This window comes from Ornithorhynchus anatinus, chromosome 7 (assembly GCF_004115215.2).
Source record: "Ornithorhynchus anatinus isolate Pmale09 chromosome 7, mOrnAna1.pri.v4, whole genome shotgun sequence".
Lineage (NCBI taxonomy): Eukaryota > Metazoa > Chordata > Mammalia > Monotremata > Ornithorhynchidae > Ornithorhynchus > Ornithorhynchus anatinus.
In genome coordinates this window covers 62,188,104-62,707,772 of record NC_041734.1, presented here as the reverse complement: position 1 = coordinate 62,707,772, position 519,669 = coordinate 62,188,104, and the positions used below count along the sequence as shown (strand labels likewise).

The 519,669-nt window shown below is 46.1% G+C and overlaps 7 protein-coding genes and 1 non-coding gene across 16 annotated transcripts; 3 read left to right on the top strand and 5 right to left on the bottom strand.

Annotated features, from left to right (window-relative positions):
• Nucleotides 1-14,284: 14,284 nt before the first annotated feature.
• On the bottom strand, nucleotides 14,285-44,128 carry IKBKE (inhibitor of nuclear factor kappa B kinase subunit epsilon). The gene is made up of 21 exons (XM_029068339.1): nucleotides 43,974-44,128; nucleotides 42,108-42,229; nucleotides 40,852-40,992; nucleotides 39,135-39,264; nucleotides 38,055-38,236; nucleotides 37,565-37,725; nucleotides 37,151-37,261; nucleotides 35,585-35,764; nucleotides 34,466-34,662; nucleotides 32,586-32,650; nucleotides 31,022-31,113; nucleotides 30,626-30,715; nucleotides 25,893-25,968; nucleotides 25,540-25,652; nucleotides 24,258-24,334; nucleotides 22,527-22,566; nucleotides 21,702-21,803; nucleotides 18,605-18,701; nucleotides 16,585-16,697; nucleotides 15,625-15,696; nucleotides 14,285-14,942 (listed from the first exon to the last, which is right to left on the bottom strand). The coding sequence occupies exons 2-21, from the start codon at nucleotides 42,192-42,194 to the stop codon at nucleotides 14,909-14,911; spliced, it is 2,160 nt and encodes a 719-aa protein (XP_028924172.1). The 5' UTR covers nucleotides 42,195-42,229; nucleotides 43,974-44,128; the 3' UTR covers nucleotides 14,285-14,908.
• On the bottom strand, nucleotides 18,091-18,228 carry LOC114813619. Its single transcript, XR_003761335.1, has one exon. It is a non-coding gene; the product is annotated as a small nucleolar RNA SNORA7 (small nucleolar RNA).
• Nucleotides 44,129-58,750: 14,622 nt separating the features above from the next.
• On the bottom strand, nucleotides 58,751-337,078 carry SRGAP2 (SLIT-ROBO Rho GTPase activating protein 2). 4 transcript variants are annotated; one of them, XM_007670239.2, is made up of 22 exons: nucleotides 336,801-337,078; nucleotides 231,982-232,174; nucleotides 201,511-201,673; nucleotides 150,465-150,527; nucleotides 138,867-139,082; nucleotides 137,762-137,890; nucleotides 130,821-131,045; nucleotides 126,209-126,310; nucleotides 124,223-124,420; nucleotides 108,759-108,843; nucleotides 105,397-105,424; nucleotides 103,767-103,794; nucleotides 96,565-96,625; nucleotides 92,454-92,531; nucleotides 90,962-91,096; nucleotides 89,125-89,230; nucleotides 82,327-82,551; nucleotides 76,761-76,840; nucleotides 71,385-71,565; nucleotides 68,793-68,939; nucleotides 65,796-66,132; nucleotides 58,751-59,885 (listed from the first exon to the last, which is right to left on the bottom strand). In XM_007670239.2, exons 1-22 carry the CDS (start codon nucleotides 336,865-336,867, stop codon nucleotides 59,502-59,504), a joined length of 3,231 nt encoding a protein of 1,076 aa, XP_007668429.1. In that variant the 5' UTR covers nucleotides 336,868-337,078; the 3' UTR covers nucleotides 58,751-59,501. The 4 variants fall into 4 exon arrangements, with proteins under 4 accessions (XP_007668429.1, XP_028924329.1, XP_007668438.1 ...); XM_029068496.1 differs by lacking the exon at nucleotides 58,751-59,885 and having other exon boundaries at nucleotides 65,966-66,132; nucleotides 68,867-68,939; XM_007670248.2 differs by lacking the exons at nucleotides 58,751-59,885; nucleotides 65,796-66,132 and adding an exon at nucleotides 67,602-68,696.
• A 34-nt stretch (nucleotides 337,079-337,112) lies between these two features.
• On the top strand, nucleotides 337,113-352,495 carry FAM72A (family with sequence similarity 72 member A). 2 transcript variants are annotated; one of them, XM_029068497.2, is made up of 5 exons: nucleotides 341,390-341,523; nucleotides 342,057-342,301; nucleotides 343,695-343,772; nucleotides 349,060-349,184; nucleotides 352,289-352,495. In XM_029068497.2, the coding sequence occupies exons 2-5, from the start codon at nucleotides 342,150-342,152 to the stop codon at nucleotides 352,381-352,383; spliced, it is 450 nt and encodes a 149-aa protein (XP_028924330.1). In that variant the 5' UTR covers nucleotides 341,390-341,523; nucleotides 342,057-342,149; the 3' UTR covers nucleotides 352,384-352,495. The 2 variants fall into 2 exon arrangements, with proteins under 2 accessions (XP_028924332.1, XP_028924330.1); XM_029068499.2 differs by lacking the exons at nucleotides 341,390-341,523; nucleotides 342,057-342,301 and adding an exon at nucleotides 337,113-337,266.
• Nucleotides 352,496-398,927: 46,432 nt separating this feature from the next.
• AVPR1B (arginine vasopressin receptor 1B) lies at nucleotides 398,928-403,513 on the top strand. Its single transcript, XM_007660086.2, has 2 exons — nucleotides 398,928-399,825; nucleotides 403,007-403,513. The coding sequence occupies exons 1-2, from the start codon at nucleotides 398,940-398,942 to the stop codon at nucleotides 403,318-403,320; spliced, it is 1,200 nt and encodes a 399-aa protein (XP_007658276.2). The 5' UTR covers nucleotides 398,928-398,939; the 3' UTR covers nucleotides 403,321-403,513.
• A 4,604-nt stretch (nucleotides 403,514-408,117) lies between these two features.
• On the bottom strand, nucleotides 408,118-418,852 carry RHEX (regulator of hemoglobinization and erythroid cell expansion). The gene is made up of 6 exons (XM_039912654.1): nucleotides 418,765-418,852; nucleotides 413,689-413,793; nucleotides 413,110-413,204; nucleotides 412,206-412,352; nucleotides 409,642-409,694; nucleotides 408,118-408,986 (listed from the first exon to the last, which is right to left on the bottom strand). Exons 2-6 carry the CDS (start codon nucleotides 413,703-413,705, stop codon nucleotides 408,762-408,764), a joined length of 537 nt encoding a protein of 178 aa, XP_039768588.1. The 5' UTR covers nucleotides 413,706-413,793; nucleotides 418,765-418,852; the 3' UTR covers nucleotides 408,118-408,761.
• A 25,169-nt stretch (nucleotides 418,853-444,021) lies between these two features.
• On the bottom strand, nucleotides 444,022-499,624 carry LOC103170858. 3 transcript variants are annotated; one of them, XM_029069516.2, is made up of 6 exons: nucleotides 499,391-499,624; nucleotides 450,869-451,180; nucleotides 448,542-448,599; nucleotides 447,351-447,457; nucleotides 447,133-447,185; nucleotides 444,022-444,634 (listed from the first exon to the last, which is right to left on the bottom strand). In XM_029069516.2, exons 2-6 carry the CDS (start codon nucleotides 451,098-451,100, stop codon nucleotides 444,458-444,460), a joined length of 627 nt encoding a protein of 208 aa, XP_028925349.1. In that variant the 5' UTR covers nucleotides 451,101-451,180; nucleotides 499,391-499,624; the 3' UTR covers nucleotides 444,022-444,457. The 3 variants fall into 3 exon arrangements, with proteins under 3 accessions (XP_028925349.1, XP_028925350.1, XP_007668658.2); XM_029069517.2 differs by having other exon boundaries at nucleotides 450,869-451,177; XM_007670468.4 differs by lacking the exon at nucleotides 499,391-499,624 and adding an exon at nucleotides 459,051-459,142 and having other exon boundaries at nucleotides 450,869-451,177.
• On the top strand, nucleotides 475,743-493,566 carry RAB7B (RAB7B, member RAS oncogene family). 3 transcript variants are annotated; one of them, XM_039912660.1, is made up of 6 exons: nucleotides 475,752-475,945; nucleotides 482,740-482,801; nucleotides 483,546-483,672; nucleotides 484,390-484,605; nucleotides 487,855-487,980; nucleotides 493,359-493,566. In XM_039912660.1, the coding sequence occupies exons 2-6, from the start codon at nucleotides 482,749-482,751 to the stop codon at nucleotides 493,437-493,439; spliced, it is 603 nt and encodes a 200-aa protein (XP_039768594.1). In that variant the 5' UTR covers nucleotides 475,752-475,945; nucleotides 482,740-482,748; the 3' UTR covers nucleotides 493,440-493,566. The 3 variants fall into 3 exon arrangements, with proteins under 3 accessions (XP_016083185.1, XP_039768594.1, XP_007668408.1); XM_007670218.4 differs by lacking the exon at nucleotides 475,752-475,945 and adding an exon at nucleotides 475,965-476,365; XM_016227699.3 differs by lacking the exon at nucleotides 487,855-487,980 and having other exon boundaries at nucleotides 475,743-475,945.
• Nucleotides 499,625-519,669: the final 20,045 nt, after the last annotated feature.

Genomic DNA, 519,669 nt, shown 5'->3' with positions numbered 1-519,669 from the left:
GCAGATCCAGGGTCATCAGTTTGTCCCACGTGGGGCTCCCAGTTAATCCCCATTTTACAGATGAGGTAACTGAGGCCCAGAGAAGTGAAGTGACTCGCCCACAGTCACACAGCTGGGAAGCGGCAGAGCCGGGATTAGAACCCATGACCTCTGACTCCCAAGCCCGGGCTCTTTCCACTGAGCCACGCTGCTTCTCTGCTTCTGTTGCCACTAAACCTCGCTGCTCTGTAGGATGAAGAGGATGGTGATGGAGGAGACGCCCTGTGTGGGAATGTCTGGATTATGAATCCTCTCATCCCCAGCCTCTCATCCTTCATGGGGGTGGGACGGGAGGGACACTGGGGTGGGAAGGTGGCCAGGGCTGGAATGGACCAAAGACCCACCCCACAAGTAGATCAGGAAAAAGTTCCCGGAGCCCCTCTTGTCCCCCGGTCCCGGCCTAATAATGACAATAATAATAATGTTGGTATTTGTTAAGCGCTTACTATGTGCAGAGCGCTGTTCTAAGCGCTGGGGGAGATACGGGGTGATCGGGTTGTCCCACATGAGACTCACAGTTAATCCCCATTTTACAGATGAGGTGAGTGAGGCACAGAGAAGTGAAGTGACTTGCCCACAGTCACACAGCTGACAAGTGGCAGAGCTGGGATTCGAACTCATGACACCCACTGGGTGGCCTGGATCAGTGATGACTGCAAGCCTGGGTTGGGGAACCTGGGGGTCTACCGCCAAGAGCCTGAGCTTGGGAGTCAGGGGACATGGGTTCTGATTCGTTCATTCAATGGCATTTAATAATAATAATAATAATGCTGGTATTTGTTAAGCGCTTACTAGGTGCAAAGCACTGTTCTAAGCGCTGGGGGATACAAGGTAATCAGGCTGTCCCACGTGGGGCTCACAGTCCTCGTCCCCATTTTACAGAGGAGGGAACTGAGGCACCGAGAAGTGAGGTGACTTGCCCAAAGTCACACAGCTGACAAGTGGTAGAGCCGGGATTCGAACCCATGACCTCTGACTCCCAAGCCCTGGCTCTTTCCATTGAGCCACGTCTTTATTGAGCGCTTGCTATGTGCAGAGCACCATACTCAGCACTTGGAATGGACAATTCGGCAACAGATAGAGACCGTCCCTGCCCATGGACGGGCTTATCCTGGCTCCACCACGTGTCTGCCGTGTGACCTTGGGCAAACCACTTCTTTGTGCCTCAGTGACCTCATCTGTAAAATGGGCATTAAGACCGTGAGGCCCACGTGGCACAACCCGATCACCTTGCATCTACCAGTGCTTAGAACGGTGCTTGGCACGTCGTAAGCGCTTAACAAATACTATAATTATTATTAACTATTATTCTATTATTCTATTATCCTATTATTATTAACTATTATCCCCAGTGCTGGGTACAGTGCCTGTCACCTAGTAAGTGCTTAACAAATCCCATTCTTATTATCAGTCCCGTCTTCCCCTCTCCCATTGCACAGAACAGGTGCCAGCTTTGAGAGGTTCCGCCGGGAATCACCGTGCCAGTTTTCCTCCAGAGTTTCTGCATTCATTTTCCCCCACCTTCGCCTCCCTCGTGTGATAAGAAGGGATGAGGCAGCGTGGCTCGGTGGAAAGAGCACGGACCGGGGACTCAGAGGTCGTGGGTTCAAACCCCAGCTCCGCCGCGGGTCAGCTGTGTGACTTTGGACAAGTCACTTAACCTCTCTGTGCCTCAGTTCCCTCAACTGGAAAATGGGGATTAAGACCGGTGAGCCCCACGTGGGACAACGTGATGACCTTGTAGCCTTCCCAGCGCTTAGAGCAGTGCTTTGCACATAGTGAGCGCTTAACAAATGCCATCATTATTATGAGGATGATTGCCTCTCTCCTACGGGTGGGGAAACTGAGGGATTTTCTCAAGCTCTTTCTGTAAATGAGAGGCTGGGCTCCTCAGTCCCAACCCCGCACCTTGGCCATTAGCCTGGAATGCTATCAAGTCTTAGGTTCACAGTGCCCCTCAGGGTTGGGTGTTTTGAGTTCCCTTGGGGAAAGGGGAAGCAAGGAGAATTTCTCCTTTGAACTGCAATTACCCACGTTTTCTGGGGAAAGCCATCTTTGGAAGGCAGAGGATAATAATGTTGGTATGTGTCCAGCGCTTACTATGTGCAGAGCACTGTTCTAAGCGCTGGGGTAGATACGGGGTAATCAGGTTGTCCCACCTGAGGCTCACAGTCTTAATCCCCATTATACAGATGAGGTGACTGAAGCACAGAGAAGTGAAGTGACTTGCCCACCGTCACACAGCTGACAAGTGGTGGAGTCGGGATTCGAACCCATGACCTCTGACTCCCAAGCCCGGGCTCTTTCCACTGAGCCACGCTGCTGCATGCGTGTGTGTTGTGTGTGTATAGGAGCGAAAGGGGCTTCCCAGAGCCCTTACAACCTCCCCCCATCCCACAAGAAGAGGGATAGCACTCAAAGTTTCTTTCTCCCAATTCGCCCCCTCCTTTCCTCTTCCCCATTCTCCTGGATGGATTTTTTTTTTAGTGGTATTTGTTAAGTGCTTATAAGGTGCCAGACACTGTACTTAAGCCTTGGAGTAAATACAAAATAGGTTGGACGCAGTCCCTGTCCCACACGGGACAGGATTATTCCCGTCTTAAACCCCATTTAACCGACGAGGTAACTGAGGCACGGTGAACTGAAGTGATTTGCCCAAGGTCACGCAGCAGATGAGTGACAGAAATGAAATTAGAACTCAAAGTCCTCGGACTCCCAGGTCCTTGCTCTTTCCCCTAGGCCACGCTGCTTCTCCGAATGCCTGGGAGAGAGACCAGCGTTCATTCTCGAAACCCCACTTCCATTTCCCTTCCTAGAAATTGTCTCGAGCAGCAGCAAGGGCGGTAAAAGTGAACCTTTCACTTCTGCTGGGATTTCCCCTTCCTCTCGTTTCCAGGGCATTATCGATCAGGGCTCATCGGAGGGAGGATCAGTTTGAGGGTCTTGAGGGTGAGAAAAGAGGGGGCTTGCATTTTACTAGCTTGTTATTCCTCTTCTTGTTGGATAGAGGGGCGTTGTAAGGGTCCTGGGGAGCCCCCTCCCCTCCTTCGCGCGCACACAGACACATACTGTGAGCCCGTGTTGGGTAGGGATTGTCTCTATTTGTTGCTGAATAGCAACTTTCCAATTGCTTAGCACACAGTAAGCGCTCAATAAATATGATTGAATGAATGAACGTACACACACACAGATTGGACTGCGTCCTCCACCCTCCGATGGTTGCTTTCCCCGGAAAACATGGGTAATTGCAGTTCAGAGGAGAGGAGAAATTCTCCATGCTGCCCTTGTCACCAAGGGAGCTCAACACACCCAACCCTTAGGAGGCTCCCACATCGGCAGCAAGAAGACTGAGCAGGGTCCTTCAAGGCCATCGTGCCTGGCTCGTGGGAGAAGAAGCATCAGCACAAGCTTCCCTGCAAATATCAACCCCTGGAAGAGGTGACCTCCTCCACCCCTGCAAAGTCCTCGGGTGCCCCAGGGACTCCTGGCTTGATTTCAGGAGACCTAACACCAATAATAATGTTGGCGTTTGTTAAGCACTTACTATGTGCCGAGCACTGTTCTAAGCGCTGGGGTGGATGCAGGGGAATCAGGTTGTCTCCCACGTGAGGCTCATAGTCTCAAGCCCCATTTTACAGATGAGGTAACTGAGGCACAGAGAAGTGAAGTGACTTGCCCACAGTCACACAGCTGACAAGTGGCAGGGCTGGGGCCTAGAGCTTCCTAGAGCCCAGCAGTCCCCCCAATTTTCCAGGCGTGTCTAAGATTGGTGATGGGATGGCCAAGGGGTTCACAAGAGGAGAGATTGGTCCACAAGCAAGAACCAAGAATAGTCACCTTTGAGATATAAGGAGAGACAATATCTACCTTTTATATTAGTGCTTGTCTTTCCCACTGGATTGTAAACTCGTTGAGGGCAGATTTATGCCTACTTTTCTTCTCTCCTAAGAGCCTAGAACGGTACCTTGCACTCAATAGCTGCTCAATAAATATCATCGATTTAATACCTCTCTGAGCCTCAGTTTCCCCAGCTACAAAATGGGAATGATCCTGTTCCTCTGCACGGCAGGGATACGTGGGGATAAACAAGATCGGGGAGGAAAGGGCTTGGAAATTTCTGAAAGGAAGGGGCAACGGCAATCTCTAGACTTCTCTTCTTCCCGTATCTTACAACCAAACACCTCCTAAAAGCTCGTCTCCTCCAAGAAGCTTTCCCCGATCGCTTTACCAACAACCTGAGCCTTATCATCCTTTCAGCCAATTTTGAACTTATTTACAAACTTATTTACTCTCTCCTTAGTATCCTCTCTACATAGGTCCATGCTGTTTGTTTTTGACCTCTCTAGCTGTAAATATTTTTGTCTCCCTTGTTAGAGTATAAACTCCTTTGGGGCAGGGAATATGTCACGTTGTTGTTCTGAACTTCCCAAATGCCAATGCAGTGCACCGTCCTACACAGGTGCTCAATAAAATGCTATTTCTGCTGCTGCTATTCTAAGTGGGGGCGATACGAAGTCTCTAGAGGTTCATCTTTCTCATTTTTACCGCAAGGCATGTGCTTATGGGAGTAAGTGTAATTAATAAATGTGAGTCTTCCCCAGTCCCTCCCATCTAACCACTTCAAAGTACTCAACAATCATTATAGCTCTCCACCAGTAGCACTTATGCATATATTTTTGAGCTCTGTTGCTTCCCCTAAGTATATTTAATTTTAGTGTTTTGTCTTTTCCACTAGACTGTAAGCCCCTCGAGGTAGGGATCTTGTCAACTAATAGTATTGACTACTAACTGGAAAGAGCACGGTCTAGTGGAAAGAGCAAGGGGCTGAGAGTCAGAGGTTATGGGTTCCAATCCTGTCTCGGCCACAGATCTGCTGTGTGACCTTGGGCAAATCACTTCACTTCTCTGGGCCTCAGTTCACTCATCTGTAAAATGAGGATTAAGACTGTGAGCCCCATGTGGGACAGGGACTGTTTCCAATCTGATTGCCTTGTATCAACCCCAGTACTTAGAACGGTTCTTGGCACGCAGCAAGCACTTAACAAACACCACAGTTATTATTGTTATTATTGTTGTACTCTCCCAAGCACTTAATAATAATAATAATGTTGGTATTTGTTAAGCGCTTACTATGTGCAGAGCACTGTTCTAAGCACTGCGGTAAATACAGGGTAATCAGGTTGTCCCACGTGAGGCTCACAGTCTTCATCCCCATTTTCCAGATGAGGTAACACTGAGGCATAGAGAAGTTAAGTGACTTGCCCACAGTCACACAGCTGACAGGTGGCAGAGATGGGATTTGAACCCATGACCTCTGGCTCCCAAGCCCAGGCTCTATCCACTGAGCCACACTGCTTCTACAGAGGGAGCTCTCAAGAAATACTATTGATTGATTGACTGGCCAACTTAGTCGGGAAGGATACGGTGACCTTTCTTTCCCCACCAAAGGAAGACAGCTTCTGTGAGGTGGAGCTGGGGCAGCTGTTTATAACTTAGCTGAGTGGCAGGATAATTAGGAGAGGGAGTGGGAAGTCCTGTGTCTGACAACAGCAGGCAGAATGTTCTAATGTCGGGGGGTAGGGAGGAGTTGGGTCACTGGGGGTAGTTATCAACAGCTTTAATGGTCAAAGGCGACAATGGGGAGGTAACTGAAGCAGACTTTGACAATAAACTAACCAAGGCACAAAACTAAATCCTCCTCCACCCAAGGCTGTATATAGGGAGCTCAAAGGTTATGAACTAAAGATGCCAGTTGAGAAAGAAGGGCAGTCTAACGGAGCTAGCTAGGTCCCCTCTGGCAAAGTGAAGAATAGAGGAAATAACCAAATAATACTAATAATAACAATTATAATAATAATTGTGTTTTCTATTTAGTGCTTACTGTGTGCCAAGTACTGTACTAAGCACTGGGGTAGATAGCTACTAGATAATCAGGGTCCACATATTAATAATAATAATGTTGGCATTTGTTAAGCGCTTACTATGTGCAGAGCACTGTTCTAAGCGCTGGGGTGGATACCGGGTAATCAGGTTGTCCCACGTGAGGCTCACAGTTAATCCCTATTTTACAGATGAGGGAACTGAGGCACAGAGAAGTGAAGTGACTTGCCCACAGTCACGCAGCTGACAAGTGGCCGAGCAGGGATTCGAACCCATGACCTCTGACTCCCAAGCCTGTGCTCTTTCCACTAAGCCACGCTGCTTCTGTCCCTGCCAGCATTTAGTACAGTGCCTGGGATATAGTAAGTGCTTAACAAATACCATGATTATTATTATTAGGTCCTAATCTTGTATCTACCTCAATGCTTAGTACAGTGTCTGGCACATAGTAAGTGCTTAACAAACATCACAATTATTGCTATTATCATCATCATTATTAGAATCCAGTTCCTCTGATTCCCAGGTCCATGTTCTTTCCATGCTGCTCTTTCAGCATGGAAAATTCTGCTGAAGATTCTCCCATATGGCTGAATTGTCTGGTTATTTGCTTCAATATTCTGTTGGCTGGCAGAAACCCAGGCGCCTAGGGTTACAGCAGTTAGTGTAGTACTTTCGCATAATAAGTGCTTAATAACTACTATTACTGCCATTCCAGGGTCATCTTCCAAGTCAGTCATTCCCAGTGGTAAAAGTTGCTACCGATCGATCACCCGAGAGCCCCAAATCGATCACTCAATCAATGGTATTTATTGAGTGCTTACTGTGTTCCGAGCATGAAGTGCTTGGAAGAGTACAATACAATGGTTGGTAGACATGATCCCTGCTGTCAAAGAGCTTTCAATCTAGAGGGGGAGATAGGCATTAAAATAAATTACAGGGAGGGGAAGCGCCAGAGTGTAAGGATACGTACGTACGTGCTGTGAATTGGCGCAGGGAGAGAATCAAAGGGCTTAAGGGGTGATGATCCAAGTGCATGGAGGATGCAGAAGGGAGGGGGAAGAAAAGGGTTAGTCAAGGCTGCCCTCTTGGAGGTGTGATTTGAATAAGGCTTCAGAGATGGGAAGAGTGGTGGTCTGTCAAATATGAAGGGGGAGGGTGTCTGGGGCCAGGAAGAGAATTTGGGCAAAAGGTTGGTGGAGAGACAGATGAGAAGGTGGGTTTTAGAGAAGCAAAGTGTGCAGGCTGGGCCCAAGTAGGAGGTCTATAAGGAAAGGTAGGATCAGGAGAGCTGATCGAATGCCTTAAAGCCCGCGGTAAGGAGTTTCTCTTTGATGAGGAGATGGATGGGCAACCGGTGGAGGTTTTGGAGAACTGGGGAAGCATAGGCTAAACGTTTTTTTCCTAGAGAATGATCCAGGCAGTGACATGAAGTATCGATTAGGGAGAGACAGGCAGGGAGGTCAGCCAGGAGGCTGATGCAATACTCAAGGTGGGACACGATGAGTGCTTGGGTCAGGATGGCAGCGGTTTCGATGGAGCTCAAGGGAAGGAGTCTAGAGATGTTGGGTTGTGAAGGTAGACTGACGGCAATTGATGATGGATTAATATGCAATTTGGAAGAGAAAGCTGAGTCAGGACAATGCCGACAAAATGGGCCTGTGAGACAGGGAAGAGGGTGGTGGTGTCTTCGGTGATGGGAAAGTCACGGGGTGAGGAGAGAGTTTGGGTGGGGAGTTGTAGAGTTGGCTCCCACCCCCTGTGAAGAGGATTCTCCCTGTCCCCACCTCCCAAGTAGAAGAACTGGGCTCATAGGAGGGGTTGGGGGCTGACGCACCCCCAAGACACTTCTCGTTTGCCCGTCACTTGCCTGCTGCATGTGTTCTTGGGCAAGTCGCTTCTCCACTTCTCAGTTTCCAACTCTGTAAAATGGAGATTCAATCTCTGTTCTCCCTCTCCCTTGGACTGTGAGTCCCATGCGGGACAGGGACTGTGTCACATCTCTACCCTGGCGCTTAGCACAGTGCTCGGCATGCAGGAAGCACTTAACAAATTCCACAGTCATTATTATCTTTAATTAGGGTCAAGATGCCAGTGGTTACTGTTGTCTGTGATATCCGGAGAGACTCACCCCAGGCTTTATGTTGAACCAGAACGAGAGCCTAGACAGCCACCTCCAACTCCCCCTACTCCTCCTCCACCTGAGCAGTGGAAGGGGATCCCAGGGTTTTTGCTCCAAGCCCTGAATACACTTTAGGGTGGGGACACTGGCAGGGGAAGAGCTGAGGCAGACACTAGTCATGGAAGATGCTTTGGTGGCCAGCCAACTCCAGTCCAGACTGCCTCTCTCCCTGGTGACGGGCTGGGCCCTGTGAATCATCTGCCCAGGGCTCAGAAGAGGATGTGGGGCAACCCATGTCTTAGGAGGGCTTCGGAGACCATCACGAGAGCAGGCGATTTCCTCTTCAAACACTTTAGAGGGTGATTCCCCTCTCCCTTTCGCTGAAGTGACTCAGAGGAGGTGGCTCGTGGGGCCCGGGGGTGGAAGGGGTCAGAGTGCTATCATTTCCTAAAGGGAAGATTCTAGTTTTAGTTTTGCTTTCAAGAAGTTTTCTGGCTATTCCCCCAAGGCTCTGGGGAAATTCCCTGGGACTTTGAGATTCATCCCTGCTGCCTGATAAAAGCTTCCAGTACAGTGGGGCCACGACAGACCTTCCTCATTCCTCTAGACGTGTAAGCTTCTTGGGAGCAGAGAACTTTTTTTTTAAATGGTATTTGCTAAATGCTTATCGTATGCAGGGCACTGTACTGAGCACTGGAGTAGATACGAGCTAATCAAAGTGGACACAGACCCTGTCTCACATGGGGCTCACAGTCTCAATCTCCATTTTACAGATGAAGTAACTGAAGCACAGAGAAACCAAGTGCCTTGCCCAAGGTTACACAGCAGACAATTGGAGGAGTCGACATTAGAACTCTGGTCCTCTGACTCCCAGGCCTGTGCTCTCTAACCACTAGGTCACGTCGTTTCTCCTAAATCATGTCTACCAACTCTATTATATTGTATTCTCCAAGTGCTTAGTACAATGCTCTGCACATAGCAAGCACTAAATTGATTGATTAATAATTACAGTAATAATAACTGTGGTATTTGCTAAGCGCTTACCAGTGCTTGCCAGGCACTGTACTAAGCGCTGGAGTAGATACAAGAAATCAGGTTGGACGCTGCTCCTGTCCGACATGGGCCTCACAGTCTCAATCCTCATCTTCAGATGAAGTAACTGAGGCACAGAGAAGCGACGTGCCTTGCTCAAAGTCACACAGCAGACCAGTGACGGAGCCGGAATTAGAACCCACGACCTTCTGAGCACTGATCGATTGACTGCAGGCTAGGGCTCGAGTGACGCCCGCAGTGAGGGGTGCGGGGAGGCTGGGAAGTCATAAAGCAAGCCACACATGGGTTCCAGATGTTTTTCAGGGGTGACGGCTCCCCTCGCTCCACCACTCCACTCCCCCCTCTCTGAGTCAAGCTTGAGTTTGAAGAACCAGAACGGGTTGAGCAGGAAAGGGGAGGGAAGGGAAGAGATGAAAAGAGAGTCTATTTTTAGGAGCTCACCAATAACTCCCCTCTCCTGGCCTGGGTTTTGGAATCAGTGAGTTCAAGTCAGTCTCCTTCCAGCCCATGATAAGGGTTGTTTTCTTTCCCCCAAGCTGGAAAAAATATCATAGTTTCCATTTTGTCTCCTCAGCGGCTTTTCCCCGCCACCAGACAGGGAGGACTCCAGGCGGTGGCCAGCCTCATTCCGACCCAGCTCAGCAGCAGGAAATCGGGGAAGACCCTGTGAGGGCTGCAGGGGGGCAGCTAAAGGGGAGGGGGACTGATCCCCTGACACCGATGAGGTTCCGGGAAGGGACGATTTGCAGGGAAGACAGCGAGAGAGGGTTCTCAGAGGCCAGGAGCGTCCCCACCCAGTGGCTTAGCTCTGGTTTCTAAATCTGACCCCAGGTGGGAGGGGCCCTAAGGGGAGCCAGCAAAGGTTTGGCAGGGAGGGTGCCTGGGGTAAGGGGGTGGTGAGCCCTGGCGAGGGACCCCATTCAAGCAGCAGGGAGTGTGCAAATTGAGCACACAATTTTTAGACAGTCCAGAGGCTAGCCTTAGTGCCCCTGCACAATCTTGGGGTGGACACTTGATATCGTTGAGCTTAAACTTCTCTAAACTGGGAGAAAAATCCCCAGGGATTCTAAGATCCTTGTGGGCAGGGATCATGTCTTCCAGCTCTACTGCCCTGCACACAGTAAGTGCTCCGATAAACGCTATGGTTGACTGACTGATTTGGTAAGGGCAGGGGGTGCCTGGGAGGAATGATGCATCACAACACAGACACATTACCTCTCCCTAGGCCCAAAACTGTGTCCACCTCGGGAGGGTGGAAAACCTGGCGAGGCGGGGCCGAGAAACCTGGGAACAGCCGGCAAACACTGCAGGGCCTTGCTCCAGAAACTCCCAACAGAGGGTGGGTCCCCTCCCTGGGGGGTTTCCGGTCCGTGCTTTTGTTCAAAACCAATTCCTAGTCCTAGTAAAAGATGATATTGATGATGGAATTTAAGTGCTTACTATGTGAAAAGCTCTGTTCTAAGTGCTGGGGTAGATACAAGAGAAGCAGCGTGGCTTAGTGGAAAGAGCCCTGGCTTTGGAGTCAGAGGTCATGGGTTCGAATCCCAGCTCTGCCACTTGTCAGCTGTGTGACTGTGGGCAAGTCACTTAACTTCTCGGTGCCTCAGTTACCTCATCTGTAAAATGGGGATTAACTGTGAGCCTCATGTGGGACAACCTGATTACCCTGTATCTACCCCAGTGCTTAGAACAGTGCCCTGCACATAGTAAGCGCTTAACAAATACCAACGTTATTATTACAAGCTAATCAAGATGGACAAAGTCCCTGTCCCACATGGGGCTCACAGTCTTAATCCCCATTTTACAGAGGGAACAGAGGCACAGGAAAGTTAAGCGACTTCCCCAAGGTCACCCAGCAGACAAGAGGTGGAGCAGAGATTAGAACCCAGGTCCTTCTGACTCACTAGACCGTGTTGCTTCTGCAGGCTGGGCAGTAGTGCACCAGGGATTCCCTCCAGCCTGGCCACAGTCTGACCCCCAGCCTGCCGCTCCAGGCTTGGCGCTGGTCCCCCGCCGGACGCCAGAGCCAAGCAGACACCGTCTCCCTGCAAGTCCAAGCCGCTTCCTGATGGTTTAAAAATCAGCCCTCGTCCTGCGCGCGGGGCAGGGGCCGGGGGCGGCTGCTCTCCAGAAAGGACGTTTTTGCGTGGGCCTTTTCTCTTTTCCTCTGCTGGGCCCCGGGGAGGCATTCCTGGCCTGCCCTCTTTGACCTGCCCTCTTGGAGCCTCTCCCGGTTGCCCTGGGCCTCAGGGGGCCTCCAGCTCCCTCAACTCCCCCAATCCTCCCTTGCCCCTAACCCTGCCCCCAGCTCCCACCCCTCCATGCTCCCACAAGGGAACCAGAAGGGGCAGCCACTGGTCCCTATCCAGCAGGCCCCTGCCCACCTTCCTGAGGGAGGCAGGGGCTGCCACTAGGTCAGGTGACCGATTGCCCCGGGGTTTTGCTGTTTAACCCAGGGAACCAGGTCTTCTCTAACCACAAGTGCTTAAGAAAAAGTCAATCCAGCAACCCTGGGCAGCTCCTTTCAAACTCCAAACTGAAACAGACAACAGATTTTTAAAAAGGATCTTTAATCTTTTGAATGGAAATAAGGTCCCCTCTTAAAACAGTTGAGACCCCTCTCACCTCCCACCCCCTAGGGACCCCTTGAAGTGAGGAACCCTGGTCTCTGCACCTCCCTCCGTTCAGAGACGACCCTGAGGAGGGGAGAAGGAGATGAGGCAGGGCATTAGGACATTTTCTCAACCTGTTCCTAAAACCAGTAAATGAGCTGCAGCTAGACACAATGAGAGAAAGTCGGAGGCTTCTCTCCATACAAGTAAGCTCCTTATGGGCTGGAGCTACTCACTCTGTAGTACTGTACTCTCCCAAGCACTTAGTACAGTGCTCTGCACACAGTAATCACTCAAATGCCTCTGATTAATTGATCATGGACACTGCCTGCCCTGGACAGGCCCACAGAGCCCTACCTCCCTCTCCTCAGCTTCCCGGTTACTGGCCTCCGATTTACAGCGAGTTGTCTACACCTGTTATCTCAAGCTCCTCTTCTCCAATTCTCTCCTTGATCCCCTCCGATCTGGCTTCCGTCCTCTTCACTCCACAGAAGCCACCCTCTCAAAGGTCACTAATGATCCTCCTTTTTGTCAAATCCAACAGCCTTTACTCCAACGGCCTCTACATCATTTAGACAGCATCACCACCCTTACAAGTCGGTAACCTTGGTGTTACCCTTGACTTCTCTCTCTCATTCAAACATACTCAATCCATCACTAAATCCTGTCGGTTCCACCTTCACAACGTCATTAAAATCTGCCCTTTCCTCTCCATTCAAACTGCTACCATGGGAATCCAAACATTTATCCTATCCTGCCTTGATTTCTGTATCAGTCTCCTTGCTGATCCCTGGCTCCTGTCTCTCTTCACTCCATTCCGTACTTCACTCTGCTGCCCAGATGATTTTTCTACAAAAACATTCAATCCATTTTCACCACTCCTCAAGTACCTGTACCTCCAGTGGTTGTTCATCCACCTTCACATCCAACAGAAATTCCTTACCATTGGCTTTAAAGCACTCAATCACCTGGCCCCCTCCTTCTGCATCTAGCTACTCTCCTACTTCAACCCAGCTTGCACACTTCGTTCCTCTAATGCCAACCTTCTCATTATACCTCAATCTCGTCTATCTCACCTCCGATCTCTCCTACGTCCTGCTTCTGGCCTGGAATGCCTTCCCTCTTCATATCCGACAGACAGTTACTCTCCCCATCTTTAAAATCTTACTGAACATCTCCTCCAAGAGGCCTTTCCTAACTCCTCACTTCCTTTTCTCGACTACCTTCTGCATTGCCCTGACTTGCTCCCTTTATTCACACACCCCCCCCAACCCCAGCCCCACAGTAATTATATACATATTTGTTACTTATTTATAGTAATGTTTGTTTCCCCCTCTAGACTGTAACTCGTTGTGGGCAGGAATGTGTCTGTTAGATCGCTGTGCTGTACTCTCCCAAATGCTTAGTACAATGCTCTGTACACAATAAGAACTCAATAAATATGATTGATTGATTGATTGGGCCTCTCCTGACATCGAGGACACTGCCCACCCAGGCCTCACCTACTGTGATCACGCCCACCCAGCTCCCCCCCCTCATCCTCCTCTGCCTTCCAGGCACCGGCCTCAGTCTTCAGCCTCTGAGACCCCCTCTGGGTAGATTCCCCACAACTGCAGCTCAAAACAAAGGGGATAGGAAGGAGAGACAGCTTAATCCATTTTTTTGTAGCCTGCAGCCTAATTTCTTTCAGACCCACAGCCAGATTTCTTTTCCAGGCTGAGACTGTGAGGCTGTGTGTGACTCATCTGTCTGGCCACAAACCCGAGGACTCGGGGCAATCTGATGGAGAGGGCTCATCCTGTCTTAGGGTCCTGGGCAGGAAGGCTGCTCTGCGCTGAGTCTGACTCGAGGAGAACAGGGAGCAGGTTAAAAGCGGCAGCCATTCAGAAATTCTTTATTGAGAAACTCTGGCATGAGACTTGATGGAAATAGGAGCTTTCCTTCAACTGAGAAGCAGCGTGGCCTAGAGGAAAGAGCACAGGCCTGAGAATCACAGGGCCCGGTATGGAAGCCCAGCTCTTGCCACTTGTCTGCTGTGTGACCTTGGGGGAGTCACTTAACTTTTCTGGGCCTCAGCTACCTCATTTGTAAAATGGAGATTAAGACTGTGAGCCCTGTGTGGGACAGGGAATGTGTCCAACTGTATTAGCTTGTATCTATCCCAGCACTTAGTAGAGTGCCTGGTACACAGAAGCACTTAACAAATACCATAAAAAAAATCAAACTCTGTCCCCTCCCCATCCAGACCCCAACTGTTCAGGCCAGGCTGTCCTGGTAGGGATTTCTGAACCCCTCTGGCACTTTGCAGCACTAGTGCATTTCTGAACCCCTCTGGCACTAGAGAAGCAGCGTGGCTAGAGAAGCAGCATGGCTCAGTGGAAAGAGCCTGGGCTTGAGAGTCATAGGTCATGGGTTCGAATCAGAGGTCATGGGTTGGAATGCGGGCTCCACCGCTTGTCAGCTGTATGACTGTGGGCAAGTCATTTAACTTCTCTGTGCCTCAGTCACCTCATCTGTAAAATGAGGATTAAGACTGTTAGTCTCACGTGGGACAACCTGATTACCCTATATTTACCCCAGCGCTTAGAACAGTGCTCTGCACATAGTAAGCGCTTAACAAATACCAACATTATTATTATTATTTGCAGGGGGTCGCTTCCCCGGTCAAACTTCAAGGACGGGGATGGGGGGGAGGAGCCAGGTGAAGGGCAAGCGAAGCCACTGAGCCCCTTGACTTCTGGTTGCTCCAAGGTTGTGGCATTACAGCCTGGGGTTTAGCAACATTCTTGTGGGGAGAAATGGTAAGAGGAAGGAAAGCGATACATCAGGCAGCTCTGCTGTCTCAGCAGTCCAAGAAAATCCCCGGAGGCCTGAGTGGCCCTTCCCTCTAGCCAGAAGGCATTGCTGACAGATCAGCAGCAGGGCAGGAAGGAATCAACTGGAGGCTTCTGGCCCACATCTCCCAGGTTATGGGTACAGGCAGGGAGGAGAGCATCTCTTGCCTACAGGCACTCTTTCAGGGAACCCGAAAGAACGGGGGAACGGTGAAAACAACCCCAGGCTCCCTTGTCCCCAGCGTCCAGTGTGGGGGCTTCGGGCCAGGAGGCAATAAAAGATAAGGTTGGTGGACTTTCTCCTTCAGGAAGGTGCCATCCCATTATCTTCACGGTCCTGAGGCTCGTGGACTTCCAATCTACGGCGTCTCTCAAAGAACAGGGGCGGGTGTGACCTCCTTTAATCTACGGAACAGAAGTCAGCAAGGTTGCGTTGCTTAGGTCGGAGACATGCTCTTGACCAACCCCAAGAGCTTCTGCCTGGCAGGGGTAGACTGCAGAGATTCAGCGCTCAAACACAGCCACCTCTCAATGACCCACACAATCCAGACCCTTCGCTTCCCCCTCCTCGGTTCTCTGGTGATTTCTCTAAAGATGAAAAATCAGGGAGAAAGCAATGCAAGGTTGAAGGTGAAAACGGGGGCGGGAAGGAGATCTCTATCTCATGCACACACACACATGCATACTCATGGTCTCAGAGGAGGGTTCTGAGAAAATGGTCAGGGCCTGATGTCAAACAGCTGATTCTGGGTGAGGCAGATTCTGAGTGAAGGACGTAGCATGGCCTAGCGGATAGAGACCGGGCCTGGGAGTCAGCAGGAGCTGGGGTCTAATCCCAGCTCCTCCACCTGTCTGCTGTTTGAGCTTGAGCAAGTCTCTTAACTTCTCTGTGCTTCAGTTACCTCGTCTGTAAAACGAGGATTAAAATTCTGAGCCTCAGGTGGGATATGGACTGTGTCCAACCTGATTAGTTTGTGTCTACCCCAGAGCTTAGTACAGTACCTGGTACAGTGTAAGCACTTAACAAATACCATTAAAAAAAAGGAAAGGGTGGGACTCTCCCCAAGGTAGGGGTTATCTCCTGTACCTCTCAATGATGCTGTTGTTGTGCTGGAGATCAAATGTCACTGACTTCATCTCCTCCTGGAGCTCCCGCATGCTGCACAAGACACAAACAACCTTCACTCCACCGCTCAAACCACCCCAGGGCTGGGATCACCCGCCCCACCCACCCAGCAGAACTAGTCTTTGCATAGAGATTTTTCCAGGTGGAAATAAATCTTGAGCATTCCAGAAATTTCAGGTGGATTTGCATTGGGATCTGAGAAAGAAAAAGTCCAAATCTTTTGTGGGAAGGAAAACCCAGTTTGTATCTGGGTTCAGATAGAGAACCCAGATCAGAAGCTGAGACTGATCCCCCATTACTAAAGTCCTCTGCACTTAGTAAGAGCTCAATAAATATGATTGAATGAATGAATGAATCTCTCTGCCATCCTGTCCCTGCCCTACTAAAGAACTGGAGTCTGTCAGATTGGGATCCAAATCTATTTCACACGCAAAATGGTCTCTGGTAGAGTGAGAACTGAGCTCCCTGAAGGCAGGGCGCAGCTAGCTGCTTTTGGGAACCTTTGACTCCAGATGGTTGAGAACTCTGGGGAAAGTTCAATTTACACTGGTGTGGGGAGGGGTGAAGGGGACACAGAGAAGTGATGGAGGAGGAGGGTTTGCCTCCAGATAATTGACCCCAGAGAAGCAGCATGGCTTAGTGGGTAAAGCACGAGCTGGGGAGTCAGAAGGTCATAAATTCTAATCCCAGCTCTGCCAGTTGTCTGCTGTGTGATCTTGGGCAAGTCACTTCACTTCTCTGGGCCTCAGTTACCTCATCTGTAAAATAGGGATTGAGACTGTGAGCCCCAAGCTGTGTACAGCTTGATTTGCTTGTATCTATTCCAGTGCTTAGTAGAGTGCCTGGCACCTAGTAAGGACTTAAAAAATACCATTATCATTATTATTATTAATATTTCCTTTGCACCCCCATCCCACTTACTGCAGAAGCAGCTCCTTCGGAACAGAGTTCAAGTCCACATCCAGGGAGGGAGAAGAGGTTGGAGGTGCAGTCAGTCTGTTCTGAAGGAGGCGCTGAGTGAGCCTGTCCAGGGCCTGCGTAGAGAGCATAGGTCGGCAGATAGGATGAGGAGGAAGCCAGGGCCGTGGCAGAAGCATAAAGGTTCTTCCATCTGAATGAGATCTGAGAGAGGGAGATACTCTGGACTGGCTGACCCAGGGTGGCCATGGATTCTCCTTGGAGTCACAGGAACCACAACTGAGTCTTAACTGTTGGAGCTGACTTAGGTATGGGACTGCCCAGAAGCAGGGGGATGGATGAGATGACCTCTCAAGTTCCCTTCGGGCTCTGGGATTCTCTGTGATGAAGCTAGTCCAGCTTGCCTGGGCTGGAAGTTCTGATGGTGCCCCGGGAGTCTTTAAGTCTAGACCAGATACCACCTGTGTCTGCTGTGTTCAGGGTGAAGGGAGATTCTGGGGAAGAGTTATCGCACACTGCTCCAGGTATAGGGAGCGGGAATAAGGGGGCAGATCCCAAAATACCTAAAAATCTCCAAGCAAACCCTCTTCAGAAGAAAGGGAAGAGATTCACAAAGGCGCTTCAGAATGTTTGCTTTTCCTCTGCACCTGTGCCTATATGAGTAATATAAGCCCAGATCACATATATGTATATTCATAACATCCTGGGCTGGGAGACAGGAGAACTAGGTGTGAGTTCTGGGTCTTCCCCTGACACGTGGTCTAGTGGAAAGAGCACAGGCCTGGGAGTCAAAGGACCTGGGTTCTAATTGTGCTGTGCCACTTGCCTGCTGGGTGACCTTGGGCAACTCACTTCACTTCTCTGTGCCTCAGTTTCTTCATTTGTAAAGTGGAGATTCAGTACCTGGTCTCCCCTCACCCTTTAGCTGTGAGTCCCATGGGGGATAGAGACTATGTTTAACATGAATATATTGCTTACAGCCCGAAGCTTAGGACAGTTTTTGGCCCATAGTTAGTGCTCAACGAAACGTTATCATTATCATTATCATTATCATTACTTAACCTCTGTGGACGTCAGGGTTAATTGTTATAAAATGGAAAGGCTCACTCCTGCGTGTCCCTGGCTCGTAGAGAGAGGGCGAGGGTAGAATGAGATGTTTGGAAAGAAGCTATATTCACTAGAAACAAAGAATGAGTCATTTCTCTAATTCCTTACCAGGGAGAGGAGAAGGGGCTTCTTAAGCGGTGGGAGTTGGTGGGGTTGGGAGGAGCAATTTGGGAGGGACTTGTCTTATACTGTCGAGTCGTTTCTGACCCATAGTGACACTAAGGACACTCCTCTCCCAGAATGCCCCGCTCTCCATCTGTAATCATCTTGATAGTGTATCCATAGAGTTTTCTTGGTAACAATCTGGAAGTGGCTTACCATTGCTGCCTTGCGCACAGTAAACGTGAGTCTCCACCTTTGACTCCCTCCCATGCCGCTGCTGCCCAGCAAGGGTGAGTTTTGACTTGTAGAAGATTGCCTTCCACTCACTAGCCACTTCCCAAGCTAGGAATGGAATGGATAGGTCTCTGCTTGACTCTCCCTCCTGCAGCTGAGACCGGTGGAGTACTGGAAACTCTCCAGGTGCGACCCCGAGAGCGGGAGAGGGACTTCCCAGACTTTAATGGAGAGGGGGTATGGAGGGAGATTGTATCATCTTCAATGCACAGCCAAGGACAACAATGCTTGGTCCTGACACGGGGCACACCTCCAAGACAGCTAGGCACCAAGAGGGCACCGGGCCTGGCATCACGCTGCCGCTGCATGGTACACTCCGACTCTCTTCCCTGCTGCCAAACTCCTCAAGCAGCTTCAAACGTTGGGAGGAAGTGGAGGCTGCAGGGGTGGCCAACTCTGCTCGGAGCGGACGTGTGTCTGCTTGCAAAGGACATTTGAAGAGGGGGCTGGGTCGGGGTGGACGCGCTGCTTTCCCTTCTGTGGAACCTGGGCACCTTGAGCAACCCCAGAACGACATTACCTCCCTGAGGCACTCCTGGGTTCCCTGGGCTTCCGAGCTGCAGGCGGCCACCGTGCTGTTCACCAGCTGCAGATGCTTGCGGATCTCGTGCACCTCTCTGGGGAGGAGAGCCAGGGGTTACCGAGCCCTTCGGGCACCAGCGGCGCAGTCTGATCCGGGCACCCCTCCCCAACCCTTGCCTTGCTGCTCCGAGGGTCTGCCCATGGAAGGGAGAGGCCTGGGGAGAGAGCCTGGCATTCTCGTTCCAGGTCTTCCTTCTCTGCTCTGGGCACCACCTCAGGGCACCACAGCCCCAGAGCATCACAACCTCAGGGCATCACAGTCCCAGGGGACTCCAGCCCCAGGGCACCAGCACCAGCATCATAGCTCCGAGTACCACAGCTTCAGGGCATCGCAGGCCAGAGCATCATAACCTCAAGGCATCATTGCCCAGAGCCCTACAACCCCAGAGCACTTTAATCCCAGGGCACCACAGCCCAGAGTACTACAGCCTCAGAGCGCCACACTCCAGAGGACTAAAACCCTACAACTACAACACAATCCTACACTACAACACCACAAAACTACTACAGACAGATAATTGCTTTCCCCCAGCCTTACTGAAGACACATCTCTTTTTATTTTGTTAATGAAATGTACATCGCCTCCATTCTATTTAGTTGCCATTGTTTTTACGAGATGTTCTTCCCCTCGACTCTATTTATCGCCATCGTTCTCGTCTGTCCGTCTCCCCCGATTAGACCGTGAGCCCGTCAAACGGCAGGGACTGTCTCTATCTGTTGCCGACTTGTTCATTCCAAGCGCTTAGTACAGTGCTCTGCACATAGTAAGCGCTCAATAAATACTACTGAATGAATGAATCTCTTCCAGGAAGTCTTCCCTGACTGAGCCCTCCTCTTCTCCCACTCCCTTCTGCGCTGCTCATACTTGCTCCTTCATTCATCCTCCCTTCCCCACAGGACATACGTATATAACTGTATAGATCTGCACTTATGTTTATGCCACAGCACTTACGTATAAATCTGTAATTTTATTTATTTACATTGATGTCTGTTTATATTGATGTCTGTCTCCCCCCACCCCCCCCTTCCTCTGCCCCAACTGTGAGCTCGTTGTAGGCAGGGTTTGTCACTCTTTATTGCTGTATTGTACTTGCCCAAGCACTTAGTATAGTGCTCTGCACACAGTAAATGCTTAATCAATATGACTGAATGAATGAATCTATTTACCTATTTATATTAATTTCTGTCTCCTCCTCTACACTGTGAGCTCTCTGTGGGTAGGGAACGTGTCTGATGTTATGTTGTACTCTCCCAAGTGCATAGAACACTGCTTTACACACAGTAAGCACCCAATAAATGCGGTTGAATGAGTGAATGATTCCCAGAGGACAACAGTTCCCACGAGTACCACAGCCCAGAATACCACAGCCTCACGGCACCACAGCCCAGAGTATCTAAGCCTAAGGGCACCACAGCCCCAGTCCAATAACACATCATTTGAGGACAAATCACCCCCTGCTACTGCCTATTTGAGTTCAGCTTGAGTTCAAGATTAACCCTAAGATCCAGGGTTCCTTGGAGACTTTCTCCTGAAGCCTGAAAAGCTGCAAACACATGTGTCTACCTGGCCACCTCCTGCTGCTTCCTCACACCAGAAAAAGCAACCTGGAAGGTCCTGGACTGGCTTTTGCCCTGGAAGGTTAAAGAACCCCTGCTCTAGGCTCTCAGCCTGCACAAAGGCAGAGGGATAGACAAGATGACTTTGACAGGGCTTTACTAACCTTTGTCCTGGAGAAGCAGTGTGCTTTGTGAAAAGAGCACAGGCCTGGGAGTCAGAAGGACTTTGGTTCTAATCCCGGCTCTTTCACTTGCCTGCTGTGTGAGCTGGGGCTTCACTTCTTTGGGGCTCAGTTACCTCATCTGTAAAATGGGGATTAGGACTGTGAAACCCAGTTGGGACAGGGATTTTGTAACCTGATATCTACTCCAGTGATTAGAACAGTGCTTGACACATAGTAAACGCTTAACAAATATCAGAATCATTATTATTATTATTATAACCTGGGAGCAGATTCTCTCAATTTTTTGGATCAGGGCTAAGAGGGGCCCTGCCCTGAGCCCACCTTCCTTGCACGTTGGGGATTCCTCCAACAGCACCCTCCCTGGACCCCAAAACGGCCCCTGCTGAGCTAGAAAGGGATCCAACAGTGAGTGATGGGAGTTCACCCTTTGAGGAGAGAGAGTGTGTGTGTCTGTCTTTTGGGAGAGGGGAGGGGAGGAAGTTCTGGGCCCTGGTATTCCAGTGAAGCTACAGACTGGCCCAGCCTTGACTTTTGGGTCCAGCAAATCTTCCCCCAGCTAGTCGGCCCCCCTCCAGATCAGGCCAGTATGTCTGTCTTTCGGAGTGGGGAAGCAGGAAGTTGAAGCTCAGGGTTATGGGTTGACCTGAGATAAAACCGGGGCCTAGGACAGGATGCTCCCTGGGTCGGTTCCCAGAGGGCTCTGACTGAGGCTCGGCTAAGCCAGGAGCCGTGAGCCAGGCTGCTTCGAAAGGAGACCGCCCTGGGCTGGGGTGGGAAGAGGCCGGAAGCTGCCGGAGAGATACCGCCAGTGCCTGGGATTGATCAACATTTCTAGGTTGCAGGGCTTCTCCTAGAATTACCAATTCGGGCAACCAAGACTTGGTAATAATAGTAATGATTATGATAATAATAATAATGGTATTTGTTAGTGTTTACTGTGTGCCAGACACAATTCTAAGCACTGAGGTAGATATAAGTCGATCAGGTTGGACACATGGGGCTCACAGTCTTAATCCTATTTTACAGATGAGGGAATTGAGGCACAGAGAAGTTAAGTCACTTGACCAAGGTCCCAAACAGAAAAGAGGCAGAGCTGGGATTAGAACCCAGGTGCTTCTGACTCCTAGGCCCACGCTCTATCAATTAGACCACATGCCACCCTGGATCCTGCTCCTAATCCCCGGACACCATAGGCAATGGCTGATTCCGTCGGCTCTGCTGGGCCCTTGGCGGGGACAGGCCCGGGGAGAAGGCGGAGGGCCCAGTTGGAGAACTTCAGTCTGGGTTGGATACCTCATCCTCTGTCCGTGCATGGTGAGAGCCTCCTGATACTTGTGAACACAGTCATCTTGGAAGATACGTAGCAGTCTCTTGGCTAAATGGACAAAATTCACCCTGAAAAGGCACAAATTGACCATTAAAAATCAGAGGGAAAGACAACAGCCATCCTATTATCTCTCCTCAGCATCGCTTCAGAAAACCTTTCCTCAGTGCCTGAAGCTTCTATTTATGGGCTTGGTGCCCGACGGGAGGCAGCGGAGGAGAAGTGTCGACGTAAATGAAGGAGATGCGGCAGGCTTTGGCCAAAGGAAAGTTTGTGTGGTCATAATTCGACCATGATGCCTTGGGATCCAACTCTGCTAGTCATGGAAGACTTCCAGGAGGAGGTGACTGGTGGATTTTAAAGGAGATAAGAGAAGTGGCCAGGGAGAGAGACGAGGGGATGCCCCTTCAGACCTGTGGGAGGGGACTTGAGGTCATGGGAGGAGGAGCAGGGAGAAAAGGGGAGAGGAGTCAAGCTTCCTGGCCTGGAGGGCCCAGGATAAAGAAAAGAAGGGATGCTTCAGTGGAGGAAGGATGCTTGTCTAGCCCCAACATTTTATCTGTACTGTCACAGGCAATCACAAAACTGCCAAAATTACACTTCCAATTTGCCTCATTTAACCCAACCTGGCCAATGGAGATACAAGCTTTCCTGTCCCCACAGGCCATTTTCCTCATGCTAATCACCCAGTAAGGACACAGATGGGAAATTAAAGGACACAGGCCTTTTGGACAACATGCAGGGCATGAATTGCTATGGGCCTGAGCAAATGCAAGGAAGGAGAAGTTACTCACTTATCAAGTTTGTGAATCTGCTCTTCATTGTAGCCCAAACCTGAAAAGCCCAGAAATCTCGGTGAGAATCCAAGCACTTGCAGGATCAGTCAGAGCCATGGCACTGACCCTGCTAAGGTCATGAAGGCACGACTCCTTAGGGTGCCCAGGCTGGAAGTGCTGCTGGTCAGCACTGGGGGAGGGCAAGTGGCTCCTGGAGAGGCTAGCCCAGGAATTAGCCATTCTCTTCCTCCTGGTGCTCCTCACCAACCCTCCAGCCTCAGAGAAGGTTGCTGCTGGGGGGCTGAGGATGACACAGCCGGGCATGACACCTTTGGGAGGTGGAGCAGGGGAAAAGGGGCTCCTGCCCACTGATTTCCTAAGAAGGATGGCATGTACTAGGTGCCTACTAAGTGCCAAGCACTGTGCTGAGCCAGGGTAACAAGATAATCGGATGGGACAATGGTATCTATCCCACATGGGGGGGTCACAGTAGGAATGAATGAATGAATAAAAGTAAAAGGGAGATTGATCTCCATTTACAGATGAGGAAGTTGGGGTCCAGAGAGGTTAAGTAACTTGCCCAACATCACACATTAGGCAAGTGGTGGAGTCGGACTAGAACCCGCATCCCAGGCTCCCAGTCCCTGGTTCTTTCCAATCAATCCATCAGTGGTATTTACTGAGTGCTTACTGTCTGCAGAGCATCACACTAAGTGCTTGGGAGAGCATTAAAATACAGTAGAAGACGTGGAAGAAACAGACACTGAAATAGCCAGGCTACACCCTGAGGCCAAGGAGGAGTTCAAATGGCAGGTAGGGCGATGCTATGTCTCATGAAGGATTACAGCTGCTTATAGAGATGAGCGAGGGTGGACAATGTCAGCCCCAGCTCTCACTGGGTTAGAGAGAAGCTGCGTGTCTTAGTGGATAGAACATGGGGCTGGGAGCCAGAAGGACCTGGGTCCACCACTTGTCTGCTCTGTGATCTTGGGCAAGTCACTTCACTTTTTCTGGGCCTCAGTTAGCTCCTCTGTAAAATGAGGATTAAGATTGTGAGCCACATGCGGTACATGGACTGTGTCCAAATTGATTAACTTGTATCTACCATAGTGCTTGGCACATAGTAAACGCTTAATGAGTATCGTAGTTATTATTATTAAGAGTCTTGGGGAAACAGGGAATCTTCACCATCAGCATCATCATCCCTGGTATTTACTGAGCACTGACTGTGTGCAGAGTATTGGGCTAAGCTCTTTGGGAAGGCTTGGGATCCTGAAACTGCTACAGAAATTGTAAATTCCTTGGAAGTAGGGATTGTTTCTATCAATTCTGTTGTATTGTACTCTTCTAAGCACTTACTTCAGAGCTCAGCACACAGTAAATGAATACCACTGATTGACCCCTCGATCTCAGCTCCCGCATGCAGGGGACCGGGACCCCTCCCCATCGGTCCTGGCCCTGGGACCCAATGGTCCAGGACACCATATCCTGGCCCCTATCACAGGGGTCCACACCCATCCCAACCCCAGAGGGCTAGGACCCACCCCCTTTACTCTAGCCCCAGCACAGAGGGCTCCAGGACCCCCAGACCGAGCCTTAGCACCCAAGGTCCAGGATCCCCAATCGCAGCCCCAACACCCAGGATTCCAGGAACCCTCACCCCCGTCTAACAAGCAGGACCTCAGGACCCCCGCCTCTAGCCCCGGCCCTCAGATTTCCAGGATGACAAATCTCAGCTTGGCCACTCACCTGGCCGCATCCTGGCTTTCTTGAACTGCTTGTAGATAAGCTGCATCTTGTCCAGGCAGCACTCAATCTGCTGGATGCTGCTGGCCGGAAGAAGGAACCAGGTCACGGGAGGATCCACCAACCCTCAGGGTGGCCGGGAGCCAGCGGAGAGCCGGGGGGATGTTGGGGGGGGGGGAGCCGGGGATGGGGGCACCGGCAGGTTCAGACTTTCCTAATGACAACTTCTTGTCGCAGGAGAAAGAGGAGAAATGTGCCACGGGGGCCCCAGGATGAGGGTGGAGGAGAGGCAGGACGGGCAGTGGAGAAGTGGATACCGGCCTGTGACCCCACACATCCGACCCAAAACTCATAGCTGAGGACGCTTATGACAGCGCTGGGATCCCATGCAGTTTTTGGTCTTTAACCCAGGCACACCTAGAAGTACTAGCCTTAAACTGCAGTCGGAGGAATGCAGGTGAAGAAAAGGACAATTTCCTCCCAAGGTGATTTTGTTGTTGGGTCGGGAGGCAAGGCATGTTCAAAATGACCTCTCAAAGCCCCTTCTAGTTGGAGACATCTATGATCCTTTTTTCTAGATCACTACCTCCCCCCAGCTCTACTCCATTCACCTCCAGCCTGAAGACCCTGGCTCGGTTATTCAAGACACTGTGGTTCCAAGTTCAGCTTTACTTAATGAGCATCTAGATTTTGTAGAGTGCTGAGGGGTTGGTAGAAAGGCAAGGATTATTACCCCATTTTGCAGATGAAGAAACTGAGTTCTAGAGAGGTTATGTAACTTGTCCCCGGCTGTCCTGTGGGCCACTGGCAGAGCTTGGACTCGAGCCTGGGTGACACCACTGACCTAGAACTCGTAGCTGCTTCCCCACCTCAGCCAGGGGGCCCTTTCCCACTCTCCAGCTCCTCTAGGCCCTTTCCAACCAGACATCTCCATCTGGGTAGGGGCGAGTCGACCCCAAGAGACAAAGAATGGGTCGAGGGGCGGGTAAAGCCCGGAGCGCTCTCCCCTTTCTGTGAGGTCTGTCACCAAACGAGGGGCCCGACTGTTAACACCGCCCCTGCCCTTTCCTGAGCTTGTGATCTGCCCTGGCCTCTCCTCCACTCTGGGGAGGCTGGCAGCAGGCAAGGAGGTTCCTCCCCGGGAAGTCTTCCCCCACCCCCTCCATCTCCTTGGCTAGAGAAGTGCAGGTTGGTCAGGATAAAGAACCCAGCTCAAAGATGGCTCAAAAATGAACGGACAACAACACGCTGCTTAAACCCCCGCAAAGTAGGAAATCCCACAGACCTTCTGTCTTCATGTACCTGTTCCCGGCTCTTCGCCAGCTCAGCGGCCATGCTGCCCAGGCGGCTCCAGGTGTCCTGGATACTCTGGGGCCATCCGGAAAGAATCTCACTGATCTGGGTGGGAAGAGAGGGAGCGGGGAGGGCAGAGGTAGGGTGGGGGTTGAGGGGTGGGGACAGGGTCCAGTCACCCGGGATGCTGCAGTCAATTCCTGCCTGGAGACAGGAGGCCAGACCGGATGACCGCTCCTGTCGGCAAGAGGACCCCTCCCCGCTCCCGCCAACCCCCAATACCCTCCTCCTCCTCCTCCTCCTCCTCACCTCCACCCCCACCCCAAGCAGGCGGGACAAACTCACAGTCTGAAGTCTGGCTCTCAGTTCACCCACGACTCGCCGCTCTGGTTCCTCACATGACCCAGAAGTGAGCTGAGGCCTGAGGGAAAGATAGCAGGCTGGGACAGGAGGCCCAGGGAATCTTTCCCAGCTTTATCGCAGGGAAAGGAGTTGCCCAAAGCATGAGGAGCATACAATCCTACTGGCTTTATGGAGGAAGACAGTGGGGGCACACAAAGAAGCAATGCGGTCTAGTGGATGGAGCATGGACCTGGGAATAAGAAGGACCTGGGTTCCAATCCCAGATCTGCCACTTGTCTGCTATGTGACCTTGGCCACGTCACTTAACTGTGCCTCAGTTTCCTCACCTGTAAAATGGGGATTAAGACTATGATCCTCCTGTGGGACATGGACTGTGTCCGAACTGATTAGCTTGCATCTAACCCAGCGCTTAGTACAGTGCCTGGCATCGAATCATTCCAAGCGCTTAGTACAGTGCTCTGCACATAGTAAGCGCTCAAAATATACTATTGAATGAATGAATGAATATAATAAGTGCTTAACAAATACTATATAAAAAAGAGAATTAGGGTTTGAGGATTCAGCGGGGGATCCTGCAGTTCCTGCTAATCTGCCAGTCTATGATGAAGCCTTTCAAAATGGGGTTTGATCAGTGGCCAGTGGCAGAGCAGATGGTTGTGCTGAGGAGATAAGTCAAGGAGTACAGTGGGCAGAGTGTGGGTATAGCTCACTCTCTCCCCTCAGAGACATGAGGGATGCTGGAGGGAGCATGACCCTCTCTTCTGGGGTCTTCTTTTCCAACTGCCTCACTCAGACAACCACCTCCCTGGTCCTGAGCTCCCCCGTAGGATGCGAAGGAACTCAGTTTTTCTAGGCTTCTCTGAGGGAGGAAGGCCGCACAGAAAAGAAGAGCAACGGGACAGATGGAGGAACCCGAGAAAGGCAGCAGGAGGCTGCCCTGAGGGGAACTGCCAGCTTGGGGGAAGGCCAGAAAGACCTGGAATTTGACGGCCAGTGGAGGGGAAGGTAGAGCTTCACAGGGAAGGGACACATCTGGGGAAGTGCAGGGCTGGAGGAAATGAGGTTACTGGGGAGAATGGAGATTGGAAAGGGAAGAGGGAAGCTTTTGTCTATTTTCCAGGGGTCTTTGCTTTTAGGATATTAAAGCCATGTCATGAGAAGCAGTGTGACTTAATAGAAAGAACCAAGGACTGAGGTAGAAGAGCTGGTTCTAATCCCTGCTCTGCCACTTGCCTACTGCGTGACCTTGAGCAAGTCACTTTTAACGTTTGTGGGCCTCAGTTTCCTCTTCTGTAAAATGGGGATTAAATCCCTGTTCTCCCTCCCCCTTAGACTGTGAGCCCCAAGTGGGACAGGGACAGTGCCTGATTGTATTGTGCCTACCCCAGTGCTTAGCACATAGTAAGCACTTAACAAATATCCTTATTTTTATTATAGTGATTAAACTTTCAAGAATAGCCTGTGAGTTCCCCAGGTCAGTTAAGTGACCAGAGGAACCAGGCATTTGGGGCCATTTGGATTTCCAGACAAGACTGCCTATACTCGGGATGGAGCTGAATTTGAGTCCGGCCCAGTATTGGTCAAATGTCCCCCAATCAATCAATTGTATTTACTGAGTGCTTACTGTGGGCAGACAGCACTGTATTAAAACACGTGGGACAGTACAGTGTAACAGAGTTGGTCGACACGTTCCCTGTCCACATTGTGCTTACAGAGTAGAGGGGGTGACAGGCACTGATATAAATAAATAAATGGATAAGTATATAGGTACTGTGGGGCAGAGGAAGGGGTGAATAAAGGGAGCAAATCCAAATGCAAGGGCAATGCAGAAGGGAGTGGGAGAAGAAGAAACTGGGGCTTAGTTGGAAAAACCTTCAGTAAGACTTTGAAGTGGAGAGAATGATTCTGATGGATATGAAGAGGAAGGATATTCCAAGTCAGATGGGCCTTCCCATTCCCCTCATCTTCTTTTTTCTCCTCATCCTCCTCTTCCCCTCTCCAGGCAAACCCACAGCACAGGAATGCATGGCTCTGGTCCTTGATCCCAGGCGGAGGCTAGACCTCACCCCAGGCCTGGACAGAGCTGCTCCTTCCGAGATCTTCCCTGAACTCTTCATTCCTCCAGCTCTTCCCTAGCCTGCTGTCTGATCAACTTGGCCTCTGCCATGTGGGCTCCCGGTTGAACTTTTCCCTCACTGAGGAACTCCAACCCTTTGCCTTGGGTCTCCCTCTTCCCACCATCAGCAGTGAGCAGACTGGCAAAGCCCCACACAGCCTGCTGAGAGCGCAGGGAAACTCCTTGGGGTGTAGGAAAGCACCAACACTACACAGAAGGGTGGAGCAGGTAGGAAAATCCCAGTGAGATTGGGAAAGACTGAGTCCTCCCACTTGCTGTTTCCAATCAATTAATCGATGCTATTTATTCAGTGCTTACTATGTGCAAAGCACTGTACTAAGCACTTGGGAAAATAATAATAATAATGATAATTATGGTATTTGGTGAGTGCTTACTATGTGCCAGGCACTGTACTAAGCGCTGAGGTGGATACAAGCAAATTGGCTTGGACAAAGTCCCTTTCCCACATGGGGCTCACAGTCTCAATCCCCATTTTACAGATGAGGTAACTGAGGCCGAGAGAAGTGAAGTGACTTGCCCAAGGTCACCCAGCAGACAAGTGACAGAGCCAGGATTAGAAGCCATGACTTCTGACTCCCAGGCCCGGCCACTATCCATGACTCCATGCTGCCTCTCATACAACAGAATTAGCAGACACGATCGCTGTCCGCCGAGGTCAACCTTCCTGACCTTCAACCCACGGCAGAAAACTAGGGCCTTCCTGGCAAGGTAACTGCTGCCTTCCCTTCCCTCACTGAGAGACCCTGCTCCCAGCACGCTCCGTGGGTACCGAGCCGGAGATAAAACCCGATGCCGTGAGCACTGAGCATCCCTCCAACTAGGCAACCAGCCACACTGTTTCTTGGAAATTGACACCACCTCTCCTCCGCGCCGTTGAGGAGACTCCTTCGCGTCAAAAGAGCACCCACAGCACGAAGCCTCCTCAAAACCTCGGGAAGACTGGTGGCCACTGTAGTGGTTACTGTGGCTACAGGTGGGCCTTGGACTCAGAGCCATGAGGAGCCTTAAGAGTACCCTACTGACTCAGTTTTTATTTTGTATGCTTGTCTGTTGCGTTTAACATTTCATCATTCCTGATGTGTCTACCTCCAGTCCTGGCTCTCCACTTATTCTCTTGGGTCGAGGGACAGGGCCCTGTGTATTCTCTCCCAGCTCTTTAGTAGTGTTCTGCACACAGTAAGTGCTTCAAAAATATTACTACTACTATCGGCAGGCCAGACTTTTGCAGGGATTTAGGGAGATGCCGCTTTCAAGAAGTTGGAGGATCTGGGAGTCCCCAGCTCTGTGGGGATTCCAATTCTGAGTTTGGGGGAGTCCACCAGCCTCCAGGTCAGCCACGTCTCCTCTGAAAAGCAGAGATCCAGGCAGAGGCTGGTGAAGGGGAGTCAGAGAGATAGGGAGAGAGCAGCTGGAAGCAGGAAGTTAAGGAGACAGCCCCTCTCCCTGGTTGCCTCCCTCTCGGTGTGTGTACCCAGGTGGTGTACGTGCATGTGGGTGTGCGTGTGTCCATGTTTCCAGGTCAGTGTGTGGTGGGGGGGAAGGAGGGGGAAAAAGGGGTTATGCTCTCACAGGCTTCATTGCCAGAGACAGGTCTGGACACCTTCATTAAAGCCAAACTTAACTGGAAAAGAAGAGAGGATAGATAAAGGAGTCTTCCTGGGGTGAGGAGATTCCAGTCAAACTTAGGAATCAACTAATTGGCATCAAGGCAACGAACCCCCTGCCACCTTGGGCGTGGCTAAGCCTCATTCCAGCCGCAGACATACAGGCAGCCTGTCTGTACCCTTCAGGGTAAGGTGCAGGCTCTCTTGCCAATGCCAGGAACTACCCGGGGCCTAGAACCTCCCAAGCACTTGGGGATGGGTTGAGAATGAGGCAGGAGAGGAAGACGATGGGCACCCTCAACAGTTACTGCAGAAACACAGTGACTTCCCTGAACCAGGGCAGAGGGAACCTGGGAAATCCAGGGAGAACACGGACCATGGAGAGCTGGGCTAAGGGACAATCAATCAATCAATCAATTGATGAGAATTATTGACCAGTTACTGTGGGCAGAAAACTGTACTAAGCGCTTGGGAGAATACAACGGAGTAGGTAGACATGATCCCTGCTTTCAAGGAGCAAAACCCAGAAAAAAGAACAATGGCACAATGGCCCCTTATAGTTGGATTAAGAAGGGGAGAAGGCAAGAATGATTTGGACCCCCCATATCCCCCTCCCTCAGAGAGAGGTCCCAGCCCTCGACACACCTCCTTGGTGGGCCGGCCAAGAAAAGTGGCCCCAAGACACCCTCGGGTAAGTTCCAGGCACCGCTTAGTGGAAAAAGCACGGGGCTGGGAGTCAAAGGAGCTGGGTTCTAATGCCAGCCTCACCACTTCCCTTGGGCAAATCACTTAACTTCTCTGAACCTCAGTTCCCTCATCCGCAAAATGGGGATTCAACACCTTTCCCTCTCCTACTTAGACTGTGAGCTCCATATGGTACCTGACTAATCTTGTATCTGATCCAGCGCTTAGTTGGGGGCTTGGTGTATAGTCGGCGCTTAACAGATACCACAATTATGAGTTTTGTTACTTACCTGTCTTGACCCTGGCCACTGTGGTTCAGGAAGAGTAGTGCCATCCGTGTTTTCTCCAGGGAGTGTCCACAGGAGGACTTGAGCATTTCCCTGTGGTACAAGCCAGCCCCAGCAACAAGGAAGGGGGAGGAGGAAGGATTAGCCCCTCCTTCAGGGCTCCCCCCTCGCCATCCTCTTACCCACCCTCCCATCCAGGCTGTATGGGGGGGCGGGAAATACTCAGGGGTGGGCAGGGACAGGGCAGAGAATCTGTGGCCAGACTGATACCTGTGAAAGCCTCAGGCCCCACCACCACCTCGGCCCCCCGCCCTGGGAAAGAGTAGCCGAAACGACAGCCCCTTTCCCCATTCTCTTTGCCCCTCCCCACTCTGAGCTCGCCCCGGCCCAGGCACCTACACCAGCCAGGTGAGTCCCCTGAGCATCAGCTCCCGGCCCCTGTGCAGCTCCTGGGAAAGCCTCAGTGTCCGGTGCCCGGAGCCCAGCACACCCTACAACAAAGAAGGAACTGTCTCAGCGAGACCACAGTCTGCCTCCCCCAGCTCCTCCCTCTCTGTCTAGACCCTTCTAATCAGTGATACTTATTTGTTTGAAATGATATTTGTTGAGTACTTTGTATGTGCCAGGCACTGTATTAAGCACTGGGGTAGATACGAGGTTATCAGGTTGGACTCAATCCATGTCCCACATGGGGCTCACAGTCTTCTTCCCCATTTTACAGATGAGGTAACTGAGGCACAGAGAAGTTAAGTGGCTGTCTCAAGGTAACGCAACAGACAAGTGGCAGAGCTAGGGTTAGAACCCAGGCCCTTCTGACTTCCAGGCCTGTGTTCTACCCATTGGCTATGCTTATTCATTCAATTATTCATTCAATCGTATTTATTGAGCACTTACTGTGTGCAAAGCACTGTACTAAGCACTTAACCAAATGCTAACTCTATGCTACTCCCAAGCCAAAACCATCCTAAAATCCCATCTCCTCCAAGATGCCTTCCCTGACAAACCCCTCATTTCTCTATCCTTCCTCCCTTCTGTGTCAACTGGACTGTGTAGCCCTTAAGCACTTTGATACTCATTCCAGCCCCACAATACTTATATAAAAATATTCTTATAGTCTATTAATTCCCCTATTCCTAATCTAAGTGCCTCCCCACCATAGACCGTAAACTCCTTTGGGGCAGGGATTATTTCTATCAACTCTGTTACACTGTACTTTCCCAAGTGCTTAGAATAGCGCTCTGCATGCAGTAAGTACTCAATAAATACCATTTACTGATTGATTGATAGATAGATAGAAATGGTATAATTGAGCTGCATGGCCTAGTGGATAGACCATGGGCCTGGAAGTCAGAAGGACCTGAGTTCTAATCCCAGCTTCGCCACTCGTTTGCTATGTGACCTTGGGCAAATCACTTTACTTCTCTGTGCCTCAGTTACCTTATCTTTAAAATAGGAATTAAGGCTGTGAGCCCCACGTGGGACATAAACTGTGCCCAACCTGATTAATGGTCCCTGTGGGACTGGGGGAGGGGTGAATGTTAGTCAGTCAGTTAAACCTATTTACTGAGTGCTTACTGTGTGCAGTGCACTGTATTAAGCACTTGGGAGAGTAAAATACAACAATAAACAGACACATTCCCACAACGAGCTTACAGTCTAGAGGGAAAAGTCAAAGTCAGAGTCAGATGTCAACGTCAAATGTCAAGGTGCTTATGGGAAACAGACCGAAGTGCATAGGGGAAGCGGAAGGGATGGCAAATAGAAGAAATTCGTTCATTCATTCAATCGTATTTACTGAGTGCTTACTACGTGCAGAGCACTGTACTAAGCGCTTGGAATGTGCAATTTGGCAACAGATAGAGACAATCCCTGCCCAACAATGGACTCACAGTCTAAAAATGAGGATTTAGTTTGGGAAAGCCTCTTGGAGGAGATGCACTTTTAGAAGGGGATCGCCACGTACCTTGGCAGTGTTGTAATCCGCCAGCAGGTCCACTTTAGGGACAAACTTGGGGATGTCGAGGGCTGCTGCAGGTGTAGAGGCAGGAATGTGAGTCTGGGCCCAAGGACGGAGCCCTTCCAAGCCCCCCCCTCCTCCCCATCCCCCTCGGCTCTAACCCTTCCTAGAATTAGAGAAGCAGCGTGGCTCAGTGGAAAGAGCCCGGGCTGGGGAGTCAGAGGTCATTGGTTCTAATCCCGACTCCATCACTTATCAGCTGTGTGACTTTGGGCAAGTCCCTTCACTTCTCTGTGCCTCAGTTCCCTCGTTTGTAAAATGGGGATGAAGACTGTGAGCCCCACGTGGGACAACCTGATCGCCTTGTATCCCCCCAGCGCTTAGAACAGTGTTTTGCACATAATAAGTGCGAAGTGCCAATTCATGGGTTCGAATCCTGGCTCTGCCACTTGTCAGCTGTGTGACTGTGGGCAAGTCACTTAACTTCTCTGTGCCTCAGTTCCCTCATCTGTAAAATGGGGATTAACTGTCTCATGTGGGACAACCTGATTACCCTGTATCTACCCCAGCGCTTAGAACAGTGCTCTGCACATAGTAAGCGCTTAACAAATACCAACATTATTATTATTATTCAGTGCTTAACAAATACCATTATTATTATTATTATTAGGCCGGGTGTTCGGCCTTCTCTGCCCCCACAGTGACCTCTTGAGGCCATCCCGGAGGAGTGCACCCTTTCACCCCACTCTTCCTTTAAAAGTTGGCCCGCACGATTAGACCCGCAGGCCCCCAAATGGCACCATATTCCAAGGTCAAATCCTTCTCATATTTCCAGACCCCCCACTCTCCAAGGACTAACAACAAGGAAGTCCGGAAGCCTGGCCCCGGAGCTCCTACCCACCCTCCCCACTAGCCAGAGGCCAGGGACCTATTGCATCGGGCTCTCGGGTCTGAATTCTTCTCATTTATTCATTCAGTCATATTTACTGAGCGCTTTATTGTATGCAGAGCCCTGTGCTAGCGCTTGGGAGGGTACCATAGAAAAATAAACAGACACATTCCCTGCCCATAAAGAGCTTAGAGTCTAGAGGATTCTGAACCCAGCCCAACCGCTATGGCCTTTATTGGGCAGATTCTGCCTGGAATTTGCACAGAGGAGGAAGTCCTCATTCCTGGAAATGAAGGGATGGGACAGCAGACCAGGAGGCTCAAGCGTTTGGGTGCTCATTGCACATCCTTAGGCAATCTTTAAAGAGCTAATAAACAGATTAGACTCCATCAGGCCGATTGGGAGAGTGTAGGTCCTCACCTACCTGGGCACCTAAGGCTGCGACAGATGCCTCTAGATGTCCGGTGGTTTATGATGCTAGCGGCTCCTTGGAGCCGAATGATAATAATAATAATTATGGCATTTGTTAAGTGCTTACTATGTGCCAAGCACTTTCTAAGTACTGGGGCATATGCAAGGTAACCAAGTTATCCCACATGGGGCTCACAGACTTAATCCCCATTTTACAGCTGAGATAACTGAAGTACAGAGAAGCGAAGTGACTTGTCTAAGGTCACACAGCAGATAAGTGGTGGGATTAGAACTCCCATCCCTCTGACTCCCAAGCCCATGCTCTTTCCACTATTCCACGAAGCTCTAGTGACTCTGATCTTTCTCCCCCCCCTTTCCCAGCAGGGAAGACCAAGACCCAGAGCTAAATTGTTTGCTCAAGTCACTAGGTCTTCCCCAGAAAAACATCTGGTATTAGTTCGGAGTCTCCCAACCCCTCTACTCTGGTCCAGCCCCCAAGGATGAACATCAACTCCAGAGGTGGGGAATGAAACACCCATACACCAAATGAAAGAAGAGTGGTGGCACCCAGAGGAGCCAAACTCACGATCCCGGAAGGTCAGGCCCAAGGGACTCTTGGGCTCCACGCTGAGCAGGGTTAGGGGGCTGCTCGCTGATGTTTTCACGAGGTGCTGAGCAGGCAGGCTGGGCTCCAGGAGGCAGGGGTGGCCCTCAAATAGATACTCCTGGTGGTCGGGGGCAATGTTGGTTTGTTTGAACACCGATTCCAGGAATACGGCCGTCCTGGGCAAGAGGAAAGAGATGAGAGTGGGTGTTGGGGCCGCACCTTTCGTTCATTTATTCATAATGCATTTACTGAGCACTTACTGTGTGAACTAAGAGCTTGAGGGAGAACAATATAACAATGAACAGATTTATTCCCAGCCCACAACAAGTTTACAGTCTAGATGGGTCGTAGAGAGCTCGGTTCCGGCCCTGCTAATTAATCCCCAGCCTGGGTTCCATGACCAGGGAATTTCAGTCTTGATTAAAGGTGGAAGAACAGATCTAGAGAAGTTCAAGAATTTGTGAGAAGTCACATAGATGGTCAGGAGCAGAGCCAGAGATGGAACCAGCCAGTTCCACCTTCCTTTCAAGCCAAGTGACTGCTCAAAATAATAATAATAATAATAGCAATAATAATACTATTGAAGTGTTTACTGTGGCTCAGCACTATATTAAGTGTTGGGTGAGATATGAGATAAACAGATTGGATACAGTTGCTGTCCACATGAGGCTCACAGTCTAAATAGGAGGGAGAAAAGGTATCGATCCCCATTTTACAGATGAGGAGAAAGATACAGAGAAGTAAAGTGACTTGCCCAAAGTCACAAAGCTGGCCAAACGCAGAACTGGGATTAGAACCCAGGTCCTCTGATTCCCAGGCCCCGGGCTCTTCTCGCTAGAGTTGCCCTCTTCTCCACCTTTTGCCGTGAGTCAAGGGTGGAAAAGCTGTAACAGCCTCACAGGTGGGGTTTCCCATCCCGGGTTTTCCCATTCCAAGCAGGTCCTCTGAGGCAGGTGGGCCTACCCGGCCCTACCTCACCATGATACCTCCCTTCCCGCCCAGCTCCATCCTACCCAGCAACAATGCCCCATCCTGTACCGCCCCACCCACCCCATCCCACCCCCCAGTGCCCCATCCCAGTCCCAGCCCGTCCCATACGTGTTGTGGGCGTGGACGTAGACGTGGTGCAGGACGGCCTGCGGCAGGGAGAAGACATGGACGACGACCCTGTGGAGCGTGTCGCTGGTCTCGGCGAAGAACTGGTTGAAGCCCCAGCACTTCTCCTGATCCACCTCCAGGACGTTGGCCAGGATAGGCACCAGCTGGGCCCGCAGCCCTCTGGTCAACGACAGGGGACCCCAGAACCCGCATCAGCCCCAGGCTCTGCCGCTCCTCTGCTGCCTTACACCCTCTCCCTCCCGCTTCAACATGTCCTGGCGATGTCATCTATTCAGCCCAGCCAGGGTAGGGGCGCGGAAGGCCTGAGAAGGCTAAGCAAAGAGCGGAGCTGCAACTGGAGTCCCTCCTCCCTGACTAGTGTCTTGCCTCCTCCTCCATCTGACCCCTACCCACGGGCCCAGTGTAAGGGGGGGCACAGGGAAGCAACCTTCGGCTTCCTTCTCCTCCCTGAATCCTGCTCAACCAGACAGCCCAGAAGTAGGGGGAGCACTGGAAGTTCGGGGACATGGGGAGCAGGCCGACACCTCCTCCTCTTCCTCTTCCTCCTCCTCCCAAATCCTGCTCACCTAGGCAGTCCAGAGGTAGGGAGACCCCTGGGAGTCTGCAGAGCACTGGAAGTAACCCACTGCCTCCTCCTCCCAGTACTTGCTCAGCCCGACAGCCCAGAGGCAGGGGGAGCACTAATAATAATAATTGTAGCATTTGTTAAGCACTTACTATGTGCCAGGTACTGTACTAGGCACTGAGGTGGATACAAACAAATTGGGTTGGACACAGTCCCTGTGCCACATAGGGCTCCCAATTTCAATCCCCATTTCACAGATGAGGTGAGTCAAAGCTGTGTGACTGTGGGCAAGTCACTTCACTTCTCTGTGCCTCAGTTACCTCATCTGTAAAATGGGGATTAACTGTGAGCCTCACGTGGGACAACCTGATTACCCTGGATCTACCCCAGCACTTAGAACAGTGCTCTGCACATAGTAAGCGCTTAACAAATACCAACATTATTACGAGGTAACTGAAGCACAGAGAAGTGAAATGACTTGCCTAAGGTCATATAGCTGTCAAGTGGCAGAGCCAGAATTAGAACCCATGAACTTTTCACTCCCAGGCCCATGCTCTATCCACTAATTATAATGATGGTATTTGTTAAGCGCTTACTATGTGCCAAGCACTGTTCTAAGGGCTGGGGGAGATACACCTTGTATCCCCCCAGTGCTTAGAACAGTGCTTGGCACGTAGTAAGCGCTTAACAATGCCATCATTATCGTTATTATTATTACTGTTGTTATTACAAGGTAATCAGGTCATCCCATGTGGGGCTCACAGTCTTAATCCCCATTTTAAAGGGGAAGGAACTGAGGCACAGAAAAGTTAAGTGATTGCCCAAAGTCACACAACTGATAAGCGGATGAGCCGGGATTACAACTCATGACTTCTGACTCCCAAGCCTGGGCTCTTTCCATTAAGCCACGCTGCTTCTCACTAGGAGCCTGGGGATAATGGGGAGCAGCAAACCACTTCCTCTTCCCAAATCCCACTCACCCAGACAGCTGGCAGGTGGTGGGGAGGTCGTAGCTCCACTCCAGCGGTCCGCTCTCCCGCTTCTGGACGCCCGCGATGGCCCCGGCCGGCTTCTCCGAGGTCATGCGGAACCTGGGGACAGTGGCAACGCTGCAGCCCTGGGCTCAAAGCTTCCCCACCTCCCTCCTCACACCGCCATCCCACCTCCCTTCCACTGCCCACCACCCACCTCGGGCTGAGAGGGAAGGAAGGACCAGGCCCACCACAACCAAAGGTAGCCCTAGCCTGGCAAACGAGTCCGTCAGCCCAAACTGAGACTCACCTAGGGTGAGAGGGCTGACGGGACCCACCTGGGCTGGAGCTGGTTAAGGCCCTTCCCACCCTACATACTGCCCCAGCCCCACCCCTACCCCCCTTCTTGCCCCGCCTCCATACATGATCTCCTTGTTCCGCCGGGGCCCACCGAAGGGCACAAAGGGGAGGCTGCCTGTGGCCGCATGGTAGAAGGTGACTCCGATGCTCCAAAGGTCCACCGTCACCCCAAAAGCCTTTTGCTGGGGCTTCTTCAGCACGGCTCTCTCATATACATCTGGGTGCTGTGGAGGAGCGGAGGGTTGCATTAGAGTGAAGGGCTGGAGAACTGTGAGAAGAGGCCACTGCCCATAACCCCAACTTGGCTCTGACCCCAAGAATTGCCCCACCTCGACCTTCAGACTCTCCCCCTGCCCGGAGCCAATGAGAAGACAGGGCAAGTGGCCGTCTACCTCCCCTGAGGATGTCCAATGAATGCCATCACTACTGCTTCTCCCCAGAGGCAGGGGGATAGATGAAATGACCTCTGCAGAGCTAGTCCACCACCGTGGAGGCTGGGGATTGAAGGGTGGCATGGGACCAACTGAGCCGAGGAGCAGACGGGCCAACTCACGAGATACTCTTCCGTGCCGTAGACCGACACGAACTTCTCGTCGTCAGCCAGTTCCCGGGCCGCGCCGAAGTCCGTCAGCTTGTATATGCTCTGCCCGGCTTCGCCCACCAGACGCATGATGTTTCCTGGCTTGATGTCCCTGTGCACGATGCCATTCTCTCGGAGGTGGTTGATGCCAGCAACTAGGGACGGGGAGAGACGGAGGTGTGGGAAAGGGGCAGAGTTGGGTGGAAAGCCCTCAAGGGCTCAGGACTGGGGTCCTCGAAGTGCTCTCTCACTGGGTAAATTTAAGGGTCTGAAACACAAGAAAAGCAGCATGGCTAAGTGGATAGAGCACAGGCCTGGGAGTCAGAAGGACCTGGGTTCTTATCCTAACTCTGCCACTTTTCTGCCGTGTGGCCTTGGACATGTCACTTCACTTATCTGTGCTACAGTTACCTCATCTATCAAATGGGGGTTAAGACTGTGAGCCCTAAGTGGATATGGGGATTGGGTCCAACCTGAATAACTTGTATCTACCCCAGCTCTCAGTACAATGGCTGGCACATAGTAAGCGCTTAACAGCTACCACAAAAAAAAATACAAAAAACTCATTTTAGTGAGGAAACTGGCCCTCGTCGGAGAGGAGGGGAAAGGGTTTCGGGTGACCGGCCTTGGGATTCTGTTCCCAGCTGGATGTCACAGGCAGAGAATGGTCACCTATTCTCCTCCAGGGTCGGGAAGAAAAATCAAGCTGGGCTCAATTGTAGCGGGAAGGATTTAAGTTGGGCCTCAGGAAGAACTTTCTGCACATCACTGGAAGTGGGTCGGCCCCTGGGCGGCCTGAGGAGCAGCTGGGATCCTCCTCTAGGGCTGAAGCCCAACTGCCTGGCTGGAAGGGATATGGGTGCGGTGGGGTGGGTGGGAGAGGGCGAAGAGCTTTAGGGTCCTGCTCTGTCACCAGATGTCACCTCAGCTGCCTGGGTAGTTTGATCCCTTGGTCCACCCCATCCCAGCACCCCCTTTGGCTCCCGGGGGTCGATGGGATTGAGATCAAAGGGGACCGGGTGGCTCCTCACTGAGCACAGACCAGGGACTGACCCACACATTGCAGCACCACGAGGAATTCTTCCTCGGGCAGGCCGAAGGCATTCTCGGGCTCCTCCAGCACGGTCAGCAGGCTCCCTCTGGCACAGTACTCCATCACCAGCACCTTCTGCTTGCTGTTGCCCTGAGAGAGAGAGAGAGAGAGAGAAAGAGACAGAGAGAGAGAATATGGGGGGGGGCACCTTCCTCTTCACTTGCTCTAGCAGCCGCCTCAAATGGGAAGTGGTTCTCACCTTGCCTCTCTTTCCACTCTTCCTGTGCCTCTCTCTGTCCTTGGATCCACCTTGTCCCAATGACTCCATATTCTCCCCTGTCCCCATCCCCACCACCCTCTGTGAGAAAAAGACTCCCTTTTTTTCCTTTTTAATGTTATTTGTTATTAATAATCATAATAATGATGATGATGATGGCATTTTTAAGCACTTACTGTGTGTCAAGCACTGTTCTAAGCACTGGGGTAAATACGAGCTAATCAGGTTGGACACAGTCCCTGCATAGGGCTCACAGTCTAAATCTCCATTTTACGGACAAGGTAACGGAGGCAGAGAGAAGTGAAATGACTTGCCCAAGGACACGTAGCAGATAAGTGGCATAGCCAAGATTAGAAACGAGACCCTTCTGACTCCAGGCCCGTGCTCTATCCACTTACTATGTGCCAGGCACTGTTCTAAACCCTGGGATAGATACAAGATAATTAGGTTGGACACAGTCCCTGTCCCACATGGGGCTGGCTCACAATCTTAATCTCCTTTTTACAGATGAGGTAATTGAAGCACAGAGAAGTTAAGAGATTTGCCTAAATCCACCCAGCAGATCTGGGATTAGAACCCAGGACTTCCGACTCTAGACCTTTCGTCTTCTCACTAGGCCATGCTGCTGGTCACATGGTCACATTGAAGCTTCAATCATGTAGCTACTATTTCCCCTTCCCAACCACTGTTCTCCTCGGGAAGGATCCCAAAAGTCAAATAAAAGAAATTTCAAGACTTCATCACTCATAAGTCAAAACCTTAGGGGCTATTGGCAAGGCTGAACTGGGCTGTCTTTGACTCTATCTGTATTTCCCTGTGATTTGGATACTACAATCACCCAGATGACTCCTGGTCTAAATTATCCAGATGTTTATAAAAGTGACAAGGCTTTTTGCGGGATCCAGAGTATTTGGATATACTGGTTCAAATGGGGCCTTTTGGCCACCAGTTCACTGGGCAATTTGCACTGGAAGACTGATGTCGGAATAGAACTTCCTGTTCTAAACCTCTGGCTTCCTCTCCGTCCTAACTACAGCCTGGCAGGAGGCTAGGGAACTGGGCAAGCTGGAAGCAGAAACAAGGCAAAGCCCCTTTCCCAGGCTGGAGGGTCACCAGCAGGCTGACCAATACTCGCTGTTTAGCCAGGAAAGTCCCGGGCTTGGGGACTTGGAACTGAGATTGCCCCATCTAAACTGGTCGGCTGATCTGGCACTACCCCCGGGGCTCTTGCTCATTTTAAAGCTACAGATGCTCACGAAGGAGTTGGAGCAGGCTCTGCAAAGGGACTATAGGCTTCTGGATTTGGAGTTCAGTGGTTCTGGGGTGCTGGGGGACTTCGCACGGCCTCTCCTTCTCGGCTCTTGGCTGAGGGAAGGGGAAGTTGTTCCCATATCACCCCGGGGAGCGAAGGCCTCACGACCCTTCAGCTGACCCCTGGAAGCGGGAGAAGGCACACTTACAGTTTCCTCCACGGCAAACAGTTTGATGATGTTCTGATGCTTCAGTTTCCGCAGGACCTCAAACTCCCGCACTTGCACCTCCGGGGGACGGTGGTAGCTGGCATTGTTGAAGACCTTCACTGCCACCAGCTCCCCGGATTTCTGCCAGTGAGGGGATAGGTCTGAGTCCCACTGCAGACCCCGCCCACGCCAGGGAGAGACCATTTTCATGTCGCCTTCAGCCCAGCCTCCCCCAGGATGAGGGCAGGGCAGTTGGGGTGGGCGGGGGTGGCTTCTGACAGGGGATTCAGAGGGGCGGTAGCTCTGGAGTTGAGAGGAAGGGCCTTCGGGGATATCAGCTCCCAGTTGGTCTCATTGAAGTCCCAGGCTGGCGCGGTTTTGACCTTGGGTGTGGGTCAGGATCAGTCCACCCTGAGGCTCTTCAAGGGCTCCTGCTCTCTTTGATAGTGACTACTTCCAGGACATTCCTGCTCTAAGATCTCACGGAAGGCAAGTCATTCTTCCCCAGAATCCCAGGGGCGGGAAAGGAAGTGGGGGAGTGGGTGTCTCTGTTTCTTTGGGTCTTGGATGCCACGGGCCTTCTGGGACTTGAAGGCCCCAAATCAAAACCAACTCAATTTCCTCAGGGCACCGGGCCAATGCTAAGCTAGGAGTGGCCAGACCACTCCATGGTCTGCTGCTGATCACAACATTCCTCTAAGGGAGTCCTCTTCTGGGCAGGCAAATCCTCACTTAGCCCAAGTGGGCCCATGCAGAATGAGCTCCTTCTTGGGAGATGGAAAGCTAAACAAATGTGTGACCGCCCTACAATCCCTTGCTTCAAGTTCCCTGGCATGCAGACCAAGGCTGAGGGTGAGATTCTGCAAATCAAATAATAATAATAACAACAATAATACTACCTGTGGTATTTGTTAAGTTCTTATTACAGACCAAGCATTGTTTTGAGCCCTGTGGAAGATACAATATGTGCAGACCGGACACAGTCCCTGTCCCACGGGGGTGCTCACAGTCTAAGGGAAAGGGAGAACAGGGATTGAATCCCCATTTTAGAGAGGAGGAAACTGAGGTGCAGAGAAGTTAAGTTACTTGCCCAAGGTCACCCATCAAGCAGGTGGTGGAGTAGGAATTAGAACCCTGTACTACTTACAGTAGGCTACTCAGAAAGCTGGACAAGATGACCTCCAGGGGACTCCTCGGCCCTCAAACCCCAAGAGCCCACAGTACTCTGGGCCTAAGCAAGTCCCAGTTCATGGTACCTTGTTGCGAGCCTTGTAGACACTGGCGGTGGCCCCCTGGCCCAGGATGTCGTCTGTATGCCAGAGGTAGTTGGCCGTGCTCTGCATATTCTATCCCCCAGGAGTTCCGGGTGGGATCCAGCCTAGCCAAGAGACAGGAATCACTGAGCCAAAAAAGGACACAGGACCAACATGACTAATGGATGTTCACTCTGGTACAGACAAAGGAGTGAGCAGGGGAAGGGGGTGGGGCCTACCGGGAGGGTCCGGGACAGCTGCTTGGGAAAATTCAGCAACTTCCCCCAGACACCCAGTGAATTGGCATCGAGGCTGTAATTGACCACGTTGCCCCCAAGAGTTACACCCTCTGACTCATTCTGGGGGCTTCTAACCCATCCTCCCTGGGGTCGCCTTTTCAGGTTGAATCAGCCCACAGAGAGAAACCCCTTGCTGCTTCTCCCCCTCTACTCATTCATTCATTCAATCGTATTTATTGAGCGCTTACTGTGTGCAGAGCATTGTACTAAGCACTTGTTCTCTGAGCACCAGGGCCTAGTGCTGGGGGAACGGCCCAGTCGGCCCTCTGAGCCCTCACCCTGCCCCCAACGGCCTGAACATAAATCCCCGGGATTGCGACACTGAGGCTCTTGGCCCCGCTGGCCCGCACACAGAGGAAACACACTGCTTCCTGCTGCAACCCAGCAGAGCTCCGAGGCCTGGCCAGTACTGGCCACCACCCCAGAGGACCTGCCCCTTCCAGCGTCGGCATGATCCTGGCAGGGGCAGAAGGGGAAGGTTGTTCTCCATCATCACCTGCCTCCCCTAGTCGCTACCATGGGGCAATTTCCAACAAGCAGGTATTGGACAAACCCTTCCCAGGACAGAGTCTGGGCCAAAGCCTCTGGATGAAAAGGACTGTGGGGCAAGGGGGGCGTGACCACATCGAAGGACTGGGCAACTTGGGCTCTGCTCCTTCAGCCCTGATGCTGCTGCATCTGGGATAACATTGTTCTCATGGAGGCTTTTAGAGAAAGGTAGCATCCCCCGACCCTTCCACAGGCAGCCAACTAGGGAACGGGAGCACACCCAATCTTCTCTGGTTTCTGATGCCACTGCTGCCATGGCCTAAAAGTCATCCTTACCTCCCCACCGGGGTGGGACTCCCAGAGGTCCTTTCAGCCTTTCCTGTCTGTCTCGCCCCACGCAGGGCCTGGGGGGCCGGTCGTGAGGGCCACTAGCCGGTGACTTACAATGGCCAGCTAAGGTGGGGCAGGGGTGTGTGTTCGGGATATGCCACCTGCCATTCCCACAGCCAGAGACAGGTGGCCCAAAGGGGAGGCCTCAGTTATAGGCCCCAAACCCAGGAATGCTCCAAAGCCCCAAGGGAAACCAAGGTGGAGCAGAAAGGAAGCCCGAGGGCTTTCAAGGGAATGCAGAGACAGAAACTGGGAAGCGGGAGAGCTGGGAGGGAGGTGGGGGTGCCCAGCCCGGGGAGGGCGGGCGGGGGGGGGATGGATCGAGGTGATGGTGGTCCAGATAGGCTTCAGCAAGGATGCTAACTTTGGCAGCAGACCCTTTGCCCCCAGGCCATCCAGGTAGAGCAAAGTTGGGGGAGGGAAGGCTCCTACCTCCCAGCCCCAACACTGGCTAGAGCCCAGGAGGGCACAAGAGTGGGCATCACTCCGCTCTGGGCACATGGGGACATGGACATGCAACGGGTGTCACATGACACACCTGGGTGAAGCTGACCAGAGTTCCTGCCGCTGTCCAGGGCTTTACTCTCACCCCTAGATCTGACTCCCGTGATCAGTCACACAGTCCCTCTTGACTCGGCCCTCTACCCCCCCATCCCAAGAGGAGCCCGCCACGCCACGGAAACCCACTCACCTGGAGCCTGGGTCCACTAAGGGGAAGAGAAGGAGGAGCCGGAGGAGGGATGGGGGAGGAGGAACAACAGGGGAAGGGGAGAGAAAGTAAGGGCAGGAAGGCAGGGGTGGCTCAGGTCCAGTCCAAGGACCAAATTCTTAGAGAAATTCTTCCCTGGCTGTAGCAAAGCAGAGAGTCTGCTCTCATCTCTCTTCCACTTCCTGCTTGCTGTCTCTTTCTCTTGTGCTTTCTCTTCTTAAAGCAACAGGGGCCGTTTATACCCTCTGCCTTCCCGCCCCCAGAGAGAGGCTGGAGGTTCCCTTTCTCTTGGGGACCGGGTCAAGTTTGGCACCCATGCAGGGCTGGTTTGTAGCTTACTTCCCTTACTTGTAATTTTTTTTTAATTGTCTGTCTCCTTGAGGGCAGGGATCAATCTTTATTTCTTTTTTAAAAAAAATTTGTTAAACCCTTATTCTGTGGCAGGCACTAGGGTAGATACAAGATAATTGAATTGGACACAGTCCCTGTTCGACCTAGGGCTCACAGTCTTAATCCCCATTTTACAGAAAAGGTAACTGAGGCCCAGAGAAGTGAAGTGGTTTGCCCAAGGTCACACAGCAGACAAGTGGCAGAGCCAGAATTAGAACCCAGGTCCTTTGACTCTCAGGCCTGAGCTCTTTCCACTAGGCCATGCTGCTTCTCATGTCTCATGTCTACTTTGTTACACTTTCCCAAGGGCTTAGTCCTATGTTCTGTACACAGTAAGTGCCCTGTAAATGCCATTGATTGAGTGATTGATTGGATGATTCAGGAAATCACCTCCTCCAAGAGGCGTTCCCAGACTGAGCTCCTCGTCCCCCTCTACTCCCTCTGCCATCCCCCTTTTACCTCTCCGCAGCTAAAGCCTCATTTTCCCCTTTTCCCTCTGCTCCTCCACCTCTCCCTTCCCATCCCCACAGCACTGTACTTGTCCGCTCAACTGTATATATTTTCGTTACCCTATTTATTTTGTTAATGAATTGTACATCGCCTTGATTCTATTTAGTTGCCATTGTTTTTACGAGATGTTCTTCCCCTTGACGCTGTTTAGTGCCATTGTTCTTGTCTGTCCGTCTCCCCCGATTAGACTGTAAGCCCGTCAAACGGCAGGGACCGTCTCTATCTGTTGCTGACTTGTTCATCCCAAGCGCTTAGTACAGTGCTCTGCACATAGTAAGCGCTCAATAAATACTATTGAATGAATGAATGGTTCAGTTGCCATCCTGCATGCTTGCCAGCCTAAGGCTGAAGGAAAGACCATTCAACGGGTGGGTTCAGAGCCAGGATTCCATGTCAGATCTCAGTTCCTGCCCAGGGCCAGGCAGGCCTGGGACACATAGATTGGTAGAGGGAGGTCCTGACGCCCTGGCAGGTTAGGTGAGTTAGCGAAATGTAAAATTGCCAGAAGAGTTCAGATTCCCACACCCATTGTCTGCTAGTCAGAGCTAGAGCAAACCAAGCCAATCAGCTGCTGGAGCCCCCAGTACCTAGGGCTCAGAGCACCCAGGGTTCAGAATGCTTAGTGCCCAGAACCCTGTAAGTGGGTTCTAAGGAGGGACAGGGAAGGGAAGGAGAAACCCTGCCTTCCAAGAGCTGATGGTCTAATAGGGGTGTCACGTACACTGCTAAAACAAGGGTCAGAAGTCTGAAAAGCCAGCCTTACTTACAAACACAAACCACAGAAATCAACAGTTTTTTTTGACACATGGGCAAATGCTGAGGGGCGGACTAGCAGGATGGGGGTGACTGGCAGGATCAAAGTGATTGGAAAGATCGCAGTGACTGGTGGGACGGGATGACTCTTGGGATCGGGATGACTGGCCTCCAAGAGGCCTTCCCAGACTAAGTCCCACTTTTCCTCACCTCCCACTCCCTTCTGTGTCACCTTGACTTGCTCCCTTTGCTCTTCCCCCCCACTCCCCACCCCCAGCAGCTATGTAAATATCTGTAATTTGATTTATTTATATCGATGTCTGTTCATTTGTACTGAGGTCAGTCTCCCCTCCTCTAGACTGTGAGCTCCTTGTGGGCAGGGACTGTCTCTACTTACTGCTCTATTGTACTTTCCCAAGTGCTTAATACAGTACTCTGCACACAGTAAGGGCTCAATAAATGCAACTGAATGAATGACTGGCAGAATTGAAGTGACTGAAAGGATCTTGGAGACTCACGGGTTTGGGGTGATCGGTGGGATCGAGATGACTGACGGTATCAGGGTGACTGGAGCCATGGTGGTGGAGCTTAGTTGGGAAGAGGCTCTCCCCAGCAGCATCCAACAAGCTTTCAACAAAGGCAACACGGAGTAATCAATCTCCCCATTTTACAGAGGGGAGCCTGAGGCCCAGAAAGGCAAAATGGCTTGCCCAAAGTCCCTGCGCAAAACATCTCCCAAGCGTCTTAGTGCCAGTGCTCATTGCTTGCCAGAACCCTTGTGGACTATGCAGGCGTGGGGGATAAAGACCCCTTCGGCAACAGAATAGGGTCAGGTTGACTGGTAGGATCGGTCAGTCAATCAATAAGTCAGTCAGTTATATTTATTGAGAGCTTTCTGTGTGCAGAGTACTGTACTAAGCACTTGGGAGAGTACAATATAACAAGCAACAGACACATTTCCTGCCTACAACAAGCTTACAGCCTAGAGTGGGGACAGACATTAATATAAATAAATTACAGATATGTACATAAGTGCTGTGGGGCTGGGAGGAGGGATGAATAAAAGGAGCAAGTCAGGGCGATGCAAAAGGGAGTGGAAGAAAAGGAAAAGAGGGCTTAGTCAGGGAAAGGGCTTAGTCAGGGAAGGCCTCTTGGAGGAGGGGTGCCTTCAATAAGCCTTGGAAGTAGGGGAGAGTAACTGTCTGTTGGATATGAAGGAGGAGGATATTCCAGGCCAGAAGCAAGACACGGGCAAGAGGCCAGCGGTGAGATAGAGGAGGTTGAGGTACAGTGAGATTAGCATTAGAGGAGTGTAGTGTGTGGGCTGGGTTGAAGTAGGAGAGTAGCCAGGTAAGGTAGGAAGGGGCAAGGTGATTGAGAGCTTTAAAGACGATGGTAAGGAGATTCTGTTTGATGCGGAGGTAGATGGGTGACCACTGGAGTTTTTTGAGGAGTGGAGAAACATGGCCTGAACTTTTGTGTAGAAAAATGATCCAGGCAGCAGAGTGAAGCATGGGCTAAAGTGGGGGGTGACGAGGCAGGGAGGTCAGCAAGGAGGCCGATACAGTAATCAAGGCAGGATAGGATATGCGGTTGGATTAACGTGGAAGCAGTTTGGAGAGGAAAGAGTGGATTTTAGCGATGTTAAAACTGACTGATGAGCTTTCAGTCTACAGGGCCAAACCAGGGACCGGCTCAAATTCTTCCACCCACCCACCCATCTTCCCTCAAGTCCCCTGTTATCCACTTAGTGGTGGATCTGGGCCATATCTGTAATATAGCAAATGCCAGAGAACTGCTGTCCTAGAACTGAAGCCCGAGCACACATAAAGTCTCTGTGGGTGCCTCTTGCTCCCAGGCAGACCTGGACGTGGATAATAATAATAATAATTGTGGTATAATAATGTTGGTATTTGTTAAGCGCTTACTATGTGCAGAGCACTGTTCTAAGCGCCGGGGTAGATACAGGGTAATCAAATTGTCCCAGGTGAGGCTCACCGTTAATCCCCATTTTACAGATGAAGTAACTGAGGCACAGAGAAGTTAAGTGACTTGTCCACAGTCACACAGCTGACAAATGGCAAAGCCGGGTACTTGTTGAGCCCCCTGTGGAAGAGGGCAAGAGTTCAACCCGATTTGCTTGTTTCTACACCAGTGCTTAGTACAATGCTTGGCACATAGTATGCGCTAAACAAATACCATAATTATTATTATTAGGTATCAAGCACCGTTCTAAACACTTGCTTATTATTATTGTTAGATGTCAAGCACTGTTCTAAGCACTGGGGTAGATACAGGCAAATCTGGTTGGGTATAGTCCCTTGTCCCACGTGGGGCTTACAGCCTCAATCCTCATTTTACAGATGAGGTAACTGAGGCCTAGAAGAGCTAAGTGACTTCCCAAGGTCACACGCAGACATGTGGCAGAGCCGGAATTAGAACCCCGGTCCTTCTGACTCCCAGGACCATGCTCTATCCTCTAAGCCCCGCTGCTTATCTGAGACACAGAGGTCACAAAGATCAGCTTTGGCTAGGCAGGCTGGGGCCAGAGTTAGGAACAAACCGAGTGAAGGGGATGGCTGAGAGACCCAGTTGGTCCGGGGTCTCTACCACTATGCCAGCGAAGAAGTGGTTAAGAGCAGGAAGCTCCGCCTTTTCACAGTTGACTGGAAGGGACTTTCCCATGGCTTCACCTGATGATTTCCTCTCATAGCCCCACCCCCTGGCACAGCTCACCACAGTGGGAGCCCACAGTGTCTCTTTTTCTCTCTCTCTGTCTCTCTCTCTGTCTCTCTCTCTGTCTCTCTCTCTGTCTCTCTCTCACACACACACACATTCACACACACATATGCACACTGCCTCTTGCTTCTCCCTGTTCCTTCTCTTGTCATCAGTGCTATTTATTGAGCTTTTACAATGTACACAAAACGGTAATAAGTGCTTGCGAGAGTGTATTACAACAGAATTGGCAGCTACGCTCCCCGCCCACAACAAGTCTTGCGTTTGATTTCCATGGACCTGAGAATCTGGGAGGATTCGGACCGTCTGTCTATGCACCAGGCAAATTGGTCACGTGGTTAGGCATAAAGGAAAATGACTCCCAGATGATTCTTAGTGGCCCAACTGATTCTTAGTGGCCCAACTGTCATTGCCTTGTTTCGGGGGGTGACGGCCCTCGTACTCTAGGTTGTAAGCTCGTTGCCTGTTTGTTGTTCTACTGTACTCTTTCAAGTGCTTAGTACAGTGCTCTGTATTCAGTAAGTGCTCAATAAATATGATTGAATGAATGACTGAATATGCCAGCGAAGTTCACATCGGGTCACACCTCTGGACTCAAGGAGACAAAGAGCCTGAGACAGCTTGTTTCCTGATTGGTTCCGAAATAGGCAAGACAGAAAGCCCATATTGCATGATAGGAGTGCTAGCAGTCCTGGCCTTCTCCCAGGTGATCCCTCAACTATCTTGGAAAGCACCTTTCTTCCTAGGCCTGGGAATATTTACTTTTTTATCTTTTAAAAATTCTTAGTCCTCACCTCCTCCACTCTCTTTATCTTCCAATCCTTACTTTCCTTGGACTCCTTCTTTGCTTCAAATGTGTGCAAGAGTCTTCTACACAGGAAAAAAAATGACTTGGCCCCACCAAGCCATCCAGTTCTGATCCCACCTGCCTTCTCCTTTTCTCGTCTAAACTCTGTGGAATAATAATAATAATAGCCATAATAATAATGATGATGATGTTTGTTAAGCTTTTACAATGTTGCAACATGTACTAAGAGCTGGAATAGATACAAGATAGTTATGTCAGACATGGTCCCTGTGCAACTTGAGGCTCACAGTCTAGACAAGAGGAAGAAGACGTATGAATCGCTATTTTCCAGTTGAGGAAACTGAGGCACAGAGAATTTAAGTGCCTTGACCAAGGCCACAGAGCAGGCAAGTGGCAAAGTCAGGATTAGAATTCAGGTCCTCTGCCTCCCAGGCCCATTTTGTTTTCACTAGGCCATGCTGCTTCTTAGTATGGGCTTTGTCATTTCAGGTTTTAAACTTTTATTACCTCACTTCTTCACTACGTATAGTGCCACCTGTCCATCATGCCCCTTGTGATCCAGGCGACGAGGGGTGCATTCACCACTGGGGGAAGACGATGTCAGAGCTCCAGGGCTCGTTGGAGGTGGTGTCGATAGCCTATCACCCGGCAAGCCTGATCAGTCAGTCAGTCAATTGTATTTATTGAGCACTCACTGTGTGCAGAGCACCGTACTAAACGTTTGGGAGAGTATTATACAGCAATAAACAGACACGTTCCCTGCCCTCCCACCGTTTCCTGGTTTCTAGCCTGTCCAGTTGTGCCGAAGACAACAGGCTGTTCTTTAGGTGCCGTGGTCCTCTGTTTTCTGTTTTGGCCTTTCCCCCTGATTTTTGGATATGGAAAAGCACCCCGACCCTGGTTAAATTGTTCTGGGTATTATACCCAGGGACGGTTCGTTATGGGCAGGAAACGTGTCTGCTGATTCTGCAGTACTGTATTCTCCCGAGCTCTTAGTTCAGTGATCCGCACACAGTAAGTGCTCTATAAATACCACTGATTGATTGATGGCTACGAGAGGCGGTAAGTCACAGTGGTGCCTGCTGCTGCTGAGCTTTCAGACAGATTTTATTCCCTGGGCATTGCTGCATCCTTCCTTCCTAGCAGCCATCATGCATTAGATGCCTCTGAGTGCAGGGAAACAGTCCAGAGAGTGTGGACAGCTCGAAACAAACCATCACACTACTAAAAAACAACTCAAGTGCATATCCTGCTGATTGCCGCTTCCTCTATCTGTAATTTATTATAATACTGTCTCCCCAATTCAGTTGTACTCGCCCAAAAGCTCAGTATACCATTTCTCTCTTCATCTCTGTATTTTCATGGAAAAAGTATGCAAATGTACAAGAAATTCTTAGTATGACACTCACACCCATGGATAACAATCTCATTGTCACCAACATCATCTTAAAATTGAAAACAACCTCCTGGCTTAAAAACTTGCCATCTTGATTGTGATTTTTGACACTTTTCTGTCAATTTCCTCCCACCTTCAAGCCATCTCTATATTCATGCTGATTTTTCTTCTGTTTTCCTCTGATTCTTCTGCTGTGGGAAGCAGCATGGCCTAATGGAAAGAGCACAGGTCTGGGAGTCAGAGGACCTGGCTTCTAATGCCAGCTTCAACATTTGTCTGCAGCGTGACCTCGGGCAAGTCACTTAATTTCTCTGTGCTTTTCCCTCATCTGCAAAATGGGGATTCAATAGCTATTCTCCTGTCTACTTCAAGCCTCTCATGTGAGACATGATGATCTTGTATCTACCCCATTGTTGAGTACAGCTGCTTGGCACACAGTGAGAGCTTAACAAATACCACAACTATTATCATATTTCTCAGAACCACCCCTTCCACATCTCTAGTTTAAGCTCATCACCCCCACCTGGATTACTGAAACAATCTCCTTATTGCTATCTCTGCCTCATGTCTCTCCCCTCTTCAATATAGAGGTACACATATCATCCATAAAAAATGCCATTTGATAATAGTAATAATTACCATTATTATTATGGTATTTGTTAAGTGCTTACTATGTGCCAGGCACTGTTCTAAGCACTGGGGTACATCCAAAATAATCGGGTTAGACATAGTCCCTGTTTTACGCAGGGCTCACAGAAGTTTTGTGACTTGCCCAAGGAAATAATAAAAATAATGGCATTTGTTAAGCGCTTACTACGTGCCAGGCACTGTACTAAATTCCGGGGTAGGATGCAGGCGGATCGGGTTGGATACAGGCCCCGTCACACATGGGACTCTCAGTCTAATTCCCCATTTCAAAGATGAGAAAACTGAGGCGCGGAGAAATGAAGCGACTTGCCCAAGGTCACACAGCAGAAAAGTGGCAGAGTCGCATTGGAACCCACGTCCTTCCGACTCCCAAGCCCGGGCTAGGTCATACAGCAGACAAGTGACGGAGCTGGGATTAAGACCCATGACCTTCCGACTCGCAGGGCCGTGCTCTTTCCATTAAACCATGCCGCTTCCCATATAGAACATGGCCCTCCCGCCCTCAAAAGCTTCCAGTGGCTAACCATTTCTTTTGGCATAAAACCAAACTTCCTAACCATCAAGTCAAGGCTGTCAATTGTTCCGCCCTTCCCCATGGAACCTATATAGCCCAGGTTTCCCACATTTTGACCGACTCGGGCCCCAAAGTTGCTCCAAGGATTGGAGCCATTCGAGCCAAGACCAATTGGTCCCATAAGGTGGCAGCAAAGCCTTACAAATAAGGCCCAGAGAGCCGGAGGTTGAGGTCGGAATTGGGGGGCTGCTGCTGAAGAGAAGTGCTCCCCTCCCTTCCCCTGCCCTCCCCACCTGGAGGGAGACCCGTCCAACGAATTCCCTGGAAGAGGGTGGGGAGGTAAACCAGCAGACCGATTAAGGTGGGTCCGAAGAGAGCATGAAAGCAGGAAAGCGAAATCCACCTAAAGGCAACAATGAGCGTGCCTGGGCAAAGATGCCCAGATAAAGGATTTGGGATTATTTCAAAAGAGGAAGAAAAGGCAGAGCGCCATTTCGAACATTCTTCAAGTTCAGGAAGGGAGATTGTATGGTGGGGGCTTGCGGGGAGATGCCACCCTTTTAAATCCCTTTTTGGGAGGCAGCATGGCCTAGGGGAAGAAACATAAGCCTGGGAATACGGATACCCGGGTTCTAATCCCGGCTCTGTGACTTGCCTGCTGTGTGACTTCTCTGTCCCTCAGTTTCCTCATCTGTGAAATAGGGATTAAATGCCCATTGTCTTTTAGACTATGAGCCCCATGTGTCCTACCTGATTAACTTTTGTCTTTCCTAGTACTTAGTACAGTGCTTGTCATAAAGTAGGTACTTAAATACATTATTTATTATTATTATCATTATTATTGTTATTCCTCTGCATTTGCCCTCAATCAGAACTGGCAAACAAGGCAAGGACTTGCAGTTTGAGCCCCGGCCTCATCATTCCTGCTTAGGCTGGGCCAAGAACCTGGGAAAACCAAGGATTCAGGCCAGAATCCAGCCCCAGAGCTCTCTGGGAACCAGAGCCTGGGGAGAATATCTTTACTTTCCTTTTCTCCCTTCCTCTTCTCTTTCCAACAAGAGTTCCTAGGCTCGCCTGGATCTCTCTCGTCCCAAGGCCATCCGTTTCCCCAGGGTGGGCCCTGGGGAAGATGACCTCAGAGATGACCTTAAGGGTCCCAGGAACAAGCCTGGTGCTGTCCTTGCTACCCACAGCTCTATCCACGAGAAGCAGCGTGGCTCAATGGAAAGAGCCCGGGCTTGGGAGTCAGAGGTCACGGGTTCGAATTCCAGATCTGCCACTTGTCAGCTGTGTGACTGTGGGCAAGTCACTTCTCTGTGTCTCAGTTATCTCATCTGTAAAATGGGGATTAACTGTGAGCCTCACGTGGGACAACCTGATTACCCCGTATCTACCCCAGCGCTTAGAACAGTGCTCTGCACGTAGTAAGCGCTTAACAAATACCAACATTATTATTATCCTAGGGTCCTCTTCTACTCACCTGGCCCGGGCTCTTGGTCATAGGCTCATACAAAGACAAGACTGGGAATGCAACATGGAGAGTTGTGGTTGAATTATTCTATTTCCTAACTAACTGGGGGTGGGAGATGTGTGTGCATGTGTGTGAGAGACAAAACCCCTGGCACTAGGGGTGGGAGATGGTGGCGGGGGGAGAGGTGTGTGTGTTTGTGTGAGAGAGAAAACCCCTGGCACTAGGGGTGGGAGATGGTGGCCGGGGGAGAGGTGTGTGTGTTTGTGTGAGAGAGAAAACCCCTGGCACTAGGGGTGGGAGATGGTGGCCGGGGGAGAGGTGTGTGTGTTTGTGTGAGAGAGAAAACACCTGGCACTAGGGGTGGGAAAGTGGGTGTATGTGCAGGTGTGTAAAAACCCCTAGCACTCAATGGCTGCTGACTCACCTAAGGAGGGTTCAAAAGGAATGAGGCTGAGGAGTGCCCAAAGCAGTGGGCCTGCATTTCTAGATGTACCTTGTGCAGAAGAAGTTCCTTCACAGTGGGTGTCTGCTCAGTGGCCAGCCCTGCTTCCACCCACCCTGTGCTCTTCCCCCAACCAGTCCTTCCACAGTCAGACCACCGGTACAGCTTCTGCCCAGGGCACGGATGCTGAGATGCCTGGCTTCTTCTCCTAGTTACATTCCTCCTGCGCGGTGTGAGCAAGTTACCCTCTCTGACCCAAACGATTTCAGGCCAGATGACATAGTCACTGTGTACTTGTCTGCTGTGTGACCTTGGGCAAGGTACTTCACTTCTCTCTGCCTCAGTTACCTCATCTGTAAAATGGGGATTGAGACTGTGAGCCCAGTGTGGGACAGAGAGGGCATCCAACCCAACTTGCTCGTATCCACCCCAGCGCTTAGTACAGTGACTGGCCCATAGTAAGCGCTTAACAAATACCACAATTATTATTATCATTTTTATTAAAGGGTTTGGGGATATTTCCTTTCCAATGGTATTCGTTAAGCACTTACAACATGCCGGACACTGTATTAAGGGCTGGGTAGATACAAGTTAATCAAGTTGGACACGGTCTTAATCCCCATGTCACAGATGAGGAAACTGAGGCATAGAGAAGTTAAGTGACTTGCACAAGGTCACAGAGCAGACAAATGGCAGAGTTGGAATCAGAACCCAGGGCCTTCGGACTTCCGGACCCATGCTCTATCCACTAGACCACACTGCTTTTCTTCAGTTATTCTGAAGAAAGGGGGTATAGATATACCTGAGGTTTTAAGAGGGCATCTCAGACAGGGTTTGGGGCAGAATAGAATTTTAAGCCCCAGGACTTGGGGTGGAAAGTGGGCTGTGACAGTCTGCCCAGGAACTGAACTGTGGCTTTCCCCTCCCCTCAGGAGACGCGCTCCGCCCTCATTACGGGCAGGGAATGTGTCTGTTTACTGTACTCTTTTAAGCGCTTAGTTCAGTGCCCTGCACACAGTCAGCGCTCAATGAATACGATTGACTGAGAGCCCTCCTCGAGCTCCCTCAGCAGTTTCGGTAGGGCCTTAGATGACACAAAGTTAATTGCTGCTGGCCGCCCCGGAGCCCCTCCCTCTAATACGACAACCACCCCTCGTTGGAACTGCTCCTTCTGGTCCTCACCTGCTGCCAGTGCCCATCGAGCGCACCTTCCCGCCCAAAGGGCTCTCTTGGTGGTCGGAAACCACGACGACCACCCCAGGCAGCCCAATTATCTTTCTGACCGTTTTTCCACCAGGAGTCCGAAACAAGGAAGAGAACCCCAGGGGGTGAACGTTCTCCCACAAAATGTTCTATCTGGTTAGATGAAGCTGAGATGGGAGTCCCCTAGAAAAAGAAAGAATTGAGGTAAAGGAAGTCAAGATGGATAGAATTCAGTTGTTCATCTCCCACCTCAGTGCTTTCCCTAGTCGGGATTGGTGACTGGTTTGGTTTATTGTGCTTTCAAGCGACTGGTCCTGCCTGCCCTGACCCCATCAGCACTCAGAAGAGCACACAGAAGACCTTGTAACCTGGGGGATTGTTTTGGGGGAAGACTTGCTCTGAAGCCTCAACCCTATTGTATCGTACTTTCCCAATCCTTTAGAGAAGCAGCGGCATGGCCTAGTGGAAAGAACACGGGGCTGGGAGTCTGAAGGACCTGGGCTCTAATCCTGGCTCTTCCACATGTCTACCGTGTGACCTCGGACAAGATACTTAACCTCTCTGGGCCTCAGTTACCTCATGTGTAAAGTGATGATTAGACTGTAAGCCCATCAATGGGCAGGGATTGTCTCTATCTGTTGCCGAACTGTACATTCCAAGTGCTTAGTACAGTGCTCTGACATAGTAAGTGCTCAATAAATACTATTGAATGAATGAATGAATGATTAAGACTTTGAGCCCCATGTGGGCATGGACTGTGTCCAACCTGATTATCTTGTATCTACCCCAGTGCTTAGTACAGTGCCTGGTACATAGTAAGTGCTTAACAGATACGATAAAAGAACCCTTTAGTACAGTGCTCTGCACACTCTAAGCGTTCAGTACACACCACTGATTGACTGACTCTGCTTGCAGAATAAGTAGATCCAACAAATTTTCATAGTTTCCTACAGGCAAAGGACTTCATCAAACAAGTCCTCTCAGGATCATCTTGCTTCCTCCCCTGCCTCCAAGGCAGGCAGGTCTAAATCAAACTCCACCAGGCCTAGTAGATAGAGCATGGGCCTGGGAGTCAGAAGGACTTGGGTTCTAGTCTCAGCTTTGCCACTTGTCTGCTGTGTGACCGTGGGCAAGTCACTTCACTTCTCTGTGCCTCAGTTACCTCATCTGTAAAATGGGAATTAAAACGGTGAACCCCACATGGGCAGGGACTGTGTCCAACCTGATAAGCTTGTATCTACTCCAGTGCTTAGAACAGTGAATGGCACAAGGTAGACACTTAACAAATACCATAAAACAAAACAAACAAAATCTTCTGGGATGGGGTGGAGCTGGGAGTGGAGAGCACAGATCGCACACTTGTAACCTAAAAACGTATTTTATTTTGAAGTTGTGCTTTGGATTTTCCCCCAATCCAACATTGAGTGACAGTCTGATGTTCATACAAAGCATTTCCAAGCATACATACAGTATTCCAGTTATCAACACTATTTTTTTTTTAAAGAATATACCATTAATTTTACACAAACGTTACATACAAGTCATACGTCACAAAGTTGCATTTCCCTGGAAGATCTAATAATTCTTCTTAATATGCAATACATAAACCCCGGCCCTTCCACAGTGTCTGTTCATCCTTTTGCCACTGGTGCCTCTTCAGGACAAGCCTGGGTCATCCAGAGAGTTGTGTTGGGGTTGGGATTTCCAGTTTCTTTGCCATCTTGGCAGGGCACAGACAACCCCCACCCAACTCCTTTCCCACCCCCCTCCCCCCACCAAAAAAAACCAAAAAACAAAACCCACCCCAAGAATTCAATGACGATGACCTGACTTGCAAAGCGAAGGGTTGTTCCATTCTCAAGTTCCATGCTGGTTGAGAGGCCTAGTTTGGTTTTTCGATGTAAATCACAGTGTGTGACATCCTGCTTCCAGTTGATTGCAATGAACTCTGAGAGGAGAGAAACGACCTCACAGGAGGAAGAGACCCCAGCCCACTGTGAGGGTGATTAGGAATTAAGACTTCATATCCAGAGTACCCCTCAGCTTAATATGCCAATCGGCATCCTCCCACAAGCCAGGAGGGTGGTCCGGAGAATTGAAACAAACAAAAAGACATTTAACAAGTAAATGCAGGAAAATTTTCCCTCAGAATATGGCTGCCCCGCTTTCTGGGAAGAGGTCTGGGCATGACTCTGGTCGGCGGTGTGAAAAGCACCCCGAAGCTGCCAGCTACAGGAATGTCAAATGAAAGTTAAACGCCGTCCTTTCCCTCAGAAGAACTGCAGATTCCTGGGTGGTCAAGACTTTCCCAGCTCCCACTCTGCTGTGTTCCAGCTTACCCAAGCCCATGCTTCACCCCTGGGAGAAGAGCAGATCTGTTGGCAATGCCCAGGTGAAGCCAAGATTCTCACTGATCATGGCTGTTAGTCAGAGAAAGTAACACCCAGAACACAAGTCAAGAAGCCAAACAGTCCCGAGTTACCTTTCCCAGGCTGCACTCATAGGGCTGAAATCCTCTCTCTCTCACACACCACCCCATCCCTTGTGGTTCTAAGACTTCACTAAAATACAGTGCTTCTCAGGAGTGTCTTTCTTCACATTGGCCAGGAACCCTCTCCTCCACTTGATCCAACTGACCACCTTAAAGAGATGCTCTCAGATTGGTTTGGGAGCCAACGGTCTATACAAAGATACGGTAAACACGAGTTTTCCTTCCAGTCATCCTCTCTCCCTTACCCCAACACAGCTGCCATCCAGAGCAGGCATGGCTCCGAGTCAGGAAAGACCAGTGAACTGACGGGTAAGGCACGCGTGTTTCCTCCTCGCAGCCAGCCTGGCATCTGAAAGTCTGGGGAGGACCCTATTTCAAGCTCAGCTCTCCTCATGGAGGCAAGAGAAGGGTCAAGTGGAGCGGCCTGGTGTGGTTGGATTGGCCAGACTCCACAAGGGAGAATCTTTCGCCCATTTCTGGGTGGCCTCGAGGGATGGATGAGTTGAAAGACGACAGAGGAGTTGGAAGAAAGCAGCTGGCTGACAGACTGAAAGCCTCTCAACCTATCACTCTTATGTACAGACTCAGTGTGGGTATTAAAATGCAGATGGTTCCTTCAAATTCCAGAGTTTTTCTGTCTGTCACGTCTTAACATTCACTCGGGGGGGTGTCAAACCTGATGCAATGCTCCACATGGATAAGGCCATCATCTCTGAGGGGAGATGCTCGCTCTATCTTGACAATGCTGAATCTAATCCAGCCACCCCCAGGGGGAGGCTTTGCCAATACCAGGGCAAGGGCCGGGACCTTCTCAAAACTCCTTTTCAACCGGGACTAGAACTTGTTTAATGCTTCACGCTGCACCCTGGGGAAAATCGTCTGGCTACTAGAAGGCTCAGAAGTATTGCTCCAAGGGGCCCAGAGAAGAGAAGGGAGAGGAGGATGGAGAACGAGAGGAACAGGAGGAGGAGGAAGAGGAGAGGCCCCGACTCTCTCACTTCTACTGCCTTCTGTTCTCTGAAAACTAAAACTTTGAACACCATTATGGAAAACCACCTGAAGAAACACTTCAGAGAGTCTAGCGGTCTTAACTGGGAAAACCTCTAGGGAAGAAAACGGAAATTCATGGCTACATAGGCCCCAGTTTGAACTCACCATTTGGGAAAACTTAACAAGTGGAAACTTCTAAAGAGGGTTGGACTGTAGTTCTAGAGGGGAGAGAAGGGGGAATGTAAACATCAACCAACTGGACAGGCAAGTTGGACCGAGGAAAGCCATCCACCAAGCCCAAACCCATTTGAAAGCTCAGTCTTGACCTCCGAAAAGACTGTAAGCTTGTCTTCTAGACTGTAGGCTCATTAAGGGCAGGGAATGTGTCCATTATATTGTTGTGTCATACTCTCCCAAGTGCTTAGTACAGTGCTCTGCACACAGTAAGCGCTCAATAAATACGATTGATTGATTGAGAGGCTTCTATGATGAACTTTCATCCCTCCCCACAAAATAAAATGTGTATTTTCAGGGAAAGAGCGCGTGTTAAGTGCCACAATAACTTAATGATAGATACGGGTCTGGTGCCCTAAGAAGGAGAGTCTAAACATGCCAGTGACTAGATAAGCCTACGATTGTTGTCGTGCGGGTAGCGTGGGTGGATGGGACTGATAAATCACAGGCTATATAAGTGACCCTAACCAGTACCCAGAACGCGGGGCTGCCGAAAACCTGCTCTCAGCAGCCAAATATCTGAACAAGGCATGACCCGCTGTCCAAGAGGAAGTGACAGCCATTCTCAGGTCCTTGTTGTTGGCCTGGCCAGATTTCACAGTGACCTGATAATGGAAAACCCAACTGGATTTTTGCCTAAAACCGGTAAATGCTGGAACTGGCTGGCTACGACCGCTGACCGGAAGGAGGTCGTGGAGAGGGCGGGAGAGGGGCTGAGGGAGGGAGGAAGGGCTCCTTTCCCCATGTTTCGGGTGCTGGGAAGGTTCGCCCTGCAGGACACCTTAGAAACTACAGTAATCTTCAGCTGTGGAAGTCCCAGAACTAGTTAAATAGGAAGCTTTCGGTAACAGCGTCTGATCCCTCCAGTCCCTTAGACTGGATCCCGATAAAATTATATCCACAGAGAGGCGGGTGGGTCCGTTAGACAGTACAGGACTTGTCGGCGGGCTGGGGAGATGCCGAGGAGTTGACCCCGGGGCCGGCGGCCCCGGTTTTGGGGAAGACCGCTGGTTTGGGCCGTGTGGCCGGAGGTTTCACCGGGGCGGCCATCTTGACCGACTTGACAGGCCGGAAGGCGCAGGGGATGTCCCCGGCAGTGCTGGCGCTCCGCTGGAAGGCGGGCTCGGGGTCCTTGAGGATCTGCGTGTGCAGGGGGCTGGAGGGTTCGGACGTGGGCGCCACCGCCGGAGAGATCTTCAGGGGCTCCAAGGTGTCCAAGACAACGTCGGGAGTGTGCTTGACGCTGCTCTGGCGTTCCAGCTCCCTCAACTCATTCAGGGCTGAGTTCATCGTCGCCTCGATATCCTGCACGGAGAGGGGTAGAAGAGCAGATGAATGAGAGCCTTGCCAGAGGATCCAGAGTCTGCAACGGTTTCTGGGATCTGTTCAAAGTCTTATTGAGGGAACATCACCTCCAAAAGGGCTTCTCTGATTAAGCTCCTTTTTCCTCCTCTGCCACTCCTTTCTGCGTCACCCTGATTTGATCCCTTTGTTCACCCCCCTTCCCAGCCCTACAGCACATATGTAAATATCTGTAATTCATTTATATTAATGCCTGTCTCCCCTACTCTAGCCTTTAAGCTCATTATGGGCAGGTAATTTGTTTATTGTTGTAATGTACTCTCCCAAGGGCTTAGTACAGTGCTCTGCACACAGTAAGTGCTCAATAAATACCACTGAATGACTGAATGAATGGGGATAGTGACTCTCATTCTAGAGCAGCTCGAGGTGGGGTGGGCTGAAACACCGTTCCCCGCAATGGGATCGGCAGATAGGTAAGACGTGCCCAAAGGAGAGGTTGATTCCCTCCGGCAAGTCCACGTCTCCTTTCTCTCTGGGATGAGGGTCGACTGGGAGTGGATATAATTTTATCGAGGTCTCTCTAAGGGATTGGAGTTACCAGATGCTTCCTATTTAACTAGTTTGGAGGCTTCTAAAGCTGAAGATTACTGTAGTTTCTAAGATGTCCTGCAGGGCAAACCTTCCCACCACCCAAAACATGGAGAAAGGAGCCCTTCCGGCCTCACCCAATCCTCCCCACCTTGTGACCTCCTTCCTGTCATGGTTGTAGCCAGCCAGTTCCAACGTATGTCAGCACCTTCCTCTCTGCTGCCATCAGAAAACCACGCATGGGGCTCAAAGAAGAGCCACAGGCTGCTGCCTTCCAGGGAGAGATCTCCCAGCGGACAGCAAGCAGGTCCTTTTTTTGCCCCGCACTGGGTGAGGAAGCCAGTTCAGAGACCAGGACTGCTGCCCTGGCCTCCTAGGTCCAGGGCTGGGAGTCAGTCAGTTGTATTTATTGAGCATTTCATTGTGTGCAGAGCACTGTACTAAGGGCTTGGGAGAATACAACAGTGGAACGACACATTCCCTGCCCGTAACAAATTTACAATCTAGTGGGGAGGCAGACATTAATATAAATAAAAAATAAATTACAAATATGTACAGAAGTGCTATGGGGCTGGGAGGGTTGGAGCCCTTTTGCCTGGGCATGCTTTATTCTGGCAGCGTTTCAACACCGTTCCCTTCCGCAGTGCTCGAGAACTTGAAAAATGCTCAGAGACTGCATCTCTGGCCCTGTGTTCTGTCCCAGCTGGGTACACAGCACTGAGCCTCCGCCCGTCAGCCCCGCTCACACCTGACCCAGACAGAGCCAGGAGAAACAGTCTCCTGGAAGTGACTGATGACTCCTCACCCAAGACCAACAGACCCGGGACAGTGGGCTAGCTAAGCCGAAGGGACGTCGGGGCCCCTCGTTTTTGTATTTGGCTGCAGATGACACAGCCGTTAGTAGCTCTCGTCTCGGCGAAAGTCCCAGGCTTGTGTCTCACCCTGGAGGCCAGGGGATTTCAGTTCTGCTGACAGAAGAGGCCTTTCAGGGAAAACACTTGGCTTCGGACGCGCTCTTGGGCTGGGGGAAATATCGGCCCTGCTGGCCCGTTTTTTAAGAGACTCAGCCAGGACTCCACTAGTTCCTGAAAAAGGAAATACTGTGTGACAGGCACCCGAGTGAAAATAGGTATCGACTCTGAGGAGCTGATCTTTGGCACGTGAAGAGGAGATGCCTTATTAACATGTCTTGTCCAAGAGGCCTTCCCTAACTAAGCCCTCTTTTCCCTTACTCTCTTTCCCTTTTGGACCATCCTTGCACTTGTACCCTTTATTCACCCCACTCTCAGCCCCACAGGGTTTACACACATTTGGAAAGAGCATGGGCCTGGGAGTCAGAGGACCTGGGTTCTAAACCCGAAACCTCAGTTTCTCAACTGTAAAATGGGGATTAAATACTGTTTCTCCTTCTTAGATTGGGAGCCCCATGCGGGACAGGGACTATATCCAACCTAATTAAGTTGCATCTACCCCAGTGCTTAGAACAGTGTGAGACAAACAGTAAATGCTTAACAAATAACTTTAAAAAATCCACAATTTATTTTAATGTCTGTCTCCCCCTGTAGACTGCCCACTTTTTTTTCCTATTTTAATGGTACTTGCTGAGTGCTCACTATGTGCCAGGCACTGTCCTAAGTGCTAGGGTACATACAAGCTAATCAGTTTGGATGCAGTCCATGTCTCACATGGGGCTCACGGTCCTAATCCCCATTTTACAGATGAGGTAAGTGAAGTACTGAGAAGTTAAGCTACTTGCTCAAGACCACACAGTAGACAAATGGCAGAGACAGGATTAGAACCTAGGTCCTCTAACTCCCAGGCCCATGCTCTTTCCACTAGATCATGCTGCTTCTCCTCGAGGGCAGGGAATGTGCCTATCGATTGTTACCGTGAATTCTCCCAAGTGCTTAGTCCAGGGATTGTCTCTATTCGTTGCTGAATGGTACTTCCCAGGCGCTTAGTACAATGCTGTGCCCACAGTAAGCACTCAATAAATATGACTGAATGATTGAATGAAGTGTAGAGATGGCGGGGGGGGGAGGGGGGGCGGCTCCCACCATCCACTCACCCATCCAAATGCCCACCAGTGTCAGTCAATTGTATTTACTGAGCACTTACTGTGTACACAGCACTGTACTAAGCGCTTGGGAGAGTATGGTATAACAATGCAACAGACGCAATCCCGCCCACAACGAGCTTACAGTCACTCAACTCCTGGATTCTGCAGGCCCCTTAGTGTTCTCCCCAGGACAGCACGCTCACCCTGAGGTCAGGGAGTGGACACAGGTAAGGAGACCTCACAAAGGAGGGAAATAACAGGCAGCAGGCAGAGCAAGGCCTGACATATGGCACACCCAAATCTCCCAAGCTGCAAGCACAGAACAGACTAAAGAACACAACTTGTCAGTAGTTATTTGTTTGGGGCGGGTGGGGGGTGCTTCACACCTCTTTGCTGAGAGCCACCAACTGTTTAACTCGGGGCAAGAAACCATTTATCCCAAGCGAATCCTGGTTTCTATAATCTGTGATATCTGTAATTTATTTATCATCTCTGTAATGTATTCATTTCTAATGTACTTATCTCTGTAATGTATTAACTCTGTAATTTATTTAGTATCTCTGTAATGTATTTATCACCGTAATGAATTATCTCTGTTTATTATCTCTATAATTTATTTATATTAATGTCTTCCCCTCTAGACTGTAAGCTCATTATGGGCAGGGAGTGTGTCTGCAATACTGTTATAATGTACTCTCCCAAGCGCTTGGTACAGTGCTCTGCACACAGTAAGTGCTCAATAAATACCACTGACTGACTGGTTTCACTTGCAGACCAGTATGGAGGTGCCCCGTTATTGTTCCGATAGAGAAGCGATTCATACACAACCAAAGCAGTGAGCACAAGTTTAGACCAATGTAAACCAGTTTGGATCAACCTAGGCACCTGGATAAATCTTAAGACTATTAATCGATCAATGGTATTTACTGAGCAGCACTTACTGTGTTCACAGCAGTGTATTAAGCACTTGGGAGAGTAATAATATAGCAGAGTGTAATATAATAGGGGGAGCAGATATTAATATAAATTATGGATATTTACATAGGTGCTGTGGGGTTGAGAGTGGGGTGAATATCAAGTGGATCCAAGTGCATAGATGATGCAGAAGGGAGAGGGAAAAGAGGACTTAATCAGAGAAGGCCTCTTGGAGGAGACGTGACCTTAATAAGACTTTGAAGGCGGGGAGAGTTGTGATCTGATCTATATGAAGTGGGAGAGAGTACCGGATAAGAGGGAGGATGTGAGAAAGGGGTCAGTGACGAGGTAGATGAGATCGGGAAGCAGTGTGGCCTTGTGGAAAAGGCCCAGGCCTGGGAGTCGGAGGACCTGGGTTCTAATTCTGACTCTGCTACAGGTCTACTGGGTGACCTTAGACTGTGACCCCTATGTAGAACTGAGACTGCATCCGGCCTGATTGTCTCGTTAAGGGAGAGTTGTGTCCATGGCATCGCTATGGGTCGGAGACGACTCGATGGCATAAGACAAGACCTCAGTGTTTAGAACAGAGTGTGACACATAGTAAGCACATAACAAACGCAACAACAACGACAGTAATAATAACAATAATAATAATAATAATGATAATCGGGGCTCAGTGACTAAGCTGGTACCTGAAGAGTGAAGTATGTGGGCTGGGTTGTAGTAGGTAATCAGTGAGGTAAGGTAGGAAGGGGCATGCTAAGTGAGTGCCTCTAGACGACAAGCTCATTGTGGGCAGGGAATGTGTCTGTTACATTGTTCTAATGTACTCTCCCAAGCACTTAGTACAGTGCTCTGCACACAATAAGCACTCAATAAATACGACTGACCGACAAAGACCATGGTAAGAATAGCGACTCATCTGTGGTGTGAGGAAGTGTGATTGTTTCCCCTCAAAGGCTGGGAAGCCAGGGGATCGCTTCATGATGATGATGATGACATTTGTTAAGCGCTTACTATGTGCCAAGCACTGTTCTAAGCGCTGGGGAGGATACAAGGTGATCAGGTTGTCCCATGTGAGGCTCACAGTCTTAATCCCCATTTTACAGATGGGGTAACTGAGGCCCAGAGAAGTGAAGTGACTTGCCCAAAGTCATACAGCTGACAAGTGGCTGATCTGGAATTTGAACCCATGACCTCTGACTCCCAAGCCTGGGCTCTTTCCACTGAGCCACGCTGCTTCTAGGTTACGCTACGGCATAAGCCTATGGATTCAAACTAGCTGCCTAGTAACTGCCTGGTGTTTGCTAGGGTCAGGTAAAGCACAGATTCACCGATACATTTTGAAAGAGCAAATCAAGGCACACGAATCACAGCTTCAACTTTCCCTAAGCCCTCCTTTCCTCTTCTCCCACTCCCTTCTGTGTCACTCTTACATTACACTTGGATTTGCTCCCGTTTTTCTCCCCTCCCTCAGCCCCACAGCACTTATGCCCATATCCATAATTTATTTATCTGGTCTGTCTCTCCCTCTAGACTGTAAACTCATTGTGAGCAGGGAATGTGACTCCTGATTGTTATTTTATACCTCCCAAGTGCTTAGTACAGTGCTCTGCCCACACAGTAAGCGCTCAATAAATACAACTGATTGATTCAAAGCTGCTACTTGTTCACTGCCTGATGACCCTGTTTCCAGATGCAGAACATTAATATGATGAGATGAGCCATCTGAAGCTGCCCTATTCTCTCCGCATAGCTGACTCAACAGTAGTGTTAAAGGCAATCTCATCACCACTACATCAATCCGTCCGTGCTACTTATAGAAGCAGCAGGGCCTAGTGGATAGAAGACAGGCCTGGGAGTTAGAAGATCATGGTTTCTAATCCCGGCTCTGCCACTTGTCTGCTGTGTGACCTTGGGCAAGTCACTTCATTTTTCTGGGCCTCATCTACCTCATCTGTAAAATGGGGATTGAGACTGTGAGCCCCAAAGCGGACAAGGACTGCGTCCAACGCAATTTGTTTTGCTTGCTTGGATACAAGCGGCACAGCAGACGCTTAACAAAGGCCATAATTAGGATGATTGCTTTTATGTCTGCTGTGTGACGTTGGGCAAGTCACTTCACTTCACTGGGCCTCAGTTACCTCATCTGTAAAATGGGAATTTAGGGTGTGAGCCCTATGTGGGACAGGGACTGTGTCCAACCTGGCTACCTTATATCTACCCCAGTGTTTAGAACAGTGCTTGGCACATAGTAATCGCTTAACAAGTACCATTATCATTACTGAGCACTTTCTTGTGTGTGGAGCACTGGACTGGGCTGTGAGTGTCAAGAAACACTGGGTTACCTGCGCGATAACCTCCGGATCCATAGGCCGATGGTTGTTGAAGCTCTTGGATCTTCCGGCCGTCACCGTCTTCCGGATCTGTGGACTGTCCAGCCTGTTCTTCAGAGAGGAGTGCCGGCTGATGGAATTGAGGCTCCCGAGCCCGCTGACGGAGCACTTCTCGGGGCCGTCCTTGGGGAGGTTCTGACTCATGAGGGGTTGGGAGCCCGGGCGGGAGGCGGCCCCCGGGCCCAGGGCGGTAGACTCCAGCAGGGAGCCGCTCAGGCTATGAGGACCGTGGCCGTCGCTCTGCCGGAAAGCCTTCCTGATGCTCCCGGGTTCCGGTCGCTTCCTTTGCCTTCAATCACAAACAGAGAGGGCAGCGTGAGAGGGAGGCCCGGCCTTTACCCGGGCCACTGTGGGGCAGGAAGGGAGGAAGACAGGGGCGGGAGTAAATGACCAACGCACGGAGGTCTTCCAGGGAAAAGGATTCAGGAAGCATCCGCTCCAGCACGTCTCTGGAGATCTCGGACCCTTTAGCTCTCCCCCACCCCGGCCTGGAAAGGGAGAAGAAAATACTTACGGGCTGGCAGAGTGCTCCGATTCCTCGGACCGAGCTGCTCACAAAGGGAAAGTCTCATGGGTCACACTGTAAATCAGGGCCTGCCAATTCACCCATCCTGGTCCCTTTCTTAGCAGGAACATGAGGCCATGGCAAAGAAGTTCTCACCCAGCTATTCCTGTCACCGTTTGGTTTTGTCCCACCCTCTAGCCCAGTGAGCTGGTGGCTCCCACGGGACCCGGCACTACGCCATTAGCGTGGAGAGGGTGGATTTCCAGGACATTCATGAGGTGGTAGCATGATGTTTGTATTTTCGTGTGTTTGGAAGGGGGTGAGAGGACAAGGCATTTTTTCTGTCTCCCTGGTAGTACCCCTGAGCCACCTAGGACAGGGACATTTGTCCCTTCCAGGTCAGTTCAAGTTCTCCCTATTCTACGTCATTAGTCAGCTGTTTTAGTGAATATCCATGGGATTTGGGCCCAATCCGGAGTTTACCCAAGAGAAACAATCAGAATGGAAATGTGCAAGTGAAGTGGACCACCTGGTACATCTAGGCTCCAAACTATTGGGATGATGGAGACGTTCAAATCCGGACCCAAATCTATTTATGGTATTATTTAAGCACCTACAATGGGTCGAGCACTTCTCCATTGCCCCATCCCTCTAATGTGAGATCCTCATGGCCCTGTGGAGAGAGCCCGGGACCTGGGAGTCAGAAGAACCTGGGTTCTATGCCCGGCTGTGCCATTTGTCTGTTGTGTGACCTCTGGCAAGTCGCTTAACTTTTCTGTACCTGTTTCCTCATCTGTAAAATGAGGATTAAGACTGTGAGCCTCATGTGGTAATAGGACTGTGTCCAACCTGATCAGCTTCTATCTATCCAAGTGCTGAGAACAGTGTGTGACACATAGTAAGCACTTAACAAATACCATTATTATTATTATTATTATTATTGTTCATGTTACAACTGACTCAGCAATCAACCCAGATTGATTCCTTCCCTGCCTGTTCTCCCACTAAGAGGGTATCCTGATGGACAAATACATTTCAGCCATCTTTTCTAGTGGCCAGGCATAGATATTTATCATTCACCCTGGGGGTGGAGAAGACTGGCTATTTCCAAGGCTAAATTACCCTCAGAGTTCACTTCACCGACAGCTGGGGGATGGAGGTGGTGAGAGGGTGTCTGAAGTAGGTAGGCTTAGGCCCCTATCACAGTACTGGCTAATCAGTGGTTGGAAAAACGCAGAAAGATCCAGGCGAACTGGTAGATTTCAAAAACAATGAGCACATTTATTCTCCTTCCAGTTTCAATGTCCAGGTGCTACAGTAACAGGTTTTCATTGAGCTGAGGAGAGAAAACTTTCTCCGCATTGTGCAAATCATTTCATTCTTCCAAAGCCCCAGGGGTGGCATCATCATCAATTCAGAGAAAGCACTCTCTGAGGGCAGGGCCCGCAGCTGGGCTCTTGCCCAGGGTGATGGGACTGATGGAAGATGGAGCATGGCTTGGATACCGTGGTCAGGTTGAGACGGAACCAGCTCCCCGGCATCCTGGGCATCTCCCGGGCATCCTGCTGGATGTGGCCGCCCAGTCCACCCAGGCATATGAGGTCAGTCCCAGGACACCATGGCAGGAGTCACGGCCTCTGGCTCCTGGGCGACAGTGCATGCTGGGACGTCAGGAGCTAAAGACCCGCTGAGGGGGGCAGGGGTAAGGCTGGACCATGGGACGGAATGGAACAGGATGATTTGGGGGAGAGGGGTTGAGGCCACGGTCAAATGGGGAAAACTTTCTCCTGGCATAAAAAGAACACAATGAAACGGGAAGGGACGGGGTACACCACTCAAATTGCTTCGGACTCATTCCACGGAGGGTAGAGGGAGTCCTAAAGGATTTGGGAGTGGGGGGGTCACCAACACACAATATCAAAATCCAAACTCCCAGTGTAACAACATACTTGTTCAAGACACAAGACCTTGGACTCTCAGTAAAGAAGGCAGGTTTCAGGGACACCCAAAGGAAGATTACTAAGGCAAAAACTGGAGTAGAGGAGGGTCCCTGGAGGGATCCTTCCATCCAAATGTCCAGAGTCATAGGTGAGGATGCAGGGTGACCCTGGAATCTACCCAGCACGGGCCAACAGCTTCTCATGCGGTGGCCCCGGAGGGTTCCTGGGGGCAGCTATTCTGGTGGTCCGGACAGAGGGCTCCCTTCGGTAGGGCCCCGTGACAGGCTGCAGAGGGCCCGGCCCCACCAACTAAAGCTTGCGGAAGCTTCTTCGCCCAATCCACCTGGCCAGCGGCAATGAAGGCATGCAAATTATTAGGTTGAGAAAGCCGGGTGGTGCTCAACTTTCCTAAGTGCAGCGCAGGAATGGAGAAGAGGAGGTTAGGAAAGAGGGTGAGTCTTGGTGCTATAGTCAAAAGAGCAGAAAATGAAAAGCAGAGCTTACTTGTTGATGTTTGCAAGATAAATATCAGCTACATGCCCCCCACTGGGACAGCTGGCCCCCGCTCGGGCTGTCACCTTTTCTTCAGGTGGCTCAGAAATGACCTCAATCTCGGACTTGGGGCTTGACCTCTCCGTGATCCCGTCCTCGCTGGGGAAATGGGGCAGGAGGGCAGAGAGGAGGGAAAAAACAACAACAACAACAACAACAACACAAAGAGCAGCGTTAAATCAGTAAGACATACACCCAAACCCTGCCAGTTCCCCAGCTCTGAGGCCCCTGGGGGGGCACTTTGCTCCCTTTATTCAGCCCCTCTCCACAGCACTTATGCATATAGCTCTAATTTATTTATATTAATATCTGTCTCCCCCTCTAGACTGCAGACTCGTCGTGGGCAGGGAATGTGCCTGATTGTTATATTGTACTCTCCCAAGCGCTTAGTACAGTGCTCTGCACACAGTAAGTGCCCAATAAATATGATTGAGCGAGTGAATAAGGAAGGGCTGGGTCAGATCTGGACCCCGTAGGACCCCAGGTGCCTCTGGATTGCTCTGCAGGATCCAGCTGGGAAACTTGGATCCACGCCTTTCCACAGTACACTGTCTTCATTAAACCTTCTAAGTGGCTGCAGGACTGGCTCAGTGCCGGGCCTCCCTTAGCCACTCATTCATTGTGGTATTTATTGAGTGCTAACTGCATGCAGAGCACTGTACTAAGTGCTTGGGAGAGTACAATAGAACCTGTATAACAAACGGGCCAGGAAGGGTCAAATCTTCAGGGAGCTTTGGGGACGCTGGCATCAAGTTAGGGGACCCACTCTTCATCGCGGCCTGACTAGTCAGGCCCTGAGTTTTAAGTCACCTCCCAGGTCTCTCTCCCGGCCCCTCTGGCTACTAAGCAAATACGTGGGGCGCCCAAGAAGCCCCTTCTCCCTCATCTTCTGCATGATTCTGACGTGAAGTCTTTATGCTAAATGTGGAAGGGGGTCATCCAAGCCCAGATTTGCCACATTCTCAACCTAGAGGGAGGGCTCTCCTGCAGAAAAGTTGGGGAGAGAGAGGCTCACTTAGGATAACCACCTTTAAGAAATAATATTAAGGAAAGGACTAAATGTGCCTGTTTATTGTTATATTGTACTCTCCCAAGCGCTTAGTACAATGCTCTTCACACATTAAGCACTCAATAAATATGACTGAGTGAATGAATTATGAAGGATTGGGTCAGGTGGCACAGCTGGGGGTGGGTGGAAAGTCAAGGCAAACATGTCGACTGGGGCTAAATGAGGGGAGTCCTTCAACCTGGAGTTCAGAGTGGGAAGAGGTGGGCAGGGGTATCTTTAACCCCCACCCCCACATCCCAAAACCAGTATCCCCTCCCTATCCCTCAACATCCCCAAATCCTTTAGTATGCTCCCATCTGATAACGCTGTTCTGGGTAAGACTCGAGATTCCTCACACTCCTGGATTACTACACTCAAAAAACGTATGGTCATTTACTGTGGAACTGGCAGTCGGAGACCCCTCCACTCTCCCTCCAAGATCCTTCTATGACCTAGTCAGAGGGACTTTTCATTCATCAGAAGAAAACGCCCATGGATTCACTGGGATGGATCCTGACAGGATAGCTAATAAATGCAAAAGGTTGCCAGTCTTTAGCCTAATTCCCAGCCCAGTCTCCCTGAAGAAAGGAATCCCAGCTCTGCCACTTGTCAGCTGTGTGACTGTGGGCAAGTCACTTCACTTCTCGGTGCCTCAGTTACCTCATCTGTAAAATGGGGATTAAGACTGTGAGCCCCACGTGGGACAGTCTGATTCCCCTGTGTCTACCCCAGCGCTTAGAACAGTGCTCTGCACATAGTAAGCGCTTAACAAATACCAACATTATTAATGAAATCAGTGCCAAAGGCCTTCATTTGGCAGGACCTGTTGCCCTCTACGAGTGAAGGATGGCCGCAAGATTGAGAGACTTGGCCCCAACCTTCCGTCAGGCTTGTCTGAGTGGAGGTGAAAACCTGGGTTCTGAACCTTGCCTAGCACTCTCTAAACTGTAAGCTCTTTGTAGGCAGGGAATGTGTCTATTGTTACTCTCAACTCTCCCAAGCACTTAGTACAGTGCTCTGCATGCAGCAAGCACTCAATAAATAAAACTGACTGACTGATTTTAATTCTCTACAAAGAGCACTGATGTTCTCTTAAGGACTTAATCAATCAATGTTATTTATTGAATCTTTACTATATGCAGAGCACCGTTCTAAGCGCTTGGGAGAGTACAAAAGAATTAACTACATATCGTTAGACTCTATTCTTTCCCCTATCATAATTTATTTTAATGTCTGTCTCCCCCTGTAGACTCTAAGCTTGTTGTGGGCAGGGATTGCATCTACCAATTCAACTGTATTGTATTATCCCAAACGCTAAGTACAGTGCTCGGAACAGCGCTCAGTAAATACTTTTGACTGACTGATGGATGTCACTTGTCCTAGACTGACGGTTGAGTTAGTGTCCATCCGGAGTCAGCCTGAGGTGCATATCCCAAGCACCTGAACTTAAAGCTCAGCCTCGACCGGCCTACACGCTCCCCGAGGCCCCAACATACGTGTCTTGGACCACGATGTACTGATGGGGGATGAGTCCGTCGATCCCATTATGCCTCCCCTCCCACCAGTCATCTGAAGCTCGGTGATGGAGCATAAGAGACGCCCCCTTCTTAAAGGACAACTCCCGGGGTGTCCGGCCAATGTAGTCAAATTTGGCGATGGCTTCAATTGGCTCGCCGTCTGGAAGAGACAAGGAGGGAACAAACAAAATTTAGCTTGAAGGACTCAGAGAAACTCCAGTTCTCCCAGCCACATACAATTCTGAGATGAAGGGTCAGTGTCTCTGGTCACTGTCAGGGAGGAGCCAGAGGGACAAATGGCTATGAAAGGTCCTGGGCTGCAGGAAGAATGACCATGGGAAGCAGTGTGGTCTAGTGGAAAGAGCACAGCCTGGGAGTCTGAGGACCTGGGTTCTAATCCCGCTTTGCCGCTTACCTGCTGTGTGACCTCAGGCAAGTCACAACTTCTCTGTACCTCAGTTCTCTCATCTGCAAAATGGGGATTCAAAACCTGTTCTTCTTCCTACTTGGGCTGTGAGCCCCGTATGGGGCCTGATGATCTTGTATCTACACCAGCAGCTAGTACGAACTTCTCATATTCCCATCCACACCCTGTCCTCTCTGTGGCTTTCCCATCACAGTAAGCAGCACCATTTTCCTCCCTGTCTCACAAGCCTATAACCTTGGCATTATCCTTAACTTTTCTCTCTCATTCAACCCTCGTATTCAATCTGTTATCAAATCCTGTCAGTTCATCCTTCTCAGCATCAATAAAATCCACCATTTCCTCTCCATCCAAACTATCATGTAAATCCAAGCATTTACCCCAGCCCACCTCGATTACTTAGAAGCAGCATGGCCTAGTGGATAGAGCTCTGGACCCTGGGCTCCTGATGTCTGTGTCCTAGCACAGCAGTCTGCTCTCTAGGTGGTTTCTGGCACTCAAAGAAGCAATGTGGCCCAGTGGATAGAGCACGGGCCTGGGAGTCAGAAGGATCTGAGTTCTAATCCTAGCTCTGCCACTTAACTGCTGGGTGAGTTTGGACAAATCACTTCATTCTCGGTGCCTCAGTTACCTCATTTCTATAATGAGGATTATGAATTGGAGCCCCATGTGGGAGAGGGACAGAATCCAACTTGATTATCTTGTATCTACCCCAGTGCTTAGAACAGTACCTGGCACAAAGTAAGCACTTAAATACAATTAAAGAAAAAAAAGATTGACCAAAAATACCCATTTCACCCTTGATTCCTAAAAATACTGCATCTCTACAGCTAAGGCGAAGGGTGATGTGGACTGCTGGGGAGGGGAAAGAAATTCCCTGGCTGGCTGGATCCTAGTAAATCAGCTCTCCCGCCAAGGGGCCCCGAGCCCACAACTGAACCTCCCACATATCAAGCTACCCTGGCCTGCTCAGAACGCGCATGTTTTCACTTTGGAAAGAGTCGATTTTTCCAGGCGGCAGGCGCAGGAGCCTGTGGTTACTGCTTCTTGGCTCAGGTTTCCCTCTTCGTTTTGCTTCTGTTTGGGCCTTGGCAGCAGTTCTTCCATTCCTTTTTTTTTTTAAAAAAAAACCCCAAAAAACGAGCTCTCCATTTCTTTGGAATCTCATTCCTGATGCACACAGTGGGCCAGGCTTTGGAAAAACTGGGGAGTGGGGCTCTGAGGCAACTCCTTTGTTTCCTCTCCCCCAGCAGGTAATAGGATGTCCCAGAAGGACTACCCTTAGATAGGTCCGGGCCTCAAGGACACACGTTTCCAGATCCTGGGCAAAGGCAAGCAAGGCTTGGACTTCCCAGCCCACCACGGGCCGCTTCTGTCCTGGTATGGATTCCCTGCTGAAGAAGGAGAGGGAGCACGGGCCTTCAGCTGTCAATTAGGTAGGCCCCTCGATGGGGGAGATGATTTATTAGGATCCAGCCATCCATGGTATTTCTTCCTCTCCTTTCCAAAAAGTCCCCCAAAGTCCCCAGGATCTTTGTAGCTCCAGAGGTCTCAGGAATGGGGAAATAGTAGCATGAGAGAAGTTGCTTAAGTTTCTCCAACACCCCCCCTCCTCCACACTATTAAACAATTAATTGATGGACTTTATTGAGTGCTATTTGCAGAACAATAAACTAAGCATTCAGGAGGGTACAATGTAACAGAATTAGTAGACATGTTCCTTGCCCAGAACAAGCTTTTAGTCTAGTGTGGGTATTCCCGACCCCTTCCTAGTCTTTCTCCTGCTTCCCTGCTATTTCTCAAGAAGAAGTCTCCCACCTAACTTCTAACTCTACCCCCTTAACTGTACCATGACTCTCTACCCATTCATCTCCTAAAAGCACGGGTCTCCACTCTTTTCCCCTTCTTCAATGCAACCCCTCACTCTGTCGGCTCCTCCCTTCTGCCTTCAAACATGCTCAAGTCTTCCCAAAACTTACCAAGCCCTCCCTCTATCCCACAGCCCCTCTCCATCTATTGCCCCCATTCCCCACTCCATTTCCTCTCCAGGCTCCTGGAATGGGTCATTTATATCCCTCACCTTCACTTTCTCTCCACCAACTCTTCTGGACCCATGATGTTCAGGCTTTCAATCTTTTTGCTCCTCGGAGAATGAGCTCTCTAAGGTCTCTGATGACCTCCTTAAAGTCATATCCAATGTACTCTACTCTGTCGTAATCATCCTAGACCTCTTAGATTCCTTTTATAATGTTCACCACTCCCTCCTCCTCGAAACATTTTCTGGCCTTGGATTTGCAGACATGGCACTAACCTGGCTCCCCTTCTACCTCTCTAACTGCTTCTTCTAAGTTTCCTTCGCTTGGTCCTTTTCCACCTTTCATCCCATTGCTGTCAGAGCAATGACACTCTTCTTGCACTAGGCCCAATTTTGGGAGCCTAATCTTCTCTCATGGTTCGAGATACCACCTCCAGGTGGACACCTCCCAAATTAACCTCCCTCTCCCTGATCTCTCATCTCATCTCTCACCTGCAATCCTACCTCTTCACTTGATGTCCTGTCAGCACCTCAAACTGAACGTCTAAAACCAAACTTCTCATCTTCCCTTTATCCTGAGTCAATAACTTCAATATCCTTCCTGCCTCAGAAATCTGTAGCCTCAACATCAGCAAGGCTGAGTGGAAAAAGCATAGCCTGGGAGTCAGAGGACCTGGGTTCTAATCCCGGCTCTGAGACTGAACTGGTGGGTGACCATGGGCAAGTCACTTCACTGATTTGTGCCTCGGCTTCCTCTGTAAAATGGGGATTCAATACCTGTTCTCCTTTCCTTTAGACTGGGAGTCACTTCTGGGATAGAAACTGTGTCTGACTTGATTATCTCATATCTTCCCCAGAGCGTAGTACAGTGCTTGGCACACAGTAAGAGCTTAACGAATACCATTATCATCATCATCATCATTATCCTTGATTTCTTCCTCTCTTTCACAATTCTCAAATTCTCACATCAAATCCTGCTGGTTCGTCTTACTTAACGTATCTTAGATCTGTCTCTTCCTCTCTAACTTTGGTTCAAGTACTGGTCATATGGTGAGTAGGCTATTGAATCAGACTTCACCGATCGCTCCGCCTGCCTCTCCCTTCTGTACTTTATGCTGCCACACTCGTCAGCTTCTTGAAGCTTCACTTGCCGCAGATCTTTCTGTTCCTCAAAACCCTCCACTGGCTCCCCGGGTCCTTCTACATGAACCCAAAAACCTCCTGGATTGGTTGGCTGCAAGGCTCTCCAATCACTCACCCCAGTTTACACATCTGCTCTCTTCATTTCTACTCTCCAATTCACTCTCTTGATTCCTCAAAGCTTAAGCTAGTGTTCCCCCTTCTCGATTCCCCTAACCCCACCCCCCCGACTCAGTTTCTCTGGCTTGGAACTCTTTTCCTTCCCAAATCATACACACCTCCCAAATCAGACAGACCACAACCCTCTCCTATTCAGGCCCCCCTCCACCAATATGTCTTCCCTGTTTAATTTTCCAGCATCCCAAATCGAATGAACCCATCTGTCATCTCTAGCATGTCCATATTTACTTATACCCACCCTTGGCACATACACACACATACATATACACAAAGCATATATGTATTTATTCAACTGTACATTTAATGACTGAATTGTTACACTTGGAGTATTTTTATATCTGCCTCCCCCCTTATAGTGTAAACTCCTTGTTGGAGGGTATATGTCACCTCCACCTGCTGGTTTGGTTCTTCACAAGTGCTTGGTACAATGCACTGCACCAAGTGGGTGCTCAATAAATGCTATTACTGTCTTCGCTATGAAGCGGTATCACTAGAATAGCCAGACAGGTGCCTCCCCTACGATCCCCTTGACAGCACAATGGACCGAAATTTAGGGTAGCTTGTTATGGACAAGGGAGTGTATCCACCAACTCTCTTGTACTGTACTCTCCCAAGCGCTTAGTACAGTGCTCTGTACATAGTAAGCCCTCAGAAAATACATCATTTTACCTTCCCCATCTTTATTTCACGTGATTCTGGCTCCATCTCTAGAGTAAGGCAGCCATAAGCAGCTGAGGGATGTGCCCTCTACCATCACCTGAAGGTGACACACACATACACACACACTCCTCCCCTCCCCACACACTCCTGAGGACATCCTCTCTATCCCTCATACTTCTTTGCCCTAAACTTTTTGAATGATTTAATGTGAAGAACAAGGAAGACTAGTCTAGACTGAGAGCTCGTTGTGGGAAGGGAACGTGTCTATCAACTTTGTTATACTGTACTCTCCCAAGTGCTTACTGTAGTGCTCTACACATCATAAGTGCTCCATAAATATGATTGATTGAAAAAGGAATTCAAAGCTGCCTAGGTGCCCCAGTCCCAGGGCAGGAATTCCTGCCATTAATGAACACAAACAATCACTCAACACACTCCTTCTACTAATGGAGGTAAAGTACCCCTGTTCAGGGGTGGCTTGAAGAGTTTTCACCTTTCCCAAAGAAAACTACACTAAGGGGCCCCAAAACAGGTAACTGTACCCTGCTACAGTTCAAATATGTATTGTTAAGACCCAGATTTTTCTCTCCTGAAGCTCACCACTGGAGAGGGCTGTTTGACTGGAAGGGTGGGAGGGAAGAAAAAAGAAATGGTGACTGTCCATAAGTAAGGAAAACGAACTGGGATGAAGGAATCTCCTTTCTGAAAAAGACCTCCAAGGAAGAGAATTCACATAACTAAACACCCTCTCTGCTCTCTGGGTCCATCTAGACTGGGAGCCCGTTGATGGGTAGGGATAGTCTCTATGTGTTGCCGAACCGTACTTCCCAAGCGCTTAGTACAGTGTTCTGCGCACAGTAAGCGCTCAATAAATACAATTGAATGAATGAACTGACCAGGAAGTGGACATACATACCATCGTCACTAGCATGGTGCTCTGCTGTGATATCCTGGGAGGAATCTTCGACTGAGGCCGTCTCACCATGTGGACTGTCACTGCAGTGGAAGATAATCAAAACCAAAAAAGCACTTTGTAGAGGATGAAAGGTCACTCAGCATCATAAGGGCAGGGGGAAGGGATAGGGCAGGTCACTTGTAGTCCTAGATTCCGAAAATCCTGTATGGTTCCGCTCCAGGGATGTCGGTCTAGGTGCTATTCCGCTTAGTCTGTGTGGTCTCACCTGTCTGCCCACCTCTCCTTCCCTATGTTCGTGCCTTCCTGTCTGTGCCTTTCAGTTTCTTTCCTGTCACCTTCTCTCACCATACGCATAGACCACTGACCCTGCTGGTGGTAGTGGTTCCCTTTACAAGCTGGAAAAAAATTGTCCCCGTTATTATTATGGTATTTGTTAAGCCCTTACTATGTGCCAGGTACTTACTATACTAAGCACTAGGGTGGATACAAGCAAATCAGGTTGGACACAGTCCCTGTCCTGCATAGGGGTCACAGTCTGAATCCCTGTTTTACAAATGAGGTAACTGAGGCACAAAGAAGTGATTTGCCCAAGGCCATACAGCGGACAAGTGGTGGAGTCATGCCAGAGACCATTTTATCTAACCCCAGAGCATCACAGACCCATTTTCCCTTCGGGATGTGGAAACACGCAGAAAAGACAAGAGAGAAAGGGAAGTAGTTCATTCTTGAGACTAGCAGACTGAATGAATATTACATGCTGCCCAATATGGACTGATTCAGGAGGTGATTATCCCATTGATGGATTCTCCTTTCTCCTCGTGCCTACTGGCCATTTCCTTTCTCATTAGCAACTCTTCTCTGGGGTGGGAATGGGAGGAGGGAGCTGGGGAGGATGATGAGAACTCTCAATAGTCTATCTTACTCGTGACACACTTTAGAAATATATTTGGTGTTGGAGGAAGTTAAAGCTGTTAGCTAAAACAGAATGTTTTGATTATTAAGGATTTAAATCCTTGGGCCTCTTGGAAAAAATAAATATGTTCTTCAGCATTGATGGATAATCAATTGTACAGTTAAATATTTATTTTACTTGCTGTCTACTTCCCTCCATGAGAGTATAAGTAAGCTCATTATGGGCAGGGAACATGACTGCTAATTCCCTTGTTCTCGCCCAAGTGCTTAGAACATTGCTCTGCACACAGTAAGAGCTCAATAAATTCCACTGATTGATTGATTGTGGTCAGGCACTGTGTTTCAAGCTTCTGTTGTACTTTCCCAAATGCTTAGTACAGTTCACTCAATCTAGTGGGTACTCAATATATACTATTACTACTACAGTTACTTAAAATGCTCATGTGATCTCCAGCCCCATTTGTATGAGTTGACTGGGTATTTATCTAACCACTGCCCCTGACCTCAGTTCTGAGTAATGGGCATGGATGCGGGTTGCCGAGCTGAACAAAACACCAGTCACCCCCCAGGAGGAGAAGCAGAAGAGACCAGGTTTATTTTTTAACTTTTGGCTTTTGAAAAAGTAAAACTCCTGCCCAGAAGTGCAGGAGAGACTGGAAAATGAATGGCACTGCCCAAGAAGACCCTACAGAGGTTAGTTGTGGCAACTGAAGGAGAGATCTTTTGCTTCTGGCTTTAAGACTGCAAGCTTTCCACTTCTTCTGTCCCCGCAATATCCTCTTCACTTTCCAACCACTGGATCACAGGGAAAATGGCCCATTCCCCTTTTCCTCCAAGCTACATTTCCACCAGCACCATATGGAACAAGCTAGGATTAAGCAGACTTTCTAGAGCTAGAGAGGACTCACATCTTCACAAAGCAATAGTATGATGGGCCAGGATGACAAGGCAACTGTAGGGGAGTTTGCCAAAGCCTTGAGATTTTCCTTTCAGACACAATGACTTCAGCATCACAGTAAAAAGCAGTGTGGTCTAGTGGAAAGAGTATGGGCTTGGAAGTCGGGAGATCTGGGTTCTCATCCTGGCTCTGCCATTTGTCTGTTGTGTGACCTTGGGCAAATCACTTCTCTGTGCTTCAGTTTCCTCAACTGTAAAATGGGGTTTCAATACTTTTTCTCCCTCCTACTTAGACTGTTGATTCCATGTGAGCCAAGGACTGTGTCTGACCTGATTGATTTGTATGTACCCCAGCGCTTAGGTGTTTGACACATAAGTGCTTAACAAATACCATAAGATAAAATGACTTCCCCTCTCCTGAGAGAGTCCTACTGCCCTTCCATCCCAGGAAAACAGTTTTGAAAATTCACATGTCTTTAACATTTGCCCTCACCTCATCCCTCTTTAACTAGGCCTACCGCCTACTCTTGCTTATCATTTCACTAGGCTCAGGGAACACCACCATCTCTTGGTAGCAAATACCCTCTGAACCACCCCCTTGAGACCCAAGTGCAATGAAAGCTACACAATGGGCACAGAAAGGACAGAGGCAAAGGCTTATCAAATTCTTATTAGGCCTGATGCCTGGGGTTATTTTCATTGTTATTGCAAGCTCTCAATCACCAACTCCTGCTGCAAATCTCTTCAAAGAGTACGTTTCTAAAGAAATACATAATTCAGCATCCCTCCATAGTAACAGACCAGAAAGTCCTCTGGGAATTTACAAATTTTAGAAAAGAAAACTAAGAGGGAGCTGAAGGGGAGAGGTGGGAAATGGCCTTGCCTCACAGTGCATAATAATAATAGTTATTATTATTATTGTTATGGTGTTCACTATGTGCCAAAGACTGTTCTTAGCACCGGGGCAGATATGAGTTAATCAGGTTGGTCACAAGTCCCTGTCCCACATGGGGGTCACACTATTATCCCCATTTTACAGATGAGGGAACTGATGCCTAGAAAAGTTAAGTGACTTGCCCAAGGTCACACAGCAGACAAGTAGCAGAGCTGGGATTAAAACCCATATCCCTCTGACTCCCAGGTCCATGCTCAATCCACTAAGCAATGTAAGGCAAGCATATGTCTAATGATTGTCAGCCCTTCTAATATTCAGTGGCTGCAATCCTCCTCCCTAGTATCCTCTCATTCACAGTAGTGACTCTGTGGCCCAGGGAAACTGGGATTATGGTTAAGGAATCCTATGGGGCAAGGTTTCAGGTAGAGAATGTCTGGTAAAATGGGCTATAGCACCAAGACTGCCATCATTACTTTTTTAGGGGTTGTTCTGAACCTCTGGCCCCCCATCTCAAAAATTCCATGGGATGCTGGATTATTGGGCCACCTTTGCCTACCATTTGGGATCCAGAGTTGATTGGCTTGGTTAGTTTGGCAAGCCCCTACTGCTTGCTGGGGCTGATCTAATTTTCTGGTTAAAAAAAAAATCAAAAACAAAAAAAAAACCACCCCAAAATACACACAATAAAGCACGATAAGCGTACGAGGGACCTATGACAATTTTCCTAGTAATACTAAATCTACTTGATGGGACACGTTTGTCAGTGAAACCACACAGATATTAAAGATTATGACAGCTGAGGCCCACACTGGGCCTGGATGTGCAAATAAACTTTTCTAGAACCTTTAAACTGTGACATTTGGTGTCATGCTCTTTTCCCATAGTATTGATGCCTTTCCAAACTCTCCTCTGAGGTGGTCTTCTGCTTTGGCAAGTCAACCCACATCAACCAAAGGCCTTGGACTTCCTATCCACTTTCTTCCTAAATCTTTCTCTGGTTCCTGCCCAGGTCCAATTTCTGAATTAGGACGTATTCAGTCCCTAGAGTCTAGTGGCTTCCTGAGAGCTCTTTATTTGACATAGGCAGAGTTGGAAGTTGGCAAATTATTTGCCCTGGAGGACCCTGGCAGTAGTATTTCTTTGGTTTGGATATTAACTTGAATTCCAGAGAATAGTAGGTAGAGTAGATAAAGTGGATAAAGCAAGGGCCACCTGCCTGCTGTGTGACCTTAGCTAAGTCACTTGCCTTCTTTATTTCAGTGACTTTGTTTCTTCACTGCAAAATGGGGATGTTCTCCTCCCTCCTTCTTAAGACTGTGAGCCCCCAGGGACTCTGACTTTGTCTTTACCCTAGCGCTTAGAACAGTGCTTGATGCATAGTAAGCACTTAACAAGTATCATGCAAAAAATCACTCAAGATCATTTAAGAAATAAAACCCACAGTTTCAAATACCGAGGCTCTTAAGGATTAAATGTGGCTGATTTTCCGGCAGGGGAGGTACTTGAGAAGGTAATCAAAATGGGCAAGTTATAGACTGAGGCATTGCCTTTCCTTTGCTGGTTCCCTTGTTGGACTATGTTTCCTGGAGAAGCTGGATCACTTCTCTGTTTATCTGAAAGAACTAGGAGAGATTGGACTCCTCTTTCTTTTCCCTCACCAGGTTGGGTTAGAAGGAGACCTGGAGGGGAAAAGGGAAAGGCAAAGCAAATCTTTCAACCACAGAATTTGATCAGTTCAAATTAGCAAGGGCAGATCCCAGAATGTGGAAAAACATATGAATTGGACCTCCTGGTCCAGCAGGAGGCTGCTACTGACCTCTGCTTGTGGGACATGGACTGTGTCCAACTCGATTAGTTTGTATCTACCCAGCACTTAGAACAGTGCCTGGCACATAGTAAGTGCTCAACAAATACCATAAAAGAAAAGGAGCTCTTTAATCCTGGCTCTGCCACTTGTCTGTTGTGTGACCTTGGGCAAGTCACTTGACATCTCTGTGCCCCAGTTACCTCAACTGTAAAATGGGGATTAAGACTGTGAGCCCCATGTGGGACAGGGACTGTGTCAAAGTGATTTGCTTGCATCCACCCCAGCGCTTAGTACAGTGCCTGGCACAGAATCAGTACTTAGCAAATGCCATCATTATTATTATTAATAAAATAATAATCACAGTACCTCAAAATGGGCAAACATGCCCCTCTCCTGCCCTCACCCAGTTCCTGGAAAAATCACTCAGTTTGCCCAGTTTTTCAGCAAAAAAGCAGGAAAGCCCAATTCCAAGACCAGGGTTATCCCGGATGTCACTGCCTTGCCCGTGAACGGGATTTGCCAAAGCCCCATTTGAATTCCTGGCCCGGGTCAATTCAATTTTTGCCTTCTCTCAGAGATGAAGAAGAGTGGAGCAGACCAAACAGGGCCTGAATTAAGTCACCAATTTCCCTTGGCCTCCCCTGTTCCAGATGACAGCAGTGGTGCTGGCTGAATGGCTTCCAGATGTTGTATTTGGATGGAATGAGGTGGCTTGTGTTTTTAGCTCTGGGGTGGGAAATTATGGATTTAGCTTTCAGCCTCTGGGTGGATAGGGAACCCTATGATGTAGGGGGTTAATAGGTTACCCAATTCAGCAAAAACCACTGGATACTAGTGCCCAAATGCCAAGGGTTAGCCCTCTTCAGTGAGCAGTCATTGGCATTAACCACATCTCACCATCTCCTCAAAAATCTCATCTATTTTTGACTCGGAAATTTCCTTGTTTCCTTAAACTCCCATTTTCTGATGTTTTCCCTCTGGAGCATTTCCCAAATAGTTTCTTCTCAATGGCTCTAAGCTACTCCCATGCACCCATTCCCAGTCTTCCCTCCTACCAGTAATCTTCCAGACTCCCTCCCCGGCTGTAGATGGGACCCTCCAGGTCCCGGGGTCCTGGGAAGACGTTCTCATGTTGGATGATGATGGTTTTGATCAGCTCGTTGACGTGAGCCTGGCAGGAGACCTGGTCATGGTCCTCGGGTACAGACATCAGCGTGGGCCCAAAGCAGATGGCGAGGTTGTACGGATCCATCATGTTCTCTTCACTGAACTGCGATAAACTGCAGGAGGCAGGGAAGGAAGGAGAAATGGGGTGAGGAGGAGAAAGGCGGCAGAGCAAGAAGCTAGAATTACAGGAGACAAACACACAGGCATGGTGTAGTGGATAGAGCACAGGCCTGGGAATCAGAAGGTCATGGATTCTAATTCCAGCTCCGCCACTTCTCTGCTGTGTGACCTTGGGCAGCTCACTTCACTTCTCTATGCCTCATTTACCTCAACTGTAAAATGGGGATTGAGACCGTGAACCCCACATGGGACAGGGACTGTGTCCAATCTGATTTGCTTGTATCCACCCCAGCACTTAGAACAGTGCCTGGCATATAGTAAGTGCTTAACAAATACCACAATTATTATCATTATTAAGACCTGCAAGCTTGGGGCCTGGCACTCCCCTCAGAGAAACGACCTTGGGTGACAACCTAGAAGTGTTGCTAAATCATCACTGAGCACCCAAGTTAGCCCACCCACCTGTAGCGGTGGCATTCAGTGGCCTGTTGGCCCTACACTGCCACTGCTGCCCTGCAGGGTAGGAGCAGAGTCACCATTGAGTGGCTCACAGCTCAACCCCGCTAGGATCTTCCCAGCAAACGATCATATTATTTGGGTTCTTTCCTTCCAAGGTCCTTTACCTTGTACTGCCTTACTTCCATCAAGAGGGCAGATCTCTTTTAGAAGCAACTAATGTGTAACAGACATTCAAGCTAGCCCTAGGCAGAGAGGTTAGGGATAGGGTTGAGGTGGGGGGAAACCTAAAAAGCTGCTGGATCCGATAAAAACTCATTTCTGAGTGATTTCCACTTCCAAAGAAAAGCTAACTGACTTAAATACTAGGTACCTAGTGACTCGAACCTGGAACATAGCCAAACTCAGGGGTAGATGAGGGGAAAAGAGGAGGGGGATAAATATCTGGGGGGAAGAAGCCCCTCAGCCCTTTTCATAGAGTTGGGGCTGAGCAATTCTGGAGACAGGAGGAGGGTTGGGGTCCAGAATCTAGGAACCAGGAGGACTGAGGTGCCTATCCCCAAGTCAGGGAAACGGTCATAGGGACTGGTAGTAGTTTCACCCTGGCAATCGGATATCCTGAGGAAGGTAAGTGGAGGGGGCAAACTTGAAACCTTGGATTCTCTGAGAGAGATTGAAGGGAATGGATGACAAGAAAGGGCAACAGGATGTTTGCAGGGGAGTAGAAAGAGTCCTGGGGAGTGAAAGTTTTATTTTTGTTTGTTTTTTAATCAAAGTATTATTATTACTGTACTTGTTAAGCACTTACTATGTGGCAAGCACTGTTCTAAGCGCTGGGGTAGGTAAAAGTGAGTCAGGGCAGACAGTGTCCCCATGCCTCATGGGGCTCACACTCTTAATCCCCATTTTACAGATGAGGCAACTGAGGGTCAGAGAAGTGAACTTCATTGCCCAAGGTCACATGGCAGACATATGTTTGTTATCTAACATTTAAAATCCTGTCAATTTTTCCACCAAACACCCAGTTAGAATGGGTGGAGGATGGAGGATGCCCTCCCCAGGGAAGCAGAGGCAGATGAGATGCCTCTAAGCTCCCTGTGGCCACCCAACCTTGGGAAGGATGACAGCTGGCTGAACTCTGGTGTCCCCTCACTGTCTGGGGTGCTTATCCAAATGGTGTAGTACTGGGGAGAAACTTCTCAGCGGCCCATGAAGAGGGACTGGCCCTGGAAAGCCATATTAAAAATCGCATCTCCTCCATGAGACCTGTCAATCAATCATATTAATAATAATAATAATAATGGCATTTGTTAAGTGCTTACTATGTGCCAAGCACTGTTCTAAGCACTGGCGGGTACAAGGTAATCAGGTTGTCCCACATGGGCTCACAGTCTTAATCCCCATTTTACAGATGAGGTAACTGAGGCACAGAGAAGTGAAGTGCCTAGCCCAAAGTCACACAGCTGATAAGTGGTGAAATTGGGTTTAGAACCCATGACCTCTGACTCCCAAGCCCATGCTCTTTCCCCTGAGCCACGCTGCTTCACTGTGTGCAGAGCACTGTAGCATGGCATAGTGGATAGAGCATGGGCCAGGAAGTCAGGTCATGGGTTCTAATCCCGGCTCAACCACATGTCTGCTGAATGATCGTGGGCAAGTCACTTCACTTCTCTGTGCCTCAGTTACCTCATCTGGAAAATGGGGATTGAGACTGTGAGCCCCATGTGGGATAGGGACTGCATCCAACCCGATTTGCTTGTAACCACCTCAGTGCTTAGTACAGTGCCTGGCACATAGCAAGCACTTTACAAATACCATAATTATTACTATTACAATATAACAGAGTTGGTTGACAAATTCCTTGACCACAAACAACTTCCCCGACTAGGCCTTCACTTCTTCTTGTCCCACTTCCTTCTGCGTCACTCTTGGATTTCCACCCTGTATTCATCCCTCCCTTAGGCCCAAAGCACTTATATTCATATCTAGAATTTATTTATTTTCATTAATGTCTGTCTCCCCCTCTACCCTGTAAGCGCACTGTGAGCAGGGCACGTGTCTAGCAACTACGTTATATTGTATTCTACCAAGTGTTTAATTCAGCGACACACAGTAAGCGCTCAATAAATATAACTGATTGATGATTCTTGGTGGAGATCTGTTTCTGGAAGGGAAACAACAGACGGCTTTAGGGTCCTGTGTATACAGTCTAGAGTCCCAACCTTCCTACAGTGACTCTGGGGGCTCTCTCTGCTGGGGAGCAGGGCTGAGAAGACCCCCAGACTGTCACATAATGCGACTCCTTTGAATTTTGCTAAAATCCTTTGACCCCTCTAGACTATCAGCTTGTTGTGGGCAGGGAATGTGTCTGTTACATTGCACTCTCTCAAGCGCTCAGCACAGTGCTCTGCACACACTGACCGACTGACGAGCACATCTAGGATTTATTAAAGAAAAGGTCAGCGGACTGTTCAGGTTCTGAGTGAGTTTCCTCGGGCTTCACACCGATGTAGCTGGGGATTTGTTGACCCTGGAAACTCCCCACTTGGATGGCAGCTGCCACAGTCACACCTCAGGCTTGGCCAAAGACCAGAGTCCTTTCCCGAGTCCCGTGGCTGCCGAGGCCCAGATGCTCCTCCCTGCCTTCCAGCCTGGGCCGGCACAAAAGGAGGGAGCTGGCTCTGGAGACACCCTTCTGAGCTGCCAGTTCCGCGTCTCCAGCGAAAAACAGAAGCCAGCAGCTGCCCATGCCAGATATCATCATCACGGACGGGTTCCTCCAGGAGCAACGGTGACCGTTGAGAGATCTTTGATGGGGAACAAGACAACCTGCTGTGGTTACTAATGCTGCCTTGGTACTCTGAATATGAACAATAAAAATCAAAACCTCAACAACTACAGTATTTTCTTGTACTGTGTCACTTCGAAGGGTTCCCAAGCCCCTATCTTAAGGGAGGATGGGTGAGGATTTGTAGTTGTGTAGGTTTCCAATGAGAGCACTGGGTTTGGCCTACAGAAACCCGCTACCACCCACATGATAGCAGACGCTTCGGAGGTTCCAGATGGAGGGAACTGGGTGTGAGAGTCTCTCAGCTCTTTGTTACAGTCCCTGCACATCACTCTTGGACCTACTCTCCTTCTCACCCCCCTTGCCTGGCACAAACTCTCAGATGATCCTGGATAGGAAAGCCGCCCACCTGAATTTGAAACTGGGTCCTGCCGGCTGGGGAAATTTTGGAGTTGGTTTATGGGAAGGCCAGAGTTGGTGATGAAGCTTATCATTTTATACGCTTCCCAACTTTCTCTTCCTCTCTCTCCCTCAAGCCCAAGTTGCAGTCAGTCTAAGCCTTCTAAGTGAATAAGCTTGGGGGAAAAAAAAAAAACCCCACAGCTCTCCAAAACCTCCTCCGTCTAGCCCTGAGCTATAGGGTTCGCTTCCTGGAGTACTGGCTAAGATGGAAGGTGAGGTGCACCCCAAGTCCTAAGGTTTGCCCCACCCCATTCTGTTGGGGTGTCAGTAGCAGGATGAGGAAGAGGTAGGTGGGAGGCCCCGACACAGCTAATGTTACCTGATTTGTCATTTTGCAATTGCCCTACACGGCTCTAACTCTGCCACATGTCTGCATCTATCCCACCACCGACCTTTTGCCCACGCCCTTTCTCTGGCCTGGAATGCCCTCGATCTTCATATCTGACAGACAATTACTTTCCCCACCTATAAAGCCTTAGTGATGGCACATCTCCACCCAGAGGTCTTCCCTGACTAAGCCCTCATTTCCTCTTCTCCCACTCCCTTCTGTGCCCCTTCTGTGATTTGCTCCCTTTATTCATCCCTCCCTCAGCCTCACAACACTTATGTACATACTGTAATTTATTTATTTATACTAATGCCTATCTCCCCATCTAGACTGTAAGCTTGTTGTGGGCAGGGAATGTGTCTACTGTGTCTTTTAAATTGTACTCTCCCAAGCGCTTAGTACAGTAGGCTTAGAACAGTCTGCATACTGTACGCACTCAATAAATACTATTGATTGATTGGTTAATTGCTGTGGGACTTCTTAACTTCTCCGTGTCTCAGTTACCTCATCTCTAAAATGGGGATTAAGATTGTGATCCCGTTATGGGTCGGGAACTGTGACCAATCTGACTAGCTTGTATCTAATCCAGCACTTGGTACAGTGTCTGGCACACAGTAAGTGCTTAACAAATACTAATAAAAAACAAAACAAAAAACCCAGCCTCAAGGGATCTAGGTCACAAACAAATCAAGAACAGAGTTTTCAAGGACAGCTAAAGGATCTTGGGTATGAGTGTGATGACCCCAAGAACTATAAGCTTTAGGCTTAAATGTTATACAGAATTCTCAGGTGGGGACAGAATTTGAGAGGCCATTTTGACCCCCTGCCTTTAGGAAGGCCCAGGTCTAAATCATCTCATTTTCCAAGAAGGATCTGTAAAAGGCCCCAAGTTTCTGAGTGGGCCACCAGAATGAACTACAAACCCAGGGGACTCCCCATCACCTAGCCACCAAGATTAAAGGGCACTGACCTCCATAGGCTAAGAACCAGAAGAAGCAACGGCTAATGAGATGTCGAGGCTTTATCATGAGGGTGGAAGCGAGCAGGGACAGAAAGATACTGAGGAATGATAACATTAATAATTGAAATGGAATCTCAGTCTCCTAAACAGGGAGCTGTCATGTGGTCACGGTATATTTTCAGAGAAGTAGGAGTCTTCATGACTCAGAAAAAAGGACAACAGACTCAATTTGGGAAAAGGTCAGGACACCTGGAATCCACACTAGACAAGGCGTTGCCCCAAGGGTCTCTGGGAATAGAGTGAACATCTGTCCAGAGCCCAAAAATGCAATGAAAGAAGAAGGGATCCTGCATTTTTGGCCTCAGCCTCTGCTTTGAAGAAATGTGGGTTTCAGGGCTTGACTCAGAGCTGCCAACTATTGCTGCATGTGACAGGAATGTACATAAACATCCCCCCCCCCCCCCCCCCCCGTCCTCCCACCAACCCCCTGGCTCCATGTTAACACTGAGATGGGCTTTTCCAACACCTGCTTTCAATTTGTTATTTTAGGCAACATTCTGGTTATGAATGCTGACTCGGAACTCTTGAAACCAAAAGACAAAAGCACCCCACTCCAAACTTGAACAATTACGGTATTTTTTTGCACTACGGCTGCCAGCCCAGAATTTCCACCCCTTCTACCTTAGGGCAGAAAATCTGGAAATGACAGTAGGATTTCATGGGCTGGTTGCCCGTCCATATCGTGCTTTAAATTTTAGTCTAAAAACGCTGGCAATTTGGCAAGCACAGGTGGTATTTCCTAGACTCTCTCTCCATCACTCTGCTCTTGCTGTGGCCCTTGAGGCAGGGTAACCAAACAGGTCCTGCCCTCTCCCCTAGGGAATCCAACCTGTACCATCTGAGACCCATCCACGTTGGAGAGACAATAAAAAGTTGCTTGGAAGAGATACTCTTTCTAAAGAGCAGTGGAAATGCCTGCAGATCCTTTGGACTGTAAGCTTGTTGTGGGCAGGGAATGTGTCTGTTTATTGTTATATTGTACTCTCCCAAGTGCTTTCAACAGTGCTCTGCACCCAATAAGTGCTCAATAAATACGACTGACTGACTACAAGACTCAAAATTTGGCAGCTTAGGGACATGCTAAACCAGTATCAGGGCCATCCCACTTCAGCAGTGAAACTGAGAGGAGTGTGGCCTAGTAGAACCTACATGGGCGTGGGAGTTAGAAAGACCTGGGTTCTAATACCAGCTTCACCATTTGCCTGCAGTGTGACCATGGGCAAGTGGCTTCACTTCTCTGGGTCTCCATTTGTAAAATGGAGATTAAGACTGTGAGCCCCAAGTGGGACATGGACCCCAATGCTTAGAACAGTGCCTGGCACATAGTAAGTGCTTAACAAATACCACAAAAACAACTTCAAGACTACTCTTGAGGAGACATTAGTGTGAGCAGAAACGAAGACTTCAGCCACTTCAAGAAGAAAGACCCACATAAGGTCAGGGCTCTGGGCCATGAAAACACATCTCTCAAACCTGGAGGTCCAGAATTGTGTCAACAGGAGGCTACTCACTGATTAAGGAAGGCAAAGAGGTATCGCATGACTATCAGAGTGGTTTTCGGCAGGACTAGAAGGACCTTGCGGATGTGGAGAGCTCTCTCCTGCAGGTTGTCCATGGCTGAAAAGGAAAAAAAAATTAACTTGGTTATCCCTTCCCCTCCAGATACTAAAAAGGCTCAGAACAACTCCACCATACCTGCAGGCAAGGTGAAAGTGAATGGGGAAGAGAGAGAAATAGGAAAGAGAAAGAAAAGAGAGTGAGATAAGGGAGAGAGAGAGAGAGAAAGAGAGAGAGAGAGAGAGAGAGAGAGAGAGAGAAAGAGACTGAAATAGCCCAGTATCAAAATGTGGAGAAAAGGGTAGGATCTATGCTTCTTAATCAGTTCTTTGACTGTAAGCTCCCCGAGGGAAGGGACCGCATTATATGCCTTTTCTGTAGTGTCTAGTTACTCTGACGAATCAGTCAATTATCCCTTTCCTCAATTCAGATTCCTTCCCACCTTCAAAATTGCTAAAGATTAAGCTCATCCACAAAGTCTTCCTGAGGAGTTCAATTACTACTCTCCTAGCATTTGTACAGCTTTGTAATTTACCTTCTGGTCATGAAGGAACTACCAGACGCTTGCCCCTTTAGCCTTGGATATGAGATAATCAGATTGGACACAGTCCCTGAACCACAAGGGGCTCACAGTCTAATGGACTGTGGAGGGAGGGAGATTTAATCCCCATTTTACAAATGAGGTAACTGAGGCACTAGCTAGGTGACTGTGACAAGATCATACAGCAGACAAGTTTGTCGTATTATATTTTCCCAACTGTACTTTCCCTAATCAATCCCAGCTCTGCTACTTGCCCTCTGTGTGACTTTCAGCAAATCACTTAACTTCTCCATGCCTCAATTTCCTCATCTGATAAATAGGTATTAAGAATGGGAGCCCCATGTGGGACATGGACTGCATCCAGCCTGATTATCTTGTATCTTTCCCAGCGCTTAGTACAGTCATGGCACATAGTAAGCACTTAACAAATACCATAAAACAAATAAACAATAACAATGACAAAAAACCCAAAGCCAGCAGACATGTTCCCTGCCCACAAGGAGCTTACAGTCTAGAGTGCAGGACACCTTGGCTAAGCAAAGCAGTTGGGGACAAGGCTGCCGAGCTCAGCCATGGGAGTTTCTACTGGGACAAAGTGGAGAAAGAGGTGGAGGCAACTCTATGCCCCGACAATTTGAGAAGCAGTGTGGTCTAGTGGATAAAACTTGGGCCTGGGAGTCAGAAGGACCTGGGTTATACTCCCAGCTCTGCCACTTGTCTGCAGTGTGACCTTCAGGAAATCACTTAACTTCTCTGTGTTACTTCATCTGTAAAACGGGGATCAAGACTGTGAGCCCCATGTGGGACACGGACTGTGTCTGATTATCTTCTATGTACCCATTGGCTTAGTACAATGCCCAGCGCATAGTAAGCATTTAACGAATACTATAAAAACCATTGGCAACCAATAGACAGATGGGCAGGCAATCATTTGGGAGTCTGTGACCACTTTTAAATGGAAAGGGGACCTTCACCTATCCCTGGGAGAGAAGTAATGAATTTCCCCATCTGAGATACTGTCATGCCAGAGAGGAATCTGATTTTATAGGCAATTAAAACCCCACCCACTCCACCACTCAGCAGGTCTACAGATAGGCCGAGGAAGAGGAGTGGTATCCAGAAAAGACAAACCTACTCTGGTGTGCAGGCGGAAGCAAATGTAAAGTCCCAGTGAAGATATGGAGCCCCGGGCCAAAGGGAAATCTCAATAGCTCTGCCCCTAGCAGGTCAACCGATGGGACATTACTTACTGACGCAGGCGATCAAGTCGTGGAAGATGTCCTTGGGGAAGAGGGGGTGCTCTAAGCCCCGGAAATAAAGCTTCAAGACGCCTGCTATGGAGTCCATGTCATGGTCGTTCTGGTCTCCAGCCAGGGGATCCTCACCTAGGACAGCAACCCCCCAAACAAAGGGAGAGAGAAATGAGATGGGCATGTGGGGCCAGGAAGCGGGTAAGAGAGGGACTTGGGGGAATCAATCAGAGAGAGGAGAGGCTCCTCTGAAGTCTGAAACGTCTAATTTTTGCTCCCCAAATTCGCAGTTAGAATTATGGGATTCCTCATGCAACATGAAGGAGGGATAAGGAGCTCTGGGGATATGATCTATTGGGGAGAACAGGAAGCTAGGGATCACCCACCAATTTCTGTTTACAAAGGCATTACACCAGCAAAATAACCTCAGGCAGAAAGAATGTGAGAACAGGTTCACATACCAATGGTCCTCCCTCCCAACCCCCACCACCTAGTGATTCTGGACTCTCTTAGAGCTCAGCTAAACCCACTCCCTTGTGCCAATTTGGCTCAAATCTTCCCTGCAGGCTGAAGTCACTAGCACTAGAATTAGCATCTTCTACTCTCAGAAGTGCCCCAGAGGGAGCAGACCCTGAGGGATTGAAGGATAAGGAGGCCAGGAAGAGGAGTCACCCTTCCGGAATAGATCCGGCCCACCCATTTTTCCATCGGGGGGGCACCCTACTTAAAGGAGACCAATCATCCTGAAGCTCCCTATGGAAAATTTCATATCAGGTGTAATTAGATTTCAGGACAGGACCAACCTCAAATTGCAACAATATATATCCATTATAGTGACGGAAATTACCAAAGCTCGCCCATTACCTTAATAGCTCACAAGTTAATAAATGGGCTACGATGAAGGAACGCATTTCACTTGATATTAACGGCCACCAAGGGTTATGGATAAAGCAATAAACTGCCCAGATAGCTTACTGGGTGGATTTCCGTAAATCATCTGCTTTGAAAGAAGCCCAGAACAGCAAGCCAAAGCTGTGGTGAGACCCCAATTCCTTCACATGCTAGGAGCAGTGCTTCACAACCGCTGAGATGCCGACCGCTGGCGGGAATTTCCAGCAGTAGGTGGTTTTAGCAAAACCAGTTTAGGGGGTCACTAATTTAGGGGAATGATGAGGAGAGTCATTTGACTTGTTTATTTTGGATAACAATTGGATTTCTTAAAAGCAAAGGGTTGTTTTCAGTTGAAATTGGCTGTGCTTCTATTATTTCGGTTCTCCATCTGGACCCATCAGCTGTCCCCAGGGGGTTGGGGACTGGAGGTCTTTTCAACCTGAGGGTGATGTTCTTGTGTTTTTTCTTTAAAAAAAAAAGAAAAGGTCTGGGCAAAAGGGCTGGATGCAGAGCTACGGATGGAGACAAGGGATGCTCGTGAAAAAGTGGAGCCTGGGAAGACCTCTGGAGGGCCGATGCTTAGGTACAAACCACTCCTTACCTCTTTCAAAGGCGTTTTTGATGTCATTCACTTCCACCTGGGATCCGGACACTCGGAAAATGCCCTCATGCTGCAGCCCTGGAAAGACCCCAAAGGGGAAAAAGTTATCACCCAACTGCACCTGCAGCTCCTCCAGAGTCAAACCCGTGTATATTCAAACAGTGGAGTTTGTTGAGTGCCTACAGTTTGCAGAGCACTGTACTAAGAGCTTGGGAAAGTACAAAATAGAAAGTAGAGAAGCAGTGTGACTTAGTGGATAGAGCACAAGCCTGATAGTCAGAAAGATCTGGGTTCTAATCCAGGCTCCACCACAAGTCTGCTGTGTGACCTTAGGAAAGTCACTTCACTTTTCTGGGCCTCAGTCATCTCATCTGTAAAATTGGGATTAAGACTGTGAGCCCCAGATGGGATAGGGACTGTGTCTAAACCGATTAACTTGTACTTAGCCCAGTGCTTAGAACAGTGCTTGGCACATATTAAGTACTTAACAGTACCATTATTACTATTATTATTATTACGATACAAGCTTTGGGAGATAAAATTCCCGCCCTCAGAGAGCTTGCAGTTGAGCAGAGGAGACAGACCCTATATAGAGGAGGCACTGTTGGAATTCTATCCCTCTGGAATCAATCGTCAATCAATCATATTTCTGAGCACTTACTACGTGCATAACCTGTACTGAGTGCTTGGCAGAGTACAACAGAATTAGCAGCTTACAGACACAAGCTTACAGTATAGAGGTGAGACATATTAACATGAATAAATAATTTATAATATACAATTTAAAGATATCTACATTAGTGCTGTGAGGCTGGGAATGTAAAATGGCCGGTGTTTTACCAGACACAGGGAAAGGGGACACAAACGGCTTTTGAAAGATGCACTGCATTCAAACAACGACGACGAAAAAACAACAGAAGGAAGTAAACTGGGGGAATGTAATTACCTGACTTCTAATAAGACTTAAGTTGTCTGCTCCTCTATGGGAATGTTCAGCATATTCCCCACAGAATTACAGGCAACATTACAACACCATTAGGAGCAAAGTAATAGAGCCATATTAGTTACCAGTAGAACACAGTACTCTGACAATATTGTTCCGATATGGAATGTAAACAGCAGGTGCTCTAACAGAAAAAGACTAGTACTGAGGGTTTAATACTCTCAGTGTAATCTCAGACACCTGGTAGCCAGTGGTGTTCTGGTTACCCAAGCAGTTATGTACAGCTTCCAGAGATCTGCCTTGTTGCACCAGTGTTAGAAAATAAACTTTGGCTCACTTGCCTAGAGAACACCAGAAAGGCAGCGGCTCTAATAGAAACTGATAAACCTCTGGCTCTTCCTTCCAGTGAATAATAATAATGATGATAATTATAATAACACTAGTTGCTATGATAATCAAGCACTTTTTGTGCACTAAGTGCTGGGGCAGATTCAAGGTCATCAGGCTGGACACATTCCCTTGACCTACACGGGACTCACGATCAAAGGGGGAGGGAGAATATAGGTATCTTATACCCATTTTAGAGATGAGGAAACGGAGGCACAGAAAACTTAAGTGGCTTGCCCAAACTCACCCAGCTGTTAAGAGAAGCAGCGTGGCTCAGTGGAAAGAGCCCGGGCTTGGGAGTCAGAAGTCATGGGTTCGAATCCCAGCTCTGCCACTTGTCAGAAGTCACTTAACTTCTCTGTGCCTCAGTTCCCTCATCTGTAAAATGGGGATTAACTGTGAGCCTCACATGGGACATCCTGATTACCCTGTATCTACTCCAGCGCTTAGAACAGTGCTCTGCACATAGTAAGCGCTTAACAAATACCAACATTATTATTATTAAGTGGCAGAGCTGGGATTAGAACCCATTTCTCTGCTGCTGAGACAAAAATAAGGATCAGACCCTAACATTTCACCAGCTTCCAGCACTCATACTCTGGCACGTTTTCCCTAATGTACATTTAATTAAAAACACAAAGCTGTTCTATATTGAGGAGTCATTTTGAAGAGCTGCCGAGCGAGCTCTATGGCTCCAAGCTGTTGCCCGTCTCACATCTGGACCAGCCAAGCCCTCCAGATGTGTGATGGAGAGCTCCCCCAATGGGGTCTGGGAGTCAGAAGGACCTGGGTTCTAATCTCAGCTCTCCAACTTGTTTGCTTGTTAGTGACTTTGGGAAGTCACTAAATTTCCTTGTGTCTCAGTTATTTCATCTGTAAAATGGGGATTAAGACTATAAGCCCCGTGTGGGACACAGTTCATGTGCCACTTGATTATTATATCTAAGTGCTTAATACCATGCCTGGCACATTGTAAGTGCTTAACAAAAACCATAAGAAGAAAAAAATATGTCCACACAGACAGCCAGTTCCTGATCTTCCCCTAAATAATCCATGTGGGAAAAACAGATTGTTGGCTGTGATTTTTAAATGAGGCTTTAATTCATTTTAATGTCTGTCTCCCCCGCTGGGCTGTAAGCTCCTTGTGGGCAGTAGGATTCTTGTCTCCTACTTCTATTGCACTGTACTCTCTCAAGCACTTGGTGCACTGATTGGCTCACATTAAGCGCTCAATAAATATCAATGATTGACTGATTGATGAGAGAGTCGATCCTATTTAGAACAAGGATTTGGTTATCCTTTAGCCGAGGGCAAGGCACTAGATTTTGGGGGTAGACTTCTCTTAACAGGACGAGACCCACAGAAGTTGAAGGAACCTTCGGGTTCCCTTATGTCACCCCGTTTCCCACCAGGCTCGCAGCTAAACTACGCTGGGAAGGTAGGAATCTGAGGGAACGCAAAGGGAAGACATTCAATGACTCCCTTTGGGCACATTTCACTTTCTTTTAAGGTATTTGTTAAACGCTTACTATGCGTCAAACATTTCTAAGTACCGGGGTAGATGTGAGGTAATTACGTTGGACACAGTCGCTGTTGACATGGTCGCTGTCCCACATGGTGCTCACAGTCTAACTGGGAAGGGGAACAGGAGAACTGAGGCCTAGAGAAGTTAAATGACTCTCCCACGGTCACACAGCAGTCGGCAGAGCTGGTATTAGAAGCAGGTCCTGACTACCACGCTTGTGCTCTTTCCGTTAGCTTACGCTGCTTCCCTGGGACAGTTTTCCTCAGACCTAATTTAGTTCCCTCCTGCTGCCATATACATCCATTCCTTTGGGTTCTAGTCTTTAACGCATCTTCCAAGCATCCAGTGGCTAGCTAGGAAAGATGGCAGGGCCAGTCCACAGCAATTACTCTGGTTCCAAATCCTTGGGGGCTTCATTCTTCATGGTCAGTGAGCCGATCTTCAGAGCAGTGCCACCAAAGAGGGAGAGGGCAGGAGGTTGTGTATACAGATTTGAGTTCCCTATGCCTCCATGCTGAGAAGGCAATCCTCCAGGAGAAATGAAATGTTCCAGGGCTAGAGGAAGTGACATGTCTTTTGATGTCTTTTGTGAATCTTCCTCATTAATCCCTTGGTTTAGTGGATAGAGCATGGGCCTGGGAGTCAAAAGGACCTGGGTTCTAATCCTAGTTCTGCCATATGTCTGCTCTGTGACCTTGGGCAAGTCGCTTCGCTTCTCTGGGCCTCAGTTACCTCATCTGGAAAATGGGGATTAAGACTTTGAGCCCCATGTGCGACAGGGACTATGTCCAATTTGATTAACTTGTATCTACCCCAGTATTTAGAATAGTGCTTGGCACATAGTAAGTGCTTAACAAGAACTATAATTATTATTAGTCCCTCTTCCATCTCTAAACTACAGAGCCCTCACAGATGGCTACTTGTCTCAGATGCCAGGCCCACTTAAGGGTGGCCCCGAGTGACCTCGTTTATTCAACCCAAAGGTCTCAGTTTTCCACCCCCATGTGTAAAGCTGCAGAAGGTTTGTGTGAGACATTTGTAACCTCCTTTTCTGGTCCAGCAAACAAGATGTCTACAGGTGGCCATCTGCAGCACTGATGAGTAAGAGAACAAACATGGTATTCCCAGTCACCGGGAACCAATGGATAGGCTGCTGTTTATTTACACCCACTCTCCAATGATCAGTCTTGGAAATTTTTTTCTCTTTCAGTTAAACCTATTGGAAGGAAGATGGTGTCTAGCTGAGTTACACCTACCATGCCTGCTGATGAAGCGGATGCAGCTTTCCACCACCAAAGGAATCGCTTGACTTGAATCCTGAAGGACAAAAGAGAAATGCCAAATTAGCATCTGGGAATGGGGGTCATCCAGCTGTAGAAAATGCCACTTGTTTCAGTCCACCCTTAACCTGCCTGATTAATTATTAGTTACCCTCCCTTTTCTGTGCTCCATGGGTCTCTGGACTGTCCATAACCTTCTAGACATGCTGGAGCCAAACAACTGCCGATGATGGCATGAGCTGTAGATTGCAAGTCCCACTTGGGCTCAGCTGTTTTGTTAGGTATAATAATAATAATAATGATGATGATGGTATTTTTTAAGCATTTACTATGTGCCAAGCACTGTTCTAAGAACTGGGGTAGGTACAAGGTTATCAGGTTATCCCATGTGGGGCATACAGTCTTAGTCTCCATTTTACAGATGAGGTAACTGAGGCACAGAGAAGTTAAATGACTTGCCCAAATTCACACAGCTAACAAACAAGTGGCAGAGCCAGGATTCAAACCCACAACCTCTGACTTCCAAGCCCACGATCTTTCCACCAAGCCATGCTGCTTCTTAGTGAAAAGGTATCAATTTTTCCAGTTACCTGCCACATTCCCACGTGCTTCTGGAAAGGGGCACGGATGGGACCTAGTTGAAGAGTGTCCTTTCCTTTCTGTAGGCAGCCACAACAGGCTATTTTCTACTTATTTGAATACTACTGAGAGTAATAATACGTTTAGTATTTGTTAAGCCCTCACTCTGTGCCGAACCCTGGAATATGTACTGTCACATCAAAAATATAGTACCAGTCCCACATGGCTTCACAGTCTAAGGAGGAGGAAGAATAGGAATTTCATCCCTCAGTTCTTGGGAGAGGACAGTATAGAATAATTGGTAGACATGCTCCCTGCCTACAATGAGTTTATAATCTACAGTCTCCAAATTCACCTGCTAAGGAAGCTCAATACCCTGGTCAACATCCCCAAAGGAGGCAGGGAGACCCAAAAGGGGAGAAAAAACAAGCTGTAAAATGCTTTTAAGGTCTCATCTTCTCCAAGAGGCCTTTCCGATTAAGCCCCTTTTCCCCAGCCCCCTCTCCCTTTGCACAGTCTATGGACTTGGATGTGTGACCTTTGGGCCTTTGGTATTCGCCCCACCCTCAACCCCACAGCACTTATGTACTAACTATAAATTATATATTATAAATTATTCTTTCATTTATTGTCTGCATCCCCCTTCTAGACTGTAGGATCGTCATGGGCAGGGAATGTGTCTAACCATTGTGGTACTGTACTCTTCCAAGAGCTTAGTAAAGTGCTCTGTACCTAGTAGGTAGACTGTAAGGTCATTGTGGGCAGGCAAGATGTCTGTTTATTGCTATACTGTACTCTCCCAAATGCTTACTACATTGCTTGCACAGAGTATGCTCAATAAACATGATTGATTGGATGAATGAAAGTAAACCCTCAATAAAGACCACTGATTAAATAAGGTGAATCCCCTGGGTGAGAATCAAGTACAGTGGATTATGAGTCAGAATTTTGGAGAGCTGAGTTAGAGTTGTGACTCCCCCGACATGTGTGACCACGGGTAAGACGCTTAGGCCTCAATTTCCCCATTTCTACAATAGGACGACTAATAACTTCTGATGCACCCCTTCATGGAAATGTTATAAGATCAACCTTGACTTTAGACGGCTTTGGAAAAGTAGGCATCCTAGGAGCCCAGCACTCTGTACAGTGCTCTGCCTTCAATACCAGTGATTGACAGCATTGTTTGGTTGACTGAGTAAAAAGTATTATTTGATGAACCAGTCCAACATAAGAACTAGCATTGTCCTATAAGAAATGAAGCTGAATTCATTCAAAATCAACTTGAAAAGACTGACAGTGGCTGGCACAGACCTGGCACTTAAATATCATAAGAAAAAAAATCACATGGACGGGACAGAGGAAGAAGGGAGGCTTTCTGGACAGAGATGGATTAAATGGGACATTCATCAATCAGTGAATCAATCAATTGCATTTACTGAGCACTTACTATGGGCAGAGCACTGTATGAGGCATTTGGGAGAGTATAATACAACAGAATTAGTGGACACAATCCCTGCCCAAAATGAGCTTACAGTCTAGAGGGGGAAAGAGACATTAATATAATTGAAAATATACAATTTAAAGACATGTACATATAAGTGCTGTGGGGTTGGGGGTGGGGTAAATATCAAATGTCCAAAGGTCACAGATCCAAGTGCATAGATGACACAGAAAAGAGAGCTAGCCAGGGGAAATGGAATTTAACCGGGGAGGCCTCTTGGAGGAGAACTCATGGTAGAGCTCCTTAGGCTAGGGAGCCCTCTCCCTTCCCCTGGTTCTGGATAACCGGCTACTAGAGCATGGGTCTGGGAGCCAGAAGATCATGAGTTCAAGTCCCTGCCCCACCATTTGTCTGCTACGTGACCTTGGCAAGTCATTTCACTTCTCTGGGCCTCAGTTACCTCATCAGTAAAATGGGGATTGAGACCATGAGCCCTACATGGGAGGGGGACTGTGTCAAACTTGATTTTCTTGTATCCCCCCAGTGCTTAGTACAGTGCCTGGCACAAAATAAGTGCTTAAAAAATATCACAGCTATTATTATTATTCCCAGCAAGTGGGTCAGCCCGGGAAGGAAGGCTAAGGGAAAAGCTGGCACAGCCACCAGCTGTCAGGAGCAGTTCCAAGGAGGCTGGAGTATGCCAGGGTGGGGCATTAGCCCAGGATGGCCTGGAAACCCAAATGTTCATTTTCATGACTCCAAAAAGCCCATCTGTTTCTCCGAGCACTTTCGGATACCTTGCCCAGTCTTTGGGCCATAGCTGCTTAGCCATCCCAATGCCGTTCATCTTAACCTGTTTTTTTAGAGAAAGGTTTCTTCCTCTCTAAATCTGAGAGTGATTACAAAATCTGAGAGTGATTACAAAGTCCTTCATTGGTTCTGGTCATGTAGAAGAAAAAACTATTCTATAATGCCCTGCCCTCTACCAGGATTTGCATCCCCCTATGCAAAGCAGGAGGTGACTCTGAAGCCACCTCCTATCAATCATATGCATTGAGTGCTTACTGTATGCAGAGCACTGCACTAAACGATTGGGAGAGTACAATTCAACAGCTGGTGACCACATTCCCTTCCCACAACAAGCTTACAGTCTAGATAAATTAATATAAACAACAGATATGAACACAAGTGCTGTGAGGCTATGAACGTTGTTGCTGTTAAACCATTAAAATCCCCTCTGAAAGTTCTCATCTGGATTTAAAAAGTTTATAGTTCCTAACCTTAAACAACTACCAAAATTTTGCCATCCTCAAACGTTTTTCACCAACACACTCTCCGAGCCAGGGCCACAGTAAATAAAGTCAGCATTCTTTACTTCCTACTTGATGTACATCGATATTGTCCCTGGGCAAGAGGGCATGGCATAGTGATAGTAGTATAACAGGGGCTGCACTGAATTGAAACTAAAGTCTCCCAAAGATTAGTGAAACCTGAGAATGAACCACTGAGACCTCCCTAGATTCCATTAACCTGGCTGGGAGCTGACCTGCCATAGAGCTTTGACACCAGGGCGGGGAATTAGAATTCTGACCTCAGGAGGACTAGTCAGGAAGACATAACCAGTGATTTAAAACAGGAAGTTTGCAGACATGATTCAAAGGAGGGGGTGATTGTTTGAAAATCGGGATGGCCTGGAGCCCAAGTCCTGCTCTTACTGACTGAATCCTTGGAAAGAGCACCAGGCCTGGAAGTCAGAGGACCTGGGTTCTAATCCCAGCTCTGCCACTTGTCTACTGTGTGACTCTGGGCAAGTCACTTCACTTCTCTGTGTCTCAGTTCCCGCATCTGCAAAATGGGGACTCAATACTCATTCTTCCTCCTACTTAGACTGTCAGCCCCATGTGGGACTTGATTATCTTGTTTCTACCCCAGTGTTTAGTACAGTGCTTGGCACATGGTAATCACTTAAAGGCTACTGTTATTATTAGTATCATTCTTACTCTGGGATCAGAAGCAATACAGGGGATGCTGTAACTATGCAACCATAATAATAATAATAATGGTATTTTTTAAGCATGTACTATGTGCTAAACACTGTTCTAAGCGCTGGGGTATATACAAGGTAATCAGGTTGTCTCATGTGGAGCTCACAATCTTAATTCTCATTTTTCAGATGAGGTAACTGAGGCATAGAGAAATGAAGTGGCTTGCACAAGGTCAAACAGCAGACAAGTGAGGGAGCCGGAATTAGAACCCATGTCTTCTGACTCCCAAGCCCGTGCTCTTTCCATTAAGCCATGCTGCTTCTCATAAGACCCAGACAGACCCATTAGACCTAGACACTGCTAAACTCTCACTCTCTCACTGCTAAATCAGAAGCAAATGGTGTGAAAATCAGGGCTTACTCAAAGTGTTCCCCATTTCTACTGGAGAAATGAGCGTACAGTTAAACAGGAGAGACTGAGGTTAGATCTACGGTGAATTTTCAGACTTCAATAATTGGGAAACAATGGATGACCCTTCCAAGGGAGGTTGAGGAGCTTCATTCTTTGGGAATTTTTTTTAAAAAGGGAACTATAAAGTAATAAAGTGATTACTCTGTGCCAATTGCTGGGAGAGATATAAGATATAAGATCATCAGGACAGAAAAAGTCCCCGTCCTACATGGGGCTCACAGTCTAAGCAGGAGGGACAACAGGTACTGAATCACCCATTTTCAGATGAAGAAGCTGAACTCCAGTAACTGTGTTGGTTATTAATTATGGTATTTAATTGTTTTGTTTGTGTCAAGCTCTGTTCTAAGTGCCGGGGTAGATACACGATAATCAGGTTGGACACAGACCCTGCCCCAAATGGAGTTTACAGTCTAAGTACAAGGGAAAACAGGTACTGAATCCCCATTCTACAGTAGAGGAAACTGAGGCAGAGGGCAGTGAAGTGACTTGCCCAAGGTCACACAGCAGGCAAGTGGCAGAGCCGGGATTAGAACACAGGTCTTCTGACTGGCAGGCCTGGGCTCTTTCCACTAGGCCACGCTGCTTCCCTTAAATGCTGCTGCTCATAAATCTTTTTGGGATGCTTTGAGCTCATACCTACCTAGGATATTTTTTATCTGCCCCTGCACTTAGTGCAGTGCCTGGCATATAGTAAGCACTTAAATACCAGAGTTATTATTATTATTGTTGTCATTATTTTCAGGATCCCTGCCACTTCTGACCTTTAAGAACCTGCTCATTTCCCTAAATGACCTATCGCTATCTGATTCTAGCAGCCAGCTATCCAACTCCCACCAAACATAATTATTCATTTGTTGGACTTGGAGAACACCATTCATTCTCCAGGTCTCTATTCCCTTTCCACTTTCATCTAAGCAGGTGTGTGCTTCAGCTAGAGATGTTGTCCATAAATTGGGTCTGCCAAACTAAGACAAGCCATTTGCTTTAAGTGTTATGCAAACCCAATGCAAATACACTCTGCCAGTAATGGCTTAAGGCCTACAGAACGCCAGACTGGTGACGTCCCTTGGGACAACAAGCCCCTAACCAGGAGCACACAGAAGGAATCAGCCTGATCTGTCTGGCTCCAATCTCCAGATTGGGGTCTCTCACAGCCATTCAGCTAGAAAAGAGGTTGTCTGCCTCAGCACATATGCTGCTCCAAGAAGTGGCTAGAAAGCAGAGAGAGGGAGGAAGTGAGAACTCAACAGAATGAAGCTCCGAATCCATTATTCTCTACACCGATGGAAAAGGCTAAACACCCTGTACACTCCATACTCTAAGATACGATTTAGTCCAGTGTTTATTAAACCTATTCAATAGAGATGGGGTAAATATTCCCTGTAGGCATTTCAATTCCCTTTGGGCCTTAATCTAAGGAGAAAGCTTGAAGTGTTTAAAAATAAACAGCAGCAATCCCCGAAAAATTAAAATCCAAATTTTTAATCCGTCTGATATTTTCACTGATATAAAGGAAAGGAGAAGCAGAAAAAAAAGAATCAACTGACCGAATAACAGCCAACAACTGACTTGGTCTTAAACCGATGATCTATTGAGTTTCTTGACAATTCTACGATTCGACGACTAATCCTAAATCCCTAGGTTACTGGCTTCTTTGATTTTATCTCCATTCCTGAATATCACCTAGCAATTCCTAAAAACACCTTTGCCCACAGAAACTGTTTAGCAACATGTGCTTCTCATTAGTGAAAAGTTACAGGTTAACCTTTCAGGAGCAGGAGCTGTTTCCTCTGCTGCTGCATCAGACCCTTCAAAGCTTTGAGGGTCAGAACTAGGTCTCTGCAAAATGCTTGCATGATCTAAGACCTAGGTAACAGGTGATTTAAAATATAAACTTTTAAAGGATGGGGGTCCAGGTTGCGTGTGCATTTTACAATCCCCAGAACCCAGTGGATGTTTAATAAATATTAATCACATGCCCAAATCAAGCTTCAGATTCCTCATAAGAAAGACAAACAATCAGAGAAGGGGAAACAGTATACTGAGACTGACTTGCTCCACTCAAACAAATCAAATAATGGAGCTGATGTATCATTAAGGGCAATATAAGCATGTGTAAAAAGTCCTGTGGGAAGGATGGTTGATTGCGTGTGGAAATCAAGGCACTGGGCAGAAAAAAACTTGCTACAGTGTGCCTAGAATCGGGGTCAGAGCCAGAATCAGAGTACTGGTTATCCACTCCCGGTCATTTAGATTGTAACTTGGGAATGAGAAATCCTGCTCTCTGGATGTTCTGTTTCTGCATCTAGACCATAGGCTAGTTGAGGGCAGGGAAAGTGTCTACCAACTCCAACTTACTGGGAAGCAATATGGCTTAGTGGACAAAGCATGAGCCTGGGAGTCGGAAGGATCTGGGTTCTAATCCTGGCTCCTCACTTTTCTGCTGTGTGACCTTGGGCAAGCCATTTAACTTCTCTATGCCTCAGTTCCCTCTTCTGTAAAATGGGGATTAAGACTGTGAGACCCACGTGGAACATAGACTGTGTCCAGCCTGATTAGCTTGTACCTACCCCAGGGCTTAGAACACTGCTTGACACGAAGTAAGTGCTTAACAAATACCATTATTATTATTGTACTCTCCCAAACACTTAGTACAGTGCTCTGCACAGTAAGCACTCAAATACCATTGATGATGATCTTACCTGTTTCCTTATGGTAGAACTGCGCTTGCTGCCGATCCCACCGAGCCAAAAGAAAAGGATGAAAAAAAACCCCAAAAAATAAAACAAGGATAGAATTAGACAAATGTCCCACCCCAAATCTGAGATCAAAATGCTACTCGCTCTAGGATTTGAAACCCCCACCCCCCCAACACACACACACACACACACACACTCTCTATCTCTCAGCAGCCAGACAAGGGGGACTAAACAATCTTCATTCCCGGCAGGAAAGGTGGAAAAGTAATCTTTCAAGGTGCCTTCAAATTACAACTCCTAACCATGACACAAACACAGGGCTGGGCATAATCTGTGGCCACTACCTAACACCTACCATTCTAAATGCAGGATTAGTGAGACTTGGTGCTATTACTGCATAACCAAAAATCCCTGGAAGTACTTCCTGAATGAAGGAACTGTGACACTGGAATAGGTCTCCCGGACACTGATATCTCCTGCTTTTGAGATTTTTTAAAAAAGGGGGAGCCATCCACCCCTTTGTTGGGGTTAGAGTGGAGTCCTTCTGGGAGGCGGTGGATGGATGAGAAGACTTTTGAAGATATTTGCCAATTTGAAGATTCTTAAATAATCTGCATTAAGAATTACATTCTGAGAAATTGACAAACCAGGAAAGAGATTAAAAGAAATAATCTGTTTTCCCTGGAGCCCACGAAGATTAGTGTATTAACAGACTTTTTTTTTCAATCTGCTCTGTAAAACAATGACAGCCAAATGAAGCCATTACACAATAAGTCCATAATTACAAATGGTCTCCTGATTACTGTTTGCGTTGGCAGGTATAAGTGGCTGACACTCTGGGTGGAAAGGACAGTCCCTGCTGAGTCTAGCTTGTTAAGGCTCTTTTCCTTTGTTTACATCTATACCTTTCTGTGCTGTTCTTCAGGAATGTCAACAGTCTAAAAGGCAGGGTATCTCACTGCAGGCATATCTTGTATTCTACCTTTTCCCCCTCCACAGGATGACCCCCACCTCCTCAAAGACTTTAAGGTGTTGGGGGTGGGGTGGAGGGGAGAGAAGAGCCCTTTAAATCTGGCTGGTCTAGGAGACTTCATCAAGTATGGACTCAGTAAAACCCTGCCTGCTCCAAAGCCAACACCACACTGCCTGGACTAATATTTCATTACTCGTAGCAGCTGCTAATTAAGACCTGTCCTTTCTCCCCGCTGATGAGAAACAGGAAACCTGCACTGCAGCCAGATCATACCCTCCCTTTGAGTTGTGCCAATGCCTTCCGATCAGCTCCTCACTATCCAGTAGCTAAATCGGGGCCACTTGAATGCGCTGATTTCTTTCATTCATATGCAACTGCATCCCGTGTGGTGAGCTGGGTATTTTTTTTAGAGCTACTCCAGCTTGACTTTTGGTGAATGTCACTCCCTGATCCCTATTCTACGGAACATTCCCTCCCTGAGAAGATTCCCTGTGAGGCCCAGTTCCATTTCAGGCCAGATGGGGTCAGCAGGGCAGAACGAAAGAAAGAAAAATCCCGTTGCCTTGAAAAACCATCGCTCTTTGGCTCTTTCTGCCCCCTCCCTGTTCCCACCCTCCCCCCAACCCAGTCGCCAACCACCTCGCATAGAGACACACTTACCTGGCCAAAGAGCAGTCAGTCCTCTGACCTGTTGGGAAGACGAAGACAGAGCACGGGTTATGGTTGTGCTGGGAAACCAACAGAAATGCTAGGGAGAGATCTGAAAATTGTTAATTATGGAGGGAAACCTATTTCCAGGAAAAACAATGTTCTGGCTCTCACTCCAAGAGCTACTGCTATTGAGCTGCGTGGTGGCGGTGATGGTGGAACAGGGGATCTGAGGCAGGAAACGCATAAACCAGGATGGGCAGTTCTGACTCTGAGCCTCTTTCTGGGCAAGTATTGTTCCTGACAGGAACCCCTGGGGCAGCTGATCTGTCAATCAATCAATGATATGCACTGAGTGCTTACTGTGAGCAGAGCACTGTACTAACCAATTATAATACATCTAGTAGACACAAATGCTACTCTCAAGGAACTTACAGTCTCTTCTGCCCAAAACTAATTCGGGTTCTCTGATTTTGGCTTTTCCAGGAGAGAAACACATGAAACCAATGTGGAAAATGCTCTCCAAATCAGGAGCCTGTGAACTTGATGGGAAGATTCTGCCTCTCAAGGACACCATTAGCAGTATGGCCTAATGGAAAGAGCATGGGCCTGGAAGCCAGAGGACCTGGGTTTTAACCCCGGATCCACCACTTGCCTGCTGTGAGACCTTGGGAGAGAGTGACGTAACTTCTCTGTGTTTCTGTTTCCTCAACTGCAAAACGGGGATGCAATACTTGTTCTCCTTCTTACTTAGACTGTGAGCCTAACGTAAGACAGGGACAGTGTGTGGCCTGATTAGCCTGTATCTACCCTGGTGCTTAGAACAGTGGTTGACACATAGTAAGCGCTTAACAAATCCCATTAAAAAGTCACTTCAGGGAGGTTCTTGAGGAAGTGGTAAAGAAGAGGCTCAGAACAATGTGACAAGAGAAAACCATGAAAGAGTCAAACATACCAAAGTTTGGGGAAGAATACTCCTTCCCATAGTTGCTTCTACTCCTAGAAAAAGCATCTGGGGGAGAGAAGTGTTCTGAGGGGCTGGGGAAAGGCATTTTTCCCTTAAATGCTACTAATGGGGGATTACAGAGAAACATGTTCTGAACAGCAACTTCCTCCTCCTGACACCGGCATCTCATTTATCAATGTTCAGCCTTCATTTGCAAAAATATTATTCTGAGCCATTATTTTCAACATCTGTCCCATTTCCATCCTAGAATATTCATATCCATCAATTATCCAGCTATGGCAACATCAAGGGCTCTTGCATTATGGTGACAAACACAGGCAGAAGCCAGGGACATAATTACTTGCAGATAGAAGACCTGCTATGGGTTGGGGGGTGTGGGGGGGTTATATGTGTGTGTGCGTGTTTGTGTTTACTGCTGGGGCTTGTCTTTTGATTAGGGTAATTTGAAGGCATAATGAATAGTCACCTAGTCTGTTTCCCAAATCTCAAAACATCACCCCACCCCCATCTGGACGGTGTGTTTAAGTCTGTTTGACCTAAGGAAACTCAGTTCCAACTTGTTTCAAATACGCTGGGTCCTTCCCTCTCTATGCTGTTCTAGAAAGAAAGGCTTTCGTCAAAAAGAGGGATTGGCTCTTTTCAGCCTGCCTGAATCCCTCAGGAAGGGGTAGGGAGAAAAGCCATCCAACAAGCTCTGTTTGCAGAGGGGAGACTATGAGTAAGAAACAAAACACACCACCTTGCATATCTAAGGAGTGGGGAAAACAGACCACATAATACAGCATTTTTTAGAGAAACACCTAGACAAACAGCTTTGCTAGGACAGATTTCCATTCAAAGTCGTTCTCGGTCAAAGGACTGAAGAGGGTGTGGAGAAGAAACACACACACATATCTATATATACACTGTAGACAACATGCACCTTCACACCCTGGAAGAATCAAGGGATGAAGAGCAAGAGAGTGCATCTGTGCAGAACTGACCTCCAACGGAAGGTTGAAATCCCCCCTTCACCCTCCCCTTCACCACACCACTTCTCTCACCGTCCAATAAACACAAGAGCAAATTAAAAGGGCGGTTACAATCTCAAGGGGAAATGGGGCGAGGCTGTCAGGAGCCATCTCCTGACCCCAGAATCTCATTATTCATTGGGAGCATCGAAGGTGTCGATGAGGAGATAAATGTTCAGAGTGAAATTAAAAATCAAAAGAAAACCCTTTCCTCGCTTTTTCATTCCCTGCCTGGCAGAGGCAGAGTAACATCCCAATGAAGACATGTACACATGCCTCAAGCTAAGAGCTTCCTGAGTACTGAGCACTCTCTTGGCTCTACTACCATCAGTGGCATTTACTGAGCACTTACCTTGTGCAGAGCACTGCACTAAATGCCTGGGAGAGTATAACACAAAAGAGTTGGTAGACACGCTCCCTGCCCACAACGAGCTTACAGTCCATCCAGAGATGCTGCTTTCATCCTGCCACAGGTCAGAAGTTGGGTCACTTGAGCAAATAATAATAATGTTGGTATTTGTTAAGCACTTACTATGTGCCGAGCACTGTTCTAAGTGCTGGGGTAGATACAGCGTAATCAGGTTGTCCCACTAGGGGATCACAGTCTTAGTCACCATTTTACAGATGAGGTAACTGAGGCACCAAGAAGTGAAGTGACTTATCCAAAGTCAAACAGCTGACAAATGGCAGGGCCGGGATTAGAACTCATGACCTCTGACTCCTAAGCCCGTGCTCTTTCCACTGAGCCACGCTGCAACGGAGGCATTAGAATGGAAGAACATTGGCTACAGGCAAGCAAACCACTCTAGTCTCTACACCCCTTGTGGGCAGGGATGGTTTATACCTACTCTTTTGTATTGTACTCGCTGAAGTACAGCACTAAATAAATACCACTGATTGATTGCTGATGGATGTCTAGCTACATTCTGGTATGTAGCGCCCTGCCAAATCCCCTCCCTCCATCTCAGGAAAGCCTGCTCTCCGTTCTTTGCGAAGAACCAATGCAATTTGTCTTCAGGCTCCCAACTCCCTTCTATCCTCTCCACCTGGCTCAGTCCTGAAGCCATGAGAAGAGAAGCGGCTGGCAGCTGTCAGAGGCTGCCTGACAGTAATAATAAATCACCTCGGTCTCCCCTGATTCTGGAAAGAAGGGGGAGGGGGAAATGGGTGGAGAGTGAATACGCTCCATTTAAACAAATAGATGATGCACATTAGTGCTTCATTAAGCATTCACGTTTCGCCATTACTCAAGCCGTCATATGGGGAGCATGGCCCCGCACCAAACAGGCTGGAAAAATTAATTCATAAAACATAACCACATCCACCTAGCATCGCTTAAGCCCGAATGGCTGCATGTTTCCGGCTCCCTCGATGGCCAGAGGGTTTCCCACACTCACTTTCTCCTAGGGTCTTCTGGAGGAGATCGTGCTTGGCCTGCAGTTTGGTGATGAGATTCCTGCCCTCCAGGTACTCCTTCATTTTCTGTAGGAGGAGAAAGATGATATATCAACCATGACCAGAAAACTTCGACCTGGATGAAAACATGGATCTCCTAAACTGCTCCCCCTAGTCCTAAACTCTCTAAACTGTCAAAATTGTAACCTCCTTGAGGTCAGGAATCACGTCTTACCAACTCTATTGTACTCAGCCAAGTGTTTAGTGCAGTGTTTTGCACAATAACTAACTCCCATCCCACACTTCAGGTCCAATCCCCCCTACCCTCTCCACCACCGCCCGCCATGCATGCTAATCATTTTCCAGTCATTAGGCAGCAGCATTTCTATTTAAGAGGACACTGGTCCCCATAATTACATGTTTTCCATTATGGTACTTTTAAGTGCTTACTGTGTGCCAAACATTGTGCTAAGTGCTGGCATAGATACAAGATAATCAGGTCAGACACAGTCCCTGTCTCACACTGGGGCTTATAGTCTAAGTAGCAGGGAGCGGAAGTTAATTCACATTTTACAGATGAGGAAACCCAGGAGGTACAGAGAATTTATGTGACTTGCCCAAGGTCACACAGTAGAGAAGTGGCAGAGTTGAGATTAGAACCCAGGTGCTCTGAATCGCAGGCCTGTGCTCTTTCCACTAGGCCACACTGCTTCCTCCAGCTAGCCATCTTGACCAGCTTATGCTCTCCATCTCACTCTGCTCTACTACATGTCCACTGCACAACCACACTCTCTCTAGACACAATGAGCAGCTTAGAAACCAAATTGGAGAGGGAGAGAATATTCAACTTCCTTTAGGCCCACTGCCTGATTTTCATAGGCCCGTTGCCTGATTTTTCAATTGTATTTTTGGAGCACTTATGATGTGCAGAGCCCTGTAGTAAGCACTTAGGGGAGGATAATATTCAATAGACACATTCCCTGTCCACAGCCAGCTTACAGTCTAGAGGGGGAGAGAGACATTAATATAAATAGATAAAAGTACACCTATGTACAGAAGTGCCGGAGGGACGAATAAAGGAAGCAAGTCAGGGCTATACAGAAGGGAATGGGAGAAGGCGAAAGAACAGCTCAGTCAGAGAGGGCTTCTTGAAGGAGATGTGCCTTCATTAAAGCTTTGAAGGTGGGGAGGTTAATTATCTGTCAGATATGAAGGGCGGGGGGGCGGCATTCCAGGCCAGAGGCAGGATGTGAGCGAGAGGTAGACGAGATCGAGGTACAGTGAGAAGGTTGGCGTTAGAGGAGTGAACTGTGAGGGCTGGATGGCAGTAGGAAAGTAGCGAGGTGAAGTAGGAGGGGGCAAGGTGATTGAGTGCTTTAAAGCCGATGGTGAGGATTTTCTGTTTGATGAAGAGGAGGATGGGCAACCACTAGAGGAAATGTGGCCAGAACTTTTTTTGTAGAAAAATGATCCGGTCAGCAGAGTGAAGTATGGACTGGAGTGGGGAGAGACAGAAGGCAGGGAGGTCAGAAAGGAGGCTGAGAGAGTAATCAAGACAGCATAGGATAAGTGCTTGGGTTCTAATGTGGTAGAAGTTTGGATATACAGAAGCAGCGTAGCTCAGTGGAAAGAGCATGGGCTTGGGAGTCAGAGGTCATGGGTTCTAATTCTGACTCCGCCACCTGTCAGCAGTGTGACTTTGGGCAAGTCGCTTAACTTCTCTGTGCTTCACTCATTTGTAAAATGGGGATTAAGACTGTGAGCCCCATGTGGGACAACCTGAATACCTTGTATCCTCCCTAGCACTTTCAACAGTGCTTGGCACATAGTAATCACTTAACAAATACTATCCTTATTATTATTATTATGGAGAGGAAAGGGCAGATTTTAGCTATGTTGTGAACATCGCTAGGGAACAACATTACCCTGCTTTCCTTTGGGCTGAGCCAGGTCTGTAATTCTAGGGTTGCTTCCCTTTTCGAGCCCCATATATGCTCTACCTTCTCCCCACCTCCCGCCCCACGCCTCGTGATCCCTGTCATTATGTAGGAAAAGATTTTGGTCAGTCCTTAGAGATTCCTGCCGGTGACATCTGTCAGTTATTACGGCTGATGCAATCCAGCCATTCCCCACACCCCCCCCCCACCCCCTGCAACGACACAAATTCCAATACACCCGAAAGGACCCCTGACAGCCCTGGCGCATTTCGGCTCCAATTACAAAGCTGGGTTGCACAAGGCCTTTCTCTGAAGCCCTGTCCCAGAGCAGCCTCCCAACCTCCCCTCCCCCAACCTGCATTCGGACTGGATGCTGCTCGATGCTTTGGAATTTCTGAGCTCAAGGCGGCAGAGGGAGGGGCTGTTCCTCACTCCCCCTTTCAATTCCCCACCCCCTCCTTCCCTCCTCCCTCCCCTGGCTCCGGACATAAGATGAGGTTATGGAAATGAGAATCCATCATGTGTCACCGGCAGGCGAACACACAATCTGCTCCAACAAACAAAAGGCAGCTACTGCACTGTGCTCTTTGATTTAACCTTGCTCACCCCACGTTGCACTGTTTCCCTGACTGCTGAGAATTACAGGAATGGGGAAGGAAGGGGACTGAAGGACAATTTACTTCTGGCAGGGGTCTGGTCATCTGTCCCTGCAGAGGACCCCTTGCCCGCAACTCCTCCCCGACTTTCCCATCACAAACTGCATTTCCAAATCCAAAGTCATTACCTGGTCTTCTCCCAACCAGCACTTTCCCACAGTTCGTTATTTATAAAGGACCCTGTCCAGGTGGGTGGGCAGATAGCTGAATTCCCTTTTCCCACAACTCCAGTCCATCCTTGAAATATCTTTTAAGCACTCATTAGTTGGTACCCATGCCTAAAAACCTGATATGGTTGATTGCTGAAAGCCAGAAGCTATCCCAGCTTCTACATTTATATTGGAAAAAACCTCACTCCAAAGACAGATGCATCCTGGTCATCCCAGCATCCTTTTCTGCACTTAGATGTAGTGTACCCTTTAGGGATTGATATTCACCCTGCCCTCAACCTCATAGCACTTTAGTACATATCCCTAATTTATTTATATTAGTGTCTGTCTCCCCCAACTAGATTGTGAGCTCCTTGGGGGCAGGGAACATGTCTGCCAACTCTGTTATATTGTTCTCTCCCAAGCCCTTAGTACAGTGCTCTGCAGGAAGTGCTCAGTAAATACAATTGCTCTGCATGAAGTAAGTGCTCAATAAAGACCACTTGACCGATAATGTGTGAGCAGAAAGAGTCTTAATGAGAACTTGGATAGCAGAATTCATTCTATTGTCCCTATCTCCACTTGATGCCCAAATGACGTCAGATGACAACAGCAATTGCCAAGACTTTAGAGTTGGATGTAGAAATGAACAGAAGCAGAATTGGATGAAGAGGGGATGGAAAAAAATAATAATTGAAAAGTGGGGAGAAGAAGGACATGTTACCTAATGTAGGGTGAGTTTGGAGAATGGGCTGTAGTCTTGTGCCCATGTGGTAAATTTAGGAAAGCAGCCATTTTACTTCTCTGGTTACCCATGTTGAAAATGGTAAAAAAACCCCAAAAAACACCCCAACATTATTCTTGCCCCTCTCTCCTGTCCTTTCCCTGCTCTGAAGGAAGATCATGTGGATAGAGGAGGCAACAGATGGGGAAGGCTTCTGAGCTCTTTGGAAAAAGAGTACTAGAGAAATCCAAGGTACAATACTATTATTACCTTAGCCATTGGAAGCCAGATGGTACTGGGTCACCTTGGCAGTGGAGTGAGAGTCCCTGCTGCAGAGACCGGAATCAGAAGAGATGTAGGAAGAAAACTACTGAGACTGGTTGTGTTCAATCCCAACTTACAGCCCTCGTACAGTGAGGGGCAGTTTTGGGGCTAAGGTGCCCTGCTCTGTGGTTTGGGTCATGCAGTGATGGAATTCTTCTCCTCCCTCTGCTGCTATTCTAAGCCAACCAGGGGAAAAGGTCTCTGGACTCTAATCCATTTAGAGACCTTTTTGCTGCCTTGATCTATTTCCCATTTGCTATCTCTTCACCTCTTTGGGTCCTTTCCCGACCCATCTACATTAAAATAGAATTCTTTGTTGCCTAAGGAACTCCATCTGTGCCGGCTGCCTGGCTCTTCACCTGATGTCAATCTTCGCTGAGTGATAGCCCAATCACCTCCTGGTGCCTAATTGTGTGACTTCTCACAGCCCTAGGGCCTAAGGGAACCAACCGTTTTGGTGTTGACAAGCCTGGGGAGCCAGCTGCTTATGAAGCCCTGACCAAACCCTAGTGCCCTCTAATGCCAACCTTCTCCCACCAGAACAATTTACCACAAAATCTAAACTCAGAAGCTTTACAGGAGGAAAAAAAGAAAGACTGCTCAGAGCAGGCTGCAAGAATATGGAAAAAGATTGATTGCAAATTCTCAGAGCCCGTTCCTGCCTGGAGTTGTGATTCCAGAAACCTTTTGTTTCATTCATGTTCACAGTTCGCTGGTTAACTCCTGGCTGTCAGTCAGATTCCCATTAAAATAAATATCTGATAACGAGGTATGATGGATTACCTTTTCGGATTCCATTCAAAACCTAAAGGATCACAGTGGCAAGGAATGACCTGCATCCATAATTCTGGCAGGTGGGAAAAGTGGGAAGGGTGTTTTTCCAGGATTGTAAACCAGTTAGTGGGTTAAGTCATTTAGATCCTGCCTCATTGCTTAGTTTGCCACCACAGTATTCATCACTTTTAAAGGGCCATAATAATTGCTCATGTCTTCTTCCTATAAGTGGGAAGGCTGGGCTGCATAATTTCCTTCTTATCACAAAGTTGAGTAGATAGAGATGAATGCACATACATACACATGCAGGCCTAGTGGAAAGCGCACAGGCCTGGGAGTAAAAAGACCTGGGCTCTAGTCCTGGCTCCACCATTTGCCTGCCGTGTGACCTTGGGTAAATTACTTAACTTCTCTATGCCACCATTACCTCATTTATAAAATGGGGATTAAGACTGTAAACCTCAAGTGGGTTCCAGACTATTTTCAACTTCATTGGCTTCTCTCCACCCAGGGCTTACTAGAGTATCTAGCAGATAGTAAGCATTTAAATACTATAAAAAAGGAGAACAGACTGAATTAGCAAAGACCATGGAAGGCATGAGAAAAAGGGGTAAATTTTCCACATGAGTTTTGGAGGTCCAGAAAATGGCAAAGGACCTGGAAGTTCTGTAGTAGATCCATCTCCCAAAGCTCAAAGACCATAATCAACCCCCCCTGAAACTTCCATAATGAACAATTCCCACTTTTGAAGCTCTTAGCATTTCTCTTTTTCAAAGCACTTCCCCAACATGAACCAATTAATTCTCCTGGACCCCTGGGAATTATTACCTCCTGTCTTCCCCTATTTTCTTGATGGAGGAACAATGGCAGGCTAGGATGAGGCTTTTTTCCAAGGTCATTCAAGGAGTCTCAGCCAGATTAAGAATAAAGGCCCTAGAACTGTCCCTGATCCTTCAACCATTTCTTCACCTAGTTCTTCCACCACGGGGCTGAAATACAGGGATTGGTTCCACAAAGGTGAGGAAGGAGGTAGTGTTCTTCCAACAAGATCAGACCAGCTGAATGTAAAAAGAAAAGCCTACACAAGTGGTTTACCATACCAGCCCACCCCACCCCTTTAGAGGCTCACTGCTATCAAATTGGATGAAATTAGAAGCTTTTTTCTCCTAGCTTGAAATAAACTATTACTCATCCTAGGTGAGCAGGTGACAGACATCTATGCCAAGGCATAGATTTTTCGGCTTTCACTGCTGGCTGGCTGCCTTCCCTCAGATGTTCTCTCGGCTAGGACCCTCACAATTTAGATCAGTGTCTCTCTCTCTTCAGGCTCCAATGGCCCGGGCTGCCATTCTCTGCAGTTCAAGTAAATCTCCCACTGCCGTCTACCCTTCCCTGGTTTGGATTATTCACACTTCTTGCCCCCTCCCTTGGCACAGATAATGGAGAGCTTTTGGAATTTACAAATAAGATTACACCCTAATCTACTGGAAACCACAAGACCCAAAACAACTAACCAGATGAAAAAAAGTACATGGTTAGTTGTATTTACCAAAACTTTCCCTTGTGCTCTTCAGCCCTTTCCTTGGATGCAAACACACCAGCATACATGTGAATTGAATTACAGCTTTTACTCATCATCCACTTGATGTGATGCACTGTTCTAAATGCTTGGAAAGTAAAGAATAACAAAGTGACAGGTTCCCTGTCTAGGAGAAGTTAATCTAATCAGGGAGGCGAACATAAAAATATTTACAATCCTGTCAAAATGAATTGAGCACAGTGTTTTTGCATGTGTGTGGGTGTGTGTGAGTGAGTGCATGAACTAAGGAGGGAGTAAATAAGTTCATAAGGGCTAGTGACCATGAAATGCTTTTCATATTACTGTTACCTAAATGATATTAAGTGTTTACAATGTGCAAAGCATTGAACTGAGGATGGGTTAAATTCAAGGAAACAGTTAATATGCACAACCTAAATGGAACAGGATAGACACATGAAAAAATGGGAATATAATGAAAAGCACAATGAAAATAAGTTAGAATACAAGTCACTATAAAAATACCCATGTTGAAGAGCCCTTGCAGGTCAAATAAAACTGTCTAACCCTGTTCCTTCCAAACCAGAGGGTGTGAACCTCTACATACAGACGGTTAGCAGCATGGCTCAGTGGAAAGAGCCCGGCCTTGGGAGCCAGAGGTCATGGGTTCAAATCCTGACTCTGCCACTTGTCAGCTGTGTGACTGTGGGCAAGTCACTTAACTTCTCTGTGCCTCAGTTACCTCATCTGTAAAATGGGGATTAAGACTGTGAGCCTCACTTGGGACAACTTGATTACCCTGTAACTATCCCAGCGCTTAGAACAGTGCTCTGCACATAGTAAGCACTTAATAAATACCAACATTATTATTAACCTAAATAATTCTGAAGTTAAAGTACCTACAAAGACTGAGGAACTTGTACAAGACTTCTTCAGAGTTCTTCCATTTGGGGATGAAAGGTTAGGATTGCATCACTTTTTTATGGTATTTACTAAGCATTTAGTGCGCGCGCGCGCGCGTGTGTGTGTGTGTGTGTATGCGCCCGGCACTATACTGAGTTCTAGGGTGGATAAAAGAATAGGGTAGGACACAATACCTGTCCAACATAGAGCTTGCAGTTTTAATCCCCATTTACAGATGTGATAACTGAGGCAAGTGAAATGACTTGCCCAAAGTCACACAGCAGAGAAGTGGTGGGGCTGGGATTAGGACCCAGGTCCTCTGACTCCCAGGCCCATGCACTTTCCAGTAGGCCATACTGCTTCTTTGTGTGCTTTCCCACCACTCAGACATACTTGGCTTCTCCCTCCTCCCTACCCATTTTTCAGGCAGGAAGCAGCTGCCAGGTGGAATTCATAATCCATCAAACCTGAAACTGCAGTATAATCCATTCCCCATTTGGAGAGCAGGTTGAGACAGCTGGGCTTTCCCAAATGTCTAGAAAGCTCTTCCAACTTTTCTAAATTCTATTCATTTTCTTACCTAACCCAGGCTCAGACCCTGTTAACTGACCATTTTTCACTTCGCATGCCTTTGCCATTCCATGATACTTTTAAACTAATGCAGCCAATCAACTCAACAGATTTTTCTCAATTAGGGCAAATTTCAGGCTCACATAACTGATCTCTTCTTTACAATCACTACCAAAGGGAACACAGTCTTGTAAATAACCTTTCATTTAGGGTGAATGTCAATGTATGGAGAGTGGAAGACAATATGGAATTTATTTACTTTGCAGCTTCCCTCCCTTGGGAGGAGAGAAAAGGCTGACACAAAGCATCTGTGAGGTGGTAAATTTGGGGCATTTATTTAGGCATTTCTTCACCTAATGGGTCAACCTAAATATGAGGTAAGCAGGAAAATTCCCCAAAACTTGACACAGTGGCCAGTTTTGTACCATGGTCTCAAGTGGACTTTTTCTGGAAATGGAGAATGTTCTGCCAAGGAAAACAGAGTTCTGGAAGCCCAGTTACCTGCTGAGCCATTCAGTTCACCAGTCCTCTCACCTGCTCCTTCTATTAAATCAATCATATTTATTGATTATATTATATACCTACCTTGTATAGAGCACTGTACCAAGTGCTGGGGAGAGTACAATATAACAGACTTGCTACTACATTCTGGCAAACAGTTTGCATTTCCAATATCGAGTTTGGTTGAGTTGGTGCCCCAGGGTACAGCAAACGTCAGACACAAATGATTAGGGATCTTGAAATCATGTCAACGCCGTCTGTACTCTCCCAAGAGTTTAAAACAGCACTCTGCACACCATAAGCCTCAATAAATGCTACTGATTGATTGAGCAAAATTTATGACAGATGACCTGTGGAAAGTGGAGCTCTACTGGGATTGCACTGGCTTGACTTTTCCCAATTCCCTAACCGCACATGCCCCCCCAACCCCCACACTCCCCGACACACAACCCATGAGTATCTACCTTGATGCATAGGGAATAGAGACTTGATTGCATAGGTGACACATTAAGCAGGGAAAATGGGGAAATGATTAGGGAAGGTTTCTTTTCCTGGATGAGATTTTATATATACACACATATATATAGTATAATAATAATAATAATGATTATGGTATTTGTTAAGCACTTACTATGTGCAAAGCACTGTTCTAAGCACTGGGAGCATGCAAGGTAATTAGGTTGTCCCACATGGGGCTCACAGTCTTCATCCCCATTTTCCAGATGAGGGAACTGAGGCACAGAGAAGTTAAGTGACTTGCCCAAAGTCAAACAGCTGACAAGTGGCAGAGCTGGGATTTGAACCCATGACCTCTGACTCCCCAGCCCGTGCTCTTTCCACTGAACTACGCTGCTTCTCAATACATACACACATGCACACACACAAAAAGATATATATCTAACTTTCCAAATTTACATATACATTTGGGACTGGGAAATTATGAGGATTAAGTTCATTCATTCAATAGTATTTATTGAGCGCTTACTATGTGCAGAGCACTGTACTAAGTGCTTGGGATGAACAAGTCGGCAACAGATAGAGACAGTCCCTGCCCTTTGACGGACTTACAGTCTAATCGGGGGAGACGGACAGACAAGAACAATGGCAATAAATAGAGTCAAGGGGAAGAACATCTCGTAAAAACAATGGCAACTAAATAGAATCGAGGCGATGTACAATTCATTAACAAAATAAATAGGGTAACGAAAATATATACAGTTGAGCGGACGAGTACAGTGCTGTGGGATGGGAAGGGAGAGGTGGAGGAGCAGAGGGAAAAGGGGAAAAAGAGGGTTAAGCTGCGGAGAGGTAAAGGGGGGATGGCAGAGGGAGTAGAGGGGGAAGAGGAGCTCAGTCTGGGAAGGCCTCTTGGAGGAGGTGATTTTTAAGTAGGGTTTTGAAGAGGGAAAGAGAATCAGTTTGGCGGAGGTGAGGAGGGAGGGCGTTCCGGGACCGCGGGAGGACGTGACCCGGGGGTCGACGGCGGGATAGGCGAGACCGAGGGACGGTGAGGAGGTGGGCGGCGGAGGAGCGGAGCGTGCGGGGTGGGCGGTAGAAAGAGAGAAGGGAGGAGAGGTAGGAAGGGGCAAGGTGATGGAGAGCCTCGAAGCCTAGAGCGAGGAGTTTTTGTTTGGAGCGGAGGTCGATAGGCAACCACTGGAGTTGTTTAAGAAGGGGAGTGACATGCCCAGATCGTTTCTGCAGGAAGATGAGCCGGGCAGCGGAGTGAAGAATAGACTGGAGCGGGGAGAGAGAGGAGGAAGGGAGGTCAGAGAGAAGGCTGACACAGTAGTCTAGCCGGGATATAACGAGAGCCCGTAATAGTAAGGTAGCCGTTTGGGTGGAGAGGAAAGGGCGGATCTTGGTGATATTGTAGAGGTGAAACCGGCAGGTCTCGGTAACGGATAGGATGCGTGGGGTGAACGAGAGAGACGAGTCAAGGATGACACCGAGATTGCGGGCCCGAGAGACGGGAAGGATGGTCGTGCCATCCACGGTGATAGAGAAGTCTGGGAGAGGACCGGGTTTGGGAGGGAAGATGAGGAGCTCAGTCTCGCTCACGTTGAGTTTTAGGTGGCGGGCCGACATCCAGGTGGAGACGTCCCGGAGGCGGGAGGAGATGCGAGCCTGAAGGGAGGGGGAGAGGACAGGGGCGGAGATGTAGATCTGCGTGTCATCTGCGTAGAGATGGCAGTCAAAGCCGTGAGAGCGAATGAATTCACCGAGGGAGTGAGTGTAAATGGAGAACGGAAGAGGGCCAAGAACTGACCCTTGAGGAACTCCAACAGTTAAAGGATGGGAGGGGGAGGAGGCTCCAGCAAAGGAGACCGAGAATGACCGGCCAGAGAGGTAAGAGGAGAACCAGGAGAGGACAGAGTCCGTGAAGCCAAGGTGAGATAAGGTATGGAGGAGGAGGGGATGGTCGACAGTGTCAAAGGCAGCAGAGGTGTCAAGGAGGATTAGAATGGAGTAGGAGCAAAGCTTCTTCTCCTCCCTCATCGACACCCATGCCCGTCACCCCGGCCGATTGTTCCGGACCTTTAACTCTCTCCTTAGGCCCCCTGTTCCTCCCCCTCCCCCATCTCTCACCCCCAATGATCTGGCCACCTATTTCCTCACGAAAATCAACACGATCAGGTCTGAGCTCCCCAAAGTCACCCCTCCGCCTCTCCCCTCCCCCCCACCAACCGCCTCCCCTACTTTCCCATCCTTCCCTGCAGTATCCTCAGAGGAGATCTTCTCCCTCCTCGCAAGTGCCACCCCCTCCACCTGCGCCTCGGACCCCATTCCCTCTCACCTTATTAAAACCATCGCCCCTGCCCTCCTACCTTCCTTAACTTCTATTTTTAACCACTCAATCTCCAAGGGCTCCTTCCCCTCTGCCTTCAAACACGCCCACGTCTCCCCCATCCTAAAAAAACCCGCTCTTGACCCCACTTCCCCCTCCAGTTATCGCCCTATCTCCCTACTACCCTTCCTTTCCAAAATCCTAAGTGGGACAGCTCTGATGAAAGAACCTGGAAGAACAAAAAATAGACACTGTGTCAACTCATCACCAGATATGTGTATGTGTGTGTATAAACACACACACGTATATGCATACATAAAATGTGTTTTTATGCATATATGCGCATATACATAAAATATGTGTATATGCACAGATATACAAACATATATATACACACACACATAATACCGGCACACACACACATATATACATAGAGTCACCTGGTGACAGGTTGACAGTGTCTGTTTTTTGTTTTTCCAGGTTCTGAAACCCCAATCTGACTACTCATTTAACCTTCAAAGAAGTCAGTCTTAATTCAATGAATTATTTGATACATTTCAGTGCACTTGTCCATGAGAATGATAAACTCCTTCATAAGCCTATTACCAAACAAGCTGAAACATAAACCGTTCCTGTCAGCCAATGTAATCTGCCCATAATTTAGCATTTATAATAAGTAACATCATTCCCACAAGGGGAAGAAGAAAAGAGCCCGGCAATATGCTGTGACAAAGAATGAAAGCGTGGGTGTGGTATTGGAGGATGAAGGGGCCCATGTTTGAGTTTGGTTCACCTGCATTTTTTAAGTTTTGTCTTATACGGTAAATGTGATTGTTTTGCTAAAAGTCAATTCTAATTCAGATAAAGATCATCTTAAATATGGTTAAGTATATATTTTCAATTTAATTTCTGGCCTTCCAATGAGAAGCGTACCAAACGTAGAACGACATTTTTAAAACACTGTTCCACACACGTCTCCCTACTCCCCCTAAAAGCTTCCAATGTTTCCCTATCCATTTCCGTATCAAGCAGCAACTCCTCACCAACAGCTCTAAGTCACTCAATCTGATCGCTCCCCCTACTTATCCTCGCTCTTCTCCCTCTACAACCCGGCCGGCCATCACACTTCACTCCTGTAATACCAACTGACTCGCTGAGCTTCCTTACTCGTGCCACTCCCCGCCCTTGCTCGTTCATGCCCTTCCTCCAGCCTGGAATTCCTTCTCCCTTCACACCCAGCAGACCGCTGCTCTCTCCATTTTCAAGGCCCATTTGAAATACGATCTCATCCAATCAATCAGTCAACAGCATTTACTGAGCTTTTACTGTGTACAGAGCACTGAACTAAGCATTGGGGGAGTACGATATACCAATAAACAGACACATTCCCTGCTCACAACAAGTTTACAGTCCAGAAGAGGAGACGTATTAATGTAAATTACAGGAAGCCAAGCCTTCCCTATCAATTTCTCATCTCCCACCCTATTTCCCTCCTTACTGTATCACTGCCCAATTGAGTATTTACCTCCTATGCATTAAAGTTCTCCCAATCCCCACCCCGCTCAGCACTTATGTATATGTCTTCATGTTCATTTGCTTCCACTATCTGTAATTTTAATGCCTGTCTCCCCCATTTGATTGTGAACTCCTTGAGGACATGTCCATTCACTTCACAGTACTTTCCCAATTCTTAGTACAGTGCTCTGCACAGAGTAAGTACTCAATAGCGCTTGGGGAAAAATGTTGAAAACATTTTGAAATATCTTAAGATCAATCAGATAGGATTAAATCTATGCATAACAAAGTGGTTGGTCTGTCCTATTCCTTAAAATCTTCAGAGAAAGAGATGCTAACATCTGGTTTCTGATAATCTTTTTAATCAGGAGTGCTTCTTAATACCTGATCTAGATCCCTCCTGCTGCAGTTTAAGCCCCTCTTTTGGTACCATTTTCTGAAGAGAAGCTGTGATATATCTCTGTGTGCTTAGAGAACACTAATAGATCAGTTTCCTTGGCCCTCTCTTCTTTATGATAAAAAAAGATTCTCAGAGAGTTAGGGTTTTCCTAATTTAAAGTTGTTTTTTTTTAAATTATCTGGTCATTAGTTGTTAATGGGGAATGGGCAGTGTTCAAAAGAATATTAAGCAGAAATTATTCTAGTCGGAGAAAGAATTCTATTTTCAATGCGTGGGCTGTGTTTCTCAACTGCAAAACAAGTTAATTCCTTTCATTCAGTATGCATATTCAATGGCCATTTTTCAACTCACATCTGCAACCTTAATTTCTCTTTTCTCAGTTGTAGGAAAATTAAGAAGTACATTTTGGTCCAAAGCAGTAAATTTTAGTTAGCAAACCCAAAATAACCTAACTGTTCATTCATTCATTCAATAGTATTTATTGAGCGCTTACTATGTGCAGAGCCCTGTACTAAGTGCTTGGAATAGAAAAATAGGTAACAGATAGAGACAGTCCCTGCCCTTTGATGGGCTTACAGTCTAATTGGGGGAGATGGACAGACAAAAACAATAGCAATAAACAGAATCAAGGGGATGAACATCTCATTAAAACAATAGCAGATAAATAGAATCAAGGTGATGTACATCTCATTAACAAAATAAATAGGGTAATGAGAATATATACAGTTGAGCGGGCGAGTACAGTGCTGAGGGTAGGGGAAGGGAGAGGGGGAGGAGCAGAGGGAAAGGGGGAAAAAAGAGGGCTTAGCTGAGGGGAGGAGAGGGGGGGTAGGAGGGAGCAGAGGGAAAGGGGGAGCTGTCTGGGAAGGCCTCTTGGAGGAGGTGAGTTCTAAGTAGGGTTTTGAAGAGGGGAAGAGAATGAGTTTGGCAGATGTGAGGAGGTAGGGCATTCCACGACCGCGGGAGGACGTGGCCCAGGGGTCGACGGCGGGATAGGCGAGACCGAGGGACGGTGAGGAGGTGGGTGGCAGAGGAGCGGAGCGTGCGGGGTGGGCGGTAGAAAGAGAGAGGGAGGAGAGGTAGGAGGGGGCAAGGGGATGGAGAGCCTTGAAGCCTAGAGTGAGAACTGTTAAAAGGCAATATCAATAGCATGTGGGCTAGCAACATTTCAAGAGAAACATTGCCAATGGACATGCACACTGTTTTTTAAAGCAGTATGACCCAATGAAAAGAACACAGGGAGTCAGATGCCCTGGGTTCCAACCTGGCTCTGCCACTTGCCTGCTGTGTGACCTTGGGCAAGTCACTTCACTTCCTTTCTGCTTCAGTTTCCTCAATTGTAAAATGGGGATTCACTATCCATTTTCTCTCTTACCACACTGTGAGCTGATGAGGGACATAGGCTAGGTATAACCTAATTAACTTTTATCTACCCCTTCATTTAGGACAGTGCTTGACATATAGTAAGCGCTTACCAAACATCATAATTATTACTATTATTTTAAAATACGGCATTGAGGCTCTGGAGAAGCTTGGAAAATAGATATTAACAGAAGATATTTTTAGCACAGAAGAACTTCATCAATTTTTGCATATGGTATCTCAAAACTGCAGTCTGAGGGACTGATGTTAGGAACAAGTAGAAAGTTCTTGAACTTGTAGGTAATTATACACGGAAAATGGGGACATAGGAATGTTGAAGACTCCCTTCCTTAAAAACAGGACAGGGTCTCATTTGCCTAAGATATTTGACATTTGCTGTTTATTTGGGCTCACATGGGTCTCTCTCAGCCCTATGTACATATCCACAATTTATTTATTCATATTAATGTCTGCCTCCCCCTCCAGATTGTAAGCTCACTGTGGGTTGAATGCTCATGTCAACCAACTCTGTTATATTGTACTCTCCCAAGGGCTTAGTACATGCTCTGCACAGAGTAAGCACTCAATAAATAATACTGATTGATTGATTTAGGAGGAATGGATGGCATGACTTCTTGGGTCTTTTCCATCTCCTTCCAATTTCCTATGAAGCAGGGTCAATAGCTTTAAAATTCAAATCTTTTCACCTTCTACCAGCTTCTTTAATAATTAGCTTTGATGCTTGAGTGTTCCCAGGACATTCTCCTCTTGTTTGACTCCACATTTAAATCTGGCCAGTGTTAATTACTGTAATTACAAACAGGGTCCCTTGAACTGTTCGCTCTGACATACGGGGGTCATCGAAACCATTCCTCTCCCTCCATCCATACACCTTTGAAAACAGTATGAAGCGGAAAATGAGCCAACGACACAAATTAAAACCTCTCTGAGGGAAACAGCATGGCCTAGTGAATAAAGCACAGGGCTAGGAATCAGAGGACCTAAGTTCTCATCCCAGCTCCATTCATTCAATCATATTTATTGAGCGCTTTCTGTGTGCAAAGCACTGTACTAATAAGCTCCACCACTGTGTGACCTTGGGCAAATCACTTAACTTTGTCTCTCAGTTCCCTCACCTGTAAAATGGGTATTAAGACTGTGAGCCCCATTGGGGACATGTATCTTATATTTACCTCAGAGCATAGTACAGTGCCTGGCACATAATAAATGCTTAACTAACACCATTAAAAAAAATATCCTATTATCCTGGGGTAGGAGGCTCAGCACTCCAGATATTTACATTATCTCTCAGTCGAATATTCTTACCGTAAAGTAGAACTGCTCTGTCTCCTGCTGGTTGGCCCTTCTCTTGGCAATGCTTGGCTTACTCATGAAGGTTTCTGAGACAGTGGACTTGACAGACTCCATGGAATTGCTGTATTGAAAGCAGTCTGAGACATCAAAGTCCTCAATCGTCACAATGTCTTGGATGGTCTGCAGGGTGGCCTCCATTGTTTTCTTCACCTGTCCGAGGGAAGAAAGGAGAGAGGCTGGGATGAAATCAACAGGGTTCAAAGCAACAGGCAATCAGTGAGATGGGAGGGGGAAAAGTGTAAAGGAAGGGGAAATACTTCTAAGCTTTCCTTCCCAGATGATATTGCTGGTGCCCTAGTATCACCCTTGGTAACTGGTGGACCGCTCACTCAAACCAAGGTATCCTAACCAATTTCTCCAGCATAGCTGGATATGCTAATTCAGAGGGCAAAGAAAGAGAATGAAAGAAATCCAGGCAAAGGGAGATATGTTTCCCTGTACTCAGATGACCAAAAGTTAAAATGGAGTATTATTGCTATCTCTTTAGCTAGTGGAAAGAGAAGCATTCTGGGAGAGAGGGGATACCTGGCCTCCAACTGGCCTTTCACTCTGCTGTGAAACCTCAAGGTGTTTAATTTCTGTTTTACATCCGTAAAATGAGGAGAATCATCCTGGTCCCCTGCCCATCCTTCTGGGACATTGCAACAACAAATGAAATGAAAGATACGAAACAATCTGAGTTCAGAAAAAAAAAATCATTACACCAAAGCCATTTCAAAGAATGAGAAAGTCACAGCATGCCAGAGACATAGGGATTTAAAGAGCCAAAGTCCAATGCTTGTATTTGTTTGAAAATACTGAAGAGAACCAGGCACAAGGGGGTGGTTTCAGAAACCCAGTATTGCCTGTCCGGCTGCCAAGTGCCACTTAGATGAAACGTGAAGGGAAAGGGGCCATTTGGTAAAGAATGGAGATCTGCCTTTGGCCATGTAAGAGCAGCTTCCTGCAGTTCAAGGGCAGGATGTAGAACTGGAGGAAAGGGAACCCTCTATTTGGTGAAAAAAATTTCTACAGCGAGAAGGACCATTTACAGCTTGGAAGGCTCCTGGTTTCACTGTCCAGCATCCTCTATATCGTTTCCTTCACCTTCCCCTCTGCAGAATGGCATAAACTGGATGGCAAAGACATGACCCTTGCATTTGGATTTGCTCCCTCTATTCACCCCTCCCTCAGCCCCACACCACTTACATTCGTTAATATCTGTCATATTAATATCTGTCTCCCCATCTAGACTGTAAACTCCTTGTGGCAGGAAACATATCTATCCATTCTGCTCTACTGTACTCTCCCAAGCCCTGCACACAGTACACACAGTAAGCATTTGGCAAAGTGGATAGAGACCAGGCCTGGGAGTCAGAAGGACCTGGATCTAATCCTGGCTCTGCCACATGTCTTCTGTGTGACCCTGGGCAAGTCACGTAACTTCTCTGGGCCTCAGTTATCTCATCTGTAAAATCGGGATTAAGAGTGGGTGTCCCGTTCAGGACATGGACCGTGTCCAAACTGATTAACTTGCATCTACCCCGTTGCTTAGTACAGTGCTTGGCACACAGTAAGCGCTTAAGAAGTACATGGCATAGTGGATAGAGCAAGGGCCTGGGAGTCAGAAAGTCATGGGTTCTAATCCTAGGTGCGCCATTTATCTGTGTGGCCTTGGGCAAGTCACTTGAATTTTCGCTGCCTCAGTTCCCTCATCTGTAAAATGGGGATTAAGACTGCGAGCCAACCCAATTTGCTTGCATCCACCCCAATGCTTAGTACCGCTCCTTGCACACAGTAAGCACTTACCAAATATCACAATTATCATCATTAAGTCCAATTATTTTTATTATTGTTAATAGAAACAACTGATTGGTTGTTGGTCGAGAGGAAGGTCTAGGCCGACAACAAGGGCCACACGACCCCCAAGGGACTCAGTGAGGGCAAACTCAAACTCACCTCTTCATTCTCAATCTTCAGAGTGGATAAGCGAGATTGTAGCTGTTGGCACCTCTGAACTAGTTCACTCTGAACCGGCTGCTGGGCGCAGAGCTGGGACCCCTGCCGAGAGGAAGTAATACCACGTTAGGAAGTGCCAGGGCACACAGATGTCTGGGCCTGGGCAGTCCCTACTGACACCAGTGACACCACCTTCTGATCGTTATCAAGCCTACAGCTGGATCCGGTTTAAAAAAAATCTCTCCTAGTCAGAGGAAGGGCGGAGGAGGTAAGGCGAGCCCCGAGACGGGCAAGTTGGAGAAGGGAAGGGGGAGAAGAGAACAGTTCAAGGAAGGGGTGGAGGAGATGAAATGAGCCACTGTCTTTACCCCTACAGTTTTATGGACTGCCCCCTTACCTCTAGGAGCCGGCTGGGGACCTAATTGGGAGCTAAACTGGAGACGTGACTTTATGCCCAGCCCAGGACTGAATATGAGATCTGGAAGTGAGCGAAGTTTCGTCTAGCCCCATCAGGCTCTGAGATCCAACAGGGGTTTAATCAGGGTGATCTTGGAGCCCATCTCCCCCAGACCTGTCAAGGCTGCCTGGTGGGTGGTCCTGGGTGAGAAAGACATTCGGAAAAGGCCGGTCTCCCCAGACTGTTTGAGTCTGTACTTTGCCCTCCCTGCCCTGAGCACGTACATGTCTCATTTTTCTCCCGAGTTCTGCTCCCCGTCCCCTCGAGGGATCCCAGAATCATAATTAAAGTTGGCTCTCTCTGGAAAGGAGAAACCCTACTTATGAGCCTCAGAATTTCATTTACCTGGAGGCAGGCACCTATTGCTAAGGAGACTTCCTTCCTCCCAAGCCTCCCTAAGAAAAGATAACTTGGTAAACAACTCAGCAACCAACTGCAGGGAAACTTCAGCCTGCCTGCCTCCTTCCTTTCCTGTCAGCTGTCCCAAGCTTCAAAAATTTCCTGTAGAAGACTTGAGGGGCCACCTATTCTCCTACATTATTCTCTCTAGCTCATTTACTTCACTCGGAGTGAAAGTGGAAGAGAAGTGGCCCAGGAGGTTAATTTGCTCTGGGGCTGACTCACTGCATTCAAGGGCTTGGAACACTAAAACAGCAAGGAGCTGGAGGGCTCCTTCAACAACTTGATAGTCACCCCACCCTAAGCCCCACAGCACTTCTGAACAGATCCATAATTAATTTTAATGTCTGTCACCCTGTCTAGACTGCAAGCTTCTTGTGGGAACGGAACGAGTCTGCCAACTCTGCTGTACTCTTCCACACACTTAGTACACTGCTCAATAGACACCACTGATTGATTTTTTTAATGGTATTTGTTTCTACGTGCTAGGCACTGTACTAAGTGCTGCAGTAGATACAAGCTAATTAAGTTGAACACAGTCCATGACCCACATAGGGCTCACAGTCTTAATCCCCATTTTAGAGATGAGGTAATCGAGGCACAGAAAAGTGACTTGCCTAAGGTCACACAGCAGACAAGTGGTAGAGCTGGGATTAGAACCCAGGGCCTTCTGACTTTCAGGACTATGGTCTATCCACTAGGCCATGCTGCTTCTCTTTGACTGATTGAGGGCTCCAAGAATTGCCCAACCCAGCAGAGATGGAGGTTGGCTTCCGGAAGGCACAGCTTTCCCACCTTTCTTAATCAGTGGGACATACTGGAGAACATGCCCAATTCTGGCTTGGGAGACTGTAAGCCTCATGGGGTCCTGGTTCCAAGTGCTTAGTTCAGTGCTCTGCACAAAGTGCTCAGTAAATACCACTGACAGGGACCACATCGATGTACTCTTCTCCCAGCACTTAGTACAGTGTTTTACACCTAGTAGGAGCTGAATAAATACTATTATGACTACTATTCATTAGGCAGAGATGAATCAACGTTTGCAAAGCTACCCAAACACAATCAGCATTAAGGGCTCCATTGGCTGCCTCCTGAAGCATACAGAGATGAAACATTAATTCCAAGTTTCATCAGCCAGGCAGGTTACCAGAGAAGGCCATTGGGCCAGGAGAGTTGGAAGCAAGGAACTGAGAAGCAGGATGGCATAGTGGATAGAGCATGGGCCTGGAAGTCAGAAGGACATGGGTTCCTAGCCTGGTTCCACCACTTGTCTGCTGTGTGACCTTGGGCAAATCACTTCACTTTTCTGTGCCTCTGTTATCTCATCTGTAAAATGGTGATTGAGACTATGAGCCCACGTGGGACAGGGACTGTGTCCAACTCTATTTGCTTGTATCCATTCCAGGGCTTAGAAGAGTACCTGGAACATAGTAAGTGCTTTACTAGTACCATAACTACTATTAGTCCCTAGGGCAATCACTAGGTGTCTTCCTTCTGCCCTGCTGTTCGAAGTCTTCTTGACAACTCTGGCTTCCTCACTTCCTGAGCAAAGAGCGGGAGTGGTTGAATACAAATAGGCCAGTCTGAGGTCAGAAGCAGCAGACCTACTTTCCACAGAGGAGGGATTGGTCTTGACCTTTCCCTTGATCCTCTTGGATGCTCAGCCGGCAATCTTGCCCATCGGCTTGACCTCCTCCCCAGGCAGGAGGCCAACTGGAGTTGGCTCTCAGATCTGAAGAGGAGTGAGCTCACTCCTGCTCCTGGAGGAACAGGCACAATGGAGAAAGCTGGATGGCCAAACCAGTCCCGTCCAAATCCTTTGGCTGCTTTATGTCATTGGTCAGGCATCTGAAGCCTCAAGAGCCACTGGGGGTGTGGAGATCTGAGCCAAGCGCCTCCTAAAAGCACATTTGAAATCGCCTGATGTCTGATACTCGTTCCTGGAATCCCGCGACCTCAGACCGCCATTTGGGGCCTGAGCCAGTCGGGCCTAGCTTCGTCGTCCAATGCCACGGCATCTTGGCACCCAGGTGCCCCCTTTTAGACTGGGACCTCCTGGAGAGCTGGGGCCCTGTCTAATGCTCACCTGTGTATTCTTTCCCAGTGCTTAATACAGTGGTCAGCACCAATAAGCGCATATTACTGTCATTACCCCACTACTACTGGGGAAACGGCGTGGCTTAGTGGAAAGAGCACGCATCTGGGAGTCTGAAGACCTAATCCCGGTGCCGCCACTTGTCTGCTGTGTGACCTTGGGCAAGTCACTTACCTTCTCTGGACCTGTTACCTCATCTGTAAAATGGGCATTAAGACTGTGAGCCTTATATAGGACAGGGACGGTGTCCGACCTGATTATCTTGTATTACCCAGTGCTTAGTAAAGTGCCTGGCACATAGTAAGCGCTTAACAAATACTATTTTTTTTAAAACTATCACGTGCACAGACCCCATCTGGTTGTTTCCCAGTGCTTAATACAGTGGTCGGCACCAGAAAATGCATAATACTCTCGTTACCCCTACTACCGCCGGCCAAGGCAAACAACCATCACTTTGGGAAGGGGGCTTGTGGTCCCTTCACCCTCCCAGAAGGGAGGGAGGGGCTTGTCTGGAAGGGGTCTGATCCCTTTCAGCATCTTTTCATACCCCTTCTTTGACATGGGCTGGACTGGATGCTGGCACCTACTGGATGGTGGCACCTTTTTCCCCAGGCAATGGCCCAATGTATTCTGGAGTGTAACTTGAGGCAAGGGGTGGCCACAGAGAGCTTGCTCAAAAAAAAATAAATTTCCCCGATGGCTGAGGATGAAAGGGGAAGGAAACCAACAAGCAAAGGGACCCTGTTCCTTTAAGAAGCAACGGCCCTGGTGATGCATACTTTGGCAGCACGCTTACTATCAGGGTGCGCGCTAATGTGCTCCAGCTGGGCTCCAGGTCACGGGGAGTGAAGTGCATGACTGGGAGTGGGATGGAGAGCCCGGCATCTGGAATCCTCTCTCCAGAGAGGAGGAGCCAGTTGGCTTGGAAGGTTGGCGGCTCAACAGTTGAAAAGGCAGCATGGTGGCAGGGATGGTTCCCCAAAAGCACAAATGATTTTCTAACAGGAGCCCTGATCTGGGGTGGTGGGAAGCCTGAAAGGGCTAGAAGGTGGGGATGTGGCCAGTAAACATGGCCAGGAGCTTGACCGGTGACAGAGGTGGCTCTGGGGCTCCTCTAATTCTCACACCCACCCCCAACCTCTGACTCCATCAGAGGTCACACAGCTTGGCTTCTCTGAATCAACCACCCGCCTCCAATAGCTCATTATCTGTGGAGGTGGAAGCAAGCTTTAACTCATTTTGTTTTCCTGAAGAAGCAAGAACAAAGCCTGGTCTTTAGGACCTTTCCAAGACAGGAATATCCCCACCTCCTAAGGTGGACTGGTGACCCTAGTGGAGCTCTTGCCATGAACAACAAAATTCCTCCTAAACAGCGTGGTCTAGTTGATAGAGCATGGGCCTGAAAGTCTGAAGGCCCTGGGTTCTAATCTCGGCTTCTACACTAGTTTGCTGTTTGACCCTGGGCAAATCACTTAACTTCTCTGTGCTTCAGTTACCTCATTTGTAAAATTAAGACTGTGAACCGCATGTGGGACAAGGAGTGTGTCCAAGGTCATTAATTTTAACTTATTTAATATTTACACCAGTACTTAATATCATGCCTGGCACATAGTAAGCGCTTAAATACAAATAAAGAAAAGGGGAGGAGGCAGGAAACTTACCATATCTCCCATATGGGGCTGGAACTCAAACTTCATAGGTGGGCAAAAGACATTGTTGTACATCTCCATGAGGCGCTGTTTATCGCTGTTGGCATCCAGGTTCTCCACAGCATTTTCAATGGCGTCTAAGCCCTCGTGTTTGGACTGTTCCAGGTTGAGCTCAGCTGATAAGAAGGTCCGCAGAGCCCGGTTTAGGCTGGCATGGTAGCCCAGGTCACAGCATTGCTGGAGGGGACAGACGGACACAAGAGTGGGCCACATAAGCACCTCAGATAGCAGGACAACACTTTTCTGGACCCTGCTGTTGGGGGGCTCAAGCAAGGTTATGCTTCAGGAAGGGGAGGGAAGCCAACACCTTGGGTCCCATGTCTGGAACAGGGGAGGGGCTGAATTTGGGGGAATTGTGAATTTACAGATGGAAACGGCTCCCTTCTTTGTCCAGTGGAGCTACCTCCCAAGTCCTAAGGTCAGAAAAACACAATGGGTATCACTCACTTCATTCAGAAAAAAGCTTATAGCATTAGAAGTCATTCAAAAATCAGCTTTCCTCAAAAACTGATTCTTTCCTCCTTTTCTCTTCTGCTTACCCCTCCCCACTCTCATCCCTCGTCACATCTCACAGCATAAGATGATAAACACATATTATATAAATGTGTGCGATGTGGGTAGTACGGAGGCTAGCAATACCACAGGAACACTAAGGTAGGACTGCCGGACCCAAGAAAGAGTTAATGGTTCACTTCTCCAAGGTAGCGTCAGTAGAACCTGATCCTAGTACCTAATACCTAATTGTGGTATTCACAAATACCACAATTATAATTATTATTCGCTCCTCCAACGCCAACCTATTCACTGTTCCTCAATTTTGTCAATCTCGCCACCAATTCCTTGCCCACATCCTCTCTCGGACCTAGAACTCCCTCTTCCCTCGTATACGACAGGGCACCGCATCCTCCACCTTCAAAGACTTAGGAAAATCACATCTTCTCCAAGAGGCCTTCCCCATCTAATCCCTCATCTCTCCTACTGCGTCTAATCCCTCTCCCTTCTGCGTCACCCCTGTTCTTGAATCTGTACCCTTTAAGAATTTGATATTCACCCCGTCCTCAGCCCCACAGCACTTACGTACATAATCATAATTTGTTTTATGTCCATCTCCCACTCTAGGTGTGAGCTCCTTGTGGCCAGGGAATGCATCTACCAATTCTGTTGAATTCTCCCAAGTGCTTTGTACAGTGGTCTACGCACAGTAAGCACTCAGTAAATACCACTGATTCACTACTAGAGCCCTGCGCCACATTCATTGACCACCTACTTTCTGGGAGCTGTGTTAGGGATGAATATTCTAGAAGAAAATTCCAAAGGAAGAGAGGGACCATCTACCTGAATGACTTTCTATTTGGAAAGTAGGGATCACATGACCTCTCCTCCTCCATCACCATTCCTCATTTTGAGCAACAACATCTGAGAAAAATAATATATGACACCACATTTTCTCCCCTGCATTCCTCTACTGAATTTTAAAAGATTCTACCTTTTTTTTTTTTAAAGGGGGGCACCTGCTCATATTTGTTAAGCACATACAATATGCCAAGGCACTGTATTAACACTGGGGTAGATACAAGATAATCAGGTTGGACACAGTCCCGGTTCCACATGGGGCTCGCAAACTCCATTCTGTAGATGGGGTAACTGAGGCACAGAGAAGTTAAGAGACTTGTCCAAGGTCACACAGCACAAAAGTGGCAGAGCTGGGATTAGTACAGTGTTTAGAATAATAGTAATAATGATTTTTGATAAGCGCTTACTATGTGCCAAGCACCGATCTAAGTGCTGGAGTAGATACAAGGTAATCAGGCTGTCCCACGTGGGGTTCACAGTCTTAATCCCCATTTTACAGATGAGGTAATTGAGGCACAGAGAAGTTAAGTTACTTGCCCAAAGTCATAGAGCTGACAAGTGGCAGAGGCGGAATTAGAACCCACGACCTCTGACTCTTAAGCCTGTGCTCTTTCCACTAAGCCACGCTGCTTCTCTAGCATAGTCCTCTGCACACAGTAAGTGCTCAATAAATACAAGTGAATGAATACGGAACCCAGATCCTCTCCCAGGCCTGTGTTCTTTCCACTACGCCACACTGCTTCACTGTTAGTCGATGCACTGTGCTCTGGTCCAGTGCCAATGGGGCATGGTAGGTGCCAGCCTGTGGCAAAGGACCAGCAGTTGACAGCTTAATTGGAGGTGGCACACAAAAGGATGAGAAATTCAATGGGGTGGGAAGAACAAAGAGAGTCCTAACAAAGGCAATCTGAATGATAATTTGCACAGGCAAAATGAATTTCCTCTCTGGGGAGGCTGCTTGGCATGGGGCGCTACTGCCCAAAAAAAGGAATAATACTATGTGTGTGTACTTACTATGTGTCAAACCCTGTTCTAAGCGCTGGGGTAGATACAAGCTAATCATATTGGACACAGTCCCTGTCCTACATGAAGCTCACAGTCTTAATCTCCACTTGAGAGGTAACTGGTATCTGTTTTGTTTTCTTGCCTGTCTTCCCCTTCTAGACTGTGAGCCCGTTGTTGGGTAGGGATTGTCTCTATCTGTTAATGAATCGTACTTTCCAAGTGCTTAGTACAGTACTCTGCACCCAGTAAGTACTCAAATACGAGTGAATGAATGTATGTAGTATCTTTCCCAAGGTCACACAGCAGACAAGGGGCAGGGCTGGGATTAGAGCCCAGGTCTTCTGACTCCCAGGGCCATATTCTCTTCCCTGGCCAGATTCAATGGAGGGAAAGCAGGGGCCTCAGAAAGCGGGTAACTGCCTGTTAGCTCCATGGCTGCAAATACCAGTCAATCGGTCAATTGTATTTACTGAGCACTTACTGTGTACAGAGCACCGTACTAAGTGCTTGGGAGAGTACAATCCAACAGACACATTCCCTGTTGGCAACAATCTTAGAGTCTACAGTCTAGATATTACCAATACAGGTCAAGTCATTCACAAAGAAAGGCAAAAATGAGCACCACAGAAGAGGAGTCAAGGGCAATTGAAGGGAAGGGTTAGGTCCATGGGGCTCAGTGCTTAGTACAGCACTCTGTACATAGTATGTGTTAAATAAATACTATAACTACTACTAGGATTTTATGGGGCTTCTATTCCTCTCCGTGGGCAAATTTGCAGAGTGAGTAGCAACATATGTCAGGATAGCAGAAAAGAATATTCATTTTCCTTCCTGAGTGGAAACTAAGCTAATTAAGAACCAGGCTCCAGTAACAGGTTTGTATGCCTTTAGCCAGCTGCTTTAAAGTCTCTCTCCCAATCTCACCAAGGAGGTGACCCTGACTCCTGCAGTTTCACTAGCCAGAAGATCCTGATTTTTTATTTTTAATGGTATTTGTTAAGTGCTTACTATGTGCCAAGCACTGTACTAAGCACTGCGGGAAAAGACAAGTTAATCAGGTTCGTTACAATCCCTGTCCCACATAGGATTTACAGTCTTAATCCTCATTTTTCAGATGAGGTGACAAACCCAAAGTCAAACAGCAGACAAATGGCAGAGCTGGGATTAGAAACCAGGTCCTTCTGACTCCCAGGCCCATGTTCTATCCACTAGGCCACGCTGAGACTCAGATTCTAAGAACACCCGACTACCCCAGCTTTCTCTGGGTTACATAAATGTTTGACGAACATACTCACAAGGGAAATCAATTTTTTATAAGACTTTAATGATAGCTCATCAAGAGGCCTGATGGTCTGAAATGACAGCTCATTAACCCTTCATCAGGAGGCAGCTTTTAACTATCATTAGAGGGGATCACATCCCCAACATGAGAGGAGGAAACTGGGGGTGGGAGGGGGCTGGTTTACATCTGCTTTTAATTTAGGGGAAAGAGGAAAAAAAATATTTTCTTCTGCAGAAATTCCCACCGAGCTGGCAGAACCCGGATCAATTTAAAGTGAAGCAAAGGGCCAATTATAACAAACACACATCTCCAGCGTTGAGCTCGCCTTTCTGGTCTAGAGGAAACCGGGGATCAATAGTGAAGACCCTGCCTTCTCCCATGACTTTTAGAAGCCAGGCTGGAATGAGGGGACAATCGGTCTGTTCTTCCTCTACCCAGTCACTCCAAAGGTTCAAGAGAGTCACAGGATCACGTGGGAGGAGACATGGCATTCCAATGATTCTACGGTCAGTAGAGTCAATCCAGGCAGCTCGGAATGTCTTTGCAGCCTGAAATAAAGAATCTCTTGGGGGTGTGTTTCAGAGCCCTTAGCAGGATTTTTACAATACAGGTTTAAATTTCCTTTTTTAAAGAGTATTGTAAAAAGAGGAGCGTAGTCTCACTGAAACATATAAAGCACTGACAAAAATAACTTCTTGGCTCTTCCACTTAGTGTTTTAAATCTCAAAACCCAGGAGAAGAGAATGGGGTTTTATACATGTTACAGATGGTAATGAAAGGGAGCGTGACTCGTTACATGCCATCTAGGGAGTCACAGCCCCAAGGATAAGAGTCTAATAAAACTCCGGTTCCACAAAATGCTGCTTGCCGATGTATCTTTATCCCAGCTTTGCCAATAAGTACTTGACCACAGTTAACCTCAGAAGATACTCAGTCAAATAAATGACACCAACAGTCTTTACTACACACTCAACGAAATACGTAACTTAACCAGGGTAACAAAGCTGCTTTATCCTAACCTTGCAGAGGAAACAAACCTAACAAACTGAATTTAGAACCAACAGCCGAAGCTGTTGGGAGTATGGGAGAAGGCCTTAAAAAGGTACACAATTGTCTATTCCTGGAAAGGACAGTGAAGTTTGCTCCAAGCAAAGGCTGGTCTTTACACTCATGTGAGGAGCTGGGAAAGATGGTGGCTTAGAATGGACACTGTGAATGGAGCCCAAGGACACCACCAGACCCTAACGGACAGTCCCTCTAAGACTGTAAGCCTTATGGGCAGGGATTGTGTCCAGTCTATTGTACTATACTCTCCTAAGGGCTTAGTACACTGCTCTGCACACAGTAAGCGCTTGATAAATATCAATGGTTGAATGACTCGTACTCAGCCCTCCTTTTCCTCTGTTCCCCCTCCCCTCCCCATCACCCCGACTCGCTTCTTTCGCTCTACCCCCTTCCCCGCCCCAGAGCACTTGTATATATATCTTCATGTTTATAATTATAATTCTATTTATGTTTATTAATGATGCGCGTATAGCTAATTCTTTTTATTTGTAATTATGCTACTGATGCCTGTTTACTTGTTTTGATGTCTTTCTCCCCCCTTCTAGACTGTGAGCAGGGATTGTCTCTATTTGTTGCTGAACTGTACTTCCCAAGTGCTTAGTACAGTGCTCTGCACCCAGTAAGTGCTCAATAAATACGATTGAATGAATACTCCCTCAACCACTTAGTACAGTGCAGGGGCCTGGGAGTCGGAAGTACAGGGGTTCTAATCCCGGCTCCACCACTTGTCTTCTGTGTGACCTGTGTGCTACTTCACTTCTCTGTGCCTCAGTGACCACATCTGTAAAATGGGGATTAAGACTGTGAGCCCCACGTGGGACAGAGACTGTGTCCAACCCAATTTGCTTGTATCCCCCTAATGCTTAGCACAGTGCCTGGCACATAGTAAGCACGCAACTACTACATTATCATTATTAATAGTAGTAAAACCTCAATAAATACCATCGATTAATACTTGTAGAATTGGTGATAAAGCCGGAACAAAGGCCTGGGACACAGGAAGTAAGCAGTTTAAGGCAATTTGATTTGGTGACAAACTTGGGGCAGCAGGTAGAAGAAAAATTGGCTTTGTCCCTTATGTGAAGACTCAATCTCCCTCTCAAACTACATACACACACCATTACACTGAGGACTTCAAAAGGACTTAAACCTTGATTACAAGGCATGTTCAATCTATCGTCCCAAATCAGAAAGGAGGAAGAGGAAAGACACCTTTTTCCTAACAGGTAATGGTACCCAGGCATTCCCAGCCAGTATCCAAAGCCTCTCCTCTTTCCTTCCCTTTGAAAGGAGATCCCCTCTTCTTTCAGTTGACAGACCCTCAGAGTTTAACTCCCCTATCATTCGGGTCACCCTTTACTCTCAAGACAAAGCCCTGGCTGGAAAGAAGGTAATGTCCTTTCAGCAAGTCGAAAGAGGTGGTCTAGAAAAAGCCAAAGTTCAAAAGAGCTCTTCCCATTACAATAATGATGGTACTTGTTACGCACTATGTGCCAAGCACTGTTCTAAGCCCACCCACTGTGATACCAAAAACTCTCACCCACTTCTGCACTGCTTCAATTCGACCAGTTGCCCCCAGCATCCCTCAGCCCTACCTTCTAAGATGAACAGTGCAGCCTAGTGGAAAGACCATGGGTCTGGGAGTCAGAGGACCTGGGTTCTAATTCCGACTCTGCCGCCTGCCTGCTGTGGGACCTTGGGAAAGTCACTTCTCTGTTCCTCTGATCCCTCATCTGAAAAATGGGTATTAAGAACGTGATACCATGTGGGACAGGGACTGCGTCCAACCAGATTTGCTTGTATCTACCCCAGCATTTAGCACAGTTCCTGGCACAAAGTAAGTGCTTAACAACTAACACAATTATCATTATTCAGTAAGTCCATCAATTGTATTTATTGAGAGCTTACTGTGTGCAGAGCACTGTACTAAGCGCCTGGGAGAGTTCAATAAGAGACACATTCCCTGCCTAGAACAAGCTTACAGTCTAGAAAGGGAGGCAGACATTAATATAACTAAATATTATTGTTCACTCCCATCTTTCTAAGTCTCCAAATCCTACAAGTCCTTCCAGATGAGCGGAATTAAATGCCCACCAGCTTGCGCGTAAAAGAGACAGAGAGCAGCCATGCCAGTGGATGGCTGACCAGAGCGAGAAGTCCGCTGGGCACCCTGCATGAAAGCACTTACATCGATGAGGTCAGACAGGTCGTGAATGTAGTACTTGAAAACAGATGCATTGGTCGCCTCCAGAGCCAGTAAGTACTCATTCCGTGCTTTAATGGCCTTCAGCTTATTCTCCGTGTACTTGGCTTGGCGCTGAGAAAGGGAACAAAAGTTCAATTTTTAAAATTGTTCTCTGAGAGGCAAAAGGAACAGTACACTTGAGAACCATAATTATTCTGCTACTCCCAATGTGCTTCTCCCTGAAATTAGGTTCTCATTCCATTTAATGAAATTGAAGGACATAATGTAGATCAATCTGGGGCAGGTTAATGATGATCTCTCTCTTCAGCTTTCCCTGCATGGAACCCTTCCTTGCAGGGTGCGATGATGGGAGGAGCAGGAGAAGGGAGAAGCAGGCTCCCCTGCTGCCCCAGTCTGACTTGCCAACCAGGCGGCATTAATGCCAATCTACAATCCTGCCTGCCCTTTGGGCCCCTTCATTTGATTTCTGTAGGATCTGGTCTGCTCCAGAAAGAGTCTAGGGTTGGCAGCTGCCTCTATTTGTCTAGGCAGTTCGTGACAGGTTGTAGTAGTCCTGCTTTCTTCCTCGAAAGCAAGGGAGAGAAGTCTACGAGGATAACCGCACCGGAGCTTTAGAAAATTCATTAGTAAAACCTAATCAAAAGGTACCACCAACCTGACCAAAAATTCATGCTTGCCCCTTTCCAGGACCTTTCTTCCTGCATAAGTACAATGCTAAAGAACAAATTCAAACTTCTGTTCTTTCCCTTTTGTCTGCCATGAACTGTTTTGTGGCAATTTTCAAACCTGCTTTAACATAAATAGGCCGAATAAGGAAGAAGTTGAGTAGCAGAGGTTAGGCCTGGGTAGACTGAAGTAGGCCCAAGAAGCACCCACTTCCACTAACCATCCCACTCTCATTCATTTATCCATTCAATTGCATTTATTGAGTGCTTACTGTGTGCTAAACACTGTACTAAGCACTTGGGAGAGGACGGTAAAATAATAAACACACAGTCCTTTCCCACAATGAGCTTACACTCTCCCTGACTTGGCCTGATCTTCTCCTCTTCCCGGACCAATCTCTAGAGCTCAACGGCTCACCCACCTTCTCCTTCATCTTCTCAATCTTCTTCACTGAACTCCTCCGGACGTGTTTCTCCTCGATCCTAACGTTGGAGGTGGAGTCGGGTGAGCGAGGCGTCTGCCGGTCCTCCTGCTTCACTGACTTGCCGATCTGCTTCTCTTCCTGCTTCTCCGCCTCTTTCAGCTTGCTCTGGGCACTGATGCTGTCCGCATTGTACATGTGATAGGTCTTCATTACCTGTAAGACACCCCTCAAAAAAGTCAAGCCAGTCGGGTCATTTTCCGAGTTTTACTCCCTAGAGGCTGAACTCAGACTCTTCCAACCCTCCCAAGCCAGTGTAGTCACTTAGAGAAAAATTCAAACATGTTAAGTTCAGCAAATAATCTTTGTTAAGGGCTTACTTTATGACAAGCACTGTGAGAAAGTACAAGATAATCAGGTCAGATTCAGTCCCCCCAAAACAAAGTCAAGCATCTTGTGCACAAGCTTAGCGTTAGCAATTCATGACGATCATTTATAATTATTTTTGTTTCTACAGAGTTTTTTTTTATTAGCCAACCGGTATACTTAGAGGACCTCTGAGAGGGAGATAGTTATCATGGAACAATAACAGTTGTTAAGACTGAGGTAGAGAAGGGAAATTGCTTGCTTCATGGGTGAGGTTGTACTAGAACTCAAAACCAATCCATCAGTCGTACCTGTCAGGTGCTTACTGTGTACACTGCACTGCACTAACCACTTGGGAGAGTACAAAATAACAGAGTTTGAACTCATGTCCTCTGCCCACAGGGTGCTTACAGTACAGAGGGGGAGACAAAGATTAATATAATATAAATGGTCAGAATTGGTCATTTCCTATTCCAGCTTCTGTCCACAGACCCACTGTGCCCAGAATAAGTATGTTTCCTTGACACCAAAGGTTGCGCTCACACAAATAAAAGATAAATAGCTAGAATTAAATGACTAAGAAATACCTGGGCCATCTCCAAACAATGATACCAGCAGTGCCATGCCTTATCTTGGTTTAGACAATTTCAGGAGACTAGCTCTTCCTCCACTACTGATATTGACAGGATCACCATCCTCTCCATCTCTCGAACCCACAACCCTGATATTAGCCTCGACTCTTCCTTCCTTTTATCCTTTTACCCATAGTCAGTCTGCTTCATCTCATCACTCATTTCTGCAGATATTCTGTTCCACTCATTAACTCCACACTCCCTAACTTGGAAATATGTTGAACCCATCCATCAATTAATAGTATTTTCTTAGCATGTACTGTGCCCAGAGCACTATACTGAGCACTGGGAAATTACAAGTGAATTAGTAGACATGATCTTTGCCCTCAAGGAATTTGCAATCTATGTGAGGCAGACAAGTCTGTGGCCAGATCCTGCCAGACCTCCACAAAATTTCCAGAATCCACACCATCCTTTCCACTCGAACTGCTATCATGCTGATCCAGGCACTTGGCTAGTGCATCAGCTCCCGCCTCTAGATTATTTTTTTTCAAAGGGTATTAGTTAAGCCCTTACTATGTGCCAGACACTGTACTAAGTGCTGGGGTAGATACAAGGTAAAAAAAGGTTGGATATAGTCCATGTCCCACATGGGACTCAGAGTCTTAATCGATATTTTACAGATGAAGTAATAGCCATAGAGAAGTGAATGACTTACCCAAGGTCACACTGCAGACAAGTGGTAGAGTCAAGACTAGAAGCCAGGTACTCTGACTCCCGGGCCTGTGCTTTTTCCACTAGACCATGCTGCTTCTGTCAGTCTGCTCCCCAGACCATCTTTCTGAAGCAACACTCTGCACTGCCCCCGGCCCTGGAGCTGTACATCAACAAGAAAAGCAGCGTGGCCAAGTGGAAAGAGCAGGGCAAGGACCTGGGTTCTAATCTTGGCTCTGCCAACTGCTTGCTGTGTGACCTCGGGCAAGTCACTTAATATTAATGATGGTACTTAAGTGTTTTTACGTACCTGTTCCCCCTTCTACTTAGACTGTGACCCCCATACGGGACAGGGACTGTGTCCAACCTAATTAACATGACCCTACTCTAGTGCTTAGAACCGTGTTTGATGTGTAGTAAGAATTTAAATACCATAAAAAAAACCTAGAGTTGCCTTTCTTAGATATGTATTGCCCTAGGCAACCAAAATCCAGCTGAAGAGGACTCGTGCTTCAGTCTGCCAAGAAATCTTAGTCTAACTTGATTCAAGGGCCAGTGGTTGGTCATAAGCAACTTGCTAATAATAATAATGGTACTTAAGCACTTATTATGTGCCAAGCACTTTTCTAAGCATTGAGGTAGACAGAAGTTAATCAGGTTGGATACAGTCCCTGTCCCACATGGCACTCATGGTCTTAATCCCTTTTTTTTTTTTTAACAGATGAGGCAACTGAGGCACAGAGAAGTGAAGTGACTTGCCAAGTTCATACAGCAGACATGTGGTGGAGCTGGGATTAGAATCCAGGTCCTTCTGACTCCCAGAACGATGCTCTATCCACTGTCATGCTGCTTCTCCACAATTAAAGGCTCTTTTATCAGATCATCAGTGGTTCTGATGGGAATACCATTCAAAAGAGGACTGCTCTATGATCACCGGTGAACACCGACGGCATAAGAGGCAGAAGACTCCATGGGATGTGGACATAGGAAAAAGGGCAGAATGAAGTGGCAGATGTGGTTCACAGTTCAGGGAGGAAGATTTAATCCCTGTGGTATAGATGAGATAACCAAGGCACCAAGAAGATAAATGACTTGCCCAAGGTCACACAGTGGACAAGTGACAGGGTAGAGACTGGAACCCAAGTCTTCTGACTTCCAGGCCGGAGTCCTTTCCACTTGACTACGTTGCATGGGCATTTGATCAAAGGCTTGTTACCTTGTTAGTTAATTCAATGCTTACTTTTATCTTTTTTTCTTATAATTGTGTCTATGGTCTTACTCTTTTACTTTCTGTATTTTTGGCATATTGTGTCAGGTTGTCACTGTGTGCTCTGTATACAGTAAGTGTTCAACAGATACAATAATCGATTGTCATGCCTGTTAGCTTGCAAGGAATTTAAAGATGGGAACCATAATTTATATTTGTTGTGTGAGCCAAATGCCTAGTACAGTGCTCTGCTCATTGCACGTACTCAATAAATGCAGATGATAATGGTATTATAAAGCAAATGAGATGGACCTGAAAGTTCAGAGTCAAGAGTCAGTCTCATTTTTGATACCCAATGTTCTAATGCGTTTCACCTTATTCTGAACTCTCAAACAATTTTCCTAAGTGCAAAAACTCTTCTCTCCTTAGGCAGTGACAGAGATGGGGACGGAAGCTATATTTACCTACCAAGAAGAGCGCAGCCGTTATTAAAAAGGCTTTCTGAATAATTTATACAGGCCTTCAGGTCTCTAGTATGACTAGACTCAAAATGCAGTCATTTACTATAACATAGCTGGAATAGGCCTGTCTGCCCAGCACCTAATTCTCCTTCACCACCTTCTCTTCCACCTGATATCTACGCTAAGATCAGCGGCATTAAGTTTCCAAGAGAAGCAGCATGGCCTAATGGATGGAGCACGAGCCTGGGAGTCAGAAGAACTTGGGTTCTAATCCCAGCTCCATGATTTGTCTTGCTGGGTGACCTTGGGTCACTTCTCTGTGCCTCAGGTACCTCATCATGAGGATAAAGACTGTGAGCCCCATGTGGGACAAGGACTGTGTCCAAGCCGATTATCTTATATCTACCCCAGTGCTTAGTACAGTATCTGGAATACAGTAAGCACTTAACAAATACCGCGATTATTAATATTACTATTTCTTGTGCTAATTTTCTTTTTCAAACAGGAAGATCAGATTTGGAGACGTGACAATGCAGTTGGAAAAGAGGTTAGTTCCAAGGCTTTCATCTTAGAGGTCAAAGCAGTCTTTGAGAAGCAGTGTGGCCTAGTGAAAGAACATAGGCCCGGGAGTCAGAGGAGCTGGGTTCTAATCCCAGCTCTTCCACTTGACTGCTGTGTGACCTTGGGCAAGTCACTTCACTTCTGTATGCCTCAATTACCTCATCTGTAAATTGGGGAATAAGACTATGAGCCCTGTGTGGGACGGGGACTGTGTCCAACCTGATTACCTTGTATCCACCCCAGTGGCTGGCACAAAGTAAGTGCTAAACCAAATCCCATTTTTAAAATCCCCCAAAATGAAGTTTTAAAAATAACATCTTCAACTTTACAGCATCTATCTTCTAGTAGTACAGAGTCTTTTCCCAACTCTTAGTTCATCTGCCGTGCCACCCTTGTGAGAGTCAGGAATTATTAATCCCAAAGCAACAGATGGGGAAAATGAAGCCCAGTCTTGGTGGAATTGATAACACGCTTAATAGGTAACCGGCACTGAGCTAAGCTCTGGCATAGATACGAGATAACCAGGGAGACAAGCTTTGGTAAAAACAAAAATAACATTCTCTTCAAAACCACCCCTGGAGCTATATTGACTTTTTCTGAATTTGCCATACACAAGCTAAACGGTCCGGTCCCAAAAGCTGGGCCAAAAGGTTATGAGAGAAAGGAGCCAGAAAAACATTAGCCGTTGATGTAGCTCTGCTAATTACTGTTACTCTAAGTCACTTGAACACCTGAGTGTGGTCACAGAGATGAAAAAAATCATCTCAACTGTAGCCTGAACACCATCCCTGCCAGGCCCTGAGTCTGTTGCTCCACTTCCTCTTCTTTGCTGAACTGCTTTCGATCTGCTCCTTGACCACACAATGAATAGGAACATTTGGCTTCAGATTTCCTATCACGGGTCTAGTCTGGATGATGAGGTAAAGAACCAGTGTGGCCTAGTGGAAAGAGCACAGGACTGGGAGTCGGAGAACCGGGGTCCTAATCACAGCTCTGCCACTTGCTTACTGTGCAACTTTGGGGAATTCACTTTTTTTTTCAGTAATGGTATTTGTTAAGCGCTTACTAAGTGCTGGGGTGGATACAAGCAAATCGGGATGGGCACAGTTCCTGTCCCACATGGGGCTCATAGTCTCAATCCCCATTTTACAGATGAGGTCACTGAAGCACAGAGAAGTGAAGTAACTTGCCCAAGGTCACCCAGCAGACAAGTGGCCACAAGCTCATCAGGTTGGAACAATCCCTGTCCCATATAGGACTCAGAGTCTTAATCCCCATTTTACAGATGAGGTAACTGAGGCCCAGAGACTTCAAGTCACTTGGCCACAAGTGGCAGACTTCTGACTTCCAGGTCCGTGCTCTATCCACTAGGCCATGCTGCTTCTAATGCAGAAGTTGTCACTTAACTTCTCTGTGCCTCAGTTCCATCATCTATCAAATGGGCATGAAATACCTGTTCTCCTTCCTAAACTGGACTGAAAGCTCCATGGGGGACCTAGTTACCTTGTAGGTACCCCAGAATTGAGTATAGTGGTTAGCACAGGGTAAGCACTTAAATACCACAATTCTCTGCTCTCACAAAGCCAATGAGCATCCCAAAGCCTCTTTAGGGAGGCAGCCTGATCTAACTTTAAAGGAATACAGAAAACCATCTGCGGCCCAGAATACCGACAGCCAGCTCATTATGGGTAACAGGCACGTGGAATAGCAACTGAGAAAATTGGGCCTGTTCCTGAAATAGCTCAGGGAGGGAGCTGGGCTCTCATCTGGACAGCTGATTCAGCAGAAACATTTTCTTGGGAGTCTGATGAGATGCCAGAATGAGGGAAGGCACAAACTCCAAACCGAATCAATCTATTTATATTACGGTATTTGTTGAGCCCTTACTATGTTCCAAACACTGTTCTAAGCGATGGGGTAGAAACAAGATGTTCAGGGTGGACATAGTCCCTGTCCCACATGGGGCTCAACTTCTTACAGATTTCATGGATGAGGTAGCTGAGGTTGAGAGAATCTGATCTCCTACTACAGCTCGGCCTGCACACTCTGCTCTTCTAGTGCCAGCTTATTCACTGTGCTCCGATCTCATCTATCTCGCCACCAACCCCTTTCCCACATCCTTCCCCCAGCCTGGAACTTCCTCCCCTTCCATATACGCCAGACCACCATTCTCTCCACCTTCAAAGCATTATTAAGGGCATATCTTAATAATAATAATGTTGGTATTGGTTAAGTGCTTACTATGTGCACAGCACTGTTCTAAGCGCTGGGGTAGATACAGGGTAATCAGGTTGTCCCACGTGAGGCTCACAGTCTTAATCACCATTTGACAGATGAGGTAACTGCGGCATATATCTTCTCCAAGAGGTCTTCCCTGATTAAGCCCTCTTTTCCCCAGCTAGCTCTCCCTTCTGTGTCATCTATGCACTTTTGATCTTTGACCTTTCGACATTTGATATTCGTCTCACCCCCAACCCCACAGCACTTATGTACATCTCTTTAAGTTATATATTATAAATTATTTATTCATATTAATATTTGTCTCTCCCTCTAGACTGTAAGCTCATTTATACACTGGGAATGTGTCTGTTAATTTTGTTGTATTGTACTCTCCTGAGTGCTCAGTAGAGTGCTCTGCACATAGCAAGGGCTTAATGAATACCATTGACTGACTTGCCTAAGGTCATACAGCAGATAGACAGATGGGAGAGCCAGGATTACAACCCAGGTCCTCTGAAACCTAGGCCCATGCTCTTATCCACTTGGCACACTGCTTATTTAGTCCTTACTGTGTACACAGCACTATATTAAGTTCTTGGGAGAGTGTAATACAATAGAGTTGGTAGACATTCCTCTGCCCACAAGGAGTTTACAGTCTAGATGGGAATAAAGGCATTACAATAAATTATGGCTAGGGGAAGGGGCAAAGTATACAGATATGTGCATAAATCCTATGAGGCTGAGGGTAGGCTGAGTATCAAAGTGATTTAAGACATAGACCCGAATGCACAGGAGACTCAGAAGGAAAGATGAACAGGGTGGGGAAAGGAGAAGTTAGCCAGGGAAAGTCTCTTGGAGGGAATATGATTTTAAGAGAGTGTTGAAGGTGGGGAGAGTGAAGGCCCATCAGACATGAGGGGGGATGGAATTCCAGGCCAGAGGGAGGATATGGGCAAGGGGTCAGGGCTGAGACAGATGAGATTGAGATGTACTGAGTAGGTTGGCAACAGAGGAGCAAAGTGCAGCTGGGTTGTAGTAGGAGATTAACAAGGTAAGATAGGAAGGGAAGAGCTGATTGAGTGCCTTAATGCAGATGGCGAGGAGTTTCTGTTCGATATGGAGATAGATGGGAAACCACTGGAGGTTTATGAGGACCAGGGAGATGTGGGTTGAATGGATTTTTAGAAAAATGACCTGAGCAGCAGAGCGAAGTATGGCCTGGAGGACAGAGTTTGGGTGGTAAAACGAGGAGTTGGGTTCTGGACTCATTAAGTTTGAGGTGTTGGCCGATCTTTCTAGTAGTGATGTTCTGAAGGCAGGAAGAAATGCAAGACTCTGGAAGAGAGAGGTTGAGGACTGGAGAGGGAAATTTGGAATTTGGGAATCATCTGCAGAGAGATGAAAGTTGAAGCTGTGGGAGCGAATTAGTTCTCCAAGAGAAGAGGACCTAGAACTGAGCCCTGAGGGATTCCCACAGGCAAAAAGTGAGGAGGCAGAGGAGGAGCCGGCGAAAGACATTAGGACACAGTCCCTGTACCACCTGGGGCTCGCAGTCTAAGGAGGATGGAAAATAGGTACTTTATCCCCAATTTACAGATAAGGCAACTGAGGCATGGAGAAATTAAGTGACTTGTCCAAGGTCACATAGTAGGCAAGTGGCAGAGCTGGGATTAGAACTCAGGACTTTCTGACTCCCAGGCCCACGCTCTTTCCACTAGGCCAGGCTTACTGTGTGCCAAACACTGCACTAAGCGCCAAGGTAGATAAAGTATCATCAGGACTCACGTGGTGCTCAGAATTTAAGTTTGGGGAAAAACAGGTGTTGAATTCCCATTTGGCAGATGACAGAAGTGAGACACAGAGGAGTGTAGTGACTTGCCCAAAGGTCACCCCACAGACAAGTGGCAGAGCCGGGATTAGAGACCAGGACCTCTGACTTCCAGGCCTGTACTCTTTCCACCACCATACTGCTTCACCTGGTATGCAACCTTGGGCGAGTCACTTAACTCATCTGGGTCTCGGTTTCCTCATCTTTAAAATAGGGATTCAGTACTTGTTCTGCCTCCTCCTTAGACTGTGAGGCCGATGAGAGGCTGTGTCTAATCTGATTATCTTGTATCTACCCCAGTGCTTAGTACAGTGCTAGCCACGGAGTAAGCACTTAACGAATATCACCACTGTTATTATAATCAGTATTAGCAGGAAAAGCCTGGGCTTTCACTTTTAAAGTTAATTCTCTGGGTTTTTTCCTTTGGAACTACTGACCCCAACAAGGAAATCTCTGAGGAGAAACTAACCCCATGAGAAAATCCTCAGGAATTATTTTTAAATTTAGAAAAAAAGCCCACTGGAAACCTCGGTACTATCCCTGTCGATGGCTCCTGCCCAGAGAAGACAGAGTGCAGGATGCTCCTCTCCAGAGGACAATCTGTCCTAGCTTCTCTCTTTACAGAACACAATGCAAGTAGGGATTTTCAAATGGTGCTTTTTTTTTTTTTTTCTAAAAAGGCTTCATCTGCAGATACAAATGCACAGTTTTCTCTCTGGGTCAGGAGAAATAGCTTAATAGCTCTTCTTGGTACCTAGATGAACCTCTAAACAAAAAGAACAGAAATAGAGACTAAGCCAAGAGTTCAGGAAATTCTGCTTGCTCCAAAGTGGTTCTTGCCAGAGTGGATTTTTGCTTTTGGAGCTTTTAAATAAAAGAGAAAAAATTTGTTCCTGCTTGGAAAGACCTCAGGACCTAGCTATTCAATCTAAAGTGCCTATCTTTCAGTTAGGCATCAAGCCAGAAGAGTCCCCAAGGGGCCTAATTGATGGAGAAAAACCAGGGTCATTTCTAGGGAAGGGCTAATTGGGGTACTTGTCCCTGGTCCTCTGCTCAATGGGTCCCTCGCCAACTTGGCAGGAAGCAGTGTGGTCTAATGGATAGAGCATGGGCCTGGGGGTCAGAAAGATCTGGGTTCTAATCTCAGCTCCGTCACTTGTCACACAGCAAACAACACAGCTGTGTCACCCTGGGCAAGTCACTTCACTTCTCTGGGACTCAATTACCTCACCTGTAAAATGGGGATTAAGACTGAGCCCCCAAAGGATCATGGTCTGTGTCCAACCTATCCCCCTCTCCCTTCCCATCACCTCAGCACTGTACTCGTCCGCTCAACTGTATATATTTTAATTACCCTATTTACTTTGTTAATGAGATGTACATCACCTTGATTCTATTTATTTGCTATTGTTTTAATGAGATGTTCATCCCCTTGATTCTATTCATTGCTATTGTTCTTGTCTGTCCGTCTCCCCCGATTAGACTGTAAACCTGTCAAAGGGCAGGGACTGTCTCTATCTGTTACCGATTTGTACATTCCAAGCGCTTAGTACAGTGCTCTGCACATAGTAAGCGCTCAATAAATACTATCGAATGAATGAATGAATGAATGAATGAATAGTGTGGCTTAGTGGCTAGACCATGGGTCCAGGAGTCGGAAGGATCTTCATTCTAATCCTGCTTCCACCACTTGTCTGCTGGGTACCCTTGGGCACGTCATTTAACTTCTCTTTGCCTTTGTTCCCTCATCTGTAAAGTTGGAATTAAGATGGTGAGCCCCATGTAGGGCATGGACTGTGTCCAACCTGATTACCTTGTATCTACCTCAGTGCTTAGAACAGTGCCCGGTAAATAGTAAGCGCTTAACAAATATCAGTAAAAAAAAAAGGTGGAGGGAGCTGCAGGAAGCCGCTACCATGCTGGGAAGCAGATGGACACGGTCATGTGCCTGACATGGTCTTCACTGTGGTCTTTGTTACGCGCTTACTGTGTGCCAGACACTGTATTAAGCTCTGGTGGGGGGAATAAAAGCAAATAGGGTTGGACACAGGCCCTGTCCCACATGTGACTCCCAGTCTCAATCCCCTTTTCACAGCCAATGGAACTGAGGCACAAAGAAGTGAAGCAACTTGCCCGAGGTCACACAGCAGACAAGTGGCGGAGCTGGGATTAGAACTCACAACCTTCTGATCCCCAGGCCGGAGCTCTATCCTCTACACCACGCTCTTCTCTACATGCCAGTACCCCCTTACTCTTGCACTGGGGGGTGATGGGGCAGGTGGCTGGTGACTGGAGGAGCAACAAGGCATGGGTGGTCTGGGCATGTGATTGATGCAGCCCCCTCCGCCCCCACAATGGCCTGCAAGAATCTGCCCTGAGTCCCGCTTGCTGGGCAGGGCGGCATGCTCTAGGGGCAACACCCTAGATCATTCTAAATTGGTCCAGTCTAGGAGACCCTTAAGAGCAAATGTTTCCCTGATTACACATTCCCCTCCACACAGGCAGGGTGACTTTTTGAAAAGGAAAGAGCATGGGTAAGGAGTTGGGAGAGCTGGGTTTGAGTTCCAGCTCTGCCATTGGTCAGCTGTGTGGCTTTTGGCATGTCACTAACATCTTTGGGCCTCAGCTTCCTCATCTGCAAATTGGGGGTAAGGTAGATTGCGGGGTGGGAGGGACCATGTTCGATCTCATAATTTCATATCAACCCCAGGTCTTACCCAATAGTAAGTGCTTAATCACTGGCCTAAATAGAATTTCACCCAACCCAGCTGATGTGGCCTGCATTGGACTAGTTCTTGTTTCTATGCATTTCAGCTCCTTAGGGACGCTTGGCAAAAACTGACCTCTCAGCCCCTTCAAAATCCTAAGTGACCCTGCAGCCAATGACCACATTTGCTTGAAAAACAGCTGTCATTTTGAAACAACCTCCCCCACCCAGACAACTGCTTGGGAAAAAGGAATTCTGGGATTCCAAGGGTTTGACAAACAGTCCCACCCTGGCATTGTTTGCCTTAAAACAAAGGGATCAAGTTCCATGAATAAAGTGAAGGAGTGTGGCCTAGTGGATAGACCACAGGCCTGGGAGTTGGAAGGTTCTAATCCCAGCTCCGCCACACATCGGGTAGGTGACCTTGGGCAAGCCACTTAATTTTTCTGTGCCTCACTTACCTCATCTGCAAAATGGGATTAAGGCTTTGAACGAACCTGGTCTGTTCCTCATCAGTGGTATTTACTGAGCACTTACTGTGTGCAGGGCACTGTACTAAGTGCTTGGGAGACTACAATATAACAGTATAATACGTACATTCCCTGCCCAGAATGGTCTACTGCGAATGAACCATCTGGAGTCCAAACCCGGTCTGGAAAGGAGAATGAGAGTGGGAGGTGTAAGAGCTAGACCGTTGTGGGCAGGGAATATGTCTATTTATTGTTGTATTGTATTCTCCCAAGCGCTTACTACAGTGCTCTGCACATAGGAAGCATCAATAAATATGACTGAATGAATGAGTTGGGTGGGGGGGGTGCGTGGGGGGAGTGGGTGAGCGATCCCCTATAGGGACTAGGTAGGCCCTGTCCCAGGCTTTGGAGCCTGAAAACTAGCACGGAACCTTGCAGCAGGGCAGGGACCCCGGCAGATTGACGAAGAGCCAAGAAGCCAGTTTGATTTACCGAGTAGAGCTCGTTCAGGACCTTCATCAGATCATCCTGGAGCTGCTGGCCGACTTCTTTACTCTGTAAAGAAAGAGAAATCAAGGTTAATTGGGAAATCTGGTAGGGGAGGAGGGCAGAGGAAGAGACAACAAAGAGGACAGCAATACTGACTGTTCAAATAACCCAGACTCAATTAAGACCCATTACTGAACCAAGCAAATCAGATCACCACTACGATCAGACCCAATTACAGTCAGATAACTCAAAGAGTTTTAATAAAATGAAACACGCTCCAAGCATAACAGAGGCCACAGAGTGGAGGGGGAAATGGATTTCAGTCTCTGTCTGTAAACTGGTCCCCAGAATCCAGTCCTAGAGAGACCCATCCTTCACATTAACTAATGGCTAGAGCATGGGCCTGGGGGCCAGAAGGACCTGGGTTCTAATCCAGATCTGCCACTTGTTTGCTGTGTGACCTGGAGCAAGTCGTTTCACTCCTCTGTGCCTAGGTTACCTCATCTGTAAAACGGGGATTAAGGCTGTAAGCTCCATGCGGGACATGAAGTGTGTCCACCATGAATTATTTTGTACCTACCCCAGTGCTTAGAACAGTGCCTGGCACCAAGTAAATGCCTGACAAATACCATAAAAAAAAGGTCAGCATCAACGGTTTTTATTGAGCACAACATTGTATGTGGGCGTAGAACACTATTCTAGGTACTTAGAGCATATTAAAAGAAGTAAATAATAATAATAATAATATGTTAAGTGCATACCATGTGCCAAGCACTATACTAAGCGGTGGGGTGGATACAAGATAAGTGGGTCCCTCATGGGACTCACAGTCTAAGGGGGAGGAAGAATGGGTATTGAATTCCCATTTTGCAGATGAGGCAAGTGAGGCACAAACAAGTTGAGTGACTTCCCAAGGTCACACAACAGGCAGAGCCAGAATTAGAACCCAGGTCCTCTGACACCCAGGCCCGTGTTTTTTCCACTAAGCCACACTGCTTCCCTTGGAATCTGTGCACTTGAGTTTAAAATCCAATGGGGGAGACTGTAGTAGGGAATTGGCAAATACACAGATATAAAGAGCTTCACAGTGGTGGACTTCTGAGAAGTGTGCCTCCCTGGGCTCAGGGAACCATTCATCATTCAATCAACTAGTGGTATTTCTTAAGTGCTTACTGTGTGCACAGCACTGTTCAAAGCACAATACAACAGAGTTGGTAGACACGTTCCCTGCCCAGAATGGTTCCAGCCGGTTTTCAGGTGCAGTTTGGGCTGAAATGCTCTTCTGGTCCCTGCTGAACCTTTGTTAGGCCTGATCGTAGTCTTAGAATATCCCCAAATTGAATGTACCAAACATTTTGTATAGGCCTTAACCATTACATTCTGTCTTACAGAGTCCGTCACCAGCCAGAGCACCATAAAATCACCCCTAAACTAGCACCGGAAACTGTTGGGGTTCAGCTTGTCTTTTTTTTTTTTTAAATGGTTTTGATAAGCATTTACTATGTGCCAGGCTTTGTATTAGGTGCCGGTGTAGGTACGAGCTAATCCTCTCACACTCTTCATTCCTCTCAAGCCAACCAACTTGATGTATTGCATTCCTACATGCTCGGTCATTGAATTTTCCCTGCCGCCAACTCCCTCCCATTTCATTCATTCATTTATTCATTCAATCATATTTATTGAGCACTTACGGGGTGCAAAGCACTGTACTAAGCCCTTGGGAGAGGACATTATAGCTCTCCCCACCTTCATTCCCTTCTGAAATCACAACTCTTCAAGCAGGATTCTCTCTCACTTCCCTACTCTACATCCCTCCAACTGCCACTTCCGCATCATCTAAATAAGCACTTGGGTTCCTACACCCCTCCACAGCACTGATAGAGAGATGATTAATCTCTCCTCCTTCAAAGCCTTATTGAAGGCCCATTTCCTTCAAGAGGCCTCCCCTGACTAAATCCTCCTCTCCTCTTCTCCTACTTCTGCATCACCCTGACTTGCTCCCTTTATTCACCACCTTTGCACCACCCCAGCCCCACAGCACTCGTGTACTTATCTGTAATTTACTTATTTTTATTAATGTCTGTCCCCTCCAGACATTAATAGCTCCTTGTGGGCAGGGACTCTGTCTACCAACTCTGTTATACTATATTCTCCTAGTCACCTAGTACAGTGCTCTGCACCCAGTGAGCACCTAATAAATACGAATGATGGACTGATTGATCGGGTGGCTCCCGAGATCTGAGATGTCAGATATCAACAATACTTAACAGTTTAGCAGTCTAAAGGGACGGGATGAGGAGGGAGGGCTTTCTCCATGAGTTTGGGGGATGGTGGGGGAGTATAAATTAGTTTCCAATGACTCTTTGCCTTCAGGGAGATGTCTTAGGGTTCAGTCCAGGGTGGTGTCAGCAATTCATTCAATTGTATTTACTGAGAACTTACTGTGTGCAGAGCACTGTACTAAGTGCTTGGAAAGTATAATTTGGTAACAAAAGTTCTCAGGGGGGCTTGAGCGAGATGCCCTCAAACTTTTAATACAATGGGAAGACAGGAGGGCTTTAGGAGCCAGTGGAGGCTGGCAGGGGTCTGGGCCCTCAAAAAGTGACTAGTTTGACTGCTTCCCAGGATTTAGGGCTGAGAACCACTGGTAAATGCCACATGGCTATGTACATAAGTGCTGTGAGGGTGGGGTGAGCATCAGACTGCTTAAGAGGCTCAGACTTAAGTGTATAGGTGACGCAGAAGGGAGGGAAGATAGGGTAGGGAGATGAGAGGTTAGTCAGGGAAGGCTTCCTGGGACACAAGCGTGTTCTTGGAAGAACATTCCTTAAATCTGCCTCATTTCATAACACACGCTCCGTACTTAGTACATACTTAGAAATAATTCGAGTAAAATGGATGATCAAGGCATTAGTTCTAGGTTACAGCAATCGCTAAAACCTAGACTAGGAATCAAATTACAGAAGGGGGCATTTTTGACCCAGCTCTTTAGACACTATCCTCCTTGTGAGAAAGAAAGGCACATTTGCTTCTGTTGAACTCTGCACTCAGTAAGTGCTAAATAGGTGCTATTACCATTAGTCCACTTCAGTAGTCTAAAAAAACACTTTTAACCAGTGCTCCTTGTTTTCTTATTTCCCTTTTAGGACATTAAAGAGAAGCACTAAACACAACGTTTCAAATCACCAATACTATCTCCTCTCCCTCGACCCATACAAATGACTACATATGGAGGGCAGATGCCAGGAACTGCCTGTATTTTAGAACTATCCAATGTTGATACCCATTTCAGAAATCCAAGACAGAAGTGAAGAGATGTGTATGAAATACAAAATAATCGTGATATTTGTTAAAAACTATGTGTCAAACACTGTACTAAGCACTGGGGTAGATACAAGATAATCAGGTCCCACATGGGGCTTACAGTCTAAGTAGGAGGGAGACAGGTATTGAATCCCCACTTTGCAGATGAGGGAACTGAGGGCTCAGAGAAGTTAAGTGATTTGCTCAAGTTCACACAGCAGACAGGGCAGAGCCAGGATTAGAACCCAGGTTTTGTGACTTCCAGGCCTGTGTTCTTTTCATGAAGCCACAGAGACATAGACCGAGAGAGAAAGATAAAGACAGAGAAGTGAAAACACAATCCAAGCCTTCTCCCCTCCTTAATGATCCAGCTTCCACCATTTTCCTCACATCCCCAATCACCGTATCAATCTTTTGTACTGAGGATGTGCAGAAGACTGAACTACACGCTTGGGAGAATACAACAATAAACAGAGACATTCCCTACCCACAACGAGTTTACAGTCTAGGGAGGAGACAGACATTGTTGTTCATGTATGCTTGGATTAAATGACTCATGAGCATACTTCTCTCGCTGAGTCAGAAACTTTGCAGTACAATTAGGGAGCGGAGCAGGGGCATGAGGTGCTACTCGGATCTTAGAGTTGATATTCATATCCAAGTCCCCACTGATTTACTGATCAGTGATTTTCCTCACATTGCATTGTGAGGCTATATATAAGCTTCTTCCTCCAGCCTTTTCTGCCTCTGAGCAGGGTCACCTGGAACAGAGCTGGAAGCAAAACTCTCATCGAAAGACAAACATGAAACCAAAGAAGTCGACCAGAAGAACGATGCCTCAATCAATCCCCAGTGGTATTTATTGAGTGCTTACAGTGCACGTGAAACTGTATTAAGGGTTTGGTTGTGTACAATACAACAGAGTCGGTAGACACTTTCCTGTCCACAACCCCTTTTAGGCATCCCTATTGCCCTCCGCTGGATGACCCAACTAAGACAAAGGATCTTTTTTTAGGAAGAAAGGCAACTCATACTAGAGGTGGGCTGGAAAAGCATCTTGGTCTATTGGATAAAGCACGGGGCCTGGGAGCCAGAGGACCTGGGTTCTAATTCCAACTCTACCATTTGCTTGCTCTGTGAACCTGGGAAAGTCACTCCACTTCTTTGTGCCTCAGTTCCCTCAACTGCAAAATGGGGATTCAATACCTGTTCTCCCTCCCGCTTAGTCTGTGAGCCCCATGTAGAACAGGACTGTATTTGGCCTGATTAACTTGTATCTTCCCCGGTATTTAGAACAGTCTTTGGTAGCAAACATAGTAAACAAATACCATAAATTAATAATTTTTAAAAAGCACAAAAGGGGGGGGGGGCATGGGTCTTGCAATACATCAATCAATGATATTTGCTGAGTGCTTACTATGAACACTGTAATAAGCCCTTGGAAGAGTACATTTCCCTGTCTACAATGAGCTGCTTCATATTTTTAAAAGGGAAGAAATGAGGAGGCTATTAGGAAAATGGCAGCTTTCTCCATCACCATCTCTAGAACGCAACCCAAGATGCAACTGCTTTCTATTTTGGGAGATTTTTCTTTTGCTTAGCATAAGGAATTGCATTTATATGATACTTGTTGCTCTCCATATCCACTGAGGGAAGAACAAGAGGAAATGGAATTAGGTTGAAGGTGGGAGTATTAAGATAGACAGTATGGAACAGCTTGTTGACCAAGAAGGTGGTTAATGAACTCCACCCTTATGGGACAGGGATTGCATATGATCTGATTATCTTGATCTACCCAAATGCTTTCTTTAAAAATGGTATTTGTTAATTGTTTTCTATGTGCCAGGCACTGTACTAAGTGTAGGGGGACATACAAGCTATTCAGGTTGGACACAGTACATGTCCCACATTGGGCTCACAATCTTAATCCGCATTATTGCATTTGAGGTAACTGGGGCACAGAGAAGTTCAGTGACTTGCCCAAGGTCACCTAATATATAAATGGTGGAGTTGGAATTAGAACCTAGGTCCTTCTGACTCCCCAGCCTGTGTTCTCTGTCCAGTAGGCCATGCTGCTTCTCTTAATAAAAGGCATAAAAATAAGGGAATTTCCTTCTCTACAGTATTCTAAAAAAAACAAAAAAAAGACACCCAATCAATCAATGGTACCTTGAGCACTTACTGTGTGCAGAGTACTAATTGAACTCTTGGAAGAGCATAATAAAATAGAGTTTGTAGACTTGATGCCAGTCCTCCAGGAGTTTACAATCTAATAATAGCAATAACAATAATAATAATGGTACTTGTAAGGTGCTTACTATGTGTCAAGCACTGTTCTAAGTGCTGGGGTAGATACAAGGTAATCAGGTTGGACACAGTCCCTGTCCAACATGCCCACATGGGGCTCACAGCCTTAATCTCCATTTTACAGATGAGGTACCTGAGGTATGGAGAAGTGAAGTGACTTGTCCAAGGTCACACAGCAGACAAGTGGATTAGAACCCAGGTCCTTCTGACTCTCAGGTCCAGGCTCTATCCACTAGGCCACGCCGCATCTACTGAGAGTAGAACTTGGGAACACAGATTTGACTTTACTGGGGGAGTCAAGGGGAGGGATTAAATCACCATTTCAACACTTGTCCCCCTGCAGAGTGCCTGCCAGAAAGTTTACAGTTCCCTTTCTTACCCCTGGAGATTGAGGCAGGAGGAAGAACTGCTGACCAACCAAAATGGGGAACTAAAAACCTCTGGAACTTAGCAAACCCTAAAAGTAAATACCCATGTAAATGTGAGAGCCAAGGGTTAGCTATCCAAAGCAAACTAGTAAGCAAACAAACAATCTCATCCCTGAACACTGGGTTAACCAAAAGGAGCGGCCTGTCCTGTGAACCACAGCACCACAAATGGCTTGAGGAGAGGTCTGCCAAGCACTGTGTCCCGGTGGATAGAGCATGGGCTGGGAGCCAGAAGGACCTGGGTTCCAGTCCCGGCTCAGGTACTTGTCTGCCACGTGACCTTGAGCAGGTCACTTAACTTCTCTGTGCCTTAGTTACCTCATCTGTAAAATGGGGATTGAAACTGTGAGCCCCATGTGAGACATAATAATCTTGGTATTTGTTAAGTGCTTACTATGTGCACAGCACTGTTCTAAGCACTGGGGTAGATACAGGATAATCAGGTTGTCCCACGCGAGGCTCAGAGTCTTAACCCCCTTTTTACAGACGGGGTAACTGATGCCCAGAGAAGTGAAGTGACTTGCCCACGGTCACACAGCTGACAAGTGGCAGAGCCGGGATTCGAACCCATGACCTCTCACTCCCAAGCCCGTGCTCTTTCCACTGAGCCACCCTCCTTCTGTGTCCAACTCGATTACCTCATATCTAACCCAGCACTTGAACAGTACCTGGCACATAGTAAGCGCTTTAGAAATACCATTAAAAAACAAAATGTCCATGATTCATGGTGATCTTTCACCTACAAATCTGGGATAATCATTCATTCAGTGGTATTTATTGAGCGCTTCCTGTGTGCCGAGCACTGTACTAAGCGCTTGGGAGAGTATAACAATAAACAGGCACATTTCCTGTCCACACAAGAATTAGCCACCCAGCAGTGAAGTATCTTTCATCTTCTGATTGCACTGTGCTCTTTCCATGATTACTTTCTCCTTCCTGAGTCCTTAAGAGATAATTGCAGTGGGGAGGGGGTGGCCCAGGCTCAGCAAACAAGGAATGAGGTGAGTCACTGAGCACCACAGAGCAAGCGAGCGGGATCAGGCAGGATGCAATCCACGGGCATTGCTTCTTGACACTGAGCCGGCTCCTCTTGCCAAACACTCTGGTCCTCAGAGTTCCAGCAGAAATCACCAGAAAGGATCCTGCTTCATCTACACCATTCTGCTTATTCATTCAATAGTATTTATTGAACGTTTCCTATGTGCAGAGCACTGTACTAAGCGCTTGGAATGTACAAATCGGTAACAGATAGAGACAGTCCCCGCCCTTTGACGGGCTTACAGTCTAATCTTATCCAGGGCTTGCATAACTCATGGCTTAGTGGACAGAGCCACGGGCCTGGGAGTCAGAAGGACCTGGGTTCTAATCCCTAGTCTGCCACATGTCTGCTGTGTGACCATGAAGTCACTTTACTTCTCCAGGCCTCGGTTACCTCATCTGCAAAATGGGGATCAAGACCGTGAGCCCCATGCGGGACAGGGACCGTGCCCAACCCAAATTTCCTTGTTTTCACCCCAGCGCTTAGTACAGTGCCTTGCACATAGTACTTAACAAATATCATAATCATTATTAGAGTGTGAGCCCCACATAGAACAGGGACTGTGTCCAACCTGGATGACTCTGTATCTACCACAGTGCTTAGAAGAGTGCTTGGCATACAGTATACACTTAACTAGTAATAATAATAATTATGGTATTTGTTAAGCGCTTACTATGTGCAGAGCACTGTTCTAGGCGCTGGTAATCAGAATGTCCCCCGTGGGGCTCACATTTTTTTAAATCCCCATTTTTACAGATGAGGTAACTGAGGCACAGAGAAGTTAAATGACTTGCCCAAGGTCACACAGCAGACAAGTGCCGGAGCAGGGATTAGAACCCAAGACCTCTGACTCCCAAGCCCATGCTCTTTCCACTGAGCCACACTGCTTCTCAGTACCTTAATTATTAACTGTTACTATAACTCAGCTCAGAATCCTTGGGAAGGAAAAAAAAGTGTAGCCAATAAAATGACAATTCCACCTGGGTAGATGTTTCCTTTTGGGTCCTGAGCGCTTAGGAGGAGAGAGTACCATCTCAGGCCCCAACCCTTCATATTTGAACAGGGTGCTGAAGTGATTCGCACACACTGCTTCCAGCACTGCTCCCTACAGACTGCATTAGAGGGAAAGGGAATGGACGTGCAATTCAAGCCCAGTTGAAAAAGTTTACTGGAACCTCCGGCAGTCGGGAGCCATTCCGAACCACAACGAGGCAGGAACCGTCCACTGCCTCTCCTTTGCTAGGACGATAAAGAAGTCTTACTTTTCTAAATTGTTCACTTTCATCGCTTGGTTTTGCACCCGGTAAGCACTCAATAAATACGACCGAATGAATGTATGAGTGAATGAACGTATGAGTGAATCTGTTGCCGACCTGTACATTCCAAGCGCTTAGTACAGTGCTCTGCACATAGTAAGCGCTCAATAAATACTACTGAATGAATGAATCACGAATTTTGGGAGGAAAAGTGCCCTATTCCGAGACATGCTGCCATGATGGCTGGTTGGTGGAGGGGTGAGGGAGGATGAAGGGTGTCTGATAGAGAAATTGCAAACTTTCAGTCATGATAATTATGGTATTTGTTACATGCTTAATCTATGCTAAACACAGTACTAAACATTGGGGTAGATACAAGATAATCAGGTCACACACGGGGCTCACAGTCTAAGTAGGAGGGAGAAAGGTCCTCTAGACTGTAAGCTCCTTTTGGACAGGGAATGTGTCTGTGTACTGTCGTATGTACTCTCCCAAGCGCTTAGTAGTACAGTGCTCTGCACACAGTAAGCGCTCAATAAATTAGACTGAATCAACAGCTACTGAATCCTCATTTTGCAGATGAGGAAATAATAATTGTGGCATTTGTTAAGTGCTTACTATGTGCCAAGCACTGTTCTAAGCACTGGGGTAGATACAAGGTAATCAGGTTGGACACAGTCCCTGTCCCGCATGGGGCTCACAGTCTTAATCCCCATTACTGCGGACGAGGTAACCGAGGGTCAGAGAAGTGAAGTGATTTGCCCAGAGTCGCACAGCAGATTTGTGGCAGAGCCGGGTTTAGAATCCATGTCCTCTGACTCCCAAGGCTGTGTGCCTATTCGCCCAAGGTCACAGAGCATGCAAGTGGCGGAACCGGAATTAGAACACAGGTCTTCTGACTCTCAGACCCGTGATCTTTCCACTAGCCCATGCAGCTTCTATCGAGGGGGCAATACCCAAAGACAAGAGGGGCATTTATCCCTCCCCCTCCAATGAAACCTGGTAAGGCCCCTCTTTAATACAAAGAATGTCCAAGCTCTTTACTTCCCCATAAAAAGCAAAGGGGGAGGAAGAAATGGAGAAGAATAAACAGAGTGGCCTTTGTGTGCTATCACACAACATGCATCTCTTTTCTTTGAAACTTCTTGGAAGGGAATGAGTCATCTAAACATTGCAGGAAACCAACAGAATGAGGGGAAAAATGGTTTTCAGCAAAGCCATTTTTTTGGACATCCTCACGGAGGGATCTCTGCGTGAAAAAGAAAGTCTAAATTTAGAGCTGAAAATGCAGCGTATTTAACAATGCGCATTCTGAAGGATAGGAAGTGAAATACCGGGTTCCGCCTGGGCGCTTTTATTTTGAAAGCCATCCGAAATGTGGCCAGTCCGGCCGTGTCCAATGCAGTCACGGGGCGTGGTTGAGGGCAAGACAGTGAGATGGCCACAACTCCAGCCAGCTGTGCTCTTATAAAATTCAGACTGAATCTCTACCAGCAGATAGCAGATAATGGTATTAGACAGCAGAAATTTCTGACGGGCATCAGCCTTGCCCCTTCCAAGTGCATCCTCCAATATTCCAGGGAGACAATCTGTCAGACTGCATTTGACACCCATCGATGGGTACGCAGGGGGAATCTCCACTACATTCAAAGTCATTTATTGAGCGCTTACTATGCGCACAGCACTGTACTAAGTGCTCGGGAGAGTGTGAGCCTCACGTGGGACAACCTCATTCCCCTGTATCTCCCCCAGCGCTTAGAACAGTGCTCTGCACGTAGTAAGCGCTTAACAAATACCAACATTATTATCATTATTACAATACAATAACACAGACATATTCCCTACCCTCAGTGAGCTTACAGTCTAGAGACATATTCTAGAAGGGAATACTCCCCCCCTCCCCACAGACCACAAACATCACCATCACCTAGACAATAAGCTCACTGTGGGCAGGAAATATATCTCTAATATTGGTGTGTTGTACTTTCCCCAGTGCTTAGTACAGTGCCCTTCACACAGTAAGTGCTCAGTAAATCAGATTAATTGATTATGAAGCAGCCTGGGCTCCTGGAAAGAGCCTTGGAGTCGGAGGACCTCGGTTCTAATCCCAGCTCTGCCGCTTGTCTGCTATGTGGCCTTGGGCAACTCACTTAATTTCTCTGAGGCTCAGTTACCTCATCTGTAAAATGGGGATTAAGACTGTGAGCCCCATGTAGGACAGGGACTCTATCCAACCTGATTACCTTCTATCTACCCCACTGCTTATTTATCTATTTTTTAATTTATATTAATTTATGTCTTCCTCTCTGGACTATGAGCTCATTGTGGGCAGGAATGTGTCTGCTTGTTATAAAGTACCCTCCCAAGTGCTTAGTACAGTGGTTTGCACACAGTAAGTGCTCAATAAATACAACTGAATGAATTGCTTAGAACTGTAAATGGCACAAAATAAGCACTTAATAAATACACAATTATTATTATTATTACTATCTTCTCATTGTTAATAGTAGTGTCTGAGTTCCTACTTTGGACATGGTGTTACATTAGCTACCGCAGGGAAATTCAAAATAATAAAAATTGGTCTTTGCACTGAGAGAGTTTACAATCAATCAATATTAATTGAGCACTTCCTGTGTGCAGAGCACAGTATTAAGTGCTTGGGAAAGTACAACAAAATAGAGTGGGTTGACAAGATAGCTGCCCACAGGAGCAGCGTCGCCTAGTGGAAGGAGCACAAGACCTGGGTTTTAATCACGGCTCTGCACATGCTGCTGTGTCATCTTGGGCAAGTCACTTAATTTGTCTTTGCCTCAGTTTCCTCATCTGCAAAATAAGGTTTAGAACTCTGAACCCCAGGTGGGACATGGATGGTGTCCAAACTGATTACCCTGTATCTACTCCAGAGCATAGTATAGTGCCTGGAAAAGGAGTTTTTAGTCTATAGGAGGAGTGAGACATTAAAATCAATTAAAGATAGGGAAAGTATAAGCATACGCACAGAAGTGCTGTAGCACATTTTATTCATCCCACTCTTAGCCCAACAGCTATATAATTTATTTATATTAATGTTTATCTCCCCCTCTAGTTGTAAGCTTCTTGTGGGCAGGGAAAGTGTTTACCAATTGTGTCCTCATTTGTTCTCCCAAGCGCTTAGAACAGTGCTCTGCACACATTAGGCATTCAATAAATATGATTGATTGATTGACAGGGTGTGTCAAAGTGCTTAAGAAGTACCCAGCCAAATGCATAGACAATGCTGATGGGAGAGAAGGGAGGGAAATGAGGGCTTAGTCAAGTAAGGCTACTAGGAGGAGATGTGATTTTAGGAGGTTTTGAAGGTAAGGAGACTAATGGTCTGTCAATTATGGAGGGGGACGGAATTCTAATCCAGGGGGAAGAAGTAGGCAAGGGGGTTGGCAGCTGGATAGATGAGCCTGAGCTACAAAGGAGTAGGCTGAGGTTAGAAGAGCAAAATTGTGCAGATCGGGCAGTAGCAGAAGTTAATGAGTGGCTCGGGGGTGGAAGAGAAGGATCCAGGGAAGAAACATAATAACAATTCCATAAGCCCTTAGGTTAGTAAGACAGTCAGCCAATTGTATTAATTGACCACTTACTATGTGTAGAGCACTATATTAAGCACTTGGGAGATTACAGTACAACAATAGAACAGACACATTCCCGGCCCACAGTGAGCTTCCCGTCTAGAGCAGGGGGCTAGGTTACGGTATCCTAAATAAATAAGCTCTGATTCCAAATGGGGAGGAGACTTCTTACTCTCCGATTGTGTGGGTCAGGAACCTTGTCCAATCTAATTATATTGTATCTACCCGAGCACCTAGTACAGTACTTTGGTATTTGCTCGATCAATAAATAGAATATACTGAGCGCCTACTTTGCGGACAGCAATGTACTAAGCAGTTGGGAGAGGGCAATAAAATTAGTAGATATGACCTCTGCTTTTATGGAACATACAATCTACATAATAAGTGCTTGATAAATACCATATATAATCAGCCATCTATATGATTATAAAACATGGACCCACTACAAAAATCATATCTTGCTCCTTTACAAATTCCATCTCACTGTCTACTTACCCAGTTCCACATCAAGAAGCAAGATAAGATCACAAACAATGAGGCCCTGAAACAAAGTCTATTTAAATCATTATTATTGTTGTTGTTGTTATGGCATTTAAGCGCTTACTATGTGTCAGGCACTGTTCTAAACACTGGGGTGGATACAAGGAAATTGGGGAGGACACAGTCCCTGTCCACGTTGGGTTCACAATCTCAAAGCTTCCACATCTCTACTTCAACACCGCCTGGCTGGGTAGGACATGAGGATGCAAGATATTGGTAGAGATTGCTGATTCCATATTGGTCTTTTCAGTCAAACTTCTACCAATGGATAAGAGGAGCAGCATGGCCTAACGGAAAGAGTATGGATCTGGGATCCAGGGGACCTGGGTTCTAGCCCCCAGCTCCCCCACTTGCCTGCTCTGTGACCTTGACAAGTCACTTCACTTCTCTGTGCCTCAGTTACCTCATCTGTAAAATGGGGATTAAGTCTGCAAACCCCATGTGGGACATGGACTGTGTCCATTCTGGTTATCTTGTGTCTACCCCAGGTGTCTGAACATTGTAAGCATTTAACAAGTACCATTAAAAAAAAAAATCACCATCAGTGGTGTGACCTTCAATCTCTGCTTCGCTGTGGTGGGAAAAAGCTGTAGCCCAAAGTAGGGGAAAGCCAGGCTGGGGATCCCCTCTGTGGTGAAGGTTTTTTGACCGAAGAACCACTTCCAGATCTTCGTGAGGATGACAAGACTCAGCTGGATCTCCAAAACGAGCTGGCCCACCTGGGTTTGTATGTTTGTTTTTTTATGATATGGTATGCTAAGCGTTTCATTTGTATCAAATACTGCTCTATGCGCTGGGGTAGATACAAGTCAATTAGGTCGGACACAGTCCCTGTCCCACATGAGGCTCACATTTTAAGTAGAAGGGAGAACTGAAGTGTAGAGAAATGAAGTCACTTGCCCAAGGTCACACAGCAAAGAAATTAATAATAATAATTGTGGCATTTGTCAAGTGTTTACTATGTGCCAGGCAATGTACTAAGCACCGGGGTGGAGAGAGGCAAATGGGGATGGACACAGTCCCTGTCATCCATGGAGCTCACCGTCTCAAATGCCATTTTACAGATGAGATAACAGCACAGAGAAGTTAAGTGACTTGCCCAAGGTCACAGAGCAGTCAAGTGGCGCAGCTGGGATTATAATCCATGACCTTCTGACTCCCAGGTCCGTGGTCTATCCATTATACCATACTTCTTTTGCAGAGCTAGGAGTAGAACCCAGGTCCTCTGTCTCCCAGGCCGGTGCTCTTTCCAGTAAGCCATGCTGCTTTTCCCTGGGTGGCGAAGACCACAGTGGCTGCTGCTTCATGGAGCTGCAGCTCAGAGCAGGCAGCATGCTGAGGTCACTTGGGCCATAAATGGCTCTGCATTTCAACACTGAGAAGCAGCAAGATCTAGTGGATAGAGCATGGGCCCAGGAATCAGAAAAAGCTGGGTCTTCATCCCAGCTCCACCACTTGTCTGCTGTGTGATCTTGGGAAAGTCACTTCTCTGGGCCTCAGTTACCTCATCTGTAAAATGGGGATTAAGACTGGGAGCCCCATGAAGGACATGGACTGTGTCCAACCTGTGTCTGATCTGATTATCTTGAACCTGGTTCAGAGCTTAATACAGTGTTTGTCACATAGGCAGCGGGAGAGAGGCGAAGGTGGAGACTCAAGTTTACTGCAAAAATGCCAGCATCCATTTTCCAGGGTGCGCCATCCCTGATGCCCTCTTACTTGCGGCACTCCATGCCTCATTGGTGACGAGGGAGTGCGAATGGCACTGTCCAAACCACCATCACTTAAATCAATTCCATCATGCAGGAACCCACTGTTTTCAACAGGAGACTCCGGCCAAAACAATTGTTCATTAGGGTTTTTGAGGAAGCTCAAATAACCTTATGGAACCCTAGAAACCCATTCAGATCACTGGAAAAGTTTAAACTCTCTAGATGAATGGATTAAGCTTCCTTCCGATTTACACTGAGTACCATGTGGAACATGGCCGGTGTCCAACTTGATTAGCTCGTATCTACCGCAGCGCTTCATACAGTGTCGGGTTCATGGTAAGTGTTTATCAAGTACCATACATTAAGTCTCACGTAGGTTTCCTGCAGCTCCCATAGAACATGGACTGGGTCCAGCGTGAATAGCTTGTATTTATCAGCTGTGTGATTGTGGGCAAGTCACTTCACTTCTCTGTCCCTCAGTTCCCTCATCTGTAAAATGGGGATTAACTGTGAGCCTCACGTGGGACAACCTGATTACCTTGTATCTCCCCCAGCACTTAGAACGGTGCTCTGCACATAGTAGGCGCTTAACAAATACCAACATTATTATTATTATTATTTCAGCACTTCATACTGTGCCTGGCACTGCCTTTAGATTGTGCATTCCTGGTTGATCAGTGACCATGTCTGAACCAATGTCCATCCAGCGCTTTGCACATTGTAAGTGCTTAATAAATGCTATCGCTCTACTACTCTAGGAATCTTCTGGTTTGGCCTTGCTCATTTCTTTTCCTGGGCCTTGTCAAGCTACAGTTTGGGGATTTTTTAATGGTATTTTTGAAGCACTTTCTATGGGCCAGATACTGTACTAAGCACTGGATAATAATAATGATGATAATAATGATAATGGCATTTGTTAAGCACTTACTGTAATATGTCAAGCACTGTTCTAAGAACTGGGGTAGGCACAAGATCATCAGGATGGACAGAGTCCCTGTCCCACATGGGGCTCACAGTCTTAATCTCCACTTGACAGATGAGGTAACTGAGGCACAGAGAAGTGAAGTGACTTGCCCAAGGTCACACAGATCATGGTGGAGCCAGATCTTGACCCAGGTCCTCCTGACCCCCAGGCTTTTGCTCTATCCAACGCCATGCTGCTTGTTGCTTCATAAGTGCAGTTCTTCATTCAATCATATTTATTAATAATAATAATAATAATAATGTTGGTATTTGTTAAGCGCTTACTATGTGCCAAGCACTGTTCTAAGCGCTGGGGTAGACAAAGGGGAATCAGGTTATCCCACGTGAGGCTCACAGTCTTAATCCCCATTTTACAGATGAGGGGACTGAGGCACAGAGAAGTTAAGTGACTTGCCCACAGTCACACAGCCGACAAGCCGACATTTATTGAGCACTTACTATGTGCACAGCACTGTACTAAGCCTTGGGATGTACAATTCATCAACATACAGAGACAATTCCCGCCCAACAACAGGTTCACAGTCTAAACAGGGTAGACAGACAACAAAACAGTGCTCCTTGTGGGCAGGGATCAAGTCTACCAATTCTGTTGTACTGTACTTTCTTATTAAGTCAAGCTGGATCTGGTCAGGAAGCAGGAGGGCTGGGCCAGGTCCTGGATTTCTGTTTCATAGTAATAGCCCATCTTTGGTTCCTAACGATCAACATGGCAGTTCTCCTCAAAACCAATGCCTCCTCCTCAGGGGTTTCTCTCTGATTAGGCTATGAGAGGGCATTTTGAATTCTGACCAGGGCTGAGGCCTTCAGAAAGTAGGAACAGTGGGGTCATTTGGGATTTTCCAACCAGGGATCCAATTTTCCAGGGTTCTCTTTCAGACAGGCACAGCAAGGGAAAAAAAAATACAGCAAAAAAATCTTTTTTTCACTTTAAAAGTTAATTTACTTGTACATGTTTCAGAAGAATAGTAGTGTGAGCCCTATTTTGAGCTCCAGTTGGGGAGGAAAGGAGGGGAAAAGGGTTAGGTGGAAAGCAACACTAGATGTAGAGGTGCTGGTTTCAGGGGCACCATTATGACTTTAAAAAGGGCCTGGATATTCTCCTGAGGTTTAACTAGCAGGGAGAGGAGATGAGGGAGCCTAAAATGGAAGGCATTTCCGAGTGAGAAGTTGGAAACTACTGCTGTGGATGGCATGTGACTGTATATACAGTTCCGTTTAATAATAGTGTTATTTGTTCAGCGCTATGTGCCAGGCACCGTACTAAGCACTGGGGTACGTATAAGATAATCAGGCTGGACCCAGTCCCTGTTTCACATAGGGCTCACAGTCTTAATCCCCATTTTATAGATGAGGAAGCTGAGGCACAGAGAAGTCAGGTGGTTTGCCCAAAGTCACACAGCAGGCAGGTGGCAGAGCTGGGATTAGAACCCAGGTCCCTGACCCCCAGGCCAGTGCTCTATCCACTAGGCCACAATGCTTCTTTGCTTCTTTTGCTGTTTGGCTCTTATAATTGTGACACCAATAGAATAAAAGCAGCGTGGCTCAGTGGAAAGAGCCTGGGCTTCGGAGTCAGAGGTCATGGGTTCAAATCCCGGTTCTGCCACTTGTCAGCTGTGTGACTGTGGGCAAGTCACTTCACTTCTCTGTGCCTCAGTTCCCTCATCTGTAAAATGGGGATTAACTGTGAGCCTCACGTGGGACGACCTGATTAGCCTGTATCTACCCCAGCGCTTAGAACAGTGCTCTGCAGTTAGTAAGCGCTTAACAAATACCAACATTATTGACATTTATTATTACTTTTTATCCTTGAGAATTTCAAAGCTCCATAAATGACTTTCACCCTGGACCGTAAGTAAGATCATTGTATAATGTGGCCTAGTGGAAAGAGCAGGAGTCTGGGGGTCAGAGGACCTGGGGTCTAAACCCAGCCCCACCAATTGCCTTCTGAGTGATCTTGGGCAATTAACTTAACTTTTCTGTGCTTTCGTTCCCTTATTTGCAAAATGGGGAATCAATACCCATTCTTCTTCCTACTTAGGACTGTGAATTTCACAGGGTACCTGATGATCTTGTATCCATCCCAGTGCTTAGTAGAGTGCTTGTCACATAGTAAACGGTTAATGGATGTCCCTTTTATTATTAGGAGATCTCCACTGCCTGAGAAATGGACTTAAGTCAGAGCAATAGGGAATTTGCTTAGGAAGGACTTTTGGAAAGGAAAAGTACAATGAGCATTGAAGCTAACGACTGAAAGAGGCTGAAAGGAATCCCGTTCCCTGGAAAGCTTTGAAAATAAGACCAATCTGTTCTTTCAGGGAAAGATAAGGGTAGGTTCTGTGTGGAGGCAAGAGGCTGGACAAGATGATTTCTTAAAGTCTCTTCCAATCTGAGTCTACAGTCCTAAAGTCACAAGAGAGAAACACAACAAAATACAGATATACAAAGGGGCGAAGAGATAGTTAACAAAGCCGCTCGGACTAACCTCTGCACACAACCGGAAACTCAATTAAGCCTGAGTTTTTCACATTTCAGTGAAAGAGCCTCCACTCTTTTATAGTGACTGAAGGTAGCCCTTTTTGGTTTGTCTTAGAAGGAAAGCGAATAATTTACAAGCAAGCAAGAAAACCTGCTAATCTCAGCCTGGATGTTGGTCTTCATCACTGCAACTGGTTGAAACACCCAGTATTTGCAGCCTCACCTCTCTACATGCTCTGGATAACAATAATATTGACGGTATTTGTTAATCACTTACTATGTGCCAAGCACTGTTCTAAGCACTAGGGTAATAATAATGGTATTTGTTAAGCGCTTACTTTGTGCCAAGCACTGTGCTAAGCACTGGGGTAGTTATAAGGTAATCAGGTTGTCCCATGTGGGGCTCACAGTCTTAATCCCCAATGTACAGATGGGGTAACTGAAGTCCAGAGAAGTTAAGTGACTTGCCCAAAGTCACACAGCTGACAAGTGTTGGAGCAGGAATTAGAACTCACAACTTCTGAGTCCCAAGCCCGTGCTCTTTCCACTAAGCCATGCTACTTACCCCCCCGAAAACACACACAAACCTCCATGGCACAGCCAAATCAAACTGCCTTCCCCCAGGATGTTGCAGGAAAGTGAACAGTACCTCCAACATGAGGCTTCACACAACTTCGGAAAGGCAAGTGGCTGGAGTAGCCATTACCGCGTCTGCGGCTATGCTGTGGACTCTGAATCACTCTAAGCTGTAGCTCCTTGGGGGCAGGGAACATATCTAGCACCTCTGTTAAAATGTACTCTCTCAAGTGCTTAGTACAGTGCTCTGCACAGAGTAAGCGTTCAATAAATACCACCGATTGACTGAATCACAAGGAGCCTGAAATTCTGCTCCTCTAGCCACTGCTCCCTACTGACTTTTGTTTATATTTAATTTTTTTATGGTATTTGTTATATGTGCCAGGCACGGTTCTAAGCACTGGGGAAGATACAAGCTAATTAGGTTGACGCAGTCCCTGTCCCACATGGTGTTCACAGTCCTAGTCCCCATTTTACAGATGAGGGAACAGAGGCATAGAGAAGTTAAGTGACCTGCCCACAGTCACATAGCAGACAAGTGTGTTGTGTGTATTTTGTGTAATATGTATCTGTCCTGGTCCCTTCTGCCATTTAAATGTTTTATTGTTTCATTGCTTCTGAAGTGTCTATCTCCAGTTCCCTCCCCTACCTATATTTACAAGACTGTGAGCCCTTAGAGGAACAGGTGTGCATCTAATTTCCCTTTGTATACTCATTCCCAACATTCAGTACATAGCTCTGCACACAGTAAGCACTTATTAAATACTATTACGACTACTGCTGGTCTTAATCACCCAGAGGATCATTTCCTGTGAGTAATACCAATGCACTCTTGGAGTCTCCTCAGGCAGCAACCTGGTGTTTTAAAAAGTCCCCAGAGCATGTAACCTATCCAAAAGTTAATCTTGCCTCATGTTCCTTTGTTTCACATTTAATGTGAAAGGTTAGAATTCCCCAGTGTCCAAAAGCCCCATTTTCAAAAAAAAAATTCAGAAACCCGGCCCCATTGGTGACTGTTCCGCCATCAGGGAAGTCAGCCTTTTGGACCTTCTGAATTGTGGTTTCAAATTCCAGTTAACAATCTAAAGACTCTAGGGTAAAAGGTGGAACAATCAAAACCAAAAAATCACCTCATTTCCTGAGATGAAGGCAGTGCCACAAGGGATACCATTTCAGGCTCAGAGACACTGTGAGTCATTATACAACAACAATAATAACAATAATGATTGGGGTATTTGTTAAGCGCTTACTATGTGAGACACTCTACTAAGCACTGGGGTGAATACAAGTAAATCAGGCTGGACACAGTCCCTGTCCCACATGAGGCTCACAGTCTTAATCCCCATTTTACAGATGAGGGAACTGCAGTACAGAGAAGTGAAGTGACTTCCCCAAGGTCATAATAATAAATAATAATAATATAATTTTTTTAAGCACTTACTATATGTCAAGCACTGTTCTAAGCATTGGGGTAGATACAAGATAATTGGACACAGTCCCTGTCTCACGTGGGGCTGACAGTCTTACTCCCCATTTTGCAGGTGAGGTAACTGAGGCACAGAGAGGTAAGTGACTTGCCCAAGGTCACACAGCAGACAAGTGGCGAAGCCAGGATTACAACCCATGACCTACTGACTCCCAGCCCTGTGCTCTATTCTCTACACCAGGTCATGAAGCAGACAAGTGGCAGAGCCGAGATTAGAACCACTGATCGACTGATGTGTTTGTGTGGTGGAGGGGAGGGTTTTATGCTTTTCAATTAATCAATGACATCTAGTCATTCATTCATTCAAACTTATTTATTGAGCGCTTACTGTGTGCAGATTACTGTACTAAGAGCTCGGGAGTACACCACACAATGTGCTTAAAGTCTAGAGCGGGGGCGATAGACATCAGTACAAAATACAAATTACATATATGTTCATAAGTAATAATAATAATGTTGGTATTTGTTAATCGCTTACTATGTGCAGAGCACTGTTCTAAGTGCTGGGGTAGATACGGGGTAAGCAGATAAGTACCGTGGGGCTGGGAAAGGAGAAGAGCAAAGGGAACAAATCAGGGTGATATAGAAGGGAGTGGGAGAGGAAGGATGGGAGGCTTAATCTGGGAAGGCTTCTTGGAGGAGATGTGCCTTCACTAAGATTTTGAAGGGGTTGGGGGGAAGACTAATTATCCGTCGGATTTGAGGATGGAGAACGTTCCAAGCCACAGGCTGGACGTGGGCTAGGGGTCGGCTGTGAGATGGGCGAGGTCGAAATGAAGTGAGAAGGTCAGCGTGAGAGGAACAAAGTGTGAGGGCTGGGTTGTCGTAGGAGAGTAGCGAGGTGAGGTAGGAGGGGGCAAGGTGACTGAGTGCTTTAAAGCCGATGGTGAGAAGCTTTTGTTTGATGCAGAGGTGGATGAACAACCACTGGAGTTTCTTGAGGAGTGGGGTGATGTCCTGAATGTTTTATCTGTTCAGCCCTTACTGTGTGCAAAGCACTATTCTAAGCGGTAGGGAATACATGGTGATCAGGTTGTCCCACGTGGGGTTCACAGTTTTAATCCCCATTTGACAGATGAGGTAACTGAGGCACAGAGAAGTTAACTGACTTGCCCAAGTCACACAGCTGACTAGCGGCAGAGCCAGGATTTAATGCTGGTATTTGTCAAGCGCTTACTACGTGCAGAGCACTGTTCTAAGCACCAGGGTAGATACAGGGGAATGAGGTTGTCCCATGTGAGGCTCACAGACTTCACCCCCATTTTACAGATGAGGGAACTGAGGCACAGAGAAGTGAAGTGACTTGCCCACAGTCACACAGCTGACAAGGGGCAAAGTCGGAATTCAAACCCATGACCTCTGACTCCCAAGCCCGGGCTCTTTCCACTGAGCCACGCTGCTTCAATATAACAGAGTTGGTAGCCACATTTCCTGTCCACAATGAGCTTACAGTCTAGAGGGGGAGACACATTAATGTACATAAATAAATTGTGGATGTGTACATAACCCGTGACCTCTGACTCCCAAGCCCACGCTCCTTCCACTGAGCCACGCTACTTCAATATAACAGAGTTGGTAGACACATTCCCTGTCCACAATGAGCTTACAGTCTAGAGGGGGAGACAGACATTAACGTACATAAATTATTGATATGTACTTAAGTGCTGCGGGGTTGAGGGAAGAGTGAATAAAGGGTGCAAATCCAAGCACAAGGGTGATGCAGAAGGGAGTGGGAAGAAGTGAAAATGAGGTTTAGTCAGGGAAGGCCTCTTGCAGGAGATATGTTTTAATAAGACTTTGAAAGTGGAGACAGTGATCATCTGTCGGATATGAAGAGAGAGGGTGTTCTGGGCCACAGGCAGGGGGTGGGTGAGGAGTCGGTGGTGAGATAAACAAGATCGAGGTACAATGAGGAGGTTGGAGTAGGTTTATGCCTCTTCCTCTCCATCGACATCATCGAGTATTTACTGAGCATCCACAGAGTGCTGAGAACTATTTTAAGCATCACTTGAGGAATGAGAAATCAGTGACCCAAAGGTTGAAATTTTCATAGACAAATAATGATGATGATAATTCTGATATTAAGCACTACGTGGCGAGCACTGAACTAAGCACTCAGTTTCTGTTTCATGTGGTGCTCACAGTCTAAGGGAGAGGGAAAACGGGCATTCAACCTCCATTTTACATATGACGAAATGGAGGAACAAAGAAGTTAAGTGGCTTGTCCATGGTCACACAAGCAAGCAGACAAGTGGCATAAATGGGATTCGGACCAGATCTCCTGACTCCCAGCCCTGTGCTCTTCCCACTAGTCTTGCTGCTTCTCGAATGCCTTTTGGGGTGGCTCTAAGTTTTGGTAACATCACCTCTACTGACCTGGCTTTCATCTTTTTCTTATGGAAAATGGTTTCATCCTGGCCCCAGTGGCTTGGGCAAGAATAAGAAATAAAAAGAATCACGGATCCCGGGGTGGGGCCCATAGGTACCCAAGAACCAGGACAAAGTTAGGGGAAGGAGAGGCTGAAATTAAGAAAAGAGAGATTAGAGGCAAACTAGCCACATGATGGCACAAATCTCTCTGCCGCTCTGAAACAATAATAATAGTAATAATCGTTCTTGTTAAGTGCTTATTATGTGCCAAGCACTGTTCTAAGGGCTGGGGTAGATACAAGCTCATCAACAGGGACACAGTCCCTGTCCCATGTTATTCATTCATTTATTGAATCATATTTATTGAGCACTTATTGTGTGCACAGCACTGTACTAAGCGCTTGGAAAGTACAATTCGGCAACAGATAGAGACAATCCCTACTCAACCACGGGCTCACAATCTAGAAGGGTTAGGCTCACACACTTTATCCCCATTTTTTTTTTTAACAGGAATAGAAAAGTGAAATGACTTGCCCAACGTCACACAGGAGACAAGTGGCTGAGCCAGGATTAGAACCCAGGTCCTTCTGACTCCCGAGCCCCTGCTCTCTCCACTGCACCATGCTGCTTCTCAAACAAGCACCAGAGGCAGAGGAAATCATTGGTTTCAAACGAGGGAAGAGAGAAGCCCAGAAACAAAGGGAGCAAGAAAACAGGCCGCCTTCCCGGGAGTCGGCGAGTTTCTGGAGCAGCGGGATGAGGCTTGCATGGGTCCCAGATGGTGGGGCCGGATGAGGCCGGGCGACGGCAGTTACTATGGCTCTTCTGAAAGTTGGCAGCGTTGAACCCGGAGAAGAGGAAAGTGGATTGGGAGGAAGTAAAGCAGGCACAAGCGCCAACACAGGAAATGCCTGGGGCACTGTGAAAATTGCTGATTAAATACTTTAAAGAGGAGGAACCTGGAGCGGAGCAAACTTCACTGAGGGAGTGGAATGGTTTCGGGGCTGCCAAGAGCCTCCTGTTAAGATCCTCCTACGTCAACAGGCCAAGTCGGGAGGAAGGGAAGGCATGGCTGCAGATGGGTCCAATCAACAGAAATAAAATTCCCCGTGCTGGAGACGGGGCAAAAGAGAGAGTCAGCCAACCGAGCCTTATGAAGAATCCAAGCACTAGAGCCTTAGTACTGCTTCTGGCCTGGAACTCTTTCCACCTTCAAACAGCATGGCCTATGAGAGGCAGCATGCCCTAGTAGCTAGAGTACAGGCCTGGGAGTCAGAAGGGCCTGGGTTCTAATCCTGACTTTGCCACTTGTCCCCTGTGTGACTTTGGGCAAAATCATTTCACTTTTCTATGCGTCAGTCACCTCACCTGCAAAATGGAGATTAAGACTGTGAGCCCCATGTGGGACATGGACTGTGTTCAATCTGATGAGCTTATATCACACCCAGTGCTTACCACAGTGCCTGGTACAGAATAAACATTTAACAAAAACAATTAAAAAATCCAAGAGACTACTCTCCTCCACTTCAAAGCTTTATTAAAATCATACCTCCCTAAGCGACCTTCCCCAGTTAAGCCCTCATTTCTCCTACTCCCTGTCCCTTCAACGTCACCCTTGCACTTGGCTTTGTGCCCTTTATTCACCCATCAGCCCACAGTACCTGGGTACATATCCATCATTTATTTGAATGTCTTTCTCCTCTATGCTGTGAGTTTCTGGTGAGCAGGGAACATGTCTACAAACACGTCTACCAACTCTTACATTTTATTCTCTCATTTGCTTAATACAGTGTTTTGTACGCCCTAAGTGCTCAAAACATACAATCTCCTCAGGGGAGGAGAAGAATAAATTTAGAGTGAACTGGGGTGAGGGCACCCCAGAAATGAAAGAGGACAGGGACACTCATTAATATACTGAAGTTAAGTATATTAACATATATACCCAGCTCCCCAAGAATAATAATAATAATAATGCTATTTGTTAAGGACTTACTATATGCCAAGTACTGTACTGAATACTGGAGTATTTATATTAATGTCTGTCTCCCCCTACACTGTAAGCTCACTGTGGGTAGTGAATGTGTCTGTTATATTGTACTCTCCCAAGAGCTTATGACAGTGCTCTGCACACAGTAAGCACTCAATAAATATGATTGACTAAGTAGGTGGAATATCATCAGGTCACGCATGGGGCTCCCAGTCTGAGCTGAAGGGGGAACAGGTATTGAATCCCCACTGAACAAACAAGGGAACTGAGGCCCAGAGAAGTGAACTGATTTGTCAAGGTCACACAACAGGTACGGGGTGGAGCAGGGATTAGAGCCCAGGTCCTCTGAGTCCCAGGCCTGTGCTCTATTAGGACATACCCTCTCCCCACAAATCACAAATCACAAAAGTGTTGACTATGGTGGTAATCCACAAACTCTTCAATTCCTCAAAGTCCACAGGGATAGCTAGGGAGGGCATGGTCTTGCTGTTCCTCAATGGGACAAGACTGGAGAAGGGGGGCAGGTTTAAAGTAAGACAGCTTGGCTAAACATGAGAAAAAAAACCCTTCTCTAGTATGATGATAAACCAATGGATTAACCTATCAAGGAAGAATGCATGGCCCTCTTACTATGACAGACAATGATCTGTTCTGGATTGGTGAATAATTCATTTGCTTGGAGGCAAGGCCACTGGGCAATGGGACTTCTCGAGGTTTCTTCCAACTCAATTCTTTGAGTCTGCTGTGTGACCTTGGGCAAGTCATTTAACTTCTCTGGGCCTCAGTTACCTCCTCATCTACAAAATGGGAACTAAGACTGAGCCCCATGTGAGACATGGAGTGTCCAATCCAATTTGCTTGTGTACTTCCCAGAGTTTAGCATAGTGCCTGGCATATAGTAAATGCTTAACAAATACCATAATTATTATTATGAGTCTATGACTACTGCCCATGTATGACCCATTATAATGACAATGATGATGACATTTGTTAGCGTTTACTATGGGTAAAGCTCTGTACCACGTGCTGAGGTAGATACAAGCTAATAGTTTAGACACAGTCCCTGTCCCACTTGGGGCTCACAGTCTTAATCCCCATTTTACAGATGAGGTAACAGGCACAGAGAAGTTAAGTGATTTACCCAAGGTCACACTGCAAACAGCAGACAAGTAGCAGAGCCGGAATTAGAACCCAGGTCCCTCTGACTTGATGATGATGATGATATTGGTATTTGTTAAGCGTTTACTATGTGCAGAACACTGTTCTAAGCACTGGGGGAGATACAGGGTAATCAGGTCGTCCCACGTGAGGCTCACAGTTAATCCCCATTTGACAGATGAGGTAACAAGCACAGAGAAGTGAAGTGACTTGCCCACAGTCACACAGCTGACAAGTGGCAGAGCTGGGAGTCAAACCCATGACCTCTGACTCCGAAGCCCAGGCTCTTTCCACTGAGCCACGCTGCTTCCAGGCCTGTGCTCTATCCACTAGCCAATGATGCGTTCCATAATACATTCTCCAACCTGCCATACCCAGTTAGAAAAATTGGGTCTCCTGAGTGTCAGTGGTTAGTAATCCATATGTAAGATCAGTTCGCTGGGAGCATTCTGTCTCTGTCTAGAAAGGTTACATCAGCTGTAGCCAGGTATTTTGGTTTTGCTTTTTTATGGCATTTGTTAAGACCTTACTTTGTGCCAGGCACTGTACTAGGCACTGGGATGCATACAAGCTAATCAGGTAGGACACAGTCCTGTCCCACATGGGGCTCACAGTCTTGATCCCCATTTTCCATTCATTCATTCAATCGTATTTATTGAGCACTTACTGCGTGCAGAGCACTGTACTAAGCACTTGGGAGATTACAATACTATAATAGACACATTCCCTGCCAACAAACTCACAGTTTCCAGGTGAGGAAACTGAGGCACAGAGAAGTGAAGTCACCTGCCCATGGTCACACAACAGACAAGTGGTGGAGCCACGATTAGAACCTAGGTTCTTCTGACTCCCAGGCCCGTAGTACCTATTAGGCCACCCTGCTTCCCAAATTCCTGGAACAGAGCTGAAAACTCTGCTCTCTGCAACAAAGCAGATCCTCTAACATGGTGCTAGTCTCTTTCTAAAAGATAGCATTGATTTCATGATTGAAAGGTAGATAGGGACAAAAGGTAAACAGATATTTTTACCTCAAGAAGGATCCAAATAATGGAATGCAGGAAAAAAACAAGTAATCTCCTTGATGCATTAGCCTCCCAGAGCTACTAATATCCGCAGGGGAGGGGGAAGGGGAATCAAACCTTAGCCAGCTTTAAAAATCTCAGCTCGTTTGGTCCGGAGAGCTGAGCGGCCGAAAAGCAAGAGTGGCGGTGTGTTCTATAGTGCCCACAAACCACAATAGGGAAAAACCTGACCTATGTAATTGGGCTAACCAGGCTTCGCTTTAAAGTGCTCAATCACCTTGCCCCCCCTCCCCTCACCTTGCTACTCTCCTACTACAACCCAGCCCACATGTTTCGCTCCTCGGATGCTAACCTCAGTGTACCTCAACCTCATCTATCTCGCCACTGACCTCTCGCCCACATCCTGCTTCTGGCCTGGAACACCCTCCCTCTTCATATCCGACAATTACTCTTGCCCTCTTCAAAGCCTTAATGAAGGCACATCTCCTCCAAGAGGCCCTCTTTTCCTTTTCCAATCCTTCCTGCGTCACTCTGCCTTGCTCCCTTTATTCCCCCCCTCCCAGCCCCAGAGCACTTATGCACACACCTATAAATTTATATTAATGTCTGTCCTCCTCCTCTTGACTGTAATAATAATGATGGCATTTGTTAAGCACTTACTATGTACCAGGTACTGTACTAACTGCTGGGGTGGATACAAGCATATTGGGTTGGACACAGTCTCTGTCCCACGTGGAGCTCAGAGTCTCAATAAGCTCATTGTGGGCAAGCAAGGTGACTTATATTTTCTCTCCCAAGTATAATATAAGCTCCTTGTGGACTGGGAATATGACTTTTTTATTTATTTCGTCTTTATGGTATTTGTTAAGCGCTTTGTACCAGGAACTGTACTAAGTGCTGGGTTAGATACAAGATAATAGAGTTGAAACCCGTCCCTCTCCCTGATAGGGTTCATAGTCTTAATCCCCATTTTACAGTTCAGGAAATGGAAGCAGAGAGAAGCTAAGAGACTTGCCCACGGTCACATAGCAGACAATTGATGGAAGTAAAATTAGAACCCAGGTCCTCTGACTCCCAGGCCTGTGCTCTGCCCACTAGGCCACCCTGCTTTAGTTGTATCTCCCAAGCAGTGGATACACTGCATTATACTCAGGTGCTCAAAACATACCACGAGAAGCAGCATGGCTTAGTGGATAGATGTTGGGCGCCAAAACGACCTGGGTTCTAATCCCAGCTCTACCACTTGTCTGCTGTGTGACCTTGGGCAAGTCACTTGGCTTCTCTGTGGTCCAGTTGCCTCATCTGTAAAATGGGGATTAAGAGTGCGAGCCCTATGTGGGACAGGGACCGTGTCCAACCCGATTATCTCGTATCTACCCAGTGCTTAGAACTGTGCTTAGCATATAGTAATAGCTTAACAAATACTCTAATTATTATTATGATGATGATGACTATTAGTAAGAGAAGAAATAAACACTTCTTCTGCTTATAAACTTCATTCTGTTGATAATAGGATGACTTGATTATTTGCTAGCCCTCCAGCAGAAGAACAAAACCAGTCAAGACCCAGCCTGCATTCCAGGCTCTGAATATTGGCATTTCTCGTTCGACCACCCCCTCGGTTTGAGATGGAGATGCCCAAGAAGGCCCTCCCCAACCCCCCATCATGCTCCCAGTGTGCGGGGACAATCAGGCTGTGTCTCCAGCCCGCGGGGAGCTGCGGGCCATAATCATGCTCAACTAGAATGCTCATTTCTCCAGAGGCCCAGCCAAGCTCCTCAACACTCTCTTTGTGTCACGCTCATTTTCTCCCCTCCTTTGACTCTAATTTAATCAAGATGCCCTTCAGCTTCTCTATGGAGCCCCAGCATGGAGGATCTACATTCCACTGAGAAGCAGCATGGCCTAGTGGATAGAGCATGGGCCTGGGAGTCGGAAAGTCCTGGGTTCTACCCCCCAGTTCTGCCATTTGTCTGCAGTGTGACCTTGGACAATTCACTTACCTTCTCTCAGCTACTTTGCCTGTAAAATAATAATAATAATGATATTTGTATAGTGCATACTATGTGCTTGACACTGTACTAAGCGCTGGGGTGGATACGAGCAATCAGATTGGACATAGTCCCTTGTCCCATGTAGGGCTCACAGTCTCGATCTCCAATTCACAGATGAGGTAACAAACACAGAGGTGTGAAGTGACTTGCCCAAGTTCAAACAGCAAACAAGTGCAAACAACAGCAGACAGCACACTAGTTACGCGATCCCCCCGAGCTCACCTCCAGGAGGCCTTCCCAGACTGAGCCCTCCCTTTCCCTCTGCTCCTCCTCACCTCCCCACTGCCCGTATTCCCTCCCCCGCTCTACCCCATTGCCGTCCCCACAGCACTTGTATATATATATATTTATTTTATTTATTTATATTTATTTATATTTATATATACATATTTATTGCTCTATTTTTTTATTAATGATGTGCATTTATCTATGGCTCTATTTATCTATTTTGACGTTAGTGATGCCTTGCTTTGTTTTGTTGTCTGTCTTCCCCTCTAAACTGTAAGCTCACTGTGGGCAAGGAACGTATCTATCGACTCTTGTATTGTAATCTCCGAAGCACTTAGCATAGTGCCCTGTGCATGGTAAGTGTTCCATAAATATCATTGATGATGATATCCTCACCAGGAAGTGCCCACTGCATGGAAGAAGCCAAGATTCTAGTCCCACTTCAGTTTTTTCCACAGCTGTCTACCCTAATGAATTCAATTAACCTCCTGGCCAAGCAATAGGTAATGCTCAGGTGCTCTTCCAATTGCTGTTGAAAGACTCACGTCTTATGGGTCAAAAGATCCCCAGGCTGCTCCTTCTCTGGCTGAAGTTTTGGCCTCCTCCTCCTCCTCCTCATCATCATTAGGGGTATTTGAGGGCTTACTCTGGGCAGAACACTGTACTAAGAGCTGGGAAAGTACTTAAAACTCACCTCCTCCAAGAGGTCTTCCCAGACTGAGCTCCTCTTCTCCCTCTACTCCCTCTGCCACCCCCCCTTTACCTCTCCACAGCTAAACCCTCTTTTCTCCCTTTCCCTCTGCTCCTCCACCTCTCCCTTCCCATCCCCACAGCACTGTACTCGTCCACTCAACTGTATATATTTCCATTACCCTATTTATTTTGTTAATGAATTGTACATTGCCTTGATTCTATTTAGTTGCCATTGTTTTTAACGAGATGTTCTTCCCCTTGACTCTATTTATTGCCATTGTTCTTGTCTGTCCGTCTCCCCCGATTAGACTGTAAGCCCGTCAAACGGCAGGGACTGTTTCTATCTGTTGCCGACTTGTTCATTCCAAGCGCTTAGTACAGTGCTCTGCACATAGTAAGCGCTCAATAAATACTATTGAATGAATGAATGAATACAATAGAGTTGGTAGATAATAATAATAATGATGGTATTTGTTAAGTGTTTATATGTGCCAAGCACTGTTCTAAGCACTGGAGTAGATGCACTGTAATCAGGTTGTCCTCTAATAATAATAACAATGATGGCATTTGTTAAGTGTTTACTATGTGCAAAGCACTGTTCTAAGTGCTGGGGAGGATACAGGGTGATCAGGTTGTCCCACGTGGGGCTCACAGTCTTCATCCCCATTTTGCAGACAAGGGAACCGAGGCACAGAGAAGTTAAGTGACTTGCCCAAAGTCACACAGCTGACAGGTGGCGGAGCAGGGATTTGAACCCATGACCTCTAACTCCCAAGCCCGGGCTCTTTCCACTGAGCCATGCTGCTTCTCTAAGCACTAGGGTAGATATATTGTAATCAGGTTGTTCCACATGGGGCTCACAAACTTCATTCTCATTTTACAGATGAGGACTGAGGCACAGAGAAGTTGAATGGCTTGCCCAAGGTCACCCAGCAGACAAATAGCGGAGGTGGGATTAGAACCCACAACTTCTGACTTCCAAGCCCATGCTCCTTCTGCTCACTTGTATGTCTGTCTCTGCTCTCCGAATGTGTCTCTCTCCATGTGTGCTTCTCTCTGCCTCTGTGTGTCTCATCTCTGTGTATGACAGACTGTCTCTCTCTCCCCTCCCTCCCACCCCCCCAAAAGAAAAACTGATTTGAGGCTGTCAGATCACACTGTGACAACCCTGGACTAACAAATCAAACCATTTTATGGTTGAGAACCCTCATTCTGGCTGGGAAATCAGTGACACTGGCTCAGCCATCAAGTGACTGAAAGGGAAAAGGGGCTAAAGGAAGGTCCCGCTGGCAAAGAGCAAAAGCAACATCTCATTTATGCATTTCTTATTGCATGTTTGTCTGTCCCCACCCTAGGTTAACCCTTTACCGGGACACTCCTTCTGCAGTTGCTCTTTGCATGCTCGAGGTATGGAAACCCAGCTGGGGAGATAGTTGTAAGCAGAAGAGGCACGACCTCAGTTACTTAGTCAACCTAGATTTATTACTATTCACAGTGGACAGTGAGAAGCGGTGTGGACTATTGGACACAACACAGGTCTGGGAGTCAGAAGGACCTGGGTTCTACTCTTAATCTAATCTAATCCTCTGCCACTTGACAGCTGTGTGACCTTAGGCAAGTCACTTCATTTCTCTGTGCCTCAGTTACCTCATTTGTAAAATGGGGATTAAGATTGTAAGCCCCATGTGGGGCAGGGACTGTGTCGAACTTGATTAATTTGTATCTATTACATGCTTAGTACAGTGCCTGGCACATAGTAAGTGCTTAAATACCATACAAAAAATGGCCTGAAAAAGGTTAACACTGTTCTTTTTAGAAGCCATTTAGAGGTTACCATCAATCCCAGAGCAGTTATGCTCACCGTTCCCAGTGACCCCAGAGACATTTTCTGAGGTAAGGTTGTCCGGGGATCCAACTGAGATTTTCCCAATCCTCAATATGTCTGTAATCAAAATTTATCTATTTATATTAATGTCTGTCTCCCCCTCTAGACTGTAAGCTCACTGTCGGCAGGGAATGGGTCTACCAACTCTGTTAGATTGTAATCCCCCAAGTACTTAGTAGAGTGCTCTGCACATAGTAAGTGCTCAATAAATACCACTGATTGATGGATACTATCTGGGTCAAACCCAGACAGATGGATGGCAAACCAACAGGCAGGAGTGGCTGCAACTGGCAATGGACTTTGGAGAAGGACACAGCAAGTTTCTTGAGGCACAGGGTCTGTGCCAATCCTGTCGCAGATAATCTTTCAATCAATCAATGCTATTTATGGAGTGCTTACTGCACAGAAGAGCTCACAATCTAGAGGGGGAGGCTGTCATTAATATAAATACATAAATAAATTAAAGATATATATACAGATGTATTACAATATGTGCTGGGGGGATGAGAGGGAGGATGAATGAAGGAGCAAGTAAGAGTGGCACAGTTGGGAGTGGGAAAAGAGAGGAGAGGGATTAGTCAGGGACTAAGCACCGTTCTAAACCCTGGGGTAGATACAGGTTAGTCAGGTTGGACACAGTCCCTGTCTTACATAGGGCTCACATTCTTAATCCCCATTTTACAGATGAGGTAACTGAGGCTCACAGAAGTGAAGTGACCTCACCAAGGCCACACATCAGATACGTGGAGGAGCCGGGATTAGAACCCACGACCTGCTGCCTCCCAGGTCCGTGCACTAAACACTAAGCCACGCTGCTTCTCCAAGAGCTTAGTGCAGTGCTCTGCACACAGTAAGCGCTCAGTAAATACGACTGAATGAGTGACTACTGCAGACTGATAAAAGAGAAGCACCTGATAAGCCAAAAAGTGACTGCCAAGCCAAAAGCGCTGGCTCCAAGAGGAAAGAGGATCCACGGAGAACAGCAGCAAGGCTCTGTACCTGCCTAGTGGGAGGATAAAACACGAACTCCGTATAGCCCGGAGCTATTGAGGACCTGACCTGAGGGGCTGATCTGATCGAATCATCAGATCTGACCCCGGGAGGGAGGGAGAGAAGCCCAGGCAGTGTCAGGAATCATCTGCTCTGATTACAACACCCCTTTCTCATCTCTCCAGCGCAGGGGTTGATACGCATTGATAACTTGATAATGCCAGCGGGTATCATGAATTTCTAAGCATATTCCCTCATACGCCGCTAGCTGAAGGGGATTGGAAGGGCGGTTTTATTCCTCTGAGGCCCCAGCCTGCAATTCCGCTACCGTTTATTTTTTTAATGGCATTTGTTAAGTGCTTATTACGTGCCATGCGCTATCCTAAACACTGGTGTATTCATTCAATCCAATTTATCGAGCACTTACTGTGTGCAAAACACTGTTCTAAGCACTTGGGAGAGTACAATTCCCTGTCCATAACAAGCTCGATATAAGCTGATCAGATTGGACACAGTTCACGTCCCACGTGAGGCTCACAATTTTAATTCCCATTTTACAGAGGAGGAGATGAGAAGGGAAGTGACTTACCCAAGGTCACAAAACAGACAAGTGGCAGAGCTAGGATTAGGACCCAAGTCCTTCTGACTCCCAGACCCGAGCTCCAGCCACTAGGCCATGCTGCTGCTTCTCACTTTAGCATTCAGCCCTCAGGACAACCTCACGTTTTTCCATCTGGGGAAGGAGGATGCAGTTTTGACTTGAAAGTATCAGGGGATGATCTTTTCCATTTTAAAATGAAAATTAGGAATTAATAATAGCCAAATGGAGGTGACAGTCAGGCAAGAGAAAATCAAAATGCTATTGAATGGACCCAAGGCCATGTAGTAAGGAATGCATTTGATGGAGTACAAAGGTTTGCTTAGTATTTTGAAACTAAATAGATTTTATTAAAGAAATGAGTCAATTTTCTTCTGGTTTCCCTCTACCACACTCAAAATTCCATATCAAAATTTTGAATTATCTGCACACTAAGGTTGGGTCTGTGGATTCCACAATAGTCTTTTCAGCCAGATCATCAATCAGTGGTACTTACTGAGAGCTTACTATGTGCAGAACAGTGTGCTAAGCACTCGGGAGAGTATATTACAACAGATTCAGACACATGATTCCTACCCTACCCACAAGGAGCATGAAACCATAGGTTTCTTATATATATATATATATATATATGTATATATGTATGTATGTATATGTATATATGTGTATATATATATGTGTGTGTGTATATATGTATATGTATATATATGTGTGTGTGTGTGTGTATATATGTATATATATATGTGTATATATATGTATATATATAAATGATATATGATATAAGATACACAGTGAGTTCTTTTCTCCACCTCAATTCTTACATCTCACCTCATTTCATTTCATACAAAGCAGTGTGGCATGGTGGGTAGAGCACAGGCTCGGGAGTCAAAAGGACCTGGGTTCTAATTCTGGTTCCACCACTTGTCTGCTCTATGGTCTTGGGAAAAATCATTTAACATGTCTGTGCCTCAGTTACCTCATGTGTAAAATGGGGATTAAGACTGTGAGCCCTATGTGGGACAGAGACTGTGTCCAACCTGATTAGCTTGTATCCACCCCAGTACTTAGTACAGTGCCTGGCACATACGTATTTAACAAATACCATAAAAAAATAGTGTGGGCAATGTTTTTCAAAAGGTGGGGAGGGACAAAGATATTATCTCTATTATTCAACTAAGAAAATCACACCGCAGTGTGGTTAAGCGATTTACCAAATGTCATAAAGCCTAAAACTAAAAAAGCACTTAAGACAAACAAAATATATCATAATTTGAAGGCACAAAGTGAGCCAGCACTATACTTTCTGGACTTAGAGTCCAATGCTCAGTTCACTACTATACTTTCGTCCACTATGATGTTAAAGTTGATCTCAGCTGTGTGACCTTGGGCAAGTCATTTCATATCTCTGTGCCTCAGTTTCCTCTTCTGTAAAATGGGGATTAAGACAGTGCGTCCCATGCAGGACTGTGTCCTACCTGATTATCTTGTATTGCTCCTAGCACTTAGTTCAGTGCCTGGCACACAGTAAGTGCTTAAATGCCACTGGAAAAATAAAATCCCACTTTGCTTGAAGAGGACTGTCAGAGAGCAAAATAAATCTGCTATACCACGAAGCAGTGTGGCCGTATGGATAGAGCAAGGGCCTGGGAGTCAGAAGGACCTGGTTTCTAATCCCAGCTGCAGTATGTTGCAGTCTACCCTTGGGCAAGTCACTTCACGTCTCTTTCCTCAGTTACCTCATCTGTTAAATGGGGATTTTGACAGTGAGTCCCATGTGGGATATGGACCGTGTCCAATCTGATGAGCTTGTATCTTCCCCAGTGTTTAGTACAGTGCCTGCTACATAGTAAGCACTTAAATACCATAAAAAGTCTTATGTTGGGCAGATGCTGAAAAAAGCTAGAACAGAGGCAAAACGGACTTCCTAGGGAGAGAATGAGAAAAACCTAAAAACTCTACTGAAGTGACAGAAAGGTCATATCTGACAGTGAAGCCAAGAGGTCAGATTAAATCCAGCAGCGGTAGGAGGGCGTGAACAGGAGGATGGAGAAGAAAGAGAGAATCGAGGGAGCTATCTCAAAGAAATGAGGAAAAAAAAACAACAGATTTTTTTCCATTTTATGAAAGGACTTTGCTCAACTTGGAAAAGCAGGGGGAAAAAAAATCAAAGGAACGCTCTTGACAAAGATAAATGAAGGAATCAAAAGGACCCTAGCCCCAAAAGAATAGAAGCCGAAATCAAAGCCGCCATTCTCACCAGACAAGCTGGGCAAAGAGCAGAATGGAAATGATCGTGTGCATGGAAGTATCGAGATCCTACCTGCACACAACACTGCACTGTTAATTACACACATGACCAAGAAAACCGACTCCCTGCCATTCCAATCCCTTCACTCTAGGTTTGCTCCTGAGATTGGAACCTGAAATTCCCTCTTGTTCAGCTCCATCGATAAGCATTTATGTACTATTATCTATATACAAGGTGTTCTATAATTGGTTTTAAGAGTTGCTCCTATGGCTGCTATTCTAGCCTCAGCTTGCCAAGGCATCAAGAGGTAGAGTTTCCAGCTCAAAGGGACACAAACCCTGGGTTTCAGATTCATAAGTCAGGATTCATCCAGTTCTCCTATAAAACGGCAGGATCTGCACTTTTGCGAAACAGCAATAATCAATTTTTTCATGTTATTTGTTAAGCTTTTACTACGTGCCAAGCACTGTACTAAGCACTGGGGAAGATACTAGTGAATCAGGTTGGACACAGTCCCTGTCCCACATGGGGCTCACAGTCTTAATCCCCATTTTAAAGATACGGAAACTGAGGCCTAGAGAAGTGAAGTGACTTGCCCAAGGTCACACAGCAGACAAATGGAGACACTGGGATTAGAATTCAGGTCCTTCTGATTCCCAGGACCTGAATCCATTAGGCCATGCCGTTTCTCAAAGAGTGCTGCGTGCAGTGTACTATACTAAGCGCTTCGGAAAGTACAATACAATAGAGTTGGTAGACAAAATCCCTGCCCACGAGGAGCCTACAATCTATGCGGGAGAGCACTCACCTTAACAATATAATAATAATTGTGGTGTTTGTTAAGTGCTTAATATGTGCCATGCACTATACTAAGCACTGGGGTGGATACAAGCAAATCGGGTTGGACACAGTCCCTGTCCTGCATAGGGCTCACGGTCTTAATCAGAGAACATGAGTTCTAATCCCAGGTCTGCCACTTGTCTGCCACTCTGGGCAAGTCAATTAACTTCTCTGTGCCTCTGTTACCTCATCTATAAAATGGGGATTAAAACTGAGAACCCCACGTGGGACAAACTGATTACCTTTTATCTACCCCAGGCGGGGCACAGGTAACCAAATAATTTCTTCTGAGCCTGCATCACACTGTGTCCACTCCCTAACGGTATTGTAACCAAATTGTGTACTAGAAATGGGAATTATGGCAGAACTTCCTGCCATAGATAAGCAGCATAATCTAGTGGATTCAGCACAGCCCTGGGAGTCAGAAGGCTCTGGGTTCTAATCCCTTCTCTGTCACTTGTTTGCTCTGTGACCTGGGGCAAGTCACTTCATTTCTCTGGGCCTCAGTTACCTCATCTGTAAAATGGGGATTAAGACAGAGAGTCCCTTGTAGAACATGGATCGTGTCCAACCTGATTAGCTTGCATCTACCTCAGCACTTAGTACAGTGACAGCCACAGAGTAAGTGCTTAGCAAATACCATGGGAAAAAAAAAAAAACAAAACCCAAAACAAAACTTCCTGAACCAGGCACGCTCTCATTTACCAGAAATGACTAAATGATATTTATTCCACTGTGGGCATGGAACATACTTACCAACTGCATTTTCCCAGATGGTTAGTATAGTGCTTGGCATACAGTAAGCACTCAATAAATACGATTGATTGATTGATAGCGGGAATAGCAGGTGTCTGGGATCCTGTGACCATTTTCCCAAACTCCATGCTATGACAAGGTGTGGACAAAAACGAGCTGGGACACTTCCTCTAGTGCTTAGTACAGTGTCCGGCACATTGTAAGCACTTGACAAATACCATTATTATTATTATGCCTCAATCAATGGTATTATTGAGCATTTACTATGTGCAGAGCACTGTATTAAGCACTTGGGAGAGTGCAATACAACAGAGTGTATAGAAACACCTTCTCTGCCCACAAAGAGCTTATAGTCAAGAGGGGAAGACAGACATTAATATAAATAAATAATCTACATTATATCATTCTTAGAACTTCCCTAACAACTCTCTCAAACCTTGGTTCCTTGAGCTGGGATGGGGCAACACCCCAACATCCATCTACCTTTCTACACTCTTGCTTGCTTCTTCCAAAACCTTCCTCCTTTTCTATTTCCCCCTCATCCTGCTTGCCCTTCTAATTTCTCCGGAGGTACGACCAATCGCTCAATCAATGGTACCTATTGAGTGCTTACTGTGTGCGGAACACTGGACTAAGCACTTGGGAGAGTACGATATATCAGAATTGGCAGACATGCTCCCTTCCCACGATCAGCTTACAGTCTAGAGGGGAATGTTCAAACGACGTTCAACATTCTCTACAGAACACCTCGAGCTCTTTGGAAGGAATCAAATGATAACTAAAAACAACGGAAACTCAACGTAGACTGAAAAGTCTGTCTGCTTTGATGCAGACATTTAATACGGACATTCCCTTTTTTCTGCACTGCCCTGAATCTTTTAATAATAATAATAATAATAATAATAATAATAATGATGGTACTTATTAAGCGCTTACTACGTACCAAGCACCGTTCTAAGCGCTGTGTAGATCCAAGCTAAACAGTTTGGACACAGTCTCTGTCCTACATGGGGCTCACAGTCTTAATCCCCATTTTCCAGATGAGGAAGCAGGGGCAAGTGAAATAACTTGCCCAAGGTCACACAGCAGACAAATATCTGCACATAGTAAGTGCTTAACAAATACCATAATTATTATTATAGCGGAGTCAGAATTAGAACCTAGGTCTTTCTGACTCTTGTATCCATTCTCTGTCCACTGGACCATGCGGTTTCTTTGAGGGCCAGAAACCACCTAGAGGGCAGATTGCTGTGCTAGGACACAAATGTCAAGAGCCCAGGGCCTAGAGTCACAGTAACCAGAGGCAAAATACGGTCAACGGACCTACCTCCATACTGCATCTCCCAGTGTTGGCTTTGGCTGTCAATCTGACTCCCTTTATCAGCAGACATACCTTTGGAGTAGTTGGCAGTCCAGCCCCTCTAGTCAAACAAACGAGGGCCCTTCACATCCTATTTTCCTTCCTTCAAAAGGATCTCTTCATCAGGAGATATGAAAAGGGAAGCCTAATTAGAAAAATAAAGGCCACCCTCCTTTCCTGACAAACCTTAACATGCAGGTGAGAGGCAACAACTGCTTGAAAAGGGACCCACGATCTCATTCTAACTGCGACGAGAATTCCAAATGCACTCAGCTTTCGGGTGAGGGCCAAGATCAACCCGTCCAACAGCCTCTCTGAAGGCCTCACACCCGACTGCTCAACTCTGGCTTCATTCCCTACGACAGATGTGGTGACGAAAAAGAAATCCAGAAAAATCCATGCTGCCTATATCGTTTTCATTTCTTTTTGCAACTGAGCCCATTAGCTACTCTTCGAAATAGCAATAACCAAAATGATTAATATGCTCTTGATTAAATATTTCATGCCCTGCACTGTGCAAAGCTTTGGGGCAAATATGAGATGACCAGATCAATTCCAATCCCTATTCCACATAAGACTTACAATCTAAGTCTGATACCTTAACCTCATTTTAAGTATGAAGAACCTAATAATAATGATTGTACTTAAGTGCTTACTATGTGCCAAGCACTATTTTAAGCACTGGAGTAGATACAGGCTAATCAGGTTGGACACAGTCCCTACCACCCATGGGGCTCACAGCCTTAATCCCCATTTTACAGATGAGGTAACTGAAGCCCAGAGAAGTTAAGTGACTTGCCCAAGGTCACACAGCAGACAAGTGGCCACAAGCTCAGCAGGCCAACAAGGATCTTGATAAAATTCTTTACTAATGTAGGGGAGTGAATTGGTCATACAGGATCGATCTCTTCTACCCTCCCCACGGCTCTTCCTCTCCCCACATAATAATAATAATATTATTCATTCATTCGATAGCATTTATTGAGCGCTTACTATGTGCAAAGCACTGTATTAAACACTTGGAATGTACAAATCGGTAACAGATAGAGACAGTCCCTGCCCAATGACGGGTTTACAGTCATAATGATAATGTTTCTTAAGTGCTTACTCTGTGCCAAGCACTGCTCTCGGATACTGGAGTAGATATAAGGTTATCGGTTTGGACATAGTCCCTGTCCAAAAGGGGCTCAAAGTCTAGTCAGTCAATTGTATTTACTGAACACCTGCTGTGTGCAGAGCACTGTACTGAGTGCTGGAAGAGTACAACAAAATAGTAAAAAGACACATTCCCTGCCCATGACGAACTTACAGTCTAGAGGAGTATAGGTAGGAGGGAGCAGGATTTAATCTCCATTTTTACAGATTAGGAAACTGAGGTACAGAGAAGTGAAGTGACTTGCCCACGGTCACACAGCAGACAAGTGGTGGAGCCAGGAATAGAACTCAAGGTCCTTGGTCTGCAAGGCCAGTGCTCTTTCCACCAGGCTACACTGCTTCTCTACCACATACCAGCAGAAAGCTAACTGGTCAAAGTAGTTCCATCCTGAGGGAGACCCTGATGCCCAGGGGAGCCACACAACAGCTTCATTCATTCATTCAATCGTATTTACTGAGAAGCAGCATGGCTTAGTGGCAAGAGCACGGGCTTGGGAGTCAGAGGACGTGGATTCTAATAATAATAATGATAATAATGATAATGGTATTTGTTAAGGGCTTACTATGTACCAAGCACTGTTCTAAGCGCTTCCCGGCTCCACCACTTATCTGTTGTGTGACTTTGGGCATGCCACTCAACTTCTCTGTGCCTCAGTTACCTCATCTGTAAAATGGGGACAAAGACTGTGAGCCTCACGTGGGACAACTCAATTACCCTGTATCTACCCCAGTGCTTAGAATAACAAATACCATTATTATTATTATTATTATCAAGTGCTTACTGTGTGCAGAACACTGAACTCAGCCCTTGGGAGAGTACAATACTATAAACAGACACATTCCTTGCCCACAACAAGAATAGTCTAGAGGAGTCATCTGCCCAGGTGGAAAGTCCATCTGCAGCTTTGAGCAAATTTCCACCCTGGAACTTCGCTTGTCGACCCATCTCTGGAGGACAACTCCTCCGCAAGGACCCAACCCAGAAACTTAAGTAGGCAATGACTAAATGCTGGCAGCCTGGCGAAGCCCAACTTGGATGCCTCTGCTGTAGCCAGCCACGACTGAACATCCTTCAGACAAATGGGGGCGTTCTGATACACTAGGGACTGGGTTCCTCAACGTCAAAAAATTCCTGCCAGCACTTGAGCCAAATGGAATCCAACATAAAATCCAACTTCACTGCCCTGGCACCTATCGAGCTCAATCACAAGAGAAGCAGTGAGGTCTAGTGGTTGGAGCACGGGCCTGGGAGTCCTCATCCCAGCTCCATCATCTATCTGTTGTGTGGCCGTTAGCAAGTCACTTCACTCCTCTGTGCCTCGGTTACTTCATCTGTAAAATGGGGATTAAGACTATGAGCCCCATGTGGGACAGGGACATATCCAACCTGATTAGCTTTTATCTACCCAGTGCTTGGTACAGTGCCTGGTATATACTAAACACCAGCATGGCTCCATGGAAAGAGCCCGGGCTTGGGAGTCAGAGGTCATGGGTTCTAATCCCAGCTCTGCCACTTGTCAGCTGTGTGACTGTGGGCAAGTCACTTAACTTCTCTGTGCCTAAGTTACCTCATCTGTAAAATGGGGATTAATTTTGAGCCTCATGTGGGACAACCTGATTATCCTGTATCTACCCTAGCGCTTAGAATAGTGCTCTGCACAAAGTAAGCGCTTAACAAATACCAATATTATTATTATTAACAAATACTATTTTTAAAAAAAGCTTCAGGCCCAGGGAGAGAGAAAAGACAGCCCAAAGAGCATTTGGAAGCCCAGGTAAAGGGGCCAACGCCCATATCCTTGGGTCAGATTCGGGTAGAGACTAGGAAACGAAGGGGAAACAATGAAGCCAGGGCTTGAAATTGGCTAGTGACATGGCTGCATTGTCTCTTCAGTTCCCGAGGGCCACCTGAAGACAGAGATTGGTGAAAATCTAGGCTCTGTTCCTCTCAAATCTAAAGAAACTGAGAGCAGCTTCTTTGGACTTCTGAAAACCTAAAGGAGGAGGAGGAAGGGAGCATTGTTTGCCCTGAAGAGGCTGGCACCACCCAAATGTATTTTGGTTTAAACTGAGAATGTGGGGGAGAGTTATTTCTGTTCTCAGAGGGATTCTTCAGGGTCTACTCCTCCCTGCGGAGACCACAAGGAGCGGGAGGCCCAGATCTGGGAGTTGTATGCTTGTGTGGCTTTCCCTTTTCAGACCCCGGCCATGAGCAAATGAAGATGGCAGCAATAATATTTGCCCAAACCTTGGCTCCATGGAGGGGGGGAGAGGGGGGTCAAATGGATTTGGCTTTAATCACCTGGAAAGCCGGATGTAGGGAACACCAAATGGACTCCTTTTCCCCCAGAGCCCTCCAGACAAAGCGAGTCTGTTTCTAGGCTGTGGACGGGAAGCTGATTTTCCCAGATGTCACATTCAGCTAGAGCAAACTCCACTGCCGCTTGAAAAATGTAAAAGCTGCCTCAGCAGAGATAACCACAAGGGAGGGAGGCGACGGAGGGCTTCCCTGGAGGGGCTCAGCAGCTAACACCAGACCTTTGTGCGGTTTCTCTGAACTCCTAAAGTCAGTCTGCTCTGATCGTGGCACAGGCCCCGGTGACCTGGTCACTTGAGTTGCTTTGGGGGCAGAGGTCAGGAAGAGCTGACCCCAAAGAGCAGAGCAAGGGGTGGAAGGCAAAGAGGAGTGGAGAAAGTAAAGGCTGGAGGTTGAGTTGTGGGGCTGGGGAGTGGGGAGAAAGGGAAGATGGGGGCTGGGGGGCGGGGGCAGAAGAAGATGGAGGGGAGAGAAGATGGAGGGGGGAGAAGATGGAGGAGGAAAAGAAAGGGGAGAGGGGAGGGGTGAGTTGGGGAGGACAGAATTTGCCGCCCCCATGTGCCACCTGTACCACATCATGTAGCCCCACTGCTAGGCTCTGGGTGAGGGAGGCTCTGCTGCCTCAGTTCAAACTATGCAGAGCGCAGCTGTGGCACTGTGGGTACCAAAGCCCTGCTGCCAGGCTGCAGAGAGCCTACCAATCAATCACTCACTCAGTCATTGGCATTATTGAGCAGTTACTGTGTGCAGAGCACAGTACTAAGCACTTGATAGATTACAATACAACAGATTTGGTAGCCGCAATCGCTGCCCACAAGGAGCTTACGGTCTAGTGAGGTGTACATCCCCTTGATTCTATTTATCGTGATTATGTTGTCTTGTTTTTGTCGGTCTCCCCCAATTAAACTGTGAGCCCGTCATTGGGCAAGGATCTTTCCCCATCTGTTGCCGAATTGTACATTCCAAGTGCTTAGTACAGTGCTCTGCACATAGTAAGTGCTCAATAAATACTATTAAATAAATGAAAGGAGGTAGTAAAATGCATGACAGAGGGGAAGCGGCAGAGGGGAAGGGTAGGTAGGTAAGTGCTGTGGGGGAGCATTTGGGCAGACCACCACTATCCCGGCAACAGCTACTTTTAGTCAGGATCCCCGGGGTCTGGTCCGTGGGGGAAGCAAAGCTTCTATTGCCCAGACTGTGGCTGCCACAGCCTGGGGTGCAGTGGGGAGGAAGTGGGGGTCCCAAAACACGGCAGCTTCTAAGCCTCAGATCCTGCATTAGATTTTTTTCTTATGGCACTTGTTAAGTGCTTATATATGCCAGGCACTGTACTAAGCACTTGGAAAGATACAGCTAATTAGGTTGGACACAGCCCCAGTACCACTTGGAACTCACAGTCTTAATTCCTATTTCACAGATGAAGTCATGGAGGCACAGAGAAATTAAGTGACCTGCCCAAGGCCACACAGCAGGCAAGTGGAGAAACTGGGATTATAATCCAGATCCTCTGACTCCCAGGCCCATGCCCTATCCACTAAGCCATGCTGCTTCTTGATGCTGCTAAATCATCTGAACGCCTTTGACCTCACAAGTCCAGTACCCCTTTAATGGTTGGTCTGAGTGCCGATTACATCGCAAATCAAACATCGCTTTAAAATAATGGCGTTTCCAGTGGTCACGCCTCTAAAGGGATCGGCCCACTCAAAGCCTGTTTGAGTGGATTTTCAAATGAGTCTGAGACATCTGAAACCTTTTTAGGTTTCTGTAATCTAGCAAGCAAAGTCAAACTCACCAGCAGAGTGGAAAAAGCTAACAGGTGGGAGCATATCCAGATTGTTGTTAGGTGTAGAAAAGGGGCTGCTGACAAATCGAAAGCCACTTGGGAAGAAATGGGTTGAGACAGGGCAGACATGAACCTCCCCATGGAACAGACTGTGTCCAATCTGATTATTCTGTGTCTACTCTCGCACTTAACACACAGTAAAGTCAACTGATCTTATTTGTGGAGTGCTTACTCGGTGCAAAGCACTGTACTAAGCACCTGGAAGAGAATGATAAAACAGAGTAGGTAGACCCATTTCCTGCCCTGAATGAACTTAGTCTAGAGGGTGGAACCAGACATTGATATAAATAAATTATGGATATTTACATAAGTGCTGTGAGGCTGAAGAGGACTGATGAGTGCAAATCCAAAAGGAAAGACGACACGGGGGGGGGGGGGGGGGGGGGGGGGGGAGAGGAAATGAAGGCTTAGTCAGGGAAGGCCTCTTGGAGTACTCTCCCAAGTGCTTAGTACGGTGCTCTGCCCACAGTAAACTCTCAGTAAATACAATTAATTGATATGTGCTTTTAATAAGGCTTTGAAGGTGGGGAGTAGAGCAGTATAGTGTAGTGGATAGAGCAGTGGCCTGGGAGTCAGAAGGTTATGGCTTCTTTTCCCAGCTCCACCACTTGTCTATTGTGTGACCTTGGGCAAGTCAGTTCACTTCTCTGTGCCTCTGTTTCCTCCTCTCTAAAATGAGGATGTGTCCAACACGATTTGCTTGTATCCACCCAACCACTTAGTACAGTGCCTGGCACACAATAAGCGCTTAAATACCAGAATTATTATCTATCATATTTGAAGAGTAAAGAGTCAAAAAAATGCCATAATTATTATTATGGAACCAGCTTTGCTGGACCCATATGCCCCCATCGGGATAATCAGTATCTCAAACCCAGAAATCGAAACCACAGGGGCAGCTTCGGTTTTTTCTTCTACACCACATTCCCAATCGGCCAAGACAGCAGCTGCTCTATTCCTCAAGCACTGTTCTCTTGGTGACCCTGCTCGCTTCTTTCCTCCATTAGCCTTGGCCTCTAGGATGGCGAGTTAAAAAGCTTAGAGAATTCTACCCCCTGGCAGCTAATTGCTGCAAGTGGCGAGTACAGGCTACTCTTTCTCAGAGAAGGCCAAAAAAGGCTAACAGTTTAAGTCACGAAACTACTTGGGAAAGACCTCTTTTTGAGCAGCCCCCAGAAGATGGGGATAGATACCTGCCAGGGCAGCCTGCCAACATAATAATAATGTGTTAAGTGCTTACTATTTGCCAAATGTGCCAAGCACTTGGTTAGATACCAGATAATCAGGTCCCACATGGGGCTCACAGTATAAGTAGGAGGGAGAACAAGTACTGGATCTCCATTTTGCAGATGAGGGAACTGAAGCCCAGAGAAGTAAACTGACTTGTCCAAGATCACACTGCAGGCAACTGGTAGAGCCAGGATTCTCTCCTGGAGTGGTTCCCTCCAATCAAGGCCGATTCACTAGACTGTGTGTCTTGCCACCATCAACCTGTCCCCCTCAGTCTTCCTGCCCACAGTGAATTCCCTTGGATCCCCTTCTCTGGCTAAATTAGGGCAAATAAGGTAAGTCAGTAACCCATGTATATCACTGAATAACTAATTTCTTTATTGAAAAAAAAAATGCATGAGGCCCTGAGCGGGAGACTCTTGATCTGTTTCTCAAGTCTGAAAATCAATGGCTCATTGAGGTCAATCCCTAGTCACAGACCAACCCCACCAGGCGAGTTCTAATGCCAGTGGGTCTCCACAAACAGTCAGGAAAAGCTCATGAGTGCTGTACTGTCTCCAGCTGCCACCTGCTCTTAATCAATCAATCCTATATATTGAGAACTTACTATATACAGAACACTGTACTAAGCCCTTGGGAGAGTAATAATAATAATTATGGTATTTTTTAAGCACTTACTATGTGCCAGGAGCTTTACTAAGCGCTGGGGTAGATACGAGTAAATCGGGTTGGATGCAGTCCAGGTCCCTCATGGGGCTCAAAGTCTCAATCCCCATTTTTCAGATTAGGTAACTGAGGCACAGAGATGCAAAGTGACTTGCCCAAAGTCACACAGCAGACAAGTGGCGGTGCCAGAATTAGACCCAGGACCTTTTGACTCCCAGGCCCATGGCTCTATCTCCTATGCATAGTAGACCTGTTTCCTCCATACGTCAAGCTTACAGTCTAGAGGGGGGGACAGACATTAATATAAATAAATTTCAGATTTGTATGTAATACGATGGGGCTTAAAAAGGACCTCAAAACCCATGCAGCAGTGACAGTGCCAGGAAGAATGGGGCTCATCTCTGCCCGTGCCCTGACCTCTCTGAGGATGAGGTGAAAGCCACAAGTCTCAACGAGAAGTCTGGGGGCTGAGAGAGGAGAGGCAGGGATTCTCTCACAAAGAGGCTCTCTCAGAAGGACAGAGAGGATGGAAATCACAGCAAACCCCCTTCCTTTCCTAAGACACTTCAAGCAGGCGTCAGGCCTCAGTGAAGAGCTAAAGTGGTATCCAATTTCTGTCAAGATCTCACCTAAATAGAGTTGGCATTTTAGCCCCAAGTATGAGGCACCAACTGGAGCAGGAGAATTAAAAACCATGACTACAGAGCCATGGCTGATGGGAAAATCCACTGGGAAAATCCTGTGGAAAATGGCTCCCAATGCATTGCTCAAAGGCATCTGCCAGCAGTACTGGGAAAAAGCATCATTAGAACTAAGCAATCTCCGACTCCATTTAGGGTAAAACCACGCCATGGAAATTCGTCAACTGAAGCAGTCACAGGAGAATAACAATCTTCTCCAGTGAATTCAGTACTGGAAAAACATGGATTGGGCCACCACTTCATATTTTAATTCACATCTGGGGGACCCCACTATTTACACATTTCATTCCCGAAGTGGTATTTATCTCTACCCTCTGCTGCCGATATTATATCCAGTTTTTCATCCATTATAGAACAATCCTCCATTTCATGATTATTCAAGGAGTGAGTTCTGGGAATGGGAACTTTGTCAAATAATCGATTGTACTTATTCAATCAATCAATGGTATCCATTGTGCAATCACTATATGCAGAGCACTGTATTAAATGCTTATGAGAGTACAGTTCAACAGAATTAGTGGACACATTTCTTCCCCATAACCAGCCTACAATCTAGAACAGGAGACAGACATTAACATAAAGTAGCGTGGCTCAGTGGAAAGAGCCTGGGCTTTGGAGTCAGAGGTCATGGGTTCGACTCCCGGCTCTGCCATTTGCCAGCTGTGTGACTGTGGGCAAGTCACTTAACTTCTCTGTGCCTCAGTTACCTCATCTGTAAAATGGGGATTAACTGTCAGCCTCACATGGGACAACCTGATTACCCTGCCTGTATCTACCCCAGTGTTTAGAATAGTGCTCTGCACATAGTAAGCGCTTAACAAATACCAACATTATTATTATAAATAATTCATAATATATAACTTAAGGTCATGTACACAAATGGGTTGTGGTTGGGACAAGTATAAAATGTCCAAAGGTCACAGATCCAAGTGCATAGACGATTTAATGATAATAATAATAATAATAATGTTGGTATTTGTTAACCGCTTACTATGTGCCGAGCACTGTTCTAAGCGCTGGGGTAGACACAGGGGAATCAGGTTGTCCCACGTGGGGCTCACAGTCTTAATCCCCATTTTACAGATGAGGTAACTGAGGCACCGAGAAGTTAAGTGACTTGCCCAAAGTCACACAGCTGACAAGTGGCTGAGCCAGGATTTGAACCCATGACCTCTGACTCCAAAGCCCATGCTCTTTCCACTGAGCCACGCTGCTAATGAGCATTTACTGGGTGCAAACACTGTGCTAAACACTTGGGAGAGTTGGTAAACATGGCCCCTGACCACAAGGAACATACTGCCTAGCGGGAAGACAGGCATTCAATTAAGGATTAAGGACACATAAGTGCTGTGGGTCTGAGGGTAGGATGAATAAATGATACAAATCCAAGTGCCACAGACTCAAACACAAGGGAAAGTAGGGGAAATAAGAGCTTAGTCAGAAGAGGCCTTTTGAAAATCTAAATAGATGTTAAGATTTCAAGCTCCTCCGAAAGCAGGAAACTTGTCTTTTATCTCTATTGTACTCACCTCAATGCTCAGCACAGTGCTCAGGACAGAACAAGTGCTAAATAAATACTATTCAATTATTAATTTGTTTAGAACAATGAACACAGCGGAACTTCTTGTTCAAAACTTTAAACTATAATCCATACCAACAACACAACTCTGGTAATTCTGCTCTTAAAGACACCAGATTTGCCTCCCAAGACACGGGATAGGGGATGCTCTCTTTGGGGAATTAAGAAAGATAGAAGTCTCACAGCTACTTCTTTCAGATGATATGACAGCAATAGAAATGGATTTCAAAATGAAAATCCAATCCCCACTGAACCTAAAGGCTTTGCAGTCCACAAGAAGCTGAGAACTCTTACTATTCCTAGCACATAGCTGTTTAATGGAGTTGCTTTTTCCCCCAAACATTGACACTGGGTTTTCTCAACCGGAAACCTATAAATTCTCCATACTCTGATTGCCCTCTGACCCCTTCAATGAGTCATAGCAAGATCAGCCTTCTAAGACCCCTCCAGGGGATTTCAGACAAAATTTGTCGTCATGGAACAGCAGATCCAATTGCTAGGGACATTTTTCCCCACTTACAACCCACAGAGAAAAGGGGAAAACGATAGAGAAATGATTCCACGTTCTTCCTCAGGCCTGGAACTCCCTCCCCCTTCATATTCAACAGTCCATCATTTACCTCACCTTCAAAACCCTCCTAAAGTCACATCTCCTCCAAGAGGCCTTACCAGACTAAGTCCTTTATTTCCCCAACCACCCACCCCTCTACGTCGACTTAGGCACTTGGCTGTGTACCCAAGTACTTTGTTATTAACCCCAGCCCCATAGTACTTATGTAAACATTCTTATACTCTACTACTTTCCCTAACCTTAATCCATTATAATTTCTGTCTCCCCTTGTACTATCACTAAATCTTGTCAGTTCAACCTTCACAACATCACTAAAATCTACCCCTTCCTCTCTATTAAAACTGCTATCCATTAATCCAAGCACTTATCCTATTCAGCCTTGATTACTGTATTAGCCTTCTGGCTGACCTCCCTGTCTCTCTCCACTCCAACCATACTTCACTTTGCTGCCCAGATTATTTTTCTACAAAAATGTTCTGTTCATGTCTCCCCACTTCTTAAGGATCTCTAGGGGTTGCCCATCCATCTCCACCAACAGAAACACTTACTAACAGCTTTAAAGCACTCAGTCACCTTCCCCGTTCCTACCTCACCCCTCTATTCTCCTACTACAACCCAGTCTGCACGCTTCACTCCTTAAATGCCAATTTACAAACTGTACCTCAATTTCACCTATCTCGAGGCCAACCTCTTGCCCACATCCTGCCTCTGGCCTGGAACATCCTCCTTCATCTTATCCAACAGACAGTTACTCTCCCCACCTCCAAAGCCTTACTGAAAGTACAACTCCTCCAAAATGCCTTCCCTGACTAAGCCCGCCTTTCCTTTTTTCCCACTCCCTTGTGTGTCACCCGGATTTGCTCCTTTTATTCACTCCTCAGTCCCACAGCACTTAGGTACGTATCCGTAATTTATCGATATAAATTAGTGTCTGTCTCCCCCTCTACTCTGTGAGCTCACTGTGGGGCAGGGAATGTGTGCCTACCAACTCCCAAGCATTTAGTACAGTGCTCTGCACAAAGTAAGCTCTCAGTAAATTTGACTGATTGACTTGTTGATGGTAAACTTCTTGTAGGTTGGAATCATATTTACCAAGTCTGTTGTACTGTACTTTCCCAAGCATTTAATACAAAGCTCTGTACACAATAAGCGCTCAATAAATTCCACTGATTGAGTGGATAGAATAGACAGAACACTGGTGGAAGTAGTAAGACCAAAAATAGTACTAAGCAAGGCAGACCAATCCCACTCTGTGAGCCGGGGTCAGGCAGGAAGTCTAACATCCCCCTAAATCAGACCCCCACAGCTGTTCCTGGAAATGCTTTGTCTTGAGAACTTGAACGTGAGCACATGCCCAAAGAGCAAACTATAATTCCCTGTAAATGCCCCCTCACAACAGATAAGGTATTGAATCTGCATGAAGTCCCCACTACTCATATGAAAGTCAAGTCAGTCGGTCCTTGATGAAGGGCATGAGTGTAAGCTGCTGGCACTCAGAATCTTGCCTCCAGCTTCTGTTGTACTTTCCCAAAGGCTTAATACAGCACACTATACCTAGGAGACGCTAAATAATTATTATCACAACTCCTGGAGACCCTCATTCATCAGAATCATTTTGGGCTGAGACCAGGGATTTCAACCTGCTGATGTGATTGGAGGCAGCATGGTCTATTAGAAAGAGCCCATGCCTGGAAGCCAAAACACCTGAGTTCTAATCAGGATCCGCCACATACCTGGCTGCATGACCTTGGACAAGTCATTTAACTTCTCTGTGCCTCACTTCCCTCATCTGCAAATGGAGATTCAAGGAGAACCCATTTCCAGCTGTCTAAAATATTGGATTAGGACTTGAAAGAAGATGGATTGGTGCTGCTATAAAAATATATTCATATGAATATTCAGAGTATATTAAAAACTTCCACATTTACTGTCCACCTACTCCTACTTATACTGGGAATCTCAAGCGAGAACTGATTATCTTACGTCTTAGTACAGTGCTTGGCACACAGTAAGGGCTTAATAAAAATCACAATTCCTTTAGACTGTAAGCTGATCCTGTACACTCTTAGCTCACTGTGGGCAGGGAACCTGTCTACCAACTCTGCTATACTGTACTCTCCCAAGTGCTAACTAGAGTTCTCTGCACACAGTAAGTCCTCAATAAATACGACTGACTGATTGATATGCATGAGAAACTGGAACAAATCTGTCTTCCATTACCTCAATTTCTTCATCTAGAAAACAGATCTAGTTTCCATTAATACATTGTGAGGCTCAGGAATAAGATTTCCATATAGTTCAGATTATCAGGCCAAGAAGTACTACTGGTAGGACAGATTATCCCCACATTCCAGCACTCTTGTTATTCAACCACCCCTAGAATCTTAATCTGTCTCCAAAGACAACTGAACCCAGACTAACACAAATTTGGGAAGTGGATAATAATAATAATTGTTATGGTATTTGTTAATAATTATGGCATTTAAGTGCTGTGAACCAAGCACTCTTCTAAGTGTTGGGGTTGATACAGGGTAATTGAGTTGGACACAATCCCTGTCCCACATGGGGTCCTCAGTCTTAATCCCCAATTTTTAGATGAGGGAACTGAAGCACAGAGAAGTGAAGTGAATTGCCCAAGGTCACACAGCAGACAAGTGGCGGATCTGGGATTAAAACCCACGTCCTCTGACTCCTACACCGGTGCTCTCGCCACTAGACCATGCTGCTTCTCAGTAGATGGCATTATACCATTATCATCAATGGCATTTACTGTGCACTTACTATGTGCAGAGCACTGCACTAAGCACTTGGGAAAGTACAATACAACAGAGTTGGCAGGCACATTCCCCACCCACAATGAACTAATATTCTAGTATCCCTCAAATTAAACAGCACAGTTCCAGATCATTCATTCAATTGTATTTATTAAGTGCTTACTGTGTGCAAAGCACTGTTCTAAGCGCGTAGATCACGTTACATATGACCTAAAATCCCAAACTGAACTTTGTTGGGCTGCCAAGTTCTGGACATTTATTTGGAAGGCTGTGGAAATATCCCCACACATTTCTAGGTTTGCACGTGTTCAATTACCTTTTTGAAGAGCCGACCCGAATCCTCGCTGACCTGGACAAACCGAGGAATGATGTTATTCAAGTAGATGTCACTCAGTGTGGTGTGGTCCCTGCTCTCTCGCTTCACCTGGTTCAGCAGAAGATTCCAGCAGTTCACCGGCGAGAGAACGTTCTGGTCCTTCCTGTGGGGAGAAAGGAAACGTCACGGAACAGCCTTGAACAATAATTAAGACTTCAATCTTTGCAGTGCAGTGGTCAGAGCTGGCCTAGAAATTCAATTGTATTTCAAGGAGAACCCGTTTCCAGCTGTCTAAAATATTGGATTAGACTGTGAAGGAAGATGGATTGATGCTGCCATAAAAGACATAATCCTTTGAATACTCAGGGTATATTAAAAGCTTCCACATTGACTGTTGATCTCAATTTAAAATTTGGAGCCCCACTGCTATTGGCATTGTATTAATTATCTTAGGGCAGAGTAAAGAACACGGAGAAAGAATAGTGTCTCCCCTCACCGACTCTAATCTCCACTGACTGTAAATGGAAAGAATTAAGTGGATGATCATTCAGTACTCAAGGTTCTTCCAGCTACCCATGCTTTTCCTTTCCAACGGCCTAGGTTTTGATGGGGGTGGAGATGGGGAGTGTATGTGAAGAGAAGAAAATAAATACAGTCCAGTCCTCCTGCCAAAATGAACAAAGAGGAGTTTGAAAACAAACCCAAAAGATAAAGTGCATTTTGGTTTGGAAAACAAGCAACCCGATGAGATGTTAGTTTCTCAGGAATCCACAACGGCTCTGCTCAAGTGGTTTCCGGCTTGAGTGATTCGGCAGTGCTCAATGACAGCATCTGGGCCTGAGAGACTCTGAGGTCTTCATTTGGGGCAGGGGGATTGAAATGTGCCTATCTCTTCCCCAGATCTTCTGCTTGCCTCAGTGCCCAACCCCAGAATTTTGTTATGTAATACTTGGGTATTTAAAGAAAAAAGTCTGCATCCAAAAGCAATGTGTTTAACAGCTCCTCAAACCAAACCTCCTCAAACATGAACCTCTAAAAAGACAGCAAAAGAGCCATGGATACATTTTTCTTCTACTTAAAGACATTTTCAGTAAGATGACCAAACAAACCTAACCCACGAAGGTAGAAGTCTGGAGGAGGAAGGGAGAAAGGGAGGAAGAGAGAGAAACTGAGAAAGAGAAGAGAGATAGAGTGAGAGAGAGAAAAAGAGAGACACACACACTAATACAGAGGCGGAGAGATACACTATGTCAGACACACCACTCCCCATCTGGGGAAAAGATTATAAAATGCAATGAAACATACCCCCCAGGTGGGCTAGGACTTATATAGTGGAACCATTAGCTACAGAAAGAAGACTAGGATATCACTAGCTCAACTTTTCTCCCTGAAATAAATCAACTTGGCAGCAAACTTCTAGGCATCATGCACCCAGATTAAAAAAAAATAATAGTAACGGCACATGATCAGGGCAAAGAACCAAATCGCTTGCCCAAATCGAATCCCATCTGACTAGCTTGCTCATTTGTTGGTCAAGTCCCATCAGTAATATCTCTTGGAAAATGGGTGGATACAAAGTTACCTAGTGTCAAAACTACAGAAGCAGTGTAGCCTAGTGGAAAGAGCCTGGGTCAGACAGGACCAGGTTTCCAATCCTGGCTCTGCCAATTGCTGGCTGTGAGATTTTAAGCAATTTCTCTGGGCCTCAGTTTCTTCAACTGTAAAATGAGGATTAAATTCTACTCCCTCCTACTTAGAATATGAGCTCCATGTGGGACAGGGACTGTGTCCAACTCAATACGCTTGTACTTACCCCAGCACTTAGAACTGTGCTTGACACATAGTACACACTTAAATACCATAATAATAATAGTAATACTTCTATATCTACCTCCCTGAGGGTCAATCTTGAAATGCGAGATGTCATTTCATAATTTGGGTATTTATTAAGCTTTTACTATGGACCAAGAGCGTGCTAAGCACTGGGGTAGATACAAGGTAATCAGATCGGACACAGTCCCTGTCCCACAGAGGCCTCGTTAACTAATTGCTATTTTTGAGACTTTGTAGAAGAAGCGCATATCGCAGGGTCTAATTATGGGGACTGTTCATTTAATAGATTTTCCTCCTGAACTTTTGCACTGTCGTATTATCCTTTCCAAACAAACAAAGGCTCGGTTTTCATTAGTGTCCAACCCGGCCCATGCCCAGCACTGGTCCTCAGCCAAGTGCAGGGAGAGCCAGACTGCAGCAAATAATAGTTGGGATAAAACAGCAGCAACAGGCAATTAGCAAAGCAGCTGTGTGTCTCTGGAAGAGGAGCCAGAGATACCACAGATAATCTCTCATTGTCAATTCCCATCAGGGGCAAGGTGGCAAACGTCTGGATTCTTCCCAGTTGAAGATAATGGGAGACAGCCCAGAGGGAACTTAACTGTAAAGACCCAGGATTCGATATCCCTGCCTCAGTCACCCTGATTTCTACAGTTTCCAATGGGTAGGGTGACTTTGCCTTCTGTACAAAGTAAATTTGGTGGGTCTTCCCACAGTGGTAATTTAGGTGGCACAAAGTAAGCCTAACCTCACCCTGTACTCTGTCCTCTCCTACCCTATCACATTAAATTTACTCCCATCTTCCCATTTCCTCTCCTTGGCTTTTCAAAAAAATATTTCCCCACAGTTCCCATGTGGGGTCCACATCTCCCATCCCACCGGAACCCATCCTTGAATACTCATTTCTCTCCTCCTTACCTCTCTTTCCCATTCCAGAATCCACCCATTATCCTCGTTTCTCTGCTTCCTACCTCCGATTCACACTGCTTTTTTTATTTGTAGAATTTGCCTGTATCCCTGCTGCCGTGGACCCTTCCCCAGGTAAACCAGGGTGGGATGGGAAGATAGCAGCAATGGGGCCTTCCTTAGCCTCCTCCCCAGGTCCACTCTGAGAAGCTACATGTCCTAGTAGACAGAAAACAGGCCTGGGAATCCGAAGGTCATGGGTTCTAATCCCTGTTCCGCCATTTGTCTGCTCGGTGACCTTGGGCAAGACACTTTAATTTCTCTGTACCTCAGTTCCCTCATCTGTAAAATGGGATTAAGACTGTGAGCCCTATGTGGGACAGGGATTATGTCCAACCCAATTATCTTGTATCTACCCCAGTGCTTAAAATAGTGCCTGGCACATAGTAAGCGCTTAACAACTACCACAATTATTATTATAATCACCATGGGACAACAAGACGGAGTTACTTTGCCTAGAGATAAAAGATGTTCTCTGGACATAGAACTATTCTCATGAGGAGGAGGAGGAGGAAAAGGAGCTGCATGGCCTAATGGAAAGAACACAGGCCTGGAAGTCAGAGGACCTGGGTTCTACTCCCAGCTCTGCCAGTTGCATGTGTGTGAACTTGGGCAAGTCACTTAACTTTTCTGTGCCTCAGTTCCTCATCTGTAAAATGGGGATTCAGTATCTTTTCTCCCTCCGATTACGACTGTAAGCCCTCATGTAGGATGGGGACTGTGACCTGATTAACTTGTACATACTTCAGTGTTTACATCAATGCTTGATGCATATTCAGTACTTAAAAATAATAATAATGATAATAATAATAATGAGTAAGGGTATTTATTGAGCACTATCACTGAATACAATACACTATACCATGTGTTTGGGAGGTATAACCAAAGCAAAAAGTTCATTCCCTGACCACAATAAGTTTACACTCTTAGGTGACAGACAGACATAGAAATACTGAATTATACATAAACACCCAAGTGCTGGGGATGTGACTAAACAAGTACATAAATGCAAAAGGTGGCTGATGGGTTAAGAGGGATTGAGGTAATGATATTTAGTCAGAGGTTTTTTGGAAGGAAGTGAGATTTTAGGAAGGCTTTGCAGGTCAGGAGGGCTGAAGTCTGTTGTATTTGGGGCAAAGAAGTGTTACAGGCTCTGAGGATAATTTGAGGAAGGGTTCAGAGACTTGATTTTATAGGGGAAGATGGGTAACCTTAGAGGTTTTTCAGAAGAGGAGAGGCCTAAGCCAGAGCTAAAAATGAACTAAATCCATAGAGAGGACAAAGGTCAAAGCAACGGGGCCACATATTCATTCATTTAATTGTATTTATTGAGCGCTTACTGTGCAGAGCACTGAATTAAGCACTTGGGAGAGTACAATATAACAACATATTCTGTTTCTACATACTTAAAGATTTATGTACATTTTACCGAATTGTTTCAAGTTTTAGGGTAATAGTGTAATGAGTGGGATTAGTGGATTTTCTAACCTTTAAATCCCCCTTCTGATACCTTGATTAAAATGAAATGAGGTGAGAAGAGCCAAAGCGATCATTTTATTTGGGTGAATATTATTAGCCTTGGTGCTTTTTTTCCTCTATATTGCATTTTGCTGATGCTGACAAAAGCAGAAGGGATTGAGAAGAAAGCAGAGCATCCTAGGTTTAAACTGTTTCAGAGCACAATCTATTCATCAAGCTTCTGCTGACCCAAGCAACCTAGGAAAGGTTGAGAAGGGGAGGTCTTGATGAAGCAAATGAAACCTCCTAGTTGGGAATCGGCAGTAAGAAGACTTTCTAGTAGGGCGATTTCTTCTCCTGAAATACAGCAACCCAGAGATTGACAGGAAGCCCATCTTTGTCAATGGCTCTAGCCCTGGCTTTAATAGCAAATCTTTCTCATGTAGTTAAAAGAAAATGTCCCTGTGTAAAGAGGTCCTTATTCTCGTTCGTACAGACATGCACACATTTTATATGGAATATATTTATCATTTGATCGTACTGATAGAGCACTTACTGTGTGTAGAACACTGTACTACACGTTTGGGAAAGATACATTCCCTCCCCACAGCGAATTTACAGGCCAGAGGGTCCAAAAGGTCCGGCCTACAAGGCGGGTCTAACCCACTCCAATATCTGTAAAAGATGTTCTATCTTTGCAGAGGGAAATAGTGCCCTGATCCATTCACTGGAAGAAACCGTGTGGCCTAATGGATAGAGCCCAGGCCAATTTCCACTTAACATATAGTGTGTGTTTTACATAAAAACACATGCATACACAATATAGAAATATACACTATAAACACCCACACACACACATATATATATACATATATATATATTCACACCCACATATATATATATAAAATATATATATACACAATATACACCCACACATATACATTCACAATATATAAACACACATTCTGGCATCTGTGTGTGTGTCTGGCATCAGAAGCATCTGGCTTCTGGCAGAAGAGGTGATGGAAGTGAGAGAAAGGGAGAGCTTAATTTTCAAGGGCAAATGCCACAAATTGACAAATGATTGGAAGGAATCAATCTGATGGCGTAGTTACTGCTCTTAAAATAGCTCCCTGTAATCATGACTGGGGAAGAATCTTGCGGCTTTGAAATATCCACACTGATCTCAATCACACTCAAGGGGGCGAGGGAGGCCTGAGTTGTCAAATCCATTCCTCTAAACTGTAAGTTCATTGTAAAAAGAATGTCTGTTTTATTGTAATAATGATAATGATGGTATTTGTTAAGCACTTACTATGTGCCAAGCACTCTTCTAAGTTCTGGGGTAGATAGAAAGTAATCAGGGTGTTCCACATAGGGCTCACAATCTTATTCTCCCATTTTACAGATGCGGTAACTGAGGCCCAGAGAACTTAAGTGACTTGCCCAAAGTCACACAGCTGATATGCGGAGAGTCTGGATTAGAACCCATGATCTCTGACTCCCAAGCCTGTGCTCTTTCCACTAAGAGCGCTGTACTCTCCCAAATGCTTAATATAGAGCTCTGCATTCACAGTAAGCACTCAATAAATACGATTGAATGAATGACTGACTGACAGTTCAAAAGGGAACTTGAGGGGAGGCAGGGACCTGAGCTTTATAGGCTCTGAGTTTCCCTTCCAGCACTATCAAAGCCCTGGTGGGTAAGTGAGGGAATCAGCAGACTCGACCTTGGAGCTCTATCAAAACCAAAGGATTGTGTTTAAATTCAAGACCTCATCTAAATTTCTTGTACCTCCACCGATCAATCCAGCAGTGTTATTCACTAAGGGTTTACTGTGTGCAGAGCAAAGAGAAGCAGCATGGTTTAGTAGATAGAGCGTGAGGCTGGGAGCCAGAAAGATCTGGGTCCTAACCCAGCTCTACTACTTGTCCACTGTGTGACCTTGGGCAAGTCACATAACTTCTCGATGCCTCGGTTCTCTCACCTGTAAAATGGGGATTAGGACTGTAAGCCCCATGAAGGACATGGACTAAATTCAACCTGATTACATTGTATCTACCTCAGTGTTTAGAAGAGTGCCTGGCTTACCAAATACCATAGAAAAAAAAGCACTTGGAAAAGCACAAAACAGAACTGATAGACACAATCCCTGCCCACAAGGAACTTAGAGTTGCTACATGCTCTTTAGAGGTAGCACATGACCAGTTTCTTTTGGCTGACTGGTCATGTAGTGAACTTGGACAATGTAATTGGTTCTGCACATTCCCAGGGAAGAAAACAGGATTTGAATGGAGAGACTCCTTGGGAAAGGTTTGTCAAGACTAAGGGAGCAGTATGGCATAATGGCAAGAGCATGGGTCTGGGAGTCAGAGGACCTGGGTTCTAATTCTGACTCCATCACAAGTCTGCTGTGTGCTCCTGGGCAAGTCACTTAATTTCTGTGCCTCAGTTACACCCAACATAATTAGCTGGTATTTAGCCCAGCACTTAGTACAGTGCCTGGCACATAGAAGGAGCTTAACAAAGACCATAAAAAAAAATAAATAACTAAGGGAAGCTTATTCCAGCTCAGCCACTCTTTTTGGGCCTCAGTTTTCTCATCAGAAACACCAGAGAAGCAACACAAGATTAATAACCTTCAAAGGATAAAGGTGAGGAATAAATATGGACTAATTGTAAATCTCATATGCTCTGGCTGCTACGTAAATTCTGATGAGACAGGAACACAACCTGGTAACCGGGCAAGATCTAATGATCTGAGCGACCCAGACGTGAAGTGAAATCTTTTACTCAAATAATGCAAATAATGCATCCAAATTGAGATGTAGTCACTTAGAGCGGCCTAATCAGTCTGACAAATTCAATTACAATAACTTTAATAACGCAAGGGCAGTAAGCACCACAAAGACCCTAGTCAAATGACTAAGAAATAAGAGTTAAATCCATTATTACCCAAGCCTCAGAGTTCAGCTTACAAAACACGCACATACCAAGTTGGCAGTTTAATCCATATATTCTATAAAATAACCTGTGAACAACTCTACAATTATATCTTCAATTTCCCTTCCCTGGCTAATTAAGATGTCACCAGAAATCTTTTCAAAAATTACAACACATGACAAACATACTGGCGAAGGGAAAAGTAAAAAATGAACATCGCCGAGGAGCAGATTTAGAATAAGGAAATCTTGGGAGGGGCTTGAACAGCCTGGCTGGCTAGCTCCCAGAACATTCACTCAGTGCAAATAAATGCTTGTCTGTGCCAAACTCAGACATGGTAACACACAAAAATTCCTAAATCCACAAATCTGAAGGCCAGTTATCTGTGACCTTTGGACACTTGATATTTCCCCCAACACCACAGCATTTATGTACATTTCTCTGAATTATATATTAGAAATTACTTCTTCCTATTACTGTCTGTCTCCACCTCAGGACTAAAAGGTCATTGTGCGCAGGGAACGTGTCTGCTAATTCTGTTTATTGTACTCTCCCAAACGCTTAGTACAGCGATAATAGTAAGCACTTAATAAATGACTGATTAACTTTTCCCAATAGGGAGATCATGCATGAATCAATGGTATTCACTGAACACTTTGTTTGTGTAGAGCACCGTACGAGGTGTTTGAGAAAATAGAGAAAACAGAGTTGGCAGATGCAAACCCTGCCCACAGGGAGCTTCCAGTCTGCAGGAATCCCAATTTACTGAAAGACCACCAAGAGGGGTGGCGTAGCTGGGAAATCTACCTTTTCCTTCCCCTAACCCCCACCCCTAAAACGAGAAGTAGCGTGGCCTAGTGGATAGAGCTCGGGCCTGGGAGTCAGAAGGACTCTGGCTCCGTCACTTGACTGCTGTGGAACCTTGGGCACGTCTATTTACTTTCCTGTGCCTCAGTTACCTCACCTGTAAAATGGGGATGAAGATGGTGAGCCCCACAAGGGACTGTGTCCAACCTGATTAACTTGTATCAACCCCAGAGCTTACTTAGTACAGTGCCTGGCATATAGTAAATGCTTAAACATACCATAAAAAAAGAGAGAGGATGAAGGAAAAGAATGACTAAATGGTGTGACAACAGACCTCTTGATGTGTACGTAAGCCCTGGACATTCGTGAAAGACTTGGAGTGGAAGGCCACATTTTGGTAAACAGTATGTCACGTGTGCAGCCCGCCACACGCAGCGTGGGTGCTTAGGTAATGATAGATGCTGCAGTAAATGGAATTCTATAAATGACAAATGAACTGAGAATAGAATTTTAATGGATAGTAAATGCCTGGAGCCACCAATAATGTTGCCCAAGGAACTCCACTGCCATGTACATAATTCTGTTACTTCACTAGGCTGCGGGAGGCCTGGAGTCTGCCCGCCTCCCAGGTGCAGCGTATTATTAACTGTACCATCCTGTCATGGTAAAACTGCTACAGGGGAGATGGGGCAGAGCGCAGTTTGGTCAGCTTCTTGGACCAAGGTGGGAACATCTACAGATCTACTGGGAATTGTGGAGCAAAGTGGATGGAGTCCGCCCATCCTTGTCTTCCACCCTGACTCGCTGTCTCAAAAGACCCAATCTCTCACAAACTACCCAAATCTTGTTCAGTGTCACAATGGCCTCTCCAGTAATAGTAATATTAATAATAATAACTGTATTTGTTAAGCACTTACTAAGTGCCAAGCACTGTTCTAAGAGCTGGGGTACATACAGGCAATTGGGTTGAACACCGTCCCTGTCCCACATAGGCCTCACAGTCTTAATCCCCATTTTACAGATGAGGCACACAGAAAAATAATAATAATAATTATGGTATTTGTTAAGCTCTTACTAAGTGTCAAGCACTGCACTAAGCTCTAGGGTGGATACAAGTTAAATGACTTACCCAAAGTCGCACAGCAGACAAGTGGCAAAGCTGGGATTAGAACCCAGGTTCTTCCTACTCCGAGGCCTGTGCCCTATCCACTAAGCCATGCTGCTTCTCAATACTACCTTCCACTACATTCTCCACTCTTTTTTTTAATGGTATTTGTTACGTACTTACTATGTGCCACACATTGTACTGAGCGCTGGGGTAGATACAAGCTAATCAAGTGGAACACAGTCCAGGTCTCACAAGGGGCTCACAGTTTTCATCCCCATTTTACAGGTGATGGAACGGAGGCCCAGAGAACTGAAATGAATTGCCCAAGGTCACAGAGCAGACAAATGGCAGAACCGGGATTAGAACGCGAATCCTTCTCCCAGGCCCCCGCTCTACCCACTACACTCAAAGAATAGAGGCACACTGGAAGTAGGAATTGGAATCGGTGATGCCGCTCCCTCTGCAGAGTTCTGGCACTGAAAAAGTTAACAGGCAACACTCAGCTGGCAAGCTCTTGCACCACAGAGCTCAAAGCTATTCTAAGTCAACGCATAGCAGGAATACCAAGGGCCCATGAAACCAAGCTGCCCCAAACTGCTGGTGCCTAATGGCGCCAGAGAGCAAGTCGACACACTGCCTGTGGTTCCCCATGAAAGGCCGGCTCGCAGGAAAAATACACACTTCTCAATCCCACCCCGTTCTAATTTGAGACTGGCGCTTGGGCATCTCCTAAAAGGCTTAGGCCAACGCCTGGGCTATGGTCAGTAAAAGGCTCCCCCAGTTCCTCTGGCAAGTGGCCACCATTAACCCCTTCCTTGCCTCGTCTGTGGCCTCGAGCAGCTTCTCCAGTTTGCCTTAGAAGTGGGTGAGAAATGATTAAAACAGAGGGAGAGGAGAGAGGATGAAGCAGAAAAAGGGATGGGGTGGGGGTGGGGGGAGAAAGACAAAGAAGAGGTGTTCTCTTTTACAATTCTAATTATAAAAACGGGGCCGGGACATGGCCTAAAACTTCAGATATACAACACCTAAAAGGAGGGACTAGATCTTTCTTTCCAATCAGTCAACAGCATTGATTGAGAACTTACTACATGCAGAGCACTGTACTAAGCGCTTGGGAGAGTACAACAGAATTAGCAGGCACATTCCCTGCCCATAACAAGCTTACAGTCTAGCGGTGGAGACGGACATTAATATGAATAATTTATATTATATAATTTAAAGATATGTACATAAGTTCTGTGGGGTTGAGGATGAGGAGAATATCAAATGTCCAAAGGGCAAAGAACAAAGGTGCATAGATGACACAGAAAGGAGAGCGAGCTGGGGAAAAGAGGGTTTTTCGGTGAAGGCCTCTTGGAGATGTCTCCTTAATAATGCTTTGAAGGAGAAAAGAGTAGTGGTCTGGCGTATATGGAGAGGGAGGGAGTTCCAGGACGTGGAAAAGGGGTCAGTCGCAAGATAGGTGAGATCGGGTGACAGTAAGCTGGCGACAGAAGAGCAGAGTGTGTGGGCTGGGCTATAGTAGGTGATTAGTGAGGTAGGATGGGGCGAGCTGACTGAGTTCCTTAAAGCCAACGATGAGTAGTTTCTGCTTTTATGTGGAGGTGGATTCATTCATTGATTCATTCATTCATTCAATTGTATTTATTGAGCACTTTCTGTGTGAAGAGCACTGTACTAAGCACTTGGAATTGTACAATTGTACAATTCGGCAAGTAGACGCATCAATACCATTAAAATAGATAAATAGAATCATAGATACATATACATCATTATTAAGGTGGATGTACAACCACTGAAGGCTCGAGTGGGGAAACATGGACTCAATGTTTTTGTAGAAAAATGATCTGGGCAGCAGAATGAAGAATGGATTGGAGGGGGGAGAGGCAGGAGGCCGGAAGGTCAGCAAGGAAGCAGATGCTGTAGTATACAGCTACATATAGTATATAGCTCCCAGTATACATATATATATATATATATATCTCCCAGTATATAGTGTTACACCCTCAGGTAGGTGCTGAGTTCTGCACTACTGAAAATGCCGACACCCGGCTGTTCTACGTTTAGATGCCAGCTGTGACTGTCATCCTAAATTCTTTAACTCTAGCATCTCCGATTTCCTTGAATGAAAGATTGATGGGAGGGGAGGAGGGAAAAGGATATCCATCTCAGAGATATACTGCAAAGACATCTGCAAAACATCTAGAGGAGAAGAAGCTACACAAGAGTGCTAAGCTTTCCTGAAGGCACAACACAAATTTTAGGGCGTACCCTCTGACTCAGTAGCGTGGGTACAGTGACACCAGTCAGAGGCACCACGATACGTGTCTCAGGAATGCAGTCAAGGTAGCTGGGCACACGGTAAGTGTCTGAGGAATGCGGTCAAGTCAGTCAGTCAACCGTATTTATTGAGCACTTACTGTGTGCAGAGCACTGTAGTATGCGCTTGGGAGAGTACAATATAACACAATGAGCTTACAGTCTGCGGGGGAGACAGAAAATAATATAAAAAAATGAAAGATATGTACACTAGTGCTTTGGGGCTGGGAGGGGGGATGAATACATTGAGCAAGTCAGGGTGATGCAGAAAGGAGAGCTTAGTGAGAGAAGACTTCTTGGAGGAGATACACTCTTAATAAGGCTTTGGAAGGGGAAAGGAATAATTGTGCGTCGGATAGGAGGAGGGAGGGCTTTCCAGGCCAGAGGCAGAACATGGGCAAGAGGTCGGCGGCAAGATAGATGAGATCGAAGTATAGTGAGAAGAAGAACAAAGTGTGAGGGCTGGGTTGGAGTAGAAGAGTAGTGAGATGAGGTAGGAGGCGGCAAGGTGATTGAGTGCTTTAAAGCCACTGGTGAGGAGTATTTGTTTGATGGGGAGGTCGACAGGCAGCCACTAGAGGTTCTTGAAGAATGGTAGCTGAGCACCACGATACATGTCTGAGGAAAGTAGTCATGGTAGCTGGGACTAGGCTCTTGACCCCACATCCCCCTCCAGTTATCGCCCTATCTCCCTACTACCCTTCCTTTCCAAAATCCTAGAACGAGTCGTCTACAATCGATGCTTAGAATTCCTTAACTCCCATTCTCTCCTAGACCCCCTCCGATCTGGCTTCCGTCCCCTCCACTCTACCGAGACTGCTCTCTCTAAGGTCACCCGTGACCTCCTTCTTGCCAAATCCAATGGCTCCTACTCCATTCTGATCCTCCTTGACCTCTCTGCTGCCTTTGACACTGTCGACCGTCCCCTCCTCCTCCATACCTTATCTCACCTTGGCTTCACGGACTCTGTCCTCTCCTGGTTCTCCTCTTACCTCTCCGGCCGGTCATTCTCGGTCTCCTTCGCTGGAGCCTCCTCCCCCTCCCATCCTTTAACTGTTGGAGTTCCTCAAGGGTCAGTTCTTGGCCCTCTTCCGTTCTCCATTTACACTCACTCCCTCGGTGAACTCATTCGCTCTCACGACTTTGACTGCCATCTCTACGCAGATGACACGCAAATCTACATCTCCGCCCCTGTCCTCTCCCCCTCCCTTCGGGCTCGCATCTCCTCCTGCCTCCGGGACGTCTCCACCTGGATGTCGGCCCGCCACCTAAAACTCAACGTGAACGAGACTGAGCTCCTCATCTTCCCTCCCAAACCCGGTCCTCTCCCAGACTTCTCTATCACCGTTGATGGCACGACCATCCTTCCCGTCTCTCGGGCCCGCAATCTCGGTGTCATCCTTGACTCGTCTCTCTCGTTCACCCCACGCATCCTATCCGTTACCAAGACCTGCCGGTTTCACCTCTACAATATCGCCAAGATCCGCCCTTTCCTCTCCACCCAAACGGCTACCTTACTGTTACGGGCTCTCGTTATATCCCGGCTAGACTACTGTGTCAGCCTTCTCTCTGACCTCCCTTCCTCCTCTCTCGCCCCGCTCCGGTCTATTCTTCACTCCGCTGCCCGGCTCATCTTCCTGCAGAAACGATCTGGGCATGTCACTCCCCTTCTTAAACAACTCCAGTGGTTGCCTATCGACCTCCGCTCCAAACAAAAACTCCTCACTCTAGGCTTCAAGGCTCTCCATCACCTTGCCCCTTCCTACCTCTCCTCCCTTCTCTCTTTCTACCGCCCACCCCGCACGCTCCGCTTCTCCGTCGCCCACCTCCTCACCGTCCCTCGGTCTCGCCCGTCCCGCCGTCGACCCCTGGGCCGCGTCCTCCCACGGTCCTGGAACGCCCTCCCTCCTCACCTCCGCCAAACTGATTCTCTTCCCCTCTTCAAAACCCTACTTAAAACTCACCTCCTCCAAGAGGCCTTCCCAGACTGAGCTCCTCTTCTCCCTCTACTCCCTCTGCCATCCCCCCTTTACCTCTCCGCAGCTAAACCCTCTTTTTCCCCTTTTCCCTCTGCTCCTCCACCTCTCCCTTCCCATCCCCGCAGCACTGTACTCGTCCGCTCAACTGTATATATTTTCGTTATCCTACTTATTTTGTTAATGAATTGTACATCGCCTCGATTCTAATAATGTTGGTATTTGTTAAGCGCTTACTATGTGCCGAGCACTGTTCTAAGCGCTGGGGTAGACACAGGGGAATCAGGATGTCCCACGTGGGGCTCACAGTCTTAATCCCCATTTTACAGATGAGGTAACTGAGGCACAGAGAAGTTAAGTGACTTGCCCACAGTCACACAGCTGACAAGTGGCAGAGCTGGGATTCGAACTCATGACCTCTGACTCCAAAGCCCGTGCTCTTTCCACTGAGCCACGCTGCTTCTCTATTTAGTTTAGATTCTATTTAGTTGCCATTGTTTTTACGAGATGTTCTTCCCCTTGACTCTATTTATTGCCATTGTTCTTGTCTGTCCATCTCCCCCGATTAGACCGTAAGCATGTCAAACGGCAGGGACTGTCTCTATCTGTTGCCGACTTGTTCATCCCAAGCGCTTAGTACAGTGCTCTGCATATAGTAAGCGCTCAATAAATACTATTGAATGAATGAATGAATGAATAGGCACAGCTTTCTCACCACTGGAATTGTCACTGGGATGTTCCTTGGTCTGGAACACAAGTATTTCACTCCTTTGTGGTGATGTCTAGCAACTTGAAGAGTCCCAGGCCTTAGCATCCTGCTTGACGGGCCAAAAGCGGAGAACAGTGTGGCCTAGTGGATAGAACATGGACTTGGGAGTAAGAAGGACCTGGGTTCTAATCCCAGTTCCACCACTTGTCTGCTGTGTAACCCTTGGACAAGTCACTTAACTTCTCTGGGTTTCAGTTCCCTCATCTATAAAATGGGGATTAAGACTATGAGCCCCATGTGAGACAAGGACTGTGACCAACCTGATTAGTTTGCACCTATCCCAGTACTTAGTATAGTCCCTGGCACATAGTAAGCAAGGATCAAATACCATTAAAAAAAAAAAAACAACCAACCCATAATCCCCAAAGTACAGGAGGAAAGACATGTGGACTTTTTTTTTTGAATTCAGTACTTGTTAAGCACTTACTATGTGCTAAGTCCTGGACTAAGCACAGGGGTAGATCAAAGATAATCAGGTACCACATAGAGGACTCACAATCTAAGTAGGAGGGTGAACAGTTATTCAATTACCATATTACATATGAAGAAAGCAGCGTGTCCTAGTGGACAGAGCACAGGCCTGGGAGTGAGAAAGATCTGGGTTCTGATTCTGGCTTCACCACTTGTCTACTCCTGAACCCTTGGTCAAGCAACTATGCCTCTGTTACTTCACCTGAAAAATGGAGATTAATACTGTGAGCCCCATATGGGACATGGACTGGATCTAACCTATTTTCTTGTATCTACCCCAGTGCTTAATACAATGTCTTACACACAGTAAATGCTTAACAAATACTACAAAAAGGAGGATACTGAGGCCCAGAGAAATGAAGTGACTTGCCCAAGGTCACACAGCAAACAAATGGTGGAGCTGGAATTAGAACACAGCTCCTCTGACTCCCAGGCCAATGCTCTTTCCACCAGGGTATGCTTGCTTCTCTGTGGACATAAGAAAAGCAGTAGTAGGATTGAATTGAAGTGGATGATGGTATTTCTTAAGCGTTTACTATGTGCCAAGCACTGTTCTAAGCACTGGAGTAGTTACAAGGTAGCAGGTTGTCCCACATGGGGCTCACAGTCTTAAGCCCCATTTGACAGATGAGGTAACTGAGGCACAGAGAAGTTAAGTGACTTGTCCCAAGTCACACAGCTGACAAGTGGCAGAGTCGGGATTAGAACCCATGATCGCTGACTCCCAAACCCATGCTATTCCCACAAAAACATGCTGCTTCTCTAAGTTAGCCAGTTGCTCTCACTCAGCCTCCTTCCTAACAACCACAGCAACGGTGGAACACCCAAGGGCAGGTAAAGGGGGTGGAGGAGTAGATTTTTGAAGAGTAACCTCCACCACATCTGTCATCAATAGAATGTGATGGACAGAGGGACAGCCCAGTGCAGGAACAATGCAAAGAAACCTTACCAAAAAATCCCAAAGGTTTTTCTGATGCTTTACAGTGACTTTTTTTCCTCATGAGGAAGAAACTAACAGAGTAACTGTGATCCTTTTGACCTACTTGTTAATAATGAGAATAATTGTGCTATTTGTTAAGCCCTTAGTATGAGACACACACTTTACTAAGTGCTGTAACAGAAAACAAGGTAATCAGGTTGGACACAGTCCCTGTCCCACGTGGGACTCACAGTCTTAATCCCCATTTTACAGATGAGGTAACCGAGGCACAGGAAATAAGTGACTTGCCCAAGGTCACACAGCAGGCAAGTGGTGGACCTAGGAAGAGAACCCAGGTCCTTCTGACTCTCAGGCTCCATCCACTAGGCCACGCTGCCTGAATTCAAAGCAGTGGGCAAGATTCCGGACAGCTGAAGACTGCATCTCTGCCTGTAATTAGATGCCTCCGGAAATGTAGGGGAATGAAAATGGCCAGGTGAGAGAAATAAGAGAGTTAAATTAGGCTTAGAAGGCTAACAATGCAGGGAGAGGAATCTAGACGGGGGTCTCCGGGCAGGGAGTTGAAAATAGCCACACTAAAATTGATGGGAGAGCTGTTAAAGAGGCCAAAGGGCTGAGTGAGGAAAGCAGGGGAGGGGAGACCGCAGGGGACTTCGAACCCAGAGCCAGCTCACAGTTCAGTAACGGAGCCCAACGCTCCAAGAATTAGTATCGCAATGAGCAACGCCCTGGGGTTTAACCTCTGGAAATGCGCCTGAATTCATCCAAGAGGTCCTTGGGAAGTAAATGAGATCAGCCTCTGATAAACAATCATCGCAACCCCCACAGAATCACGATAGAAGCTCTACTCCCAGGTGCCTCAGCTTCCCTCTAAGTCAGCTCAGAGGTAAGAAAGGAAAATGGGGAAGGGAGAAGAAAGGGGGGTCAGGGGAAATCACTGATGGCATTTCAAGCCACTCAGTGAGTTGCACATTCAAGTGGAAAAGCAATCTGCTAGAGTTTCCTGTGGGGGTACGCAGAGACTGAACTTACTCTCCGGCACCAAGAATTTTAATCGACTTCCCCTCCGCTTCTAAAGAACCTGGTACGGTCCAAAATGAGGCCGCTCATTAGCCCCGCAGGTGCCGGAATGTTCCTGCTCAGCAGTTCTGGCACCTTAGGCAGGTCCCTCCTGAAGCACAACTCTAACACACCAGAATCGATTTCCTTTTGGAGATTTCTTACAGTTAGGCAAGAAGCCACAGTTCAGGCACTTGGTTCTAGGAGGGATTCTTACTTAAGAGCTCTCCAAAGACCTCTAATCAATCAACAGTATTTAGTGAGTGCTTACTATGGGCAGAGCATTGCCCTAAGCACTTGGGAGAGCATGATATAGCAGGGTTGGTAGAGCCTTTCCCTGCCCACAAAGGGCTTACACAGTCTAGAAGTTGATAGGAAACAGTAATATAAATGTAAATACTCTATAACTTGACCTTAGATACTTTGCTGTCAGGCCTCTGAATCCTCTTTGGGACTAAGTAATTTTATTCATTCATTCATGCAATCGCATTTATTGAGCGCTGAGTGCAAAGCACTGTACTAAGCACTTGGGAGACATTGGCTGCCACTACTAGCTCACAGTCTAGAGGGGGAGACAGACGTTAATATACATAAACTACAGATATATGCATATGAGCTGTGGGGATGGGAGGGAGGATGAATGAAGGGAGCAAGTCAGGGTGACATAGAAGGGAGTGGGAGGAGAGGAGGGCTTAGTAGATTTTGGATGAGTGGACGAAGCTCAGAAAACAGGTCCCTTAAACAGTGGCCTAATGGAAAGGGTGTGGGCCTGGGAGTCAGAGGACCTGGATTCTAATTCTAGCTCTGTACTCTAACCTGTTGTGTGACTTTGGGGAAGTCACTTCACTTCTCTGCGCAATGGATATTCAATACCAGTTCTTCCCCTCTAGAATCCCAAGTGGGACAGGGACTGTGTCCGACCTGATTATCTTGTAACAACCCCAAAGCTTAGTACAGTGCTTGGCACATAATACGTGCTTAACCTACTTAAAACTCACCTCCTCCAAGAGGCCTTCCCAGACTGAGCTCCTCTTCTCCCTCTACTCCCTCTACCACCCCCCCTTCACCTTTCCGCAGCTAAACCCTCTTTTCCCCCTTTCCCTCTGCTCCTCCCCCTCTCCCTTCCCATCCCCTCAGCACTGTACTCGTCCACTCAACTGAATCCCAGCTCTGCCACTTGTCAGCTGTGTGACTGTGGGCAAGTCACTTAACTTCTCTGTGCCTCAGTTCCCTCATCTGTAAAATGGGGATTAAGACTGTGAGCCCCACGTGGGACAACCTGATTCCCCTATGTCTACCCCAGCGCTTAGAACAGTGCTTGGCACATAGTAAGCGCTTAACAAATACCAACATTATTAACATTATTATATATTTCCATTACCCTATTTATTTTGTTAATGAAATGTACATCGCCTCGATTCTATTTAGTTGCCATTGTTTTTACGAGATGTTCTTCCCCTTGACTCTATTGCCATTGTTCTTGTCTGTCCGTCTCCCCCGATTTGACCGTAAGCCCGTCAAACGGCAGGGACTGTCTCTATCGGTTGCCCACTTGTTCATTCCAAGCGCTTAGTACAGTGCTCTGCACAAAGTAAGCGCTCAATAAATACTATTGAATGAATGAATGAACCTACACTACTATCATCATCATCAAGTCAATGCTCTTTGGTGAAATGGGGAGGCTCCAAGCAGGCCCAGACCTGATGATTTGCCTTCACTCAGAATCCTTCCAAGAGCGTCTCTGCTGTAAACACCGAGTTAAAACAGGGTGGCTCAAAAGGGGCCTTGTGGAGACATAATAATAGTAATAACTGTGTTATCTATCAAGGGCTTACTATGTTCCAGGCACCATACTAAGCACTGGGGTAGAGACAAGGTAATCTGGTTGGACACAGTCCCTGTCCCAGATAGGGCTCGCAGTCTTTGTCCCCATTTTACAGATGAGGCAAAACTAAGGCTCAGAAGTGACTTACCCAAGGTCACACAGCAGACAGTGGCAGAACTGATATTAGATCTGAGTCCTCTGACTCCCAGCCCCTTATTCTTTCCACTAGGCCATCCTGCTTCTTTGGTGGGGCCCATGCAGCCTAGCCACCCTGGGATCTGGGACAGGCCCTGAGTGTGCCCTTCATATATATACTCTACATACCCTAGCACTTAGCACAGTGCTTGGCACACAGGAATTACTTGACACATGCTACCATTACTATAGACCAGTTTCAATCTTCCCTCCCTTTAACCTACGCAGTGCTGCTGAATACGCAACTGCTGGTGTGGAAATTTTTTTCTGTTAAGAAAACATTCTTGATCTTCTCTTCCCCCTATAAATTATTCAAAGGACTCATTCTGCTAAACGGCTCTTTATATAGACGCCCTTTATTTGAAAAGGACACTACAGTACGAATTTTTCCATTCACTAGAGTGTCGCTAGAAAGACCAATGCCTTTCCACTCAGTGCAGGTGGATAGTGAACACCAGCGAAGCAAAGGGCTACGGTAGTGCCTTTCGCTGTTTTCAAATCCACCTCTAAGTATCCTGACCTTCTCGAAGTCTCTGCCTCAGCAAGACCGCTCTGCTGACAATTGTCACAGGCTCCAAGCTGGTCTGCTCAATCAATGGTATTTTTTGAGTGCTTACTGTGTGCAGAGCACTGTGCTAAGTGCTCAGAAGAATACATTACAGAATCGGTAGACACTTTCCCTGCCCACAAGGGGCATACAGTCTAGAGGGAAAGACAGATGTTAATATAAATAATTTATAGATATGTACTTAAGTGTTGTGGGACTGAGGGTTGGGCAAATACCAAATGCCCAAAGGGCACAGATCCAAGTATACAGGCGATGCAGAAGAGAGGGGGAGCAAGAGAAAAGAGGGCTTAAATCAGGGAAGACCTCAGGGAGGAGATGTGTCTTTAACAAGGCTTTGAAGGTGGGAAGAGTGATGTTGCGGTGTATTTGGGGGAGGTGTCTCTCCCAAGAAGTCTGCGGCTATACGACTCAGTACACTTTGTGCTTCACTGTTTCTATCAAACATTTGTCCTAACCTCCCCGCTGGCACATGCCCCACTTGAGCTCACTGGCATCTGTTCTCCTGAGATGTCCTGTCCTGCCCAGCAGAGCGGGTTGCAATGAGCACTGCTTGCTTGTTCGTGCCTGACTTTGTACCAACGTCCTCTTTGGTAAGCTTTTTTGCAGATTGATGTATTTGGCTTGTAAGAAACACTGGAGAAACTAGCCCAGAGCTCCACGTGTCCTCTCTGTTAGGTCCAGGACTCACTCCCTATGGTCAGAAATGGGGGCAAAAGGGGTGGTCTGAGAGATGGCTTTAGCCCACCAGAAGCAATGTGGCCTCGTGGAAAAAGCACGGGCCTTGGAATCAGAAGACCTGGGTTCTAATCTCGGCTCTGCCAATTGCTTGCTTTGTGACCTCAGATGAGTCGCTTGACTTCTCTGTGTCTCAGTTTCCTCAACTGTAAAATGGGGATTCAATACCTATTCTCCCTCCTACTTAGACTGTGAGCCCCATGGAGGACAAGGACTGTGTCTGACCTAATTGATCTGTACCTACCCCTGCACTTAGGACAGGGTTTGACAAATAGTAAGTGCTTAACAAAGACTATTTTATATATGCACAAAAAATATGCCCTGGTATACAGGCCATATAGAAGCCACAAACTGATCCATGGAAGTGGCTTAGAGAAGCAGCATGGCCTAGTGGATAGAGCACGGGCCTGTTAGTCGGAGGACCTGAGTTCTAATCCCAGGTCTGCCACTTATCTACTGGGTGACCTTGGGCAAGTCACTTCACACCTCTGGGTCTCAATTACCTCATCTGTATAAAAGGGACAAAGACTGAGACCCACGTGGGACATGGACTGTGTCCAACTTGATTAACTTATATCTACCCTAGTGCTTAATACTACGTGCTGGGCATAGAGTAAGCGCTTAACAAATGCCACTAAGGGGAAAAAAAAAGTGACTCCACTTTTGGTCAGGATCATCCTTGTTCATTCATTCATTCAATAGTATTTATTGAGCGCTTACTATGTGCAGAGCACTGTATTAAGCAGCGTGGCTCAAAGGAAAGAGCCCGGGCTTGGGAGTCAGAGATCATGTGTTCGAATCCCGGTTCTGCCACTCGTCAGCTGTGTGACTTTGGGCAAGTCACTTAACTTCTCTGGGCCTCAGTTACCTCATCTGTAAAATGGGGATTAACTGTGAGCCTCTCGTAGGACACCCTGATTACCCTGTATCTACCCCAGCGCTTAGAACAGTGCTCTGCACATAGTAAGCGCTTAACAAATACCAACATTATTATTATTATTATTATTATTATTATTATTAATCACTTGGAATGTACAATTCAGCAACAGATAGAGACAATCCCTGCCCATTGACAGGCTTACAGTCTAACTGGGGGAGGCAGACAGACAAAAACAATAGCAATAAATAGAATCAAGGAGATGTGCATCTCATGGTTCTCAGCTGAGGGCTGCACCTGACACTATCCAGCCAAGAGTGAGTCAAATGTATTTACTAAGTGTTTACTGAGTGCAGAGCACTGTACTAAGAGCCTGGGAGAGTATAAAATATAAGAAAATAAAAGACATTTCCTACCCACAATGAGTTTACAATCTGAAGTCACATGGCAAGAAGCGTTGGGGGGGTGGAGGAGAGTCACCGAGCCTAGCCCCAAGACAAAAAGGACAGGACTCTCTGCACTAGGACAAATGGATAAAAACTGAATGACATTGGTATCTGTTAAGTGCTTACTATGTGTCAAGCATTGTTCTAAGTGCTTGGGGTAGATCCAAGCTAATCGGGTTGGACACAGTCCCATTCTCACATGGGGCTCAGTCTTAATCCCCATTTAGCAGATGAGGGAACTGAGGCACAGAGAAGTGAAATGACTTGCCCAAGGTCACACAACAGACAAGTGGCAGAGCCGGGATCAGAACCTTGGTCCTTCTAACTCCCAGGCCCATGATCTCTGCATTAGGCCACTCTGCTTTGGTGCCGCTGTGGTGCTTAGAGACTGTTCAGCTAGCAGGATGCCTCCCAGCAAACAAAGAGACCTGGATAAACTGTAAACTCCTTGTGGGCAGGGATCATATCTACCAACTCTATTGTACTCTCCTCCCAAGCTCTTGGTTCAGTACTCTACGCACAGTAAGTGCTCAATAAATGCCAATGACTGATTGCCGAGGATACTGGGCACTGATAAGAGGCAAACTGATCATGATAATAATAATAATAATTGTGGTATTTGGTAAGCCCTTATTTTAGGTCAAACACTGTTCTAAGCATCAGGGTAGACACAAGGTAATCAGGTCTCGCGTGGCTCAGTGAAAAGAGCATGGGCTTTGGAGTCAGCGCTCATGAGTTCGAATCCCAGCTCTGCCACTTGTCGGCTGTGTGACTGTGGGCAAGTCACTTAACTTCTGTGCCTCAGTTCCCTCATCTGTAAAATGGGGATTAAGACTGTGAGCCCCACGTGGGACAACCTGATTTCCCTATGTCTACCCCAGCGCTTAGAACAGTGCTCGGCACATAGTAAGTGCTTAACAAATACCAACATTATTATTATTAGGTCTCAATCTCAACAGTCTCAATCCCCATTTTACAGATGAAGGAACTGAGGCCCAGAGAAGTGAAGTGAATTGCCCAAGGTCACACAGCAGAAATGTGGCAGAGCTAGAATTAGAACCCACATCCTCTGATTCCCAGGCCTATGCTCTTTCCAAGACCATGCCACTTCCCAATTCCTTGAGTCTTGGTTTGGACTTGCTTATTTGGGGGGGGGGGGGGTTCATTCATTCACTCATTCAGTCATATTTATTGAGTGCTTGCTGTGTGCGGAGCACTGTATTAAGCGCTTAGGAGAGTACTGTACAACAATAAACACATTCCCTGCCGACAACGATGCGGTTAAACTAAAAAGTCTACAGTTGCCTCTCCCAAGGCCTCCTGGAACCTCATCTATGACAACTGCCCGCTGAATCTGAGTGTGGGAGACAGATGCTGGTTGCGTGAGTCATTCAAGATCCCTGTCACCTCCTTGCATGGCAACAAGGACCACATCCTGATAAATATCCCTGCTTTACTCCAACTGAAAGGGAAAAGGGGCAGACAGGGCAACTTCCTCTCTACCTTTTCCAGCCATATTATCAGGGAGCTTAAGATCTTGGGGAGAAGCAATGTGGTCTAGTGGAAAGGACGTGGGCCTGGGACTCAATCCCAGCTCCAATCCCAGCTCCACCACTTGTCTGCTGTGTGACTCTGGGCAAGCCACTTAACTTCTCTGTGCCTGTTTCACCATCTGTAAGGTGAGGATTAAGACCAAGTTCTATGAGAGACAGGGACTCTGTCCAACCCGATTATCTGGTAACTACCCCAGTGCTTAGTACAGTACCTGACATACAATAAACATTTAACAAATACCATAAAAAAAAACCTACTCAGAGCAGCCAAAATTGCTTAGGGGCCAGTCTGCTGATAGTGTCCAACGCTTTCGTAAGATCTACAGAGGTCTTAATACCATTTGCTGCACTTCTCCTGTATCTTCCATGCACAAACATCCTGTCTAATGCTATGTTTTGTTCTGAAGCCTAGCATGTATTAAGAAAGCCCTGGAACAAAGTCAGAACCAATTATACGGCAACTTGACAATAGCCTATTAACCTGTATATTTAAAAAAAAGTGGAATTACTTGGGGAGGTGCTGAGAGAAGAGATTTAAGGCGGTGTGTATGTGTGTGTGAGTGAGAGACAGACTTTGTGAGAAAAAAGGGCATCCCATATCTATACCCACTATTGATGGCAACTATAGGAGGGGAAGTGGTTTTTACAAAAAAAACCAACAAAAACCTGAATGGGTAAAAATATCAACGGATCTAGTATCACCTGAGAGGGCAGAACATTATCTCTTGGGTCTTTAGTTAATCACTTTTATTTGAATGCAGGATACAGTTAACGCCCAGGGTTTTGTCTTCTAAAGGATTGAGTCCTGAGGCTTCATTTCCACCTGAATAATGCAGATTCAAATCAATGACAACTTCTCTCTTTCCAAAAATCTTTGAGACGCTGCCTGAACATTCAGAGAATTTCAGGCATCAACAGTTATATTCAGCTTCCTCCCTTCTCCCCAGACCTAAGTTATGAACATCTGTTGTTTACAAGGACTCAGGCTGTGAGCTGCCAGACTTGTTCTGCAACCTCTCCTTTAACACAGAGAATGCCAGAAAGAGAGAGAGAGATTTGAATTCCATCCTAGGATGCCCTGGCTGGCCTGCTTAGGCAGAAGTCTGCAAACTCAGCTCAGGATCCTGCTTTTGAAAATAATCTTGGAGGAGGGTATAAGCCATTCCATAATCCTGACAAAGAGTTCACTCTTCTGAGAGCACATCCTCAGGTGAAACAACACTGATGTTTGCTTGACCTTCAAACAAAAGGTTGACTGTGCAAGGGGAGTTTAAGATAATAACAATGGTATTTGTTAAGCATTTCCTATGTGCCAGTGCTGGGGTAACCACAAGATCATCAGTTTGGACAAAGTCCCTGTCCCACATGGGCTCCCAGGCTCCGAGTGTGTATAGGGAAGCAGTGTGGCTTAATGGATAGATCACTGGCCTGGGAGTCAGAAGGACCTCGGTTCTAATCCCAGCTCTGCCACATGTCTGCTGTGTGACCTTGGACAAGTCACTTCACTTCTCTAGGCCTCAGTTACATCATATATAAAATGAGGATTGAAAGCGTGAGCCCCATTAGAGACTGTGTCCAACCTAATGAACTTGTATCTGCCCCAGTGACTAGAAGAGGGCTTGGAACATAATAAGCACTTAACAAGTACCATAATTATTATTATTGCTTCACTACACACGTTTCCAAGAGTGTGGCTCCTATCCCAGAACACTGGCTACCAACAGAAGGACCTGGAGCAGAGCTAGACTGCTGTCCTCAATTTTGCCCTTGCAAAAACTCCATTAGTAAAAGATTTTTGGTGCAGCACTGAGGGATCAGACAAAGAACATGGAAATTTTTTTCCCCAAGTCAAAATTTTCCCGTCCTACAATTTCTAACGAAGAACATCTTTTCCTCTTTCCTCATCTTTCCCTGATTAAGAAGCTCTTGATTCTCATTCAACTAACACATGTTACTCAATTCAAGTATTTGTGCCCACTTACGTACACAGATCTATTTTTGAATTTGTACCAATTGTACACGTGTTTATGCTATACTCTAGGTCTGCCTCCATCCTCAGGAATAAGGCCAACTCCTCGAGGGTAAAGATTGTTCTAAGACACATTATTGCTCTGGAACCAGAGATGTTTTCCCCCTTTCCTCTTCTCCCACCTCCTCATCGTCCTGACTTTATATCGTCTGCTTCTCCCTCTAGACTGTAAGCTCATTGTGGGCAGGGAATGTGTCTGTTATATCGTACTCTCCCAAGAGCTTAGTACAGTGCTCTGCACACAGTAAACGCTTGATAAATAAGATGGAATGAATGAATGATTACCTCTAGAGTGTAAGTTTGTTATGGACAGGGAACAAGTTTGCTAATTCTGTTGGATTGTACTCTCCCAAGCACTTGGTACAGTGTTCTGCATATAGTAAGCACTCAATAAATACCATTGATTAATTGAGGTCAGGACCTTGATGATTTATTGCCTACCGCTTTGTACCACCTAATAACAGTTTAGCCCCAATATCAATTTTCTTTCATCCTTAACCCAAAAAGTAGAGTGCAAGGGCATTCAATTCCAACCAGGTGCCTTTGGTGTGACTAAAACCAGAGCTGACTGATTCAGGTGAAACCATTCAAAGCACTATACTAGCACTCCTAAGCTCCTAACACATCTCAGGAATTCAGTCCACTCTCACCCTCTCTCTGGTGGTTCTGCTCCTTAGAAACGAAAGGGGACAAATTCCTTCATGTTCCAGGTGTTCCACTGAACACCTAATCAGGTTAGAGGACACAGTCCATGTCCCATATGGGTCTCAGACTCTTAATCCCCATTTTAAAGATGAGGTAACTGAGGCACAGAGAAGAGAAATGACTTGCCCAAGGTCACACAGCAGACAAGCAGCAGAGCCAGGATTAGAACACAGGTCCTCTGACTTCCAGGTCTGTATTAGTCAGCTGTGTGACTGTGGGCAAGTCACTTAACTTCTCTGTGCCTCAGTTCCCTCATCTGTAAAATGGGGATCGACTGTGAGTCTCACGTGGGACAACCTGATTACCCTGTATCTACCCCAGCGCTTAGAACAGTGCTCTGCACATAGTAAGCGCTTAACAAATACCAACATTATTATTATTTCCACTAGGCCATGCTGTTTCTTTGGTGGGGCCTATATAGGAATTACAGTAACAGGGAAATTAGCTGATTTCTATGGGATCCATCATTTATTCATTCAATTGTATTGAGCATTTTTGTGTGCAGAGCACTCTACCAGCACTTAGAGTACAATATAACAATAAACAGACACATTCCCTGCCCACAAGAGCTTACTTGTGTGACATTTTTTCCTCTGTTATGAGCTTCCAAAATCCAAAGTGCCCTAAGATCGGACAGCAGAACTATATGGACCCCAGCAGAAGAGTCACCCAAAAATGAGAACACAGCCTGGAGTGTGTGTTTGTGTGTGTGTGTGTGTGTTTTAAGAAGCCAGCCATGCAATCTTAGTGAGAATCAGGTGTTTCGATGGTCATGTGCAATTTTCTTTTAGTGGTGCTTGTTGAGCGCTTACTACGCACCAGGCACTTTACCAACCACTGGGGTAAATACGGGATAATCAAGTTGGACACACCTTTGCCCCATAAGGGGCTCACCATCCAAATCAGAGGAAGGAAGATTTAATACCTATTTTACAGATGAGGCAACTAAGGCCCAGATTAATGAGATGCTCAAGGTCACACAGCAGACAAGTGGCGGAGCGGGGATTGGAACCCAGGTCCTCTAACTGCCAGGCCCACTGCCTATTCACTAGGCCACGTTGCTTCTAGTGTTTCATGAAGTGGTTCCATGCCAGCTAGTGACTAATTAACTGATCAGTGTGACACCAGGTTCAGAGGGGTTTCTAGAGAAAATTGGGGGCATCAGCACTTCCGCTCAGGGCTCCTCATGGTTCAGGAGAAAAGAGCACTAACATAGGCTCATAAGTCATAAAAGAAGCTGACCAAAGGAGTACTAAGCAAGTCCCCCCAACCATCTACTCTGGCTCCATTCCTCTAGTAATCTCACTGTCTCACTAGGGATGGGCCCTCCCACTTCACATCCATCCCCCGCATCCAGGATGAGGAACAATCTCATGACCCTTACCCTCATCTACAGATCCGGATCCCCTCTCTCTGATAAACTGATGATTCACTGGGTGTGAGATGTTGAATGTGTCCCTTCAGCTTTGGCCTTTAGACAAGTCAGTCCAAAGAGTGGGAAGAAATGTCACAGAGGAAACAGACTGCCCTGAAAAACATTTTAGAGTAATGACCTGAGGAGATGCTCTCCTTGGACTCCAACAACCTCCCACTTCTATCCTGGGAACTCTGCGTGTCTTTGGCATTTGTTCATCATCTCTCCCCTCTTTACATCCCAGCTCCCATGGATGAAGTCCCAGAACTGGTCAGTTCTCTACTTTCCTAGCCTAAGCTATCCTTCAAGGTTGGTGGCCAACCGCTGCCATGTTCAACTCCAGAAGAGGAAAGAACATCAGGTGTGGGTGGAGTGACCAGAGAGAATGCGCACACTCATTTTTCCCTGATTCTGGGATCAGAGGCACAAACCCTTCAAGATTCTCTCTAATTAAGAAGAGAATATCCCTCTCCTCCCCCTGAAATAGGACTATGACAGGTTAAGAGTCATGCAGAAGTGCTGAGATCACTCAACTGCTGTCGTTCCAAACAGCATCTCCATTCACGACTAGCCAGCTGAATTCTTCTAGTGCCTCATCTTAATCTGTTCATCTTTTAATACTGTGTGAACCATGTTATTCTACTCTTCTTTCCAAGTCCCTCTGCTCTTCACAGCCGATTCCAAGACAACTTCACTTATGGAGGGAAGCTTTTTCTGGAGTGGAAAAGGTACAGCTAAGTGACCGGAAAACAGTGCATGAACCTAGCCAGAGAGGGAATGGGTAAAAACAAAGATGTGAACGTTCTTTCTAAAAATAAAGGGGAAGGAGATGAACTGTTAAAGATAAGAAAATGTTCATTGAGCTACAAATGAAAAGCTCATTTAGAGTCAAAGTGTTCACAGAACCAAAAAAAGGACAGTATTGATTAATAATAATAATAATGTTGGTATTTGTTAAGCGCTTACTATGTGCAGAGCACTGTTGTAAATGCTGAGGTAGACACAGGGGAATCAGGTTGTCCCACGTGGGGCTCACAGTCTTAATCCCCCCATTTTACAGATGAGGTAACTGAGGCCCAGAGAAGTGAAGTGACTTGCCCACAGTCACACAGCTGACAAATGGCAGAGCTGGGATTTGAACTCATGACCTCTAACTCCAAAGCCAAGGCTCTTTCCACTGAGCCACGCTGCTTCTCTAATTCTCTAGATTAATTAGAATCTTACTGGCCTATATTAGCGCATTAAAGAGACACATGATCATGGCAAAGAAGAAAACAACCATGAGGCTCCTCAAAGAACCAAAATAATATACAAAAGCATTTTCACTAAGGGTGAATTCTGTCACCTAATTTCCCTTTCCCTGCTCCCTTGAATGTTCTTTCTTTGAAGGAGAGGAAATGGACACCTGCCCAGCTGCGATGTCCATTAACACACATGTCCCAAAATGGTCCCTCTGGCAGCTAAAGGAGGGTCAGGAGGCTGCCTTCTCTTAGCGTGGGCCGGTCAGGGAAGTGTGAATCCAATACAATTACTATCCAATCCAATGGCAGCACCCCTTGCAAATTCACATGCATGGACAGCAGGGATTAGAGGAGGGTGAGGCTTTGTGAGAGCCAAGAAGGCTTTAATGAGAGTGTTTGCAACAAGCAGCAGTATGGGAGAGGACAAAAGGTGAACAGGATGAAAAGGCTGAAGGAAGGAAGGCCAAAGGGGACCTAGATAATGGTTTCCAGGAGAGAAGTTTTTCAGGAAAAGAGGAAAAATGCCGTTCAGTAGTCACTGTCCCCCAGAACGACTAATAAAACTTCCACGCTCAACACGATATGTGTGGCCAAAGCCCAGGCGGGGTGAAAAGGCAGCTCTGACGAGGGTGGGGCTGATTCACAGGGACAGGCTGCTCCATCTATCCAAGCTGCTTCTGCATGAGCTTCCGCTTACTGCCGTTCTCGCCCCGGTGCAACAAGACAAATGCATGGCATTGCTCGGGTGACAGCTCCAGATAAAGGCTTGGGAGGAGAAGTTGTGGCAGGGGGAAGTGCTCAAAAGGGAGAGCTATCCTGACCTATTCTTCTCTAAGCCTTGGGATGGATACAAGCAAATCGGGTTCGGCATGGTCCCTTGTCCCAAATGTCCCAAATCCCCATTTGGCAGATGAGGTAACTTTGGCAGTGAGAAGTGAAGCGACTTGCCCAAGGTCATACGGTAGACAAGTGGCAGAACGGGAATTAGAACCCAAGTCCTTCTGAGTCCCAGGCCCGTGCTCTATCCACTAGGACACGCTGCTAACTTGCCCAAGGTCACACAGCAGACAAGTGGCAGAGGCAGAATTAAAACCCAGGTCTTTATGACTCCCAGGCTGCTTCTCTATCTAGTCCTCCTCTTTCTCCTTCTGCTAATTGGCTCAATGAGAACCTAACAGATGTCCGCTAAGAATGGTGGACAAACGCGAGGAGACACACCAAGAAAGATCGAATTTTCTGACAGTCAGTGTGATCAGTCAGAGGAACAGAAAGCCATCCCTGGCGATCTTTAATTAAAAAACAATCAGCCATCTATCTTGTCTGAAGGCAAAGGGCTGGCGGTTGACCTTCTAGCAATATATTTCCGTTATTCTACAAGTCAGATTCTGGTCTGACATGACAATGTCGGGGAGTTGCTGTTGCCCTCATTCTAATGAACCTTGGGCACCAAATTATAGATGCTTCCCTTGAGCCAGTTCAGTCCTTCCTAAGCACCCCGAAACTCTACAAGCAACAGCCAGGGCTAGAGGTCATACCGGAAACGCTGACACGAGCTGCTAGAAGCAGCAGCATTCATATCTCTATTTAGAACTCATGAATCCACATGATGCATGCGGTGCGATGCCTGGATAAAAACCCACCTTAGCAAAGGGGGAAGTTTTTTGGTTTTGCTTTTTAATGGTATTTGTTAAGTGCTTACTATGTGCCAGCCACTGTACTAAGCACTGGGATAGATACAAGCTAATCAGGTTGGACACAGTCCATGTCCCACATGGGGCTCACAGTCTTAATCCCCATTTTTGGATGAGCTAACTGAGGCACAGAAAAATGAAGTGACTTGCCCAAGGTCCCACTTCAGACAAGGCAGGTTAGAACCCAGGTCCCACTGACTCATTCATTCAATATTATTTATTTTTATTTATTGAGTGTTTACTATGTGCAGAGCACTGCACTAAGCGCTTGGAATGTACAAATCGGTAATAGCAATAAATAGGACTCCCAGGTCCATGCTCTAGCCACTGGGCCACACTGCTTCTCAGTTATTAAGGCTTTTCCCACTGAGGGAACACAGGGCCTGGATTTCAGCTTTTAGTCAATTGTATTTATTGAGTTCTTACTGTGTGCAGAGCACTGTACTAAGTGCTTGGGAGAGTACCTGGTTCCTCAACTGGCTAAATCCCCTGCCCCACCCCAACTCCTTGGTTCCCAAAGGAGCAGACCCCAGATACTGTACTTGAACTGTTGGTCCTTGGTGCTGCGGGTCTTAGCCAGGAAGCGCTCAGCCAACTTCTCCAGGTTCCGAGAGTAGTCCATCTCGATCTCAGCCTTCTTGCGGAAGAAGTCCTGGAGGTCTTGCAGCAGCTGCACCCGCAGTTCGCACTGTTGGTCCAGGCATTTCATTTGTTCGGTGAGCTGGGCGCGGATCTCTGCCATGGAAACAGAGGAAGAGCGTTAACTACACAGCGCAAAATTAACAGCTGGCCACTCCATGTACTTTGGCTTGTGCTCTGGGAGATGAATCAATCAATTGATTGTATTTACCGAGGGCTTACTGTGTACAGGGCACTGTACTAAGCGCTTGGGAGAGCGCAACGCAACAACAGGCATATTCCCTGCCTCCAATGAGCTTACAGTCTAATAATAATGTTAATAATAACGCTGGTATTTGTTAAAGCGCTTACTATGTGCAGAGCACTGCTCTAAGCGCTGGGGTAGATACAGGGTAATCAGGTTGTCCCACGTGAGGCTTACAGTCTTAATCCCCATTTTACAGATGAGGGAACTGAGGCACAGAGAAGTTAAGTGACTTGCCCACAGGCACACAACTGACAAGGGGCAGAGCCGGGATTCGAACCCATGACCTCTGACTCCCAAGTCCGGGCTCTTTCCACTGAGCCACGCCAGTCTAGAGGGGAAGACAGACATTAATATAAATAATGGATATGTACATATGTTCTGTGGGGCTGGAGAGTCATTTCCTCCTGGCTCCAGGAAATAATAATAATGATAATCATAATAATAATTATAGTTTTAAGCACTTAGTATGTGCCAGGCACTGTACTAAGTGCCAGGGTGGATACAAGCAAATTGGGTTGGACACAGTCCCTGACCCACTTAATAATAATAATAATAATGTTGGTATTTATTAAGCGCTTACTATGTGCCGAGCACTGTTCTAAGCGCTGGGGTAGACACAGGGGAATCAGGTTGTCCCACGTGGGGCTCACAGTCTTAATCCCCATTTTACAGATGAGGGAACTGAGGCACAGAGAAGTTAAGTGACTTGCCCACAGTCACACAGCAGACAAGTGGCAGAGTGGGCATTAGAATCCAGGATCTTCCTACCCCCAGGCCTGTGCTCTATCCACTATGCTGTGCTGCTTTATGTCTACATGGATATCCCATTGATACCTCAAACTAAACTTGTCCCAAAGAGAACTCCTTATCTTCCTACCCAAGCCCTGTCCTCCCCCTGTCCTCGCTGTAGGTAACACCACTGTTCGCTATCTCACAAGCCCATAACCGTGGCATTATCCTCAACTCAAATCTCACATACAGCCCACATAGTCAATTTGTCACCAAATCCTGTCAGTCCTACCCTAATATCTGCCCTTTCCTTTCCATTCCAACTACTACTACCCTGATCCAAGCACCTATTTCAATCCTCCTTGACTGCTGTCTCTGTCTCTTCACTGACCTCCCTGCCTTCTGTCTCTCCCCACGCCAGTCCATACTTTACTCTGCCGCACAGACCATTTATCAACAAAAATGTCCAGTCCATGTCTCCCAACTCCTCAAGAACCTCCAATGGCTGCCCTTCTACCACAACAAAAAGAAACTCCTCATCATTGGCCTTAGAGCACTCAATCAGCTCTCCCTCACGTAATCCCAGCGCCACCACTTGTCTGCTGTGTGACCTCGGGCAAGTCGCAACTTCTCTGGGCCTCAGTTACCTCATCTGTAAAATGGGGATTAAGACTGTAAGCTCCACATGGAGCAGGGACTGTGTCCAACTTGATTACCTTATATGACTGAATGAATGAATGAATGAATACTCCAGCTCTTAGAACAGTGTTTGGCATCTAGTAAGCACTTAACAAATAACATTACTATCTTACCTCCCTGATCTCCCACTACAGGCCAGCCCACACACTTAGCTCCACTAGTGCCAGCTTGCTCAGTGGGCCCCAGGTGCATCTATCTCACCACTGACTCCTTTCCCACATTCTCCCTCTGACCTAGAATGCCCCCCCACTTCCTTCAATATATGCCAGACCACCACCCTTCCCACCTTCAAAGCCTTATTAAGGTCATATCTCCTCGAGAGGCCTTCCCTAATAAAACCATCTTTTTCCCAATTCCCTCTCCCTTCTGTGTCATCCATGCATCTGGATCTCTGTCTGATGGGCACTTGGTATTCACCTCTCCCTCAGTCTCACAGCAGTGTGCATATCTGTAACATTTATTTATACTGTCTGCTCCGCTTCTGGACTGTGACACCCGGGCTTTTCATATCCGACAATTACTCTCCGTACCTTCAAAGTTTTACTCAAGACACATCTCCTCCAAGAGGGGTTCCCAGATTAAACCCCCATTTCCTCTTTTCCCACTCCCTTCTGCATTGCCCAACTTCATAATCATTACTAATTTATATTAATATCTATCTCCCCCTCTAGACTGTACACTCACTGTGAGCAAGGAATATGTGCTGCACAGTAAAGTATGGACTGGTGTGGGGAGAGACAGAAGGCAGGGAGGTCAGTGAGGAGGCAGATGCAGGAGTCAAGGAGGGATAATATAGGTGCTTGGATCAGCAAAGTAGGAGTTTAGAAGGAGAGGAAAGGGCAGATATTAGGACTATTGTGAAGATGCGACTGACAGAATTTGGTGACAATTTGAAAATATGGGCTGTATGCGAGAGTTGAGTTGAGGATAATGCTGTGGTTGTGGGCTTCTGAGACAGGGAACAGAGGTAATGTCTACAATGAGGACAGGGAGAGAATAAAGGGAGGGCAGGGTTCAGGTAGGAAGATAAGGAGCTCTGTTTGGGGAATGTTTAGTTTGAGGTATCAATGGGACATCCAGGTAGAGATTTCCCAGAGGCAGGAGGAAATGCAGGACTGCTGAGGAGGAGAAATGTCACTGGGAATCATCTGCAGAGAGGTGGTACTTGAAGCCTTGGGAGTAAATGAGTTCTCTGAGGGAGTGGATGTGGATGGAGAATAGATGGGGACCCAGAACTGAGCCCTGAGAGACCCTCACTGTCAGAGGATAGGACGCACAGGAGGAGCCTGAAAAAGAGATTGAGTCGAAGCAGCCCAAGGAATAGGGAGAGAACCGGGAGAGGAGAGTGTCAGTGAAGCCAAGGACAAATAATGTTTCCAGGAGAAGGGGGTGGTCGACAGTGTGGAAGGCAGCTCAGAGGTCTAGGAAGATTAGGATGGAGTAGAGGCTGTCAGATTTGGCCTCCCGGATTTGTACAGAATTGTAAATCCTTCCCTGTCATAGAAGCCAATCAAACAGAAGTGTGACTGGCAGATCTGGCCCCCCAGAAGAAGTCCTTGCCAAATGCAGACTGTTTAGCAGCTCAGAGAGAGACTGCAGTGCGTGATGGCACACTCGTCCCTCTCCCCACCCCAATCCCTGCAGCAAAACAGAGTTTTCCCCAACTGACCTCTCCTCCCTACCTAGCCCTGGCTCTCCCTGAGTTGTTTTATGATCCAAAGCCTTTTAGATTTCCCTAGGAGGCAAAAACCTGGCAACTCTGTTTCTCCTTTAACACCCTTCAAGCAACTTACAGATTGCTCAGTTGCAGCAATCCCAGAGAAATAGGCTGTCCCCACAAACAGAGAGGGATTTCCTGAGCCTTGAAAGTCAATAGTCCTGCCTGGGGGTGGAGGTTGGAAGGTTGGGCAAGGGTGTTCCACAAAATACCCATTTACCTCCTGAATGTTTACGCTGAAGTGATGGAAATCTCTACAGGTTAAAATTTCCAGGTGGAAACAGACTTGGTGCTGATGCTCACAACTTGTCAATTTAGAACAAAAAACTGCCATTCCTTTGTCTGAACTGTTCCCCAGTTACACTCTCAGTCCCACATCCATCAGTGGTACTTACTGAATGCTTACTATGAGTAGAGCGCTGTACTAGGTGCTTCATGGCTTAGTGGATAGAGTACGGGCCTGGGAGTCAGAAGGTCATGGTTTCTAATCCTGGCTCTGCCACATGTCTGCTGTGTGACTTTGGGCAAGTCACTTCATTTCTCTGGCCCTCAGTTACTCATCTGTAAATTGGGGATGAAGACTGTGAGCCCCACATGGAACAGGAACTGTGTCCAACATGACTACCTTGTATCTACCCTAGTACTTAGAACAGTGCTTGGCACATAATAAATGCTTAACAAGTACCATAATAATTATTACAATTCAACAGAACAAGCAGACATGTTCCCCTCCCATAATGAGCTCACGAATCAGTGGTATTGAATGCTTGCTATGTGCAGAGCACTGTACTAAGTGCTTGGGAGACTACAGTACGAGTTGGTACATACATTCCCTGCTCGTACTTATCTGCAATTTATTTATATTAATGTCGGTCTCCCTCTTTAGACTGAGAGCTCCCCGAGGGCAGGGAATGTGTCTACCAATCTGTTGTGCTGTACTCCTCCAAGTGCTTAGTATAGTGCTCTGTACACAATAAGCACTCAATAAGTATCACTGATTGATCAATTATCAAATTAACAGATTTCCAAGGTCATCTTAGGGCAATATCTAAGTATTGAACAGGGCAGAAAAGCTTTTGGGTCTCGGGCCCTATGTCTACCCCAGCGCTTAGAACAGTGCTCGGCACATAGTAAGCGCTTAACAAATACCAACATTATTATTATTAAAGCCACTTCAAAGTCACTTGGATTCAGACCACGTTGGTTCTAAGAGAATCGGTTGCTGCTCAGTGACAACAAGACACTCCAGAAGCAACATTAATATAAAAGAGCAACACTCTAGTGTCCAACTTCCTGGTCCTCTTTGAGTCATGAGTTTTGAGGAAGTATGCTTGTCAAGGGATATATCCTAAATTCAACTCTGCTTTGAGGAGAGAGAAAGGACCCTGGTGGTGGGGGGGAAGAGAGGGAGAAAGAGAGAGGTGGGGTTGAGGAAGTAGAAAGAACAGCAGTTCCCCACCCCCAAGCAAGACTCAAATGAATCCAGACATATGTGATATGTTCGCTATGGTTTGTCTGGTCTCTCTCCTCGGAGAGGATAAAGGCTTCAAGGGTCTCTGGGAACACATTTCTTCAAACATTTAATGAACAATGGCCAAAGTTAGATTTCAGAGATTGGGTGAGTTCTTCTGAGAGTCCCAGTGCTTTGGGTTTTGACCTTAGCTGCAAAGTGATGCTTTGGCTCATGGACAAGACAGACCATCACCCAATCCCTGATACCCTGAAGGAGTACTGGGGTAGAGGGTAGTAGCACTGCCCACTGACCTGGCCTGACAACCAACGGCAAGAAGGTGAAATCAAAAGCAACCTACCCATTCTCGTCAACTCCCCGGAGCCCTCAGTACAGCACTTAGCTGTTTGACATTTACAAAGCGTTCAACATGGTTGTTCTTCAGCATTCCTCTCTATTGCGCTCAATATGATTGATCAGTCACAGGCTATAGCAAAAATCAAACAGCTTTGGAGATTCATGCCCTAGAAAATCTATGTTAACTTTACTCCCTACCTCATTCCCCCTCCCAACTAAGGCCTGTGGTGGAACGAAAGAGACTTGTATTTTTGGGGTGAGTGACAGAGGAATCAATTATAAAACAAAGAGAATCAGAGAGGGAAACATTGAAAAGTAAGGGCAGAGCTACAGCACATTTTGCATGTCTAATCCAATTTTCTCATCCAGATGACTTAAAAACTATTTATAAGGCTGTTTTGTGGGTGAGCTGAGGTGAAAGAGCAGAATAGTGGTATATTTGCACCAAACCAATACTTCAATTCTCCAGGCACAATTGGGAGCTATTTTGGTTGGAAACTCAGGCCCGGTTCCTCTACCCTGGAATAATAACAATAATGATAATGATGGTATTTGTTAAGCGCGTACTATGTTCCAGCACTCGACTAAACACTGAAGTAGAAACAAGATAATCGGGTTGGAAAAAGTCCCTGTTTCACATAGAGCTCATAGTCTTAATCCCCATTTTACAGATGAGGTATCTAAAGCCTAGAGATGTTAAGTGCCTAGTCCACGGTCACAGAGAGGCAGAGACGGGATTAGGGAGGCACTATGAGACCTCAAGATCCCCCAAGAGCTAGCTTTTCATTTAAAGGCTCATTTCACAACCCAGCCAAGCAGCTTGATCCGCCCACCTCCCTCCTGTCCACTAGAGAGGAAATGAGTCTGTAGTAGGAAGACAGAGGCAGCAAAAGGAAAGGAACCCAAGCTATCTACTTCCCTCTTTGTTTGACTCCAATCTTGGTTCTGTCTGGGTGTGCCTCAAATTTAGAAGCTGTCCTACCAGGCACTACACCTGGCCTCCTCACCTGCCAGAGCAATGACCAACCAAGGGCTAATTATCATTTCAATGTTTCAGAGGGGAGTGAAAAAAATCAATCATGGCAGCAGTCATTCATTCAATTGTATTTATGAAGCGCTTACTTTGTGCAGAGCACTGTACTAAGTGCTAAGGAGAGTATAATACAACAGTAAACAATGACATTCCTTGCCCACAACGAGCTTACAGTCTAGAGGTGGGGAAACATATAAAAAACATAAATAAAATTACAGTTATGTACATAAGTGCTGGGGACTGGGAGTGGGGAAGAGCAAAGGGAGGAAGTCAGGGTGATGCAGAAGGGAGTGGGAGATGAGGAAAAGTGGGGCTTAGTTTGGGAAGGCCTCTTGGAGATGTGCCTTCAATAAAGCTTTGAAGGAGGGTGAAGAGTAATTGTCTGGCAGCTTGGAGGAGGGCGGGCATTCCAGGCCAGAGACAGGACGTGGGCTAGGGGTCGGCAGCGAGACAGGCAAGATCGAAGCACATTGAGAAGGTTAGCAATAGGAGCAGCAAAGTGTGAGGGCTGTTTGTAGAGCAGAGAAGCAAGGTGAGGTAGGAGGGGGCAAGGTGACAGAATCCTTTAAAGTCAATGGTGAGGAGTTTTGGTTTGATCACAGATGGATGGGCAACCACTGGAGTTTTTGAGGAGCAGCATGACATGTCCTGAACATTTCTGTGGAATAATGATCCAGGCATAGTGAAATACGGACTGGAATGGGGAGAGACAGGAGGCTGGGAGGTCAGCAAGGAGGCTGATGCAGTAATCCAGGGTGGATAGGATAAGTGATTGTATCTAACATGGTAGCAGTTTGGATGGAGAGAAAAGGGAGGATTTTAGCAATGTTGTGAAGATGAGACCAATAAAACCTAATGGTGGATTGAATATGTGTGTTGAAGGACAGCTAGGAATCAAGGATAATGACACGGTTACAGGCTTGTGAGACAGGAAGGATGGCGGTGCCGTCTACAGTGATGAAAAGGTCAGGGGAGGACAGGGTTTGGGTGGGAAGATAAAGGAGCTCAGTTTTGGACATGTTAAGTTTGAGGTGACGAGAGGGTATCCAAGAATAGATGTTTTGAAGGCAGGAGGAGATGCGAGACTGAAGAGAGGGATAGAGATCAGGGCTGGAGATGTAGATTTGGGTATCTCCACATAGAGGCAGTAGTTGAAGGCATGGAAGCAAATGAGTTCTCCAAGGGAGTGGTTGTAAATGGAGAATAGAAGGGCACCCAAAACTGAACCCTGAGGTACCCCACAGTTCGGGGGTGGGAGGCAGAGGAGAAGCCCCTGAAGGAGACTAAGGATGAACTGGTCAGAGAGAAAAGAGGAGAACCAGGAGAGGACAGTCAATGAAGTCAAACTGAATAATGTTTCCAGAAGAAAGGGGTGGTCCACAGTGTCGAAGGCAGCTGGGAGGTTGAGGAGGATTAGGATGTAGTAGAGGCCATTGGGTTTGGCAAGAAGGAGATCACTGGTGACCTTTGAGAGGGTGGTTTCGGCGGAGTGAAGGGGACGGGAGGCAGACTGGAGGGGGTCAAGGAGAGAATTTGAGAGGATTTCACTCAGCACCCACTAGGCTTCAACTAGATTCCAGGACTGACACAAGCACTCAGCAACATCTCACACTCCCAGAAAGAAAATAAGGAAAAAGGAAAATTATTATACAAAGAGAACAATCTAAGTTTATGTGCTTCTTCTCCTAAGATTGTGAGCTTCCAGAAGGCTGGCCTGTGTTGGTTCATTTTCTAGGGCATTGTGAACTCTTAAAAAAATATTAGGGCCTAACTCTATATCCACAGCATGTGTTGGGGTGAGGAGAGGCTTGCAGGTTGAGAGTTGGGGTTACAAATCAATCAAATTTATTGAGTGCTTACTGTGAGCAGTATTTAGCTCTTGGGAGAGTACAAGGCAATAGAGTAGACAGACATGATCCCTGCCCACGAGGGACTTTAAGTCTAGCGAAGAAGATAGATATTAAAGTAAATTACAGATAGGGGAAATGGAAGAGTATAGGGATATGTACATAGGTGCTGTGGGGCTGGGGTGAGTAACAAGTGCTTAGGTGAGGCAGAAAGGAGGGTGAGTACAGGAAATGAGGGCTTAGGCAGGGAAGGTTTCTAGAAGATGTGGTTTTATTGGGTCTTTGAAGGTAGACTGGTGGACTGGCGCATATGAAATGGGAGGAAGTTTCATGTCAGGGGAGGACATGGGTAAGGGCTTGTAGTGAGACAGATGAGCTCGAGGGAAAGAGAGTATGTTGGCATTAGAGGAGCAAAATATGTGGGATGGGTTTGCAGTATATCAGCAAGGTAAGGACCAAGGAGGTTGGTGAAGGGGAGACAAAGGCAAAGTTAGGGAGCAAACATTAAAATCCCACAAATGTTTCAAACATCTCAGCTACAGAATCCCTAAATATCCACACTCTTTTTTGCAACCATGTGGCACTTTCCAATGCCAGACTTCAATTACTTTCTCCCTTTTTTATAAGCACCTGCCCTCATTTCCATCATGACAGGAATATTAAACATTGCTACCTTTTTGACAACTGTGGTCTGGGCTTACAATTGAAGCCTTCCTTACTCCACTTTCTCTATCTCTTCCATTGACCTCTTATCTCTATATAATCCGTTCAGCTCCCCTCTGTAAACAGTTCATCAGGAAAGGGAGTAAAAAGAATGAGTTGCCTCAATCGTTTATGTCTCAGGTTTCAGGTTCCAGGCTTGGGGTATCAGGCCGTGACTGTTATCACCTAGAGACCCTTATTCTTATTTATTTGAAATCATCCTTTAGAAAAGCCCTGTCAGTCACTCCACTAGTGGGAAGCTGGTTAAACCCCCAAATAAACAACAGCCCTCACCTCATTCCCTTCTACTTAGTTGTTTCAATCTACTGCTTTGAGAACTAGAAATGTCCACAAACCAAATAAAAATATTTGGAGAGGGCATTTTAAAGGTCTGTTTAGAGTTAAGGGGAAAACTCAATTGTGGGAAAAAAATCAGTGAGAGGAAGTGCGCCAAAAGTGGAAAATCCCAATGCAAATAATGATTAAAATCCAATTAGCATTGCTAATGAGCAGAGTCCTCTGTCAGGTAATCCTAAATCACCATACAAACCATCTTTGATCTACAGCCATCCAAGTGGACACATAGAGAGCTGGTGGCACAAGGGAAGCAGTGTTGTCTAGTGGCTAGAGCATGGGCCTCAGAGCCAGAGGACCTGGGTTCTAATTCAGGCTCTGCCATTTGTCTGCTGTGTGACCCCGGGGCTAGTCACTTCACTTTTCTATGCCTCAATTACCTCATCTGTACAATGGGGATTAAAAGTGCGAGACCCATGTGGGACAGGGACTGTGTCCAGTCTTGTTATCTTCTATCTACCCCAGGGCCTAGTTCAGTGCCTGGCACACAGTAAGTGCTTAATGAATACCATAAGAAAAAAAAAAACGTGGACTACCGCTTTCTGGATGGTGCTACTGACTCCACAGGGAACCAGTCTGGACAACCTTCCTCCTGCTCACAACCATCAGTGGAGCCTACCTTTCCAATTTTTACAACTTTGGAGAGATTGGGGAGGTTTGCTATTGAAGACTGCCAGTATCTGAAGGCCACCCTCCACTGCCTTGAATATTTTGGATCGTTGATTTCTAACCTGCTTTCATTTTCAGTTGAACTAAGTTTTAGATGTCTATCCTACCCACTTAAACATTAAGCTTCTTGTGGGCCAGTAACATGAAACTGATTTGCCTAACCAGCCTTTACCATAGTGTTTAGTACAATGCTTCACATACTGGAAATGCTTAATTCAAGCTATTACTACTAGTGATGATAAAAGAAATTTTGTCCAGAGGTAGGGCGTTGGATCGATTAATCCTAAGGCCCCTTAGCCCTATGGTTTTCACTCAGCATGACCATAGTTAACCAGAATTCAAACCCAGGATTCTTCTTTCTTAAAAATGTCAGTCCTCTCTTGGTTATTTCAAATGAATGTTGTCCCTCAGAAATTCCACCCAAATCTTGTGAAAAGCCCTATAGACTGTAAGCTCCCTCAGCAATCAATCAATGGCATTTACTGAGCTCTTACTCTGGGCAGAGCATTGTACTAACCCCTTAGGAGAGTACAATACACAGAGTAGGTAGATGTGCTCCCTGCCCACAAGGAGATTACAGTTTACAGGGAAGTTTACAATCCATAGGATTTGTGGCCAGGGATTACGTCTTCCAACTCTACCAAATTTTACTTTCCCAAGCACTCAGTACAGTGCTTTGCACTCACTAAGCTCTCAGCAAATACCACTGATTGACTGAAGAGCCCTCCCTTCTCATTACTATACTCAGGGAGACACGATGACTCCTAGGAGTCAAAGGAAAACCAGTTAGCGGAGAAAGAGGAGAAAGAAGGAGAAAGGCGGTCACCCGACCAAAGAGTTTCTTCAGACGGCTCTGTCCACCATTAACTTTTTGGCCCCCAGAGAGTACTGAGAAAATAACCACATAAAGCAATTTGAGGGAGAAGGGAGGCAGAAATTTCAATGAAGTTAAATCACTGCTATTGCTCTGTCAAGGGTGTCTTGCTCTTTCAAGTGACTCAATAGCAAGTGAAAGACAAAGAGCTGCAAAATGTACAAGCTGCCACATCAAAAACTGAAGTGGTAATTTTAGCTCATGGGCCTCATCTGCGATCTGTTTGAGACAGAAACTGGTGTCGCCCCAAACCTACGATTAACTAGTCCTGCAAAATGAACAACTCCAAAGAGAGACGGAGAAGTCCAGGTTGTTCCCCTGAGTTCTATCACTACCACTGAGTGACCGAACCCAGGAGTGGCCTCTCAATCTTTACTCCGTGAAGAACCACTGCAGTCTGAGTGGATGCATTCAATATTTCAGTGTTGTGTTTAACAGTGCTTTTCATACAGCCAAATAGGAGTTTCTTGAATCAATCAAATCTTCTAACGGGTCAACAATGTTGGAAAAGCATAAAAGAAAAGTCTGTGAAAGGAGACACCCCGATCACGAAGCCTGTAAGCTCGTGGGCAGGAATCAAGTCTACCAACTCTACTGCACTACACTCTCTCAAGCGCTTAGTATAGTGCTCTGCACACAGTAGGCAGTCAATAAATACCACTGATTGATTGATTGTTGAAGCCCAAGTCCCAGATAACTCTGAAAACCAAATGTTAAACCCAAGGATGCCCTGCCACAGTTGTAAAATGGCCCACGACAAGGGGGCAAGATAAGGCTAAGCAGAGAGGTCTTCTGCAGCACAGGTAATATGGGAGCAACCTAACCTAGATTGCATGCCTGCTTGGGGTGGGAATCTTTATTTTCAAGGAAGAAATGCTGGCCCCTTAAAAGCCCTTCCAGCTCTAGGGTTCTAAGGACTACATGAAACCAATGTGTTTTTTGAAGATAATTCTTTAGTTCCACACACTGGCTTTGCACCCATACTGCATGGGGCAAATCTTTCCTAAACAATCACTGCTAATGCTTAGTGAATTATAAAGACAAAACCAACATAAGGGATGCCACACACCAGTGGTCCTGTCTCTAAGGTCATCCTGATGTCACCCCCTCCACCTGGTTGACAGCATATTTCTGTCTTTTGCATCTGTTCCCTTTCCCGGCTGCTGAGCTGGGTAACCTCAGGGCAGCAACTGTCAATCACGAGAATTCCATGTGCCAATCAGGATGCGTGCATGAAGAAGCATACCTTGAACCTGCCAGTCTTGTTTGCATGAGCCTAAACTGGCCTTTTCCAGTCCAATGTGTTGGGTTATGTCCAAAGGTATGATAGAAGAGACCAAATCTCCTTCAGTTAGCTTGACAGAACAGATAGTAATAGTCATATTGTTATCCTTGAGGTTTATTAACTATAATTTACCCAGCAGATATGTTCACCACAGGCAGACATGATTATTCATTCATTCATATTTACTGACCATTGCTCTGGATCTCTCAGCACCTTCCACACCCAGTGGTAAAGCTGCTCTCTAAAGGACAAGACTTAATCATATTTACTGAGCACTTACTGTGTGCAGAGCACTATATTAAGCACTTGGGAGAGTACAACAATGTAACATATTCCCTGACCACACCGAGTTTGCCATCTAGAGGGGGTGACAGACATTAATATTAACAAATAAGTTACAGATATGCACAATAATTGCTGTGGGGCTTTCTGGGGCAGGGTGGGGGGGTGAATAAAGGGAGAAATCAGGGTGATGCAGAAGGGAATGTGAGAAAAGAAAATGAGAGCAAAGTCAGGGAAGGCCTCTTGGAGGAGATGTACCTTCATGAAAGTGGAGAGAGGGCACTCCAGGTCAGAGGCAGGATGTGAGTGAAAGGTCAACAGCAAGATAGATGAGATCAAGGTACCATGAGTAGGTTGGCATTAGAGGACTAAAGAGTGTGGGCTATAGCCCAATCTTTATGCCACTACTCAACTCTGTGAAATGGGGACAACATTCTTTATAATCAAGTCCCTGGGATGCAGGGATGACAGCTGATACAAGTAGACCTGAGCTCTGTGTCAAAGGATGCCTATTCCTTTAAGCTGAGTAAGCTCTCTAGACTGTAAGCTCCTTGTGGGCAAGAAACATGTCTACCAATTCTGTTCTTTTGTCCTTTCCCAAGTGCATAGTACAAGTACTCAGCACACAGTAAGTGCTCAATAAATAACATTGATTGATGCTAGTGAACTGGGTCAGGAAGAGGTACAGAGCCACAGAGTAGCCAGAACCTGAAAAAAAACTTTACAGAGAATGTACTACATGGGAAGTTGTGTGGCCTAGTGGAAAGAGCACAGCCCTGGGAGCCAGAGAACCCGAGTTGTAAGCCTGGCTCTGCCACTTGCTTGCTGTGTAACCTTGGGCAAGTCACTTTTCTGGGCCTCAGTTACCTCATCTGTAAAATGGGGATGGAGACTGTGAGCCCCACTTGAGACAGGGTCTGTGTCCAACCTGATTAGTTTATATCTACTCCCAGGGCTTAGTACAATGCCTGGCACATAATAGGCACTTAAAAATACCACTAAAAAATGAAAAAAAGAATAAGAACAAAAAGTCCCCAAACATGTTGATCCTTGTTCTATGCAACTATTCTTAAATCTGGAAAGGCCAAAGTTTCACTTCTTGTCAGGAAGAGAAAGGCACACACAATTTTAATCCCTTGAAATATGATGTAAAGACTGGAAGTCACGGGATACCAGTAAATCAGCAAATGCTCTAGTCCATGCAAAACCAGTTGCGCAATGCTCATCACAGGCACAGGATGGAGTCCAGTCTCAAACTTCTTTTTTCCTTGGCTTTTCATGACCTGCTTCCGTAGGCCATCCCTAGCCTTCTACCAGCCAAAGACAATTCTGAGTAAAAGTAACAGCCAAGAAGAAGACCTTAGGAAACAGATTGGTGGTGAATTTCTTTGAAAACCAGTTAAATCTCTGAATAAAAACCTAAGAAAAAATGTAACATGTCTGCTCAGATCCAACCAGCATTCAATCTCCAAAGGTATGCAAGGATCCTTGGAAGACAAATATATTGTCCTTTTTGAAAGTCATTATGAATAAAGATGTGCTTTTCAAAGCTCCTAAATTTCTCCCCTTCCATAACCCATCATAAATCTATTGAAAGTTTTTAACCTGTACCACCTGACAGTGTACCCTCCTTTAGTTATGAATCCAATGTGATTACTACCGAGTAAATGGACGTTATTCCTTTTATTTATCTTGAATTTAGCACCTTCAACAGGTGCTCTCTAATTCTGTTTTATGAGCTTTGGGAAGGACTCCATGTTTACCCTGACCAACTCCTTAAAAATTTTGCTTCCTGCAAACATGACCCTTCTCAGCCTTTCCAGCCAGAAAAAATCCAATCCTTCAGGCCATCCTCATTTGGAGACTGCTTAATTCTCTCCCCTTCCCATTCTGATCTCCCCCCCCACCTCAGTTCCCAGAGGAACAGGCCTGTAATGGAGAGATATTCATTGATGTAACTTTCTTTCTCTCTCAAACTCAGAGACTCAGACAGAAGGAGTCCTGAAAGCACACAAAAAGGAGAATGGGATAAGAGGGACAAAAATTTAACCTAAACCTCCTTCAGGAGCACAGGCAGAAAACAGCTCCACTTGAGGTGAGATTTGCATTTGGGCAGCCAGCTGGCATTTCTGCACCAGAGAACAGAACAAGCTTGATGAGGATATCTCCAGAAAGTTGCCTGGTTCAATACTGTTCTTTGGTCAGTCAATCTTATTTATTGAGTGCTTACTCTGTACAGAGCACTGTACCAAGTGCTTGGGAGAGTACAATGTAACAGATGCATTTCCTGACCACAATGGGCTTTCAGGCTAGAGGGGGAGACAGATGTTAATATGAATAAATTACAGATATGTACATACATGCTGTTTGAGGGGAGAGGGGATGAATAAAGGAGCAAGTCACGTTAGTGTGGAAGGGAGAACTATTACCTTCCAAGGCGTTTTCAGGGTAGACAGGAGCCAAGAGACTGGCCTGAACTTTGGAGGTGGATGAATGGGACACAACACAGTGACTTTGGAGGTTATGAGGTTTTGCCGTCTCTCTCAGTCCTACTTAATTTTCCTCTCCTGGCAAATTAAAATCTGGGTGAGGGTCATAAGGAGGGAGAAGAGGAGATTGATTAATTTGGTCCATCTTTGCTCCAAGATCAAACACCCGTTTGGCCAACTAGGAAACACATTGTGCTACTAACGGTAATAATAATAATAATGATAATGGTATTAGTTAAGTGCTTACTATGTGCCAGGCAATGTACTAAGCACTGGGGTAGATACAAGGTAATGGAGTTGGACACAATCCCTGTCCCACATTGGTCTCACAGTCTTAATCCCCATTTTACAGATGAGGTAACTGAGGCTCAGAGAAGTGAAGTGACTTGACCAAGGTCACACAGCAGACGAGTGGCAGAGCTGGGATTAGAATCCAGGTCCTTCTCGCTCATTCATTCATTCAATTGTATTTATTGAGCGCTTACTGTGTGCAGATCACTGTACTAAGTGCTTGGGAGGGTACAATACAAGAATAAACAGACACTTTCCTCGCTCATAAGAGCTTATCGTATTCATTAGGTGCTTACTGTGTGCAGAGCACTATACTAAGCACTTGGAAGAATACAATAGACAAATTCTCTGCCCACAATGAGCTTACAGTCTACCAGACCCACGCTCTCTCTACTAGACCACACTGCTTCAGGTCCCTTTCTTTGGCAAGGAAAATGAAGAAGCAAAAGATTACTAGAGGAAACCAGCAAGAAATAAGAAAGGAAAATCCTCTACTGATGGGCCAGAGCAATTACATGTCATATGAACAACTGGCAAGCCTGCAGACTTGGATTAAATAAAACCCAGATTTTAAAGTTGCTTCTTTTACCCTCACAAAACCCATTAGTGCGGTGGAAGGATCCATTATTTGGGGACAAGGATAGGGAATTAGCAAATGAGGGAAAACCCAGAATTGAAAAGACCAATAAGCATCTTTGTCTGTTCATTTTGTTTTGACAAGTGCTGTTGGTTTGCATCATTTCTGCCACCACTGCAGAGTACCCCATGTAATGTCCCAGTGTGCATTTGTAATATTAAATGAAATCCCTACAGGAGGAAACTTCACTGGGTTTCCTGTAAGAGCTAGCTTTTACGACTATATATAATAAGAGTGCCTGAGGCACTTCACTTCCCATTTAAATTTTTTGCTTTCAGGTAATCAAGAAAAGGGAAGGAATAGCGTGAAGAAAGCCCAACATCTGATTTTCATCATCATCTCAGATGGCATAACAGCACTGCACTAACTTTCTGGGGATCACCTTCCTCCCCCTTAGACTGTGAGCCCCATATGGACAGGGACTACCCCAGTGCATAGAACAGTGTTTGGCAGAAAGTAACTGCTTAAACATCATAAAAGGGACTTTAAAAAAAGGTAAGTTCTCCCCCAAATGGTGGGACTGACTAGCTGAGGGACTCTGCCAGTAACTCTAAACTTGGGGCAAGCTACGGGAACCCTGAGATTAAAATCAGGGAAAGCCTGCTCTAACATACTGGTGGGAATTTGGAATTCATTATATCACACCTTAGCTGGAGAGGTGGGAGTGGAGTCCTAAAGTTGCCATTTCCCCACTGGGCACGAGTCCTGAAATTCAAAGCTCACGTGCAATCACACCCAGTTTAACAGAACACACCATGAACTTCCTTCGTTTTGTTCAAGCAATAAAAAAATCAATCAATATTTATTGAACACTTACTGTGTGCAGACCACTGTACTAAGCGCTTGGGAGAGCACAATATAACAGCTGATAGACACATTCCCTGCCCACAATGAGCTTATAGTCTAGAGGGGGAAACAGGCATTAAGATAAATAAATTATAGATATGTGCATAAGTGCTGCAGGGCTGAGGGAAGGATAAATAAAGGGTGCAAATCATCACCAGGAAGCATCTGCCAATATGTTGCCTTTTGAATACATCCTGGAGGCAGCATGGCTAAGTGGATAGAGCACGGGCCTGAGAGTCAGAAGGACCTGGCTTCTAATCCTGGCTCTGCCATATGTCTGCTGTATGACCACCACTTGGCAGCTGTGTGACCTTGGGCAAGTCACTTAACTTCTCGGTGCTTCAGTTACCTCATCTGTAAAATGGGGATTAAGACTGTGAGCCTCATGTGGGACAACCTGATTACGCTGTATCTACCCCAGCGCTTAGAACAGTGCTCTGCACATAGTAAGTGCTTAACAAATACCATCATTATTATTATTACTTCTCTTCTCTGGGCCTCTGTTACCTCATCTGTAAAATGTGGATTAAGAGCTTCAGCCCCAAGTGGGACATGAACTGTATTAAATCTGATTTAACTTGCATCTATCCTAGTGCTTAGAACAGTGCTTGGCACATAGTAAGCACTTAACAAATACCGTAATTATTACATGGGTGGGAGTGCCAGCAACACTGGACATTCAGTCAGCAGTGTTGCACCACTTTAGGCACATCTTTTTATAACTTGAAACTTAAGAGAATTGTGAGTCCAATCGACACAAGCTATATAATGAGGGGAAAATAAAAAGCAGCAGACATTGTTCATTACTAAATGTCACACTCTGTCACCCTGCAAACATTTCCAGGGGTGGCAAGAGATGGGGGGCTGTTCTTCCCAGATTTCAAGGTAATCCAAACCCCAGAGAGGGGAAGCAAATTGTCCAGGGTCTGAATGGCAGGGTAGAGAAGAGGCGCAAGATTTTCTAAACCAGAATCCCAGTCCAGGATCCTTTCCTCTTTTGACTAGTCTTCCTTTCCAGCTGCTAGCTGCTTCCTGAGAATCACTCAGGCCATTGGCAAAAATGCTCTTAGGGGGAGTGAGGCCAACGAAGAGGGAGGATCCTGGGAAATGTAATTAATTTCTAGTTTCAGGGCTCCTCCCTGCCTGAGACACCCAGTTTCTGACTCTCTTGGGCTGATCTACCTGAAAGGGTGCCAACTAAAGCAATGCAAATTCCTGCAAACTTAACTCTGCTAGGTGACTCTGAACGTCGCCCAGTGGGTGGCTGGTTGTAAGAATGCAGCTGATGAACCAGTCCTCCAAGTGGAAGCGCATGGTGCCCAGAATCCCTTGCTTGGTGTGGTCAAGGCCTCTGACTGCTTCCATCCAGGCCAGTGAGAAAAGGCCCTGCAGAGCACGTGAAGTAAAACCTCACCAGAAACACACAACAAGACGACAAGGATTCTCTGCTCCCCGGAGTCCACAGATATGACTATTCAGAGATGCCCTGGACCCCAGATAAAATCCAGAGTCCAGCTAGCCAATGGTGTTGTGCAGCAAACAGACCTGAATGGATCCAAAAAACCACACTCAGAGGGTCTGGTTCAAGCAGATTGGGCAGGGTTTGTAACGAGACATTAGTTTTGAGCAACCAACCGTGTATTGGTGGTAAGGAAATCTAACTTCTGGGAAAATCAGTATTATTACTACTACCTGGCAAGATCACTTCTGAGAAAATTACTACTACTTGGCAAGGTGACTATTGGAGGAAACTATTACTCCTATCACCACTATTAACTGGCACGGTGACTTTAGGGAAAGTCACTTGGCCATTCTGGGCCTGTTTCCTTAAAGGATGAATGAAGTTGGGTGAGTATGCTCTTTTGGAGAACATAAGGCAAATCAATAGTCCTATCAGTATCATGATCTATTTGTTTTTGTCCATCATCATCAACAGAATTCACTGAGTATTTACTAGCTGCCCTTGGGAAAATAGAACAGAGATGAGGTGCCCTGAAGTCCCCGCTTTCAAAGCATTTACATTCCAGTGAGAGAAACAAAAAGAAATTACTGGCTGAAAACAAGAAGAGAAGCATAGCCTAATAGGAAGAACAGGGGCCTGGGAATCAGAGGACCTGGTTTCTAATCCCTAACCCACCATTTGCCTGCTGTGTGACCTCGGGCAAGTCACTTCACTACTCTGTGCCTCGGTTTTCTCAAGAATAAAATGGGGATTCAATAGATGTTGTCCTGCTTACTTGACTGCTAGCCCCATGTGGGACAGGGAATGTGATGAACTTATATCTAACCCAGCACTTAGAAGAGTGCTTGACCCATAGTAAATACTTAACAAATACCATTTAAAAAAGAATGGGATTTTACAAATAGTGTAAGAACAGCTCTATGCAGGTGAGAGAATTGAGGCCAAGATACAAGTAGAGAGGAGGATACAAAAATCCAGCAAAGAGGAGGTCTTCAACCAGCATGATAACTGCAAGGGTGGAGAGCAGGGTGGAGGTCCAAGAAGAATTACTCTAATATTTAGAGAAAATGGATGGCAAGTGACAGAGAAGTCAAAGATGACAGCATTACAAAGGGATTGTCAGCGATGGGAAGTTAGGCGGAGAAAGTTTATCAAGCAATGGAATTTGAGTGCAGATCACTATTCTAAACAAAATAGCAACTCCTGGCTTCAAGGAGCTTAAAGTCAAATAGGAGGGGAAATTGAGACATCCAGGTTTTACTACATTTAGCTTAAGGAGCCACAGGTGATTCAGGAATAGATTTCTTGGGGATACAAAACTAAGAACCAGGTAGGAAGCCAGGGCAGCTGTTATAAATTTCATTCCTTCGTTCAGTCATATTTCAGCCCTTACTGTGTGCAGAGTACTGTAGTAAGCACTTGGAAGAGTACATAATAAATTTGAGAGTTATCTGCCTAGAGGTGGTAACTGAAACCATATGAACCAACAAGCTCCCCAAAATCAAGGAGAGAGAGAGTAAAGGATCCAGAAGAGTCTTACGTGACATCGTCAGTTAAAGAGTGAACAGAAGATTAAAGAGCCAGAAAAAGAAACTGAGAAACAGTATTCAGAGGTAATAAAGCTGAGAGTACGGTGTTAGAAAAACCAAGGCCAGATCGATTCTTTATGGAGTGATATATAAAATCATGTTCAGTAAAAGTGCCTAAGATCATCTGGACTCATTTGGACAGTCTTTGTCCCAAAGTCTGTGTTCTGAATTTGAACTTCTTAAAATTTTCAACCCAGGCTTGTCCATTCCACTAATTCCATGAGCCTTTCCAATGCACTGAGCTTTTCCCTCCCCAACAGTAACTCCTACTTGGGCGCTCCATAATTAGAATCTAAGAATTAAACACCGGGGGAAAAAGTTCATCAAATTCACAATAAATGCCTGATTTATGCTTTCTCTTACTTCAATGAGAACTCTTCAGTTCGGCTCCAGCAGAGCCTCAAACTAAATTATGTGTCCCTCTCTGGCCAGCAAATGACAGGCCACAATCAGAATGCAGCTCTCAGCCCAATTTCCTCTCTTCCCCGCCCCAACCAGGGACTCCCACTGGAAATTGCACAATTCTCTGTGTGCGTAGAGAAATAACAAGCTTGGTTCCCCCTGACCACAACCACACAGTGTTCTGGCAGGGTGTCCTCCACCCTTGGCAGGAGGGTAACATACCCTCATTAATGCTGGTGCCATAAATGAAAGCCGTCACTCAATCTTCCATCTTTAATTCTCGCTGTATTATGCACGGAGCCCATGAATCCCAATTCCTCTCAATGACATACCACCCTATCAATCGGAGAGTCAGCAAATTCAGGCTGTCGCATGTTCCAGGAAGCTGATCCTCTTACAAGTATTTTCTAAAGCTCTTTATTCCTATAGTTTCCCATTTTTTTAATAGTACTTGTTAAGCACTTACTATGTGCCAGGCGCCATTCCTAAGTGCTGGGGTGGATACAAGGTTGGACACAATCCCTGTCCCATATGGTGCTCACAGTCTTAATCCCCATTTTACAGATGAGGCAAGGGAGGCCCAGAGAAGTTAAGTGACTTGCCCATTGTCACCACAGCAGGCAGACGGGGGAGCCAGGATTAGAACCCAGGACCTTCTGACTCCCAGGCCCCTGCTCTATCAACTAGGCCTCACTGTTTCTCTTTTCCATAAAAAAAATAAACACTGCACAGGACGAAATGATCCTAAGGACGAGTCTGTTCTTTCTCTTCCCTGAAGAGAGGAGAGTATTCACATCTCAGAACCAGGACCTGGGTCAGAGGTAAAAAGCTGGACTGAATCCATATGAGCCAACACCTAGCAGAAGGGATTGGCACAGTTTGTAATGTAGTAGTCATGGTATTTGTTAAGCTTTTACTGTTTGCAGATCACTGTACTAACCTCTGGGAAAGAGTATAAAGGTGGGAAGTTAGACAAGGACCCTGTCTCTTGAGGGGGGTCACACAAAGAGAGAAACCACCAAGCATAAATATCATCATCATCGGTCCCCTCTCCCCAGGCCCCAGGAGAAATGCTCCAAAGTTATCCCTATGAATAATAATGATGGTACTTGTTAAGCTCTTACTATGGACCAAGCACTGTTCTAAGCTCTGGGCACTGTTCTAATACTTGTGGTATGTGTTAAGTGTTTTACATGTGCCAAGAACTGTAGGAAGCACTGGGGGAGATAAAAGATAATCAGGTTGGACATAGTTCATTCATTCAATCATATCTATTGAGTGCTTACTGTGTGCAGAGTACTGTACTCAGTGCTTGGAAAGTACAATTCGGCAGCCGAGAGAAACAATCCCTACCCAACAATGGGCTCACATAGTTCCTGTCACATGGGGCTCGCAGTCTAACGTGGAGAGAGGAGAATTTAATCCCCATTTCACAGAAAAGGACATAGAGAAATGAGAAGTGGCTTGCCCAAGGTCACACAGCAGGCAAGTAGCAGGGCTGGGATAAAAACCCAGATCCTTTGACTCCCAGGCCTGGATTCTTTCACTAGCCCATGATCTTTCATGAAGTACATGTGAGGACAATCTTGGTGATGGAAAAAGCAAAAGAGTAGTTGTGAGATGGAGGAAGAGAAATATTCCTCCTGGAGTCTGGAAGGGCCACTAATTGCAAAATGGACTCCATATTAGGGTTTCTAATTCCAAACCAATGTTACCCCTGAGGTGCTTAAAGTTACAGGATATTTTTTAGAAGGACTCCGAGGACAGAGAACAGAAACTTAAAGTAGAGCAATATCTGTAATTAATTTGTATTAATGTCTGTCACCCCCTCTAGACTATAAACTCATTGTGGGCAGGGAATGTGTCTGTTTATTGTTATATTGTACTCTCCCAAGCACTTATAGTGCTCTACACACAGAAAGCACTCAATAAATATAAGTGAATGAATGAAGCAAGCCAAGGAATCAGGTGGGTCAAAGAAACATTTTCCAAGTTCTCTGAAGCACAATTTCAAACAGTGCAGACTGTAAGCTCATTATGGGCAGGGAACATGTCGGCTAACTCTGTTATAGTGTACTCTCCCAAACGTTTAGTATAGTCCTCTGCATAGTGAGCGCTCAATAAATACCACTGATGAGGACTGCACAGCACTAGGATTACAGGAAGGGCAGCAGCAGACAGAGCAATGTGGGGTTGAAAAAAAAAAAATCCAGAGCAGAAGCTTCAGGTAAACTGAGCATGGGAGGCAGGGGTGAAAACAATAATAGAGGTGACAGTCTTTAAACTGAAAACTTACTATGGGCAGGGAAAACGGCTACCAACTCTGTTATATTGTTCTCTCCCAAGTGCTTAGTACAGTGCTTTATACACAGTAAGTGCTCAATAAATACCAATGATTGATTTATACACAATTTGGAAAAGACTGACAGTTGTCAGGTTATTCTACTCTTAGATCACGAGTTCCTCGAGACACAGGGATTGTCTATTTCCCATCTGTGTAGTCCCTCCTAGTGCTTAGTTCAGTGTTCTGCACACAGGATGTACTTAATAAATACCATTACTTCTACTACTACTTTTCAGTCACAACTGTCCCACCAGTATCATTGACAGCACTTATTGTGGGTACTTTATGCATGGGCTGAACTAGTTTCTTGGAGAGTAAAGAGAAAATATTTGGACCCTGTCCCAACCTTCAAAAGGTTTGCAGCCTAATGGACTGTGATCACAGCCAATAGCTTCACCTTTGAACAAGAAAGCCAAACCCACAAACTCACTCAAGGATCCATCTGAATCCCAAATGATAATTCAGCTTGAGGATTCTAAAATTTCATGGATCTAGATGCCTAGCTCTCAAAAAGTTTTTTTTACTGTGGTGTCTAAGTCAGGATCAATAGTGAGGGGTACACATACGAAGCTAGACTAACAGAAGTCTGAAAGGAATACAAGGCTTTTTCCATTTGCCCCCTAAACATTCTCATCAATAACTCTCATGAAGGGAGTGGCAAAATGCTTTGGAGACAGATAAGTCTACATGTCCCCAACAAGCACATTCAGTCTGGAGCCTACACACACACAAAAAATAGTCTTCAGATTTCAAGCCACAGGGGGACACTTTAGGGAGGGGAAAGGCCATAAAACCAATAGAGAAAGGGTTAATCTGGAGCTGGTTATAATCCATATGTTGAAACAGTGCCTCCTCAAATGCTAGCCTGTCTTCCAGGTGTTTCTATCCCCAGCTTAATGACCCAAGCAGTTCACTCCCCCTTTTTCTTTCAGTAGCAACAAAATGAAAGTCTGGGTATGAATTTGGATTTGCCACATCGAAAAGCCCTCTGGCAAACCGCGAGAACTCTGCCGCTTCTGACGAAGATGAATTTACCCAAGCTTCTCTCCTGGGAGGGGGCATATTGTGACTGAGCTTCCAACAGTACCTCCTGCCATCTGCAAAATTAAATTAAATGGTCCTCGCTTTTGAAATCCTGCCATCAAGGTACCAAAGGGAACATCTGAATATACCAGGCAGGGATGATGGCTTTTCCCCATTACCAACACACACAAATCATTAGGAGATTAAGACTCTGAATAGCTAATGCACATTTCCATAAAGCGAGGAGAAGTTAAACACCCCAAGTGTAAAATCCACGAATGAGGCACTGAGAGCCCTTCCTTTGGGAAATGATTAAAGAAAAGGGAAGGGCAGATAGTTGATGCATAAAAAGCTTTTCTACCTCACATTTTCATGCCCAAGGAGTAGGATCGAGATGTGTCAGGATGCATGGGGGAATCCTAAAGAGATCTAGGTTATGCTCAGTCCAAGCCTCCCATTGACTGCTCTCCATGATGGCTAGAAAGAAATGAGGAGGCAGGCAAAGCTGCTAGGTGGCAAGAATCACTACTTGAAAGATAGAAGCAGCGTGGCTTAGTGGATATAGCATGGGCCTGGGAATCCAAAGGGCCTGGGTTCTAATCCTGCCTCCATCACATTTCTGCTGAATGACCTTGGACAAATCAATTTACTTCTCTGGGCCTCAGTTCCCTCATCTGTTAAATGGGGATTAAAACTGCGAGTCCCATGTGGCACAGGGATTGTGTCCAATCAGACTAACTTGTATAATAATAATTATGGCATTTAAGTGCTTACTATGTTCCAAGCACTGTTCTAAGCATTGGGATAGATACAAGGTAATCAAGTTGTCCCACATGAGGCTCACAGTCTAAATCCCCATTTTACAGATGAGGTACCTGAGGCACAGAGAAATTAAGTGGCTTGCCCAAGGTCACACAATGACAAGTGGTGGAGCCGGGATTAGAACCCACATCCTCTGACTCCCAAGACCTTGCTCTTTCCACTAAGCCATGCTGCTTCTGTGCCACTCTTATATCTACCCCAGTGCTTAGGACAGTACTTGCCATATAGTAAGTGCTTAGCAAGTACCATTATGTAAAAAGGGATGTTAGGTAGGTCTCTGGCCAGACTGGGGCTTGGAGCCAGAAAGGGCACTCTGCTGATCATTTGGGTCACAGCTTAACAGGACCATTTCTTTCAAGCTACAACCCACAGAGCAGAAATCAAAGATGTCTGTTGGCTCTCTCCACTGTCCTTTCCTTGGCCCTTTCCAGCATGTTTTTCTCCACTGTACAGTTTCGGTAAAGGAAACCTGGAGCAGTGAGAATAAGATCAAGAAGGCATAAATTTCAGGGAGCACTACTCTTAACAGAAAGCCCAAGAATTCAGTTAATAGGTACTAGATTGGTGGGAGCCAACCACACTTCACTTCCTCAAGCAAGAATATGTCCACTCATTAATTAACATTATTCTGAAACACACACTAAAAGCAGAAGGGAACGGGAAAGATAAAGAGGGTGGAGTACAGACAGACAGAATATAATGGCTAATAACAGACATTCACTGTTTGCTCTTTCCACAAAATGTTTGCAAGAAGGGTGGAGGAATAGATCGCCCACTGTATTGGTTTTTGGGCATGTAGAGAGGGCATGACAGATTATGCAACAAGATAAAAAGCAATGGGCTGTATTATACGGTTCTTCCCTCTCCTCAAATGAATAAAAGCCAGATCTGTTGCAACAGCTGGAGAATATTTAAGTTTCAGGGAAGAAACATTGAGGGAAAGTCCCGCATTGCCCTACATTTTATGGCCAAATCTAATACAATCTACCAAGAATCCTTTTTTAAAAAAAAAATAACCCTAAAACAAGCCTTAGGATTTTACAGTAGATGAAGTTCTTGAAGTATTCACCAAGGGAGGACTGTAGCTAAAAACGGCCTAGTCTATATCACCAAAGTATTGGGCCATACAGATACACATTCTGCCTCCGTATTACTATGGTATTATACTATGTACCACTGTTCTGAGTGCTGGAGTAGATTCAAGTTAATCGAGTCAGATCCAGTCTCGGTCCCACATAGGGCTCACAGTCTAAGTAGGAGAGATAACAATGAATCCCCATTTTACAGGTTAGGAAACTGAGGCAAAGAGAAGTTAAGTGACTTGCCCATGGTCACATAGCAGACAACTGGCAGAGCTGAGATTAGAAACAAAGTCCCGACTCCCAAGCTTGTGCTCTTTCCACTTGGTCACGCTTGTATCTCCTTTAAAGTAATCAAGTGAATGAAAACCTGAGCTGCAAGCCCAGGCTTGGGAGTCAGAGGTTATGGGTTCGAATCCCGGCTCTGCCACTTGTCAGCTGTGACTGTGGGCAAGTCACTTAACTTCTCTGTGCCTCAGTTACCTCATCTGTAAAATGGGGATTAACTGTGAGCCTCACGTGGGACAATTGATGACCCTGTATCTCCCCCAGTGCTTAGAACAGTGCTCTGCACATAGTAAGCGCTTAACAAATACCAACATTATTATTAATACATTCTAGGACATCCAGCCCTATAGGTGGAACTGGATGTCCCATAATGTAGGTCAACATACACCTTCAATAGGCTTCTCATTAACTTCTCCTGGTTTCCTCCAAGTCAGTCAGTCAATCATATTTATTGAGCGCTTTCTGTATGCAGAACACTGTACTAAGCACTTGGGAGAGTATAATAAAACAGTATTACAGACATATTCCCTGTCTTCAGTGAGCTTACAATCTAGCGTGCATAAAGGCCAGACCGTATTTTGGGGGAGTAGAGAGAGGAAGGCATGAGATGGAAAGGGAATTAAATGCAGTCCAAGCTGCAAGATTATTCTTTTAACCTCCACAAACCAGCCAGGCTCAGGGCCCAAGGGCTAACCCAAAACTACGCAGAATTTTATTGTGAGTGGAGGTGGGCAGAAGAGCCTATGTTCCAAATTGGCCTTCTACCCTCATATCCTCAGGCAAAGTTGGATTGAGGAAAATAAGAGTATTTCAAAGATCTGCCTGTAACTCTGTGAGGGCCATGTCACACCTGCGACAGAAAATAAGAGTATTTTTAAAGATCCCGCTGAAACTCTGTAAGGGCCATGTCACGCCTGCAACATTACTGTTCAGCATGGACTGTAACTAACCTGACTACCTTTTCTCTACCTCAGTGCTTAGAACAGTGCTTGGCACATAGTAAGTGCTTAACAAATACCATTTAAAAAATAAAAGAGGTTACAGTCTAAAGGGATTGAGAGAAAGACTTCAAAATCCAAACAAGCATTCTTCAAAAACATCCACGTGCGGACGCTACTCAAAAGAATAAAATAACTGAAGAAGTAACTGGAAAACATCCCATTTCCAAAATCCAAAGGATAAGAGCTAAGTGAGCCCAAAATATGACTGGGGCATATTTTGAGGAGTACAATTAAAAAGGCAGTGTGGCACCCCTCCTGACAAGTGGATGCTGTGGATTTATATTAATGTCAGTCTCCCCTTCTAGACTGTAAGTCCCTTGTGGGCAAGGCACGTGTTTACCAATCAAATAGTATTTCTTTGAGCTCTTAAAGTGTGCAGAGCACTATATTAAGCGCTTAGGAGAGTACTATACAACAAGAGTTGGTCAACCCATTCCCTGTCCACAAGGAGCTTACAGTCTAGAGAGCTTACCAACTCTGTTGTATCAAACTCTCCCAAGCGCTTAGTGCAGTGCTCAGTAAATATGATTGATGGACTGACGGTGGTGTGAAAAAATGCTCAGAGGGCCACTTGAGGAATCCCAGGAAGTGACGGAGAGCACCAAACCTGCTCTGAAGATCCCAGGTTTGAGACTAGATACGAAGGACAACCTTAAGGGTGACAAACACAGTAAGCTAAAGCATCTAGTCCAAGTCCTGGAAATTGGGGGAACTCAGGGGTCGGAAAGGAAAGCCTCCATAGCAGAAACCAACAAGACTCCACAACAATTCTGTACTGTCCCACGATGGGCTAGGGTGGGGGTCCAGTAATGAGATCATGGTCAACACACAAGTCACGGACAGGGCTCCATCTCATCGCCCGCTCGGACCCTCCACCCAAAGCACCAGTGACCCCAGATGGCCACTCTGCTCTCACCTCAGCCCTATCAATGGCATTTATTGAGCGCTGTGCACAGAGCACTGTACTAAGCACTGGGAAGAGTATGATATAATAGAGTCGGTAGACATGTTCCCTGCCCACAACGAGCTTACAGTCCAGAAGCATCAAACCCCATAGGTATCCTTCCTAAGAGCTTTCCCCCAGCACAGTTAATGAATGAGTAAAGGTATTCAATTAGCACTTACTATGCATAAACTATTTAAGCGCTGGGCTAGATACAAGCTAATCAGGTTGGGCACAGTCCCTGCCTCACATGAGGCTCACACTCTTAACCCCCATTTTATGATGAGTTAACTGAGGCACAGAGAAGTTGTGACCTGTCCAAAGTCACACAGCAGACAAGTGATAGACCTCAAGTCCTTTTGACTCCCTGACCAGGGCTCTAACCTCTAGGCCATGCTGCTTCTCTTCAGTTCTGACCGAAGGGTGTTTCACTGCGCAATATCCAGTGCTTTGGAGCAGAGGAAGCAGTCAGTTCTGTGCGGGGAAAGGTAGGTGTGTGTTTCCAACAGAAACAGCTGCTCCTTCCAACTCAGGAAATCCGTCGGCAGGGACCAGTGCAGGGAGATTTATTTTTTCTATAGAAGAAAAGAAAAAGCGCCCAGCAGAAGAGGGGGGACATCTTGCTGGGAAGCAGCCGGCTCACCCCAACTTCCTAAAGGAGGTGGCCCGAGAATCACAAGAGCACAGCTTTTTGGAAACTGGAATATGGTCACTTCTTTCCTTGAGAGGGGTCAGCTCTCTCTTTGCCGGTTATGTCCCCTGTCCCGCTTTGTGGGGCTCAGACAGACCCAGCTGCTCAGTAAACACCTCTCTCCACCCATCCTGACACCCGGGGCAAACTGCAATGTCACCAGGAAGGAAATTCACTGAGGTTCCTCTATATCAGGGAGGGTTTGCAGCTGCCTCCACCAAGGCTCTGCCAAAAGGAAGAGGGGGGAGGGGAGAAAATAGAGAACGGCAGTAGTTAGAGATGCATGGGCTCGGCCCTTAGGGTGGGTGTCCAGAAAACCCAAGAGGAGGGGAAGAAAAGCAAGGAACTATTTGTACAGAAGTGCTATAAGGCTGAGAGTGACGTGAATATCAAGTGCTTAATACATGCAAACGCATAGGTGACACAGAAGGGAGAAAAAAGAGAAAATGGGGGCTTTAGCCAGGGATGGCTTCTTGGAGGAGATGTGCTTTTTGAAAGTGGGGAGGATGGTGGTCTGTCGTATATGAAGGGGGAGGAGGAGGGGAAGAAAAATAAAGAATTCATAGAGCAGCTTTGGTGGACCCCAAGCAAACGAAACTCGACTATATCAATGTGAGAGGCAGCATGGTCTAGTGGATAGAACACAGGTTGGGAGTCAGAAGGGCCTGGGTTCTAATCCCAGCTCTGCCAATTGTCTGTCGAGTGTCCTTGGACAAGTCACTTCTCTGTGCCTCAGTTACCTCATGTGAAAAATGGGGACTAAGACCGGGAGCCCGATGTGGGATGCAGATTGTGTCCAACTTCATTACAGTGTACCTACCCCAGCACTTAGAATAGTGCCTGGCACATAGTAAATGCTTAACAAATACCATTTTTAAAAAAACAAAAAACATAATCCCAAGGTGCCAGGCGGCTATTTTTGTCTCATTTGAAAAGTTTTCAAAAGCGGTTTTGGGGATGCTGAGTCCAAAGACTCAGATTCACTGGTCCCTTAATTTGGTCCACTTTCTCCATCGCAGAGGAAGATATTGAACAAAACAGCCATTATCATGGTAAGCACCCCATTATCGGCTCCCCTCTAACTTCTAAATGTTTTTACATTGTCACCATTAGAATATGACTGCCTTGTGGGCAGGGAATGTGTCACTTGGTAATGCACATGCCTGCATTTCCCAAATGACCAGTATTGTGCATCACACCAAACGGGTACTCAATAAATGCTGCTATGACTACTGTGGCCCTAGTTCTTCACTTTATAAAAAATGACAAACTACTACCTTAAACATCTCTCACATCCTTCTTAGAAAAGGTTCAAGTCCCCAAGTGCTTTCCTGACTATAATCTCACTTATCCTCCCTACATTCCTGTGACATAGGGAGATGTAGGGATGGTTCTGGTGCCAGGGAAACTGAGGCTCCAAGAGGTTAGGAAACTTGACTAATGACTTGGAAGAGTCCTCCTGACATCCCAGAACAGGGCTTGTTTCACAAACCGTGGTACCTTAATTTCTGCCATCTTGCAAGTCACTCTCATGCATTTGGTCCTCTTGTTAACTCACTCCTGCTCTCAAGAACATAACCCTTTTACTACTCCGTTTCTGAACAACTTGAAAAGCTCTGTTCATGATGAGATACTTTTTTTGTTTCCTCTCAAGTACAAGCTCAAGGTTTTTTTTCTCTGGAAAATCTCTTTAAGTGTCACTTTTACATTTCCAACTTGGGTTTCTATATGCTGAATTTACTTCTTTCAGAGAAGTAGAAATGTCAAGATTCCACATTCTCAGAAAGGATGAAAGGAATATGAAAAGACTCCTTATTTTTCCTCCTTCTAAAATAACCAAAAGGGATATACTTTTTCTGTACTATGCCAGATATTCTTTTATTTTCATGGTGGAAAACACATTAAACTGATCTGAATTATTCATGAGATCCTAGGTAAGAGGATCATTATTTTTTGGCCTTCGGCTTCGATGCTTTCAGTCTTAAAACTCATTTTAGGGTGTCTGAATTGGGTTAATAGCAAGGGGTTTGGCTGAACACATCATTAAACTGCTGGCATGGGCTTTGGTTTGGAAATGTATGCGAATTAACGCATTCAGTATAGTTTAAAGGGTGTTCTCCCCAGTGCTGGGTAGTTCTTACTTCTATTTATGTCTTCTATGTACCTTGCGCTCCTTCTAGGTGAAATTCTAAGTCTTTGCCCCAAAATGCAACATCTGACTATTCAAAGCAGAGCCTCCAAATTAGGTCCTCAACCATTTTCCATGTTTGGTCATGAGACTGGTGTGTTCTAATAAATGCTAACTTCCCCTTAACCACTCCCACCTGCTTTTTATTTCATTTGCATAATTGTTTCTCTATAACTGTATATATTTTCCATCAACCTCTGGTCTTCTGGAGCATTTAGATTTGAAACTGCTTTACTATCTCCAAAATTGTAATTGGACACCTCATCCCAGACTGTTTTAAGCCCACCTCTTCATTCTAATCAACTTAGGTTACCATTCAATCAATGGTGTTACTGAGTGTGTAAATGCAACAGAATACGTAGATATGATGACTGCCCTTAAAGAGCTTAAAAAGGGTGCAGGGAGAAACAGAGAGACCCCTTCCACTTCCCATCTCTCTGAGACATCTCTCCTCAACTTCCCCACCCCAACAGAGAACAAGGACCTGGTGAGAAGCAACATGGCCTAGTGGCTACAGCACTGACCCGGGGGTCAGAAGGACCTAGGTTCTAATCTCTGCTCCACCATGTGCCTGCCCTGTGACCTTGGGCAAATCACTTAACTTCTTTAGGTCTCAGTTACCTCATCTGTAAAAATGGGGATTAACACTGTGAGCCCTGAGCAGGACATGGACTGTGTTCAACTTGATTAGCTTGTACCTACCCCAGTGCTTAGTATAGTGCCTGGCACATACAACGAAAAAGAACTTGCTTGGGTCCTAAAGCTACAGAGTGGTGGAGTCAAGATTAGGCTTTGGTGTTTCTATTGCTAACCCACATTCTCTTCATTTGGCCATTGATTTTCAAGAAAATGTGCTAGGCCAGCACATGGCGCCACCACAACATTTCTACGGTTCACAAGGAAAAATGAGCGCAAACAAATGATTCAGTCATATTTTGAAACATATTCACTATTTCCTCAGAATGTATCTGTTACCAGTGGGACAGTGGGCCACCAGACACACGGTATGCCACACTTCTGCACTGAGTCTGAATCAGTTCAGGGTGTACAATCCGGTCAACTTTGGAACTGCTCAGGGAGAAGGTTCATCCATACCAGCATCGATCACACAAGGATCGCTGGGCAAAACGATTCCTGCATACTACCAACGGAAGGCAAAGGAATAAGTATCATTTCCCTCATCACAAAAGGAATTTCCTTTGTGAAAGGGTTCTGCGGGACAATTCACACATGTTCCCATAAACGATCATCTAAAGAATCAATCAATGATATTTACTGAGCATTTACTGTTTGCAGGGCACTGTAATAATAATAATAAAAACAATAAGTGATTGTGGTATTTGTTAAGCACTTACCATTGCCAGACACTGTTCTAAGAACTGGGATAGATACAGATAATCAGGTTGGTACCCGGCCCCCAGTCTTAATCCCCATTTTAGAGATGAGGAAACTGAGGCACAGAGGAGTGAAGTACCTTGCCCAAGGTCACTCAACAGACAAGTGGTGGAGCCAGGATTAGAACTCAGGTCCTTCTGACTCCCAGGCCCATGCTCTATCCACCAGACCATGCTGCTTCTCATGGAGTGATGTTCTTGTCAGTGAAGTATACTTGACTCCTCAGAGGCCCAGTGAATCCAGCAAAGGTGTATATCAGCTCCGTTGTATTCTCCAAAGGGAGTAATACTGTGTCCTGCACATAGTGAGCACTCAAGAAATACAACAGATTGACTGACCACTGGAAAGCATCAGTAAGAATCCTAGGAACTTCTGGATTTATCTTTGGTGAATGCTACCATTTTTGTTTGCTAGCTCCCTGTGGGTATGGAAAATGTCTACCAAGTCTGTTATATTGTACTCTCCCAAGTGCTTAGTGCAGTGTTCTGCATACAGTATGCACTCAATAAAGAAAAGCAGCATGGCTCAGTTCATTCATTCAACAGCATTTATTGAGCGCTTACTATGTACAGAGCACTGTACTAAGAGCTTGGAATGAAAGAACATGGTCTTAGGAGGCAGAGGTCATGGGTTCTAATCCCAGCTGTGCCACCTTTCACCTGTGTGACTTGGAGCGAGTCACTTAACTTCTCGGTGCCTAAGTTCCCCATCTGTAAATGGGGAATAAGACTGTGAGCCTCACGTGGGACAATCTGATTACCCTATATCTACCCCAGCACTTACAACAGTGCTTGGCACATAGTAAGCGCTTAACAAATATCAACATTATTAATAAATAAATGCAATTGACTGATGTGGTTTAAGCACAGGCAGACCTAAAGAAGAGGAAGTTGGTTTAGAAGATATTCCTTTCTAAGATTTGCTATTTTAGCGACATATAGCAAGGGTGACATTTAGAATTCATGGAAGGCCAAATAATCAATGGACATCACACGCTCAGCTGGAATTAAAGGATTTTTTTAAGCCAACATAAAGGCAAGCTAGCACAGTCATTGAAAGAAAAACAATGTCTTAATTGCCCTATCAAGAGGAAATCCCTGTGTTAATTAGGTCCTTTACCTTCAGGTACAAACAGAATGATTAATGGGTATTTCTGATCTCATTTTATCAGAGGAGCTCTCAGTGCTGGATTCTCTAATCTATACATAAATAATCAAGCAAATCGTCATAAGAGAATGTTCAGATTTTCCCGAATTTGGCATGACAAAGGAACAGCTCATTGACTCAAGACTGAAAGCCCGTCTCTAGACTGTAAGCCTATTGTGGGCAGGGATTGTCTCTATTGCTGAATTATATTTTCCAAGCACTTAGTGCAGTGCTCTGCACACAGTCAACGCTCAATAAATATGACTGAATGGATGAATGAAATGATTTACAAAACACTTGCACTTCACAGAGCATCATTCTAAACCAAAAATGAATTGGGGGTAGGGGGGGCACAATGACATCTGGTCCTGTCAAAGAGAAAGCTATGCATTAGCAGAAAGTTGGGCCTGGTACTTTGGCCAATTCACAAAATAATCAAGTCAAAGTCTCCCTCTGGATATCTCCTAAGGAGATACAGTAAGAGAGAACTCAGCCAGCCAGGCCCCTTATTATCCAAGTTGCTATCTGACGGCAGCAAAGATAACCTCCAGCCACACTCCAAATGAGTTCCCTAAGTTGCCATGGAAACTAACACCTTCCTCCAATACTGCCAATATGTTTCCCCACTCCATGTCCCGCTCCCTTGATTTACTGCCAATCTAACATCAAAGATAACATTCCATTCCTTTCCTCTCTCCAAGTCAGTCGATGAGTCCCCCACAGCAGCTTGGCCTGGTGCACATCTCTCTTCACAAACTCGGAGAACCCTGCCAGGTCGGTCTTTAATTAGGGTATTTGTTAAGCACTTCCTATGTGTCAGGCACTGTACTAAGTACTGGGGTGAATAAAAGCAAATCGAGCTGGACACAGCGCCTGTCCCATGTGGGGCTCACAGTCTCAATCCCCATTTTACAGATGAAGTAATTGAGGCTCAGAGATGTGACTTGCCCAAGGTCACAGAGCAGACAAGTGGTGGAGTTAGGATTAGATCCCAGAGCCAAAGCCATCACCACCCCATGGCTTTCCAATAGACTCAATGAAACTGTAGACTGTAAACTCCATGTGGTCAAGGATCACGTCTATCAACTTGATTCTACTATACTCCCCTGAGTGCTTAGCACAGTGCTCTGCACACAGTAAGCACTCAATAAATGCCATTGATTGATTTGTAACCCCAAGACCTAGCCTGTCAGCAAGAAGCAGCATGGCCTAGTAGGAAAATCCAGGGAGTCAGAGGATCTGGGTTCAAACCCAGCTCTGCCACTTGTCTGCTGGTTGACCTTGAGCAAGTCACTTAACTTCTCTGTGCCTCATTTACCTCATTTGTAAAATGGGGATCAAAGCTGTGAGCCCCACATGGGACAGGGCCCATGACCAATCTTCATCATCGTCAATGGTATTTATTGAGCATTTACTGTGTTCAGAGCACTGTAAATGTTTGGGAGAGTACAATGCAAAAATACCATTTAAAAAAAAAAGCGCATATAAGAAAAACATCTGAGTAGACCACTTCTTCTTGCTATGACCGAGAAGCCACCCCATCCAGGGTAGAATTGAATAGGTATCCACTCAAATCATAAAGAGTCTGTTTGTAGTCATATCACATAAGACTGTGAACCTTATGTGGGGCAGGGACTGTGTCCAACCTGATTAACTTGTATCCATCCCAGAGCGTAGTACAGTGGCTGGCACATACTGAGTGCTTAACAAATGCCATAAAAAAATGAAAAAGTCTTCTCTAGGCTATAACCTTGCCTTTTTTTTCCTATGGTATTTGTTAAACACTTACTGTGTGTCAGGCACTATACTAAGTGCTGGGATAGATGCAAGCTAGTCAGGTTAGACACGGCACATCCCACAGAGGGCTCACAGTGTTAACCCCCATTTTACAGATGAGGTAACTGAGGCAGAGAGCAGTTCAGTGACTCTCCCAAAGTCACACAGCAGACAAGTGGCGGAACTGGGATTAGAACCAAGGTCGTCTGATTCCCAGGCCTGTGCTCTTTCCACTAGATCATGCTGCTTAATGCTCTTTCTGGGCAGGAATCATTTCTACCTATTCAGTTTTACTGTACTCTCCCAAGAGCTTATTACAGTGCTCTGCACACAGTAAGAACTCAATAAAAACCACTGATTGATTGGTGAATGTTTCTGGAAATGGAAGGGGAGGACAAAGGCTATCCCTGACCTCAACTGCTCTCAGCAACCTCAGGTTGGCCTTCTCTTTCTCTCCCAGATTATTTGAGCAGCCATTTCCAGTCAAGTGCACCAGTCCATGCAAGCTCCTGATTCCACTCTTACAAAATGGCTTTCCTGAGAAAAAGAAAGCTAGATAAGTCTCCCGTGCCTTTGAGGAGTTTGGCTCCATGCTTCTTTTCCAAAATGGCTTCCCAGAAAAAAGAAAAGCTGGACAAGCCCCCTTGTCTTCAAGGAGCCTGCTGTCAAGAAGGGTAGCTCCTGGACTACCAGAGCTCTGGTAAATTATATTCTTCTAAATTCACTGACACTGATGGGGTTTTTATGCTGGGAAAAAAATAATTCCACCCTGGCATTTAGCACCTTGGTACTCCAAGGGCTAAGAGAAGAAGAATTAAACATTGGGGATTAAGTGCTTGGTGCTTCCTAGAGAGAAGAAGGTGTGCTAGGTCAAAATAAGAGCATTCAAATATATTGAGAAGCCAAGGACTTTAATTAAACCTGGGCAGGCAGCCAAGTCTCCCCAGAGCTAATTCATCAGGCTTCTGCAAGACCCTCCTCCAAAGCACTTCTTCTACCTCTCCCCTCACATCCCTCCACACACCACAGAGTGCTCTATATCCTTCCCTAGAAGTGCAAACTGTTTAGTGGCATGAAGAACAATCACACCTCTGAAAAGCCCCTGCTTGTAAAGAATTTTTCCATTCATTATGAGCCTGCTCTCTTTACAATTGGCCTGCTAGAAATGGAAATTCACTCTGGTTAAGGCATTATTTGCAAACCCATCTTCTGCCACTACATTTCCTCAGCAGCAATTCTAATCTGAAATCTGCCCCCCAACCAAAGGGCATCTAAATAAACTAACTGGCAAGTCAACTAGAACTCTGTCCCAGAAAGGAGAAGCAAGGGCTAACTCTTCTCACTATGCCTCCATCTCGCCTATCTCAACTCCAACCCCTTGCCTATGTACTGCCTCTGGCCTGGATCGCCCTCCCTCCTCAAATCCTACAGATAGTTACTCCCCACCCCCCTTTCAAAGACTTACTGAAGGCACATCTCTTCCAAGAGGCCTTCCCAGACTATGCCTCCCATCCCACCCCCACTCCCTTCTGCATCACCTTGACTTGCTCCTTTTGCTCTTCCCCCATCCCAGCCCCACGACACTTGCGTATATATCTGTATTTTATTTATATTGACGTCCATCTCCCCGCTTCTAGACTGTAAGCTCATTGTGGGCAGGGAATGTAACTGTTTATTGTTCTATTGTACTCTCCTGAGTGCTTAGTACAGTGCTCTACATACAGTAAATGCTCAATAAATAGGATTGAATGAAATACAAATATGAACCTAATTAGCCACATGAGAAAAACAGACTCCACACTACCCAAAATGGAGACTGGTACTGAATCCCACAATGAATGGCCATACTGGCCTGCTTTTCCACTTTATAATGCTGGACGTGAGTACCCACCTCCTCCCACCTCTACCCTCCTCTTAGATTTTTCTGTGGATCAGTCCATTAAGCACCTAAAGAGTAATTGTCGGTCTCCTTCGCAGGCGCCTCCTCCCCCTCCCATCCTTTAACTGTTGGAGTTCCTCAAGGGTCAGTTCTTGGCCCTCTTCTGTTCTCCATTTACACTCACTCCCTCGGTGAACTCATTCGCTCTCACGGCTTTGACTACCATCTCTACGCACATGACACGCAGATCTACATCTCTGCCCCTGTCCTCTCCCCCTCCCTTCAGGCTCGCATCTCCTCCTGCCTCCAGGATGTCTCCACCTGGATGTCGGCCCGCCAACTAAAACTCAACATGAGCAAGACTGAGCTCCTCATCTTCCCTCCCAAGCCCGGTCCTCTCCCAGACTTCCCTATCACCGTGAATGGCACGACCATCCTTCCCGTCTCTCAGGCCCGCGATCTCGGTGACTCGTCTTGACTTGTCTCTCTCGTTCACCCCACACATCCTATCCGTTACCGAGACCTGCTGGTTTCATCTTTACAATATCGCCAAGATCCGCCCTTTCCTCTCCACCCAAACGGCTACCTTACTGCTATGGGCTCTCGTTATATCCTGGCTAGACTACTGTGTCAGCCTTCTCTCTGACCTCCCTTCCTCCTCTCTTGCCCCGCTCCGGTCTATTCTTCACTCTGCTGCCCGGCTCATCTTCCTGCAGAAACGATCTGGGCATGTCACTCCCCTTCTTAAACAACTCCAGTGGTTGCCTATCAACCTGCGCTCCAAACAAAAACTCCTCACTCTAGGCTTCGAGGCTCTACATCACCTCGCCCCTTCCTACCTCTCCTCCCTTCTCTCTTTCTACCGCCCACCCCGCACGCTCCGCTCCTCCGTCGCCCACCTCCTCACCGTCCCTCGGTCTCGCCTATCCCACCGTCGACCTCTGGGCCACGTCCTCCCGCGGTCCTGGAATGCCCTCCCTCCTCACCTCTGCCAAACTAATTCTCTTCCCCTCTTCAAAACCCTACTTAAAACTCAACTCCTCCAAGAGCCCTTCTCAGACTGAGCTCCCCTTCTCCCTCTACTACCCCCCACTTCACCTCTCCGCAGCTTACCCCTCTTTTCCCCCCATTTCCCTCTGCTCCTCCCCCTCTACCTTCCCATCCCCTCAGCACTGTACTCGTCCGTTCAACTGTATATATTTTCATTACCCTATTTATTTTGTTAATGAAATGTACATCGCCTCGATTCTATTTAGTTGCCATTGTTTTTACGAGATGTTCTTCCCCTTGACTCTATTTATCGCCATTGTTCTCATCTGTCCGTTTCCCCCGATTAGACCGTAAGCCTGTCAAACGGTAGGGACTGTCTCTATCTGTTGCCGACTTGTTCATTCCAAGCGCTTAGTACAGTGCTCTGCACATAGTAAGCACTCAATAAGTACTATTGAATAATTTATCTTATACACTATTATCCTATTTAAACTGCTATAAGAGCACCCATATTAGTAATCTCAATGATCATTAGTTCAGAGCCTCCTCAGCAAAAAGCCTTAAGTACGTTTCAAAAAATAAATACATAAATTTTTTTCCAGAGATTCATTATAACAAGAAACTTGTCAAGGAGAGAGCATTTTCTACCCAGGGCAGTTGGATAGATAAGAATAATAGTATTGCTCATAAATCACACATGCAAACATAGGCTGAAATTTGTCACCTAAAAGGTACACTAAGCCAAATGGGCAAAAGTAAGAGCAATGGGCCTTTTTGCATAAGGCCTTCCCCAACTAAACCATCATTTCTTCTCCCACTCCCCGTGTCACCCTTATACTTAAATTTGCACCCTTTATTCACCACACAGCACTTTAGTACATAATCAATCATTTGTATTTATTGAGTGCTTACTGTGTACAAAGCACTGTCTAAGTGCTTGGGAGAGTACTTCTAGACTAATACCTCTAGACTGTGAGCCCATTTTTGGATAGGGATTGTCTCTATTTGTTGCCAAGTTGTACTTTCCAAGCACTTAGTACAGTGCTCTGCATACAGTAAGTGCTCAATAAATACGATTGAATGAATGAAAGAAATAATAAAGTTGCCAGACACATTCCCTGACCACCATGAGATTACAGTCTAGAGGAATTATAGATTAAATTACATATCCATCATTATTTATATTAATATGTCTTCTCCTCTAGATTGTAAGCTCCTTGTGGGCAGACAATGTGTCTACCAACTATTATGCTGTACTCTCCCAAGCACTTAATACAGTGCTCTGCACCCAGTAAGAGCTCAATAAATACCACTGATCGACTGACTGATCAGTGCACCCATTTACAAACCTACTTTGACAACAATAGGACTTCAAAAAGAGTTTACCAGCCTTAAAAATAGACTCCTACACTTTGCCTCAGGGTTAGTAATTAGTAATTTCCCTACCTGAGTTAGGAAGAAGGCAGAGATGATGGATTTTACCTCCCAGAAAAATGCTGAAGAAAGGGCAAATTGGTGAATAAAAAAGTAGTGGGCTGGTAAACTCAAGTACTTATTTGAAAGGCTGGGCTAAGTCATTCCTCTGTATTTACAAGACAAAGTCATAATGCTATGGAAAAGAACGGGATCAGGAAGGAGCAGGTGAAAAGACAGCACATTGGTAAATAAAAAAAGTTGTTTTGGGCTGGTAAATTTACGTACTTACTTGCAAGATTGGGCTAAGTCCTCCCTCTCTGCCTAGAGAACAAAGTCCTAAAGCCAGGGGAAGGAAGGGGATTGGGGGACAGAGGAAAAGATAGTTCTCCCTTCCAACTCCCTTGACACATCTTGGTTTGTTCTTCTGCTCTCTCATAATGGACTTTTGTCAATTGGGGAGGTTCCCCAATGTCTAGGATTACATCCATCTCAAGGCCACTTTCAGAATGAATGGCTTTGTGAATCACATCCGTGACACCCCTACCCCACACACAAGAAGGACAACCACAGAGGGAGAGGGCAGTCATTGTTCAGAGCACGGCCAGGGTTTAATCTAGCTTTGTGTACTAAGAGGATTGACACCAAAATGAATCAAATTAAGCCCCTCTTTTGACCCTAATCTCTAAGGACTCGGCTACAAACAAAACCCCCAAAACAAGCTGTTCCTGTCCCAAGACATTATCTCTGCCATCCAAGTTCAGACATACCTAACTGCACAACTCAAAGGATAAGAGAAGTACATTATCAGATCAACTAAATTACCTGTCAAAACCCACTGTAAAAGTAAAAGATATGACAAGTATCCAAGAAGTTACCCCATTATCTTAAAAAGAGGAATCAATGATACTTACTGAGCACTTACTTTGCGCAGAGCATTGTATTAAGTGCTTGGGAGAATACAATGCAAGAAAATTAGTAGACACCTTCCCTGCCCAAAACAAGTTTACAGTCTAGAGAGGGAGACATTAATATGATTAAATGATTTATAATATATAAAGATATGTACATAAGAACTATGGGGTAAATAAAATAATAATGATGGGATTTGTTAAGTACTTACTATGTGCCAGGCACTATAAGAAGCGCTGGGGTGGATATGAGCAAATCAAGTTGGACGGTCCCCATCCCATGTGGGGCTCACAGTCTCAATTCCCATCTCACAGATGAGGCACAGAGAAGTGAAGCGACTTGCCTACGGTTACATGGCAGAGAGGTGGCGGAGCCTGGATTAGAATCCATGACCTTACGACTCCCAGGCCCAGGCTCTATCCACTACACCCTGTTGCTTCTCAAATGCCCAAATCCAAGTACAACAAGATGAAGTAGGGTGAACATTAGAAGTGTCATTTCATTACCTAAACCCACATTCAATTCCTTTGTTGTCTTAGAGTGCATATACACAGCAAAAGGTATTATTCATTGTCCAGGACTAGAACACTACAGAACAATCCCCCCACTTTTCTTTGGAAAACTAAAACCAAAGAGTGAAAATGTGTACTGGATCACCATCTGGATCCAATACTATATACTCAGTGCAATCTGGATGCCAGGTTGCACATGCAGATAAACACTCCAATGATAAAGACACAGCATTGTACTAAGCACTGATACAAGATATATCATCTGGTCAGACCCAGTCCTTGTCCCACATAGAGCTCTGAGTCTTAGGGGCAGAGAGAACAGGCATTTCATCCCCATTTTACAGATGAGGAAACTGAGGCCCTGAAATGTTAAGTGACTTGGCCAACGTTATGCAGTAGACCAGTGGAACAGCTAGTATTAGAACCCAAGTCCTCTGACTTCCAGGCCTTTGCTTTTCCACTAGGGCCCAAGGTTTGGTGGGAGAGAAAATTGACACTATTGACAAAAATGAAGTTTCTGGATTATCTGCAGATTTCAGATAACCAGGTTTTTCCTGGGTTCCATTAGTCTGGATCCCCAAGGGTTCACTGAATTGAACAAAAAACACTGTTCTAGGAGTGCTGTGGGAGCAAGGGAGAAGGAAGGCAATGGGAAACTGGCACCATTACAAAAACAGCCATCTTTCTTTGTAAATTCTTCAACATTCATTAAGGTCAAAAAACTTTTCCTCTCAAGTACTTATATGCCCCAAAGAGTAATACCTATGGAGATGCTCATTCCCACATGGTAAGCTTGTTGTGGGCCAGGAATCTGTTTGTTGTTCTACTGTACTCTCCCAAGCACTTAGTGTGGTGTTCTACACATAGTAAGCACTAAATAAATACGATTGAATACGACTGAATGTAGGTGGCTGAGCTGGGTAAGGGGAAGAGGAAGCCTACTTTGAGGCAGAGTGGCTTTTTTTCTTTTTCCAACCAGATTCTCTTTTCCCTGGTGAATTAGGGAGCCTTGAAATCAACCAACCAATTGCATTTACTGAGCATTTACTTGGCGCAGAGCACTGCACTAACCGCTTGGAAGAGTACAATCTAAGAGTTGGACAACTCATTCCCTTGCCACAATGAGCTCAAACGTCTCTAAAGCCAATTCATTTGCTTCGCAGAGTCTAATTACATCAGATGTTGCAATTGGGACTTTTTCGAGCTTAGCCATGACCAGCTAGGTTTCTCTTCTAATGCAATCATTCCTGCGTTAGCAGAGCCTGGGCTGCAGTGTCTCGAGGAGCCAGAAATGATAGGCTATAAATTACTGTGCCTTCCGGTTGATATAATGAAATGCAATTCAGCTTAGCCCTCAGAGACATCTCTCTACTGTGCTTTCTTCGTGGTGGGTGACACGCAGTGATCCTGGGAGAGATGTCCCGGAGCAAGAACGGAATCAAGTCAGATCAGGGCATGTGCTGGCTCCCTCTTCCAACTGCCACCCTCCATTAATAATTGTGGTAATTTGTTCTCCCTCCCTCTCAGTCCCACAGCACTTATGTACATATCTGTAATATATTTATTTATATTAATGTCTGTCTCCCCCCCTCTAGACTGTAAGCTCGTTGTGGGCAGGAAATGTGTCTGTTTAGTGCTGTACTGTACTCTCCCCAGTGTTTAGTACAGTGCTCTGTACATAATAAGTGCTCAATAAATACAATTGACTGACTCTTCTAAGTGCAGGAGTGGAAGTCAAGTTGGACACAGTCTCTGTCCCACATGGGACTCACAATCTTAATCCCCATTTTAAAGATGAGGTAACTGAGATACAGAAAAGTTAAGTGACTTGCCTGAAGTCACACAGCAGACAAGTGGCGGAGCAGGGATTAGAACCCAGGTCCTAATAACTCCCAGGCCCATGCTCTATCCACAGGGTCATGCTGCTCCTCATCCCATTGCTTCCGAGTTCTCATCCCACTCCTTCCTTCATTCAACCATATTTATTGAGCACTTACGTGTACAAAGCACTGTATTAAGCGCTTGGGAGAGTACAATACGGCAACAGACATATTCCCTGCCCACAATGATCTCACAGTCTTCCAAGTACCCAAACCATCTCCGTTGAAGCTCCAGTCCAGCCCTTCCAAAAATTGTACACACTAGCCCTCTCCAGGCCCCTTTCCCACACAAAAGAACAAAACGGCAACATCCCAACAAACGAATCCTACATCCACCAACTCCTAAGACATGCACAAAAACCTCATTGAAGGCTAACCTGCCGCCAGCCTAAAGTGTGACTAATTGACTCGCACTCTTTTAAGCTCCAGCAAACCTGCCAAATTCAGAGGCATTCAAAAGCGCCATCAAACCATCAGCCAACAACAACAAGGGAGCCAGAAGCTGGACATTCAGTCGGGGTCCCAGTGCCAAAACTGGTTACAAGGACGTTTCACATTCTTCCACTTCTCCCAAAACCGGAACTTGTAGGATTTCTCTATTCACCTTGGGAAGGGCTGTACAACTGCACCATCTTATCTCCCATTGAGGAGCTCCTGTACTACTGACAAATGCCACTCCGGAACATATTTCGGGACACCAGGACCTTGCTAAGCTCATTATAGGCAAGGAGGGTGATTACCAGCTGCTATACTGTAATAATAATAGTAATAATTACGGCATTTGTTAAGCGCTTACTATGTGGCAAACATTGTTCTAAGTCCTGGCGTAGATTCGAGGTAAGCAGGTTGGACACGGTCCCTGTCCCACATGGAGTTCACAGTCTTACTCCCCATTTTCCAGATGAGGTAACTGAGGCACAGAGAAGTAAAGAGATTTGCCCAAGGTCAAACAGCAGACAGGTGGTAGAGCTGGGATTAGAACCATGACCTTCTGACTCCCAGGCCCGTGCTCTATCCACTAAGCCATGCTCTGCACATAGTAAGCGCTCAATAAATTTGACTGATTGACTAATTAAAAGACTGGCAACAGAGTTAGTTGAACACTGAGCCAAAGAACAGACCTTATCCTACTTCAGAGAGTGAGACTGGTTGAGATGTACTTGCAGATGGGGGAGTTCCCTGCCTGAAGTAACCCCATCTAGCCCTATCTTTAATGCAGCATGACAAACATTCAATCATTCATTCAATCATATGTATTAAGTGCTTACTCTGTAGAGCACTGTACTAAGCACTTGGGAAAGAACAATACAACAACAGTAACAGTCCCTGCCCACAACGAGCTCACAGTCTAGCCCAAGTGGAAAGAGCATGGTCCGGGGAGTCAGAGGACTTGGTTTCTAATCCTAGTGTCTGCTGAGTAACCTTGGGCAAGCCACTTAACTTCTCTGTGCCTCAGTTCCCTCATCTGTAAAATTCTTTCAATTGTATTTACTGAGCACTTAATGTGTGCACAGCACTGTACTAAAAGACTGGGAGAGTACAATATAACAGTAAACAGACACATTCCCTGCCCACGACGAGCTTACAGGCTAGAGGACAAGTTTACAGTCAAGATTGGAGATTAAGACTGTGACTAATAATGATGGTATTTGTCAAGTGCTTAATATGTGCCAAGCACTGCTCTAAGTGCTGGGATAGATACAAGATTATCAGGTTGCCACAGTAATCCCCATTTTACAGATGAGGTAACAGACACAGAGAAGTTAACTGAGGCCCAAAATCACACAGCTGAAAAGTGGCAGAGCTGGGATTAGAAACCACAACCAACTCCCAAGTCCATGCTGTTCCCACTAAGCCAAGCTGTTTCCCATGAGGGACAAGGACCGCATCCACCCCAGAGGTTAGTACAGTGCCTGGCACATAGGAGGCTCTTAAATACCATTATGGGCAGGGATTGGGTCTGCTAATTCTGTTGTATTCTCCCAAGTGCTTAGTACAGTGCTCTGCACATAGGAAGTGCTCAGTAAGTACCACTGATTGATTACAAAAAGCAGTTTCTCAGTGCCAGAGAAACCGCAGGACAGGGGGAAAAAAAAGCAGGCAATCCTTTCCAGAGCCAACCTCTTTTTACCACTGCAGCCAGACACTGTCCTTGCCCCTGTCCAGAATGCATTTCTCTGAGGATTCCCTTCTCAAGCATCAATTCCAAATTACAATGGGTGGATAAGGCTGTTCTTCCTAGTAGGCATCCCAGTGGACCTCTTCCCGCCTTGGATCCTCAGCAGATAATGATGATAATTACAGTATTTGTTAAGCACGTATTATGTGCCAGGCATCATATTAAGCGCTGGGGTGGATAAAAGCAAGTTGGGTTGGACAGAGTCTCTGTCCCATATGGGGCTCACAGTCTCGATCCCCATTTTACAGATGAGGGAAGTGAGGTCCAGAAATTAAGTGACTTGCCCAAGGTCACTCAGCAGACAAGTGATGGAGCTGGGATAAGAACCCATGATCTTCTGACTTCCAGGCCCGTGCTCTATCCACTACACCAAACGGATGCTCCCCAATGCAACAGGAAAAAGGGGTCATGTTCCCTTTTCCACAGTCAGACTCAAACTCTGCAAAGACCACAGGCTTAACAGCTTGGAATGACCTTTTTCTTTTTTCTTCTTTTAATCTCACCATGGTTCCCAGCCATCTGGGAAACCATTCAGAAGACATGCATCATGACTGTCCAGTCCCAAACAACCCAACAGCAAAGAACAAATGGTCTTTCAAAACAGCAAACCACAATGCCAGAAAGTTTTGTTGGGACACCGGGTAAAGGAAAACCCTATCCCATGGGATTCTCGGAGACCAAGCGACTGAGTTTCTGCATTTTCAGATGTAGAATCCATCTGTCTTTGGGGCTGGCAGAATGCCACAGGTTGAGGCTGTCCTCTACATTCTCTCCAGAGATAAAAGATTAGCCGTGTTGACAGTACTGCCCAAGCACTTAGTACAGTTCTTTGCACACAGTAAGCACTCATTAATATGGCTGAATGAATCTGGCATATTACTAATAATACCTTGAACGTAAGCTCATTGTGGGCAGGGAATGTGCCTGCCAACTCTCTTGTATTATACTCTCCCAAGCGCTAAGTACAGTCCTCAGTAAATACCACTGACTGAAATTGTAAACTGCTTTAATTATTTTCCAGGGCACTTTCCTATCAGGGATCTCATTTTAATCTCATGTCACCTCAAAGGTACTGAGGATATCCTTGGTAGGCTGGACGGCAAATACGTCTGAAGTTGATGAGGATATCCTTGGTAGGCTGGACGGCAAATACGTCTGAAGTTGATGTACTGCATGGATTTAGGGGCCTGTTCCAATTTTCTTCTACATCTGAAAACACTTTGTGGACAATAGTGGCCCTGGGGTTTGGTGACAATCTATCAGATTCACCTGAAACCTTTTATACCCAGTGATTCTAACTACCCAATACCAGTTTACAAATCTGGTTGCTGATGGCTGGCAGTTTTGCCACGCCTACTGAAGGCTCACACAATTAAGAACTAGAAATCCTCACTTCAATTGTATTTATTTCGTGCTTACTGTATGCAGAGCACCGTACTAAGAGCTTGGGAGAGTACAAACAATTTAAAAGACCCATTCCCTGCCCACTTGCCAAGTAGGGAATAAAAGTTACTGGGTTTCATTCATTTTGATATACAAATGGATTAGAACACATGGGACTCAGTCTTATTAGGAGGGAATAAGACAATTCCCATTTCACAGATGAGGAAACTGAGGCCCAGAGAAGTTAAGCGACTTGCCCAAGGTCACAAATCAGACAAGTGGCAGAGCTGGGATTAGATTCCAGTTCTCCTGAGCCCCGCACCCAATCTCTTCAAGAGAGAGTCGTCAAATGAACAGGCTGTTGAGCCACCTGGCAAAAATGTATTGTGGCGAGCATATTTTCAATGCCAAGAACAGTGACTTCATTCCGGGACTTTGTTTTGTATGATCCGGTCTTGCCCCATGATGTTGAATGATGTCCAAGGACTCAAAAGTGTCATGCTGGGAGACCTAGATTCTCCCAAAGATAGAGTTGGATTATGGGCAGGGAACGTGACTGCTAATTCTGTTGCATTGTAGTTTTCCAAGCACTTAGTATGGTGCTCTACACATAGCAAGTGCTCAATAAATACCACTGATTGATAGCACTCTAGATCTCTAGAGCTAAAGTGTGGTCAAGAAGCCTGTTTCACTGTCTGAATCTTCCAAAAGATGTGCTGACCTTCCAAATTCAATTTTCTATGTCCCCACCTATCACTGTATCGTGGGCTAGGGTGTAAACTGAGTAATGGAATTTGATGACGGCATTTACCTCGCCGTGATCAATGCATAGATTGAATATGAGGGTTAAATCCCCAGATGCCCACTTGCCTTGCAAAGAAAGAAAGTTTTTCCTTGGACCCAGGGAAAAACAACTGAACATTCCCAGGACGGGACCATGGCTAAGGGCTGCCTCATTGCATTTATGGCTTAGTGGCAAGAGGACAGGCTTGGAAGTCCCCGCTCTGCCGCTTGTCTGCTGTGTGACCTTGAGTAAGTCACTTCAATTCTAATGTACCTTAGTTACCTCATCTGTAAAATGGGTATTAAGATTGTGAGCCCTATGTGGGACAGGGGCTGAGTCCAACCTGATTATCTTGTATCCACCCCACTACTTAGAACAATGCATGGCACATAGTAAGTGCTTAATATAATAATAATAATAATAATATGGACTCCCAAACGTCACTGAGGCACTGCAGCAATCAAATTATCAGAGAGAATTCAACCCCTCACTGGGGAATTCCACTAGCTCAATCCAGTGGGCAAAGATGATGATGATAAATATGGAAAACTGATGGCTATCATCTCTACCTCCCCTGTTGACTTGGTTTGTAACAAACATGTCACCTTTGACCTTTGGGTTCACCATGTGCTAAGAGGGATTTTGAAATACCATAGGAGTAGGGGCAGATGAGTCAATATGAAGCAGTTCAAAATAGATCACCAGACTACGTGGAACACAGCCATACAGTCGACTCAGAAGTCAGGAGTATGGAAACCACCATCTTGCAAGCTTTCACATCAATCTGTGGCTTTTATTAAACGCTGACTTTATGCACAACACTGTACTAAGCAGTGGGGAAAGTACAATATGATAGAGCTGTTAAATGCGGTCCCCACCCACAGGGAGTTTAAGGTCTACAGGATGAATCCAATTCTGGAGCCAAAACAGACATCACAAGGGGCTAAGTCTTTCCTTTAATAGAACGAGACAGAATGATCATGTATGCTTTGAGAGGGGAAGGGGAGGGCTGCTGAGACAGGAAAAGAAACCGTTGTCCTGACCCCGACCACAGAGTTGTGGATTTAAATGCTTCGCATTAAATGAGAAGCATAGATGCAGTGTTGCCTAGTGGACAGAGCCCAGGATTGGGAGTCAGAAAGAACTGGGTTCTAATTCCAGTTCCACCACCTGTTTGCTGTGTGACCTTGGGCAAGGTATGTAACTTCTCTATGCCTCAGTTACCTCATCTGTAAAATGGGAATTCAGACTGTGAGCCACATGGACTATGACTAACTTATCCTAGCGCTTAGTTCAGCACCTGAAACATAGTAAGCACTTAAATACCACACATATGCCCAAATCAGCCCTCTTTACATCACAGACCAGATGACAGAGAATATATTAAAAGCCATTTTTACGCCAACCCAATTATGGCACAGTTAGCTTGCTTGTTCAAAGCATTCCAATAGCTGCACAGCCTAGTGGATAGAGCACAGGCCTGGGAGTCAAAAGGACCTGGGTTCTAGTCCCAGCTCTGCCAGTTCTCTGCTGTGCAACCTCAGGGAAGTCACTTGACTTCTCTGGGCCTCAGTTACCTCATCTGTAAAATGGGGATTAAGACTGTGAGCTCCAGCTGGGATAGAGACTATGTCCAACCTGATTACCTTGTATCTACCCCAGCACTTAGAACAGTGCCTGGCACACAGAAGCCCTTAACAAATATCATTTACAAAGAAAAAAAAAACACCTTTCTATATGGTGTGCACGTGATCTTCTTCACCCCATTTGGCAATGAGCCCCTTCAAATAGGAGGAAGGTTTCAGTCAGCCTCAGGACCCATAAGGCACTACAAAGACAGACTACCTCTATACCCTTCTGACAGCTGCACAATAGACAAGATTATCCTAGACACTTGAAATACGGAAGTCTGTCAAGAAAATGAAGTTAGCAGGATTGGTGTTTCCAGGGTAGAGAGCTCACAGCTGGGCTAGAAATGCATCAGGGAGACTGATTTTTTTTTGTTTTGCTTTAACTGAGCACCCATGTGTGCAGTACTACACACTTGGGGTGGCGGGGGTGTACACTAAAACAGAGTTGGTAGACACATTCCCTGACCACAATGAGCTTACCGCTTACAATCTTAATGGAGGAAGAAACATTCAAATCTTAATGTGCAGTCAAGCTGTTGGTGTAGCAGAGAAGCTTAATTTTGGTTTCCTCTCACATCCGAAATAGCTCCTGCCAACACGGGGAGTGTAGCACTCTTCTCCTCGTGACACTTTCCCTTTCAGTCAGAACTTGAGGATAAATTGGACTTTCCCTATGTCAGAAGATCCCTGCCTTTTCAGTGATTGCCTAGACCTTTGGAAATAGACATCTCCAACTGGTGGTTTCAATCAATCACATTTGTTAATAATGATGGCATTTTTTAAGCACTTACTATGTGCCAAGCAGTGTTTTATTGAGTGCCTACTGTATGCAGAACACTGCACTAAGCACTTGGGAGAGTACAATATAACAGAGTTGGTAGAAACACTCCCTGCCGACAACACACTCACAGAATAAATGGGGACACAGATATTAATATTAATAAACAAATTACGGATATGTACCTAAGTGCTGTGGGAGGGGGTGAATAAAGAGAGCAAATCAGGGTGATGCAGAAGGGATTGGGAAAAGAGGAAATGAGGGCTTAGGGAAGGTCTCTTGGAAAAGATATGCCTTCAATAAGGCTTTGAAAGTCAAAGAGTAATTTTCTGTCGCATATGAAAAGGAAGGGGATTGCAGGCCAGAGGCAGGACATGGGCGAAAGGTTAGTGGTGAGATAGACATGACTTGGTAGAAAGGTTATTTCTGGTGTGAGTTAGTGGCTCATAACTTGCCATGGTCCTTTGATATTCACCTGAGCCCCACAGCACTTCTGAAAATATCCTTTCTCTCTACTAATTATTTTAATGTCTTTCTTCCCCTATCAACTTTAAGCTTCTTCATTCATTCAATTGTACTTATTGAGTGCTTATTGTGTGCAAAGCACTGTACTAAACAATTGCAAGACTACAATATAACAATAAAAAGACATATTCCTTGCCCACAAAGAGCCTGTGGCACATCTACCAACTCTTTTAATAATAGTAATAATGTTGGTATTTGTTAAGCACTTACTGTGTGCAGGGCACTGTTCTAAGCGCTGGGGTAGATACAGGGTAATCAGGATGCCCCACATGGGGCTCAAAGATGAGGTAACTGAGGCACAGAGAAGTGAAGTGACTTGCCCACGGTCACACAGCTGACAAGAGGTGGAGCTGGCATTCGAACCCATGATATCTGACTCCCAAGCCCACGTTCTTTCCACTGAGCCACGCTGCTTCCCCATCATACTCTCCCAAGTGCGTAGCACAGTGCTCACTGGTTGATGGCCTGGCCCAAACTTCAGACTTCCACTACAATCAAAAAGGAAACTAGGGAGGATTAACAGACTTGGGGGCTTGGACATCAGTTTATGCCAATGTGGAAAATGGGAAAGATAGGGTCTTTGCTCGCAAAGTGGGAATTCTCTATCAGGGAAGTCAGTCAATAAATCAAAATTACCCGTCTGTGTGCAAAGCACTAAATGATGGTATTTGTTAAGCACTTACGTAGCACTGTTCTAAGCACTGGGGTAGATACAACCTAATCAGGTTGGGCAAAGTCCCTATCCCTCATGGGGCTCACAGTCTTAGTCCCCATTTTACAGATGAGGTAACTGAGGCAGAGAGAAGTGAAGTGCCTTGCCCGAGGTCACACAGCAGGCAAGTGGAAGAGAAAGGATTAGAACCCAGGTCCTTCTGACCCCCAGGTCCATGCACTAAGCACTTAGGAGGGTACAATATAACAGGGTTGGTAAACATATTCCCTGCCCACAGTGAGTTTACATTCTAGTGAAAGAGACATCATTGTTATTATTAAAGATCTAAATAAAGGTGCTCCTGGTTGGGATTTGCAGAGCTGCACTGTTGGCTGGATTTAGTTCAGTCTCTTCTCCCTTCTTATTCCTCTACCTTCCCTTGTCTTTTCCTCTTCTCTTCCCCACCCGCCCTCATCCCCATGGACAGAGGTTCTTTTGACAACAAATACAGCCCTAAATGGGGGAATTCTCTTTCCTCTCATGAAAGCAGCTTTCTTTAGTCCAGAGGTTATTGGGGCCTTATGCAGAAGTCATCGTGGGATACCAGCAGGCACAGGGTGAAAGTAACAACAATAATAATAATGAGATTTGTTAACCACTTACTACGTGCCAGGCACTGTATTAAGCACTGATGTTGGGGAGGGGAACAAGCAAATTGGGTTGGATGCAGTCCCTGTCCCACATGGGGCTCATAATTTTCATCCCCATTTTAAAGATGAGGGAACTGAGGCATTGAAAAGTGAAGCAACTTGCCTAAGTTCACACAGCAAGCAAGTGGAGGAACTGGGTTTAGAATCCAGGTCCTCCCGACTCCCAGGCCCATGATCTATCTTCTAGGCCAAGGTGCTTTTCAGCATTCTGTGGAACAGAGACTGCATCCAATCCAATTATCTTGTATATACCCCGTGCTTAGTACAGTGCCTGGCACACAGTAAGTGCTTAACAAATACCATTAAGAGAAAATACTGTGGAATTGGCTGGTCCTGATGATGGTGAAAAAAGCATGGCCCCCTCCCACTCTGTCCTGAGTGAATGCGGCAAACTTCCCAAACATCTGGAGGCATCTGCTTCCACATCTGTAAATAGGCATCATAATTTCTCTCCCTCCATTCCTGTGAATGAGCTCAGGCCTGCAAAGAACGGTGACTCTCAGGATACTGGTATGAATTTAATGGAAGAGCTGTACAGCCTAGTGGATACAGCATAGGCCTGGGAGTCAGAAGGACCAGGGTTCTAGTCCCAATTATGCCACTTGTCTGCTGTGTTGACCTTGGGCAAGTCGCTTCACTTCTTTGGGCTTCAGTTACATCATCTGTAAAATGGGGGTTTTGACTGAATCCCCTGAGGGACATGGACTGTGTTAAACCTGATTACCTTATCTACCCCTAAGTTTAGAATAGTGCCTGGCAAATAGCACTTAAATATCATAAAAATTTAATAAGTATTATAACAACACACACCTCAACAACCCGAGAATAGCCTTTGACCCTTTGACCTCAGCCCTGGCTTAGAATACTCAATCAGGAAAAGCCAAAGGGAAACACCTCGGCAACCTGCACAAAGAAAGATGACAGTTCCCCAGGCAAAAGAGGATTCCATGGTAGCATATTCTTGACATGACTGGAGTCAAAAGTCACTGGATCCCACTAGAGAAGCAGCCATCAGCATGGAGCAAGGCAGGTGGGAAATGATTTCCTGTCACGGAAGAACAGTGATAAAGGTGTGTGATAAAGTATGCCCGGCCAGTAGACTTTTTCAGATTAAGCCATTGATCATTTTGCAGGCATAAATTAAAACCATACCATTAATCAGAAAGACTCTTGGATTTTTTTTTTTAAAAAAAGGTGGAGATGGGAGATAGGGAAAAGGAAAACTCATTCTAAGTTAAAAGGGCCCAGAGACCCTCCTAAAGGGAGACCCTAAATTTTGGTGGGCTGTGGCCTAGGTGTGGTCTCACTCAGGTCATTTGTCCCACCTGATGATGATTCATTCATTCAATAGTATTTACTGAGCACTTACTATGTGCAGAGCACTGTACTAAGCACTTGGAATGTACAATTCAGCAACAGATAGAGACAAGCCCTACCCAATGACGGGCTCACAGTCTAAACGGGGGAGACAGACAGCAAAGCAAAACAGAACAGAACAAAACAAAAACAAGAACACTGTAATAATAATAATAATATTTGTTAAGTACTATTCTAAGCACCAGGGAAGATACAAAATAATCAGGTCAGACACAATCCCTGTCTCATCATCATCATCCAAAACATGCATTATGTTCACATCTAAATGTGGCACTGTTTTAGGCACCATATAAATTAAAAGCAGCGTGGCTTAAGTGCAGAGACCTGGGAGTCAGAAGACATGGGTTCTAAACCCACTTCCGCCACTCTGTTGTAGGAGTTTTGGGCAAGACACTCTGTGCCTCAGTTACCTTAGCTATAAAATGGGGATTAAGACTGTAAGCCCCATGTGAGACATGGACTGTGTCCAACCTGGTGATCTTGTATCAAACCCCAGCTTTTAGTACGGGCCTGGCCCATAATAAGTGCTTAAATACCATTAAAAAAAAAATAGATGTACTCCCTGCCTTTGGACCTTACCACATCCTAACCACCACCCTCCAGAGCACCAAGTCACAACTAGGAGCATGGTAAAGATGATCCAACAATATCAGGCTTCACTAAAAATCCACTAGCAATAGTATGTATACAGCAGCTGAGCATCTAGCACTCCTAAGCACCGGGAAAGAAGTCTTTAGATGAGGCGGAAACAAGGTCCCTGACCCGCAAGGGGCTTCACATTCTTTCTTCACCTTAAGGAAAGCTGAAATAAAAATCTGAAGGACAATGAATTAGCTGGAAGCCCGTTTTAAAATAACAAGCTTGTACCTGTTGCATTAAATATGGTCCCTGGTCTGGGCTCCGTGAACAAAGACATATGGCTCAAATAGGAAACGGGTTCACTGGTCTTGAGTTCCGGTGATAGTGATCTAATAATTGAACTATCAAGCATACAGGAGACCTTTGGCTCCTCTGGTCTATATTCTCCTTCAAAACATGTTATAAACTCGTTGTGGGCAGGGAACGTGCCTACCGATTCAGTTATATTGTACTCCACCAAGCGCTTAGTACAGTGCTCTGCACACAGTAAACACTCAGTAAATATGACTGATTGATAACATTGGGGGGAGCGTTAGTTAAAGCACATTATTCATTTTAATTATTGAAACTACATTGAGAAATAGCATGTGGAATAGAGGATAGAACAAGGGATTGGGAGTCAGAAAGACCTGGATTCTAATTCCAGTTCCACCACTTGTCTGCAAGTCACTTCACTTCTCTGTGTCTCAGTTACCTCATCTGCAAAATGGGGATTAATACTGTACGCCTATGCAGGACAGGGACTGTTTCCACCCTGATTACCTTATATCTTCCCAAACGCTTAGAACAGTGCCTGGCACATCGTGAGCACTTAATTACCATTAAAAAAAGGGTCATGGAAGCACCCCTCCAAAATAGGGCTCAACAAGGGGACTCATTAAGCTGCAAGTATTTTTTTTTATTAATTCCAGAAGCCTTTATTTCCCACCTTTGAAATCAATGGCATTTATTCAATCCTATGTGCACAGCACTGTACTAAGCACTTGGGAGAGTACAATACAACTGAAATAACAGACACATTCCCTGTCTATAATGAGCTTACAGTGTAGACAGGGAGAGAGAAATTAACATGAATAAGTAGTTTAGATATAAAATTAATATTGTCCTTTTTCTATTATTTGCTTTGATTCCAAATGTCCAGCTGCTCTGCACTACTCCTGACACCAATTTATAAATCCACCAAAGGTCACATGTTTAGTCCAGTGTTCTGCACACAAGAAAGGCTCAATAAATATGACTGATTAATTCCTCCAACAGAAAGCAAGGATGAAGAAACCCATTTTACAGCTGGAAAAAGTGAAGAACCGAAAACTTCAGTGGTGTGCACAGGTAAGAGAAGTATCTATCCATCATTCTACTGCATTCCTCACTACTGGGATTCTAAATGAAGCAGACAAAGAAAATGGAAAAGGACTAATCTAGCAGCTGAAAATCAGGTGAAACCAAAATCAATTCTTTAATATTTAAGTCCCTCTGGCTCAGCTCACACCAAAGCTCTTTTGCTCCAAAATGTTCTCCCTCAAAATAATGGTATTTATTAAGCGCTTACTATGTACCAAGCACTATCCTAAATGTGGGTGCAGATACAAGATCAGCAGGTCAGAAACATCCTCTGTCCCACATGGTGCTCACAGTCTAAAGGGGAGGAAGTACAGGCACTGAACCCCCAATTTGACAGATGGAGAAATGAGGCACAAAGAAGTGACTTGCCCAAGGTCTCACAGTGGCAGAGCTGGAATTTGTACTCAGATCCACTGACTCCCTGTCCTACGTTTGTTCCACTAGGCCTTGCTACAGTCTTCTTCCAACCACCTCAGCAGGCTTAATAGCTACCAGAATCGTCATGAACCCAACCGACATCCTTGGTATTCTCACCCTGAAGACGTCACCAATGTAAATGCTTTCCTTCTAGACTGTAAGCTCATTGTGGGCAAGGCATGTGCCTACTAACTTTATTATTGTTACACTGTATTCTCCTAAGCACTTAGTACGGTGCTCTGCACACAAAAAATGCTCAATACTATTGATCGATCTCTGTTGTGCAGTCTCAGAAATTTTTACTGGCACAGGCTTAATTCATGATTCTCTATAAAACTAAGATTCATCTGACTGATTTACAAACAGCCGCCACACAACAAGCAGGCTACTAAAGATTACATCAGATCCAACTGAGAAAGACTCACGGTGTCTAACCACTCACATAATTGGTTTTCTTTCACACCCCTTCCACAGAGATCTGCTCCACTGAATTTATGACCTCAAACCAAGGGTTAGCATCAGTTGAGGGGGGTGGGGAGGAAGGGGCAGGGCCCCATTTAAAAAACAAAACAAAAAAACCTGTAGCGATGTTAACACCCAGACAAGCCAAAGCTACCATATTCACATGGACACACTGTATCTCTAGACTAGAAGTTTGTCTAGAACATGTCTACCAACTGTTGTAGTGTACTCTCCAAAGTGGTTAATACAGTGCTCTGCACACAGTAAGCACTCAAATATGATTGACTGGCCTAGGGGAAAGAGCATGGGCTGTCGAGTCAGAGGACCTGAGTTCTAATTCTGGCACTACCAATTGCTTGCTGTGTGACCTCAGACAAGTTGCTTAACTGCTCTGTAGCTCAGTTCCCTCAACTGTAAAATAGGCATTCAATACCTGCATTCCCACCTACTTAGTCCCTGTTCCACATGAGACTCACAGTCTGTGTCCGACCTAATAAACTTGTACCTACCCCAGCGCTTAGAACAGTGTTTGAAACATAGTAAGTATTTTAACAAATACCATTTTTTAAAAAATTCCCTTTGGCCTGAAATGTCAGCAGGTCGACGTCTTTGCAACTCATTTTAGTTGCTCCTTGGGGTTTGGGTCATCAGCCTTCTCCAATCCAGCCTAAGTCATGTCTCTGAGGACTAGCTAGGGCGGCGTTTCCAGCTTTCCTCGGAAGGGATAACATGAGGTCACGTTCTTTCGCCCGTCTCCTCCCCACTGTGGGACGCTCATTCAGAGTGCAAGTACTTGAGTAGAAGGCTAACTGATGCCGCTGATGCAGTGAGGTGACTCTCTGATCACCGCGGTCTGGAAAAGTGGATCCAGCAATGGAGTCAGAGCACGAAGGATTACAGTAACATGCCAGCAAGTCTCAGGCCAGTGTTCTCCCTATGCAGCTCATTTCTGCTCGTATCTTAATTAAATCAAAAATGAAGGTGACCGAGGTTGTAGGGTTCCTCGGGGCCAGCGCTCAAGGTGGAACGGATCTGTCTCTCTGCTGTTCTGGAGAGCCTCACTGGAACGCTGTCCTTTTGTGTGTTTATCTCAGGGTGCATGCTTTCCTTTCTAGGGTTCTGCCGACACTCGTTTTAGATTAGAAGTCCTGAATGACAGGGAGGTTGTGGATTTCGCTGGCTTTGTATTGCAAAGGTGGGTGCTTACTAAACCCTACTCAAAGAGAAGTGATAATGAGGATAAAAACTAAAATGAGCACCTTGAATCCCATCGGGGCACTACCAGAGAAGCAAAACCAATCAATCGTATTTATTCAGTGCTTACTGTGTGCACAGCACTGTACTAAGCACTTGGGAGAATATGATATAACAACATAACAGAGTCAGTAGATGCTTTTCCTGCACTTTCCCTAAGACTGACCCCTTACCACACTGCCTCAAAACATACGAAGGCAAATTTTGTGCAATCGACACTTCTGGGACCAAATGGACAATCAAATAACAGGCTGTGTAAGAATTCTTGACCCAAACATCATTGGCTTCAACAGCACTTTCCTGTTGGAAACAACCAATCTAGACTAGGAAGGAGCAGTTTGGTCAGAAGCCTACTATTCTCAGGGCTAAAAGTTAAAAAAAGAAAACTAACTGGAAATCCGCCACAGTTGCAGGCAGCGCTGGCAATGAGAGGATGTCAAGGAGGAGGACCTCCAAGCCACAGGTTCCTGGGCTGGGCTGTGACCTGACAGGAGAGGGCAAGTTGTGGGCACAGCTGGCTCCTCCTCCAACACCCACCCCTTCCAGCTCCAAGCTGCTGAGGACCAAGAGACAGCAAGGCCTGGTGGTGGAGTCAGTCAGTAGAATCGACTTACTGTGTGCAGAACATTGTAACAATAATAATAATAATAATGGTATTTGTTAAGAGCTTTCTATGTGCCAAGCACTGTTCTAAGCACTGGGGGAGATACAAGGTTATCAAGTTGTCCCAGGTAGATCTCACAGTCTTAATCCCCATTTTCCCGAAGAGGTGAGGCACAGAGAAGTTAAGTGACTTGCCCAAAGTCACACAGCTGACAAGTGATGGAGCCGGGATTAGAACTCACGACCTCTGACTCCCAAGCCCGTGCTCTTTCCACTAAGCCACACTGCTTCTCTGCGTTTGGAAGAGTACAGCAGACACATTCCCAGCCCACAATGAGCTTACAGTCTGAGGGGAGCCCAGACATTAATACAAAGAAAATTATATATATGTACATAAGTGCTGTGGGAGATGGGAGGGGGGGATAAATAAAGGGAGCAAGTCAGGGAGGCATAGAAGAGAGTAGGAGAAGAGGAATGGAGGGCTTAGTCAGGGAAGGCCCCTTGGAGGAAATGTGCCTTCAATAAAGATTTATGGTGAGGACAGTTAATTGTCTGTCAGACATGAAGTGGGGGCGTTCCAGGCCAGAAGCAGGATGTGGCGAGAGGTCAGTGGCGAGATAGACAAGATTGAGGTCAGTGGCGAGATAGACAAGATTGAGGTACAGTGAGGAGATTAGCATGGCTCAGTGGAAAGAGCACGGGCTTTGGAGTCAGGGCTCATGAGTTCGAATCCCAGCTCTGCCACTTGTCGGCTGGGTGACTGTGGGCAAGTCACTTAACTTCTCTGTGCCTCAGTTCCCTCATCTGTAAAATGGGGATTAAGACTGTGAGCCCCACGTGGGACAACCTGATTCCCCTATGTCTACCCCAGCGCTTAGAACAGTGCTCGGCACATAGTAAACGCTTAACAAATACCAACATTATTATTATTATTATTATTAGAAGAACCAAGTGTTGGGCTGCATTGTAGTAGGACAGTAGCAAGGTGTGGTTGGAGGGCGGCAAGGTGAACTGGGAAAAGCAGCTGGGCCCATGAGGGTGGGATAATAATAATAATGATAATGATGGCATTTGTTGAGTGCTTAGTATGCGCAAAGCACTGTTCTAAGCGCTGGGGAGGATACAAAGTGATCAGGTTGCCCCACGTGCCACTCACAGTCTTCATACCCATTTTACAGATAAGGTAACTGAGGCACAGAGAAGTTAAGTGACTTGCCCAAAGTCACACAGCTGACAAGCGGCTGAGTCGGAATTTGAACCCATGACCTCTGACTCACAAGCCCATGCTCTTTCCACTGAGCCAAGCCCTTTCCCCCTACCACCCAAAAGGAGCACCTCTGTGGCCATATTCACCCTGGAACAACCTTTCTGGGACATCTTCCCTCACTGGATCTGAGTTCCAGCCCATCCCGGTTGTTTCTGACACCGACTGGCTCTTTTTCTTCCAGACTGAACTGCCTGCTTTTAGAGCTACCCTGTACCAGATCAGTAAGCTCTCTGCCTAGTCCCCTCTTCACAACCAGTGAAGAGAAGCAGCGTGGCTTAGTGGAAAGAGCCTGGGCTTGGGAGTCAGAGGTCATGGGTTCGAATCCTGGCTCTGCCACTTGTCAGCTGTGTGACTGTGGGCAAGTCACTTAACTTCTCTGTGCCTCGGTTGCCTCATCTGTAAAATAGGAATTAAGACTGTGAGCCTCATGTGGGACAATCCGATTACCCTTAATGTTGGTATTTGTTATGCGCTTACTATGTGCCGAGCACTGTTCTAAGCGCTGGGGTAGACATAGGGGAATCAGGTTGTCCCACGTGGGGCTCACAGTCTTAATCCCCATTTTACAGATGAGGTAACTGAGGCACAGAGAAGTTAAGTGACTTGCCCAGAGTCACACAGCTGACAAGTGGCGGAGCTGGGATTTTAACTCATGACCTCTGACTCCAAAGCCCGTGCTCTTTCCACTGAGCCACGCTGCTTCTCTGTATCTACCCCAGCACTTAGAACAATACTCTGCACATAGTAAGCGCTTAACAAATACCAACATTATTATTAACCAGTTGAAAAGGCAAAAAAAAAAAAAAAAGCACAAGATGACCAAAAGCGGAAGGTCTGGCAGAAAAAAATAGTTGTCGCATTTCCCCGAGTCTCCGAGTCTCCGCAAAAATTACATGGAGCAAGAGCGGGCCCAGTCTTCAGCGTTCTCACTTCCCAATCCTCTCCGAGAGGGAGATCTGGCCAAAAATAGCCTCCTCCCTCTCCACGCTCCTCTCCAAACATCCTTTCCATTTACTGTTTTTTCTTAGGTGTGCATGAAATCTCGTTCTTGTATGTTATCCAAGGTAAATGGAAATATTTTTAAGCAGGCACAGAGATGCCGTCTGATTCCTCTCCCTCCTACAAAAAGGTACTACCCAGACGAATTCCGCCCTAGAACCGAGAGCCTCTCGAGCACTGCCCATGTAGACTTCTCTCTCCAATGCTCAAAGCGGAAAATTGTGCTCTGTGGAGATGTCCAGCTGCCCGGCCCAAACCCTTGCCTCTCACCACAGACCCACCAAAAACCAGAGGGTAGAATTTAAATCCTTCCCACTCGCCTCATTAGGACCAAAGAAACAGACTGTAATCTGATGACCAAGATAGCAAAATCCATTTTTGGCTAGCTTCCTTTATCTGCTAACAGCAGAAGCATGGGCCTGGGGTCAGAGGCCTTGGGTTCTAATTCTGGCTCTGCCTATTGCTCGGCCAGTAGTTTGCTTTGTGACTTTGGGGAAGTCACTTAACTTCTCTGTCTGCTTCCTCAACTGTAACTGGGTATTCAATACCCAGACTCTCTCCTACTTGCCAGTTGTCTGCTGCGGGACCTTGAGCAAGTCCCTTCACTTCTCTGTGCCTCAGTTACCTCATCTGTAAAATGGAGATTGAGACTGAGCTCCATGTGGCACAGGGACTGTGTCCAACCTAATTTGTTTGTATCCACCCCATATCTTAGTACAGGGCCTGGCACCCGGTAAGCATTTAACAAGTACCATAATTATTATTATTATTATTAAGTCTGTGAGGACCCCTATGGGACAGGGACTGTTTCCTGTTAATTTCTAACTTGTACCTACCCCAGTGGATGGATGGAACACTATTTGATACATAGTAAGCACTTACCAAATACCATAAAAGGAACAAATAAATTCAGGGGGAAACACCAGGGACAGCGTGGTTGGGACCGAGAGACGGCCTAGAATCAAGGAGGACTCAGAATTAGAGTTCAAACAACTCCACAGATCTGTTGGGGAACCTTAGGTAAACAACCACTTGGAACCTCAGTTTCCTCTCTCTTACCAGAAACAAGAAGCAACTGCAATAATCACTGTAAATATTAACTGCAAACCAGATGGCTGTTTACAGCACTCCAAAGAGAAGGTAAAAAAATGGACTGAACATTTGCTCCCCTGTTATTCACTAAACTCCTCTCTCTTGGGAGCTGGTAAAATCTTTTTCCAGCTCCATTTAACGTCTGTTTGGTTTCTATTGATTTTCTTCATTTTGAGTCTGTACAGTAATTTCAGACCACGAGAAGTAAAAGGTGCTCACTCTATAATGTAAAGCAAAGAGGATGTATTGAAATTATCGTGGTCCAAAAGGAAATCCAAGAAAGCGCTTTCCATTTGTCTTTTGGAAAGCAGATATCGATCGGGGGACTGCAGCCTCCTCTGTGGCCTGGGCAGCCTTATATGGCTAAAGAAAAGGTTGAAAAAATGAATTTAAATGGGCAGCCAAGCTGGGGATTAAATGCTAAATTAAAGGATCAGGAGGAGGGGAGTGTTCTGGGATGGTTGCCAAGAGTTAAGAAAGAGATGCTAAAAAAGAAGGAAGATACATATATAGCCTCAAGACCCCACGAGAACATAAAAACTTGGTACACCTAGTAAAGTTCTGGAGTCAATGCTTCTAAAAGAAATAGTTTGGGATTCCTAAAACTAACCAGAAAACTGTCACTTCCTAAAAGTTTCTGAGCATGAGCACCCTAAAAGTACTGGGTGCACTTGGCCTGTATTCCCCCTCAAATTTCTATAATTAAGGAAGATGGCAGAGTTCACCACTTTTCCCAAGAGAGGTTGTCTGTGAGGTAGAAAAGTTCCACTGGAACCACAGCCATGGAGGGATGTTGGTGTAGTAGCTGGAGCACAAGCCTGGGATTCAGAAGGTCATGGGCTCAAATCCCGGCTCTGCCACTTGTCTGCTGTGTGACCTCGGGCAAGTCTTTTCACTTCTCTGTAACTCAGTTACCTCATCTGTAAAATGGGGATTGAGACTGTGAGCTCCATGTGGGATAGGGACTGTGTCCAACCGGATTCGCTTGTGTCCACCCCAACACTTACTACAGTGTCTGACACAGAGTAAGTGCTTAAATACCACTATTATTTTATTAATGAATAGCTTCCAGTTGTTTCTAGAGCTCTTCATCCCAGTACTCTGCCACAGCTGGCACTTCAGGGAAGCTGCCCCTTGAGTGGCATGTTTCAGAAAGCCACAAGGGATGGGAAAATGCTATTGGAAAAAGATGAGTAGGAATTTGGGGTGGGGTGGGGGCAGATTCCCCCTCCCTCACCCCCCAATCCTTTTTCATCCCATAAAGCTGATTCTCATTCCCACTCTCTTGGGGGATTGCTTAGATGTACACAGGGGGAGCAGAGAGCCACTAAACAAGCCCCGTCCCCAGTGAATATTCCACTTTGGGGTATTTCTGAGCAACCAGTCCCCCCACCACCGCGAACCCCAAAGCTGCCAGCTCTCCTGAGCTGGACAGGAGGATCAGGATTGATAAGGAGGGCCAGGATCGGCACGGGAGGATTGAGGATGACGGAGGCCGCTCCATTTGATGATGGAAGGGGCTCAAAGGACCCATTCAACTTGAATAGAGCGCGCCTCGTCTTCATCTCTTAAGTCTGCATCACTCCGTTTGCTTTCAAGGAAACGTGCAAGGAGAATTACATGGCAAGCAGTCAAAAGATTTGAGAGCAACTCACCTCCTAACCTCATGACCAGAGTTCTTCAACACCAGAGATGCACAAAGAGGGGCTGGGGGAGGGGCTGAGGGTTAAGCAGCTGAATTCATGACTGGGCATGAAGCTCTGAGAATCCAGCACTTTGATTCCCAGGCTGAAGTCAGTAGGGGTCTCAGATGAACCTAATAGGGAAATCCAAATAAGCCCAGATGGGTCTTAAGAATAATAATGTGTGGCCTGTGTTAAGTGCTTACTATGTGCCAAGCACTGTTATAAGTGCAGAGGTAAACACAAGATAATCAGGTCAGACACAATCCCTATCCCACACCATGCTCACTAATCTTGGGGAGAGGAAGAACAGGTGTTTAACCCCCACATGACAGATGATGAAATTAAGAGCCAGAGAAGGGAAATGACTTGCCCAGGGTCACACAGCAGGCAAGTGGTGTAGGTGGGATTGGAATGCAGGTCTTCTGATTTCCATGCCTGACCTCTTACCATAGGCCATGCTGCAGGCCCTTGGGCTTTCTCTCTTGCAGGGGCTTCTAGGTTTTTTTAAAAATTGGAGTGCAAAGCATCCAGCTCCATAAGGCTAAGGAAAGGCAGGCACGATTGCTAGAATGATTAAATGGGACAAACACACAGAACCTTCCAAAGTCAGATGTGGAGTCCATCTCCTGTCTGCACAGAGGTGCCATTTCGACCAATATTCAGTAAACCTCAAGTGCCAGGGTCACTCTTCCTCTTTCACACCTAATTTTTTTCACATCGAGGTACAGTGGTTACAGAAAACTACTAGATAGATTCAGATATTAAGTCAGATTCACAAAAAAGACCCAAGAAACTTACCTACCCATTTAACCCTCGGGAGTTTCCCCAAAAGTCAGTTTTATTTTCTACTCGCCTTTTATTACTTTTTTTAAAGGTATTTATTAAGCGCTTACTAACTTCTAATTTAAGGCAAGTGGCTGAATTAAATCTATTTATGGTATTTGTTAAGCACTTATTATGATCCAGGCTCTATATACTAAGCGCTGAGGTAGACACAAGATAATCAGGTTGGACACAGCCCATGTCTCACATGAGGCTCACAGTCTTAATCCCCATTTTACAGATGAGGTAATAATAATAATAATGATTATGGCATTAAGCACTTACTCTGTGCCAGGCACTGTACTAAGTGCAGGGTGGATACAAGCAAATCGGGTTGGACATAGTCCCATTCCCGCAGGACTCACAGTCTTAATCCCATTTTACAGATGAGGTAACTGAGGCACAGAGAAATCAAGTGACTTCCCCAAGGCCACACAGCAAACAAGTGGCAGAGCTCGGTTTAGAACCCCTGACCTTCTGACTCCCAGGCCCGAGCTCTAGCCCCTATGCCATGCTGCTTCCCCTGAGGCAAAAAGAAGTGACGTGACTTCACTCATTAATGGTATTTGTTGTGCAGTTACTGTGTGCAAAGCACTCTATTAAATGCTTGGGAGAGTTCAATACAATTACAGACACTTTACCTGCCCAAAGCAAGCTCTCAGTCTAGAGGGGACTTGCCCAAGGTCACACAGCAAACAAGTGGCAGAGCTGGGATTAGAACCTAGGTCCTTCTGACTCCCAGGCCCATGTTCTTCCTGCCCATCCCACTGAACTCTCTCCCGTCCAACCCATTATTCATACCTTTCCCTCCTCCCAGAATGCTCTCTCCCCTCCCTGGACATTCCCAAACCAAATCCTTACCTAGTTTCTAAAGCCACAACCTCCTGGAGACATACCCAGTGAATCCCTTATCATTACGAATAGTCCAGCCCCTCTACCACCAGCATCCCTATCAATCAAGCAATGATATTTATGGTGTGCTCACTGCATGGAGAGCACTGTACTAAGCGCTTGAGAATGTGTGACAGAGTTGATAGACGTATTCACTGCCCACAAGGCAGTGTGGCCTAGTGGAAAGAGCACAGGCCTGGGAATCAGAGAACCTAGGTTCTAATTCCGGCTCTGCCAGTGCCTGCTGTGTGACCTTGAGCAAATCACTTAACTTCTCTCTGTCTCAGTTACCTTATCTGTGAAACGGGAATTCAAATTGTGAACCCCACATGAGAAATGGACTGGGCCCAACCTGATTAGCTTGTAACTACCCCAGCGCTTAGTACAGTGCCTGGCACAAAAGAAGCCCTTAACAAAAACCATAAAAAAAGGAGTTAATTTAGAGAGGCAGGTGAACATTCAAATAAATTATGGATAGGTACAGGAGCATTGTGAAGCTAAGCATGTGTGTTTTAAGGAGAAGGTTCTGTTTTGGGGCTCCCACAGATCCTTCTTAAAACATAATGTTTCTAACCCCCAACATGGGCTTAGAATCAGCCTCACCTTAACGACCTGACAGACCTCTTCCACGAGCACTGCTGGGAGACCCAGCTCCTCTCCCACTCTGCCCACCTCCTTTCAGGGGACTCATTATAAGACCCATTCAGCTGTTTGTTCTGGCATCAGGCATGTAGCTTGTTCACACACATCCAAGAGCACACTACCAAGTACAGTTAACAAGGGCCCTCCATCCAACAAGAGCTCTTGGGGGAAAATGACAGGCTGTGTGTAAAACCCCAAGTAGCTTGTTCTCCCTGGCACTTTTGCTTTATCTACCACCTGCCACTAGCTGTTCAAACAGCCTGATCAAAGCTCAGCCTACAGATCCTTTTTTGCTCTTCCTCTTTGGCATTCAAGGGGAGGCTGCTAGTGGTACACTGAAAGCAAAAAAAGGCATGTGCCCTGTTCCCTGGAAGAGCGGCACAGATTGACTCAGAACTCCCTCCTCCTTCATGAGCAAGTCTGACCACCAGCCCCTTTGGAAGGACAAAACCAATCCAAAATTGAAGAAAAGGGGGAAAAACCTTTTAAAACAGGGTAGTGGTGATCTCTGCTTACTTTGTTTTAAGGATATTTGTTCAGCGCTTATTATCTGTCAACACTGTTGTAAGTGCTGGGGTAGATACAAATTAATCAGGTTGGACACAGTCCCTGTCCCACATGGGGTTCACACATCCCCATTTTACAGATAGGCACAGAGAAGTGAAGTGACTTGCCCAAGGTCACACAGCAGACATGTGGTGGAGCCGGGATTGGAACCTAGGTCTTTATGACTCCCAGGTCCCTGCTGCACATTGGCTCACAGTCTAAGTAAGAGGGAGAAAAGGTACTGAATGCCCATTTTAGAGTTTAGGAAACTGAGGCGCAGAGAAGTCAAGGGACTTGCCCAAAGTTACATAACAAGCAATGGGCAGAGTAGAGCATGTCCTTCAGACTCCAAGACCAGTGTTCTTTCCAAACAGACCATGCCTGCTTCTGTGGTAAAGTCCAGAAAACAAGTTGTATAATTACAAAATGCAGATTAGCCAAACCAAGAAATCATCTGCCCCTAGTGTTCTGCGCTCACGCTAAAGAGGAGTTTGAAGAATGTGAAGAGACTGCCTCAGGGAGCCACAGAATTGAGCACAGGATTAAAAAGAAGATGGATACGAAAAGATTATTTAATCTGGAGAAGAGGCGGGAGAGTGACTGAATAAGAGTCATTGATATATATTAGCTGATGTTGAGACTACTGCACACTGCAATCACTAAATGGAAAATCTCTCTAAATGGACTCTTTTCACATTTTACTGAAGTCCTGCAGATAAATAAATCTCAAAAAAAATCTAATTACCACACCTTTGTTTTTCCTAGCTATCCCTCCCTTATGGAGATAGAGGGGCAATAAAATAACTAAAATCAACCTTCTTCTCCAGCAGCTAGCAGAAGTAGTTCTTTGCCCTCGACCACTAAGGGAGGGATTATTTGCAAGACTGCAGGGGGTCTGACAAGCCAAGTCATTTCCTTTAAAGGAATCTGTGGGCAATAGGGGAAACAAACGATCTCCAAGGCTTAACGAAGCTGGTTCCTGTATTTCTCTGAATGGCAGACAAGATTGCACAAGCACCTGTTAAACGGTTGCACTGCTAAATGGCAAATCAAAAAGCTCTATTTTCGGTAACTGAGACTCACACGCTGGAGAGATGGGTTGGATACATTAGTTGTTGTTCTGATACTGAACACACCTGACAAGGAGAAAGGAAACATAAAATAACCCTTGAAGGTGTTTTATTTGGTGCTACAAAAACTGAGCCCTAGTATTCAGAGAAGCCATAAGTGGGGATGGCAATCAACAATGGTATTTATTGAGCACTTACAGTGTGCAGAGCACTGTGCTAAACACTTGGGAGAGTACACTACATCAGGATTGGTAGGCATGTTCCCTGCCCATAACAGTCTATCATTCAAATACAAAGTATTTACTCAGGGCTTACTATGTAAAGAACACTGCACTAAGCGCTTGGGAGAGCACAATACAACAGAATTAGCAGACATGTTCCCTACCCATAATGAGTTTATTAGAAGGCAATGCCTGTGTGCTACCACTTCTGAAAGAAAGAGAAGAAAAGGTGTTTATGAATCACCTGGCACAGAGGTGATTAAACACTAAAAGGGGGCAGTCTGAGAGTTGTAATGAAATTTTCTTTTCCAGGAGTTAAAAAAACCCATAAAGATGCAACTGTCTGGAAAAGAGCATTGCTCTACACACGGTAGGCCTGCAATAAACGCTGCTGACGATGATGAATGGCTTAGGTGAGGTCAGCCTGAGGTGGGGGCTGAGGATGAGGGGGATTTGATGACTTCTCCATTTCTCCAAGTCCCTTCCAGCCTTACGATTTTAGGCTCATTAAAGTAAGCAGGGAAAGTTTTACAGAGTTATTAACTGGCATCATGGAGCCTCCGATTTCCTAGAGTCCGATTTTAAATCCCCACCTTTTCACCATGCCCTCTCTTCCACCCTGGATACCCAGCCAAGTCTTCTGAAGATGCACCCAACCTGCCCTCAGGTCACAGGAACTCTGCCGTTTGCAGTAATAATAAGAATGGCATTTTCTTCATAAGTTACTACGTGCCTACCAAGCACTGGGGTAATAATAACGTTGGTATTTGTTAAGTGCTTACTATGTGCCAAGCACTGTTCTAAGCGCTGAGGTTAACACAAGATAATCTGATCATTCACATGGGGCACAGAGTCTACAGAGGAGGAGGAACTAGTATTTGATCCCCATTTTACAGAGGAAGAAATTAAAGCACAGGGCCGTTAAATGACTTGTCCAAGGTCACAGCTGGCAAGTGGCACAGCAAGGATTAGAACCCAGGTCCTAGAACTCCCAGGTCCCTTCTCTTTCCACAGTAGAAAAAGGCAAAAAGATGACAAACGGTCTAAATAACAATATTGATGATGGTGTCTATTAACTGCTTATTGTACACAAGGCACTGTATTAAGTGCTGGGGTTAAATACAAGATAATCATATCAGCTACAGTTACGGTCCCAAAAGGGCCCACACTCTGAGGAAGAGGAAGAACAGATATTTTAACCCTGTTTTACAGATGAGGAAACTGAGGGTCAGAAAAATTAATTGATTTTCCCAAGGTCACCAGGAGGCAAGTGGAGGAGCCATGGCTAGAATTGGTCAGTTGCATTTATTAAGTGCCTAATTTGTACAGAGTACTGTACTAACTGCTTGGGACAGTATAAAATAACAGAGTATGCTGACATTCCCTGCCCACATCTAGCTTGGAACCTTGGGCTAGAACCTGGGTCTCAGTCAGTCAATCATGTTTCAACACTTGTCTTCAGAGCTCTACTAAGCACTTGGGAAAGTACAATATATCAGAAGGTAGATATGTTCCCTGCCCACAGGGAGCTTAGAGACTAGGGCTATACCTGTGTCTCCTGACTCTCAATGCCAAATTTATGCCACTAGACCACTCGACCTCTTGAAATGGTTAAGCTGAAACTGAAGACAGAAGAAGGAGAAGTCCACTGAGGTGGGGCGGGGGGAAGTATTCAATATTTTAAACTCCTATTGGGAGGAGGAAAAAAAGAACTGCGAAAGGCTCTGTCCACCTTAAGCAGAGTTTATTTTTATTCTTATTGCCAATAAAGTCTGGGTAATCCCATGAGCGCCATTTAACCTTTTCTGCAGAAATAAAACAGAAGAGGTCATTTAATGCCTTGACATGGAAATTTTAAAGGCAGGTTGAATTTTGCTCCATTTAATCTCCACCACATCCTCTACAGCACTTTGGTGTCTCTGACCCCCAATTGCTAGTTGAAAGAAGCCCGTCTTTCACTCTACCTTCTTCAAATAAAAAGAATAGTGGCTAATACAAGGGAAAATAAAATTGGCCCCTCACTGAAGGGTGTCCAGACCTACCCTTAGAAAGGAGAACCCAGAAAGAAAAGAAACAGTCTCCAACATCATTCACAATGAGAGGGCCCCTAGGGACAAGTTGTTTTCCATTCCGCCTCTGTGTTGAACAAAAAGCAGACAGCTGGTGGGATAACAACAGTAATAATATTTATAAGTAATAATACGTGCTTACTATGCTCCAAATACTGTATTAAACTTTGGGGTAGACAGAGGAAAATCAGGCCCCACAAGGGGCTCTACAGAATAAGTTAGGAGGGAAAGCAGGTAACGAATCCCCATTTGGCAGATTAGGGAACTGAGGCACAGAGAAGTTAAGTGACTTGCCCAAGATCACAGAGCAGGTAAGTACTGGAATCAGGATTATTACCTAAGGCCTTTGACTTGCAAGACCCATGCTCTTTCGCTATGCCATACTGCCTCTCCATATTCATTTGGGGGCAGGGGGAGGAGAAGAGAGGTAGACCAGACATTTTATTACAGAGAAGGAAACTAAAGTTTTGCAACTTGCCCAAAGTCACACAGCAAATCAACTAATGGTATTTATGGAGTGGTTCTGTGTACAGAGAACTCTGCCCTGTGCTTGGGAAAGTACACTGCAATAGAGTTGGTAGATCGGATCCCTGCCCACAGGGAGCTTACAGTCTAGAGGGGGAAACAGACATTAAAACAAAATTACAGATAAGGGAAAGAGTAGAGTGTAAAGATATATAAATAAGTGCTATGGGGATTACAGCAACTCAAACCCAAGTTTCTTGACTCTACCTGGCCCATACTCTTTCCATTAGGCTACACTGCTTTAAAGCATCAGAATCCCCCCATTTTTCCTGAAAGGTGGGACTACTAAAGACCTGGGGCGGAGGTGGGGGGAGGATGGAATGGTTCCTGGTCAGTCAATCGTATTTACTGCGTGCCTGCTTTGGGCAGAGCGTTGTACTAAACACTTGGGAGAATACTTTACAGCAACAGACACATTCCCTGCCCACAGTGAGCTTGCAGCCTAGAGGGGGAGACAGACATTAATAAAAATAAATTACAGATATGTGCATAAGTGCTGTGGGGCTGGGAGTGGGTAATAATAATGATGATGGTATTTGTTAAGAGCTTATTATGTGTCAAGCAGAAGCGAGTGGGAGAAGAGGAAGCGGGGGCTTCGTCGGGGAAGGCCTCTCGGCCCACAAAGCCAGGAGCCCCGCATTAAGAGCTGCACATGCACATAGTAAGCGCTCAATAAAATACTATTCATGATGAGAGTCCCAGCGGGGGAGAGAAGAAAAACAAACAAATGGCAGGGTTTCCTGCCTCACTTGGGGACACCCCGATTATCTGAAATATGGCACATTTCCTGCAATTCTCATCATCTCTTTCATGGCTTCAGAAAACTCTGCAAAAGCATGAAGAGGGATAAAACATAACCTTTAGAAATCTAACTCCACTGGGAAAAGGGAGGTGGGGGAGGAGGAGAGCATTTTCACTCCAGGCGGAGTTAAATTTCTATCCAAACATCACTGCAATATCCTGTGTCTTCTGCAATGCTGCAATTGTTTCTCCCTTCCATAGAACGAGTAGCTTTCCTGTCTTCCCCTCCTCTCCACCCCCACCCACCAACACACGACTATTCCAGATGTACACATGTTGGGTTTGCTACAAAGTCTTTTGTTCCTGCTGCAGTGTCTTCCTGTAGCATGCTGGAGTCAGCCGCATACAACTCCCACATGGTTTTTTGTGCTAGTAGACAAAATACAGGAAGTCCACTGTTTTCTGGGCCGGTGTGGAGTCTCCTCCCTCCCTACACCCTCCCCAAGCCAGAAACCTTTCCCCAACTGCCCCAGGAAAACCAAATAAATGGCCTGAAATTGAGCAAGAGGAAAATGCAAAGCAGAGAATCTAAGGCAGCCAGTCGTATTTATTAAACACTTACTGTGTGCAGAGCACTGTACTAAGCACTTGGGAGAGTACAATTTAACAACATAACAGACACATTCCTTGCCCACAAGAGAACTCAGAAACCTACCCCGATCTTGAAACCTTAACAAGAACTTTGGTAAAAGTCACCAACTCGGGAAAAAAACTGGTTTCTGGGCACAGGCATGCAAGTCCAGTGCTGCTTTCTCAGGGTTGACAGAGAAATGTGCAAAGATGACTAGAAAATTCAATATCCGGCAGGGCGTCAGCACTCGAGGAGAATCTTGAACACTCCACTGACGAGTGGGGAATTTGATCAGCAACCAAGGGATTAGAGTTCTACTAACCTCAGCAGGGGCAGGAGGGGGAGGAGACTTGCCTCAGAAAAGCTGAGGAATCTCATTCAATCTTATACACTTAATGGTCCTGGAAACTTACCCACTTATAATAATAATAATGTTGGTATTTGTTAAGCGCTTACTATGTGCTGAGCACTGTTCTAAGCGCTGGGGTAGACAGGGGAATCAGGTTGTCCCACGTGGGGCTCACAGTCTTAATCCCCATTTTACAGATGAGGGAACTGAGGCACAGAGAAGTTAAGTGACTTGCCCACAGTCACACAGCCGACAAGTGGCAGAGCTGGGATTCGAACTCATGAGCCCTGACTCCAAAGCCCATGCTCTTTCCACTGAGCCACGCTGAGAAGGGTTTACAAGAGTAAGGATTTTGAAACACAGCTTTGTGGGTACAGAACAGCCTGAGAATCAGAAGGACCTGGGTTCTAATCACAGCTCCGCCACATGACTGCTGTGCTATCCTTGGGCAAGTCACTTTACTTTTCTAGGCCTCAGTTACCTTATCTGTAAAAAGGGGATTTAAGAGCGTGAGTTCCATGTGGGACAGTCACTGGGTCCAACCTGATTAACTTGTCTCTACCCCAGCCTTAGAACTGTGCTTGGCACATAGTAAGATCTTAAGTACCATAATTAGTCTTGTCCTTTTTGTACCCCTGTAGACTGCAACTTACTCATAGGCAGGAAACTTATCTACCACCTCTGTTGCACTGTACTCTCCAAAGAGAATAGTACAGTGCTCTGCACATAGTAGGCATTCAGTAAATTGATTATGGGGCAGTGCAACTGTGTTGAACTGGTCTGGAGGCTCCGCCCAGTTAAACACTGCTTCCTTACAGGATGCATTAAAAACCGGGGTCAAAAGGTCATGTTTGAAGATGGAACATTTTACTGGTAAATTAACCAAACTCAAGTGGAGGGATAAGCATGCACCCAAGCCAAGATGTAAAACCCATATGTTTCTTATTGTTTGCAGGGGTTGCCTCCCATTTGTTCTGGAGGTCAACTGTCAGAACCGAATAATAATAATGATGGTATTTATTAAGCGCTTACTATGTGTCAGTCACTGTAGCACTGGGGTAGATACAAGGTAATCAGGTTGGACACAGTTCATTGTCCCACATGGGGCTCACAATCTTAATCCCCATTTTATAGATGAGGTAACAGGCATAGAGAAGTGACTTGCCCAAGGTCACAGAGCAGACAAGTGGTGGGGCCAGAACCCATGATCTTCTGACTTCTAAATTTGTGCTCTATCCACTACACCATGCTGTTTTCTTCTTCTAGAACAGAACTGCTGGAGGCTTCTGGGAAAAGCTAAGTGGCAAAGCAGCAGAATGGCCTAATAGATAGAGCACAGGTTTGAGAGTCAGAAGGACCTGGGTTTTAATCCCAGTTCCACTTGTTTGCTGTTACCTTGGACAAATCCCTTAACATCTTTATGCTTCAGTTACCTCATTTGTAAAATGGGGATTAAGAATATGAGTCCTACGAAAAGAGTTTAGAAATGTAAGTGTTTTGAAGAAGCGTAACTCAGTGGATAGAGCACAGCCTGGGAATCAGAAGGATCTGGATTCTAATCCCAGCTTCTCCACTTGTCTTCTGTGTAACCTTGGGCAAATCCCTTAACTTCTTTGTACCTTAGTTACCTCATTTGTAAAATTGGGATTAAGACTGTGAGCCAAATGTGGGACATAGACTGTATCCAAAATGTTTAGCTTGGTCCTACCCCAATGCTTAGTACAGTGCCTGGCGCATAGTTAAGTGATATAAAACTATAAAAAGAAGGGTTTAATCAAGGAGCAGATGGATGATTTTCATCCATCCACCTACCACCAAGCAGACTGCCCAGCCCAGACCCAGAAGGGTGTATCCTATTCTTAAAAAAGTACACAGCTTTTCTTAGTAGATTAGAGATAATAAGAGAGAGGAGGGAAGGGAAATAACAATGGTGAAACCCAGTGGCCCTCCACAATCAACATCCTCCTTCCTAATTAAACCAGATGAAGCTGCCAACCAGTGATGTTCCCCCAAGCCTGAATGCAGCTGAAAAGACTAATGCATGAACCAGCAATTCTTTCCTCTCATTAGGCTGCCTGATGTTTTGGGGGAACCTAACAATAATAAAAGAAAGAACACCCTTTTCTGCTTAGTAGCTGATGTTTCAATAATTCTGCATCCAGAAAGCTGGAAGTATCCCTTTTACATTTCCAGGCTTCTTGTCATCCCACCACTTCACCATGCAGCAAGCTATGGGGTGTACTGGACTGGAGCTCAAAGATAAAACTTCAGCCATGTCAGCACAGACAGCATTAACTAGAACCAGCACAAATATCATTCAGAAACGATCCAACCCTCTATTTCTGGGAAAATTTCCCTCCAACCTGTCCAGCATTTTCCAGTTTACCAAAGGGAGAACAACTTTTTCTGAGGGGAGACATGTTTTTGAAAGTAAAACAGTGTCTTTCACCAAAGAACAAAAGAACAACAAAACCACTTGATAAGAGATTTGCAGATAACTACCAGCCTGGTCCCTCAAAACACTGGATTCAATTCTGGTAGGTAGCAAGTCTTCAGATCCAGTTAGGTAAGTACATGTGCACTGATAAAACTTTAAATCTTATCTGCAAGCAGGACTGGCACAAGAAATCAGTGGCCCCAGGCAAGCCAGGATGAGTTGGTGCATGGGGAAAAATGTTGAGGTTTTGAATTAAAAAAAAGGTATTTAAGTGCATTCTATGTGCCAAGCACTGCATTAAGCACTGGGGTAGGTAGAAGCTATTCAGGTTGGATATCCTTGCCACACATTCATTCATTCAATCCAATTTATTGAGCATTTATTGTGTGTAAAGCACAGATGGGGCTTACAGTCTAATCCCCATTTTACAGATGAGGTAATGGGCACAGAGAAGTAAAGTGACTTGTCCCAGGTCACACAGCAGACAAGCAGTGGATCCAGGATTAGAACCCAGGTCCTTCTTACTCCCCAGCCCATTCTTTATCTATTAGGCCATGCTGCTTCTTCAAGTTCTTTAAGTTCCTTTAAAAAAAAAAAGTGGTTGGGGGGGGGGTTGCACTAGTTTTGCTCAGTTCCTCTTACTTGACAGAGCTCAGAAGACTTGATTTCAGGGTCCTACAGAGTCTCAAGCTAGATCAAAAGGATCCTGGAGCTCTCTGGAATCTCTATGGGAGGGGTGAGGCAAGGAAACCACAACACTGCTGCCTCCCAACGCCATCTGACAGGCTTCCAGAAAATCCCAGGCCCTTCCTAATAACAGTAATAATAGAAACAATGATAATAATAATAATGTTATGTTAAGTGCATACTGTGTGCCATGCACTGTACTAAGAGCTAGGATACACATAGGGGAACACAATCTAAGTCCTAAGTAGTAGGAGGTATTGGATCCCCATTTTACAGATGAGGAAACTGGGGCACAGTGAAGTGACTTGTCCAAGGTCACAGTAAGTGGGGGAGCTGGAATTAACTGTGGTCTAGCGGGCAGACCACAGGCCTGAGAGCCAGGAGGATTTGGGTTCTTTTCCCAATTCTGCCATGTCTGCTGGGAGACCTTGGACAAGTCATTTCACTGGGCCTCAGTCACCTCATCTGTAAAATGTGGATTAAGATTGTGAGCCAGATATAAGACAGGGACTGTGCCCAACCTGATTACCTTGACTCTATCCTGTTGCTTAGTACAGCGCCTGGTACACAGTGTCAAACAAATATCATGAAAAACAAACGTTCTCTGACTCCCAGGCCTAAGCTCTTTTCACTAAGCCACAGTACTTCCAAAAGCTGCCACTGCTGAAACAACATGGAAAGAAGAACGCTGAGGTACCAAGGCCTCAAAAGCATGACTGTCTGAAGAGGGTTAGGTGAAGTGGGGAGACAACACTGGTACCAGGGGACTCTTGTGAATCCCTCTATTCCTCATTGTCAATGGGAGACGATTTATTCATTCAATCGTGTTTATTGAGTTCTTAATGTGTGCAGAGCCCTGTAGTAAGCGCTAGGAAAGTAAAAATAAATAAATAAATGGTAATTGTTAAGCGCTTACTATGGGCAAAACACTGTTCTAAGCGCTGGGGGATACATGGTCATCAGACTGTCCCACGTGGGGCTCACAGTTTTAATCCCCATTTTACAGATGAGGAACTGAGGCACAGAGAAGTTAAGTAACTTGCCCAAAGTCACACAGCTGGCAAGCGGCAGAGCTGGGATTTGAACCCATGACCTCTGACTCCCAAGACCGGGCTCTTTCCACTGTACCAGAGTGCTTCTCTACAAAACAGCAATAAAGAGAGACAATCCCTGTCCACATTGGGCTCACAGTCTAGAGGGGCACCCTTAAATCACCAATTCTATTCCTCCCCTCTGTGGCCGGCTAGGCCCACGGACCTGTTTGGAGTCCATGAATCAGCCCTGCTATTTACACTACTTCAGCTGGCGACAACCCACATCCTAGAAACTCGGGGATTTCAAAAGTCCCACTTAAACCAAGCACGACTCAGGTCAGGTTCCTTGCAGATGCCCACAACATATCAGAAAAAGATGGTGACTCTACAGGAAATGCCTCGAAAGGAGAAGTTTACATGGCAAATACATTAGCCCAAATACCGTCTCATCAGACTCTTCCATAATTAATAACTACCATTCATCTTTCAAGATACCTTTAATACCAACTTGGACATCGACCTAAAGGGAAACCGATTCATTTAAACTGACGGGGAAAAAGCTGCCATTTTCATTTCCATTACAAAGCATGTCAATGCAGCAGAAACATTTTGATTGATTGAATGTTAAGCTATCCCGGCCAACAATTGATCAGCTTACACACGGGCAAATAATCCAATGACTCAAGTCAGCAACAAAACACCACCAAAATATTTCTTGGAGGGTGACAGAGCAGGGTATGGTTTAAATGGAAAGAAGTTAAAATAAAATAAAATCGAAACCTAATTTTGAGGCTGCAATTGCTAACGTTTTTTAATTTCCTTTGAGGGAAAGCCAAACTGAAAAGCAGTTCACAGTGGTGTAGCCTAGTGGAATAAGCACTGACTTGGGAATCTACTACTGACTCTTTGGGCATCATTGGGTAAGTACTCAACTTCTCTGGGTCTCAACTACACCATCTGTCCTCTGTTTTCCAACCTTTAACTGTGGGACTCCCTCAAGGCTCAGTTCTGGGTCCCTTTCTAGTCTCCATCTACCCCCATTCCCTTGGAGAACTCATTCACTCCAACTGCTTTAACTATCATTTCTATGGTATGTGAGAAGCAGCATGGCGTAGTGGATAGAGCATGGGCCTGGGAATCAGAAGGTCATGGGTTTTAATCCCCGTTATACCACTTATCTGCTGTGTGACCTTGGGCAAGTCATTTCACTGTGCCTCAGTTACCTAATCTGTAAAATGGGATTGAAATTGTGAGCCCCACATGGAATAGGGACTGTGTTCAATCTGATTTCCTTGTATCCACCCCAGTGCTTAGTATAGTGCCTGGCACATAGTAAGCACTTAACAAATACCACAATTATATGGATGATTCCCAAATCTACATCTCCAGTCCTGACCTCTGTCCTTCTCTGCAGTCTCACATTTCCTCCTGCCTTCAGGACATCCCTACCTGGATGTCCCAAGGATACCTCAAACTTAACATGTCCATACAGAACTTATCTTCCCACCCTTCCCTGTGCTCCCCTTGTTTTTCCCATCACCGTAGACAATACCTGCCTCACAAGTCTATAACCTTGGTGTTGTCCTCAACTTCCCTCTCATTCAATTTATTTAATCTGTCACCAAATCCTGTTGGTTCTATCTTTACAACATAGCTAAAATTTGCCCTTTCCTCTCCAGCCAAACTGCTACAATGTTGATCCAAGGCCCTGCCCTATCCTGCCTTGACTCCTGCATCTGCCTCCTCACTAACTTCCTTGGCTCCTGTCTCTCCCCATTCTAGTCCATACTTTGTTTTCGTTGATAAATAATCTGTGCAGCAGAGCGTTCAGACCATGTCTCCCTACGCCTCAAGACCTCCAATGGTTGCCCATCCACCTCCACATCCATAAGACACTCCTTACCATTGGCTTTTAAGCACTCCATCAGCTTGCCCACCCAACTCCCAACTTTATCTCACTGATCTACTATAGCCCAGCCCACACAGGTTGCTTCCTTAGCACCAGTTTACTCACTGTGTCCCAATCTCCTCTGTCTCACCACCAACGCTTTCCCACATCCTCTGGCCTGGAACTCCCTTCCCCTTCATATACACCAGACCACCACTCTGCCCACTTTTTTGTTTTGCTGTCTGTCTCCCCCTTTTAGACTGTGAGCCCGTTGTTGGGCAGGAAATGTCTCTGTTGCCAAATTGTACAAACCAAGTGCTTAGTTCAGTGCTCTGCACACAGTAAGCACTTAATAAATATGACTGAATGAAGACATCTTCTCAAAGATGCCTTCTGAGATTAGCCTTCTTTTCCCCATTCCCTCTCCCTGAGTCATCTGTGCACTTGTATCTGTGACCTCTGTGCATTTGATATTCACTCCACCCTCAACTCCACTCAGTCAATTGTATTTACTGAGTGCTTCCTGTGTGGAGAGCACTGTTCTAAGCACTTGGGTGAGTACAATATTAAAGACATATTTCCTGCCCACAAGGAGCTTACAGTTTAGAGGGGGAGACAGACATTAATATAAATAAATTACAGAGATGTACATAAGTGCTGTGGGGCTAGAAGGGGGATTTATAAAGGGAGCAAGACAGGGCAACAGAGAAGGGAGTGGGAGAAGAGAAAAGAAGGGAGAAGGCTTAATCAGGGAAGGCCTCTTAGAGGAGATGTGCCTTTGCCTTCAATAAAGCTTTGAGGGCTGGGGGAGTAATTGTTGGATATGAGGTGGGAGGGAGTTCCAGGCCGGAGGCAGGACATGGGCAAGAACTTAGGTACATATCTTGAAATGATACATTATAAATTATTTATATTAAAGTCTGTCCCCCCATCTGGACTGTAAGCTCATTGTGGGAGGGGAATGTGTCTGCCAACTCTGTTGTACTGTACTCTTCCAAGCACTTAGTACAGTGCTCTGCACATAGTAAACGCTCAGTAAATACCACGAATGATGGTGAAGAGCCCTTCAAGACTATAAGCTCGTGGTGGGCAGAAAATGTGTCTGTTTATTGTTGTATTGTACTCTCCCAAGCACTTAGTACAGTGCTCTGCACAGAGTAAGCACTCAGTAAATACAACTGAATGAATGAATGGATTGTATGTCCTGTGGCCACAACCCTACCTCTACGGGATCAGAAACAATCAGTCCTCCAGCTCCCAATTAGTCTGTTTATTCAACCGCCTCCTGATAGCCAAAATGCCAGGAGCTGCTCAGGTGCAGCAGAGCAAGCCTACACAAGTCCCCGCCCCACCAGTTTCTCATTCATTTTGGCTTTGCGCAAAGATCAGGATCCAAAAGGGATTTTAATGAGTTGTTAATGATTTAAGTATTCAGGGTGATGTGCTTACAACGCAGACCTAAGGGCAAATCAGTCAGAAAAGGCGCCTTTTAGTGGCTAGGCCGGGACCAGGACTACATTTCACCAGGTGAAAGTGATAGCCCTTCCAACAGGTGAAGGGCAGCTTCCCACAGAGAATCCTTGAGCCAGATGTGATCATTAAGAGATCACATTATCCCATCTCCTGCCTCTAACTAAGGCTGCATTCTTTCCCATTGGCCTGGGAGTCAAAGGCCCTGAGTTCTAATCCCTTTCATTCATTCATTCAATAGTATTTATTGAGCGCTTATTATGTGCAGAGCACTGTACTAAGCGCTTGGAATGAACAAGTCGGCAACAGATAGAGACAGATCTGCCACACATCATTCATTCACTCATTCAATCGCATTTATTGAGTGCTTATTGTGTGCAGAGCACTGTACGAAGCACTTGGAAAGTACACTTCAGCAATAAAGAGAGACAGTCCCTGCCCACATGGGGCTTACAGTCTATTATGGGGAGCCAGACATCAAAACAACTGAACAGGCATCAATATAAATAAATAGAATCACAGATGATAACGATAGTATTTGTTAAGCGCTTACTATGTGCCAGGCACTGCTTTAAGTGCTGGGGTAGATACAAGGTAATCAGGTTTTCCCACATGGGACTCACAGCCTTAATCCCCATTTTACAGATGAGCTGACACACTGAGAAGTTGTGACTTGCCCAAAGTCACACAGCTGACAAGTGGCAGAGCTGGGATTAGAGCCCACAACCTCTGACTCCCAAGCCCGTGCTTTTTCCACTTAGTCACACTGCTTCTCATCAAAACAAGTAAGCAGGCATCAATATAAATAGAATTATAGATATATACATATATGCATAAGTGCTGCGGGGGGCAGGGGGAGAGCAGAGGGAGTGAGTCGAGGTTACATGGAAAGGATGGGGAGCTGAGAAAAAGGGGGGCTTAGTCTGGGAAGGTCTCTTGGAGGAAGTGTGCCTTCAGTAAGGCTTTGAAGGGGGGGGAAGGGTGATTGATTGGCGGATTTGAGGAAGGAGGGACCTCCACGCCAGAGATAGGACGTGGGCCAGTGTCGGCGGCAAGACAGAGGCACAGTGAGAAGGTTGGCACCAGAGGAGCAGAGTGTGCGGGCTGGGATGTAGAAGAAGAGAGCGAGGTGAGGTAAGAAGGGGCAAGGTGATGGAGAGCTTTGAAGCCAATAGTGAGGAGTTTTTGCTTGATATGGAGGTTGATAGGCAACCACTTGAGATTTTTGAGGCGGCGGGTGACATGCCCTGAATGTTTCTGTATAAAGATAATCTTCTGTGTGAGCCTGAGCACACTGTTTAACTTCCTTGTGCCTTAGTTCCCTCATCTGCAAAATGGGGATTCCAAACTTTTTCTCCCTCCACCTTAAGATTATGAGCTAGAATGTGGGACCTGTTTATCTTATATCTATCCCAGCACCTATTACAGTGCTTGGCACATAGCAGCGCTTAAATACCACACCTATTTTACTCTCATTAATACTACCACCACCCCAGAAAAAGCACTTCTAAGTGCTTGCCTTTTTTAGAAGTCTCTAAGGAAGGAGATTCTCCACAACCTCCTTGTGAAAAAGTTCCAAGATCTCACCATTCTTCTAGCTACACAATTCTTCCTAATTTTGATTCAATTCTCTCCACTCAACTGTGTTTTTTGGGTGCCTATCTATAATTTATTTAAAAATCTGTCATCCTCCAGACTGTGAGCTTAAGGGCAGGGAATGTGTCTGTCGATACTACTGTATTGTTCTCTCCCAAGTGCCTAGAATAGTGCCAAGCCCACAGTATGCGATCACTAAATACCTCTGATTGATTGTGTGCAGAGTCCCCTCTAGACTGTAAGCTCGTTGTGGGCAAGGAATATAACTGTTATACTGTACTCTCCCAAGTGCTTAGTATGGTGCTTCCCAGACTAAGCATTCAATAAATGATGGGTTGCAGAGCACTGTGCTAATCACTGGGGAAAGTACAGGGGATGGAGAAAACAAGATCTCTGCCCAGGAGGACCTTGCCATCTAACAAAGCAGACGAAATCATTTAAAGCTAGGAGGAAGTGTGTACTTGGATGAAACTAGTGCAGGATTCCTCCAGACTCTGAGGTATTTGTGGGGCAGGGAACAAGTCTATCAACTCTTTTGTGGTGTACTCTTCCCAGTGCTTAGTACAGTGCACACAGTAAGCACTCAAAGACAACTGATTGGTCGATTGAATCCAAAAAGATCTAGACAACCAGTATTATAAACTCGTTCTTTATAAGTGACCCTACAGCACCTGTTTTCTCCTAAACGCTGGCCTCTTCATTCTCAAGGACCCAAAAACCTACACAGAATTCAACCACTTCCTCAGGATATCACTGGATTAAGTAGTTCTTGCTGTCGATTCAGTTCAATCATATTTATTGAAAACTTACTGTGTACAAAGCCCTGTATTAAGTGCTTGGGAGAGTACACCAATGAACAGACACATTCCCTACCCACAATGAGCTTACAGTTGATTACCTCACCTACAGTGCTTAAACTTAACTGACCCCACCATGACCTTCCAATCACAAACTGACCCCACCATCACCTTCCAATCACACCCTCCAACCTCCAGTTAGCCCATCCCAGGCCTACCCTCCAACACCTCCCCCTCCCTACCCATTGCAGCATCCCCAGCCCTCTCCCCTGCCCCATACCTATTATCCTGCCCCAGCATCACCTTTCGTCACCCTCCTCCTGCACCAGTCCCTGTCAATTCACTCCCATCCAACCCCTCCTCACCCCTCACACCATCTCCTCCCCCAGAACCACCCCCCACAGCCTCAACCAAGTGTGCCTTGTGGAAGCCCCACTCCATCATGGGCAAGCTTCCCTTCAACCCTGATCTGTTCCTGACCCAGACACTCATCCTCCTCACCATCACTGTGCCTGGTTCTCTCCAGACCACACCATCTCTCCTGCTGCTCTCTCCGAAGGAGGCCTCATCTTCACCCACTCCCCCAGACACACTGGGAAAGGAGGTGTTCTCTTTCTCCTTGCACCCCAATGCCTCTTTGGCACCATTCCACCTCCCCCATTCCTTTCCTCGAAGTCCATATTCACCTCTATCTCCCACTCCAGATTCTAGTAACAGTCAACTTCCACCATCCCAGGTCCCACCTCCAACTTTTTTAACTATTTGATTCTCCTCTCCTTCTCCATCTCTCCACTGATCCTTGAGGACCTCAATATCCACATAGATGTTCCTGACAACCCTGCCACTGGCTGTTTTCTACCACTTATCAGCTCCACTGACCTCCTGCTCCACCCCACCTCACCCATTCACCGATTTGGACAGACACAAGCTCATCATCTCTACCCACTGCACAATCTCTACTCTCACCAACTCTGAAATCCCTCTAACTGCAACCTTTTCACCTGTCTTCTCTCCCTCACACCTCCTCCCTACAAATCTGTGCTGTTCCCCCACAGAGCCCTCTGATCTTTTGACCCCTGCCAATTTTCTCAAATCATCATGTGCCATTTAGCCTCCACACACAAACTACCTTCACTTGATAACCAAATTGACACACTCAACACCACCTTCTCTATTGAACTCAACTCATTCGCTCCCCGAAGTGATAGATTTGCTGATCTAGTACCATTCATTCATTCATTCATTCATTAGTATTTATTGAGCGCTTACTATGTGCAGAGCACTGTACTAAGCGCTTGGGATGAACAAGTCGGCAACAGATAGAGACAGTCCCTGCCGTTTGACGGGCTTACAGTCTAATCGGGGGAGACGGACAGACGAGAACAATGGCAATAGAGTCAAGGGGAAGAACATCTCGTAAAAACAATGGCAACTAAATAGAATCAAGGCGATGTACAATTCATTAACAAAATAAATAGGGTAACGAAAATATATACAGTTGAGCGGACGAGTACAGTGCTGTGGGGATGGGAAGGGAGAGGGGGAGGAGCAGAGGGAAAAGAGGAAAAAGAGGGTTAAGCTGCGGAGAGGAAAAGGGGGGATGGCAGAGGGAGTAGAGGGAGAAGAGGAGCTCAGTCTGGGAAGGCCTCTTGGAGGAGGTGAGTTTTAAGTAGGGTTTTGAAGAGGGAAAGAGAATCAGTTTGGCGGAGGTGAGGAGGGAGGGCGTTCCAGGACCGCGGGAGGACATGACCCGGGGGTCGACGGGGGGATGGGCGAGACCGAGGGACGGTGAGGAGGTGGGCGGCGGAGGAGCGGAGCGTGCGGGGTGGGTGGTAGAAAGAGAGAAGGGAGGAGAGGTAGGAAGGGGCAAGGTGATGGAGAGCCTCGAAGCCTAGAGTGAGGAGTTTTTGTTTGGAGCGGTGGTCGATAGGCAACCACTGGAGTTGTTTAAGAAGGGGAGTGACATGCCCAGATCGTTTCTGCAGGAAGATGAGCCGGGCAGCAGAGTGAAGAATAGACCGGAGCAGGGTGAGAGAGGAGGAAGGGAGGTCAGAGAGAAGGCTGACACAGTAGTCTACTAGCCAGGATATAACAAGAGCCCGTAACAGTAAGGTAGCCATTTGGGTGGAGAGGAAAGGGCGGATCTTGGCGATATCGTAGAGGTGAAACCGGCAGGTCTCGGTAACGGATAGGATGTGTGGGGTGAACGAGAGAGACGAGTCAAGGATGACACCGAGATTGCGGGCCCGAGAGACGGGAAGGATGGTCGTGCCATCCACGGTGATAGAGAAGTCTGGGAGAGGACCGGGTTTGGGAGGGAAGATGAGGAGCTCAGTCTTGCTCATGTTGAGTTTTAGGTGGCGGGCCGACATCCAGGTGGAGACGTCCTGGAGGCAGGAGGAGATGCGAGTAACCCACGGCCCTGGTTCATCTCCACAGTCCGTTTCCTTCGCTATCGTGCATGAGTCGCAGCTTGCTGCTGGTGGAAATCTAGACATCAGGCCGATTTCATCCACAAAAATTTTTATCTTTGCATGCTTTAACTCTGCCTGGCAAAATTATTTCCCCATCCTTACTGACATCCATGTCCTTTGCCAGTTGTTCCACACATTTCACTCCCTCCTCAAACCCCCTGCCACCCCCCATCCTTTGACCCCAGTGATCTGGCCACCTACTTCACTTGAAAAGAATTGACACCATTAAGTGTGAACTCCCTAAAATCTCTCCTGACCTATTCAGTCACTCCCCATTCTGGCCCCTTCTTCAACTCTCCCATTTTTTCTAGCAGTATCTCTAGAAGAGATCTCCTGCCTTCTCTCAAAATCCAGCCCCATCTGTGCATCAGACCATTCCTTCATACCTTATCAAAACACCTGCCCCTCCCTTTTTCTGTCCCTAACTGCCATCGTCAGCTGTTCGCTCTCCAGTGATTCTTCCCCACTGCTTTCAAACATGCCAACGTCTTCCCTATTCTTAAAAAAAAAAAAAAACCCTCCCTGGACCCCACGGCTCCCTCCCGCTATCGCCCTACCCATCTCCCTCCTACCATTCCCCTCCAAACTCGTTGAGTGAGTGGTCTACACCCGCTGTCTCAAGTTCCTCTCCTCTAATTCTCTCCTTGAGCCCCTTCAATCCGGCTTCCATCCCCTTCATTCCACAGAAAACCCCCTCTCAAAGGTCATGAATGATCTCCTTCTTGCCAAATCCAAGGGCCTCTATTCCATTTCAATTCTCCTTGACCTCTCAGCTGCCTTGGACACTGTCAACCATCCCCTTCTCCTGGAAACATTATCCAACATTATTCACTGACACTGTCCTCTCCTGATTCTCTTATCTCCTTGGCTGCTCATTCTTAGTCTCTTTTGTGGACTTCTCCTTCAACCCCCAACCCCCTGACTTTGGGTGTCCATCAGGGTTCAGTTCCCCTTGGGGAACTCATTTGCTCCCATGGTTTCAACTACCACCTCTGTGCAGATGATACCCAAATCCACATCTCCGGTCCTGATCTCTCTCCCTCTCTCCAGTCTCACATTTCCTCCTGACTTCAAGACATCTATACTGGATGTCCTCCCATCACCTCCAACTTAAAATGTCTAAAAGAGAATTCATTATCTTCCCACCCAAACCCAGTCTGCCCCGACTTTTCCATTACTGTACACGGCACCACCATCTTTCCTGTCTCACAAGCATGTCACCTTGGTGTTATCCTTGACTCCTCTCTCTCATTCTCATTCAACTCACATATAAAATCCATCACTAAACCCTGTCAGTTCCACTTTTGCTAAAATTCCACCCTTTCCTCTCCATCCAAACTGCTACCAAATTAATTCAATCACTTATCCTATCCCAGCTTCATTACTGCATCAGCTTCCTTGCTGACCCCCCAGCCTCCTGTCTCTCCCTACTCAAAACTATACTTCACACTGCTGTCCAGATCATTTTTCTAAATAAATGCCCAGGTTAAGTTTCCCCACTTTGCAAGAACCATTTCCACATCAAACAGAAACTCCTCACCATTAGTTTTAAAACAGTCACTTTGCCCCCTCCTACCTACCTCACTACTCTCCTTCTATAAAACCCAGCCATCACATACTTCACTCCTCTATCTAATGCTAACCTTCTCACTCTATCTCAACCTCATCTATCTCACTACTGACCTCTCACCCACATCCTGCCTCTGGCCTGGAATGCCCTCACTCCTCAAATCTTACAGTTACTCTCCCCCAGTTCAAAGCCTTATTGAAGGCACATCTCCAAGAAGCCTTCTCTGACTAAGCTCTTCTTTCTTCTTCTCCCACTCCCTTCTGCTTTGCCCTGACTTCTTCCCTTCATTTATTCCCCTTCCCAGCCCCAAAGCACTTGTGTACATATTTGTAATTTATTTATATTGTCTGTTTCCATCTCTAGATCCTACGTTTGTTGTGGGCAGGGAATGTGTCTGTTATACTGTACTCTCCCAAGCACTCAATACAGTGCCCTGCACACAGTAAACACTCCATAAATACAACTGACTGAGGATCCAGATTGAGTACTTAGGTTTTCTGGGGGGGCCAGATGTGAAATGTCACCCAGAGCCATGGGTTTGAGCTGGGGAAATCAAAGTCCAGCGTGTTAACAGCCAGTGAAGAGAAAGGGCTAGGAAATGTCTGACCCTGGAGCTGGCAAGGGTGGCAGCACTAATACAGGCTGTTCTTTTGTCCTACCCTTTTGGCAAGTAGCTTTGATTTTCTGCATCCAGGTTTATCAAGTTTCATTTTTCAGAACAGTAGTTCAGTGGCCCCAGGATAGACCAACGAAAGAATTTTGGAACAAGTTAGCCAGGTTTCTATCACCTGCTCCAGAGTTAGCAAAACAAACACCCTGCCCCAATATTTAGGTTGCTGGAAGAATGACGATCCTGGGTATTTTATTCAAACGGCTCTCTTTTCTGGCAAACTTTATGGCCACCAATTTATTCACCCTCTCCAAATTCTGGAGGAGCGGGGTGAAGTCTGAATATTTGTGACAGTGGCCCCAAGTTCTGCAGTTTGTGGGGGGAATCCAAATGAAGGTAGGAAAGGGGCCTCAATTTAAAACTTCATCCAGAGCCATGGATTCCCTGAGTCTGAGCTGGGGAAACAAATACCATAGTTATTATTAATTACAATACAACAGATTTGACAGACACATTCCCTGCCCACAATGAGCTTACAATCTAGAGGGGGAGATAGACAATAATATAAATAAATTACGGGCATATCCGTAAGTGCTGTGGGGCTGAGGATGGGTTGAATACAAAGGGTCCAAAGGGTACAGATCCAAAGTTGTGTTCTTGAGAAGCCTAACTTTTAATAAAGCTCATCCTACAACACACACACCAAGTCTGATGCCATGCATATGCACAAAACTGTTTCTTCTGATACCATATCACGCTGTATCCAGACAGACATGTCAGAAGAACAATCCCTAAAGCTGCCACAGTGTTCTATCCAAAACGTGTAACAAAAACATATGTTAAGGCAGAAATGCCTGAACACATTAATGCTTCTGCCAGGTCTATATCATTACTCCCTTAAATGGCAAATAAACTATTTAGCTGCTAGCCACAGGTTGTCTTCTGACCAAAAAGCCAACATTATTGGCATCATAGAGATGGAAATGGAAAAACGACCCCCAAAAAGCACAGGTTTATCACTGTATTTGGCTTCTGAACACCTGCATCTAGAATACTGGCTGCTGTTCTGGTTGCCACATTAGAGGAAAGTAAAGAGAGGGCTGAAAAACATGAACCAAGATGCTCAGAGGGATGAAGAGCCTTCAGATAGAGCACAGGCCTGGGAGTCAGAAGATCATGGGTTCTAATCCCAGCTCTGCCACTTGTCTGCTATGGGACCTTGGCCAAGTCACTTCACTTTTCTGTCCCTCAGTTACCTCATCTGTAAAATGGGGATTGAGACTGTGAGCCCCAAGTGGGACTGGGACTGTGTCCAACCCAATTTGCTTGTACCCACCCCATGCTTTCTCTCTCAGGATCGCACCCGAAGAGTTTCCAGTACTCTACCAGTCTCGGCTACGAGAAGGAGAGTCAAGCAGAGGCCTGTCCATTCCATTCCTAGCTTGGTCAGTGGCTAAGAGTGGAAGACAATCTCCTACAAGTCAAAACTCACCTGGGCAGCAGCGGCTAGGGAGAGAGTCAAGGGCGGGGACTCAAATTTACTGCGTGGAAAAAGGCAACGGTAAACCAATTCTGGATTTTCACCAAGAAAACTCTATGGATGTACTACCACAACGACTGCAGATGGAAGTGTGTTTTGGGAGAAATGCATCCTGGAGTCGCTATGGAGACGACTCGACAGCATAAGACAAGACAAGACCCCAGGGCTAAGTGTTTAACAAATACAATATTAAATAAGATTATGACACCTGAATCCAGAAAGACAGTCTGAGAGGGTGCTTGAAATTTACAAGTGGTAGGTTCAAAACAAACTAACAGAAGCATTTTTTTCCACATGGTGAATGAAGGTGGGGGCAAGGAAAGGTGAGGGAAACATATGGGATCCTTTACCACCAGAAGCTGTGAAAGCTAAAAATACCAGTAGGCTCAAGAAAAGTTTGAATGAATTCATGGGCAAGTTCATAATAAAAGTTATAGAGAGAAATTTGTACTCAAAGAAAAAGTTAAGGATGTTAGATGAAGTTACCCGAATCAGGATGCCTATCAACAAAGTCAATCATCATTAAGATCTGCCAACTGGCAGTTGCCACAATCAGGGACTGAATGGACCAGTATTCTAGCCCAGTAAAGGCATTTCTTATGTCACTGCCAATGAGAATGTTTTGTTTTAAAGGGAGAAAAATTCTGGACACCTCCTCTGCACTGTTAGATCAACATGCATTTGGGTGGAGCAAGACAATGGGAATAGACTGTGGTTTACTAAGAACTGGCAAAGTTGTTTCAAAATAGCTTAGGAATAATCAATTTGGGAACCACTTTAACAAACAGCTTCAAGGCAATGGATGAGTTCGCAATGGGGATGTATATTTCTCCAAAAAGTTATTTTCACTGGTAAAAATCCATTTTTAACCCGACTTTTTATGGGAAAAACCTAATGATAATAATTGTGAGCTTTGTTAAGTAGTTGCTATGTGCCAAACCCTGTACTAAGTGCTGGAGTTGACACCCCAGGTGGGACAGGAGTTGGGTTAATCCAACATGATTAACTTGTATCTACCCCAGTGCTTGGCACATAGTAAGTGCTTAAAAAGTACCATAAAAAAAAAAAGCCTAAAAATGTTTTTTTCAACTTCAACTTAACAGTTTCTGGCCTTTCCATGTAAATGGTGACAGAAAGTCTAAAATGCAAATCCCCTTTTCACTGATATCTAAGAAACACACAGATTTAGAAATTTGTTTTGGGTTTGGTTTTATTTTGGGGTTGTTTTTTTAAATTCAACATTGGTTTTGCCCCATCAGGCACTGCCAAAGATATAATGTAGTTAACACCACTGACAGCTTGTTCGGCTGCTTAGGGAAAACTACGCTCTTGGCAAAACATTTTCCTTTGTGCTCAGAGAGCCTTCCTAAGTGAGTTCAAATGGGTTTCCACATCACTTAGTATAATGATAGTTTTACTTGACGGTCTTAACTTCCCTCTCTGATACCATGCATGGGTGACAACCACAAAGTGCCAAACAAATAAAGCTGAAAGCAAGAGAATAAAATGAATCCTTCTTTAGTAAGTCTGGTACTCATTAAACCTGCTCAACAACTTCTTGTCCCCTATCTGGCTTTAAGCAAGTGGAAAGAGCATGGACCCAGGAGTCAGAGGACGTGGGTTCTAATCCCAGTTCTGCTGCTTGATTGCATTCATTCATTCAATCATTCATTCAATTGTATTTATTGAGCACTTACTGTGTGCAGAGCACTGTACTAAGTACTTGGGAGAGTAAAATACAACAGTCCCTACCCACAATGAGCTTACAGTCTAGAGTTATGTGACCCTGGGCAATGAGTTTATAGTATTTGAGTGCTTACTGTGTGCAGAGCACTGAATTAAGTGCTTGGAAGAGTACAAGTTAACAGACACATTCCCCACCCATAATGAGCTTAGAGTCTAGAGTTGTTACACCTTCGGCAAGTCACTTAACTTCTCTGTGCCTCGGTTACCTTATCTGGAAAATGGGGATTATTAATAATAGTAATGATAATGATGGTATTTGTTAAGCACTTACTATGTGCCAAGCACTAAGTGCTGGAGCAGATACAAGGTAATCAGGTTGTCCCACTTGGGGCTCACAGTACTAATCTCCCTTATATAGATGAGGTAAATGAGGCACAGAGAAGTTAAGTGACTTGCTCAAAGTCACACATCTGATAGGTGGCACAGCTGAGATTAGAACCCATGACCTCTGTCTCCCAAGCCCGTGCTCTTTCCACTAAGCCACGCTGCTTCTCTAAGACTGTGAGCCCCACAAAGGCCATGGACTGTTTTCAACTCGATTAATACCACTTATTTAAATAAAACCCTCCCTTCTCTTGGTCCCCCAACCACTAAACCCCACAATCCAGTCCGCTCTCCCATCTCCAAATCCAAGTGTCAATATCAAACCCAGGTCACCCCATAAATATATGCCAATTCCACCACTAAAAATTGTCTGTAAATATTAAATTAGAAGCAAATCAGACACTCTATCCTCAGGCTTTAAAAGAAATCCACTGTCACATTCTACTAACAAAAGCTATCTCCACTACTTTAGCTGCCCTCCCTCTCTCTTTGATGATAATGATGGAGTCTCAATCATTCAATTGTATTTACTGAGCACTTACTGTGTGCAGAGCACTGTACTAAGTGCTTGGGAAGTACAATTCAGCAACAAATAGAAACAAACCCTGCCCATAATGGGCTCACAGTCTCCTGTTAAGAGCAAAGGATGAGCCTTCAACTAATACTTCGGGACCAAGGACCTGTGCAAAGGATTTGAATACAGTGCCAATGCTTAGCACAGTACCAGTTGTATTACACTGTAAGCTCCCCCTCTAATAACAGTAATAATTATAATTACAGTATTTAAGCACTTACTAAGTGCCAGTTACTTTACTAAGCTCCAGGGGAATGCACGTAAATAGGATTGGACACAGTCCCTTGTCCCCCATGTGGCTCACAATCTCAATCCCCATTTTACAGATGAGGTAACCGAGGCCCCAAGAAGTGAAGTGACTTGCCCAAGGTCACACAGCAGACAAGTGGAGGAGTTGGGATTAGAACCCATGACCTTCTGATGCCCAGGCTCGTGCTCTATCTACTATGCCATGCTGCTTCTCATCTAGACTGCCAGCTCGTTGTGGGCAGGGAATGTGTCATATTGTACACTCCCAAGAGCTTAGTACAGTGCTCTGTACACATTAAGAGCTCAATAAATATGAATGACTGACTGACTTGTGCTCTCTCTTTCCCGCTAGACCCGCTCCCCCGGGGTGAAGAGTGCAACAAGCAGTAGTATGACAAGGGCACTGCAAATTGCGATATACAAGCCAGGTTTTGTTTTTTAACATGCAGAATCCATTTAAGGCCAAGGCAACCACAAAACTGTGTCGGTGCCGTGCCGAAGCACCATTACCCAAAGGTTAACTCATCAGCCGCTGAATCTTTGCCACCCACGTTGGTGAGCTACTTTTCAGGACTCCTGCTGAACCTATCGTGCAGAATCCTTTGAGTTCAAAACACTCACCACTGAAGCCAGAGCCCCAGCAAGCAGCGCTGGGACTCACTCAGGTCTCCAAATCTCTACAGTTGCACTCTTTCCACTAGACCAACAGCAGTGCCCACTTACCTTTAAGTCTTTAATTGTGGTATTTTTACGCACTTACTATATGTCAAGCCCTGTAGTAAGCGCTGGGGTAAATAGAAGGTTACCAGGTCCTGTGGGACTCATACACTAAGAAAAAGGGAGAACGGATATTGAATCCCCATTCTGCAGATGAGGGAACTAAAGCACAGAGAAAGTATGTGACTTGTCCAACGTCACACAGCCGGTAAATGGCAGAGCCAGGATTAAAACCCGGGTCAGTCCATCATATCAACCCTATTGACTGAGTGGATCCACTGACTTCCCAGCCCTGTGTCTTTCCATTACGCCATGCTGTTTCTTATCACCCAATCAATGGTATTTATTGAGCATTTATTGTGTGTGGAGCACTGTACTAAGTACTTGGGAGAATACAATATAACAAAGTTGAGTTGGGTTCCCTGCCCACAATGAGTGTACTGTCTAAAAGGCTTGTAAACTTATGCATTTGGGTATAATAATAATAATGTTGGTATTTGTTAAGCGCTTACTATGTGCAGAGCACTGTTCTAAGTGCTGGGGTAAACACAGGGGAATCAGGTTGTCCCACGTGGGGCTCACAGTCTTAATCACCATTTTACAGATGAGGGAACTGAGGCACAGAGAAGTGAAGTGACTTGCCCACAGTCACACAATTCTGACTTTTTAAGCTTCATGCCAGAGGCCCCAAAAACAAGAAGGAGAAAAAGGAGAAGGAGATGAAGCTAAATCAAGATGACGACAACAAAGAGAACAGTCTCCCACATCTTTCAGCATAACCTCAGGGAACAGAGAGGGAGTTTTATCAGAAGTATGCTTAACTCAATACATGTTTTTCCTCCCTATAGGGGAGGGGGGTGAGGGAGAGAATGTAATATTATTCATCCTTAGAACACATAATCTACTTTAAGCGAGAACATTTCTGAAACTGAAAGGGGGAGCAAGCGAGGTCAGTGTAGCATTTCACATAGGACATCTTCAAGCTTTTCCACCAGCTGTCTGTCCTGCTGTAACTTTTCAACATCTCTCACCCACCTTCAGGAGAAGAAAAAAAAACTGGTAGGAAAGGAAGGTGGAGTGAAGTGAAGAAAAGGTAAAGTCGTGATTCAAATCCAGGGCTCCTGCCTTTTTTTTAAAATGGTATTTAAGTGCTTATTATATGCCAGGCACTGTACTAAGCACTGGGATGGATACAGGCTAAACAGGTTGGACACAGTCCACGTCTCACGTGGGGCTCACAGTCCTAAACTCCATTTTGCAGATGAGTTAACGAGGCACAGAAAAATGAAGTGACTTGCTCAAGCTCACAGAGCCGGGACTAGAACCCAGGTCCTCTGACTTCCAGGCCCATGCTCTTTCTTCTAGGCCACACTGCTACCGTTGAATCATCTAGCAGCACTGTTTCCCGTCATTTACATGACCCTTAGAGTGGGTACATCTCTTTAGCTATTTGTTCCTCTGTATGCAATCTGTGGAATTGAGATCAAATTTCCCTTGTGGTGAAAATCACTAAGACCCTATAAAAAGAAAGGGCAGAGCAAGAGGAACAAAGAGAACAAGGAAGCAAGAGAAGCAGCATGACCTGGCAAAAAAAGCACGGGCCTAAGAATCGGAAGAGCTGGGATCTAATTCCAGCTCTGCCACTCACCTGCTGTGTGACCTTGGGCAAATCACTTCTCTGTGCCTCAGTTCCCTCATCTGCAAAATGGGGATTCAATACCTGTTCTCCCACCTATTTAGGCTGTGAGCCCCATGTGGGGCCTGATGATCACCTATCTCCCCCAGCCCTTAGTAATAATAATAATAATGATGATGAAGGTATTTGTTAATAATAATAATAATAATAAAGTTGGTATTTGTTAAGTGCTATGTGCAGAGCACTGTTCTAAGAGCTGGCGTAGATACAGGGTAATCAGGTTGTCCCACGTGAGGCTCAAAGTCTTCATCCCCATTTTACAGATGAGGAAACTGAGCCACAGAGAAGTGAAGTGACTTGCACAAAGTCATACAGCAGACAAGTGGCGGAGCTGGGATTAGAACCCATGACCTCTGACTCCCAAGCCCGTGATCTTTCCACTAAGCCACTGCTTCTCTACAGCAATGAGTACAGTCCTTGGCACATAGTAAGTGTTTAACACATACCACAACTCTTATTAAGTTGCAGCAGAAGAGAGTTAGGTTAGACTGAATCTGCATATTAGGGAATCTCTTTCTCTAGAGATTTCCAAGAAAGGGGTAGACAGTCGTCTTTGTCTTGGATGGTCTAGATGACCTCTCAAGACTCCAACTCTGTTCTAGTCATTCTTCAACCTGTTCTGCTGGGGGCAGTGGGAGTCCACTCAATCATATTTACATTTATTGAGCATTTACTCTGTGCAGATCACTATACTAAGCACTTGGGAGAGTACAACAGGCATTCCCTGCCCACAGTGAGTTTACGGTTTATGAGAAGCAGTGTGGCTTAGTGGAAAGACCACAGGCCTAGGAGTCAGAGGATGTGGGTTCTAATCCCAACTCCGCCACTTGTCTGATGTGTGACCTTGGGCAAGCCACTTAACTTCTCTGTGCCTCAGTTACCTCATCTGTAAAATGGGGATTAAGATTGTGAGCCCTATGTGGGACAACCTGATTACCTTATATCTACCCCAGCACTTAGAACAGTGCTTGGCACATAGTAAGCACTTAAATACCATAATTATCATCACCATTGTATTTATTCATGTAAATGAATAGTTTGTCACTCCCATTCTCCAAACACAAGAAAGTACAAGTAGATTTGCTGCTCGTGTTATTGGGTCATTTTTCAAATTCTTCCTAAGTTACATAGCACGGTCTTATCTGTAGTCTCCATAAGCCACATATTCCTCCCTTCATATCATGCCCACTGCTATGCCTCCAGAACACAAGTATCATTTCCAAATAATTCCAGCTCTCATAAACATGGGATCATTTTACATTTAGGTTTGCAAGAATGGAGTTCCCTCCCCTGCCCCCCCCCCCCCCAATCCCTACCCACCCCTTGGAGTGGTGGCAGGAGGGAGGGATGGAGGGTTAAAAACACCAGGTTTCTCTGTTCACACAATGATTAACTCTTCTGCTGCTGGATCTGGCTGGTATTTCTGAAGAGACAGCTCTCTCCCTAACCACAGAGGGGAAAAAAAAGCGCATTTGCTCATGGAAGGAAAATAACTGGTCTGAGCCAGTTTGGTGCCTTTAAGTTAAGACTGCTCTTTAGTTTTGGGATGCTCTGAGTTGGGTGCCTTAAACTTGCATAAAAAATGATGTTTGCTGGCCTAAAAATATCCAAAACAAGAACTTCATTAATCAAGTTAGCAGATATAATCTACGCAAAATGCTTCAGTGCTCCGTTTGAAACTGCTGACAACAGCAGAGCCAAGATAACTTACATCACCACAAATCACTGAATAAATACAGAGATCAGGAGATAAGGCACAATTATTAAGAGACTAAAACAAAGCCTCTTAATATATGCATTTTAAGATTAAACCTTCAATAAAAGTGGTAGAATTAGGAACAAGAAATAGCCCTGTCCTGATTTGTCCTTCCCCCAGTATAACAACAAGACTAAATTTGCAGAGGGCTTTTTTTTAAAAAATGATGAGTTCAGATATCACTCACATGTATCTGGATAATTCGTCTGTCAATGTGTCAGGGAAAGAAAGGGATTATGCTCACATTCTACAGATGAATTCCGTAATTCGGTGGTACTGTATTCTCCCAAGTACCTAGTACAGTGCTCTGCACATAGTAAGCACTCAATAAATACCACTGACTGATGAAAAAACTAGTTCAGGAGAGTTAGGTCATTTGCTCCACAGCAGACAACTCATCACACTGGACAGCAGCATGGCCTTGTCGATCAGAAGGACCTGGGTTCTAATCCCAGTTCCACCACATAACTGCTGTGTGACCTTGGGCAAGTCAGTTTACTTCTCTGGGCCTTAGTTACCTCATGTTAAAATGGGGATTAAGATTTTTGAGCCCCATGGGGGACAGGGGCTGTGTCCAACCTGATTTGCTTGTACCCACCCCGCACTTAGTACACTGCTTAGCACTGTGTAAGTGCTTACCACAATTATTATTATTATAAATTGGAATGACTTTTATACTACTTCCAGACAGACTGGAAGACACTACTTACAGTGCCCCAGTGCTTAGTATAGTGCCTGGCACATACTAAGCACTTAATTGCTATTAATTAATATTATTATAATTATTACTAGGGCCTTGCTAGAGCTAGAAATTCAAGGTTTGGTCTAGTCCAAACCATCCAAGGTGTCCTATTAAGCCCCAGTCTCAGCCAAACTCTGGAAGAGCAGATCTAAACCAAGCCCAATACCTGACAGGCCATGCCTCCCCTAGGGGGAGAGGGAGAAAGTTAAGGCAGAAAGAGAGAAGCAGAGTGGCCTAGTGGGTACAGCACAGACCTGGGACTCAGAAGGACCCAGGTTCTAATCCTTGACTGCTGTGAAGCCTTGGGCAAGTCACTTGATTTTCTTGGGCCTCAGTTATCTCATCTCTAAAACTCATAGACTATGAGTCCCAGGTGGGATGGGATCTCTGTTCCACCTGAGTAAGCCCTGGGGTAGATACAAGCTACAGTGTCTGGCACAGAGTAAACGCTTAAATACTATATAAAAAAAAATCCTGGAAAATGTGTAGGGCCCTTCACATTGGTGCAGGGATACCCATGCCACACTTGAGATTCGTGGTCTTCCCCCTCACAAAAAATATTCCTTTTCTTTTAGATGTCTATTACTAAACCTAAGTACTGTCCAATCCTTTGTGGTGATCCCAAGGGATCCTTGGCATAATTCACAAAATGACCCTTGAGTGGTTGACCTGAGAAAACAAAACTGGAATCTGCAAACACACGAACTGCAGAAATTCCTCACTCAGTCCCTCCAAAAGAATACAGTCATGCAACTATTTGCAGGACAGAATTTTGTGTTGAATCATGGCCTCCTGAATCTCATACACAGGATGAAACAGCAGTCCAAATTTAATGTACTTCTGCTGATTCCTAAAAGTGGGGTGACTCAAGCAGACAGCCTAGCAGTACCTCAAGATGATATCATCCTGCTTTTCTTCATGTGTCTACAATTCTGCCTAGGGGTCAATCATGAACCAGATCTCAGCCTCAGTTTCTCTAGCTGCAAAATGGATTTCACTTTCATTTTTCTAAAAGGGGGCTGATGCCTGGTTTCATGTAAAATGCTCTGAGGGAAAAGTAGTAAGCTCAACATTGGCAAAGTACCAGAGGTTGTTGGGAAAGTAAGCAGAGGGGAAGCTAAGCTTTTTGGAAGAATCATTAACTCTTAGAGGCCACGTTGTGATATCACGTAGGGCAAGGTATTTCTTCCCCATACCTCCATCCCCAAACTGCAGGAGGTGGAAAGTATCAATCCTTATGTGGTATTTATTTTGATTTATTGTGCGCAGAGCACTGTACTAAGCACTTGGAAGAATACAATAAAACAGAGTGGGTGGACACGTTCCCTTCCCACAAGGAGTTCGCAGCCTAAAGCAGTCAAAGATCACCTCCTGTGCCTTCGGTAGGAGGGGCCACTGATGGCATTCATGGGTAACAGATGCCCTGTTAGTCACACCAGAAAGTGGCAGGTCTACATTCTGTGCATCACACGATGAAACAGGATATAGGCATATAGAACTATTAGACTGTATCAATCTGATTAGCTTCTATCTACCCCAGTGCTTAGTACTGAGCCTGGCACATAGTTAGCGCTTAAATACCATTAAAAAAAAAACCCTATTGTGGAAATACACAAAACTTAGAACGCTCAGATTAGGGTCATCTCTTAACACCGTCCCACATTCCACAGATATTGCAATCTCCTCATGGGTCCCTGGAAATACGGACACTGTTTCTGAGTAATGGAACTCGGTGGCAGGGGCCAAGGAGGACAAAGTCTGGTCAGAAGTCTTCCTTCTGCTTTATTTTCATTTATATGTAATTTATTTATATTAATGTCTGTCTCCCCCTCCAGACTGTAAGCTCATTGTGGGCAGGGAACTTGGCTACCAACTCTTTTGAATTGTACTCTCCAAGCACTTAGGGCTGTACATACAGTAAGCACACAATAAATACCATCAACTGATTGATACCAAAGTACCAGACAAAAATGTATTCAATGCCAAATCAGTATGGACAGGGTCAGTCCAGCTGTAAACTGGATGGACTGGTATAAACTGATGGCTACTCTGATCTTCGGGGTATTCTATCAATAAGATCAACTGTATTTATTGAGCATTTACTGTGTGCAGAGCACTGTACTAAGCACTTGGGAGAATACAATATAGCAGAATTGACAGACCCGCTCCCTGCCAACAGGGAGCTTACACGGCCTAAATCAAAAGAAACCCTGGGCTCATAATGTGCAATGTTAATAAGCCTGGGAAAGGCTTAATTAACCTGTGGTGAAATTAAACATGGTGGTACCCCCACTTTCTTGGGTACTTTCCAGGAAGGTGGGGGACCAGTGAGGGACAGCCACAGTTAGGTACCCCCGATTTAATGAAATGGGGTCTCTGCATTAAGAGTTCATTGCACTATGATTTCACGTTTACCCGAAACATTTCCAGAAGTGACCGACTTACCCTCCTGGCAGAATCTAGCCCAACATTTCCCCATAAAGAATAAAGTGAAGGACCGTCCTTCCAGGACTCCATATTGAAGAAGTAGATGCCGATGGTTTAGAAATCAAGTACATTTCTGTAACATATTCCACGCCACACCAAGCCAGCCTGTGTTCTTTTCGGATGGTTGCTATGTCCTTTGTTTTGTGTGATTTGTTTTTATGGAAAACATGGGGCAGCCTTCCCAGCCATATCCAAGGAGGTCATCTTGTCCAGTAAGTCACACCACAATGGAATTTCAAAGCAAGGAGGCCGGAATCTGTAAGGCATAGGCAGGATCACGCTTCGGCTCTCCTGGGACCTTTCTGGTCACCGGCCCACTGCTTTGTGCATTTTTAGAAGAAAAGGAAAGGCACCTCTGCTTTTCTGCGGGCAATGACATACCAAAATAACCACAGAAAGCCAGGATCCTCCTTGCCCAGCTGTCTTTCCTTTCTCCAAAAATATGTACATTTCAAGTTCAAAACCATTGATTCTCAATGAATAATTTAGAACCAAGACCACTTAGTACAAAATGATTTGGAAAAGCACACACACGGAAGAATTTTCCTACTTTGCAATTTGGGCAGCTTTCTTTCTAAACACCACAGAATAATGCAGTTGCTTCTAATTATGCATGTGTTGCCTTCATCCCCTTGCTTATGAGAGACAGAAACACAGCCACAAAATACTTTAACTCAAGGCCAAAATGAGTATCATTTCACATTCAGAAGATATGCACAAGAAGATAGATAAATTCCAAACAAATGTGTTTTGCCCAAACTACAGAAAGCTTTGAAGATTTTTTTAAAATCTCCCGGGAACATGACATTAATATTTTCTCTTGCTTTCCAGAAGGACGGGAAAGTGTCAGGTTGTTTGATCATCTCTTGAGCTTAGCTCTGGAATATCTCAGAATCTTGGAGACTTAGCAGAAAATGAGCTTCCCTACTCTTGATAAAGTGGGGGGGGGGGGGGGGGGGAGGGGAAATTAACCAACCAAGGCTCCCCTCCCTTCTTGCTATTTCAACAACTCAGATAACATCAGCTGACCAGAGACAAGACAGGAGAAGGAAACAAACCAGCATTCAAAGTAACATTCATTAGTAACATTAGCAACATTCAAAGCAGATTTCCCACTCAGAACCCCCTTCTGACATCGAGCTCCTTATCTGGCCCCTTGAGAAAAAGTTCAAAGCTTCAGGTTTAGAACAATCAAGGCTGTAGGAAAACAGATAACTTCTCAAACAAAAGAAGGCAATTTTCTTTCTACAGGAGCAACAGTGGAGACACAGTCATTAACTGTTACTAGCCAGTCCTCTCCATCAAGATTATTATAGAGTTAGTTGATCTACGGTGAAATTCTCTAATGATCAAGGGATGTGTAACTGAAAAGGCTAAAGTGGGATTCACTGCCCTGGCCAGAGTGTGCATCCAAAGGGGTGTCCCTTGCTGTGTTATTTTTGATGACTGCAGTACCTATGTTTTCTCTTCTGCCTCCTTGTCTCTCCTTCCTTAAGAAGTTTCACCCAAGTACTCAGCCGTTGAATGTAGAAGGGCTCAACTGCGTGCACAACTCACACATCAAATGGCATAAAAAAAATTTTCTAGTGCTGAGTATATGCCAGGAACTTCACAAAGCAATGGGGTAGATACAAGCTATTCATGTTGGACACATGGGGCTCACATTATTAATCCCCGGGGATTGTCTCTATCCATTGCCGAATTGTACATTCCAAGCGCTTAGTACAGTGCTTTGTACATAGTAAGCACTTAATAAATATGATTGAATGAATGAATATAAGGTAAGTGAGGTACAAAGAAGTGACTTGCCCAAGGTCAGAAACCAGGTCCTTCCTAGGCCCACGCTAGGCAGTTTGCTTCTTAATTTGCCAGACTAAATTGAAGGCTTAGAGATCATCCAATTGTCCTTGGAGCTGTGGAGTCTAGACCTACTCAGATACCACAACCTACTTGCTGTGTTCTACTTAACATCAAATGGCAAGATAGGATCACAAACAGTGAGGTCCAGAAACAGTCACCAAAACAATAACCTTCACACTACATCTTCCCTCAGCTGCTCAAATGAAGAGAATGAATGGCAGCAGGATACTCAAACAAGTCCAGAAGCAGCATGGCCTAGAGAAAAGAGCCCAGGACTGGGAATCAGAGGACCTGGGTTCAAATCCAGACTCTAATACATGTCTGCTGTGTGACCTCAGGCAAATCACTTCATTTCTCTGTGCCTGCTACCTGATCTGTAAAATGGGGATTAAGACTGTGAGTCCTTTGTGGGACAAGGCCTGTGTCCAACCTGATTATGTTGTGTCTACCCCAACACTTAGTACAATGCTTGGCACATAGAAAGTGCTTAATACCATAACAAATCCACTCCGTGTCAACTAAAAAACAGGAGATCCTTTGGGAAACAGAAGTAGAAGACTATTACCTGGCATATGATTAGAAATGAGGTGACTGCTTAGAATAGAAGTTTTGGGAAGACTGTGACCCCAAAAGGGAGAGATGAAACTGGGGCCCAATGCCACCCTGATTATTAAATGCAATGGGGAGAAGAGGAGGGTGGGGGTGGGGGGAGTCATTACATGCACACGCCTAGAAAGTTCTCACTGTCCACAGCAGAATCATCTTCAAGCCCAAAGGATAGTACACATACATATAACTGGTTTATCAAGCTTCCCAACTGTCAATAAATGCAAACCGAGGGCTGACACCCAAGGTCAACTGAACAATTTAAAGAAAAAAGAAGTGTCAAAAGGAGTTTCTCAGAAACTACAAATTGTTTATTACCAGCAGATACATGTACATTGGTCTCTCTGAAAAATGTCATAATCCTTTCCTAATGAGACCCGATAGCTCAATGAGGGCAGGGAACACGTCTACCAACTCTGTTATATTGTTCTCTCCCAAGCGCTTAAGACAGCGCTCTGCACACAAGTAAGCGTGCGGTAAATCAATCATTGGTATTTACTGAGTGCTGTGTACAAAGCACTGTATTAAGCACTTGGGAGAGTACACTAAACAATATGAAACAGATAGATAGATTCCCTGTCCACAGTGAACTACGAATCATTAAGCAGTGCACTTTCTTTCCCAAGAAGGAAAATCTCTCTTCAGCAAAGGGAGCCCAGTAAGTCAAGCTGGTCACATACTGATGATCCCAGACTACCACTGCTGCCAGAATTGAACACGAAATGAGTTCCCAGACTTCTAGATTGTGAACTTGTTGTGGGCAGGGATCGTTTCTCTTTATTGCTACACTGTACTTTCCCAAGTGCTTAGTACAGTGCCCTGCACATTGTAAGTGCCCAATAAATACGATTGAATGAATGAATGAATAAATGAATGAATACCAGGTCAAGCTCGAGCAGGGAGGTAGGGCGGAAAGGCAGGGAGGGGTCACCAGAATGAAAAGGAATTCAATTCTTTAAAGAAGCTAAACCGAAAAATTTTGTAACCAGGGTTTGGCTACTCTGAACTTGGTGCAACAAGACGAACAACCAAGCTTCCCCAAAGCCAAAGAGTCTTTTTTCATTCCTCAGCAAAATGCCTTAATATGGAAAAGGCCCTGGCGTTTTCCTTGCTCAATTGCCGGGCAGAGCTCCCTCCTGTCTCCACCTTAAAGTTCCTGGTCTTTCGATTGGCCAATGATCTCATTTTAACCCAAGAGAAATCTGCCTTATTGCAGAGAAAGACTCTTTTCCCTAAGAGAGGGAAGAACTGCCTTTCAATCACCTCGTGGCAAGACAGCATCAACCCGCATCCGCTCCTCAATTCTAGCAAGATGTTTTAGTACCGCTTTACATAAACTGATTATATTTAAAGCTCTCTTGGGGGAGAGGGGGCTGGGGAGAAGAGGAGAAGGCAGTGTCGGCAGTCTCGGGCAGATAGCCACAAGTCTCCTCCTCCCCCAATTTAATTTGATCAAACCTAAGCACTCAGCACCAGATATTGTACATCACCCAAAAGGCAAGCATAGCACGTTTGGGATTCTCTGTTTCATCTCCAGCTCCGACAAGGGCATCTTGAAAGGGTTAAACTAATGCGGCCAAGAGGAATGAGCTTATACTATCCAAATGCTCCAGATAAAAGCTCAGAGTTTCACTTCTCAACACTGCAGAAGGCTGTTCTGCCATAGTGCTTGGGGTGGGGGGGGGGGGGGAGGGAAAAGACAAACCCTCAATGTTCTCAGGAAAGAGAATTTGACTTCTAGGCACACAGTGCAACTCTGTTTCAGACATACTTCTACAAGAATATTTGCATTAACTGTCAATCATGAGCTTTCTGGGAGACTATAAAAACTTTGGGTATGGCTGGGAGGACCCCGTAAAAAGAAAGGACAATGGCTGGTCCTAAATCACATTCACATGAACTCACCTAGTACCACTGTCGGTGACACTCCAACAGCACAAATCCCAGCACAGGGAAACACCCTGAAAGCCAAGAGGCTCTGTGGCATGTCCGTGGTATTTGGAATCACCAGACCCGGAGGCCTGAACACGCTAAAGGCATCTCAACACCCACAAGCCAGAAACAATGCCCTTCGTCTTCTAAAAGAAGGCAGCCAGCCAGTCTTGACTCAGAGAGAACCCCTGGCAAAACCGCAAAGGGGCTGGGGGTCGGAGCCACCTCCTCAGAGGCGACACCTACTCCTGTCGTGGAGACCCGAGGCGTGTGATTGTGGGAGACAGGGAGAACCATAGGAGAGTCAATCAATCGTATTCATTGAGCGCTTATTGTGTGCAGAGCACAGCAACAATAATAATAATAATGGCATTTGTTAGGTGCTTACTATGTGCCAGGCACTGTTCTAAGCGCTGGGGTAGATGCACGGTAACCAGGTTGGACACAGTCCCTGTTCCACATGGAGTTCACAGTCTTAATCCCCTTTTTGCAGATGAGGTAACTGAGGTACAGAAAAGCAAAGTGATTTGCCCAAGGTCAAATGTCAGGATTAGAACCCACATCCTTGGACTCACAAGCACGTGCTCTTGCCACTCGGCCATGCTACTTAGCGCTTGGGAGAGAACAGTCAAAAGACACGCTCCCTGGCCACAATGAGCTTACAGTCTAGAGGAGGCTAGGCAAGGTCCAGACCCCAGGTTTTCAACTCCAATCAGACAAGCCTGACTGAGGGTTGGGGCCAAGTCCTGTATTCTTCATGGGATGTCTTCAGGAGCAAGCAGAAAGTGATGCCTCAGTTGCTTTGCTTGGTCTGGCCAGCCGCTGACCACTAGGGATCATTTCTACCAACTCTATTGTTCTGTACTCTCCAAACACTTACCATAGTGCTCTGCACACATAAGGGTTCATGATGATAATTGCAATATTTTGTTAAGCACTTACTATGAGCCAAGCACTGGATTAAACGCTGGGATAGGTACAAGATAACCAGATCCCACCTTCTAAGTAGGAGGGAGAACAGGTATTGAATCCCCATTTTGCAGATGAGGGAACTGAGGCCCAGAGAAGTTAAGTAACTTGATCGGTTGATTGATTACCAGGCTGCACTGTTGTGGGGCTTTTTACTCAAAGACAGAGGCCTGGGAGTCAGGGTCTCAGCTTCATGAGGCATTAGTTCAGATGCTTTCTCCAAGGAAGATTTCACTGATGGCTTTTGGATGAATGCAGATTTTCATTCGGCAGATTACATACACTATTAAATAGCAGCAATAGGAAAGGATCTAAAAATCTACACTGTTTAAGTCTCCCGATTGAGGTGGGAGGGGAGGTTAAACAGAAAGCTCAAAGCCCAAACTGAATTACATCATCTCAATGAGCAACATTTGTAAATATGCAGTGTTTTAATTCTTTGAGAAACCCACGAGAATTTCTTTTCCAATAGGGAACCAGGGAATTTAAGATGGTTCTGTTAACACCTTTCATTCCAAAGCATCCTAAAAATAAAATACATGTAAAATTACTTTTCCCTCTAAACAAATGCAGTGGTTTCTGAAGTAAATCTGGGATCCAGACTTCATTGACACTTCACATAGCATGGCAACAGTTAAGAAGAGGATTTGAAGAATGACAGAGCTCCTTAAAACTGCAGGGGGGATTCCAGGAGGCAGAATAGAGTGAATCTGGACAGGACACAGGCGATGGCCCATTGTTTGCGGAAAAAAGGAACTGGGTTATCAATATTGACATGAGGCCAGGACCTCAGTTTTAAGTCAGAACATGGTTCCTCTATGGTTCCTCCTGGTTCCTCCCCTCCCCCACAGAATTCAATTAGAGACTTGAATCAGCCTGAGAGACAGCTTCTCCCTCTACCAGGGCCTGCGGTCTTTCAGAGGGAGTTACCTCTAAGCTGACCAAGCTTGGAAGGCAGAGATGACCCCAACACAACGTGGCAGAACTGCAGGCTACCTCCCCAGGCCTAACAGCTGCCCATTTCAAGGGCCTCCCCACCACCCCTGAAAAAAAAAAATTCACCAGAGGGGAGTTGCTCTTCTCAAAAAGAACCCTCTGCATTGGTGCAGGGAGATGAAGGAGAGGACCCCTCCCTCTGAACACTGAAACAAAGGAAAACCCAGATCTTCAGCCATGTGTTAGAACATCCCAGGCCACCTACATCTCCCCCTTCCCACTGACGTCTTGCAGGAAGAGGGCCGCATGATTTTTTTCAGTGGCTGATTAGCTCCCCAGATTCAGGGGAGCTAATTGGCACATGCTGAAGCTGCTTAAAAAAGCAGGTATGGGGGAAATTCAGGGGTAGCCTATGAGCTCCCAGCCAAGCCACCAGCAAGAGACTAAAACGGACACTGCAATGTCAGTGCCCTTCCCCGATCCTTTAGAAAAAAAGTGAAGACTTGACAGGCCCAAGAGAGTTAAGCATCTCTTTTCTGCCCGCTTTCCTCACCTCTTCTTTCCAATACCAGCACCACCCTGAAGCACCCAGAGCTCAATCTGCACCAGTCCAACAAAAACAGATCCGAGGTGTGGAGAGAAGAGATGGGAAATGGGGTTGGGTGGGGCTGGGCTGGACGTGGGTGACCTTATTCTTCAGTCTGTCTCCTAGCTGCCTTGTGAGAGCAATAGGATTGTTCGTTCCTTCTCGCTCTCCCTCTCTGCCTATAGTTATATATGTAGAGATACATTGTTGTCCCTTGTACCTGAAGGGGCGACCACTGATGGTGAAATGCACCAATAGAAGCATATGCTACATGCCTCGGTTTCAGCTAAGACCGCTCAAACCCGTGTAAAACTGGGCTACCTGGGTCCCGGCAGAGAGGTACCCAAGGTGTCGATGGGCTTCTGATCCCCAGCGCCCTGGGGAATCGAATGCGCTGAATCTGCTGCAGACGAGACTACGGCTTTATCCACCCAGCCTCTCCCCAGGATTTCCAATGGAAAAGCTTCTCCGGTTTACCTTTCCCAGTCCAGATTACTTTCCTGAATCCATTCCCAACCCACCTGTCAGAATCCAAGAGATCGCTCCCTAAGGCGATTTATCTTTTTCTCCCACCCAAGTCCTTCTGCCTCCCCCATCCACCCTCTCTGAAATCCCAGGGGAACCGAGCTTCCCCGGTAACAGCCCAACCACCCAGAACAGTCCCGGGAGCCCATCCTCAAAAATTTCTGCCAATGCCTGAGCCTCCTAGCATTGCCCAGCCCCCGGCACTGCCCAACGCCAGACCACTACACAGAGTAAGATGAGGTGAGCACCGGCACTGCCCAAAGCCAGGCCACGCTACCCAGAGTAAGATGAGGTGAGCATCCCCTCCGGCACAATCCACACAATATAGACCCCCGCCCCCCCAAAATCCAGATTCCTTAAAATCGCATTTTAAATTCTCTTCCTACCTTTAACTTGGGTGTCATACTCGGCTATGATCTCCTTATCCTTTTTGAATTTGGCCGGAGACGTCATGTTTTCTTTTGCTCACCCAAATTCGGCTGGGCAATAGATCCACGGGGGGACAGGGTGGGGAGGAGGGGGATGGAAAGCACCTAAATGGAAAGCCTGGAGACTCGTTTTTCAGAGGGGCAGCGGGCGGCCCCTGGGTGGCCGGTGTCCAGCGGTCCGGGGAGGCTCAGTCCATGGGGAGGCGGTGGGTGGGGAGCCGAGGAGAGAGGAGGCAGCAGGAGGAGGAGGAGAAGGAGGAGAAGGAAGAGGAGCAGCAGCAGCGATGGTTTTCTCCAGCAGAATCCGGAGCGGCGACGGCTGCAAACAGCATCAGCCGGGAGAGCTGCAGCGCCCGGAGCCTGTCCTGGGGACTGACATCAACGGCACAGGCGGGGAGTGGAAGTCCTTCCGCTCAACAACATGGTGTGTGACGACGCGGGGAGGGGGTGTGAGTGTGTGCCTGTGTGTTGTGTGTGTGTGTTGTGCGTCTGCCTGAGTTGGGTGCGGGTGTGGGTCGGGGGAGGTGGGAGGATGTTTCCGGGTGCCTCTCTGCTTCGCCTTTCGTGCTCTGCGGGCTCCAAGGGGATGCAAATCTAACCCCCCCAAAGGGAGCGGCAAGGCGGGATCGGAAGTCGTTTTCCTCGGTTGGCTCGGCTGTAAATGCAAGAAAACGGGAGGAGGGGACAATCAGCTGGAGTGCGGCATCAAACGCAAGGGAGGGCGGGGATCTTGCCCGGCTCCCAAAGGGCCTCGCTCACCCCCAAGTTGCCCCCCGCCCGGACAGATGCCCACCCCCGGGGGAGGGGGTGTGGGCAGCCAGGCGTGGGGAGGGGAGAAGGGGAGAAAAGGGGAGCCCTCCTCGGATTGGCAGAGCACAACACACCCTAATGTTGCCACTTAACTGCTGGGTGACCTTGGGCAAGCCACTTCACTTCTCTGTGCCTCAGTTACCTCATCTTTAAAATGGGGATTATTAATAATAATAATGATGATGGTATTTAAGTGCTTACTAAGTGCCACACACTGTTCTAAGCGATGGGGTAGGTAGTCAAGTTAAGGCTGTGAGCCCCATGTGGGACATCCTGCTTACCTGGTATCTACCCCGGCGCTTAGAACAGTGTTGGGCACATCATAAGTGCCTAACAAATACCATCACTATTAAAGGACCAAGCCCTGAAAAACCTGCACCAAAGGGACCCGCATCACTCAATGATCCCTCAACTGCAGTCTCCGCCTTTCATTCATTCAGTTGTAATTATTGAACTCTTACCGAGTGCACAGCACTGTACTAAGCGCTTGGAAAGTACAATTCGGCAACAAAGAGAGACAATCCCTACCCGACAACCGGCTCACAGCCGGTTAAGCGTTTATTGGTAGGGGAAGGAATAATAATATTCACAGTCTTCATCCCCATTTTACAGATGAGGGAACTGAGGCACAGAGAAGTGAAGTGGCTTCCCCAAGGTCACCCAGCAAGCAAGTGGCGGAGCCAGAATTAGAACCCAGGACCTCTGAATCCCAAGCCCGGGCTCTTGCCTCTGAACTACCCTGCTTCACATTTCCCCATTCCCCTTTACCCTTCCCAGCTTAGATGGGGTGTTTTCTTGGGCTACACAGCTGATTCTTATTATTCTGAGTTTGTCTAGGACCCCCAACCCCCAGATCAGGTGGCAGCAAAGACATCCAAGACATCTCCCCACACACCCCCTCTGCTCTTCCCCTTCCCCTCAAAACTGTGTTCATTTGTATATTTTATTACCCTATTTATTTTGTTAATGAGGTGTATATCTCCTTGATTCTATTTATCTCGATGATGTGGTCCTTTTTGTTTCGTTCCGTCTCGCTTTGCTGTCTCCCCCGTTTAGACTGTGAGCCCGTCAATGGGCAGGGATTCTCTGATGCCGAACTGTCCATTCCAAGCGCTCAGTACAGTGCTCTGCGCATAGTATTGCTCAATAAATACGATCGATCGAATGAACGAATGAATAAATCTAAGAGGGGAGGGGCTCAGGCGTCCCTGGAAGGAGACCGCAAAGGCCATTTCTGCAAGCCACTAGCTCACAACTTTTTTTTTTTTTTTTGGGGGGTCCTCTCCCTTGTTGTTTTATTTTTGGTTACTAGCTTCTCTTGGCAGCAAATGTAAGGCGCAGGGGAGGGGAGGCCGGGAGGAAGAAGGGAATCTGCAGGAAAAAAAATAAAATAAATCTGGCTCCGCACGACCACATCCAGGGGAACAATGTGGCCGGCGGAGACAGGAAACCAGGGGGCTGCGGGGGCTCGGGCAGGGGAAAAAACAGGGCGGGGGAGGGACGACGACACGGGACTGGCTTCGGGTCACCTTCCCTTATCCCCCCCAGCGCTTACAGCAGGGTTTTGCACATAGGAAGCGCTTAACAAATACCAACATTATCTTTGCAGAGAAACCTCGATCCAAGGGTTCGAGGGGGGGGGGGGGGACGGACATCCTTTGCACGCCCCATAAACCAGACGGGGGAGGAAAAAAGAGCCCCTTCTTCCCTGCCAGGCCCCCGGGTTTTGGAGCCGGCGCGCCCGGCCGCGTCTTTTCCAGCCCGATTCCCGCTGCTGCAGGGATGGGCGGGGAGGGAAAAGCGTGCTCCAGGGAACGGGTGGATGGGAACGACCGAGTTGGATGGGAATCCCTGCACGGACCGCGGTGGAAAGTGCAAGATTTCCAAGAGTTCCCAGCGGGGAGATGCGATCCAGGAGTGGCAGGGGCTGGGGAGGGGATGGAGCAGGCGGAGGAAATGAGGTCGGTTAGGAGCTTGGGTCGGGGGAGGATTCCGGGGGGAGAACGACTGCTGGGGAGGCTCTCGGGGAGGGGGATTTAATGGATTTAACGGGCCCCTTCTTGGGGGGGGCGGGAGGGGTTGCACCGAAAGGCTGGGACGGGGTTGTCGGAGAGGCACTTTGGGCGGGGGAGGGAAGGGGCGCTTTAGGGGATCATCAGGGGCCGCCCTGAGAGGGGCGTCCAATAGAGAGGCATCTGAGGAGGCGGGGGGCGCCTGGGACAAGAGGGGGTGCAGAGGGGCTGGGAAATTGGGGGCCTCCAGGACGGTGCTGAGCCAAAAGGGGGTGCAGAGGAGCTGCCAAGTTGGGGGCTCCAGGACAGTGCTAAGGCAAAAAGGGGTGCAGAGGAGCTGCCAAGTTGGGGGCTCTGGGACAGTGCTGAGCCAAGAGGGGGTGCAGAGGGGCTACGCTGAGAAATTGGGCGGCTCGAGGACAGTGCTGAGCCAAGAGGGGGTGCAGAGGGGCTAAGCTGAGAAATTGGGGGGCTCTAGGACAGTGATGAGCCAAGAGGGGGTGCAGAGGGGCTACGCTGCGAAGTTGGGGGGCTCTAGGGCAGTGCTGAGCCAAAAGGCGGTGCAGAGGGACTAAGCTGAGAAATTGGGGGGCTCTAGGACAGTGCTAAACCAAAAGCGGGTGCAGAGGAGCTGCGAAGTTGGGGGGTGTGGGACAGTGCTGAGCCAAGAGGGGGTGCAGAGAGGCTACGCTGCGAGGTTGGGGGCTCTAGGGCAGTGCTGAGCTTCAGGCGGCTACTAAGTAGCCGGAGATCGTCCCCTACCTCGGGATGAGATGTAAACGCCCCAAGACCCCCCCCCCTTCCCTCCTTTCCTCTTCGCAGGAGTCCCACCCGGAGAAGGAAGGAGTTGGAGGAGAGGGAGGAACCTTTACCTGGAGCTAGTGCGGCTGGTCCCGAGCCCCCACCTCCGCGGTCCTCTTAGAACCCCGACCCTGCCTAGCCGCTCAGTCCAGTGCTCTGCACCTCGTAAGCGCTCAATAAATAGTACTGAATGAATGAATGCGCGGCGGCCCGGCGGCCCCGCTCCCCCCTCCCCCTCCTCCTCCTCCTCCTCCTCCCTTCCCCTCCCGCGCTTCCACGCAGCTCTGCCCTCCTTCGTTCCCTCTCCGCAACCCCCAGCGGAGCGCTTGCACCCCGCCCTTCCCGCTCCTGACTGACAGCGCCGACAGCCAATAGGAGAGGCCGCTCCTCGTCCGGTCCCGCCCCCCGCGGACGGGGAGGGGGAGAATCCAGAAGGAGTAGCCGCATGGATGAGGGCAGGGTCGGGGGGGAACGCCCCCTCCCGGCATAACCAATCAAATCAGAAGGCGGGACTACGCTCTTCCCAGCGACCAATCGCCAACGCTTAGTGGGAGGGAGCAGCCAATCGGGGCTCGGTGCGTGGGCGGGGCCCCCGTCCGCAAGATCCAGCCAATCGGAGGTAGGGACCGGAAAGCCCGTTCTGCCATCCTCCAATAGGAATCAAAAGGGGCGTGTCCTAGGGTGTTTCCCCCCCCCCCCCCGCGGGAGAGAAGATCTGCCCAAACGTCCCGCCACCGACCAATCAAGACCGAGGGTGCGGCCAGCCTCCACCAATCAGAGACGAGGCTCCGTTACCAGCGCGGACCCTGCCTCCTCTCCACCAATCAGAGCTCAGGATGGGGAGGGTGGAGCCACCCCCGCCCAATGAGGAAGGGAAGCGAGGCCAGCCTCCACCAATGGGAGAGCTGCGCTGGTAATTCAAACTGACAGCCGGTCGGGGAAGGGGAGCAGTGTCGGATGTCAGGGAGTTCGGCAGCGCGTGGTCTGAGCTGAACCGATCGGTCGACAACCGCTTCTGGGCGTCGAGAAGGGGGCAGGAGCGGCTTCTGCGGGAAAGAGTACGGGGACGAAAAGGATCTGGGCCTTGGGAAGGGGGATTTTTCTGGGACAAGAGAGGGGAAAGCTGCATGTCACTGGCCTGAGCCAAGGAGAGGAGGGGAGAAATCCTAAAAAGAGGAAAACCAAGGAAGGAATTCCCCCGTGGGGAGCGGGGAGGGGAAAGAAAGTGCCGGGATGGGGAGGGAAACCGCTAAGGAAAAGCGGAGTCTGCAGAAGGAGCCAAAAAGTGGGCAGCCTGGAAAGAGAGAAGGGAAGTTTTAAGGGAGAAAGAGTTTGTAGGAAGGTGGACCGGGGAGAAAGGCGTCAGAGCCGGGAGAGAACCAAAGGGAAAAGATACACCTAAGGAAGAGGGCTGAAAAGCTGGAAGACGGCAGATGAGAAGGAAAGAGCCACGTTTTCCTCTTCCCTGCCCCTGTGTGAGAGACTAACTCTATCGTCCCCCCATCCCCCCCACTGGAGAAAAAAGGGTTTTATCCATTCCCTTAATCCCGGGACTCGGGGTACTTTACAGGAAACTTCCTTTGCTTTACAGCCCGCTTCCAGACTTGGAAAACCAGCGCACGGTCCTTGTAAGTTTTAAAAAAGGAGAGAGAGTCTCTTGGTATCTTTTCCCCACCGAGTCAGCATGTCTACCAGTAATTATAGCTTCAAGAACCGGTGCGTGTCTATCCTGTGCTGCAAATTCTGTAAGCAGGTGCTCAGCTCCAGGGGGATGAAGGCTGTCTTGCTGGCAGACACCGAGATAGACCTTTATTCTACTGACATCCCTCCAACCAAGTAAGTCAAGTTGTCAGGGCAAGTCTTCTGATGCTTTGGGGTCAGCAGCAGTTGGAGGGGAAAACGTACGTCCCGGCGTTTCTGGGTGATGACTCTGAGACTATCATTTTGCTAAAGGGGCCGCTCCTAACCTCAGATTTACCGTCTGATGATACCCTCGGGCTGTCACCGGGTAGGCCTCTTCTTGTCTGGCAAAGTCTGTGGTCTCAACCAAAGTGGTCATTCGTGACGGAGGCCCTTGAGAACCGTCGCGGCGATCGAAAGGTCACGGGGCCCTTGCTCTGCCGCCAGCCCGTGGAAAACCTTCTGTGAAATGGGCGTTCTCATTCTGAGTGGGGCGGAAAGGGAATTTCAAACTCCATCAGCTAAGCAGTGAAAAGGAACAACTCCAAATCTTCTTCAATCGATGGTATTTACTTTCAGAGTATCCCTTGTTTAAAATGGAAAGGGTGGTCTGTGAAGGGCCGTTTCAGTTTCAACTGAGAGTGACGGTCAGCCACTCTGCCTTTCCACTGACAAGAGCTTAAAGTGCTGCTCTTGGGATTTGGGGTAGCTATAAATACAGACAGAACTTCCTGGCAGTGAGTTTTGTGAAATGAGTAACCATAGGAGGCTGTAGAATCCGCTTCTCTGAAATTCTTTAAAAGTAAGAAAGACTCTCATTTGTCTGCAGTAGAAGGGCCTTCTGCGGACAGAAATGGATGAGAGGATGGATCTCTGTAATTCATTCCTTCTCTCTGATCTTTCTTCTGTCAAGTACAAACACCCTGTCACTGTCAGTCTATTCAACTTTACAATGTCCCACCAAATCCAGCGACATGCCCTAGTTGGAAAGAGCAAAGGACCTGGGTTCTAATTCTGGCTTCACAGTGAACTTGAGCAAGTCACTTCTCTGTGTCTCGGTTCCCTCGTCTGCAAAATGGGGATTCAGTACCTGTTCTTCCTCTTAAACTGTAAGCCCCATATGAGTCCTGATTATCTTGTATCTATACCAGCACTTAGCACAGTGCTTAGCAAATAGTAAGTACTTAACATATATCGCTATTATTATTATTATCCTCAAACTGGGCTTTGGTCTGCAAGGGTACTACAGTTTAAATACTACAAATGACCTACAACTTTCCTACTGATTGCTGTTCTTTTCCCTTTTCTAGATGATGTTGGGAGAGTCATGTACTAAAGCATATGAGGATCGGTTTTAAAACTAGAGCCAAAAGCAGGGATAGTTCCCAGAAATTTTTCCAAGTGTTTACTGATTCTTACAAATGATAATTCAGTTCTACCTAGAGGCAGAAAAATGAACTGACCACTTGCGAACATTTCCAGTTCTATATTTTCACAAACCAATAAAAAATGCCTAACTATTCCTTTATGTATTTTTTTTTTCTTCCAGTGCTGTAGACTTCATTGGAGCCTGCTATTTCACTGAAATCTGCAAGTGCAAACTGAAGGACGTGGCATGTTTAAAATGGTAATACATAGCTTCATTTTATACTGACGAGAAACTCAGACAAATGGTTGTTGAAACCGAGTGAAAGGTTAATTTAAAGTAATGAATACTGGTTGGAGCTCATGAGATGAGCAACTGTTTCCTGTTGTAGGTGAGAAACAAACCTTCATGTTCTAGCTTGAACCAGGGGCTTTGATCACTAGGTAGTGTTTTCACCTGGTCACTTGGTCACTACATAGTTTTTTCATGAGACTGGTTATAAGCAAAGTTGGTTAGTTTGCTCTTTTCAAAGGATAATGATGTCTCGCTAATGATATGGTATGATGCACATCAAGTATTGTTCTAAGCACTGGGATTAATACAAGTTAATCAGGTTGGACACAATCCCTGTCCCACATGGGGCTCCCAATCTAAATGGGGGGAGAAAAGGTATTGAATCCCCATTTTACAGATGAAGAAACCAAGGCCCAGTGAAGTGATTTGCCCAAGGTCACACAGCAAACAAATGGCAGAACTGGGATTAGAACACAGATCCTCTGACTCCCAAGCCTGGGCTCTTTCCACTAGGCCAGGCTGCTCTTACGTCATCACAGATGGTATTTTAAGAAGTCTTATGATGTTGGAATCTCCTGCCAGAAATGATGGGTGAGCCTCAATCCAAAGACTTTAGGTCCATGAACCTGTAAAGAGGAATAAATTATAGTGCTAATGGCCTGGGCAATACTGCAATCTCCTCATCTGCCTTCTCCGCCACATACTCCCTACAAATCTGTCCTCTTACCCACAGACACCTCTGACCTTTTGACCCCCTCCAATTTTTTTTACCGTCATCATGCTCCATTTGGTCTCCATACCTAAACTACCTCCTCGACACACAAAACGATGCCCTCTCCACTGAACTCCCTCATCCCCCTGTCCCTTGGCCAACTTCATATCACTAACCCACGACCCTGAATCATGTCCACAGTATGCTTCCTCTGCTCCTGTGCTCAACATGTAGAGTGCTGCTGGAAGAGATCCAGACATCACTGACCTTGTCTATCTCCAATTCATCATCACCTGCTTTAATTCTGTCCTCTCCCCTGCCCAAACCTTTATTGATGCCCATACTCACTGCCCGCACCAGTGGTTTCAGATGTTTAATTCACTCCTCAAGCCTCCTGTCTCCCTGCCCCTCCCATTTCTTTGGTTTAATGACCTGGCTTTGTACTTTACTGATAAAAAATCAAATAGGCATGACCTCTTTAAAATCTCCTGTTCCTCTCCAGTCCCTCTCTCCTCCTGACTTTTCTTCGACTCTCCATCTTTCCCAGCGGTATCTCAAGAGGAGAGTCCTCTCCTCTTCCCAAAATCTACCCCCTCCATGTGAACCTTTGAACCTTATCAAAATATCTCCCTCCTCCATTCCTTTCCAAACTCCTTGAGCAAATTGGCCACACCCACTGCCTCTCCTTCAATTCTCTCCACGATCCTCTCCAATCTGGTTTCTGCCCCCTTCACTCCACAGGAACTGCCTTCTCAGAGGACACCCATGACCTCCTTCTTGCCAAATCCAGTGGCCTCTACACCAGCCTAATTCTCCTCAACTTCTCAACTGCCTTTGACACTGTGTACCACCCTCCTCTCCTGGAAATATTATCTAACCTTGGCTTCACTGACACTGTCCTTTCCTTGTTCTCCTATCTCTCTGGTCCTCATTCTCAGTCTTTCACTGGCTCCTCCTCCGCCTCCCAACCCTTCATGTGAGTCCCTCAAGGCTCAGTTCTGGGTCCTCTTCCAGCCTTCGTCTATACCCACTCCCTTGGAGAACTCATTCACCCCCCGTGGCTTCAATTACCATCTCTACTCGGATGATTCCCCAATCTACATCTCCAGTCTTGACCGCTTTCCTTCTCTGCAGTCTCACATTTCCTCCTGCCTTCTACTTGGATGTCCTGATCACTCCTCAAACATAACATGTCTAAAACAGAACTCCTCATCTTCCCACCCACACCCTGTCCTCCCCCTAACTTTCCCTTCACTGTAGACAGCACCACCATCCTCCCTGTCTCTCAAACCTGTAACCTCGGCATTATCCTCAACTTACCTCTCTCATTCAACACACTTACCCTCTGTCACCAAATCCTATCGGTTCTACTTTCATAACATGGCTAAAATCTGCCCTTTCCTCTTCTTCCAAATTGCTACTATGCTCAGCCAAGCACTTATCCTGTCCCGCCTTGGCTACTGCCTCAGATACCTCGCTGACTTCCAAGTCTCCTGTCTCTCCCCAATTCAGTCCATATTTCACTCTGACGCTTGGATCATTTTTCCCCAAAAAATGTTCAGTCCATGTTTCTCCACTCCTCAAGAACCTCCAGTGGTTGCCCATCCCACCTCCGCATCAGAGAAACTCCTTACCATTGGCTTTAGAGCACTCAATCACCTCACACACCCCTATGTTACCTCTCTGATTTCCTGCTACAACCCAACTCACTCGCTCCTTCATTCACTTCGCTCCTCTACCGCCAACCTACTCACTGTACCTTAGTCTTGTCTAGCTCACCACCCAGTCCTTGCCCAGGACCTTCCTCTGGCCTGGAACTCCCTCCCCCTTCATAACTGACAGACCACCACTCTCCCCATCTTCAAAGCCTTATTAAAATCACATCTTCTCCAAGAAGGCTTCCCTGACTAAGCCCTTCATTTCCCCTGCTCCCTCTCTTTTCTGCATTGCCCTTCCATTTGGTTCGGTACCCTTTAAGCACTTGATGTTCATCCCACAGCACCTAGGTGCATATCCATAATTTATTTTAATATCTATTTTCCCCCTGTAGACTGCAAGCTCCTTGTAGGGAACATAACTATGAACACTGTTCCCAAGGGCGTAGTACACTGCTCTGAACACAGTAAACACTTAATAAATGTCATTGAGTAGAGGCCATCAAATTTGGCAAGAAGAAAGTCATTGGTGACTTTAGGGAGGGTAGTTTCTGTAGAGCAAAGGGGATGGAAGCCAGATTGCAGGGGCGTCAAGGAGAAGAAATGGAAGCAGCAGGTGCAGACCACTCTCTCAAAGAGTTTGGAGAGGAATGTTAGGAGAGAGAGGGGGTGATTGAGGGAGCTGTGGGGTCAAGGGAGGGTTTGTTTTTTTTTAGGTTAGGGGATACATGAGCGTGTTTGAAAACAGTGGGGAAGAAGCCATTGGAAAGTGAACAGATGAAGATAGTGATTAGGGAGGAAAAAAGGAAGGGGGCAAGTGTTTTGATAAGGCTGCAAAGGGATGTAGTCAGAGGCCCAGGTGGAGGTGATAGATTTTTGAGAGGAGGCGAGAGATCTTCTCTTGAGTTACTGCTGGGAAAGACTACATCCTAATCCTCCTCAACGTCCAAAGTAAGAATCATGCTGGAAAAAGAAGCAGTGTGGCCTGGTGGAAAGAGCACAAGCCTGGGGGAATTAGAGGATTTGGGTTCTAGTTCTGTTTCGGCCACTTGCCTGCTGTGACCTTGGGCAAGTCACTTCTCTGTGCCTCAGTTTCCTCAACTGTAAAATGGGGTTTTGATGCCTGTTCTCCCTTCTACTTAAACTATGAGCCCCCTGTGGGACAGGAATGGCTTTTCTGATCATCTTATATCTACCCCAGTGTTTAATAGAGTGCCTGGCATATGGTAAGTTCTTAAATACCATTATTACTGTTGTTATTATTGGGAGGTGAATAGAGAGATGCAGTTTTTATGAACCAATTACACTTTTTTCTTATTTTCAAGTCTAAAATAATGGCTGTTACTGGGGAAATTGCTACCTTTAGTAAATCAAACGTAGGCCGGTTTTATAGAGAAACTAGTCCTGCAATTAGTAGCTCTGGGTTAGTTCTGTCCAGCCTCTATGGCTACCAAAAGACACAAAATAAAGCTCCGCACCTGGAACTTTCTAGCCTGTTGCTGTTTTATTTACTTTATTTATGGTCAGGTATTAAAAAAAAAAGTTGTACAGGATCCATCCTCCTGCCAGCAGTTGGAGACCCCCAAAGAGTAGAACTTTCACCACCTGTTGCAGATTCTCTTCGTTTCTGAACACTTTTCAAGGACACTGATGCTGGTAGTCCTAAAATTAGAGCAACCAGCTGGGGTCTGGTTTGCAGGCGAACATGCTCTCCTCTGTCTGTCGACTCAGTTCTTGGGTGTAAGCATGGGGCTAGAATAAAGAACACTGCTTGCTGAAACCTTTGGAAGAGCTGGATTTGTATATGGAATATGCCGGATTGCCTACTATTTAATATTTAAGAGAACCCCCCTCAGTGTCTTAAGTCTGTACCAAATGAATACCATGAGCTTTGTCTTCTAAGATGAAGTGGATATCTTGAACGAGCTATCTAGTGATACATACAAGAAGCCTTCCCCAACTAACCCCTTATTTCTTCACCTTCCCTTCCCCTCTGTGTCACCCTGTTACTTCGATTTGCACCCTTTATTCCCCCCTCAGCCCCGTGGCACTTATGTACTTATCCATAATTCATTTTTATTAACATCTTTCTCCCCATCTAGACTATAAGGTCGTTGTGGGCAGTAATGTGTTTACCAACTCTGTTGTATTTTACTCTCCCAAGTGCTTAGTACGGCACTCTGCATACGGTAAGCTCTGAATAAATAAAATTGATTGGATGCTGACTATCAAAATTTGCTGATGCTAAGTCTCGTTTGGGTAACTAAAAATTCAGGAAACTGAAAAAAATTGGATTTGGATTTCGCAGGAGGCAGGCTGGCCCAATTTTCTGCAGTTTCCTGAGGTAGCCTCCGTTCATAATGGTTCAGATTCCTGAGGTTTGGCTAATTGATTTAGTAAATAGGTTAGTCCAAATGTGGCCATTGGCCTGGAGGAAGATGGCTAATGAGGTTTGCAGGTGGGTAGTAAGGATGAATGAAGGGCCTACAAGTTTGTGAGATACTAAAAATATGTCTGATGATATTAATAATGTCTGCTAGGCAGTTTCTGTAAGCGGGGAAAAGTGAAGTGAAATCATTTGAAAACTTAGCCAAGAAAAGCCTCGTGGCTTAGGGGAAAGAGCATGGGCCTGTGAGTCAGAGGACGTGGGTTCTAATCCTGGCCCAGGGCTTAGTATAGCACCTGGTACATAGTACTTTAAAAATACTATTTGAAAAGGAAAGATCAGGAACAAAATGTGGATTACAACATGAGTTGACCAAATTGGTTGCTAATGTTGATGAATTCCTAGAGTAATCACTCAGTTTTTCACTTTGCTTTGTCTAAGTGAAAACAGCCGCAAATGACTCAGAAGTGCGCATTTAATGGCATTTACTTTCTGTTTTAGTGGAAACATTGTAGGGTACCATGTGATCGTCCCATGTAAACCCTGCCTTCTGTCCTGCAATAATGGACACTTCTGGATGTTTCACAGTCAGGCGGTTTTTGGCATCAACCGACTGGACTCCACAGGTAAGAAGTAGTTCAATAAACTGCACTTGTGTCTGTAACAAACTTACTGAAAAAGCAAGCAAACTCTGTTTTATGGTACTCTAAAGTGCTTTAGAACAGTGGTCTGCACACATAAGTGCTCAATAAATACCACTGATAAGGAAGGGGGTGCTTGGCCATGAGTTCTTCTGTCACTTTTCATTGGCCTGAAATTAGTACCCCACAGTGCTACTCAGTTTCATCTTGCTTTTTATAATTTGTCTCAGGGTTTACTTGATATTTGTAGGGTGTATGAAAAGACATGAAGTAGATCCTGAAAACAACCCTAAGGGAAACTTGGGGAGTTTATGGTCTACCTAAAGAGCAGTGTACCATATTCCTTACTGAGTAGAATCTGCAGGCCTGTGTAACAGGCTCTACTTGCTTTTTGTATCATAGTGGGTGAAAAAGTAGACTGCAGAGTAACTCTCTGAAAGAAACTCTGCTATCTACAATACCGTATGTATTCAGTACCTTTTTAATTGTTGGGAGTCATTCTATATGTACTGTCAGTACATGGAATTATCTAATGTTCCGACATTATGGACATTAGGACATTTTGAAGAAACGTTTATAGATGGATCAACTCTCAACTTTATAGGTTTTAGTTGTTGGGATTTTTGGAGACCTTTATTTTAACAAATGATTCCATTTGGCTTTTCATAATGGCTAAGGTCAGTCTCCAAGCCCCAAGAGGAAGAAACTGACTCTCTGAGAGTGACTCTGCTCATTAATTTGTCTGCATCTCCCTTGGTTTAATAAAATAGGAAATACATTTAACCCCTGAGACCCTGCCTTTGGTTTACAAACCCTCATTTGGAGTTTGAATCTAAAGAAATTAAACCAGCTCTTGACATCCTGGTGGCTTTTTAAATATCCACCATGGGATAAAGGTCCCTAATTTAGGCCCAAATTGGATATTTGTGCCAATCATGAGGCACAAGGGACCCATTAGAGAGAGAATTTCCTTTGATACTATTTTTTCTGCTTCTTCTCTGTTCAAAATGCAGGGCGGGGTGTTTGGGATTTTAATTTGCTTTTTAATATCAGTCAATTTCAGAGATAAAAGGACTACATTCTTCCATTCACATTATATCTAATCCATGAGAAACAGATGTATTACAGGATTTCCTTCCTCCCTTCCCAACAGAGAAAGGAAGGTGCCGCTTCTGTCAGATCCAATCTTTCAGTTTATTTTTCCTCCTTTGAACCAATTGTGTTGAATTGCTTAATGTCCCTGAGAAGTGACTCCAAGAATATCAAACTCCTCCTTTGTAAGCCTGATATTAGGGGGTAGAAGCGACATTTTTCTAGAAGCCTGTTATAAAGTAGGCTTTCATTATCCATTTTAAAGGTTTTCTGACTGTTTTCAATCACCTGCCTATCAGTATTAATAGAACACGCCCAGGAAACGTCATAGCATCCTTTTCTTGAAATGATCATTTAGGGACTCCTGTCCCCTGCCTCCGGATTGCTAAACCATTCCCGAGAACTGCCTGCCTTATTAAAGATTTTTCAGAGCTCCATTCCTTGTATTCCAGAAGTCCTTCCAATACTTTACAAAAAGGAGCACAAAATTTTTCCTCTTCAAGGGGTTGACCCAGCCATGGATTCCATCACACCCCATCCTTTCTAGCACCAGTGAGCTCTAAATCGTCTTTCTGATTAGTTGTCTCTCAAAACCAATATGTAGAATTATACAGGCTATATTTACTTTACCTCTTAATCTCCATTGGCTTCTTACGGGATCACAATGGATGATAGTTTTGTGTGTGTGTGTGGTCGGTTTTTTGTTGTTGTTTTCCTCCCCATTCAATTGTAATTGCCCATTGTGTATAATTCAGTTCAGATAGCACTCACTGTCCTCTTATTCTCCACCAAATGTATTACCTTGCAGTGTACATCTGCATTGGTTTCTTGGGTGAGAAATGACAGCTAGTCTCCTTGGATTTTTAAGATCCCTCTGGAATCATTTCTATTTACTTGATCCAGTGTGATGACCAGATCCTGCACCACGCACCAAAAGTCAGGACTGCTGTATCTCCAGGGCAGATTTGGTTCATGGCCATCAGGGGGAACAACCAATATTAATGAATGTACTTTTCCCCAGGTGCTGGAGTGTAAAGGATGTGGGTGGAGCTGCAGGGTTTGTCTAAAAAGGGCAAGACAAGAGGCTAACTTTTGGCATGGGAAGCAGCATGGCCTCATATAAAGTGCACAGTCCTGGGAGTCAAAGGACCTGGGTTCTAATCCCGGATCTGCCTATTGCTTGCTGTGGGACCTTGGGCAAGTCTCTTAACTTCTCTGTGCCTCAGTTCTCCTGTTCTCCCTCCCACTTAGACTGTGAGCCCTTTGTGGGACAGGGACTGTATCCAACCTATCTTGTATCTACCCAGCGCTTAGAGGAGTGCTTAACAGATAAGGGCTTAACAAATACCATTAAAAAAAAAAAGACCCTTGACTTCAACTGGCTGGGACCCTGCAGATACTTTAAACTGGCTCTCCCAAAAGCTGTGGCCTAATTTGACTTTGGGTTATAAATAACTATTTCTGGGAGTGCCTGACATAATAATATTGTCACCAGAGCTTTATTTGTCTCAAAGAAAAGGTACCAGATGTTATGCTGCTTCCAGAAAAGACATTTGAGACCTTTGGGCGGGGGGGGGGGGGGGGCAGAGGGGAAATTTTGGATTTGAGAGAGAATTCCATCCTTAGGGATCTTTTATCATGGATGGTTTAGTTGCCAATCTGTCTTTAAAGCAGAGTGCTGGACTAAACCTCTTGAGGCCCTTTCTAGCTCTAAATTCTTGTTTTTCAGACATAAGCCCTAATTGTAAAGCATATAAAAGGTTGTTATTCCCTTTGTTAATACAAAATATAATTTTAATAAGACAGGATTTGAATAGTGTATTTAAAAAGTTTATTAATAGCTTTTTCTTTCCTGCTGCTGATGTAGTATGTGTTTGTATATACATATATGTATACATATAGTTATGGTATTTATTGACTGTGTGTGAATAGATACACCCACACATACAAAGTTAGGGTCAGGGTCTGCAGTGAATTTTATAACATTTATTTTTCAGGTGTAAACTTGCTACTTTGGGGCAATTTGCCAGAGGCAGAGGAAGGTACAGATGAAGACTCATTTAACATCTCAGAGGAGGAGTGTATTCGATGAATAATGGCGGCAAAACATAATGTATATACTGTAAAAATATTCTAAAGGACAGACTTTAACACTGTTAGTAAACAGACCAAAGGATTTATCAATGCTTTTTCAGAAAACAAAAGTGGTGCCTCCTTTGATTTCTTCACTTGTTGCATCAATTTGTTATTCATTCAATAGTATTTATTGAGTGCTTACTATGTGCAGAGCACTGTACTAAGCGCTTGAGATGAACAAGTCGGCACAATCCCCACTTCCTATAATGTTCTCTGTGTCCTTTGAGGTTCTGATGGGAGAAAGTTATTTATGCTTTTCAAATTCTGCTCTTTGCTATTCTGGGAGAATTTTGCTTGTATCTGTGCTATCACTTGAAAACTTAAAAGAATAGGTAAGTAGAGACAATGATTCCCATGCGTACAGTCCAGCTAAATTCTTATACATAAGAAAAACAGGATTTCATGTTTCCATGGGTACCAACTCTCCATATGTTTCTTTAATGAAGAAGAGAACTCCCCCCAATCAAGGGCTAGACTCCTTGGGACTTGACAAAAGGAATAAATGCAAACTCTTCCCATGTGGTAAAATACCTGTGGGGAGTAATGTTGTTTAAGACTTTTAAGTTTTGGTGGAAAGACATTTTAATGATTAGTGGTAAGGAACTAGCACAGATTCATCTTCCTCTAAAGCTCTAGCTGGTACTATTTTTGTCAAACTGAAAGTCAACTGCTGTGGTCCGCACTTCCCCCATATCTGTCTATTAAAGGATCATTTTCAGCTCCTAAAATAGTCATCCCTAATCCCCAGATAGGAAAAAGCTAAGGCAGAAAATGATTTGCCAAAAGTTGAAAATCAGTTGAACAAGGAGGATTAGGAATCAGGGCTGTCGACTCAGTCCTAGGCCTTGCTGTCTGCAGAGTCACAGAAGAGTAGAAAATTAGACTGATTTTTGGTCCCAGAAATTCTGAGAAGATAAAATAATATCTGCTTAAAGAGCTGGTGGCTTCTGAGCAGTGGAAGCCAGAAGTCTCACTCACCCTTTTGACTTTTATATTTCTAAGACTATTTCTAGATTGGGCAGGCAGTCTGGTGTAGGTCAGGAAGGGGAAGAAGGGAGTGCTGTCTAGAAACTCTGAAAGAGCTTCCAGAAGTCGCTGGACTCAGCATAAATACCCAATCTGCAGAGGTTTTGTCTAGTTTTTGGTTCATTGACCATCTTCATGAAGCCATGTTTGGCAATCAGGTCACCTGGGTCAACTTTGTTTAAAAAAACACAACAAACTCTTAACCATTACCACAGCTGCTTGAGGATGCACTCACTGGTTATGAAATGTTATTCCTTCCAAGAAAGGGGATAAACTGCCTTGTCAAAAGTATTCCTGAGTGATCTAAGCACAAAGATAGTGTCTGTTCTTTAAGCCAAGCTGTGAAACATGTAGTACAAAAATGGCTGGATAATCTGTAAAATAACATTTGTTAAGCACTTATGTGCCAAGCACTGTACTAAGTGCTGGGGTAGACACAAGCTAATCAGGTTGAACACGGTCCTCTCCCAGTTGGGGGACACAGTTTTAATCCCCATTTTGCAGATGAGGGAACTAAGGCACAGAGAAGCTATTATTATTATGATGGTATTTATTAACCACTTACTATGTGCTAAGCACTGGGGCAGGTACAAAGTAATCAGGTTGTCCCATGTGGGGCTCAGTCTTAATCCCCATTTTCCAGATGAGGTAACCAAGGCACAGAGAAGTGAAGTGACTTGCCCAAGGTCACACATCAGACAAGTGGCAGAGCTGGGATTAGAACCTATGTCCTCTGACTCCCAAGCCTGGGCTCTTTCCACTAAGCCATGCTTTGCAAGGTCTCACATAACTGGTGGAGCCAGGATTAGAACCCAGGTCCTCTGACTCCCAGGCCTGGGCTCTTTCCACTAGGGCACACTGCCTCTTCATCACTTCTCAGTAGCAGCATCATTCATAATTTGAATTATGAAAAAAATGCTGAGAAGCAGCATGGCTAAGTGGAAAGAGCACAGGCTTTGGAGTGAGAGGTCATGGGTTCGAATCCCTGCTCTTCCACTTGTCAGCTGTGTGACTGTGGGCAAGTCACTTAACTTCTCTGTGCCCCAGTTCCCTCATCTGTAAAATCGGGTTTAAAACTGTGAGCCCCATCTGGGACAACCTGATCACCCTGTATCTCCCCCCAGTGCTTAGAATAGTGCTCTGCACATAATAAGCGCTTTACAAATACTAACATTATTATTATTATAATTTGACATTTACTGAGCACTTTCTGTGGGCAGAGCACAGTACCAAATCCTTGAAAGAGCACAATGCAACAGAGTCAGTAGACACAACTCCAGCCCACAAGGACATCATTACCTCTTATTCTCTTAAAGTCTTTTACCCTGTTGGACAAACTAAGGAGGATAAAGGGCTAAGTGTCTAACAGTGGGATTGTTTATGCAATTCTTTGGCGACATATTACATTACAAGAGGAAAAAGTGCAGTGTTGGTAGAAAGCCTAGACAAGATCATAATTCAGTAGAGTCCAGCTGGTTTCTGTTCTCTTTGTCCTTGCACAGGATTATCAGCTGCAAACTCTTATGAGAAAAGCTAGACAGGTAGCAACTGAGTCTAGTCTCAAGCATGGCTCTTTCGGTCTGTGACTGTTTCAGATTCTTGGTTGGCTTTGAGATTGAAAACTAAATTGTTTTTCTAATGAAAGATATTTGAAGAAGAAAACAACCATATTACCAGCTAGTGCCACACAAAGGTCATCTAATTTGCCTGAGGACGAAGTGCTCCAGAAAAGAAAAGCTTGACAGTGCTAGACAGACAACTTTCACTGAGATTTTTTTTTCTTTGGATGGGATGAATGGTATTTATTGAGCACTCTCTGTGCAGAGCACTGTACTAAGTGCATAGGAGAGTACAATACTACAGATTTGTAGTACACAGTCTAGAAATGTGGGTGGTTCATCAACAAGCAGGTCCTAGGCATTACCAACATAACCATGGCACCAAATTCATGAACTGTTCTGGATTCTCAGAGGCAGATGTGGAAAGAGCACAGGGTGGAGAGTTAGGAGATTTTGGTTCAAGTTCTAGTACCGTATCACCCTACTGAGTGACCGTGGGTAAGTCACAGCCTTGGTTTACTAATCTATAAAATCAATCAATGGTATTTATTGTTTATGCTTACAGTGTGCAGGGCACCTTACTAAGTGCTTGGGAAAGTACAATATAGCAGAATTGGTAGACGTGTTCCCTGCCCATAATGCACTTACAGTCTAGAAGAGAATAAGATACATTTTGAGTCCTAGCTGGTATAGAAACCTTCCAATCCCATAACCTCATATCTACCCAGTGATTAACACTACAAATGCCATAATTACTATTATTAAAGAACGTTTACTGCCCTGAACCTTAGCTGTAGAGCTGTCCTTTGGCTTGAAGATGCTGCTGCTGCTGAGCCTGTCCATAGAAAATCCTTTCTGGCTCCTGACCATATAGAAAGAATCTTTCATTCATTCATTCAATCATATTTATTGAGCACTTACTATGTGCAGAGCATTGTACTAAGTGCTTGGAATGTACATTTCAGCAACAGATAGAGACATTCCCTGCCCAACAACGGACTCACAGTCTAAACAGGGGAGACAGACAACAAAACAAAACAAGTAGGCTGGCGAATCTTCTTCAGACAGCAACAGTTAAGAGGGGAAAAGAGCCTACCCAATGTAGAACATGCATTTGAACTGTTTTTTCAGTAGTGTTAATTGTTTGTTCAGAACAAGTCACATGCTTTGGCCCGGGCCCAGCTGTGAACATTCCAAGATGGCAGATAGGGAGACTATCTCAAGGAGCTCAATAGCTGCTGACACCACTGGGCCCTCACCCCTTTGGAAAGTCATTGTTGAACAAAATGCTCAGAGTAAGTTAGTGGGAGTTATGGAAAGGTGGGTCTTTTCCTCTTTCTGGAGCAAGCTAGTAGTCAGTTGTATTTATTGAGCACTTACTGTGGGCAGAGCACTGTACTAAGCGCTTTGCAGAGTACAATATAACAGTAAAGAGACACATGTCCTGCCCACAACGAGCTTACAGTCTAGAGGGGGAGACAGACGTTAATACAGATGAATTACAGACATGGCCATAAGTGCTGTGGAACTGGGAGGGGGAACAAATAAAGGGAGCAAGTCAGGGTGATGCAGGAAAGGAGGGCTTATCCAGTATATCTGGTTTTTGTATTACCTTGACTTGGCTCCTTGCCTCTGATTCCATCACCCAGGAGCCGTCACTGCTCTGATCTGGTTTTTTTTTTGTTTTTGTTATTTTTCATTTAGCTATGGATTCTTCTTCAAAAGCTTTACAGTATCTCTCTGGAGAATTTATGGATTGCCTTTACAGGGTTATGGGGAAACCACATTTGAAATTTCTCCATCCCCTCTTTATCAATCAATTGTATTTATTGAGCGCTTACTATTGCACAATACAATAGATTAGCATAGACATTCCCTGCCCATAATGAGTTTACAGTCTAGAGGGGGCAGCAGACATGAATAATAAATATGAATTATATATAATTTAAAGATACATACAAAAAAGCTGTGGGGTTGAGGGTGGAACATATATCAAGTGGCCAAAGGTTATGGATTGAAGTGCATGGATGATGCAGAAGGGAGAGTGATCTAGAGAAAGGAGGGCTTTATTGGGGAAGGCCTCTTGAAGGAGAGGTGACTTTAGAGAATAATAATAATGAAAATGATGATATTTAAGTATTTGCTATGTGCCAAGCACTGCTCTAAGTGCTAGGGTAGATACAAGGTAATCAGGTTGTTCCACGTGGGGCTCAGAGTCTTAATTCCCATTTTACAGATGAGGTAAGTGAGGCACAGAGAAGTTAAGTGACTTGCCCAAAGTCACAGAGCTGACAAGTAGCAGAGCTGGGATTAGAACCCACGACCTTTCATTCAATAGTATTTATTGAGCGCTTACTATGTGCAGAGCACTGAACTAAGCGCTTGGAATGAACAAGTCGGCAACAGATAGAGACAGTCCCTGCCGTTTGACGGGCTTACAGTCTAATCGGGGGAGACGGACAGACAAGAACAATGGCAATAAATAGGGTCAAGGGGAAGAACATCTCGTAAAAACAATGGCAACTAAATAGAATCAAGGCGGTGTACATTTCATTAACAAAATAAATAGGGTAATAAATATATACAGTTGAGCAGACGAGTACAGTGCTGAGGGGATGGGAAGGGAGAGGAGGAGGAGCAGAGGGAAATGGGGGGGAAAAAAAGGGGGGAACGACCTCTGACTCCTAAGCTCATGCTCTTTCCACTAAGTGACACTGGTTCTCCATAAGTTTCACTTTGTGTCCACAGCCCTGGCATTGTTCACTTTAGATATGATATCTGGTCTGCAGTGAAGAGATTTCCTTTTCTCCCTGTTCCAAAGTTGTCCTTGAGGTTCAAGGAGCAGCAAATCATCAGTTTACCTTCCACGATTCTTTTCTGCCTCTGTTTTTCTTTACTCAGATTGCACAACTTCCCGTGTCAGCTCTGCTGGGGCCTCAGGGGTGTGTCTTAATTCCAATACTTTGTTATTACTTAAAAATCAAATGATCTCAGTGATGTATTCTATGTAGGTCATCTATCACTGTTAGCCTTAAGATAGCCGTTCTTAGTACTGTTCTTCACACAGAGATGATGGAGTAGCTAAAGTTGCTCTGGTATTTAGGAGTGGACTGTGATTTATGAACCTTCCAGCCAATCAATGTTTATGGTGGATATGGAAGAGACATACTTGCATAAATAGTCATCCAAGGCTATCAAAGTCTTAGACTGATAGCCCTGTAATAATGAGTAACTGTGCTATTTGTTAAATGCTTACTATGTGCCAAGCATTGTATTAGGCATTGGGGTAGATATAAGATAAACAGGTCCCACCCAGGTATCTATATACCAGATATACCTGGTCTGAGTAGGAGGGAGAACTGGTATTGAATTCTCCATTTTGCAGATGAGGAAACTGAGGCCAGAGAAATCCAGTGACTTACCCAAGATCACAAGATCACACAGAGCCAAGGTTAGAACCCAGGTCCTCTTACTCTTTCCACTAGGCCACACTGCTTCTTATAATTAAAGGGTCTCAAGGACTTATTGACTTTGAGGCCCTTTCCAGCTCCAAGGTTTCATGACCCTGCCAAATGTTATTCTTCAGGTGAGTTGTTTATGGCTTGGGCAGGAGAATTCCAAAGATATCTCTTCCAAAGACTGTGATAAAATCCTAAAAAGGAAACAGTGCTCTTTCTATCATAGCTGATTCTTACACCTCTATCTTCTACAGTTGCACCAAAATGCAGAACTGAATTATGCTCTTTAATCAGAACTGAGTTCAGGCTATGTCTCATCAAATCCTGAAAGTGTGTCTATAGTATAGAACTCAGCTTAGGTCAAGTCCAATAAATGGGATCAGATGTTTTGAGATTGGGTAAGCCTGACCCAGTCTGTGACTTATGGCAAGAAGGAAGAAGTGGAAAAGTGTTGAATGTATATTTAAAACTAAAACAAAAGGAAGAATATTGAAATCTGCATTTATCTTCCTTTTGAGTATTATAGGACTGATGACCCAAAAAGTTACAGATATACCTAGCAAGTAGACTGCAAATAATAATAATGGTACTAAGTGCTTACTCTGTGCTTACTAAGCACATGGGAAGATACAAGATAATCAGATTGGACAAAGTCCCTGTCCCACATGGGGCTCACAGTCTAGGTAGGAAGGAGTAGGATTTAATCGACATTTTATATATGGGGAAACTGAGGCAGATCCAGGATTAGAAGGTCCTCTGATTCCCAGGCCCAAGCTCTTTTCACTAGGCCATGCTGCTCCTCAAACATACAATAATGGGAAGACAGTGAGAAGACATAAATAATAAAAGTAGAAAAAGAAAAGTATGTTAAGGATCCAAAGGGGATGATGTGACTTGGATGAAGAAGGGATTTATCAGGGAATGCCTAATGGAGGAGATAGCTCATGAGAAGGATTATGAAAGACAAAAGCAAATGTGGCCAAAATGTAAGTCAAGAGCTACATTTTGTGGATTCCCTTCACTTCCTGTGCAGCTGACGCATTCAAGCTTTGTTACTAGTTATTTCATCACGACACAGACAGTAGCCTGCTGCTGCCACCTCAGTCCTTTCGCTAGAGGCCCCTCAGACCTCTCAGTTCAGGGAATTTCTTTCTTTGACCTATGGTTTCTGGCCATATTTGGTTTCTGGTTTGTGACTTGCGTTTATGAGCCTTGGCCACCCCTTGCCTAGAATCACCTGGTTTAGAGACGTGGAGAGCACATGCCAGGCATGAGGAAGAGTCTGTGAGCAATGGGTTCAACAAGGGGAAATCTAGAGAGAGGGATGAGCAGGAGGTTTGCTTGGTTATAGCAGAAGAAAAGAATGAGGAGCAAGAGAGAGTCAACTTTTGAAAGACCACGAAATAGAGGGTCAGGAGCTGGGTTTTAGGTGAGATGTCATGGGAATTAATAATAATAATGTTGGTATTTGTTAAGCGCTTACTATGTGCAGAGCACTGTTCTAAGCACTGGGGTATACAGGGTAATGAGGTTGTCCCACGTGAGGCTCACAGTCTTCATCCCCATTTTACAGACGAGGTAACTGAGGCACAGAGAAGTTAAGTGACTTGCCCACAGTCACACAATGTATAATTAAAATGCCTTTTCTGCAAATATCACAGAGAACTATTTTCTAATGTGCAGTGCACATGGACAAATAGACAAAAACATAACTATCAGAAATCTCAAAGTAAGCAAGTTGAGACATGGGGGGAAAAAAACTCTCTATTCTCCAAACTTCTTCTATCCACAGGATTACCAAGATTTCAGTGTATACTGCTTTAATGCACAACAAATCTCCTAATTAGTCCCTCACTGCCATGAATTTGTTTAAATCCACAGCTGCAGGATTGCCTGAAGACATTCATTCTGGGGTCTATTTTATAATCACCAATTTGAACAACCATTGTAATTTTTCTTTGAGGTCTGTTCTGCAAAACCAAGCAGCTTCTCTGTAATATTTCAAAGCTAGGGAATTGATTCAGTGGCAAGTCGTCCTCCTCCGGGACCCTGCTTCCTTCAGTGGAACCTTAATTGTGAAGTCAAGTACTCAAACAGGCAATCAATAGTAGGACACCTTTTATGTAATTTCTCCGCCCTTCTTTAAGAGTTTGTGGTAGATAAAAGAAAATCTAGGAAAGCAGCTGGCACTCTGGATTTATGTAAGGGTGGGATTGAAACACAGAGCAAGAGCGGTGAGGTCTAGTGGTTAGAACACGAGCCTGGGAGTCGGAAGGATGTGGGTTCCAAGGAGATCTAGTGGTCGTGCTGGGAGAGGTGAATAAATGGAGGAAAACTGTATGCCACCCCAGTTTTATATAATACTTCTGGGAATTTAGATTTGATGATGGAATCCCTCATCAGGAACAATAACTGAGCCTCTGTCCTGATAGGCTGGAGAACCTGCTCAGTGCCAGTCTAACTCTCTCATCTCTACTAACCATGTTCTCACCCTCTAGGTTGTAAGTTTGACCTGGACAGGGAACATGTTTGCAGCTCTGTTGTATTCTCCCAAGTGCTTAGTACAGTGCTCTGCACATATTAAGCAGTCAATAAATACCAGTGATTAAAATGATGTATTCACAGGGCAGAATGCAACAAATGAGCAGATGGGTAGTGATGTAACACACTGTGAAGTGCATATGCAGTTTATATCCATATTAGCAAGCTCTAGGCCTTAAACCCAGGTCTCCTGATTTCCAGGGCAGCAATTTTTCCACTGGACCAAGAGCAGCTTTAATTAGCCATTTAAAGAGGATTAAACGTACATCGATAAGGGCCAGCTGAAATGGATCCCAGAAACTGCCCACCTTGCCCCTAGTGAGGGCCTAGTCTGGGGTGTCAACCTGTCATTTGGTTTTGGGGGGCAACCTTGGAAGGAGCTATGAGGGGAGATGTGGCTTGTAGGGGCAGAGCCCACTTCCCAGCTTGGAGAGGAATCAAGCTCCTCTGAGCAACCCAGATCCAGGCAGCAAAGTCTCTGGATACTGCCAAAGCCTGGTGGGATGCCAAGTCTCCACCTGGGTCCTGATTCCTTCCAGAAACAAGAGGAGCCACTGGAGCACTTCCCAGGTTGGCTGCTTGAACCAAGGGAGAGGTGCCTCTGGCTGAGCTCCGTAGCCTTTCAGGGAGGAGGGGAATTCCTGGCTTCCAACTGGATTCTGGTAAGAAAGGAGGCCCCAGCTTGCCCCAGGAACCCTTGGATCAACCATGAAACAGCTGGCAGGCTGACTAGTGGACCCGAGGTCAGAGCATCCCAGGATTAAGGCGTGCTCTGCCAGAAGTGAAGCTGCATCTTGGCTCTACTTCCAGCCTCAAGTGGGTGCTGGAAGCACTTGATCGCCTTGCCATCTCCTACCTCACTGCTCTCCTACTACAACCCAGCCCGCACACTTCTCTCCTCTAATGCCAACCTACTCACTGTACCTCAGTCTCATCTATTTCACTGCCGACCTCTCGCCCACGTCCTGCCTCTGGCCAGGAATCCCCTCCCTCTTCATAGCTGACAATTACTCTCCCCACCTTCAAAGCCTTATTGAAGGCACATCTTCTCCAAGAGGCCTTGCCTGACTAAGCCCTCATTTCCTCTTTTCCCACTTCCTTTGAGTCATCCTGACTTGCTCCCCTTTATTGACCCCTCCCTCAGCCCCACAGCATTTATGTCCATAAGCGTAATCTATTTATTTATGTTGTCTGTCTCTCCCTCTAGACTGTGAGCTCGTTGTCAACAGGGAATGTGCTATATCATACTCTCCCAAGCACTTAAGTACAGTACTCTGCACACAGTAAACGTGCAATAAATATGATTGACTGACTGAATAAATACGATTGATTAATTGAAGTGGGTGTGGGAGAAGAGAGCGGCTATTTATCCATGGCTGCCCTGCTGTCCAAAAAGCACAAATGTGAAGCTAATGGTCTTGCCCCCAGTAGGTGCCAATTGGATGGAGGTCAGTGTATTCCCCTGCCCCTTTTGTCACTCCAAAACCAGCCTTTCTAAGCCTACAGGAGAAGGCATAACGCCAACACGCTTTGGGAAAGGTTTATCTAGAATCTCTACAGTCTGCTTTCTCTCAGCATCCCCGCGGGTGCGATTTCGTTCCCCTCATCGACACCTGCTATTAGGGCTTTGACACCTGAACAGTTTCCTGTGTTTTGCAGAGAGATTGCTCATGCGTGGGTGAGCTCGCAGGCTGTTCAGTGGTATTTTAAAATGTCCTCTCTGGGAGCCGATCGTCCCCTCTTCAGAGACTGGACGACTGCCTCGTCTTCTCCAAACTACTCTTCAGCCTTGCTTACAAATACCTAAAAATACTAAGCTACAGATGGAAGTCAGCAAGAGACATACTGAGCTAATTTCCCTTGCGTGATGTTACCCAGAGAAATCAAGCTGTCAGTATCCTGCAGAACTACTCAATATCCTCACATAGTGACGGCAGCCAAAGCACCAGAAAGCATGAAAGATTTGAAGACTTCAACAGCTTTCTACCTCTCCCCCTGCTTTAGTGCCATCCAAAAAAGAAAAAAAATCACTTTCAGAGAGTAATCGTTTCAGAGAGTGGGTCTGACAAGTGGCCTAAACTGGCTATACAGTGATAGAAAAGAAGGTAGATATTCAAAAAATAGATGATAACTTGGCTTGCTCAACTCCATCGCCACCCCTGAAAAGATTGTAAAGGGCTTTGATGCTTTATTCTCTTGGCAAAGATTCAAAAGGCGTTTTGATTTAACACACCATAAAGCCAGACCCCAGCATATTTAGAAACAAGCCATCTTGACTAGAATTCATTATGTAGCTCACATGGGTGAGGAATAGATCCCTTAATTCCCTTAAATCCCAGATTCTCACGTTTGCCCCAGGCCATGTCTTTTCACTGTAGGCCCTTATTTTCATTTGACACACAAGATGTCTCTTTAGACGGTATCATGCTTGAGGACCTTCCGTAAGATGCTCTAGGGGTGAAAAGGAGGCTGAGTGTGTTGTGTTTTTTTAATTGATTTATTATTAGTGACAACCAGAAAACTGATGAGGGAGAGCTTCCTGGCATCTTGGCCCAAAGAGAGCTTCACATCCTAGCAGTTATTTTCTCATTGCATGGCTATGAATGCAATGTAGGATGCAATCAGATCGAAAGCTAGTTGCTTAGAAAGCACAGAGCTTCATTTTACACCAGTGGTGAAGGATAGACATTATTTCTTACTTTGGCTTTTTAGGAGGATTGTGAGAAGAATTCAACTAGTTAGCTTCTTACTGTGCTATTTTTGCTATGCTGCCTAGTGAGAATCCATCTCGAGTTAGGCCTCTCTTTAGAAACTGATTTTGTTCATTCAGTCGCATTTATTGAGCACCTACTGTGTGCAGGGTACTAAGTGCTTGGGAGAGTACAATATAACAGTAAAGAGACAGATTTCCTGCCTATAACAAGTTTAAAGTCTAGAGAAAAATTAAACTATGGTATTTATTGAGTGCTTATTATGTGCCAGGCACTGTTCTAAGCACTTGGAGAGGATACGAGTAAATTGGGTTGGACACAGTTCCTGTCCCACTTCGGGTTCACAGTTTCAATCCCCATTTTACAGATGAGGTAACTGAGGCCCAGAGAAGTGAAGTGACTTGCCCAAGGTCACACAGCAGACAAGTCAAAGAGCTGGGATTAGAACCCATGACCTTAAGACTCCCAGGCCCATGCTTTACCCACTACGTTATGCTGTTTCTCCTGAATGTAGCTGGTACAAAACCAAGTTTCTGCAGACAGGGATTGAACCCCAGTTTCCAAATTCCAATGACTGCAGGGTGCTGGTCAACCGAATTTAATCCATGACCCTGAACCATTTACTCTGGTGGTGGTCTTCCAGCTGCTCGGCCATACGGACTTCTTGAGGAATGAAACTGTTGAATCAATCATTCAATCAGTCAATGGTATTTACTGAGCGCTTAGTATGTTCAGAGCACTCTTACTAAGCTCTTGGGAGAGTACAATACAACAGAATTAGAAGTGGTCTATAGCTGCAGGAACCATGTGCAAGGAGGAGATTGCACTGATTACTGCCAGTTAACTCTGGAAACTTTTCAAAAGCCCCTGCTGTACACCTGAAACGGAGCCATTTGCCTGATGTTAGATTACGCCTGAATTACGCCAGGCTAACAGCAACTCCGGGGATAGTTCATTAGCTATCTCCTACCTTAATCAATAGAATACTCACCATTAAAATACAACTTCTAAAAGTCCAAATTTTGACTCCACTCAGTTTTATTCCAGAGCCACTAAACATTAAACCACTGAGAAGCAGCATGGTATAGTGTGAAGCAGCATGGCCTAAGGGATAGAGCCTGGGCCTGGGAGTTAGAAGACCCCACGTTCTAAAACTGGTCTGTCTCTTGTCTGCTATATGGAAATGGGCCAGTTGTTTAACTTCTCTAGGCCTCAGTTACCTCAGCTGTAAAATGGGGATTGATTGTGAGCCCCATGTGGGATATGGACCGTGTCTAACCTAATTAGCTCATATCTACTCCTATGCTTAGTACAGTGCCTGGCACAGAGTAAGTGCTTAACAAATACCATTAAAAAAAAAATCATGGCAGGACATCATCCCCATTCAGAACACAGTTAGGACGCCTGGCTAGAGCGGCAATGAAGTCAATTCGCTCAGTGCAGAAGCCAGTTTACTGGCTTCTGTTTACCAGTGGAAAAAGTATGGCCTGGGAGTCGGAGGATGTGGGTTCTAATCCTGGTTCTGCCACATTTTTGCTGTGTGACCTTGGGCAGTCACTTAACTTCTCTGTGCCTCAGTTATCTCATCTGTAAAATGGGGTTAAGACTATGAGCCCCATGTGGGTCAGAGACTATGTCCAATCTGATTAGCTTTTTTCTACCCCAGCAATTAGAACAGTGCCTGGAACATAGTAAGCACTTAACAAATACCACAATTTTTATTATTATTATTACTGCTAGTCCCAATCTTTAGGCCAGTCAGCTGGGAGAGGATTTCATACAAGGCAGGGATAAGCTTCTCCACTAGCAAACACAAAAAGGGGCTATGGAAAAAACAGAGGAACAGTCTTTGCAGATCTGTGGCCTGACTTTACATGGCAGGGAGGACCATGGAAGGGTGGGGAAAGGTAGCTTCATTTAAAGGGCAAATTTGGAAGGAAACTTCTGGAGGAAGGACAGTAGGGCTGTGGAAAGACAAGCCTGCCGGAGCAGAAGGCAGCTGAGGTTTGAAGGGGAACCTGTTTCCAGCATGAAGTCAAAGCAAGGTGGAGTGCTGAGTCCCATTCTATTATGGTATTGTTCAGTACTATATGCCAGCCACTGTACTAAGCACTGGAGTAGATGCAAGCTAATCAGGTTGGACATAAGCCACATCTCACATGGGAGTCACAATCTTAATCCCCATTTTACAGAGGAGGTATCTGAGGTACAGAGAAGTGAAATGATTTGCCCAAGGGCACACAGCAGACAAGTGGCAGACTTGAAATTAGAACCCAGGTTCTTCTGACTCTCAAAGCCCAGGCTCTATCCATTAGGCCACGCTACTTCTGTCTCTCAGTGCCGGAGTGGACCATGGCCTGGAGCCCTGTTGTGACTCCAGCTTCCAGCCAACCGTCTTCTTATTGCAAAGAGTTCAGAAAGTCACACAGACTAAGCAGTGTGGCCTAGCAGATAGACTATGGGCTGGGGAGTCAGAATGTCCTGGGTTTAATCGGAGCTCCTCCACTTGTCTGCTCCATAACCTTAGGCAATCACTTAACTTCTCTGAGCCTCAGTTCCCTCATCTTTAATGGGGATTAAGACTGTGAGCCCCATGTGGGACATGGACTGTCTCCAACCTGATTAGCTTGTATCTACCCTAGCTCTTAGAGCAGCGCCTGACACATAGTAAGCACTGAATAAACACCATAAAAAAATAGCCTTAAATCCATGGGGGTAAATGCCATCAGCTCTCCTCTCCTCCGAACAGTAACAAAGAAGAAGCCTCAGGATTGTCAGGAACATAGACAGGTAGAGAGCTGATCTAGGGAAACAATGTGGGACTCTAGAGCGTAAGATCATTATGAGCAGAGAAGCTGTCTACCAACTCTACTGTACTTTACTCTCCCAATTGCCTAGTAATAATAATAATTATTATTATGGTATTTGTTAAGTGCTTACTATGTGCCAAGCACTGTACTAAGTGCTGGGGTGGATACATGCAAATCAGGTTGGACACCATCTCTGTCCCACATGGGGCTCACAGTCTCAATTCCCATTTTACAGAAGAAGTAACTGAGGCACAGAGAAGTGAAGTGACTTGCCCAAGTCCTCACAGCAGACAAGTGTTGGAGCTGGGATTAGAGTCCAGGTCCTTCTGACTCTCAGGACCATGTTCTATCCACCTCACTACTCCATGCTGCTTCTCAGAGTTTTGGCACAGAGTAAGCGCTCCAATCATACCGCTCATTGATTGATTGCAGAAGGGGAGGTCAGAGGGCCACTGAGAATCTGGTTCTTCATGAACAGGTTTCTGCAGTTTTTCCTCTCTGAAGAAACACCAGAAAGGTTTTCTAACCCACCCTTCTGCCACTACTTGAAGGGAGCAACAAGAAGGATGTTGTTAGTTTAGGCACCATTGTATACACAGGTATTTGACTGCCCACTCGTGTTGGTTTATTTTTCTTTTTAATGGTATTTAAGTACTTACTATGTGTCAGGCACTGGGATAGATACGAGATAATCAGGTAAGACACAGTCCCTTTCCCTCATAGTCAATCTTCTATTTCACAGATGAGGTAGCTGAGGCACAGAGAAATTAAATGACCTCTCTGCTGTGTGATCATAGGCAAGTGGCAGAGCTGGGATTAGAACCCAGGGCCTCTGACTTCCAGGCCCATGCTTATTCCACTAGACGACACTGCTGCTCTATGTATTTTTATGTTTTCTCCCAGCCATTTTTTCCTTCAGAGTTTTGTCCAGTGTTTTATTTACCTATTCCTCTTATCTTTGGAAGTTGGTTTCAGACATGTAACTAGTTATTTACTCAATCATTCTTTTGAAAAAAGAGGCCAATTGGTTATTAAAAAACAAAAAATCAGAAACTGAGCCAGTTATTTGTTTTCCAGATTATCTCCTAGAGTAAAAGCAGATCCTTTTGAGGTAAAGTTAGTTGGTAACTAGGTTGTAAGGATCCTTATCTCACTTTATAAAAAATGAATAAGGTCCTTCTCTTGGAATTCCTTCAATATTTCACCTTTCCTCAAGCCAGCTGTCCTCCACTTTGCTCCAGCACTAGCTCAGATCACCACACGTTCTCACACATGAAATGCAATCTAACCTCTCTGGTTGAGTGTTCCAATTGCTATTCAGGGAAGTCCAAAACTATTGACCAACAGGCAGATCATAGGATAGAATTATTTTTAGATAAGTGACTCCATCTTAGCTGTTAGGATTGAGCTTGACTTTTTTGACTTTTTTGGATTGAGCTTGACTATGTTTTGGAAAAAAAAAAAGCTCTATTTGTGCTTTTATCAAGAAACATCAAGGAACATAGCTACAACATTTAGCTAATGGAGATAGCTGAAGGAGTTGTGTTCGTGTGCATAAGGAGGAGAGAGATTGAGCTCTAATGCTGTCATTTCTGGAATTAAGGATCAGGAGCTACATTTAGAGTCTGATTAAGTCCCTGCTTTCCCCATCTTTCCAACTGGCTCCTTGGCATAAAATCCACTAGAGGGAAGCAATGATTCAGGGACTGGGAAATCAGAACTAAAGTTTAGCAGTCAAAATTAACTCGCGTACAGCCCTTGATTAGGGCTACTCTACCACTATCCTCATAGGAGCAAAGGTGGAGGAAAATGAAGCTTCGGTAGTGGTTAGAAGTCAAATGTTTCATACTCATTAAAATGCATAGAGAGCTCGCAGTATAAGGAAACTCAAATTTCAAGGGACAAGCTAATCCAATAAAACTGAAAAGTGCTGAGGCCAACATGATTATTAAATACCTCGGGGACACACCTGTCGTGCCCCATCTCCCTGCTGCCTGGCCCTTTAACGTGATGCTTTTCCGCCATCATTTCCAGCAGATGGAATTCATTGTTAAGACACAGTAGGCCTGTTGTCTCTGCTCCTCAGAAAAAAGGCTCCAAGTTCAAGTCAGATAACCCTCTCTTCCTTCCTGTCATACTTCATGGAGGCTTTGGCAAAAAAAAACAACAAAAACACCCCTAGATTCTATTTTAAATTCTCCTGGCCAGGACTCCAGGTTTAAATACTTCCCTTCATCTACTCTGGACCTTCTGTTTGTACTGTTGGGTCATCTGGCTAGCTGCCAGGATATTTTTATAGTGCTAAAGGCTGGGCAGGAAGAGTTAAAAGATGGCTCTGACCCAAGTTCTAGGGGGCTGGACTAGTATTGTTCATCTTCTACTACTGGTGACTGAGCCTTCCCCAGGCTAGATCTCCTAACAGTAGTATTTACTCTTTAATTTGTTGACTGTGGGGTGAAGGCCTTCTGTGCACCATTCTCATTCCCTCATCCATGTCAGCGCATAAAGACCCACAGAATTAGCATCAGGAGTCATTGAGCACTTATTGTGTGCAAAGCACCACTAAGTGCTTGGGAAAGTACAATATAACAGACACATTCCCTGCCCACAACCAGCTTATTCATTCATTCATTCATTCATTTGTATTTATTGAGCACTGACTGTGTAAAGAGCAGTGTACTAAGTGCTTGGCAAGGATAATTCAGCAATAAAGAGAGACAATCCCTGCCCACACAGGGCTTACAGTCTAGAAGGGGGGAGACAGACATCAAAAGAAGTAAACAGGCATCAATATAAATAGAATTATAGATATACACACATCAAAAAAGGTAAACATGCAATAATATAAATAGAGTTATAGATATGTACATATATACACAAGTGGTATGGGGTGGGTGGGGGTAGAGCAAAGGGAGAGAGGTAGAGTGATTGCCTAGATGGGTTGAAAGACATTAATATACATCAATAAATTATGGATATAAGTGCTGTGGGGTTGAGGCATGGGGGTGAATAAAGGGAGCAAATCAGGGTAACACCAAAGGGAAAGGGGCAGAAAGAAATGAGGGCTTCGTCATGGAAGTCCTCTGGGACTTCAACAAGGTTATGAAGGTGGGGAGAGTCATTGTCTGTCAGATATGTAGAGGGAGGGTGTTTCAGGCCAGAAGTAGGATGTGGTCAGGGAGGGGATAGTAGAACTTGGTGTCTGGAGGGAAATTACCTAGAAGAGCATAGTAATGAAAAGTCTGGGTGGCTGGTCCTCCAAGTAGCAGTTTTAGACTTAATAAATATTGAGGGAGAAAAACAGGAATCAGACAGCTATCAGGGTAGGTGAAACAAGATAACAGCAACAGGTTCCAAGAGCTCTAAATGAACTTTCTCTTGGTGCGATTACAAAACAAAAAATTAAACAGTTCAAATTTACATTAAAATATCTTATTATTAATAATAATAATAATGGTATTGTTAAGCACTTAATATGTCTCAAGCAGTGTTCTACGAGCTGGGGTAGATACAAATACTCAGATTGGACAGAGTCCCTGTCCCACATAGTGCTCACGGTCTTAATCCCCATTTTACAGTTGAGGTAACTGAGGCACAGAGAAGTGAAGTGACTTGCTCATAGTCACATAGCAGGCAAGTGGCAGAGCCAGGATTAGAACCCAGGTCCTTCTAACTCCCAGGCCCATGCTCTTTCCGTGAGGCTGTACTGCTTTTCAGAAGCAGTGCTACCACATTTGATTAACTCATCCATTCCTCTTTTACCACTTTGCAACTGGTATCAACTCCACCCTTAAGCAGTTCCTCATTCTGCCTTGCATAGAATGTTAATCCCAACAGCAGTGTGTAACTGAAAATAATGACTTTTATCCATACATAATCTCTCTATGATAAAAGTTCCATCTTTGAGTCACCAAACCCTTTAATCCAAAATATGTGAAACTGCCAACATTAAGATCTTATGTTTATGATATTGTCAAAACTCCCTTGAACCAGACTATTCATTGTTTCCCCCAATCTTCATGCTTACTTTTGTTCTTGGGTTTTGACATTATTACCATCCATAAAATGACTTTCTAAATCTTTCTTCATTCATTCAATCATATTTACTGAGTGCTTACTGGGTGCAGAGCACTGTACTAAGCTCTTGGAAAGTACAGTTCAGCAACAAATAGAGACAATCCCTATCCAACAATGGGCTCACAGTCTAGAAGGAAGGAGACAGACATGAAAACAAAACAAGTAGACAGGCATCAATAGCATCAATATAAATAGAATTATACATACACATCATTAATAAAATAAATAGAATAATATGTGCATATATACATCAATGTTGTGGGGTGGGGGTAGAGCAGAGGGAGGGAGTAGGGGCGATGGGGAGGGGAGGAGGAGCAGAGGAAAAGGGGGGCTCAGGCTGGGAAGGCCTCCTGGTGCAGGTGAGCTTTCAATAGGGCTTTGAAGGGGGGAAGTGTGCTTATTTGGTGGATGTGAGGAGGGAGGGCATTCCAGGCCAGGGGTAAGATGTGAGCCAGGGGTCCACGGTGGGACAGGCTAGAATGAGGCACAGTGAGGAGGTTAGCACCAGAGGAGTGGAGTTTCTAGATTTAGTTCACTGAAATTCGAGGTTTCTGCTGTAGAACACTCAGATTCATGGATGATTCAATCAATCAATAGTATTTGATCGTTTACTCTGAGCAGAGTACTGTACTGAGCACTTGGGAGTATATAATACAATAGAGGTGGTAGACGCATTCCCTGCCCACAATAAGCTTACAGTCTAAAGGGAGAGACAGGAGATTAAATAAATGAATAGGTTGTAAACTTGTTGTGGGCAGGATATGTCTGCCAACACTGTTATACTGTACTTTCCCAAGCACTTTATAAAGTGATCTGCACATAGTAATCTCTCACTAAATACAATTGATGATGAATGCAGTCAACACTCAACTTTAGACATTTTGAGTTGAATTTAGAACTGTTTCAATTTAACAACCCACCAGTTTTGACTTAACATCACTAGCCTCTATATAGTTTTAGCTCTGCAGGTGGGGGGTGGTGATGTGTGTGTGTATGTGTGTATGTATGTATGTATGTATGTGTGTATGTATGTATTTGAGTGGAGGGCCATGGAAGCCATAGGAAAACAGGGAAACTATTTTAAAAGCCACAAATTAAATAGGGGGCTGGAGTGGGAGAGGCTTGTGGTTCTAGGGCAGGGGTTTCCCTGATTACCAGGTTGAGTCCCCAGGGAGTATCTATTTTATTTCCAGTGTGGTAAAACTAGCCACCCTCTTATTCTCCCAGACTCAATATAAATACATGAATGTAGCTATGTAATTCATGCAATTGACAAAGAACAACATTCTAGGTAATTTTGGTAGAAATAAGGGATTTAAACTTGGTGCAGGACTAATCCCCATTTAAAGCATTGTTTCTTTGAAAAAATGGGTTCTGTTTCAGTGTTTTGACTTAAGATGCAGTTTTGGGGAACCAATTGTGTTGTCAGTCTACAGACTGCCTACAAAAGAAGATGGAAGATAGTTTTGAGAAAATGTTAATGGCTACTTTTCAAGGACAGTTTGAGTGTTCTTGGCCACAATAATGTGCCAAACAACATTCATTTTTTAAGTGGTATTTATTGAGCACTTCTGAGTGCAGAGCACCATATTGAGCCCTGAAGAAGAATACAATAAAGGATAAATGAGATTCTATTCCTGGCCCTCATAAAGCTCACAGTTTAGGTCATGGGTTCTAATTCCAGCTCTGCTACTTACCAGCTGTGCGACTTTGTGCAACTTGTGTGTGCCTCAGTTACCTCATCTGTAAAATGGGGATTAAGACTGTGAACTCCATGTGGGACAACCTGATTACCTTGTATCTCCCCCAGTGCTTAGAAAAGTGCTTGGCACAGATTAAGCACTTAAATGCCATCATCATCATCATTATTATCATTATTAAAAGGAGGGTGGCTGGGAGACTAGCGATAAACCCACAAAGAGAGATTTAATACCTCTAATAGCATTTATTAAGCATTTACTGTGTGCAGAGCACTGTACTAAGTGCTAGAAGACATACTACTCCTCAAGTGGTAAAGATAAAATAATACATAAACGCAAAATAAAATAAGACAAAAGCAATGATAAACCATCGCTATTTTGACTGAGCACCTACAGCGTGCAGAGCACTGTAACAGCTCGAGAGCATCTCAAAGATTTTATTATTCTGAGGGATTGTGTGTGACTGAACAAGCTAATTCTCTAATAATAAATGATCTATTCCCAAGGTACCCAGCAAAAGCTTCAACAATACTAAAGAGCCAAGAGTAATGTATGCAAAATGGAAGTTTGCGGTTTTTAATCATGTTCTGCGGCTCTGAAACACCCACCATTCTTCCGAGATAGTTGCAGAACCAATATCCCTGAGGCCCAAATGAAATGACAAATGTCTGACATCTGATTTTGTTATTAGAAGAATCTTCAGGAAAGCTATTTACGTTCTCTAAATCCAAATCCTGAAATGAAATGACACTGACGGAGCCTACCAGTCAAAAAAAAGCCCTGGCATCTCTGAGATTGGCCCGATCAAAGCTTTGGCACCTCTGGCCTTTGGGCACTGAAAATGTAAAATTACCTAAGTGCTCTTTATTTCCACGTTGAGCACCAAGGGCAACACAGAAGAAGAGAAGGAAAGAACAGAAAGAGAGACTCTAATGGAGAAGCAACAATTTGTCTTCCATCCCAGAAATAAACCTCACTCTCTTGTGGGTGAAGCCTTTTTTCAGACCTCAAACCTCCAGGCTAAAATGTGTAGTTTCTTCCATTTAATCTTCACCAATAATAATAACTTCCACAGGCAGTTCAGTGATGGTGTCACTGTTCTTTTGTTCCTGGGGGGTGGTGTGATAAGCATATGCTACATGCTCAGTAAACAGCCAAAGAAAGGGCACAAGAGTGCAAGTGCAGAAGCCAAGAAAAGGTAAGTGGAGAAAGAAGTTTATTTAAAGATCACCCTGACCTAATGCCCTCACCAAGCAGCTGTTCAGAACCTTTCCTCCCCTCTCCCAGCTCTGGTCTCAGGGGGCCACATCCTGCCTCCTCATTCTCACAGCTTCACAGACCCTGAACTTCTTAGTTCTGAATATTTTGGTAGAAATGGAGGTCTGGTAATCTCTCTCCTCACAGAAGCTGAACACTGTCCCCTATGTCAGTTCAACTTGCATGGAAGCTGCAAGGCCTAGTGGAAACAGCAAGGGCCTGGGAGGCAGAGGACATGTGAGATGTACATCGCCCTGATTCTATTTATTTGCTATTGTTTTAATGAGATGCTCTTCCCCTCGATTCTATTTATTGCCATTGTTCTTGTCTGTCTGTCTCCCCTGATTAGACTGTAAGCCCGTCAAAGGGCAGGGACTGTCTCTGTTACCAATTTGTACATTCCAAGCGTTTAGTACAGTGCTCTGCACATAGTAGCGCTCAATAAATACTATTGAATGAATGAATCCCTGATCCTCCACTTGTCTGCCCTGTGACCTTGGGCAAGTAGCTTATCTTGTCTGTGTCTCAGTTTCCTCCTCTGTAAAATGAGGATTCAGTACTTCTAATCCCAGCTCCACCACTTGTCCGCTGTGTGACCTTGGGCAAGACATTTCACTTCTCAGGGCCTCAGTTACTTCATCTGGAAAATGAAGATTAAGACTGTGGGCCCTATGTGGGACAGGGAATGTGTCCAACACGTTTACCTTGTATCTCCCCCAGTACTTAGTAAGGTGCTTGGCACATAGTAAGAGCTTAACAAATACAACAGTTATTATCATTATTATTACTTGTTCTTCCTCCTACTTAAACTGTGAGCCCCATGTAGGACAGTGACTGTGATCAACCTGATTATTTTGTATTTATGCCAGTGCTTAGCACTTAGCAAATAATTAACAAGTGCCATTATTATTAATTACTACTACTAATAATAATATGTATTATCTCCACAAAAGACAGGGAGAACTAGAAGAGATATGAACTATACAAATCAGAGAGAGCTGAGAAAAAATTTGTAATCTATTTATTTATTTATATTAATGTCTGTCTCCCCCTCTAGACTGTAAGCAGGAATGTATCTGTTTGTTGTTATACTATACTCACCTAAGTGCTTAGTACAATGTTTTGCATGCAGTAAGTGTTCAAAAAATGCAACTGAATGAATAAAATGCAATTTCTCTCCTAAACCCAGAGCTATATCCCTAAGAGTCTGCTTTCTTTCAAAGAACTGTGCAGGAAAGGAAATGATAGCTCTTCGTGAGGTATAAAAGAAAGAGGTGGAATCTCTGAGACATTTGAATTCAACTTATAGTAGAGGGTATGAATGGACAAGGGCCTAGAATAACAATGATAATAACAGTATCCATTACCTTCTTACGCCCAGACAAAGTTCTGAAAATACACATTATACCAACTAAATACAACCCTTGTCCCAAAAGGGCTTTATGAGTGGGACTGTGTTGGCTGATCTTGTTGGGTCTATGTTTCAATCACTTCCACGAGCACTGAGAAATTCACTCATGGGAAAAGGAGAAAGCAGAATGAGCAGGATCCTAAAATACCACAGATGTAGAATCTAAAATGGATTCCTCCAATGGGGTGTGACACTAAGACACTAAGAGTTCTATCTATCTACCAGCAGCAGTTGCTTCTTTTGTTCAAAACTTCTTTCACTTGTGGGAGCAGCGTTGCCCAATGGAAATAGCTCAGGCCTGGTGATCAGAGGATCTGGGTTCTAATCTTGACTCTTGCCTGCTGTGTGATCTTGGGCAAATCATTTATTATTATTTATTATTATGGTACTTTTCAGCACTTACTATGTGCCAAGCACTGTTCTAAGTGCTGGGGTAGATACAAGTTAATCATATTGGACACAGTACCTGTCTCACAAGGGGCTTTACTTAATCCCCACTTTACAGATGAGGTAACTGAGGCCTGCAGAAGTGCAGTGATTTGCCTAAGGTCACAAAGCAGACATGTGGCAGAGCTAGGATTAGAACCCAGGTCCTTCTGACTCCCAGGCCCATGCCTATCCACTAAACCATGCTACTTCTTGTGCCTCAGTCTCTTCATCTGTAAAATGGGGATTCAATACCTGTTCTCCCTCCTGCTTTGGCTGTGAGCCCCAGATTGTGATTGACCTAATTAGCTTGTATCTACCCACCACTTAGAACAGTGCTTGAACAGAGCAAGTGCTTAACAAATATCATAATTATAAAGGCTTCTATTTTTAAAGTTACAAGCACTGAAGTAGGTTTGAGATAATGAGGCTGGACCCAATCCCTATCCCACATGGGGCTTACAGTCTAAGCTGGAGAGAAAATGGCTATATCATCCCCATTTTACAGAAAAAGAAACTGAGGCCCAGAGAAGTTAACTGAGAGCTCACCTCTTCCAAGAGGCCTTCCCAGACTGAGCTCCCCCTTCTCCCTCTGCTCCCCTCCACCCTCTGCTCCTCCTCCTTCCCCCTTCACCTCCCTTCAGCTGAGCCCCCTTCCCCTCTGCTCCCCCTCCCCTCCCCACCCTCCCCTCTGCTCCTCTCCCACCCTCTCCCCCTCAGCACTGTCCTCATTTGTATATATTATTTATTACCCTATTTATTCTGTTAATGAGATGTATATCCCCTTGATTCTATTTATCATGATAAGGTTGTCTTGTTTTTGTTTTTTTCTGTTTTGCTTTGCTGTCTGTCTCCCCTGATTAGACTGTGAGCCCATCACTGCGCAGGGCTTGTCTCTATCTGTTGCCGAATTGTACATTCCAAGCGCTTAGTACAGTGCTCTGCCCATGGTAAACGTTCAATAAATACTATTGAATGAAGGAATGAACCGTGGTCACACAGAAGGCCTACGGCAGAGGCAGGATTAGAACCCAGGTCTTCCGATTCCCAGGCTCGTGCTCCTCCCACTAGACCAAACTGCTTCTCTGAAGATAAATACCACGGATTTCTCTCGCCTTTGAGGTTCCTGGGATAGTTTTGAGCTTTCGGATGTAAAAGTTTGGCTCTTCATCTTTGTGTGTTATCAGTAACCTGCTTTTATTTCTGCATTTAGGAAACAAAACTCTACTGCCATCTGCTGTCTGCAGATCTACACCTCAATTTGGAATGAGTTGGTTGCTTCAATAAAACCTTAGAGAAAAAGCAAATTATCTTTCAACATTCTCACTGTAGTTCCCGTTATAGTTTTCCCATACCACCCATTCAAGCGTTTAAGTCCCATCAGTGGTGTTTAATTTTTCATTTGCCTCCTGAGACATTTCTTTGTAAAAGATTTTAGGAGCTAGTTCCTTGAAAAATGTCTAAATAATAATGTTGGTATTTGTTAAGCGCTTACTATATGCAGAGCACTGTCCTAAGCTCTGGGGTATATACAGGGTAATCAGGTTATCCCACATGAGGCTCACAGTCCTAATCCCCATTTTACAGATGAGGTAACTGAGGCACAGAGAAGTCAAGTGACTTGCCTTCAGTCACACAGCTGGCAAGCGGCAGAGGCGGGATTAGAACCCATGACCTCTGACTCCCATGCCCGGGCTCTTTCCACTGAGCCACGCTACTTCTCTAAAGCAGGTTTCACTGCAGGCTTGTCAATAAGGGCCAAAGATTTGTCACTCCCTACAGACTTTTAACAGAATCTCAAAATGTCTCCACTTCCTCTGAATTCCCTTTTCCTATGACCCACCTTCAACCCCACAGCACTTATGCACATATCCTTAATTTATTAATATAATTGTCTGCCTGTCTCCACCTTATAATTGTAAGATCCTCGTGGGTGGGGAACACATCTACTGTATGTCTACTGTACTGTATTTTTATGGTATTTATTAAGCACTTGCTATGTGCCAGGCACTGTACAGCACTGGGGTAGGTACAAGATGATCAGGTTGAACACCATTCCTGTCCCACCCACATGGGGCTCACAGTCTTAATCCCCATTTTACAGATGAGGTAACTGACATACACTGAAGTTAAGTGACTTGCCTATGGTCACACAGCTGACAACTGGTGGGGCTGGGATTAGAAACCAGCTCCTGATTGATTGACTGATCCCACAGCTTAGACAGGAGCTGTTGGGCATTGAGATCAGAAAAACACAAGATGATGCAGGTTAGTTTGTGTCCTCAGGTTTCGTGATGGCCCTCCCAAATCCCAGATAAGGAGGTACCTGTGAAGGATGCAGCTATTCTTTATCAGGGGCCTTCCTCCTCCCAGGAATATGCTGCTTCTCATTTGGTCGTGCAAACCATTGTATAGAATCTAGGAGTCATAAGTAGGACAACTAGAAAAGCTCTCAGCTCGGCCCTGAATGTCCTTCAGACCCTCTTTCCCCCTCAATACCTTCACGCCTTAACAAAGTTCTTCCTAGAACTCCACTACAGTGGTGTAAGAGGCACCCCCAGGATAAAATGAATTGTTTTATGGTATTTGTTAAGGACTTATTATGCGGCAGGCACTGAACTAAGCCATGGGGTAGATACAAAGTAATCAGGTTAGACACAGTCTTTGTCCCATTTGGGACTCACAGTCTTAATCCCCATTTACAGATGAAGTAACTGAGGCACAGAGGAAGTGAAATGACTCTCCCAAGGTCACACAGACAAGTGACAGAGCCGGGATTAGAACCTAAGTCCTTCTGATACCCAGGCACATGCTCTATCCACCAGGCCACACTGCGTCTTGAATGAAAGTCATATCTTGGCTCCACCCTGGCATAAATCATTACTTGTGAGTTGCAGGGCTGAGGAAGAGCTTGCTGGGTACTATGCTCGGGGGGTGCCCACAGGTGGTATGAGGTGGGTGTTCTTCTTCTGTTTTCCTAATAATTCAGGAGCAGAGCCTGTGCCATCCTTGGTGATGGATTTAACCTTTCCCTTCCTGCCTTCTGCCCTAGGCCAAAGCAAAGCCCTGGCTCATCTCCTGTTAAGGCAGCTTTGTTTTAAGGAACAGAGAATTATCTGCCTTGGGCTCACTGTGGACCAAAACAAATAAGCGGTGGTGCCTAGTGGAAAGAGCCTGCCCTGGGAGTCAGAGGACCTGGGTTCTAATCCCAGGTCTACCGTTTGCTTGCTGTGTGACCTTGGGCAAGTCACTTAACTTCTCTATGCTTTGGTTTCCTTAACTGTAAAATGGGGATTCACTGCCTGTTCCCCCCTGAAGGCCTGAGCACCCCAGTTAGGACAGGGATTGTGTACAAAAAGCCTTAGCTGACTAAGCTCTCCTCTCCTCTCACTCCCTTCTGCGTCATCCTGACCTGCTCTCTTTATTCATCCTCCCTCCCATCACCAGAGCACATATACATATATCTGTAATTTATTTCTTTAATGTTTATTAATGTCTGTCTCCCCCAGTAGACCGTGAGTTCATTGTGGGCAGGGAATGTGACTGGTGTTATACTGTACTCTTCCAAGCACTTAATACAGTGCTTTGCACACAATAAGCACGCAATAAATACGACTGCATGAATGAACTGGTATCTCTAAGGACTTATAACAGTACTTGATACATAGAGAGTACTTAAACTCTTTCCCTCTCCCAGCTCCATAGCAATTTATTTTTTGTATTGATGTCTGCCTCCCCATCTCTATATTGTGAGCTCCATGTGGGCAGGGAATGTGTCTCTTTATTGTTGTATTATATTCTCCCAATCGCTTAGTGCTCTGCACACAGTAAGTGCTCAATAAATACAACTGCAAGAATGAACAAACACCATAAAAAAAAAAACAACAAAACCCTTTGAGGAATTAATTCTGATGGGTAATCAGAACTTTCCCAACAGTGGCAACAGAGGTCAGGCCATCAGTAGCAGGGGAAGGAAAAGGGTGAAGGGTGACTAAGAAATTCAGTTGGGTGGGGTAGCACATACCAACTTCTCTACTTGAGTGTACCTAACAATAATAATAATTATAATGAGGATAACAATGGAACTTGTCAACTTATGTACATATCTGTAATTTATTTAGATGAATGTCTGTCTCTCTCTACTATAATCTCATTGTGGGCAGGGAATATGTCTGTTTATTGGTATATTGTATTCTCCCAAGCACTTAGTACAGTGCTCTGCACACAGTAAGCACTAAATAAATGCAAATGACTCTGTCAAACTTGGGGCTAAAGCACTGGGAAAAGATACAGGATAATCAGATCAGACAGAGACCCTTGTCCCTCATGGAACTCACAGTCTAAGAGGGAAGGAAAAAAGATTTTATCCCTATTTTACAGGTGAAGAAACTGAGACATAGAGAAGCTAGGGGACTTGCCTTAGGTCACACAGCAGGCAAGTGGTAAATTCAGAATTAGAAACCAGGTCCTATCCATCCCCATAGCTTCAGCACAGACAGAAAACTCTCTTGAGAAGGAAATTCCACAGTTTTTTGGCAACCTTTTCAGTGCCTAACATCTCACAGGCCAAAATTTTTCTTTATAGCTAGCTTAAATATTTTATCTTCAAAATAAGACGACTATTCTGTCATCTGACAAAGAGGCCATACCCTCCTCTGGAGAGCAATCCAAACCCCCTCTATGTCTTTCTCTTCTCAAAGTTCCTTTAGCCTTTCCTCAGATACTTGAGTCTTCAATTCTCAGATCATTTTTTAGGCTCTTCTGTGAACACGCTAAGTCCTCAAACCAACACATATTGGAGAACATCAGATGCCCTAAAGGGGAATTGAAGAGAAATTTCTCACTCTGCCCCTATAATTTTAAATTCTACTAGAGGCTCCAATCCTAGTTCCTGAAATCAATGTATTGCAGCTCTTATTTTCTCTCTCCTTCTGAGAGAGGGCTTTCTGTTAGCTCTGAGATGTACTTGTTCTTACCGAAAGAGGCTACAGAGACACAGACCTGCTCAGGAATAATTCCAGGCTGTTGTCAGGATGCTGCCATGATGACAACAGAAAGAGTCATAGCTGGGTAAGGTTCCTGAGATCTGGGAAGTTGGGATCATTTAGACTGTAAGCTCATAGTCTAAGGGAAAGAGAGAACATTTACTTTTCACAGATGAGGAAATCAATGGAGAGAGAAGCAATAATAACAGCAACAGTAATAGTAAAAATGGTTTTTGTTATGCACTTACTATGTTCCAAACACTAAGTTCTGGAGTATCGGATAATCAGGTTGGACACAGTCCCTATTCCACAAGGAGCTCGTAGTCTGTTGGAGGGAAAATAACTCCTTTGGAGAGAAAATATCTCCCATTGGAGGGAATATAATCTCCATTTTACAGATGAGGAAACTGAGGCACAGAAGTGAAATGACTTGTCAAAGGTCGCCCAGCAGGCAGGTTGTGGAGCCCAAATTAGAACCCAGGCAGTGGCAGGGCAGATGAACAATTAGTAACAGCCACCTCCTAGAGTAGAAATATGGTGGAGGGCAAAGAAGGTGATGGTTGGACTTCACTACCATGATTAGAGATTTGCTTAGAAAGTGCTACAGGAAGAGGGTGTTGGATATATATCTATATAGATATATCTATATCTACATATATATATCTCTGTGTGTGTGTGTGTGTGTGTGTGTGAGAGAGAGAGAGAGAGAGAGAGAGAGAGAGAAATCTCTGACCTCTCTCTAAGATTTATTTCCTTCTCATCTTTCTTCTCCCTTTTTAGCCTTTTCCTCCCCGCTAACCTTAGACCATTGGTCCCATTCCCATCAAAACACCACCTCCTGAAAGTCCTCCCCACCAACCCACTTTATGCTTCAGAAATTCTGCTCAGCAGATCCAGTCTGTGAGCTGTCCTTCACCTATAGTGGAGAGAGCACAGGCCTGGGAGTCAGAAGGTCATAGTTCTAATGTATGCTGTGTGACCTTGGGCAAGTCACTTTACTTCTCTGGGCCTCAGTTGCCTCATCTGTAAAATGAGGATTGACACTGGGAGCCCCACATGGGACAAGCAATATGCCCAACCCAATTTGCTTGTATCTACCCTAAAGCTTAGTTCAGTGCCTGGCACAGAGTAAGTGCTTAACAAATACCTTTATTATTATTATTATGAGATTGCCTGGGTTCTTTCAGACCTGTGTTGATAACTCTGCACCTGGCCAGTTTGCAGTGAAAAAATCCCAGTCTTTTTTCTAGCTATGGCTATTCTTATTGCATATAGAATAGGATTCTAATGACCCATGATGCAAAGATTATTACCTTCATGTCATCATTTATTAGATTTTGCACCTCCCAATTGAAGCTGCTAGACACTGTGCTCTGCATTTAAATACCTACATCATCCTTTAGCACTTCATTATTTGTAATATACATTAATGCCTGCCTCTAAAGCTAGGTTATAAACTCCTTGAGGGCAGGGATCATATCTGCTAACTCTTAATAGTTCTTCATAATAATAATAATACTATTTATTAAGCACTTACTATGTGTCAAGCACTAATAAGCCCTGGGGTAGATACAAGATAATCAGGCCCCACTTAGGGCTCACAATTTAGGTAGGAAGGAGAACAGGGATTGAATCCTCATTTTGCAGAAGAGGGAACTGAGGGACAGAGAAGTGAAGTGACTTGTCCAAGGTCACACAGCAGACAAGTCGGGGGACTTGGATTAAATCCAGACCCTCTGATACCCAGGCCTTTGCTCTTTCCATTAGGTCACACTGCTTCTTGACTGCTAGACGGCTTTATACACAGTAAGTGCCCAACAAGTGTTATTGATTGATTGACTGGTAACCCCTTTCCCCATCTGATGTCAGCTGTGCAATTCCTCTATCGGGCTACTTGAATACCCAGGCTGCTGGCAAAGGAAGCTGCTGCCTCTTCATCACCCAAGACCACCTCCATGCAAAAGACATTTTCTTTTGAGGGTATCTTCACCATTAGTAGGACATGCCCATGAGGTAACTGACGCCCCCGAGAAATTAAGTGACTTGTCCAAGGTCACCCAGCAGACAAGAGGCAGAGCTGGGATTAGAACCCTGGTCTTTCTGACTCCCACTGGGCCTTGCTTCTTTCCTATTTCCCTCCTGGCTAATTGAAGAAAAATCCCATATTAATTAAATGCACCCAGAGATTTGCAAAGAGCACCTGGGGATGCCAGGCCCGCCACAATGAAAGTCAGGCTTGAAGAGGAATTGGGTAGCAGCCCCAGTGTGCCCAGCTAATCTGGCAGGGAGCTGTAAAGCTGGCCCTTCATTAAAACTCTCTCAGGTCCCGCGGCCCTCTACGAGATGAGATGGAGGAGCTAATCTGCTGGATGTAACCCGATATCTTGGGTGAATTAGGACAGGCAGGGTGGAGGAGAGATGGGGGTGGGGGACTCTGGGGGGGGCTCTCTGTCCGGGGTGCCAGCAAGAGCTGCAAAGATTTTCTCAGCTCTGCTAAACTGAGTAGCAGACTGAGAACTGGGGCTGGGGCTGCTGATCTTCCTAGCTTCCCAGAGGTCAAAGCACTATGCTGACCCCTCTAGTCTGTAAATTTGTTGTGGCCCGGGGAATGTGTCTGTTTATTGTTACATTGTACCCTCCCAAGTGCTTAGTACAGTGCTCTACACACAGTAAGTACTCAATAAATACGACTGAATGAATACACGGAGTGCTGTTCGGTCGCGGAGGCTATTCTGAAACTGTTGAACCACACAATTCTACCCCCTCCCGCTCCACCTCCTCACTCTAGTACCCCCCAGGCTGGACCTGCTCACAAAGAGAGGTGGTGACACCAAACCCCAACCATAAATCCGAGACACCAGCCAGGCACGTCTCCCCCAAGAGTTCTGCCCTGACTAAGCCCTCCTTTACTCTTCTCCCACTTCCTTCTGCATCACCCTGACTTGATCCTTTTGTTCATCCCCCCTCCCAACCCCATAGCACTTTAGAGAAGCAGTGTGGCTCAGTGGAAAAGAGCATGGGCTTGGGAGTCAGAGGTCATGGGTTCAAATCCCAGCTCTGCCACTTGGCAGCTGTGTGACTGTGGGCAAGTCACTTAACTTCTCTGTGCCTCAGTTACTTCATCTGGAAAATGGGGCTTAAAACTGTGAGCCCCACGTGGGACAACCTGATCACCCTGTATCTCCCCCAGCACTTAGAACAGTGCTCTGCACATAGTAAGCGCTTAACAAATACCAAATTATTATTATGTACATATCTACAGTTTATATTAATGCCCGCCTCTCCCTCTAGACTGTAAATTCCTAATGAGCAGAAAATGGGCCTGTTTATTGTTGTAGTGCACTTTCCCAAATGCTTAGTACAGTGTTCTGCATACAGTAAAGGCTTAATACTAACCAACTATATGAATTCTCCAGCTCTCATGGGGACTCACACAGGTATGCAAATAAAGATTTTAAAAATTTGCCATTTCTCTCCATTTTTCCCCAGGTCACTTGCTCCCAAGTGATAAAATAACAAAAAGAGCATTTTTATGGTATTTGTTATATCAAAATGCCTGGAAATCTATCCTCCTACTCTTACTCTTTTCCCTGCTTCGTTAGTCTGCTTCCTTTTGAGGGGATCCCTGTTGTGTTATTAGCTTGGCCCTGCCTGCTTCATCCCAGTCCTATTACATCAGCTTCACTTGCACATGGACACATGCTTATATTCACAAGCACCCATATGCACATACACTCATATTCACATGCACCCAAGACAGAAATAAAAAAAGCATAACATATTGAGAGACCACATCCTCTTTCATATATTGTCAATCTTTCTTTTGATCCTCAGGCTTAATTAAGCAAACTGAGCAATTACTGTCTGGTATTTCGAGTGGGGGAGGACCTAGAACCCAAATTAAGGTTTTTCTAGGGGTCATGGTCAGGGAGGAGTAGGAAAGACCCTAGGAATGCAGGTGGTATCCAAGGAGATCACCACCCCACTACGAGGAAGCCAAGGGAAATGTCAGCCTAGAGAAAGGATCATCACCCTTTCTCTGAGAAGACAGAATTCAAACGATTCCATTGGCTGAAGGTTAATACTGCTTTCACGCCTCTTTGTTTCTTGCAGCTTCTCAACAGATCAAGTAAACCTATTTCAAAGGGACAATTTCAGCACAAAAAGCCCAAGAAGGAGGCAAGCAGAGTAGGGAGACTGAATGCAACTGATTCTAATGACAGGTCGGTGCTTCTCGGCATGCAAATTGCTGGACTTCGACGCTGAAACCCGATGGAGGTGAAGCCACTTGCTGCTCTCCATTGACACCTGAATCTGCCTCTGGATGACCAGATCAGTCTAGATAGAGAGGGTCATTTTACTGCCCTAAAATTGGAGGGCATGTCTGGTTTGGATATTTTCTATCACTGAACTAATCTTGATCCCAGAGGGAGAAGGGGGATGGGGCGGGAGGGAGAGAAAGAGAGAGCTACCTAAAGAGAGAGAGAGAGAGAAAAAGCGAGATTAAGAGAGAGAGAGAAAGAAAAAAGAAAGAGAAAGGGTGAAAGAGGGAGAAAATTATTAGAGAAGCAGCATAGCCTAGTGAATAGAACAGAAACCTGAGAGTCAGAAGGAGCTAGGTTCTAATGTTGGCTCTGCCCCTTGTCTGCTGTGTGACCTTGGGCAAGTCACTTAACTCTTCTGGGCTTGTTACCTCATCTGCAAAAATGGGGATTAAGACTGAGTGTCTTGTGGGACATAGATTGCCCAATCGGATTAGCTTGTATCTACCCGAGCACTTGGTACAGTGCCCAAAACATAGTTAACACTTCATAATTACCGTAAAAAAAGAAAATCCCAGCAATAGACGGGAGGGAGGAAATGAAAGCCATGATGGAAATTGTCAAGATATTTTGGGGAAATAGCCCTCTGTAACTTTGAAATGGTTTGCATCTTGCAGGGGTCAGGGGAGGTCTAGGCTTTCCTGTGACTTTACCTTTCCATCCTCTCCTCTACCCAGTTTTATCTATTTTACAGAGCCTCAAACTAAACAGATCCTGGAAACAAAAAAAAAAAATTAAGTAGCAACCAGCAGCCAAAATCCGGAGCTTTTTACCTCCAGAGAGCTGTTTGAACCAGTGTTTTAACTGAGAGAGGCAGAGCAGGATATGCATACAGAGACACAGTCAGAGATATCCACTAGGACAGAGACTGAGAGAAAACCAGGGATATGGAGAGGCAGAGACAGAGGCTCCTGTGTGGATGGGATTTCAGCTCTGCACAGTCTCTGTCTTCCCAACAGTGCAGCTTACAGCCAAGCCCAGTTCCCTTCCTCGCCTCTTTTATTTGCCAGCAAAAAGAAGGAAGTTAGCCAAAACATCATCTCCTGTAGCCAGCTGCTGCTGTTAACTCAGAGACATCTGCTGGGGCTGATGCTGCCTCCACTGATTTCCCATTTCTCTCCCTAATGAAAGGGGAAAGAAAAAGAAGCTTTTATTCTTTTTTTTTTTTTAACTTGCTTTTCATTTCTGCCCAACTCACCCGCCTGAGATTCTTTTCCTTAAAGATACCCTCCTGGCCCGGAGAAGGCACTAGGCTCCTATCATTCAGCCCCAGGGGACTCCAGCGCTGCCTGAAGGGAAGCAGATAACAGAGAGGCCGAAATCATTTGCCACCTTCTTTCCGGAGCTTAATCAGACCTGGAATTGGCCATTTGCCACTTTGGCAAACCTGGGTTTGTCAGTTTAGAGCTCTAGTAACTCTGTGTTGGCCTTTTTGACTATGATATTAGAAATTAAATCCATGTTTTAGATTTGAAAACATCTTAAAGGTAGTCACTGAGTGAAAGATGGCAATATTGAAACTGGTAATGAAGTAGCGTGGCCTAATGGAAAGAGCATGGGACTAGGAGTTAGAGGACCTGGGTTCTAATCCCAGCTAGGCCACTTGCCTGCTGTGTGACCTTGGGCAAAATCAGTGAACTTCGCTGGTACTCAGTTCTCTCATCTGTAAAATGGGGATTCAATACTTGTACTCTCTCCTACTTAGACTGTTAGCCTAACATGGGCCCTGTTGCCCAGGGCTTAGCACTTAATAAACACATACCAAAAACCACAAGTACTATTATCATTGTCACATAAAGTCTCCTTCATTAATCAGTTATATTTCCTGAGCTCTTACGGTGTGCAGAGCACTGTACTAAATGCTCAGGAGAGTACAATACAACAAAATTAGTAAACACATTCCCTACCCACAACACCTATGGCATGGATGGATGCATCTGGATGCCTCACTTTGCTTTCCAGGTTACAATCAATAATAACTGTGGTATTTATTAAGTGCTTTCTATGGGCCAGGCACTGTACTAACCGCTGGGGTGGATGCGAGGAAATCAGGTTGGACACAGTGCCTGTCCCCCATAGGGCTCACAGTCTTAGTCTCCATTTAACAAATGAGGCCCAGAGAAGTGAAGTAACTTGGCCAAGGTCATAAAGCAAACAAGTGGTGGATTTGGGATTAGAAGTCATCCTTCTGACTTCCAGGCCCATGCTGTATCCACCAGGTCACACTGATTATCATGAGCTCCCACATCTCACCACATGAGAGATTTTTGGATCCAGGTAGACTCCCTCTTATAAGGCTACTTCTCTTCTCCCACCACCCCTCACCTTGGTTTCCCACCTCTCCTCAGCTCACCACCTGTCTCAGGAGTGGGAGAAAGACTGTAAGCTCCTTGTGGACAGGGAATGTGATTATCAACTCTATGTTGTACTAAGCACTCAATAAATACAGTTGATCATGCTCTCCCAGGTGCTTATTACAGTGCTCTGTACACAGTTAGCACTCAATAAATTAATAATAATAATAATACTAATGATGGTATTTGTTAACTGCTTACAACATGCCAAGCCCTGTTCTAAGCACTGGGGTAGATACAAGGTAATCAGGTTGTCCCACATGGGGCTCACAGTCTTAATTCTCATTTTACAAATGAGGTAACTGAGGCACAGAGAAGTTAAGTGGCTTGCCCAAGGTCACACAGCAGACAAGTGGTGGAGTCAGGATTAGAACCCATGTCCTCTGACTCCAAAGCCCACACTCTTTCCACTAAGTATGATTGACTGATTCATTCAATCATATTTATTGAGTGCTTACTGTGTGGAGACCACTGTACTAAGAGCTTGGAAAGTACAGTTTGGCAACAGAGACAATCCCGACTCAACAATAGGCTCACAGTCTAGAAGGGGGAGACAGACAACAAAACAAAATAGCATCAATAGCATCAATAGCATCAATAGCATCAAAATAGATAAATAGAATTATAGATACATACACATCATTGATTGACTGAATATAGCCTTTGGGGCCAACTCACCGATTGATTCCTTCTGGTCCACAATATAGATAATGATAAGGATGGTATTTGATAAGCACTTACTATGTGTCATGCACTGTTCTAAGCGCTGGAATAGGAACAAACTAATTTGTTTGAACACAGTCCATGTCCCACATGGGGCTCTCTATGTTTAATCCCCATTTTACAGATGAGGGAACTGAAGCATAAAGAAGTGAAATGAGTTGCCCAAGGTCACACGTCAAACAAGTGGAACAGCTGGGCAACTTCTGACTCCCAGGCCTGTCACCTATCCACTAAACCATATTGCTCCTCTTAAAGCTGATTGAGTCTGCCCCCCATCCAGCATGCATCCCGGTTTTTTAAACCTGTGGAGCACTTGGAGTCAGCTAGGCAATACCAGGAGTCACATCCGATTCTTTAATATTTCTTGCTTCCCAATTCCCCTCCCCCACCCTCCTCTCCCCTCCTCCTCCTTACCATACCCCAATCCCTCCCCTGACCCTGTCATATCTCCTTCCCTGATCTGCCCCTCCTATCAGCTATTATTATTATGGTATTTGTTAAGCACTTATATGCCAGGCACTGTATTAAACATGGGGATGGATACAAGCAAATTGGGTTGGACAAAGTCCCTGTCATTCAATCATATTTATTGAGAGCTTACTGTGTGCAGAGCACTGTACTAAGCACTTGGAAAGTACAGTTTGGCAACGAATAGAAACGATCCCTATCCAACTACAGGCTCACAGTCTAGAAGTGGGGAGACAGACAAGAAAACAAAGCAAAACAAGTAGATAGACATGAATAGCATAGCCACATGGTTCTGACAATCTCAATCTCCATTTTACAGATGAAGTAACTGAGGCCCAGAGAAGTGAAGTGACTTGCCCAAGGTCACACAACAGACAAATGGCGGAGCCGGGATTAGAACCAATGACTCCCTGGCCCAACCGCTGTCCACTATACCATACTGCTTCTATTATATACCCCAAGGTGGGTGGTCCAAATGCTCTCAGAAGTGTCCGTTCACCCCCAGCTCTTATTTTTCTACTTCAAAGTGGCTTTTCAAGTCCAGTCTTCCCAACTAGAGTGCTAGATCCTTGAGGGCAGGGATTGTCTTTTGCCTCTATGGACGTCTCTCAAGCACTTAGTAAAGGGCTCTGGGCACAGTAAACACTCAATAAATACTATTGATTGACCGATCGATTTTTTGACCGATTGATTTTTCTTCCTCGCCAGATTGCTGTAGAAGCTGACATGCTATAAAGAAAACCCTTCGGCAGTCAGAAAAGCAGTTCATGAATCTCTTCCAATAAAAACAAAGGCTCTGAGGGAGTTCTCCTCAAGACTGGAGATGTCCTCAGGGCCCATGGCCCCAGCAAACCTCCCCAGGAAAACAGCAGGGCTGGGATCCTCAAGATGTTCTGGTAATAATTTCCTGAGCAGTAACAATAAATCCCCTAGCGAAGCAACCATTAAAGCCCAGAGTCACCTACTAATGTTGATAATTGTGGTATTTGTTAAGCATTTAATAATAATACTTGCTAAGTGCTTACTATTTGCCCAACATTATTCCAAACACTGGGGTAGATTCAAGCTAATCAGGTTGGACAGAGTCCCTATCCCACAAGGGGCTCCCAGTCTTAATCCCCATTTTACAGTTGAGATAACTGAAGTCCAGAAAAGTTAAGTGACTCGCCCAAGGCCATGCAGCAGACAAGTGGCAGAGCTGGGATTAGAACTCATGACCTTCTGACTCCCAGGCCCATGCTCTATCCACTTGACTATGTTGTATCTGGATAAAGATCCCACTCCTGTCATGAGCCTGGGGCTCTCTGCTGCCCCTCAGCCTCCCTCCAACCCCAAGACCCTGGCTCTGGTTGGGGAACCAAGTCAGAAACAGATACTCCAATCCCATGTTCGCCATCTGAACATCTCTGGCTGCATCCTTGCCCCATCCGCACGAGTCGTACCTTAGCCGCTCTTTCCGGACAGCGAGGAAGACAGAAGAGAACAGGAGTGGCATTGAACTTGCCTTCCACATAGCAGCTGCGTGATGGAATTGGAATCATTCCTTCTTAGCTGAGAAGAAAGAAGAAGCTGATGAGTGAGCCTAACAAGGCTTCCCTAGCCGATCCCCACTGAGCTCATCTTCTCCCAAACAGCAACACCTGGACAAACACATGAATCAGCTGGCACCAAGTCCTGGCTTGATTAACTAAATCAAGGCCTGTTTGATGGGGAGGTTTAAAGATGTATAATTAGAGGGGCATATTTAGTAGTGGGGTTTTGAAGAATGAGATTTACATTTTTAAAGTTTGAGATTTTATTTTAATGACCCTGTTATGTCTTCATGGCCAGTATCTCTTTGGTAAGATTATTCTGACCAAGAAGCAGTGAGGCCTAGGGCTCCACATGGAACTGTGTCTCACCCGATTTTCTTGTATTTATCCTACTCTTTAGTACAGTACCTGGCACAAAGAAAGTCTTTAACAAATGTCACAGTTATTATTATTAGTGGAAAGAACACAGGGGCAGAGTGAGACTGTGAAAGGTTGAGCTTACCCAAACCTATTGTTGCCGGGGGCTTGGCACCCATGAAACTTGTGGACTGGGCCTGGCCTGAGCAGGGAAAGTGCCAACTTTGCCACCTTTGGCTGGCAGGGGATGAGGGCTGTTGCCCTCTGCAGGGATTACTACCTCTCTGGCTGGGGGTGCCACAGCTGGAGAACCAGGCTGTCTAAGAGTCAGGCCTGGGTGTGATAGAAGGGGTAAACTGAGTAACCATCCCCCAAGCAACTGCCATCTGTATCACGGTTCCTGCCCACCTGCCCAGTTGTCCAAATGTGTCTGAAGTGTGTCCATCTCAGGGAGGATCATGGTGGGCTAAAGTCACATCTGAATGAAATGCCTTTGTTCTGACTGGCTCGGCCTGCTTTTACACGCTGTTTTACATTATCCATTTTCCAGGTATTAAGAGGATGGGGCTGAGGTTCTGGTGTGTTTTTGAACTGCTGCCTCCATTTGATTAACAGTGGGGGTAGAAAGACCACAAAGAGCTTAGGAGTGAGAGCAAGCTAGTTTATAACGATAATAATTATGGTATTTGTTTAGCCCTTACTATGTGCCAGGCACTGATCAAAGCTCTGGGGTGGACCCAAGCAAATTGGGTTGGACACAGTCGCCTGTCCCACATGGGGCTCCCAGTCTCAATCTCTATTTTAAAGATGAGGTAATAGAGACACAAAGGAGTGAAGTGTCTTGCCCACGGTCACACAGCAGACAAATGGCAGAGCCAGAAGTAGAACCTTCAACCTTCTGACTCCTAGGCCCATGCTCTATCCACTAGACCATGCTGCTTCAGACAGACCACGCTGCTTCGGAGTAGCTCTAGACTGTAGATTCTAAACTGTAAACTCACTGTGAGCAGGGAATGTGTCTACCAATTCTGTTATGTTGTACTCTTCCAAATGAGTAACACGGTTCAATACACATGATTGATCTACTGTCTCCCCCATTAGAATTAAACTCCTTGTGGGCAGGTCATGATTCTGTACATTTCCAAGTGCTTCGTTTAGTGCATTGTACCCAGTGGGCATTCAGTAAAAACCTCTATTATTACAACATCTATGACCAATTTTCATGCCCATGGAAAAGGACTGTATCAGTTGGATGAATAAAATGAAATAATGATGTCACTGTTTCATTTTATGGTATCTGTGAGCGCTTACTATGTGCCAAGCACAGTACTAAGTGTTGAGGTAGGTTACTAGCTAATCAGGTTAGACACAGTTCATGTCCCAAATGGATTCACAGTCTTTATCCCCATTTTACAGATGAGATTACTGAAGCACAGAGAAGTGAAGTGACTCGGCCAAGGCCACACAGCAGACAAGTGGCAGAACTGGGATGAGAACCCAGGTCCTCTTGACTCCCAGGCCCATGCTACCTCTCGTTGGTCCAAGGGGGAGGACATCTTGGGAAAATAAGGCTAGTGACTGGTAACGATATTAAGAAAGGACAACGGTAGTGGGATATACAAACGGCTGTTGCAAGGTGAGCTGAAACCGGGAAACCGAAAGCCTGGAGGGCAGAGAAACATTTTAAGGCTATCGTACAACACAGTCTCAGGCAATGCTGCACCCTCCGATTAATCAGTCGATGATATTTATTGAATGCTTGTTGCGGGCATAGCACTGTACTAAGTACGTGGGAGTGCACAATAAAGTTGGAACGACCCCTGCCCTCAAGAAGCTTCCTGATGACTGAGAGTCAATTGACCCAAAGAGACCAGCATGGCACAATCAAATCAAGAAACAAAGAGTTCTTCTCGAGCACAAGCTTCATATAGATCAGGAGGAATGGAGGCAAAATCCCAAACAGAGCTAGATGCTCTAAATAACAAACAAGTCAATAGAGCCGGCACTTTAGCTCCTGCACTGGCCTTTTCAGATGCCCGTAGGTGAATTTCACCATTAGTAATGTCTTCTTCGAACATAACTTTGTGATTAGACTGTAAGCCCATCAATTTTCAATTCAATAGTATTTATTGAGCAGTTACTGTGTGCAGAGCACTGTACTAAGCGCTTGGAATGAACAAGTCGGCAACAGATAGAGACAGTCCCTGCCGTTGACGGGCTTATGGTCTAATCGGGGGGGACGGACAGACGAGAACGATGGCAATAAATAGAGTCGAGGGGAAGAACATCTCGTAAAAACAATAGCAACTAAATAGAATCAAGGCGATGTACATTTCATTAACAAAATAAATAGGGTAATGAAAATATATACAGTTGAGCAGACGAGTACAGTGCTGAGGGGAGGGATTGTCTCTATCTGTTGCCGAATTGTACATTCCAAGCACTTAGTACAGTGCTCTGCACATAGTAAGCGCTCAATAAATACTATTGAATGAATGAATTGTTGTTGTACTTCAGATTGGACAGAGCAACACTTACCTTTCTCAGGAACTGAAATGGCTTTCCCAACCCAGGAGTCTCAAGAGTAGGGCCTGGAGTGGGTGGAGGAGGTTGGAGAAGGAGTTTGAATACTTAATAATAATGTTGGTATTTGTTAAGCGCTTACTATGTGCCAAGCAGTGTTACAAGTGCTGGGGTAGATACAAGGTCATCAGGTTGTCCCATGTAGGGTTCACAGACTTCATCCCCATTTTACAGAGGAGGTAACTGAGGCACAGAGAAGTTAAGTGACTTGCCCAAGGTCACACAGCTGACAAGTGGTGGAGCCAGGATTAGAACCCATGACCTCTGCCTCCCAAGCCCAGGCTTCTTCCACTGAGCCACGCTGCTTCTCAATTCTATTCTTCTATTTTGTCACGGTTAAGAAGCAGCATGGCCTAGTTGGATAGATCATGGACCTGGGAGTCAGAAGGACCTGTGTTCTAATCCCCGCTCCGCCATCAGTAGTGAGACCTTGGGCATGTCAATTCACTTCTCTGGGCTTCATTTACCTCATTTATAAAATGGGGATTAAGACTGTGAGCTCCATGTGGGATTGGGACTGTGTTCAATCCAATGTGCTGCTCTCCTCCCCCTCTTCCCTTTGCTCTCCCTCCCCTAGCCCTCCCCGCCCCACCATCTGCTCCTCCCCTCTGCTCCCCATCCCCACCCTCTGCTCCTCCCCCTCCCCTCAGCACTGTGCTCATTTGTATCTATTATTTATTACCCTATTTATTTTGTTAATGAGGTGTACATCCCCTTGATTCTATTTATCGTAATCATGTCGTCTTGTTTTTGTTTTGTTCTGTTTTGCTCTGCTGTCCGTCTCCCCCGATTAGACTGTGAGCCCATCACTGGGCAGGGCTTGTCTCTATTTGTTGCCGAATTGTACATTCCAAGCGCTTAGTACAGTGCTCTATAAGCGCTCAATAAATACTATTGAATGAATGTGCTTGTATCCACTCCAGTGCTTAGTACATGCCTGCACATACTGTTGATTTATTGATTCCTGAGCTTAATTCCCCCATACCCTCCACTCCTACAGAGTGACAGGGTAAGCTCTAGCTTTGATAACAATAATAATAATAACCGTGGTGTTTGTAAAGCACTTACTGTGTGCTGGGCACTGTACTAAGCACTGGGGTGGTCAGAAGCAAATTGAGTTGGATATAGTCCCTGTCCCACGTGGGGCTCCCAATCTCAATCCCCATTTTATAGATGAGGTAACTGAGGCACAGAGAAGTGAGGTGACTTGCCCACGGTCACCCGGCAGACATGTGGTAGAGCCGGGATTAGAACCCATGACCTCCTGGCTCCCAGTCCTGTGTTCTATCCATCACACCATGGTGCTTCTCTTAGCTTTAGCAGCCAGGACCAGTAGCAAGAATACTGTCCGGAGCCTGTGAGTTCTCTGTCGGTAGAGAATAGGGCAGGGAAACTGGTTGTGAGACCAGGAACGAGGGGGAAATGAAGGCAGTGGGCAGGAGGCAGAGTCAAGATTCCACTACTTGTCTCCACCACAAGTCACCTCATTTCTCTGTGCCTCAGTTATCTCATCTGCAAATTGGGGATGGAGACTGGGAGCCCCATGTAGGACAGGGATTGTGTCCAACCTGATTAGCTAGTATCTACCCTGGTGCTTAGAACAATGCCTGGCACAGAATAAGCGCTTAACAAGTACCATTTCTTTTTAAAAAGGTTGGGAGGTTGGACCCACATGACCCACAGTGGGCCCCCTGGCTCAGGTGGACAGGGGGAATCAAAACTTGGCCCATGCTCTATATGAGCCAGTCTGATGGCAGGGAAAGGAGCCAGCTGTGTGTGACCATGGAGTTAGGGGCAAATCAAGATTGGCTCTCACAGGCCATGGCTGCCAGCAGCGTAACCCGGTCTCAGTGGTAAGAGAGCAACTCTAGGCCAGCTTAGGGAATAGCTAACCTGGTCACTAGTCACTGGGTCACTAGTCATCAGGCCACCAGTCAAATGCTTGGATTTCCAGTGGATTAATCCAGTCACACTGGTATTATCCGCAAACAACATTATCATCCTTAAGTGCAGGGTACCTACCCGTCCTTCTTTACCTTAAAGAAAATAATAATAATAACAGTTGTATTTGTTAAGCATTTACTATGTCCCAGGCACTGTACCAAGCACTGGGGTGGATACAAGCAAAATCAGGTTAGACACGGTTCTGTCCCTCAGAGGGCTCGCAGTCTTAGCCCCCATTTTACAGATGAGGTAACGGAGGCGTAGAGAAGTGAAGTGACTTACCTAGGGCCACAAAACAGACAAGTGGCAGAGATGGGATTAGAAGCCATGACCTTCTGACTCCCAGACCCGTGCTCAATCCACTACGCCATGCTGATTCTCCAGCAGGGAGCAGGTAAATGGAGATGCCCACTGGGCAGCCAGCCCATGCCTGTGTGGCACAGATGAGGGAGAGAAAGAAAGGAAGGAAGGAAGGAAGGAAGGAAGGAAGGAAGGAAGGAAGGAAGGAAGGAAGGAAGGAAGGAAGGAAGGAAGGAAGGAAGGAAGGAAGGAAGGAAGGAAGGAAGGAAGGAAAGAAGAACAATCACCTCTATGATTGCTTCACACTCTGCTTGCTGCTGCTGCCATTTTGGTTTAAAATTGGTCCTGTCCTTAAAAAGCAAACAAACATAAAAATAACCTATGTGTGAGTTTTTTTAATGGTATTTGTTAAGCGCTCACTATGTGCCAGGGACAGTATTTAATGCTGGGGTAGAAAAATGCTAATTAGGTTGGACACAGTCCGCTTTCATTGTGGGGCTCAGTCTTAATCCCTTCTTTTACAGATAAGGTAACTGAGGCACAGAGAAGTTAAGTAACTTGCCCAAGAGTACACAGCAAGCAATTGGCAGAGCAGACACTTGTACCCAGGCCCTTCTGACTTCCAGGTCTGTGCTCTCAGCACTAGACCATGCTGCTTTAAAGTGTGTTGCATCCTTGCCCACCTTCTTACTTTTTGCACTCTGTGCCCCAGCAGGAATATGACCCACAGGGATGAAAGAGTGAGAGAAGCGTTTGGAAACCACTAGCATTGTAGTCAATTAATAAAAATGATATTAATAATAATAATGATAGTCCTTGGCATAGTGGCATAGAGCACGGGCCTGGGAGTCAGAAAGTCATGGGTTATAATTCTGGCTCTGCCACTCTGCTTTATGGCCTTGGGCAAATCATTTCACTGGGACTCAGTTCCCTCATCTGTAAAATTCATTCAATCGCATTTATTGAGGGCTTATGGTGTGCAGAGCACTGTACTAAGCGCTTAGCACTTTACTAAATGGGGATTAAGACTGTGAACCCCATGCGGGACAAGGACTGTGTCCAACCCCATTTGCTTGTATCCACCCCAGCACTTAGTAGAGCGCCTGGCACATAGTAAGAGCTTAACAAGTACCACAATTATTATTATTAGTGGTATGTAAGTGCTTGCTATTTGTCAGGCACTGTTCTAAGCGCTGGGTTGGATACAAGCCAATCAGGTTTGGGACGGTCTCTGTCCCACATGGGACTCACAATCGTTATCCTCATTTTACTGAGACATCGAGAAGTTAAGTGATACTTACCCAAGGTCACACAGCAGACACGTGGTGGGATTAGAACCCAAATCCTCTGACTCCAAGGCCCACGCTTTATCCATGAGGCCATACTGCTTCTCGGTTTGTTCATGCAGGCTCCATCTATTTTTCTGGACAGAAGATTCCATCATCATCATTATCATCATCGGTAATCTCAATGTTGTCATCAAATCACCTCCTTGGGAAGAGGAGACTGTGTAGGTGGCTAAAGACTGTAGACCGTAAACTCTAGACTGTGTGTAAACTTGTTATAATGTGTCTGTTATATTGTTATATGGTTTTCTCCCAAGGACTTAGAACAGTATTCTGCACAAAATAAGTGCTCAATAAATACAATCGACTGACTAAATGTATACACATTTAAATACTTTTTTACATAGCTGATTTAAATCAGACAGGCTTTAATCCTACTTTGGAAGAATACCGGCTAATCTGCCAGCCTGTGTGTAGGGGTGAAGGGAGGAGGTAGAGTGCCAGGAGCGATTCAAGCAAAGGCAAAATTAAATGTAAATATCAGGGAAGCTTTGATTCCATCAGTTGGTACTCTAGCACCAGACATCATTTCCAGCAGCCTCACAGTGATGCCCTTTTCCCTCTTTCCTGCTTCCCTCCATTTCCATTTTCCCAGCCTCTGCTCTTTCCCCCTCAATACTTAAAAAGCTTTAGTTCCTGCTCCCTTCATTAGGCACGCAGATGGCAGTCCCTGCAAATCCCTTTCCACAGTTCTTCCCGACATCCCTCTAATGTTCTCCCAACCCCTCCTCTTTTCCCGCCGAGCTCAACGCTCCCCACTTCTTCCGACCCTGAGCCCTACTGATAACAAGGATGACGATTGTATCCGTTAAATGCTTACTATGTGCCAAGCACTGTTCTAAGCGCCGGGGGGGAGATAAGAGGCTAACAGGTTGTCCCAGGTGGGGCTCACACTTTTAATCCCCATTTTACAGGCGAGGTAACGGAGGCGCAGAGATGTGAAGTCCCTGGGTGAGATTATCTGATTACTTTATATCTACTCCAGCGCTTAATACCGTTGGATACATTGTTAGAGCTTTAAAAATACCCTGACAATAAAAATAACAGCACCTTCCTTCCATCCCAACCCCTGCTCCTCTGTCTATCCTCCTCCCCGCTCCCCTCCAGCTGTCAGGGAGCTAAATTCTAACCTTGGAGGGCGTCGTCAGGAGAGAACGAGGTTACTTCGTGGGGCAGAGTTTTATTTTATAGGGAAGGTTGTCTTCTCTCGCTTCCCTCCAACCCAGCGGTCCCCAGTTCAGCTGCAACAACTGCGGAGGACGGAGTGGGTCGGGCGAATCAGAGAGAACCGACGGGAGCTGCCGGACGCACGTGTGTGTGTGAGTGTGTGTGTGTGTGTGTGTGTGTGTGTCGGGGGTGGGGGAGGTCCTCCTGTCTGGCCCGCCCCCCCACCTCCCCCGACCCAACATATAACCCAGCCCGAAGGCAGGCGGGGGCGGGGGGGGGCCTCTGCAGTCCGGTCCGAGTCTGCGAAGCGCCAGCCCCACTACCAGCTCGGAAACCATCACCAGGATCAGCGCCCGAACCAGTCCCCAAACCATCACCGGCCTCAGAACCATCACCAGGGCCAGCACCAGAACCAGTGCCAGCATCTGCCCCCAAGCCATCACCAGCACCAGCGCCGACACCAGAAACAGCGCCAGATTCTGCGCCCAAGCCATCACCAGCGCCAGGACCAGCACCAGAACCAGCGGCAGAATCTGCGCCCCAAGCCAGGACCAGCACCGGCCCCAGTGCCAGCACCAGAAAGAGCGCCAGAACCAACTCCAGAGCCAGCGACGGAACCAACCCTCAAGCCGTCACCAGCATCAGTAGCAGCACGGGAACCAGCTCCAGGACCATCACCAGGACCGACGCCAGAACCAGCGCCCAAGCCATCGTCAGCACCCGTACCGGTACCGGCGTGGGAACCGTCACCGAGACCAGCCCCGGGGCCAACACCCGCACCGGCGCCAGAACCATCACCAGGCCCAGCACCAGAACCAGCGCCAGATTCTGCACCCAAGCCATCCCCAGCATCGGCACCAGCTCCAGAGCCGGGGACAGAATCAGCCCCCAAGCCGTCCCCAGCCAGCACCAGCATCAGTACCTGCACGGGAACCAGCTCCAGAACCATCACCGGGGCCAGTGCCAGAACCAGAGCCCGTCCCATCATCAGTACCAGCCCCAGTACCAGGCCCAGCCCCGGCGCTAGTGACGGAGCCAGCTCCCAAGGCGTCACCAGAACCAGAGCCAGGGAGGGAACCGGGGCCCAAGCCATCACCAGTGCCAGCACCAGAACCAGCCCCAGACCCGTAGGCAGCAGGAACCGGGCTTAGTCGGCAGGGTCCCCGGAACCAAACTCTTCGGACGGGAGGGAGAGTGCTATTTGTTAAGCAAATCGAGTTGGAAAGGAAAGAGAAGCTAGGGAAGGGGGCTCTCACCTTGCCAAAGTTGGGGGAGAGTGGGTCCCCCCTCCCCGACTTGATTCCATCCCCTCCCACCCACTCCAGAGTCCAGATCCCCTCCCTCCTTTACCCCCCCCCCCAACCCCCAAGAACACCTTCCTCCCTGCCCCATCTGGCATCCCTCCCCCCGGCCCCGATTCCCCCCGCGCCCAGCTCCCATTTTCCCTCCCCACCCATGGGCCCCGTCCCCGGCCAGAGGCCCGATAGCACGGCCAATAGCAACTGCACGGCCCCCGGCCTGGAGCGCGACGAGGAGCTGGCCAAAGCGGAGATCGGGGTGCTGGCCACCATCCTGGTGGTGGCCACGGCGGGCAATGCGGCTGTCGTGGTGGCCCTGGGCCGGCCGGGCCTCAAGCGGTCACGCATGCACGTGTTCGTCCTGCACCTGGCGGTGACCGACCTGGGGGTGGCTGTGTTCCAGGTGTTGCCGCAGCTGGCCTGGGATGTCACCTTCCGCTTCCAGGGCCCGGACCTGCTCTGCAGGGCCGTCAAATACCTGCAGGTGCTCAGCATGTTCGCCTCCACCTACATGCTCCTCGTCATGACCCTGGACCGCTACCTGGCCATCTGCCGCCCTCTGCGGACCCTCCGGCAGCCGGGCCGCTCGGCCTACCCGCTGATCGCCGCCACCTGGACGCTGGCCGCCGGGCTGAGTCTGCCCCAGCTCTTCATCTTCTCCCTGAGGGAGGTCAGCCGGGACTCCGGGGTCCTGGACTGCTGGGCCCACTTCCGCGTGCCGTGGGGGCCCCGGGCCTACGTCACCTGGACCACCCTGGCCATCTTCGTCCTGCCCGTGGCCGTCCTGACCGCCTGCTACGGCCTCATCTGCCACGAGATCTGCAAGAACCTGAGGGGCAAGAGCCGGGTCTGGGGGCCCGGGGCCGCCACCGCCGAGCCAAGTGGGCCCTCGGCCAGGGTGAGCAGCGTCAGGGCCATCTCCAGGGCCAAGATCCGCACCGTCAAGATGACCTTCGTCATCGTGCTGGCCTACGTGGCCTGCTGGGCGCCCTTCTTCAGCGTCCAGATGTGGTCCGTGTGGGATGAGAACATCCGCACCGAAGGTAAGGGGGCCGGGGAAGGGGCTGGCTCCCGCCTGGAAGGGGGAGCTGAGAAGGAGAGTGACCTGGGGGAGAGAGCTTTGGCTGGCACTCGGGAGACCTGGGTTCCCATCCCAGCTCGGCCACTTGCCTGCCGCGTGGCCTGGGCAGGTCGCTTCGCTTCTCTGGGCCTCGGAGTCATTCGTTCCTTCACCGGTCGTAGCGTATAGCACTGCGCTAAGCGCTTGGGAAAGTACAACACGACAATAAACGGTGACATCTCCTGCCCGCAATGAGCTTACAGTCTATTCTCCCCGTCTGCATTCCCGTTGTTCACAGTGCAGTACGCCTGTGTGAACGGAGAAGCAGCGTGGCCTAACGGACAGAGCACGGGCCAGATGGAAGGTGTGGAAAACACTAGAAGGACCTGGGTTCTAGTCCCTGCTCCACCACTCGTCTGCTGTGTGACCTTGGGCAAATCACTTCACTGGACCTCAGTTCCCTCATCTGTAAAATCGGGATTAAACTGAGCCCTGTGTGGGAAATAGATCATGTCTAACCCCGTTTGCATATGTCTACCTCGGAGCTTGGGGGGGGCCTGGCACATAGTAAGTGCGTAACGTATACCACGATTATTATGGTTATTATTTTTATTAATGGAAAACCGAGGATTGTGACATCCAGAAATCATATATTTATATTGATGTCTGTCTCCTCTCTAGACTGTGAATTCGTTGTGGGCAGGGAGCGTGTCTACCAACTTAATTGTATCGTACTCTCCCAAATGCTGAGTACAGGGCTCTGCACACAATAAGGGCTAAATAAATACTATCGATGGATTGGTTGATAGTACTTAATAAGCATCTTCTGTATGCGGAACGCTGCGCTAAGCCCTAATAGAGTAAGAAACGTAGCACCTGTCCTCTAGGAGTTTACAGTGTAGGAGACGGTGACAGACAAGTGGTATTCACAAAATGCTACAGCTATTGAAAGTATGGAAGGATAAATAAGTGTATATTAATAGGACTGGAGAATAGGTATAAGTGCTAAAGGCTGTTGTTGGGTTTACTCGACTTGGGAAAGTGAAACTTGGTTCAGCAACGACTTTGCTCCCAGAGACCACAAGGTGAGCTGTCCCCATGGGAGAGAAGGGAAAGGAAAGAGAAGCTGGGGATCCCCACAGTCCTTTTCTGCATCATGTTTCCCAAAAGTCTGGAGTCCTGGGCAGTTCATATAATGTGGATATTGTGCCATCCACCCTGGTATTTTTCTTGGAAAGGAAATGCACCGAAATGAACTGTTTTGCTGTCTATTCCTCCGCATCAAACGCTTCCCAAGTCAGCTACCAAATCCTTCTTAGTTACTTTATGCCCTTTCATCCATTCAATTGTATTTATTGAACGCTTACTATGAGCAGAGCACTGTACTAAGCTCTTGGGAGTGTACAATATAACAATACGCCCTGTTTATTTCATTGACTTGCCCTTAGCTACGGCCTTCAGTGAAAACAGCTCCGGGAAGGGACTGCTGGGAGCTCAGGGAGCTGACTAGGCTGTCTCTGATTTCATTTTCTTTATTACCCTTTATTGTCTCCTTCCCTAACAATTGGTAACAGAGCTATGCACACAGTAAGCAGTAACACATATCACTGAATGCATGAGTCTGGGGGATGGACTGTTTTTTTTCTGGTCTGATGGGCTAGAGGTGGGCATAAGTGTATAGTTACATAACTTTGCTGTCTTTCATAATAAATTGGCACAAAGAGGAATAGTCTAGGCCCTGGCTTCTTTTCATCCTTTAGAAGCTGCTCTGAGAGAGAGAGAGAGAGAGAGTCGGGGACGGGGGACGGGGGGGGGGGGGAGAGGCATGCAAATATAGCCTGGTCCAGACCCTTTGAAACTACAGTTGGTGGCTTCTGCACTCTTTGCTGCCCAGGAGTACCCCAGAAAGTTGAATGGAGCTGAGTTGCTCACTAATGGCCAGTCCATCACCCCTACCAGAGTTGCAGAGGTTATCGCTAATGCCAATATAGCAGTTGGGGGTATTGGCTTGGGGGAAGGGGCATCTTTTAAAACATGAGGAGGAATCTGAGAGAAACTTGAAAATGTGGAAACCTGTGTCTTCTAACCCCACCCTAAACTTTAAAAGTGGGTTGGGTTTGGATTAGATTCTTCTCTTGGGAGCCTGATGGGGGAGTGGGATCAGAAGCAGAATCCTATCACAAACTCCAGAATATAAACTCTACTGGAGGCCCTGATCCACTTATCCTGAGACAAGTTTCCTATGGGACCAGCACCCCCCCCCCCCACCTTCCCGCTCTCCTTTAGTGGTAACCGAAGAGTGGGGTTTGGGCTTAGAGCCACAGGGCCTCTAGAACTTGGGCTAGAGCATCAACATTTGGGAGTTTAGGTGGTCTCATCCACCTGTGCTAACAGGTGGACGTGCCTGAACTTTTCCATCTGCAGTCCTCTGGTGGATAAGGGGTAGGGAGAGCACCAACGGATGAACCTCTTTCATTCATGCGTTCATTCAATCTTATTTATTAAGCACTTACTGTGTGCAGAGCACTGTACTAAGCACTTGGGAAAGTACAGTACAACAGTGAACAGACACATTCCCTACCCATAAGGCGCTTAGAGGCAAGAGAGGGGAGAGAGACATCAATACAAATAAATTACAGATATGTACATAAATGCTGTGGGTCTGGGAGCAGGAAAAAACAAAGAGAGCAAGTCAGGGTGCCAGAAGATAATGGGAGAAAAGAAATGGGGGTTGGGGGGGGCTAGTCAGGGAAGGTCTCTTGGAGGAGATGTGCCTTCAATAAGGTTTTGAAGTGGATGAGAGTAATTGTCTGTCAAATTTGAGGAGGGAGAGTGTTCCAGGCCAGAGGCAGGATGTGGGCCAGGGACCAGCTGCGAGACAGGTGAGAGTGAGGCACAGTGAGAAGGTTAGCACTAGAGGAGTGAAGTGTGTGGGCTGGATTGTAGAAGAAGAGAAGTGAGGAGAGGTAGGAGAGGGCAAGGTGATGTAGTGCTTTTAAAGCCAGTGGCGAGGAGTTTTTATTTGATGTGGAGGTGGATGGGCATCCACTGGAGCTTTTTGAGGAGCGGGGTGACCTGTCCTGAATATTTTGCCCTGGAAGTCCTTGGGTAGCCTCTCTGGGTGGCTGGTGGCCTCTGGACTCACGTCCTTTCTCCTTCTGCAGACTCGTCAGATGTGGCTTTCACCATCACCATGCTGCTGGGGAGCCTGAGCAGCTGCTGCAATCCCTGGATCTATATGAGCTTCAGTAACCATCTGCTGCCAGAATCACTGCGCTGCTTCTCCTGCCTGGGGGCCGCCCGCCACCCCATGAAGAGGCAGCTCTCCAACGGGAGCCTCTCCAGCCGCCGGACCGCCCTGCTGACCCGCAGCCGCCCCTCGAACCTCTGTCCCAGTGGGGGACCCCTGCCCGAGGGGAGCCTCAAGGATTTTTGCCCCCCACATGAATACACTGTCACCGAGACTGGGGTCCTGTAGGGAAGGCTTGGGGCGGGGCTGGACAGCACTCACAGGGTCTGAAAACTGGGGAGGGGAGAGGGTGTGAGTCCCACAGCCCAGGTTCTTGAGGGATGGTGGTGATGGAGCCATTTGAGATACCTCTCTGAGGATCGAGAAGCAGCATGGCCTAATGGATAGTCAGTCAGTCAGTCATATTTATTGAGCGCTGGAGTAGATACAAAGTAATCAAGTTGTCCCATGGGGGGCTCACAGTCTTAACCCCCATTTTACAGATGAGGTAACTGAGGCACAGAGTAGTGAAGTGACTTGCCCCAGGTCACACAGAAGACAAGTGGCAGAGCCGGGATTAGAACCCGCATCCTCTGACTCCCAGGCTCGTGCTCCTGCCGTTAGGCCATGCTGACACATTCCCTGCCCACAGTGAGCTTACAGTCTGGAGGAGAGAGCACAGACCTGGGAATCAGAATAACCTAGGTGCTAATCCCAGCTCCACCACTAGTCTGCTGTGTGACCTTGGGCAAGTACTTAACTTCTCTGTGCTTCATTTGTAAAATGGGGATTCAGATTGTGAGCCTCATGTGTGACATGGATTGTGTCCAACTTGACTTGCTTGAATCTACCCCAGTGCTTAGTAGAGTGCTTAGCATATAGTAAGTGCTTAACAAATGCCATAAAAAAAGAATCCCTCCTTCCTGCTTGCGAGCTACGTTTGAATCAAATTAGCCTGGCTGGAGGCAGTGGCTTTTGCAGCACATGTCTGACTCCTCAAAAGCTGGAGACACTGGGAGAAGGTCCCCTTTGCCCACCCCTTGTTACTCCAGTTAAGGAGATGTCTCTGAAAGTCCTTGGGCTTGCATTGTTTGGGCCTGCCAAGGTCTGAGGTCTCTTGCTTTCTGTGGAAGGACGTGGGGTGCGGGGAGGTGGTTGTTAAAAGTCAGCCGGAGATGGGGGCAGTGCCACTGGGTACATCCACCTCCCTTTTCTCCAATGGAGTCCTCTTCTGTGCCGAGGGGGTGTGTGAAAGGGCAGAATCTGAAATGAGGTGATGGAGGCAGGATGGAGCGAAGGAGATTGCTCAAACATACTTGGGGCTCTCTAAAGTTCCGCTGAGTGGGGCCAGGGGAATGATGGCTGTTTCTTCAGCTTAAATGCCAGGGGATCTTAGGCATCTCTTTGCTGGTGACCTTTATGTGCCAGCCACGACCCCGAGGGACAAACATCGTAGTTGAGATCGGGAAAGACTGAATGGGAATGTGGCAGGAGGAATGGAACGGATCTCCCTGGTCCATCTTCTTCCCCTATCTCCTCATTTTTTGCTGCCTGGAAAGGAGCAGAGGCCATCTCTGTGTTCTAATCTCCCACTCCCACTTCCAACAAGTGCGAATCAAATCGGGGCAGATGTGCCTATTATTCGGGTTTTAAAAATCAAATCAGAAGGGGCTGCAAGCAGCTCAATATGAACGGGGCTTCCCCTTTCATCTTTCGATCCGATATTCGTGACGGTTACGTAAGTGCGGCTGTCGGCAAAATTAGAACTAGCCCATTTCGGCGTTCAGTCCGAAGGCTGCAAACTTTAAAAAGGAGGAAACAAAATGATCTGGGGGCGACCCTTTGGACTCCCGCGTGCAGATGGATGCCTGACTTTCATTTAGACACTCTCTACGAGGCTAATAAATCACCCTGACATCATTTGCTTGGCTCTGAGTCGTTCCTTCACCAGGAGGAAGTAAGGAGTGAATGGGTTATGCGAGGTATTGCCTGAAGTGATGCATCTGCCGTTTGAAAGCCCCCCGGATTAACCCTCTTTTCCCCATCCTCTCTAGGCCCGCAGTGGGGATGATTTGCTGGGTACCAAGTGCCTCCCCTAATGGCTGTTCCGGGAGGAGCCATCGGGTGGCAGTGTTGAGTCGCAAGCCCCGTGGCATTGATGTTAATAATGTTGGTATTTGTTAAGCGCTTACTATGTGCGGAGCACTGTTCTAAGCGCTGGGGGAGATTCATTCATTCATTCAATAATGTTGGTATTTATTAAGCGCTTACTACGTGCAGAGCACTGTACTAAGCGCTTGGAATGTACAATACAGGGTAATCAGGTGGTCCCACGTGAGGCTCACAGTTAATCCCCATTTTACAGATGAGGTAACTGAGGCACAGAGCAGTTAAGTGACTCGCCCAAAGTCACACAGCGGACAAGTGGCAGAGCCGGGAGTCGAACCCATGACCTCTGACTCCGAAGCCCGGGCTCTTTCCACTGAGCCACGCTGCTTTCATTCATTCAATAATAATAATGTTGGTATTCGTTAAGCGTTTACTACGTGTAGCGCACTGTTCTAAGCGCTGGGGGAGATACAGGGGAATGAGGTTGTCCCACGTGAGGCTCACCGTCTTCATCCCCATTTTACAGATGAGGGAACTGAGGCACAGAGGAGTGTAGTGACTTGCCCACAGTCACGCAGCTGACAGGTGGCAGAGTGGGATTCGAACCCATGACCTCTGACTCCCAAGCCCGGGCTCTTTCCACTGAGCCACGCCGTTTCTCTAATTCAATGGTATTTATTGAGCGCTTACTGTGTGCAGAGCACTGTACTAAGCGCTTGGAAAGTACATTTCGGCAACAAATTACCAGGGTATTTGTTAAGCGCTTACTATGTGTCAAGCACTGTTCTAAGCGATGGGATAGATACAAACTAATCAGGTTGTCCCACGAGGGGCTCACGTTCTTTATCCCCATTTTGCGGATGAGGCAACTGAGGCACAGAGAAGTTAAGCGCCTTGTCCAAGGTCACCCAGTGACAAGTGGCGGGGCCGCGATTAGAACCCATGTCCTCTGACCCCCAAGTCCATGCTCTTTCCACTAAGAGACAATCCCTACCCAACAACAGGATCCATTGAACTCCCTTAACCCAGCCTCTGCCATTCCTCTTTATCCTGCCCATTCGATCCAGAGGGGTGAAACCCAAATGGAATCTTGGGTGGAGATGGCTAGAATCAGGCAACTCAGAGGTGAAGACCATGGTGGAGAAGCAGTGTGGCTTGGTGGATAGAACACGGGCCTGGGAGTCAGAAGGGCCTGAGTTTTAATGCTGGCTCTGCCACGTGTCTGCTGTGTGATCTTGGTCAAGTCACTTATTTACCTCATCTGTAAAATGTCGGTAAAACTGTGAGCCCCAAATCCCTTAACTTCTCTGGGCTTCAGTTACCTCATCTGTAAAATGGGGATTACGACTAAGAGCCCCACGCCGGACAGGGACTGTGACCAACATGATTAACTTGTATCTGGTGGTTAGAACAGCGCTTGGCACATAGTAAGTGCTTAACAAGTACCATAATTATTACCCTGAGACACAACACCAACTCACCTTCTTTTACAGCCTTCCCTTTAAATGGAATTGCTTTGGGGACCAATCCAGCAGACTAATAGTAATAATAATAGTATTTGTTAAAGCGTTTACTATATGTCAGGCACTGTACTAAGCGCTGGGGTAGATACAGATTTGTCAGGTTGGACACAGTCCCTGTCCCGCATGGGGCTCTTAGTCGTAATCCCCATTTTACAGATGAGGTAACTGAGGCCCAGAGAAGTTAAGTGATTTGCCCAAGGTCACCCAGCAGACAAATGGTGGATCTGGGATTAGAACCCACGATCTTCTGAGTCTTAGGCTCGTGCTCCATCCACTAAGCCATGCTGCATCAGCAGAAAGAAGCATGAGATCTAGAGGTGCAGGAAGTGGGCTATGTTCATTTTGGCTCAGCAGATTAGAAAAGGCCCATCTGGGAGATGCTGTTATGTATGCCCTCTAAATTTTTAAATAAAAATAATAACTGTGGTATTTGTTAAGCCCTTACTATGTTCCAGGCACCATCCTGAGCACTGGGGTAGATACAAGATAGTCAGGTCAGGCTCAGTCCCTGTCCCACATGGGCTAACAGTCTAGTGGGGAGGGAGAACAGGTATTGATTCCCACTTTAAAGATGAGGAAAATGAACAAAGATAAGTTAAGTGACTTGTCCAAGGTCACAGAGCAGGCAAGTGGCACAGCCAGAATTAGAACCCAGGCTCCTTTATTACTCAGAATTATAGACCCTTTGAGTTTTAAGGGCTTTGAGAGACCATTCCACTATTTACCTGAACTTTATCATACTTACCCATTCGTTCATAGTATTTATTAAGCACATACTGCAGGCAGGAGCCCGGTAGAATACAATCAGTGCTGAAGAAATGGTTCCTGCCCTCCAGAAGCTTACAACCTACCCCAGACAGATAGCATTTTACCCTGCATAATCTCCCTTCAGATTATGCTCCAGAGGTTCACAACCCTTCCAGTTAGAAAGTCCTTGGTGACCTCTCCCTAAATCCCACTTATTATTAAGTATTATTAAGTAATCCCCTGCTCTGACCCATGCGACAAATGAAAAAATCTTGAATAGAAAAATGGCTTATCAAAATCAGAATTAAATTCAGTAGGGACAGTGGTACAGTCATGGCCGAAGAACCAATAAATTATAGATTCAGGAGGAAGGAAGAATGATGAAGTATGGCAGAAAAAATATGGGGATCACAGTGGACCGTGATCCGAAATGGAATCAGCATTTTTAAAAATGGTATCTGTTAAGCACTTATTGTGTGTCAAACACTGCTCTAAGCACTGGGGTAGGTACAAGCGAATTAGGTGGGACACAGTCCTGCAAGGGGCTCACAGTCTATGTAGGAGGGAGAACAGGTATTTAGTTCCTGTTTTACAGTTGAGGAAACTTATGTGGAGAAGTTAAGTGACTTGCCCAAGGTCACATAGCAAACAATTGGCAGAGCCGACATTAGAACCCATGTCCTGTGACTCCCTGGTCTGTGCTCTTTCCATTAGGTCACGTTGTGTCTCAGTGTTGTGCGGTTATTAAAAAATTGAAATGATACTGGTCATATTAACTAGCATACAATCTTCAGATCAGGAAGTGATCCTTCCCCTGTATTTGGCATGAATCATATCCTTATTAGACTATTATCCAGCTTTGGTCTCTACGTAGTAACAAAAATGAATAAACATTAGGCAAATAGGTTAGGAAAATGTTAGGAAAAGGGTTAAAGAAAATGGGGCTGATAAGCCTGGAGAAGGAGAGGTTGAGGGAGGAAGTATTAGAGACTTTCAAATTTATGAGATTATCACATGAGTAAGACTGACCAGTCGTTCTCCTTATTCTCAAGTACCAAACAAGAGGCAACGATCTTAAATCTCAGCAGTGAAGTTGGCTAAACAGTAAATAAGAACTTCTCTCTTTTACAGAAGGATAGGAATCTGGGATAGACTTCCAATGGAGGTTGTGGGTTTTCTATTCCTAGATGCAGGGGGCTGGATAAGATGAACTCCCGAGTACCTTTCCAGTTTCAAGACCCTATGATTCCTTGATTAATGGCTCCCTATTTCCATTATTTCTGCTGAAGTCCACGGATTGGCAAACATGGCCTAGTTTTTGGAAGTTTTTATGGATACCTCTGTGTATTCCACAGACTCAGAGATGGCGGGATTGGTGAAAGTCCAGAAATCATGTTTCTGTTTCTTGGGGTCCACGTTGATATAATCTCTGCCCTCCCGCAGATTCTCATAGTCCTCGGCTACCATTTTGTCTTGGCCTCCAGGGGGAGGAAAAACCAGAGTTGAATAATTCGCACTTTTGGGGGCCTGGGTACCCTGGAAGGAAAACAGAGAAATGACAACCCAGAGATGAATCCAGATCTATTTGCAGGAAGCGGCTCTAGAGGGCTACAGGGGTGGGGGTGGGGATGACCACGGGGCTATGAAGACAAGGACGAAAATCCATATAGCTCCAACCCTCTCTGGAGAGCATTTCCTCAACTGGACCTATGACTCATCCATCCGACCGAAGAATCCCAGCCCCTGGACAAGTCTTTTTGTCCTCACCCTCATCTCTGGCAAGACTGGAGTGAAAGACGAGGTTAAGGGTCCAAGGAGGCGGTCTGGTCCAACCTTTATTAACAGTCGGAGGAGGAGCTGGGCTGGGATTGCACGATCAGTATTTCCTTGCATAACTATTTAAATCAAGTTGTCTTTCTGATTGGCTGCTTTGGTTAGATTCGGGATCCTGGGGCTAAAGTGAGAACGCTCACATTCACTTTGGTGATGATTAGTTTTTCCTCCACCCCGTTCTTTCACCCTCAGCAGCTCCCAGCCAGCTCTTCTTTGGCCTTCCCAATCCCCGGCCCCCTTCGCCCAGATGTTTCCATAATAACCCATCTGAGGGGCTGCCTCATGCCCTGCTTTGGTGGGGCAATCTATGAGCCAGGCGCTTGGGTATGGTTGGTGTGGGCAGAACCGCTGGGGTTACCTGGCAGGGGCCGTCTGAGCTGTCCGAGCTATCTGAAGAGGTGTCGCTGTCCCCTGGAGGAGAAAGAGCCAGTGGTTAAGGAATGGGAAAAGCAGGGCAGAGAGAGAGAGAGAGAAAGTGAGAGACAGAGGGAGGGAGGGAGAGAGAGAGAGAAAAAGAGAAAGAGAGTTCTCAGTTGAAGAGGCTTGGGGTTAGAATGGTTACAGGGTCAGGAAATGATTTCTGCTGAGCTTGGAACTTCCTGTTCTGTCTAAATAACTTTAATTTGAATTACTCTCCCTCACTGCCCCTTCCTCCCCACCCTTTGCAGAGAGGGTGAAGCCCAGTGTGGGCAGGGATTGCCTCTCTTCATCGCTGAATTGTACTTTCCAAGCACTTAGTACAGTGCTCTGCACACAGTAGGTGCTTGATAAATACGATTGAATCAATGAATGAATACAGAGAGTGGAGGAGGAAGGGAGATGGGAAGAGTGAGAGAGGAGAAAGGAGGGAAGCAGGAAGAGGGAGGACTGGGGGAGAGAACAAGGAGGGATGAGAAGGGAGGAAGAGGAAGGAGAAGGGAGGAGGAGAAGGGAGGAGGGAAGAAAAGGGTGAGGATGAGGATGATGAAGAGGTGGAAGAGGAGGAGGAAGAGGAAGAGGAAAGGGAGAGGGAGATGGTTTGGGGGAAAGGAAGACAGAGGAACTATTAATAACTCTGAGTTCCCATCATCTACATCTCTGAGGTTTATGCTCAAACAGTGAGACATTGGCCCAGGGGCTTCCTTTAACAGGGCCTTGGTTTCCCTTGGGTGGGTAATTCCTTCTTCATTGTACAGAGCACTGGCTCAACTCCTTCCCATGTCATGATAAGACTCATTAGCAAGGAAACCGATCTAAAGGCATTTAAGTACTGGGAAGCCCCGGGGTTCTCCGATAAACAAATTTTCTCCAGTAAGGAAATTGAAAAGGTGAAACCATTTCTGCCTCCAAATTCAGCCCACACAGAGAAAGTGCACAATAGTGACTTCACTCAGACTCTGAACAGAGGTCTGGGACGGAGTTGTCAGGAAAGCTTCTATTTCAATTTCATTCAGCAGACGGTCCTGACAGCTTCCAGGGTAGCAGCATTGCATGGGATATTTATGTTCTTTCATCTGTATAACTGCAGGAGATCCCAGCCCCATCTCTACACTGTAAGCTTCTTATGGGCAGGGAACTTGTTTGCCAATTCTTCTGTGCTCTCTCCCAAGCGTTCAGTACAATGCTCGGCACATAGTAAGCACTCAATAAATACCATTGACTGACTGATCAACGTCGCTATCAAAAAGCACTGATTAGCACCCACAACCCTGGGCAAAGTGGAGCTTAGTGGAAACAGATTTTAAGCTGAGTGTCAAGAAATCTGGGTTTTCAGGCCCATCTCCATGCCTGAAGCACTGCCTGAATTTGGGCAGGTCATTTCACTTCTGGGCCTCAGTCTCTCCATGCATACAATGGTCTGAATCTCTCTCAATGTCATGAAATAATAATGTTGGTATTTGTTAAGCGCTTACTATGTGCAGAGCACTGTTCTAAGCGCTGGGGTAGACACAGGGGAATCAGGTTGTCCCACGTAGGGCTCACAGTCTTCATCCCCATTTTACAGATGAGGTAACTGAGGCACAGAGAAGTGAAGTGACTTGCCCAAGGTCACACAGCAGACAAGTGGCAGAGCTGGGATTCGAACTCATGACCTCTGACTCCAAAGCCCGTGCTCTTTCCACTGAGCCACGCTGCTTCTCTAGGAGGATGTAGGAGGATTCATGAGTTAACTGGTAAGAAAGCAGTTAGAAATAAATCCGCTCTTCTTACACAAGATACAGTGAATTGTTCTTTCACTATGCTGGCCTTCCATGTCCTTCTGTTATGGAATCTTTAACAGACAACATGAGAAGCAGTGTGGCCTAGTAGGAAGAGCTTGGGCTTGAGAGTCAGAGGACCTGGGTTCTAATCCCTGCTCTGCCACTTGTCTGCTGTGTGACTGTGTGACTTTGGGTAAATCATTTGATTTCTCTGTGCCTCAGTTACCTCATCTGTAAAATGGGGATTAAGACTGTGAGCTCCATGTTGTACAAGGACTGTATCCAACCTGATCAGCTATTATCTAGTTCAGGGCTTAGTTCAGTGCCTTGCACCTAGTAAGCACTTGACAAATGCTGTTAAAACAAAACAAAATTGATGTGGATAGACTGATGAAAGGGCAGAAAGATGAATTCACTGCACAAGCACTGGAGAGTTAGCTAAATTCAATGGAAGCATTAATTATGAGCACAAACATTAATGGGTGCTTTTGCACAGCTACAAATCATTCTGGGGTAGGCTGCGGTGGAAGAGACAGAGAGAGAAAAGGGAGAGAGAGAAAGAGTGTGTGTGTACACACACACATCCAGGTGGGTATGGGATTGAGTTAGAGGGATGGGTGTCTCAGAGTTGAAAGCAAAGGAAAGAGGAGGAGTCTAGAGGTGAGGAATTTTACTTTCCCCTGTAGATAGTTGGGCTTGCGATGAGGGGGGAGCAGCGGGGGGGATGGACCACCTTCCTTACCCGCATAGTTTGGTGTCTGTAGTGGGATGACTGTCCCATCTTCCCTGGGAGGAGAAGGAATTTTTTCAGGAATGCTAGGGGCCGGGGTGGTGCTGCCAGCAGCTTTCTTGCTTTGGCTGCGACTCTGGGAACAGCTGGGTTTGTTAGCTGAGGTGAGAGGCAGGCTGGTTAGTAAATTGACTCTTCCGCTTGCTATTTCTCCTGTTTAAGAGACTTCCACCCCACTTACGCACACACTCTCTCATGGACACTCACAAGCATGCAGAAATGGACACAGTCATTCTCTGTCCCAGATGCTTCCACACTCACTACACACATGGTCACAAGCACCCAACCACTCACACACACTCCCAACCACGCACACGTGTAGATCCAGGAAACAGGATTTATTCTCTGATATCCCAGAATGACAGCAAACTCAAAAGAAACCACTGTCATGCCAATTTTTTGTGCAAAATGTATACCGCTTGACAGGGATTTTCCTAAGGGAAGCACTGCTTCGGGGCCAATTTCTAGGGAAAATGCTCATAAATCAACTTCCACTCTTCAGAAATCCTGGGAGAACGAATCACTGGTCCCCAGATGATCAAGTGACAGAACTCATAAACTCATCCTGATGTGTGTGCTCACGCACACACACACACAAACATACACACAGCACAAACGTCCGTTCCCACATACACCTATATCCATATACACATCCATGTACCCATCTGCACACCTACTTGCCTTGCTTTTTTCCCCCCAGGTCCCAGTTTAAGGGAAGAGCACTGTCCCCTGGAAGTTGGAAGGAGTGACCCTGATCAGGATGCCCTGTACATGAGGGAGGGTCAAATTGAAGCCCAACTCTGTGCGAGAGCAGGGAAGGCTCCCCATCGGCTGAAGAGCCTGGATCCAAGATTACCTATCTGCTTCCTGAGGCTGATGTAGAACACGATGAGGAGGGTGGCGTGCACGACGATGGTCACGGCGCCGATCCCTACGCTCGGCCATAAGCTGCTGAGGAAGGAAATGGACCTGAGTTAGAGCCCCCCGGGGGGGAACTGAACCCTGTGACCATGACATTCAGAACTGGGCAATGGGTTTCAGAATGGAGAATTCCAAACCCAATTCTTCTCATGACCTGCGGCAAGTCACCTAACCACTCTGGGCTTGTTTCAGCAGATGGCAGTTGGAGAGAATGTTAAGCAGTGGCTGTGGCAGTGATAATCACTGCCCTGGGCCTGAAAGAAGCCACTGATTTTTAAAAATGGTATTTATTAAGGGTTTACTATGTGCCAAGCACTTTCTAAGTGCTGGCATAAGTACGAGATTATGGGACAAAATCCATGTCCTTCATGGGGTGCATAGCTTTAATCCCTATTTTAGAGGTGAAGTAACTGAGGCACAGAGAAGTTAAGTGACTTGCCCAAGGTGACACACCAGGCAAATGGCAGAGGCGGGATTAGAACCCAAGATCCCGGCTGCTCTGTGTGGGGCTCACCAATTCTCGTTTCCCATTCCACTGGACTTCCTGGCAGCTTCCGGTGATGGCTCAGGGAGATGACCTGGCAGAGACCAGGCCAAAAACAGGCCCCAAATGTCAATTCTGGGAAAACATAATCGATCCAAATTTTTTAAAACAACTTACTTTGTCACCCAATAACCTTGGTGCAGATCTGGCCCCTGGGGTCCCCAGCTACAGTTTTCCTGAAGAGATGGAGGGATTCATTATGAACTGGACCAACAGAGCTTTAAGGCGGGCCCACCATGATCGTACTTCTCATTGGAACGCTGCTGCTGACATGAACAGTGCCTGCCCACTCCTTTAAGATTAACAATCATAAAAATACTAACAATCGTGGCATTTGTTAAGCACAAACTATGAGACAAACACTGAACTAAATGCTTGGGGAGATACAAGCTAATCAGCTTGGACAGAATCCCTCTCCCACATGGAGCTCACAGTCTAAAGGGGAGAGAGAGCAGGTATTGAATCCCTATTTTACCCATGAGGAAACTGAGGCCTGGAGAAAGGTCACACAACAGGGATGTAGCAGAGCTGGGATTAAAACCCAGGTCTTCTGACTCCCAGGTCTGTGTTCTTTCCACTTGGCCACAGGAGTTAAGTTTCTGGTCTTCCACTGAGTTCCAGGCATCTGAAGGGTTAACAGTCAAAGGGCCCTTGATTTGTCTTTTTTTACTCTCTTATTTCAGCTGTGAGTCTCCCAGGCTGAAAACTGGGAATCCAAAAGAATGGGCCTGATCCTTGGGAAGGAAGCTGGAGTCGAATACTTCTCTGTTTACCACTTGGGAGGAGATGAAATGGCTTTTTTGAGGAAGCCACTTGGACAAAAATAAACAAAAAGACACATCCCTCCTCCACACCAGGATGGATTGGACCTCATAAATAATCTCTTTGTGGAGTCATCTTTGCTCTTGAATTTTCCTGAACCTAAAATAAATTCTCCATTTTAGGATCTGGAAGCCAAGTCAATAGTGTGGCCTAGTAGATAGAGCACAGGCCTGGGAATTAGAACGATCTGGGTTCTAATTCCTGCTCTGCCACTTGTCTTCTGAGTGACCAGTCACTTCACTTCTCTGCACCTCAATTACCTCATCTATCAAATGGGGATTAAGACTGCCAGCTCTTTGTGTTTCAGGGACCAGGTCCCACCCAATTTGCTTGTATAGATCCCAGTGCTTAGTATAGTGTCTGGCATAAAGTGCTTAACAAATGCCATTATCATTACTGTTATTAGGAATAACAATGCATGAGGAAATGAATTAAGCCCCGCTATGAATTAGGTTCAGAGGGTTTCAAAAATCCCAATTAACAACTCATGAAAAGACAGACTATCATCACCTGTAAGGTGGCTTTACTCAGATCCTTCAGTACCTTGAACTTAATAAAAAGCAGATCTAAATAAGAACAAAGATTCAGGGACCCGGAAGTGAGTAATTGGCTGAGAAGTGAGAGATAGAGGAAATCATAATAATGATGATGATGGTATTAAGTGCTTAGTATGTGTCAAGCACTGTTCTAAGTGCTGGGGTAGATTCAAGTTAATCTCATTGGACCAAGTCCCTGTCTCACATGGATCTCACAGTCTAAATAGAAGAGAGGAGAGGTATCTAATCCCCATTTTACAGATGAGGAAACTGAGGCACAAAGAAGTGAAGTCTATCTGTGGGCAATTGAGAGCCACGCCATTCTTTTTTTCAGCGGTCATTATTGGTGTTTTCTGAGCACCTATTCTGGGCAGAGCACTGTATGAGATGATTAGGAAAGTACAATAAAAGCAGAAAGCACGTGGCTGGAATTTATCATCTCCCTCTTTCTCCCCATATCTGCCCATCTCTCTCCCTCTCCATCTCTCTAGCTCCATCTCCTAATCTCACTGTCACTTTGGCTGTTTCTGATTTTCTTTATACTGATTTACAATCAATCAAATGACTGTTCATTGAGTACTTACTGTTAGCAAAGCACTGCACTTGGGAGAGTATAATTCAACAGAGTTGGTAGACACATTCCCTGTCCACTGTGAGCTTACAGTCTACAATTCAGTCAGTGTTGCCATCTCCCTAGGACCAACCTCTGTGCGCAAAGCACATGTTAGGAGCTTGTCCCTTCCCTTGTGGTGAGAATAATAATAATTGTGGTATTTGTTAAATGCTTAATGTGTGCCAAGCACTGTTCTAAGCACTGGGGTAGATACAAGGTAATCAGGTTGGACATAGAGTCTGTCCCACTTGGGCCTCCCAGTCTTAATGCCCCTTTTACAGCTAAGGTAACTGAGGCCCAGAGAAGTGAAGTGACTTGCCCAAGGTCACACCGCTTAAAAAAAGGGCAGAGTCAGAATTAGAACCCATGTCCTCTGACTTCCAGGCCTGTGCCCTTTCCATTAGGCCACAGTGACTGCTAGAATCCTTTCCAATTCCCAGCTGAAGTGAAAATAAGACAATGGAGGTAGCAGGGAACCCAGCAGGAAGTGACGGGATGGGAAGTGATGAGAAGAAAAATTCTAGTCACTGTGGCCGCCATCTTAGCCACCACGGGAGCTGCCGGGGTTCTGGAATCGTTCCCTGTGAAGACTCTAGTTTCAGCAGAAACTCTGGGGACTTAAGAGAATTTCATTTCTTATTTGTTCCTTCTGTAGACCCGGATGCTGAGCAGAGTAGCATCTCTGTGTGTGAGTGTGGGTGAAGTTAGATATGTCTGAGTGATGTGTATATGTGTGTGTGTGTGTGTGAATCTGTATGAACATGAATGTGGTCCTGTTATATACGTATATGACTGAGAGAGCGCTGGGTGCCTATCTGCACCTGAGTGAGTGATATACCTTTGTCTCTCTTTGTCTATTTGTATTTGTTAAGGGCTTACTATGAGCCAGGCACTGTACTAAGCACTGGGTTAGATACGTAATCATCAGATTGGACACAGTCGTATCCCACATGGGCCTCACAGCCTCACTCCCAATTTTACGTAGGCAGTAACAGAGGCACAGAGAAGTTAAATGATTTGCCCAAAGTCACACAGCTGACAAATGGCAGAGTCAGGATTTAAACCCATGTTCTCTGACACCCAGGCCTGTGTTCTTTCCAGTAGGCCACGCTACTTCTTTCTTTTTAAACTCAGGCAAAGTACAGGTTTTATACCAGGATAATTCTACAGTCTAGTGACTAGGGTATCATAGCTCAGAAGTAAGTTCTTTCCATTTTGACCCATCTCAACTCCATTCTTCTATGCCAACTGTTCTAATCACCCATTGAGCAGCCGGGTACTTGTAATGGTATTTACTGAGCTCCTACAGGGCACCCAGCAAAAGATCTGAGGGTCGGAGAAGAGATAAGAAGGATAAAAGCAGGGAGCAGTGATAATCATTATAATAGTGAGTGATATTTGCTAAGTGCGTACAATATGTCAAGCACTGTACTAAACAGCTAAGGTAAATACAAGATAATCATTTCAGACATAGATTGATGAATTCCCAACAACCTTCTTCCTAAAACACAGGTAGGCAGGTAGGTGAATGGATAGAATTAATTCGATATTCCTTACAGGAGAAGCAGCGTGGCCTAATGGAAAGAGGAACTCTGCCAAATACTTGCTGTGTAACCTTGGGAAGTGGAAGTCACTTATCTTCTCCATGCCAAGTTCTCCGGTTCTTCATTCATTCAATCAAATTTATTGAGCACTTATTCTGTGCAGAGAACTGTACTAAGCACTTGGGAAAGTACAATACAACAATAAACAGAGAGTCCCTACCCACAGTGAGCTTTCTTCCTCCTATTTAGACTTTGAACCCCATGCTGAACAGGGACTGGGTCCAACCTAATTCACTTGTATCTACTTCAGGGCTTAGAAGAGTGTTATAGTAAGAACTTAACAAATATCTTCTTAAAAAAAGATATAAGTAGGATAACAAACTGGGGCTTCAGGTGCTTTATACAGTGAATGAAAATACCAGAAGCAGGGGGACAAGGAAAATGGGTAGGATTGATTGAATATGTTACTGTCAAAGAGGGAAACAGAATAATCTCTTAGGGCCATCTTCAGTGCTCTATTATAGGAAAATAAACATTTTAAAGCCACTGCATCTGTCTTCATTTTAACACAGTGCTCTGCACACGGTAAGCACTCAATAAATACAATTGACTGATTTACTGACAAACCTGGGGCAGTACTGACTTCCTGGTCTTAGACTTGAAAAGAGGTGGTTCAAGAAATGAACTTAATACAACCGTAATATTGCTCTTCCCTCTAGACTGTAAACTCGTTATGGGCAGGAAATGTGTCTGCTAATTCTGTTGAATTGTACTCTCCCAAGCGCTTAGTACAGTGCTGTGCACATAGTAAGCACTCAGTAAATACGATTGATTGATTTTGATGCGGCGAAAGTATCCGTTAAGAGTCAGTTTCATTATTCATGCTAATTTTCCAGCCCTCTTAGTTTCTGCTTTCTGGAGCCCCCCCACTATCGCTCTTTTCTCCATCAAGAGGGTGGGGTTGCAGCAGCTGCAGATTTAGATTTTAATAGATTCTCATCAGCATGAAAGGAGAAAAGGCCGAGAGGAGTACCAATGTAGATGAGAAAATCAATCAATAACATTTATTCTGTACTTACTGTGTGCAGAGGACCATACTAAGCACTTGAAAGAGTACAGCATAACAGAGTTGGTAGACTTGTTTCCTGCCCACAAGAAGCTTACTGTACTAAGGGCCTGAGAGAGTACGCTGTAATAGAGTTGGTAGACATGTTCCCTGCCCATGAGAAGCATAATGTACTAAGCGCTTGGGAGAATATAATAGAGAGGGTGGACACGTTCCCTGCCCACAGCAAGCTTATAGTCTGACCCCATGACTCTCTATGTCTCCTTCTTCCCCAAAGCTCAAAATACTTACAAAAATTAATGATACTAGGAAGCAGATTGCATTTTTCTCCTCAGATTACAGATGGGGAATCCAAAACTCAGAGAGGTTAAGGGACTTGCCATTGCCCACGCAGCAGGATTAGACCTCCGGCCTTCTAGCTCCTCCTGCCTAGGCTTCCTTCCTCCATATTCCAACCCGACTTACCCAAAGGAAACCCAAAGCCGAAGTTCAGGTTCTCTCTCGGCATCAGTGCTCAACTTAAGTCGTCTTGTGCAGCCTCGCTGATGGCAGGCTAAGCTGAGAACTCGGAGTGGTTTTTGTTCGAGGGGCCCGGCATTGTGGGTAGAATTAAGAGGTGAGACCGAGAAGAGCACGGGTAGTGGAAAGTGCATCGGATGCCATTACGTCAGTAGCTAATGGCCTGGAACCGCAAATGAGGAGGGTGCTCATTGAAGTTCTAATTTCAGGTTGCTAGTCCCACAGCAGAAACGTTTGCTCATTTTGCAGACCCGTGATCCCAGAGCAATGATAAAATATGTACTTTAGATAAGCGTTGAAGAATTTATCAAAGCAATCCTGCCTTCAGGGCTACTTGTTCCCTTATAAGAAGAGTGTTTGATGCTGTTTGTTGATGCTATTATGTGTGTATCGATAAGTTATTATGATTAAAAATTATTAATTATGGCAAATTATTTATTTATATTGAAATTTGTCTCCCCTTGTAGACTGCAAGCTCCTTGTGGGCAGGGAACGTTTCTGCCAACTCTGTTGCACTGTACTCTCCCAAGCATTAATAAAGTGTTCTGCACATAATAGGTGCTCAACAAATACCACTGATGATGATGATGATTTGAGCCCTAAGTGAATACGGATACAGCGCCTGATCCAGGACTCAAACATCACACAGTTCCAAGCATCCAGAACGCACCCCACCTCAGGGGCCCAAATTTAATAATAGTAATAATAATTCTTGTACGTGGTAAGCCATATGTGCCGAGCACTGTTCTAAGTGCTGCAGCAGATACAAGATTTCATTCATTTGTCTTTATTGAGCACTTACTGTGGTGCAGAGCACTGTACTAAGTGCTTGGAAAATACAGTCCATCAACAAATAGAGACAATCCCTGCCCACAACGGGTTTACAGTCTAGACGATAATTGGGTTGGATACAGTCCCTGTCCCACCGAGGGCTCATGGCCTTAATCTCCATTTTACAGATGAGGTATCTGAGGCACTGAGAAGTTAAGTGATCTGTGTGGAGGAGCTGGGATTAGAAGCCAGGACCTCTGACTACCAGGCCCGTGCTCTTTCCACTAGGCCATCTTCTAATCTGAATTCAGAGTGTCTGGGGTCCCCATCCTATGGGTTGAAAGGTTTCTTTCTGTCTTGTCAATTATATTTCCTGGGTTCCCTCCCCCCCCCCTTGGGGAAGAAGCCCCTCTGGTTGCCCCCAGACTTTTACGTAGCCTGTGAGACCCCTGTAGAGAGAGGCCCAATCTACTAATTTTCCTTTCATTTTCCTGCGGGGATGGGGGGAGGCTAGCTAGGTGCTTGACGCATTGTACGGACTGTAAGCTCCTTGTGGGCAAGGAACGTGCCTATCAAATCTATCATACTGTACTCTCCCAAGCTCTCAGTATAGAGATCTGCACAAGGTGAGCTCTAAATGGTGAGCTTCTTGTGAGAAGCAGCGTGGCTTAGTGGCAAGAGTACGGGCCTGGGAGTCAGAGGACGTGGATTCTAATCCCGGCTCCACCTAGCGTTTGCTGTGTGACCTTGGGAAAGCCACTTAACTTCTCTGTGCCTCAGTTAACTCACCTGGAAAATGGGGATTAAGACTGTGAGCCCCACGTGGGACACCCTGATCACCAGCCTGGCCATCCTGGTCTTCTATCTGCCCTCAGACTGCGGCGAGAAGATGATCCTCTTTATGTCTGTCCTGTTGGCCCTCACTGTCTTCCCGCTGCTCATCTCCAAGATCGTGCCACCCACCTCGCTGGACGTGCCCTTGATGGGCAAGTCCCTCATTTTTACCATGGTCCTGATCACCTTCTCCATTGTGACCAGATACCTTGTATCTACTCTGGTGCTTAGAACAGTGCTTGACACATAGTAAGTGCTTAACAAACAACATATTTATCATCATTATTACTAGTATTAGTAAATAAATATGACACTGATTAACTAAAGGTCACTGGGGAGAAGGCTGATACAGCTTCCCTGGAAAACACAAGTTCTAATCAAAGTCCAAGCTGACCACGCTTAAGTCCAAGCTTAACATATCCTAAAGAAAATGTATCCTAAAGAAAAACTGGAATCAGTATGACTTTGTGGGTGTGTTTCTCTTAGGCCTGATTTGAGGGGAAAATCTACTCCAGTGTCATTATCAGTTTAACAGGCTTGGAGAGGGTTTGAGCTTTGGCCGCTGGAGATCCCAGGGAATTTTCACCAAACTATACGATGGGCTGTACCCTGGGAATTACCCAGACTAAGCCCCCCTTTTCCTCTGCTCCTCCTCCCCTCCCCATCACCCCAACTCCCTCCCTCTGCTCTACCCCCCTCCCCACCCCACAGCACTTGTATATATGTACATATTTATTATTCTATTTATTTTATGATGTGTACATAGCTCTAATTCTATTTATTTATACTGATGCTACTGATGCCTGTTTACTGGTTTTGATGTCTGTCTCTCCCCTTCTAGACTGGGAGCCCGTTGCTGGGTAGGGAATGTCTCTGTTGCTGAATTGTACTTTCCAAGCACTTATTTAGTACAGTGCTCTGCACACAGTAAGCACTCAATAAATACGACTGAATGAATGAATAAATGAATGAATTCTGCCAGGGAAGACCACTGAACATGGCACACTGGGTGTCAGAACCCTACTGTCTTCCAGCTCTTACCACTCAGTCAGTCATATTTACTGAGAGCTTACTATGTGCAGAACACTGTTCTAAGCGCTTGAGAGAGCACAATATAGCAGAATTAGCAGACACATTCCCTACCCAAGATAAGCTTATGGTCTAGAGGAGGAGACGGACATTAATATGAATAAAGCACTGCTCATCAGTTCTTGCTGCTCATCAGTCTGAAAACGAGCTCAGACTAAAAACGGAAAAGGCTCTCCTAGGGGCCAGCTCACCCAGAAGGAAGCCAGGGCAAATGTGGGACTGGGGCTACCTACTGGTCTTGGTTTACCCCTTGGGCCTCAAACAGAACTAAGTTTTCAACCTATAAATCTACTGCAAAATCAAATGGATTCAAACTCTTTTTTATGGTATTCATTAAGTACTTACTATGTGCCAAGCACTGTACTAAGCTTTGGGTAGATATAAACTAATCAGGTTGGACACAGTCCCTGTCCCATATGGGGCTCACAGTCTAAATCCCCATTTTACAGATGAATTAACTAACGACATGGAGAAGTTAAGTGAATTGTCCAAGGTCACACAGCAGACGAGCAGCGTGGCTCAGTGGCAGGAGCCTGAGTCAGAGGTCATGGGTTCGACTCCCGGCCTTGCCACTTGTCAGCTGTGTGACTGTGGGCAAGTCACTTCACTTCTCTGGGCCTCAGTTACCTCATCTGTAAAATGGGGATTAACTGTGAGCCTCACGTGGGACAACCTGATTACCCTGTATCTACCCCAGCACTTAGGACAGTGCTCTGCACATAGTAAGCACGAAACAAATACCAACATTATTACTATTATTATACAAATGCCAGAGGCAGGATTAGAACCCAGGTCCTCTAGACTCCCAGGCCCTTGCTCTATCCACTAGGCCATGCTGGTTCTCTAACACTTGCCTTCTTTAGAATACAATACAGCAGAATTGACCTTGGGGAAGTCACTTCACTTCTCTGGGCCTCAGTTACCTCATCTGTAAAATGGGGATTAAGACTATGAGCTCCTTGTGTGACAGGGACTGTGTCCAACCAAATTTGGTTGTATCCACCTGAGAGCTTAATACAGTGCCTGGCACATAGAAAGCACTTAAAAATACCATTATTACTGTACCTACCTCAGTTCATAGTACAGTGTTTGACACACAGTAAGCACTTAACCCACAATGTGCTTCTGGCCTGGAACCCCCTTCCTCCTCATATCCTACAATTACTCTCCCCACCTTCAAAGCTTAATTGAGGGCACATTTCCTCCAAGAGGCATTCCCTGACTTAGCCCTCATTTCTTCTTCTCCCACTCCCTTCTGCACTGTCCTTACACCTGAATTTGCTCCTTTTTTTACCCTTCCTTCAGCCCCACAGCACTTTTGTACAAATCAGTAATTCAATCATTTATATCAATGATGATCTCCTCCTCTAGACTGTAAGCTCAGTGTGGGGAGGGAACATGTCTATCAACTTTGATATATTGTTATACTGTACTCTCCCAACCACATGGTCCAGTGCTCTGTACGCAGTAAGCGCTCAATAAACATGATCGATTGACTTTCTGATATTATTATTATCATTGTTATTTACTCAAAGGTTCATTTTCTGGGTCTTTAAGGAAATGGCACCTTCCTTTCCAGACGGCAATCACAAAAGAACTTCTGAGTGGATGGAGCCTTGCCAATGGCCTGGCTATCAGAATTCAGCAATAATTTCTGACCTTTGGAAAACATTCCCCAATTTCACTTCTCTTCAAGACAGTTTCCCTCATCTCCGTAGGCACTGGCCTTTCCCTGGAGTGTTCGTTCTGGTTTGTGAGGGGCTACTTCAGTGATTTTCAAAATGGCTCCTTACCATATTTTCGCTATGTCCTAATACTTTGCTACTACATTTAATGATGATTAGAATAACAGTGGTATCTGTTAGGTACTTAATATGTGTTAAGCACTAGAGTAGATACAAGCTAATCATATCCAACAAAGAGCTCACAATCTAGTGAGAAGTGGTACTGAATGTGTGTTTTACTAATGAGGAAGCAGCCACAGAAAAACTCAGTGTCCAGGTTCACATAGCAGGTAAGCAGCGGAGCCGGGATTAGAACCCTGGAACTTCTTCCAGTTTCACATCTGACAGACCACTACTCTCACCAGTACTAAAGCCAGATTAAAATCACATCTCCCTGAAGTCTTCTCTGACTAAAACCTCATTTCCCTCTTCCCTCACCCTTCGGTATCACCCTTGTAATTCAATTTGTACCCTTAAATAATTTGATATTCACCCTATCCTCAGGACTGGTGTACAGACTCATAATTTATTTTAATGCCTGTCTCCCTTACACTGTGTATGCTCCCTGTGGGCAGGGGACACAAATACCACATACTCTCCCAGGTCCTTTGTACAGTTCTCTAAGAGAAGCAGCTTGGCTTAGTGGAAAGAGCCCAGGCTTGGGAGTCAGAGGTCGAGGGTTCTAATCCCGGCTCCACCACTCGTCAGTTGAGTGACTTCGGACAAGTCACTTCACTTCCCTGGGCCTCAGTTACCTCATTTGTAAAATAGGGATTAAGACTTTGAGCTCCACGTGGGACAACCTGATGACCTTATATCTTCTCCAATGCTTAGAATAGTGCTTGGCACATAGTAAGCACTTAACGAATACCGACATCATTATTATTATTCTTATTCTCTGCACAAAGTAAACGTTCAAGAAATACAATTGATTGCTTGAGAGAAGGATTAGTCTCCCCATTTTACGGGCAGAGAACGTGAGATCCTAGGTCATATGATGTGCTAAATCAAGAGGTTGGGTATTTCAGCTCTCTCCCTGACCTATGCTTCACTCACATAATAAATCATTGGCATTTATTGAGCACTAGCTTTGCACAGAGCCCTGAACCAAGCACTTGGCAGAACTGGGCAGAAACATCTTTCCTTAGCTTTAGTGATCCTACTTTTCCTAAGCTCTTACTGCAAACATCCACTAAACTGTTTCTTCCCCTTCCCCTTGGATTCATGCACTAAGGCTTGCAAATCCCTGCAAAAAAAACAACATACTAATGCCCAATCCACACCGATGCACACACCTAGATCCTGCTCTTCCCTCTCCTTCTTCATAATCATCAATCAATCAATCAATCATATTTACAGAGTGCTTACTGTGTGCAGAGTACAGCATTAAGAGCTTGGAAGGATATACCACAACAATATAATAGACACATTCCCTACCCACAACAAAATCATTGATGGTATTTATTAAGCATTTACTAAGCATTTATTAGCAATTCCTAAGCATTTATTAAGAATTGGCAGGCACGTTTCCCACCCACAAGAAGCTTACAATCTGCAGGGAAGACCCCCGCAACCCAACCACCCTCATCCCAAGGGGGCAGGATATTTAAAGATGCCAGCTCTTAGCGCATTTGGAAAGAAAAAGACAGGAGACAAAACTTTTTTTGTAAGCTGCTCCTTTTTCAGACCAAAGTGAGACCAAAGCTAGTCAAGTGTGCTCTTCTGGGTCTCTGTTCTTCATTTTTCACTTCTGTCTTTTGTCACTTATCCATCTCTCGACTTCCAAGCTAACGTCTGGTCGAATTCCCCACCTGGAAAATCTCAGTGCAATTTATCCCCTTCCCCATCCCTTGTTTTGTAGGCCCGGTACTTACCCCTGATGAGCGTGATGGTCACTGTCCCAAAGGTCAATCCCATTTGGTATTTCAGGGTCTGACTCGGGGGGAGGGGGCTACCTCTCCCACTAGCACCTCCTTTTTAATTGGACGTCATTCTAAAAATGCTTCATATTTTCCTACTCGGGAGTAAGACTGCTACTTCTGAAGATCACTATCTGAAAAGTTAAGTATTAAGGCCAAAAGAAACGACAGATGAAACCTCAGATCCAAGATTCCGCTTAGCCCTTTGCTTTCACCGCCTGGGTTGATTGAAAAGATTAGCAATCTGCCTCTCGGGCAATCATAATTTTTGAAGAGAAGAGTGACTATAAATAGATGGGGGTCTGTACCACACTGTTTTGCATTCATTTTGCCCCTGACCTCTCTTCCTTGGCACCAGCAGAGGGCTCAGCCTCGGCTTTAGGATTCAAATGCCTGCTTCCTCTACTCAGGAAAGCACTGATACCTAAATTGGCCTGGTCGATATGATTGGAAAGATCTTATTCCAGATAACTAAGGTGGCCAATGATGACCATGAAAAATACCTGGCCCTGGAGAACCATGTGATATTAAACACATCTGCCAACCTGCAGCATGGCATGATTTTGTAGGAGCAGTATGGCCCGGGGGCAAGAGCACGGGGCTTGGAGTCAGAGAATGTGAGTTCTAATTCCGGCTCTGCCACTTGTCTGCTGTGTGACCTTGGGCAAGTCACTTAGCTTCTTTGTGCCTCAGTTACTTCATCTGTAAAATGGGGATTAAGCCTGGAAGCCCCATGGGACAGGGACTGTCTAACCTTGTATCTACCCTAGCATTTACAACAGTGCTTTGTACATAGTAAATACTTAATAAATATCATAATAGTAATAATTATTATTATAGGTGACACTTTGTGGAGATCACCCAATTTGGCCAAACCTGTCCTGAAATTGGAATATTTCTCTAGGCGATGTTACTTCTCCTACCCCAAATTGTTCCAGAGCCACTGCATTACCCTTCTAGATCTGGGTGAATTGGGCCATGGAATTTGGTGGCAGGAGCCCTGGCAGGTTGTGACACCTCTAGGATGTTCAAATACAATCACATCTGGAGGGAAACACAACTGGAATCTGCAGAGTTTATGGTGCTGTCATGAGCTGGCCGGATCTGGAATGCTACTTCCATCTGAGAAGCAGCAAGGCATTTCTCCAACCCTCTGGGGCTGCATGTCTAATTTGGGGACTATCCAGTTGCTTGGCATGGGTTTCTTTCTCTTCCATATCAGTGGTATTTACTGAGCACTTACTATGTGCAGAGCACTGTATAAAGTACTTTAGAGAGTACGATACCACAGAGCAGTCACATTCCCTGCCCACAATGAGTTTACAGTCTTTTCTCAAACTTGACTTTTGACCATTAAACTACTCCACAATTCCCCCATAGGTAGAGCAGAACTTCAATTCAGCTTCTTCTCATCAGAAAATTTGGTTAGAAAAAGCATTTGTGGATTACCTAGGGATTTTATTCATACATGCTCTCACTTTCTCTCACTGACATGGGTTACTTCATAATTACTAAACAACTGTGTACAGTAAAGTTGAAAGACTTGGGTTCTCACCTCATCTTTTCATTTCTGGAAACTTGTGGGGGGAAAAAAGCAGTTTGGACCAGTGGAAAGAGCATGGGCCTAGGATTCAGAATGATCTAGGTTCTGTCAGCTCTGCCAAATGCTTGCTGTGTGAGCTTGGGGAAGTCACTTGCCTTTTCTGTGACTCAGTTTCCTCAACTGTAAAATGGGGATAGCTGTTCTCCCTCTTAGACTATGAGGCCCAGGAAGAATAGGGACCTTGACTGACCTAAAAAACCCAAAAAGTTGCACTTATTCCAGCCCTTAGAATATTGTTGGATACATACCAAATGTTTAACAAGGACCATTAAAAAAGGAAAAAAGGAAGGGTCAAGAAAGCCCGGCAGGGTGACTTGAGAGGTGAGCTCATTGTTCTTCATCTGATCCTTGTTCCACCACTCTTAGCAGAGAAATTGGACTTGGACAGTCCTGTAATTGATTTTAATGTCTGTCTCCCATACTGGATTGTAAGCTCCATGAGGACAGAAATCGGGTCTACCAGTTCTACTGTACTGTACTCTCCTAAGCATTTAATACAGTAGTTAATAAATATTATTGATCTATTGATTGATATACAACTCTCCTCTCCCCTGTAAGGTGGGTGAGTGGATTCAGTAGGCAAACTCACACTACCCTATCGCTGCTCCACTCTCCATTAATAGATCCCATTAGAAAAAGAGGCAAACCCAAAGTGGGAGGGGATTTATGCCTGCTGTTTGGTGATGAGAGGATCAGGAGGAGCAGATCCCTTCCACCTGTCTCTGGTTAGTTAGTGGATTTCCAGCCTTGGGGTTTTGTGGGCAGGGAATTGGTGCAGCTGGAGATCTGAATAGTGATAAGGGTATAACGGCAACAGGAAGCCACTGATGATTGCACAGCAGCTTGGGGTGAAGAGGGGGAGGGAAGAGCAGATAAACACACGCGCCTAATTCACACAAATATTATTAGCAGTCTCCTTCCTCAGTCTACAAAAGTACACATAACTATATTAAGTTCTTTCACACTCCTTTTCATTTTTTGGATGATGTCCTTTGGGTACCTTGTGTAACAAGTTCACATTTCACATTTCAACATGCTCACCTTCCTCAACAAGCATATTGAGAGGCTTAATTAATTTCGGGATTCAGTAAATTCAAGAGGTCCTAGAGAAGAGCCAAGGATTAGCATCCCCAAATTCCTACTGTGATGCATATTATACACTAATGTCCCCATCATCTTCATCATCTCTAACAAATCTCTCCTGTCCTCAAAATCAATTATATTTTTGAGCATTTACTATATGAGGAGCACTGTTCTAAGCACTTGGGAGAGTACAATATAACAGAGTTGGCAACCTCAGAAACATCCAAAGGCTGCTCAGAATCAAGCCAAATCTCATTACCATCGGCTTCCAGGTCCTCCACCAACTTTCTGCATTTTATATATCGGCAATCTTTGCCTGATTCTCTCTACTCATGGGAGTTCAGATTGGTACCTTCTCTTGATGAACAAAGAGAAGGGGAAACTGGCCCAATGAACACCTTATAAATACTCATGGAATTAATTAGTATTGATTGACTTATTGGTTGATTAATTAATTAGACTGTAAGCTCCTTATGCATAGGGAACATGTCTACCAACTCTGTTATATTGTACTCTTAGTACGGTGCTCTGCACAAAGGAAGCGCTCACTAAATATGATTGATCGATTGAATTAATATGATCTTTGCCCTCAGGGAGTCTACAGTCTAGCAGAGAGATACGCTAAAATAATAACAGACGGAAAGACGACAGTAGAGTTTAAAGATCTATACAGAAACTGGGGGTAGGGCTGTATGTGAAAATTTAGTGCTTCAGGGTCCCTGAAGTCCTGAAAAGGTAGTGGTGAATATAAAGTGGGCTGGTTTAGGCATTAAAATTTTATATTTACCTTTAGGATTTTAATGACTTTTATTTAGAGATTTATTCCAAAAACATCAACTCCCATTTCATACAGAAGTATATAGCACTCCAGCTATTTCTATGTACTGTTTCTTAACATTTATATATAGAAAACTAAATGTACTTTAAACTTCATTTATTTTAAATTTATTTAGAAGTTATTATTTTTAGTTGAACTTAGTTTTGTTATAATAAATTCTAATTCAATCTGTTAAAGCTATTAATCTTTTTTAATTCCATGTTAATCTCTACTTTAGTCACTAAAGCAATATTTACCTCTCAAATTAAATTTGAATATTGATTTAAAGGGTAAAAATTATCAATCTCTGAGGTTTTTAAAATATGTTTTTTTGAAGAAATATGGAGAGGCCTTTTAGAGTTATCCAAATATCTGCATGAAAATCTAGACATTCTATCATAATGGTAACAGTATGAAAAGTTCTATATTAAATGCTGGGAAAAAATACTCCTGTGGAAATTAAATGTGGTCTAAAGTTGGGTGGAGTTTTATGACAGACACTTATGGAAAGGTTGAAATAATAAAAACCCCAAAGCAACATAAAAAACAAAGCCCAGATTCCAACCATAAGAGAATCTGATAAGAGTATCACAAAAGGATAGTAAAATTGAAATTGAGTAAGGAAAGAGGTAACTAAAGGTAGTTTTAGGAGAAGGAACTTCCCATTTGTTCTGACTGAAAAATCTCCATCTTTCCAAAGAATTAGAGTCTCATTACCTTTTCCCTTTCAGTTTTCAGTGCAGCAGCAGCATGGCCTAGTGGAAGGAGCACAGACCTGGGAGTCAGAAGACCTGAATTCTAATCCCAGCTCCACCACTTGTCTGCCGTGGGATCTTGGGCAAGTCACTCACTTCTCTGTGCCCCACTTCCTTCCTGTTAAATGGGCTTAAGACTGTGAGCCCCAAATGGGACATGTGGCTAACCTGATTAGCTTATATCTAGTGCCAGGCTCATAGTAAGCACTGAATAAATATCATTAAAAAATATTATCCAGGACTGATCTTTTCTGATCATTCTTCTTTGTTAAGCTGCCAAAGCTGATAAAGAACAAAGCCACTAATCCACATGATTTTTTCTGCATTTCTGCTATCCTTTAAGCCACTAGTATAACTGATCTACCAGGAACTAAAGCCAGTTGTGTGAGCATCTAAAATTTTAGAGCATTTTCTTATTATTCTGCTGCCAACACCTTGCCCACAACCTCTCTCTGGTCTGGGACTCCCTCCCCCTTTATATCCAACATTCCATCACTCTCTCCACTTTCAAAACCCTCCCTAAAATCACATCTCCTCCAAGATCCTTCCCTGACTAAGCCTTCATTCCCCCTCCCCGCCCTTTCCTCTGTGTAGCCTATTTAATTGGTGGTTGTGTACCCCTTAAACACTTTGAAACTCACACCAGGACCACAGCATTTATGTACATATTCTTACACTCTACTATTTGCCTTTTCTGTAATTTATTTAAATGTACGTCTCCCCGTAGACTGTAAGCTCCCTGTGGAGAATGATCGCATCTACCAACTTTTTGTATTGTATGCTCCCAAATGCAGTGTTCTGCACACAGTAAGCGCTCAATAAATATGATTGATGGATTATTCTTTGAAGCATCTGGAAACCGGAGTTAATCAATCAATGTTACTAAGTAGAATTTCCCTAGAAGAGCAAACTTCATCAAATGCCTTATGGTAGCAATTAGTAGTGGAGGGCACTATGGCCTAGTGGAATGAGAGAGTGTCTGGGAATCAAAAGACCTAGCTCCCAGACCCAGGTCTGCCACTTGCCTGCTGGGTGATTTTGGGCAAGTCACCTAACCTTTCTAGGCCTCAATTTCTCATTTGTAAATCAGACCTAAAATACCTGCTCTCCCTCCATCTTAGATAGGAAGCCATGTGGGACAGGGACTATGTACGGTTGGAATACATTGTCTGTACCCAAGGGTTTAGCACAGTCCTTCAGTATGGTTTAATGGATAGAGCATGGGCCTGGAAACCAAAAGGACCTGACCACTTGTCTGCTATGTAACCTTGGGCAAGTCACTTCACTTCTCTGTGCTTCAGTTACCTCATCTGTGAAATGGGGACTAAGACTGTGAGCCCCACATGGGACAGGAACTGCATCCAACCTGACAATCTTGTATCTACATAAGCTTTTTGAACAGTGCTTGGCACACAGTAATCACTTAACAAATACCATTATTGTTATTATTATTATTCAGCACCTAGTAAATACTAGAATCACAATTATGTCAAATGAAAAACATGGAAAAATAGAGAATTTTAAGGGGCTCGTGCCCTGAAAGTAATTTTCGTGAAGTAATCACACTATATAGGACATTAGATCAGCACACTGGGGTACTGAGAAATCTCAAATAGAAGATTAGAACTGAGCCTGCATTTTACTTTGTTTGCCCATATCTACCATGCTCAAATCCCTCTGTTCTCTGTTTTTACTCCACACTTACCTGAAGAACTTTCCTTCTCTTTTCCCTCCTGCTGAAACTCTTCTCGATGCCAAGGCAAAGGGCCGTGCTAGTGCTAGGGTGCTGTAGAAGCAATAGGTAACGTTATTCAGGGTCTACACGCAACCGATCTAAATTCACTTAGTCCCATAACTGCTCAGAGCTAACAGGAGATTCCTTGAGCAAGTGAGTGATGTGCCACCCCTCTTCTTTCTTAATTTCTGTGTAGCAGGAGTTGGGTCCCTCTGGAGCCTCTACTCTGTCCTTCTTCCCTCTCCCCTTCCTAAACTCCTGCCCAGCCCCAGGGGAACATTTGCTTGCTTTATTTGTGGATATGTAATAATAATAATGGTAATAGTTAAGTGCCTACTATGTGCCAGGCACTGTACTAAGCTCTGGAGTAGATAGAAGCAAATTGGGTTGGACCCAGTAGGGCTCATCGTGCACAAAATTCTTCTCTGAGAACTTTACATTTAAGAACATAAATCGTGTGAAGGGTCTTAAACATATACAAAAATTTATCAAGCATGAATCCTGAAATCTTAGCTTATGACAATTAAAAATGTAGTTTTTAAGCACTTAGTATACTCCAGCCACTGTACTGAGCACTGGAGTAGAGACAAGATAATCAGGTTACACACAATCCCTTTCTGTCATGGGACTCACGCTTCTTAGTCAGAAAGAGGGCAGTTTAATCCCATTTTACAGATGAGGTAACTGATGCACAGAGAAGTTTAATGACTTGCCCCAGGTCATATAGCAGTGGTAGAGTCAGGATTAGAACTCAGGTCTTCTGACATCCAGGCCCATGCTCTTTCACCCTGGAATGTATATACAAATGTAACAGGCACAAATTCTCCAATTTTGAGAACATAAATTGTTCCTAGACTTCCCAAAAGTGTAACTCCAGAAAATACCTGTCAAAAATGACCCCAAAAAGAATCTTTCTCCCTGTTGTGCCCAAGCCTGCAGTTTTACGAACCAAGGGTCTGCATGCTATTAAGTGATTACATGAATTATACTTTCTGCTTTGTTTCAACAGACACATTACCCTGAAGATAAATACTGTGTCCCTGATTTCATCCAAGCATCCTTCTAGTGAAACAATTTAAAGCCATTATCTAGATTATCCAGACACTTTGAGTCATTATCAGAGTACATTAGCTTGAAGCCAAATATTCCATAGCTTTGCCTCAATTTATTTCTTCCATCACAAATGGATCTCGAGCAGGAGGTGGATTATATAGACTTTATGGGAAATTTGCTTTGGGTGATTATTAAAATTCATTAACCTGAAGCTAAATGTTTCTGGGTCACTCGACACGTTCTGCCATTTTTTTCTAGCGGTATAGTCTTAAGGGCATTTACAGATTGTTCAGAAATTTATGCAGTAAAATTAGTATGATGCAAAATATTCCATGGTTTCACTTTAAATCTTCATCCAGCCTTAAGGGCATAAAATGGATTGCTCAGAGATTTTAGAAAATTAATAATAATAGCAGTGGTATGTTAAGTACTTATTTTGTGCATAGTGGATAGAGCACAGGCCTGGGAGTCAGAAGGTCATGCTTCTAATCCCAGCTCTTCCACTTGGCTGCTGTGTGGCCTTGGGCAAGTCACTTCACTTCTCTGTGCCTCATTTACTTCACCTGTAAAATGGGGATTGAAACTCTAAGCCCCATGTGGGACAGGGACTGTGTACCACCCAATTTGCTCATACCCACCCCAGCATTTAGTGAGCAATTAACAAAAGCCACAATTATTATTATTATTTTTATGCCAAACACTGTACTAAATGCTGGGGTAGATACAAAATGAACTCATCAAATATAGTCCCTGTCCCACCTGGGGATCCCATTCTAAGGGGAGAGATCTTTTAAATATAAAAGATGGGCTGTCCTGACAGCTCTTGGAATTAGCTGTACTGGGATAAATTAGCATGAAAATAAAACATTCCATAGTTTCTCAAATATTCTGTTTGCTCTTTCCAGCCAAACAGTCTTAGGGACATGAGGCAGCAGAGTAATTATTAGAAAATATTTTGGCTGCTCTTTTTTTTAAAGTGGTATTTATTAAGAGTTTACTATGTAGCAAGCACTGTACTAAGTACTGGTTTGATATAAGCTAATCAGATTGAGCACTGTTCATGGCCCATATGGGGTTCCTCGCATTCATCATTCCTCCTGCGCCTCCTTTAACTCTCTCATCATTTCCAGCAGTCTCTCAAAATAAGATCTCCTGCCTCCTCTTAATTTCTACCCCCTTCACCAGTACCTCCAACTGCATTCTTTTGCACTTTATCAAAACACTTGCCTCCTTCCTTCTTCCCTCCCTGACCACCGTGTTCAACGGTTCATTTTCCAATGGCTTCTTCCGCACTGCTTTCAAACATGCTCATGCGTTCCTTATCCTAAAAAACCCTCCCTTGAGCCTAAAGCCTCTCTCAGGTTATCTATCACCTCATCTCCTTCCTATCATTCCTCTCCAGCTGCCTCCACTTCCTCTTCTCCAGGTCTCTCTTTGACACCACCTGGCCAATCTGATTTCCACCCCTTTCAGTCCACAGAAACTGCCCTCTTTAACGTCACCAATGGCCTTTTTCTTGCCAAATCTAGTGGTTTCTTGTCCATCCCAATCATGGTAGACTTCCCAGCTGCTTTCAACACTGAACCACTCATTTTCCTGGAAACATTATCCAACTTTTGCTTCACTGATACTGTTCTCCTGTTCTCTGTTCTCCTGCCTGACTGCTCTTCCTCAGTCTTTTTCAGACTCCTCCTCCATCTCTCACCTTTTATCTGTCGGAGTCCCTCAAGATGCAGTTCTGCTTCCCCTTCTATTTTCCATCTTCACTCACTCCTTTGGAGAACTCATTCACTCCCATGGCTTCAACTATCATCACTATGATAGAATTCCAAATTCATTCATTCAGTCAATCATATTTATTGAGCACTTACTGTGTGCAGAGCACTGTACTAAGCACTTGGAATATAAAATTCAGCAACAGACACAATCCCTGCCCAACAATGGGCTCACAGTCTAAAAGGAGAAGAGACAACAAAACAAAAAGTCAGGCATCAATACTATCAAGATAAATAGAATCATAGATATATACACATCCTTAATAAAATAGAGTAATAAATGATATATACAAAAATACACTAGTGCTGTGGGGAGGGGAAGGGGATGGAGCAAGGGGAAGGAGATGGAGCAGAGCGAAGGGAGAGAGGAGCAGGGGGAAGGGGTAGGGGAGGAGGAGCAGAGGGAAAGGGAGGGCTCAGTCTGGGAAGGCCTCCTGGAGGAGGTGAGCTCTCAGGAGGGCTTTGAAGAGGGGAAGAGAGTTAGTTTGGTGGATGTGAGGAGGGAGGGCATTCCAGGTCAGTGGTAGGACGTAGGCCGGGGTCAACGGCGGGACAGGCGAGAATGAGGCACCGTGGGGAGGTGAGTGGCAGAGAAGTGGAGTGTATGGGGTGGGCTGTAGAAAGAGAGAAGGGAGGTGAGTTAGGAGGGGGCCAGATAATGGAGAGCTTTGAAGCCAAGAGTGAGGAGTTTTTGTTTCATGCAAAGGTAGATGGGCAACCACTGGAGGTTTTTGAGGAGGGGAGTGACATGACCAGAGTGTGGAGGTTTGGCCTAGTGGATAGAGCATGGGGCTGGGAATCGGAAGGACCTGGGCCTTGGACAAGTCACTTCACTTCTCTGTACCTCAGTTATCTCAACTGTAAAATGAGGCACATTGAGGCAGATAAAGACTGTAAGCCCCATGTGGGACAGGGACTGTGTCCAACCTGATAAGCTTCTATATATCCCAGGCTTTGGTACAGTGTCTGGCACACTGTCTTGTCTTATGCTGGGAAGTTGTCTCCGGCCCATAGCGACCCCATGGACACATTTCTCTCAGAACATCCCACTCTCCATCAGCAATTGTTCTGGTAGTATATCCAAAGAATAGGCACTTAACAAATACCTTATATCATTGATCTCTCTCCTTCTCTGCAGTCTCACATTTTTTCCTGCCGTCAAAGCATTTCTTCCTGGATATCCCATCTATGCCTCAAACTAAACCTGTCCAAAACAGACTTCCTCATCTTCCCACACAGACTCTGTTTTTCTGCCACCTTCTTTCTCATTATTCTGGGCAAAATACTATCCTCCCAATCTCACAAACCTGTAACTTCGGCATTATCCTTGACTCATTTCTCTCATTCAACCCACATAGTCAATCTGTCACCAAATCCTGACAGTTCTACCTCCATAACATCACTAAAATCCACTCTTTCCTCTCCATCCAAACTGCTAGACCCTAATTTTTTATGGTAATTGTTAAGTGCTTTACCATACATCAGGCACTGAGGTAGATACAAATCAATATATACAAATCCAAACAACTGTCATATACTGCCTTGATTACTCCATCAGCCTCCTCAATTATCTCCCTGTCTGCTGTTTCCCCTCTCCAGCCCATACTTCACTCTGCTGCCCAGATCATTTTTTTTAAAAAAAATTCAGTCCTCATCTCTCCTAAAAACCTCCAGTGTTTGTCCATCTACCCCTGCCTCAAACATAAACTCCTAATTATGAAAAGTTAACCACCTGCACTTAGGGAGAGAGCTGATTGAGTGTCTTATGTCTGTCTCCCCCCTCTAGACTGCAAGCTTGTTATGGGCAGGGAATGTGTCTGTTTATTGTTATATTGTTCTCTCCCAATGCTTAGTAAAGTGTTCTGTACACAGTAAACACTCAATAAATATAATTGACTGACTGTCTGCATGTAAAAAGCTTTAAAGCCCAAAGCTGGTTCCTTAGTCATGGATATTCATTCAAACCATTGCCCTCTCCCAAGGTCTTAGTACAGTGGTCTGCTCATAGGAAGTGCTCAGTAAATACAACGGACTGATTGATTTGGCCTGTGCACTCCTTTGTGCAAAAGCTGAAACCTCACCACCCCCAACCTCTAAATCTCCACCCATCTCTCCTCCACCTCATCCACCATTACTTTAGCCAAGCGGTTGTTGCGTCCTGGGATCGAGAGCGTAAATATAAGGAGTTTCATCTGAAAGCCTTTGATTAATTCATATCAATGTTTATCTCCCCCTCTAGTCTGTAAACTCCTTAGGGGCAGGGAACTTGTCTACCTACTCTATTGTACTATCTCAAATACTTAGACCAGTGTTCTGCACACAGTAAGCACTCAATACATAAACTGATTGATTGATTTAGAGCACTCAATCAACTCACCCCCTCCTACCTTACCTCACTGATTTTCTACGATAACCCAGACCACATACTTCGTTCCTCTAACTTCAACTTAAAGTACCTCAATTTGTTTATCTCTCTGCCACCCCCTTGCCCACATCCTCCCTCTGGGCTGCAACTCCCTCCCCTTTCATAGCTGACAGACGATCACTCTCCCCATCTTCAAAGCCTTATTAAAATCGTATTTGCTATGTGATTAGCCCTCTTTTCCTCATTCCCTCTCCCTTCTCCATTGCCTATGGATTTGGATCTATACCCTTGAAGCACTGGCTATTTACCCCACCCTCGCTGCTACAGCACTTGTGTTTATATCCACAATTTATTTGTTTATATTGTCTGTCTCCCCCTGTAGATTGCAAGCTCCTTGTAGGCAGGGAATGTGTCTACCAACTCTGGGGTATTACTCTCCCAAGTGTTTACTTAGAACAGTACTTTGCCCAAAGTAAGCCCTCAATCAGTAACACGGTTGATTAATTGATTGATTGAAACATTAGCATGGAGATTAATTCCCCTTAGTTTCACCTCAGTTATCTTCCATTCTTTCAGCAGGAATCTAAGGTCATGAAGTGGAATGTTCAGACAGGACTTCCTGAGTATGTGAATACAGGATAAAGTTAAATATTTTAGTTTCCACTTAAATAACCTTCCTTTACTTTCAGCAGAAGAGCGTTTGAGAAACAAGGTGGTGTGAACAAACAGGTCTTAGTCATTATAAGGGCATGGAGCTAAAAAACCTATATTTCCATCCCAATCCAGCAAAATGAATGAACTTTTCCAGTATATTCTGTATGATTATGGTTCAAGACAAATTAGAATAAAGCTAAATACCCAATTGTTTCACCTCAATCTTTCTGCTTCTGCAGCAGAATATTTTTGAGTACAAGAAGTAGATTGCCCAGAAACTTGAGTTATTTATCAATCCGTTAGTCAAATCAATTGTTACTCTGTTCAGAGCATTGTATTAAGTGCCTGGGAGAATCCAGTATAACAGAGTTGGTAGGCATGGTCCCTACCCACAAAGAGCTTATTGTCTAGAGGGAGATAGCAAACATGAATATGATAAATGTAAATATTCTATAACTTGACCTCAAATATTTTGCTGTCAGGTCTCTGAATCCTCTTTGGGGCCTTCAAAGGAATTTTAATAGAATTTGGATCAGTGGAAAAAGATCCGAAAGCAGGTCCTTGAAAACCCTTAAATAGTGGTTTGGGTTTTTTAAATAGTATTTGTTAAGTGCTTACCATTTGCCAGGCACTGTTCTAAGTGCTGGGGAGGTTACAAGGTAATTAGGGTGGACACAGTCTATGTAATAATAATAATAATAATGTTGGTATTTGTTAAGCGCTTACTATGTGCAGAGCACTGTTCTAAGCGCTGGGGTAGATACAGGGTAATCAGTTTGCCCCATATGGGGCTCAAAGTCTTAATCCCCATTTTACAGATGAGGGAACTGAGGCACAGAAAAGCTCAGTAACTTGCCCAAGGTCACACAGCAGATAAGTGGCAGAGTCAAAATTAGAACCCAGGTCCTTCTGACTCCCAGGCCTATGTTATATCAGGCCACACTGCTTCTCACACAACAGTGGTCTTTGAAAGAGGTCGAGTTGTCTATTACAGAACTTGCTTTGTACTGTTATTTGAAGTTGACAATCTTAATCCAAGCAAACTTCTTCTAGGTCTTTGTGCTGTCACTCCTTTAAAGATGTAAAGCCATATAGAACTGAATAAGTGGTTCAGTGATGTGAAAATGAAAAGAGATCAAACTCTCAAAGTTTACATTTGAAATGAACAATAGAATCTCGGATTTCTTAAACATATTTGTAGCCAACATTTCTAAATGAAAACTCTGTGAACGTCTAGGACACTATATCTAAAATAATGTATTTATTCACTTCATTTATACCCAATTGGTTTAGAGTACAGTGAGGATGGAAAAGAGGCATTTCAGGGAAATGTGTTATTTGAAGGGCTTCAGTAAATCAGTTCAACAGGAAAATTGTTTTGTAGTGTATTTCAGTTCTGAAAAGCTGAGTTTCTAAAATGGTATTTGTTAAGCACTTACTATATGCCAAACACTGTACTAAGCACTGGAGCAGATACAAGTTAATCAGGTTGGACACAGACCCTGCCCCACATAGGGCTCACAATCTTAATGCCATTTTACAGATGAGATAACTGAGGCACAGAGAAGTAAAGTGACCTGGTGAGGGTCACACAGCAGACAAGGGTCAGAGCCATCCCTGCCCATTTGGGGCTCATAGTCTATGTAAGAGTGAGAACACTTAAGGGTGCTCTGACTCCCAGGCCTGTGCTCTTTCCACTAAGCCACACCGAGCCTTATGAATTCATAAGGCCCTGAGAGTCTCTTAATGAAAATCCTATATGCTTAAACTTTAAAATGCAGAGGATGTTAGGATCCAATAGCTATTCCAGTTTTAATTCTGCTTGCTATTTTAAATAACCTGGAGTTAAGAGCTTTTGATAAGAGAAGGATTATGATGTGAAAAATAAGGGGGCAGAGGTGGACGAAGCAGTAAGAGAGACATTGAGTTGAGGTATCGGGGTGAAGGTGAGGTACTGGACTAGGTGTCATCTAATAATAATTACAGTATTTTTTTAGCTTTTTCTAGTTGCCCAGCACTGTACTAATAGCTGAAGTAAAAACTAACAGATCAGGCACAGTCCCTGTCCCACTTTTACAGATGAGGACACTGAGAAGTTAAGTTTCCTGTTCAAGTTCACAAGGCAGTTAAGAGGCAGAGGTGGCATTAAAGCCCATCAATCCTGTATCATTCAATTGTACTTATTAAGCACTTACTGTGTGCAGAGCACTGTACTAAGTGCTTGGAAAGTACATTTCAGCAACAGATAGAGACAATCCCTACCTAACAACAGGCTCACAGTCTAGAAGTGGGGAGACAGACAACCCAGGTTTGGGCTCTTTCCTTTAGGTCACCTGGGCCTGAACCATATAAGAGGGATAACATTAGACAGAGGGAGGAAGATGATGGATAGGATAAAAATCTGGATGTACCTGGTACGCTTTGTTAATGAAAAAGAGACTTTTCTTCAGGTTTTCTGTCCGTCTCTGTCTCTTTAATAACAATGATGGTATTTATTAAGCACTTACTATGTGCCAGGCATTGTAATAATAATAATGTTGGCACTTGTTAAGCACTTACTATATGCAGAGCACTGTTCTAAGCGCTGGGGTAGATACAGGGTCATCAGGTTGTCCTACGTGAGGCTCACAGTCTTAATCCCCATTTTACGGATGAAGTAACTGAGGCACAGCAAAGTTAAGTGACTTGCCCACAGTCACACAGCTGACAAGTGGCAGAGCTGGGATTCGAACCCATGACCTCTGACTCCCAAGCCCAGGCTCTTTTCATTGAGCCACGCTGCTTCTCTACTAAGCAGTGGTGTGGATACAAGCAAATTGAGTTGGACATAGTCCCTGTCCCATGTGGGGCTCACAGTCTCAATACCCATTTTATGGATGAGGTAACTATGGCACAGAGAAGTGAAGTGATTTGCCCAGAATTAGAATTCATGACCTTCCTACTCCCAGGCCCATGCTCTATCCACTACACCAGCATGTGCATGTTTCTTTTTCTTTCTCTCTCTTTCTCCCTCTCCCCCTCACCCCCCTCACCCAAATCCCACCCCTCCAACTTCCCCTTCATATCAACAAGGCAAGGCAAAACCTCCCTATGCGCCAAACCTCCCTTCCCCTTCCCGCCATTCTCAGTAGTTGGACAAAATGGTGGCTCAATCTCCTCAGCATTTCCAATCTTTTTGTATTAGGAATTATCATAAATTCCCATAATCCATATATCTTGATGACAGAAATATTGAAGGCTACAACATTTATCATACTCAAACTCAAATCTTTCCAAATTGAAATCCAAGCAAAAGTCTAAAAATCTACCTCTGTAAGTTCTCACTTTGAGTCTCCAAATTTCCCAACTTCTCTCTTGCCTTTCTGCAACTGTAAATTCAGGCTTTAAAAAATACTATTCCCAGAAAATCATGACAAGCATGTTTGCCTTGTGTTTTTTATTTTGTAAAAATCTCCTATGTTTTTTCATCAGAAACAAAAAGGTTTTGCATTTTAAAATAGTTGTTTCCATTAAAATATTTATGGACTTTCTACTGGGTAGGTGATAAATTTGTCTCTTTAAATGGTTTCTCAGACATTACTTCCTGGGAAAACATTTCAATTAAAAAAAGATTAAAAACCTGCAATAAAAAGATAAAGCCTAAAATGAAGTACATCCTGTCAGGACTTTTGTTCTTCCTTGGGCTAGTTAGCTTGTCCTCCTTCAAGGATGCCTGCCAGAATCCTCTACAGCCCTGCTCCCCTCACAAAACACTTCAAGATTTCCTTATACGGTTCTCACAGTACAGGCTGGTTGTGGGCAGAGAATGTGTCTGTTTACTGTTGTATCGTACTCATCCAAGCGCTTAGTACAGTGCTCTGCACACAGATTGAATGAATGAATGCTGCACACGTAGGATGTATCTTTTCCTTCTTAACCACTGATATCTGAGCAATGCTCACCCTATTGGCAGGGGCACTATTGTGTGTTCATGGATAAAGTGTGCAAGAAATGTCTCTCCCTGAGACACACACCCACACACTCATGGATGCAATCTTGTAGTCAGCAATACAGCTTCAAACTGAAGGACGACTCCTCCTCGAAAATCCCTCACTTTTTTATCATGTCAGGATTTAAATCCTCCACCCATCCAGTTTCCATGTAAAAAATAATGAAAGCTAAAATGAATGGATTTCACTATTGCCTGGGAACAGTAATAAATCCTCCTCAAAGTGTCATTTGAATGAAAATGAACAGTTCCACTGCTAGATTAACTTAATCTCATTTTACCACGGAGTGGCCATTAAGAACCAAGATGTCAGCATGCCTGTTTGACATGTCTGTCTTCTTCGCGAACTCACCAAGCTCCACCCTTCACCTCCAGCTCATGACAGCCTAGAAGCTTCTCTTCTGGAGGCAGCAGGGTGAAAGAGGGGCCGCAAAGCTGTCGGCCCTCCGAGGTGGCATCTGCCAATGAGATTGACTCCTTACCCAATCATGAGTGATGCACGAGGATACTCATTCAGGGAAAATTACCTAGTTCAAAGCTAGCATTTTGGAGCACTTGCTGAGCTGGAACAAAAAGTACTATCAAGTCCTCCTAACGTTAATGGCTTAGCATGGGAGGTATCATTAGGGCCATTTAGAAACAAGAATCTGAAAAATCCTTTAACCTGCCATTAGATTTACCTCACGCAGACATGACTTTTAAAATGGGATGTCAAAGCAGGAAGAAAGATGTTCTTGGGGAATTCATTTGGGGACTAACTTTCATCAGCCCCTCAACATGGTCTTTCACAACAAATGATCATTGCCCAAATTCACCTTTTTAGGATGAAAATACATTCTTGCCTATATTTATAGCATCTCTGCCTAAGCAGGGCAGTAAGCAAGGGAGGTGTTTCAGGCCTGCTCCAGGGTCCTGATGAAAATTCTGGGTTAGAACTGATTCGTTATCTGACATGTGAGAAGTAGCATGGACTAGTGGAAAGAACATGGGCCTGGGAGTCAGAAGACCTGGGTTCTAATTCCACCTCTGCCACTTGTGTGTCGTATGACCTTGGGTAAGTAGCTTCACTTCTCTTTAAGTCAGTTTCCTCATCTGTAAAATGGGGATTCAATATCTAGTCTCCCTCTTATTTAATAATAATAATAATAATGATAATGTTGGTATTTGTTTAGAGCTTACTATGTGCAGAGCACTGTTCTAAGCGCTGGGGTAGACACAAGGGAATCAGGTTGTCCCATGTGGGGCTCACAGTCTTAATCCCCATTTTACAGATGAGGTAACTGAGGCACAGAGAAGTGAAGTGACTTGCCCAAAGTCACACAGCTGACAAGTGGCAGAGCTGGGATTCGAACCCATGATCTCTAACTCCAAAGCCCGTGCTCCTTCCACTGAGCCACGCTTATTTAGATTGTGAACCCCCGTGGGACAGGTACTGTGTCTAACCCAGTTAATTTGTATCTGCCCAGCACTAACAACAGTCCTGGAAACATAGTAAGTGTTTAACAAATACCATAATTAATAGGACATATGGAGGTCAGCATTGCCTGGTGGATAGAGCATGGGTCTGGGAGTCAGAAGATCATGGGTTCTGATCCTGGCTCCACCTCTTGTAGGGGTTTGACCCTGGGCAAGTCACTTCACTTCTCTGTGCTTGTTTCCTGTGTAAAATGGGGATTGAGACTGTGCACCCCCCTTGAGACAGGGACTGTGTCCAACCAGATTTGCTTGTGTCAACCCCAGTGCTTAGTAAAGTGCCTGCCACATAATAAGCACTTAACAAATATCACAATTATTATTATTAGGGTCTCCTTCCCTAGAAATCTTTAAGGATAAGAAATTGGTCTTTCAATCCATTAGAGGTGGGTGTGATGCAGCATGGCTGAAGAGAAGAGCATAGATCAACTGATCTCTTAAGGTGCTTCCCAGTGAGCAAAGAATATAAAAGTTTTGAAAAGCAGCACCCCAAGATGCTTGATTTAAATAATAATTTTTGCAGCATTGCAGGATTCACCCTAAATTGTACAATTATTTTTCATTTTACTTGGAGACAGAAATATCCACAAAACATTTATTTACTTTAGTGTCTGTCTCCCAATCTAGACTGTAAGCTTGTCATGGGCAGGGATTATGTCTACCAACTCTGTTGTATTACGCTCTCCTAAGCACTTCGTACAGTGGTCTGCATACAGTAAGCGCTCAATAAATCCTCCCCCTCTAGACTGTAATTTCACTGGGGCCACGGAATGTATCTTTTAACTTTGTGGCATTGTACTCTCCTAAGTGCTTAGTATCCCCTTCTCAGGATCGCACCTGAAGAGTCTCCAGTACTCTACCAGTCTCAGCTATGGGACGGAGAGTCAGGCAGAGGCCTACCCATTCCATTCCTAGCTTGGCCAGTGGCTAGCGAGTGGAAGGAGGCTATAATCTGCTACAAGTCAAAACTCACCTGTGCTGGGCAGCAGCGGCACGGGAGAGACTCGAGGGCAGAGACTCAAGCTGACTTCGCGGTACAAGACAATGATAAACCACTTCTGTATTTTTACCAAGAAAACTCTCTGGCTACACTACCAGAACAATTGCGGATGGAGGTGGGGCGTTCTGGGAGAGATGTGTCTGTGGAGGTTGGAAACGACTCGACAGCATAAGACAAGCGCTTAGTATAGTGCTCTGCCTTGGGAGGCAGTCAAAAAATACTATCGATTGATTAATTGAAACCTATTTCACCTTCCTTCAAGTTGTTTCAGAGAAGAGGCGGGAGGTGATTCTTATTAAAAGCATAGCTCCTCTCCACGGCCTTCCTCAACTAAGTCCCTATTTCCTCTCCCTTCTGTGTTGACACTGCACTTGGATCTACACCCATTATTCATCCACCCTAAGTCCCACAGCACCGATGTAAATATCAATAATTAAACGTCTGTCTCCCCAACTAGACTAAGCTCCTTGGGAGCAGCAAACTTGTTTACCGACTCCGTTATTATTGTACTCTTCTCCCAGGCGCTTAGTACAGTGCTCTGTGTGCAGTAAGGGCTTGACAAATATGACTGATATTGATTTTATTGAATTTACTGATCCTCTGTCCCCTTGGTTCAGGGCAATCGGAGAAGCCTCAGGTCAGAAAAACAGAGAAATCCAGCTGTCAGAAATGTCTCCCCACATGGATGTGCAGTGACCCAGCAGTTCTGTTTCAGTGCTTCCTCTTCCAGGAATTTATCTTGAATCCTAAGCACAGTACCTGCCTATTTCTCTAACTGTCGAAGTTGAGCTGTCTCTTAACTAGGAGTAAACACAGGATTTTCAAGAAGCCAAGAAAATCCCAACCATCTGGGCTACATATGAGTGTATTTTTGAGACAGACATCTCAAGGGTCTCCAAAGAAGCAAGATGGGTGACCGTGATTCCTCCTGCCTCCTTTTCCCTTTCCTTTGGGGCACCACCATCTCTATTCCAGTCCCTCTGGAACCCTGGTAATGCCCATCAGCGAAACACAATGGAGGCATATTCCACTTGCTCAGGGCGACGGCAGGTGGCTGGTGAGGGTCTCCTTGCGTGTTGGAAGGTCAGGACATTGGCATAGGTGGCAAAATCATCTTCCTTCCAGGCAGCCAGGTTGATGACGTTGGAATAGATGGCACTGGAATGGGAATTTGGTTCCTGAGGAGAGAGAACGGTTTAGGCAGTGAGTCTAGAACTCTCCTGAAGAGCAGAGGATTTATCTACTGGTAAGCATGGACATAATCTGCTAAACAGTGATAAATGAGGCAGCATGAGAAAGAGAGGCAGAGAAAGAGAGAGACAGAGAGACTGACAGAATGCCTCTTTTCCAGTGTGAGAAACAGTGTGGTCTAGTGGAAGAAGCACAGACCAGGGACTCAGAGGACCTGGGTTCTAATCCTAGCTCTGCCAAATGGCTGCTATATGATCTCGGTCTAATGAGTTCACTTCTCTGTGCATCAAGTTCCTCACTGGTAAAATGGGGATCCAATACCTCTTCTCCCTCCTACTTAAAATATATATACATATAGGTATTTGTTAAGTACTTACTATGTGCTAGGCACTGTATTAAGCACTGGGGAGGATACAAGCAAATCAGGTTTGACACAGTCCCTGTCCCATGTGGAGGTCACTGTCTCAATCCCCATTTTACAGATGAAGGAACTGAAGCACAGAGAAGTGAAGTGACCTGCCCGGGGTCACACAGCAGTTAAATGGAGAAGCTGGAATTAGAACCATGACCTTCTGACTCCCAGGCCCAAGCTCTAGCCACTAGGCTCCAATGTGGGAAGGGACTACATCTGACCTGTTGAGTCAGTATGAATCCCAGTGCAGTGCTTGGCACATAGTAAGTGCTTAAAAATACATAGTGGTTATCTTGAGGAATTAAGGGCTAGCGCTTAGTACAGTGCTCTGCACACAGTAAGTTCTCAATAAATACAATCGAATGAATGAATAAATGAATGACTTAGCATCTCTCCTAACCAAAAAGATTCCCAACTTCCAATTAGGCTGTCATTTCCCAATCCAAAATCCCCATCACTCTTTCTAATCAATTGGGAAGAGGCAATACGGACCAGTATAATGCCTTGAGCTTCTCTCATTTGGAAGGGATGAAGTGGAGGAGAAAGAGATCTAGTAGATATCCCTAAAAGCTACATACCCTCTCCTCCCCTGGCCAAATACACCTTAAACATAAGTCCTGCACCTCCTTGGAAGGTAGACCAGGAGGAAAAGAACTAAAAATGCAATAGAAGGGTTTTTTGTTTGTTTGTTTTTACGGTTTTTGTTAAGCTCTTACTATATGCCAGGTGCTCTTCTAAGCACTGGGGAAGATACAAGGTAATCAGGTTGGACAGAGTCCCTGTCCCACGTAGGGCTCACAGTCTTCACTCCCATTTTACAGATGAGGGAACTGAGGCCCAGAGAAGTTAAGTGACTGGCCCAAGGTCACACAGCAGACAAGTGGCAGAGCTGGGATTAGAACCTACGTCCTTCTGACTCCCAGGCCTGTGCTCTAACCACTAGGCAATGCTCCTTCTCATGGGTCGAGAAGTTAGTTATTGGGAAATCTGTTAAACCCCAGAGTGGAAGCCCAAGAGATACTGCAGAAACTCCTTCCCTGGAGGTCTTTGAAAGAGGGAAGTTTCAGCGAGTCCCACTGGCCCTAAAGTTCCTCAACAATAATTATAATAATAATAATAATGTTGGAATTTGTTAAGCGCTTACTATGTGCAGAGCACTGTTCTAAGCGCTGCGATAGATACAGGGTAATCAGGTTGTCCCACCTAAGGAGAAGCAGCATGGCTCAGTGGAAAGAGCCTGGGCTTCAGAGTCAGAGGTCATGAGTTTGACTTTTGGCTCTGCCACTTGTCAGCTGTGTGACTGTGGGCAAGTCACTTAACTTCTCTGTGCCTCAGTTCCCTCATCTGTAAAATGGGGATTAAAAGTGTATGAGCCCCACGTGGGACAACCTGATTACCTTGTATCTCCCCCAACGCTTAGAACAGTGCTCGGCACCTAGTAAGTGCTTAACAAATACCAACATTATTATAATTATTATTATCAAGTGACTTGCCCACAGTCACACAGCTGACAGGTGGCAGAGCTGGGATTCAAACCCGTGACCTCTGGCTCCCAAGCCCGGGTTCTTTCCACTGAGCCACGCTGATTCGCTACATGGTATCATTTGTAGAGGATGTAAATTTCCATAGAGCAATGCTATGACCCTTTTTTACAAATATTCAGTGTCTCTAGGCAGAGCTCAATTAGCAGAATATGGCAATAAGGAGCATCTCCTCTTATCTCAAAGGATGATAATAGTAATTATAATAATAATGGTATTTGTAAGTGCTTACCATGTGCCAAGTATTCTGCTAAGTAAATGCCATAAATTAATAGATATCACTGATTAATATAAGATAATCAGGTCCATTCCACATGGGGCTCCCAATCTAAGTAGGAGAAAGAACAGGCATTGAATCTCCATTAGAGAGCTAATGAATCTGGGGCACAGTGAAGTTAAGTGACTTGCCCAAAGTCACACAGCAGGCAGGTGGCAGGGTCAGGATTAGAACCCAGGTCCTCGGTCTCCCAGGGTGGAGTGCAACTCTAAGAACCATAAGGGATCAGCCAGATTTCTCTCTTCATTCCTTTACCTTGAGTTTGAGGAGAAAGTAGTCCTGCTCCCTCAACTGCCTTCTAAATAAACCTAAAAAATAAATAAATGAAAATGAGAATCAGAATGAACTATCGGCTTCCAAGTCGAGGTTTTCACTTGCCTCCCTAGGCAACCCCACAAAGCAGGAGGGAAGAGCACTGTCCTGCTTTCCCCACTCCTTTTACTTCCACCCCAAGGAAGATTCATCCAACTCACGTTCATTCCTCCACTTCTTCAGGGTGAGCGCCATCATACCCACTGAGAGCAGGATGAAAGCCAGGATACCGATGGAGGCGGAAGTGACAGTCACTGCTGTGAGGAAGCTGTGGAAGTGGAAAAAAAAAGGCCTTCCTATTTTTCAGTTCTGACTTATTAACCACTCAAGAAATTAGTTTTTGTGTTCTCTTAGGCCAACATCCAATATATTCTCTCTCACTTACCTAGTTCCCAAGCATCCTCTCCCACTGTCTCCTTTCTCCCTCATTCTGTATTTCCCCTGGTTCATATGAACTCTCTTTTCTCTAAAAATAGTGGTAATGGTAGTGATGTATCTGTTGTATTGTTACATCGAACCAGACTCCGAGCAAGCCGACTTCCTGTTGAATAACGTACTCTCCCAAGCGCCGGGTACAGTGCTCATTCATTCATTCAATCGTATTTACGGAGTGCTTACTATGTGCAGAGCACTGAACTAAGCGCTTGGAAAGTACAATTTGGCACCAGATAGAGACACTCCCTACCCAACAATGGGCTCACAGTCTAGAACGGGCTCTGCACACAGTAAGTCTTCAAAAAATAGGATGAACTGACTGATTATTATGCTAGCACCTACTTTTTGCAGAACACAAGGTTAGGCACTCAGGGAAGCACAGAAGGAGCATTCATTTCAGTTAATTAATTGTCATAGAATGAAAGTTAATTAGAGGCACTTAATTAAGCTACCAGGTTAATGGGGAAAGGATGCAGGGGGTGGAGCGGATATGCAACAATGAATAAATCATAAACTCCTAAACTTAAAAGTTAAGTGTGCAAGTGTGGAGAGATTAAGACTGTTAACCCTCTGTAGGACAGGGACTGTGTTCAACCTAATTTGCTTGTATCTACCCCAGCGCTAAGTACGGTGCCTGGTGTGTAGCAAGCTCATAACACCATAAGATAAAATAAAATAAAATCTGAGGAAAGATCTGGCATGGGGCCAAGGGCTGTGGTTTGGGCAGAGAGGAGGGGATAAGATAGGATATAGTTGGAGAAGACATCTATGAGTTGGAAAAGCCCTTCTGTCCGATTAGTCAAATCTTGAACACAACACACACACACACACACACACACAGACACACCCGCCAACACACATATGCACAAATGCTCCTCTCTCTCCATGAATTCAAAGAAGTCAGAAGCCCCTCTCACCTGCGGGCTCCCTCAGGTGTCTTGCTCTCCTCCACTAAAATGTTGCTGGAGTTTTTTCCTAGCAGCAATAAAGGGATGGGAAGAAAAGAGGGGGTTACAGACCATAGTTCTCTCAACATGAACAAATCCCGGTGTGTTCTGGGCTTGGAGAAATGGTTAGAAGGGGTTGCCCAGCTGTTTAAAGCACACTGGTAAGGTAGAAAACACAATGTGAAGGGGAAAGAAGACAGTTCTCTAGTTCATCTGGAGTTTAGGCAGTCCAAATCCAGAACATTTGAGATAATTCCACTTGACTAAACTGATCAATGTAATTGGAAAATGAACCGGGTTCCCTTTGATTTAGTTTGTGGTGGGGGTGATAATAACTGTGGTATTTGTTAAGTTCTTATTATGTACCAAGCACTGGACTAGGCTCTGGGGCAGATATAAGATAGTCAGGGCCCACGTGGGGCTCACAGTCTTAGTAGGAGAGAGAAAAGCTGTTGAATCCCCACTTTGCAGATGAAAGAATGGAGGCACAGAATTGACTTGCTCAAGGTCACAAAGCAGGTGAGTGGAGGATACAGGGTTAGAACCCAGGTCCTCTGACTCCCAAGCCTGTGCTCTCTCCACTAGGCCATGATTCTTCACAGTACAAAGTTGAGGGTAGGGAATAGAGAGTGATGGTTTGTAGGGGAGACCTTATTGGTCTGCTCACTGCATTTCCAACAGTCAAGTTCCCAGGGACAGATCAACGTGGGGATGATTTTCCAGCTAAGAAAAGGCTGGTTGCCAGCCTCCATTCTCAGGAGAGGTAAGGATAAACAGCTCAGGCAGATTCTGTAAAAATAGAGTTCGAGGAGACCATTTGTTTCTGCTCAGGTGTTTTGGGTTTTTTTAAAAGGTATTTTTAAGCACTTATTATGTTTCAGGCACTGTACTAAGCACTGAGGTAGATTCCAGTTTATCAGGTTGGACACAGTCGATGTCCAACATGACGTTCACAATCTTAATTCCATTTTACAAATGAGGTAACTGAGGCACAGAGAAGTCAAGTCACTTGTCTCTGGTCACACAGCACAAGTGACAGAGCCCAGATTAGAACTCAGGTCCTTCTGACTCCCAAGACCATGCTCTATCCACTAGGCCATGCTGCTTTGGTGTTAACACTAACAAAGCACATGTTCATTTTCAACAAGGCTAAGTGGGAGGTCATGATTGTCTCTCTAAGACCTCAACTCTCTGGGTACCCTGGCAGTTGGAACCGGGAGGGAGGCAAAGCGCAGGATGATGTGAGATCATTTCAATGTGAAGAAAACCACATCCAGGGCGAGAAATGAGTTCTGCAGCCATCTCAGAGTGGCCTTAAAGTGAGACTGAGACCATTTCTCTCTAGTTCAACCAGTTCTGAAACTGCTGTCTTTCGTTTCCTCCGAGTTGACCCTTGGAGATAATTGAGTTATGCTTCCTGTGGATTCGGAGATAAGAGGGACTGGAAGGAGGAAAAGGGGGCAAAGAGATGGGAGGGGATGGGTCTGATTTGGACCCCTGGATCTGCCCTTAGAAACAATTCCATCGAGAGTTCAGTGCCGGCCAGCAAAGAAGGTCTTGGAAGTCTAGTGGCTCCCTGGATACCCAACAGAGCCAGTCTCCTTCCACTTCCTGGGATGGCATACAATGACAAAACCTGCAGCAGTTGGCAGAAAATGAGACACACTGTTGGCTCCGAGCCCGACTCTACCCCAGTCAAATCCAAAGATCCAAGACTAATGACGTGACCAGACAACCGGAACCTGGCCCCCTTCCTACCTCATTGTGGAAAATTTCCAACCCAACCTTTGCAAGCCAATGAATAGGGAAAACAATCAGCATAGTAGACTGTAAACTCCTTGTGGGCTGGGTTTGTGCCTACCAATTCTATTGCACTGTACTTTCCCAAGCGCTTAGTACAATAATGCTCTGCACACAGTAAGTGCAATAGAAGCAGTGTTGCCTAGTGAATAGAGCAAAGGCCCGAGAGTCAGAAGGACCTGGGTTCTGGTGACGGCTCCACTGCTAGTCTGCTGTATGACCTTGGGCAACTCTATGCCTCAGTTAACTCATCTGTAAAATGGGGATTAGGACTGTGAGCCCCATAAGGGACACAGATTCTGGCCAACCTGATTACTTTGTATCTGCCCCAGCGCTCAGAAAAATACTTGGCACAGAGTAAGCGCATAAGAAATACCATTAAAAAGTGCTCAATAAATACGTCTGACTGACAGAATGGGTCCAAACTCTCTGGGTGAGAGACATAGCCCCTTTTCTCAGTCTGTCCCCACTCACGCCCTTGGCCTAACCTGTCTTACCTTCGCAGAGCAACATGGTGGTGTTCAGGGAGGCATTGCCTCTTTTCAGGTCCCAGATTTGACAACAGTATGTTCCATTCTTCTTCCCCTCACCAAGAAGGGAAGGACAGGTTACGTTTTGCTGGTCGCTGGGGAGCCTGTGCCTGCCGCTGAGGTTCTCTAAAGGTTCCAGAGCCGCTGGACATCCAGATTCCTCAAATCTGCACCACAGCTTTTCTGAGATGTTGAGCATCGGGGGGCAGCTACACAGGTCAAACAGGCTTCCACCTTCTCCATCCCCCTTTTTATCTCCTGCTACTCCTTGGAGATCTGCTAGAAAGGAAAGGGGTAGACGGGTAATAATAACAATAATAATAATGACACTAGTAATAATATTGATGCATTTGTAAAGTGCTTACTCTGTGTAAAGCATTCCATGAAGTGCTGGAATAAATACAAGATGATCATATGCATTCATTCACTTGTAGTTACTGAGTGCTTACAGTTTGCAGGGCACTGAACTAAGCACTTGGGAGAGTACAATACAATAAACAGGCACATTCCTTGTCCACAAGGAGACAGTCCCTGTTCCATATAGTGCTCCCTAAGTATGAGAAAGAACAGACATTGAATCCCTATTTTGCAGATGAGAAAACTGAGGCACATGGACTTGTATGAAGTGACTTGGCCAAGGTCACACAGCAGGCATCTAATCAAAGCTGGGATTAGAATCCATGTCCTCTCAATCCATGCTTTTTCCACTAAACCATGCTGCTTTCTCAATACCTTGGTTTTACATAGCACTAGCATTTTCAAAATACTCCCATATTATTTATCTCACTTTTGCCCTCACAACTACTCTGAGAAAGGTGGGTATTATTATCCTCACTTTGTAGATAAAGAAACTGAGGTACAGAGAGGTTAAGAGACTTGTCCATGGTCATTAAGAGACTTGTCCATGGTCACAGAGGAAGCCAGGGGCTGGGCTTGGACTCAAACCTGAGTCCTGCGGCTTCCAAACCCACACTCTTCACTCTTCCACTACCCCACGCTGTCTCCCAAAAGGAAGGAAATGGGATTAGGAAATAGATGGAGGAAAAAGCTACCAGTTTCTGATCCACCAGATCCTTGAGCTCATCTTACTTTGTTCTCCAGGGCATAGCTATATAGGTCATAAGGAAAGAGGGAATATTAGGTATTAAGAAAATGAAAGGTAACCTGCATATTGCTGGAGAAAGATGGGGGATCTGTTGTTTTACACATTAAGACTAGGACTCAGGAGATCTGAATTCCAATTATATTCCCAACTCTTGGACACACTGGAAGACTTGAGGCAAACCACTTATCCTCTTGGAGCCTTAGTTTTCACTCTGCAAAATGTTGGGGAATTATCCCCGGCCCTTCCCCTGGTTTGAGGATGTTTGAAATATTCGATTGTCAGCTCCATAGGACAGGGATCATGCTTTCTACCTCTCTGGCACTCTCCCAGTTGCCAATGACTGGAATCCGGTAGGTGCTCAATAAATGCTATTGATTGATTGATATCTAATATGTCTCAGGCTTCTTGCTCAGAAAAAGGAACTAGAGAAAAAAACAACGAGGAGGTGTTGTCAAACAAAAACATGGGTTGGGGAAGAGGGAGTGGTTATTGGTAAACAGGAAATGTCTCAGAACCTTCTCAGATTTGGAAGCTGGTGGATGGACTCTGCCGGAATGGAGACCGAGAGCAGTCAGGGCAGCAGGTGGACTTATATTTTATAAGCAACCCAATGAAAGACCTAAAAGAGGAGATCAAGCTTAGTGGTAGGAATATCAGACAACTCAGAACAGCGTTTGTGCAGTAGCCAGCAAGGGGCACGCCTCTCTCCCCGGCAAGCTCCTTGAGGGCAGGGTTTGGTCTACTTACTCTACTGTACTCTCCCAAGAATTTAGAAGAGGGCTCTGCCCAGAGTAAATCCTTGGTAAATATCACTGACAGATGGGCTGGTCGATTCTGTCACTTTGAAGTCACTTGAAGTCACTTTATGGAGATTCAGAGTTTATCATACAGTCACACGATTGGCGAGAATGTGACTGACGGATTTGTCAAAAGGTTACCTCTAGATTAAAAGAAATGGACCATGTGTGCCCAAATCTTGAGGTGTCCAGAGATAGCTGAATGTTTGGCTTCCCCTGAAAAGTAAAGTCCCACTGAGGCAAAAAAATCCCAAGTGAAATAAGTTGGAAAATGGTCTCCAATTCAGGAGAACTACTGTCATTTGGTGAACTCTGTGGTTAACCCTCAACCTATTTAAGGAACAGAAAAAACAATTTTTAGAAGGTGACAAGACTATGCCCCTCCTTTCCTCTTCTCCCACTCCTTTCTGGGTCTCCCTGACTTGTTCCCTTGGTTCTTCCCCCCTCCCAGCCCCAAAGCACTTATGTACATATCTGTAATTTATTTGTATTGATGTCTGTCTCCCCACATCTAGACTGTAAGCTCATTGTGGGAAGGGAATGTATCTGTTTATTGTTGTATTTCACTCTCCCAAGTGCTTAGTACAGTGCTGTGCACACAGTAAGCGCTCAATAAATACTACTGAATGAACTGAATGCCTACACTTCCACCCCAGCCCCATATTCTGCATTCACTTCTACTGATTGCCAGTGACTTGGGTATTCTGCCCACCTTCCCAATTTCTCTTTTTCTAATAATAATAATTATTATTATTGAGGCATCTGTTAAGTGCTCACTCTGTGCCAGGCACTGAACTAAGTGTACATACAGGATAATCAGGTGGGACGCAGTTCTTGTCCCACATGAGGCTCACAGTCTTAATCCCATTTTCCAGATAAGGTAACTGAGGACCAGAGAAGTTAAAAGACTTGCCCAAGGTCACACAGCAGACAAGTGGCAGAGCTGGGATTGGAACCCAGGTCCTTCTGACTCCCAGGGCCGTGCTCTATCCACTAGGCCACGCTGCTTCTTGCAGGCCATCTTGCTTCTCATTTCTATGTTTCTCTGGCCAATTGTTGGAGCTCTGCAAATCTTAAAATAATTCATTTTCTGGATTTGGAGCTCAAGAGCTGAACACAAACAGTCCAGTCTGCTTAAGCAGCATGGCAAAGAAGAAAGAGGAGCAAACTGAGAACTGGCTATCTTGAGGTTTAGTCCCAACTATGCACCACTAAACTCTTGAGACTTCAGGAAAAAAAAAATCACTTAATTCTCCGGTTCCTCTGCCAAACAAGAGTCAATATGTCAACAGCAATTTGTTCAGCACCTACTCTGTGCAGAGCACTGTGAAAATCAAATCTTCCATCAGGAGCCGCTGAAGGACCTCGGTCTTGAAACTTCAAGACTAAAAACCCAGGTGAAGGATTTGATGATCATGCTGTTATCAGTACAGTTTTTCACACTTAGCTGTGCAATAAATATTACTGATTGAATATATCATCGAATGGATCACTCCTTAATCCTAGAGGATGGAATAGTCCACAGCTGAATGGAGGACAGAGAAGGTCCAAAGGGGAATGGCATTTATTAATATAAATAATGGTTGTATTCGTTTAGCACGTACTGTGTGCCAACCACTGAACTAAGCTCTGGGGTAAAGACAGACATTCAAGTCCCATATGAGACCTACATTTTACGTAGGAGTGTTTGTATTCATTTTATGGGAGCTAAGGAAGGATTCCAGTCCCAAAAATACTCCAGTAGGAAAGGAGGCAGGAGGTTTATGGGAGATTGACTCCCTGGGTGAACAATCCGTCATCATCATTTACTATAATTGGGATACGAGTTTTCAGTTTTACCCCGTTCAACCTGATTTCCACTCTCCAAATTATTTCTTCTAATTAGGATTAAATTTGAGCACACAATCTCTTTTACACTTTTTGCAGTTTTTCCAAATATTTTCTCATTTGTGCGATGAATCGTCAGTATTTTCACTGCTGTGAATAGAATCAGTATGTATTTGGGAATGTGACTATTGGGAGGTTTAATCATTTTAAAATGACATAAATATTGGGGGATGGGTGTTGGATTTACCTCTCCCTAATGAGTAAATAGTCTGGAGTTTCTTGGGGAAGTAGACCTGTTGGCCAGTGGTTGTTTATCTCTTTTCAGTATGTTAGTATTTTTCTTGTCCCAACCTAAAGCCTTCACTCAAAACCAAGATTTAGTTTTTGTTAGTGTCCTATTCTAGGATTCCGATCATAAACTTAAAATAGGATTGACTTTATATTCCTATGTACATCAAAAACGGTATGGAGCTTGGGCTACTTAAAGTTTGCTTGGTCTCTTGGATCATTTACCGATTCCAGGAATAAATGATACTCCCAAACAAACACTTGGCATGCAGATATTGTTGTAAGAGAGTTATAAAAAATATAACCTAAAATGAAAACTGAAATTTAAAAAGTTGAAACCTGATCTTTACTTATATTATTAAATTATTATTATTGCGAATAATAATAATAATGGTATTTATTGAGCACTTACCATGTCCCAAGCACTGTTTTATGTACTGGAGTAGATTCAAGCCAATCAGGTTGGACACAATCCCTGTCCCACATGAGGCTCACAGTCTCAATCCCCATTTTACAGATGAGATAACTGAGGCTCAGAGAATTGAAGTGTCTTGCCCAAAGTCATGCATTAGACAAGTGCAGAGCCAGAATTAGAATCCATGACCTTTTGACTCCCAGGCCCGTGCTCTATCAACTATCCCATGCTGCTTCTCTAAATTAATAAATAAATATTATATATATATATATAAAACCATTTAATTACTGACTGGATCATTTATTCAAAACTTGTAAAATATACCCAAATTAGATAGATATAATTATAATGAAAAAAATCAGTAGCTGCTTTTATCACTGAAGGAATGTGCATATTTAGAAGGGAGGGTGTTTGGAAAGTTGCCTAATGAATGTCTATTTTCCAAACTACCTTTTGAAATTTATAGAAGCAACATGGCGTAGTGGAAATAGCATGGGCCTGGGAGTCAGAGGACCTAGATTCTAATCTTGGCTCTTCCACTTGTCTGCTACAAGACCTCGGGCAACTTACTTAACTTCTCGGTGACTCAGTTACCTCATCTGTAAAATGGGGATTAAATTCTCCTCCCTCATATTTAGACTGTGAGCCCTAAGTGGGACAGAGACCAACCTAATTGTCTCCTATCTACTCCAGCGCATAGAACAGTGCCTGACACAGAGTAAACACTTAACAACTACCAAAAATCTCAAAAAAATTGAATGATCAGTGGTCATCATTGGTATTTGATGCGGCAGAAGCCGGGAAGCAGCATGGTGGAGTGTATAAAGCACAGGTCTGGGATCCAGAAAGACATGGTTCTAACCCTGGCAACCCTGGCTCTGCCACCTGTCTGCTGTGTGGCCTTGGGCAAATCACTTCACTTCTCTGTGCCTCAGTTACCTCATTTATAAAATGGGGATTGAGACTATGAGCCCAAATGGCACAGGGACTGTGTCCAACTTGATTTGCTTGTAACCACCCCAGCACTTAGTACAGTTTCCGGCACATAAAAAGTGCTTAAAAATACAATTATCATTATTATTTATTGAGTGTTTACTTTGTGCAGAGCACTGTATTAAGCACTTGGGAGAATACAATATGACAGAGTGAGCAGACATGTTCCCTGCCCACAACGAGCTTACAGTCTAGAGGGTCTTTCCACTTAAATCTAAGCTTATATTTCTTTGGATGCTTCTATGAAGAAAATGTATTTGAAGGGTTATAAATGATTCATTTGCCATTACAGTTATAAAGCTTATTCAATGTACTTTTTTTGGAAAAAAGAGCCAAGAAGGGTTTTGTATTCATGCAAAATGGTTCCCACCTTTTAAAGCTTTAGAGTGTCAAATAATTCTTCTTCATTTATCTGGTATTTTTAATTTAAGTCAAGCATTTGCCACTTCTCAGATTTACATGGAAAGAAAATGAAGAAAAACTGTGGCATTTGTTAAGCACTTACTATGCACTAGGCACTGTACTAAACCCTGGGGTAGATGTGAGATAATTAGGTCAGACATAGTCTCAGCCCCACATGGGGCTCACAATCTAAGCAAGTTTTCACACTGAGAAGCAGCAGCCTGGGAGTCGGAAGTCCTGGGTTCTAATTCCAGCTTTGCCAGTTTGCTTGCTGTGTAACCTTGGGAAAAATCACTTTACTTCTCTGTGTCAGTTTCCTCACTTATAAAATGAGGATTAAATAACTGTTCTTCCTCCTACTGAGACTGTGAGCACCACGCTGGACAGGGACTGGGTCTGACCTAATTAACTTGTGCCTACCCTAGCATTTAGAGCAGTGTTTGACACATAGTGAATGCTTAAACAAATACCATTAAAAATGACACTCATAGCTAAGAAACCGAATTTAAAACTAAGGCACATTTCCTAGCCTGAGCTGGTATTGTTGACCTACTTTTCGCTATAGAGCATCAAGTACCTAATTCATCTTCTAATCTGTTTCTGGCTGGAAAGCATTGTGCAAATGAAAAACACTTACCCTCCCTTGAAATCCCATTCCAGAGAAATCATGAGAAGCAGTATGGCCCACTGGAAAGAGTACAGGCCTGGGTGTTAGAGGACCTGGTCCTAATCCCCACTCTGCCATGTACTTGCTGTGTGATCTTGGGTAAGTCACTTGACTTCTCTGTGTCTCAGTTCCATCACCTACAAAATAGGGTTTCACTATCTGTTCTCCCTTTTCACTATCTGTTCTCCCTCCTACTTAAAATGTGAGTCCCATGTGGACTAGGGACTACGTCTGGCCTGATTATCGTGTATCTACCCCGGAGCTTAGAAGAGTGCTTGACACATAGTAAATGCTTAATAAATACCACAGTTACTATTATAATAATAATAATCTTGGTATTTGTTAAGCGCTTACTATGTGCCGAGCACTGTTCTAAGCACTGGGGTAGACACAGGGGAATGAGGTGGTCCCACATGGGGCTCACAGTCTTCATCCCCATTTTACAGATGAGGTAACTGAGGCACCGAGAAGTGAAGTGACTTGCCCAAAGTCACACAGCTGACAAGTGGCCGAGCCGGGATTCGAACCCATGACCTCTGACTCCAAAGCCCGTGCTCTTTCCACTGAGCCACGCCGCTTCTCTTGGCTTATCATCATTATTATGACCACTGGACAATTACATTTATTCTTGGAATCTTGAGAACAGAAATAGCACTTATTTGGAAGTTAACACTTCACAGGTTGCATTCTGCCCTATGAGAGAGTAATTATTAGTTCTTGGGCATGAAATAAGCTGATTGAGACAAGCTGTAGAATTTGATAATAGTAATTGCAGTGTTTATTGAGTGCCTACTACGTGCCAAGCACTGGGCTAAGTGCTGGGACAGATACAGGATAATCAGATGGGATATAGTCTCTGGATCACACAAGACTTTCAGTCTAGTTATCAGAGTCGGCCCAGTTTAGACTAAACAAGAGCTAAACAGTTAAGAAGTTTTAAGTTAAGCTCCAAAGCCTGCCCAGTTTAGGGGCATGGCGGGGAGGGAGGAGATATATTTTAAAGTTCAAGAAAAGAGTTCAGAACATATTCAGGATGAATAAGTTTGTTGTGGGCTGGGAATATGTCTGTTTATTGTTATATTGTACTCCCAAGTGCTTAGTATAATGCTTTGCACGACATAAGCGGTCAATAAACACAAATGAATGAATAAATAGCATGAAAAAGCCCTTCGAGTTTCTCAGCCCTCATCCCTTAATAATTAATAAGATATTACTGTATTATAAATAGCTATCAGAGATATACCAATTAAAATTCCTAGGAAAAACAATGGCATGAAGTTGCTCAGTGTAGTGCCCATTTACTAGATTTTGCTCATCTCCACCCCCTTAAATATTTGAAAACAAGCTTGAGATCTTCCTTGTGTCTCTCACAATTTAGGTTCCCCCTAGCCAGAATTCAGCAGAGACGACACATGGGAGTACAAGTGGTTGTGCCTGAATCACTCATTTTCAACTGGTCTTAATTAAATCCCAACATACTGAGGAATGAAAACTGCTCTTGGGACAATTAACTGGGGCTAATGAAACCTTAGGGGAGGGCTAGCATTTGAGTTACAAAATTAAAATCCTAATGAGCCCATTCTTTCCCCAGGAGGTCATACTCCTCTGAGACTACACTGTCAGAAAGCCCGAAACCCTTCACCATCCCATTTTACCTGACCAGGCCAGAACCATCAGCGGGAGGGCAAGGAGATCCATTGGTCCCAGGAACCCAAGACGAGCCTTCCCCAAGAGACGGCTCTTCACCCTGGCAGTTGAGGCTGTGGCTTCGCTCCCTTCCCCCACTACCCCACCACCACCGTCTTCTTCAAACCCTCCTTCGGCATGCTAGATAATCTCCGCTTCCTTTGCTGCCTGCTTCTGCTCAGATGGAGACATGCAAACTGAAATGAAAATTAAAATGCTAATGTGACTCACAAGCGAGCTACCTTGCACCAGAGGAGAATGAAGGTGAGAAATTCAGATGGGAAGGTCCGATTTTCCACCGCTTTAAAGATTTAGGGTTTATTTTTTCCTTCCATTTCCTACTTTTTTTTTGGCCATAAAAAGCCTCCTTTCCTCCTAGGGCTGCGGTTACTCAGAGAGGGATGCTAAAGCTGCCTGGATGGACTTTATCCAATGTCCTGACCTCCTCGAAGACAACAGAGGGCAGGTCACTCTGGACTTTGGTGATGGATCTCACCCATCTATTTGATCAGTTGCAGTGCATGAACTAATGCTCACGTGTAAAGTACCTGGAGAGTAGGCCCTATGAGGAGAGCCTTAGACAAAGGAGGCATCCGTGTAAAAGCTCTGTCTCAGAATAGAAGATGGGATTCTGATTACTGCTCTGCCCTTTTTAAACCAGCCCCTCCTTTTGATTTCTAAAGCCGCAATTCTAGCACTTAAGAAGTTGGAAATCTGAAGTTTGAAGCGTGAGGTGGCTCAAAAGGAAAGGTCACTGGAATAAGGAATCGACCTCCTAAAGCCCCAAATGAAGCCCAACCTCATTTCAGTCTCTTGTAATTCCACAATGAATCCCAAATATTGACAACGTGAGAAATGTCGATACTTGGGATCGATTGCAGAGAGCCTGGGAATCAAATGCACTTTGAACAAAACACTGGAAAGGAGAAGCATTGTAAAGTTTGAAACTACCTAAAATGACTATAATCTTAGAAAGAAAATCTTCCGGTGCCTTTAAAAACGGGGAAGGCGGATGAGGGAGAGCGAGAACGTGTAAACGCACACACACTCACACACACGTACCCTCTCCGTGCAATCAATCCATCAATCAATGGTATTTATTGAGAGCTTATTATGTGCAGGACACTGTACTAAGCACTAAGGGAGTAAAATACAACAGAATTAGGAGACGTGTTCCCGGCCCAAAAGGAGCTAAACGTCTGACTTTGGCTCCCTCTGCAGGTTTTCTTCTAAGCAGCTATTATTATTATTATCAAATACCTGTGAAGTCGTTTCCTAGTCATAGATATATTTTCTAATCACACTAAAAAACCCTCTCCTCAGAACTGGGATCTATCGTTGGTATTTTCTGAACTCTTATTGTGTGCAGAGCACTTAAGCAAACCTAAAGATTAGAGAAAATGAAATCTAAAAGGACAGATTTGTGTGAGAAGCTTCTGGAGCCAGTGGCCTTTGCTTCTCTTGCTTCTTTCTAGGAAGTTTTGCCAAACCAAAGACAGCAAAGCCAGGTAGCAAAAACAAATATCCACTACAAATTGTCTTTTATGGCCTCGAGCATGCTGCAAAATTGATTGCATCCCTCTTTGCATCATATTTCTAACAACACAATAGACCAGACTCATTGATTGGGAGAGGCTAGCAAGAGGAAAAATTCTCAACCAAGAAACTAGGGAATCTAAACCTTAGAGTGAGAGATTTCTTTTTTTTTTTTCCACTGTGAGCTTAGTGAAAACAGACTATGCATTCACTGTTGAGTGAAGTGGAGAATCCATAAATCAAGTTTAGGCCCGAAAGCTAGATGGTTTATTCAGAGGTTAAGAAGTTGCGGGTAGTTGTTATCCAGAGTTGTCCGTATCATGGCCTTCTGGATTGATTGTTCTCCCTTTTTGCTAATCATGAGCGAGAAGCATCGTCTCAATTACCTGGAGCAACTGGACCTCTTGAAAAACTCTTTTTTTTAAAAAAGGTATTTGTTAAGCACTTACTATGTGTCAGGCACTATCCTAAGTGGTGGGGTAGATACAAGCTAATCAGGTTGGACACAGGCCATGTCCCACATGGGGCTCACGGTCTCAGTCACACTGAAGTTACTGAGGCACAGAGAAGTCAAGTGACATCCCCAAGACACACAGGAGACAAGTGGCAGAGAGGAGATAAAACCCAAGTCCCTTGCTCTATTCACTAGGCCACGTTGTTTCCTATTAGAATAGGAGCTAGGGACCTTGGTCAAGTTCGATCATCTCAAACTGATCCCCAAAACCTTTTCATGATGCCGTGATCTCGTTTTTCTTACGGAGACACCTGGCTCACTCCCACCCTTTTGCCTGGACCTCCCTCTGCCTTCGTACCTTACAGACCATCACTCTTTTCTATGTTCCAGGCCATACTAAAAATTACATCTCCTCTAGGACGTCTTCTCGGATTAACTCTCATCTCCCCACCCTATTCTCCCCTCCTTTCTGCATTACCTATGCACTTTGGTCTATAACCACTAACCACCGATGCCTATCCCCGCAACACTTCTGGGCACATCTTTATACTCTGTTGCTTCCCCTCGGTAATTTATTTTAAGGCACATCTCTGCTTCTAAACTGTAAGCTCCTTGAGATGAGGGCTCCTTGAGATCAGGGATTGTGTCTATCGACTCCACTGTACTCTCCCAGGTGCTTAGTTCAGTGCTTTGCACATAGTAAACACTCAAAATATACCTCTGATTGATTGCATAGAAAATGCCCCAAAGAATGACAGAGCAATTTTCTGTATTGTTTTAATCTTCAAGATCTTTTCCTGATCCCTGGCTAAGTCTTACCTGCTCATTGCTCATATAATATTACTAATACTAATAATTGTGGTATTTGTTAAGCACTTACTATGTGCCAGGCACTGTGCTAAATGCTGGGGTGGATACAAGGAAACTAGATTGGACATGGTGCTCGCCCTACAGGGGGCTCACATTCTTAATCCCCATTTTACAGATGAGGGAACTGAAGCATGGAGAAATGAAATGACTTGCCCAAGGTCACACATCAGACAAGTGGTGAAGCTGGGATTAGAATCCGGGTCCTTCTGACTCCCAGGCCTGTGCTCTATCCACTAGACCACACTACTTCTTGTATCAGTACCACATTTTACCCCCCACCTCCATCACCCGATAACTCTCTTTTCCTTGAGGATGAAGAGATCAACAAAAGAGACCTTGTTCTCTGGGAAGAATTTTTTAATTCCTTATGGCTATGATTATCCTCTGTCTGGAATGCCCCAGTGCCTTTTCAAATAATCGTTCTGGGAATTCTTTGGCAGGTTTTTGTTTTTGTATTACCCCTGGGTTTCTAGCTGGGACAGAGTCTGTTAATCCTAACATACTAACCTGTCTCTTCCTCTGGGTCAGGCTGTAACCAGTGTCCACAACCCATCGTGAAATTCAACTGTACTCACTGTAGATGGACGTTAGAATGTTATGGAACACTCCCCACCATCAAAGCCTTGTCAAAATCACATCTTCCCCAACTAAACCATCATCTCCCTTACTCCCTCTTCCTTCTGGGTCGCCTGTGCGCTGGGAACTGTATATTTTAAGCACTTGACATGCATCTCAACCACAGCCCCGTAGCATTTATGTACATATTCGTGAGAAGCAGCATGACCTAGTGGGTGAACCACATGCCCGGGGAATCTGAAGACCTCAGATTCAAAGGCTTTTTCTGCCACACATCTATTGTTTTACTTTGGGTAAGTCACTTAACTTTTCTGTGCCTCAATTACCTCATCTGTAAAATGGGGATTAAGATTGTGAGCCTTATGTGGGACAGGGGCTGTGTCCATCCTGATTGCTTGTATCTACTCTAGTGCTTAGTTCAGTGCCTGGCACATAATAAGCGCTTAACAAATAGCATAAACCAAACAAACAAAAAAAGCAGTGTAGCCTAATGGAAAAACCACAGGCCTGGGTGTCAGAGGACCTGGTTTCTATCCTAGCTCTGCCACTTGTCTGCTGTGTGACCATGGGCAAATCACTTAACTTCTCTGTTCCTCAGTTTCCTCATCTGAAAAATGGGAATTAGATCCTACTCCTACTGAGACTGTGAGCCCCATGTAGAAGGAACGATGACCAACCTGATTGTCTTGTATCGACTGCATTGAGTACGGTGCGACTGCATTTAGTATGGTGCTTGGTTGGCATACAGTAAGCAGTTAAATACCACCATGATTGTATCCATAATTTATTTAAGTGTCTGTCTCCCTTTCTAGGCTAAAAGCTCCCTGTGGGGAGGAAACATGTCTATGAACTCTGTTGAACTGTACATTCCCAAGTATTTTTTTTAAATGGTATTAAATGTTGGAGTAGATTTGTATCTAACAGACTGTGTCTGTTAGGTTGGACACAGTCCACGTCCCACATGGGGCTCACCATCTTAATCCCCATTTGACAGGTGAGGTAGCTGAAGCACAGAGACATTAAGTGATCATTCATTGAATAGGCTCCAGAAATAGAGTGGAGGAAGAGCAGTCTTGCCCTCCCAGGCTGCAGGGATCACCTGCAGGGAAACCTAGGAAGGTCTGGGAGAGAGAGAAGCAAAAATTGGCTGCACTTGGCACTGGCACTTAAAACCTGAAAAGCAGTCACGGGGACACGCTCCAGAAGCCAAAAATGGGAACTGGGAGTGGTTAATAATGTGCCTCTCTCTCTCTCCTGCTTGCCCAGCTTTAGACAGAGGTCCAGCTTGAAACACAGAGGAGAAATGGGATCTCCAGAACTGGTTTGTCAGTCAGCCTCCAGACTGTAAACTCGCTGTGGGCAGGGAAAGGGTGTCTGTTTATTGTTATACCGTACTCTCCCAGGTGCTTCGTGCAGTGCTCAGCACAGAGTCAGAGGTCAATAAATACGACTGGCTGAATGACTGACTCCAAGGTTGCACCCTAGGAGGAGGGGGCTGAAATTCAGGTCCGAGAGCTCTCCAAGTTCCAGAAGTCAAGTGTATTAGATGATTTCTTTGGAGCGTTTTACTACAAAGAGGGGATGGACCTTCACAAAGCCTAGTGCCAGCAGGTGGCATTGCAGGACAATCAACCAATTTTTAACGATTAATAGTAATAATAATAGTAATGCTGGTCTTTGTTAAGCGCTTACTATGTGCAGAGCACTGTTCTAAGCGCTGGGGTAGATACAGGGTAATCAGGTTGTCCCACGTGAGGCTCACAGTCTTCATCCCCATTTTACAGATGAGGGAAATGAGGCACGGAGAAGTAAAGTGACTTGCCCACAGTCACACAGCTGACAAGTGGCAGAACCGGGATTCGAACCCATGACCTCTGACTCCCAAGCCCGCGCTCTTTCCACTGAGCCACGCTAATAATAATTATCTTATTCAAGTGCTTATTATGTGCCAGGCACTGTTCTAAGCGCTGGGGCAGATACAATATAATTGGGTTGGACATAGTCCCTGTCCCACATACGGCTCCCAGTCTTAAGCCCCATTTTACAGATGAGGGAACTGAAGCACAGAGAGGTGATGTGACTTGCCCAGGGTCACACAGCAGACAGGTGGCAGAGCTGGGATTAGAACCCATGAGATTTGTCAAGCCCCTACTATATGCCAAGACTGCAAACTTGTCCTCTAGGCTATAGGCCCGTTATGGGCAGGGAACGTGTCTGCTAATTCTGTTGTATTGTACTCTCCTAAATGCTTAGTACTGTGTTCTGCACATAGTAAGATTTTAATAGATACCATCGATTGATTGCCAAGCACGGTACTCAGCCCTGGAATAGAGACAAGATAATTAGTCCCTGTACCACATGGGACTTAGAGTCCAAGTGGGAGAGCGGAGAAGTACTGACTCCCCATTTTACAGCTGAGGAAATTGAGGCCCAGAAAAATTAAGTGATTTACCCAAGGACATTCATTCATTCGTATCTATTGAGCACCTACTATGTGCAGAATGCTGTAGAAAGCAATTTATTCAGCAATAGAGACAATCCCTGCCCCAAATGGGCTTATTCTAGAAGGTCACACATCAAGAAAGTGATAAAGCCTGGATTAGAATCCAGGTCCTCCGACTCTAAGGCCTTGTGGACGTTGGGACGTTCCTTCATCACTGGACCATCCAGTAAGATATAACAGATGCAGCAGATCATTGAGCTGTGGGGTATTGTCCTAAGCACTTGGTACAGTGCTCTGCACACAGTAAGTGCTTAACAAATAAAATCAATTGATTGGTTTTTAATGCTATCTCTTGAGCACTTACTGTGTGTTTAAATGCTGGGGTAGATTTAAGTTAAATCAGGTCAGACACAGGCCCTGTCCCATATGGAGTTCGCAGTCTAAGAACTGAATGCCCATTTTACAGCAGAAGAAACTAAGTCACAGAGAAGCTAAATGATTTGCAGGCAAGTGGAAGAGCCAAGATTAGAACCCAGGTCCTCTGACTCCTAGGCCCATGCTGTTTGCCTGGTTGATTGATTGATGGACTGAGGCAGTCCCCAGGAACATGGAAAAGGGAGTCCTTTAATGGAAGCGATTTGAATCGTACAGAATGAAGCATGGTCTTCTAGTGAGATTTGAAGATCTCTGAATGGAGGAAAAAACCCATTTTTCTTCTCCCCGCCCCCCGTGTCATTTCACCGGGTTGCATTGGACTCTAGCAAACAACGCCATTCCAGAAATCACGTTCACCATCACTGGATTCCCCTATCTCCTCAGTCTTCAGGCCTACACATGGAAGGGAGCAACCATTTCTCAATTCTTCTAACCACAGGACACTGGGCAATCTGGCTTCCCGCTTTCCAACAGCTGACAAATGTTGCAACACATCCTAGGACTATGTCCAAATGCAGAAAACCACTGCCCACTCTTCCTTCCATTTGGAGTCAAGAATGAATCCCAGGGAGACCCAGCCCAACTCAACCCTCACTAAATGAGTCTGCTTGTTTATGGAGAAGTAGTGGAGAGGAATAAAACACCAGAGAGACAAACAGAGAGAGAAAGATCGAAGAAGACCAAGAAAGCTGAGGGAAAGACAGAGAAACAGAGATGGAGATAGACAGAGAGAGAGATACAGAGAGTTGTCCTTCGGTTTGAACGTGAGCAATCTAACTAAAATCAAAGTTGATTATTCTGATCATTCCGAAGAGTTCTCAAAAATCAATCGTTACTGTCACCACAGAATATAAATTACCTTCTGGTTCCTTTGAGCTTCTACTCACTTTTCCGGTTGCAACCCAGGACTCTCTGAATGGGAAGTCATTTTGCATCACCTTCAACACCATTAGACTTAGGTACTTACCCAAAATTTATATATTTATATTTATGTCTGTCTCTCCCTCTAATAATAATAATAATGTTGGTATTTGTTAAGCGCTTACTATGTGCAGAGCACTGTTCTAAGCGCTGGGGTAGATACAGGGTCATCAGGTTGTCCCACGTGAGGCTCACAGTTAATCCCCATTTTACAGATGAGGTAACTGAGGCACAGAGAAGTTAAGTGACTTGCCCACAGTCACACAGCTGACAAGTGGCAGAGCTGGGATTTGAACTCATGACCCCTGACTCCCAAGCCCGTGCTCTTTCCACTGAGCCAGGCTGCTTCTCTGCCCTTTGTGGGCAGGGAACATGTCTACCAACTCTGTTGTAGGGTACTCTTCCAAACACAGTATACTGCTCTGCACACAAGAAGTGGTCAATAAATACCACTGATTAATCGATTGAATGATCAGCCGCTTCCGGGAACAAGACACCTAGGCTCCAGTGGATTATAGGGAATAACTTCACTGGGCAGTTTTATTCCATCTTTGATCATGGGAATAACTTTGTTGGAATTGCCCCAATTATTCCTTAGATGACTGCTAAGGCTCTTCGGAACCAACATAAAAGCCCTACACCTCAAGCCTACACACAGCATTTTCACTCCCATCTCACCCCAGAAACACAGAAGAGAAGCAGCGTGGCTCAGTGGAAAGAGCACGGGCTTTGGAGTCAGAGGTCATGAGTTCAAATCCCGGCTCTGCCACTTGTCAGCTGTGTGACCCTGGGCGAGTCACTTCACTTCTCTGTGCCTCAGTTACCTCATCTGTAAAATGGGGATGGAGACTGTGAGCCCCACGTGGGACAACCTGATCCCCTTGTGTCTACCCCAGCGCTTAGAACAGTGCTCGGCACATAGTAAGCGCATAACAAATACCAACGTTATTATTATTACCCCAGGCTTTTTTAGATGCTATTTATGAAGCACTTATTATGTGCCAGGCACTGTTCAAAGCACTGAGGTAGATACAAGGTAATCAGGTTGGACACGGTCCATGTTCCACGTGGTGCTCACCATCTTACTGCCCATTTTACTGATGAAGTAACTGAGGCACAGAGAAGTGAAGTGACTTGCCCAACATCACACAGCAGACAAGTGTCGGAGCTCGAAATAGAAGCCAGGTCCTTTTGACTCCCAGGGCTGTGGTCTATCCGCTGGGCCAAGCTGCCTTCAACCCCAAACCAAGAACATCTAATTGTCCTAAAACTATTGTCACTGCTTGACAGGTTGACAAGAAATACCTGTTTACCTCATTGGGTTGGACGTTGCATGTGTATTCCGGTAACAACTTTGTTTTGGTCATTCTTCAAATGCCCATGAGCTGCGTGTGTGTGTGTGTGTGTATGTATGCATGTGTGTGTCCATGACCCTCTCCTCTCAAGAGGGATTAATCAGTCATATTTATTGTTTACTGTGTGCAGAGTATTGTACTAAGCTCTGGGGAAAATACAGTATAATAGAGTTGGTAGTTACATTCCCTGCCCACAAGAAGCTTACTGTTTAGAGGGGTTTTTCAGCATGGGCAGCAGCTCTTTCTCTCCAGAGCTGAATCTCCGGAGGGAAAAAACTCAAGAGTATTTTCCTGACACTCTTTTGACCTTTAGGACCGGGAATGGCTTCAGAAAGTGAGTGAGGCGGCCACCTACCAGAGAAGCGGTAGCCGTTGAAAATCTAAGACTATAAGCTCATTATGGGCAGGGAATATGTCTATTTATGGTTATATTGTACCCTCCCAAGCACTTAGTACAGCACTTTGCACACAATAAGTGCTCAATAAATATGATTGACTCACAAGTGAAAAAGTCCCCTTCCCAGTCAGAAGTAGCCTGAGGGAACAGGGAGGTGGGAGGGAACCCAATGGTTCTGAAGCAGGTGCCCTGCCAGAGAAATTATTGGGGGAGAGGAGGGGATCAAACTGTTGTCATATAGGACAAGTTGGGTGGGGGGGGGCAAATTTTCCTAATAATCAGTGGTATTTATCAAGCACTTATGTATGCTTTGGAGAATAAAATAATGTTAGTAAACACGGTCCCTGTCCTCAAAGACCTTACCATCTAGTTGGGGAGATAGGCTTTGAAATGAATCACAAGTAAGGGAAGGGCCAGAGTATAAGGAAATGACCGCAAGGGCAGTGGGGTGAGAATCAAAGTGCTCCACTTCAGGGAGGCCAAATGTCTGAGGTGAGCCCTGTGTACCCAGGAGATACGCTGAGACTTGCTCTGGAAGAGAGACTTTAGCTACTGGACACACTCTTTCAACATGAAGCTGTCGGCAACTTGTTCAAGCTGGGTGATCTGTCAATATCTGGGTGATCTGTCTCCCCCGTTTAGACTGTAAGCCCGTCAATGGGCAGGGATTGTCTCTATCTGTTGCCGAATTGTACATTCCAAGCGCTTAGTACAATGCTCTGCATGTAGTAAGCGCTCAATAAATACTATTGAGTTGAATGAATGAATATCACTGATTGATTTCTTCTGGACCCATGTATCCAGAAGCCCTAGGGATGGGCTCCTTTTATTCTTTTGAACCAAATTCTCATAAGTCAACATTGTCCCTAGAACTTCCCTATGTCACAACTTTTGATCTCCTCTGGTGTCCTTTGTCTTTGGTAATTCTTAGAGGTAAATAATAACAACAGTACTTGTTCAGCACTTACTATGTGCCAAGCACTGTTCTAACCTCTGGGGGTGGATACAAGGCAATCAGGTCGTTCCAAGTGGTAGTCAGTCTTAATCCCCATTTTACAGATGAGGTAACTGAGGCACAAAGAAGTTAAGTGACTTGCTCAAAGTCACACAGTTGACAAAATGTGGAGTGGGATTAGAACCCATGACCTCTGACTCCCAAACCTTTGCTCTATCCACTAAGCCACACTGTTTCTGGTAAATAACAATAATAGTACTGTTCAGAACTTACTTTATGCCACCACTGTTCTCAGCTCTGGGAGAGATTAGATCATCGGGTCAGATGCTGTCCCTGTCCCGCATAAGGCTCACAGTTCAAGGAGTCAATCAGGCAACCATATTTACTGAGTGCTTACTGGGTGCAAAGCACTGTACTAAGCACTTGGGAGAGTACAATACAAACATAGACACATTCCCTGCCCACAATGAGCTTACAGTCTAGAAGGGGAGACATATTAATATAAATAAATAAATTCCAGAAATGTTCATAAGAGGAGGGAGAACAGGTATTGAATTTCCATTTTACAAATGAGGACACTGAGGCACAAAGAAGTGAAGTGATTTGCCCGAGGTTTCACAGCAGGCAAGTGGTAGAGCCAGGTTTAGAGCCCAGGCCCTCCTACTCCCAATCTCGTGCTCTTTCCACTAGTCCAGGCTGCACGCTGCTGACATGTCAGCTAAAACGTTGCCCTTCATTTGCACACAAAACTAGCCACTCTAAACTCCAGGTCTGGTATTTTAGTCTGGGATTTCTCCAAATCAGTTGTGACTTTCGGGAATTACAGTCGGTAAGCAGGCATAAAAGGTTTCCTCGGTTCTCCTGGAGTTGAATATTTTTCTGCTAATGATATCTTTATCTGGCAACATTGCAAAGGTCTCTCAGAGGCTTCTGATTAATGAGCTCTTACTGCACCCAATCTTTGTTTTCTCACTCAGGCAGACTTGACTAAGCCATGGGAAAACCATGCTAAATAACGAAAGGAGAAAGAGTTGGTTCAGCTCAAGGGAGCTCAGGTGGTGGGTAAGAGAGGAAGAGCCTGTTTACAGAGATGGAGCATTCCTTAGATAGTGAGCGGGACAGGGAAGGTATCTGATCTGATTCTACAGAGCACTGTACTAAGCACTTGGAAGTTGGAAGAATCGGTAGGCATGATCCCTGCCCTCAAGGAACTTACCTTCTAGTTGGGGGAAGAGAGACATGGCAGCAGCATGGCCTAGAAGCAGCATGATTTAGTGGATAGAGCATGGCCCTGGGAGTCAGAAGTACCTGGGTTCTAATCCTGGCTCTGCCATTTGTCTGCTGTGAGACCTTGGGCAAGTCACTTCACTTCTCTGTATCTCAGATACCTCATCTGTAAAATGGGGATTAAGACTGTGAGCCCCATGTGGGACAGGGTCTGTGTCCAACCTGATTATGTTGTATCTACCCCAGGGCCTAGAACAGTGCTTGACACATAGTAAGTGCTTAAATGTGAATATCATTATTATCATTAATAAATGAAAATAAATTACAGAGAGGGAAAACAGCAGAGTAGAAGAATATGGACATAAGTGCTGTGGGGCTGAGGATGGGGTGAGTGCTTAAGGGGTACGGACTTGACTGCAGAGGGGATGCAGCAGGGAGGACAAATAGGGTGGGGTAATGAAGGATTAGTCAAGGAAGGCCTCTTGGAGGAGATAATGGGAAATATCATCCTGTGTGTGGAAGTAGGCAGGAGCTCAGTTTTTCAAAAAGAATGCAGGGAATCAGGTGATCCAGGGGCCAGGCCAGACCTTGGCACCCAGGCAGTTGTAAGTCAAACAGGTCGGGAAGCATAAAGCAGCATGGCCTAGTGGAAAGAGCATAGACTGGGAGTCAGAGGACCTGAATTTCAAACCTGGCTCTGCCAGTTGCCTGTTGTGTGACTTGTGTGGGCAAGGTACCTCCTTTTCTGTGCCTCAGGTTCCTCAGCTTTAAAGTAGGGATTACATATCTGTTGTCCTCCCCCATCAGACTGTAAAACGTACATGAGCGAGGGACGTAGCGTGGCATAGCGGACAGAGCGTGGGTTTGGGAGTCAGAGGTCATAATAATAATAATAATGTTGGTATTTGTTAAGTGCTTACTATGTGCAGAGCACTGTTCTAAAGCACTGGGGTAGATACAGGGTAATCAGGTTGTCCCATGTGAGGCTTCCAGTCTTAATCCCCATTTTACAGATGATGGAACCGAGGCCCAGAGAAGTTAAGTGACTTGCTCACAGTCACACAGCTGACAAGTGGCAGAGGCGGGATTCGAACCCTTGACCTCTGACTCCCAAGCCCGTGCTCGTTCCACCGAGCCACGCTGCTTCTCATGGATTCAATCCCACCTCCACCACTTATCAGCCGTGTGATATCAGGAAAGTCACTTAACTTCTCTGTGCCTCAGTTACCTCATCTGTAAAATGGGGATTAAGACTGTGAGCTCCACCGGGGACAACTGGATAACGTTGTATCTAGCCCAGCGCTTAGAACAGTTCTTGGCATATAGTAAGCTCTTAACAAATATCATCATCAACATCACCATCATCATCTGATCTGGTTATTTCGCTCCTTCCCCAAGTGCTTAGCATTGTGTTTGGAACATGATGAGTGCTTAACAAATACCAAATGATGAGCGTCATCATCATCATCTCACCTTTGATGTCATCCAAGATGTCTGGACCAGGTTCCGTGTAACCCTGCCTCCCAGAGGTCTTTTCGGGGGAAGGAGTCAATGTAGGGGAGAAGTCAACTGATGATGGTTTTGGCTTTCACCTGCCTGATGACAGGGGGTTGGACCAGTTGACCCTGAAGTTCCCTCTGGAATTTTATGGTTTTATCAATCAAGCAATAAAATAATGGTATTTTTGGAGAATTTACTATTTGCAGAGCACTGCTGAACTAATTGCTTGGGAAAGTACAGGGCAGTATAGTTTGGTAGACATGATCCCTGTCCACAAGGAGCTTACAGTTTAGAGGGGGAGACAGACAGTAAACTAAATTCCAGGTAGGAGTTTTGACATGGGCTAGTCTGTGCTTATCCCATTCTCAACTCCTTTGGGGAGCAAAGATCACACTACATAATTTGTAATTACCTAAAGTCTTTCTTCAAGGAGCTCAAAGACTTTATAGACATTATTATAGTCCTGGCAACACTTTAAAAGTTATTCATTCCCTCTAGGAACTCAAATAACTTGTTACACTTCATTTCCCTCAACTCCCAACGTGTCTGACTGACCAAACTTCACACCTGGGGAAAATCAGGAGACATCAAGACTTGCCCAACATCTCACAAGTCACAGTGCTCCCTGACTCAAGAGTTGTGTCCTCTGCACACAGTAAGCACTCAATAAATACCATTAATTGACTCCTGATCAATGCTCTTTCCTGTTCGTGTCCTGCACACAGCAATGCTTACTAAATACCACTGATTGAGCAAATGATATGCTTTTTCACCCTCGCACTTACATTTGCCCTGTTTATTCACCCCCTCCTCAGCTCCTCAGCACTTATGTATCTTTAATTCATTTATTTATATTATTGTCTGTCTTCCCCTCTAGACTGTAAACTCCTTGGGGGCAGGGAAAGTTTCTACCAACTCTTGTACTAAACTTTCCATTAATTCACTCATTCACATTTACTTACTATGTAAGTCCTTGGGAGAATACACTGTAACACAGTAAGCATTCACTAAATGCCATTAATTGATCAATTGATACGTTTTCTCTCTGACATGACCACCACAGAAGGCCTGGTCTTTCTGGGTATCTGCAGGTAATAGGGATAGAGAAGTTTCCAGCATACTTCTGGTCATGACCATCCTGTCCTTTATCTCTGCCAGGGAATGGATTCTCTTAGAAGAGAATGGGGAGAAGCAGCATAGACTAATTGATAGATCACAGGCCTAGGGGTCAAAAGGAACTGGGCTCTAACTCCGACTCTGCCACTTATCGGCTGTGTGACTTTGAAAAGTCGCTTCACTTCTCTGTACCTCAGTTACCTCATCTGTAAAATGGGGATTAAGACTTTGAGCCCCATGAGGGACATGGACTGTGTCCAACCTGATTAACTTGTATCTACCCCAGCACTTAATACAGTAGGATTGATGAACACAATTATTATTATTATTACTATTATCCACTCAAACGTTCATTTGATTGTTCAGACTGGTGATACCTGGCCCCCTTTTTTTCCCGGTATTTGTTAAGAGCTTACTATGTGCCAGGTGCTGTACAAAGCACTGGGGTAGATTCAAGATCCCCAGGAATGTGTCCCCTCAGTTCTGCAGATTCCTGCCAACTCTTTGGCTCTTCTGAGCTGGAAAGGAGGGAGGTGGAGGGCTGGAGGCAGTCCTGGCAGCAGCAGGGGCAACGACAGGAGCAGAAATCCCTAGGCTCCCTCCTCGCAGCTTTGGGAAGTTCATCCCCAGTCCCCGCACAGAGCACCCAAACTTGAGACTGGCCTCAGAGCAGGGAGAGATGGTGTCCCGCTCTGATCTCAGGAGACCGGGACCATCTGTTCCCCCAGAGACCTCACTGCAGTCTCTGTGAGAGAGGGACTTCTGTCTTTCACCAGGAGGTCCGGGCAGCGAGAGAGGAGCCGGACTGCTGTTGCCCACATCTGCCCTTTCACAATCCTGTTTGTGGGTTGGGGGAGATGGGGGTGGGGCGGAGGAGAGAAAGAGAGTGAAGGGAGAGGAAGAAAGGGGACAGAGAATTTCTTTTGCCTGGTCCTCTCTCTTGTCTCTCCTCTTTATTCCCCTATTTTCCCTTCCCTTCTTTCTTTTCCTTCCCCTCCTGTTTCCTCATCAATCAATGGTATTTAAGGCCTTCTGTGGGCAGGACATTTTAGTAAGTGCTTGGAAGAGTACAATAGAGGAAGTAGATATGATCCCTGCCCTCAAGGACATCCCTCTCATCCCTCCTCATTCTCTTCTTTCCTCTTCCCTACCCTCTCGACTCCTTCTTTGCCCTTCCTCCACCTCTCCTCAACTCCCCTTCCTTACCCCGCTGGCAATCATGGTCATCTCTATGAAGCAGCTGCATGGAGCAGTGACATCATCACACTACGCTGGTTCACCGTGACAGAATGATGTCACGTGGGGGGCCCCACAAAACCTTGTACCCCTGGGCCCACCAGTGGGTTGAGTGTGAGGGAAGTAATATAGTCACGTTGCTGCCCAGTGGGCACTTTGAGGGGGTGGAGTGGGGCACAGGGAATTTTAAGCTGTTAGATTCACAGGGAGGTTACGCTAATATGTGTTTAAATTTTACGATTGGCTGCTCAAAGTTTCCCGTTTGACCTTTCGGCACAGAAAGTTGCTGACTCACGGACTGCCCCAAATTTCCCAATGTTCTAAAGCTTGTTCGGGGTCTTCTGCTCATCCTTCATTCCGGCAGAGCATAGAAAGGGGCAGTGTGGAAGAGTCTGCACCTTCCCCCAACTTCCCATTCCCCCTCTGAAGGTCCCAGAATGCTCATGGTGGGAGACCCAGGGGGCATGAATAATTACAGAGTACGGATCTTTCAAAAACTTCATTTTGGTCCCGAATCGATCTTCTTTTCCTCACCGATCCTTCTACCTGAGCTTTTTATAAAGGAGCCACGGAAATTATTTAAAGTTACAAATCCCTTTCTTTGTTGCGCTTGCCCTCTGGGGGAGTTGTTTGTGAGCACAGACATGCCCCCTGTTGACAAAACCCTTGAAATATTGAGAATGGACTATTTTAGAGCTTAAAAATGAAGCTTTCATTTTAAACCATTCTTTCAGTGGTATTTATTGTGTGCAGATCACTGTACTGAGCACTTGGGAGAGTTCAGCACCACAATGAACAGGCACATTCCCTGCTCACAACGATAACAGAGGTAGTTAAAACCTATATGGGCTCATCGTAGTCACCCCTCTTTTGAATAGAGGGCTCTGGCAGCCTTGCAGTGGCAGGAGGTGGGGGGTCGAGGGGTCACTGGACAAGAAGCAGCCTGGCTCAGTGGAAAGAGCACGGGCTTTGGAGTCAGAGGTCATGAGTTCGAATTGGCCCAGCTCTGCCACTTGTCAGCTGTGTGACTGTGGGCAAGTCACTTCACTTCTCTGTGCCTCAGTTCCCTCGTCTGTAAAATGGGGATGAAGACTGTGAGCCCCACGTGGGACAACCTGATTCCCCTGTGTCTACCCTACCGCTTAAAACAGTGCTCTGCACATAGTAAGCGCTTAACAAATACCAACATTAGTATTATTATTATAATGAGCTGTGTGCCTCGAAAATGCTGCCGTCTCATAGTTCCAACTGTAAGTCAGCTTCTCACACACACTTATATATGGAATCTCCATAAAAGAAACCAGCTGGTTTTCAGATCCCTGGGCGTGTTCACGATAACGGAAGCTAAGCTTCTCAAAATGACTTTCAGACACTTTCTCTGTCACCTCACACCCTCCATCACTGTAAGGAGATCAAGGGTCCGTACTGATCCAGGATGAGATCTGACCATGGAACCAAACTGTGAAATCCCAACTCCTCCCTCCCTCTTCCCTACTCACACTCCCCACACCGAATCTCCATATATGAATGAGATTCTTTAGTAGGCATTAAATCTGGCTTGGGGAATCCACCCCCTCCTATCCTCACAGGGTGCTGATGTCATCTTAGGCAGCTTCTGTTGCAATCTTCCTCATGCCTGTGCACGAGAAAGGGGAAAAAATCAGTCAGGAGATGTTGTCCTAATTCTCCCAGGAGCTCCTCCTTCCAAAGCCCCCTGCCCTCCCCTCTCAGACACCCTGGGTGAGTGGCTAGCTGACCAGTAAGCCGGCAGCCCCGGCTTCAGAAACCTCCGAGCCTTGGGTCATTCTCCTGCGCCAATCTAAGCAGCTGGATTCCACAGACAGTGAGTAGCCTGTTTGTTTCTCTGTGCTGGCCTGTTCCAGCTGGGAGATGGAAAACCTGGAAGGGTTGGGGGTTCTGGCCATGTAAAGGATTTGATCTATCGGAACGTGGCAAAAACTGTCTGTGCAGAGAAATAGGGCTCTATCTTACCCTGGCACAGACTTCAGAAAGAGGCTAAATCCCAGCCTCTCCTCAGACCGGCTGTGCCCGAGCAGGGCGGGGCCGAACCGGGAGGCTCTGCCAAGATTCTTGGGGAGCCAGCGCCCTCCTGCTCCCCTGAATGGTGCTTAAAGAGATGGGCAGGTGACAGGCAACCAGGAGGCCAGAACGGAGCAGCAAAGAGAGCCAGTGGGGGCCGGAATGCCTTGACCCTCTGATCCAGAGAAGTTAGCAAGGAAGTCCAACTCGCACACCTTCTCCGGTGAGTCACGGAGGGGAGGGGAAGCCAGGAAGATGGGCACCTGATGGTGCCAGGCTGGGCCAACAAATTTATCCACCGCTGGAAGCACCCTGAGTAGGGAGAGGAGTCTCTGGAACACCTGCAGGAAAGCGACCGTATCCTCAGTTGAATACTATCAGGGGTCCGGAAAGTTTGGAGAATGAAGAAGGAAAGTGGGGCAGAGGCCGCTGGAGAGAAGAGGGAAAGGAAATGCTAACGGGGCAAAATTGAGAGGAGCAGAGATAGCGGAGGAAAGGAAGAGCAGGGGAAAGAGGCCCCAAAAGAAAGTCTGGAGGGAACAGAGGAGCCAAGTTTTAAGAAAGCAATCAGTAAGCAGAACTCCTCCTCCAAGAGCTCAACAAAGGAAGGTCAGGGAGAAGCTGGGGCAGGAACAGGCAGTTCCCGGATTTGTGTGGGCTCCTTTCCTGCCCAGCTCAGACATTCCAGACCCAAACAGATTTGGAATGGATTTTCCCTGGCCTGTTCCAAGGAGAGGAGCAGGCAATGAGTGTCCAGTTGAGCTTATGTGGAGTCCTGGGTCAAATGACTGTGGTTCTGTGACTTGGCGGGAGAAGCCGCGGAATTAAGGGCCCATTAAACCGTTAAGGGTTGAGATTTGGGAGTAATGAGCTCAGAATGTGATGAGGGAGGAGCCTCTGGACTTTCCAACTCCTAATGCCCTGACTTTCCACTATAGGGGCAGATTGGCCAGAGTAAGGAATCTTGGGGATTCCCAGGGGCGACCGGCCTTCAGAATTTGTGTGCCCGTTTCTGCCCGACATCCCCTCTCCTCACTTTTCACTCTGGTCCCATATTCCCTCCAGACTCTGGTGTTTCACCTCAAGCCTACCACCACCAGGTCTGGGTATTTTGGGGTTAAATCACATTTCTAGGTGGTCTTCCCTGACTTAACCCTCATTTCCTCTGTACACTCTCCCTTTTGCTTTACTTTGTGCCCTTTATTCACCCCACCCTCAGCCCCATTGCACTTATGTGTATGTCCGTAATTTCTTTTAATGTCTGTCTCCCTCTCTAGACTGTAAGAGCCCTGTGGGCAGGAAACGTGTCTACCAACCCTTGATTCTATTTAGTTGCCATTGTTTTTACGAGATGTTCTTCCCCTTGACGCTGTTTAGTGCCATTGTTCTTGTCTGTCCGTCTCCCCCGATTAGACTGTAAGCCCGTCAAATGGCAGGGACTGTCTCTATCTGTTGCCGACTTGTTCATCCCAAGCGCTTAGTACAGTGCTCTGCACATAGTAAGCGCTCAATAAATACTATTGAATGAATGAACTCTGTTATATTGTATTCTCCCAAGCGCTTAGTAGACTGCTGTCTGCACACAGTAAGCACTCACTAAATACTAATTCATTCATTCATTCAATAGTATTTATTGAGCGCTTACTATGTGCAGAGCACTGGACTAAGCACTTGGAATGTACAAATCGGTAACAGAGACAGTCCCTGCTCTTTAATGGGCTTACAGTCTAATCGGGAGAGACAGACGGACAAAAACAACAGCAATAAATAGAATCAAGGGAATGAACATCTCATTACAACAATAGCAAATAAATAGAATCAAGGTGATGTACATCTCATGAACAAAATAAATAAGGTAATGAAAATATATACAGTTGAGCGGACGAGGACAGTGCTGAGGGGAGGGGAAGGGAGAAGAGGAGCAGCAGAGGGAAAGGGGGGAAAAGAGGGCTTAGCAGAGGAGAGGTGAAGGGGGAGGGTAGAGGGGGAGCAGAGGGAAAAGGGGGAGCTCAGTCTGGGAAGGCCTCTTGGAAGAGGTGAGCTTTAAGTAGGGTTTTGAAGAGGGAAAGAGAATGAGTTTGGCGGAGGTGAGGAGGGAGGGCGTTCCAGGACCGCGGGAGGATGTGGCCCAGGGGATGACGGCGGGATAGGCGAGAATGGGGGATAGTGGGGAGGTGGGCGGCAGAGGAGCGGAGCGGGCGGGGTGGGCAGTAGAGAGAAGGGAGCAGAGGTAGGAGGGGGCAAGGTGATGGAGAGCCTTGAAGCTTAGAGTGAGAATTTTTGTTTCGTGAGGAGGTTGATAGGTAACCACTGGAGGTTTTTAAGAAGGGGAGTGACATGCCCAGAGCGTTTCTGCAGGAAGATGAGCCGGGCAGCGGAGTGAAGAATAGACTGGAGCGGGGAGAGACAGGAGGAAGGGAGATCAGAGAGAAGGCTGACACACTAATCCAGCCGGGATATTATGAGAGCCTGTACCAGTAAGATAGCCGTTTGGGTGGAGAGGAAAGGGAGGATCTTGGCGATGTTATAAAGGTGAGACCGGTAGGTCTCGGTGACGGATCGGATGTGTGGGGTGAACGAGAGAGCCGAGTCAAAGATGACACCGAGGTTGCGGGCCCGAGAGACGGGAAGGATGGTCGTACCATCCACGGTGATAGGGAAGTCAGGAAGAGGACCGGGCTTGGGAGGGAAGATGAGGAGCTCAGTCTTGGTCATGTTGAGTTTTAGGTGGTGGGCAGACAGCCAGGTAGAGACGTCTTGGAGGCAGGAGGAGATCCGAGCCTGAAGGGAGAGGGAGAGGACGGGGCAGAGATGTAGATCTGTGTGTCATCTGCATAGAGATGATAGTTGAAGCAGATGAGTTCACCGAGGGAGTGAGTGTAGATGGAGAACAGAAGAGGACCAAGAACCGACCCTTGAGGAACCCCAACATTTAGAGGATGGGAGGGGGAGGAGGAGCCCGCGAAGGAGACCGAGAATGAACGGCCAGAGAGATAAGAGGAGAACCGGGAGAGGACGGAGTCCGTGAAGCCAAGGTGAGATAAGGTGTGGAGGAGACGGGAATGGTCGACAGTGTCAAAGGCAGCTGAGAGGTCAAGGAGGATCAGGATAGAGTAGGAGCCATTGGATTTGGCAAGAAGGAGGTCGTGGGTGACCTTAGAGAGAGCAGTCTCGGTAGAGTGGAGGGGACGGAAGCCAGATTGGAGGGGGTCCGGGAGAGAATGGGAGCTAAGGAATTCTAGGCAGCGAGTGTAGACGACCCATTCTAGGAACTTGGAAAGGAAGGGTAGTAGGGAGATAGGGCGATAACTGGAAGGGGAAGTGGGGTCGAGAGAGGGTTTTTTTAGGATGGGGGAGTCGTGGGCATGTTTGAAGGCAGAGGGGAAGTAGCCATTGGAGAGTGAGCGGTTAAAGATAGAAGTTAAGGAGGGGAGAAGGGCAGGGGCGATGGTTTTTATAAGGTGAGCGGGAATGGGGTCCGAGGCACAGGTGGAGGGGGTGGCACTTGCGAGGAGGGAGGAGATCTCCTCCGAGGATACTAATGATCGGGTGATTGATTCAAGGCACCACTCTGATGCCACACCCCGCCAACCCTTACTGGTGTTAGAAGATGGGGGAGACCTCCCCTCAATTCTGGGTGGGAGGAACCTCCCCTGCCTTGGAAGACCTCATCTGGGAAAGTTCAGAGGAGGGTTGTTGGGAGAATCTGAGTCTCTGCCACTAGTAACCCCTCCCACGCCTCAAGCTGCAGAAAAGCAGTGTGACCTAGTGGATAGAGCATGGGCCTGAAAGATAAAAAGACCTGGATTCTAATCCTGGCTCTGCCACTTATCTGCTGTGTGACCTTGGGCAAGTCCCTTAACTTCTCTGCGCCTCAGGTCCCTCATCTATAAAATCTGTAAGAGACTGTGAACGCCACGTGGGCAGGGACTGTGTCCAACCCGATTATCTTGTTTCTACCCTAGTGCTTAGAACAGTGCCTGGCACATAGGAAGTGTTTAACAAATACCACTATTATTATTATTACTATTATTAAGCAGGCTCCCCCAGAGGATCCAGGAGTGAGGGTGAGGTGCTATTTTACCCCTCCTGGGCTCTGGGCCCATTGCACTTTCATCAGTTATAATACCCCTCTACAGAAGGGTAGCCTAACTCTGACTCTTACCTGATGGTGACCTTGGGCAAGTCACTTCATCACTTCTCTTTGCCTCAGTTTCTGCCTCTGTGAAATGGGAATTCAATACTTCCCCCCGTTAGACTGTGGGCCCCGTGTTGGACAGGGATTGTATGGGCAGGGAATGCATCTGTTACATTGATATACTGTACTCTCCCAAGTACTTAGTATCGTACTCTGCACACGGTAATAATAATAATGGCATTTGTTAAGCACTTACTATGTGCCAAGCACTGTTCAAAAAGCTGGTAAGCTCTCAAATACCACCGAACGACTGGACCTGGTTATCTTACATCTACCCAGTGCTTAGCATATAGGAAGTGCTCAACAAAGACTACAATAATTATTGTTAAGAGTGGCTCTGTTGAAGTCCCTTGGAAAACCTTCGTTGCCCAAACCTAACTTGTTCTCAGGGCACTTTGGTCCGGGGAAGGGGAAGGGGGTGTCTATGGGTTTAGTAATGCTAACTTGTTTTGAGCAGAAGCCAGAGAGAGTGAGTCACCCTGGTTCCTGAGTGTGAGTCTCTTATTGACTGAATCAGCCTGGATTACACCCAAATCATAAGGTGTGGAGGAGGAGAAGGAATTTACAGGAGGGCAGTGATTGGCTGTTGTAGTGTCTCAGCAGAGAAAGTGGCCTTCCCTGACTAATCCCTCATTTCCCCTTCTAGCTCTCCCTTCTGCATCTAGATCTGCATCTGTATCCCTCTAGATAGAAGCTTTCTGTGGGCAGGGAAAGTATCTATCAACTCAGTTATTCTCTTCAGAAGGGCATCTTGAACCGAGAAAGGAACCGGCGTAGTTATTTGGAAGTCTCCCCAAATTCTGAGGAGCAACACGGCCCAATGGAAAGAGCACAGAACTGAACATCAGGAGACCCAGGTTCTCATCTTGGGTCCACCGCTCGGCTGCTTTGCCACTTGGCTGCTTTGTGACCTTGGACCATTCACTTCACTTCTCTGTGTAAAGAGATTCACTTCTCTATCTGTAAAAATGAGGACAAAGTGTCTGTTCCTCCTTCACCTTAGAGTGTGTGCCCGACGTGGGACAGGGCCTGCTTCTGATCTGACTGTACCGAATCTACCCCGGTGCTTAGTCCAGTGCTTGGCACATAGTAGGCCCTTAAATACCTCAATTTCTATGATTCACTCTCCTTCCAGTTGGTTAGTCTCTGGACTGAAGCGATAGCAGGTAAAAAACCAGCAGGAGCACTGGACTTTCTGGGTCTTTTTTGTAATGGTATTTAAGGGCCTATGTGCCTGGCACTCTACTAAGCACTGGGGAAAGATACAAGCTAATCAGGTTGGACACAGTCCATGTCCCACATGGGGCTCACAGACTTAATTCCCATTTGAGATAACTGAGGCACAGAGAAGTGAAGTGACTTGCCCAGGGTCACACAGGCTTAGGACCCAAGTTCTTCTGATTCCCAGGCCCGAACTCTATCCACCAGGCCGAGCTGCTTCTCGGCTTCCGCTGGTGGGATCCCTCCAGGTTCCGCAGAGCCTCCCTGAAGCTGCAGGTGCAGATGGTGATAGTGCCCTGGCTATGAAGGGGGGAGGAGGACGAGGAGGAAGAAACCATGGCGAACCAGATGCCCATACTGTCTTACTGTTCTACAACCACTGTAACTCCTCAGGGAAGAGGGAGGGAGAGCAGGAGAGTGTTTTCTGCATAGAAAGCACAAACACTGCTGGCTTTTATGGTCTCACTGACCTCCCTACAATCGTCTCCTTGTATTGGGGCTCCCCTCCCCCGGTCCCAGTCTCTGGGAGAGCTCAGAGTCTGCTGGAGGGGAGAGGAAAAAGGTTTATTTGTTTTGGGGGGGTTTAAAATGGTAGTTGTCAAAAACACTTACTATGTGCTTACTGTACTAAATACCACAATTTTTATAATTAACTCTCCTTCCAGTTGGTTAGTCTCTGGGCTGAAGCAATAGCAGGTGAAAAACCAGCACGAGCACTGGCTTTTTTCTGTTTGGTTTTTTTTTTAAATAGTATTTCTTAAGCACTTACTATGTGCCTGGCACTATACTAAGCAATGGGTTAGATACAAACTAATCAGGTTGGACACAGTCCATGTTCCACATGAGGCTCACAGTCTTAATCCCCGTTTTACAGACGAGGTATCTGAGGTACAGAGAAGTTAAACAACTTGCCCAAGCTCACACAGCGGATAAGTGACTAAGATTAGAACTGAGGCCCTTCTGACTCCAAACCTGTGAACTATCCACTAGGCCGTGTTGCTTCCAGGTTTGTCTGGACCGCTCTATCTCCTGACCGATGTCAGAGAGGCCGGAGCAGGAGGGGAAGGGGCGGGGTGGGAGGTGGGGTGGAAGAGCAGTACTTTCTCCAAGTGTTTCTGCTTCAAGGGGCAGCAGTCTGCACTGTCTCCCGGTCTCTGTATCTCTCTTCTCCACCCCAGGGACCCTCCATGAATTCCAGGAAGAAAGTAGACTTGAAGCTCATCATCACTGGTGCCCTTGGGTAAGCCAACCTTACTCACATGCACAGAGGAAAGGATGACTTGACCTTGTAAGAGAAGCAGCGTGGCGTAGTGGAAAGAGCCCGGGGTTGGGCGTCAGAGGCCGTAGGTTCTAATCCCGGCTCCACCGCTTGCCAGCTGTGTGACTCTGGGCTTCTCTGGGCCTCAGTTACCTCATCTGTAAAATGAGGATTAAGACGGTGAGCCCCACATGGGACAACCTGATTACCTTGCATCCTCCCCGGCACTTAGAACAGTGCTTGGAGCATAGTAAGTGCTTAACAAATTCCATCATTATTATTATTACTTCAATGGCCAAGCATTTTGAGTGGGAGGAGTGAGAGGAAGTCTGCCCCATTTCCCAAAGCCACCCCGGCCTGAGCAGGAACCAGGACTTGCCCTTTGCAGATGCTTTGGGGAATTCCCATTTCCCAAAGGGCACTCTCCTGGGAGGCCGACCCCTAAAAAATCCCCATCTCTGAAAGCAGTAGGTATCATTCATTCATATCTGTTGAGTACTTACTGTGTGCAGAGCACTGTACTAAGCGCTTGGGGCAGTACTATAAAAAGATGCATTCCCTTTCCACAATGATCTGACAGTCTGCGGGGTCGGCGGGGGGCGGGGAGGCTATCTTTAGGGAACCACCTAGTATCCCCTGTTGAGGATTTCCCCACTAGGGCTGGAGCAGAGATGGGCAAAGCCACTCTCTGTGTGTCTTCATGTGTTTTGGCACCTGTGCCCGCAGCGTGGGAAAGACCTCCCTCCTGCACCAGTACGTACACAAGACGTTCTATGAAGACTACCAGACTACCCTGGGAGCCAGCATTCTCTCCAAGATCATCGTGGTGGACGATACCACCCTGAAACTCCAGGTGAGTAAGGTCCCCCAACCCCAGACATCCATTCCTGCGAGCCCCGTTGGCTTCATCCACCCAAAGGCGAGTAAGGAGCTGGTATGTGCTAAGGAGTAGGCCTGTGCAAGTAAGGGGTGGGTAGGCATAATAATAATGTGTGCAAGAGAGGGGTGTGCAAGAGAAGCAGCATGGCTTAATGGATAGAGCATGGGCCTGGGAGTCTTCTAGAGTGTAAGCCCATTATGGACAGGGATTATATCTCTTTACCGCTGAATTGTACTTTCCAAGTGCTTAGTACGGTGTTCTGCACACGGCAAACACTCAATAAATACGAACGAATGAAGGACCTGGGTTCTAGTCCCAGCCCCTCCACTTGTCTGCTTTGTGACCTTGGACACATCATTTCACTTTTCTGTGCCTCGGTTACCTCATCTGTAAAATGGGGATAAGAGTAAGAGCCCCATGTGGGACAGGGACTGTGTCCAACCTGATTAATCTGTAGCTACCCCAGTGCTTAGAACAGTGCTTGACTCATAGTAAGTGCTTAACGAGTGCCATAATTATAATTATCAAGTTGATGTGTCCAAGGGATGGGTATGGGTAATGGTTATTTAGGCAAGGAAGGGGTGGGTACGTGCAGTGGAGGGGTGTTCAAGGAGTGGATGTACACATTTAAGGAAAGGCTGTGCAAGGTGCAGGCATGGATCGCGTGGGCTGAGAACTCTTCTTCCCCAGATCTGGGACACGGGGGGTCAGGAGCGGTTCCGATCCATGGTGTCGACCTTCTACAAAGGCTCGGACGGCTGCGTCCTGGCCTACGACGTCACTGACCTGGAGTCCTTCCACGCCATGGATGACTGGAGAGGCGACATCCTGGAGAAGATAGTCTCCACGGACCAGGCCTTTCCCATGGTGGTTCTGGGGAACAAGATCGATCTGGGTGACCGCCAGGTAAAGGGGGAGGTCTCGCCCGGGCTGGGTAGCGGACACAGACTGCACTGTTAATTCTCTTATAGTGTACCCTCCCCAAGACTAAGAGCAGTGCTCCGTGCATAGGTAGCGCTCAATAAATACCACTGATTGATTGGTAAACCGGCCTCCCAACACTTGTAGGTTCAGACCGGTTCCCTAGGGGCAGACCTGAAAGACAGTATCCTTCGCAACACATTGTGTGACCTTGGATAGGTCCCCTAACCTCTAAAGGCCTCACTTTCTGAACCAGAAAATGGGAAGAATTGATCAGTGTCCCATCCCTGCCCCTTCAGCTGCCCCTAACAACGATAATAGTAATAATAAATCATAATAATAATGGTAATTGTTAAGCACTTACTCTGTGCCAAGCACTATTCTAAGCACTGCGGTAGCTCCAAGGTAATCAGGTTGGACACAGTCTCTGTCCCACATGGGACACACACTTTTAATCCCATTTTATAGCTGAGGGTAACTGAGGTGCAGGGAAGTGAAATGACTTGGCCAAGGTCACACAGAAATCATGTGACAGAGCCAGGATTAGAACCCTGGTCCTTCCGACTCCCAGACCCGTGCTTTAACCAGTTAGCGAAACTGCTTCCCTGGGCTCCTAGACCTTGGGGCCCAGTCAGCCTTTGTCCCCATGAGGCCTGATCTCCTAGGCCCAAGCCAGGCCCAGCCAAAGTCCTTCCGGTCAGGGTCAGGCGGGGACCCTACAGGAGCGAGCTCAGGGCAGACCAGAAATGGTTTAGGACTCGCTGTTGGAGGACGTCGGGTGTACGGGCCGCTGCCTTGAGCCCTGGGTGTTTGTGGCCATACTGGTTCAGGCTGCCTGGAGCAGGAGCAGACCCTGGGATTTCTAGCTTGAGCGGGACCCCAGAGTGCCCATGTGAGGCAGAACACTGGACCAGGAACCGGGAGTCCCCGGCAGAGAAGAGACACCGCTCTGCCAGAGAGAGTCACGGTCTCATGGAGGAGCGAGAAGGAGAGATCAACAGTTCATCCTTCCTGATGCAGATATGACATAAGATAGTTGGGGGATGAAAATGATGTGGTGGTGATGGGAAGGCACAGGTGCTGCTTCTGTGACAAATCTGAGCACTCCTCCCCAGAGCTGAAGGGGCTTGACTCAGCTCTCAGTGGCCAACTGATTTGGAATAGAGGCTCCCACCATGACAACGGGTGAACATGGAAACACTGATTAATTGATTGAAACGATTCAGAGCTTATTTCTGATCCAGAGGAGGAGGCGAAGAGGAAAAGGAGGCGAAAGAGGAAAAGGAGGAGGAAGAGGAAGAGGAAGAGGAGGAAGAGGAGGAGGAAGAGGAAAAGGAGGCGGAAGAGGAAAAGGAGGAGGATAAGGAGGAGAAAGAGGAAAAGGAGGCAGAAGAGGAAAAGGAGGAGGAAGAGAGAAGATACTGTTTATGGAGAAGCAACATCTAGAAAAAAATCCCCTAGGCCCCTGAGGGATCAGAGACAACACAATGCACTGGAAGTGCTCTGAGTAACCACAGGTTTCACGCTGAGGATTAGGGTCAAGATCAGGGCACTCAGAGGACACCACAATGGTTGCTTTAAGAAGATTGCCATACTCCAGCGTTTTTTAAGAGTGACCTTAGGGGAGTACTGAGTAAAACTTCCCCCTTGAGTCAGGGAAAGAAGCTTACAAGTGTCAGGCCATCAGAGGTGCAGCAAGATGTCCTGTCAAAATTCTCCCCGCCTGGACCATCCTTCCCATGGGACAGTTCGGGACAACGGGCTCATTTCCTCCCCCTCCACCTCATCCGCTGCCCTAAGCCCTGTGAGACCAGCCCCTGAAATAGGCTGGAGGAAAGAGCCAGGAGACCTGGGATGTAATCCGGCTCCTCCACTTGCCGGCTGCGTCCACTCGCTTCACTTCTCTGTGCCTCAGTTTCCTCTTCTATAAAATGGGAATGAGACCTGTTCTCCCTCCCCCTTAGATCATGAACCCCATGTGAGTACCATCAGGTTATCTTGTACCTATCTGCCCTTGCGCTTAGTACAGTGTTTGCTTCATAGTAAGTCATTTAATCTATCCAAGGCATACTGAGCACCTACCACACGCAGAACACTGTACTACGTACTTAGGAGTGTTTATTAATAATAATAATAATAATAATAATTTTGGTATTTGTTAAGCGCTTACTACGTGCAGAGCACTTTTCTAAGCGCTGGGGTAGATTCAGGGTAATCAGGTTGTCCCACGTGAGGCTCACAGTTAATCCCCATTTGACAGATGAGGTAACTGAGGCACAGAGAAGTTAAGCGACTTGCCCACAGTCACACAGCTGACCAGTGGCAGAGCTGGGATTCGAACACATGACCTCTGACTCTCAAGCCCGTGCTCTTTCCACTAAGCCACGCTGCTTCACTGAGCCACGCTGCTTCATAGAACAGAGTTGGAGGACGCATTCCCTCCCACAAGGAACTACAGGCCCAGAGGGAATTGTTCAATGAGTAAATGTTTAATAAATACTATAATTAATTCCTTCGTCCACCGGACTGGGCCCTAGATTCAGAGCTCTGTGCCTTGCTCACTTTTCTGACCTGCAGACATGATGAACAGGGAATCCAGGGCGAGTGGGTGAAAGGACACTGTACTCTCATGAGTGGCATGAGATTGGAGGATCCTACCCACCACCCAAGCCTGGAGAGCCGAGGAGGCAGATAGACCCCCCCCAGGCAGACTCCAACTACACGGCTTTGCCCCAGAGGGGCACCCCACAACCTCTGGGAATCAACCTGACCCTTATCAATCGATGATATTTATCGTGTCCTTCCTGCCTGCAGAACACTGTACTAAATTCTTGGGAGTCGATAGAACCGGTAGACCCAATCCCTGCCTTCCAGGAAGAGAAGCAGCACTGCCTAGTGGATAGAGCATGGGCTGAGGAGTCGAACGGATCTGGGTTCTAATCCCGACTCTACCACTTGTCTGTTGGGTGACCTTGGGCAAGTCACTTCACTTGGCCTCAGTTTCCTCATCTGTAAAATGGGGATTAAATACTTGTTCTCCTTTCTATTTAGACTGTGAGCCTCATATGGCGCACGTGTCCAACCTGATTATCTTGTATCTACACCAGCACCTAGTACAGTGCCAAACTGATGATCTCATATCTACCCCAGAGCCTAGTGTGGTGCATGGCTGATACTAAGAGCTTAACAGATGCAATCAGTAATAATAATATCCATAATACTTCCCTCCTACAGGTCTCTCAAGAGGTGGCTCTAGGCTGGTGCACAGAGAAGGACATCCCGTACTTTGAAGTCTCTGCCAAGAACGACATTAACATTGAGCAGGCATTCGAGACACTAGCCAGGCGGGCACTAGTGAGGGTGAGTCACCAGGGTGAGCAATCCAACAGGATGGCAGGGTCAACCTTAGGCAGGGCCTCCTGGGAGTGGCCTAACTTGGAACCCGAGAGGCTCTTCCGCTAGAAAATAGTATTGACTAGGCATCCCTACCTGCAGAGCACAGCACCAGGCTCTAAATTAATTAATGATAATAATAATAATGGTATCTTTTAAGCACCTACGTGCCAGGCACTGTACTGGGGTGGATAGAAGAATATCGGTTTGGACACAGTCCTTGTCCCATATGGGACTCATAGTCTCAATCCCCATTTTACCACGTTAGTTCAATCACTCATCCTATCCCGACTGGATTACTGCATCAGCATCCTTTCTGATATCCCAACCTCCTGTCTCTCCCCATTTCAGTCTATACACTTTATTCTGCTGCCTAGAATATCTTTCTACAGAAACGTTCTGGGCATGTCACCCACCTTCTCAAAAATCTCCAATGGTTGCCCGTCAACCTCCACATCAAGCACAAACTCCTCACTATTGGCTTCAAAGCTCTCCATCACCTTGCCCCCTCCTACCTCACCTCCCTCCTCTCCTTCTACAGCCCAGACCACACATTCTGCTCCTCTGCTGCTAACCTCCTCACTATGCCTTGTTCTCGCCTGTCTCAATGCTGACTCCTAGCCCATGTCCTACACTTGACCTGGAATGCCCTCCCTCCTTAAACGTGCCAGTCACACTTCCCCGCCTTCAAAGCCCTACTGAAGTATCACATCCTCCAGGAGGTCTTCCCAGACTAAGCCCCCATTTTCCTTAGCTCCGACATTGCCCCCACTTGCTCCCTTTGCTCTATGCCTCCCCGGCCCACAGCACTTGTGTATATATATATATATGTACATATCTATAATTCTATTTATATTAATTCCTGTTTACTTGTTTTGATGTATATATATATACACTAAATTCTATTTATTTATATTGATGTTAGTGTCGCCTATTTGTCTTGATGTCTATCTCCACTCTTCTAGACTGTGAGCTCATTGTGAGCAGGATTGTTTCTCTTTGTTGCTGAATTGTACTTTCCAAGCACTTAGTACAGTGCTCTGCACACAGTAAGCGTGTTGAATGAATTGATTTTACAGATGAGGTGACTGAGGCACAGGAAAGTGAAGTGACTTTCCCAATGTCACACAGCAGACACGGGTAGAAGTTGGGGGTAGAACCCTGGTCCTTCTGACTCCGAGGCCCGGTCTCTATCCAATAGACCACACTTCTTCTCTAGTGACAGACAGGGCAAGGAGAAGCCAAGGAGGGACTGTCAGTTCAGTGGGGGAGACAGGACAAGGCAAGGTAATCAAGCCAGACAAGTGAACATAAAGCACAAGAAACAGGCATGAAACCTAAACTCAATCAAGATAACAGGCAAGAGAAACACAGACACATGGTGGTTGATGTATTCATAAATGCTAACTGGTTATTGGGATGATGAAAGTGACCAGAGAAACCTGGGAAAGTTTCCTGGAGGAACTAGGTTTTTAATGGAGTTTCGAAGGAGTGGAAGAATACGGTTTATGCAGGAAGTGGGAGAAAGTTCCAGACGGGGGAGTGGAATAAATGATGACATAGAGGAAGAGTCTCATTTGATGGGCAAAGAGCAGGTTGCCTGGCTGGAACAGAAAGCAGGAGCAAGGGTATAGTGTTCTCTAGTTCTAATCCCCTGGCTCTGCAGCTTGTCTGCTGTAGGACCTTGAGCAAGTCATTCTCTGTGCCTCAGTTTCCTCATCTGTAAAATAGGGATTGAGACCGTGAACCTCATGTGGGACACGGACTGTGTCCAACCTGATTTGCTTGTATCCACCCCAGCTCTTAGTACAGTGCCTGGTACATAGTAAGCACTTAAATACCACAGTTATTATTATTATTAGTCTGTGATCTGATACAGAACTAAAGTCTGGGGCTAAGAAGTTGCTGACATATTTCATTGCTTGATTGATGGATTAGGACATCCCCATGCTATAGGCTTTCCTAGAATGCACACTGCCCGTCTTCTTTGAGATTCTAATGTAGCATGATGGACATGCAGGATGCTTTTTGAGTAGGAGATTATTTCTTCCTAAATCTGTGTGGTTTAAATTATTTCTTCCTAAATCTGTGTGTGTTTTTTTTAATAACCTGGAGGAGAGTCCTGGGCTGAGAGCCAAGAAGGGAGGAAAGAGAAGGTAGAGAGAGATGAAAGAGAGGAATTTCTGTCATTTCCTCCCCATTCTTCAACAAGTAGGACTTCCCAGACAGGGAAAGATTCAACCTTGAAGTTAGAATGCGTGGAACCAAAATAAGACCAGATCTGGAAAACATTTCACATACATGGGCCAGTGACTAGTTTCCATGGTGACAGAGCTCTGCAGAGGCCAGACATATGTCCGGTCTCCCTCCGGCCTTTTGGCCCTCTGTCCACACCCCAAGATGGACAGCCACACGATCTCCCAGCTAGCCAGAGACTGAATCACAGTAGACTCGAGGAACAGTACTGCCTAAATGTTGTTACCAAATTGTACTTTCCAAGCGCTTATTACAGTGCTCTGCACACAGTAAGTGCACAGTAAATACGATTGAATGAATGAATGATGGAAAGAGCACGGGCCTGGGAGTCAGGGGACCTGGCTTCTAATCCTGGCTCCAACAACCTGCCTGCCTGCCTGAAGTGAACTCACTTCACTACTCTGTGCCTCAGTTTCCTCATCTGTAAAATGTGGATTTGATACCTGTCCTCTTTCCTAGTCTGTGAGTTCCATGTAAGACAGGGACCGCGTCTGACCTGAATAACTTGTATCTACTCCAGAGCTTAGAACAATGCTTGGTCACCCAGTAAGTGCTTAAATAATATTATTAGTAGTAGTATTATAATAATAATAATGATTATGGTACTTCTTAAGCACTTACTATGGTCCAGGCACTGTTCTAAGAACTGGGGTAAGACAGGGACACAATCCCTGTCCCACATAGCATTCTTAATGCCCATTTTACAGACGATGGAAATGAGGCACAGAGAAGTGAAGTGACCTGCCCAAAGTCACACACCAGATAAGTGGGGGAGCTGGGATTAGAACCCATGACCATCTGACTCCCAAGCCCATGCTCTATCCACTAGACCATGGTGCTTCTCTAGTCCATGCTCTTCTCTGGTCCTGAGTCCTGTGCTGTGTTTTTACCCACCACACTCGACAAAAAGGCAGAACGAGGTTCTAAGCACATTGTGGACAGTGTGTGTTACACTGTACTCTTCCAAGCACTTAATGCAGAACTTTGCATCCCGTAAGCGCTCAGTAAATACAATTGACTGATTGAATGAATGAGGCAGCAACCTCTGGTGTCTTTGCCTGGAAAAAGCAATTTAAGCATCAGCACCGCTAATTTAAGAAATAATTTTCTCTTGGGCAAGACGTTTTAGACAATGGGATAAGTAACCAAGAGAGTGGAATCTTCAACCCTGGAGAACTTGAAAAAATAGGGTACCCAGCTGTGCGGGTCAGGTTAAATCTACATCTACCTGAGACAGGGACATATGGGGTTCTAGGCAGGAGAAGGGGAAAAGATACTGATAATAATAATAATGGTACTTGTTAGTGTTTACTATGTGCCAAGCACTGATTTAAGCACTGGAGTAGATACAAGTTAATCAGGTTGAACACAGTCCCCGTCCTTCATGAGGCTCACACTCCTAATTCCCACTTTACAGATGAGGGAATTGAGGCCCAGAGAAGTGAAGTGACTTGCCCAAGATCCCACAGCAGACATGTGGCAGTGCCAGGATTAGGACCCGTGACCTTCTGACTCCCAGGCACGTGCTCTAATCACTAAGCCACGCTGCCGGTGACCCTAAAGCCAAGGCTGGAAGTCAGAATACCTGCATTCCCTGTTTGGCCATTAACGCCACAGTACTTACGGACATATGCGGAATTTATTTATTTATATGAAGTCCGTCTCTCTAGACTCATGAACAGAGAAGAGCATGCAGTAGAGAAGCAGCATGGTCAAGTGGATAGAGCAGGGGCCTGGGAATCTCAACTGTATATATTTTCATTACCCTATTTATTTTGTTAATGAAATGTACATCGCCTCGATTCTACTTAGTCGCCATTGTTTTCACGGGATGTTCTTCCCCTCGACTCTATTTATCGCCATCGTTCTCATCTGTCCGTCTCCCCCGATTAGACCGGAAGCCCGTCAAACGGCAGGGACCGTCTCTATCTGTTGCCGACTTGTTCATTTCAAGCGCTTCGTACAGTGCTCTGCACATAGTAAGCGCTCAATAAATACTATTGAATGAATGCATGAATGGAATCAGAAGGTCATGGGTTCTAATCCCAGCTCCCCCACTTGTCTGTGACCTTGGGCAAGTCACTTCACTCTTCTGTGCCTCAGTTCCGTCATCTGTAAAATGGGGATTAAGACTGAGATCCCTGTGTGGGACAGGGATTGGGTCCTACCCAATTATCTTGTACCTACCCCACTTCTTAGAACGGTGCCTGGCACATAGTCAGTGCTTAAGCTTGTTGTGGGCAGGGAATGTGTATGTTTACTAATAACGTTGGGATTTGTTAAGCGCTTACTACGTGCAGAGCACTGTTCTAAACGCTGGGAGAGATACAGGTTCATCAGGGTCCCACATGAGTCTCACAGTCTTCACCCCCATTTGGCAGATGAGGTCACTGAGGCCCAGAGAATAATAATAATGTTGGCATTTGTGAAGTGCTTCCTGTGTGCCAAGCACTGTTCTAAGCGTTGGGATAGACACGAGGTCAAGAGGTGGTCCCATGGGGGGCTCCCAATCTTCATCCCCCATTTGACAGAGGAGGTCGCTGAGGCCCAGAGAATAATAATAATAATCATAATGTTGGCATTTAAGTGCTTCCTATGTGCTAAGCACTGTTCTAAACACTGGGGTAGGTACAAGGTCATCATGTGGTGCCATGGGCGGCTCCCAGTCTTTGCCCCCATTTGAAGGATGAGGTCACTGAGGCCCAGAGATTAATAATAATAATGTTGGCATTTGTCAAGCGCTTCCTATGTGCCGAGCACCGTTCTAAGCGCTGGGATAGACACGAGCTCATGAGGTGGCCCCACCGGGGGTCCTCCCAGTCTTCACCCCCATTTTCCAGACGACTGTTACGTTATACTCTCCCAAGCACTTAGTACAGTGCTCTGCACACTGTAAGCGCTCAATCAGTACAACTGAATGAACGAATGAATGTTGTCTCTGGGCAAGTCACTTCCCCTCTCTGAGCCCCAGTTTCCCCCCTGCAATTTATGGAACGTCATCCCTACCCTTTCCTGCTTCACAACGCTACTGAGGAGGCAGACGCAAAGTGTTCATGACATTGTTTCAGTTTCCTTTCTTTCTTTCCCAGTCCCGAGGGATTCTGGACAGCTATTTCACTGACTCCATCAAGCTCACTCCCGAAGACCAGACACAGAGTAAATGTTGCTGATGGAGGAGGGAGCTGACCTTGGGACCCAACTAGGCAGCCGCAATCAGCCAGGACTCGCAGACGAGTTTTTAGGAACCGCTCGGCTGATAAGACTGGAATCTGCCGCCCAACTTCCGGTGGACTGGAAGAGGAAGAAAACCACTGTGACTCGCTGAACCGGGTCCCCAGGCTAAGAACGGCCGTTAGCTCGGGAAAGCACTGCTGGGTCTGGAAAAGCTACCCTGCACCTCATCATCTACCAGAGTGCCTTCGGTGCCCTGTGCTTAGAACAGTGCTTGGCACATAGTAAGTGCTTAACAAATACCATCATTATTAATAACAACAACAACTACGGTACTTGTTAGGCATTTACTAAATGCCAAGCACTAAGTGCCGGGGTAGAGACAAGTTAGGTTGGACACAGTCCCTGTCCCATATAGGGCTCACACTCTTCATCCCCATTTTACAGATGAGGTAACTGAGGTACAGAGATTCCCCGTTTGGCCATTAACACCACAGTACTTATGGACATACGTGGAATTTATTTATTTACATGAAGTCCAAGGCCATAAAGCAGACACGTGATGGAGCCGGGATTAGAACCCTTCTGTCTTCCAGGCCGGTGCTCTATCCAGTGAGCCATACTGCCTCCTCCTCCTCCTCTCCCCAGTCCCCCTAAGAATTATAATAATAACCATAATCGTGATATTTGTTAAGCACTTACTAGGTGTCAAACACTATATTAAGAGCTGGGGTGGATACAAACAAATCAAATTGGACACAGTCCCCGTCCCACGTGGGGTTCACGGTCTCAATCCCCATTTTACAGATGAAGTAACTGAGGGCCAGGGAAGTGAAGTGACTTGCCCAAGGTTACCTAGCAGACACGTGAAGGAGTCGGGATTACACCCCGGGACCTTCTGACTCCCAGGAACGTGCTCTATCTAGTGGGGGGGTCTGTAAATGGTTGCATTCCAATCAATCTATAGGCTGTGAGACCCAGGTGGGCCACGGACTGCTTGTGTCTACCCAGCGCTTAGTACAGTGCCTGGCACATAGTAAGTGCTTAGCAAATTCCAGAAAGATAAAATAAGGTACTAAAGGCCTACTGTGTGCAGAGCACTGTACTAATGCATTTGGGAGAAGTGGCATGACGTAGTGGAAAGAGAGCAGTTTGGGAGTCGGAAGACCTGGGTTCTATACCCAACTCCACAGCTTGCCTGTTGGGTGACTTTGGAAAGTCAGTTAACTCCTCTGTGCCTCAGTTTCCTCTTCTGTATGATGGGGATTAAATACCTGTTGTCCCTCCCCCATAGACTGTGAGCCCTATGTGGGTCAGGGACTACGTTCAACCCATCCTGTATCTACCCAGCCCTTTCCACAGGCCTGGCACAAGTACCCCAGTTATTATTATTAGCAACACATTCATTCAATCGTATTTATTGATCACCTACTGTGTGAAAAGCACTGTACTGAATGCTTGGGAGAGTACAAAATAGCAATAAACAGACATTCCCTCCCCACGGTGAGCTCACATTATCAAGTTGCCCTCTCCCTCGCCTCAAGATCCCTCTGGGCATGGGCAGTTCAACCTCCCTGGGCACTCAGAGCCGCAGAGAGAGTAATACCCTTTTGGCCCCTCAGTAGGCAACCTTCCATCGGGGCTGAGCCAGCTCTCCCTGTGAAAATGAGATTTCCTCCAGGGCCGGCAAATAAATCCTTATTTATTCACCTGAAAGTCCGCAAGTCCCAGGCCAAGGCAAACGACCTACCTCTTGGGGACCCGAGAAGAGGAACCGTGATAACCAGAAAAGATCTTGGACAAGCAGCTGCCTTACTGTCCTGCTTCCATGGCCTCCACAGGCCCTGGGGGGAAGACCCAGAGAACCAGCTCGGATGGAAATTGGAACCAATCGTGACCAATCGGAAGATAGCAGACAAAGCACGCGCCTGGGAGTCAGAAGGTCATGGGTTCTAATCCCAGCTCTGCCGCTCGCCTGCTGTGCGACCACGAGCAAGTCACTTCACTTCTCTGTGCTTCCGTTACCTCATCTGTAAAATGGGGATTGAGACTGTGAGCCCCACATGGGACGGGGACTGTGTCCAACTCGATTCGCTTGTATCCACCCCAGCGCTTAGTACGGTGCCTGGCACAAAGTAAGCGCTTAACAGATACAATCATTATTATTATCCGCTGCCCACAAGGAGCTTCCAGTCTAGACGATTGGAATGGTCTGGAGGTAAGGAAACTGGATCTCGGCTGCCTCCCCACATCCCGTCAAAGGGCAGGGACTGTCTCTGTTATCGATTTGTACAATCCAAGCGCTTAGTACAGTGCTCTGCACATAGTAAGCGCTCAACAAATACTATTGAATGAATGGATCCCTCTGCTGGGCTTCAGGTAGTCCATTGCGAGGGCCCAGAGAAGCTTGTAGTGGGCAGGGAATGTGTCTACCAATTCTGTTATATTATTACATTGTACACTCCCAACCATTTAGAACAGTGCTCTGCACCCGGTAAGCACTCAATAAATAAGATAGATTGATTGAGATACTCCAGGACTGTCAATGGTCAGAGCCACAGATGAAAGCCATTTCCTGGAAACACTACTGAGGGGAGGGGGGATGCAGCCCAAGGGTTTGGGGGATGTGGTCACGGTGTCTGCGGCTCCGACCAAAAGCCGGGATTCCAAGGGGACGAATCTTGCCTCTGCAGCATCTTACTAGTGTGGTGAGTTGCGGTTGGTGCTTTCACAACCCAGGACTTCCCACCTTCTGTGCGGTGGGGAAAAACCATCATTGTCCACTGCCGTGTCTCTGCAATCTTTGTTTTAAATAATAATAACAATAATAATAATAATAGTATTTGTTAAGCGCTTACTACGTGCCAAGCGCTGAGGTAGATACGGGGTTATCAGGTTGTCCCACGTGGGGCTCACAGTCTTAATCCCCATTTTACAGATGAGGTAACTGACCCAAAGAAGCCCAAAGTCACACAGCTGGCAAGTGGTGGAGCCGGGATTAGAAGCCATGATCTCTGACTCCCAAGCCCATGCTCTTTCCACTAAGCCACACTGTTCTCCGTTGTTTTACAAAATGAATAATAGTTGTGGTATTTATTAAACTCTTACTATGCATCAGGCACTGTAATAATAATTGTGGTATTTGTTAAGCACTTACTACGTGCCAGACACTGTACTAAAGTGCTAAGGTAGATACAAGTAAATCAGATAGGACACAGTCCCTGTCCCACGTGGGGCTCTCAATCTTGATCCCCATTTTACAGATGAAGTAGCAGAGGCACAGAGAAGTGAAGTGACTTACCCAAGGTCACACAGGAGACATGTGGCAGAGTTAGGATTAGAACCCATGACCTTCTTACTCCCAGGCCTGTGCTCTAGCCACTATGCCACAGTGTACTACCCGACTCTGCCCCTTGTCAGCTGTGTGACTGTGGGCAAGTCACTTCACTTCTCTGTGCCTCAGTTCCCGCATCTGTAAAATGGGGATGAAGACTGTGAGCCTCACGGGGGACAGTCTCATTCCCCTGTATCTACCCCAGCGCTTAGAACAGTGCTCTGCACGTAGTAAGCACTTAACAAAAGCAACATTATTATTATTACTAAGCGCTGGGGTGGAGACAAGCAAATCGGGTCCCTGGGGTCCCAGGTGAGACTTATGGTATTTGTTAAGCGCTTACTATATGCCAATCTCTATTATAAACGCTGGGGTAGATACAAGTTAATCAGTTTGAAGACAGTCACTGTCCCACATAATAATAATAATAATAATGTTGGTATTTGTTAAGCGCTTACTATGTGCAGAGCACTGTTCTAAGCACTGGGGTAGATACAGGGTAATCGGGTTGTCCCACGTGAGGCTCACAGTCTTCATCTCCATGTTCCAGATGAGGTAACTGAGGTACAGAGGAGTGAAGTGACTTGCCCACAGTCACACAGCTGACAAGTGGCAGAGCCAGGATTCGAACCCATGACCTCCGACTCCCAAGCCCGGGCTCTTTCCACTGAGCCACGCTGCTTCTCACATGGGACTCACACGCTAAATAGGAGGGAGTAGGATTTAACCCCCAATTTACAGTTGAGGAAATGGAGTCACAGAGAAGTGAAGTCTTGCCCGAGGTCACACAGCATTCAAATGGCAGAGGCAGGATTAGAACCCAGGTTCTCTGACTCCCAAGTCCACACACTTTCTACTAGGCCATGCTGGGTTTGAAGGATAGGGCGGGATCTAGGGAGAGATAGGCCAGAGATGTAGTAGACGACTTCCCGCTTAGCTAGGATGGGACAAGGATTCCTCATAGTGGGTGTTTGAGACCCCATCTCACTATGAGGTGGGACAAAGACTAAAGCAGAAAGATGAAGGAATCTTCCCAACTCGAGCTTGTTTAGGGTTTATAGTATTTATTGAGCACTTACTGGGTGCAGAGCACTGAACTATGAGAAGAGCACAGGCTTTGGAGTCAGAGGTCACGGGTTCGAATCCCGGCTCAGCCTCGTGTCAGCTGTGTGACTTTGGGCAAGTCACTTCACTTCTCGGTGCCTCAGTTCCCTCATCTGTAAAATGGGGATGAAGACCGTGAGCCCCACGTGGGACAACCCGATTCCCCTGTGTCTACCCCAGTGCTTAGAACGGTGCTCGGCACACAGTAAGCGCTTAACAAATACCAACATTATTATAAGGGCTTGGGAGAGTACAGTACAGTTATTTGAAGTGCTCCCTGCCCACAAGAAGCTTACAGTCTACAGGAGGAGACGGAGAATAAAATAAAATACATAAAGGGGAAGTAGAAGAGTATAAGGATACGTACATATGTGCTGTAGGCCTGGGGCTAGAATCCGAGCATTTAAGGGGTTCTCAGCAGCCTGGAGACAGCATAGAGTAGGGGGAGATAACACAGGCCTGGGAGTCGGAGGACTTGGGTTCTACTCCTGGCTCCACCATTTGCCTGATGTGTGACCTTGGGCAAGTCACTTAACTGCTCTCTGCCTGAGTTTCCACACTGTAAAAAGTGGGGATAAAATGCCTTCTCTTCCCCCTAGACTGTGACCCCCATCTGGGACAGGGACCGTGACCAACCTGACTCTGCCCCTTGTCAGCTGTGTGACTGTGGGCAAGTCACTTCACTTCTCTGTGCCTCAGTTACCTCATCTGTAAAATGGGGATGAAGACTGTGAGACCCACGTGGGACAACCCGATTCCCGTGTCTACCCCAGCGCTTAGAACAGTGCTCTGCACATAGTAAGCGCTTAACAAATACCAACATTATTATTATTAAATTGTATCTACCCAGAGCTTAGAACACTACGTACACATGGGAAGCACTTAAATACCGTAAATAATAAAAACCATCATAACCTCCAAGTATAATTCTGTGTAGAAAAGGGAGGGTTGAGAGGATGGACAGTTGGATCCACTACAGAATAGCAGGGAGAAGCCAGTCCAGGGAAAGAAGCCAGGTCCACAGCTTGTCAATCGATCGACGGTATTTGTTGAACACTTAATATGTGCAGAACACTGTACGAAGCACTTGGGAGAGTACAATACTGTCTTCTTGCCTTCCTACGAGAAACCCAGCCTCCCCCTTCTCTCCGCCCCACTTCCAGAAGCAGCATGGCCTCGGGGACAGAGCACAGGTCTAGGACTCAGAAGGACCTGGGTTCTAATCCCAGCTCTGCCCCTTGTCTGCTGGGTGACCTCGGGCAAGTCACTTCACTTCTCTGTGCCTCAGCTACCTCATCTGTAAAATGGGGATTAAGACTATGAGCCTCACCTAGGGCATGGACAGTCTCCAACCTGATTAGCTGCCATCTACCCCAGACTTTAGCACAGTGCCTGGCACATAGCACTTTTACAAACCATTTAAAAATGTTTTTTTTAATAAATACCATATTAAAAAGAAAACTTTTTATTTTAAAAATAAAAATAAAACTTCCCTCCCCCCCTCCCCTTTACCTTGTGGTTGCTTCGACTGTTCTCTGGGTCTTGGGGATCTTCGACTCCTTTGGTCTGTGCCTGGAGCACTGGATGTCACCCCCGCTGGGCAGAGAGACACAGCGTTGAGCACGGCAGGAGAAAAGAAGGGGGGAAGAGGGTTAAGGAGGGGCAGCTGAGCTAGCCCCAAGGTTTGACCGCAAGAGGGCGCTGGGGCCCATCCCCTCCGCAGGGCAGTTGGGCTTATTTGGGCCGTTGCTTAGGCGCTTACAACGTGTCCGGCCACTCCTCTGCTTCAAGGATATTTCTCCTGGGCTGGACTCCTTGGGGGCTCACCATCTAAAGTGTGGAGAGAACGGACTCCCAGCCAAGTAGCTGGCAAATTCAACTGAGCCCAGCCCGTTCCTCAGACTCAAAAAGCAGTCCTCCAGCTTCTTGCGGCTTCGGGTGAACCTCGCTAAGGTCAGACCACCATCACTTGCTCATCTTTCCGCTGGTTAGGATGGTATTATTCGGTCCACCTGCTCTGTGGGGACAGGTGGAGTGCAGGGGAGGGGAAAGGAAGGGGGAGAGAGAGGGGTGTAAGGTCGTTGTGGGCAGGGAATGTATCTGCTTTTTGTTATATTGTACTCTCCCAAGTGCTCTGCACACTGGAAGTGCTCAATAAATACGATAACATGAAGAAGGGGAAAGAGTGGGGAGTAGATAGAGGGAGGGTAGTGGGATGGAACTAGGTAATAATAATACTGGTATTTGTTAAGCACTTCGTGCCAGGCACTGTACTAAGTTCCGGAGTGGTTACAAGCAAATTAGGTTGGACCCAGTCCCCGGCCCACATAGGGGTCACCGTCTCAATTCACACTTTACAGATGAGGTACCTGAGGCCCAGAGAAGTGAAGCAATTTGCCCAACGTCACCCAGTACACAGCGGCAAAGCTGGTAATAATTGTGATATTTGCTTGAGGGTTTACTATGTGCCAAGCACTTTGCTGAGCGCTGGAGTAGGTACAATGCCATCAGATCGCTCCGACTGGAAGCCCCATGTGGGACATGGACCGTATCCAACCTGATTGATTTGTACCTACCCCAGCACTTAGAACAGTCATTGATGCATAGTAGGTGCCTAAAATATATCCTCAGAATAGATGAGTCACAGTCCCTAACCAGTATGAGGCTCACAGTCTGTGGGGAAGGAAGAACAGGTACTTAATCCCCATTTTACGGATGAGGAAACTGAAGATAATATCGAGGTTTACAGGCTTGCAAGACAAGGAGCGTGATGGGGTTGTCCATAGTGATGGGGAAGTCAAGGGGAGGACTCGGGTTGGGTGGGAAGATGCAGAGTTCTATTTTGGACAAGGTAAATTTGAGGGACAACCATGTAGGGCTGTCCTGAAAGCAGGAGAAAACGCAAGCTTGTGGAGAAAGAGAGACAGGTCAGGGCTGGAGAGGTAGATTTGGGAATCATCCTCCTAGAAATGGCAGTGGAAGTCATGGAAGAAAATGAGTTCTAGCAATAGTAATATAATCATGTTGGACACAGTCCTTGCCCTACAGTGGGGCTCATAATCTAAGTGGGAGGGAGAACAGGGATTGAATCCCCATTTTATAGATGAGGGAACCAAGGAACGGAGAATCTAAGTGATTTATCCAAGTTCACATAGCAAGCAAGCGAAAGACATGGGATTAGAACCCCAGATCTTCCGACTCCTGGGCCCAACCTCTTTCCACTGGGCCATGCTGAAGAAAAATTTAAAAGAAATTATCTCTGAGGGACCCTCAAACCTAGAGGGTGGGAAGCCGAGGAAGAACCTGAGAGAGACTGAGAAGGAAAGGCCAGAGAGATAGGAGGAGAAGCAGGAGAGGAAATTATCAGTGCAGGCAAGATTTAGCTTAGCTAGTGCAGATAACCTGTGTGTAATTTAGAGTATAAACTCTCTTGGGGGTGGGGAGTGGGTGTTGGGTTGGGGGTGGGGGGCGGGAGAATGTGGGGGGGGGTGGGCAGGGGAAGGGAAAGAAGCAGAGAACACATCTACCGTGGCTCAGTGGAAAGAGCCTGGGCTTCGGAGTCAGAGGTCATGGGTTCGCCTCCCGGCTCTGCCACTTGTCAGCTGTGTGACTGTGGGCAAGTCACTTCACTTCTCTGGGCCTCAGTTCCCTCATCTGGAAAATGGGGACTAACTGTGAGCCTCACGTGGGACAACCTGATGACCCTGTATCTCCCCCAGCGCTTAGAACAGTGCTCTGCACATAGTAAGCGCTTAACAAATACCAACATTATTATTATTATTATCTACCTACTCTGTTATATTGTACACCCAAGTGCTTATTACAGGGCTCTGCACACAGTAGGTGCACAGTGTGGCTCAGTGGAAAGAGCCCGGGCTTGGGAGTCAGAGGTCGTGGGTTCTAATCCCAGCTACGCCACTTGCCAGCTGTGTGACTTTGGGCAAGTGTCTTCCCTTCTCTGGGCCTCAGTTCCCTCATCTGTAAAATGGGGATTAAAACCGTAAGTCCCACATGGGACAACCTGATCACCTTGTATCCCCCAGCGCTTAGCACAGTGCTTTGCACACAGTAAGTGCTTAACAAATGCCATTATTTATTTAGAGAAGCAGTGTGGCTCAGTGGAAAGAGCACAGGCTTGGGAGTCAGAGGTGATGGGTTCGAATCCCGGATCTGCCACTTGTCAGCTGTGTGAATGTGGGCAAGTCACTTCACTTCTCTGTGCCTCAGTTACCTCCTCTGTAAAATGGGGATTAAGATTGTGCGCCTCAAGTGGGACAACCTGATGACCCTGTATCTACCCCAGCGCTTAGAACAGTGCTCTGCATATAATAAGTGCTTAACAAATACCAGCATTATTATTTTTATTATTAATAAACATGATTGATTGAATGATACTCATAAGAAGAAATCCCATTACTGGGTCTGACCACTTGATTCTCCAGCCCAGGGTTCTATCGCCAAGAGAGGCCACAGAATATTTGGGGGAATGTGGTACTTGTCCTTCTTCGCACTCATCCCGTTTACCATCACACAACCTTAACTGTCTCTGTAATCCATTACAGACCAGTCTTCTATAACTTTCTTAGCCCCTGGCTGCAGTCTGCCCAGCTTCCTGAGACATTAAGGGGGGGAACATAATAAAAATAATAATACTACTTGTTAAGCACTTTGTGCCAACCACTGGTCTAAGCACTGGGGTAGATTCAAGTTAATCAGGTTGGGTACAATCCCTGTCCCACATGGGGCTCACACTCCGAGTCTCCACTGATTACAGATGGGATAACTGAGGCACACGGAAGTTAAGTGACCTGCCCAAGGTCACATAGCAGGCATATGGCAGAACCAGGATAAGAACCCAGTTCCTTCTAACTCCCAGGCCCCTGCTCTATGCACTAAGCCACACTGCTTCTAAGACACCTGCCCCTATATGAAGACGAATTTCCTTTCGTTTGTTTTAAACCTGCTCCCTCCAAGCTCCAGTGGCTCGGGGGGCAATCTGGTGAACAGCAGTTTCATGTTCACCCTGTACTAAATCAACTGATCAATTTATTGAGCACTTGCAGTGTGGAGAACACTGCACTAAGTATACATCTTTCATGATGTGTAGAAGCAGTGTTGCCTAGTGGGCTTGGGAGTCTAATCCAACTCCTCCACTTGTGTGACCTTGGGCAAATCATTTCACTTCTTCTGTGCCTCAGTTTTCACATCTATAAAATAGACATTGTCCTACTCCCTCTATTCGGACTGTGAGCCCAATGTGGGACAGGGACTGTGTCCAACTTGAAGATCTTGTATCTACCCCGGTACGTAGAACAGTGCTTGGTACACAGTAAGCACTTGACAAATACTATTATGATGATGATGATGATGATTTTGTAGGCTTCAATCATGTCCCCTCTCAGCTTTTATCTTACTAGACCAAAGATTCTTTTCTTATATGGAAGCTGTTCCATCCCCTTGATTGTCTTCCTCCTGGCCTTTGTCGTGTTTAACCAAAATTGCCATTACCTGAGCCAGTGCTTATATAGTTCTTGGGGGCACCTGAAACTTGTTTTGTTTTGTTCCTAGCAAATCTTGTTTGCTCTCTGTCCTTCAAGTTGCAAGGCGAAGGGAAACAGTAACTCAGCTGCTATTGAGGAAAAAAACAAACAAAACCCTTCTGTCTGAAGAGTTCTCAGGATTCCTCTACTATTTATTTATAGTAAAATGAATATGCTCATAATCTACATTTTAACTTTAGGGCCCTGCAGTTCTATCCTCACCCAACCCAAATCCAAGGGTAATCTCACCTCTCTGTTTCTCTCTGTCACTTTTTCCTCCCTGTATCTCTATCTCTCTGTCTTCTCCTTGTCTCTCTCTATCTCACCCCCACCTTCTAGATTCTACACTGTCTTGGAGGTTCCTACCGAGGGAATTGGGAGTGGGAGGCTGGAGGTAGCTGGGAGGCAGCAGAGTTGGGGTAGGGTTGGGAGACATTAAACTTGCTGTGGGTAGGGAATGTGTCTACCACCTCTGTTGTTTTATACTCTCCCAAGCTCTTAGTACAGTGCTCTGCACACAGTAAGTGCTCAATAAATACTATTGATGATGTTGATGATGATGACTGGGTCTCATTTCTCTACTTATTAATAAGACTAGCAGGAGAAAAAGACAAAGTGGGTTTCCATTACAGCATGAGGGACTGAGGTTAGACATTAGAAGCATTTCCCAACAGAGAAGGGAGCTAGGCCCTGAAACTGGTCAGTCAGTCAATCATATTTACTGAGTGCTTACTATGTTTAGAGCACCGTATTGGCACTTGGGAGAGCACAGTATAAAACAATATAACAGACATATTTCCTGACCACAGAGTACTTACAGTCTATAGGGGGAGGCAGTAAGAACTCATCCTCTGAGGATCTCTCCCTTCTCTGGAGTGGAATAGGCTGCTTCCTCTTGGGAGTGGTCTTCTTAAGGTCACTTCCATTTTTTTAATGGTACTTGCTAAGTGCATAGTACATGCCAATCAATCAGTTATACTCACTGAGCACTTATTATGTGTAGAGAACTGTACTAAGCACTCGGGAGAGTATAACAGACACATTCCCTGCCCAAGCCTACAGCTTAGAGGGGAAGACAGATGAGAAGCAGCGTGGGTTAGTGGAAAGAGCACGGGCTTGCGAGTCAGAGATCATGGGTTCTAATCCTGGCTCCACCACTTGTCAGCTGTGTGACTTTGGGCAAGTCACTTAACTTTTCCATGCCTCAGTTACCTCATCTGTAAAATGGGGATTAAGACTGTGAGCCCCATATGGGACAACCCGATAACCTTGAATCTGCCCCAGACCTTAGAACAGTCCTTGACACATAGTAAGCACATAACAAATATCATCATTATTCTTCTTATTATATAAATGACAGATCTGTACATAAGTTCTGTGGGGCTGAGAGTGGTGGTGAATAAAGGGAGAGAATCAGAGTGATGCAGAAGGGAGTGGGAGAAGAGGAAATGAGGGCTTAGTCAAGGAAGACCTCTTGGAGGAGATGTGCCTTCAATAAGGCTTTGGAGATGGGGAGAATAACTGTCTATAGGACAGGGAGGGAGGGCATTCCGGGCCAGCAGCAGGATGTGGGCAAGAGGTTGGCGGAGAGATAGGTGAGATCGAGTTACAGTGAGTAGGTAGGCATTAGAGAAACCAAGTGAACAGGCTGGATTGTAGTAGGAGAGTAGCAAGGTGAGGTAGGAGGGGGCAAGGTAATTGAATACTTTAAAGCCGATGGTAAAGAGTTTCTGTACGATACAGAGGTGGATGGGCAACCACTAGAGGTTCTTGAGAGGTGGGGAGACATGGACTGAACATTTTTGTAGAAAAATGATCCGAGCAGCAGAGTGAAATATGGGGTGGAGTGGGCAGAGACAGGAGGCAGGGAGGTCAGCAAGAAGGCTGGCACAGTATTCAACGAGAGATAGGATAAGTGCTTGGATTAACAAGGTAGCGATTTAGATGAAGATGAAAGAGTGGATTTTAGCCATGTTGTGAAGGTTGAACTGACAGCATTTAGTGATAGAATGACTATGTGGGTTGAATGAGACAGAGGATTCAAGGATAACACCAAGGTTACGGGCTTGTGAGACAGAAAGAATGAGAGGGGTCTCTACAGTGATGGCAAAGTCAGGGGGAAGACAGGGTTTGGGTGGGAAGATAAGGAGCTCTGTTGGAGGCATGTTAAGTTTGAGGTCATGGCAGGACATCCAAGTAGAGATGTTCTGAAGGCAGGAGGAAATGCGAGGCTGCAGAGAGGGAGAGAGATCAGGAGTGGAGATGTAGATTTGGGAATTATCTACTTAGAGGCGATAGTTGAAGCTATGGGAGTGAATGAGTTATCTAAGGGAGTGAGTTTAGATGGAGCACAGAAGAGCACCCAGAACTGATCCTTGAGGTACACCCACAGTGAGGGGGTGGGGGGCGGAGGACGGGCCCTCGAAAGAGACGGAATCAGCAGCCAGAGAAATAGGAGGATAGTGCCAGGCACTGTCCTAAAGCACTGGGGTAGATATCAATCACTCGATCGATCATATTTACTAAGCATTTACTGTGCGCAGAGCCCTGTACTAAGCACCTGGGAGAGTACAATATAACAGAGTTGGTAGATACTTTCCCTGCTCACGAGGAGCTTACAGTCTAGAGGGAGAGACAGACATCAATATGAATAAACAAATTACAGATACGTGCTGTGGGGCTGAGGGTGGTGGTGAATAAAGGGAGCAAATCAGGGTGACACAGAAGGAGTGGGAGAAGAGGAAATGAGGGCTTAGTCAGAGTAGGCCTCTGGGAGGAGATGCGCCCTCAGTAAGGTTTTGAAGGTGGGAAGAATTAATTGTCTTTCTGATATGAAGAGGGAGTTTCAGTCCAGAGACAGGATGAGGGTGAGAGGTCGCCAGCGAGAGAGATGAAGTTGAGGTACAGTGAGTAGTTTAACATTGGAGGAGGGAGTGTGCAGCTCTTGGCGAGCAGCCACAGAGACATAAACCAGCGCCCACCAACCACCCCCATACCCGTCCAACGAACGTTCGTCTGAGGGGCGCCCCTCCCTGGGGGAGTTCAGAGCCTGTTGCAGCCGGGGGTATTCAATCTTCCTAAGGTACAAGGACTAATAAAGTAGGAGGGGGCAAAGTGTTTGAGTGTTTAAAAGCCGATGGGAGGGAGTTTCCATCTGATAGAAGGTAAGCAAGTTCATCACAGTCCAGGTCCCACTCAGTCTTAAATCCCATTTTACAGATGAGGTAACTGAGACACAGGGAAGTGAAGTGACTTCCCCACGTTCACACAGCAGTCAAGTGGCAGATCTGGGATTAGAACTCAGGTCCTTCTGACCCCCAGGCCCGTACTCTATCCACCAGGCCATGGGATTTCATTACCAGAGTCTGAATTCTTCTGATTTCTCCCATCACTTCTACGTGGAAATCTGAGGAAGGGAAGGAAGGAGGGTAATTTCTAGACATTAACTGGGACGTCACCCATGTTGCACCAGACACCTAACTTGCGGTGTTTCTGTCAAATATGACACACTGTGAAAGCCATCTGAGTTCTTAGAGAACTTAGAGTGTCTCTCTGGGAGAACCCCAATGCCCATCCTTTCCTCCAAAGTCATTGCATTCCCAAATTCCCCCATGAACAGGGGTTCCACTTCCTATCCCTGGAACTTTATAGGATCAACATGACCGAGTGGATAACGCCTGGGTCTGAAAGTCAGCAGGACCTAGGTTCTAATACCATCTCTGCCACCTGTCTGCTGTGTGACCTTAACTTCTCTATGCCTCCGTTACCTCATCTATAAAATGGGGATTAAGACTGTGAGCCCCATTTGGGACAGGGATTGTGTCCAATCTGATTGGCTTGCATTTATTTATTGCTATATTGTATTGTCCCAAATGCTCAGTTCAGTGCTCTGCACATAGTAAGCACTCAATAAATACGATTCAGTGAATGAATGGATCTGCCTCAGAGTTCAGTACAGTGCTGGCACATATTAAACCCTTAAATATAATTTTAAATAAAGCTGAGAGGGAGGAAGACTGGGCTCTGATAATAAGATTAAAGGTACCCTATCCGGGGTTGTGTCCATACCGGACAGAGGACAGTCCAGCTATAAATCAGGCTGTCCGTAAGAGGCAAGTTTCAGCTGTGGAGTCTCAAGCACCTCACCCTATCCCTGGCGTCCACCGCATCCTACCTCAGGGCTGGGACTAGCCTCCAGTTGGCGGGAACCAGAGCAGGAGTCAGCAGGGCAAGCGGAGAAAGGGCGCCGGAGTTTCCCAGGTCATCGCCCGCGACCTTGAGCCTAATCCGTCCCGGTCTCTGAACCTGGGATCCCCCATCCGGAAAGTCTCCCCGCTGCTGCCGGACTCCAGCTGCGCCTTTGAAGTTCTGGTCTGAAAGGCACCGACGCCCCCGGGTGCCAACGTGCTCCTGCCAACACCCGATGCCAGGATCACCCGAGGGCATGGAATGGGCATTTGACCTACTCGCCGATGGCCCTTTCATCTCTAATTCCTGCGATTGATATTCCCCCGCCACTCGTCAATCGGGTGACCTTGGACAAGTCACTTCACTTCTCCGGGCCTCAGTTCCCTCAGCTGTAAAATGGGGATTGGGAGTGCGAGCCCCACGTGGGACGGGGACTGTTGTCCAACCGGGTTTGCTTGTATTCACCCCGGCCCTTAGTACAGTGGCCGGCACATGGCAAGCGGTAACAAACAGCACAATCATCGTCACTTTGGCTCGACTCCACTCTCCTACCTCCCGCTAAGGAGGAAGGCTGGGGATTCCCCAGGGAGCTGCTGAGACTGATTGATTTCTTTTGGCAGGGAGGGGCAGGGGAGCGGGAGTTCAGAAGTTCAATCCGGCACCACATAGGCTTGAAAGAAACCGGGCTGGGGGGAAATCTGAAATGAAATAAATATGAAAGCATCATTTCCTTTTCCCACTCATCCCACTCCTTCCTGTGGCGTTCTCTCCCATCAGCTCATTATGGGCAGGGAATGAGTCTGCTAATTCTGTTGCGTTGTACTCTCCCAAGCGCTTAGTCCAGTGCTCTGCACATAGTAGGAGTTCAATAAATACCACCGACTGATGGATGGGTCGGCCAAGTTAAAGGAGGGGCCTTTTGGGTAGCAGGAAGAACCCTACAAAGCCTGGAGCCCAGATAGCGCAGTTGGAAGAGCGACAGACTTTTAATCTGGAGGTACGGGGTTCTAGCCCTGTTTGGACACACTAAATTTTAGAGAAGCAACTATGATCTAGTAGAAAGAGCACAGACCTGGGAGTCAGAGGAACTGGCTTCTAATCGTCACTCTGCCATTTGGCTCCTGAGTGATGTTGGATTGTGCCTCAGTGTCATCACCTGCAGAGAGGCAGCGTGGCTCAGTGGAAAGAGCGTGGGCTTGGGAGTCAGAGGTCATGGGTTCGATTCTCCGCTCTGCCACTTGTCAGCTGTGTGACTGTGGGCAAGTCACTTCACTTCTCTGTGCCTCAGTTCCCTTATCTGGAAAATGGGGATTAACTGTGAGCCTCACGTGGGACAACCTGATTACCCTATATCTACCCCAGCGCTTAGAACAGTGCTCTGCACATAGTAAGCGCTTAACAAATACCAACTTAACTTCTCTGTGCCTCAGTTACCTCATCTGTAAAATGGGGATTAAGACTGTGAGCCTCATCTGGGACGACCTGATTACCCTGTATCTACCCCAGCGCTTAGAACAGTGCTCTGCACATAGTAAGGGCTTAACAAATACTAACATTATTATTATCACCTACTATTAGTAATAATAATATTTATTAAGTACTTACTGCATGCAGACCACTGTAGCTGTTGGGTATCTATTAGATGTCTACTAGGTGCTCCAGTCTTTATGTGTGTCTCATGTGGCTGAAACCTTTGGTCGCACCTTGGCTTCTTCAGTTGCTCGCAACAACCCTTGGTGAATTTCACCATCAGTGATGTTCTCCTTGAATAGGAAGGACAAATGTCTTCATTAAGGGCTACCGATGTGCCTAAGCACTAGGGTAGATTCAAGATGATCAGATTCATTCATTCAACTGTTGTATTTACTGAGCGCTTACTGTGGGCAGAGCACTGTACTAAACACTTGGGAGAGTACGATATGACAGTAAACAGACACATTCCCTGCCCACAACAAGCTTACAATCTATCCCACCCAGCTCCTGCCTCACAAGGCGTCCTCAGTCTAAAAGGTAGGAAAAGTGGATCTCTTATCCCCATTTTATAGATGAAGAAACTGAGGAAAAGAGAGATTTAAATGACTTGTCCAATGAGGTCGTAGGAGATGTAGCCCATCTCCGACTTTGAAGTTGGCGACCTATTCGTCACACCACAACTCATCTATTGGACCGACGATGTTGACCACTATGAACTGACTAGTTGTCCCCTCCCTCTATCACTCAATCATCAGTTGTATTTACTGAGCGCTTATGGTGTGCGGAGTACTGTACTAAACACTTGGATGATTTTAACAGAATTGGTAGATATGTTCCCTGCCTACACCTAGTGCTCAGTGTGGGCAGGGAACATGTATGTCAATTCTGTTGTACTCTCCAAAGCGCTTAATACAGTGCTCGATGCATAGAAAGTGTTCAATAAATACCATTGATGAAAATGACGATGATGATGCCGCCCTGCCCCAGCACACTCCGACCTCTAGGATTTTGCTCCTGTCTCCTGACCCTCTCACCAGAAATGGAAATTGCGGTTCTCTGGTCCTGGATCCGTGATTCCAAATTATGGTGACTTTACGGGAGTTTCCCTTGATCTTAATGGCTCAGGAGAATGATCTGACTGCCTTTTATCTGATATACAATAACATGAGCCCTACCTGGTGTAACTAAATCTATCCTGAACCTACAAGGGCCAGAGAGATCAGCTTTCAGTGTTCCGCTGAGCAGCACATGTGAAAGCCACCCTTGCCCTCCGGGGCCGGTTAAAAAGCACCCAGCCCGGCTCAGTGACTTCACCCTTCTCCCCCCTGCCCCGCACTGCAATGGCCAGCAACTCCCCGAGGAGATTTTCAATTATTTGTGGGTGGGAGGGAGCAGTCAAGCTAAGAGTGGGGTTGGGGCAGGGAAGCAGTTGGGAATCCAGCTAGTTACTGAGTTGGAGTGTTTATGAAACACTATAATCATAATCATTGCAGGATTTCTTAAGCACCTACTCTTTGCCAAACACTGTACTAGGCACTGGGGGGAAATACAGTATAGACAGATGGGACAAAGTCCCTGTTTCACAGGGCATTCAGAATATAAAAGGAAGGGAAAACAGGTATTTAATAGTAATTATGGCATTTGTTAATAATAATGTTGGTATTTGTTAAGCGCTTACTATGTGCAGAGCTGGGGTAGACACAGGGGAATCAGGTTGTCCCACGTGGGGCTCACAGTCTTCATCCCCATTTTACAGATGAGGTCACTGAGGCACAGAGAAGTGAAGTGACTTGCCCACAGTCACACAGCTGACAAGTGGCAGAGCTGGGAGTCGAACCCATGATCTCGGACTCCAAAGCCCATGCTCTTTCCACTGAGCCACGCTGCTTCTCTAAGAATTTTCTATGTGACAAGCACTGTTCTAAGCCTGATTCCCATTATAATTGTAATATTATACTATACTATTATACAATATAATACTAACAGTAATTGTGGTATTTGTTAAGCAAGAGGAGCAGCGTGGCCTAGTGGAAAGAGCATGGGCTTGGAAGTAGGAAGACCTGGGTTGTAATCCTGTCTCTGCCACTTACCTACTGTATGACCTTGGGCAAGTCACTTAACTTCTCTGTACCTTTCATTTGCAAACTGGGGATCCAGTACCCGTTCTCCCTGCTTTGACTGTGAGCTCTATGTGGGACCTAATTATCTGGTATCTACCCCAGTCTTAGTTCAGTATTTGGCACATAGTAAATGCTTTATTCATTCAATAGTATTTACCGAGCACTTACTACGCGCAGAGCACTGCCACGTTCATTATTATTACCATTAATAATAATAATAATTTACTATGGGCCAAGCACTGTTCCAAGCACTTGTGGATGTACAGTATAGACAGAGAGGACACAGTTCCTTGTTCCACAGGGAATTCACAGTCTATGAGAGGGAACAGGCATTTAATCCCTATTTTAAGGATGGGGAACCTGAGGTTGAGAGAAGCTAAGTGACTTGCCCAGTATTGTGCCAAGCACTGTGCTGAGCACTGAGAAAGACCAGATGGCATAGGATCTCTGCCCTAGTTGGGGCTCCCAGGGTAAAAGGAAGGAAATCTGGGGACTTTCAGCAGCCCATAGTTTCGTTAGGTCTGGGTAAGGGGCTACCTGTCCTGATGTCTGTAATCTGATTGCCGTCCATGCCTTAGCTGGGGCCCAAGGCTCCCGAGTTCTGTTCCCAGCTCTGTTTCTGACCTCCCTCAGAACCTTGGGCAGATGCCCCCAGCCTCAGCTTCTCCCCAGGGCAGAGGAGAGGCTCACTCCCTTTCCTTCTGGGGTGGGGTCGAGCATGGATGGATTCCCTCAGGCTGAAAAGCGGAGGGAAAAAAACTTCAAGTTCCAACTATCTCATGGCAGAGTCTGGGGTGACAGGAGTCGGGGCAGCCCAAGAAGTGGAATCTTTAAAATAACCCCAAAATCTAATTTAAGTATCAGCCCCGCTCCCTCCTCCTCTCCCACCTCCTCACCCCCCTCAAAGCTCTTACTACACACACAGCACAGGCCTGCCCTTGTACTCCCAGTTCTTCCCCTGACTCTGTGGACATCATAATAATAATGATAATAATACTTATTATGCACTTACTTTGTGCCAAGCACTGCTCTAAGCTCTGGGGTAGAAACAAATTAATCAGGTTGGATAAAATCCCTGCCTCACATGGGGTCACACTCTAAATCCCCATTTTACAGATGAGGAAACTGAGGCCCAGAGAACTCAAGTGACTTGCCTAAGGTCACACAGTAGAGAGGTGGCAGAGCCGGGATTAGAACCCAGGTTCTTCTAACTCCCAGGCCCATCTTCTATCCACCAAGCCAGACTGTTGCCTGAGGATCTCGGCCCCTAGGATCCTAGTCAGAAATTCTAGCAATAATAATGTTGGTATTTGTTAAGCGCTTACTATGTGCAGAGCACTGTTCTAAGCACTGGGGTAGATACAGGGTGATCAGGTTGTCCCACGTGAGGCTCACAGTCTTAATCCCCATTTTACAGATGAGGTAACTGAGGCACAGAGAAGTGAAGTGACTTGCCCAAGGTCACAGCTGACAAGTGGCGGAGCCTGGATTTGAACCCACGACCTCTGACTCCCAAGCCCGGGCTCTTGCCACTGAGCCACGCTGCAATGAGAAGAAACAGAGATGAGAAAGACCAAAATGGGCTCACCTTTGGCCGGGGGGGGGGGCAAGCAGCGTGGGCTAGTGGATAGAGCATGGGCCCGGACGTCAGAAGGAGTTGGGTTCTAATCCTGTCTCCTCCACTTGTCTGCTGTGAGATCTTGGGCAAGTCACTTCCCTTCCTCTGTGCCTCAATTCCCTCATCTGTAAAATGGGGATTGAGACGCGAGTCCCCTGAAACGGGGATTGTAGCCAACCGGATTATCTTTTATCTACCCTAGCACATAGAAAGCACTTAGCAAATACCATTTTAAAAAATGGACAGCCTGAGGATGGACAGCCCACACTACAGATTATCAGCCAAATGCAAAGTCCTGTTCCCGGCCCAACCTTCCCCTGGGTCTCTCGAACCTACTACTTTAACCCGGAGGAGGTGCTGAGAGATTCTAATCGGACAACGCTAACAGGTAGGAACAATGAACAAGAGGGGAATTCCTCCCAGCCAGCCTTCCTCCGCCCCTTCCTTTCTGCTTCTTGGGGATCTCTGCTTGGGTATCTCCACAGACTAGCTGCAATGGGTTTGTCCAGGAAATTCATTTGTTCATTCATTCAATAGTATTTATTGAGCGCTTACTATGTGCGGAGCACTGTACTGAGCGCTTGGAATGGACAGATCCGTAACAGATAGAGACAGTCCCTTTGACGGGCTTACAGTCGAATCGGGGGAGACAGACAGACAATAGAAATAGACAGGAAATAGATCCTGCCCCACGAAACTGCCATTTCCCAATTCTCTCTCTCTTTCTCTCCTCCCTTTTTCGCTTTCTCTTTCTCCTTTTCTCTTCCTCTCTTCCTCTCTTCCAGGGTCTAGGAATATTGGGATTGAAGGCTCATTGATTTTCTTTGACTGTTTTGGAGCTTTTTTAGTGAGACATACAGTTGTGTGTAAATGGATGTTAATTTTTCACAATGTTTTATCGAATTATGGGTAAAGACCTGGTAGCCTTCTTCTGGTTGCAGTAACTTGGTCTAGTGGATAGAGAAGACGTCTGAGAGTCACGAGCAGTGGGTTCTTATCCCCTGGCATGCTACTTGCCTGCACTGCGACCTTGGGCAAATCATTTAACCGCTCTATGCCTCAGTTTCCTCATCTATAAACTGGGAATAGAATACATAGTCTCCCTATCCTAAGACAGTGAGCTCCATATAATAATAATGTTGGTATTTGTTAAGCGCTTACTAGGTGCAGAGCACTGTTCTAAGCGCCGGAGTGGATACAAGGTAATCAGGTTGTCCCACGTGAGGCTCACAGTCTTAATCCCCATTTTACAGATGAGGTAACTGAGGCCCAGAGAAGTGAAGTGACTTGCCCACAGTCACACAGCTGACGTGGCAGATCTGGGATTCGAACCCATGACCTCTAGCTCCCGAGCCCGGGCTCTTTTCACTGAACCACGCTGCTTTTCTCATGGTACAGGGACTGTGTCCCACCAGGTTGTTTTGTAGGATAATAATTCTGGTATTTGTTAAGTGCTTACTGTGTGTCAGGTACTGTACTAAGCCCTGGAGTCCAACACTTAGTACAGTGCTTGGTACATAGTCGATGTTTAATAAATTCCCTACGTATGTAGGATCTGATCAATTGCATCTACCTCAGTACTTGGTACTTAATAAGAAGCAGCATGGTCTAGTAGAAAGAGCACAATCTTGAGACTCAGAGGGCCTGGGTTCTAATCTCAGCTCTGCCACTTGCCTGCTGTGTGATCTTGGGCAAATCACTTTACGTCTCTGTTCCTCAGTTAAATCATCTGTAAAATAGGAATTAAGACTGTGAGCCCCATGTGGGACATGGACTGTGTCCACCTTGATTAGCTTGTATCTACCCCACCAGGTCCTGGCACATAGTAAGCACTTAACAAATACCATGAGAAAAAGTAAGCAATTAATAAATACCACAATTAATATTACTATTATCATTATTATTTTCCCCCAACTAGTTCACTCTCTGGAGGAAGTTCAAATGATATTTTTTAAGCACTTACTTTGTAGAGGACCTGATTATCTTGTATCTGTCCCAGCAGTGCTTAGTTCACAGTAAGTGCTTAACAAATACCGCAGTTATTATTAATTATTAAGCACCGTTCTCAGTACCGGGAAATTACAATATGGACAGATGGGACACGGTTCCTGTCCGCCACAGGTTTTACAGACTAAGTAGGACAGAGAGCTGGTATTTCCCATTTTACTGATGGGAAGACTGAGGCACAGAGAAATCAAGTGGCTCACCCAAGGTCACACAAGAGGCATGTGGCAGAGTGGGAATTAGAACCCAGGGCTCTGACTCCCAAGCCCATGTCTTCTCACTAGATCATGCTGCTTCTCTGTAATGTAACGTCATTTATACGAACGGCCGCCTCCCCCTCCAGACTGTAAGCTTGTTGTGGGCAGTGAACGTGTCTGATATATGGTTATATTGTATCCTCCCAAGCGCTTAATACAGTGCTCTGCACACAATAAGTGCTCAATAACTAGCTGGCTGTCTGATTGGTAAGTAGTCTAAAGGGGACTGAAATGGAAGGACCTGGTTAAATCACAGACTGGACACCCGAGAGCTTATTCCAGTCCTCTGCACAGAGTTAGCGCTCAATAATAAGCAGCGCTCGAGAAGCAGCGTGGCTCAGTGGAAAGAGCGCGGGCTTGGGAGTCAGAGGTCATGGGTTCGAATCCCCACTCTGCCACTGTGGGCAAGTCACTTCACTTCTCTGGGCCTCAGTTCCCTCATCTGTAAAACGGGGATTAACCGTGAGCCTCACGTGGGACAACCTGATGACCCTGTATCTCCCCGAGCGCTTCGTACAGTGCTCTGCACATAGTAAGCGCTTAACAAATACCAACATTATTATTATTATTATTATTAATAAGTACGAATGAATGAATCATCAGCAGCCCCTTGATAATTGAGGGTCAGCTGGGTTATTCTGCGGTCACATGGGGCAGGGCCCATTCATTTGGACAAGGGAGACAGGTGTTGGTGCCGTTCCCCCCCGCCCCCAACCCGAGTCCCACCCCGACTCTATTATGCCCTGACAATCCCTCACAGATGGCAGCGACACCCTGGGCCCCTCCCTTCAGGCCCACCCACCACTCCAGAGCTTCCCGCCCCTCCCCAGATCCGCTTGCTGGGAGATTAACTCCTCTTTGGGGAGCCAACAATAGCCCTCGATACGCTTTGTCCTTGTGTTTGCCACAAATATTGAAGCTCTCTCCTGAGACCCATTACAGGCAACCAGCCCCACAATGGCCTTTGGTTTGTCTCTAAGGGCAAAGCTGATGCCAAGACGTGCCCAACCGCCTCACCTGTTCCCTCTCAGGTTACTAGCAGTGAAAACGATCCTCATCCGGATGAATATCTCTCCAAAGGGAAAGGGATGGGGCTAAAGTCAGGGTCCCCAAGCTCCAGCCCTGATATATCGCATCTTAGACTCCATGGCTGCCCCTATTTGTGCTTAATGTTCGGGTCTCTTTCCCTGGCTAGACTGTAAGCTCTTTGAGTGCTTATTCTACAGAGAGCACTGTACTAAACGCCTGGGGGAGAGTACAGTAGAGTCAGTAGATATGATCTCTGCCCTCAAGGAGCTCTCAATCTAGCGGAGACAGGCTTTAAAATAAATGACAGGTAGGAAGCGACCGTGCGTAAGGACGCGTGTAAGTGTGAAAGTGTAAATGTTGAAGGATTTAGGGAGTTGCGGGGGGGAGGGGAGGGTAGGGGGGTATCATGGGTGAGGAGGGATTAATCAGAGAAGACTTCTCAGAGGAGGTGTGATTTCAGAAGGGCCTTGAAGATGGGGAGGATGGTGGTCTGCAGGATGTGAAGGAGAAGGTCCATTCCATCCCCAGGGGCTGGGCAGGTAATTACTGTACCTAGAACATCCTTGCAAATCTATGTTCTATTCGATCATGTCTGCTAGCACAGAAATCTGATTCGTCACCTTCACTCCTCATTTCCCACTTAATTATGCCAAGTGCTTACTACAGCGCTCTGCACACAGTAAGTGTTGAATAAATATGATCGAATTGTTTTTACGAGATGTTCTTCCCCTTGACTCTATTTATTGCCATCGTTCTCGTCTGTCCGTCTCCCCCGATTAGACCGTAAGCCCGTCAAACGGCAGGGACTGTCTCTATCTGTTGCCGACTTGTTCATCCCAAGCGCTTAGTACAGTGCTCTGCACATAGTAAGCGCTCAATAAATACTATTGAATGAATGAATGAAGATTATAATTTAAACGAACATTCTCCAATCTTAAATTCCAGATTTCCTCAAGTCAGGGAATATGTCAGTTTATTTTGTATCAATCAGACAATAGTATTTCCTGAGAGTTTACTGTGCCAGGCACTGTACTAAGGTGGATACAAGCAAATCAGGTTGGACACAGTCCCTGTCCCATCTGGGGCTCACAGACTCAATCCTCATTTCACAGATGAGGGAAATGAGGCGTAGAGAAGTGAAGTGATTTGCCCAAGGTCCCAGAACAGGCAAGTGGTGGAGACAGAGTTAGAACTCATAACCCAGGCTCATGCTCTGTCCACTACACCATGCTGCTTCTCTACAGTGCCCTGCACCCAGTAGTCACCCCTTATAGTGTCCTATGCACAGGTGTCCAGTACACTGTCTACACACAGGCCCTCAGTACAGCACCCCACACTCAGTAAGCCCTTGGTACAGTATCCTGCACATAGTCTACTGTCCCCTCTAGACTGTGAGCTCCCTTCTAGACTGTGAGCTCGTTGTGGACAGGAAATGTGTCTGTTTATTGTTGTATTGTACTCTCCCAAGCGCTTAGTACAGTGCTCTGCACATAGTAAGCACTCAGTAAATACGACTGAATGAATGAATGAGTGCTCCATCTCTTGCCTGCAGGGTAACTTTGGGTGAGTCACTTCTCTCTTTGTGCCTCAGTTTCCTCATCTGTAAATTGGGAATTCAGCACCTGTTCTTCCAGATCCTCTGGCTCATGATCTTTCCACTAGGCCACACTGCTTCTCTTGCAAAGCAGCCAGTTTTAAACCCTATTGGTTTTGGAACTCTGAGCTGAGTGCTTCTCCAGTGGACACCTGTCCAGCTTTAGTTTTCCAAGCTGGAATACCGGATTTATAACTAATTCTCCCCAACTCCTCAGCTGCCTTTGAAACATTGGACCATTTCTTTCATTTTTCTAAAACATCATTCTGTGATCATCTCCCCACTCCCCCAAAACCTCCAGTGGTTGCCCATCCAACTCTGCATCAAACAGAAACTCCTCAATCTTTAATCAATCTCTTGTTTTCCACGCCTCACAACAACAGTTGGGAAGTTCTTCCTGATCTCAATCCTTCCTGCTGCAATATAAGCTCATCTCCCCCTTGACTTGGTGATAAAATCGAAGACTCCTAAAGCCAGAAGGGATTCTTTGAGAGTTCATCTAATCTAGTGCCCTGCCTCTAGTCTGGAGAATGGCTAAATCACTCCAAAGTATTTTTTGTTCTCTCCCTGAAGGTCTTCAATGGAGTCTCCGCAACTTCCCTTGGTAGATCACTCCAGTCTTTTACACCTTGTCAAGTCACGTTCTTTCTGTGTCCAATTAGAATATTTCCTGCTTGAATTTAATCCCATTTCCTCTCGTAAAGGGCTCTTGTTTCTCCATCATATCAGTAATGCCCCTTCAAAAATATGAAGACCGGGTCCTCTCTCAGAATCATCTCCATAGAGGTGGGAGTTGAAGCCATAAGAGCAGATGAGCTTTCCAAGGGAGTGGGTGCCGATGGAGAATCAATAATATTTATTGAGTGCTTTCCATGTGCAGAGCACTGTATAAAGTGCTTGGGTGAGCACAATACAACAGAATTAGCAGTCACATTCCTTGCCCACAAGGAGTTAGAATGGAGTCTTGAAAGACCCCCTCTCCCCGCCAGTTACTGGTTGGGAGGCAAAGGAAGATCCAGAGAAAGAAACTGAAGAGGAGCATCCAGAGAAGTTAAAAGAGAACCAGGAGAGAACTATGAAAGATGATGTTTTCAGGAACAGGGTGTGGTCCATAGGGTCAAAGGTAGCCAAGAGGTGGAGGAGTATTAAGGTTGAGTAGAGTTCATTAGATTTGGCACATAAGAGCTCATTGGTGACTTGTGGAGAGCAGGCTCGGGAAGTGAAAGGGGGCTGTGCCTTTCGGAAGAACTTGAGTAAGGACTTCTTTTGTACTGAGATTTATTTTAATGTCAGTCTCCCCAAATAGATGATAAACTCATTGTGGGTAGAGATAATGCTGCCTAATTATATTGTGATCGCCACAGGGGATAAGGACTGTGCCTAATACACACCTGTGTAATTCTCTCCATGCTCTTAGCAACTGCTCTGCGCACATTAAGTGCTTAATAAATACTATTGCTACTACTAATTTTATTGTACTTTCCCAGGAGATTAGTGTGGTATTCTGCCCCTCAAAATTGATGGATAAATGGGATTCTGAAAAACACTGAAAATTCCATTAGATTGCGTGCTCCCCCATTAGATCACAAGCTTCTTAAGGGCGGGGGACATGTGCTTTGCTGCTTATATTCTCCCAAATGTTTAGTAGAGCGCTTTGCACACAGTGGGTACACAATATACATAATTGATCATGGTGAAGAGCTCCCTCTGCCAGGCAAGACAAAGTGGTAATGTTCAGACAAAGCTCAACTGCCAACAGATCCCTTTACCTATCAGTCAATCAATCAATCCTATTTATTAAGCACTTCCTGGGTGCAGACCACTGTACTAGGCCCTTGGGAAAGTACAATATAACAGAGTTGTTAGATACGTTCCCTGCCCACAATGATCTTACCTTCTCTTTCCCTTTCCCCTCATCAATCATTGACATTTACTGAGCACTTAACTGTGTACAGAGCCCTGTACTAA

Coding starts and splice junctions, on each gene's coding strand:
- IKBKE (XM_029068339.1), bottom strand. CDS start 42,194: ATGCAGAGCACGGCCAACTACCTCTGGCATACAGACGACATCCTGGGC. Junction 18,702..21,701: donor ATGCACGGACAGAGGATGAG/GTATCCAACCCA, acceptor TCTCCTCCCCAG/AGAGGTGCACGAGATCCGCA. Junction 16,698..18,604: donor CCCAGGAGTGCCTCAGGGAG/GTAATGTCGTTC, acceptor CTCTCTACGCAG/GCCCTGGACAGGCTCACTCA.
- SRGAP2 (XM_007670239.2), bottom strand. CDS start 336,867: ATGACGTCTCCGGCCAAATTCAAAAAGGATAAGGAGATCATAGCCGAG. Junction 105,425..108,758: donor CCAGAAGACCCTAGGAGAAA/GTGAGTGTGGGA, acceptor TCTTCCCAACAG/GTCAGAGGACTGACTGCTCT. Junction 68,940..71,384: donor TACATCGTGGTCCAAGACAC/GTATGTTGGGGC, acceptor CCATTTCCCCAG/CGAGGACGGGATCACGGAGA.
- FAM72A (XM_029068497.2), top strand. CDS start 342,150: ATGTCTACCAGTAATTATAGCTTCAAGAACCGGTGCGTGTCTATCCTG. Junction 343,773..349,059: donor GACGTGGCATGTTTAAAATG/GTAATACATAGC, acceptor TTTCTGTTTTAG/TGGAAACATTGTAGGGTACC. Junction 349,185..352,288: donor CAACCGACTGGACTCCACAG/GTAAGAAGTAGT, acceptor TTTATTTTTCAG/GTGTAAACTTGCTACTTTGG.
- AVPR1B (XM_007660086.2), top strand. CDS start 398,940: ATGGGCCCCGTCCCCGGCCAGAGGCCCGATAGCACGGCCAATAGCAAC. Junction 399,826..403,006: donor TGAGAACATCCGCACCGAAG/GTAAGGGGGCCG, acceptor CTCCTTCTGCAG/ACTCGTCAGATGTGGCTTTC.
- RHEX (XM_039912654.1), bottom strand. Junction 409,695..412,205: donor ACAGACACCAAACTATGCGG/GTAAGGAAGGTG, acceptor TTTCTCCTCCAG/GGGACAGCGACACCTCTTCA. Junction 408,987..409,641: donor GCTCAGACGGCCCCTGCCAG/GTAACCCCAGCG, acceptor TTTTCCTTCCAG/GGTACCCAGGCCCCCAAAAG.
- LOC103170858 (XM_007670468.4), bottom strand. CDS start 459,093: ATGGATCTCCTTGCCCTCCCGCTGATGGTTCTGGCCTGGTCAG. Junction 451,178..459,050: donor GATGGTTCTGGCCTGGTCAG/GTAAAATGGGAT, acceptor CCTTTCTAGCAG/ATCTCCAAGGAGTAGCAGGA. Junction 444,635..447,132: donor ACTTTCTCCTCAAACTCAAG/GTAAAGGAATGA, acceptor CTCTCTCCTCAG/GAACCAAATTCCCATTCCAG.
- RAB7B (XM_039912660.1), top strand. CDS start 482,749: ATGAATTCCAGGAAGAAAGTAGACTTGAAGCTCATCATCACTGGTGCC. Junction 484,606..487,854: donor TCGATCTGGGTGACCGCCAG/GTAAAGGGGGAG, acceptor TCCCTCCTACAG/GTCTCTCAAGAGGTGGCTCT. Junction 487,981..493,358: donor CCAGGCGGGCACTAGTGAGG/GTGAGTCACCAG, acceptor TTTCTTTCCCAG/TCCCGAGGGATTCTGGACAG.